Genomic DNA, 576,716 nt, shown 5'->3' on the forward strand with positions numbered 1-576,716 from the left:
AGTGGAGTGCACGCTATAGGACATCTGACTGAGAGCTGTCCTGGAAGTTACCGATTTGTACCAGTTAGTTGTCACTGTGGTGCCAAATGATGCTCAATCTGCTACTGCCTTTCCTTAGGATTCTTCCAATGAATCTCAGTCTGGCATCCGCTTTACCGACGTTCATCTTTATATGATCATTCCATTTTAAATCATTCCTAATGCCTACTCCCAGATAATTCACGGAATTAACTGCTTCCAGTTGCTAACTTGCTATATTGTTGCTAAATGATAAAGGATCTTTCTTTCTATGTGTTCGCAGCACACTGCACTTGTCTACATTGAGATTCAATTGCCAATCCCTGCATCATGCGTCAATTCGTTGCAGATCCTCCTGCATTTCAGTACAATTTTCCATTGTTACAACCTCTCGATATACCACAGTACCATCCGCAAAAAGCCTCAGTGAACTTCCGATGTTGTCCACAAGGTCATTTATGTATATTGCGAATAGCAACGGTCCTATGACACTCCCCTGCGGCACACCTGAAATCACTCTTACTTCGGAAGACTTCTCTCCATTGAGAATGACATGCTGCGTTCTGTTATCTAGGGAGTCTTCAATCCAATCGCACAATTGGTCTGATAGTCCATATGCTCTTACTTTCTTCATTAAACGACTGTGGGGGACTATATCGAACGCCTTGCGGAAGTCAAGAAACACGGCATCTACCTGGGAACCCGTGTCTATGGCCCTCTGAGTCTCGTGGACGAATAGCGCGAGCTGGGTTTCACACGATCGTCTTTCCAGAAAAGTCATTAACATAATACGTGTTCCAAAATTCTACAACTGATCGACGTTAGAGATATATGTCTATAGTTCTGGACATCTGTTCGACGTCCTTTCTTGAAAACGGGGATGACCTGTGCCCTTATCCAATCTTTTGGAACGCTACGCTCTTCTAGAGACCTACGGTACACCGCTGCAAGAACGGGGGCAAGTTCCTTCGCGTACTCTGTGTAAAATCGAACTGGTATCCCATCAGGTCCAGCGGCCTTTCCTCTTTTGAGCGATTTTAATCGTTTCTCTATCCCTCAGTCGTCTATTTCGATATCTACCATTTTGTCATCTGTGAGACAATCTAGAGAAGGAAGTACAGTGCAGTCTTCCTCTGTGAAACAGCTTTGGAAAAAGACATTTAGTATTTCGGCCTTTATTCTGTCATCCTCTGTTTCAGTACCATTTTGGTCACAGAGTGTCTGGACATTTTGTTTTGATCCACCAACCGCTTTGACATAAGACCAAAATTTCTTAGGATTTTCTGCCAAGTCAGTACAAGGAACTTTACTTTCGAATTCATTGAACGCCTCTCGCATAGCCCTCCCCACACTACATTTCGCTTCGCGTAATTTTTGTTTGTCTGCAAGATGCAGTACGATGAGCCAGAGCCATGAGGAACACGATGTCTTCCCCAAAACCTGCCGCGCGGTCTGGGGCGACTTGCCGCGGTTCATGCGGCTACCCCTCCCCCACCCCCCCCTCCCCGTCGGAGGTTCCAGTCCTCCCTCGGGCATGGGTGTGTCTGTGTGTTGTCCTTATTAAGTTGTGTGTAAGCCTAGAGACCGATGACCTCAGCAGTTTGGTCCCTTAGGAACTTGCCACAAACAAATTTCCACTTTCCCCAAAACCTGCTCTAGTGGTTACATCACCATTGCGTGTGTGTGGGGGGGGGGGGGGGGGGGCGTGTGTATTATTCCCAATAAAAAAATCTAATCATTTTACTTAAATTTTGATAAAAGCGTATTTTTAGAAAGGAACATACAACATATGATAATTTTGATACTCAAGCAGCACAAAACAATAGAAATGAATTAAGAAATATTTATACCTAGCCACAAATAGTTGACCGTATAATTTTTACATTTTTAAATGACATTTTTTTGAAAATATAACTATGTAAAACCACAAAAAATGTTTTTTGTTACTTTCAATTCTGCAAACTCTTTATTACATCTTTTCAATATACTCGATCAGCACTTTCATGCTCAGTTGCCAGAATGGCCACACCATTAAGACGATTTTCTGTAGTCGAACGTAAAATGTTTTTAATTAATTTTAACTTAGAGAAACTCATTTCACCACTTGGTACAGTTATTGGTTAACAGCATGACTAGTAAGATTTGGGGCAAAAATAACTTTGTAATTAAACTTAGTTATTGCTTAGGCTTTCTGTTTTGCTGCTGAAATTTCCTATACCAATTGTATCCCATTTATGTCAACAGAACGACGATCAGTTAAAATACATTCTAAATGCTTGTAGTGTTTTAGTGGCATTTTTTTGGACGTGGCATTTAAATCGTATGTATTATATTATAATCGGAAACAGTTACTATGAAAACTAAGTTGTTCAAATCTGTCATCTAGTGCATTTAGTGCTTCATCGGTTGTAAAATTTAAAAAAAATGTTCTTTATATTTGTTTATGGATCACTGATGGGTTCATCTCGTACTTCGTATAAGAGCTTCCTTTTTGTTGTTATGGTGAATTTTTAAGTGATGGTGCGCGGCTGCTGCTTACTCAAGCTATACAAAACAATAGAAATGAATTAAGAAATATCTATACCTAGCACAAATTGTTAACCATATAATTTTTACATTATTAAATGACATTATTTTGAAAATAAAACAATGTAAAATCACAAAAAACCTTTTTTCGTTACTTGCAATTCTGCAAACTCTTTATTACATCTTTTCATTATACTTGATCAGCGATTTCACGCTCAGTTGCCAGAATGTCCACGCCATTAAGACGATTTTCTGTAGTCGAACGTAAAATGTTTTTAATTAATTTTAACTTAGAGAAACTCATTTCGCCACTTGGTACACTTATTGATTAACAGCATGACTAGTAAGATTTGGGGCAAAAATAACTTTGTAATTAAACTTAGTTGTTGCTTAGGGTTTCTGTTTTGCTGCTCAGATTTCCTATACCGATTGTATCCCATTTATGTCAACAGAACGGCGATAAGTTAAAATACATTCTAAATGCTTGTAGTGTTTTAGTGGCATTTTTTTTGGACATGGCATTTAAATCGTATGTATTATATTATAATCGGAAACAGTTACTTTGATAACAAAGCTGGTCAAATCTGTCATCTAGAGCATTTAGAGCTTGATCGATTGTAAAAATTTTTAAAAATGTACTTTATATCTTTTTATGGATCATTGATGGGTTCATCTCAATCTTCATATAAGAGCTTCCTTTTTGTTCTTATGGTGAATTCTTAACGTGAATGGCGCGCGGCTGCCGCTTACTGCGAACCACGTCCACAACGGCGACAGTGGTGCCTCGGAGCGAGCAGAGAGAGAACCTTCGCCACCGCAGGGAGCGGCGCAAGTCAAACAAGACACTCTCGATCGCGCAGCAACAGGCCGTCCAGCGAGACACGTCATCATAATAATGAAAATTTAGGTAACCAACGCAACGAAAACCGCTCGCGTGTGTACAACTTACATTTTATGCTGCATGCAGCAATATTAATCTGTACTGAGTATTTAACACATCAATATTTTTCTCACACTTACAGCCAAAATAGCACCCTTAAATTTTACGCCTCGGACAAATGTCCAAGATGCCCGCGCCGGTAGCGGGGCGGTCTTTGCTCAAGGTAGTGCAACATGGCCGTCCAGAGCCCGCTCTTCTTGCGATCGTACATACTCATGACCACCGCTGCCAACAATCATGTTCAGTGGCTACATTCCTGCCAAGTGTTCCTGCAATTTTGCAGAAGGGACCTCCATGTTCTCGTAGCCCTATCACACGACCTCTTTCAAACTCAGTGAGGTACTGATAATAGCGTCTTTGTCGCCTTAAAGGCATTCTCGACTAACAACTCACTACACCGAGTCTCAAAGGAAACTAACGCTCACCTGATTTGCATGCCCACACTGGCGCCACTAGCGCCACACTCTTGCGACTGGCGCAAAATTTGAAAACTCATCATCTTTCAGATGTAGAAACGTGTCAGTCAGCCTTCGTTTACGTCGCACAACTCCTTGGTGTTGCGAATTTTTTTCCCATCAGTGTATTTATCATACGATTTCAAGGAAACTGTTGGGTAAAAAATTTGAATCTTGCACATCTTACAGCTTTATATCTTCGCTCGACAATGGACTCAATTTATTTCGTTTTCGTCATAGTTATTATACTCCGTTCATCATAGGAATAAACCTGATATAAATAGACACAAACGCGATGACTGGTCAGAAGCCACAGCACACGTACGCTGATGTTGTTACCCCTTTGGAAGTAGGTCCTAGTTATGTATGAGGTACACTATTACTGAGTTACGTTAAATGAAACTTTAAGATATTCAGATGCATTAACAGCCATCAACGTATTTCTTAATCACGCTTTAGCTGTGTAGCTTTTATTTCAAAAATCTTGTACAGTCACAGCTTCTGCACTGTTGTGCTCTGACTGTCGCGCTGTTAATACGCAGTATGAAAATGGCTGAGGCTGCTTACTGTTCCGTAGTGAAACACGCGTGTGGAACACGGTTAAAAAAGGCCGAGAAATAGGCTGTTCTTAATGTTTTTTCATAAAGTTACAGAGATAATCGGCTTTGAAGTTTTTCGGGGGACTGTATTACATATGATTGAGATACAAACTCACATTATATGTCTATCGGTGTGAACAACCGTTCTGTCGTAGAAGTGGAGGCATGATAATGTACTGATTCATTGGTTCAATTCTTGCCTAAATCATTTTATGAAAGGTTCTCGATAAAGGTTGCTTAAATTAAGTAAACAAACCATTTAATTTTTAGGTCAAAAATGAAAACCAAATACTCTTTATTTGGACTATGTCCATTGTTTTATATGACAGACGTAGAGTAACACGAAGTGAGAGTGATAAGTGTAGTAGGAACATGAAAAACAATCTATTCCACAGCATTGAGCACACCACACAGTTGCTACGTTTTTGCCTTTTCTACATCTACATCTACATACATACTCCGCAATCTACCATACGGTGCTTGGCGGAGAGTACCTCGTGCCACAACTAGCATCTTCTCTCCCTGTTCCACTCCCAAACAGAACGAGGGAAAAATGACTGCCTATATGCCTCCGTACGAGCCCTAATCTTTCATATCTTATCCTTGTGGTCTTTCCGCGAAATGTAAGTTGGCGGCTGTAAAATTGTACTGCAGTCAGCCTCAAATGCTGGTTCTCTAAATTTCCTCAGTAGCGATTCACGAAAAGAACGCCTCCATTCCTCGAGAGACTCCCATCCGAGTTCCTGAAGCATTTCCGTAACACACGCGTGATGATCAAACCTACTAGTAACAAACCTAGCAGCCCGCCTCTGAATTGCTTCTATGTCCTCCCTCAATCCGACCTGATAGGGATCCCAAACGCTCGAGCAGTACTCAAGAACAGGTCGTATTAGTGTTTTATAAGCTGTCTCCTTTACAGATGAACAACATCTTCCCAAAATTCTACCAATGAACCGAAGACGACTATCCGCTTTCTCCACAACTGCCATTACATGCTTGTCCCACCTCATATCGCTCTGTAATGATACGCCCAAATATTTAATCGACCTGACTGTGTCAAGCGCTACGCTACTAATGGAGTATTCAGACATTACAGGATTCTTTTTCCTATTCATCTGCATTAGTTTACATTCATCTATATTTAGAGTTAGCTGCCATTCTTTACACCAATCACAAATCCTATCCATGTCATCTTGCATCCTCCTACAGTCACTCAACGATGACACCTTCCCGTACACCAAAGCATAGTCAGCAAACAGCCGCACATTGCTATCCACCCTATCCAAAAGATCATTTATGCAGATAGAAAACAACAGCGGACCTACCACACTTCCCTGGGGCACTCCAGATGATACCCTCACCTCCGACGAACACTCACCATCGAGAACAGCGTACTGGGTTCTATTACTTAAGAAGTCTTCGAGCACTCACATACTTGGGAACCAATCCCATATGCTAGTACCTTAGTTAGGAGTCTGCAATGGAGCACCGAGTCAAAAGCTTTCCGGAAGTCAAAGAATATGGCATCCGTCTGATACCCTTCATCCATGGTTCGCAAGATATCACGTGAAAAAAGGGCGAGTTGCGTTTCGCAGGAGCGATGCTTTCTAAAGCCGTGCTGATGCATGAACAGCAACTTCTCTGTCTCAAGGAAATTCATTATATTCGAACTGAGAATATGTTCGAGAATCCTACAACAAACTGATGTTAAGGATATTAGTCTGTAATTTTGAGGATCCGTCCTTCTACCCTTCTTATATACAGGCGTCACCCGTGCTTTTTTCCAGTCGCTCGGGACTTTACGTTGGGCAAGAGATTCGCGATAAATGCAAGCTAAGTAAGGAGCCAATGCAGTAGAGTACTCTCTGTAAAACCGAATTGGAATCCCATCAGGACCTGGCGATTTATTTATTTTCAACCCATTCAGCTGCTTCACAACCCGAGGGATGTCTATCACTATGTCCTCTATACGGGAATCTGTACGAGACTCAAACGGCGGTATGTTTGTACGATCCTCCTGCGTGAAAGATTTCTCAAATGCTAAATTTAAAATTTCAGCTTTCGTTTTGCTGTCTTCCGTTGCCAGGCCAGACTGATCAGTGAGTGACTGGATGGAAGCCTTCGACCCACTTACCGATTTTACGTAACACCAGAATTTCCTTGGGTCTTCAGTAAGATCTTTTGCTAAGGTATGACGGTGGTAGTGGTTGAATGCTTCGCGCATCGCTCTTTTTACAGCAGCTCGAATCTCTACTAATTTTTTTGCCTGTCTTCATTCTCCCGATCTTTCTTGTACCGCGAGTGCAACTGCCTTTGCTTCCTGAGCATTCTCCGAATTGCGCTGTTAAACCACGCTGGGTCTTTTCCGTCGTAACCCACTTTTTCGGCACATACTTGTCCAATGCATGATTTAAAATGTGTTTAAAATTTGCCCATAATTCTTCCACGTTCATCGTACCGGAACTAAATGAAGTCTAATGGTTCTAATGGTTCTAATGGCTCTGAGCACTATGGGACTTAACTTCTAAGGTCATCAGTCCCCTAGAACTTAGAACTACCTAAACCTAACTAACCTAAGGACATCACACACATCCATGCCCGAGGCAGGATTCGAACCTGCGACCGCAGCAGTCGCGCGGTTCCAGACTGTAGCGCCTTTAACCGCTTGGCCACTCCGGCCGGCTAAATGAAGTCGATTCATTTACTAAGTGGGATGCTAACAACTATCTGCTCTTTCTAGTAAGAATACTCTCCTAGCCTTCTTGACTTACTTTTCGTAACCATAGTCGTAATGACAACATCATGATCACTAATCCCTGCCTCAACACTGTCACCGTCGATGAGGTCTGGTCTGTTCGTGGCTACCAGATCTAAAATATTTCCATTACGCGTTGGCTGTCGATGTAGCTGCTCAAGACAGTTTTCGGATAATGTGTTCAAAAGTTATTCACACGACGGCTTGTCTGTACCACCTGTAATGAATCCATAGACATCCCAGTCTATACTAGGTAGGTTGAGGTCGCCTCCGACTAATATAGCATGATCCCGGTACTTCTGCGATACAGAGTGTAGACTCCCTTTGAATGATTCTAGAACTGTCACGGTGGAACCTGGAGGTCGGTAATAACATCCCACAATTAACTTTATTTCCCCTAGCCCTGTTAAACGTGTCCAGATAACTTCACAATCACCCTCTACTTCGACCTCAGTAGACACAATATTTTTGTCAACTGCAATGAAGACACCACCTCCTACGGTGTCTAATCTGTCTTTCCGATACACATTCCAACCCTCACTAAATATTTCAGAACTTCCTATCTCAGGGTTCAGCCAGGTCTCAGTCCCGAGAATAATTTGAGCGCCACACGCTTCCTGGAGGGCAGTAAATGCGGGAACTTTATTCCGAACACTCTGAAAATTTACTGCTAATATCTTAATAGCTGAAGTGTCTTTATACTGAGCGCGTCCTAATTTCCCTGCCTGCACGTCGACTGGTGAGTGTTCATCAGGACACCTCGCACTACTGCCTAGCCTAAAAGACCCCCACGTGCACGCCACAAGTATTCTGCTACCCGAGTAGCCGCTTGGTTTGTGTAGTGCACCCCTGGCCTATCTAGGGGCGTGCTACAATTCCCCACCCAATAGCGCAAGTCTTTTCCACAGTATCATTACAGTATGAACCCAAGTGAAACGATCTGAGGCCAAGTCAAGGGATTTGTCGCAAGAAATAACGAGGCTGTTAAGCCCCCAGACGTACTGGAACTAACTCACGCAGCTTTATCACATGTCATTGCCGAACGCTGGCGAGATATAGAACGGCACTTTATAAGAGGAGAAAATGTGGCGTCTGTGTGGCTTCAGGACTCTGTTGTTGATCGACTCGTTACCAACGTGGCAGATGACAGTTCCAGAACTGAAATATATTTCTCGTATTCGGATAAGGAAGGAGCTAAGAGATTACCTGACGACTGACTGTTATTAATACCTTCATTGGCTTCGGTATTCAACAGTACGGTGAAATCCTTCCAGTCGCTTTTGCATCACACATAGCTCGCTCAGAAGAATTACCCTGTGTTTAAGTTAGGATTTCCATCACTCCTGTTTGTAATTTTAATACTGTGTAAGATGAGAACGAGAGCATTTTATGCTTTCCGTCCGGTCATCTAAGAAGCGCGCGGCAGTGCTGGAGTTTTGCCGAATATTATTTCATTCTTTTTAAAATTTAAATGACATTCGAAGCTATATTGTTTCTTTGTACGTCCTTTTTTACGTCTTCACTGCAACTGCTAACACCATTGGAAATTAGTTGGACTGCTGGCTGGGCATTGCTGTCAATGTTTAAGGCGCCGATAAATCTGCAGGGCCCATGGATTCATGTGGTAGGGCCTCAATCTATGTGCTTGTAACACAGCATGAAACGTATCCTTATGATCGTACTTCACTGTACTGGTCACAGCTTGGCTTCCGCTCAACGAGAAACGCAATCCAGCGAGATTCAAGCAAACGCGGAAGAATACGTGGCGTAATGTTTGTATCAGGTTTATTCTTATGATGAACAGTAAGTTAAGTAAACCACTGCACGAAATTTTATTAAGTGCGCAGAGCTAAAAACGTATTGCGCACTTTAGGCATGGTTTATTTTAGCTGACAGATTATTCATATGAAATGCAGCCACGATATCGAGATCGTATTTAATGTTGACCGCAGAACGGTAGCTATCACGGTTCTTTAGGTATTTACGGACGGGCCGCGAGTGGGTCGCGCGGGATGTGACGAGTTCGGTCCCTGCTCGTCGGCAATCATGTGGCTGTAACAGTCGTTAAATTTCGTAAGCAGTTCAAGGTATCTTAACGTGGTTTTGTGCAAATGACAGCTCGCAAATAGTCACATATTTTGTCGCTTGATAAATATATATTAAATAAATCTTCTGGCAATAAATACGCAATGCCGGCCGGGGTGGCCGAGCGGTTCTAGGCGCTGCAGTCTGGAACCGCGTGGCCGCTACGGTCGCAGGTTCGAATCCTGCTTCGGGCATGGATGTGTGTGATGTCCTTAACTTAGTTAGGTTTAAGTAGTTCTAAGTTCTAGGGGACTGATGACCTCAGAAGTTAAGTCCCATAATGCTCAGAACCATTTGAACCAATAAATACGCACATTTCAAGTAAACCAAAGTTGTTGCTAGTTGCTGCTGAATTGCGTTAACGAGAAATACAGGTCACTGACTATTTGTCTGTTGTGGTCTTCAGTCTGAAGACTGTGTTGATACACAATACTGCGTTAGTGGTGGGATAAACTTTGTTTCATTGTTCTGCTAACAAGGGAACCTCCCCATCGCACCCCCCTCAGATTTAGTTATAAGTTGGCACAGTGGATAGGCCTTGAAAAACTGAACGCAGATCAATTGAGAAAACAGGAAGAAGTTGCGTGGAACTGTGAAAAAATAAGCAAAATTTACAAACTGAGTAGTTCATGGGAAGATAGGCAACATCAAGGACACTGGGAAAGCAGGAGTGCCGTGGTCAGGTGGTAACGTGAGCAGCTGCGGAACGAAAGGTCCTTGGTTCAAATTTTCCATCGAGTGAAAAGTTTAATTTTTTATTTTTAGTTTATGAGGCAAACTCTTATGTTTTCATCACTTTTTTGGGAGTGATTATCACATCTACACGAAAACCTAAATCGGGCAAGGTAGAAGAACCTTTTTACCCATTCGCCAAGTGTACAAGTTAGGTGGGTCGACAACATATTCCTGTCATGTGACGCACATGCCGTCACCAGTGTCGTATAGAATATATCAGATGTGTTTTCCTGTGGAGGAATCGGTTGACCTATGACCTTGCAATCAAATGTTTTCGGTTCCCATTGGAGAGGCGCGTCCTTTCGTCTACTAATCGCACGGTTTTGCGATGCGGTCGCAAAACACAGACTATAAACTTGTTACAGTGAACAAAGGCGTCAATGAACGAACGGACAGATAATAACTATGCAAAAATAAAGAAAATAAAATTTTCACCCGAGGGAAGGCTTGAACCAAGGACCTCTCGTTCAGCACCTGCTCACGCTACCACGGGACCACGACGCTCCTAACCAAATGATGTCCATGATGTTGTCTATGCAACCCGTGGACTACTCAGTTTGTATATTTTGCTTATTTTTTCGCAGTTCCACACAATTTCTTCCTGTTTTCTCAATTGATCTGTGTTCAGTTTATCAAGGCCTATCCACTGTGCCAACTTATAACTAAATCTGAGGGGGGTGCGATGGGGAGGTTCCCTTGTAAGAAGATTAAGGCCCCCTGGGGATAATCCATTCTTTTCATTGACGAGGTATGACCCCCCAGGGGATAATCCTTCCTTTTGATTGACATGTCCTTAACCTATTGTTGCCCCAGCCCTCCCCCACCTCCACACCCCTCTAACTCATCCTCCCTTATCCCTCTAGGAACTCCCCTCGCCAATACAATCACACTTTTGATATCAATTTGATTGACTAATTAATTAAATCGATCAATTAATTAAATCCGCCCTTTGGAAAACCCCCAAGCCCCCACTCCCATCCCCCTCCTGGAAACTGGCTGAAAAAAGATTCAGTTGATTGGCCATTTGGAGGAAAATCGATTGCAGTGTATGGGGTATTATTTAAACAATTTAGACAATAGAGTTTATTCATTCATTTTAAAGAATTCGATTTGAAATCGATTGCAACGTATGGAGTATTGTATGAACAATTTAAACAATGTGTGGAAAATTGTTTATTTATTTATGGCAGTGTATGTAATATAGTTTATTTATTTATGTAAAAAATTTAACAGGAACACGATTGCAGTGTATGCAATATTGCTTAAACAATTTACACAAAATGAGGAAATAGTTTATTTAAACAAATTTTGGAATACAAGGCTGTGTTTGTAATATAGTTTATTTATTTGGTTAAATAATTTGATGGGAACTTGACTGCACTGATTGGAATACTGTTTATTTAAACAGTTAGTAGGTGACAAGGCACAATGGAATATTTAAACAATTGTGGCGCTTTTTTATTTTGATCGCACATGGAAACGCTGAGTGGGCTTACTTTGTATTTGGTACTGGAGTCGGGGATGTTAGGCTCTATTTTTTATTTTCCCCGCTTTTCGAAACACGCCAATGTCTAAGCACAGATGGGAAAATCAGAACAATTACGTATCTAAAAGTTCATGACATATTTCGAAACCCACCGCCGCTTTCTACAGACAGACAAAATACGAGAATTTTAGCGGCGAACTATTTTGTACAGATCGAGAAACATACATACATATTGCACTGACAATTAAACACTGCAAAAGGGGTCTACAGATCATGAATGGAATGAAGTGCAGTATAGTAGCCACTGTTTGAGATCACTACTGTGTGTGTGTGTGTGTGTGTGCGTCTATTGTCAGGGCGCCACCTTGAAGGTCAAAATAGCCCGTTGTCCTAATTACGGATAACGTTACTAAATACCACCGACCAAAGACGGGATATTGGCCACTTTGATTTCACACCCCCCAAACAAAGCATCAAGTGCCCAACATTCTGTTGATCAGCAAATTTCAGACTCGCTTCATGTACCTGTGTCTGTGAAGAGGTCACTCCCTGTTTGTCTGTGTCAACCAACGTCTCCAAACACAAAGATGTATGTTTTCATCTCTCCTCACAATAGAGCATTCCTGTTGTTTAATGGTTGAGACAAAGGGAAAGCTGACGCAATTTCGATATCAGATATAGAGTGAAATAATCTATTTGCACTATTCTGTTAAATTAATTGTTTAATAATTTACAGGAGTCAAATAGATCGCTCAAAACACTCACCTCCACCTTATGATGATCCTTCTTCATAATAAAACATATTTTCAACGTTTGAGTATCGCACGCTATCATTATGCAAATGAAGTAATGAAATTTACGTCACAAATAGATCATAGGGCTAAATATACGCGAGGTCTTGCACCCAGCGACGCCTCCTCCACCAGAACGTATCCTCTAAACATATCTGGTGAGAAAAAAAATCCTGTCGATCGCACAAACTCCCGATCACGAAGCGTGCCGTCCGCTGGCTGCTGGGTAGCCCCGTCCACGACGGCCGGGAGAGAGAAACCCAAAACCGCGCCGACCACGCCCACCCGTACCGGACGCAAGCGTGCGCGCAATACAACTATCGGAAACGTGATTCGATTTTGAAAAGTGCTATAGAATTCCTACATTGCTTCTCTCCGCTACATTGGGAAGGAAGGCGGAAGGTTCTACAGCAAATACCAGTACAACACAGAATCCACTGCAATGTATTGAAAGGCACTAAACACGACGCACTTAAACCATGGCCCAGTCTATAACAGTAGTTGCTGTAGGTAGATGTCGGAGATCGCTGAAACGCTCGCGCCTCCCAGACGTCCACAAACAGCGCGCCACACCTCTCAAACACCGCCGTCACCAACGTTCAGGGACCAGAAACACTGTAGCCGTGGCTGCAGCCGCAGTTGTGGAAGCATGTGCACACCAGAGCGCACTACCCCCGGCCTCGGAGGGTCTCCGGGGACGATTGGAGTGGTAGCAATTCGCATATTATCAATACGTCCAGCACAAATACCGATCATTTCAAATCTTCACTTACACTACACATACACGTACTTTATAAATTTTAGTAACACATCTGATTTCATTACGAAGGTCGTCTCTCCCTGTGTTGGTGAGAGACTCAAATATCGTTAAAAGATATCGTCGCAACGATAAAAAAAAATGCTACGTCAAGAATCATATCCTTGGTGCCCTAGCCATCACCTCCACCCACGAGGAGGCATGTCACTGACATCAAATTGATAGGCTAATTAACTAAATTTATCATGAGAGTCACTTTGAACTGCGAGTAATTTTTCTTTTTCAGTAGTTGGATTACACTAACCAGGTAGTTCAAATGGAAATCCCCTGGAAGAAAGACGATGTTTTCGAGGAACACCATTGAGAACTGACATTTGAAGCTGACCACAGGAGGACTCTACCGCCCGCAACATTCATTTTGCATAAGGAACGCACTATTAAAAACACTATCATAACTACTGTGTTACCGTCACCCTGCATGAAAAACAGGCTTGGTTCTGCAGGCACACACAACAGTCGCTGACAGCGTTACGATTTCTGGTAGAAATGCTGTCTGTGATTTGGAATCAAGTCTATTCAGCCAAACACAAACTTGCGTTGGATCCCATGGAGACATCTCTTAATGATTACAGCCACTGGTGAACCATATTCATGCCGCTCTCATATCTCGAAACGAGTCACCTTTTTCGAACCTATCTGCTACAGCAAAACTCCAACGTGGCTTTAGACAGTTCCTCTGCATCTTGTAATTGCTCCTCAGTCTCTCCCCCGCCATCCCTACTGCCTTGTCCTTGTGATCATCCCAATTACGTCGAAACTGAACACAAGTCCGAGAGCACTATATGTACCACCTTCTGCCCTACTTGGAGAAACAGGCTGAGCTAATACGACAGGTCCATCTTTGTTGACCACTCGGTGGAAATGGGAACATGTTGTCATAGCTGCATCAACTGCCAGCACCAAATGAAGCTTTCTCCTGCAACACGAGGTCGTGGTATTAAATGACAGTATGGGAACTGAAAGAAGGACGAGGATTTGGCTACTGCATTGTGGTTCATTTCCAAACTACTTACAGGTACTACAGTTCGAAGGAGATCAGCATCTCAGGGTCTATTCACGTCTGTCACCTAAACATTCTCTCTATCGCCATTATTTTGCACCTACCAATAGAGAATAAATAAACTACAAACTATAAAAACCTCATCCAAAAGAGAAGTCGATAAGGTTTTACCACGTCCCTGTCTTCCGGTATATACATCGGAAGCAAATACCTTCTGCGTACTAGCATCACGCACATGGGACGCTCCTATTAGATACACAGGTACTGACCCACTCAGTGATCGAAGTCGCTTTCACAGACTGGTGTAAAATTTCATTGTGTTTACTTTAGGAGGGTCATACCCCAGAGAACATCATTCGCAAGAGAGGGTCCCTGTTTTGTTGTCTGATTAACTGCTTTTTTTCTGTTTTAATTCGTTAAAGCAGCGTAGGAAACAGCTTTCTACACTGCCATAAGTTTTGTTTTTTCTTCCACGACTTCGAGGCCTGTGTCAGGTTCTGAACAGACACTAACACGTTTCGATCCATTGGCTCTGACTGAAAGCCGGACATCACACATTATGCTGCTACTCCAACAACACACACACAGGATGATTTTAAGTAAAGAGTATCTCAACATACGGAAACTGGATGAGTTTTGCGGCGTTGTGGAGCGCTTCCAGAAAGCTGTCCAAAGGTGACTGACAGCTGCTACTGTGACGGGATAGCAGATGGCTTGGTATTCCATTTCGATTGATCCTCATATTGCAGTCATGTATGCAATCGCTGTTTCAGTGCTGGCCATCTCCGGAAGGTGTTGCCCCTCCGCCAAGACTCTTTCTCCATCTCAAACAAGCGATGTCAGTCAGTCACTGTGTGGTAATCAACAAGGTACCAGTGGACGGATGGGATGGAAAACACACAGTCGATGTACTGCAATAAGTCCCTCCTATACTTTGCGAATGTAGATAGCTGACAGTGCAATACGCCCATTCATTGTTAATTCTCAAACATATATGCCAAAGTATACCAAACAGCGATCTGCATACTTCTGGCACTTCGACCATAGTGCGTAATTTACGTTTTACGCCCATCTTTCCATATACAGGTTGAGTCAGGAGGAAAGGTACGTGTTTTGACGGGTGATACCATCACTGATTCTGAACAAAAAACTTGATATGGACATATGCCCTATTCCGAATGGTTTCCGAGATAGAACACTTTTGATGTACATTTCTGTTTACTTTCTGTATCATTCTTTGTCATTGTTTACAACGTACCACTGTAATATAGAGGAAGTTGAGACGAACATTTTGATACAGGACGGTTGTGGTCTATCAAGTCGGAAAACTACCTTAAACTAACCTACATAAAGTACCTAAGCTACAGCGCACGCGCGTCGCGCGATATTTTTAATATTCCGGCGATCCCTCCTCACAAACTGTTAGTTCTAGAAAAAAAAATAGGACCTATTTTGGAGCAAATTTAATTTAGTTTAATTGTGTACGGAGACACGATTTTGTTGGAGTGTGCAGTTTTCGAGTTATTAAAGAAAAACCTAAAAAAGTGATTTAAACGTGTTCTATCCCGGAAACCACTCGCAATAGGGCATATATCCATATGAAGCTTTTTGTTCAGACTCAGTAATATAATCGCGTCTCAAAGCACGTACCTTTCCTCCTGACTCATCCTGAATAGATGGGAGACTTGAGCACTCTCGCATTCTTAGGATAAAGTTAGAGATTGAAAGATCTCCTCGCATTGTCTTTGAGAAACCCTCCTTGGAACACTGTCACCGATTTAATCTGCATCTGACTAGAAGTAGAACGTTACATTCCCAGTATCATAAAGGTGCGGAGTGAATCAAATCCGGAACTGCTGTTCCTCACCAGTCTTATGGCACCCACCCAAACGCAGAAGATATCTCCAGATGTGCGCATGTCGAGGTCGTTAGCACCCCTTATCGGTGCATAGTAGATATGAAAGCATAGTGAAGATGTGACAGACGGTTAAGAAGAAGAAGAAAGGTTTTTATGCCTGATGGAACTGCAGATGGACGAAGTTTGAAGCATTTTACGTAAATCAACTGCACTGTCAATTCTATAGTATTGTTCTAGCGGCTGGGGTCAGTACCAAGAAGGTATTGGTTCATATATGGTTCATATGGCTCTGAGCACTATGGGACTCAACTGCTGAGGTCATTAGTCCCCTAGAACTTAGAACTAGTTAAACCTAACTAACCTAAGGACATCACAAACATCCATGCCCGAGGCAGGATTCGAACCTGCGACCGTAGCGGTCCTGCGGTTCCAGACTGCAGCGCCTTTAACCGCACGGCCACTTCGGCCGGCTAAGGTATTGGTAAGAGAGAACATAAACACATGCATTCCTAAGGCTACACGCTTCTGCACTTAAAACACACTGTAATGCTAGAGCGGTGAAGCGTCCGATATCTTAGCCGTGCGGAAAGCAACGCTGTTCGTATTCCAATGTAAGAAATATATGCCCACCGCATCACATACATTCTCCATTTAAGTTTCTATACGATAAACTATGGTGACAAATTGTAAAGTGATAAAACTACTACCTTGCACACCAAAGATCATGTGGTGTTTGTAGCACAAACACTACGTAGGTTTCCAGAGCTGGATGACACCTGCTGTTTACGAAGTTCATGCGCGATTATTTCGTAAATTGTGTTATGTTCACAACAGCCCTATAAAATTATCGTCGACAGCCGAAAATGCATATGAAGAAACAACGACTTCTTAGAAGGAAATAAAGACTCCTGTCATAGCCAGAGGAGATGTAACAGTCTTATCGCAGTTCACCACCACACCAAGCCATCTGCTATCCCGTCACCTTCGCACAGCTGTCTGGAAACGCTCCACAATGCCGCAAAACTCTTCCAGTTTCCGTATGTTGTGACTGTCTTTGGCTCAAATGGTTCAAATGGCTCTGAGTACTATGTGACTTAACATCTGAGGTCAACAGTCCGCTAGAACTTAGAGCTACTTGAACCTAACTAACCTAAGGATATCACACACATCCATGTCCGAGGCAGGATTCGAACCTGCGACCGTAGCGGTCGTGCGGTTCCAGACTGAAGCGCCTAGAACCACTCGGCCACACCGGCCGGCGACTGTCTTTACTTAAAACCATCCTGTGTGTGTGTGTGTGTGTGTGTGTGTGTTGTGGGAGCAACAGCATAATCTACACTGTGCGATGTCCGGCTTTCAGTCAGAGCCAATGGATCGAAATGTGTTAACGTCAGTTAAGAATCTGACACAGATGTCGAAGTCATGGTGGAGAAAACAAAACATATGGCAGAGTACAAAGCGATGTCATATGTTGCTTGGACGCATTACAGCACAAAAAAAGCAGTGTATCAGACAACAAAACACGAACCCTCTCTTGCGACTGATATTCTGTGGGGTATGACCCTCCCACTGTACAAATGATGAAATTTTGTACCTGTCTGTGGAAGCGACTTCGATCACTGAGTGGATCAGTACCTGTATATTTAATAGAAGTGTCACATAGGCTCAATGCCATCATAAAGACGGTATTTATTTTCGATATATGGATTGGAAGACAGGGACATGGTAAAATATTATCGACTTCTTTGTTGGATGAGGTTAGCGTCGTTTTTATACAGGGCTATTACAAATGATTGAAGCGATTTCATAAATTCACTGTAGCTCCATTCATTGACATACGGTCACGACACACTACAGATACGTAGAAAAACTCATAAAGTTTTGTTCGGCTGAAGCCGCACTTCAGGTTTCTGCCGCCAGAGCGCTCGAGAGCGCAGTGAGACAAAATGACGACAGGAGCCGAGAAAGCGTATGTCGTGCTTGAAATGCACTCACATCAGTCAGTCATAACAGTGCAACGACACTTCAGGACGAAGTTCAACAAAAATCCACCAACTGCTAACTCCATTCGGCGATGGTATGCGCAGTTTAAAGCTTCTGGATGCATCTGTAAGGGGAAATCAACGGGTCGGCCTGCAGTGAGCGAAGAAACGGTTGAACGCGTGCGGGCAAGTTTCACGCGTAGCCCGCGGAAGTCGACGAATAAAGCAAGCAGCGAGCTAAACGTACCACAGCCGACGGTTTGGAAAATCTTACGGAAAAGGCTAAAGCAGAAGCCTTACCGTTTACAATTGCTACAAGCCCTGACACCCGATGACAAAGTCAAACGCTTTGAATTTTCGGCGCGGTGGAGATCATGATCAGCAATTCATGTCATGGCCTCCACGCTCTCCCGACTTAACCCTATGCGATTTCTTTCTGTGAGGTTATGTGAAAGATTCAGTGTTTAAACCTCCTCTACCAAGAAACGTGCCAGAACTGCGAGCTCGCATCAACGATGCTTTCGAACTCATTGATGGGGACATGCTGCGCCGAGTGTGGGAGGAACTTGATTATCGGGTTGATGTCTGCCGAATCACTAAAGAGGCACATACCGAACATTTGTGAATGCCTAAAAAAACTTTTTGAGTTTTTGTATGTGTGTGCAAAGCATTGTGAAAATATCTCAAATAATAAAGTTATTGTAGAGCTGTGAAATCGCTTCAATCATTTGTTATAACCCTGTAGTTTATAATTTTTTATTCTCTGTTGTGTGATACAAAACAATGGCGATAGAGAGAATGTTTGGGTGACAGACATGAATGGATCCAGAGACGCTGATCTCCTTCGGATTGTAGGACCTGTAAGTAGTAGGACAATGCAGTAGCAAAATCCTCGTCCTTCTTTCAGTTCCCATACTGTCATTTAATACCACGACCTCGTCTTGCAGGAGAAAGCTTCATTTGGTGCTGGCAGTTGATGCAGCTATGACAACATGTTCCCATTTCCACCGAGTGGTCGACAAAGACGGTCCTGTCGTATTAACTCAGCTCAGCCTGTTTCTCCAAGTAGAGCAGAGGGTGGTACATTGAGTGCTCTCCGACTTGTGTTCAGTTTCGACTTAATTGGGATGATCACAGCCGGCCGGTGAGGCCGTGCAGTTCTAGGCGCTTCAGTCTGGAACCGCGTGACCGCTACGGTCGCAGGTTCGAATCCTGCCTCGGGCATGGATGTGAGTGATGTCCTTAGGTTAGTTAGGTTTAAGTAGTTCTAAGTTCTAGGGGACTGATGACCACCGATGTTAAGTCCCATAGTGCTCAGAGCCATTTTTTTGGGATGATCACATGGACAAGGCAGCAGGGATGGCGGGGGAGAGACTGAGGAACAATTACAAGATGCAGAGGGACTGTATAAAGCCACATTGGAGTTTTGCTGTAGCAGATAGGTTCGAAAAAGGTGACTCGTTTAGAGATATGAGAGCGGCATGAATATCATTCAACAGTGGCTGTAATCATTAAAAGATGTCTCCATAGGATCCAACGCAAGTATGTGTTTGGATGGATAGACTTGATTCCAAATCGCAGACAGCATTTCTACTAGAAATCGTAACGCTATCAGCGACTGTTGGTGTGTCCCTGTAGAACAAAGACAGCTTTTTATTTAGGGTGCCAGTAGCATAGTAGTTGTGGTCGTGTTTTTTCAGTCAGCTTCAAGTGTCGGTTCTCAATGGTGTTCCTCGAAAACGTCGTCTTTCTTCCAGGGATTTCCATTTGAACTACCTGGTGAGTGTAACCCAACAACTGAAAAAGAAAAATTACTCGCCATGCAAAGTGACTCTCATGATCAATTTAATTAATTAGCGTATCAATTTCATATCAGTGACAAGCCACCTGGTGGGTGGAGGTGATGGGTGGGGCACCACGGATATGATTCTTGACTTGTTTTTTTTCTTTCTTTTTCGTTGTGACGATATCTTTTAATGATATTTGAATCTCTCACCTACACAGGGAGAGACGACCATTGTAATAAAATCAGATGTATTACCAAATTTATAAAGTAATACATAGTACAAACCTTATATTTCGAACTTCTCTGTGCTGTTACCTTAAGGGATAGTCCTAAACTCAGGAGGCATCTTGTGATCTTAGCACGCCATCATGAGGCAAAAATGAGTTTAATATTCTATTGCTGCGATACAGAACATGGCAGACAAGAAAAAGTTCTTTTCTACCTGATGAAAGAATACTTAGAGGGAATATAGCCTAAGTCATAGTCCTGTACAGGATTTACACAACAAGTAACGATCCTATAGCGATGTGAAAACGCATGTATTGTCCAATTTCTTCTCTCTTTGCAAATAACTCGTATAAATGGGAGGAAGCTACATTTTGCTTGCGAAATTCGAGGTGTGTGTTCAACAACATCGCTGAATTGGAGTGGGTAAAGTGCGTTTTTTAAACGACGTGGTCCATGTCGGGTTAGAACTACTGTCCAAGCTGCAGCTGCATGCTTCACAGTGCACCATGGCTGGTTGCAGTGGCGGTCACGAGGAGTCGACAACCAGAAGTAGAAAGTGTGCTGGGTGAGTGTGACAGAAGTGGACTTGTGTGTGTTGCACGAGTGAAAATGTGTTTGAACTGGACATATTGATAATGTCAGAATTCCTACCCCTCCAATCATCCCCAGATGCCCTCCATGGCCGGTTGTGGTGCACGCTGGGGTACACGTGCATTCACGACTGTGGCTGTGACCATGGCTGTAGTTTCTCTGGTCCCTGGACGTTGGTGACGGAGACGTTTGAGGGATACGGCGCACTGTCTGTGGACGTCTGAGAGGTTAGTGCACAGGATGTGCGAGTGTTTCAGTGATCTCCGACATCTACCCATGGCAACTACGCCTACGGACTGACTCGTGGTTTAATGTGTTGTGTTTAGTGTTTCTCAATACGTCGCAGCGGGCTCTGTGTTGTACTGCTATTTGCTGTTGTCTCTATCCTGTCATGCAGTTGGGCTTCCTCCTTCTGAATGAAGCAGAGATAATTTAGGAATTCTATAGCGCTTTAAAAACCCAATCGCGACATCAGATTCCCAATTGATAGCGATCTCTGACATCTATCCATGACAACTCGTTACTATAGACTGTATCGTGGTTCGAGTGTGTCGTGTTTAGTGCTTCTCAATACATTGCAGTGGACTCTGTTTTGCAGGGGTATTAACTGTTGTCTCTATTCTACCACGTAGTAGAACCATCCTCCTTCTTTCCGAATGTATCAGAGAGAACAATTTAGAAATTCTATAATACTTTTCAAAAGCCCATCGCATTTCCAATAGTTGTATTATGCGCACGCTTGCGTTTGGAATGGGTGGGCGTGGCCAGTGCAGGAGTGAGTTTTTCACACCTGGCCGGCGTGGATGGGGTTGCAGTGCAGTCGGTGGACGGTGTGCTTCATGATCGCTAGTTTGTGTGATCGGCAGGAATTTTTTTTTCGTCAGATATGTTTAGTGGTAACGTTGTGGTGGAGGAGGGTGTTGTGTTCTCAAGCTTTAGTGTGTACAAGACCTCATGTATATTTAGCGCTACGATATATTTGTGACGGAAATTTCATTGCTTCATTTGCATAATGTTTGCCTGTGATACTCAAACGATGAAAATATGTTTTATTATGAAGAAGGATCATGCTGAGTGTTTTAAGCGATCTATTTAACTCCTGTAAATCGTTAAACAATTAATTTAACAGGATAGTGCAAATGGATTATTTCACTCTATATTTGATATCGAAATTAAGTCAACTTTCCCTTTATTTCCAGCATTAAACAACAGGAATGCAGTATTGTGAGGAGCGATGAAAACATCCATCTTCGTATTTGGAGACGTTGGTTCACGTTTCTTGAGAGAAACAGGTGGTCGGTGGTATTTAGTAACGTTATCCGTAATTAGGACAGCGAGCTATTTTGACCCTGACAATACACACACACACACACACACACACAGTAGTGATCTCAAACGGTGGCTACTATACTGCATTTCATTCCATTCAGATCTGTAGACCCCTTTTGCATTGTTTAATTGTCAGTGCAATATGTACAGTATGTTTCTCGATCTGTACAAAATAGTTTGCCGCTCTAATTCTTGTAATGTGTCCGTCTGCAGAAAGCGGCGGTGGCTTTCGAAATATCTCATGAACTTTTAGATATGTAGTTGTTCTAATTTTCCCATCTGTGCTTAGACACTGGTGTGTTTTGAAAAGCAAGGAAAATAAAAAATAAAAGCCTAACATCGCTGACTCCAGTAGCAGATATAAACTGAGCCCACTCAGCGTTTCCATGTGCGATGAAAATAAAAAAGTACCACAATTGTTTAAATATTCCATACTGCCTTGTCAGCCACTAACTGTTTAAATAAACAGTATTTCAACCAGTGCAGTCAATTTCCCATCAATTTCTTCAACCAAATAAATAAACTATATGACAAACTCTGCCTTGTAACCCATAAATTGTTTAAATAAACAAGATTCCCCACATTGTCTAATTTGTTTAAAGAATATTCCACACAGCAATCGATTTCTCGCTAAATTCTTAAAATAAATAAATAAACTATATTCCATAAAATGCCATAAATAAATATACAATATTCCACATATTGTCTAAATTGTTTAAACAATAATCCATACACTGCAATCGATTTCTCACCGAATTCCTTAAAACAAATAAATAAACTCTATTGTCTTAATTGTTTAAATAATACCCCATACACTGCAATCCATTTCCCTCCAAATGCCTGGTAAACTGAAGTTCCCTCCAAATGCCTGGTAAACTGAGTCCTTTTTCCGCCAATTTCCGGGAGGGGGAGGGGAGGGGAGGGCTGGAGGGTTTCCCAGAGGGAGTATTTAATTAATTCATTGATTTAATTAATTAGTCAATCAAATTGAAATCAAAAGTCTGCTTGTATTGGCGAGGGAAGTTCCCCAAGAGATGGGGGAGGTAGAGGGGGAGGAGGAAAAGGGGTAGGGGTCGGGGAACAATAGGTTAAGGACCCGTCAATCAAAAGGAAGGGTTATCCCCAGGGGGTCATAACCTGTCAATCAAATGGATGGATTATCCCAGGGCTCTTAATCCTTTAGCAGAACAATAGGTTTGCCCCTGAATGTAGGCAACCTGCACTAACGAATTGCTGGCGTACACGTGATTGGTTTTTTTGGAGGGGGGGTCAAACAGCTAGTTCATCAATTCCTTCAGTTTGTGGAGGGATGGTGAAGGAAATCAGCAGCGTCCTTTCAAAGGGACCATCATGGCATTTGCCTGAAACGATTAGGAAAATGAAAGAAAACCTAAATCAGGATGACCAGAGGCAGGTTTGAACTGTCATCCTGCCGAATGGAAGTCCAATGTGTTGACCACTGCGCCACCTCGCTCAATAAAAAAATTGCGCTGAAACGAAGTGTATCCCACTGCTTGCGTTCGCGTTAAGAATAAACGTGATGTAAACATAACACCATGTATTCTTCTGCGTTAGCTGGAATCTCATTGAATTTCGTTTCAGGTGGAGCGGAGGACAGGCTGTCTTGAGTACAGACAAGTATGATAATATGATAATAAACATACGTTTTATGCTGTGCGTTACGCGCACTTCGGCTCAGCTATAACGCGGAATAACAGCTATACCGACGCGTTTAACTTGGACAGCATTGGCCAGAGAACCACTTGTATGAATATCAAGAGCTCAGATGGAAACCCAGTTCTAAGCAAAGAAGGGAAAGCAGAATGGTGGAAGGAGTATATAGAGGGTCTATACAAGGGCCATGTACTTGAGGACAATATTATGGAAATGGAAGAGGATGTAGATGAAGATGAAATGGGAGATATGAAACCGCATGAAGAGTTTGACAGAGCACTGGAAGACCTGAGTCAAAACAAGGTCCCGGGAGTAGACAACATTCCATTAGAACTACTGACGGCCTTGGGAGAGCCAGTCCTGACAAAACTCTACCATCTGGTGAGCAGGATGTATGATGCAGGCGAAATTCCCTCCGACTTCAAAAAGAATATAATAATTCCAATCCCAAAGAAAGCAGGTGTTGACAGTTGTGAAAATTACCGAACTATCAGTTTAATAAGTCACAGTTGCAAAATACTAACGTGAATTCTTTACAGACAAATGGAAAAACTGGTAGAAGCTGACCTCGGGGAAGATCAGTTTGGATTCTGTAGACATTTTGGAACAATTGAGGCAATACTGACCTTACGACTTATCTTAGAAGCTAGATTAAGAAAAGGCAAGCCTACGTTTCTAGCATTTGTAGACTTAGAGAAAACTTTTGACAATGTTGACTGGAATACTCTCTTTCAAATTCTAAAGGTGGCAGGGGTAAAATACAGGGAGCGAAAGGCTATTTACAATTTGTACAGAAACCAGATGGCAGTTATAAGAGTCGAGAGACATGAAAGGGAAGCAGTGGTTGGGAAGGGAGTGAGACAGGGGTGTAGTCTCTCCCCGATGTTATTCAATCTGTATATTGAGCAAGCAGTAAAGGAAACAAAAGAAAAATTCGGAGTAGGTATTAAAATCCATGGAGAAGAAATAAAAACTTTGAGGTTCGCCGCTGACATTGTAGTTCTGTCACAGATAGCAAAGGACTTGGAAGAGCATTTGAACGGGATGGACAGTGTCTTGAAAAGAGGATATAAGATGAACATCAATAAAAGCAAACCGAGGATAATGGAATGTAGTCGAATTAAGTCGGGTGATGCTGAGGGAATTAGATTAGGAAATGAGACACTTAAAGTAGTAAAGGAGTTTTGCTATTTGGGGAGCAACGTAAGTGATGATGGTCAAGTAGAGAGGATATAAAATGTATACTGGCAATGGCAAGGAAAGCGTTTCTGAAGAAGAGAAATTTGTTAAGATTTAAGTGTCAGGAAGTCGTTTCTGAAAGTATTTGTATGGAGTGTAGCCATGTATGGAAGTGAAACATGGACGATAAATAGTTTGGACAAGAACAGAATAGAAGCTTTCGAAATGTGGTGCTACAGAAGAATGCTGAAGATTAGATGGGTATATCACATAACTAATGAGGAGGTATTGAATAGAATTGGGGAGAAGAGGAGTTTGTGGCACAACTTGACAAGAAGAAGGGACCGGTTGGTAGGACATGTTCTGAGGCATCAAGGGATCACACATTTAGCATTGGAGGGTAAAAATCGTAGAGGGAGACCAAGAGATGAATGCACTAAGCAGACTCAGAAGGATGTAGGTTGCAGTAGGTACTGGCAGATGAAGAAGCTTGCACAGGATAGAGTAGCATGGAGAGCTGCATCAAACCAGTCTCAGGACTGAAGACCACAACAACAACAATGTTGATAACGAAGCGAACAGCATCAGAATCCACGAAGCCATCCAAGCGCCACATTTTCTCCTCATCTTTTATGGCATGCTGTTCTCCATCCCGCCAGCATTCTGCAGCGACGTGTGACAAAGCTTCGTGCATTATAGTTCCAGTACCTCTGGCAAATTCAATATCTTATTTTATCCCACGACAAATCCCTTAACTTGGCTCCAGATCAGTTCATCTGTTCTCAGACTGCAATGGTACTGTGCTTGATGCCGTGAAAATTACCAATTATCCACGGAGCACCCAATTACCATTCTTCAACGCTACCGAGTACGTCGCAAGTTCTGATAATACATGTGCATTAACTTTAGTTGACACATCTGCTCGAAAAACTTCAAAGTCTATTTTCTCTGTAAACTTGCGAAAACCATTAAGAACAACCTCTTTCTCGTGTGTTCCACGCGCCTGTTTCACCAAGGAGCAGAAAGCAGCGTCAGCCAATTTCATACTATCTATTAACAGCGCGACAATCGAAGCACAACTATGGCCTTTGCAGAGACTGCGACAGTGCATGAGTTCTTGAATAAAAACTTAATAGCTAAAGTGTGCTTTCGAAAAATTTTGATGACTGCTAACACGTTAGAATATCTTAAAGTCTCATTTACAGTAACACAATAATAAGATATCTATCACATAGGTAGGACATCCTTGTAAGAGCGTGTTCATTTAGTGGTTTAAAATTGCACTAACCATCGCCAGCCTATCCAGGCAATGAAACAGTGAAGTATTGGAAAAGCAGAAGTATGAATTTTCCGTACTTTCTTGCTACTCCATGTAACCAATGTTAGTGCAGACACTGGAATTTCTTATTGACTACTGCACATTTAACCATTACGTTTTTAAAAGAGAAAAATCCCAGTAGATAACTTCAAGGGAGCTAAAGAAAAATTTGCCAGAGGGGACCTTTAGAAAAGCACTTTCCATAATCAACAAACTTGAATACTAAAATACTTAGATACTAAAGTACACACTTTTTAAACTGAACATTTCAGTTCAAGAAGACCTCTTTCTTGCTGGAATTTGAACTAACTCTGTATAGCCATTTAACAGATTCTAATAACTTGACTTCACTCTGATTGAATTTTACGTAAACAAACTTTTACTATAATGCTTTGCAATAGTTAAGAAAATTTTCTCATTATTTACGCAAAAACAATTTAAACGTTGCCTCTTTATATTAACTTGGTACTTCATAAGTCTGTAAAACAGGATACTCGGATTCATCTAACACCAGGAAGGAGCCCTGTATACTGTAGGTGTATGATTAGGATGAATAACAGGGTGAACTAGTTTCTTTAAAGTTCAAGAATGACTATTAAAACACCGTTTAAATTAATGGTTCATGTTGTACAAAAGTAAAATACAAAAAAATCTTATCTGGTGGCTGTAGGTTTGGGTATGGAGAACAATTATGACGGCTACACTACCCACAGTACGGACTGCAAGCGTCTTGCTGTATGGGCTCAATTATTCTTCTTGGCGTCGTTCAGTTTTACATACAGCAGCCCAACAACTCGCAGGTATGCCGTAAGCCGCTTGCAGTCGTCATCCGAGGCAATTTTGTGCAAATTTACAGGCAAAGCTGCTCCTGCTCCACAAGGTGTTCCCTCAATCACTGCTGCCTACAGACTGTGAGACTTACTTCCCGTGCTTGTTCTAGGTAGCGGGCAATTCGCCCCTGCCATCTTTTCCTCAACTCAGAGCCACTTCCGTTTCAAACAAAAGCACACTGGCTTTTGCATAACACCTATTTCTTATATTGTTCCTAAGCGTCACCATTGCTTACAATTGTCAAATTTACATCAACATGAATAGTTTATACCCACAAATATTTTTAAATACAAATGTCATCAGCTAATTATTTAACATAATATACAATTTACATAGTATTTCACATACATTACTCACATACAATGCAAAGAACTACAGTTTCCAGTATAGCATACTTTACATATACAGAAAATATAGTACCAATATGTGAAAATTTTAAAGCAAAAAATTGTAAAAGATACATATGAACCATAAAAAATAACATTATACTACAACACATCAGAGAGCTTGTCTGAAGATTTCATGTAGCGATGCACTTGATGGAAGCTCAAAGTCTGGCGCAGTTTTACATGGTCATTTGACTTCCATCCTACTGTGTAGGGATCTGTTAGAGGGAGTTGACAGAGTTGATTCGTTCTGCTTCTCTGATATTTTGCCCGTAAGGTATGCTCCTATTGCTTGTCACATGAGCTTCGCTACTTTTGTTTATACCTTCCAACTCAGATACGTTCTCACAACCTTGTCAATACCTCTACAAACTGTAGATTTTGTGTATTTTTTATCCTACACTCAAGCTCATAAATTAAGGATAATGCTGATACACGGTGAAACAACGCCCTGGTGGACGGTTTGCGGGTTTAAATCACCTCGAGGTATGACCATGCGGTGCGTTTGACCGGCGGTCGTCACACGGTGGCGCTGGCAGCAGTTCACGCACGCAGAGGTGTGTTGGTTCATGTCAGAGTACAGTGCAGCGAGTAAGTGTGCAGACGTTTTTAGACGTGCTTATGGTGACTGTGTGTTGAAAATGACTCAAAGAACACATATTGATGACGTTACGAGGGGTAGAATACTAGGGCGACTGGAGGCTGGTCAAACACAGCACGTCGTAGCACGGGCCCTCCGTGTGCCACAAAGTGTGATCTCAAGATTATGGCAACGATTCCAGCAGACAGGAAACGTGTCCAGGCACTACAGTACGGGACGTCCACAGTGTACAATACCACAAGAAGAACGATATCTCACCATCAGTGCCCACAGACGGCCTGTAGGACTGCAGGTAGCCTTGCTCGGGACCTTACTGCAGCCACTGGAACAGTTGTCTCCAGACACACAGTCTACAGATGACTGAACAGACATGGTTTATTCGCCAGGAGACCTGCAAGGTGCATTCCACCGACCCCTGATCACAGGAGAGCCCGTAAAGCCCGGTGTCAAGAACACAGTACATGGTCATTGGAACTGTGGTCCCAGGTTATGCTCACGGACGAGTTCAGGTATAGTCTAAAGAGTGATTCTCGCCAAGTTTTCATCTGGCGTAAACCAGGAAGCAGATACCAACCCCTTAATGTCCTTGAAAGGGACCTGTATGGAGGTTGTGGTTTGACGGTGTGGGGTGGGATTATGATTGGTGCACGTACACCCCTGCATGTCTTTGACAGAGGAATTGTAACAGGTCAGGTGTATCGGGACATCATTTTTTACCAGTATGTCCGCCTTTTCAAGGGTGCAGTGGGTCCCACCTTCCTCCTGATGGGTGATAATGCACGGCCCCACCGACCTGCCATCGTGGAGGAGTACCATGAAACAGAAGATATCAGGCGAATGGAGTGGCCTGCCTGTTCTCCAGACCTAAACCCCATCGAGCACATCTGGGATGCTCTCGGTCGACGTATCGCTGCAAGTCTTCAAACACCTACGACACTTCAGGAGCTCCGACAGGCACTGGTGCAAGAATGGGAGGCTATACCCCAGCAGCTGCTCAACCACCTGATCCAGAGAATGCCAACCCGTTGTGCGGCCTGTGTACGTGTGCATGGTGATCATATCCATATTGATGTTGGGGTACATGCACAGGAAACAGTAGCGTATTGTAGCTCATGTGTTTCGGGGCGGTTTTCTCAACTTGTCACCAATACCGTGGACTTACAGATCTGTCTCGTGTGTGTTCCCTATGTGCCTATGCTATTATCGCCAGCCGACCGAAGTGGCCGAGTGGTTCTAGGCGCTACAGTCTGGAACCGCGCGACCACTACGGTCGCAGGTTCGAATCCTGCCTCGGGCATGCATGTGTGTGATGTCCTTAGGTTAGTTAGGTTTAAGTAGTTCTAAGTTCTAGGGGACTGATGACCTCAGAAGTTAAGTCCCATAGTGCTCAGAGCTATTTGAACCATTTTATTAGCGCCAGTTTTGTTTAGTGCCACGTTGTGTGGCACCACATTCTGTAGTTATCCTTAATTTATGAGCATGAGTGTAGTAATAAGTTATTCTTCAGTTGACAGGGTGTCGATTGCACTTAGCATCCTGGAATATGGCAGTTTCCCTTCTCCATACCTACAGAGTGCGCCTGCCTGGCAGCGTAATTTATAGGCGAACCGTCCGCAACTGACAGCTCTACTCACATACATATAGAGACTATGCATGCATATTACTAATCGTGATGACTCGACATAAACCACTTGTACGTTATTTTCGACAGTGCTACAGCCCTGCAAATAGCGAATGTTTTCTGTATGTTTACGTCTATGCGAGTGTCTTGGATGACTTCAATAAACACGCTGGCGGATCCACCGTCGAACCTTATCCCAGATGTACCACATTGCGTATCATCCTCTAGACACTGTTCTGGATATAATGCATGGTGGATACACATTTAGACATCGTTCTGGGTATATCATGGGGTGCATCCACATCCAAACACTAAGTCAGGCCTGCCCTGGGTCATGGGATCTATCCAAAACACAAGCATAGACATAGAGACACACAAAATAGAGCAAATGTAATGCTTCTGTAGAATACATGGTTGTGAGCGACTAGGTGCATTCGAGCATAGTGCTATATTATACCGTCCAACTACGGGACTGTTATATCTTGTACATAAGAATAATACTCAAGAAGAATTGTCTCCATCCTTCCAATGGACATCTAACACACGAAATAGAGGAATTCAGATGATCATTTACAGTCGTCGTGGATCTTTAAGTGTATAAAAGAAGATGTGATAGGCGCAGCAGGATGCCTTGGTTTGTTTTGTTACTGTAGAATCTGGACCATATTGTTACTAAATATCGGTAATTTAACTTGCATCGAAGATTTTATGCTCTTTATCGAGATGAATTTATACTGTTGAAAATAACGTAAAAGTGGTTGAAATCAAGACTTTGCGATTTGTAATATGCATGCATTGTCTCTTAATGTATGCGTGTAGAGCTGTCAGCAGAGGACGGTTGCGGTTCGAATGCATAACTTGCTAACTGTCGTTCTACAAGTTACGTTGCCGGGGAGGTGCACTCTGTAGGTATGTGGAAGGGAAACTCTCACGTTCCAGAATGCTAAGTGCAGTCGACACACAGTCAACTAACGAATAACTTATTACTATGATAAAAAAATATACGAAATCTACAGTTTGCAGACGCCTTGACAGGATTGTGGGAACATACCAGAGTTGGAAGATATAAACAAAAGTAGTAAAGCTCATCTGGTAAGCTATAAGAGCATATACTTATGGGCAAAATATCAGGGCAGCAGAAGAAATCAACTCTGTACACATGTCAGCCCCCTATCGCAGATACCTACACAGCAGGATGGAAGTCAAATGAACATGTAGAACTGTGCCAGGCACTGAGTTTCCATCAAGTGTATCGCTACATGAATCTGCAGACAAGCTCTCTGATGTGTCGTAGCAGTACATGGATTTGTTTCCGGACTTCGAGTTTCCAATCTGTACCATTCGTTGAGTCTCATCTAGGCACGACGCAAGTGTTACTCTACTTTTTATGTTTCTATCATCGGGAAGAGGCGAATTCTTAGAATTTTTTTAGTGAGCTGATGTGTTGGGCACGCAAGTATCGTCACATAAAATCAAACAACGCATGGGTATGTCAGTAATATGACCATATACATACGGAAGACTATCGGAAAAATGACATAAAATCGGTAAAAATCAGGAAAATTTGGTATAATTACGACAAATTGATGGGAAATATATAAAATTGAGAGGAATATGACAAAATATGTAAAATCGTGAAAACTTGTATAATTACGTAAATTGACTGAGTATGCAAGATTAGAGAAAAATACTGTGAAATGCGGGGAATTGAGGTTGACTGAGGGCACTCGGACGCACTGTCTGCATTCAGTTTTAACCTCCCCCCCCCCCCCCCCCCCCCCCCCCACCGGTTGTAAGCTACCTGGGTTTACGTAACATACCCTCCAACGAAGGCAATATAAGTATTACACAAAGGAGCTATATTAAAGCATGCGAAACATATGTATCCCAATCGAGAACTGTGTTCTCATTCATGCATTCGAATATAGATATTACCGAATTACGGTCGGTACTCCACAAGAATGAAGGAGAAGAATCAATGCGTTTATAAGACGCCGTTCCCTAGAGTGTTCTGTAGAAGAGTGGACTGATGCCTCATATATCGGCCTTAATAGTGTGAGGAGAGTGTACTCGAGCTGCTCCTTAACGCGGATTTTCGTTCAGCAGGGCAAGGATGGTAACTCAATGTATCAACTATAGAAAATATTCACGTCATTTTCTTCCTCGCTCCATTTCCTAGTGAGACAGAGCCACATCCGTCAAAACCGCTACTACTAATAACAACCACGAGTGACGTGGAAGTGTCATTGAGGGTATGTATGTTTCTGACTTAAAAAGGTGCACAAAATCCATCAATTTCCAAAGAGACAGGACAGCAATCTCCCAATGTCATTCTAGTTGGTTTATAAGCAGCTCGAGCAGTGGATATACACTGGCGATGCTTTCGTAGTGAGGAACAGCTCAGTCACTTCGTAGGAGATCGGAATGGTGTAGATGGAAGTAGTTTTATTATTTTAAAGCTTGTCACTGTAATGATTCGGGTAGAAAACTTTCAGGGAGGTTGTATGTCTGATGTTCGACATATATGTCCCACATTAGAGTATTAAGAGTGTTCCATTCCACACGACTAACACTTTGGAAACCATTTGGCTTTAACAATATAGTATTTTTAAGTGCAGAACCGTGCAGCCATAGGAGTTTGTGTTTATGCTCTACAATCATTTCTCATGCTGGCACCTTCTTGGTACTGACTCAACACACTGGAATAATACTCCAGAATTGATAGCACAGTTGATTTACATAAAATGTTTCCAACTCCATGCATCTGAAGCTCCATCATGTATAACCTGCATGTTTCTTCTTAATTGTCTGTTATATCACTACAACTCTCTCATGTCTACTGTACACCAATAAGGAGTGCTAAACTCCTCGATATGCACGCATCTGGAGCTATCTTGTTCCCTTGGATAGGTGTTGTGAGTAATATTGCTGTGGAACAGTCTTCGCTGAACACCAGTTGTGGACACAGCTCGCTCTGTTGCTTCATGAGACGTGGAATGTAGTGGGTATAGTACCATCCCATGGTTGGTCAAGGACAATGCAGAATGATCTATGAATCTCCGTCTTTATCCTAAGAATGTAAGAATACTAAAACTTTGAACATAGCTGCTAAGGTTCAGTGACCGTGTCAGAAATATATTAGAACAAATAAGCCCTCGGTCACAAATATTAAGCCAAAATTGACCAGACAAATATTAAGTCAAAATTGACCAGTTTTCGACGCTACTATGATCGTCGTCTTCAGAATTAAACTAACTGTTCTAAAACATAATAGGTATATAACACATTAATAAACTAAAGTGTGTACTGGCTGGAAAGAGATGCAGTACTTACAAGTCACATTCTAAAAAAAAAGAAAATCTAAGCCGGAAAGGCGACGTCATGAAAAATTGTAAATAAGATAAGATGACGATCTGCTAAGGGCTGCTTGTACCTGAGTGAACACGGGTTGCAACAAAACTGTATGTAAGAATACTCTGTGACTCCCACTCACACAGGGAAAGACGGTCAGTCGTAATCGTAAGTTCAGCACCATGATCTAATAGCTGGAAATATGTAGATAACCTAACAGCATCGGTATAGGACGCTGTCTGGTATAATTTGGCGTATATATATGACCAAATGGATGTGCTGCACAGCCATCTATCTGCATTCGCAATCTAGTATATTGTACTTGCATAGTGGGGGGGGTTCGCGATAATACAGAAATTGTGAAGCATTCTGCTGTGTCATTGGCTGGAGTTGAAATATTGGAACAACTGGTAAAGTTGCTAAACTTGATCACACTATCAACTGTGGTGCTTATTACAGTGCATCATCTCATATCGACAGTGTCTTTTCCATCCCATCCGTCCTCCAGTACACTGTTCATTACAACATAATGATTTACTGACACCAGTTGTTTGAGATGGAGAGATCCTTGGCGGAACACTGGATATTTGCTACTTGTCACTGTGGAACATTGGATTAAATGTAGAGGTCATTACCTTTTGACAGTTGTTTGGGTGCATTCCTCAATGCTGCAGACTCGCCCTATTTTCATGTGCTGCAACCCCTCCACATTTTTTTATCTTTAATTGTACCTCTTTTTAGTTCTACCTTGCATATCTTGTGAACAGCACCTTTCAGAGGTGGTCAACAACAGAACAGTGACCATGTAAATCACTGCAAGATGAGGAAACAATGTTCTCCGAAATGGAACAGTGAGACATCTGCTACTCCGTCATGGTGGAAGATCAGATTAAATGTATAGGTCATCACTTTGGATAGCTGTTTGGAAACACTCCACAATGCCGCAACTCTTCCAGTTTCCGTATTTTGCGATGTCTTCCACATTTTCGTCAATGAGAAAAATTGCCTCTGTATTTTATTTCCACCGTCCTGAGTGTTATAGGAACATCATAGCTTACACCATGTAATATTCAGCTTTCTGTGAGAGCCAGTGGATCGAAATGTGTTTATGTCACGTTACCAGCTGACACAGACCTCGAAACCATGGTAGAAAAACAAAATGTATGGTGGTGTACAAAGCTGTAGTCATAGATTTCTTGGATGTGTTACATCTGAGAAACAATGTATTAAACGGCTTATGAAAGTACAACACAGGAACCCTCTCTTGTGATTGATAGTCTGTGGGATATCGTTTTCCTCCAGTACAGCTACCAAAACTTTACACGGGCATGTGCAAGCTATTTCGATAACTGGCCACCAGCCCCAATGGAGCAATACATGTGTATGTAATATGCTCTATGTGAACACACAGACAGTATTTGCTTTTCGATATATCAGAAGAGAGATATGCAGTAAAATCTTATAGGAGGTTTTTTACAGGGAGTGGTATGGCTGGTTAAACTTTAGACGCATACAGTTCATAGATTTTAAACTACTTGGGATGTTACAAAATAACAGTAAGGAGTGCTCTCGAATGTACTAAATGACTGTATAGATGCTAAACTGTGTCGGTATTTCATACATCTGAAATGAATGTAATGTCCTCTTGCAAGACTATTTGTAATTTGAACATGTGGAATGCTCCCAAAGTACACTGATGTTGCTCATAAAACTAATAGAAATCAACTACATCCATTCTCCATGGACTCATGACTGCTTTTAATATTATCGTCACAATTGAATATTTAAAAATAGATACTACCGTAAGTCCTGTGTTATTTCATACTTCATAACCTATAATGATAAAATAGACAGCTCCTTGTGGAACGTAGAAATAATAGTGTCGTTCCCGACATGTGGGTAGATTGTGTGAAACAGACTGTTCTGTGACTATCAAATTGCTTACAAAACTAGAACACAAGAATCTGCTGCTGTTGTGATTGATAGTCTGCCTGAATTGGATTACTTCTTCATTTTTGGGTGGCAGAAACTTTGCACGCAGGTCACTGGAGGGGAATTACGGAGCAAAAATGTCGAATTTCAGCACACAGAGGGTATTTGTTTTTGATGTATTGGAGGAGTCGTATCTGGTTCTCTGCTAGGTGATGTTAGGACTTTCTAATACAAGATATGCTCTCATGATTTGTTTTTTTACACTTCATAATTGCCAGATCGGTACAGTGTTGCACTGATGAACAGGGACTTGCCAAAGTGTACAAAACAACAATGTCCTCTTGAATTATAGCTCGCTGTTGTTGAATCTAAAATGATGGTGTTTTTTCTGACATGTGAGCAAATGGACTGAAAGACTGTATTCTTTAATGTTACTCCACATAGAAAGGCAAAGGTCCCGAGTTCGAGTCACGGTCGGGCACACAGTTTTAATCTGCAAGGAAGTTTCGTTACTCCACATGTCTGAAATCTTTGTAACACACACGTGCATGACACTTACTGACAGACACTGATTTGGACATAAGGGACACTCTGAAACCATGTAATTTGGTGCATCAAGCTGAAAGAAATCACTTAACATAATTTTTTTCTTCAGTCTTTAAATTTCGCTTTTTCTTTCCTCTGATGAAAGTATCGAAGTAACGATGGCATTCTGCAGTGATTGGTAGTTTTTGCATCAAAATAGTGTAAGTATTTTTTCGATTTTACGCAGGGTGGACACATATAGGAGATGTGAGGTAAGTTAATACATCTGTTCGATGTATAGCAACGACCTCTGCAGTTTGGTCATCTGTAATCGGTGTCATTGCTGTAGTTTTCTTTTTCACTTTGTTGGATGTCGCAAAATAACAGGAGGCAGGGAGAGAGAGAGAGAGATGCGAATTGTTTCCTACAGTCAAACACAAAGACTATAGCGATTTTGCTCAAAAAACTAAAAGAAAATGGACTGCGCCTATTTTCATGGAAATAGGACATTTATTATCATCACAATTGTGTTTTCTTTTTAATTGATGTTCGCTTATAGGAGGTGTGTTGACATTAAATACAAGTTTCTCCACTGCAGAATGGCATGCCCCCGCGGAGGTGGTGTGGGGGATGGTGCAGCACAGCTGCATTTTAGACAAACAAGTATTGCTCAGGGTAGCCATCGTTTATCTCGCATTGTTCTGTAGGCCGCCGGCGTTGTAGCCTATTGTAGATGCCGGCATTATTAACACAGACTGATCATCTGGACCACACAGCCACGTGCTATGCTGGTTGAACGCACACCACCTGCTGGGCATTGCTGGCGTTGTGCGAAAGTTGTAGCACCTGTCCATTTGAAAAAGCAATCTGGAGAGTTCTCCGTAATTTCGTTGTTGTTCCAGTTTTTCTGAGAAATACGTTTAAAAGATTGCAGGAAGCATTCATCTGTGACTGAGTTCTGCAGACCAGAGACAGTGTATCACTGCCACCAGATGGATCTCTATGTGGACCATCGGCCATAAGATGGAACAAGCTTGTATCCCCACCTACGGTGGGGAGAGGGAGGGAGAGAAAGGAATAAGGGGAAGTGGCTCTAGGTTGGTTATTTCATGATGGTTATTTGATGAGACACACATGCAACTGTCGCCCCTCTCCCATGCCGTCTTTTGGGACAATTATTTTCCCCAGTCCCCAGTGCATGAGTTGCATTATAACCTGTTTATTATGAGTGCTGTTTTTTTTTTTTTCAATGACAATTTCAACGTGTAATTAGAACAGTGAAGCATTTGCCATCAGTTGTGGTAGTGTGTTGGCTTCCCTGAATTTCGATTATCTGGGCTGCAGGGTAATTGTCAAGTAATACAGAGGAAGATACCTGTAGTGATTTCTGATGTCAAACACAGTCCTCAGTTGTATGCTTACGGGTAATACACTTATTAAACTCCTCCCTGTTCAACAGCAGCACCTCGTCAGTTGAACATGTTTCCCACCAAAAACAAGGATACTACCTTCCACTCAACCCTTTTTTCCCGCCAGCTTGCGAGTAAAGGGTAGAGATTGAGTATATCCACTGCTAATTTCGAGTGGTATTGTGAAATGTTTTCCCAGCAGGATAACACCAGCTGTATGACACTGCCAATTTTTGCGCTGTATTGCGGTTTTAGGCGCCTCTTGTGTAGCGCTATGGATATTACTGTGTAATTAATACCGACCTTTATGATTAATTACGTAATTGGGACCGATCTTTACCTCAGTTTCCCAACCAAAATAAATCAAGTACACTAACCTAACCTTCCTCTCCTGTATCTGGACAGTTTCGATGATTAGGGGGGGGGGGGGGGGGGGGGGCACTTGCGCTTTCCACCCAAACGGGCCTGAGTTCGAGGGCTCCACTGTTTCTAATTTCATGGCCTACAGAGCTCTGCTCGTACCACCAGGCCTGTCATCTTAAATTTTTGTGAATTTTCCATAAATTGGACAATTGCCCATCTCAGATTTTTTAATTTCATGTCATTTTTTAATTACCTCAAAAGGCCTACTTCCACCATAATGTCATAGGGATGGGGAAACCCTGTAGCACAATTGTACTATTCTGATTTTCCCACCATTTAATATATAGAACAATAGGGCAACAGCCGTGTTACATCAGAGGTGTGGATGAAAGGAAATCTGGCGGCAACAGCACATGATCCATTGACAACACCATAGGGAGCTGGGAATCTAGCAACAATGCAAACTGTCTCAGGACATACACAGCTAACTTACTGTCTGAATTTCCCACCATTTTAGAATACTCCTGAGTTATGCCCATTATAATATAAGAGGGGAACGGGTGGGGAGAGGGGGACGGATAGGTGGTGCTGGTCATTAAAATTGCACGATGATATGAAGCTTGCATGGTTGCCCTGTAGCTTGTTGTGCAGGTTGCATATCTACCTTGCCCCTGCACCAGTATGCCCACAGCCATACTATTCAATTCAATTCAATTTTTATCATCACATAACATACCTTATACGATCAAAGAGTGTGACATAGGTGACTTGTCAGTTTTACATTATATATAATAATACTAAAAATAGACAATAAACTAATAATATATATGGTGTAACATCTTCAAAGAGGTATTTTAATTACAATGATAATGCGTTGTTGCCATTCACGAAATCTTCTACACTACAGCAATATTTATCTTTCAGATATTTTTCCAGGTCTCTTTTGGTACCTTTTACATTTGGATCACCCATATCTTTCCATATTTTATTTCCAAATTTCACGCCCATATAGTATGGGGTTTTTTCATATGATTTTAAACGATGGGTAGGTAACATGTAGCTCGTTCTATATCTAGTATCATATTGATACAAGAAGAAGTTGCCCTCAAAAAGTTGTGGGTTTCTTTTCACGAAACTGAGAGTTTCATAGATGTATATGCTTGGAATGCTCACTAGATCTAGTTTTACAAATAAAGGTTTACAATATTGCTTTGGTTTTGCTCCCACCATTGCTCGGATGATTCTTTTTTGTAGTCTAAAAGATCTAAGCAAATTTGTTTTTTCAGATCCCCGGAAAATTATACTATACCTAATGACTGAAACAAAACATGCATTATATACAGTTGTTCTTACAGCTAAATCAGTAATACTATACAAGATATTCATAATATATACAATGCTATTCAGTCGACCCAGTATGTTGTCCACATGGTGACTCCATAATAGGTTTTTATTCACTAATACGCCGAGGAATTTGACAGTCTGCAGTCTCTAATTTTTTGTCCATATACCTTATTTCACTTATAGACTGTGCAGATTGTTTTGTGGTGAAACGAACATTTTTTTTTTTTTTTTTTTTTTTTTGTAAAATTTATTGTCAAGTTATTGTTTTTGACCCATGCCACATGCTTCCCCAAGTGTTTGTTCAATATGACGAATTAGGTCTACCTCATTTTTACAACAGACTACATCTGTTGAGTCATCTGCATAGAGGATAGTATCAGACTGGATCTGACATGGCATATCATTAATATAATACAGAAAAAGGAGTGGCCCTAATACTGAACCTTGTGGAACACCTAATTGAGTGTGTTTCCAGCCAGAGAGAAATTTCTTGCCATTGATGTTAATAAGTACTCTTTGTTTTCTGTTTGCCAAGTATGATGACATCCATCTAAGAGATCTGCCTTGAAAACCATAGCATGCCAATTTTTGGAGAAGCAGAGATGTCACAAAACACGGTGCTTTATTCACTACAACGTGAGGGAATAAACTGTTCATCCAAATAGACTGTTCCAGTAGTGCAGTTATTCATCAATAGTAGGGGCAGTTTGTGAAATAGAAACAATATCAATTTTCATTTCGAAGGTTTCACTTCCAGTCGTACTTCACAAGAGTCCTAAAACAGTTAATACATTGCCTAATAAAAAAAAGTAAGCACCCAGAAGTGGAGGAAGAAACGAAATTTCGTAAGTTAAGACAGTTGCTGCTGTGGTCTTCCATCCAAAGACTAGTCTGATGTAGTTCTCCATGATACTCTATCCTGTGCAAGCCTCTTCATCTCCTAGTTAACTACTGCAACCTACATCCCTCTAAATCTGCTTACTGTATTCATCTCTTGGTCTCCCTCTACCATTTTACCCCCCCCCCCCCCCCCCATACACACACACACACTTCCCTCCAGTACTAAACTGGTGATCCCTTGATGCCTCAGAATACGTCCTACCAACAGTTCCCATCTTTTAGTCAGGTTGTACCACAAATTTCTCTTCTCCTCAGTTCTATTTAGTATCTCCTCATTAGTTATGTGATCTACCAATATAATCTCCAGCATTCTTCTGTAGCACCACATTTCAAAAGCTTCAATTCTCTTTTTGTCTAAACTGCCTACTGTTCACATTTCACTTCCGTACATGGCTATACTACATACAAAGACTTTCAGAAAGGGCTTCCTGACACTTAAATCTATACTCAATGTTAAAAATTTCTCTTATTCAGAAACACTTTTCTTGTCATTGCCAGTCTACACTGCAGTCCTCCCTAGTTCTACCATCATCAGTTACTTTGCTTCCCACATAGCAAACTCATTTACTACGTTAAGTGGTTCATTTCCTAATCTAATTCCCTCATCATTACCTGATTTAATTCGACTACATTCTATTATCCTTGTTTTGCTTTCGTTTATGTTTATCTTATATAATTCTTTCAAGATACTATCCATTCTGTTCAATTGTTCTTCCAAGTCCTTAGCTGTCTCTGACAGAATTACAATGTCATCTGCAAACCTCAATTTATTCTCCTTGGACTTTAATTCCTACTCTAAGATTTTTCTTTTGTTTCGTTTGCTGCTTGCTCAATATACACATTAAATAACACTGGGGCCAGGCTACAACACTGTCTCATTCCCTTCTCAACCACTGCTTCCCTTTCATGTCCATTGACTCTGATTTCTGATTTGCTCCCTCTATTTTACCCCTGCCACCTTTAGAATTTGAAAGAGTGTATTCCAGTCAACATTGTCAAATGCTTTCTCTAAGTCTACAAACACTACAAACATAGATTTGACTTTACTTAACCTATCTTTATGAGAAGTCGTAGTCAGTATTGACTCACATGTTCCTACATTTCTCCGGAAACCAAACTTCCTGAGGTGGTATGTGATGCTATTTAGGCGATAACAAAATCGAGTCACATTTACAAAGAACTTGCCAGAATAAACCTACTTGTTAGTATGATGTGCCTGGTATGGATGCATGCACTAATTCAGTTAGTATACTCTCCCAAGTTGAATACTCTCCCAAGGACAGCTGATCCATCACTGTTGTAACCGTACATTGTATCCCCGATGGCAACAAACGTTCAAGTAGGAAAAGATCTGAGGATCTTGCTGGATGCAGGAGTACCACAAAATCACATAGGCTGTTCGTAGAGACGTGCCACATGTGGATGAGGATTGTACTGTTAGAAATGGCAGCATGAGAGGTAACATGAGGATACAGGATGTCCTTGACATACTGCCATATTGTCAGAGTTCCCCCAAGTCACAACCAGTCATACTCAACAGTTAGCCACACTATGATGCCAAGTGCAACACTTCCGTGCTTCTCAAATACATTAGAAGAATGAACTCTCCACATGTCGCTCCCATATTCATTAATGATGGACATCCAGGGTACTGCAGGATTCATTGCTGGACACAATGTGAAGTCATTCATCAGCAGTCCATGCTTCCCAGTCATGGCACCTCTTCAAATGCAGCCATTTGTGTTGTGGTGTTAACAGCAACGTACACATGGGATAGCAATTCCTTAATCCAGCTGCTGTTAGTCTCTGACCACTGAGATGGGATGACAGACATGAAGGGAGTTCACTACTTGTTCCTGGATGGTAGGCAATGATGTGAAGGCATTGTTGTATGCTTGGTGCACAATACAGCATCCTTCCTTTGACAGTCGTAAGTGATTGACCAGACTCCTGATGCCAAGTTTGCCTCCACCCATGTTCCAATGCACTCCAACATCAAGCTGGTCACATCCAAGTGCCCCAAAAATATAGATATTTCACAGTGCAGAAGCACAATGAGTCTCTTTCAAGCTCCGCCTGGTGCAGGTAATGCTATCTCACATGCGTATGCACCATCTCTGTGTCCTTCACAATGACGACTTAACATCTGATGCTGTTCACACTCCTTATATATCCTACCAGTCCTGGCAACAATACTAAACATGGACAACACTAATGCATTCTGGTGGCCATTCTGTCACAGAGCTCCATAACCCCAAGCCTTCTCCATAAATGCAAATCTAACATGTTTCCTTGTTTTCCTGAATCTAACCACACTGCTGAAATTCTTTGTAAAGTGCCACCACTTCTCCTAACATGTTGGCTGGCACACACACAGTGATTGATATTTCACTGCCAGGTCAATATATGCTCCTTCTGGGTTTTGTGTCAAGCTTACTGTAATCCAGAGATAAGATATGAATACCCCCATCATATTCTTACACCATGTCTTCATTTTCCACTGACTAAATTTCATCTCAGTTTCACCAAGTATTATTGCTGTCTTTGTTTCTGAACAGAATACTGGCACACAAAGCAATGTCTAACACTTTATTTGCAATCTTTTTCAGTTGCTTAAGGTCATTATCTCAAACCAGCATCACATTATTTCATAGTGACTTCCTGCATCTACACTCTGTAAACCACTCTGTAGACCACTGTGTGCATGGCAGAAGATACTTCTCACTACACAGCGCCATTATTCCCATTCCATTGACGTTTGGAGAATGGGATGGACACACTATTTCAGTGTATACAGAGGCATAGATAATCTTGACATCAAATTCAAATGGATCCATGTGGAGCTATAGCATATTCCTACATTCCTCACTTAACATCTTTGCTGCCGTATATATACTGGTGGATATTTCACTGCCAGGCTAGTACAAGATGTCAGGCATCAGGCTCTGCTAGAACTGCTGGCAAGCACGTCAGACATAAGGCTCTGTAGTTGTCGTCAGCAGTTATCTCGTGGCACACAATGTGTTAATTACGGTTTTTGAAACTTTGAAAATAAGCTTTTACAGGATGATTGACATCCATCGTGAAGCATCTACCCATTTAGGTTTTTTCCACAACACTCTCCAATTGATTAGATGAATCTGTGGCCATTCATGCTGCCCCTCTTTGTGTATGAGCACCCCATACCCAAATTATATGACTATGTTATTGGCACTCTTTTGCCTGCTGCAGGATCATGACATGTGATTATAGCTCAAAGCAAAATTAGATTTCCAGTGGTCTTTAATGTAAAAGGTAGAGCCCATACTAGTCTCTAGGAAAAACCGTCATGGACAAGTAATAAGGATGGAAATCATCTTGTTCGTGTATACTGAGGCAGATGCTCTGCTATTCTGTCTGTCAGTTCCCTCGCAATACATTAGCAGGCATAAACTTATAAAAAATAACAAAACTTTTAATTGATACACTGAAAGATAGGGTAACCAAAAAGTGTAGAGAAATCCATCAATACAAGGGCTGACAGTTACTTCTTTTTCTATAACTTGTGATTGTTTCTGCATTTTCAATGTTATTTGAGGAAAGCCTCCTTTCTTCTTTAATGGGTCAAAACATTCTGCAACTATCATGCACAAATATATGAGTACAGCATAACATAAATTGATTTGGGTGTAGTTCTGCAAGCTGACACTTGTATATAAGTAAGAACACTTGTATATAAGTAAGATGGTCACAACTACTAAGTGATGTAATGGCACGAAGTACAAGACATTTTCTCTGTTTATTACTAGAGTTTCTTCATAACTGGCGTCATCACTGTAGCACTACTGGCCACAACTATTACAATGGCATTATAACGAGCATGTAAAACACCAAATCAGCGTAACTGCAACTACATGACATAGCCATAAACAGCAGCAAAACAATCATCTGTTCTACGGCCATGACAGCAACCACCCACAGAATCAGCATCAGCTAATGTCTGCCAGCAAGCATCAGACACCACTGCCCCAGACCAGGTCTGTCCTTCCACTATTGTCATGCCACTCTGCTCCACACACTATGACATGTGTGTCTATTCAACTCTAACATTGTCCTTAGTGTCGTGTCCTGTTATTAACAAAACATGTCTCCACATTGCTGGCAGTTTCGCGAGATTTTTGCCTCACTAATCCATCCACTTCATTTGGAGGCAGTAGTGGGATCATACAATTGGATATAGCAACATGGACCAACAATGGTAGTTCCAAGCTACTGAACAAACCAAGCTATTAAGAGTAAGCGGCTGGCAGAGTGTACACTGCTAGAGTTCTTTGTCTCTTATGATTCCAGTTTCATGTCTTTCATTGTAGTGGTGTACCACAGGCAGTTACATCAAAAACAGATACGTTATTTCAGGGAAGAGGACCAAGAAATGAACTTATGAAACCTGTGATATGGACTCATCATAACATTCCCACGTCATGCAAATCCATCTACAGAATCCCACCATGTGGTACATTAAACATGTCAATTGTGGGCATTAAGCCAGGTTGTGCAATTGTGTTTGGCTAAACCATGGAATGCCTTTGGTCCCAGGAAAATATAGAGGGATGCATGTTACATTTGGTAAAGGTGAAATTCCCATAAAAGTAAATATGAGTTGTACGTTTAAGGTTCCTCCAGGGATTAACTCTGGTAGATATGTTGGTCGACATCCAGAAAGAGTCCAATTTGTTTGCTTACATTTTTCTTTTGTCAAATTTCTGTGTCACATTCCCTTTGCTCCTGTCAGGAGGACTGGGAAGTTAAAACACAAATTTAAACTTAATTGTGGTACTTCCCTATCACAACCGAAAGTAAAATTGGGCATGAGAAGTGGACTAGCCCTTGCAAGAGGTACTGCATCACTACGACATTATCTTTAGTAGAACTGACACTGAAGAGTCAAAATATTATGACCACTGCCCACTGCGAAACTGAATGCCATCTGGTGGTGGTGCGAGCAAGTGTCATAGTGAGGAAAGAATATAAGTGAGCAGTGACAAATGGGAATCATTCTAGCAATGACAGACCACAAATTGTGTAAGCTGCTCAGACAAAGGTAGACTATTATCACCCAACAGCACCTGGGAACAACCTTGGAAATAATGAAGCAGGTCAGCTGTTTATATGTTACTTTTATGAGCATCTACATAAAGTAGTTGAAGGATGATGAAACCACAAGTAGGCACCAAGATGTTAACATCTACACTTCATCCAGAATAAAGAGTTTATAGGTTTTCCCACTCTACTAAACAGGAAAGGCAGCAGTATGTGTCAGATCCAAAAACACAATAAAAAGCTGATGTGGAACAAGTGTCTTTAAAGTAGGACATTCAATGCACATTCCTGACCATGAGGCTTTACACCAGATGGCACTTGGGTATTCTCGATGTTACCACTATGACATCGTCAGTTATGATTAAAATGGGCATGAGATCATCAAGACTGGAATGTGGATCAGTGAAAACAAGTCATCTGGTTAGCTGAACCGCATTTCTTGTTGTTCCAGGTTGATAGTCTTGCCTAAATACATTGTCATTCAGGGAGAACAGCTGCGTGCACATGTGGGAGCACTATTACGCTACCAGGGCTACACTTACCTGGGCTTCCATGGAATCTGTGATGATAACTCAAGGCACTATGACAGCTGTAGACTATGTAAACATTGTTGCGGACCAGCTGCACCTTGTCATGCTTGATGCCTTCCCCTACAGTGGTGGTGTCTTCTAGTATGATAACTGTCCTCCTCGAAAGGCCAGATCCACGCAACAGTGGTTTGACTAGCATGACCATACAATCACATCTTGCCCACCACATCTGCCTTACCTGAACATGTTTGAACACATATGGGATTCTGTCAGGCATCAGTTCCTGTTCGCAAACCACCACCCAACAATTTTTGGTAACTGAGAGACCTGTGCATAGACATTTGGTGCCACATACCTCCGGAAACCTACCAAGGATTTGTCGAATGCATGTTACACAGAATTGTTTCTGTATTTCTTTCCAAATGTAGACCACCAAGTTATTAAGCAGTTGGTCGTAATGTTTTGGATCATTGGTAATGACTTTTACATCACATGTTGGCTCAAAGTAGGGCATTGTGAAGCTCACCACAACTGAGGTACTGATCTGATGTGAGATGGTGCTACAGGTAACAGCAGCGTATCTATATTGCACCCACAGATCCCTCCAATGCAACGAGCATGAAATTGGAAATCTTCCCCAGGACAGGCACTGGAACCAGTATAGTGTGTGACAAGTGGCAACTAAGGACGAGACTATTGTGGGAGAACTTGGCAAATCACTCATAGCAGAATATCAGCAAGAAATTTATTATGGTTTATTGCACAATGAATATGCGAAGATCAGAGGGAAGACAGGATGAAGCTAGAAAAAGTGCTGGTCGTGAATAAAATACATCAGTTGTTATCGCAGAGCCTATGTGGCACAAAATACTGCACATTTCTTACTAGGTTACAGGTCCTTGGTAAACATCACTGCCAGAGGGGTAGTAACAATGTACTTATGTATTTCTCGTCTTTATTTTAAGATAATGTGGAGCTGCTAGATTCCTCAAGGAATGGTGATCATTAGCTGACAGGTGATCAAACTGTAAAAATGTGATGCAAAATGGACACAGCCAATATTACGATTTCTTCTAATTTTCTCTTCTGCGTGTAATTTAGTGTACTATAATAGTTTTTGTAATATTTGACATTCTTGTACAACAGAGCATCAATACTTTTCAGATGTATGTAAATAGGTTGTGGGATTCTTATAGAAATATTGTGCACTAATTTTGTAATTATATAGGATGTCCCAAAAGGATTGGTCAGTATCAAGGTACGACAGAAATGATCACTTGAAGCAAATAAGTCTAGTAAACAAGAACTCTAAAATGCATACCTTAAGAACTATGAGCACATGTTCAGTAGAAAGGATTTGTTTCACAGTAGCAAAGATAAACAAATTCTCATAGCACTTAACACAAACACACTTTAGAATACACGTTTACTGGACATTTTTGTCCTGGTTGATATATATGAGGGTAGTTTTAAAAGTAATGCCTCATATTTTTTTGTGGCGACTTTGGATGTCCACACGAGGTGGTGTTGGTGTAGTGCTAATGCTTGAACCTTCTTCTTTCATTTGCACGTGGTTCTGTTCTCCTGCAGTAATTGACACCAACAGAGGAGTGTTCCCAAATGGAGTCTGATAGGGACGCGCGTATAAAACAGTGATGTGTGATTGAATTCCTCACTGCTGAGGAAACTGCACCTATTGAAATCCATCGATGCTTGCTAAAGGTGTATGGAGATGGTACAACAAACGTGAGCAATGTGAAGCAATGGGTATGGCATTTTCAAGATCGTGAAAAGTGTGTGCTTGACAAGCCACAGCCTGTTCAGCCCTGCATGGCTGTCATCCCTCGCAATGAAGAGTGTCTTGATCAACTGATCCATGTTGATTGACAGATAACAACCAGAAAATTGTGTTCAAAGCTGAATGTCGGCTGCAATGCCTTGGAAACAATGTTAGAACATCTTGGTCATCACAAAGTCTGTGTAAGATGGATCCCATGGACACTTAACAGATGCACAAGAAAATCATCAAATGGAAATTTGTCAGGACCTGCTGCACCATACAAAGCTGAAGGCGATAATTTTCTGAATAGCATTGTCACTGGAGATGGGACGTGGTGTCACCACTACGACCCAGAATTCAAAAGACAGTCCATGGAAAGGTGACAGGAGAATTCTCTGTCAAAAAAGAAATTCAAAAACAGCCATCTAGAGGCAACGTGATTTGCGTATTCTGGGATAGTGTGTGGTTCTTTTGGATGTCCTGGAGCCTGGAGAAACTGTAAATTCGGCACACTACAAGGCGACACTGACAAAGCTGAAAGCCCGAATTTCCAGGGTAAGGCCAGAGCAGAAAACCAACTTTCACCAGTAACATGACAACACTACGCCCCACACCAGTTTTGCGAACACACAATTCATTGCAAAATTTGGTTAGACTGTCTTAATGAATTCACCGTACAGTCCTGATTTAGCGCCTTCAGACTTCCATCTCTTTGGGCCTCTGGAAGGTTCATCATTGTAAAAAATGCATAATGAATGGTGATGACTATGTGGAAAAATAACAGTCTGAAGCTGAAATATTGCTCTATTTAGCTGTGCTGTTGCGATTTATGTATCACCTGTAGTTTCCAAGAATTAAAATAGGAGGCATTACTTTCGGAATGACCCCCGTACTACCACTTCTCAAACTAAGGAAATGAAGAGCTTGCAGATTTGTTACACTGTGTCAAGATGAATAAGAGCTCATAGCACTTAAGGTGTGTATTTAGAGCATGTTTTGCTTAGAATGATCATTGCTGCCATATCCCTGTATGTGGCACTTATGCCAAGAACACAAGTGTTGTATGGACTAGTGCCATCCAATGACTTTGCAGGACAACACAGGTAGTTTAAGTAAGTGAGGAAAAAATGGACAAAAATATCCCAGAATTTAGGGAGTCCAAGTATGTTCATGTAACAACTAATTTAGTTTCAACCACTTACGTAAGTGGCCTTCCACAAAACAAAATAGGGGACCAAGTTTTCTGAAGAGTGAAGGAATGTAACAACATGAAACTACAACACACTTTCAGAAACTATCACTGAACTTTCCTCTCACAGCTATCACAAGTACACTGCTGACCGCCAATATTATTGCATCAGCATTGCAGCTAGCTGTTATGCATCACATCAAATCAGCATTGTGGCAACTACCACTATATGTCTCTGCAGCCAATAGCAGTGAAACAATCCACAACCAAGGTGCTATCCAGAAATGCCCAAGAGGCTGTTGAACCAGATAGCTGCCTTGTGGTCCATAGCTGTCACTGAAGCATGCCCAAAGCTTACAGTGCTAGAGTACTTGGTGGCTTTGAACAATGCCAGCTAGATGTGCTAAACCTTGCCATGACTATGCCGAGTCATTATTGGCACGATTCCCTGAGTGTGTGCTGCCCCTCTTCAGTAATAACCATGCAGTGTATTAAAGATAACCGCCACTTTAGAATTAATACCCTACCAGTTATTTCGTATAACATTTCAAGTGCCATTGTCTCAGAAATTAGCTGTGTACCATGAGGGCCAAAGCATCCATACACAAAACAAAAAACATGGAAGTTTCATTGACATTCTTACAGCATGACAATAATAGTGGTTGTAGGGAACAGATTTTTACGTATTTTTTCCCAGCCAAAAGCAGGAATGGATGGAAAATTTTAACTACGACAGAAATCTACAAAACTGCGCCCTTCAATTGTACACGAAATTAAATTTCATATAAAAACTTAAATAACAATAATAAAAATAATAATAATAATAATAATGGTAAGAAATGCACTTTCTTCCACATAAAAATACACTTTTTCCATGATAACTGTAAATATTCTCTCTCTTCGAGCTGCAAAAATAAAAAATATCAATTCTTTGAATGGTAAAGGTTTTATACACTTCAGAACAAAAAAAAAACTCGGCAAATACTAATTTTGGAAAGAGCTGTGATGTGCAGCAACCTTATACTGCGTATTTTCATATTACAATACACTGCATATTTTTGTATTCATATTAAGAAAGTATAGATTCGAAACAGCACATTAGATTTCCGAAGCATTGAAATAGAGATTGAAATGCGCTTTTGCAAGCCAGTTATCGCTCACGTCACGTGATTTCGCCAGCCAATGACAGCATATATTCAAAGCATTGGACATCTGACACAGTCAGCCAATAGCAACATCACTGTTAAGTACTGTGAACACACAAATAGGAAAAGTTAATTATTTAGATTAATGTACATAGTGTAGCTACAATAAAAGTTAAGCTTTCACATACAAAATTGGTCTTTTTTGCATGTGTTACACTTTAACATACATCACACAAATGTGCAAGTAAAATTTTAAATGGCGTTAATGCCTGGTCTTCTGGGCTCGAAATTCTTCTGAGTGGCTGGTCCTCAATGTGTGCTTTAAATGAGTCAAATGCTCTGTGATTTAAGAAACTCATTGGACATTCGTACACATAACCTAATCCATCTTGCATACAAGGAAATTTTCTTCGAAACTAACGCTTTTCAAAGCACCATTCCCAATATTTTCCCACAGCCTGTTAGAAATAGCTTTGTTTCAGCAGTAGCCAGAGTGTACCAGAAAACAGGTGTTACAGCACGTGGACAGCAACAATGAGGTGTGAAGCCCACATGTTCATTCATACATACATACATGCATAGTATTAAAGGATTTTACATAAGGTCACAAAAGAGATAGGATACTCCAAGAGCATCAGAATTTCATACACCATACTAAAATGCATAATTCCGCTTAAAAGTGCACATTCATATGTCCAGATTTACAATGAAGTGATATAAAGATTTCAGTGCGGTTTTTGGGATGCAAATTTTCTTGGAGTACCAGTACTGTATTATTTTGTGTTTGGTTCTTTATTAAGGCATAATGCCATACACGCCAGATGATGAAAATGCACACTTGAAATTCAGTGAGCAATTGAAACTAAGCCATAGTGCAGAATAACTCCTTGATTCTAATAAACTGACTGCCTCTGGAGAGAAGATTCATAAAAGCCACATTTATTTAGCAAACCAACAAAAATAACTTTATTGTTCTACAAGGCGACTGACTGCCAAAAATGTGGAAATAAAATAAAATCAGAAAACAAACTATTGACATATGTTAGCCTTCTGAAATTATGTGAATGTATTTTAATTCACTTGATAGCTCCCAACCACAGAAATCTCTCGTTTCCATTTTCTGTGAGAAATGTAAACGAAGAGGGAACAGCAAAATCCCTAAACACTGCTTTTACACCTTGCCCTCCAAGGTGCGGCGCAGTCAGGGGCAGGTGGCCGACAACCGATGCCGCGCGGGCTGCACAGCCATCGAGGCCGCCAACTACGTCATCCACCAGAAGGAGGCAGCGAAATACAACATGCCATCCATCAGGCATGCCGTCCTCAACCTGCATCCTGGTGTCCAGAGTGTCTGCTATTCACCGGTCATGTTGAACTGACGGGGGGACATGTTCCCACAGTCCATGAGTGACTTCATTAAACTGAGCTTCAAGGTGTGGGAGCTCACGATTATCTCGTCCAGAGTGCTGTCTTTGTGCTGTGCATCATTCAGAACCTGTAGTGGTGACTGTCACAGGAGCAATACCTGTCTTTATTCTTGTTTTTCTATTTTATATATGGGTAATTTATTATTTGTTTATTTCTATCTTCTTTAGTATATGAGGTGTGTCACTATGTAAGCACGCGCGCCCACACACACACACACACACACACACACACACACACACACACACACACAGGAATAAAGACAGTTGAAATAAACACGGCTTGTGCGGAGACTAACCCTCTCCCCACTACAACCCAGGCCCAGGCTGATATGCGCATGCAGCAATCTGGCAGCTTGTGCGAGTCAGAAAAATTTTTCTGAATAGCATCTGGCTGCTTGTTGCAACTGCTGATACAGCTAACAGCCACACTTCAAGTAGCCGGAAGCTGGAGAAGGTACTGCCCATATGCAACTCAACTCCGCATGCGCGTGAACCTGCAGGCTACTGCTCAGACAAACTTAATGCAAACAGTTGTGACATCACACTAGTCGGCTGCAGTTTATTATTATGAAGTATTCCATGGCCTTTGTCCTAAAGCCTTTGACACATTTTGCTGTTTATCATTTCTTACCAGTCAAAATTACAAAAATTTAACTGAACTCTAAAATTAAAAAAAAATCCCAGAATTCTAGAAAATGCCCAAATTTTTCCCTGATGTTCCAGTGCATATACACCCTGCTTTTGTAGCCAATGGCTGTGTAGCATATTCTGGTAGATGACTGAAATAAGCAGTAGCTAAGTGGTTAAACCATGAGTGTAAATGCCGACATCTGCTTAATGACAAACTATCACCATTGCTGTTATTGTTTAATGGTTTTCTTACGAGCCACACTTCAATGCTCCACCTCGTCAAAATGTTATTTTAGACTTATTGAGAGAAAGAGACATTACAAGCTTCTTAAAAGTCAGCTCAGTGAATTTCTGTACAATGCGTAATATATACATTAGAAACCTCAGGAGCTAGAGTCTTGTTTCATGCCTTCTATCCCTGTTGCCAATCTTTATAATCTACAGTGCGTGGAGCAAAGTATATACGTGAGTAGTGTATGTAGTAGTTGCAACTGTATTGTGTCAGATTTGAATACGAAAGTCTTTAAAATGTGCTTTCATAAAACTCTTGTTCTATTTCTGTGCGACATCTCTGCCACAGCACATGATCTGTACAAAATATATATTTTCAGCACATCACAAAATGCTTTCACCCCTACCAACACTCCTGTTGAAGAGCCACCCCCTCTCCACACGTCCAGCACATAATCTCATTTTGTGTGTGTTAATGTGGGTGGGGTGGTGGCTGCATTGGCTGTTGGGTGACGTAACAAGTCGCCAGCCAGTAAGAGCTCACTAGCCGGAAATGACCATTTCCTTGATTTTGACCAAGCATATTCAAGATTCAGTGTTTGAATTTAAAAGGTTGACGATCAATATTGTTGCTGAATACAGTACATTGGAAATAAAAGCAAAAAGATGAGACTGAGTTAAAAGTGACACAAGAAAATGTGGCAGATGGGCCCCTTCCATCATGTATTGGCTCGGTACAGAACACTTCATGTCAACTGTTCTGCTGTAGCAGTAGTTGTAGCATAATTGTGCAGTGATGCTAACTGTTGGAATTTGTGTTGGCAACACTGATCACAGATTACATCAGCTTTTCTTTTCTCATGTCTCTACTCTTCTCAGCATAAAATATTCCCTCAACTCTGCCACCACCTGTAGTGTGAACCACCTGTCTTTTGCACCAATAACTCATTCAGTCATATTGCCAAATGTCAATAGTAAGAAAACGTGACAAATTCAAGTGACATCAAGTTAGAATGTAGACTCAAGGTAAACCTTACTAGGAACAAATAAAATTGGGGAATTTTTAGCATTGATCTTATTTTTTCCACAGGGGCTACGAATTTATGTCATAGACTCACAAGAAAATACAATCGGAAAATGTGAAATCAAAGTTCCCTTGTCGGTACGTAACGCTGTGAAGCTGTGGCAGGTCACTAGTCCTTTATGAAGTTGACTGCTAATTTGTATTCTGATACAAACAGATTTATCATATAGTATCAGAATGAATGGTTTTAGTTCCACTGGATCCTGTACAGTTAATCGGTCGGGCAGCACAATGTTGTTCACGTCAAAAACGCTGGGTTTCACTGATGCATTACTTAGGATGACGGAAGAATAAAGATTTTGATGTCAGTATCCAGCATTATCGCAGTTTTCTGGTGAAGATGAAGCGTTCCTGAACACTGGTAGCAACAGCAGTTACTATGACAATGTTTGTGTTAGTCATGGAGTCCAAGGAATCTACACCGTGTACAGCTGTAGAAAAAAACTGATCAATGCTCAACTGATAATACCTCACCAACCCAAGATCACATTTGCATGCCACATTAACTCACAGCATAGGTTTCATTATCAAGCTGCATGTAATGGTACAGCAAACATGGCGTAGAACTATAGTTGTCAGGTATTACTAAACCAGTATACCAGAACAGAACCTGGTACCAGTTAAAAGTAGAGGGGCAACAACATTTCGATTTTCAATGTTTCTCATAATTACGGACAGACTTAAACATTTAAAATGCTATCACAATTTACTGATCAAAATGTATATTTGTATGTTAAAAGTATAACAAATGAAGACAAGTATCACAGTTAGAAGCGTGCATGTGCATGTGTCTCCAGTACTCGGGAACGTGCGCGCTTAGCGGCTTCCAACGAACTTTTAAGCATAATTTCAAAACTGTCCTGAACTTTTTCCTGCTTACATGCTTAATGGCAAATATTTTAACACATTAACTCGTGTGTAAAGTAATCAGACATTAGAAACTGTTTTATATATGCAAGTGTGATTGTTTAAATAATCGGCGTTTATGGTACTGTACTAAGCAGACTGGAGTTTGTAGCCACTAGTGGGCACAGACCATCAGGCATGAGACTGCTATGTCCAGCAGTGATGGCCTTATGGCAGTCAATGTCTAAGAGATGTTATTGTCATTAAAAATTGTTTTAATTTTTGCTAATTAATGTTGCCACTTAAAAATGAATATAGAATTTAAATAAAATCCATCCTAGCAAAATTAACACAAATACAAGACGGACACATTACACACTTAAGGTATTCACCATGTCTGCTAAACTACTCCGAGTGTATTCTCTTTACAGCACTCGAAAACCATAAAATGTTTTAGTGTTTGACAATTGTGTTGCACAGCTTCAGGAAACTGATGCCCATCCACTGACCATGAAAATGCTCTAAGTATGAAGAAAATTGTAGCAGGGTCAGTCCATAAGGTTCCATTGCAAGTACGCAAATATTCTCCTCAACACTGCAGCACGAGAGGGCTTTCCTAAGTAACAATGTAAGAAACTCCTGATTAATATTTGTTTTAAACTCTAAGGACCTTTTTCAGTCACTGTCTGGTTGAATGAAATCAAGTGCCTTCTTAACATGAAAAATACCTACTGTTTTACCACCATTTTAAGAAATTGCAATATTTCCATTGTTAGATAAAGACAACACCTATCAAAGTATTTACTTCAGATGTCCTTAGTGCAATGAAGCTTACCCTAAACACAAATTGTTTCTCTGAAAAGCATCAATGAGGTATCAGCCGAACATTTTAAATTAAGAAAAAATTAATATATTCACTTTTTAAAAGCTGAAAACTACAGGTAGTTCTCAACTATCAGTTAATTATCCCATCTCATTTTTACTGAAAAACTGACACACCACGCTAAGATCCAGAAGACGATGAATCGCTTAAAGCAGTGTAACCAGAATTATTATGCATGTCTTCTAGCAGTTCTCATTTACTGTGACCACAGGATTCCACAGTCTGCATAACTCTTTAACATGTATTAATAATTTCTTTATATTCGCCATTATTTTGGAGATCGTAGTGAGTTAGATGGTATGGGGTACTGTACTTACATGGACTATTACAGGTCTTTTCAGCCAAGACTTTCGGGGGGGGGGGGGGGGGGGGGGGGGGGACAGGGACAGGGACAAAAAGAAAAAAAAAAATTGCTCCATACTTCAGTGCCCACATCTCATCTTAAATTCATGACCAGAAAATTTTAAAACAGTGAACAGATGATTATATGGATGACTGAACAGGTTTAGATGATGGCTGTATATTATTACTCGATATTTGCATCGATTATCTTTCTATTCCGCTCATAAAACTTCACGGAACTCTTGAAACACAAACAATAGGAAGAGCAAGAAGATTATCCTTGATAAAATGTTGGCATGATCCACTGGATCAATTTCAAGGTTCCATAGCAATGCCATGTATACATTCAATGACTCACAATATGGACAACAAGAAATAACATCACAATGATTAAAGAGCATTTTTTCTGGATTAGGTACTTTCAATATAATCAACACATAAATGTACTCTCAAATTTATTACATTCAAATATATACTCAAAATTTGTTTTGTATAAATGTGCTTATTCTTTGATATCACGTATGAAAATGAAAGCTTATTTATGAACAACATTTCCCATACATTCCATATTATCTTAACTTCTCACATTACTTTATCACCCATAAAATACCACACAGTAATGAAATTTTAAATCCATGTAATGTGTAATTTTGGCAGGCAGTTCTTAAAATTACATCAAAATAAGTAAGGGTACAGCAGTGAATGAATGTGATTATGGTAATGCAGAATACAACTTAAAAACTGTGGAAGTTACTGCTGAATCAAAACTTATTTTGATTATTGTGTCATACAAGGATGACAGTACTGCAAATAATACGTTATGTGCAAGATGTGTATCTTAAAAATATATAATGAATATTGGACAAACTGTTACAGCTTCTCATCCAACTTTAGGATGCCAATGAATAACCCTTTCAGAAGATCTAGAATATTAAAACTGTTATTTGTTACATCAATCATTAATGATCGACAGTCTTTAATTATTTTCCAATTTTTGATTTAATCAACTCATTCTTACAAGGAAACATTCATAGTTCCTACATTCAAATGACAAACAAAATAAAACTTCTGCTGACACATCTAACAAGTACCAACTACAATCACACTGAAAATTGCGAGATGAGTGATAACATCCATTTCCATTAACTATAAAAATTAAACAGCAGGCAGAACAAACAATTATTATTTCTCAAATATCAAATATGAATATCTGAAATGGAAACAAAATGAAGGAATACATATCTATATATTAGCTCTCTGCTGCTAACAACACTGAACAGTCAGCTGTGGATTTTATCCTATTCCTAGAATTGTGTGCTGTAAACCATACAGTCCAGTACTAAAGGTGTCCCACAGAAATAAACCAATCTGAATGAGAGGTTTTCACCATACAGTCCAATAATGTGCTACAACCTGGAGTGTTGTCTTGTCAGCAAATGAAATTGTTACATGCGCCTGTACGGATGGAAGCTCTGCGCCTGGTTGGGCTGGCTGTAGTTGCCTCCTCTCTGTGGTCCTGGTCCACCAGTGTAGCTCCCAGCAGTACTGCCATCTCCCTGCCCTGAATTGGGACAAGCAGGAGAATTTGTCTTCAAGTCCATCTTGCGTAGAAAGGATGGGAATTCTGGAGAGTAAATGTAGGAAAGGATCTGGATATTGTCAGGAATCTTAACCACAGTGCAAAGAAAAAACTGCTACAAGGACCAATACATACGAGAGGATTATGCCAGAATGTTCTCAAACAGAAAAAGTATCAAAAAAGAGAAAATGCCAAGTATTAACTGCATATTTTAACATTTCCGAGGATAAAGTGGCCAAACTTCCAGATAAAATCTACAGAGGTCATTTTGAGCAAACACATTATGAATACAGATGTAGTATCCCCTGCCTTGGCACTAAGAATTGAAAAGAATATTGAACACAATGCTTGGTATCTATATTAAAATAAATATGACATGACATGTATGCTGTAGATAAGAAGATGCAATACACAGTCAAAGTTCCCATCCAGTGGTAATTCCCTACAGTTGATTAGTATACAACACTGTTTTGCTGAGAAAATTTTGTGTGCTGTCAATATCAAGACAAAAATTATAGAGTGTAAGAAGAGGCATATAATGTGCATTGGATGTTTCACAAAATGTCTAACAGTGTTGCATTTGTTAACCAAGCTGATTGAAAACTTGTGGGATGATTGTTTTTGTACGATTTGAAATTGCACCTCGTATACACCCAAAAACTTACCTACCTGCTAACTTAGATTGGTTCACAGTCATTCCAAATCATCTGACTATTTTAACTGTAAATTGCTTTTGTGGAAATATAACTGGAACTGTAATTATCCTATTTTCTTTCCAAACACCTGGGGTACCATCAACGCTCTTGTTATGGATCTTCCTGCCATGCAACCACACGGAGGACTGACAGCTCTTGTTTCGCACATGTAGAGTAGATCCTGCAGTAGCATTTATTACTTCCTAAAATGTTGGTAGTATTTCACAAGTCATTAAATTATCTTTGAAACTTTGGGAATATGACTGTATACTGTTGTGATCTACCCCTATTACCTACATAAAACTTCCATGATATTGTAATATTCAGAGAAAAATTGCAGTAGCATTCAACAGTATTGCCAGAGTTTAATGGCAGACCGTAAAGGTATTGCTATCAAAGGAAACCTATAGAAATGCCCTAACAGTGTAGTTCTTGCCTGTATGTAACGAAATGGAGATTGAAACAACATTTATGAATCACCTTGGTATTTAACCATTACCTTTCCTCACAACAGTATTACTGCTAGAAAAAGACAAAGCACAAGTATCCTTCCTAAATCTGGTATTACACTACAAAGAGGGAGGTATAATGTCTACAATTTTGCAACACTAGTTACAATCAATGACTCAAATTTCTGACATTCTCTATTAGTCTTACATAATCCAAGCCAGCTTAATCAACATGAACAACACAAACTTATTCTTGTGGGTAATATTACCTGAGCTGTTAACAGTAAGTACAGATTCATATAAATTTAACACCACTCTGAAGTATTTGTAGACTCTGTTAAATCTAACTTCTGTAAATAACTGCTTCAACAATTTTACTGCAAGAAAAATTCAGCATTCGCAAATACGCAAAGTTAGAATGTGTTCCTTTTGATATAACAAGTGTTGTCTACTACACCTAATGAAAATGTTCCTTTTTTTTTTTTAAACTAAGTTAACCTTCACCATGTTATATTTCATATTTAAAGAATAGAAAATTAACCATTAAGGATTCTCCCCCACCCCCTCTCCCCAATACACACACGAAGTGTTACAATATTGTGAAATCTGTTAGGTTCCGTTAAGACATAATAAACATGAAAGATTATCACATGCACTTATTTACATTTAGTTGCTCACCAAGAGCAGAGCCATAACGAGATGGGACATACACCTCTTTAAAGAAAACACCACATTTATTGAAGAGACACCTTAGTGTTCAAACACGCAAGGTTTCTTTGAAGTAATTTCTTTGTGATGATATCCCTTTTCAGAAACAATGTCTTCCTGACACCCAAAACTTTAGTAAGCCTAATACTAGGCACCTACAAAATAGCAGTGACATTAACTTACTACCCAATCAAGATTTTTTACTGGTAACAGTGCTTTACTAGGTAGTCATGTTGGAGGTGCTATGCAGTTTCTTTCCTCTGGCCTTTGAACTCAGTCACCTAGCCAGTTGGTAAAGGATAAACATAATAAAATACAGAATCCTGGGTAGAGAATCGACTAGACAAGATTTCCATACAACAAAGAACAACATATTCTTCAGTGGTTAAGAGAGTAGCTTGGTCTTTGCGGTCCTGGAATATTTCTCCGAAGTGCCTCAGTGACATACACTTGGCATTTCACACATACCATTTCAGGGACTGTGTGAAACAGTGGCAGCACGTGAAGTACAAAATTCAAACAAAGCAAAGGCTGCTGAACACAGTTTTAAAAAGAAACACAAAATTGTATTTGACAACACAAACCCTGTCTTCATTGCGACAGTATCAAGGAGGGTCAAAATCAAAGTATGGAAACAACTCTAAACTGGATTTAGCAGCTATACATTTCAGCTATGCAAGGATGAGAGACCTCAATGCTGTGAGACTAGAGAGCAATTAAACATTTCTTCACATTCTATAAGGATCAATGGTGGCATTACTTATTTCTCTCTGATCAAGAAGTTCAAGGGATTCTCTTTTCTTTTTGCAATGTGATTAAGAGCTTAGAAAAGTTAATGTTAATCACACTGCTGCAATCTCAACAGGTGTGTTTCATACTTTTTCTGATAAATTGAAGAGGTTTGCAGAAAAAAGTGCTAATATTGAGTTACTACATGTGATATGTTGGTTAAATTCAAAGACAAGAACATAATTGCAATAAAAAAAACAATTTGTATACTAAACCATTCTGGCAGTACTAACTGAACTACTTGTTACAAGCATGTGGTGCACTCAAAAACACAGCAATTAATCTTATCAGTTGTCACAAAATCAGTTGTCACAAAATTTAACAAATTAAGATTTCTGAGTGCAAACCACCATGCTGAATATACAAACGCATTTAAATGACCACATACAACATTAAACATTAGTTCTTACATTCAAGAAAAGTTTCTAGAAGACCGTAAACTCTTTGGTATTTATCAAATATTTAGGAGCTGTAATTACCAGATTAGACAACAATGAACTGCACAATGAAGAAAACCTCAATAAAAGAAGAGATTTCAGAGAAAGAGGCAAGGAACAAAATAAGAGACTCAAAGCAGTGAAATGTTGTGGGACCAAGAGTGAGCATGTTGTCAGAGTAGAAATAATGGAACAGTAGTTGAACATTTAACACAATTCTCCTTGGATGCTTACCTCCTGCTCATTCAGTCATGCTTTAACCTAAGCTGTCCCACCTCCAATCAATGCTCTAGAAACTGCCAGAAGCAATACAATGAACAAATGACCAGTATCTGACAAAAATTTGGGAGTGAAAGAGCACTATTTGGAATATCTTTGTTAAAATTAACTGTGTCAAATCAAACTTTCTGGAACTCACTAAAGACCTGCACCAAGGTACTGCAGCCACCTTAAGAAATCTTTACACACTTGCAAAACTGCATTGCTACGAAAGTGTTCTAAAGTAATCAATAAGCAAACTCACAACCACAACAGCAACTAAAAGATCAGGAGACAAAGAGGAAGCAATCAAGCTACAGTGATGTCTAGATAAACACTTGCACAGCTTTGAGAAAAACTGATCATGAATAGTTATTGGAATTTTAATTTCTGTTCCTGTGCTTGCAGAAAAATAATAATGAATTAAAGAAGGTCCACCTTTTTTGAAGTACATAATTACCATTTTGCTTTAACACTCCAACATGCTTCACCAGATCTGAATTCCTAAACAGGTTCTTTTTTCTTGTATTGTTCCACAAATACATTCATACAAATTTCATGTATGTCAGGAAATATGTTACATCATCAGATTTTGTTCTTTAAATTATGTATGTTTTTATCTTTTATTTACACTGTGTGTCTTGTGGCTGCCAACCAAAATCAACTATAGATCTAAATTAATACACCGAGCCACCCGTAACATAGGGATGTTAGGGCATCGTCTAAATTCAGAGCTTTCACAATGTAAGCAAAAGGTGAAGCATGTATGTGAATCAAACAAAATCTGATTTAACACTCCCTAACCTACATAAAGATTGTGTGAATGTATTTTAAGAATGAAAGAAAAAGCTACTAATGACACCATAACCATGTTGAAATGTGTATGATATTAAAGCAAAACTGCAGTTCCGTACTTGCAGAAAGCCGGAGCCCCTAATTCATTATTACAAGTAGTTATCTATTTAAAAAAACTGCCTCCAATACCCATATTGAAGTAAATGGCAGCTGTCTTTCCCCACTGACTTGTATAAGAAAACACTAATGTTTATTGCAAGCATAACATAATTTCAGCAGTAATTTTTACTGAGCCAACCACGACAATATTTAAAAGACATATTTAACCCAATTTAAAATGTTTACACATTTATATCACTAAAGTTTTTCAATTATCAGACTAACACACATAGCATTAACATCTCTGTTCTATCAAACAAAAATTTTACACTTTCTTATGACAATTGCAAAATCAATTACTCTGAATGTTTTTGAACAGTACTAATGAAGACTGCAGAGAATGGACAGAAACTGCTGTTACAGGAACTCGGCAGAGTACAGGTGGTGAACAAATCTAGTTGACCGGCAAGTAAGTCAGGAGTTCTGCATAGTCCATTTATCTCACGTAGTACAGTATGAACTAACAAGCAATCTGAACCCTGCCCAGAGCTAACAATGTGTAGTCATTAGACAGCAGTATAATCAGCCGATCTGGGTAATTACTGAGAAAAATTGAACTTCCAAATAGTGTGGTTCCTATGGGCATCTACACTGTAATCATAGAAGGTGATTTCGCAACTGATGATGTCGCCATTTGGTAAGATAGTGGACAGAATTTGACACTGATCTAATATACATCATTGTCAGAAATAAACAGGAGAATTTTAAGGTAACAAAGATTTGTGAATTCTTCTTCCTAAGTGCTGTATGTGATAACATTACATTTATAATTGGAAAAATGTTTCTCTTTGTCAAAATAAAGGTAGGATGTGTAGCAGGCTTTTGCTGGGGTTGGGTGGTTTGCTTATTTCTAGAATACACAGTTGCAGCAACATTGTAGGGGTATCTGTGGAGACGCCAAACTAACATGATTCATGAAGAAGGCCTCTACAGTAGTTTTAGATGCATGACTTTCTTTGCCTTGGAATGTTTCTTAACATGGGCACATAATGTTGGTACTGCAAACAGGTGAAAGCAGGGAGGGAACTACAGTAGTTTTATTTCCACAAACATGTATGCCTTAGGAGAAAATACTATCACAAAACTTTTCCATCTGATGAACAAGATATGAGAGAGGTAAAATATTATCAGACTTACAGAAAAGTGTAATAAATCCCATTCCAAAGAACACAGGCATGAATATTATCAAGCCAGGAGCTTAGTAAGTAATGATTGCAGAATACAGGCAAAATATTTACAGAAGACTGGAAGAAATTGTATTCTTCAACCTTGTAGATCAGTTTGGGTCTCAGAACTGTAGCAACATGCAAGGCAACACTGACACTGAGTTATCATAAAGGACAGGCTAAGAAAGGCAAAACTATGTTCATAGCATTTGTAGATTTAGAGAAAGCTTTTGACAATGCTGGCTGCCTACAACATTATAGAAACCAGCCCATATGAAATGAAAAGAAGCAACAGCTGACAATGGAGTGAGACAGGGATGTAGCCTATCCCTGATGTTGGTACACTGGTAAGCAGTATTGGAAACTGAGATGAAATATGAAAGCGGAATTAAAATTCGGGGAGAGAGGAAAACTTTGGCAAACTACAACAACATTGGAATTCTGTCAGAGATGACATAACTTCGAAAAGGTTAGGCAAAATCAAGTGTCTTGGAAATAAGTCTAGTGTCCTGGTACAATGTTATAAATTGAACAAACAAAAACAAAGCCAGCATAACTGAATGTTGTCAAATCAAGTAATAAGGGAATTATGAAATGAAGAGATCTGCAGTACATTAATTTTGGTCTTTGGGAGCAACATGACAATGGGAGAAGTAGGAAGGACATAAAATGACTGGCAATAGCAATAAACGCACTTCTGAAAAAAGAAAATTTTGGTAACATTTAATACCAATGTTAAGTGTAGGAAAGCCTTTTCTGGAGGTATTTTGTGGCATATAGCCTTGAATGAATGTCAAACTTGGCAAACAGTTCAGACAAGAAGAGACTGTAAGCATTTGAAATGTGGTGCTATAGAGGAAGAAAGGACATTCATTACATGGCCTGACTAAAGGAAGAGACCAGTTGACAGGACATTCCGAATTCATGTGTCAAAGGATCAGTAACTTGGTGACCGAAAGAAGAGCTCTTGCCTAGAGAAAACAGCTTCAGTGCTCCTCATAAAACATTTGTTGTCTTAATGTTATTAATATGTACATATTTTTAGGTCTACAATGATTTTGGGAATGAATGCTGAACTATGTACTGTTTTATGCAGTACTCAGACAAGAAGTATCAGAACTGATCAAGATACTCTCAAGATGTGAACTGCCAAGTTTCATTTTCAAAATTACATCTGATATCTGCATCTCTGGCTAACAATATACTGTTCGCTGTACGAGGTCTAAGTACCTCATCTTCCAAGCGAAAAATTATAAATATCTGAATCAACAGAAAAAACCCTATGTGTGGGTTCAAGATCACCTGCTGCTTGTAATTCCCTCACTCCATACCTGAACAGAGGAAAACAAACGACACACCTCTGCTTCTGGAAACAACTCTGTGGCCAGCACTGTAGTGAGAGAGGGAGGGGACAAAACAAGTGGCATTATCATGTATTTGAGTTTCTACTGATGCACTGTTATACTGTGTATGCGAGGAAACATTTACAAACATAGCAGAGTAATTGGCACAGGCTTACCGAATCCTACAACAGACATGAAATATTTGTAGTTCAAATAAAAAAAATGTTATTTAAAGACAGACACACACACACACACACACACACACACACACACACACACACACTTAAACAGTGGCTTGATGATGGATCCAGTTGAGAATCTCATCTGGAATTTATACACCTTCAGAATGAATGTTTGTAAGAACTTGAATTACATATTGCCTGTTTCACTGTACCATACAAAGCAATTTCATCAACCTCATTGGGCATATAAATTGTAAATTTTGGAACTGTCAACATAAAAATTTAGATGTGGAACATCTAAATTCCACTTTAGCATCAGAAACTAATCTTGATCTGTGGTGTATTGATGAATATACATTACGAAAATGCCGTTTGGAAAAAAATTCATCTATGCCGTTTCTTTCAATTTCAACTGAATACAAGTTTCTTTTTTTTTTTTTTTACCTTGCACAAAAATGTGGTAGTTCTAATGAAAATAGCAAGCTAATATTCAGTATGCCTTATGTATGATAACTTTATTGCTTGCTGCACATCTGAGAAAGTTTAAGGACGACCTATGTAATTGCAAACAAGTATAACACGTGTTAACATTGCTAGCAAATTTTAAATGTGGATAAAATAAATTAATCACCATCAGTTACATCAAGTTTTAACAGTTGAGGAAACTAGGTACTGGCATCACTAACTCCTTCCAGGAAAACTATGCAGAGAAAACTAACACTACTGAAAACGTTTCAGTCTAACCGTGGCACTTGTACGATACATACATTAAAAAAAAAAAAGGAGCTCTAATAAAGTCTAAGAGACACACAGCCTAAGGTCAATCTCACTGATGCGATACGATACACAATGAGACTTGCATATCATGCAGATGCAACTATCATCAGTTGAACACGTAGAAACATAGTTGAAACGACCTAACTTGTTCCTACTGGGATGACAGCACTACAACACCAATAGAATTTTCTTGTCGGATCACCAGGTGAAACAGACTGCTGGTTGCTCCACACAACCACATACATACACACGGGGCGTGAAATGCGAAGTCATCCGATGCATGTCAAAAAAATTGTTTTATGTAGGTGAAGCATTGCTACATCCACCTCTAGCTCCTCAGTGAAACTAACTATTCACACAAAAAATTAAAAACCAGTTTTGGGCTTCACACGTGCTCTCTGCTATGTAATGTCACTTAATTTTAAGGAAACTATTCGGAAAAAATGTACAGTATAGTCTGATAGCACAGTTTGATAATTAACTAGATTTCTTTGCTATTTACCATACTTATTGCATACTTTGAAAGTAAGTAAAACACAGCGCATATTTTGAAAAGTCTGCAATAAAAAATGGCCAATGGCCAGTTTTTGTTAGATGTCTCAATGTTGGGTACCAATTTCAGCTAACATATATAAATTGTATTTAACCCTCTAAGGACAGCCATACTATTTTCCAGTCTCAAGTAAATACGTGATATTTGGAAGTTATCTGCAATGAGGCTGACAGCGATGTGCCACTCGCAAGGCTTTGCCTTGCCTGTCATTTATCACTCCTGTACGAGTGCAAATGTTGCACAGATTACCATTGCACAGACTCCATTTAAACTTGTCACATCACATCACATGTTGACTCAGTGAGAACTGCAAGTAACAGTTGGCACATTCATCTGCATATGCATCATTTGGTTACAGTATTATAGAAGGACAATGTGTCAGCACACTGCCTCTCCTAGCTGTTAACTTTCTAGACCTCAATGCCACTACTAATTTAAGTACTACCTACTCACGTGCTGAGTGCATTGTATTCCAGTCCTCCCAGCAAGGGAAATTTTAGAGATTGACCTAGGTCCTCCAGATGGCACTCAAAGATGCCAACTTCTCACTGAGACAGGTGTTGGAGAGTAGACTGACCAATAAAATCTCATCTTATGCTTCTTAGGTAGCCTTACGATGGTACTGATTACCTTTTGCACTATGCAAGTCTAATTGTTTGTAGACTTTGTAGTGTTGATGGAGCCAGTATACCAAAAATTGTATGCTTTCATTCCATTACTTAAGCACACTTAAATCCACCAGAAGTGGTACTTTCAGGTTAAACAAAATAAGTTTTGCTAAGGCCACTAACCCTTCATCCTTCTTCCAATAACAGACAGTCTACAGTTGATACCCATAATTTTGGCACTACGTTATGCAACCAATGGGGAAGGTGCATATAATGTCACTAACTAATCTGGGACTCATACTTCAACCACCAGAATTATGAAATGCCTATTGAATGTCACTTACACTCGCCTGATACTGGTACTTCCCATTACACTATATGCTACCTCACTATTTTTGTCAATTAAAAAGATGGGAGACTATGAGCAACTCATTCAATGAATACTCGTATATTAACGAACATAACATTGCTTCACAATTGTGTCAGGATTGGTTACCATGTATGGGGGGGACCTCTCCAGCTACCAGATCTTTGGGGATAGTGGCTTCAATGACAGTGCCTCACATTATTTAATCTGCAAACACATAGGATTAACAACTTTCAGATGATTCTAATTCCATAGCAGTATGCTAATTAGATAACAGTTAAAAATGCTCCGATTACCATAGCATTTTCTTTCTCATAGTTGTTTTTAACAGAAAACCTGTACACTGTTGCTTTATATACTATTCTGTCTGCATGATTGTTTATTAAAGTATCAAATGAAAATTTGAAGCAACAAAGTCAAGAAGTTCTTGAAATTATTGCTGCCATCTCTCTCCTAAATCAACAGATGGTATTACAGAAGGCATATGAAAACATGCGCCTTCATATGCAACTCTGTTTCAAAATTTCAAAGCAATTGGTGAAGAACTTTTGGTGATTACAATTTTGAATGTATATACATTTACTTTATGATTAATATAGACTGAGGAAATATCACTGATGCTACAGCTTCTACTAGGCTTCATTTTGCAAAATTAAGAACTGAAACAGGAGCCAAGCATGGGTATGTCCTGCCTCCGAATCAGCAGCCTTGGAGTAAGTTTTGAGATCTTTTAAACTATGCACGTAAGTAGTAACTGTGTTCATGGAATGCATCTCAACCACAATCATTTTACTGGCACTACGAAACAGATTGATACAACTATATAAAAATCTTAGACAAATCAACTGTATGGACAGAAGAACCTCTAATATTCATCTCCAATATGGCAACAATTTTAAGAAGGGTTCTCCAGTGAGCAAGGGGGGGGGGGGGGGGGGGGGGGTGCATATTTGGAATTACTAGGAGTGCTATAAAAACAAGTCATTCAGAGAGCAGACTGGAGTGGTAGACAATTACAAGCAACAAATATGAAGTGGAGACGCTTGGTATACAATCAGGTGCATGGATGGAAGAAGAACAAAGGAAGTTCCAGTATTAAGATTCCAAAGCACTGAGAATCCTCTGATGAAAGATGGGTACATAATGCTAGAAAAGATGCAGGATCTACAGGATTCATGTAGCATAATGTATGAATAAATCTTGAGTTGCCTTTTTCAGTGAGTTGGAAACAGCCTAATATGAAATGCATCAGTTCTGCAACATTTTCAAAGCCAAACGCTGTTGCTTTCACTTCCATTAGAAAATGACCCAATTCCATACAAGGAGTTCCACATTTGGGGCCATTCATTTCAATATCTTAATGTGGAGGTGACACCCAAGCTCTTAGTAGTGGTGTTCAGGAGAAGCAGTACAACAGGAAGGCTACACTTGTTGGGGCAAGAAGACTTCATGATCATTTTGGATAGTGCGATACAGTAGTGTACTGACTGTCGGGTTGCTCTTTCTTCCGTCTTTTAAATAAACTTACGGAAGCATTCAACACTGAACAAGAACACTTATTAAGGCACAAAGGGCTCCAATAGCCATCTTGGGGCTCAAAGTAGTTGATTAACCAGATTCTCTTTTTCCCAGGAAAGGATGAGACCCATAGTTACAAAATTCCAAAGAAAGCATGTGAATGGATGAGAGATTTGCCCATGTACTGAATGTTTCATTCAATGGAGCACACACCAGAAAGATATGCTTTATTGGCCAATGTTGCTCTATGGCAACACCAAAACTCAGTTTTTTGCACCAATTTTTAAATTTTGTTCTTGAGTGGACAAAGATGCTTACATGCAATGTTTAAAACTCTTGATTCAAGAATGTTTCTCCCCCCCCCCCCCCTTTTTGTGGAAAGTTCCTTGGCTGACAGTGTGCTATGTTATGTGAGCATCTGTCACCAGTGCAGTAGCACTTTCTTTTGACTTTGTGGCACTATTATACATCGTGCAATGAGAAATGCTTATAAATGGAGAAGATATCTTGGAAGTGAATTATTTCACCATCTGCCAGGCACTTAAGTAGGAACTAGAGTAGTTATGTCTACATATGAGTATCATCATAGTGAATTTTTTACCTGATTGTTGTAAGAATGAAGTGCAATAAAATTTTGCCTGTAGGAAATACCGGATTTTGTTAACACTTATGTTTCTAGTACTTTACTGAATTACAGTGAACTGTGTGTTCAGATTGAAATACTGCCCTTAGACAATGAGGAAATACTCCAGATGCAGGGTCATAGCAGTTTTGACTACCAAAAGGACAATTCTGTGATAATTATGTAGTGGGCAAAACATTGAGTATATGCAAGCTCTTTTTGCTGTATTCATCTTCTTACAACTGTAGAGTGATGGAATACATAGGAGGAGAAAAAGAAGTTCCTTGCCCCAATAATGTAGAGCAATACAATAAGTGCATTGTGGGAGAGTGGACGGTATCTGACAGAAATGCTTATTGAACTGTACAGTGCATCACTGAACTGAAATTTTCTATTTGGTTTCTCTATATATATTTCTGCATTGTGTACGTGTAGCTCTTATCAATGCGGCAGTGGCGGGGGGGGGGGGGGGGGGGGGGGGGGGAATGGCATTGAACTGCTTCAAAGGGGAGACTGCAAATAGATTGACGTCTTCTGTGAAGAAGAAACTTGGCATGCCATCAATGGATGCACATGTGATCCAGATGAGCACTTTTGCTCCTATGCCAGCTAATAATGTGCAGTACCACAGTTTTGGCAACTCTGCAGAAAATGGTTCGAAGGACAGACTTAGGCCTTGCCCTCACAACAGATATTTTGACTAAAGTGTGGAATTTTTCTGTGCTTTGTACCAAAGAGAAACTGTTTTGACAGTCCACATGAAATGCTGCAAAAATGCAACAAATTTTTCAGATACTGGAACAAGACTTTAGTATATTTCATATTGAAGTTACTATGCACCTTTTTACAGGCAATATACTGTATTTTGCAAGGAGGGGGAAAAATACATGTTAGGAAAGCCCAAACCGAAGTAAAATTGCTCACACAACCATACTCATTTAAATTAACAAAATAGTTTTCTTTATAATATTTGTGTGCACTCCTGAAAAACAGCTAATGTTGGTAAACCTTTATACAACCATCATGAATCAATACTGAGAATGTTACACACCAGTTGTCAAACATGCAGTACATTTACCATAACATGTTTCAGGACTGGCGTATCCCATTATTAATGCGAGAAGTGTACACCAGTGTCAGTCTGATCCTGGAGTTTCTTGTTTGTTACTTTACACGACACATGCACCACCACACAAACAGCTTGCTGCCACCAATGGAAATTCAGCATTGAGAGACACAGAAAAGGAAGGACATTCAAAGTTTTGACACACTATTGTTTAAATTGGCAAATATTTTTTTGAAGTGTCACTGTTCCCCTTAAGTACAAAATAGTGTAACTTCTCTCTCTGAACATAGAGCACATTTATGTGAAAATGGCATGTAGAAATGACCTTTTACTAATGGAAGACACTATACGGGAAGCACTATTAGAAAAACAGTCATGGAAGTGACTTTCCTGATGAAAGTGATTCTGGAGCTAACACTCCTGCAGCAGTTGTAGACACTGATCAGTCTGCTGAATTTTCAAAGAGCAGTGAAGAAATACAGATGTTCCACATCCTGGAGGACCTCCTCACTACAGATCAATTGGAATGAAAGTAAATCTAATCTAAAAAAGTCATCCATGGTAAGAATGGTCATTGCTGGACCATAGCTTTTCCTAACAGAAGAGGCCGACTAATTACTGATGACACGGTAGTCCATATTCCAGGAGTACAGAAATGAGTGGATGTCTGAATAACTGAGGACACCTAAAGAATATTTGTATAATATGTGGACTTCATTAAATGAGTATCATCATCATCATCTAATTACACAGAAAATGAAATCAAAAATCAAGTCCCTTTGAAGTTTCATCACTGAAAACATTTGATGACAGTTTTTATGTTAAGTCTCAGATTTTGGATACATTAAACCCACTACTGATTCAAGAAGTTAGACGATGCGAAATGAATGTGCGTAGTATTTCAGACTTCAATTTCATAAGGAAAGGTATTTTCTACTGGATGCAACTGTCACTTCTGTTTGTTTCGTTTTAGGGTACAAAAACAAATAGGGACATAAATGCTCACACCAGAACTGTAGAACACTAAGACAATGAGAGGAGTTAAAAGACTACATTGTAATCTCAACCAACAGAAAAGAAGACACTTAAAAACAGGGCCGTGGAAAGGTCTATACAATACGCCATAGCAAAATGGAGGTCAGAAGCTAATAACAGGGCGTTTATGTGGGCAAAGAAAATGTTTCCGGATTTTTCCTAGATATCCCAGTTAAAAAAATACACTTTTTCCAGGGCTACAATATACTTTGTGTGTGTTAAATGCCAGTATACTTTCCCTAGGGACTGGTAAACTTGTCAGTTCTTTGAATGGTTAACATTTCACAGACCAGCGTAGAAAACTAAATCCAGGAAGAAGGGGAGAGAAGGGGGGGGGGGGGGGGGGGGGGGCGGCCCTCCCTGAAGTGCAGCAACTTTTACGCTACACATTTTTGTATAACGGTGCACAGCATATTTTCGTACTATGACAGTATAAATTCAAATCCCACCAAACACAGCACATTAATTTTATGAAGCATTGAAATAGGGATTTCTATGTCCTTTTGCAAGACTGTCACAGCTCATGTCACATGATCAAGCCAGCTGATGACAGCAGATGTTCAGAGCCAATAGGAATATCACTTAAGTAGCAGGAACACACAAATCAGAAAATTTAATGGTTTAATATACAAAGTGTAGCTACACGGAAAGCTAAGTTTTAAATGATAGTCGAACTCTAGGTGATTGAAGAAATTCTCAAACAGTAACATAATTCATCTTGCTTTAAAAGGTAACTTACTTTGAAAGTAACACTTTACAATATTTTACCCAAGACCTGTTAGAAATTCTTATGTTTCAGCAGTTGCCAGAGCGCACCAGAAAACAGACATTACTGCACGTGCGGAGCTACGGCAACATAGGAAACCCCTACGTTTGTATGTATAAAGCTAAGAGATTTCACATTATGCCTTAAAAGAAACAGGACATCAGGGGATACTGCAAGAGCATCAGAATTCCATAAACCATACTAAAATGCATAAGTCAGCTTGAAGCGCACATTCATATGTCCAGATTCACAATATAGTAGGCCCCAACCTGACATTAAGCTTTTTAGTGTGGTTTTAGAGGATGTAAGCTTTTTAGTGTGGTTTTAGAGGATGTAAGCTTTTTAGTGTGGTTTTAGAGGATGTAAGCTTTTTAGTGTGGTTTTAGAGGATGTAAGCTTTTTAGTGTGGTTTTAGAGGATGTAAGCTTTTTAGTGTGGTTTTAGAGGATGTAAATTTTTTGGAGTTCCAGTTCTGTACTGTCTTGTGTTTGGTTCTTTACAATGGCATAATGCCATACATGCCAGAAGATGAAAACATGCACTTGAAATTCACTAAACATTTGGAAGTGGCTAATACTGTGGACTAAAACACTTCGTTTCAAATAAACTGATTTCCTCTGCAGGAACGACTAATAAAAGCCAAATTTCCTTAGAAGACCAAGAAAAATAACTTCATTGGTCTGCAATGCGATTAATGCCTGACTACCAAAAACGTGGAAACAAAATAAACCAGGAAACAAGCTAATGAAGTATTTTAGCCCTTCGTAATCACACAAATGTATCCCAATTCACTTGACAGCTCCCAGCCACAGAAATCCGTTTTGCTTTCCTTTGACATTGGAGCTGTAAACAAAGAGGAAACAGTAGAATCACTAAAGGTAAATATCGGTCATGAGGTGACTACCCCAACCCCCAAACAGGACTGCTCTGTGCATGCTCAAATTTGACAGCTTGGGCACGACAAAATTTTTTCCTGTCGGCATCTGGCTGCTACTGCTGATACAGCTAACAGCCACACTTCAAGAAGCCAGAAGTGGGAGCTTACGTGACTCAACTGCACATGTATGTGAGCTTGCTGGCAACTGCTCAAATGAACCTTACGTACATAGTTGTGATGTCACGCTTATCGGAAGCAGTTTGTTGTTACGAAGGATTACATAGCCTTTGACACAGTTAGCTGTTGGCAGACACTTGTGTATGGACAGTGTTTTTTGTTGTAAATTGTGCATTTCCTTTGCACCTCGAGGTGTTTTCCTCTCTCATTTATGTTTTATTGAAGCAGTAGTGGTATACAGTAATAGTCATTAGAGTATCAGACAATCAAAATTACAAAAATTTGAATTCCTGGCATTTCAAAAAATTACCAGGTTTTTCCGAGATGTCCCAGGGCATATACACCCTGAAAAATTAAATGGCCTTCGCCATATTGGTACGAGTAAAAAGTAAAACACGGTTGACAGCTCGCACACTGTTCACTAAAACGACCAATCACTCAGACGGCAAACACGAATGAGAACATAGGTGGTTAAAAAAAGGGCATTCCATCAGGAAATAGCCGACCTCCAAAGGTTGAACACAAAGAGCACAAATTGGTGGAGGAGCAGCTCTTACATGGCGATGGCTAAGATGACAGTGCCCGATACACAACCTAACTAAAATGATCTCACAGCAAGGGCAGAGGAGGAGGTCGCCCAAGTCACAGGGAGAGGCTTAATAACCTGGAGCTTGTTCCCACGAAGGGAGGACCAGTGGTGATGTCTAAGTGACACCACCTGCTGACAGACAGCAACACAGATCATCGGATGAAATGTAGGCTGAGCACTAGGACTGCAGTCTTGGCAGCAGTGTTGGTGGCCTCGTTTCCTATTGGACTGACATGACCAGGAACCCACATAAGCATCACAATTGCTCCATCAAGAGTGAGAAAGTGACAGCTTTCCTGGACCCATTGCATTAAGAGATGGGTGGTACACAGCACACAGAGGCTTAGAATGACACAGAATCGAAGCAGATAACGCAATTGAAAAGCCTGTGTCGCTGGATGTACTACGTGGCCTGACAGGGCCAAAAGCTCTGCTGGAAATACTGAACAGTGTTCCAGTAGCTGATACCAAAAGACATCAGTGCCAATGACGAAGGCACACTGAACGCCACTGTCAGTCAGTGAGCCATCAGTGGACGAAGATACTCGTGAAGTTCCATGTGAAGGTCATGAAACTGAAGGCAATAGAGTGAGGCTGGAGTGGTGTCCTTTGGAAGCAAATGAAGGCCAAGGTGAACACGGGCCATGTGAAGCCAAGGTGAGGAAGGGTTTACACTCCCCAGGGAAAGTGCAGGTAACGTGAAGTTAAGCTGCCGGAGCAAATAGGTAACGGAAGAGGGACGTGCCCCATACTGGTGAAAAAATGAGTCATCGAAGGAGGTGGCATAGGATGGGTGGCACAAACGGCATGCGTATCTACTGAAAGTCACATCAGTATGACAGACACTCCACCGGGCTAGTGTGAAAGGCGCCAGTGGCCAAAAAGATACCACGGAGGTATATAGTACTGCAACAGCATAAGATCGACGGGCGTGCACATGCGTAAATTAAACAGTTTCAAACGGACAAGGGACCAGAACAAACTGAGGAGGGTGGTTCGATCTTGTCCCTGGAAAGTACCACTTATCACAGTAAGTTGATGGCTGCTTCTCAAGGAGGCCATTGAGAAAAATGGTCCAGTAAGGCACCTTTAACGTTTACATATTTTATGCTGACGCATTCCTCTCCAAGCACAAAAGGATATCAAGCTTCCTCCAAAATTGATGGCAACCATTTCTTTAGACCTTACTTTAATATTTTTCCCATTTGCCCCATGTACTTCATTTCACAATCCTGATACTATTTCGAGCTCCTGCCTTTCCTTTACAGTTCACTGCTTTTATCATTCAACCTCTGTGCCAGTTTGTTAATGTTTAATGCCATTTTAACCCCCTTTGTTGTTAAATAAACTCAACTTCTAGGAGATGGTTCCCAACAAAACTAGAACATCTGTATAAATATAGAACCATGCCATGTTGGGAAATCATATCCAGGTGACGAAGCTAAATAAAGGGCCTAAAACTGCACCAGAAACAGCTGACAAACTGAAACAGAGGCTGAAGCTTGAGATTAGCACAGGAGAGAACTGGATGGAGGATACTGGAGTGAATGAAATGAAATGCCAGAACTGTTACAGTATTTGGGGCAAAAGCAAAGAAATTTTGAAGTTATGTTGATTGGTTTATAATGAACAGAATGACTCATTAGCAGAAATGAAGCACTGCAAGAATGAGCAGTATGAGGGTATACCACTTTTTGGACGACACAGGGTGGTTGCTGTGAAATTTAGAGGGAGCCGAGATTTTCTTTGGACTTAAAACAGTGTAATGTATCAGCATGTTAAATGAGATGTGCGTAAGGGGCATTTCTGGGCCCACTTTAGTAGTGTCCTCAAGAAATAGCCAACAACTTAAACTAGCGGCATTAAGTTAAATATTTTCTGTTGGGGCATTCTACACAGGTGCACACATTTTAACATATGTGCAGTATTGGTTTTTAGAATTTGTTAGGACATGACATTTAACATTCAACAGTTTTACGACAGACAGTAGCATCATATGGGCCTGTGATGCAAGTGTTATAGTGTAGTACTACCTTTAGTAGGCCTTTAGTTTAAAACAGAGACTTGTGGGAGTAAAGTGTGCCAACATGAGATTTTTGAGGAAGAATTATGTTTCACGATACATGTTCTCTGCTGGCTTTTTACTTTTGGCAAGTGTAAGGAGATGTAAGCTTTAAGGGGGGGGGGGGCGGGGGGGGGGGGGCGGGAGGGAGCAGGACATCAAACTGGCTGGCTGAGCAGGAGAGGCAACACAGGACATTTTAATTTCCACTGTCTATACATTTACAAATAAATTCATGGAAACTTTAGTCAGCATGACCAGGGAGGATTCAGGATTCACATCACAGGAGTGAAAGTTCAAAAGCTTAAAACATTTTTTTTTACATACAAAATTTCATCATTTATCACTTACCACTGCCTGCATTTGTTGCTATAGGTACAGTTTCGTTCATAAGTGAGAGATTCTTCAATGAATTCTGCACAGCATACAAACCATACTTACTTGTGTATTGAACTCTAGAATTTATTTACTTTGTGAAAAAAAAAAAGATGAGCCATTACATTTTAAACTTCATATTTAGGAAAACAATCAAATTTTATAATTAATTTACCACAGTTTTTAATAGATCTGAAAAAGTTCTGAAGTTTCATGCACCTGATAAGTATCGTTCATATGCTGTGCAAAATTTGTTGAAGAATCTCTTACTTATGAGGAAAAATGTACCTATAGAAACAAATGCAGCCAATAGTAAGTGAAGAAACAAAAACACATGTAAAAAAAGTTTATTTTGTTATGTTTTTGAACTTCCACTATTGAGTGTTAATCCTGACTCCTCCCTCGTCATGCTGACAAAGTTCTACGAGTTTATTTGTGAAAGTAGAGACAGTGGAAATTAAAATGTCCTGTGACATCTCTCCTCCTCCAAATCCACCGAATTTATGTCCTATCCCCCTTAATGTGTGTTATACTAGAAGACTGTACAAATATTTATATAGTTGTCTGTCACTGCTGTGTATTGATTTCACATCCCAGTCCTAAAGAATGTTGTAAATATTCCATGTCTGGCAACTAGTGCCTAACTTTCTCAGCACTGCTGAACTGACATCATCTAATACAGAATTAGATGAGCATCTGGTGCTCATTTTACCACGTCAAATGTCTGCCAACTTAACCATTCCACAGCTCGTTTGCAAAACAGGTACTACCCAATAGTAACGAAAATTAGAATGAGAGCAAAGTTTTCATTTTCTCTGTCCAATTGTGTTGTACTTTTACAGCACAGATCAATGACATGCAGCTATTAATAAACCAAATAATTAGTTTTCTATGCTACTCTCCCTCAACTTCATTAGCATACAATTTCCTGAACATTTAATGTACAATGATCAATTCTGAACTGTCACTTGTCAGATTTTTCATCTGAAGTATAAAAATCTCTTCATTTCAGAAGCATCTCTGGTACAGTTGTTCACATATTTCGGCATGTGGACTTTAAACTGAAACAGATGACATCCTCAGGTCTCATCAATAGGGCTACGTAAACAGTTTCAACAATCTTTCGATCTGTCTAAGGTGGAAAGGCCTAGGAGGCGGACTTCTGTCAATCACTTTCTACCAAAATTAATCTTTTAAATATAAGAAGGGGCCGAGGGCACATACTACAGTAACTTTTCTTTCCTATCAATTCATAAATAATAGCCATTAGCAACTGTTTAACGAAAGTTTTTAAATCTATTATTTGTATGAAATAATATTCTTATAATTAACAATTTGAAACAGTACTTTAAAATTTATGATTTTCATAACTTACGAAATTAAATTTCATGTTAAGTTAGAAAAGAATTCCTCAAAATTTTATGAAATCCCTATTTTATGAAATCCCTATCTTTCAACGTAAAATTTAATTCCATGAGAATTTCAGGTTTTCCTTGCCACCCTGAATATTCCTTGCATGTGAGGGTCACTGAAAATTGTGAAGTAGTTTCATTTCCACCATCGCATTTTCCAGACACCATTACCAATCTAAATACTTAAAGTTTCAACAATGGTCAGTTATTATAAAGAGGTCGTTGTGTCTTGGTATATCACTAATAATCCTCATGGTATTGCATTCCTTTTCATTACTAAATTTTTATTTTGCAGTACAAGACAGCACCTCAGGATCTTGAGTGATTGTTGTAATTGAAGGAGAAAAATCCCAAAATGTATACTAAGATCTTAATGGGTCACAGAAACCCTATCCAAAGAGTAAGCAACAATTTATATATATCACGATGCAGGATCAGTTCAGGTCTGGGAATGAGAGCAGAGTGCTTTTTGGTCAGTGAAGCCTCACCTCAGTACATAATAGAATTAAATGAAAATATGACGTACAGCCTGTCGTGTGGGAGATTACTGCACTGTTAATTGTAACTGACTAAATTACACTTAAAACAATCATTACAATTTTTCTGGCACCATTATGTGAAGACATCAGCACTGAAAGCTGCCCTTCTAAAGATTGACAACCAGAAAATTTACACCTGCAAGAGACCCCCCCCCCCCCTCTCTCTCTCTCTCTCTCTCTCTCAGCAGTATAAACTTTCTCCCCCTGACAGCAAACCAGCTCTGCAGCATAATGTATCTAAAGACAATACCTATTAGTATGACATTTTTACAGCTTTTCACCAACACAGTATTATTTCAAAAACCTACAGGGTCAGTACCTACTGGCACCAAACATACATTTATTGGCAACTAACAACTCACGACAATCCATTGAGTTACTAAAAACTGATATCTTACTACGAAGTCATTTAGTTTTATCTCTAAAATCAAATGTCTTAACCCACACGTATCTACTGTACCCCATATTAAATCTGGTATTAGAGCAATTACTTACAAACATTATTTGTTAATGGCAAATAACATGTCACCTCATGCCCTGCTGAGTTGTCCCAATTTTTATTCCAATATACAGTTAAAAATTATTCCCAACAGTAAATGCAATGCAAATTTTATACTATCAGTGGCTATAGCAGTGGAGGAACACCCCCTTCTACTTGACAAGGAAAACATTTCAAAAATTTCCATGGGTGCTGAGACAGTTAAATTACCTACACTCCAAAAGGATTTATTGCAATAGTAAATACCACAAGAATATTAAACATTCATTTTTCTGTCAATTCTGATACAAATTGACATTCTGCCCATAAATCTGATGTGTCACAATTGCAGAATTTTCAATAACCATGTGCAAAACACTTCTGTTCCAATAATAAAATCTTTGGGGGGACAAACATTGCAATCAATATCTCCTCCCCTTTAAAGCTATAGCTGTTATTAATTCAAAATGGCATTGATACTTACAAAGCAGCAAGTTCTTCCAACTTCTCATACTATTGCAAAAAAGAAGTACAGTATGAACTTGGTGACCACTAAATTCTTAAAATTAGGGGCCTCATGAGTAAAAGCAGTAGAAGTAATTTATATGATTGAACTGTCACATATAATGAAAACTTATTGACAAATTACTGTCTTAGTATCTATAGTTCTTTAAAAAAAGAATTCATAGGAATACATCAGCAAAGTACGGCCAGTGTCAATTATTAATTAGTTATCTTTACACAATTATATCTGACCATACAAAACTGTTGAATTCCTAACATGAGTCCCAAGCAGCTGTTTCAATGCTGTTACGTAGATCCTAAAAACACTACACTGCAAGTACAACATTTGGCCCCTAATTATCAACATTTCAGTTCTACTTTCAAGGCATAGCATCCTGGAAACAATGAAACATTAAACAATACCTTAAAAGAGAACACACGCTGAAATTTGTGATTTTACAAAATCTTGAGAACATCAACAAAATACAACCGACTTTCTGAAAGTTTCATTATGCAATTATCCAGTTACTTTAACTTGTCCACTTGCATGCAGCATTTTTATTTAAGATACTACGTAAGTGTATGTGTGGGCCTATTGTACTCGCAATGTTGTTTTTAGATTTATATATAAAGCTGCCTGAAATCATGCAAAGAAAAAGGGAGAAGAAATGAAAAGCACAATTACTGGATTGAGAACTTTAGCCATTTACTCTCTGGAAAAGCTCTACAAAGGACAGTACGAACTTCAGTACAATACAAATTAAAAAAGTTCCAATTAAAATTAAAAAACAAAACAATGTGCGTAAAAGTGAAACTGCCAGTTAGCAAATACATTACGTACATAAAAGCAGATTCAATTAAATCAACGAATTAATGGTTGTACTGTGCATGCAAGTTAAGCACTGCATATGATTTCATAAATAAATTTTATTTCTTACACAGTGGAAAAATCATGTACGCTTCTTTACACTCGTCTGACATGAGGCAATTTTAATTACTGTTCAATAAAAGATTTAAAAATCTTAAATAAACATTAACAATTCTTGTACATATGAAGTAATACTAAAAATAAGGGACAAGTCCAAGTAACCAAATAATTCATAATAAGCCTTTCACTTTTACAAATTACCTAATTATGTACATCAGTCAATCTTGTACGAAAGCACAGTTTCATTTTCGGTGTATTACTTCTACTAAAACGGTAATTTTTTTAGTTTTTCTTTTTTTGTAATAGAAACAATCTCAACCCACAGGCGCTGACTCAAACTCAGGGGACCGAAGAAGCTGAACACTATTGATCTCCAACCACTGACTGTAACTATGTTAACACTAATTACTGCACCTGTAAATGAACTGACTGTTTTACAGCTGTTGATGTGATCTTAATTTCACGGGAGAAGTCAAATTTAAAAAGAAAAAAAACCATATTCCATTTTATACTAGTGAAGAGCCTACAACTGTGTGTGCGCAACAGTCAGTTAACGTCTCTTATACCTTGTCACTTTCACCGATTCATTACAGGAATCAAGTTGAGTTCTACAAACTTGTCAGCACTCCAACAAACAGAACACTAACCATGGGGTGTTAGTCAGCGCCTGGGGCCGAACACTGCTCAACCTCACCAGCACATCACAAATTTCAGCGGGCTAGCATGTCACGATGAAGGCCACTCTTTATAGTCAAATGCCTTCCCACCTGGAACAGGGGGGTGGGCGGAGTACGCTCCTGCTGCTGCAGTTGTTCCATCAGCACCATATGTCCTCGCTCCTCCATATGTTGATGTATCCTGCACACATGTTGGACAGCCATAATTATTTTGTTTGCAGAGCCTCATTTCGTAAGTCAGGCAACATATTTATAAACATAAATGCCAAGTACTCAACATTCATTAAGCACGAAATTAAAATATTTATAAATAATATTATTATTATACAATTCCATTATTCTCTCTATTTACTTGCTGCTTTTTCACATAGGAATTTATAATTATTTTGTAATAATTATAGCTGGAGAAACAGTGGCCATACATCTAAGACTAACGAGGTTCTTGGGCAACATCTGGGATATGTTAGGTAAGACAATGGTTGGAATGTTAACAAGGCAAAGATTTCTGTCTTCAGGTAAGTTTTAACTTAAATGATCTGCAGTCACAAGTTGACAATTTATAAATGAGTAGCATGGGTTGGCCAAGAATGGCAAGACTAACTGTTCATTCACAGCATACCAGCATTCACCTCAAATGAAATTACTATCCGATGGAAAATGGCTGACTTCTTAAGAATTTTAATTCCATTCCTCTCATATCAAGAGTGAGTGCAATGTTCATCATTACATTAGACAAAATGATTTGAATCTCTTAATAACTGCAGAACAAGTCACCTGTCAGATTCTTGTACATGATTACGGAAGTTAAGAAAATGGTTTTTCACACGACGGCACTCTTTGATGATAAAGCAATAGTGGACTATTCAAATTAACATTACCATGAAGTAAAGTTGTCCTCAATCCAAAGGTTGGTTTTAACATCATAGTTATTTATTATGCATCGTCCTGATGTGGTATTCCTTTCTCATCAACCACCCTTCCAACTGACTTACACAGCCAGTCACAGGGAGACCTACAGTTTAACACAGACTCTCAACTATGGTGGAACTCAGCCATAATGAAACATGAAAGGGGGAATCCAAGTCTTTAAAGGTATGAAGACTTAGTGCTACCATAGCAAACTAAACCACAAAATGCGGCACTGTGTTCAATGAGACATTCTATGACTGCTGAGGGCAAACATTTAGAACAACTATATCAACTTTAAGCAGTATTTTCCTAAAAGCAAATACCTAGGAGACAATGCAATAATAATAGCTTTTGAGAAGAACATTCCACAGTTAACCAGATCTACAGAATTATTTACCATTTCACTGATATCAAAAACTTAGCTGTCCCAACATCTTATCAGTACATAACCATCCATTCTCAACCTACTGTGTCACTTTTATATAGTGCATTAGACAGACTCACTCTCCGTGAAGAAGTGACTCCACAAATTCAAGGCAGACTGCATGCCAAAATGTGTGGTGCAGAAACCAGTAACACTATCTACTTCCATCATATGGACCAACTTCAAACAGCATTTTAATCAAAGTGTCAATGTCAAATCACAATAGTTAGCTACAAAACGCAAACCTGTCCATACCTAACATTTATCAGACCTTGTGTATTGAAGCTCTTAACTGAACTACACAGTGCCTGGATTACAGAGACAAAGGTGTTTTACTTTTCTCCATTGTGCAATAACCACACCGGAACTCCACACTGAAGGTAAATTCTCAAGAAAATTTGTCTTGGGCCTCCTTTCAATTGACTGGGAGGAAATAAAGAGAAAGAGCACAACACAAGATGCTATCTGACTTGTAAGCAAACAAAACCTGAGCAAAGCATGCAAACAATTTTTCATTTTAATACTGGCAGTTTACAACCACTTGATACACAAAGTACATAAGCAGTTATTACTCTGCCAAAACCTGAAAAGGAAAGGAGCCATCCAAAAACACTTTCAACTCTGACTGCCAAGAAACTAGCTACTTATAACACTGCTTCTAATCCATGCTTCAAATTGGACTACTATGCTCTGATTCAAATTACTCCGACTGCAGTTGTTGGGGGCAGTGTTGCCAGCATGCAGCCAGCCATGTTCCACAAGGCACTGCATGTATCAACGAAACAGGCAACAGAGCGAATGTGGTGCTAGAGAAAAAACTATGATTGGATGATGGCAACTGGCCCCTATCAGCTGTCTTGTTGAAACATCAATCACAAATTAATTTTTAATTGAATCATACGTCAAGTCAAATTTTGTCCTTACACATCTGCATAATTTGGAAACATCAGTTACTTTATGAGACTGAGGATGGTGTGAGAACAACTGACGGAAAATGAAGGATGACTATTCAGATTAGTTCAATAAACACATACGTACATCGTACATAATAGATATTATATGCATTAACAGGTCTACATAAGTAATTTGGGTATTAATGAGACAATTCGCCAGTTAGTAGAGGTACTGAGATATCAACATACACACAAAGAATGAAAGCTTTGTTAACTTACTCATGAATCCTGTAAGGATACATGGTACTTATAAATAGTGGAAAAATCTAATTTTTTTTATTACTTTATTAAATTCTGAAGTCTTTCCCAATTACATTGATGTATACATTATAGTGTTCCAAATTAAAAATGGCATATAATAGAGGGAAACATTCCACGAGGTATATATATCTCAAATTTTGAAGTTACGGTCATGTATGCTGCCGCATCCCCTTTATTTCTGTTACAGAAACCAATATTTCAAAAAGAACTGTGAACTTTAGTTTCCCGCGATTATACATATGATACATTTTATATGTTGGTAACAGTGCGGGTTTCTAGTGTCTGTAAATGATTATCTTTGCTAGTATTTACTTTTGTTTCGCTGAAGCAGTTTGTTCATGTGTTACTGAATGGATGTTGCCCAAGTGCTACATATATTTGTGGAAGTACATATCCTTTACTGTGCAATAAATATGAACTCCGCCACACATCAAGAAACTCAATAAAGGAAATTCTGTGGTAACCAGTCCACAAACATAGCAAGCCACACTGTTGACAATCTATGTATCAGTTCTTCAGGGAAGGAAATCCAACATGGCACACCACCTGGTGATTCAAATTTTTGTGCTGTTCGCAGTGGATTTGTTGCTGTTGATTCATATGATGTGAATTTGAAGTTAGTGTATGCAATGCGTGCAATAGGAAAAGGAAAAAAGGGTGCTCAATGTTTTGTGGTTTGATGGAGCTTCCTCCTCCTCCTAGTAAGTTCAGGAAGTACATAAAAATACTTGAGTGGCTTCACGGTTGTGTCTAAAGCATCTATGAAACATGCAGTAGAAGAAACTGTAAATATTAGTGGAACCAGGGACATTGCTGTTGCACTTGATGGGACACGGCAATGTCAAGGACATCATTCCTTGAATGGTGTTGTAAGTGCTACTTCTATGGAGAATGGAGGAGTTGTAGGTTGAGTTCTTATCCTCCAAGTACTGCCATACCTGCCATGGTAACACTTAAGTAATACTGAACATCGGTGTTTTAATAATTATGATGGTTACAGTGGAGGTGTGGAGTGTAATTTCAGAGGTCGGTGCCTGTTTATAACATTAGAATTACGAAATACCTAGCAAATGGGGACTCTAAAGCTTTCAATAAAATTAATGAATTCAATAGTTATGGTGATAACTTGGTAACAAAACTGAAGTGTTTTGGACACACAATGGGTGCTAAATTGAGGAAGCTACAAAGAAAAATGAAAGGAAAGTTGCTCTCTGATGGAAAATCTGTCTGGCCCAGGCAGATTGACAGAAACTGAAATAGACCATCTCCAGAATTATTATGGACTTGCCATTAGACAAACTGCACCTCTGAATGATGTTACAGCAATGAGAGAAACTGTATAGGCCATCTATTCTCGTAAGTTGTCCACAGATGAACACCCTGTTCAGCGACTTTGCCATAAAGGAGCAGATTCTTGATATGGTTACGAAAAAGCAAAAGAAAATAGTCAAATATACAATCATAAGCATTTTCTTCCCGAGCCTGTTATGAATGAAATAAAACCAGTAAATATAAAGTATTAGAAAAATCATAAACCCTAAATAAAACTAATAATAAAGGCAATCTAGCAACAAGAGCATAAAAAATTAAATAAACACCAGTCTGTAAACGTTCAGGTTGATAGCCTCAACCCAAAATCAAAAGTAAAGTAGGAACTAATTTTAGAGACCTGAGTGACCCTGTTTTGCTTAGTAAATGTCTTCAGGGGGCACTCAGAATACAAATGGAAGTTTCAAGCACTGCATATGGAAATGTTTTTGTGGGATTAAATACATTAAAAGTTAGTGTACTAGATGCACTGATGTTTCAATGGTGGAGTGATGGGAATGTTGGAAGTCCTGAGAAATTTAGGCATAAAATGTGGCTATAATATGGAAGATCAATTGCTTGCGTGTGACAGAACTGATTCATGAAGCTGAAAAATTCGCTCTTCAAGTTACCAAAGAAGCAAGAACTGCTAAAAGGAATGCCAAGAGGAAGTATGAAGATGAAGAAATGCTGCAGGATGAAGACTATGCTTCAGGAATGTTCTGAGGCACAGTTTAACTGGACTCTTGTTCATTCGCAATTTCCTGCAAGTTGTATTTTTTAGATTTCTCCAATTTCCTTCCATAACTTGCAGTAGTCCATACTTATGTAGTAGATTTAAGCTTTATTGCCAAATCAACTAAATTATAGAAAAATTACATTTTTATTAGGAAAAAATTATTACAATTAGAATGTAAGATGTGATTTTTTTATTCTTGTAATATACATAATAGGTGGAATTGAACAGGTCTAGTACCTCAGCCACCATGTCATGCATATCTGGTAAAAAAAATTTGGTCTCCTTCAAATTTGTAACACTGTATTAAATGGTACCTCAATTTGAGGAAGCACTTTGGAAAAAATAATTGCGTAACAAGACATCTGTAAAACATATACATTATAAACAGTGCCTGAAAGAAATAGGTGTTGATTTTTACATAATACTGAGCCAGAGAAGTATCCTGTATCCTTAACAAGCTTACACACACACACACACACACACACACACACACACACACACACACAAAAATGAACAAAAACCACCACCACCACCACCACCACCACCACCACCACCACCACCACATCATGCCAGATGCACACAGAAATGACTCCAGCCTCAGAGGTAGACCAGAGTGATAGGGGTTGTGTTGGATGGAGTGAGTAGTATGGGGAGAAACCAGATAGGGGGGAGATATGGAGAGAAATAGATGCCGGCACTTGAGGGAAGCAGAAAGCGTGTGTGCTAAAAACACAGAAGGAAGAGAACAGGTGTACAGGGTAAGTAAGTATGCAAGCTACATGCAGTCAAGCTGAAAAGTTCACAAAGCACATGATGCACTCGTGCATGCGTGCATACACGAGTGCATCATGTGCTTTGTGAACTTTTCAGCTTGCATGCATCCAACTGATACTGTTCAGATGACTCATCTGTAGAGTAAGTACGCATGCATGCATACTCTACAGATGAAAGTAATCTGAACACTATCAGTTGTTATTTTTCTTGTTGAGTTGTCAACACTTACTAACCATCGAGGCAGCTCAATTAGTCTTAAATTACCATTTTGGAAGCTCATGATGATCTTTTCCCCAAATTCATCATTCGAAAATGCATGGCCATCTTATACTTGCAGAAACTACTGCTGATGTCCACATTTGTACACTATTTAACCAAGTATAGAGCAGTCTTCTTGCATTTACAGATGAGACAGCTATCTAAATCAAGCATATTTATTTTGAACAAGTCGGAAGGGTAGGGCAAGGCTCAGCTTGGCAACGATTTTTTTCTCTCTCTCTCTCTCTCTCTCTCTCTCTCTCTCTCTCAACACACTCCAAGTTCACCAGATACAATGAAATGCTCAATGCAGTAAAATCTACTGCTCTGCTTAAAATTTGACAATTTTGTGAAATACAGGAAAAATGTAGCATTAAATTCTATCCACTAACAAATCCTTGTACTGTGTGTGTGTGTGTGTGTGTGTGTGTGTGTGTGTGTGTGAGAGAGAGAGAGAGAGAGAGAGAGAGAGAGAGAGAGAGAGAGAGAGAGAGAGAGATATGAAGGCCTTAAGGCTGAAAGCTTCATTTATTTGTGACAGTCTTTATTGTGCCTCTCTGTGAGCCAGCATCTCCATTATATGGGGAGTAGCAACTTTCCTTTTCATCATATTGTTACATTCCATCCTGGATTTTCCATTGTTTGATGTGTGGATACTATACACAAACATTAATTACATTTCTTTAGTACAGTAACATTCAAAAGCAAAAGGGTTGTCCTAAGGAAAATAAACTCAGATCAACACTATTTGGTGAGAGACTGCAACAACTTGCGAAGTGGTTTGCAAAGAGAAAATCTGTTACTGTTCATGCAGGCAAGAACGTTACTAGCTTTTTATCAGCTACACAACATGGTGCCACTCAGATGGAACAAGGAAAATTAACCCACCATAGAATGTCTAATAAACAAAACAAACCATACTAAACTCATCATCGTGAGAATAAATTACAGTAAAGTGAGGATGCGTCATGGATATAGTACCAAAAGACTTCTGTAGATGGTGGGATGAACAAAAGTTCAAAAATTGGACTGAATCTTGATTGTGCTCTTTTATTCATTCATTAGTTGCTGTTTTATATGAGTTGCACCCTAGCAGGGTCAATGTATTTCACAGTTGACCAAGCACAGCACTACTGATAGGTTCAAGGTGGACCAGAGACACCAACTTCACTAAGAAATAAGTTGAGCACAGGGAGGGTAATACAATACTTGCACTCAGTCAGAGCTGCGTCATGTGAAAATGTAGAAGGTTAGGTCTCCCTTACGTATTGTCTTTTAATGTCATTCACACAGAGTGTGTACACTGATCATCTTAAAGCCCAGCCAAGCTGGTGTCACTGGTCCCCCTTCAACCCATACTTAGCACTGTGCCCAAGCAACTGCAAAACAGACTCTATACCTTTTATGATGCAAATAATAAATGAACAGACCTATGCTAGTCTTTGATTCACAACAAGAACTTTTAAACATTTTATTTTGAAGAAGCTCCTGAAATCCTTACCCACTTTGTAGCCCCCCCCACCAAAATGTTCCATACAACAAGAGTCAAAGCCAACTTTGTAACAAAGTGAGGGCACAGAATATACACAATACTGATGATTTGATAAATCATTTAGAAGTAACAGCAGGACAGTGAAAGATTTTTTTCCCCGCAAGATACAGACATCAAGCCAAGCAAAGAAGCATCCACAGGGAAAATTTCTAATATTTCTCACCCAGTTTTGTAGTGCTCTAAACAGACCACCTACTGATATGTACTTATATAAAATAAACTGGGTAATTCCTAGTTTTCTGGTATGCCTACTGATGCAACAAAGCATGCAGTACACGTAGTAAAGATTTTCAGCCGCATTTGCCATAAGAATAATGATCACCCTTTTGAGACACAGAAATCTGTTAACATATTCTGACTATTTACTTCCATCAGCATCCTGTGTAGTAATATTCTGAAGTAAGGCCTCAAGGAGGCAAATTGATTGATTGACTTATTTTTATTGTTGTAGAGACCTCAAAGATCATCTGAGGCATTACATAAGTAAATATCACATAGTATAAATGCTACACAAATAATTACAAAAACAAGAAAAATATTATACAATATAAATATTACACAAATAGTAAATTTAGCCAATTACAGACTTACTCATATATAGAAGCATATAAAAACTGATCACAAAGTCTAGTCATACCATATTCTTTGCCTCCCTTAAAAATTCATCAGTTTCATAAATGCTGAGCTCAAGAAGAAATTCTTCTACTTTTTTTTTGAATTGTTGAACTGAAAGAGCCCCGATATGTTGGGGTACGGCATTAAAAAATTTTATGGACTTGTATAAGAAGCACTTCTGTGTTTTTTTATAGTTACATCGGAAAGAAACTAGGTCCTGCTTATTTCTTGTGTTATAATTATGTCACATGTCATACTGTTGGTAACTCTGATAGTTTTCCTTAATATGCATTACGCACTGTAGTATAAATATTGACGGCAGGGTCAGAATCTGTAATTTTTTAAAGCTTGGCCTACAGTGAGCTCTAGGTGCCAAGCTACATATCAGTCGTATTGCCTTCTTTTGTAGTTTGAAGACATTAGCTGCCTTGCTTTGATATCCCCACAGTATTGTACCATAGGAAATGTGACTGTATTAAAGCAAAATAAACCACTTTAAGTACTGGCACGTTTAGACAAAGACGCAGCTTCCTTAGAGCAAATATTCTTTTGCTAATACTGCTTCCCACTTTTTCTATATGGCTACCCCAGGATAATTTTGAATCAATTGAGATTCCAAGGCAATTAACAGCATTTGAGCTCTGCTCAAGTTCAGTGTTATTATTCCACAATACATACAGGTCTCTTATTTTTTCGGTTGACACAAAGGGAATTAAATACTTATTGCATGGATGAAAGTAATTATAAATGTGTGGAGTTTTACACACATCTTGCAGGTATTTGTTTCCTATACTTTAACACACAATGCAGATTGAGAGAATGATCCACACTTCATTCTACTGAATCTAACTTCGGCATAGTAAGGAATGAAATACACAGGTGTAGTAAAACTATCAGTCCCTGGAAATAAAATGTCAAACTCCAGAAGAGTTTTAAAATGTGGATTGAAGACATTGCTCCTGAAATCTACCACCATTGAAGAATTTGTGAATAGAACTGAGTAGTCTATTACAAACCAGTTAATGATCACCATGTAAAAATATTTTTTGTAACTGCTTTATAATTGCTTCCATAGTCCAATAACTGACACATACCTAAATGGTTATCAATGTGATCTATGGCATATGGAATTAATTACTGTGAAGCATCTGTACAGGACTGAGTAGGGTGCCAGAGGTATTTCCCACTCTTCAATGAAGCAATGAATGCATTGGGATACAATGCAGTATCCAAGTTAATCAACCCTACTAACAGCATTAGAATATTTGGCCACGAGTGTAAAATGATCTTAGTTCCACTACAAAAACAGGATGCGAAGAAGGTAATTTCATATACCACATAAGACAGCGTATAGAAAAGTAGGAAAAAAAATCAAGGAAAATATGGGGAGGATAAATTTGGAGTTACGAAAAATAATAAACAATGGATGTTTGAGGATGACTGGAAAAATAATGTATATCTCTTGTTGATTGGGAGCTGGTGTTTGGCAGTTTACTGGAGTACCTCCTCAGAAGACCTTGGAAGATAATGATTTAGGCAGTGAAGTCATGATACTGATTAAGGAAATGTACACAAAGGAAGCAGAGTTAAGGATTGGTTAAGAGGGGGAAAAAGAGTGAGCATCAGAAGAGGCCTTATGAAAAAGCACTGTTTATTACAACATTTAAATATTTATGCATAGGAACTGAAAAGGTAGCTGCATTATAGCAGGAACATACAAAGACAAGCACACAAACAAGCAAGCAAGCAATGCTGTCTGAGTCTTGAGGACTACAATAGAGTGAGAATTTAGAAACTGAGTATGGAATGAGACGCATAGGAAAGACCAAAGTAATACAGCTCAGCAAACATGAAGATTCCCTCTAAGAATTACTGGAAGAAAACCTTTGAACAGGAAAACATTTTTAGGTACTTAGTCTGAAGATAGAAAATCAAAGCTGTGTGGAGGCAAATTTTATGGAAAAGTTTAACAGTACAAAATTTGAGACTTATTACACACAAAACTTATCTTGGTTCTTTTGCAAATTTGCATCATAAGCAGATGATACAAATTTAAGCACGAGACAGCCATCTCCATTTTGAGCTGCTGCAAGAGGAGATGTGTAAGGAAATAAGCCCCACCTTTCTCACAAGGCATAGAGGAGACTAGAATCAAAACTGCATTTGTGACACCTGTTACAATGGTACAGCATGTTGTATTATATAGTAGCAATGGAGAGAAATGTTCATGTCACCCCCCCCCCCCCTTCATATTCCCTTCGTTCCCAGAAAAGGGCTTTTATATTGGACATACAGTAAAAGCACAATTCACTAAATGTTTTGAGGGGAATATTAGACGGCATCAGTCAAAAAAGGTTCAAATGGCTCTAAGCACTATGGGACTTAACATCCGAGGTCATCAGTCCCCTAGACTTGGTACTACTTAAACCTAACCAACCTAAGGACATCACACACATCCATGCCCAAGGCAGGATTCAAACCTCCGACCGTAGCAGCAGCACGGTTCTATACTGAAGCGCCTAGAACTGCTCTGCCACAGTGGCCAGCCATCAGTCAACCAGGAGGAGGGAAAAATACTTTCGTTACTTTTGTAATACGGCTGTGAACAGAAATGCTGAAGTAAAATGGACTGACAAAATTACAAATGATGCACTTTTAAAAATAAGAGAGGAAGGGAACTTAAGTTTTGATAAGAACAAGGGAAACATCTTGACTGATGTCAACAACAATGAACAGTCACTGAAGCAAAGAGTAGGGAAAGGGGAAAGGAGGATAACTCAATACTGGATTGCAATGATAATGGATGAAGTTACCAGAAGAGCAGGGAAAAGCCACAGAACTGAGGACAGTGGAATATACCAAAGAAAGATTAAAAAGGGCTGCCACTCAATTTTTTCTGTCTGTGAAGAAAGTACAGAAACCAAACTGAAAGAATAGTGCACATCTTTCTTACATGTTTGCAAGCACAAATCTTTCTGTGGAGTTTCAAACAAGTGCACTTTGTTTATCATACTTACATCTGCGGCACTCAAAGGTTGGATGTGAGCGAAGTGCATGAACAGACAACTAACACCATTACCCATGAACTACTCCACAGGACACCTTGTAGAGAATTAAGGTAGATCACTGGTCAGCTAAGTAGCCATTAGTAGCTTTTACCCCTAGTTCAGAACATGACTAACCAGCTTTATAGCTATTCTCTTCCAGAAAAAAAAGGAAAAAATTGTTCCTTAAGTACATTACAACCATAGAGAGGGAGAACAGAAATCTATCCATTAGCTTAACTGCTTCAACCCATTTTAACATTTACAATAATAGTGAGTTTGATACACTAACAATCCAATTACATACACAAGCTGCAAATGAGTTTTATGTAAAACTTTTATGGAGCCTCTATTTGCAATTCATGGAATGCTTCTAGAATACAAATGTTCAGTTTCTTGCTCCCATTTATTTTGGGTGTTATGAGAAGGCTAGTTTTCCCTTCCACAGCTTCAAAGTACAATAACAGCACATAATGTTATGTAGTGTACATTGTTGAAATTACAAATGAGAAGTTGGAAAGATTTAACATGTCCAGAATCTCCCAATCTAGCCACATCATGGGGAGTTGTTTTGTAATAGATGTATGACATGCATGGAATATGTAACACCTGTAGACAATGATAGAACTCACAGGAGTATGTTTTACATGAGCAGTGGACACATGTACCTGAAATAAACACTACCTAGCATAGTGGGAGACTTTCTCAAAGCATACTCAGGATCTGAATTCGAAGGATGGAAAATCTTGTATACAAGAATAACTCCAACTATACACTGAGTTTCAACACTGTACAACACTTGTTGAAATTTGAACATTTTTGCGTAACTCATACAGGTTTGCATTTGAATTACAGATATGAGGACTAGCATTGCTGACAAAAATTTGTTAAGGGCATCCCACTACCAGTAAGCTTACATTTTAAGGTTGTCACATCACACCTTAAAACGTGTTTCGAACATGAAATATAATTCACCCAATCGTAAGACAAAGTTTTTTCCCAAATTCATCAATCAAAAAATATAAGGATGTCACGTACATTGTTTAATAGAGTATGTAGGGATAGTCTTACATTTGCACATCAAGCTTTGCCTATTGAGGTCACGTGCGGATTTATTTTGATGTTTGGAAGGGAGCAAACAATACTTGCTTTTGAACAGGTTGAAGATTTGCCAATATGCCAAAGCGCTGTATAAAGTGTTGACAATACGCAAGATACTATCAACTAACCATTACAACTATCTATTGCTCCACTTAAAATCTGACAATTTTGTGAAATACCGGAGGAAATAGTACTATCATCTTACAAACTTATACTTGATTTGGTTTGCATTAAGTTCTCATACATGTATGGACATCATTGCAAACACTGATGCTGCTTCTTAAATAAAGGTAACATTCAACAGCTGAAATAACTTATTTTAAAAAAATTAAGAGATTCTGAACTGTGATCAATATTTTGATTATGACAAAATAATGATTTACTGCACTGTTTGCAAGTGAGAAAAATCAGTTGCTGTTCATATGGTATAACTGCAACCAGGTTTTTCATCAAGTTTTAAACATTGCGACATTGAGGTGAAACAAGAAGGAAATTTAAACAAAAATGAAATGCCTAATGAACAAATCTTTACTATCGTGAGAATAAACCACAGTACAGCAGAAAGATCCACCATAGAGGGACAACCAAAAAATGACAGATTGTGGGACAAACAAAAGTTTGTGTCTGTCACACTTGCTCCAATAGAGCACTATGGAAGGCTTGGAGGGGGAGCAGTGATACTAGCTTGACTGAACTAAATAAGTGCAAGGAGGGGAGTACTGAAAGAGCGGCAAATTACATCATACAGCCAACCATGGAAATCTATACCACATACTTTGGCTTTTTAACAACATGTTTTAAATACAGATTACCTGAATTCATTCGTTATCTTTAACTGACTTGAAAATCTGGCAAACACTCAACATTAGTATTCATTCCCACAGGAGACTGAACATTTTGACAGAGGATCATGGCACACTTAGGTATTTAGTGCTGCAATGTTGTCGACACTCAACGCAACTTACGATGGGAATGAAAGGGAGTATGTCAGCTGCTACTTTCAGGCACCCAAGGAGAGAGGGAGAGGGAGAGAGAGAGAGAGAGAGAGAGAGAGAGAGAACGTACTGTAAGTTTGAAAGCAAGAGACATTAATATCATCACGTCAGCACAGAAGCAAGTCCTAAATGTATTCCGATAAATACAGCTGTAGTCTCAGGTCCCACTGTAACCATGACCTCAGAAACTTTGACATGTGAATTTCACAGCTATGCTACTAGGATGATGATAGTTAAAAATAGGTATACCGTAGATGACAGAGTTAGTAAGTGGAATGTAGAAAAGAGAACAGCCTGCAAATTAATATACACCATTTCTTTTCATTCATTTTATTTCTCCGTGTACTATCAAAAAATAGGTAATCAATAATTGCCATAGCTTTGTTAACAGGTATAATGTTAACATTTTAGGGAGCAACTGTGTCAATAAAACAGCTTGTAATTTCAATTAGTCAAAAGAATGTGAAAAATTTTTCTCAAGAAATCTCTTTGAGAAAAAATAGGAAAGAGAGGGGGTGGGGAGTTGTTGGTGGTGTCCTACTCTGGTACATACAGACTAACAGGGTACAGATAAAATTCTAAGACCATAAAATGGGAACAGAACTTCACTACTCTGTGGTGGTGGTGACTGTGGCAACAGCAGCAGCTTAATGGCGTACAATACTACTCCATTTAGTAACATGAGATAAGACAATATAAGAAAGGATCAAAGCACTTAGGAATTCAAAACTGACAAACACAAGTCCATCAACAAATACCAAGGCCTGCAAAAAAAAAAAAAAATTTTTTTTAGAGAAAGGCTCCAAATGCATGAAGTGGCTTGTCAGGAAGCATTGGCCTTATGTTACTTCATTTCCGGAAATATTTGTCCACTTAAAGCCTTCCCACTAGGCCAAGCATATGGGTGTAACATGGAAAGATATGGGTGTTCTTTGAACAGGTTCCCTGCTTTACTAGTACAGGCAAGCTTTCAGGTTGCAAAATTCTTCCAGCATAAATCAAAAGAAAACGAAGTATAAAAACAAACAACTGAGTTATAAGGTATATGGCACACATGGGTGTTACAATTTAACTAGAGATAGCTTCCTAGTAGATGAACTGAAAATTAAGAAATGTGGAAAACATTTCACTCTGGTCCTTGATAAATGACATCAAATGCCTAGCAGTTAGCCACAAGATGCACCAGACTGTCTGTAAAGGTTTTACTATTAGAAACTAGTTTGCCTAGATTTTATCAATGTATAATTACAATGATATAGAACATTAAGGCACATTCTACAGTGGTGCACCAAATTTTATTATGTTACGAGGCACTGCTGCAGAAAGACATTGGTCCGATTGTGTAATTTTAGTCTAGTGAAAATTTAACTCACAAACAGCAATGTGATACTATTACTGTAAGACGAAAGTTAACAAATATGACTTACAGGATAACTGCCGTAACTACCATAACCAGTATAGTCCCCCGCTCCTTTCTGTGCAGTTGCTGCCCCTGGTGCAGCTGGCCCAGGACCTGGTGTTGCTCCAGCTGGAAAATTAGATCCACGTATAAACAGATGACTAAGTAGAAGGATTTCTTAAGGTTTTAATGTTAAAAACCTTAAGGAGCATCAAATTTTATGCTGTGTTTGAAACTATCAGGAAAATTAATGACTTAATGCTTATCACACACTTCAAACATTGTTTTATGCCTAATGAATTAATTGTTACAAGTTTCTACTGCATTTCTCTTCATACTGTCAACTTTTCTCATAGGCTAGAACAATTTTTATCTGGATGAGACTAGTTGATGTCAACCACTGCATTTCTTCCAGTTTAGTCAACCTCAACTTCTCTGAAAACTGTGTGTGTGTGTGTGTGTGTGTGTGTGTGTGTGTGTGTGTGTGTGTGTGATAGCAACATTACCATACTTCTTAAAAACTTGCAAAGCTTTTACAGTCCATTAATTTCTTTGTAAATTATATTAACTGTATAAAGGTTATTTTTATTCAGGGCAACCAAGTCAAAAGAACCAAATTGGTTGATCCCTACATTACTGAAGTAAAATGGACTGACCAAACTGTGAACCTCCCAAATCCACTTAGTAAGTTGAATGTATCACAAATGGTGACAGTTACCTTTTCTTTGAAGTATAAGACAATCCACTGCAGTTCACATTTAGGTTCTCTGTTAAAGATCAGTCACCTTCTCATGAGATAATGTTCTCTTCCAACAGCTACACATATATTACAAGTGACACTATGAATACAACCTGTCAAAAAGAATAGTTTTGACGACCTCAAAGATGAATGACAACTTCATTCAGAAATCCAACTTCACGTTGAAAAGACAATTACATGAACACGAAGGCCATAAGACAAGACAAACACCTGTAAAATGTTGCCCATAATTAGCAACAAAAATAGCAAATGCTCTTAGTATCAAATTTGCAACAGAATACATGAGAATACATGTCTCGAAGGGAGAAAGACACTGGCCCTATGATTCATCCGCATCTGTCAAAACCTGAATTTGAACAGAACTTGTCGCACCCCTACAGAATCGAATGTCATCTTGCCTCACTGCCAATACAAAGCAGTAGCAGTGTTTCCTGCACTGAAGCAGAATAATAATTGCCTAATGAAAACATTTATCTACTGCCTTCACACAAGTGTCTACAGCACCGTTACAACTGGGTGCATGTAGAACAAATAATTCACTGCAATGAAGTCCATTATCTGTTTCCAACATCCCGGAAAGAGTCATACCATTCTGAACGTATAAATATATGCATACTATGACAAACAGAAGCTAGTGGATAAGGGACAGTCCACAGACAGGCCAACTGAGCTTTTGTCGATAATGACGAAGTTAACTACAACCGAAAAAATGCAGTGTAATGATGAACTGAATGGCAGTATTCTACAAAGCATTGTACAATGGCATACTAAAAAAGAAGCCTGCGAAGCACTCACCCTGAGGACCAGGTGGACCTGGAGTTGGGCCAGGTGGCCCACCTGTTGCTGGTGGGCCATTCTGAGGCATATTCCAGTTCCAGTTACCTCCATAACCCGACTGAGGGCCTCCCTGAGGTGGACCAGCAACACCGTAACCTACAAGCCCTCAATCATTTTAGGCAGTGACATTGATTATATTGCAAAGTTAAAAGTACTTTAAGACTTATGAATCCCAACTGCCCAATTTTGCTTTACGTAAGAAAGCCAGAGGGGTACCTACTGTTTCATTTCCAGAATACAATCCTAACACAACCCTTTTCTTATATAAGCATGAACGGACAGCAGGAGGGCAAAAATTTAACGAATTCAACCGCATTAATATTACGTGTTTTTAGTAACTGGCAACAACTCGAGTTATGTAGAAACGAATTCTGCTAACAAAGTACACACTGAATACCCTACTACAAATTGCACCAACTTTTAATTCAAATTTTATAAATGGACTTAAAAATAGTGTGAAAATGGGGTGTGCTTGGTTTTCAGCATTTACTCAATGTTTATCTCCATTTGTTGTGACAGTCAACAATTGTAAGCACTAGAAGCGAAACTACCAAAAAATGACACTTTTGTATCATCGAATAGTAACTATCAAGATCTCCAGCTACAAATAATGGAAGAGTACAGTGAACTCCTGAAACTTGACATTCATTCAAATAGCTTAATGCTTGCTCAAACCAAATAGAATTTTTTTTCTGGAATACACAAGGGAAGCAAACATTAACAACTAAAAATCCATAGCTGATCTTGTCAGTGTACCACCATTCCAAAATGGTAATCGGGAACTGTATAATTTTGGGACTGAAGACAGACATCAGCAAGTCTTAAGAGTTCTGTATCAAAATTGTATTCCTATGTTTCAAACCATGTGACCCTGATTCTTCAATGTGCAGCTGTATCAACAATAATTTAGTCTGAATTCAGAGTCTCATGCATCCCTTCCACATGGGGGAATCAGTGCCTTACATTTTCAGAGAGGACAATAATTTTGACTGTATCTAATCCGTCTTTCTGTAATGTTTTTCCTAAGGAAAATGCTCACATCTTCCTTGAACAGATAACTCAACTTATCGTCTTAACAGAACTGGTATAAGATTGGCAGGGATGCCAATATTAGATTTTTATAGCAATGCCAGAACATAAGGAGGAAAAAAAAAGGGAAGAAGAGAAAGCTGAACTAATATCCTGTCACCAGCAACTGTGTTCATAGTTCAGTGGGTACTTTCACCTTTGTAATCTTACTGCACAAGTATCTTGAGGAAGAAAAGCTTGTGAGGGAACTAATTTTAAACCTGTGTACTTCCACTTTAGTTTCTGTTACAAGAGCTCAAAAGTGAATACAACTGTTGGAAATTATTAGTGCTCATGGGTTCTGAAAAACCCCACGACACCAACAGTGTTGAAGTTTACATGTTTTCAATTAGTTACCTGTCTGCTTCCAAACCAAATAATTATTTACCTATGAAACCATTATATTACAATCGTGAATATGAGAATGTCCCTGTAAACATTTTTAATAAGTAATGTATTAACCACACAATTTTTTGTGGTCTTCATTTTAATGCTTTACTTTTGTTACAATTAATCACAATCAATAACACAAAAAGAACTTATGTTTACATCTTTCATAATATTTTCTGATTTATCTTACTCTCACAGAGTCCATTATCACCTGACATGCTTAGTGATTGTGTGTGACAAAGTTATTTCAGACATTTAGTTCCACCACCATGTAAAGGTAATTTAGTAGTTTACCATATGAGCCATATCCCTGCTGTGCTGGTGGACCACCATAATTTGAGCCCCACTGAGGGGGAGGCATTTGCTGACCCTGTGGACCAGGTGGCGCACCCCAACCTTGATAACCACCAGGGCCTGATGGCGCACCATATCCTGCCAATTTAAAATGGGCAAAGGCATTTCAGGAAAATTCACATTAAGAACACAATAATTATTCAATAATAACTGTCAGCAAAATCATAAATACATCAAAAGCCTCTGAAGCAGAAGCTTCGGTACTCTAGCCAAGTCATTCATCACAGCTTTGCATGCTTCATGCTACACAAAATGTAACATGCAGGGTAAAATGTCTAAATCAGAAATGACCCTCTAATAGCACACAAGTACAATAATTCTGGTAATCAAAGAATGTATTTAACTTACACAATTTCCTTCTTACAATTAACCATCACCCTGAAACCCCCCCCCCTCCCTCCCAAAATGCACCCACCATCTAAACACAACCAATAAACCCTCTGTTGCTTCTGATAATTTTTTTATCATGCTTTAATTACTGATCTGCCAATACTTCTGTTAAATCAACAAGAGGTCTGCTGCCTATCACTAGTGCAGATTTATTACTGGGAAAACAGGATTATGTACAATCTCAGTACACTAACCATTCTAAATCATCAGTTTGCCAACACATTCATGGCAATTCCTCTCTACCGCACTTTAGAATGACTTAACTTCATGAAACCTCAGGTCATTAAGACAACAGTGCCAAAGCTTAAGAAAATAAAGCATATCTAATACAATGATAAAGGCAATGAAACACACCACCTGTTTACATTTAGAAAATTCTTGAAATAGTAAATATGAAGACTAATTTCTACGAAACTATGGGCAGTTCTCGTGGAAGGACCACTTGCTCCTGTGGAATCAATGTAACTGTTTAAAACACCATATCTGCCAAATTAGATGTTTACTTTGCATATCATAATACCTCTGCACAATAAAAAAAATACTTAACGAACATGAAGTTCATATACAAATAATATTTTTAGTTCAAATTAAAATCTCAGTGCCAACGGAGTTCCTGTACCTAATTACAAGACTTACGGTTTACACTGCGAACTTTAAATACAATAACCACATTCCTTCCAAGCAAGACAGGAATTACCATGGTGCATGCATGCCTTTTAGAACTATTCTGCACCTAATTCACTAACCTTTTTAACTGGTTCTCACTGGACAAAAATGTTAGTAGTTGTTATCTGTTCAAAATTACTTTAGGATTGACAACTACCAAGTAAGGGGATGAGGCTCATGGGAGGGATGGCAAACAGTAAGACAATCCTATGAGACCTGTCACTGCAGTAAACACCAATGTTTGCTGAAAATCCACCCTCCAATACTACTCACTTTCCACACTTGCACTGAAGTTGCAGTTCCACGTGGTTTGCTGTCCTGTGAGATCGTTCACTGCACAATGATTCCTGCCCCCACTCATATTGCAGAAGGTAATATTTTATTTATACTAGTGTTGTGTAACAATGGCCAATGTCTGAAGCAAATTCATCAAATTTTATTCCGTGAAAATATTCACTCTCACTCTCTTGGGCAGGAGACTGCCATACAATGTCATCCGTCCATCATATGCATACATTGTCAATTTTACTTGATTACATTTCTGCAGTTTAAACACTCAGCGAAGATAGTGATGTCACCTCTTAAGATTGGATGAAAGCTGTCAATTACGTGCAGCGCCTCCAGGAAAAATGATGGCAGAATGAATATTATAACAATCTTTTTCGGAATTGTTCAAGTGATCAAATAATGCAGTGGGTGTTACTTCAAGCCCCAGTTTCTCCATTTCCATCAGGAAAAAAGATGCAGACAGATTCTGCTGGATTCTATGGGTAGTTTACATACTTTACTAGCAAATTTGTGTTGTGTGAGTTAGGAGGTTAGGACCTAGTAAAAAAAAAAAATATCAGCAACTGAATTCCAACACAGCTGACCTAAAGAACCCAGTCAAAAATCCTCTGCAGGGTATTACTTTACATCACTATTCCTTTCTTTCAAAATGCAAAGGGTCACTTATTATTTCACAATAAAGTTTGATCAGAAATCACAAAAACACATTAATAATAAACCTAACACTGTTGCACACATGAAAATGTCAACCTAAAGAAAATGCTTTCTAAAGGTTTCATTTACATACTGTGTTAAACTAAATTCAACAACAGGAGAATTTTTGTAACCACATCATCTCAGGAATTTGTTACCACAAATGAAACTAAACTGAAAATATGGTATATCTGTTCTAAAAAATACACTGATGAACAATAGTGTGAATGTTACAAGTTTGAATAAAATTTAAGATCACAGGAATCTTCGAAGCAGGACTAGATAACTCTCCTAGGTGCCTTTACTTGTTCCTGCCAAAGTGTCAACCCTGAAGTAATTTTTAACTTTCATTAGCAGAAATGGGAATAAAAGATTTAAAGCTGTACATGTAAACAGAACTCTGTGTGTGTGTGTGCGCGGCGCACGCGGAGAGAGAGTTTTTCCGCACAAATGCAGGGACACACTAGGAATAAAACAGTAGGAATTAAACGAAAGTCAATCTTTACACTATGTTGAATGTTTCATAATCCTGCTTTTTCTGCTAGAAATGCCTAGGTATAAATGTTTTATTCTCTTAACAGTAATACTAATGCCTACTGCAATAAAAACATAAAATACAGGGGCCTTCCTAATAAAAAAACCTATTTTGATTCTTGTGAAGAGAAGTGTGGTGTCAACATTCAACAAGCTCAATTATAAATTTCATGTAATTTCAGTTTGTGGCAGCCTCTTCCTTGTCACCTCAGTACATAACCCATTAACTCTACATATTGGAAGTAGTAATTTTTTATTTTTCAGACAAAATTCTTATTAATGTCCATGTGCCTCACTGGAACTTTCACATACAAACCCACTTGTTTAACTCTGCATACCAATCAACAGCAGTTCAATAGAGTTCAAAGTTTTGTCACTACTTTCATTTCGAAACCAACTTGTTACTTTCCAGATAAGCCCTGTCACTGCTTTTACCGACATGCAAATTCCTACAATAGAATAATTATTAGATCATATGGCTCTTAATTTTGCCAATTATTAACCAGTACTTATAGCAGATGTTTTGTAAACTGGGTTATATACCATGGCAATTATTTCTAGTACAGATGAATATCTGTTAATGCAATAACAAATTTTAAGTCTAAACTAATTTACCTACTGAAACAAAAACATGCACAGCTGTCAATTACATGTACGATGTACCATTACTTTTTCTGTTTGTGTTGCTCAAATTCCTCTTCCCACACTTTGACAACTTCAGTACACAGGCAGCCAATAGTATTTTAGAAATAGTGAGCAGAGCTGAACATGGTAACAATATCGTATACATCATTTGGGTGGGGTGTGTGGGAATCCATGTCCATTGCTCATTTATCATATTTACTCGAATCTAAGCCACACTTTTTTTCCGGTTTTTGTAATCCAAAAAACCGCCTGCGGCTTAGAATCGAGTGCAAAGCAAGCGGAAGTTCTGAAAAATATTGGTAGGTGCCGCCACAACTAACTTCTGCGGTCGAATATATGTAGTGCTACACATGCATGTTTTATAGGCACAAAGATAAATACTGGCGCCAAATCCTCTGCCTCGGTAAATAAATTTTAAAAAAGGTGGAAGACGAGCTTTTTTTCTCCGCCCCGAGTTTCGACCACTGCATTTTCATACATTATCCAACGAAGTAAATACAAATTCCGTATTTTTTATCTTCGAATGTAGCAGAATTTCAATGTACTACGAAAATCCGACTGGCAAGATTGTTTGGGATGTTTGTCAACGTTCTGAATTTTTTCCCACCTGTGAGAAGAGATGGTTGCTAATAGGAACCTGATGAAATGTGAATCACATGCAGTATTCTCTTCACCATAAGAATAATACGAATATAAACATTTTGCCATGTATTCTTTCGTGTTTACTGCTATCTCATTTAAATCCTGTCTGTCTAATAAACTACGAAACTAGGGCGAGACAACAGCAAACGTGGAAGAATATACGTATCGTGTCATGTTTATATTCGTATTATTCTTATGCCTAATAGTGATACAGTCAGAAATGAAGCAGGGCAACTGACTAGATTTTTATATCTAAGATGACTAATTTCTGTGCAGAATTTGATGTACCAAAGAAGCGGCCGCAAAGACTTTCAAACGGAGAAAAATTTTCGCCTAACTCGCATTCAGAACATGTTCTATCATACGCACTGTATTATTTGGTTCTTGTTGATCATTATCAAAGAAAGATGCAGTGTAACAACAAACAGCAGTCTCTTGCCATTGTTTCGCTAATGAGAAGATTCCTCTTTTTTTTTAATTGTAAGCGGCGGTAGCCCGCACAAAAGCAAGCCATGCCGCAAGCGGCGACAGGCCGTAAACACGCACTATCAGAATGCGACAAACAATGCATGACACAGTACAGTAATGCATTTTCAGCTTAAGAGTGACGTAAACACCTATAATAAAGAAAACGGCACTTATCAAATCAAAACAAAATAAGCAATCGATTCAAACCAGACGAAGCACGTGAAAAAGGAAGGGTACCTGTATAAATACGGACGGAGCGCCTGACGCATAGCAATTGCTACCTGGTAAAGCTTAACTGCTAAGCTTACGACTAACCAAACTACTGTAGCTGTATCGTCATTCATTCGACATAAATTGTGTCTCATATTACAGTGGACCAACTTTGTTTCCATTTGGAGGTGCGGCCTAAAACTTTTCTCTCCCCTTGAATTTCGAGTCTCAAATTTCAGGTGCAGCTTAGATTCAGGAATTTTTTTTTCCCTTTATTTCAAGCCTCATTTTTCAGGTGCGGCTTAGATTCGAGTAAATACGGTATGCAATAACAGAGTATTTGATCACTTTTGCTATTTTTTTGTGTTTAAATAAGGTTATGTTACACAAATGGTTCTATCAGAATTTTACCCTTCATGCAGTAATTACATGAAGTAACAGTGAATGTTTCATCCATTTATATAGTTCTCAAACACTGACATCTAGCACACCATAACTCCAAGTGATCAGCTTCCTGTAAGCAGTGCCAATGCAACTACAGACTTTAAAATTCTGTAGTTGCATTGGCACTGCTTACGGGAAGCTGATCACTTGGTTACAGATGTGTACTCACTTTCCATCATTTTCATCCTGGGATAATTGCATAGACAGTGACATAATACCTTCATATTGCAATTACTGAACCACCCACTCAAGTACTGTAATGTGCCACCCACTCAAGTACTGTAATGTGAACTACTGCTTAATTTTTTATCTTGTCACACCAAATAATAAATTACAATAGTTTATTCTGAGCAATTGACATATGCACAGTGGTATCAAGCTAGAATACTGCCACTTCAAATAGAAGAAAAACATTTACTTTCCTATGATGAAGCTCGAGATGTTATAGCGTTAAAACTGAACACTCTCCGTTGCGAACATTAACTTTATCTGGTATTGGCTGAATGACCTAAAATAAAGAGTTCAAAAATACAATTTATGATAATATAGCTCAACTACAAATTATTCCAGTATACCAGTCTATCACTCACTGTATGTACTACATTGAATGCCTTCTGTAGTGAAACTTGGCATATTAATGGCAATCAATTGGTATGTTCTTGCACTGTGTGTGTGTGTGTGTGTGTGTGTGTGATGAAGTGAATTCATTGAAGTGATGTATCAAGTCCAATTATTACTTTTGAGTTTTTTCTCATGTCAGATGAACAACACGTCGAACTGTACCAGAATTTGATCTGTTTATTCGCAACTACATTGCAATTAGCTGTTTGCTTCTCAGAAAATAAACTGAAAACTTACATCTATTGAGAAGAAAGTGCCTTCCACCATTGGCACGAAAGAAGGAATGGCTACAATAGGCCAAAAGAAGTTAGTGAATAAAAACATCTGCTTCTTGATCTTCATGCTCTATGCAATTCCAAAAAATATTAAAAACTACTTTTCTGCTATATATATAGCATCATGAAACATCTATAAATTATCTGCATACTTGTCAAGGCACTATGCAATATCTTGTTCATAGTTTCTGGTGTAAAAATCTCAAAGTTCCATCACACTACAATCTTAAGTAATGAACTAAGTTAAAGCTACAAACCACTCTACAGGTTTCTAAACTAAAGCAATGAACATCAAGAAACAGGCCGATATGGACTTTTCCTAGACGTACCATTAACAGGCAGCTGATTCGAGGGGGAAGGCCCCCAATGTCCTGAAATCACACAATGCCACACTTTTGATTTCTACCCCAACTGCTTCCTAAATTTCTATACCTTACTAGTGCACATAATGAGCACTGTGTATTAACTAATGACACAAACCTGGATACTGAGTCTGCTGTGGAGTTCCCCAACCTTGATATCCCTGCATCATGTTTCCTGGAGGACCCATTGGACCCATCGGCCCTCCCATGGGACCACCCATCTGCCCATTTGGGCCACCCATGCCCATTCCCTGCAAAAAATTATTTTATGTTATTCAACATGTTCTTCATGCACTCCTTAAAACAGTTTTTCTTGAAACAGAGACAATAATTATTCAAAATCTGACAATATAAACAAAGAAGCATAAGCATTCTATTGTACAAACACTGAAGAGAAAATTTATTAATCTGTGGTAACAGTTCATTACGAAGATACTTGACTCTCCATTCATTCTATGTAACTGTAATACATCAGGCAAGGACTTGCAACAATAGTAACCGCTGATAAAGTAAGAGCAAAACACACTTCTCTGGAACAATGTGCCAAAATACTTGCTAGACCATGCCATCACTTGCAAAGAATCCTTTAACACCTATTGATTATTAGCTTTGAAATGAACTGAACTCCAGTTACAAATTTGTCAATCCAAATGGAATTTTATAGCACAGATTTCACAACTTACAAGTACAACACTTCTTATTTGAGGAGCAACTTTTCAAAAGTGTTCCAAAGGGTACATTTTGCATAAAATACTCAGGGCTGTTGGTAGCCATGTTTATTACAAGGTTCTCCCCCCCTCCCCACGATTTGAGGACTGTGTTGTATTCTACTGGACAATATGCCTTTTGATGGAGGCTATTATGAACAATGGCTTTTGCTATTTTGAGCTAATGCACTGAGTAGTTCGCAATATCACACAGAATAATGCTGTAATACTCTAAATTAATACAAATTGTTCAATTGCTGGTCAGCTAAAATGTTTCGCTTCATTGCATTTCCTAGTTTCCAAAAACATTTTAGGTGGTCTGACAATGCATTTCGATGGGATATGACAGCATGTGTTGAGTGAGATAGAACATACACCGTATCTTATCTCATGCAATTTTATCCAACAGTGGATATTATGCATTTTGAAAAGCTGATCCTCGTGGCACACACCTTACAATCCACTACATGAGATAACCCTGATTTTTAAAAAAATATTTTCATATGTGAAATATTTAAACATGAGGATGTTCAATAGATCTTTTGTAAATTCAGTTCTGAATTAATGTTCACTCATCTGTCATTATGACCTTCACTCAATAACAAGTTTTTTTTCGAAATCCATCACACAAAAAATAGTGTTGTCTTATATTCAGGTATCAATCTATAACTGCTGAAAACATTTTTACACTGTGTAATAGATTAACACAGATCATTTCACACTTACAGATGTTTTGGTAACTGGAGTAACAAACATATTATGAAGGCTTTGGAAGGGTTGGAGAGGGAACAGCTTAGCCAAGCACTAGTACAAATATGGCAAAGGAAGTGGTCAGAGCACCAAATTTCTTCGTGATTGCAACTGTGGGAATGTGTACAGAGTACTTTGGCTTTTTATGAACATGTATGCTGGAACTGCTCTATGCCTGAGGCCAATATTTAATCAGAATTGAGCTTACTTTAAAACTTGACAAGACAACAATAGCACACATTCCTATGGCAGACAAATTAATAAACAAAAGTGTGTTAGCACCGAACACTAAACAGCACAACAAATAAACATGAGCTTCAAAAAGACACTAAAGATGCTACAGCTCACAACACATTTTTAAGGCCAGAACACTGTTAGACCAGTGGCACAATTTCTGTCACTTCAGCCAGATACACACAATATGACAATGCACTGTTTGTCATTCAGTCTGGCTACTGTCAACACTGTAAGAAATATAATATGTACCATCAGTAACATATGTAATTAAGTCAACTGTACAGGGAAGTCACTGTACAAGTGTGTTTCACAACTGCTTCATGCAGACAATATGGTGCTGATTTTAAGTTAATGGTGAGTCATGAAGCAGAGACCACAAATATATGCCACAACATTCACAAAATTTGATGTCACATGTGAATATTCATAGGTGATTTCAGATAAAGAATTCAGGTAAATTGAAGCTAGAGCTCTACAACCAAACTTTTGGGGACCAAAACAAAGTTTCACAAACTAGGGCAGCAAGTCTTACAGTACATAAAAGAGAAATGCAATGAAGGCTTCCCAATTACTCAGGGCAGTATCTGAATGTGCTGAAGATCAACAATTCCTCAAACTGCATGCATCACACAATTTGAAGCACTTACTTGTTGGTGCATGGTGATGAGCATTGGGTATAACTTTAAAATGTAAAACAACCCTAGCTCTGCAACTTCCTATGGCATTTGGAGACTACTTGTTTATCATTGTTACACTAGCACATACAGTCAACACCCATCATACATCAGTTTACTTACTAGTACCTGTGATTGATGAATGAAAGTGATACTAGAGAAATTGGTTTAGTAAACAAAATAAGTGAAGATAAAAATTATTGTAAACCATTTGTTTTATTTCTCTTTGTATTATCAAAGTGTAAACAATCAAAGGGCGTGTGTTTAAAATAGGCACAATATTTTTCTTTTAGGCAAATGCTTCATATGTATAGTGGTTCCATGAAAATATCTCCAACATGGCCCCAAATCAACTTCATCTGCTGAATCAACCCCCAATTTCCTATAATTTTTATCAGACCTGTACTCAAGTATGGCTGACAATCTGAGATAACAATATCTACTTAAGAATTTTAAACTCACGAGGACAGGGCGCAAGTCAGTCGGTAGAGCACTTGCCTGCAAAAGGCAAAGGTCCCGAGTTAGAGTTTCAGTCTGGCACACAGTTTTAATCTGCCCAGAAGTTTCATACCAGTGCACACACTGCTGTAGAGTGAAAATTTCATTCTATAAATTTTTAACTCATTGTTTCCAAAACAGTGACAAATTCCCGAGTCTGTAAATAGGAATGCATTAAATTTTCAGGACAAAAGATGATCAATATTTTGCTGTGCGCAAATTGTCAAACATTGGTTTCTATTATGATTTTCCATTTCAACTCACTGATAACCACATCTGCTTTCAAGAGTGGGGTGGGGTGGGGAGGGGGGTCGAAAAGTTTTCTAGCCTAACAAATAATGACAGAAATTTTATAACACCGATTTATTTTTCAATATAATACCCATGTACACTAATACACTTGCAGGAACACACAGATAACTTCTGCAAACTATTCAAATAAAATGTCAGATTTAGAGTTCAACCAAGCATTCACAGCATAATCACTGCATAGTTTTCAAATTGTCATCCTTTGAGGTCGTTTTTAGGTTTGGGAAAAGGAAGTCTGACAGAGCCAAATCTGGAGAATATAGCAGATGACTTAACAATTTGAACCCCCAGTTATGCAATTTTTCCAGTATTGTGAAGGCTTTGGGTGTCTGCATTGTCCTGCTGTGAAAGAACTGCACACGCCAATCTCCCGTTTTTTTTTTCTTTTCCTTTTTTTTTATCTCTTCTCTCAGCTAAGGAGGGTGTAACACTACGATGCATTTATAGTTACACCCTCTTGCAAGTAATCCACCATAATTACCCCTTCAGAGCCCCAGAGGACCAATGCCGTCACATTACCAGTTGATCATTGCACCCAGAATTTTTCTGCGGTAGGGGATGGAGGATGTTTCCATTGTTGGGGCTTTTGTTTAGCCTCAGGATCGAAGTGGTGAACCCACATCTGTTCCTTGGTGCATCTTCCACACTCCTTCTTCTATGTTCGCAGTTTTTCATTCCCATTCCAATGCATCCTAGTGGTAAAACCCTGACGGGAAAGCAGGTTAGACAAAGATTTATGCCTGTCAACTGTGCGGATCAGACTGAACTCCACATTGGACAAAAATGACTTTCCTGATATTTGCCTTAAGCAATTTAGAGGAACCACAGAAAACCAAAAGAGGACGTGTCTGATAATCTGGACTTAGTTCAACAGAATGGGAAACCAGTGTAATTACTCTGCAACTCCATTTAATTGGATCTGTGGAGGAAGAGGACGATAATATCCATCAAGCAGTAACAATGCATCAATACCACAAACATTAACAATGGAAAGTATTTTCAATTACTATCTTATTTTTAGAAAAAACTTACTCCTCCCATTCCCATTGGTGGACCTTGTGGTGGACCCCACTGGTTTGGTGGTCCATCACTCATCTTTCCTGCGTCTCTAGGTTCTGCCTTCTTGATCTCAACCTAGTTACACATAAGAATTATTTCAGTTCCTGTTAGTTAAACACAATCATGTTATTGAAGTGGGATGTTTGGACATTCTAAAATATTGCAATGAAGAAAGTGGCTTTTGAATACTTAAATATCCAAGTAATTATTAGAAAAAGTTCTCAAAGTTATAACATTATGCTTCACAAAGCCACAAATTTTAATTACCTATGCTACTGAAATGAATGAAGTTCTATAATATTTTGGAAGCAACTTGGCAAATTTAGATTAACTCATTAAATTCAAAGCAGGGTAAGCACAACACTGGCTACCCAACATTAACCACCCAACTGACAGCAGTTTGTGTCACACAACCAGCCCCACAATAGCACTACATAATGCAGGAATTCTTCACTGCTTGTGTAAATATGCCAGATAAGCTACAGAGAGATCACAATGAAATACAAAAAGGCATATTCACTATATTAGTGAAGAATGCCTCAACCTACTCTAAGAACAGTAAGCATTTGTAATATCTCCATCTATAAAAATAAAATTTTATCAATTAATTACTAAGGTGTCATGCTGGTGTTGAACCACCCTGTAAACAAATTGCTTACTGTATCTTATGATATTTATGGTTTACTGCTAAGTAAGTAACAGCATCAGTAGTAAATTAATTTAATTCTACCTTAAGCTTACACATTAATACATCCACTATAAATGGGGAAGTTGTATGACACAACTGTGTTTTTAATACAGCGTCTCAAGAAAACGGCACCAAAAATTATACCTGTTTGCCGTTCAGGTTGACGAAATGCTCCGCTACGCATCGTTCCACTGCTTCATCGTCCTCGAAGGACAAAAACCCGAATCCTATTGTGTCACACCAAGCAATCAAACAGACTTCAGAAAAAACTGCTAGTTGGGTTTCATTACGCTGGGTTACAACACTGCTGCCTAATGTCGGTATGCCACATTATATATCACTTTGTTAAGGGTTAACTGATTCAGCCTCAGAACTGATAGGGCTTAAGTGAAGCAATGTCTTCATAGCCATCATCAGTGTCAAAAACAATGAAGGCCGAACATGAGACTTAACTAGCCTACTTTTAAAGTACTTAACTTAGGCTTAGGTAATGCATAAAAGTAATTTAGATTACTATCTACTATTCATTGAGCCCTTAACATTAGCGTAACACTTTATACTTAGTATAACTATGGCTAAATATTGCCACATTTTCAAAATGCCAATTGGTAAAAGGAACAAGGTCACAAAGGATCTGGCATTTGGGGAGGTTAGAGCAACTACTCTTTTCAGTATCTCAAATTAATTCAATGCAGAACAGATTGGCAGCAGTGAACACCCCAAAGCATGAAACATTAAAAATTTCTTTTATCAGATGTACCTAATAAAAGACAAAACAGAACATTTAAATATTTAAACTTCAATACAGAAGCAAGCTATATCAGAAAGTGCAACCCCACTGATATGTGAAATAGAAACACAGTGGGTATGCACTGACAGATATTCTTGCCACACACAAAGGAGTTTATTAGCAAATCCATGCATAAACATAATTACAATTAAAAACTTTAATTGTACTGTATTCAAAATCTTTTTGACAACATACAGTAAAACTGCACAGACAACTGACAGTATAAACATGAAGACAATTTTCAAAATATGTATATATAAACTTCAGGAAACTAATAATTAGCTTTCAAGGCTGTGCAGATTTACTGAAATTCTTATTCATAAATTTAAAATTTTAAGTTAAACTGGAACAATTTCCCAATGCATTTACAGTATTAATGTTTACCTGGACAACCAAACTCATGGCAATGGTTGTAAATTTGAACTGAAATAAGAAACTACGCATGTGCTCAATATTATAAAAGAATTCCTGGTATTTTTATTTCCTTAACAATTTCAACATATGTAAAGCCAATAGCAGCTATAGTTAAAGCCTATTATAATCCTGACTACACAATTGGTTTAATTTCCAGAAAATGAGGACCCAACCACAGTGGGACAAAACGCATGAATGAGAATAAATGTATTGTCCAAACCCACGACAAAGACTGCCACACATGTACACCCATACTTTTGTCCCATTGAAGTTAACAGGCCATACATGAGAATTCACACCAGAAACACCAATATTTACAATTAATCTTTAATGTGAAATGCAAGAATCAATTTGACAAAGGTCTTGTCTCAGTGCTTGATCAATCACACTGATTCATTCAGAAGATCCAAATAAATGCTAACAGAATGTAATAGCCAGTCCACTTTATCAGTCTGAGAAGTAAAGTATATGTCCTGTCAGCCAAACATATGCACAGCTACCACAAACAGTTCACAATAACTATTTTGTAAAGACAAATGACAGACAAGCAGAAAACCTGCAAAATGAAAATAATTTACAGAACCAGTGGAAAAGATAGTGTGACATCTTTGGTATCAAGCTCCAGGCTTAAATCTGATGAACAGCACACAATAGTTGAAAGAAATACCAGATTAAACAGACATGGAATTAAGTGAACAGAGTGTGCAAACATTTTGTGCTAATTAGTCAAGAAAACAAAGCCATATGAAATTTATTTCAATTATTTATAAGAAGAGCAGTAGAGTGCTGGAAAGATCACTAACTTTTTCTGTAGGTGAATTTCCATAGAATGGAATAATTGGCAATCAATGTGAAGGATATAAGACCAATATGAATTGTAACACAAACTTTGTTCCTACTTACAATGTTTAGAATCTTAAGATTCTTTATCCCTACGTAATTTGTCCCCACTTTAAAGAGGAACTGGAAAATGCCCTCTAACTGAAGACTATAGATCAGTGGCAAAGGGAGATTAAGAATTATTTCTTTTCCTACAAACTCTGCCACATGACAGTTTACAAATTTTGTAGTCAAAGAGGAAAATTACTATGACAATTCAAACAAGGCTTACAGGTTCCATTAGGTAGGATGGTTTTATTAACATTAAGTGAAACCGTATCAACTAGTTGTTATCCAAAGAAAGGAAAGGTCATGTTTATCTTCCATAATATAATACATTACCAGTGACTTAAAATAATTTTCAGAAGCAGTTTTAATTGATTTCAACCAGTTTCAGTCCTGACTGCGAACTTCCTCCCATTGTGCTTTAGTCTATGATTATGTATCTATAACACAATCTGAACTAACACAGTCAAGACAGGCAGACATTATTTGTAATTTTAATGGAACAGATTTCACTGACCTCTTGACTTTTTCTTCTCTTGGTCATACATAATGACCACTTCCATCACCTTTCCAAACCTCGAGAAATACATCCTGAGATCAGTTTCTGTAACATTGGAAGGTAGACCACCAAGGAATACCTTGGGGAAGCTGTTGCTTCGCTTTGGTTTCTGCAGGCTGCGAGGATTGCATGGTTTAGGATCAATCTGTGAACATTCAGAAAGTACTTTACAGAATACTATGTGGTTAGAAAGGAAGTACTTTAAGTTTGAAAACACAGAAGACAACTAAGGATTATTTTCAATCCCTAAAATGTAAATTTTCTCATTCTGACTGTCTCGGTAACCTTTTAATCAACTGACTTACTTAGTAGTCTACAGTTCTACAATTGCACTCAATCTGCCCAAATTCAACAGCTTGCTTCACTTGTAAAAGGAAAGAAAATTTATAAAGGCAATGGATTCATAAGTCTTATGTAGTTATTATACGTTTACTAAACAATGGAAAAACAATTATGCAAAACAGTCTTATGAAAAGGATAGATCACTACTAACCATACAGGTGAGTTGACGAATCGCCAACAGGCAAAACAAGATGACAAATGTTAAGGGAGCCGTCCAGCCTCAGTGGCTATGGTACCCTCAGTCAAGCACTGCACAGTGGCTTGCGGAGTATCTATGCTGATGGATATGTATACAGTGGTTTTTTGTGTGTGTGTGTGTGTGTGTGTGTGTGTGTGTGTGTGTGTGTGTGTGTGTGTGTGTACCAGCACTTTCTTGTGTGGTAAGTCACAACATCTTTGTTTTTTATATACGTATTTTCCCGATGTGGAATGTTTCTTTCTACTATATATATTCTCACCCTCAAATAAGGTATGTTTAAAAGATCATATTTTTCTTTCAATTCGTTTCGGCCTACTAGGGACCAAGAGGCTCGTCTTAATTCTCAGCTAGGGTCTTCTGCTTTTTCTTGGCCCAGTTTGCCTTCACCTTCTGGCTGTGAGCCTGCTTCCTCTCATCTGCCCACTTAAGTCTGGTGGTACATGTACAATTCTTTCTTGTGAGAGACAGTGGGAAGACTCCCTGCAAGATGGCCTGTTGGTACTGAGTGCCATTCTCAGTTGTCTTTAATAGGATCTGCAGTTCACCTAAGTCTGATTCAACAGAGGTGGTCTACTTGGCTTTGGACACCTTTCCCCTACTTATCACTGTGAGGATCCTGTTGGTGAGCCTGGAGTGATTCAGGCAGGTCATGTGCCCACAGAAGGCCCTCTTAACATGACTGTCTTCCTGAGGTTCATAGAGCTCATTGTTGTGCCAGATTCGACAGGTACCACCTTCCTCTCTTCTGGGTCCTAGCATTCTCCTCACGGTCTTCATCTTTTAAGTACTAGTTTCCTGAGTGGGCCCTTTCAATTCATCAAAAGGCACTCTGGCATAGAGCGCAGAGGGTTTTATTACCAAGTTGTAGTGCGCTTTATGGTCTTTGATAGGTACTTGGAGGTATAGATGTTCTTACAGGAATGATAGGGCTTCTATAACTTTGTGCACCTGGTATCTATGGTCATGGTTTCCCTCTCCCTTGCTGGGATCATAGATTTATTATTCCAATATTAAAATTAATCTAATTTCTTAAATGAAGAACATACTTCAGCCTCAATGTTACACTTCCAATGGAAGCGACAGGGGAATCTACAGTTTATGACATCTTGCCACATCCACATTTTTGCCTTCCACATACATTCATGGCTAATAGGAAGTGTCAATTCTTTTTGTTGTCATTGTAATTTCGTATGGGGCAGCAGCTAACAGAACTTGCTGACAAGTTTTTCCAAAGTCAAATGAATCCTGCTGTTATTGCTGCATAGCCAGAATAGTTTTTATTTACCTGCAACACTGCAATGTTGGAGAACCCACTTCAGGCTCCATGTCAAGGACGGAAAAAAATTACAAGCTACAAAACATTTTAGCAGCATATGATTAGCAAAATGTAAATAGTACATTTCATTTTTTCTTAAAATCAAAATATTGCACAATGTCTTTTCCCATAGTTTTTACTAACTTCCGTAACTTTGTCCTTAAGGTGATAATTCTGCAATAATTATTGGCAATGCATAAGAGTTGGCAGCCATATATGTGTTACATGTGTCAGCTTACTTAGTGAACTAACAGTTCCTCTCAATGACGTAATTTAAAAAGAGTGTAATCTAGGATTGCCTGAAAGAAAAACAACACATATCTACTTCCAGTTAACATTTTGAAAATTTAAACATTGTCTACACCATATTTTCATAGAATAATTTAGTGAAAGTACTGCCTAGTTTCCAGCTTCACTCATCCCCTTGCATTTTAAATGTGGATCCATCATCTTTATCAATTAAGGATGATGTATCCTCATCTGCTATGCACTTAGGAATGACCAAAACTTGAAAGTTGCTAGTAAAATTTAACAGAGTACCGTTTTAAAATAAAACCCTTCAATTTATAGGCACTGTAAGATTATGATTTCATTCCGTGTTGCTAACTCAATGAGTCAAGTGTCCCAGTACCTCTGAACCCCCCCCCCCCCCCCCCCACCTGCCCCCTATATGCAATACACCTTTTGCAAATTTACATTGAGATTTGCCACAAAGACTGGGTTAAATATGGAGTCAAGCAAAGATTTTTTAAAAACCTTCAGTAATTTTAAGTATCATGTTTTGCACATACTAATTCAAAATGAAAAATCCAAAAGCTATCTGAGCCACAAATACTGCAAATTTCTCTGAAACACCAGAAAGCTGTCATCAGCAAATAAGGCAAGTGAAGATCATAGTTCATAGTATCTTACATCATTAACTTCCTCCACCTTCATGCAGAAAACTGATGTAAGCATCTTCTGTCACAAATCTATCATCATTTCAAAGGATGAAATTAGTTCAACATACTACTAGAAATGGTACCTTAACCATAAATCAACAAATGAAAAGCAAAGTCCTTGTATTCTCAATTTTACAGAAAAAAATATATTCAAAGAAAACCAAGACCTGCAGAACCAGAATAGCTATACTAATTTGAATAATACATATGTGCAAAAACTCACTGTTCTGCCATCCAACTGATGTGGTCCATTCTGAAGCACTAGAGATACATTTGCTGGATCAGAGAAGGTAACAAACCCAAATCCTCTAGAGCGACCAGATTCACTGTTTTTCATAACAACACAATCAATCACTTCCCCATAACGTGAGAAGTACCTCTGGAGATTCTCTGTAATACAAGAAAAGAGCTATTAGAAATATTACATTATTACCTAAACTTTTGACTATGACTGATCAAAATTGACAAACCAACCTTGTGTTGTTTCCCAGCTCAAACCACCAACAAACAGTTTCCTGCAAGAAAAAAATACAAATAGAATAACCACAAAATTAGAATCTGCCAACGAACCATCAATTAGTATATTTATTTCTCTAAAGACAATGCTTTATATCAGAACTGGACTAAATACGGGAAGCTCTGTATCTCTAACATTCATTTTTAATAGATTTTGTCTTTCAGTGTATAGAAACCTGATACCGTTGAGAGTAGTTACACAAATGCTTTGAGGTATTAAGTAGAAACAGCAAGTGAATAATGAAAGGACGACAGTGTTTTTCCTGAAAATAGCTGTTTTCTAAACACAAAGTAATATATTTATGTAATTACAAGTTACATGATCAACACCCCCTTCAATTTTTCAAGGTCTATGAATGTTGGTAATATACATCACTTGAGACTAAATTCAATTTGGGTTCTGTGAATTTCTACCTTAGTTTCAATTCTTATAGCAGAAGATGCATTATATATACATGGTGTCCCAAACATATGGCCAATATTCAGGGATATGAGAGGAATAATCATTAAAAGCAAAGTAGTCTAGTAACATGGGCTCTAAAATGCATATTTTAAGGCCTATGAGAACATGTTCAGAAGAGAGGTGCTCTGCTATAGCAAAGATGAACAAGTGCTCATAGCTCTTAAGGCATGCATTTCAGATCACATATTTATTATACTTCAAATGATCATTCCTTTCATCTCCCTGAATATTTGATTTTCCACCTGGGCAATGTACATTAAATATAGAAGAAATCCAAACATTATTCTATGCTACAGATCAATCTGTTACCACTATCTTTATCTCACCTTAATATTCATCAGCTTCATCACACACTACCAACATATCACCTTCCACCCAAACAAAAAACAAGCAACACTACAGATCAGGGACACTACAACAAAGGTATCGGGGCAGTTCAATACCACACACTAGCCATAATTCCTACTACTGATGTAAACAGACTACCAGTAGTCCCAATTTATTGCTAGTATACTTTGCAGAATTACCATATAGGGGCCACTTCTGTATACTTGTTCCAAATCCCTAAAGGCTTTTCATGATATTGATTGGAACAATGTGTAAGTGAAGGAAAACTTTTGCTAAAATTGAACTTAAAATGCATTTGGAGTAAGGCAATATGCTATAGCTTATGCTTATGAGGAGCTCATATTTGTTGCAAGTTCTGTAGTATTAATGTTGGTTATGTGTGATCACAGCATTTACTAAATACTGATATATTGCTGAAGTTGGAATAGTTGGTGGTCCGAAGTGGAACAGCTTCAACTGGTGATTAGTGCATACAAGGTTACACTGTAAACTAAGTTGTAAGCTGAAGTGAATGAGAGAAACTGATCTTGGTGACATCTTTAGCCTAACCTCCGCCAAAGATTAGGCCAGAAATAATAAGCTTCACTTGCTCTGAGCTAAAGCAATCAAATTATGTTACTGAGTACTGAAAATCAATCGCTACTCCATCTTAACCCTCATCTTCGTGTACAACAGATGTTACCCACATACACCGCAATGTTAGCGAACAAGCACCACCCTCAAACTATTACCTGGCAATGTAAATTTATATAGGCCTCCATGATCTACAGTGAACCACAAAAACTTGTGCAGAATTTCAACCAGTACAGAGAGATTTCATAAATTCACATATATTCTCCCACTTGTCCTGTGCAATGTACATTGGTGATTACACACAAGAACGACAGTGCTCTTTTGAAGAAACACTGACCGTGTCCCCCCCCCACACACACACACACACACACAAATTAGCATCTAACGTTCCATGCACAGTATACTCCGTCATTTGGTATATTACTTGTTGCTACTGCCTATTAGCTCTCCAATCATGTGGACACAGCTACAAGAAACAAACTGTCCTGTAATAATCAGGTATATCTGCCACTCACAAAAATTTTCAAAAGTAAACTGCTGCCATTATAATAAAGATGGCAAGGAACTGAAGTGACATTTACCTTACTTGTGCATTACTATCCATAAGAAATGTCTAAATCAAATCCATCAAGATATGTAAACAAAGCAAGCCCTCTCACTGCAATAATTAGTGTTCATCTAACACTAAGGCTACAATGAAGCCTTCAGCATTGTGCCAAATCAATCCAAAATACTTGTGATTTACAAATGCTAGTACCATCACGAATAAAAGTAGCTTCACCCATTGGCAGAATGGCCAGCAAAATGTTTAATTAATTAGTTATCACAAATTCACCAGACTACCAACACACCTAGCACCAAAAATCTGTGTTGTATGCACACTCTCACATATCAGTAACTACATAGAATTAAGGTCCAGAAAACTTACCCCTCTTTTACCACAAAGCTCTCAATACAATATTTTGTCACACTACTTCAAACTAATGCAAACAGTGGGTCCATTCCAACACACAGACGTTAGGACTGTACTGTTCCCCCCGCCAAAACAATTGTTACAGAAGATAGGAGATACATGAGTGGGTTAGTACAAATTTTACAACGAACCGCGATCTTCACAATAAAACCGGCGATATTCAATGTAGAAGCTCTTACAGCTACTAGAAATGAGTACAATCAGCCATCCTAAATTCAAACCGGTGACTCTTACATCTCTAATTCAAGTTTTCCACATATATGACAACTTTCAACTGGCTCAACAGCAATACTCTCTAACCAATTTGAAATAATTCAAAATTTTCCACGAATTAACATACCAACACGTGTAGCGTGGCACACACGTACTACGCGTAGGTAAGTCTAGAGAACCACTCTGTTCAGGATTATCTCAACCCAAAACACAAAAATCACTAGAATCGTTTTTTAAACAGCAAAAGCCATACAACACTTACACAAGTTACGTTTATACACATATCGTTAATGGCGGCTACTACCGCCAATAGCAATATTATTACATTTCAGAATCATTTACATTTAAGCACCATTCCTTATGTCCTACTAACCCTTTATCGTCGTTATCCACTTCTGTCTTCATTTTCATGTTTTGTACGGAACTCAGTCCTTAATAAAGCTCCTCTTTTAGTGCTTCTACGTCTAACAAACACCTCACCTCAAAATGGCTTTCTCGGGAAAGAAAGCCAATATGGAGGAACGTAAAGATATCGACCACGAACGCGACAATCAGCACCACAATGGCGCCCAGGAAGTAGTCAAAACACTGCTCCTTAAAATTATGTTTAAAGAGAAGAATTATAGAATAAGCCGATAAAACGCTAAGATTGACTTATATAATACGAATATCTGTAATTCACAATTTTATTATCTAACTATAACCCGATTATAATGAAACAAAATTAATTACGTAAGTTTATAGTTTTAACATATTTTAACAACTGTTCACATTTCACATGTTTTAATTCTCAGACTAATTTGCTTTTAATATAGGTGATCATAAAAATTTTATTGTCTTGAATAAAGCAAAATATATACGTGATTTGAAAACGTTACCAATCTCGGTTGTACAAGCTCGTTCAAAATTCTGTTGGAAGATGGCGCGGCCATCTGGGTCGCAGAACGATGACATGGCGCACTCGCACCACCTAGCGGATCGAACAAAAATTATTAAGTATTGCCGTGCGATGCGTCGGCGAGGCGCATTACGTCTGCGAGTGATGGAATAGTTTTACAGATCTGTATCCACTCTTTTGGCTTAAGCGATGAACTATATGCCTGATCAAATGATAAACTAATTTTTACCTTTTCACAAAAATTAGTTTTCCTTTCAGACAGTATATTATAATCTGACAAGTGCTTCGACACAACTGTCTGTTGTAGTGTCCGACTTAAGGTTGAGTTTGTTGCTCGTAATAGCATGAAATGGAATATGTTTAGTATGTGTTCCGAGGATTAAACGCTTACCTGATTGTGTACTGGGGTGTAAATAATTATTCTGCTGTTTCGCGTCATTTGTTTATGCCTAATGCGACAGTCTCATTATGGAAACCTCAGAAACGGCAGATGTCAGAGTTGTAGACATTAGGTGTCCCAGAAAGGATTTCAGCAGTAGAACCCACATTTTGTGACGCCTAAGAAGCGTCATTTGGTTCAGAATATTTGTTCTTGCAGGAGCACAGGAAAACGAAGTTGCCAGTAGTGGTGTCGACAATAAAGCCGGAGCGAGAAAATATGCGACGCTTAGGACTTAATTTGGAGGCACGAAATGTGTCGTCCACTGGATTGTGTCCAGCGTAATGTGGCTGACGCATGAGAGCAGCGGAACAAGGCGTGTAGACAGTGTTTGAATAATGGCACAGCGGTGCGGTCGACAACTACAAGCGCGGTCGGTGCTGCGCCGAGTGGAAATTCGTCTGCACGCTAGTACGACGCGAGGCGGCGGCCCGACCGCATCGCCATGGTCGCCACCGGCCGCGAGCGCCGGGCGCATCGGCACCCGGGCGACGGCGACGCCTTTCTGTGCCACCCGAGCACGGAGCTGCTGACGTTCCGGCCTTCGGCGTCGCTGCCGCCTCCGCCGTCGCGGCGGACCGCCGGCATGGCAGCTGGCGCCAGGCGGCGTCGCGGCGCCAGCGCTGCCTTGGGCGTCGTGCTGGGATTAGCCGCCGGGTTGATGGTGGCGGCTCCGCGGTCCACCTTCGTCGGCAGGCTGCTACGCACCGACAACACGACGGGGGCGGCGCCAGGGGGTGGTGGCGGAACGTCATGCGCCCCGTCCGCTGGCTCCCCGTGGCCAGCTCCGCAGCCGCTACGTCAGCAACCGCCGGTGGCTCCTCTGTCCGATGCAGAAGATCCACTTCACATTATAGGCCTCACAGATCCGGCGGAAAACGTTCATAACAGGTAAAAAACAATGCTTCGTTCTTAGCAAGGCTATCTTATCGAGCCCTGCAGGGTGAAACCGAAGTACATGGATAAATTTGTGAGGGTTGTTTAGGTATTTTTTCCGAATATTTTAGTGCGAGTAACGGATGATTGCTGGCGGCTCGTTGCAGAGAAATAATTACAGCAAGCTCCCAAACATCCTTGTATCCGCGGAACTGAGATCGCGTAGATAAAAGAAACACCACGGATAACCCAAAATTAGCATGCGCTTCAGGCCAAGTTAGTATCGGCAGTACCACTCTAGTGCTAATGGCACGGATCCAGGTTTGAATTCTTATGGGTCACAATTTATTTCGTCCTCTACCTCGTCGTCCAAACGTAATTTCCTGCCACTCCCACTTTAAGATATTACAGTTGACTAGGATTTAATAATAACAGTATGTTTTATGTAATAACAACAACTTGCCTACACTGACGCTTGGTACATCACTTTAGCACAACTTGTTATTCATTTTGTTGTTGTTGTTGTCGTCAGTCTGAAGGCTGGTTTGCTCCAGATATCCATGCTACTCTATCCTGTACAAGCCTTTTCATCTCCGAATAACTAATGCAACCTACATCATTCTGAATCTGTATACTGTACTCAACTGTTGGTCTCTCTCTCTACATTTTAACCCCCTCCCCCCAGTACTTCCATCCAGTACTAAATTGGTGATCCCTTGATGTCTTAGAATGTACCCTATCAATCGATCCCATCTTTTAGTCTAATTGTGCCACAAATTTGTCTCCCCAGTTCTATTCGGTATCTCCTCGTTAGTTACATGATCTACTCAATTGTTCAGCGTTCATCTGTAGCACCACATGTCAAAAGCCTCTATTCTCTTCTTGTCTAAACTGCATGTTCCGCACCCATACAAGACCACACCCCAGGCAAATACTTTCAGAAATAGCTTTATAACACTTAGATGTATATTCAATGTTAACTACTTCTTCAGAAATGCTTTTCTTGCCATTGCCAGTCCACATTTTATAGCTTCTCTGTATTTCACCCATCGCCCAAATAACGAAACTCAACTACTACTTTTACTTTCTCGTTTCCTAATCTATTATCCTTGTTTTGCTTTTGTTGGTGTTCATCTTATACCCTCCTTTCAAAACTCTATCCATTTCGTTCAAATGCTCTTCCAAGACAGAACTACATTGCATTGGCAAACCTCACTGTTTTCATTTCTTCTCCCTGAATTCTAATTTGTACTCGAAATTTTTCTCTGGTTACCTTTGCTCCTTGCTCAGTGTATGGACTGAATTACATCAGGAACAGGCTACAACCCTGTCTCACTCCGTTCACAACCACTACTTCTCTTTCATGCCTCTCAACTCTTTATCACTTCTGTCCAGTTTCTGCACAAGTTGCAAGCAGCCTTTCGCTACCTGTGTTTTAACCCTGGTACCTTCAGAATTTCAAAGACAGTAATCCAATTAATTTTGACAAATTGTTTCTCTAAGTCTACAAATGTTATAAATGTAGGTTTAACTTTTCTTGATCTATCTTCTAAGGGATGTTGTAGGGTCAGTATTGCCTTGGTATTCCAATATTGTTCTGGAATCGATACTGATCCTCCCCCAGGTTGGCTTTTACGAGTTTTTCCATTCTTATGTAAAGAAATTGCGTTATTGCAACCATCACGTATTAAATTCATAGTTTGTTAATGTTCAGACCTATCTGCACCTGCTTTCTTTGAATTATTAAATCCTTCTTGAAGTCTCTGGGTATTTCGCCAATGTCATTCATCTTGTCTTTTTTGACATGGTCGGCTATCAGTTCTGACGGATTGTCTTCCACTCCAGGGCACTTGTTTTAACTTAGGTCTTTCAGTGCTGTGTCAGATTCCTCTCCTACTGTCATCTTAATCTACATCCTCTTCCACGTATATAAAAAATTTAAAGGAATAATAATTTGCAGGAAACAAAATCGAAGTATGCTTTCATAATTATCAGTATTTCAGCTAGCCCTATGACTGTGAACACAGATCTGCAGGCAAGCCATGCGAGCGGGCAAATAAGAGAAATGCTGTTTCCCGCACTAGTTTCCGCTTAAAATAAGGAAATTAATTGTTTCTTCCATAGTGGAGTATATTTTCTGAAAGTCTCGCCTTATGGAATTTTCTGTGGTTTGCTGGTTCTACCTGTGGACTCAAGAACCCTGTCCAATTTGTTGTTGACCCTAGATATGGCCGGTCCATGAACGTAAATGTCTATTTTACTGGATTGCTGACTGCAGCCGGTCAGTCCACATGCACATCAATGGCGGCTAGCTCTCATGCAATCATCTGAAAAGTATCATATGCTAAACATAGCATGTAATTTTTTAGAGTTCCTTCTCATTCTTAGGCTATTGTACATGCTACTTAATTTCCCTAAAAGTATCCAGGAAACTTAAAAATTTCTGTACATAAAAATATAGAAGCTTTTAGTGAAATGTTCTTTATGGAAGACCTAGGCCAGGGGCAGGGGAGGGGGTAGTTGTGGGGGATCATGACACATACATCCCCCTTATGGATCTCCCGCCCTCTTCCCCCCCCCCCCCCCCCAATAAAAATTTGTTATGTTAGATGTATGTGAAGATTGAACCACAAAAAGCATCAGCTGCATGTTTGATAACTTTTAAGCTTCTCGTCCTGAACAGCAGTTCCATGAATACTGTAGCGACGCCTGTCCTGACTCATCCAACCTGACGTACAAAATTTTCGTTCGATCTTCAGTGTTTCTTGGAACTCCCACTTTCTCTGCTAAGATCCAGCCTGACTCGGGAAAGCCTTCTGTTTTCTACTGGAGCCGCTAGTTCTGCAAAGTTGAAGTTTACAGACACTTCATGCTGTGATGGTCTAACTCGAGTGCTAGCTATAATTGCAAAATTTCGACATTTTTCTTTCTTTTTTTCTTGCTGTGTGTGCCTATTCTATAATCCGGATGAAGTTTTCTGTAACTTGTCACTTCTTTTCGATCGTTAACGCATTTCCGTTCATCTGTCGTCTTCCTGTCACATGTAAACCGTCCGTAACTTCAGCAACACTATGTGATACAGATCAACGTCCTTGTCAATTATCATCGTTAGAAACTACAGAATTATCTAAGCCTGTTCGAGTCTAGAAAACTTCGACCAACAATACGTTCCTTCAGGCGAAGTTTAACAGTATCCGGTCATCTCATGTCAACACGGAGCAAGAGTCCTGAAGGGATTCGTCCCAACGAAAACCAAAATAACTTTCTTTTACTGTCGGCTTGAATGAGTTGGCAGTTGTCGACCTTTATCAGCTCAGCTCGGGAAAGGGCTATGCAAATAATGACAAGAAATCAGCCGTGGACGTGTTACAAGGATGGAATCTCTGCATTTACCTGAAGAAGAAATGGGAAACAACCGAAAATTATTTCAGCACTGTCCGACGATGGGATTAGCACCTGCATCATATACCGGCAGAGAAATATAAATATTGCGCATAATGGTGTATTCCCAACGAATATGCTTGTAATAATTATAAAATAATACATTGTTCTGCAAAGCTGAAGAATGAGAGAGATAAAGTACCATAACGTATTAATTACTCAGTGGAAACGAATGAAAGTGCAGGAATATGTTGCCAGTATGTTTCTCCAGTTAGTTTGTAGTCGATGGTTGGAGGTGAAACATCGTTGTTACAGGTAGTCAGCGAAAACCAGTTCATAGATGTTGGCCACTGATGGAATTGTTTATACGATTGGAGTTAATCCCCTCAGCGTCAGATAAGGCCTGAAGCAGGTGTACTGACGCACAGAAACTGGTAGCTATATAATAAATAGCATCGTAAGGATGACAGTAGGTGTTTCATTTTATTGCGTAGGTTGCCAGAGGTCTCCCAGTTGTGGATGGAAAACTGGACGTCACATGACGTGAGCTCAGCGTAACTATAGCGTCAAATGGGGCGCTCTACAGTGCCAGGCAGTTGAAGGAATGGGAAGACAGTGTGTGTTAGTCAGCTAACAGTTAAAGTACACTGTGGTGGTGTTCTTCACTACATGTCCACAACTTGTGGTCTATTGGTTAGCGTCACTGCCTCTAGATAACGAGGTCCCAGGTTGAATTTCCTCATAGGACAAGATTTTCTTTTCTCGGGAACTGGGTGTTTGTGTCGCCCTAATCATTTCATCTAATCTGCATCGACATATAAGACGTCAAAGTGGTGTCAAATAGATTTGTACCAGGCAGACGAACAATCCCAGATGGCGTCTCCCAGGCGATAATAATACCATGAAATCATTTCAGTTCATTTCATTACAACATGGGCGAGACAACATTTGGATGACTTCACATGGGACATAATCATTGGGAAACTGGAAGACGGATGAAGTGTTTTGGGTGTAGTCCAGGAGATTGATATTGCTCAAAGCACTGTTTCACATGCAAGTGATGTGTTCCCAACTACAGGCACTGCTGTCAGAAGGGGAGGAAGTGGTCGACCATGGTCAACTACAGCAGTAGATGACAACTCATTGTGCAACAGGCAAGAAGAGACCCAGACCAAACAGCATGAGCAATTAGGACCACATTTAACAGGACTGCCCCAACAACCAATACACTGTGTTCTGTTGACACGCTCATATCAGCAGCACCATTTGCAATGGTGCCAGTAGCATGGGGATTGGACCAACGAGGAATGAGGTCATGTGCTCTTTTCGAGCGAGAGCAGACTCAGGCATTGTAGTGATTCTGGATATTCCCACATATGGCGAGAGATGGGAACACGTAATGCATCAAAGAATGTTGTCGAAATGATCATTTTGGTGGTCCAGATGCAATGATGTGGAGAGGCGTAATGTTGTATGGGCATATTGATATCCAAATCTTTGAACCCCATACTCTAATCAGTGAACTTAATTGTAACTTTGTATCTTTCCCCATGTGCTTCTTTTCTGGGGTGTGGTTGGCCCTCACTTCATTTTTGTTTGTGGCAGAGCGCAACCGCATCGAACAGCTAAGGTAGAGCAGCTCTTGGAATGAGCCCACATGCACCAGTGACAATCCAGCAAGAGTCAGCTACCCTGCCAGAGGAATGGAACACCATACCACAAGAATTCTTTATCAACATTATGTCCAGCGTGAGAGCTCATTACGGAGCATGCTGTATTGTTTGTGGTCATCAAACACCCTACTAAGATCTATCTCCCCCTTTTTGTAATGTCCAGGAGACCACTATAAATGATGACTTAAGTGTAATTAAGGTCTTTGAATAAAGGTGTCATTTCCGTTCGTCTCATTGCGTATTTCTTTCCATTAACTTCTGTATTATCCTGTACCATTTCTTTCTATATATGCTCAAAGTTCCATCGAGTTACGTTACTTAGCATTGATACATCACTCGATAGTTACTTTTGTCCCAAAGTTTTTCACACCAGTGTACTTCAAACTTCGTTTTACATTTTCAAAAAAAACGCCGGTCTGTGTATAGATAGTGCGAAAACTGGGTAATCTGCACCCAGATAATCATGGACTTGTTATGAGGGTAATCCCAAAATTAAGGTCTCCTATTTTTTTATAAGTGCATAGACCTGTTTATTTCTACAGCGGTTTACATCAGTTTACAGCTTGAGCATTTAGCTATTTTTCGACATAATCACCATTTCTGTCGATGCATTTTTGTAGGCGTTGTGGCAGCTTCTGTATGCCCATGTCATACCAAATGGTTCAAATGGCTCTGAGCACTATGGGACTTAACAGCTGTGGTCATCAGTCCCCTAGAACTTAGAACTACTTAAACCTAACTAACCTAAGGACATCACACACATCCATGCCCGAGGCAGGATTCGAACCTGCGACCGTAGCAGTCGCGCGGTTCCGGACTGCGCGCCTAGAACCGCGAGACCACCGCGGCCGGCCCCATGTCATACCAGCTCGTCGCCATGCTGTTCAGAAAGTTATGAACCTCTTCTTTCACCTCGTCGTCGGAGCTCAATCGCTGGGACCACAATTAACGCCGACAGGCACTGTGAGACTCTGAAAGAACTCAAACGGGCAATTCAAAACCGGAGAAGAGGAATGTTGAGCAAAGGCGTACACATTCTCCATGACAACGCTCGCCCACACATCGCTCGGCAAACCGTTGCTCTCCTGCAACAGTTTCAGTGGAACATAATCACCCACCCACCCTACAGTCCTGACTTGGCGACCAGTGACATCACCTGTTCCCTAGATTAAAAGAACATTTGGCCGGAAAGCGATTCAGCTCCGACGACGAGGTGAAAGAAGAGGTTCATAACTTTCTGAACAGCATGGCGATGAGCTGGTATGACATGGGCATACAAAAACTGCCACAGCGTCTACAAAAATTCATCGACAGAAATGATGATTATGTCGAAAAATAGCTAAATGTTCAAGCTGTAAACTGATGTAAACCACTGTACAAATAAACAGGTCTATGTACTTCTAAGAAAATAGGAGACCTTACTTCTGGGATTACCCTCGTATATGGGATTTATTCAGTTAGTTACTTAAATTACCGTTGTTTCTGTGAAAATAAGGCTTGTAAAAAAAGACCTCTGATTAGCTACTGAAATAACAAAAATAGATAAATTGTTGTATTCAATCTGTGCTTACACATTGACATTACGTCTCTACGTCTCTGCATAGCCGCCACCCAAATTCAAATACTTGTCTTACCCTGGCACCACCTTCTTCAGCCCTTCATCAGAGAATGATGCTGCCTGGTGCTGCAGCCAGTTGACAGCATCCTCGAGATCATCATCAACCATGAAGTGCTGAATAGGTAGCCTAGCCATCCATCATCCTTGGGAAGAGGTGACAGTCCCTTGGTATCAAGACTGAGACTTTCCTCTGTTCTATTTACAGTACGAGGGCATACATTGTCATGGAGGAGAATGATGCACTTGGTAATCAAATCAGTTCTGTAAATGTCTTTGCAATCCTAAAAAAACTGTAACCATCAATTTGAGGTTGCACGATATCTGCTTGATTTTTTGGATTTATTGGGAGAATAAGTGTACACCCACTATTTGGGCTGTTCCTTAGTTACAGGGTTCACATGCTGCACCTGTGTTTCGGCTCCTGTCACGATTCTGTTTAGAAACTTCATACCGCTGAAGGAATGTCAAGGCTAAATCCCTTCTTCCGTTTTGTGAACATTGGTTGCCTAGTTTGATACCTACGTGACAATGCTGAAGAAGGTTGTCCTTGAAATCTGAGGCACATATCCAGGAAGTACACAGTTTTGACATGTTGATCAAGTTCATCTTTCACATCTGAATGTCTTCGTCGTCCACATTCACCATGCACATCTTTGTGACCAGCCTTGAGTTTTCTGCTACACTCCTCAACAACACCATCACTCATACCCCAACTCCCACACTCATGATACAATTGATGTTCAATCTCAGTGCCACTGACGCCTCCTGCTTGCAGGAAGCGAATAATAGACCGCACCTCGCCGATTGGAAGGAGATGCTGTTATTCTGTCCATTTAAATCCCTTGTTGCTTACACACTGGGTGGACGAAACACAGTTATGTCTGGCACAATGTGACTTTGAACCTCTCATTTTCCAACCATGCAAGCTTCATGAAGTTGTAAGACTCTTTTCATTTTTAACAGCCAATCAGAAGTTCATTTGTGAGTAGCCCACGTATCTCCACAACAGTGAAAAAGTCTGCAACGTGCATTCACCGAAACGTGCAATACAAAAAACAAATTAATCTAACAACCCTCAGATGCAGAAGTACTGAGCTGGGGTTGCCACCACTGTGCGAACATCTCAACATAGTGCCATTGTGCCACTCTCCATTTCATTGAGTGAACCTGTACAAGAAGTGAATATCTCCAAACTCTGCATCAGCAAAAGTATCCATACTGCTGTGTGTCGGTTTAAATGTACATCAAACACTGCCACGATAACAAACGTGAGGCAGAACCGAGCACTGCTGAATGAAGATTACTGAGGGCGAAGAGTAAGGTGGGCATTACTGTTGGCGACAGCAAGTACAGCGAGTGAATGGATAAATTTGTTTCTAAAACCGACACATAGCACGTTCCGTCGACAGCTACACTACGATGTAGATATCTTCAGTGATAGAAAGATAAATGAGGTTAAAAATCAAACAAAGTGCAACTACGTGTAACGACGCACTGGAGACCACAGCCCATTGTACCGAAATACTCATAAAATATCACTTAACAGCCTCTAAATACTTTGTTAGTGGATTTGCGTTTACCCTAAAGAAGGTCATGTATTATGATCGGACGTAATAGTATCAAAATCATTATTTTCACAAATTACATTGTTTACGTTATTTTAAGCAAGTGAAATGTACTAACGTAACAATGTGTCAACATTATCATGCTATCATAGAACCTAAAGACTCCTCGTGGTCTGAGAAAGCAATACCACGAAGATCTTTCTTAAACGATTTTTAAGTATTTCATTTTTTAGTATTGTGTACATCTTCACAAATATTCCCCCAAATTTTGCATCAAAATCAGATCTGTAAGACTGCCTGCTGCTCATGTTGTATGTTAGTCACCTTGGAAAACAAATACTTTTTTTCTGTCTGATCTTTACTATGCAAGTAGTTTCCCCCCCCCCCCCCCCTCCACACCTCTCCCCTCCCCTCCCTTTTACATGACTTCACTCCCCCAATCTGAATAGGTGTTGTTTATTTTTTCCATAAATTCAAGCAGCTTCTCAGTTTGTTCCGCACCCAGATCTAGCTCTTCATCTTGTCAAAAATGAAAAAAACATAAAGGTTATCACTAGAAATACAAACTGGGGTCCCAGTATCAGTGGCCACCGACAGCAACTAGATGACGGAGATGATCCAGCATATAAAGTCATGACTGCACATCTTAAGAAGCAAACGGATCCCATGTGTTTATCATGTGTGAAGGATGTCTTAAAAATAAGAATGGAAGGTCAAAGATAAAATGCTTCAGTTACGAAGGATATAAGATAAGGATGTAGTCTTTTATCCTAACTGATCAATCTATACAAGAAACAATGACGGAAATAAAAGAAAAGTACAGGAGTGGGATTCAAATTAAGGGTGAAAGTATATCAATGATAAGATTCTCTTATGACATGGATAGCCCTTGTGAAGGTGAGAAAGACACTTCCTGCAGAGCCTGTTGAATGAAGTGGATTGTGAAATGAGGGTACCCTATGGATTAAGAAAAACCTAATGTAATCAGGAGCAGCAAAAAGTGAGATTCATGATAAACTTAATTTCAAAATTGGAGACCATGAAGTGAACGAATTCTGCTACCTTAGAAGGAAAATAGCACATGACGGGGAAGGCAAAGAGGACACAAAGAGCTAACTGGAACAAGCAAAGATGGCACGCCGGCCAATAAAGTCTACTATTACCAAATATTGGCATTAGTTTGAGGAAAAAAAATCCGAAAATATGCGTTTGGAGCACTGCTTTGTATGAAACTGAATCATGAATTGTGGGTAAATCAGGTAAGAAGAGACTCGAAGCGTTTGACATGGGGTGCTCCAGAAGGATGCTGAAAATTAGGTGGACAGATAAGAAATGAGGTGCTTCTCACAGTCATAGCGAGAAAGGACTGTTGGAGTTCCGTAACATTATCTCCGAATATGCAAGAGATACAAAAAATACTTTTGTTTTGGTTTGGCTTGGTTTAGAACAATTAATATTTTCATCGAGTCGGATGAGAGTGAAGCATGAGGGACCCTCTCGCCGCAAATAAGCCCTTATCTTTTCCCTGGTCTACAAGCCGACCCGACCCTTTGTTAGTAGTAACAGTTTTATTCATTTGTGGATCTCTTTTACAAAGATATTAGATACGCTATGATATTACAATTAAAGAACAAGAAAAACGTTGCAAAAATTGTCAGATCGATCTTGATAAGATTTCACAATGGTATAAAGATCGGAAAATTGCTGTAAAAGCTCAGAAATGTAAAAGCATGACCTTCTAAAAACGCAAAAACATAGTGTGGTATGACCTCAATGTCAAAGAGTCGCAGATGGATTTAGTCGACTCACACAAGTTCGTAGTTATCACTGTATGTGATAAGCAATAGAATTATCACATAGGTTCATTCCTAGGGGAAGCAGGAGACACACAGATTGTTTTGGTAAGACACTAGGAAAATGCGATCAGACTACAAAGGAAATTGCTGACAAGACAATCGTGTGATGCGTCCTAGAATATTGTTCAACTGTGTGGTACATGTGTCAAATGCACTACTGGCCATTAAAATTGCTACACCAAGAAGAAATGCAGATGATAAACGGGTATTCATTGGACAAATATATTATACTAGAGCTGACATGTGATTACATTTTCACCCAATTTGAGTGCTTAGATCCTGAGAAATCAGTACCCAGAACAACCACCTCTGGCCGTAATAACGGCCTTGATACGCCTGGATATTGAGTCAAACAGAGCTTGGATGACGTGTACAGGTACAGCTGCCCATGCAGCTTCAACACGATACCACAATTCATCTAGAGTAGTGACAGGCGTATTGTGACGTGCCAGGTGCTTGGCCACTATTGACGAGACGTTTTCAATTGGTGAGAGATTTGGAGAATGTGCTGGCCAGGGTAGCAGTCGAACATTTTCAGTATCCAGAAAGGCCTGTACAGGACCTGCAATATGCGGTCGTGCATTATTCTGCTGAAATATAGGGTTTCGCAGGGTTCGAATGAAGGGTAGAGCCACGGATCGTAACACATCTGAAATGTAACGTCTACTGTTCAAAGTGCCGTCAATGCGAACAAAAGGTGACCGAGACGTGTAACCAATGGCTCACTATACCATAACGCCTGGTGATAAGCCAGTATGACGATGACGAATACACGCTTCCAATGTGCGTTCACCGCGATGTCGCCAAACACCGATGCGACCATCATGATGCTGTAAACAGAACCTGGATTCATCCGAAAAAATGACGTTTTGCCATTCGTGCACCCAGGTTCGTCGTTGAGTACGCCATCGCAGGCGCTCCTGTATGTGATGCAGCGTCAAGGGTAACCACAGCAATGGTCTCCGAGCTAATGGTCCATGCTGCTGCAAACGCCGTCGAACTGTTCGTGCAGATGGGTGTCGTCTTGCAAACGTCCCCATCTATTGACTCAGGGATCGAGACGTGGCTGCATCATCCGTTACAGCCATGCGGATAAGGTGCCTGTTATCTCTAGTGCTAATGATACGAGGTCGTTGGGATCCAGCACGGCGTACCGTATTGCCCTCCTGAACTCACCGATTCCATATTCTGCTAACTTATTGGATCTGACCAACGCGAGCAGCAATGTCGCGATACGATAAACCGCAATCGCGATAGGCTACAGTCCGACATGGAGGAGATATAGAGAGACAGGAACTGTCGATGACATGCCTCACTCAGGCCGCCCAAGGGCAGTGGATGACCGCTGCCTACGGATTATGGCTCGGAGGAACCATGACAGCAACACCACCACGTTGAATAATACTTTTCGTGCAGCCACAGGGCGTCGTGTTACGACTCAAACTACGCACAATAGGCTGCATGATGCGCAACTTCATTCCCGACGTTCATGGCAGGGTCTATCTTTGCAACCACGGCACCATGCAGCGCGGTACAGATGGGCCCAACAACATGCTGAAAGGACCGCTGAGGTTTGGCATCACATTCTCTCCACCGATGAGTGTCGCATATGCCTTCAACCAGACAATCGTCGGAGACGTGTTTGGAGGCAACCTGGTCTGGCTGAACACCTTAGACACAATGACCAGCGAGTGCGGCAGGGTGGAGGTTCCCTGCTGTTTTGGGGTGGCATTATATGGGACCGACGGACGCTGCTCGTGGTCACGGAAGGCGCTTTAGCGGCTATACGTGAGTGCCTCTTTGGTCTGAATTGAGTGAATGTCGCTTGTCAGACCTCAAGTACGAAGTCGACAATTACCATCCTACAACAAGAAGGCAAAAGTGCAGAAACCTCGTACAGGTCGTCTGCATGAAGGCCTGCTTCATTGCTGACTCACGTATCAATAATGAGATGCACGTATCAACCTGGAGGGCAATGCTATACTGAAGAATAACCACTGCCCATTGCGATATTTTATTTGTGCACGTGACGCAGTAAGGAAAATATATAAAGAAAGTGGAGACGAATGTGGAATCATTCTAGCGACGACATGGACCACAAATTAGGAGGTCCACTGACATAAGCGATTTTGACAAAGGGTAGCTTGTTATGGACCGGCGCCTGGGAACGAGCGTGTCGGAAACGCCGTAGCTGGTCGGCTGTTCGCATGCTACTGTTGTGAGCGTCTACGAAAAATGGTTGAAGGGTGGTGGAATCACGCCTCACGGTAGAACGTGGTGGTTGGAGGCTTTGGAAATTTGTGGTAAGTTCCTGTGAGACCAAACTGCTGAGGTCATCGGTCTCTAGGCTTACACACTACTTAATCTAATTTTAGCTTATAGTAAGGACAACACAAACACCCATGCCCTCGGAATGACTCGAACCTCCGACAGTGAGTGGGCGGGGGGGGGGGGGGGGGGAGAGAGACCCGCGCGAATACTGGCGAGGCGCCTCGGACCGCGTGGCTACCCCGCGCGGTTTGGAGGCTTTCCCGCTGTGTTAAACGGGGGAGGCGGTGAAATGTGGCAGATCAAACGACAGAGTACAATGCTGGTGCAGAAAAAGTGTTTCGGAACACATTGATCAACACACACTATGGAATATGGTGCTCCGCAACAGACGTGTTAACATCGACGTTCTCAGTTACTATTCTAGTGGGCGCAGGATAATTGAGGTTGGACAGTGGATCAATGAAAACGAGTCACATGATCGGTGAATTATGTTTCTTGTCACACACGGTCGATGGTCGTTTCCAGATAAATCGCCATACTGGTGAACGACTGCCCGAAGAATTCACTTTGTCGTGCACTTCATGGGGGATACTCGCTTGGACTTCCTTGGGACTTGCATCCATGTCTACATCAACTACTCCGCTACCCATCTGATCGTGTGTGGCGAAGGGTACTTCTGGTACAACTGACTGATGCCCCTTCCCTGTTTCACCCGCAGGTGGCACGTGGGAGGAGTGATTGTCGATAACCCTCTGTATTAGCTCTCATTGCTCAAATTTTCTCATCGTAGTCATTTCATGAGATATATTGGAGGAAGTAATATGTTCAAATGGCTCTGAGCACTATGGGACTCAACTGCTGAGGTCATTAGTCCCCTAGAACTTAGAACTAGTTAAACCTAACTAACCTAAGGACATCACAAACATCCATGCCCGAGGCAGGATTCGAACCTGCGACCGGAGCGGTCTTGCGGTTCCAGACTGCAGCGCCATTAACCGCACGGCCACTTCGGCCGGCAAGTAATATGTTGTCTGGCTCTTCTCGGAAAGTACTTTTTTTTAAATTTCGATAGTAAACCTCTCTCTGATACACAACGCCTCTCTTGTAGCGTCTAGCACTGGAATTTATTGAGCACATCTGTATCACTCGCGCCAACCGAGTGATGGAATGCGCCGCTCTTCGTTGGATCTTCTCGATCTCTTCTGTCAGTCCTACCTGTTTAAGGGTCCCAGACAGATGAATACTACTCAAGAATCGGACGAACAAGCGCCTTGTAAGCCACTTCTTTCGTCGATGAGTTACATTTTCGTAATATTCTTCCTATTCTTCCTGACATCCGCTTATCCTCCTAGTTGTTTTATACGGACATTCCAAGGATAATTACTCATAAATATTTCGTGTTAAATACTGTTTCCAGCAATTTGTCATCAGTAGTTAGTTGTACAGTAGTGGATTTCTTTTCTAAAGTATGCTCAATATTTCCAGAATGAGATTTTCACTCTGCAGCGGCGTGTGCGCCGATATGAAACTTCCTGACAGATTAAAACTGTGTGCCGGACCGAGACTCGAACTCGGGACCTTCCGAGTTCGAGTCTCGGTCCGGCACACAGTTTTAATCTGCCAGGAAGTTTCTTATGCTCAATATGTTACACTTATTTACGTACAAGGTCAGCTGCCAGTAGCTGTGCCATTCCTGTGTAGGTCATTCTACAAATTTTTACTGTTTTCTGGCGTTGATACTTTCTTATAGACAATCGCGTCATCTGCGAACAGTCTTAAAAAACTTACAGCACTTTGTACTAGATCAGTTACATAAGTTGTAAACAGTAGCGATCCTATGACACTCTTGTGCGGTACTCCGGAGATAACATTGGTCGATTTTGTTCCGTTAAGAGGATCGTATTGAGTTCTCTCTAATCTGAGACACCACGGCAGCTGTAGGCTAAGTGAGCGTTATTGCACACCACTTGCATCCCTTCATGCTTGATGTCCGCCCCGTTGGCGATCAAATGTTCTTGCAGCATAACTCTCCATTTCACAAGGCTAGAATCTTACCACAGTGGTTTGAGGAGCATGACGGTGAATTCACACTGATGTCTTGGCCACGAAATTCGCCTGACTGAACCCGATATAATTAATCTGGGACGCTATTGGGCGCCAGCTCCATTGCCACAAACCACCGGCCTATAATTTTCGCTGGCTGCAAGTCCTGTGCGTAGACGTCTGGTGCCACATAACTTCGGAAATATATTTAGAACGTGCCAAATCCGTGCCACACAGATACGCTGCTGTGTTGGATTCCAAAGGTGGACTAACACGCTGTTACGCAGGCGGTTGTAGTGTTTTGGTTCATCAGTGCTAAATCACGACCGTGGAAAAGAGCTTTGAAAGATCCAAAGCCATGATATTGCAGTCGGCTTTAGAAGAACGCCTGAAAATGCAGGTTGCTACTTTCAAGTGCGAGAGAAACAACGCCTATGCGTAATCCACCCTGATTCTCATTTGGAGTTTGGTCCGTGGTTAGATTTCTGCCACTGGGAGAGATGGCGCAGAGGTAAGAACTTGACTCACATTCACGTTGTATGGCAGTTCAAATCCGTGTCCCAACATCCAGATTTATGAAATGATAATTAAATGGACACCCTAGCTGCAAACAGGCGTTGATGTACTTCATTGGGGACATGTTGAAAATGTGTGCTCCGACCGGGACTCGAACCCGGGATCTCCTCTACATGGCAGACGCTCTATCCATCTGAGCCACCGCGGGCACAGAGGATAGTGCGTCTGCAGGGACTTATCCCTTGCACGCTCCCCGTGAGATCCACATTCCCAACATGTCCATCCAGATTTATGTTTTTAGTTCCCGTATATCGCTTAAAGGCTAATACCAGTACGATTTCTTTGAAAAGGGCACTTACGATTTTCTGACCCAATTCGAGGTTGTGCTTCTTCTTGAACGAAGCCGTCCGCAGTGGGACATTAAACTGTAAGCTTCCTTCCTTTATTTACGACCTTTCGCCTATATCTGCCATGTTACATATGAGAACTGTGGAGCTGTCAAATTTCTTCATCAGTGAAGAAAGTTCTTCATCAGCTCGTGGTCTAGTGGCTAGCGTCGCTGCCTCTGGATTACGGTGTCCCTGGTTCGATTCCCGGCCGGGTTGGGGATTTTCGCTGCTCGAGGACTGCGTGTTTGTGTTGTCCTCATCATTTCATCATCATTCGTGAAAGTGGCTAGACTGGACTGTGCAAAGACTGGGACCTTGTACGGGCGCTGATGACCGCGCTGTTGAGCGCACCACAAACCAAACATAATCATCAGTGAATAATTGATAAAAACCGATGGTGGTTGTAATTAGGAGCGCTTTATGTCGGGAAGCGATTTCAACTCTTAGTTTTACGTGTAGTCTCTGTGATAAACCTGCTTACAATAACGTCGGATGTCCTTGACGAACCTATTTTATTATTTCGTACGCGATTTTGGCGGGTAGTTAACAATCCAGAATTCACTGATACGAACTTGCTGTGCAACACTTATCAGAGTAACTGAAGACATTGCAGTTCAGTATGCATTTCCTGTCCACATTCTGCGTCTGAAGACCACTTTGACTTTCCAGCCACTTCTGCCTTTCTACATCTACATCTTTGCACCACAAGCCACCGCACCATTACCCCTTCACTTTCAGTCGGAACTGTTGTTGATAAGTCACAGTGTGAGCTCGAGTCTCTCTAATCTTACCGCCACGTTCTTTTTGTGGGATATATGCATAAGGAACCAATATCCTCGTAAAGTCTTTTGGAATGTATGCTTTTTGACTTTTAACAGTAAACCACGCCGTGATGCGCGAAGTTTCTCTTTAGCATCTACCAGTGGAGGTGGATGAGCATCTCTGTGACGCTTTCAAAATTAATAGAGGAAACCTGTGACGAAACGCGCTGCTCTTCTTTGGATCTTCTCTACACAGGGTGAACCAGAAATCCACCTACAAATTTTCAGGGGTGGTATTATGGACCAAAACAAGAAAAAAAGTCCAGTAAACACGGGCTCTAAAGTGCGTACGTCAAGAGCTATTAGCACTTGTTCGTCTTCGATACTGTGAAACGCATCTCTTCTATTGCAAGCTCTTTGCTATCATATTTTCTGAAGAATTAGTATGGACCAAAACTAAAAAAATCCAGTAAATATAAGCTAGAATTCATACCTTAAGAGTTATGAGCATTGCACTTGTTCAGTAGAAGAGGTGTTCCACAGCGGCCAAGATGGACAGTTGTTCATAGCGATTAAGGTGTACACTTTAGAACCCGTGTTTACAGTGCTTTTTTTTTTTTTTTTTTTTTTTTCCGTACTACCGTCTCTCGAAATACGGAAAGCCAGGAGACTACGACAGAAGACATGCGTCTCACAGTAGCGAAGATGAACAAGTGCTCATAGCTCTTAGAGTACGACTTTTAGAGCCTTTGTTCACTATAAATTTCTTACTACATTTTCTTCTTGTTTTGATCCACACTAGCGTTTCGGAAAGACTGTCGGTAGAGTTCTGGTTCACGCTATGTAAATCCTATACGATGAGCGTCTGTTGAGAAACAGCTCGTACCAGAACTTTGCAAAATACCTCCTTCGTGAGTGGACTACTCATCTTGTGGATTCTTCCAGTGAATTTCAGTCTGTCATCTGCATGTCATGCTGTTACTGTTATGTGGTCGTTGCATTTTAAATCGCTGCGCATGAGTGGTCCCAGATTTTAATGGATATTATTGGTTCCAGTGGTTGCTCGATCGTTTAATCACCCAATAACAGGTCTTTCTGCATATTTATGTGTAGAACTTTACTTTGTTTATGTTAAGCGCTAACTACCAATACCTGCACCAAGCGTGAATCCTCACAAGTCTTCCCGGATTTGGCTAGAATTTTCTAGTATTCCGATTTCTGCACATACAGCAACAGTACCCGCGAACAGCCTCACGGAGTTATAGACGTTAATCACTATGCTATTTACGTGTCCTATGGACGATAATGATGCTATTAACGCTTTCAGAGAACACAGGAAGTTATTTTACGCCCGAAGGACCTTCTACGTGAAGAACGACATGTTGTGTTCCATTAATTAAGAACTCTTCAGTCCAATCACAAAGCTGTTTCCGTATTCCGTACGTTCGTATTTTGTTCCATCAGGCCACAGTACGGACTTGGTTTGAACTCCGTCTGGAAGTCAAGAATCATGGCATCAACCTGACCGCCGGTATCTGCTGCTTTTCTGGGTCTTGCGAACGAACAGAACAAGCTAGGTTCAAGATAATCGCCGTCTGCGGAATCCGTGGTGAATCCACAAAGTGGTTTTTCGCTATTTTGCAGGGAACTTATAGAAGAACATATAATGTGCTCCAAAACTGTACAACAGGCTTACGTCAACGATGCCAATACATACACTACTGGCCATTAAAATTGCTACACCAAGAAGAAATGCAGATGATAAACGGGTATTCATTGGACTTATACTAGAACTGACATCTGATTACATTTTCACGCAATTTGGGTGCATAGACCCTGAGAAATCAGCACCCAGAACAACTACCTCTGACCGTAATAACGGCATTGATACGCCTGGGCACTGAGTCTAACAGAGCTTGGATGGCGTGTACAGGTACAGCTGCCGATGCAGCTTCATCGCGATACCACAGTTCATCAAGAGTGGTGACTGGCGTGTTGTGACGAGCCAGTTGCTCGGCCACCATTGACCAGACGTTTTCAGTTGGTGAGAGATCTGGAGAATGTGCTGGACAGGGCAGCAGTCGAACGTTTTCCGTATCCAGAGAGGCCCGTACAGGACCTGCAACATGCGGTCGTGCATTATCCTGCTGAAATGTAGGGTTTCGCAGGGATCGAATGAAGGGTAGAGCCACGGGTCGTAACGCATCTGAAATGTAACGTCCACTGTACAAAGTGCCGTCAATGCAAACAAGAGGTGACCGAGACGTGTAACCAATGGCACCCCATACCATCAGGCCGGGTGATAGGCCAGTGTGGCTACGACGAATACACGCTTCCAATGTGCGTTCACCGCGATGTCGCCAAACACCGATGTGACCATCATGATGCTGTAAACAGAACCTGGATTCATCCGAAAAAATGACGTTTTGCCATTCGTGCACCCAGGTTCGTCGTTGATTACACCATCGCAGGCGCTCCTGTCTGTGATGCAGCGTCAAGGGTAACCACAGCCACAGCTGCAAACGCCGTCGAACTGTTCATGCAGATGGTTGTTGTCTTGCAAACGTCCCCATCTTTTGACTCAGAGATCGAGACGTGGCTGCACGATCCGTTACAGTCATGCCGATAAGATGCCTGTCATCTAGACTGCTAGTGATACGAGGCCGTTGGGATCCAGCACAGGGTTCCGTATTACCCTCTTGAACCCACCGATTCCATATTCTGGTAACAGTCATTGGATCTCGACCAACGCGAGCAGCAATGTCGCGATACGATAAACCGCAATCCCGATAGGCTACAATCCGACCTATATCAAAGTCGGAAACGTGACGGTACGCATTTCTCCTCCTTACACGAGGCATTACAACAACGTTTCACCAGGCAACGCCGGTCAACTGCTGTTTGTGTATGATAAATCGGTTGGAAACTTTCCTCATGTCAGCACGTTGTAGGTGTCGCCACCGGCGCCAATCTTGTGTGAATGCTCTGAAAAGCTAATCATTTGTACATCACAGCATCTTCTTCCTGTCGGTTAAATTTAGCATCTGTAGCTCGTCATCATTGTGGTGTAGCAATTTTGATGGCCAGTAGTGTATTATAAATTAAATGTCCCCCACCGCATTCTTGTGTCTGTATTTGAAGGCTAGTCTCAGAAACAAATGTAGGGATTGTGATAATGGTTTTCACAATAGACAGACTGATTCACGAGGAAGATTTGTGTCATACGAGTACACTGCACAACACAATTAAAGGCTTACTTCTTCGAAACTCCGTAATTGTCTGCCATTGTCACTCTCTGGCTCGGTGACGCTCCAAACAGCGTGTCGGCACACGCGAAGAAAGCCCACAGTTTATAAGTTCATGTGAGGTGTAAGGTGGGTCAATGATGTCACATTAGCATCAAATTTCACCACAGTTCTAACGCCACCATGGACGCGTCAGGCGATGGAAAGGTTGTCACACACCCTCTTACCCACATTTCACCCCTTTTTTCGACGCCTCTGCGTTGAAGGTCGGAAGCTCGACGGCCAACAAATGGTAAGGCGACCGCTCGCGATAAGCGGTAAATCCCGTCCGGCACCAATTTTCATTGTTGCTATTCCGTTATATAGCTGATGGTGGTCCGTATTCGCAGCTATGAATACATTTCAAGTATACCGAGGAAGTTTGTAGGGACATTTGAAACAAATTTCAAACTTGTGCCTCGCAAACAGAACCAGTTATAGAATCTCGGAAAAACTGACCCTTTAATTGTGTTGCACAGTGTAATATACACTGAAGACCCAAAGAAACTGGTACACCTGCCTAATATCGTGTAGGGCCCCCGCGAGCACGCAGAAGTGCCGCAACACGACGTGGCATGGACTCGACTGATGTCTGAAGTAGTGCTGGAGGGAACTGACACCATGAATCCCGCATGGCTGTCCATAAATCCGTAAGAATACGAGGGGGTGGAGATCTCTTCCGAACAGCACGTTGCAAGACATCACAGATATGCTCAATAATGTTCATGTCTGGGGAGTTTGGTGGCCAGCGGAAGTGTTTAGACTCAGAAGAGTGTTTCTGGAGCCACTCTGTACCAAGTATGGACGTGTGGCGTGTCGCATTGTCCTGCTGGAATTGCCTAAGTCCGTCGCAATACATAATGGACATGAATGGATGCAGATGATCAGACAGGATGCTTACGTAAGTGTTGCCTGTCATAGTCGTATCTAAACGTATCAGGGGTCCCATTTAACTCTTAACTGCACACGCCCTACAACAATACAGAGCCTCCACCAGCTTGTACAGTCCCCTGCTGACTTGCAGGGTCCATGGATTCATTAGGTTGTCTCCATACCCGCTTGATACAATTTGAAACGAGACCAGACAACATATTTCCAATCATCAACAGTCCAATGTCAGTGCTGACGGGCCCAGGCGAGGCGTAAAGCTTTGTGTCGTGCATTCATCAAGGGTACAACAGTGGGCCTTTGGCTCCGAAAGCCCATATCGACGACGTTTCATTCAATGGCCCAGCACTGAAATCTGCAGCAATTTGCGGAAGGGTAGCTAGTGGGGTCCCGTTCTTGCAAGATCTTTTTCCAGCCGTGGCAATGTCAGAGATTTGATGTTTTAGGGATTCCTGATACTGACGGTACACTCGTGAAACGGCCGTAAGGGAAAATCCCCGCTTCATCGCTACCTCGGAGATGCTGGGTCCCATCGCTCGTGCGCCGACGATGACATCACATTCAAACTCACTTAAGTCTTGATATTCTGTCATTGTAGCAGCAGTAACCGACCTAACAACTGCGCCACACACTTGTTGTCTTATGTAAGCGTTGCCGACCGCAGCGCCGTGTTCTGCTTGTTTACATATCTCTGTATTTGAATACGCATGCTTATACCAGTTTCTTTGGCGCTTCAGTGTATTACTACAGTAGTATGCGAGGCAAGTCGTGCGGTCGTAGATACATAGTGCAGCCTACAGAAAGTCAGGACGAGTCGCTAGTAACCTGTAATTGAGTGCGCCTGTTCGACGACACTTGTTGAAAACGGGAATCACCTGTGAGTTTTTGAAATCACTAGAAATGCTTCACTCCTCCAGCGACTCTCTGCCCAGGAACTGAGTGCTTGTGTTGTTCTCATCATTTCATCAGCATCATTCGTGACAGTGGCTAGATTAGACTATGAAAAAAACTAGACTGTGTAAAAATTGGGCCTTTGTACGGGCGCTGATGACTGCGCAGTTGAGTGCTCCACAACCAAGCATCATCATCATCATCATCCAGCGACCTACGATACACTGATGCTGCAGGCAGAGCAAGTTCTTCCGTACGCTATATGTAGAATCGGCATAGGTGTCCAGTTAGGACCAATCGCCTTTCCCGTGTTCAGCATCTTCAGTCAATTTCCTACCCCACGGCTACATAGTTCGACAGCTGTCGTTTTGGCGTTGGTGTGACGACTTAAGCGGGTAGCTCTCTCTGAGCGCACGAAAAAGGTGATCCTCGTCATTTCTTTTTTCAAATTACATAAAAGGTAGCACTAAATCTGATCATATGGTTTATTCCTTACTCCTTTGTCTTTAAGAAATCAGGTTTGTGTCCACGTCAGATGCTCCCTCTTGACGCTACACTAGGTGGAAGGACACCTTGCACCAAATTCCGATAAAAATTGTATTTACTGCTCTTAAGTTGTGTTTCCCGGCAATCTGACAAATAATACGATTTCGATGAAAACACCTTTAAAGTTTTGGGTTACATTTTCTTTAGTTTAGTTGAACATACTTCTAATCGGTGATCCCTGGACCATACACGAACCCTTCAATATCCAAAAGTAGCCTCTCCTCTTCCATCTTCTTCGTGTCCATAGTGGTTCTGTGGGTTTGGCTCAAATGGCTCTGAGCACTATGGGACTTAACATCTGTGGTCATCAGTCCCCTAGAACTTAGAACTACTTAAACCTAACTAACCTAAGGACATCACATACATCCATGCCCGAGGCAGGATTCGAACCTACGACCGTAGCGGTCACGCGGTTCCAGACTGAAGCGCCTAGAACCGCACGATGGGTTTCATTGGCACCTTGTCTCATCTGCTACTCTGTCCGCAGATAGGCTTTTCGTTCGCTTTCGTGACGAAATTGTAACGGTCTGGCCTGATCTCAAATTCGGGCACGTTTGTAATTTTCGTAATTCCTGTTAGGCTGTCGTTGAAATTACATACTGCCACATTGGCCGAAAAGTCGACTATTTTTTTCCCCGCTCCGAATGGTTTTCGAGACGTTTTTTCACAAGTCACCTTGTAAATGGATAACGGGGTTTCTGGCGAAATTGGTACGAACTGTGCATTACACTGACACGTTGTGGTTAGCAATATGCACTTACATAGATAGCGGTAGTCCCACGTACAGAAGATATAAAAGGGCAGTGCATTGGCGGAGCAATCGTTCATACTCACGAGTGATTCGTGTGTGAAAAGTTGTCGGACGTGCTTATGGCGGCACGTCGGGTATTAACAGATTTTGACCGCAGAATGGTAGTTGGAGCTAGACGCATGGGACATTTAGTTTCGGAAATCGTTAGGGAAGTCTATATTCCGAGCTCCACAGTGTCAAGAGTGTGCCGAGAATACCAAATTTCAGGCATTACCTCTCACCAGGGTCAACGCACTGGCCGACGGTGTTCACTTAACGACCTATATCAGCGGCGTTTGCGTAGGGTTGTCAGTGCTAACAGACCAGCAACACTGCGTGAAATAACCGCAGAAATCATTGTGGGACCTACGACGAACGTATGTGATAGGACAATGCGGCAAAATCTGGCGTTAATGGGCTATGGCATCAGACAACCTACGCGAGTGCCTTTGCCAACAGGGCGACATCGTCTGCAGTGCCTGTCTTGAGCTCGTGACCATATCGGTTGGACACTAGACGACTGGAAAACTATGGCCTGGCCCGAGGAGTCCCGATTGTAATTGGTAATAGCTTGCGGTAGGATTTGAGTGTGGCGCAGACCCCACGAAACCATGGACCCAAGTTGTCAACAAGGCACTGTGCAACCTGGTGGTGACTCCATAATGGTGTGGATTGCGTTTGCATTTAATGGATCCCGTCCTCCGGTCCAACTGAACCGGTCATTAGCTGGAATTGGTTATGTTTGGCTACTTGGAGCCTACTTGCGCCCATTAACGGCCTTCATTACGATGAAGCATCTCACCAGGCCACAGTTGTTTGTGATTTGTTTGAAGCTCATTCTGGATAATTAAAGCGAATGATTTGACAATGCAGATCGACCGACACAAATCCCATCGGAAATTTGTGAGTCATAACTGAGAAGTCAGTTCGTGCACAAAATACTGCACTGGCAACACATTCGCAGTTATGGACGGCTACAAAGGCAGCATTGCTCAGTATTCCTGCAGGGGCCGTCTAACGACTTGTTGAGTCCATGCCACGCCGAGTTGCTACACTACACTGGGAAAAATGAGGTTCGACACGATATTAGGATGTATCCCATGACTGTTGTCACTGCAGTGGAAAGTAGATACCCCAGAGAACATTTCAAAGCAAAAACAAACGAAAAAAAGATGTTTTGAAATTTGCAGGGAGGAGCAACCCCCTAAAAGGAGGAATCGCGTTGCGTTTTGGAGAAACAAAGTAACATTCCGGCCTTCTCTTTGTCCTCTTCTGTTTCAGTGCCGTTAGGGTCACTGATGGTCTGGACGTATGGCTTCGATCCGGTTACTGATTTCCTTTACTTTCCAGCCCAGTGTGTCTTAAACATTTTGGGTCAAATTGATTCAAATGGTAGTGGATCCACAATCGATTATACTGAGATAGGAAACCAATGGTGGGAAATACATATTAATTGTGATATGGACTTACACTGCGCAACAACAACGTATCTCGTAATAATTGTTCAAAGGGATACTGTTTGACTGGTCCACTTTACCCGATGTTGCTGTGAGATGTGCTGATTGTCCGTGAAGGGATATGATTTCAACACGACGGTGCGCCAGCCCACTTCGATGTTAATGTCCGCGGTCATCCAAACAACATGAACCCTCATCGTTGGATTGGAAACGAGGTCCTGTCCCATTGTCAGCGCGATCGCTGGATCTCACTCCTCTGGACTTTCTCTCCGGGATTACTTTAAGGCGTTGGTGTGTGAAACCCCCGTAGAAACTGACGAAGACCTGCTTGCTATGGTACAAACTGCCTGTCTCCTGGTACAACGGACACCAAGGATCTTTGAGAGAGCGCAGCAGAACTTCCTGTGTCCTTGCCATGCATGCTTTGAGACTGGGGGTTGTCACTTTGAACAGTTATTAGGTACATGGCATGCCCATAAAGAAGTAAATATGCATTTCCGAGCATTGGCTCCTTATCTCAATATAATCGGTAGTGGGGACACTTTTTCATATCACACTGCTTCAATTTGATCCATTGTCCGCCCCCGGTAGCTGAATGGACTCCTTAAGTAATAGAACCCAGTACGTTGTCCTCGATGGTGAGTGTTCATCGGAGGTGAGGGTATCATCTGGAGTGCCCCAGGGAAGTGTGGTAGGTGCGCTGTTGTTTTCTATCTACATAAATGATCTTTCGGATAGGGTGGATAGCAATGTGCGGCTGTTTGCTGATGATGCTGTGGTGTACGGGAAGGTGTCGTCATTGAGTGACTGTAGGAGGATACAAGATGACTTGGACAGGATTTGTGATTTGTGTAAGGAATGGCAGCTAACTCTAAATATAGATAAATGTAAATTAATGCAGATGAATAGGAAAAAGAATCTTGTAATGTTTGAATACTCCATTAGTAGTTTAGCGCTTGAAACAGTCACGTCGATTAAATATTTGGGCGTAACATTGCAGAGTGATATGAAGTGGGACAAGCATGTAATGGCAGTTGTGGGGATGGCGGATAGTCGTCTTCGGTTCATTGGTAGAATTTTGGGAAGATGTGGTTCATCTGTAAAGGAGACCGCTTATAAAACACTAATACGACCTATTCTTGAGTACTTCTCGAGCGTTTGGGATCCCTATCAGGTCGGGTTGAGGGAGGACATAGAAGCAATTCAGAGGCGGGCTGCTGGATTTGTTACTGGTAGGTTTGATCATCACGCGAGTGTTACGGAAATGCTTCAGGAACTCGGGTGGGAGTCTCTAGAGCAGGGCTTCCCAACCTGTGGTCCGCGGACTCCTTGGGAGTCCGCCGGCTCTTTCTAAGGGGTCCGCGGCCACCTTTCACCAAATATTGTAAAATGATGAGTAAAATTAGTGAATAAAAATGTGAAAATCAAATTCATAAGTACTTTTTTTTCGTGTGAAAAACGTGTGTACTTTTACTTCAGGTCGTATCCCCAAGCAGCCTTTGCGGTTCCTAAGTGAGAACGCATACACAGTTTAGTGCGGGAGAACGCGGCTTCTCTGATCGACTATTTCGCAACAATACGGGGGTCGTTTGTGCCCCGGATCACGGCGTTAGATGCGCTGAAACCTTTTACGCATGCGCGGAGCGACCTTTGTCGACCAGTCACAGTGCTCGCTGGCACGTATGCGGCCGCAGGCATCATTAAATGTTTAACTTGCTTTGTCAGTGCACTACCTATTTCGTAAGTCGATTTTTGACCAGTTTATTACTTCTAACATGGATCGGTGGATGAAGTCAGGATCATTGAAGAAGGGTGCAGTTTCTCTATCGCCTTCACAACAAGGGAAGTTTCCAGTTGAAATGAATGAGGAGGGAGGACGACCAAAGGAAGACTTTACATACATTTGAACATTTTTCTTAGCATTTCACGAAAAACCACACACACACACACACACACACACACACACACACACACACGCGCGCGCGCGCGCACGACTGTTACGAAATATGCATGCTCCTTACAGAACAGTAGCCAAGTGGTAGTGGAAGTGAACAGACCATAAGCGGCAGCTTGTCAACAGCGAACAGTTCGGACGTCACGTTGATTGCTCTTGGAGGAAGATAGCTCCATCGTGTGAAATTTCAATTACCAAGTAATTTTAATCACGCTATAGTGTGTTGAACAAAGGGAGTAAATCCATTAGTAAGTGTCTGGGTAAAGTGGGCATTCAAATTGGATCGTTAATTTCAAGTTGTTATCATTCATCTCTAAACCAAAGACTATTGATACTTGGGGTGGGAGAGGGGGGGGGAGGGGGGAGCGGGGGTCATTGGGAACATGGCACTTGCATTAAGAAGTTTTCAGTTCCCATGGGTTTCGTTCTGAAATTTAAAGTTACTGTGGTCTTGACTGACTAGAGGTCCGCCATGGATTTTCGACTGAAGAAGGGGTCCGCCAGCTGAAAAGGTTGGGAAGCCGTGCTCTAGAGGAAAGGAGGCGTTCTTTTCATGAATCGCTACTGAGGAAATTTAGAGAACCAGCATTTGAGGCTGACTGCAGTACAATTTTACTGCCACCAACTTACATTTCGCGGAAAGACCACAAAGATAAGAGAGATTAGGGCTCGTACAGAGGCATATAGGCAGTCATTTTTCCCTCGTTCTGTTTGGAAGAGGGATAGGGAGAGAAGACGCTAGTTGTGGTACGAGGTACCCTCCGCCACGCACCGGGGAATTTTCTCCACCCAGGGACTGGGTGTTGTGCTGTCCTCATCGTCATCCTATCATCCTCATGGTCTGCAGGTCGTCGAAGTGGCGTCTCATTGAAAGACCGGCACCTGGCGAACGGCCTGCCCAACGGGGGGCCCTAGCCATACGATTAAATAAATAAAATTTGACTCAAAAGCTTCTAGAAGCCCCATACGAAACCTGGACCGCGTAGTCGCTGACGCGCTGTTTCGTGTGGCGGCAGCCCGCGGACGCTGCTGCTGGCGGGCGTGATGACGGCGCAGAAGTACGTGGACACGCGCGCCGTCGCCGTGCTGGACACGTGGGGCCGCCAGCTGCCGGGCCGCGTCGCCTTCTTCTCGTCGTGGGCGTCGCGCCGCCCGCCCGACCGGCCTGACCTGCCGCTGGTGCGCCTCCGCGGCGTCGACGACTCGTACCCGCCGCAGAAGAAGTCCTTCCTCATGCTGCACTACATGTGGCGGCACTTCGGCGACCGCTTCGAGTGGTTCCTGCGCGCCGACGACGACGTCTACGTCCGCGCCGACCGCCTCGAGAAGCTGCTGCGCTCCGTCGACAGCAGGCAGGTGAGCGATCACCCCCTCTTCTCACCTCTATACACAGCCTGCACTCAGTCTTCTTGGACTGAAATACACTACTGGCCATTAAAATTGCTACACCGAGAAGAAATGCACATGATAAACGGGTGTTCATTGGACAAATATATTACACTACAACTGACATGTGATTACATTTTCACGCAATTTGGGTGCATAGTGATCCTGAGAAATCAGTACCCAGAGCAACCACCTCTGGCCTCAATAACGGCCTTGATACGCCTGAGCATTGAGTCAAACAGAGCTTGGATGGCGTGTAGCCAGCCGGGGTGGCCGAGCGGTTCTAGGCGCTACAGTCTGGAACCAAGCGACCACTACGGTCGCAGGTTCGAATCCTGCCTCGGGCATGGGTGTGTGAGATGTCCTTAGGTTAGTTAGGTTTAAGGTGTTCTAAGTTTAGGGGACTGATGACCTCAGAAGTTAAGTCCCATAGTGCTGAGAGCCATTTGAACCATTTGATGGCGTGTGCAGGTACAGCTGCCCATGCAGCTTAAACACGATACCACAGTTCATCAAGAGTAGTGACTGGCGTATTGTGACGAGCCAACTGCTCGGCCACCATTGAACAGACGGTTTCAGTTGTTGAGAGATCTGGAGAATGTGCTGGACAGGGCAGCAGTCGAACGTTTTCTGTATCCAGAAAGGCCCGTACAAGACCTGCAACATGCGGTCGTGCATTATCCTGCTGAAATGTAGGGTTTCGCAGGGATCGAATGAAGGGTAGAGCCACGGGTCGTAATACATCTGGAATGTAACGTCCACTGTTCAAAGTGCCGTCAATGCGAACAAGAGGTGACCGAGACTTGTAACCAATGGCACCCCATACCATCGCGCCGGATGATAAGCCAGTATGGCGATGACGAATACACGCTTCCTGTGTGCGTTAACCGCGATGTCGCCAAACACGGATGCGACCATCATGATGCTGTAAACAGAACCTGGATTCATCCGAAAACATGTTTTGCCATTCGTGCACCCAGGTTCGTCGTTGATTACACCAACGCAGGCGCTCTTGTCTGTGATGCAGCGTCAAGGGTAACTGCACCCGTGGTCTCCGAGCTGATAGTCCATGCTGCTGCAAACGTCGTCGAATTGTTCGTGCAGATGGTTGTTGTCTTGGAAACGTCCCCATCTGTTGACTGAGAGATCGAGACGTGGCTGCACGATCCGTTACAGCCATGCGGATAAGATTCCTGTCATCTCGACTTCTAGTGATACGAGGTAGTTGGGATCCAGCACGGCGTTCCGTATTACCATCCTGAACCCACCGATTCCATATTCTGCTAACAGTCGTTGGATCTCGACCAACGCGAGCAGCAATGTCGCGATACAATAAACCGCAACCTCGGTAGGCTACAATCCGATCTTTATCAAAGTCGGAAACGTGATGGTACGCATTTCTCCTCCTTACACGAGGCATCACAACAACGTTTCACCAGGCATAGCTGGTCAACTGCTGTTTGTGTATGAGAAATCGATTGGAAACTTTCCTCGTGTCAGCACGTTGTAGGTGTCGCCACCGGTGCCAACCTTGTGTGACTGCTCTGAAAGGCTAATCATTTGCATATCATAGCATCTTCTTCCTGTCGGTTAAATTTCGCGCCTGCAGCACGTCCTCTTCGTGGTGTAGCAATTTTAATGGCCAGTAGTGTAGGAGAGGCGTTCCATAAGTAATACTACATACTCTTTTTTTCCGCCAATTCGGGATGAAAAAAAAATGCTGAATTTGTTGCTGGGCTTCGTGGCATATTCCCGCTTCAGCTGTTCCAGTTTCGTGAAGTTCTAACATGTTGCGGCGCTATAGGTAGTTTTCAAAATGGCGTCTGTAACCGAGGCACGTTCCAGACAGAAAGCTGTCATTGAGTTTCGTTTGGCGTAAAACCAATAGCATCTCTGATACTGATAAACACTTGCAGAATGTCTGAGGACACCTAGCAGTGAACACATGCTCGTTGAGTCCTTGGGCGAGGCGTATGTCATCATCGCCCACTCCTGTCCAATCTCCCACGTTCCGGCCGACCGCACACAGCTGTGACTCCTGCAATGTTGGAACGTGAGGACACTCTCATTCTACTCTTTGTACGTCCATCTTTTCAGAGATGGTTGCAGGACCTCGCCTGTTCAGTACAGAATGTCAACTCAAACACCTTTTCTCCGTCTAAATTTCCAAATTGTTAATTTATTGGGCTACCAGTTTTGGCGGTATATTACGCCATCTTCAAGCTCCCTGATCCACTGGGGGCCGGACTAACCCTGGGTTCGATGTGGGGCTGAGGTGGGTGGACTGCCGTCGCTTGTTGTGGGTTTGTGAACTACTGGGAGCTACGGCGGGATGAAGCCTCTCTGTCGTTTCTAGGTCCCCGGTTTAACACAACACAAGGTGGCGAAAGGTCTCGCATTGAATTATGCTGAAATATAGGGTTTTGTATCCAGAAGAGAGGGGAATAATATAGTGTATTGAAATCCTGTATAAAACCAACCTACTTTCAGCAAAAAAGTGATGCATTACTTATTGAACGCCCCTTGTCACTGTTCCGCGCTTTCCTGTAACGAATCGTGAAGTCCCTGGAGCCTAACTTAAGTGTAACAGTTCTCGACCTAGCAACTGCATCTTCTCGAGTACGCCGGCAGCGAGGCTTTTCTCCCACTTGCCGCTTTATACGTAGCTGACCTGAACGCACCTACGGCTTCCGCCTTGTGCTTAGATGCGACGATAATGTCACGACAGCTCTGCACTGTCAATGCTCTAAAAAACAGTAGGAATGTACTCCAACCCAGAAGAAGTAGCAAATGATAGTAGTTTAATTATTTACGACCAAAGCAAAATTTATTATGAATGTTCTTCACATAAAGCGGCCCGGATAGCCGTGTGTGTTAAAGCCCCGCTTCAGACACCGCAAGGTACGCCGACCCCGGATCGAATCCGCCCGCCGTATTAACGACGACGGTCGGTGTACCAGGCAGCGTGGATGTGGCTTTTAGGAAGTTTCCCACATCCTACGAGCGGAATACCGGGCTGGTACTGAAGATTCGTCTCCGTTACACGATTCGCAAGCATTCAGAAAAGTTTCGTCCACTTTTAGGTGAATAACACAGCACGTAGACAGTTGGGGTACGCTTATTCCATCCCAGGTGGGTAACAGGGTGGAGACAGGAAGGGCATCCGACCACCCCTTATGGTAACCACGCCAAATCCGTAAATAACCATCCCGAATATGCGCTGATGCGTGACAAAGGCACAAGAAAACGAGGAAGAAAGAAAGAATATTGTTATAAAGCTTCTATGGCAAATTTGACATTATGCTTAGATGCATGGATTCAAAATAATAGGAAAAGCTTTATAGAATACCGAAAGACGAGGAAGAGGAGGAGAGGGTTGATGTTTAACGTCCCCTCGATAGCGAGGTCAGGCCGCTACGGTCGCAGGTTCGAATCCTGCCTCGGGCATGGATGTTTGTGATGTCCTTAGGTTAGTTAGGTTTAACTAGTTCTAAGTTCTAGGGGACTAATGACCTCAGCAGTTGCGTCCCATAGTGCTCAGAGCCATTTGAACCATTTGATAGCGAGGTCATTAAAGACGGAGCACAACCTCGGATTAGGGAAGGATAGGGAAGGGAATCAAAAATGTTTCAAATGGCTCTGAGCACTATGGGACTTAACTTCTAAGGTCATCAGTCCCCTAGAACTTAGAACTACTTAAACCTAACTAACCTAAGGACATCACACACATTCATACCCGAGGTAGGATTCGAACCTGCGACCGTAGCGGTCACGCGGTTCCAGACTGTAGAGCCGGCCGGAGTGGCCGAGCGGTTCTAGGCGCTACAGTCTGGAACCGCGCGGCCGCTGCGCTCGCAGGTTCGAATCCTGCCTCGGGCATGGATGTGTGTGATGTCCTTAGGTTAGTTAGGTTTAAGTAGTTCTAAGTTCTAGGGGACTGATGACCTCAGCAGTTAAGTCCCATAGTGCTCAGAGCCAGAGCCAGAGCCAGACTGTAGCGCCTAGAACCGCTCGGCCACCCCGGCCGGCGGAAGGGAATCGGCCGTGCCGATGTGAAAGAAACCGTGCCGGCATTTCCCTGAAGCGATTTAGGGAAATCGTGGAAAACCTACATCAGGATGGCCGGGCGCAGATTTGAACCGTCGCCCTTCCCGAATGCGAGTCCAGTTTTACAATCACTGCACCAACTCGCTCGGTATATACGAATTCAGCTCTTACCAAATGAAATCGGGACTCATATGACCAGCCATAGTTTTCCAGTCGTCTACGGTCCAATCGATAAGGCCACGAGCCCAGGAAAGGTGCTGCAGGCGATGTCTTGCTGATAGCAAAGGCACTCGCGACGGTCACCTGCTGCCGGGACCCATTAATGCAATATTTCGCCGCATTGTCCTAACGGATACGTTCGTCGTACTTCACACGTGGATTTCTGCGGTTATTTCACGCAGTGTTGCTTGTCTGTTAGCACTGACAACTCTACGCAAACGCCGCTGCTCTCGGTCGTTAAAGAGTGAAGGCCGTCGGGCACTGCATTGTCCATGGCAGAGGTAAAGCCTGAAATTTAGTACTCTCAGCACACTGCACTCGGAATATTGAATTCTGTAACGACTTCCGAAATGGAATGTCGCTTGTCACTAGCTTCAGCTACCATTCCCCATTCAAAGTCTGTCAACTCCGGTCGTAGTCACGTCGGAAACCTTTTCACATGAATCACCTAAGTAGAAATGACAGCTCCGCCATTGCACTGGCTGTTTATACTTTGTGTACGCGATACTACAGCTATCTGTATATGTGCATATCTCCATCCCATGACTTCTGTCACCTCAGTGTCTTGAGCACCTGTACAGTATCGTTACAGAGTAATAAATTGGATTTCAGGTCGCCGTGCCAATTACTTTTTTTTTAATGTTTTGAAAGCACACGATAATTCTATGACAACAGTGTGACTTTTTTCTTGACTTTCAGCTGCTTACTAATTGCAGGGAGCACATTACGTCCACATGCTAACACCTTTTTATTGGTCTTTTTCACTGACGCACATGTACATCAGGGTGAGGTACACGTTCGACGGGCGTTTCATAGGACGTGGAGGACGCATAAATTGGCCAGCCCGTTCTCCTGATCTTACACCTCTGGACTTCTTTCTGTGGGGTACGTTAAAGGAGAATGTGTACCGTGATGTGCCTACAACCCCAGAGGATATGAAACAACGTATTGTGGCAGCCTGCGGCGACATTACACCAGATGTACTGCGGCGTGTACGACATTCATTACTCCAGAGATTGCAATTGTGTGCAGCAAATGATGACCACCACATTGAACATCTATTGGCCTGACATGTCAGGACACACTCTATTCCACTCCGTAATTGAAAACGGAAACCACGTGTGTACGTGTACCTCACCCCTCATGGTAATGTACATGTGCGTCAGTGAAAAAGACCAATAAAAAGGTCTTAGCATGTGGACGTAATGTGCTGTTCCAGTCTGCTGTACCTAAGGTCCATCACCGTTCCCTCTGGATGCCTACGTAATTCGGTGCTCTCCGATACACACGATCGAACAGCGGAGGAGTGGTACTCAAGCGTCAACTTTAGGTTACAATATCTCCGGATGTAATTAACATTTTACAATGGAACAAACGGCACTGATTACGTATTTGTTTATATGTTCAGATGTGCTAATAAAACTAACGGGGTTCCATTTAAAAAAACGTAGGTTTGTGTTAAAAAACATGCTTCTGTGCATTTTTTTATGGTTTGTATTAACCAATTACCAATTCGGTCTGTGGAATCGATTCGTCAGTATTTGATGTGGTTTATGAAATATATCCAGCGGTAGCGTTAGGTGACTCACCCTGTATATTAGATTCAGTGGGATGTCTGGAGACGTACATAACGTGTGTTGGCCTACTAATCCTAGCGGCTTCTATGAGAGGTTCACATTGGCGGGGTCAGGCTGCCGGTGGTATCACTGCCACAGGGTGACGTAGGTACACAAATACTTACTCAACGCGTCGATCGTGAACAAACTTTCTCCCGTTGAGATAACACTGTAAATGTCTCTAGCGACACCGGCTAGATACAAATTAAATCTGTGATGCAGTGCATCAAAATTCCTTACCTTACTTGTTGGAGCCTAATCTCGCTCACATTCTCATAACCATCAAAATTTCACTTACATGCTAAAAGCGTACGTGAACATCAGAATGTCCATGTACGTCTGACGTAACCAATAATGCACTGGGAACACCAGACAACATACATATATTTGGTACGAACCGATTGAAGTCCGCACACATACATTTTCGCACAGTTGAGAATGCTTAATACTTCTAGTTTACCGAGCGAGGTGGCGCAGTGGTTAGCACACTGGACTCGCATTCGGGAGGACGACGGTTCAATCCCGTCTCCGGCCATCCTGATTTAGGTTTTCCGTGATTTCCCTAAATCGTTTCAGGCAAATGCCGGGATGGTTCCTTTGCAAGGGCACGGCCGATTTCCTTCCCAATCCTTCCCTAACCCGAGCTTGCGCTCCGTCTCTAATGACCTCGTTGTCGACGGGACGTTAAACACTAATCACCACCACCACCACTTCTAGTTTATGCAAACAACCATTCACACAGCTACTGCATTCATATCACATCGAAGAGCATTGTTCTTCACAGTTCGTCATGTCGCTGATCACTGATACCTGCTTTTAGAAATGCCTAGCTACTGAAAATACTCGTACCAAAGAAACGATGACGAATGCTGGTGGCCGTGTTCACCTCATTCAAGAGATGCGAAGAAACTAATATTTAAAAGACTCGGTGGAGTTTATGGAACGCCATTTATATCCAGAAATGCACATCCTGATTTTTCAAAAAAAAACCATAAAGTCTTTGCAGTCATGTACTAGAATTACTTCCATTCTCCTTTTCTTCCTTTCTGCAAGAGCAGAAGAGAGCCATGTTCACTGACGACGCCGCTGTTGAAAGTAACGACGAAATCATTTAAATTTCCCCTGCTGTAATTGTTATTACACTCAAGCGCCAAAGAAAGTGGTACAGGCGTGCGTATTCAAATATAGCGATATGGAAACAGACAGAATACAACGCTGCGGTCTGCAACAACAAGAGTCTGGCGCAGTTGTTAGATCGGCTACTGGTGCTACAATCAACATTTAAATGGGTTTGAACGTGGTGTTATAGTCGGCACACGAGCGATGGAAGACAGTATCTCCGAGGTAACGATGAAATGGGGATTTTCCCGTACGACCATTTCACCAGTGTACTATGAATATCAGGAATCCGGTAAAACGTAAAATCTCCGACATCGCTGCGGGCGGAAAAAGATCCTGCAAGAACGGGACCAATGTCGACTGATGAGAATCGTTCGACGTGACAGACGCACAACTCTTCCGCAGATTGCAGAAGATTTCAATGCTGGGCCATCAACAAGTGTCAGCATGCGAACTATTCATCGAAACATCATTCATATGGGCTTTCGGTGCCCAAGGCCCACTCGTGTACCCTTGATGACTGCACGACACAAATCTTTACGACTCGTCTGAGCCGGTCAACACCGACATCGGACTGTTGGTGTCTGGAAACATGTTGCCTGGTCGGTCGAGTTTCGTTTCAGATTGTATCGAGAGGATGGACGTGTACGGGTATGGAGGCAACCTCATGAATCCATGGACCCTGCATCTCAGCAGGGGACTGTTCAAGCTGGCGGAGGCTCCGTAATTGTGTGGAGCGTGTACAGTTGGAGTGATGTGGGACCCCTGATAAGTCTAGATACGACTCTGACAGGTGACACGTACGTAAGCTTCCTGTCTAATCACATGCATCCTTTCATGTCCGTTGTGCATTCCCATTGACTTCGGCTATTCCAGCAGGACAATGCGACACCCCACACGTCCAGAATTGCTCCAGGAACACACTTCTGAATTTAAACACTTTCGCTGGCCACGAAACTCCCCAGGCCTGAACATTATTGAGCATATCCGGGATGCCTTGCAACGTGCGGTTCAGAAGAGATCCCCACCCCCTTGTTCTATTACAGATTTATGGTCAGCCATGCAGAATTCATCGTTTCAGTTTCCTTCAGCATTACTTCATACGTCAGTGGAGTCCATGCCATGTCGTGTTGCGGCATTTCTGCGTGTCTTACACGATATTAAGGAAGTGTACCAGTTTCTTTGGCTCTTCAGTGTAGTAACATCAGTGTATAATTCGCAGACTTTCCCGACTGAAACCCTTCAGCCATGTAGTTGAGAAGATAGTGAAATGGAAAGGTGTATGCATTATGATTGCATGTAGTAGAAAACTGACTCACAGATACAGAGGTATATATGAGATGTGAAACGAAGCTGTTACGTCTGGTGAGACAACTACTTACTTCGACGTGTATGCTAAAAGTCTGTTCATGACGAGCACTAAACTGTGTTAGTCACATCTGAAGGGAAATGAAATGTTTGGGAAACTGATGTGCTTATTACATACACTACGAAAACAATTTTATTGTATGTGTCGTGTTGTTGACTAAATGAGTCCTAGGAAGGCATTTAGAAACGTTTCTACTTTTTATTTACAATATCAATGAAACAGAATGAAAGTTTTCCTGAAAGTGCACAGTGAAGTACATACATCGTCGCAGTACTATTTGGAACAGAATAGTTGTAAAATGGTTGGTAAATTTAAAGAAAAACGCTATGAAGATAATTGCAGAAAACTCCATATTTATGCAAAGGTATATTTGAGTAATTAGTGAAACACTTGTGGTCCACGAACATTCAACGAAAAATTTTGAAAATACACGGTGATGCTAAGAGGCTTGAAAGAACATAGTTAATTGCAGTGTTGTAATTGACTCATCAGACGAACTAGTTGGAAACTGGCGAAATTAAAATGAATTGTTTATGTCAGAGGCACTACAAATGATAACAGATTGGTAGAGGACTGACGTTTAAAGCTTTATCATACAGAAAGGTACTGGTCTCATTTCGAGACTTTTAGATAGGAAGATAGGAAAGGCAGCTAAAGGCGAGAACTACTGCGCAATCAGCTTAACAGCTTATGGCTCCTAGTTGCCGAGATGAATAGAGTACAAAAGAGATGAAAAGAAAACTGAAAAATGTGATGTTAGAGGACTAGCAGTTTGACTTTAGTAAAGATAACGACTCCGCCAGAAATGTAATTTTGACGCTGAGCTTGATAGAGGAGGCAAGGCTTTAAAAACAGACACTTCAATAGGAAGAGATAGCGTTCGACAACGTAATATGATGCAAGATGTCTGAAATATTCAGAAAAATAGGTATAAACTGTAGAGAAAGAAGAGTGATACAGGATGATTTTGATAAATGTGGCCAACGGTAAACGATCCATGAATGGAAAAGGAACAAAAAAGATCATATGGACAAAGGGCCGGAAATGCTTTCCAAGGGAGATATACCCACTTAAAGGTGGAAATACGAGATCTTTGACAGTGCAGGCTTCAATGACTGAAAGGACACAGGAGAACGAGCCAGGCAAGCGGGAATGTTCCGTCTGTACTAGTGTTTTAGTTCCACGCTCCAGAGGGCAGTAGTGTTGTCCAAGACGAGGGCACGCTCACACATCGTGACTCCCTCTGTTGTGGACGCGTGCCGTGTAGAGCAACGACGAGAGACGATGACTCTGTACACTAATCAGGAACAGCCTGACATGGATTTGAAATATGGACAGCCAAATGGCAATGGGTGGTCGGCAGCACAACTGTACCGGGAAACGTGTCCCTGTCGACAGCAAAATTGTTTTCAACAGTATTTCGTCATTTATGGAAAGGTAGTTATGGGAATTGGTAACCGAGAAAGGTAAGTGCGTCCGGTACGTTTGCAGGCCTCGGAGGAACAGGTGTTGAAAACTGCAGAGTATGATCTCAGTATCAGCACCAGGTATATGGCCCTCCACGACGGAGGGACGGGGTCGGTTTTGTTTCTGGTTCGTTGCTCAGGCCATGACACCACTGTAATTTCTGTCATCCATCCTATTAATAGATGCGGCTACCTTTACGAGTGGTGGTATCGTCCGCGTTCTCACCGCCCTCCTGTATGCTACGGAGAATCCCCACGGTATGGTGGCAGCGTACCATCAGCACTGGTACAGTCTCAGTGTGTGGTCGGGGATTATTGACGACCACCTCGTGGGACCAGCCGTCCCTCCACAAGGCCTTACAGGCGGGGCATACCTGCACTTCTGCATGTGGCCCTGCCTCAGCTGCCGGAAGATGTACACTTGGTAGTACGAAGGGTAATGCGGCTACTAGATGACGGTCCTTCAGCTTACTTCCGCCTTTCCGTGCGGAGACATCTCGACATCATCTGTCCCGGCCGATGTGTCGAACGGTGTGGTCCAGACGCATGGCCCGCCCCGTCTTCGGACCTCGCCCTTTAGGTTTCTACCTGTGAGTCATTTGACAGAAGTCATGTATGCGGAGCCAATTGCAGACACCCAGACACTGAAACAGCGCATTCGTGCTGGCTGTCACGCAAATCGGTCGCAGGGCGGTACTTTTGAACGTGAGCGTCAGTCGCTGTTGCGTAGTGTTCGCGCATGCTTAGAGGCTCTTGGGGATAACTTCGGACACTTTATCTTAACGGTTGTCTCATCACAGTATGTTGTGCTCTGCAGTGTACTGTATGGGCATGATATATTAATAAATACCTTCTAACATAGACACCACACATTTCTGACCATATTTCCACATGACCAGGATTTCCGGCAGTTTGTTCAAAAATGGTTCCAATAGCTCTAAGCACTTAACATCTGAGGTCATCAGTCCCCTAGATTTAGAACTACTTAAACCTAACTAACCTAAGGACATCACACACATCAATGCCCGAGGCAGGATTCGAACCTGCGACCGTAGCAACAGCTCGGTTCCGGACTGAAGCGCCTTGAACCGCTCGGCCACAGCAGCCGGCCCCGGCAGTTTGTCCTCATTTAGGAAAGTCGCCCTGAATACAATAAGTGCGAGAACCAAAATGGAACAATGTGACTGGTAGATCAAGAAGGAAGTGATCGATTAGGAAAGGCGTTAACGCAAGCAAGGATGCAGTCTTTATCACTTAACCGCTCAAGTTGTATATCGAAGAAGCGTGACAGAAATGAAAAAAGGAAGCTTCAGGAGTGGGATAAAAAGCCAGGGTGAAAGGATATCAGTATAAGATTCGCTGATGGCTCTGCTAACCTCTATAAAAATGTAGTTACTGGATATCGTAGACTGAATTAACATTCTATTGGTCACAGAATAGGGATTGGGAGTAAATAAATAATAAAAAAGTAGCTGAAATTATACTAGCGATGAAACTTCATATCAGAATTGGGGACGACGTAGCAGGCGAAGTGAACCAGTTCCGGTACCTTAGAGATAAAACAATATTCGACGGACGGAATAAGGAGGATTACAAGCAAGTTAGCACAGACGAACAGAGTATTCCCTGCTAAAAGAAATCTACCAGTGTCAAACATCAGTCGGCAACGCCAAGCAACATGTGCGGTCTGGAGCCTCTCGCATATTACTTGACCCCATTTCGCACTTGGAAGCTTCACTGGAAAATCTTAGAAATAACAAACCTCTCTTGCGCGAAATCAGCTACTTATACATATTTCAGTAGTATAACTGCTATAAGCGCCCATGCCTCTACATTATTTCGGGCGATAATATTTCATATTCATCAATGTTTCTGGTAACGTATTCTACATATTTATGAACAGTAATCCCAATTTGAGGAAGAAATTTCTGAGAATGTATGCGTGAAGCACAGCATTACGTGGAAGTGAATCATGCCCTTTGGGAAAACTGGTAAAGCATAGGATCGAAGCGTTTGAGTTGTGCTGTAGAGGGATATTGAAAAACAGATGGGCTGATAAAATGAGAAATGAGAAAGTTATCCACACAATCGGAGAAAAAATAAATAAGTAAAAAAGCCCTGACTAGAAGAAGGGACTGGATGGTACGACATTGTTAACATATCAGGGAATAACCACGGCTGAAGAAGAGGAAACTATAAAGGGCAAAATCTATAGGGGAACACCGGTAGTAGAATTATACAGGTTGTCCCAGAAATGTTGCGACAAACTTCGAGGGGCTGTAGAGGGTATTTTGATGAACAAGTAGAGGGTAGGAGTCCATGTCTGGAAACGCTATCCAACGACGCTACAGATCGTCGAAGTTATAGGTGCCAGCACCTGCTTCTATGCCACCCCTTCGGCAGCAAACGTGACTTTGTACGCTGACGGACCATAGACGCAACGTCTCGTAGTGTTGTTTGTTATTCAGTGATCGCGGTTGATTGCCACGATCGCCAGTGGAGAAGATGGAGTTAGCTGCTGCGTAGACACGCCTTGTCTCCTGTGAATGCGATGCTCTGTTGCCTCGGTGGATGAGTTACGGACAGGGTATCCATCTGCAGTTTCTTTTTCTCCTGTATGACGAAAAACACTGGAGATTTTAAGGGTTCCATGAGAAATATAAATTGCAGATGGGAACCGGTGTCCGAAACCATCAGCCACAAAGGCAACAGAACATAGCATTCGAGGAGGCATGGTCTTCCTACGCCGCACTAGCTCCCATCTCCTCCACCAGCGATCGTGCCAATCATTCACGGGCGATCATTGTGTAAGTAGGCTGTTTAGGTTTTTATGTTGGTAACGCCACGTAGCGCTCTGTATGAAAATCACTGACTGTGCTGTGTGCAGTCTGTAGCTGATTTGTAGTGTTGGGCAGTTGGATATGAACAGCGCGTAGCGTTGCGCAGTTGGAGGTGAGCCGCCAGCAGTGGTGGATGTGGGGAGAGAAATGGCGGAGTTTTGAGAGCGGATGATCTGGACGTGTGTCCATCAGAGACAGTAAATATATATTATGACTTTTGAACACTATTAAGGTAAATACATTGTTCGTTCTCTATCAAAATCTTTCATTTGCTAACTATGCCTATCAGCAGTTAGCGCCTTCAGTAGTTAGAATATTTTATCCAGCTGGCAGTATTGGCGCACGCTGTATTGCAGTAGTTCGAGTAACTAAGATTTTTGTGAGGTAAGTGATTCATGAAAGTTATAGGTTATTGTTAGTCAGGGCCATTCTTTTGTAGGGATTGTTGAAAGTCAGATTGCGTTGCGCTAAAAAAAAATATGTTATGTGTCAGTTTAGAGAGAAATGTCTTGAGAACGTTCAGTTTTTTCCAGCTGTTTGAAAATCAAATTACGTAAGAGGTTTACCAGCACTGTCATTCTTAATTTTTCTAAGGGAATGTTTCAATTGAATAATGAATATCATTGCGAGGCGTTCCACCTTGATCCGTCAGCGTATGAAGTCACATTTGCTGCCGAAGGGGTGGACTAGAGGCAGACGTCACTTCGACACTCTGTAGTTTCGTTGGATCTCGTTCCCGGACATGGGTTTCTATCCTCGATTTGTTCGACAAGATACCTTCTACAACCCCTCGAAGTTTGTCACAACATTTCTTGAACACTTGTATACAACAAACAGTCGAGGATGCTGGGTGTAAGTGCTACTGTGAGATGGAAAGATTGGCATACGCGTCAAACCAGTCAGAGTACTGATGCCAAATGTGGTTTGTATGCACTATCGTAAATTTGCTGTAATCGTGAGATGTACTACTAATACAATATTTTTCTTGCTGCATGGTGTCTATGGTAGGTAGCCCTCAATGTCGATCAGTAAGTTGAGTGACTTGTGGCCATCTGCTCGTCCCTGAAAATGAATGGTGTTCGTTGGTCACCTTTCTAAAAAGTTAATATTTTGATGCGGAATAGATTTCTATGATACGGATGACTGTGGAAGATTTCCGGTTCGAGGCAACGAATTTTTGAACAGTGCGTGGTATTGGATACATTGAGTTTGAGTGAAACTTACACCAATGGCTTATTGTTGTATACGTGGAGTAAGTTGATGGACGTCAACCAGTGGATTCTATGGACCCACTCAGGTCAGTGTCGTTCTCTTGTTGTCCTTGCACGTGTTTCAATTATGTATCTGTATGCAAGACACTCTTCTCTGATTACGTCTGAGTGATTTTGATAACATAAGCAATGCAGATTTTCCTGAGATTTTTGTTTACTTCGTATTTGACCATTGGAGTTCATTCTTGTATAGCGTAACAGCAACACTACAGCCAGTGTAGGAGGGGGAACGTCTGCATTAGCCAATGCTCGGATAAAAGATGTTCGTTGTGTCTTGTACCTGGTACACGAGACCAGTAGTTGTTTCAGGTCTCACTCTTCACTGTACAAATCGCATAACGGAGATTTCTTCAGTCATATTCTAAAGAAGTGGATTGGAAGTTTGCCGTGATTTAAGTGTAATCGTTGTTATGAATCGTCTGCTTCTATTCCAATCGATAAACCAAGGAGACAATGTTATTTTAGGTTGCAGCTGGCCGTTACTCATTCGTTTCGAAATCTTGGTCGAATCCCAGTTCGTCTGCCAGTCTTTCTCTCCTTTTGATTGATTAAGCTCATCGTTTCTTGATAAGGAAATCTATTATTTAGAATTTCGTTTTAGTTCATTGCTCTTTTCTATAAGCTGTGTACTATTTCATTATGAAAGATGCCACAATATCCTGTTTACTTATTTGTAGCGACTTCTTTAATAACTATATACGAAGATAGTAACTGTTGCCGAAAGAACAGATACCATTGATGACCATGCAACTTCTCTAGAATAAACGATAATTAATTGAAACCCTCAGCTGCCGACAGGTGTTGTTGATGTACTTCGATGGGGACAGCTGAAAATGTGTGCCCCGACCTGGACTCGAACCCGGAATCTCCTGCTTACATGACAGACGCTCTGTCCATCTCAGCCACCAAGGACAGAGATGAATAGCGCGACTGCAGGGACTTATCCCTTGCACGCTTCCCGTGAGACCCACAACCCATCTGTCCACAATCTACATATTTAATGTTCCTAATAGATATTTGCCCATGCACTCATTACTCGCGCCAATTAAGGTGACGATTCCCGTAAGTCTGTGCGAATGCGCACAGGTTGCCCAAACTCTTACGGGAATCGTCACCTTAGTGGGCGCGAGTAATGAGAGGATGGATTATGAACATTAAGTGGACAGTTGGGAATGTGGGTCTCACGGGAAGCGTGCAAGGGATAAGTCCCTGCAGTCGTTTTATTCACCTGTGTCCTTGGTGGCTCGAAGGGATAGGGCGTCTGTCATGTAAGCAGGAGATCCCGGGTTCGAGTCCCGGTCGGGGCACACATTTTCAGCTGTCCCCATCGAGGTATGTCAACAACACCTGTCGGCAGCTCAGGGTTTCAATTAATCATCATTTATTCTTTAATAACATCTGTAATTATAAGCGACAGACTTTAGTTACATTTTGGTTTTTTTTAGGCTCTTAGCACGCTTAGTGAATCGGCTAATATCACCATATTGCTTCGTGTGCAAGATCTGCCGTATTGTACTGCTTCCCCAATTGCGATGGCTTCCGCTTGGTGAATGGTTTCCTCCTTAGACTGCAGGATTGTATACAGGGTGAACATTAATAAAACTGAGAAGCTGCAGCAACGGATTCCTGACTGGAAATGGAGGAGAAGAGATCCTATGACCACGGTGTCCGGAAATGGACGGTATGCGTACAACGGCAACAAATCGCCGCGGAATACAGTACAGAGCTGCATCGCATCCACCTCACTACAGATGTTCAAAGTGGCCTCCTTGGGATGCAGTGCACGCATACACACATTGCATCATGGATTGCCGCATGCTTTCGCACGCTCCGACCTATCTACAAATAGTGCCACAGGCGTCGTGAACACGCTGTTGAAAGGTCTCCACATCAGGAACTGGTCTAGCATACACAACGCTTTTCAGATGCACCCAAAGGTGAAAATCCAAGGGGTTTAAGACGGATGATCTAGCAGGCCATGCTACAGGGCCTCTGCGACCTATCCAATGTGCGGGGAAGATGTTATTGAGGTGTCGGCGAACTGTATTGCGGAAGTGGGGTGGTGCTCCGTCATGTAGGAACCACATAACCTGTCATATTGCCAAAGGCACATTTTCAAGCAGCCCAGGCAGAGTGTTCCGTAGGAAGTGCAGGACATTCCTCCGTCGAGGCTTTGGGGAATAATAACCGGTCCAAGTATGTGGCGCGGCTCCCCCCGTGGGAGGTTCGAGTCCTCCCTCGGGCATGGGTGTGTGTGTTGTCCTTAGCGTAATTTAGGTTAAGTAGTGCGTAAACTTAGGGACCGATGACCTTAGCAGTTTCGTCCCGTAATACCTTACGACTAATCTCCAAATTTCCAAGTATGTGGTCTTCAAGAATCCCTGCCCACACATTAATGCAGATGAGACGTATCAACCCTTCCCCGAGGTTTGTCTGTAGCCCACATATGACTATTATGCAGATTGATGATGCCAGTGTCGGTAAAGGTGTTTGGTCAATAAAAAGGACTGATGAGAGAAATGTTATAATTGTGCTGGTCTGGTGCAAAAACCATCGACAAAATACTTCCTGTAGAGGTAAATAATTCTTGCACTCTTTGCAGGTGACAGGAATAGTAGCGGTTGTCATGTAGGATACACATAATCGTACTTTGGCTTACCCCATATTGGCGGGCCACTCCCCTGGTGCTTGTACTAGGCTTCGTCTCAATATCCTGTCGAACGCAGTCCTCCAAATCTGGTGTCCACCGCCTCTCTGTACGTTCATCTGTCCGGAAGGAACCATGGTCACACAAACGCCCACAAAGGACTTGAAATGTGGTGTGCGATGTGGTTGGTGTCTGTGAGGGTACCTGTTTCGACATATCCGTGCTGCCTTTCGACCGTTTCCATCTGCTTGGCCGTACACAAACACCATCTCGGCTTGCGAAAGACCATCCTGCTGCTTACAGTACGCTGCGTCTATCACACAGCCTGCAACACACAGGGAACACCTGGAATATGGTCAGAGGAACTTTCATTTGTCAGCGCCATCTACCGTGCCAACAATACGTTTCCCGAGACATGTTCATAGGAATTTCTTTCCTCCATTTCCAGTCCGCAATCCGTCCCTGCAGTTCGTCGTTTTTAGGAATTTCTTTCCTCCATTTCCAGTCCGCAATCCGTCCCTGCATTTCGTCGTTTTTATTAACGTTCACCCTGCATTGCGCGTCGTACTTCGTCGCCATCGATGGTCTTCGACTCATCCGTATATATGTTCGTCTAGTTCAAGATGATGGTAGTCAGCAAAACATCGATTTCAGTCCTTAAGTTTCGAGAATCTTTGTATTGTGCCATACTATCGAAGATTAATAAAGTTTGATGTCGGGCTAAAAGTTCTGGTAAGTTTTCGTATTTCTGTATATTATTTTCATACAAGGTCTACCATTCAAGAGATTTCATAAGCGGGTTTCTTCTATTTCCACTGAAACAGTTACATTTTTCTGTGTCTCGACAACATTTCATTAGTCCGTTGATTAACATGTGTCCTGCGTAATTTGCTTCAAGTTTTCCCCTTGTGATACTTAGGAGGAGTACCTAGGAACTTCGCTCAGTGGAAGGGGAGTCAAAATAAGCAAACCGTTTCTGAAAAAACGACAGTAAAAGTTTTCGAGGTATTTGCCAGGCACTGTATATACCTTTTACTGCGCGATATCCTGACACGAAATGGTGGCTCAGTGGTTATCGTCATGGGTTCTTAATTGTGCGTCCCGTATTCGATTGCTGTTTTCATTTTTTTTCTATTTTATGTTTACTGTTTCCATTTATCTAGTTATCTCCGTAGAAGTTTACTACACGAATGTTTCTTACCAAATTAGGGGAAACAAGGGTGTTATATTAATTGTAAAACTTGAGCTGGATTCGACAATACGTGTTACACATTTATTACACGGAATATGTGTGTATGGTATGTTGAAGGGTTAAAATCTTCTTTAATTCTCGCATTCTGACATATCATTCTCGTATCATTTTTATATTAATTCTTATATTTTATTCACATGTTTATTCCTCCGGAAGATCTGGTGTACTCCCTTGGATTATACCGATCCTAAAAATTTCGAAACACAGATATTCAAAACACTGCGAGCGTCACACGGAGGCAAGTTTGCCACAGTAACATTTCTTTCTATGAATCTCACTCGGGAAAGAAACGTCGTTGACGTTGGTGAAGATTTCTCGCTTTGGAAGTAATGTCACAGCAAAACCATACATAACGAATCACTTTTCCGAAAACTAGCGCTTGCAACTTATTATGAATCATGATACGCGACAGGAATTTCGCCGAAAACAATTTCAAATAATTTTCTCACTTTTTTTTTTTTAATTCAGTCATCTGACATACAATTAGTAGGCGGATAAGGACAACGTTATGTCAATATACACTGCAAAACATTTTTTAGTAATCTTCTGCAGACATGGTTATAGAATTGAAAAACAAATATTACATTAGTAATCGGGTTTCGAATACGGGGCGGAAAATTAAGAAGCCGCGAAGCTAATCACTGTGCCATCAGTTCGTCTGAGGATACTGCGCGTTAAGAAGTACATAAAGTACCTGCAAAATACCTCGAAAACTTTGACCGTCGTTTTTTTTTTTTCCAGGAACGGCCGAGTATCGATGGATAAGCCTAGAAACGTGTTCACTCTTTGACCCCTCTCCCACCGAGCGAAGCTTCTGGGGAATTGCGTTATGGGGCTTCCCGTGTTCTCCTCGTTAGTGGCGTTTACCTGCCTCAACATGGGTTAGAAGCTCTTTTGCGGTTATACCGCTAATAACATATCCTCAGCAGGGACCTAAGATTGCTGCAAGTAGAGAAGCGACAGTTAAGCCTAGTTTACACGAAGACACTGGATTGCACCACTCGTTGCATGTAACAAGTTGCACGCAAGTAGTTTCGTATACATCTGTAGACACGCCGCCTATGTACACTTCAGTTTCGTCGTTTTGTGAGTGCCGTAGTCACTTGCAAAAAAACTTTTGGCAATTGTACGAGATGTGATGGATTTAATCTTGTTTGCATGAAATCGCAGCACAAAGCAAAAGATAAAAAAATAAGAAGCGTGTTTGGATCCATGTATGAATAAAGAAAAGAAAAGACGTCAGATCGGCTGCTCACGCACCTTGCTTAAGAAACTGCACTGGAAGACTCATACAGTTATTTTAATCATCTAAACTACAGTTTATGAGTGGGAAGCACTGGCGTGACGTTTTAAATAAATTAATGTTGAATAAACAGTTCAGTTTTCCAGATTTCCGCAACCTTTTCCCTTGTCAACTATTTTCCTTAAAAAAGAATCGGCCATCTCCAAGCACGGGATTTTAGCCTTGTGGTCGTAGGCTGTTCCGCAGCTAGATGTTTTGCTTGCCTGTATTTTTCTTAATTCATTCGTGTGTATACTCTTATAATTTTAATTGAATGGATTTTGCTCTGAAGCTCAGATATTGTCTGCGGATCGCATGTTCAGATCGCGTATGACTCTCTCAAGCGCCCGATGACCTCGCTGTTTGGTCCCTTCCTACAGATCAACCAGTCTCAAGCGCACCTACAGGTCGCTGCTTGTTTTTTTAGTTAACGCGCACGCGCAGTGGCCTGTAGCGCAGTTGCCTGCAACCTAGTGTCGTCGTGTAAACTGGGCTAAAGCCTAGTTACAAGGCGACACTGGGTTGCACGCAACTGCACTACCGGCCGCTGCGCATGCGCTCCGTGTGTTTGCGCAACTCGTTGGTGAAACTAAACGCTTTCGGCGTGTTCCAACTTTGGCGACACTAGTTGCATGAGCTTTGAGGTTAGGTGTGTTCGTAGAGTGTAGAAAACTGAAATATGAAATGGGGAACGGAGAATAATGTTCGCTTTACTGATATCTGTGCTTTGCATAGGTGTTTGAGGTATTTCAGTGATGCTGATTACAAAAATAAGCAACATATTGCTGCCGCTGAGACCGTCATGTGCATTATAATGTAGATGGTTTGACAATATCCGAGCTGCGGGGCGAAATTTATTTAGTTAGGAGCACGTATACAGCTGAATTAAGAAAAATAAAAGCAAGTGTAATTCTAGCTGTGGCAATTCTCTCGTGTACAAGACTAAAATCCCATCGTTCGAGTTGGCCAACTCTTTGTTAAGGAATGTTGTTGACAGGAGGAAAGGTTATACAAATTCAAGAAGCTGCATTCTTTATTCAAAATTCATCTTTTTAAAACGTCGCAACAGTGCTCCCCATTCACATATGTTAAAATTTTGAAATATTGCCACTGTTCAGATCTATCTTCAAGAGAGTAGTTTGCAAACCATTCTCTTCTTAGTGCGGCCTGCTTCGAATAACTACTGCGTTAATGTTAATAATTATTACTGTTAATGTTAATAATTATTGGTGTTAATGAAAAAGCGTCATCACCAACTAAAACCGCATCTTGTTTCATACCGAGTGTTCTGCAATACGATATGTGATTTCAGTTCTGGCAACAGTGCTTCATGCGTTACAGTACTTTTACTCCTTATTGCATAATGAACTCTATTTAGAAAAAACGTGAACAGTTCTGGTGACATTCTAAGATAATTAAAAGAACTTATTGGGTGCTGAGCAACCGAGCTGACGACTTTTCTTCATCCAGTCCGCCGGTTGGAGTGGCCGAGCGGTTCTAGGCGCCACAGTCTGGAGCTGCGCGACCACTACGGTCGCAGGTTAGAATCCTGCCTCGGGCATGGATGTGTGTGATGTCCTTAGGTCAGTTAGGTCTAAGTAGTTCTAAGTTCTAGGGGAGTGATGTCCTTAGTTAGGTTTAAGTAGTTCTAAGTCTAGGGGGCTGATGACCTCAGATGTTAAGTCCCATAGTGCTCAGAGCCATTTGAACCATTCATCCAGTCACGAATCGAAACACGTTTCTTATTTATTTTTTTTTTCTTATGCAGCGATTCCACGCAATAGGCTTTAACTCCATCTCAACTAGTGCGACGTGCAGATGCCAAAACTGTCATTTCAGACAGGACTCAGGGACCCACAAAACGATGAAACTGAAGTGTATACTGGTGTCGCCGTGTCTACAGTCAAATATGAAACCACTTGCGTGCAATTCATTCCACGCAACTAGTGGCGCAACACAGTGTCGTGTAAACCAGGCTTACGATCAGCGCCTCCTCCACGGCTGAGTGGAATTGCGAGTGACAGAATGTATGTTTCTCTGCCCACAGCCGCGCTTCATCGGGCAGGCGGGCCGCGGCAACGAGCAGGAGTTCGGCCTGCTGTCGCTGGAGTACGACGAGAACTTCTGCATGGGCGGGCCGGGAGTGCTGATGAGCCGCGAGACGCTGGCGCGCGTCGCGCCGCACATCCAGTACTGCCTGCAGCACCTCTACACCACGCACGAGGATGTGGAGCTCGGCCGCTGCGTGCAGCGCTTCGCCGGCATCCCCTGCACCTGGTCCTACGAGGTGAGTGACAAAGAGTGACGCGGCCGGCCGCTGCGCATGCGCGCTCCAGCTGAGCCACGAGCGATGAATCGCAGCGATCCATCAGATGGGAGGCCGATCGCTCCGCAGATCGCACGTGTGTGGAGATATCGAAGCGGTCGATCGCTGGTCGCTTGGTAACCGTAGGTAATGTGATCGATGGCGTGCGATTCGTGCACGCAATATGGCTGCCTGGCTAGTTAACAAAGGCGCGGGGCAATATGGCTGCAACTCGTTTGTCTATCAAACGCTATTGTACATTTTTGTTTTCTTTTACTTTGACCAAAGACTAGTAACAAATTTACGTTACAATTTATAGCAATCCAGGAAACACGACCTTCTCTGAGAAGTGAAGTTGAAGCCGGAGTTGCTATTTATATTAAAAGGTAATGTAAGATACATCCTCCGATTTTGCAGTGATTAGCTTGTCGAAGTTTGGGCTGTAGAAGTCGAATTGCTGGGAAGTTCATAGTAATTATTGCGATACAGTGGGCTGCACCTTATAATTTTGAGTTGTTTACGAAATAATTATACGCATTATTAGAGTTTTTAACTTCTAAATAGACTGTCATATGTACCAACTATAATGTTAAGAGGACATTTTAATTTAAATGTTCAGGGCAAATCTGTTACACAGTTATGCCCAAGTACCTAGTTATTTGAAACTTCCTGGCAGATTAAAACTGTGTGCCGGACCGAGACTCGAACTCGGGACCGTTGCCTTTCGCGGGCAAGTGCCCTACCATATGAGCTACCCAAGCACGACTCACGCCCCGTCCTCACAGCTTTACTTCTGCCAGTACCTCGTCTCCTATCTTCCAAACTTTACAGAAACTCACTTGCGTACCGTGTAGAACTAGCACTCCCGAAAGAAAGGATATTGTGGAGACATGGCTTAGCCACAGCCTGGGGGATGTTTCCACAATGAGATTTTCAGGAGTGCTAGTTCTGCAAGGTACGCAGGAGACCTTCTGTAAAGTTTGGAAGATAGGAGAGGAGGTACTGGCAGAAGTAAAGCTGTGAGGACGGGACGTGAGTCGTGCTTGGGTAGCTCAGATGGTAGAGCACTTGCCCGCGAAAGGCAAAGGTCCCGAGTTCGAGTCTATGTCCGCCACACAGTTTTAATCTGCCAGGAAGTTTCAGATCAGCGGACACTCCGCAGCAGAGTGAAACTCTCATTCTGGATACCTAGTTATTTCCTATGATCTAATTCTCCTTCATACAAGAGCTAGAGAATTAGTTGTGTTACTATTGATTGACAACATCACTATAGACACATCGAGCAAACTGTGTAAAGACTTGCAGTTAACTATAAGATTGGAGACTAAGAAACATAAAACGAAGATGTAAATAACCCATTTACAGCCAATGAAAAATATAATATGTTCTTTAAAGTAACCTACAATCACCAAATAAAGCGCTTCAAAACAACTTTGATAAATTATAACTCTCGTTTATTTTAAATTTATGTTTTGCAAGTATTCTTAGAGACGCTGCCATCTGTCGCTCGTGTGTCCTGCCCTTTAAGACGTCCTTCCTGTGCATTGTAGTGCTGCACTTGCACGCGTTTCCAACTGTTCAGCTTTTATCGCCAACGCTCCAGAAATCTCGGATCCTGCTCTAACTTCCGATCGCCCTGCGATCTAGGGACTTCTGTTGATACTATCTCCTACACGTATCTCAGCGTTATTCATGTAGTATGGCTTTTAATAATAAAAATAAATTTGAAATACGAGCTGTAATATCTTGTAGCAAGCACGTCGAACAGCAACTAACAAATAAATAAAAGGTGGTAATCACGTTTCGGTCCAACCAGTAACCGTCCCTCACCCAGGGCTCCTTAAAGAATAGAACTCCCAAGCGAAAAACAGCTTCAATTAGTCTTAAGAGTTCGTTGGCAGTCGCTAAGGGCTCTCGTTATCAAACACTGGATGAGTGTAGTCTGGGTTATTTGCGCTCTGTTTTAAGAAAAGCTAGTTTCTCACGCATCTCAGACTTTATGACGTCATACATCTTGAAATATGTGTCGTACAGTGATGTAATACAATGAGTGCAAAATGTGTTGGGAATAGCGTTAATAAAAATAATAATAAATTAGAAAGTTACGGCTGTTACTGATTTTAACTGCAATCGTTAATGTTTTCGTCGTTTCAATGTGTTGTTGGGGGATGTCAGCCGGGAAAAGTTCCGAAAAGGTTTGAAATTATGTGTAAAGTTTTTGTCCATAGTCGCTAAGTGCTCTCATTCTCAAATTTTTGTTGAATACATTATAGGCAGTTTGCCAACCATGAGTTAAACTTCAATAATTGACTTAAGTGTCAAACCTGTAACCGAAGATGATACCTCTTAATGAGTAAATTGTGACAGCAGTTTAAAATTTTAAATCCGTTCAGTAATTACATGAGGTATTCACAGATCAATTTTTTGTTGCCTCTGAAAGCTGTTGGATAGGCAAGTTGCTAATGGCATTGAATGAATGAGCGACTGTTTTAGTGTTTTAGAAATAGTCAAGTAAATTGTCGTGCTTCCTCTCACGCTGCGATCTAGTGCCGTCAATTAATACCCTCATTTCCAGGGGTCTTGCCACTGTAATTTATTCTCGTGATCGTAATTACAATCGGTTAAATACAAGTCATTTCGTTTTTACGCATTTCATCCGGAATGAATTTTCTCCCTTGCTTCATCTGGATGCTAACAACTTGTTTCAAGCTAATTAAAAGCCCACGAGTTTTTTATCTGTTATCCTATGTGAATGTTGTTGTTGTTGTCTTCACTCCTGAGACTGGTTTGATGCAGCTCTCCATGCTGCTCTATCCTGTGCAAGCTTCTTCATCTCCCAGTACCTGCTGCAACCAACATCCTTCTGAATCTGCTTAGTGTATTCATCTCTTGGTCTCTCTCTACGATTTTTACTCTCCACGCTGCCCTCCAATACTAAATTGGTGATCCTTGATGCCTCAGAACATGTCCTACCAACCGATCCCTTCTAGTCAAGTTGTGCCACAAACTCCTCTTCTCCCCAATCCTATTGAATGCCTCCTCATTAGTTATGTGATCTACCCATCTAATCTTCAGCATTCTTCTGTAGCACCACATTTCGAAAGCTTCTATTCTCTTCTTGTCCAAACTATTTATCGTCCATGTTTCACTTCCATACATGCCTAAACTCCATACAAATACTTTCAGAAATGACTTCCTGACACTTAAATCTATACTCGATGTTAACAAATTTCTCTTCTTCAGAAACGCTTTCCTTGCAATTGCCAGTCTACATTTTATATCCTCTCTACTTCGACCAACATAAGTTATTTTGCTCCCCAAATAGCAAAACTCCTTTACTACTTTAAGTGTCTCATTTCCTAATCTAATTCCCTCAGCATCACCCGACTTAATTCGACTACATTCCATTATCCTCGTTTTGCTGTTGTTGATGTTCATCTTATATCCTTCTTCAAAGACACTGGTCCATTCCGTTCAACTGCTCTTCCAAGTCCTTTGCTGTCTCTGGCAGAATTACAATGTCATCGGCGAACCTCAAAGTTTTTATTTCTTCTCCATGGATTTTAATACCTACCCTGAATTTTTCTTTTGTTTCCTTGACTGCTTGCTCAATATACAGATTGAATAACATCGGGGAGAGGCTACAGCCCTGTCTCACTTCCTTTGCAACCACTGCTTCCCTTTCATGTCCCTCGACTCTTTTAACTGCCATCTGGTTTCTGTACAAACTGTAAATAGCCTTTGGCATCGAAATTCTTATTTATAGGCCATCTAGAGGTAAAGCGTTGATTGGAAATGAGATGTCGTGGTATCTAATCCCGATCCAACCTTGGGTTTTTTCAGTCTGCTAGGCTTTACCTCTCAAGCTCACCAGGAATGACACGTGTTTTCGATTCCACGTTAAACTGTAGGTCCCCTTTCCCCGGTAGGATAACTGCGGTAGTTTAGGGATACGCAAGTCGCCGAAGTGAGCCACACGAAATGATTGTTATCATTATAGGCCACTTGGTAGCTTCAATATGGAAATAAATTGTTGTACTGGATTCAGACCCAAGGAATATTTTTCGAAGGACAATATTTTCGCCTTCGACTTTTGGTTTTAGTTAAAAATCTTCATAAATATTTGTACTGTATATTTATATGAGAAGTCTTACAGTAAAATTCTAAAAAAATAGAATGAAGTATTACAGCGGTAGGATTTAATGCTATTTTCTTCTGCGTTTCTCGGAACTGTAGTAGAGGCTGGGGTAGATGGCTTCCGTGGTGGGTGGTGGAGCCGTACTTCTAGTGCACAGGATGGCCTTCGGTTCTCCGCGTCGGGTGTCGTTGCAGCAAGGCAATGGGTAGGAACCACGCGGATGCCATCCGATAAATCATGAGCGTAGGACTGGCATAAGTTTATCCACAGTTTTACGGCAATAATGATGTTGCGTGCAGACTCGGCCGTTGGCCCTGGCGAGCGACTGGTGAGGCTGCTGATCTCGGCGGGCGATCTCTGAGGCACAGACGGCGCCTGCCGTAAGCAAGTCGTCGCGGCAGCGTCCCTTGTCAGCAGGCATAGAGTAAATATCTCTGGAGTGAGCATTGCCTTCTGCGCATGTTGTCAACATTAAACCAGGATTGTCACGTGTTTTCGAGACTTCGCTGTGCGTGTGTGCTTTCTGCAGCGTTTGAAGTTTATAATATCAAGAGTTTTTTGTGTTTCACCTTTTGTTGATAGTGTAATACCGATGGTGAATTATTGTTGTTGCTACGGATGCAAAGAAAAATATGTGAAAGGAGGGATAGTAACTTTTCATGGGTACATACCCTGTAGCTCTAATTATAGTTGTCATATTAGTAAGAGACACTGTACATGTTTAAAAATTTCGAGACGCATTATAATTAAGGCTTGATTCTGTAGACCTATTTTTCTACGATTTTATGACTATATAATAGATATTAAGGCTCGTACAATAGCTTACAAACGATCGCTCTTCCTCTCGTAAATTTGCTAATGGAACAGGAAAGGGAATGGTCAGTTGCTTCAGCAAATACTATCCTCCATGCATTTATCAGTGACTTGTCGATTATGTATATAGATTACTCAGTCTACTATTTATTTAATAAACTGGGAGCAAGTACGTAAAATGCGTTAGGTAAATACTTCAAAGTGTCACCAGTAAGAAAAATTGTGCTTTAGGTCGCAAAAACGAGAAAATAAATAAAAGGACAAATTAGCAGGGATATAATTGCTAATGCGTAGCAAATTCGGAGTTTTCCGGACACTTGCAAAAGTACTACCGTACTGTCAAGTCGTTTTGCAGGACTATCACTGCAAAAATGTAAGTCAGTCTCTGTAATACTATGAAGTGCCGTATCATACCGGAAACTACCAAAAATGGAGTGCATCTGAACTGTGACACCTATTGCAAAGAAGCAGGATGTAATATCATTTGCCCTTAAAAGTTACGTAGCTGGTTTATTCCCGGTATCAAATGGATACTGTTAAAATGTCTGCGCAACACATACATGAATAATTCACGACACGTACGAAAAGAATCCGTCTGTACTAGAGATGTAGTGACATTCTAAACATACAGGGCGCTATACGGACAAACACAGACGTCCCGAGAACACGTGACCAGGCCGGCAATGTATGTTGACAACACAAAATCTGTTCTACGCATGTGAATGCTCACTCCAGAGATATTTACTCTATGTCAGCAGGGTGAGAAACTGACAAGTCTGGGTTCCGGCTCTGACGGCGTACGGCTGTAGCCGCCTCCGCAAGATTGCTGGCGCAGGCGCACGTTTCACTGCGGGGCAGATTCGAACCCTGGACACAACCTCGGACGGCAGCCTAACAAGGAACCCCTTGAGTGCGAGGTCGCAAGTTCAGGCTCATTTCAAAGCGTCGTTTTAGCAATTATGACCGGAAAAATATTAGCTGCCAATGACTCACCATGTGGATCAGGAAAGCGGCAGAAAACGAGTGTCCAGGATGCGCAGAGATCAACCTTCTGTAGGGTGTGTGTATTACAGTACACAAAATAGACATTGCCGACATTCAAGAAATGTTCAAAACAAACCATTAACTTGCACCATGAACACCGAATGAGAGTGTAGGATGTTCAGCTAGGTTTTCACTCTTAAAAAATGCATATAAAATCATATAGGTATAATGGGGTGATGAGAGCTGATGGAATGTGATGACGTGTAACAGACTGCGAAGCAGTCTGTCTTGGAGCTTATCGTGAAACTGGCTTTCTTTTAAAGCGTAGCTGCAGACAGTGAGGTAATATGTTTTACAGACACGGTAAAAAGAAACATCCTGAGGCTGAATTCGTCCATTGGTTCGAGATGGTATGAATTGCAATGTCACACACTTTTTACGGGTGAGAGTTTGCTCTAAGGGAGTATGATTTTTATACGCAGACCGGGAGTCCAACAAAAGCTAATTATTTTGACCAACTGTTGACCAAAAGCAATGCTCATACCATAGTTCTATTTTTCTTACCCATTTTCTCACTCTCACTTTCTATGACGTAAATATTCCCTACAGCCCTCGCAAGATCACGCACACAAGAAAGAATCTTAGGGAGCATAGCGGTTTCTAGTTTAACACCTTTCCACAGCTGAAATCTGCCTTAGTGAATACCTGTTAATCTGACACCCTGATACGGCTCCATATGTCAAAGTGATGCACTCGTAATGTGTACTGAAAACTTCACTCCTCTTACGTTTGGAGCCACATAACCGTGGACTGACAACAGTGAACCAAAATAAATTACAGGTATCTTTTCAGTTATTAGGCGAAGCGACAGTTTATTCCTGCAGATGTTGAATAATAGATACCCTTTGTTTTTACACTTTTCTCCTTCTTTCAGTCTTAATATCCGTATGAGGGTTGTAAATTCTGTCTCTTGATACTGACTCACTTCCCTCCATTGAGATATTAGAAAAATGTGATGCATCAGAACCTGCAATGGCTACCGCACTCGCCATTAATAAGAGTCAACAATCATAAGTCAAAAATAAACGAAAGGGATACTTTTCAGACGCCGGAGCCTTGCAGGGACATAACACAGTACATGCTGTGTGCACCAGAGAACGCATTGCTGCAGTTTTACCGAATAACAGCGTTACTCGAATTTCGCCCTTCCTGTATCCACGTCATCAATTGCTCCGTTGCTTCTTGAGACAATTACCGTATTGTGTGCTCGTTGTTTTCAGCGAAGTTCTAATTTCTCATCCATTACACATCACATATATGTCTCCTTCATTGAAATGGAAATTAACCGTTTTGCTTTTGGCGAAAAAATTAACGTGTGGGCGGCCGGATCTCAGTGTCCATCGCGTGCAATATTACTCCAAATGACGACACTGCTGTGATGCTGTGATTAGCTGCCTGATGAACTGGCTGGCGATGATTTTCTTTTCCTTTTCTTTATTTTTTTACGTTTCCTTCTCTCCCCAGAAAGGGAAGAGCGGCCTGTTACAAGGCATACACTACCCTTTTCAACCAGATGGATTACATTTATGTATATATATTTATTATAATATTCAGTTGTTTTGCAGTGGTTTGAAGGTGCAGTAATTTCACTTTTATGACAAACATTATTAAAATTATATGAAATATCTTTAAAGGTAATTCAATACTAACAAAACGTTTAACTCAAAAGAAAAGAATTTTAACATCGAAGAAAGCTATTATTAGCATAAATGAAATTATTAACGTAAGGGAAATTAAAACAGTTTGTTTCAAATGGTACTCGCGAAAAAGGAAAATAGGTACGTGACAGGGACAATTATACTTATAAGGGTTAGACTCGGGAATTAGTCGATTTGTGCGTTCTGTATAGATCATATCTTTTCGCTATCTATGTTTTACTATGGAAATATAAACGTCTCAGATTAATAGACACACAAGGGGTTTGTTAATACAGCACAATTCCAGTTGAAAGATGTTTGCACTGTACATCACCTTATTCTGCAAGACGGTAAGGTTTGATATTCTGGTGTTCATGGACAGTACCAATGTGACTTTACCTGCAGAAGTAGAGAGCTCCAGCGTGCTCGTGTGTGTGTGTGTGTGTGTGTGTGTGTGTGTGTGTGTGTGAGTGAGAGAGAGAGAGAGAGAGAGAGAGAGAGGTCACTTTGTTTATGTCTCGTTACTGGCGTCCCGGCGTGAGTCTTGGGGTTGCTATGAGCTTCTGTACGCGGTAGGGTGACGTATTTATATTGGGACATCTCTTTGTTAGTTATTAAGTTTCTCACATCTGTTAGTTCGTTTGCACTGTATACACCGATGAGCAGCCGGCCGCTGTGGTCGAGCGGTTCTAGGCGCTTCAGTCCCGAACCGCGCTGCTGCTATGGTCGCAGGTTCGAATCCTGCCTCGGGCATGTATGTGTGTGATGTCCTTAGGTTAGTTAGGTTTACGTAGTTCTAAGTCTAGGCGACTGATGACTTCAGATGTTATGTCCCATAGTGCTTAGAGCCATTTGAACACCGATGAGCCAAAACATTATCGCCACCTGTTTACCAGCGTTATTCCACTTTTCAAACATAGTTCAACCGAGACTGTGCTTGGCATAAATTCTACAAATCATTGAGAGGGTTACAGAATTGTGTAACACCAGATGTCTACGCACCGGTCCAGCAATTCGCGCAAATTACGGGACGGTGATTTACAGGCACGCAGCTGGCGCCCGATGTGTGTTCCAATGGGTACAGATCAGGCACATTTGCTGCCCAAGACATCAGTGTGAGTTCACTATAAAGCGCCTCAAACCACTGTAGCACGATTCTGACCTTGCAGCATGGACAGTTATCGTACTGGAAGATGTCGTCGCCGTAGGGGGATACATCCAGCACGAAGTGATACAGGAGGTCCGCAATAATGTTCACGTACTTCACTTCTCTCATGACCCTTTCGATTACCACCACAGATTCCTTGGACGCCCAACTCACTGTGTCGCATAGCATAATTCTGTCATCACCGGCCTCCATCTGTGGCGCGGTGTATGTTTCGTGCAGCCATTCGCCTGAATGACTGCGTGTAAGGACCCAACCGTCGACCTGGTGTAACAAGATATGTGATTCATTCGACAGGTGACGCGCTTCTGTTGATCCACGGTGCTCGCTGCAAGCATGACGGTGTCGTTGGGTTAACACACGAACACTTAGGGGTCATGTGGTGTGGAGCTCCATGTTCAACAGTGCCCTTTGAACGGTATGGTTCTAAACACTTGTGCCTGCACCAGCATTGCACTCTGTCGTCAGATCTATCACAGGTCTGTGTCTATCCTGGATTATACAGCGGAGGATCCTCCGACCCCTACGTTTTGTGATGAGACACGGTCGTCCAATAGTATACGGCAAACTTTTTATTTCACCATACTTCAGCCGCTTTCCAAAGCTGCTCACGACTGTAGCACGCCAACAGACGATCAAATTCGCCGTTTCAGAGATTCTCGTTTCCTGTTGCAGCGGCACTACAATGTGACCTTCGTCAAAACCGTTTATATCAATGCACTACCGCATTTGCGGCCCGTCTCTTCGCTGTAATGACTGCCTATTCGTCTTTCTTCTGCTTACGTTCCTTCATTATTGCGTCACGTGTCCGCGACAGCACAACGAGGCATTCAGCCTCGCGGTGGGCAGTAGGCATAATGTTTTGGTTCATCAGCGTATGTTTGCCATAGTTTGCACATAGTTTTGTCTGTCGCGGTTCTACGTTTGCTATCCGGGGACATATCGTCGCTATCAGTTACGAGTGTTCTTGTTCTGATGCAGAGCAGTCGTCATTCAGTCAGTCTCGTTATTGCCCCTAGGAGAGCGGATGCGTATAATAGGTCGTATGAATGTCTTATAGATATGTACTGATTTCCTTTCATCGCGCCCTCAAAGTCGTGTATGCCAATTAGTTTTGACATTTCCTTACTTTGTCTAGTAGGTACGACAGATGTGTCTAAATATACCTCAATATACCTAGCAGTATTGTCGAGTCTCGGTGGCGCGTCCAAGAGTGTCAGTTGTATGTCTTCATCATTGAAAAAAATGGTTCAAATGGTTCTAAGCACATCTGAGGTCATCAGTCCTCTAGAGTTTTACTTAAACCTAACTAACCTAAGGACATCACACACATCCATGGCCGAGGCAGGATTCGAACCTGCGACCGTAGCGGTCGCGCGCTTCCAGACTGAAGCGCCTAGAACCGCTCGGCCACTCCGGCCGGCGCCCCCAGACAGGATTCGAACCTGCGACCGTAGCAGCAGCGCGGTTCCGGACTGAAGCGCCTAGAACCACCCGGTCACAGCGGCCGGCTCTGCATCATTCGTTGGCGTTCTCTGGTTAGGTTCCCGTGTCTAAGAAATATTGTCTGTGTTTTAATGCGATTTGGCCTGATTTTCCATCTGGACATCCAGGTTTCTAATGTCTGTATGTGTGTCCTTGTCTTTTGTTATACTGCTGTTGTTCTAAGACCTGTGCAACAACACGCAGTATCGGCTGCGTATAGCGCAATGTTTCGTCTGGCGTCGCTGTTTGTATGTCAGCCGCATACAGCGCGTACCATAGCTGGCATACGTAGAATGTGTCTTATGGTCAGGAGATCCCAAGATTGTTTGACCGCTAGTATTTGTTAGTTCATTTAACGTTACCCAGGGTGCACGTGTAGGCGTCTGCGAACTAGCTTGACACATAAATAATTAATTCGCTGGAATAAAACTCAAGATACAGCCTGAAACGACTTCACTCACAGTAACACACCAAAATACCTGTGGGTAAACGTTGATGGAACTCTTATACTTTCGCAAAACATCTAACAAAACAACCGAAAAGCTGAAAATAAGAAACATCATTCAAGAGCTATGTGGTACAATCTGAGGAGAATCAGCATCCAACCTACATTCTTTTGCTCTGGGTCTTACCTTCTTCTCAACCGCTGAATATTGTCCCCCTGTTCGGCTAAACACCCCATATGCAAAAGAGATAGGTGCCCAACTAAATAACGCCATGAGAATGATTGCTGGCGTAACTAAATCAACACATATACTATGCCACATTCCACGCTCTCAACAACGTCGCATAAATGCTCTCACAAATGAGTACAAAAAGAGCCTGGATAGTAAAAACCTAGCAGTCCATCAAGATGTCGAATATGCAAGCCATAACCGACTTCTGCTCTAGACGACTGCCAACAATAACAACAAGAATCGTTGTGAAAGATGATTTCAACATTACTAATTACTCAAGAATGGACTGGACAACAAAATAATAACATGCCATGTATCACCCAGAAACGACGCAATACAAGGTCAATGCTAAAGAGTCTGAACCCAACACGGCAGATGTGCCTATTTTTTTACACAATTGAGGTGAGCAACCGTTTGCGCTTAGTAACTACGGAGAACCACAGACCATCAGGCACTCACAGAAGAAGATTCAACAATATAATACGATGGAAGACGAGAAGACTTCCTGATGGCGACTCCAAAGTCGATAGTTCACACAAATATTTTAGGTTTTTGTTTATACGATTTTATATTGCAAATATTATGCTCTACACTGCATGATTTTCTTTTTTTCAAAGTGTCAAAAAGCCATACAACAAATAGATAAATAAGCTGTAGAAAGAGTACACCTCCTTGGAAGACGCTTGCTTTGGGGGTGATTGCTTCTGAAGCTTCTGCTGCTATGTGGACTTCACACGTTCTCTCTGTTAGACACGATTTAGTTATTCTCACAGCTCCGCTTGGAAGGCCTAGTTGACTTCATCCATATATGTAACTGGCTCTGAGCACTATGGGACTTAACTGCTGAGGTCATCAGCCCCCTAGAACTTAGAACTACTTAAACCTAACTAACCTAAGGACATCACACAACACCCAGTCATAACGAGGCAGAGAAAATCCCTGACCCCGCCGGGAATCGAACCCGGGAACCCGGGCGTGGGAAGCGAGAACGCTACCTCACGACCACGAGCTGCGGACTATATGTAACTGGCCATGGGCAAGCGCGGGTCTTTTATCCTTCCACCCGAGGGTTGAGACTTACAGGTTCCGTCCGATGAGGTGTACAATGCACAATGTGTCGATGAGCGCTCTGTGCACATCAGAAGCCAGTTTTGTTGTTACTTTCTTTCGACCTTTTGATTTATCTTGGCGCTGGTTCCGAGGCCTTAGTGAGGTTGTGACCGCAAACGGTTATGATTCACTTGTCTCCTTCTCGTATGTCGTATCGATTTTCTCCTGGCACTCCAGCAGCTGGAAGTCTGTGACAGCAATATTGTATGGTTGTAACTGATTATGCGTAATCCTGCCGGGCAGCGCTCTGCGTCTGCTGATTTGCTTGGCAGTAGTAGCAGTGTATTCGTTCAGTATACGCTATCGACACTCGTTCCACGGAGAAGGGAAACAACATATTATGTAGTTTCCCTCTTTCTTTTTCGTAGACAATTGTGAGTGACAGAATGCATCACCTGTAGACCATTACTAACACTATCTGTCTCCGTCAAAGTGAAGAATATTGAAACTGTGTAATTAACCTGTACGATACCGTTATATACAGCCCTGTGTCAAGTAGCCACAACAAGTTCTCTCCACTTTCTTTCCCCAAAGACTTTCGAAAGAAGCGTAACGGTCATTTTGGAACTGAAGCAATAACGTGAACGTTTTGAGCCATTTTAATGTGGTGTCTGTTACATTGTTGTAGACGTTTGATCAACGGCATCTGCAACAGCAACATCGGCGAAGAATCAGGTCTGGCTCACTGAACGTCTTTGCATTCCCAGGGCAGTAACCTTCGCAGTGCCTGGCGCTCAGATCGACAACCTGAAGGACTGGTTCTGGATTTACATGTTTATGTTCCCCGCCCAACTCTTCTGGACATGCAGTCGTAACCCATAATGCACTGATACTGTCTTTCGCCTTGGACTAAAAACGTTTATCCGTAGGCCCCACCACATATAGTAACTGATTGATGGAATTGACTGGACGTGTTGTTGACTGAGAAAATTTTCTTTCAACATAAAACTTGGTACTCTTAGAAGCGGACGAGTCTTGAAATGCGTACATTTTTATAATTCAGTATTTAAAATTATATGGGTTCACAGAAAAGCGAAGGACGTGTAACTAGTTTATAGGCCGTATAAGGACACCCGAAATTCCGGTTGCTCAGAAAGAGGAAACTGTTTGGGAAACGCGGTAACTTAGAGGTAATGTCCTTACCGTGAGGCTGTTGTACGCTTCTACTCCTCCTCTTATAATTTTGATGAAATGATATAGGACAGTCGCAAATTTAGGGATTCATATAAAGTTAAGCGGCCGTGAAATTTCAAAGCAATATAATTGGATAACGTTATTAATAGCAAGAATTACATTGATGTCTTCATCAATTATTTTACTGTGCTCTGTGACACAGCTAGCATAAAAGATTACTTGCTTATAGTGCAGGTCCTGTCAGCAAAACTTCAAATAGAAGACAATTATTTCGTACTGAGTATCATTTTGAATCACGGGCGGCAACAGCGGCCGTCTTCCAATACGGTGAAGCTCTGGAGACGTCTGGCAACGAAAAGGAACGTGGGAAAGACAGTGCATACGTAACAGGATTACTAATTTAATGGTGGACGTGTTTCTGAAGGAAAAAATGCGTTCCATGGTTTCATTTTCAAGAAAAAAGTGTTCTAAAGTTTCAAATTACGAGGCGAGGTTTCTCAGGCCTGTCTGGTTCAAAGCCATTTTTTATCATTGGAGATTGAAATGGGTTCTATTAGATCACCAGGAAATATGTCCACCCCGATAGCTGAGTGGTCAGCGTGACGGATTGCTGTCCTATAGGACCGGTTTCGATTACCGGCTGGGTAGGGAATTTTCTCCTGTCAGGGACTGGGTGTTGTGTTGTCTTCATCATCATTTCGTCACCATCCGGCACACAGGTCGCCCAATGTGGCATCGAATGTAATAAGACCTGCACCAAGGCGGCTGGACCTGCCCCGGAAGGGACCTCCCGGCCAATGGCGCCAAACGCTCATTTCCATTACCAGGAAACATTAAAGCGGGAGTCAGATTGGATAGGAAACTGAAGCACACTAAAACCCCGAATTAAGTAAATTTTCTTTTCTTTCGGGAATGCTAGTGGATCAAGACAGCAGTAGATCCTCTGAGGAATTTGTAAATTAAGGTGAGATTAAGGCGTGAGTTACTGTCTGTTGCAATACGTGATGCTCGTATTGCGGACACACACACACACACACACACACACACACACACACACACACACACACCGCATTGACACATACGAGGGAACTTCAAAAAATAAGTTACGCATAACGACAGGCCCAGTAACTCCTATCGTACGCTGTACAGTAGTCTCGATATTCCGAGCCATCCTGAGGATGAGGAGCAGGAAAGGTCAATGAAGGTATGGCCGAAAATGCGTTTCAAGCCCAGGTACACTCGCTTGAAGTTGGAGATAAAAGACCTTTGTCATTGTAGGTTTCAGTAAATGATAACACCCATGAGAACTCAGCAGGTGAGTGGGATACTTCTGTCTGTACTAGTGTTTTAGCTCTACAGTGGAAAGGGCAATGACCCAGAGCATCACCCACGAGAAGCGCAGAAATGCATCGTCTATGAGGGGCTCTGGAACGATAACTGGTCCATTAGGCAGATGCCAATAACCGCCTTTCATAGACTGAAGGTGAACCAGTGCAGATGGTTCTCTGCCGCCATAGCACAGTGATTGTCCATAGCCCAGTGGAAGGGAGTTGTGAAGGTTGGCGTACCTCGTGAAGATGGCATCATATGTGAATAGAAAGATGACAGAAAACGCAGAACTATGGTTGGCTGTGCGACGAATCAGTGACAAAATCGCCGCTACGGAGGTAAGCCCGTAGCTGACAAGTCCTGCGTGCTTTGTAAATGATACGGGTAGTGGCAGTTGAGGAGAATATACCGCGTGGTTGTCTGGCTTACCTCAGGCTAGCGAGCCAGCAGCCTGATCACGATCAAAGATCTTTTATCCTCATCCAGCAGTTTGTCCCCATTTAGATAAATCAACCTGCATATACACTACGTCATCAAAAGCATCCGGACACCTGGCTGAAAATGACCTACAAGTTCGTGACGCCCTCCATCGGTAATGCTGAAATTCAGTATGGTGTTGGCCCACCCTTGGTGACAGCTTTCACTCTCGCAGGCATACGTTCAGTCAGGTGCTGGAAGGTTTCTTGGGGAATGCAAGCCAATTCTTCATGGAGTACTGCACTGACGAGAGGTATCCATGTCGGTCGGTGAGACCTGGCACGAAGTCGGCGTTCCAAAACATCCCAAAGGTGTTCTATAGGATTCAGGTCAGGGCTCTGTGCAGGCCTGTCCATCACAGGGATGTTATTGTCGTGTAACCACTCCGCCACAGGCAGTGCATTATGAACAGGTGCCCGATCGTGTTGAAAGACGCAGTCGCCATCCCCGAATTGCTCTTCAACAGTGGGAAGCAAGAAGGTGCTTAAAACATCAATGTAGGCCTGTGCTGTGATAGTGCCACGCAAAACAACAAGGGGTGCAAGACCCTCTATAAAAAAAAAAAGACCACCGCCACTGAATTACACTGTCGGCACTACACACGCTGGCAGATGACGTTCACCGACCATTCTCCATACCCACACCTTGCCATTGGATCGCCACATTGTATATTGTGATTCGTCACTCCACACAACGTTTTTCCACTGTTCAATCGTCCAATTTTTAAGCTCTTTACACCAACGGTTCAAACCCCAGTCCGGTCGACCAGATGTAGGTTTTCCGTGACTTCGCTAAATCGCACCAGGCAAATGCTGGGATGGTTCCTTTGAAAGGGCACGGCCGATTTCCTCCCCCACCTCTGACACAATTCGAGCTTGTGCTCCGTCTCTGCTAATCTGGATGTGGACGGGACGTTAATTCCAGTCTTTCTTCCTTTTCTTCCTAACAATCATTACGGAATCCAGTTGACTCATGGATGTCGCTTCGGCGGAATTAACATCCTAAGCTTAATTAGTCTGTGATGTGGTGACAGTCTTGTGATTCTGTACGCTCACAGAAATCCAATGAACTGTAAAGTTTAGCTTCTCTACCAAGACTCTACCGTTCGCCGAGTACCTTGAGACTGGCGCATAAAGAGCAGCTGCACAATCCGACTCCACTTTACTTCACTTAAGACTTCAGCCCCTCCTTCACGGCTTTACTGTTCTGTGATTCCTTGACGACTGACTTGGTAGCACGGGTCCCTTCAATGGGTGGTCACTCAGCGGAAGACCGACCACACACGATCTGTTTAAGCAATATCACACCAGTCAAATATTCTTCAAAATAAGTACTGAAAATAAATTTGACAGCCTCGGGGTGGTTTATTATTGAGAGGTTTTCTCCTACTATTAGAACTGAAATATGAGTAATTCTTCATTAATAATTATGACAACGGCCTTGCCGCAGTGGATACACCGGTTCCCGTGAGAACCGAAGTTAAGCGCTGTCGGGCGTGGTCGGCACCTGGATGGGTGACCATCCAGGCCACCATGCGCTGTTGCCATTTTTCGGGGTGCACTCAGCCTCGTGATGCCAATTGAGGAGCTACTCGACCGAATAGTTGCGGCTTCGGTCAAGAATACCATCATAACGACCGGGAGAACGGTGTGCTGACCACACGCCCCTCCTATCTGCACCCTCAACTGAGGATGACACGGCGGTCGGATGGTCCCTATGGGCGACTTGTGGCCTGAAGGCAGAGTACTTCATTAATAATTAACGAATGAACATGTGAGTTTTGGCGCGCTGGCCAGAGGGTAATTTCTCGATCTTCCATCACGGCAAACACTATTTCTCACCGAAGTTGTTCATACTTCACCCAACATTATAACGTCTTGCGTCCGCTATTGTATCTTCGCTTAACTGCAATGTGAAGCGGGGGGACGAATGTTATGGCTCCCAGAGCCAGAAGTGCTACAACATCGACACTCAGACGTGGCGCAACGAAACGATTAGCACACCTCCAGACTCCACACTGAAGAAATACTGCCGCCTCTTCCGGCACGTCGACGAACAAGAAAATGGAGGGAAAAAACACTGTGCCGCTTGCGATGGGAGAGGAGTGGCGGAGAGGGAACCGGCTGGAGGCGTTGAGAAACCTCTCTCAATGGCGCAGTGGTCGACCAGCGCCGTGATGCAAGGCCGGGTCGCAGAGTCACCGCTGCACTCGGCCAGCCGGCGGCGGCGGCGGCGGCAGTGGGGGCCAACGACCTGCCGGAGTGCCGAGTGCGGAGTGCCCGACACCGACACCGACAGCTACCAGGACCAGGGGCCGCCTCTGGGGCTGCTCACACACCACTAAGCACACCCGCGTATTAATTCTCTTCCCTCAACTCACGCGCGGGGGCGAGGCGTTTACGTCGGCGGGAATGCAATAAAAATCGGCCGATATTATCCGAGGAAACGGTAATGAAGACATTGTTTACGTCCAGCTGTTCGGCATAGTGTTGTGTGCCCCCCTCTGTCTGTAACTTGTCAGCTCACTACTGTCCCAGGTATGGCATAAGTGGTGCTTCCCGCTCTACAGTGTATGGCGATTCTTCTTCTTTATGGAAGCCGGCTTCTGTGACCGCTGCTGCTGCTGCTAAGGTCGCAGGTTCAAATCCAGCCTCGGGCATTAATGTGTGTAATGTCCTTCGATTAGTTAAGTTCAAGTAGTTCTAAGTCTAGGGGACTGATAACCTCAGATGTTAAGTCCCATAGTGCTTAGAGCCATTTCAACCATTTTTTTTTTTTTTTTACTATTGTCCGTGAGTAAAGACGGGATTTGGTAAATATAATCCTGCTCTTTGAAGCGTTAGTCCGTGTGACTTGTATGAAGTAATCACAAATGAAATTTTAATAGGCAACTGTTTCCTTGTCGGTTGAAAAGGCATGCTTGGATCAGGTGGTGTTAAGTTTGTCCGTGGTATTACAATAGTTTTCCTGGTTTCAATCAGCTGAGCATTAAATGTCAATTCATTGAGTTTTGTTACAATCCTGTTTAGCGTTCACGTTTCTTATCAACAGCCGGCCGGAGTGGCCGTGCGGTTCTAGGCGCTACAGTCTGGAACCGAGCGAACGCTACGGTCTCAGGTTCGAATCCTGCCTCGGGCATGGATGTTTGTGATGTCCTTAGGTTAGTTAGGTTTAATTAGTTCTAAGTTCTAGGCGACTGATGACCTCAGAAGTTAAGTCGCATAGTGCTCAGAACCATTTTTTTCGTATCAACATGACAACAATGTTTTTCTTTAGTAAACCTCTATGTAGCAGTAATCCTGACAGACCTAATGAATGTAGGAATTCTACAGGATGCAACTGGTTGTCAGTCCTCTCGTTGGACTGTATGGAGCGACAACTGTAGTAAATGCGAAATATATAGGTTAGAACATAGTGTTCGCTTCTTACCTGATAGGCCTATTTCATTAAGGCCACAATAACCTCTAACTAGATTTTGAGATTTTTATTGCATTTCTTACTTCAGGTAAGCACGTTAGGCCGTAGTAGCAATAGATAAATCACAGTTTTTGGCCGGCCGGTGCGGCCGAGCGGTTCTAGGCGCTTCACTCTGGAACAGCGCGACCGCTATGGTCGCAGGTTCGAAATCTGCCTCGGGAATGGATGTGTGTGATGTACTTAGGTTAGTCAGACTTAAGTAGTTCTGCGTTCTAGGGGACTGATGACCTCAGAAGTTAAGTCCCATAGTGCTCAGAACCATTTTTGACAAACTTTAAAGCCTCACCTTCAGCAATGATGGATCATTCCCGCAGACACAACACCTGCGTAACACATGTTTTTGTCTTCCTTGTGGAGAGCAGGGTTTAGAGTTATCTGTACTTCTTAAGCAAAAGTGTGGTATAGATGCTTTGCTTCTTCCCACTGGTGACGCAGTGATCAGCACACTGGACCCGCATTCGGGAGGTCGACGGTTCAAACACACGTCCAGCTAACCAGATTTAGGTTTTCCGTGATTTGCCAAATCTCTCCAGGCAAATGCCTGAACAATTCCTTTGAAGGGGGACGGCCGATTTCCTTCCTCATCCTTGACGCAATCCGAGCTTGTGCTCCGTCTCTAATGACATGGATGTCGACGGGGCGTTAAACCAAATTGTCCTTCCTTCCTTCCTTGATCTTTTGACCAGCGAGTGATCTGTTCTGCTTGTGACAGCATACATCCATTTACATGATAGGACACTTCTGCAGCGCATCACACTGTTTTAAGTCTTAATAGTTGAGGTGCAGTTTAACTGGCACTCATTACTTTGTGCTAATTTATGCCGCATTTTAGATATGTAGTTGGTACATAGATGACCAATGAGTAGCCGAAAATTAACTCAAAATTTTTTTCATATATTCTATAGCTGTACAAATAATATGTTTCAGTTTAGTCCCATTGGAAATCTGTCCTCCAGTTATACGGTGCGGAATGAAGAGCACGTCAAATGGCGCCGAAATATGTGTAGGTGTAGAAGCGAACTGTTCCCGTGACTGAATGTCGATAAGGAACTCAGTGACTTTTAAATAAAAGAAAATGATTTTCGTAAACAAAGGCTGCTCCGTTGCAAAATAACTGAAAGTACAATTCAAAGGTCTGTGTGCAAAAGACGGAACGAGTAAAAGTAGGGTAGGAAACAACTGGGGATCATTGTATTGACTAATTAAAGTGAGAAAGCAGACAGCGCTATTGTATTATACAGGCTGATTATAATTAAACTTTCAAACCGCTGTAGAAATAACACCACTGGTCAGAATGACGTCAAATTGCAACGGAATATTATCGGAGAAGGGGGAAAACGTACGGCAGAAGAAAAATAAATAGTTACAAAATGTAGCAATAGATGGTGCTGTAAGGATCATAATTTAATAGTGATCAACTACAAATGACAAATGAATCACACAAGAATGCCTAAGGTGTACGTTTGATGTTAAACAAACTGTACTACTCAGTGTGCATGGGAGTACAGGTGTGATTCTGTTAGTTACGTAAGCCCATCCCCCACGGCAAGGTCATATCACATCGGATGGGAAACATCAGTTTTTAATTGTCCTGAGGCCAAAAACCACATAAAAAGCATGAATCAAAATCAAATCGGACTATTAATTTCCGTGTGGCTGGCGCACCACCTTTTCCTGCAACAAGTTGAATTCGAGAAACAGCATGTTCCACAACTGATTGAAGTATTTCTGGGTTCATTTTCAGAATGTGTTGTGCAATGCGTGCCTTCAATGCAGCTGAGTTTTCAGTCGGAACACTGAACACGTCTTTCAGATAGCCCCACAGCCAGAAGTCACACGGATTAAGATCAGGTGATCGGAACGGCCAGGCTGTACGGAAATGGCGGCTGATAATTCTATCATTTCCGAAATGGCGCTTCAGTAGCTGCTTAACTGGGTTTGCAATGTGCGGAGGTGCAGACCATGTTGCATAAAAATGATCCCATCCACACATCTACGCTGCTGGAAAGCTGGAATGACGCCGTTGCGCAAAATACACTCATAGCGCTTACCAGTGACGGTATAGGTAACAGGACCGGAAGCACCTGTCTCTTCGAAAAAATATGGCCCTATGATAAATGATGCCGTAAACCCACACGACACGCCAACCTTTTCAGGATGAAGTGGTGCTGGTTGATTTGCGTGTGGACTTTCCGTTGCCCATATTCGACAATTCTGTGTATTGACATATCCTGTCAGATGGAAGTGGACTTCGTCTGTCCACAAAATCTTCCACGGCCAATCATTGTACACTTCCATGCGAGCAAGAAATTCTAAAGCAAAGGTCTCTCTTCAGAATGAGATTTCCACTGTGCAGCAGAGTGTGCGCTGATATGAAACTTCCTGGCAGATTAAAACTGTGTGCCGGACCAAGACTCGAACTCGGGACCTTTGCCTTTTGCGGGCAAGTGCTCTACCATCTGAGCTACCCAAACACGACTCACGATTCGTCCTCACAGCTTTAATTCCGCCAGTACCTCGTCTCCTACCTTCCAAAATTCATAGAAGCTGTCCTGCAGACCTTGCAGAACTAGCACTCCTGGAAGAAAGGATATTGAGGGGACATAGCTTAGGCACAGCCTGGAGGATGTTTCCAGAATGAGTTTTAATATGCTAGGAAAGTTTCATTAAACGGGCACACTCCGCTGCAGAGGAAAAATCTCATTCTGGAAACATCCACCAGGCTGTGGCTAAGCCATGTCTCCGCAATATCACACACATCATCATTCTTGTGATTCAGCTTTACAATCAGAGCGCGGTCCTGCATTGAGACAGTCATGGAAAAGTCGTGTACCCGGCGTGTTTATACCGATGCGTCGTGCGCATGATACGTGTTTTCATTTACGTATTCTGACGCATACAGCGCCATCTATTAATCAATTTTCACACAAGTTTTTTTCTTCTGTCATACGTTTTTCCCCTTCTCCGATAATATTCCGTTGCAATTTGACATCATTCTGACCAGTGGTGTTATTTCCACAGCGTTTTGAAACTTTAATTATAATTACCCTCTTCATCTAGGGGTATACGTCTATTGAAACATGGCTGGATTCCGTTTCTTCAGACTTTCCGTAATCGGAATGCTCTACAGTCATTTATAGATGTTGTCACAACTCAAGTCTCGCCACACTGTTACTTGAAAGATCAAGCACTCACTATAAGAAGGCCGGAAGTTAATCTCTAAATGTGGTTCATAGGTCACATGAATCACTCTTGACGCCACACTTTGGAAGACGAGTAAAAGTTTCGTAACTTCGTTGGTAAATGTAAATTGCGTTACATTTGTTTCAGAACATAGTTTACGGGACAACGTTGAGGATCTATTCTGCAGCATAAGTGTGAAGACTGTTGACGGCTCCTGAACTCCTCAGAATACCTAATTAGAACTTCCCGTACGCAGTTCTGTCCGGCGTGTCACGTGCTGCACGACTTCATGACCTCCGCAGCAGGGCCCATAGGTTGCTTCTTTTCTTGGAACAGTGTCGTGTCTAAAGACTTGTTGGATACCAGAACTCTGCCTCTTCCAAGAACACGAGTTCCGGTACACGAGAGGACAAGTCTCCTGCGCAGTAGCATTTGCAGTTTAAAACGCTAAATTCTTTTAAGTTCGTTACGGGCAAAGTACAATACAGCTCGTTCAGAAATTGCAATGTAATAAGTTTTTCGCTAGAGATTCGCTCGGCCCAAGACAGTGTTTTAGTCCTGGTAGGTCTCCGTCACGTTTAACGGCTGTGACTTGGAACGAAGAATTTAGAAGAACTATGTACTAGTTACACTTTGGAAACAGTTCGTCATGACTAGTTTGACAGCATCAAATAATTTTCAAAGTGTATCTAAAACTTCAAAAACTCAACGGAAAAGTGTAGGAAAAGGACAGTAGATCGCAACAACAAATGGAGAATTATTCCTTACAAACGTGCCTGGGAAATGTGGAGTTCGGCACTGCGTACCGAGAAAACTAATCAGACATCCTTTTACGTCCTACCCAATCTGCTTTTTAGTACTGCTCACACTACGAGCAGTACTGAAGACCAGAAAAAAATTTCGCTTTGCACCGGAATGTGCGATGATTTGGAACTTCCTGGCCGATTAAAACTATATGCCGTATCGGGACTCAAACCTGTGACCTTGGCGTTTCGCGGGCAATTGTTCTACCGACTGAGCTACCCAGCACGACTTACGATCCGTCATCAGACGTTTACTTCCGTCATCACCTTAGATTCTACCTTCAAAACTTGACAGAAGTTCTTCTGCGAACCTTGCGTGTCTAGCGCTCCTACAAGAAAGGATACTGAGGAGACCTGGTTTAGTCGCAGCCTGGTGGATGTTTTCAGGATGAATTTTCACTCTGCAGTGGAGTCTGCGCTAAGATGAAACTTCCTGGCAGATTAAAACTAGGGACCTTGCATTCAGCAGACACTGCTCTTACCGGCAGAATTTAAGCTGTGAGGGCAGGTCGTTCGTCGTGCCTAGATATATCATTTGGTAAGAGCATTTCGTGTGAAATCCAACGTTCCATATTTGACTCCCCATTCCTTATACATTTATAGTCTCCCACGAAGTTTCATCAGATGACAGTCTTCAGATGATGTGCATGTTCTGACGATCAGCTTCACTGTATTGGTCAAGTTTGCCAGACTTCTTATTTCAGTGCCTTACTAGAACTCCTCTCAACAATCGCCATTACAATGAGAAAATGAGTTTGTGAAAACTTTGAATATTGTGAAGCTACAATTGAACCTGAAATCCGATTCACGATGCAGCTTAAAAGATATTCAGATGCACTGTGCACTGCTAACGGTGAAAGTAGCGAAAAGTGGCGCGGAAAAAGTCTTTGGACTGCGCAGTGATCGATCTCCCGTCATCTTGCTCCATAACGTTGCACACTGTTTCCAAGTCACTCCGCCATAAATGTCGGATTGTGTTCCATTGTCGAGGACACCATGTCGGCGATTGTTGTGTTGACGACCTACATTTGTGTTTGCACCTGTGCCTGCCAGAAGTTACTCCATCTTTTCTGTAAGTTAATTGCTTATCTTGGAAGAATATATGGTTTCCTGAGAATTCTGATGCCCAAACTAACCACGTTAGCTTTTCATTTGCCTCCGCAATTTTTCACATTGAACGCCGACAATTATTATCCATCGAATGTTAATTTATTAATTTTTAATTATTTATTCTTCCAGATTATATTCTGTTACCTTGCCATTAAAACAGGTGCATCAGTTTCACACTCGTAAGGTAATTTCACATTCGTAATGTAAGTGGCATCTCCAGTCGGCAGGCACAAGCTACAAGTGATCCATCTGCTTTTTCTCTCACCGTCACAAAGTTTCGTTTACGTCTGCAGCCGTGGAACAATGTTATGCATCACACTTTCCGTCGTCTCAGTAATGTTAAAATAGCGCACGAAGGCCGAACGAAGCGAAGAAAAGGCGATGCGATGTCCGTCAGTAATCAATCATACACTAATGATTAACCCTTGGGTTGCAACAAAGAAACATTTCTATACCACATTGTACGTTCAAATACGATGATTTTTAAATAGAACCTTGCACCTCTTCGATCGTATGTTTAATGGGCTTCGCTATGCCATTAATGCGTTGTCTTGCCTTTCATTACGTGGAATAATCATCTGATTATAACGAAACTGATGTTTATTTTGAGCTGTAGTAATGCTAATTAGCTTCTGTGTATCACCAATGTTAAATTGGAAGAAAATACTCAATGGTGTAATGGTCGTGACGCATTGCAGCGACGGTTCAGTCGTCTGTGTGGCCATCCTTGTTTATGTTACTGCTGTTTCTCGTAATTAAACTGCTTGTCATTCAGTTTGGAACATAAAAAATGGTAGCATATAACGAAATTTTACCTACTGTGTATATGCAGTGTAGAAGAATATATGATTGTACGTGAGTGGGGGGGTATGTAGGGTGCGAAATTTAGTACACAGGGCTGCTACACGTGCCTAGGCATAGTGTGGAACTGAACTAGGATGAGAGATAACGATACGTCATTCCATGCTGCTTCATCGCTATGCCAGAGTTCATGAATAGTGGTGGTTGGCGAGCTGTGGCCCGCTGGTCTCTGGGCAACCGATGAACAGCTGTTTTCAATGGGTGACCCCTTTGGAGAACGTGCTGGACAGGCAACAGTCAGACTCTACGCTTACCGAGGTACGTCATGAGCGTACTGACATCCGCTCTTGGGTTGTCATGTTGAAAGATAGCGCCTCTGAGACCTCGAACAGCTACCGATCTCAATGCGTCAGAATTAAGGCATGCGAACCAGAGATGATTGTGTAATGTACCCAGTGCCACGCCATAGCATTGCGTGCAGTGCTGGGCTCGCACGGCAACGACGAATGGAATTTGGGAAAGTTTGTTCTGTTCGGGCCCTCCACATACACAGATACGCTGATAAGCCAAAATACTATGACCACCATCCACCGCTACGCTGGATCCTGTATGTGGCGTTGTGGGCATGTGACGCGGCAACAAAAGTGTGTAAGCGCAGCAGGCACGGACAGGGGATCACCCTAGCGAAGATATAGGCTGCAAATGGGGAAATCCATTGAGCTAAGCGACTTTGAGCCTATGAACTAATATCTCGGAAGCGGCGAACCTGGTCGAATGTTCACATGCCACTGTCGAATCTACAGAAAGAGGTAGAAGGACAGTGAAACTACCACTAGGCTCTAAATGGTCGGACGTCTACGACTCTTAACAGAACGTACGGTTCAGAGGCCTGTTTGCTCTATAGATTAGGATAGATGGTGATCTGTGACATCCCTGCCGAAGAGCACATTGCTGGTGCACGCACAAATGTTTCGGAGCACACCGTTCACCGTACGTTGTTGAACAAGGAGCTCTGCAGCAGAGCACCCCTACGTGTTCACATGTTGACCCAATGACATCGTGAATTACGACTGCAGAGAGCACGAGATGCTGCATCCGTAACACGACGTGAACAACAGTTGCTCACAGCAGTTCCAGTCGAATCTGAACAACGTGTTCTTGTATACAGGCCTTCAGATCAGGTAGAGACCGAACGTGTCCCTGGTAAACCTGTTCTTTTAGATATCCCCCAAGAAAAAAGGAACATGGATTCGGATCAGGTCATCTTGCAGGCCATGCATCTGGAAAATCTCTGGAGACAACACATTCGTCGAAGGTTGCATTAGAAAGATCTTTCATTGGACGAGCGACATGAGGTGTTGCTCCATCTTGTATAAAAACAGTAGTTTCCACACAGTTGCGCTCTTCCAAAGAAGGAATCACATGCTGTACAAGAAGGCTTCGATAACGTTCAGACAGGACACCTGGCAGGCCCTTCGAGCGAATTCTCTTCAAAGAAGAACGGACCGAGAATAAGGGTGCTTGTGAATCCACACCAGTCACTTACGGCGCGTGCAGTGGCTCTTCGTGCTCATATTGAACAAATTGTGTAAGTGACAGTTAATTATAAAATCGTATTATGCCTGTCTCACTTGTTTGATCTTTTCTACCTACATCCTCTTTCTAATCCATTACATATGGAAACATTTCTATGTGTTTTTTTTTTTTTCATTCAGAAAAACTGGAACTAATTTTTTTTTCCAGCGTAAATCGATTCTGCATTAACACATTAGAATAACTACCAAGTTTCACTTCCATGTGATAATTTCAGCCTACACTGGACCTCTGCTTCACTTTAATAATAGCCACCCAGCAGATGTTTATTTTTCCAGATTATATCCTTTAAACGCCTTGCGACTGTTCTTTGCTCTTCCGACTTGTTCTCTAACCTCATTTTCGACGTTTCCACTACTGATCGGGATATTTAAATTCCATTACGAGTTGGATAACGTGCTTCCATCTTTCATCTAATTGGTTCCACTAATATTGTCATACATTCGGCTTTTAGAGTCGTTATGACCACATTTAGGTTTCTGGCTGCCACATGAAAAACACACATAAAAGTTTCTGCACGCCATATTCACTGTTAGCGGCACTGCATCGTCAGTTTAGCAAAACCTTCTTTATCACCTTGTCCATTGACTACATTAAAAAGTAGTGGGCTCAAAGAGTCACATTACCTGATATCACTGTTAACTGCTATACAGCTCGTTTACCTGGAATCAATTTTCGGCTGGATGTTGTTGTTGGAATAAATATCTTCAATTGTTTTTATTAAGTTAGAAGGAACGCTCCGACTGTAGAACAGGTTTACCGTATGTCTCAACTGAATCCTATCGCAAGCCCTTCTGCAAGTTAAATAAAGAAAGATAAGCTGTTCTGTTGTATTCAGTGGACTTCTCTACAGCCTGCCTAAGAATGAATACCGCATCTGTACGTGACTTACCGGTTGTAAAACCATACTGCTTCTCTGAAAAGTTTAGAATGTTTTTTTTTTGTTTTCCGTCCTATTATTTTTGTTATGAGTTTAAGAGTTGAAATGAGTAAAATTATCCGTCTGTAACTGGATGAGTCTTTCTTATCTCTTTTCTTGTACATGAGGATAGTATACTTGTTACCCATTCATTTGCAGTTTTTGTTAACTGACTTGTTTAATTGTTCAGTTAATGGATGTCCTCTATACTTCAGTAATGCATTGGGAATCCACTCCTTCGTCAATGACCAATAGAAGCAATATGAGGATGGTTTGATCTATAATAGTGAGCGTCATAAACTGATACAGCTTCAAAATAAGGCTGCATCTAGTTCGTGCGAAGTTATTTTCCAAATTACTTGAATCAGCTTTGACGGAAGTCCCTCGTGTTCGTCAAGAATATGAAACTGTCTGGTTATGGGACAGACAGAAGCAGAAAGATAAATTTAGTACTGCTGCCACACGCAAATGATACAAGATGAGTCTCTGGTGGTGCTGTGTTAGTTACAGATACTTTCACTTAGCAGCAACCTGATAAATACAGAGACATAAGAAGTTAGAAATTTTCGGTATTACCAGAGCAGTAGATTTTGTTTAAATTTTATCTGTTTGAAGTTTCTCCACCGAAAAGCATCAGTAAGATACCTGGTATATGAAGTCTGATACCAACATAGCATTCCGTGTAAAGACTGAGTTAGGTGCGCCAGTTCACGTGTTCCTTGAGTAAATAACAGAAAGAGTCGCCTACGGAGGTCATCGGGAGGAAATCCTCAAGTGGGAAGCTCTTAGCGAGAACTAGGTGAGTCAGTTTACTTCTGGCTCTCTGGACATGGGCCACTAATTCGTTAACTCGATAATCGGCACAACAGCGCATCTTTTCTTCCTCTGCTCCACTTCGGACAGACGCTGTACAGGCAATCAAATTTTACTTGTCTGGAACATGTCGATACGCCTGCTCCGGATAGGAAATTTAGTACTACTAGAACTGCTGCCAAACCTCATTCGAATGTAAATAATCAAAAAAAAAAAAATGAAAACCTACGAATTTATCGAAGAAGATGCCTGGAAAGCTACCGATCGAAGTGAAGCACATTCACAAAACTTCCAAAATATGCAATTAAACAATTTTTATTCCAAAAAGTAACAAAACTGAAAAACTCTTCCAAAAAAATAAAACGGACTGTACACTCAGATAACGCTATTGGTTTGTGGGGGAAAACCAAGGTCATTTACCATGGTTGCTCATTTTTTAGATTTACACTTTCCTTTTTATCCCTATTCTACTTGACAAGTTGCATGTTGATTTGTACTATCCTTTCATCTGTTTGGTCGATTGAAGCTGTATCTGAAATAAAAAGTATAAGGCTTCATTTCACTTGTTATTTGTGTGCTGTATAGCCTGGCATACTCAAATAGCCTGGCATCTTTTAGTTGCAAGATTTGTACGATGACATCGCAGTGTGAGTCATAAGGCTGCTAGTAACTAAGACACATTTCAAATTATTTGGCATGACGATTTATGATAACGATTGTTATTATTATTATTATTATTATTATTATTATTGTTATTCAAAAATAATGTCATAAGGTCAAATTGGGACTAATGTTACTCTATAGAGAGTAGAACTAATGAGATGTAATACGATGTTAATTCCACTTAAGGTTGTCGCTACGCTTGTCCAAGCTTACATTCCATCACTACACAATGCCATCGTCGTCGACATATCTGAAGTCTGATATAAGCTACTCTATAACATGCTGCTTAACGACCGTATCGAGCTTAGAACGCGTGTTAACCAGGTGCTTCCTCACCGGACCGAAGAAATGAAAATTATTATTGGAGGATGTGGGCATGTGACATGACGGACGGCGCAGTGTTAGAATAGGTACGTGATACGTTTCAGCGCCTTCAGTGGACAGGAGTGCTGAAACCATTCAGTCCCTTCAAAAACCACAGCATTAACAGCTACGCCGTTTTTCAGTACAGGAACATTTAATTCACGGTTTCTGGATAAGCAGCTTAATAATTACGCCGGACTGAGAATTATATATTAGCGGTCTTAACGCCAATACCGAGTAATATTGCACCTGGCCTCCATAATGGCCTTAGTTCGGCGAAGAAGGCAATCCAGAAGTTTCTCAGCTGAAACCTCTCCCCAGGATGCTTCTTCATGTTCAGCACATCCAGCTGAAATCCCTCTTCCGGATGCTAACTAATCTTCCGTGAGTAATTTTACTCTCTGACGTTATGCTTTCCTAGACTTACTCTGTGGGGTGCATTCCCTGCTGTCAGCCTAGCTCGCTCGTGGGAAGTAGATTATTGAGTGTCTCACTTTGTTATTTTATTTTACTTCACGCATTTTGACTAACTGAAGTTTGGTGATCGCAGCTGGATTTGACCACCTTTTCAAAAAAGTTTTACTGAAGCGCAGACCATGGATGGGACGTCGCCCAGTACCCAGTGTTGTAGTCACTCCACGTCGGGAGTCGTCGTCGGGTACCTGTACGGTGGTAACCCCCTGATCGCGCAGGGGTCGCACTATTGTTGCCCGGAATGTCACCTCCCTGCGCATGCCAAGGAGAAGTGCCTATCCATTTGGGGGCATCGGGACTCCAGGCAATGGGTATCAGGCCAGGCACCCTTTGCTCTGGCTGGGTGTCAAGAGCCCTCGTTCAGAGTAGGAGGCATCATGGCAGAAATCTGGCGACATGGGAAGACCAAAGCTATCAGTCTGTGGCGGCGAGTCTCTGGCAATCTGCTCCTTGATAAAAAGTTGCCAAGGCTGCCCCATATTACTCGTCCAGACTGGTTGCTAGGTTTGTAGCTCAACGGCACCTTCGGTTTTGAAGTTATTGGACTGGCCACTGGCACCTTCCATACAAGTCCTGTGGACAGTCTGCTCGCGGAAGTGGGGATCTTCCCTCTTCAGTTCCAACGGTACCGACTTTTGCTCACCTATTGAATCATCCAAGTTACCAAATCTTTTGGAATTCAAGGGTCATCGACCCCCTGACCCCTGGCCATGAGTGGGGTTAGCAATAGGAGTGCACCTCGCTGTCCCCTACCGGGACCTCCGCATAACTCGCTTAGAATGTGCTCCCCGTGTCTTCCCCAGACCGCGAGTTAGGACCAATTTGTTACAGGGGCTTAAGGTTCAGCGACCACCGTGACCTTTCACCTCCTGTTTCTCTCACTCTTCAGGAGTATCAGGTAACTGCCATCATTTACATGCTTTTACGTCTCCCTCTGGTCAGGAAAAACGTTTGCTGCCGGGAACGTGCACTGTTTTAATGGCGAAGCTGACAGCCGTTAACAGAGGTCTACGGTTGTTAAACAATTATCTCGCAGCCGCGTTTCAGTTTTTAGTGGCTCGAAGACAAGTCTCGAGGCTATTTATCAACGTTACTCTTGTCACGCTGTGATATCTGCTATTCACGATATTCTCTCTGACGTTGACAGTACTGCCTGCTCTGTTGTCTTCCTCTGTGTCACGAGTCAAGTGGGTATTCCGGAAAATAACTTGGCCCATCGTTTGGCTAGAAAAGCGATTACTCGCCCAACATTCGCTTTAACGATCAAGGTTCGGATTTGTGGACGCAATTAAGACCTCTCCTTAATCGGAATTCCAACATCATCTGGTGGACTACTATCTCCCCTAATAAACTTTGCGCTATGAGAGAGACTATTGCTGTATGGTGCTCCTCCTTCCTTTCCTACAGGAAGGAATGCGCTGCTCCATGTCATCAGTCATACAAGATCAATCAATGGTTTTTCGGGTTCTGTGCCTCAGTCTGTAAAAACGGAACCCTTACAGGATAGCTTTGTTGTCAGTCTGACAGTTAAGTACCCTTTTTCTAAGGAACGAGTTAACGAATAAAGTTCAAGTTTATATCACATATTAAAGTCTGTGGTTCCCTGGCAATGTAAAAATTTTGAGCTTTTATGTCAATTCAATCAAAAGATACTCGAAAACTCATTCATCGAATCCTATAGGGTATTTTTCGTTGGGCAAATAAAAGAATCCGAATTATATCACACGAAAAAAAGTTTTTTGTGATTGCTTATGTGACTGACTGTTCGTCCCTCTGTTAAGACCCCTTTCACTCAGGGACGGGTAAAAGTATCAAATTGAAACTCATGTCACATACTGAAGTCTATGGTCCGTTGGCGGTGAAATAAACGTAAGCTCGTGAGTCAATGCAACCAAAGGATCCAGAGTTTTATGTTACATGTTCTGATACTCGCAAACGCACTCATAAAAACCAATAAGGTGTTTCCCGTTGACCTAGAATCATGAAATTTGGCAAGAAGCAAGGTTCCAAAGTACAACTAAAGGGAAAAAAACGAAAATTGTTAATTTTTAATTATATCATACGAAAAAATATTTCTTTTGTCATCTGTTACCCGAGGTTGCTCTTGAAGTTAAAGGATTCAGCAGACTGGGTCGCGATGGTAACTCAGATACTAAGAAGGAATAACCTTATTCCTGAAGGTATTTTCGTTCTGTCGTTGCAACTACGAAAAATGCTTGGTTTCTTCACCAGACGCGTTACGCTTTATTGAGGTAAACTATCATCAGTGGTCTGTAATTAAGTTAATTGAAAAAAACATGCATTTTTTGTAGCTGCAACGACAGGAATTATAAAGCAACTACAGACAATATGGCCACACAAATGAATACCCTTATTGTTCACTTGACGCGTTTCGGAGTTAATCCATTGCTGCACGTAGATTTGGCGTTTCGCATATAACTTGAAACGCCATAACTACGTGCAGCAATCGCTCCATGATTTCCTTCTGGCTGCCCACAATATGCACAGTCTCTCAGATTATTTGCCTCCTATTGGTGGACGATGTACGGACAGTTGAAGTGGTTCTTCTGTCTTTTTTCTGAGAAAGTAGTTTTTATTAAGTTTTAAAGTACTTTTTTTCGGGACGGTGTCAGTGTGGTTGGGGTTGGAGTGTCTCTCGCCGCGTGCTGGGTGTAGAGGGACCATCGACTGCCAGCTGCCTCGGTCGTTCCCCTTTTACTCTTATTTTAACTGCTTTTAGATGCTGTTACCCCCTTTTTTGCCACAACTTATTTTACGATTTAGAAGTAGCACTCCGATGACGATAAGACCTCTGTGATTCCTTATCCTTGATACTAGCTGATGACAAAAGAACAGTCGTGCAGATTTTTATGCTTTCTCCGAGATAGTGGATGCTGTTCCCATCTTTGACACTTTGACTATAACGGATCAGGGATGAGGTTGCTGAGGGAATGACGGGTCCAGTAGAGTGCAGAGCCCCAGAGGACACTCGTATGGCCCCATCCACCTAGTGACCTCACTGTTTCTCACGCCTTATCGTATTATAATCGGTCCCACTGATGTTACATTTATAGCCTTCTCACTTCTACTATTACAAATCTGGCACTACAAGGCCTTACTTTCGCCATAACTGTCTTAGCCCTTAATTGGGTTTATGGTGGGTCAGATAAGGGCGACTTTTGTCTCGCAATAGATGAGCCCTGGGGGAGACTTCGTCTGCTCTCTGATCTGCATATTGGTCCGCCCCATATACTTTAATCCCGCTTCAAATTATTTTTCAGCTGTGGCATAAATATTGCTTTCAGTGCCTCGAATTTACTAACCCTACATAATTCCATGTTTTAAACTTTTTACTGGCGTCACTAACTCCAGATGAATCATCTCTTGGCCAAAGGACTGATAATCTCCCTGTGTAGTCCCTTAATCACCCTCTTCCCCCACCAACCTATCCAGCTGAAACCATTCATTGATAATTAGATCCAATAGAGCTACCAAACTGTTGGGATAATGATTGTTGTGTACCAAACAGTCCTACACATTTTGTATAGGATTAAGATCGCGTTATTGTGGACCAAATGAGGTGTGACAGGGTGTCTTACTTTTTATGAAATCAGGAAAATATGCGTAGAGCCCTGTTAACACAGCTGTTACCATTTAGGAAGGAAAGAGACTCCGTAGCATATTGGTTATGAAGATGTAGGAAAGAGGGCTACGCTTGGTCACTAAAATGCTGAAATGTGACGGGCGTTTTTTCTCCGCCAATCTCGGTTTAAGGAATGCGAAATTTTTTGTGGGACATCGTGGAATATTCCCGCTTCAGCCCTTATAGATTGATGAAGTTACGATAGGTTGCGGTGCTATAAGTAGCATTCAAAATGGCGTCGGTAACGGAGGTGCGTTCCAAGCAGACAGCTGTCATTTTCTTTTGGCTGAAAACCAGAGCATCGCAGATATTCACAGGGGCATGGAGAATGTCGACGATATGGCAGTGAACAAAACCACGGCGAGTCGCTGGGCGAGGCGTCTGTCACCATCGCAACAAAGTCACGCAAACTTGTGTGACCTTCCGCGCGTCGTCCGGCGTCCCCAAAATTTTTCTTCACTATTTAAACCAAATGAGGGAACATTTAATTTTAGATGGCTGGACGGGGATTTGAACCGCAGTCTCCAGAGTACGAGAGCTTTGCGTTACAACTACACCACCTCGCTCAGTGGCAGTATTTGAGGAAGGCAGTTCTCGCGACAGCAGCAGCAATTGCCTTCCGTGAAAGAGAAGCCCCACAGGGCGTTGACCCGGTGGCGTGGGAAAGGCGGCTATAGTCGCCGAGGAAACGCCAGCTGTATGGAAGCCTTACCGTAATACCTCGTTTCTTTTTCCTAATTATGTGAAACTGAGTTATTATTGGAAAGAGGCTCCACGGCTTCTGGTCGTCCGGCCGTGGTGGCTGACATGATATTCAAAATTGGAGACACTCGAACACGCAAAGGAACTGGCCAGTCGTGAGACGGTTACATAACGGACACCTAAATGATCCAGTCCCATTTTGACGACTCAAGAGACCTGAAGAGCTCTGTAATGAAACTGCGTAATTATTAAAGTTCGTTGTGTTGCTTGTGACTGGTTGCTACTCTATTTCATAATTATTATTAGTACAACACCAGAGTCACTTACCTTGATGTTTCATTTATAATACAACCTGTCGCATGTTTTATAAGCATTACGACACCGAGATGTTCGTCATTTTTGTAGCTGCAATGAGTTTCTTTATTTATAATATTTCAAGAGGGGATGGTGACGGACCGTCTTGATATTACGTAATTTGCTCTACGTAAGACTGGGATTCACACTTGATTTCAGTATAACGCTGTTTGTTTACAGTTTGCTCTAAAACCGAAATTTTAATATTAAACGTATTTGACCTGTATTTACATTTTTTAGTTGTAACATCAGTGGTCGTTGTTGCTTTGTCTAGAAATCATAATACGGGAAAGGGGGAACAGTTAATTTTCATAGGTAAGTGCCACACTGTCACTTGGCTCTAAGCCATTGTAGGTTGGCTACAAAAACTCTGTTGTGCTCATCTGAATGCTCACTCCATAGACAGTTCACCGTTTTTACTCGTATGTCGTGTGATTATTGTACATACTTAGATGTAACTAATGCTGCTCTAGTACCATGTGTAAAGGGACAGCCTCCTCTAACATTACTTTTCCTCAACAACAGTAGTCGATACCAGAAATATTTTTAGAATTTTGGACAGGTCAGTATTTTCTCAGCTGTTTTTCTGAAAAGTTTCATTATAATTTTATACACTACATGTTATATTTCAAGCTAAAATTTATGAAAAGGAATTACTTTTTTTTCTTTATTATAATCGATATGTTCTAGCTCTGAATGAACAGTTAAAATTATCTTTTCTAGAAACATTTGAAATTACGAAATATTTGGCACACTTAAAATTTCTATTATTAAATAGGCAATCTACTACTGTTTATTATTTTTATTTCTGGATTCATTTATAAGATGATAATCTAAACTAATAGAAATTCATTCGTAAAAAAAAATGGTAATCCCTTTGGGATACTGTTATTACCGCAGAGTGAAAGAGTAGTATGCATGCCTCTGATGCGATCCGACGCATTTTTGTATTTTGGACAAACAATGTAATTTTGGATTGTTGATGTCAAAATTCAAAAGACAGTGTGATATAGAAAAATGTGACACAATAAATTACCATGAAAATAAAAATACTGCGAAGACATTCTTCAAAATTATTTAAATCAACTGAACCATGAGAACCTAAAATGTGGGAGATTCAGATTCAAGAATTAGACCCCTGAACATGAAGAACTGGAGCCAACTGTGAGGAAAGATAAGTAAAAAGTTTGTTATGAATCTTACTCCTCTCGAATCTTCTGAAATGACTTCACCATCGTGGACAGTAGCAACAACCAGAAAGGGAGGGGTAGATTACACATGCGCTTCCCAAGCGTCTTCGAGAAATCGAAGTGCAGACTTTTATGTGCGTTTTGAATACCATACGAGAGAGACTGTCGTCGAGCAGCCAAGTTAGCGCAACCTGCTAAGACAGCTGATTACAACTCAGGAGTATGATTTGTTGTACAAATGTTTGATGCAAAATTAGAAAAAATATGGGATTTTTCCAAAGCTCGCCTTTATGCCGCCTTAATTCTGCTGGGGACACTTTCAATGAGATGTCTGTATCTCTGTAGAGGAATCGAAGCCGATTCTGCCGGCCGTTGTGACCGAGAGGTTCTAGGCGCTTCAGTCTGGAACCGCGCGATCGCTACGGTCGCAAGTTCGAATCCTGCCTCGGGCATGGACGTGTGTGATGTCCTTAGGTTAGTTATGTTTAAGTAGTTCTAAGTTCTAGGGGACTGATGTCCTCAGCAGTTTGGTCCCTTACGGATTCACACACATTTCAACATTTAAACAAAGACGACGACGACGACAACGGTTACTGACACTATGTCGTCGAAAAGAGGTGAATTAGTGGAAGTAAGGACGAAGAATTAGAGATGAGTGCCCCGTCGACGGTGATATAAGTGCAGAAGGAGAAGGGGATAGGGTAAAGATGGGAAAGGAAGTCGGTCGTGTCGTTTCAAAGGAACCACCACGAGATTTGTCTCGAGCAAACACGGGAAAGCTCAATGTGGATGGCCAGGGAATGCAAGTTCTGGGTCTCCACTGTACCACCTCGCTCGGTGCATACTAGTAGGGGCAGATCCCGTTGGTTTTATGACGAGAGCCCCGCGGTCGTAATGTTACGCATCGTGAATTGAGACGTACAGGCTACAGAGACAGCTAAAGGGAAGCTTAATTGTTCGTGTGTGGCTGCAGCTGCGTCGTACGGCACGCCTGTTAGCTGCAGGAGGTGGCGGCCCCAACCTAGTTGTATGTAGTGCATGTTTTTTTTTTTGCTGCCAGCTCTCATCTGAGTTAATGTAACTCGCTATGCACGGCATTTCCGGTCCTACCGACGACCATAAAACCTAGTAGCACACCCCATTGCACGCCTCAGCGATGCAAAACAGGATGTCATGTGGAGCCGACACGGGCTGGTGGAAATAGTTGGCTGAAGGGCATATAGCGAAGCGAACGCACGATGATAAGCAGAATTTTCCTGAAGTTTGGATATCCGGACGGGGACAGCGAAAGAGTAGTCAGTTTTAGTGCATAAGGGATTTCAATTCATTTACTACGAGGGGTGTTTGAAATGTCCGTGCAAAAATAAAACCTACTTACGTGTTTGGGGTGAACCTTTTTCATTTTCCGACATAGTCTCCTTTTAGACTTATACACTTCGTCCAACGCTGTTCTAATTTGTTGATCCCTTCCGAATAATAGGAATTGTCGAAGTTCTGCAAAATAGCTATTAGTTGCTGCAATCACCTCCTCGTTTGAATAAAATCTTTGTCCCGCCAGCCATTTCTTCAAATTTGGGAACAAATAGTAGTCCGATGGAGCCAAGTCTGGAGAATAGGGAGGCATGTGAAACGAGTTGGAATCCTATTTCATTAATTTTGCGACCACAACTGCTGAGGTGTGTGCTGGTGCATTGTCGTGATGGAAAAGGACTTTTTTGCGGTCCAATCGCCGGCGTTTTTCTTGCAGCTCGGTTTTCAGACAGTCCAATAACCATGAATAATATTCACCTATGATAGTTTTACCCTTTTCCAGATAGTCGCCTGCGAATCCCAAAAGACAGTCGCCATAAATTTTCCGGCCGAAGGAATGGTTCAAATGGCTCTGAGCACTATGGGACTTAACAGCTGTGGTCATCAGTCCCCTAGAACTTAGAACTACTTAAACCTAACTAACCTAAGGACATCACACACATCCATGCCCGAGGCAGGATTCGAACCTGCGACCGTAGCAGTCTCGCGGTTCCGGACTGAGCGCCTAGAACCGCGAGACCACCGCGGCCGGACGAAGGAATGGTTTTCGCCTTTTTTGGTGCATATTCTCCCTTGGTAACCCACTGTTTAGATTGTTATTTGGTCTCAGGAGTATAGTAATGGGCCCATGTTTCATCCACAGTGACGAAACGACGCTTAAAGTCCTGCGGATTCTTCCTGAACAGGTGCAAACCATCATTGCAACGCTTAACACGATTCCGTTTCTGGTCAAGCGTGAGTAATCGCGGAACCCATCTTGCGGAAAGCTTTCTCATGTCCAAATGTTTACGCAAAATATTATATACCCATTTATTCGAGATGCCCACAGTACTAGCCATCTCACGCACCTTACCTCTTCTGTCATCCATCACCATATCTTGGATTTTATCAATGATTTCTGGAGTCGTAAGCTCCACAGGGCGTCCAGAACTTTCAGCATCACTTGCACCCATAAGGCCACTCTGAAAATTTTGAAACCATTTGTAAACTGTTCTAATCGAAGGTTCAGAGTCACCGTAATGTTTATCAAGCTTGTCTTTAGTCTCCTGAGGCGTTTTGCCTTTCATAAAGTTATGTTTAATCACCACACGAAATTCTTTTTCGTCCATTTTTTTGACATTCACACGAATGCCAAACACAAAAAAATAGACCAATCTGGCTGAAACCTGGTGTGTATTCTTTCCAAAGATGCTACTAACTAAACATGACCTCGATACGCGCCGGTGGTGCCACCTCTTGGACTTTGCGCAGACTTTTCAAACTTCCCTCGTATATGCAGCTCAGCAGAGAGTTTCATCAAAACCAATTCTTCGTATAACAGCCGCGTGTATCGTTTACATATCATGCAATCGAATAGATCATAACTTGAATACATACCAACTTACACGCACAACTTATTATAAATGGATATTAAACTGAGATTTCAAAAGCTGTGGGGTACCGATAGGGAATTAACGGAATTTGAACGAGGAATGGTAGATGGAGTTAGAGGCATGGGACATTCCATTTCGGAAATCGTTTGGGAATTCAGTATTCCGAAATCCACAGTGTCAATGGTGTGCCGAGTATACCAGATTTCAGGCATTACTTCTCATCACGGACAACACACTTCAAATGGCTCTGAGCACTATGGGACTTAACATCTATGGTCATCAGTCCCCTAGAACTTAGAACTACTTAAACCTAACTAACCTAAGGACAGCACACAACACCCAGTCATCACGAGGCAGGAAAAATCTCTGACCCCGCCGGGAATCGAACCCGGGAACCCGGGCGTGGGAAGCGAGAACGCTACCGCACGACCACGAGCTGCGGACGACAACACACTTAACGACGATCGAGAACAGCAGCGTTTGCGTAGACAAGCAATGCATCCCTTAGGACAGTGCGGCGAAATTTGGTGTTAATGAGCTATGGCAGCAGACGACCGATGCAAGTGCCTCTGCTAACAGCACAACGTCACCTGCAGCACCTCTCCTGAGCTCGTGACCTTAGACTACTGGAAAACCGTGACCTGGTCGGGTGAGTCCCGATTTTATTTGGCAAGAGCTGTTGGTGGGTTTCAAGTGTGGCGCAGGAGCCGCTATGCCACGGACCCGAGTTGTCAACAAAGCACTGTTCAAGCTGGTGGTGGATCAATAACGGTGAGAGCTGTCTTTACGTGGAACGGATTGGATCCTCTGGTCCAACTGAACCGATCACTGACTGGAGATGGTTATGTCTGGCTATTTGGAGACCATTTGCAACCTCTCATGGACTTCATATTCCCAAACAACGATGTCATGTGACCAGACCACAATCGTTCGCTTTGTGTTTTAAGAACATTCTGAACAATCCCATCAAATGATTTGGCCACTCAGATTGCCAGACATGAATCCCACCGAACATTTAGAGGACATAATCGAGAGGTCAGTTCTTAGACAACATCCTGCTCCGGCAATGCTTTGATAATTATCGACATCTATAGAGGCAGCACGCCTCATAACTAATATATTGTATATAAACACACACCACGCCATTATGGAGCCACCACCAGCTTGCAGTGTCATGTTGACAAGCATTTTGTAGCACCACATTTCAAAAGCTTCTATTCTCTTCTTGTGTAAACTGTTTATCGTCCATGTTTGACTTCCATACAAATACTTTCAGGAAAGACTTTCTAGTACTTAAATCTACATTCGATGTTAACAAAATTCCCCTTCTTCGGAAACGTTTTTCTTGCCGTTGCCAGTATATATTTTATATCCTCTCTATTTCAGCCATCATCACTTATTTTGAAACAGTAAAACTTGTCTGCTACTTTTAGTGTCTTGTTCCCAATTCCATTACCATCACCTGATTTAGTTCTACTACATTGCAATATCTTTGTTTTGCTTTTGTTGTCGTTCGTTGTATTCTCCTTTCAAGACACTGTCCATTTCGTTCAACTGCTCTTCCAAGTCCTTTGCTGTGTCTGCCAGAATTACAATCTCAAAAATTTTATTTCTTCCCGCTGAACTTTAATTCCTACTCCAAATTTTTCATTTGTTTCATTCACTGTTTGCTCAAAGTAAAGATTGAACAATATCAGGGACAGGCTACAACTCTGTCTCACCCCCTGCTCAGTCACTGCTCCCATTTCATGCCTCTGAACTCTTACGGCTGCTGTCTGATTTCTGTAAAAGTTGTAAACAGCCTTTCGCTCTCTATATTTTACCCTGCTTACGGCTTGTCGAGTTCCGTCGATTTGCTGCACTACATTCTAACTTCTCGTACATTTGCGGTAAAGTGGCATTTGGTTCGAGGAAGTCTTCTATTAAGAAGAGAAATATTTGCTGTATTTTGGCTGTAAGATAAGGCGACCAGGATAAACAGTGGTCACCACACATCATGCCGAACAGGTGTTCGTACTACCTTAATGCAAGGAGTGAATTCTCAACAAAAGACAAAACACCATCCAACTCGAGACACGTAGACGCCTCCCCTCGCCGCTGCCCCCCCTCCCCCCCCCCCCCCCCCAAACACACACACCTCCCGCCCTGACTCCGATCCCCACTTTCCACGCGAACACAATTCCTTCGATTCACATCATAACTCAAGGGGACCTTGTAACACCAGGGACCTAAAATTTCTCAAAAAATAAGGCATAATATTTGGTGTCACGTTTGAAACAATGCAGGTATTTTCATGACACCGGTAAAGTGTCCACATTTTCAACAGAAATAAGGAGATGGAGTAGTTCTCAAAAATGAGGCTGGCCTTTGGTACATGGTCTACCGGATGCACTGAATGTGATGCACCATCGTGATCAATAATTTCTGTTGATCGATACTTCTAACACAAGTCTAAGGGTAATACAAATGTAGCAAGTGTCATTCTATTCCTTTGGTGTATTCGACCACTAAAAATATGAATATAAATATCTGTATTTCAGAAACATTCTGGTAGTAGCAGACTGACAGAAATATTGGTGAGATATCTCGGGGATTTAAACATTACTGCAATATTATTAGGACTTTAATCCTGCTGAATCAAGTACTTTTATTTCCTGCAGGACGGAGACAGCCTAGCTTAGGACAAACACTGTCTGCAGAAGAAAAAGTCATCAACTCGTAGAATGATAAATGTAGTGTGTGAACAATTCACAGAGCCAAGGAAAAGTTTTACCTATGGCACTTCATATAAATTATAGACTTTTAAATAATTTTGTAAAGACTTTAAATGTAAATGGTTCTGCATTCACCTATTTACGTCAAAAATTCCACAGGCTAAGTGTGAAAAAGTTGAAAAGTGTTGTTCACCAGAAAACGCCAGATAACTGTTGTAATCAATGGTTCAATGGCTCTGAGCACTATGGGACTTAACATCTATGGTCATCAGTCCCCTAGAACTTAGAACTACTTAAACCTAACCAACCTAAGGACATCACACACATCCATGCCCGAGGCAGGATTCGAACCTGCGACCGTAGAGGTCGCGCGGTTCCAGTGTTGTAATCAGGATCGCTACAAGCTACATAGGCTGCTTGGATGCTGGCAGTGCGTATTTAAATAATATTTAGTGATGTCTTGATACTTTTTATTTGCCACAAGAACTATCCTTCTGGAAGGTGTACTATTCGTAATCGGAAGCACAGTCTTTCTGAGAGTCTCTTTTCTCTAAAAGTAGCCAAAAAATGCCGGAAAATGCAACGTTTCCTTGTAAGGGCGTGCTCTAGACAGCCAATGGGAGACAAGAAAACGTACTTCTCTGGCGTTTCACGTAATCTACCTCGCATCCAGCTGTTGGCGACGCAATATGTGTCGCCAAGCTGAGTTTTTGATATATTGCACATTGCTCAGCATGAGGCCAGTTAGCCGAAACGTATTGGCGAACACTTGTATTCTAATCACCGGAAGCAACATAATATGCTCATTACAATTACCAGCTTCTGTAGCGTATAACATCTTCAGATCTGTGAGACTTTAAGCTGCAATGAATCTCAAGAAAAATATTTGTTATCGTGGCAAAATGATTCGCCAGCATTCGAATAGAAATAAAATTATTTTAAAGTAAGTTCCTCTCGATCGACAATCTTATCACGTACGTCAAGTCTGCTTTTTCGAATTTGTGTGGAATTCCTTTAGTCGTCTTATTCCGCAAAAAAAAAATAAAAAAAGTCATCTTGCACTACAGGGCGCCTATTGCGGTAGCAGACGTGAAAAGCGAAAGGTTATAGTAGTGCTCTGTGCGGTACAGGCGAAGTTGGTTGACGAGGTCGCCCAGTTCTGAAATGACATTGACCCGTTTCAATTTGTTATCTCTGTTCAGCCATGGTTTGACGAACACGCAGACCAACTTCACAACTTCCGCTGGCCCGCCTGTTCGCCCGACCAAAACAATATAGCCCCTTTGTTGTCGGTTTTAGATTGCAGAATTACATGCAAATTTCATTCTGTCATCTCTGCCGAAACCAAGTGCTGCACAGCTTGACGAGTAGTTCGAATGCCGTTTGTAAACCGTTCTTGAAATGTGTGCACCTAGTCCGCGTTACTGTACGACAGGCTAAAAGATGTTCAGCAAGTTTTATGTTCGTTCAGATGTTGGGTTCAACTTAAAACTCGCCTGCTGCTTTTGCACGAAGGGAACGAATGAAATAGCGTTGTGATAAGGTTGCGAATAACTGAGAGGAGCTGACTTCAGATTGTTGCTCACTGATGCAGTGTTCCGGTTTGGTGTAATTTCCCTAAACCACTCGGTAAAGTGTACTGAGTGTAAATACTCTTTATACAGAGCAAGCTTTTTATTTCATGCACTGTGGAAAGCACATTCTGGAGGAACGTAGGATGGCTGCGTCTCCTTACAGTTTTGTACTGACATACAGACAGAGAATTGCAAAATGCGAATTATTAGAAGGGAAACTTGCAGGATTTTTGCTAGCTGATGACTCAGCGCATACAACCGTTACTCAGCAAGCACACTTCTATCACGCCGTCTGGTAGTCATAACGGGACCAATGAACTTTTGCTGCTTGGCGAGAGACCACGATTACTGACAGACGTTTCTTGAAACCGCCGTCATTCGTTTATCGATCGTAAACTATAAAAGCTACTTCTGGAGGGTTCCTGACACTGTTCACTGCGAAAACACCTGCACCAAGCGTCGCGATTTTTGCACACCGACTGGCTGAAAAAAAAGGTGTTCGTTTATTGAACTTCGTGCCGTTTTTTATCATGCTGTTAAGAGACTAGTTTTATTCTCGTAGAGCTAAACATACTTGCTCAATTGATGTGTGATGTAAAGCGAACACTCCTAATCTTTGCACCTAGCGTGGCGATTTTGCACACCGACTGGCTGAAAAAAAAGGTGTTCGTTTATTGAACTTCGTGCCGTTTTTATCATGCTGTTAAGAGACTAGTTTTATTCTCGTAGAGCTAAACATACTTGCTCAATTGATGTGTGATGTAAAGCGAACACTCCTAATCTTTATACTGTCACAAGTAATGTAGCGTAAATCTTCGTCAGAGCCAACCATTCGTAGTGTGGTACTCCAGGAAAACAGTCAAAAAATTATCAGCAGAAGAACGGCGAGAAACAGCAATTGACCTCATTAAGCAGGTCGAGATATCGATTCGTGGTTTTAAACAAGTGATGTTATCCAGAGACGTGAATATGACTGTACACAGTTAACGGTAGCAACTTCTTTCATCAACCTAGGTATTGCAGCCGAGCAATTTTTTGTTTATTTTTAATTCATAACTACTGCTCTTTACAAAATGAGTATTGTTTAAAAAAAAAAAACCCTTGTACGTCTTTGAATTTCAACGTTTCACAAAAACATCTGCGAAATGTGTAGCATGTGAAGCCTTAGTCTGTTTCAAATGGTTCAAATGGCTCTGAGTACTATGGGACTTAACTTCTGAGGTCATCAGCCCCCTTCAACTTAGAAATACTTAAACATAACTAACCTAAGGACATCACACACATCCATGCCCGAGGCAGGATTCGAACCTGCGACCGTAGCGATCCCGCGGTTCCAGACTGTAGCGCCTAGAACCGCTCGGCCACCCCGGCCGGCGTAGTCTGTTTCACAACAAGCTAACTGTGTTGCAGCATGTGCTTCTCTTATTCGCCACCGAAGTGTAAAAGTGGAATTTCAGTGAAGTGGGTAAAACAGAGCGGATTGGAACGGTACGCACACTTGACGGGGGACAACATTCAGTGACGGAAAAGAAATTGTAACACCAAGAAGAAGGACTTGTGCGACATAAACGAAAGTTGGTAGGCGTGTTTCTACATCTGAAACATGATGTGTATTGAAATTTCGCGCCAATCGCATAAGAGGGGTACTAGTAGCGCGGCTGTGAGAATACAAATCAGCTTTGCTTTACGTACACGCTGTAACGGTCGTGAGCGTTAGTTACCTTTGAGATTGGACGTGGAGGGTTGATGTTAGTCAAGAATGACTTTAAGGCGACAAAGATGTCATTATCAGCAGCTCGATGAGTTTGAACGAGCTCGTGTAATGGAGCTACGAGAAGCTCAATGTTTCTTCTGCATAATGCAGAAAAGCTCGGCAGAAATGTAGCCAGTGTACATGACTGCTGGTCGTGGTGGTTACGACAATGTACGGTCGCAAGTGGACAGCCACATGGTACTATCGAGAGCGAAGACCATCGTGTTCAGTGTAACGCTCTGGCGCCTGGTACTACATTTGCTGCAGCAATTTGAGCAGCAGTTGGTACCACTGTGACACAACGAACTGTTATAAATCGGTTACTTCAAGGAGAGCTCCAAGATAGACGCCGTGTAGCTACATTCCACCGCCGTATGCGTCTTCAGTAGTGTCAAGTGAGAGCTCATTAGAGGGCAGGGTGGAGGTCTGTTGTGTTTCCTAATGAATGCTGGTTCTGCCTCGGTGCCAGTGACGGCCGTGTGTTGGTTAGGAGAAGGCCAGAGAGCCTGCAACCGATTTGTCTGCGTGCTAAACACCCTGGACCTACATCTGAAGTTATAATTTGGATTGCTATTTCGTATGGCACCAGGAGCACTCTCGTGATTATCCCACGCAGCCTAATTGCAAATTCGTACGTCAAGCTGGTGATTCGACCTGTTGACTTGCCATTCATGAACAGTATCTCAGGGGATGTTTTCCAACAGAATAATGCTTGCCCACATACCGCTGCTGTAACCCAACATGCTCTATAGACTGTTGATATGTTGGCTTGGCCTGCTCGATTTGTCTCCAATCGAGCACATATGGGACATCATTGGACGACATCTCCAGCGCCATCCACAAACGGCAGTAACAGCTCCTGTATGTACGACCAAGAGCACCAGGCATGGAACTCCATCGCACAAACTGATATCCGTCACCTACACAACACAATGCAACGCTATTTGTATGCTTGCTTCTATAGTCGGGCGGTTACGCTTGTAGATAGTGTCGGAAGTTCCATGCGGCTTTTCGCGGATGATGCTGTTAGTATACAGAGAAGTTGCAGCATTAGGAAATTGCAGCGAAATGCAGGAAGATCTGCAGCGGATAGGCACTTGGTGCAGGGAGTGGCAACTGACCCTTAACATAGACAAATGTAATGTATTGCGAATACATAGAGAGAAGGATCCTTTATTGTATGATTATATGATACCGAAACAAACACTTGTAGCAGTTACTTCTGTAAAATATATGGGAGTATGCGTCCGGAACGATTTGAAGTGGAATGATCATATAAAATTATTTGTTGGTAAGGCGGGTACCAGGTTGAGATTCATTGGGAGAGTCCTTAGAAAATGTAGTCCATCAACAAATACTTGAGTATTGCTCATCAGTGTGGGATCCGTACCAGGTCGGGTAGACAGAGGAGATAGGGAAGATCCAAAGAAGAGCGGCGCGTTCCGTCACGGGGTTGTTTGGTAAGCGTGATAGCGTTACAGAGATGTTTAGCAAACTCAAGTGGCAGACTCTGCAAGAGAGGCGCTCTGCATCGCGGTGTAGCTTGCTGTCCAGGTTTCGAGAGGGTGCGTTTCTGGGTGAGGTATCGAATATATTGCTTCCACCTACATATACCTCCCGAGGAGATCACGAATGTAAAATTAGAGAGATTCGAGCGCGCAAGGAGGCTTTCCAGCAGTCGTTCTTCCCGCGAACCATACGCGACTGAAACAGGAAAGGGAGGTAATGACAGTGGCACGTAGAGTGCCCTCCGCCACACACCATTGGGTGGCTTGCGGATTATAAATGTAGATGTATTAATGTATCAGCATTTCACGTTTCCAATTATTTATGTCGCTCTTTCATTAACCTATGCTCTTGAGATGTTAATCACTTAAAAATGTTACCTAGAAAATGTATTCTCGAAATTTCATTACTCTAGGTTAATTACTTTTTGGTGTTGCGGTTTTTTCGTTAGTGTCTGTGCAACAGTATTTTTGGTGTATTTGTACTAAACCACTAAACAACCAAAAGCCACAGTCACCTCATTATCAAATGATGCAACAATAATATCAATTTGGGTAGTCAATAATATAAGGAATTGGCTTTCTTCACTGGACAGACCATTGCTTAACAGAAACAAAACACATTGCAAAGGGTTTCTGATGCGGAACTCTAGCAAAATGGGAATTTTATCATCCCAAAGTGACGAGTCAGTGAAGTGGACCATTTTAATTTGGTAGGACTGAGGGTAAATGAAAGTCTTTTTTGCATACTTTCACTGTATTAGGACTGAGGGTAGATGGCTTTTTTTGCTTACGTTCACTGATTACCTCGTATGGTGTAATGTTCTAGGGCAACTCTCTGCACTCACCAGAATATTCTTAGTCCAGAAAAGGGCGGTCGGACTGATCTGCGGTATCAGTTCGCAAACTTCCTGTAGGCCGTAATTCAGGTGTCTCGCGATTCTAAGTCCGCCAAGACTGTATCAATCATCAGATTTATTGTTGTCAATATTGACTCATTCAGAAGAAAAAAAACTGTGCAATTCATTCAGTGAACACCAGTGAAAAAGAAGGCTATGCACTTGTCTCAGACTTCCTGAAGCATATGCAGAAAGTTGTTTATTATACCGTAGGTTTCATTTTCAAAAGACTTCCAGCAGAACTGAAAAAGCGAAGGAATAAACACGAAGTAATCAAATCGAATTTGAAAGCTTTGCTTGTGGCACACACTATTCGTTTCAGGAGCTCTTTGCAGTAGCTGAAAACGTGTTTTCACAATATCTTATTTATTCATAAACTCTCATTCAATTTTTTTGTTTTATTAATTCTTTAATTCTTTTGATTATAAATTTTCTATTCAGCTTCTATAAACAATAACTGACTCGTTCGTGACCATGTAGCTGTGTCTCGCACGGTCTAATGGGACTTGATAAATGAGTAACGTAATCTGCAGTATGTAAATTGGCAAGCGTAGGAAGTCAACAAGACGTCTGGCAAAGGTTTCTTCAACAGCTCGCGTTTCTGCTCTCTTCGGATTTGTTGACCTCCAAATATCTATTGAATGTGAATGCTGAATTTAATAAATGACCATGATGGACGATAAATCTTGGTATATTAAAATCATTTTTACTGGTTTTAGGGTCCGTCTATATTACTTTCCGTTGATAAGGTATTCAGCGTGACCTTACGACTTATAGTAAGGGATGAGTTTTATTTATTTACTTATTTATTTAATTTTCACACAAGAGTGTGGAGAACGGCCACGGTCGTCAAGGTGTCAGGGAATACACTGAGGAGCCAAAGAAACCTGCCTAATATTGAGTAGGGCGCCCACGAGCGCGCAGTAGTGCCGTAAGACGACGTGTCACGGACTCAAGCAATGTCTGAAGTATTGCTGGAGGGAACTGCCACCATGAATCCTGCAGGGCTCTCCATAAATCCGTAGGAGTACGGGGGGTTGGGAGGAGGTGGGGGTGGAGATCTCATCTGAATAGCACATTGCAAGGCATCCCAGATATGCTCGTCAACAGTGTTCATGACTGGCGAGTTTGGTGGCCAGCGGAAGTGTTTAAACTCAGAAGAGTGTTCCTGGAGCCACTCTGTAGCAATTCTGGACGTATGGGGTCTCGCATTGTCTTGCTGGAATTGCCCAAGTCCGTTGGAAAGCACAATGGACATGAATGAATTCAGGTGATCAGACAGGATGCTTACGTACGTGTCACCTGTCAGAGTAGACGAATCAGGAGTTCCATATCACTCTAACTGCACACGCCCCAGACCTTTAGAGAGCCTCCACCAGCTTGAATGGTCCCCTATTGATATGCAGGGTCCATGATTTGATGAGGTTGTCCCTATTAATACCCGTACACGTAGAGCCGCTCGATAGAATTCGAAAAGAGACTCGTCCGATGTCGGTGTTGATGGGCCTAGGCGAGGCGTAAGGCATTGTGTCGTGCAGTTATCAAGGGTACATAAGTGGGCCTTCGGCACCGAAAGCCCGTATCGACGATGTTTCGTTGAATGGTTCGCGCGCTGACTCTTGTTGATGGGCCCGGAATTAAAATCTGCAGCAATTCTTCCGCGAATTGCGAAAGCTTTTCACTTCTGCCACGTTGAACGATTCTCTTCAGTTATCGTTGGTCCCGTTCTTGCACGATTTCTTTCCGGCCGCAGCGATGTCGGAGATTTGATATTTTACCGGATTCCTGTTCACCCCCGGTAGCTGAGTGGTCAGCGCGACACAATGTCAATCCTAAGGGCCCAGGTTCCATTCCCGGCTGGGTCGGAGATTTTCTCCTCTCAAGGACTGGGTGTTGTGTTGTCCTAATCATCATCATTTCATCACCATCGACGCGCAAGTCGCCGAAGTGGCGTCAAATCGAAAGACTTGCACCCGGAGAACGGTCTACCCGACATGAGAGCCTAGACACACGACATTTTATTTACCAGATTCGTGATATTCACGGTACACTGGTGAAATGGTCGCATGGCCAAATCCTCACTTCATTGCTATCTCGGAGATGCTCTGTCCCATCGCTCGTGCGCCGACTGTAGCACCACGTTCAGACTTACTTAAACCTTGGTAACCTGCCATTCAAAATTGGTTCAAATGGCTCTGAGCACTATGGGACTTGACTTCTGAGGTCATCAGTCCCCTAGAACTTAGAACTACTTAAAGCTAACTAACCTAAGGACATCACAAACATCCATGCCCGAGGCAGGATTCGAGCCTGCGACCGTAGTGGTCGCGCGGTTCCAGACTGTAGCGCCTAGAACCGCTCGGCCACCCAGGCCGGCTAACCTGCCATTGTAGCAGCAGTAACCGATCTAACAACTGCGCTTGACACTCGTTGTCTTATTTAGGCGTTGCCGACCGCAGCGCCATATTCTACCTCTGTACTTTAATATGCATGCATATACCAGTGTCTTTGGCGCTTCAGTGTAAAAATACTTCTACAGTTGTACTAGGTACAGTGCGCTGATCCTGTCGGAAATACTGCGGGCGTGGGTCTATGACATTAGTCAGCTGATAATTTCTGCAGCTCTCCGATTAGAATAAACAGAAGGGGTGGCTCTTCATTCCCAATGTTGGAACGACGCTTCCCGACGGCCTTGTCCGACGCCGCGTGGCCGCACCGCCCAAACGCTGCGCGGTGACGACATCAAGGCGGCAGACGCACAGGCGCAGGAAGCCGTCTATTCCTGGCCGGCTGCTTGGGAACGCGTGCTGTGTTTACAAACAGCTGCCAGCCAGACTGGGCGGCGCGGCCGCTCCGGGGTCAGAGGGCAGGGCAGCGGCGCGCTGCCGGAAACACCGACCGACCGTCCGACTGCTCTTTATACTGACAAGGGAACCTCCCCATCGCACCCCCCTCAGATTTAGTTATAAGTTGGCACAGTGATAGGCCTTGAAAAACTGAACACAGATCAATCGAGAAAACAGGAAGAGGTTGTGTGGAACTATGAAAAAAATAAGCAAAATATACAAACTGAGTTGTCCATGGGCAAGATAGGCAACATCAAGGATAATGTTAGCTCAGGAGCGTCATGGTCCCGTGATTGGCGTGAGCAGCTGCGGAATGAAAGGTACTGGGTTCAAGGCTTCCCTCGAGAGAAAAGTTTAATTTTTTATTTTCAGACATTTATTATCTCTCCGTCCGTACGTCCGATGCGAGGAAACTGCGCCGTAGTGTGGGGACGCTACCCCTAAACAAACATTGAAACACACGACCTCAGCCGACCACAGCGCACGGAAGAGAGAGTATTCCTGCTAACGAGGCTCCCTGGCTGGCAGTTGACTGTTCGCTACTCTGGACGAGAGTACATTAAATACGTGAGATGTGTTCCGTGGGCAATATGAATCCAGCAAAACACAGACACTAAACTTATTACAGTGAACATAGACGTCAATGAACAAACGGAGAAATCATAACTTTGCGAAAATGAAGAAAGTAAACTTTTCACTCGAGGGAAGACTTGAACCAAGATCCTCTCGTTCCGCAGCTGCTCACGCTAACCACGGGACCACGGCGCTCCTCAGCTCACAGTATCTTTGATGTTGCATATCTTGCGCATGGACTACTCAGTTTGTATAGTTTGCTTACATTTTTCATAGTTCCACACAACTTCTTCCTGTTTTCTCGATTGATTTGTGTTCAGTTTTTCAAGGCCTATCCACTGTGCGAACTTATAACTAAATCTGAGGGGGTGCGATGGGGAGGTTCCCTTGTGAGGTGACGAAAGTCCTGGTATAGCGACACACACATGTACAGGTGGCGGTAATATGGCGCACACAAGGTATAAAAGTGGAGTGCTTTGGCAGAGCTGTTATTTGTACTCAGGTGAAAACGTTTTCTTCTTGATTCTGGCCGCACGACGGGAATTAACACACTTTGAACACAGAATGATAGTTGGAGCTATACGCATGAGACATTCCATTTCGGAAATTGTTGGGGAATTCAATATTCTGGGATCCACAGTGTCAAGAATGTGGCGAGAAAACAAATTTCAGGCATTACCTGTCAGCACGGACAACGCAGTGGTCGACGGCCTTCACTTAACGACCGAGAACAGCAACGTTTGCGCAGAGCTGTCAGTGCTAGAAGACGAGGAAAGATGCGTGAAATAAACGCAGAAATCAATGTGGGACGTACGACGGACGTATCCGCTAGGACAGTGCGGTGAAATTTGGCGTTAATGGTATGTGGAAGCAGAGGACCAACGCGAGTGCCATTGCTAACAGCACGACATCCCCCGCAGTGCCCCTCGGACTTGTGACCATATCGGTTGGACCCTAGACGACAGGAAGACCGTGGCCTTGTCACATGAGCTCCGATTTCAGTTGGTAAAAGCTGACAGGTTCGAGTTGTGCGCAGACCCTCCAAGCTGTCAACGAGGCACTGTGCAAGTTGGTGGTGGCCCCAAAATGGTGTAGTCTGTGTTTACTTGGAATAGACTGGGGTCTTCTGATCCAACTGAACCGATCATTGATTGGAAATAGTTGTATTCGGCTACTTGTAGAGCATTTCCAGCCATTCATGGACTTCATGTTCCCAAGCAAAGGCAGAATTATTATTGTTATCAATGTGCCATGTCATTAGGCCACAACTGTTGGCAGTTGGTTCGAAGAACGTTCTAGTCAATTCGAGCGTATGATTTGGCCACCCAGAACGCCCGACATTAAGCCAATCGAACACGTACGGGAGATAACCGAGCTGTCAGTTTGTGCACAAAATCCTGCCCCGGGAATACTTTCGCAATTATGGATGGCCATAGAGGTAGCGTGTCTTAGTACTTCTATAGGGGACTTTCAACGACTTTTTGAGTCATGCCATGTCGAGTTGCTACACTACGCCGAGAAAAAGGATGTCGTACACGATATTAGAAGATATATCAGGACTTCAGCCACCTCAGTGTAACGTTCCAGCCAGTGCTGCTCAGACGACGCTCTTAAAGCCTGGAGCATACACTATCGAACGCGAATTCTCTCTGGTGTAAACGATAGGAAAACGTGAGAGCGCAACATTCTATCGTGTTCGGTTCGCGTTCTGTAGTGCTCGCTCGTGATCGGCTAGTTGTAGGTCTCGTAGCGAACCGTCAAAAGAAGTTCGATTCTCTTCGCTAACAGTAGAGAGAGCGTTCATCGGCTGTTTTGTGTTCGAAATGCGAACTACTTTTGTTCTTAACAAGAATTACGTGAGCACTAGCGTGGACTGAAGAGCATGTAACGCTCGTCATAGGAGAACTTAGATGTCATAGATGTTTGTGCGATACTCGAGATCCACAGTACAAATTATGAAGAGAAATAAATACCATTGATAGGAAGTTCCCGCTTTTTTCAAAGATCCAACTGGAGTATCGAGAAAGACGATAAATTCATTAGATGCTACTATCAGGCGGGGACGGAATGAATAGCCACAGGATCCGTATTTCTGTTTAATAAAAAAGAGTAGCACAATATATTTTCTTAAAAATAAAGCTGTACGAGTATGTATATAGTGTACTGATTAAAACGAAAAATATACATAAGATCTGATCGTTCTCGTTGCCTCTGTCCTTGATGATTGTAGTTACTTAGCTCAAGTATCACTTTCATTTAGAGGTTCTTGATATAATAACCGAATAAATAAAAATCTTTTCTTCGTGAACACTCTGTCTCCCTCCTAACAATTAATGACAGTATCTTCCTTATACGCACTATAATAAAATCCTTGAACTGCTTCGCATATGTCACTTCTGAAATCAGAGTCTATGCGAGATATAGATGCCACTGAAATGCGAAATAGTTAAAAAAATGTGTGTGAAATCTTATGGAGCTTAACTGCTAAAGTCATCAGTCCCTAAGCTTACACACTACTTAACCTAAATTATCCTAAGGACAAACACACACACCCATGCCCGAGGGAGGACTCGAACCTCCGCCGGGACCAGCCGCACAGTCCATGACTGCAGCGCCTAAGACCGCTCGGCTAATCCCGCGCGGCTGCGAAATAGTCTTTGCTTCTTCACAGGAAAACATCAATGTTCCAGCGATCAGGACGACCGTTGCAAACACACGGCCTACTGCGTAGAATTAATCACAGATCTGGCTCGTGGAATGGCAGCGTACACAACTGTAGACATGGCAGAAGCCGATTTCGTGGATCAGCTGACGGCAATGGCGTTCGCGCTTAACGTTTCTGCCCGGAGAGGTTTCCAGGACGAAGGTTCCCTGGCAGGAAAAAGCTTGAACCCATTTGTCATCGACTTAGGGAACATGGGGCATTTAAGCCTGATACTCAAGACCGGTGGAGACCCAGAAGCACGAGGACACCGCAACGGAAGGCGGCAGTTCTTCATGCAATTGAAGGCGACCCTAGTGTCAGCACGAGACAAGTAGCTGCAACACTGAATGTTGATTACATGACTGTCTGGCGAGTAGATGCATGTATCAGTGCCCACAGAGGGCATATTGAACATCTCCTGTGAGAAAGAGTTGCACGTGGTATGCTGATGCATTGTGTTCTTGTGTGTCTCCCACGGTTAATGACATGGAGAAAATGAGTTGCAACATGGAACCAAAGCGTTTCCAGATCCATGTTTATGTAGCACAATTTCTTTGTGTACGTGTGAGGAATGTGTCGTGCAATTTGTACCGTACATTTTTTGTTACAACCTGTAAAATAGAATTAACTGCCAACAACACTTACTTGAAATTTAAAGGAAGATTATACTATTTCATTATAAGTTTTATAAAATTATTTCTGTAAGCTGACTTTTCTCAGGTACTGCATTTTTAAGTTTTTGCCGGGGTGCGAATGTGCAAGTTTTGGAACAATGTTAAGGAAGGCCGCAGGTGGTTTTCAGTCTTAAGTGCACTACCTCCACGCTTTTCATGCTTAGGTGACCTTCACAACCCTTCATTGCTTCCCTACGCCATTTTGCTTGCTTCATCGAAATCAGCGCGCTGGCCATATATAATAATCCTATCCGAAAAGTTCTGAACGTGGCCATAACTAGTGTTGTCGAAAGAAACCTGTGTTATTAAGACAGAAAAGACAGACACTGCGTTCGTAGTGTTAGTGCTCTATGTTGGTTCACAAGCGAATGCTAGTGAACAATGGCGATTCGTCTGCGAATGCTCGTTCGTTCATGTTCGCTTCCATTCGCTCCGGTGTTAACGGGGCTGAACTGACAAGTTAAAGTCGGCTGACACTGGACGTCAACGAAATGGAATGGAGGGCGACGGCACCGTGAATGGTGATGTGTTGACACTAGACGGAATGTCAACGCAACGTCACCCCAGTACGAACGGTAAAGAACCAGGTTTGAGAAATGATATTTAGAAGCCAATAGGCTGTATGCATAGCCTTTTTACATTATCTTTGTTTTTCTTTTCTTTTTTTTTCAAAATATCAAATAACATCAAAAATCCTTTCGTTTGTCCTTCAGTAGAGATGACTATTTCGGTGTTAAAAAAAAGATTATGCAAGAAAAATTGCTTCATCAACTTACGTTCTTATTTATACACAGTGTAGGCTTTCCTTAGTCCATAAATAATGAAACTTAAATTAGTTTTCTCTTTCAGACATCTGGTTTCTTTCGTGGAAGAACACTCATAGAAAAAAATATCCAAGCCGTCGTGGAACATTTTCAGTGTCTCACGAGAACAAAACAAACACTAAAATAGAACTAAGAAGACAGAATAACACGTAATCCAATACTGTCAACTGACGAACCTCCGTTACCGGCCGCTGTGGCCGAGCGGTTCTAGGCGCTTCAGTCCGGAACCACGCGGCTGCTGCGGTCGCAGGTTCGAACCCTGCCTCCGGCATGGATTTGTATGGTTTCCTTGGATTAGTTAAGTCTAGGGGACTGATGACCTCAGATGTTAAGTCCCATAGTGCTTAGAGCCACTTGAATTGAACCTCCGCTAGAACACGATACCTCTCACACGCACCACCGCCAACGTCAAAACTTTTCGAGCATCCTTTTTCCGTTCCGTTTCGTTGACGGGTTGTGCCAATGCCGCCATTTGAAATGCGTTTTTTGTCGTCCCGTTCCGCCTTCTTCCGTCAAGTATAAATTAACTTCTGTTCGGTCTTTCCGACTAGTGCGCTCGCTCCAGGATGGTTCAAATGGCTCTGAGTACTATGGGACTTAACATCTGTGGTCATCAGTCCCCTAGAACTTGGAACTACTTAAACCTAACTAACCTAAGGACATCACACACAGCCATGCCCGAGGCAGGATTCGAACCTGCGACCGTAGCAGTCGCGCGGTTCCGGACTCCGCGCTTAGAACCGCTAGACCACCGCGGCCGGCTCTCGCTAGATCCGCATTCGCCCTGCACGTGCAAGAATCTTATCCACAAGACGTTTTATCCGTATCTCACGATATTTTTGGTGGAATGCTTCAGCCCATTCAGTACGCCGAAGCTGTGGCAGTAGGATTTCCGCTAGCCTAAGTTTTCGTCTGCTGAGATCCAGACATTTTAATTTACGTTCCACTGACAGAAAACGTGGACGCCGGTCATGATTACACTTTAATACAGCTTTGCCTGTCATATTCTTAGTACGTTCTTTAAATTACTGATTACTGAAGTAATTAATGAAAAAAGTTTTCTGAAATTTTCTGCAGGACATTTTCACAATGTTGAGAAATCAAATGAAGTAGTGTTATGGAGTTGTAGTCAGTTCTTGCGTATTGTTTGAAGTTATTCACACAGGTCACCTATCAACTGTACGTTAATTCACATTAATGATAATTCATGTTAAGGCGCTACACTTCACTATGTAATAAACATTTCATTGCATACATGAAAATACCCTAAAGGGGAAAAAAAGTCGCAACACCAAAAAATAATTAATGGAGAGTAATAAAATTTCGGGAATACATTTTCTAGGTAACATATTTAAATGATTAACATTGCAAGATCAGAGATTGATGTAAGCGCGAGATAGACAATTGCAAATGTAAAATGCTGGAGCATTAATAACCGTTGTAACCGCCAGAATGTTGAACGCAAGCATGCGAACGTCCATGCATTATGTTGTACAGGTGCTGGATGTCAGTTTATGGAATGGCGTTGTGTGCCTGTTGCATTTGTTGCCGGCCGCTGTGGCAGAGCGGTTCTAGGCGCTTCAGTCTGGAACCGCCCGACCGCTACATTCTCAGGTTCGAATCCTGCCTTGGGCATTGATGTGTGTGTGATGTCCTTGGGTTTAAGTAGTCCTAAGTTCTAGGGGACTAATGACCTCAGATGTTAAGTCCCATAGTGCTCAGATCCATTTTTGCATTTTTTCGGTCAATACAGGGACGGTTATACTGTCTGTGGATAATGCTGTTGTTGTCATCCTATGAGTGCAGACAATTGTAGCGTTCGAGCAGGCCAAGGCAACATGTCAATGATTTGTGGAGCATATTGGGTTACAACAGCGGTATGTGGGCGAGCGTTATCCTGTTGGAAAACACGCCCTGAAATGCTGTTTGTGAATGACAGCACAAAAGTCGAATAGCAAACTGACGTACAAGTTTGCAGTTAGGGTGCGTGGGACAACCAGGACAGTGCTCCTAGTGTCATACGAAATCACTTCACAAACCGTAGTGCCACGTGGCTGTCTCGAACCCAGTTTCCTTGCGACTGCACATTCTCGTGGCCACCATTTCCAGCAATCATGTACAGTGGCCACACTCCTGCCAGGTCCTTCTGCAATATCTCAGAAGTAACATCCAGCTTCTCTTAGTCCTGTTACACGACCTCGTTCAAAATCTGTGAGGTGCTGATAATGGCGTCTCTGTCATCTTACAGACATTCTTGGCTAACATCAACTCACGAAGTCCAGTGTCAAAGGTAACTAATGTTCACGACCGTTATAGTCTGCACTTAAAGCAACCAGATTTACATTCTCATAGTGGCTCTACTACCGCCACTGTTACACGACTGGCGCGAAAACTGAATAAACATCATCTTTGAGATGCCGAAACACGCCTACCAACTTTCGTTTGCGTGGCACGGCTCCTTCTTGGTGTTGCCATTTTTTTTCAATCAGTGTATGCTTAACAGGAACATTGCTTCTGATATGTACTGGTCGTCTGGTTACATCATTTCGCACGCGTCATATTAGGTTGAGGTGTCCTCAGGTGGATGGAGGTACTGTGACAGTGTAAACAAATTAGTGGCACGCAGATATACAATTTATTGTGCTGCGATACTTAGGTGGATAGCAACTCGTTGATGTGCTTGCGGCCAGCTGCTGCCCCTGATCGCCGCTTATCACCACGCGGAGGTCCATCTCAGTGGCGGCGGCGCGGATGTTGCCGACTGTGCCGTGCTAGTTTGGTTGGGGATGAATTTCAAAGCGCCGCCAGTAGGAAACTGTCTCAGCGCGCCAGCTCCGGTTGCGTCCGTTGCCGAGGACACAACAAATTCAATGATTTTATACCGAACAGTATTTACATATTCCCGAAATACCGTCGATTTGGAACGACCATCACAATCTGAAATGATTATTTGCTTTAGTCCGTAGTCGTACTTTTATTTGGCGTATTGGCCACCAGCTTCGTATCCAGCCCTTCATCATCAGGCCATCCTAGATCAACAAACCGCAGTACACAGTTAAAATAAATCATCAAGAAATAAATACAAAATATTTTTTTTCTCTGTGATAGCAAACGCATGGTATACAGTGCAACCCTAAAATACTGGTTATTTATACTGCAGAGGTGTACTGTATACAGTGTGTTTGCTATTATGGAGAAAAATTATTTTGTAACTATTTCTTAAAGAATTTTTTAATAAGGGCTGTGATTTGTTGATCATGGGATGGTTTGATGGTGGTACTTGGTACCGAAACCGGTAACCAACAGGTAAAACAAGAGTGCATCTATAGACTGAAGCAAATTCTTTTTGAAGATTGTTTATCACGTATACCAAGCACAAAATGGAGACAGGCCATGAAGTGAAGATTCCATTGGATTGATTATCGTAGAAGAACCTTCAGGTAGCTTTGTGGAGCTTTTGGTATATGTTTAAGTGAACTCTGTTAACAACATACGAAAGACGAGTGGCTCGGGCGTAAGGCAGCAGCTGTCACGACGGAAAATACGTGCAGTTGTACCGAAAACAAGGAATATGAGCCTTTAAGATGTGAACAGCGTATCTGCCCATTTCAGGCCACTGCGCGTCGAAGCCAGTGCAGTGGCACTTCGTCTTAAATGCGTAATAATACTAATTAAAAACAATAGTGATAATAATAATAATAATTATTATTATTATTATTATTATCGAACGAGAGTAATGGAGCTAGACGAAAATCGGGATGTTGACAGTGCGATTCAACTTTTAACCACATTTTATTGTGGATATCTGCAGATATCACCACTGATATCCGTATCGACGCAGGCTTTTATCCGCGGCGTAGTCACTACTGCGGAGATCCGCATTCTGTCTACTGTGTGTTTCGCAGTTCCTGTTCCAGGCTTCCAGCAATTGTGGGGGGAATTAATAGATGAAGTTTTGATAAGGTCTATATGTCCGGAAATGTACCGTTTGAATATAAAATAACTTAGAAGATCAACTTTAAATGCGAACATTTTAAGTTAGGCTTTACCGTGACTGTTATTGACATTAAATGAAACAACAAGTTTACTGTTACCAATCACCGTTTTATTTATTTCCACGACGCGTTTCAAAGGTTTGAACCTCCATCACCGGGTGGATTTACATTAGTTAGTATGATATTTGTGTGTGTGTTGTGTTACAATTTTTTTGGATGAACTTGTGGCACTGCCTAGTGGAGAAACAAGACACTATTTCAGAACATGGTTTTGGATTGCTTCTGACAAAAAATTAAACTGATATCTAATGGCAAACATAAAATAAGTAAAATAGAGTACCTCCAGTGGCCACAGGTTCCTTTCGCTGCCGTAACACATCACATGTGTACTGTCAATTCCTGATCTTCCACTTCAGGGTGGAGAAGAGGGCGCTGTCGTATGTTCCTGCTGTAATTATGACATCACATACCTCTCTCGTCCTAATATAACAACGGCAGCGAGGCCTGATACGTTCTGAGCTGGGGGGGTTGACTGTGCTGCTCCGCGGACGCGCCTCAGTCTCGACTTTCAAAAATACGTCCTTCGTCACGTAGAAGAGAACCCGACGACGAGTCCTCGAAACATGGTCCATGCCATGTGCTGCTGTAGAGCACGCAGGTCAGAGGTCATTGTCTCCGCTTTGTGCGTACCGTGAAGCACGAGACTTGAAAGTGATCCGATCTTGAAACTTATTTTATAGTCAAACGGTACAATTTCAGACGTCGGTTCTGTATCAAAATTTAATCTACTAACTAACGTCCATAAACCGTAGAAACCTGCAACAGAAACACCGTGAATAGCAGTCGTTACATAGTCGTCAGTGTATACATGGGAACAATGGATGTGTGTAATTTCTCTTATGTGCGACAACAATGTGAGTAGTGAAGAGGCAAACTATAATCCAACGAGTAACGTCTCTCTCTCTCTCTCTCTCTCTCTGTGTGTGTGTGTGTGTGTGTGTGTGTGTGTGTGTGTGTGTGTGTGTGTTCGTTTACTACCTGCTACACCGCCCTCCTTCCTCCACCTTCCTACATTACCATAATCCTGATTTGTTAAGGTGATCTTCGAGACCATTCCGGTGCAGACGGCGACGGGGCAGTATTCGTAACAACCCAGAGTCCCCACTGGCGTTAAAAAAAAACTTTCGATGCTGCGACTCATCTTCTGTGACTTTAAACTATAGCAATTATTACTATCGTAAATCGTACCACTGACAGTGTCCTCTAACTTTTAACCACAAAGTAATTACTATTGCGTATATCCGCAGATGTGCCCTCGCAGTTTTTACTGCAGATATCCGTATCCGCTCAGAGCTCTAACTGTAGTAGGCGGCGAACAAGTCTGATACGAACTGTATGAAGCTGAGCAGGCGCTCATTTGACCGAAGCAGAGACGACTGGCGCTTGCGACGTTACCGACCAGCGTGCTCCGAGTACGTACAGTCCAAGACAAATCTAAACGACGCACCGCGAAGGAATCATCCTTATGGGTCACAAATGACTACATGGGATGCACACGTACAGACAAACGAATGATAAGAGTTCTAGAAAAAATGGACGATTTATTCAAGAGAAAGAGCTTCACAAATTGAGCAAGTCAGTAACGCATTGGTCCACTTCTGGGTACAGTGTGACAATTATTGAACTATATGAAAAAAAATCTAAATTAGTTATAAACTACGCCGTGCACACACTTTATTCAACATATAAACGTCACTACAGATATTCGGATTTAGACTATGATGTGTTCGATATGCCTGCCACCATTGGCGATGACGTGGCGCAGACGAATAGCGAAATGCTGCAGGACCCGCCGCTGAAGTGTCGGAACATCGATGCTGTCGTTGGCCTCCTGAATGGCTGTTTTCAGCTGAGCAATGGTTTTGGGATTGTTGCTGTACACCTCGTCTTTAATACAGCCACCCAAAAAGAAGTTGCATGTATTCAGACCCAGAGAATATGGCGGCCAATCGAGGCCCATGCCAGTGGCCTCTGGGAAACCCAGGACCAGAACTCGGTCCCCAGAGTGCTCCTCCAGGACATCACTCTCCTGTTTCGATGGGGTCGAGCTCCGTCTTGCATGAATCACGTCTTGTCGAAATCAGGGTCACTTAAGATAATGAGGATGAAATCAACTTCCAAAACCTTCACGTTCCGTTCGGTAGTCACCTTGCCGTTAAGGAATATCGTACCGACTATTCCGTGACTGGACATTGTTTAGCACACAGTCACCCGTTGAGGGTGAAGAGACTTCTCGACCGCGAAATGCGCATTCTTAGTCTTCCAAATGGGTTAATTTTGCTCATTGACGAACCCATCCAAATGAAAGTGGGCTTCGTCGCTAAACCAAACCATACTAATTCTCATCATGCACCGCATACAACCGTGCAGCTTGAACGTCGCAACGCAACCTTTCAGAAGTTATGACGATTTTATTTCATGTAGTTCAAGAATTGTCACCTTCTATCCCACCACTGCCCGGGTTGTCTTCGGCTGGTCATCGTGGCTCAATTTGAAACGGGATTCATCACTGAAGACAATTCTACTTCAGTCAGTTAGATTCCAGGCTGAAGACGTGTCTGGAGATATCCCGGGCAGCACTGGAATACCAACATGACTTACATAACATGTACTCGCATTTGCGGATATGGACAACCATCAGTTGTATAATGGAACGCCGACAATGAATTTTTTGCCAGACAGGGCCTGAACCCGGGTTTCCCGCTCATCGCGATCGGTCTCCTTACCATTCGCCTATCCGAGACATGCTCTACAGTCAGACCCAAACTTCCATATGTCGTCAACCACCTGTCTGTAACCTGCACTCGTACATTCATTGTTTATATTCCCGTACAGAGGAGGCAGTTTAAGAGAAAGTCCTTTGCCCGGTATCGGCGAATAAATACGATATTGTTGCCCCTGAGTTTAGAAATATGAAATGTGTTCGCAGTTGCGAATATGGACAACCATCAGCTGTACTGCGCTCCGGCACAAATTTTCATTGTCGCCTTCCATTACACAGCTGATGGTTGTCCACATTCGTAACTGCAAATACATTTCGAGTATTTTAGATCAAAAGGAGAGCGGTGCATTTTGCCGCGAGATCATTTGGTAACCGTGAAAGTATCCAAGGAAAAATATTTAATTGTGGGAAATTGCGGAAATTATCCAATAAAATGAAAATTATTTAATTTGGAAATTTATAATGAAAGGAACTTTCGAACATCATTGAACAATGAAAACTTACAAACAACAATAATCGATAAAGGCACGAAAATCAATGCGACAAACATCTTTTGGTTACTGAGTCGTTTCTGTGTCAAAATCAAATTCAAAACATCTTCTCTCCAATAATACTCAATTTTTAGCTATTCTCTACTTCTCAAAATTTTTCATCTTCAACAGGGAACCATCTACCCTGGTTCACAGCTTCTCATCTAAGCCAACTGATCACCATCACGGATCCCCAAGACTCAACTACGACTCGCTCTCCCCACTACGGCTGTTCTGCCAACCGCACGCTATTTTACTCAACAATGCTTCTCTTAACACTGAAAGACAATGTATTCTTTCATTTATCCAAACTTCAAAAATGTATCTATTGAAGTTAAGGACAGACGTAGGGCAAAGTACATTCTTGTACTTAAACATATATATCTACAAAAATATTACAGCGAAAGTAGTAAAACTTGAGACTATTATGTACAACATAATGTTTGATATTCTGTGCAATTTTTGTTTGAAAATGCGCATCAACATACCTTTTATAAGGATTTGAGTTTTCAATTACCATTGTTTTTATAATGTGCCTTTTCTAGTAAACTAATCAAGCAATAAAACTGGAATTTCACAGTTTACATATGCATAAGAGGGTTATAAAACGTGTGCGACAGATTTTTGTTTAACGTCATAGCTGCTTTGAAATTAATTTTTCAGTTTTGTGTTATCCGTGACTACTTTTCCCAAATTTTAAAGGAGAACGTTTCACAGAGAAAAGTTCTTTAAAATAACGGAAAAGTGCTGCACAAGATTATTCAGTAAGCAGTTCATAAGAACGATGCCAAATTTCAGGATGTTAGCTTTTGTAGTTCCTGAGAAAAATGTACGTTATAGCTCAAAAAAGTCAGTTCGTGGCAGTTCGAATTTAATGTTTTTATTTCAGTGTTTGACAATATTGTTGTACCTATAGTGACTAATGCTGTCTATATCCATAATCTTTATTCTTTTTCTCGTCTTCCTGGAATAATCTCTTCCACTGCCTTGTGCATTTTTTTCCCTATTACCTGAGCGCTTCATCGGTGCTTCTGACACCCAGAACTCCGGATAACAGACACTCAGATCGGTATCAAGCGTTGTATGTAGATAAGAGTATCGACCACAACACCGATTTAGTTCTTGCTTTGTGCTGTCGTCCATGAGAACATGCGTAAGCGGCAATTAAAAGTAATACCAGAACGACAGAGCACAGGAAATGCGTATCTGCGAATAGTGGGTTTGGAGATCTTGCATAGGTGAGTTGGTAGAACGTGAGGGGGTCGTGCCAGAGGTCCCGGATTCACTACACTGTGTCTTTCTTCCCCTTCATTGCTAATATCTACAGCTTCCTCAACAGCTGCTTTCATGTCCTTCTTGCACTCAACTTCATGAGCACTGAGGAGTGTTGTGTCGCAATTAATGAATCTAGTCGCTGGTGCAGGCGTTATCATCAAGCCCAAAACAAATTTGTGCCTTCTCTGCCTACACCTAAGCATCTTATGCCTTAACGCAATCTTGTGTTAGCCTCATACATCTTGCCATCTGTCACGGAGAGCAGATGTCTTGAACTGAACATCATATTTACAAACTTTGCACAAAATGTGTATATTACTTACAGTGCGGACTCTGTCACTGGTATCGTACAGTCTAAGGCCCTTTGACGCACAGTTACCACATGCGCATAAAACATTAACCATATGGGCAACTATTTCTAAGTCATTTACACAGCATCATCAATTCCTTCAGTAATTTTCTTCTTTGATGAGCTCAGTGACTGTCCAAAATTGTTCTTCACACTTATGAGTAGCATCTGTAATACTGTTATTTAAATTTCCTGTACCTTTTACACGTGAAATTCGACATTTACTCACATTTTTGGATATGCGTACACTGGTACGACCCATTTCGAGCAAAACAAGTTGATATATGCAAAACTAAAAACTGAAATAACTTTGTAGCACGTGCTATTTAAAAAAAGACTACGTTTAAACAAAGGAACAAGCGAAATAATCTTTCTCACAGCCTTCTACACTCATCTGCAGTTCGTTACCACTGTGTGAACGAAAAATTAACGCACAAAAAATTTCTCACGTAGAGAAGATGTGAACTACAGCATAGGAAGAAGGGGCGTGGCAGGCGGAGACGCCCAAACAAACTTTTTTAAAACTTATTTCTAGTCAGAATTCGATTATGAAACTTCGCGTAATAAAAGAATCGATCTGGTAAATTACTCAATAAAAAATTCAGTTTTTCGCAGTTTTGCTCTACATCTGCTCTTAAACTTTTTGCAGTCGATCTGTTGCGCAAATGACTGATAAACTCGTGCTATGGAAAATTATGTCTTAGTAAATTACAAGTACATTCGACAAACTACTTTTTTCAAATAAAATCTTTTCATGATGTAAGTGCCAGACAAAGTGTTTCTTGAAGATTCTCCTATAATATATGCCAAACTAATCTATAAATTGCTCCTATATCATGCTAAATAAGTGGCTTTCTCCTTGCACGAACCTTTCCACCGTCTTACTGTGACAGAGGTGCTCTTCAAATTCCAGTGTCAGTCCTTATAAAAAGGGGGCGGGGCGCTAAGCATCATGGGAAGTATGACTGTTGCAAATTCTGCGATCTTATGTTCCACGGAAAGTCAGGTAATATACTGTAAGTTTTCACATGAACCCCACGAAATGAACATGACTAGAAAAGCCACGAAATTCGAATTCATATGCCGTCTTTCCGACAGTCATTTTTCCGCCACGCCTTTCGCTAAAAGAGCAGGGAAGGAGGGAAACCATTGTCGTGCTAGCAGTACCCTCCGCTACGCAGCGAAAAGTGCCCTGCAGCAGGTCCATCGGCTCGTTAAGCAGTCTTTCGAAACGGAACCGAACTGTAAATTCTTGGCGCCTGCTGGACGCTTGACTGTAAACATGTCATACTTTATAAGCAAGCGTAGACGTCTGCAGAAAGACGCTTTGAGCTTGTTTAGTACAGACAGATGTGATTTACAGACAGATGTGATTTATAGTTTCCGTTTTGAGCCCATTGCATCAGCCTATAATTAAGTCGTTAGTTCTTAGTAGTTATTTTTTCCACGGTAGTGATGCAGGGCAGTTTAAAATGATGGTATTTAACAGTGCTGCATACGTTAGGAGATAGTTACCATCGAGGGGAATACGTCGAGCTGGCAAGATAATACCAACGATTTGATTCAGACCTACGCACACTAAGTCCACTGATTAAGAGTTCTGTCTGCCACAGACAATGTAATAATTTTGCATCTGCAAGATATACGCGTTAAGGATTAGATGAACGACCTAAGAAAAAGAAAGAGCGCCGATAACTTTCTAAAGCAAGAAACACAATAGGCATACTGTAGAGTAAGTCTGCCGCTGAAGCTACTAAGAACTAGGACAAAAGTACATAAACGAGTTTAGAGCATAATTTGATGTGTAAATGTTTATTTTGTTTTCCTCGTAATAAATCTAGTGTTCAAGTCTGCATAATTGCCTACAGAAGAAGTATGTAATTTTTTATCATAACATGCATTTATTTACATTTGTTTAGTCATCAACTAAAATGTATTTATTTAACTATGTCAGTGGGACCGCTATAAAGAAATAATAACGCAATAATGTGTTAAGTGCCTGAAGATAGGGCTGCAGGGCTCAAAATGGTTCAAGCTTTAAATTAAAACGTCAGTAATTTGCAACAGAATTCAAATGTTCTTCCCTTGATATTTCACGAATTTAGTAAGTCACTGCTCCAACAATAACCACTATGTTTAGAATTAGGCTTCTCAGTTGTTAATAAGGTAAAGGGAATGAAGATACTCTAATGAGCCAAAGTACAATGTCCACTGCCCACCGCGAAATTGAATGCCACGTGCTGTAATTCCGGACACGCGACAAGGTAAAGAAAATATATTGGGTGTATCAAAAAGGACTTTACAATTTAGAAAACTCTTATTGATTTATTAAGTTAACCTATAGAAATGGTTTTGGTGTCATTTTATAGAAAAATACTTTAAGTTCTTTATCATAAATGTAGGAAAAGTTAAAAGTGACGTTCATTGGTTATGTTGCACACCTCCCATCAGAATCTGATTTCTTGCCAAACACGCTGCAGCGTGTCAGCCGTTACTTGTTCAGTTGAGAGGTAGGTTCTAGCTCTGAGCTCTGACAGAGAAGCAGGCAAGGGTGGAACGAACGAGGTACCTTTGATGATTCCCCGAAAGAAAAAGTCAAGAGGTGTCAGGTCCAGTGAACGTGCGGGCCATCCAATTGGCGCACCTCGGGCCATTCACTTACGTAGAGAGCGGATACTTGGGAACTCCCGGACGTCTTACCAAACACTCGAAACTTGATCTACTTTCCTTCAATATGGTACCAAGACTAAATCTGTAAGTCGTATGAGTAAGTTTGTACAAATTTCCACAGTTGTTAAGTCCTTTCTGATATCCCCTATATAAGAGGAGCAGCGATGTGTTGGGAATAATTTTGACAATATGAGGTGCAAACAAGGAAATCCACTGACATAAACAACGTTGACGAAGGACAGTGTGTTACGGCCCTGCGCCTGGAAAGGAGCATCTTGGAAAGGCGATGTTTGTCGGCTGTTCGCCTGCTGCTGTCGTGAGCTTTTATCGAAAGTTGCTGAAGGGCAGTGAGCAGGAGACACGCCTCGTCTAAGAACGTGGTGGACGGCGGCTTGTCGGCTCTCTAAAGCAGGATAGGCGGCGATCTGCGCAAATCTGACGACAGAGTGCAGTACTAGCACACGCACAAGTGTTTCTGAGTGCAGCAATCAGCACACATTGTTGAATATAGGGCTTCGCAGCAGACGATACCTAAGTTCCCCATGTTGAATCAACATCGCCTACTACGATTGCAGTGAACATGGGCTCATCAAGATTAGAACTGTAGTGTAATGGAAACGTCTCGGTTGGTCGGATGAATCACGTTCCTTGTTATACAAAGACAAGGTCGCTGGTCGTGTCCGGATACGCCGCCATCCAGGAGAACTGCTGCTCGAAGCATGCATCACGCCAAGGACGCAATCCAGTTGGGGATATTATGCTTTGGGGGACATTCACATGGGCTTCCATGGGACCTGTGGTAATAACTGATGGCACCATGGTAGTTGTGGACTACGTGAACATTGAAACTTCCTGGCAGATTAAAACTGGAAGTTTCATATCAGCGCACAGTACGCTGCAGAGTGAAAATCTCATTCTGGATACGTGAACATTATTGCGTACCATCTGTAACCCTTCATGCTTGATGTCTTACCGACGACGATGACATCTTCCAGCAGGATAACTGACCGTGTTACGTGGCCAGAACCGTGCTACAGAGGTTTCAGGAACATGATAGCGAATTCACATGGGTTTATTGGTCACTAAGATCATCTGATCTTAACCCGATGGAAAACGTCTGGGACCCTGTCGGGCCCCACAAACCACCGGCCCGCAACTTACTGGAATGTCGTGATCTGTGTGCAGACGTGTAGTGCCACATACCCCCGAAACCTACCAGGGACTTGCCGAATCCATTACACGCACAGAAGCTGCAGTATTACGTTCCAGAGTGACCCGTCACGCTACTAAAAAATGTTTCAAATGGCTCTGAGCACTATAGGACTTACCAGCTGAGGTCATCAGTCCCCTAGAACTTAGAACTACTTAAACCTAATTAACCTAAGGACATAACACACATCCATGCCCGAGGCAGGATTCGAACCTGCGACCGTAGCGGTCGTGCAGTTCCAGACTGTAGCGCCTAGAACTGCTCGGCCGCTCCGGCGGGCCAACACGTTTCTAAGCCGGTGGTTATGCTCGTACTTAAGGAGCAGTCAAATGGAAAAGATACAGGCGTAAAAAAGTAAGTAAACCGTTCATTATTTGATAACTGATCGCCATAACTATTACTGTGGGCGGGCCTATACTCTGCAAAGGTTATTTCGACTACGCTGCAGAAGTTACGCTGGGGCCCGCATCTCGTGGTCGTGCGGTAGCGTTCTCGCTTCCCACGCCCGGGTTCCCGGGTTCGATTCCCGGCGGGGTCAGGGATTTTCTCTGCCTCGTGATGGCTGGGTGTTGTGTGCTGTCCTTAGGTTAGTTAGGTTTAAGTAGTTCTAAGTTCTAGGGGACTGATGACCATAGATGTTAAGTCCCATAGTGCTCAGAGCCATTTGAACCATAGCCAGTTACGCTGGGAAGCCCTTACACATCCCCGATATCTCCTGATGCAATTTCCAAATTTTTGGTGCCCTGAAGAAAGACATTCCTGGCCGTAGATTTGTTTCGGACGATGAGGTGAATGCTTGGGTTCAATCATTGTTCCGTAACCAACCATAAATATTTTTACACGAACGCACTGAGCATCTTGTCTTACAGTGGGATACATATATTATCAGTTATGGAGATTATTTCTGAAATAATAAGGAATTTGAAACTTCCTGGCAGACTGAAACTGTGCACTGGTCCGAGACTCGAAATCGGGACCTTTGCCTTTCGGGGGCAAGTGCTCTGCCGACTGAGCTATCCAAGCACGACTTGCGACCCATCCTCACAGCTTTATTTCCGCCAGTACCTGGTCTCCTACTTTCAGAATTTCACAGAAGCTCTCCTGCGAACCTTGTAGCACTAGCACTCCTGGAAGAAAGGATATTGCGGACACATGGCTTAGCCACAGCTTGGGGGATGTTCCAGAATGAGATTTTCACTCTGCAGCGGAGTGTCCGCTGATATGAAGCTTCCTGGCAGATTAGAAGTAAGTGCAGGACCGAGAATCGAACGCGGGAAAGGCAAAAGTCCCGAGTTCGAATCTCAGTGCGACACTCAGTTTTGTTCAGATCAGCGCACACTCCACTGCATAGTGGAAATTTCATTCTGGAATAAGCAATTTGCTTACTTTTTTTCATGTGTCTCGTTTTCATTTGACTGCAGCTTATAGTTCTGAGTCGTCAGCGTATATTCACACTCGAACAGGTGTAACCCTACCTCACGAGTCCGCATCTCGTGGTCTAGTGGCTAGCGTTGCTGCCTGTGGATCGCAGGATTCCGGGTTCGATTCCCGGCCGGGTTGCGAATTTTCTCTGCCCGATGACTGGGTGTTTGTGGTGTCCTTATTATTTCATTATCATCATCATTCGTGACAGTGAATAGAGTGGACTGTGTAAAAAAATTGAACTGTGTAAAAATTGGGACTTAGTACGGGCGCTGATGACCGCGCAGTTGATCACTCCACAAACCTCATTAACATCGCCATGCACTCAATGACAACCCTTTTAGTTTCGTTTACTTATTTATTTATTTGTTTATGTATTGTCGAGTGATGTAGTACAGAACTGAGACACAGGGTTCGCATTTGGGAAGAAGGCACTATAAATCATCGTTTCGGCATCTAGATTTAAGACTTCCGTGGTTTCTCTAAATCCTTTAAGGGAAATGGCAGGTTCGTTCCTTTAAGGATACGACCAATACACTTCGCCGTTCTGAACCTGTCCCATGTTTCCGATGACCTCTTCGGCGACGAGACGTTAAATACTAACATCCCTAACTTTGAAAAAATGCTTTTGCTATTACTTACCCTTGTAACTGCAATAGAACTCTCACTTTATGGATGTTGCGTCCTCTTTATCAGATCGTCATTACTGGTCTGTCTTGTGAGACGCATTCACCACGCAAGACTTTTTATGATTTTTTCGTGTTGAGTACCTTTGTTTTTCCCTTACGGAACAGCTGTCACGTATTCAAAGCCTTCCCCGAACGTGAAATGAAGTGAGAGAACTCCACGTAAGGTTCATGTTCTCAGTCGGTACGTGAGGCGTATTCAGATGGCGTTACTGGTAGTACACTGCCCAGACCGGCCGGGATCTGGGTGAACCCGTCCAACTGATTAACTACCATCATGACAGCGTATATTCCGCAAAGAGCAGGGTAATCCTGTATTATGTACGTACATACATTTTTTACACAGTGAGCCGGCCGGTGTGGCCGTGTGGTTCTAGGCGCTTCAGTCTGGAACGGCGGGACCACTACGGTCGCAGGTTCGAATCCTGCCTCGGACATGGATGTGTGTGATGTCCTTAGGTTAGTTAGATTTAACTAGTTCTAAGTTCTAGGGGACTGATGACCACAAATATTAAGTCCCATAGTGCTCTGACCTATTTACACAGTGAGTTTCGCTATTTGTGTGTCACATTCAGGTCGCATCGAAACAATTTCCTGATGATCTTCTTATTATGAAAAAGAAACTTTGTTTTCAAATGTTAAGGAGCTCTAAAAAAGACACGAAATTTAACCGACAGGAAGAAGATGCTGTGATATGCAAATGATTAGCTTTTCAGAGCATTCACAAAAGGTTGGCGCCGGTGGCGACACCTACAACGTCGTGACATGAGGCAAGTTTCCAACCGATTTCTCATACACAAACAGCAGCTGACCGGCGTTGCCTGGTGAAACGTTATTGTGATGCCTCGTGTAAGGAGGAGAAATGCGTACCATCACGTTTCCGACTTTGATAAAGGTCGGATTGTAGCCAATCGCGATTGCGGTTTATCGCGTCGCGACATTGCTGCTCGCGTTGGTCGCGATTCAGTGACTGTTAGCAGAATATGGAATCGGTGGGTTCAGGAGGGTAATACGGAACGCCGTGCTGCATCCCAACGGCCTCGTATCACTAGCAGTCGAGATGACAGGCATCATATCTGCATGGCTGTAACGGATCGTGCAACCACGTCTCGATCCCTGAGTCAACAGATGGGGACGTTCGCAAGACAACAACCATCTGCACGAACAGTTCGACGACGTTTACAGCAGCACGGACTATCAGCTCGGAGACCATGGCTGCGGTTACCCTTGACGCTGCATCACAGACAGGAGCGCCTGCGCCTGTGATGGTGTACTCAACGACGAACCTGGGCGCACGAATGGCAAAACGTCATGTTTTCGGATGAATCCAGGTTCTGTTTACAGCATCATCATGGTCGCATCCGTGTTTGGCGACATCGCGGTGAACCCACATTGGAATGTATTCGACATCGCCATACTGGCGTAGCACCCGGCGTGATGGTATGGGGTGCCATTGGTTACATGTCTCGGTCACCTGTTGCTAGCATTGACGGGACTTTGAACAGTGGACGTTACATTTCAGATGTGTTACGACCCCTGGCTCTACCCTTCACTCGATCCCTGCGAAACCCTACATTTCAGCAGGATAATGCACGACCGCATGTTGCAGGTCCTGTACGGGCCTTTCTGGATACAGAAAATGTTCGACTGCTGCCCTGGCCAGCACATTCTCTAGATCTCTCACCAATTGAACACGTCTGGTTAATGGTGCTCGTCACAATACGCCAGTCGCAACTCTTGATGAACTGTGGTATCGTGTTGAAGCTGCATCGGCAGCTGTATCTGTACACACCATCCAATCTCTGTTTGACTCTATGTCCAGGCGTATCAAGGCCGTTATTACGGCCAGAGGTGGTTGTTCTGGGTACTGATTTCTCAGGATCTATGCACCCAAATTGCGTGAAAATGTAATCACATGTCAGTTCTTGTATAATATATTTGTCCATTGAATACCCATTTATCATCTGCATTTCTTCTTGGTGTAGCAATTTTAATGGCCAGTAGTGTACGTTTCTTTGACGGATATGTAATATAGAACTTCCTAGGGTGAAACTCATTAAACGTTATCCAAGTCAAAAATGTAAGAAGTGTAAGTAAGAGCTACATTGAAATTCGCCACTATCTGTAACATCAGATATATTGGTAATTGCGTAACCCTGCATGTTTACATTGAAGTCACCACAGCAATACAGCAGCGCTCACCCTGCAAACATCACTTTTGTGATGCCGTAAAACACGATAAACGCAGTTCATATTTGGGAATTATTTCTCGAAACGCGTCGTGCAGGCAAAACAAAAAAAACCACGACTGGCAGTAGCAGGTGTCACTGTATGGCAAACAAAACTGTACGATTCCCTGCTAGCAGATGTGTATCGCTTAACATGGTGCAAAACATGGAGGTTAAGTTTCCAGTAGGCTTCAAACATGGCGCCACTTTGGGCAATCTATATTGTTTGTACATGTCGTTGGTTCAGAGCGTAACACTTCCAGTTTCCGACACTATATTTCACAGGAAGCAAGGAAAACCAGAGAGAAGGCGCAGTGGTTAGCACACAGGACTCACATTCGGGAGGACGACGGTTCAAATCCACGTCCGTCCATCCTGATTTAGGTTTTCCGTGATTCCCGTAAATCGCTTCAGGAAAATGCCGGAATGGCTCCTTTGAAACGATACGGCCGACTTCCTTCCCTAGTCCGTTGGGACCGATGACATCGCTGTTTGGTCCCTCCCCCCCCCCCCCCCCCCCCCGAATCAACCAAACAGCGAAAGCAAGGAAACAAACTGATCCTCTGACTTGCGCTCTGCGAGAGAATACTGTAAGGACGGCATCGTAATCGATTAGACAAGTTACTGTGACACTGATAACCACCTGGTATGTCAGGTTCTATCCTCAAGTGCTTTACACGCAATGAAGCTCTTCTTTCTTAAGGTAAGATTTAAACTGCAGCATTATTTACAGCCAAAATAATTTTTTTGAATGACGGCAACCTGCAATAACAGCTGTAATTAGTTCGATAGAAATATACTTTTGTTTTAGAGTCCACTTACTGCATACACTCCTGGAAATGGAAAAAAGAACACATTGACACCGGTGTGTCAGACCCACCATACTTGCTCCGGACACTGCGAGAGGGCTGTACAAGCAATGATCACACGCACGGCACAGCGGACACACCAGGAACCGAGGTGTTGGCCGTCGAATGGCGCTAGCTGCGCAGCATTTGTGCACCGCCACCGTCAGTGTCAGCCAGTTTGCCGTGGCATACGGAGCTCCATCGCAGTCTTTAACACTGGTAGCATGCCGCGACAGCGTGGACGTGAACCGTATGTGCAGTTGACGGACTTTGAGCGAGGGCGTATAGTGGGCATGCGGGAGGCCGGGTGGACGTACCGCCGAATTGCTCAACACGTGGGGCGTGAGGTCTCCACAGTGCATCGATGTTGTCGCCAGTGGTCGGCGGAAGGTGCACGTGCCCGTCGACCTGGGACCGGACCGCAGCGACGCACGGATCCACGCCAAGACCGTAGGATCCTACGCAGTGCCGTAGGGGACCGCACCGCCACTTCCCAGCAAATTAGGGACACTGTTGCTCCTGAGGTATCGGCGAGGACCATTCGCAACCGTCTCCATGACGCTGGGCTACGGTACCGCACACCGTTAGGCCGTCTTCCGCTCACGCCCCAACATCGTGCAGCCCGCCTCCAGTGGTGTCGCGACAGGCGTGAATGGAGGGACGAATGGAGACGTGTCGTCTTCAGCGATGAGAGTCGCTTCTGCCTTGGTGCCAATGATGGTCGTATGCGTGTTTGGCGCCGTGCAGGTGAGCGCCACAATCAGGACTGCATACGACCGAGGCACACAGGGCCAACACCCGGCATCATGGTGTGGGGGGCGATCTCCTACACTGGCCGTACACCACTGGTGATCGTCGAGGGGACACTGAATAGTGCACGGTACATCCAAACCGTCATCGAACCCATCGTTCTACCATTCCTAGACCCGCAAGGGAACTTGCTGTTCCAACAGGACAATGCACGTCCGCATGTATCCCGTGCCACCCAACGTGCTCTAGAAGGTGTAAGTCAACTACCCTGGCCAGCCAGATCTCCGGATCTGTCCCCCATTGAGCATGTTTGGGACTGGATGAAGCGTCGTCTCACGCGGTCTGCACGTCCAGCACGAACGCTGGTCCAACTGAGGTGCCAGGTGGAAATGGCATGGCAAGCCGTTCCACAGGACTACATCCAGCATCTCTACGATCGTCTCCATGGGAGAATAGCAGCCTGCATTGCTGCGAAAGGTGGATATACACTGTACTAGTGCCGATATTGTGCATGCTCTGTTGCCTGTGTCTGTGTGCCTGTGGTTCTGTCAGTGTGATCATGTGATGTATCTGACCCCAGGAATGTGTCAATAAAGTTTCCCCTTCCTGGGACAATGAATTCACGGTGTTCTTATTTCAATTTCCAGGAGTGTAGTTTGGGCTTTGTAACCAATTTGAAATGTTTGTGATGGCTTTCAGAAAGTGGCTACAAAATAATTTAATCCAGGAAACTGTAGGCAATGATTTTAGGTATCTCCATAAATTTTTGGAACAACAATGCATTCAATATAATGTAGGTTCTTGTGGTTGAAGCTCTTTTCTTCACCGCATTTGCTTCGTAATACGTAATAAGAAAATGCTGTTCTGCCGCGAACAAATACAATTTTTCTAGTTTTAGTACCATCCGTATTTTTCCATCTTCAGTGGATTCATTTATTCTCTTAGTATTACATACTCGTGTTGACGTGACTGTCCGGTACTTGCAGCACAGCTTTAATTATTGTCTTCCAATGTGTTATTTTTTGTAGATGTCGCGTTTTCGTGCTTCTTGTGGGTGGCTCAGTGGAACTTCCTAACACACACTGAACACATTGAAGATGGAAAAACTCCTCGGAAACACGGATGTGTTCTAAAACAAGAAAAATTAGGTTTGCTTGCTCACGACTGAACCACATTTCCAAATTACATAACGTAGCTTCATTTAGGAAAAGTGGTTTCGTAAGCATAATATTCCACTATCTTCAGTAACACTGAGAAGTTTATTTGGGGAACGCATTTGTCACGATCTACCTGTTGCTAGAAGAAAAAGTGGCACCCTTTCACGTCCCCGAGACAGGGAAGGGATAGACGGACTACTTGCCTGGGATGATGAGTTATGAACTACTGCTTACCCTGACGTGACACAAGGCCGCATAAGGGTGTGAGGTATAGGGGTTCAAGAAGGGGAGCGTCATCCCTTTCACACCAGGCCTGAATTACGGTGACGCAGGACTGCACTAAATCTCAGGGACAGGTGGGAGTATATGATGAAGCGATATGTAATGAAGGCACCATGAATAAGACTGACGATGAATCGCCTGTTAAAGTGCGATCTAGATAAGGGAATACAGAAGCTTTAATGGTTTCTCACACTTCGTTATCGTCAGTCTTTCGATTCTGCAGATTTTCTGTGCATATAAAATATTAATATTCATTTATTACAGTTCTACGTCGCGTGAAATGAATAAACGCCTCCAGTACCCGTCTTCTCTTGACTTCAGCTGTTGCACTCAGCTCTCACTTCATTCTGAGCCATTGTCCTACCTCAGTTTTCCCGAGACTCGACTTAAACAACACAATAAAATATAAGTCCATTTACCAGTTAGTCTGTCTTTATGTGCCCGGAAACGCTGCTTTGTGAACACAATTAATGATCACCAGCAGCAAAAAGGTCGTATATGTATATCTTTTGTTTGCTGGTGATCATTACTGCTCACAGTAACGACATGAGTAACCTTGCAAAAGATTCGTGAGCAGGAAGGCTGGTTTGAGCCTCACGGTGCTTTACTAAGCATGACTATACTGGAGTTGATATGCGCCATCCGTCTCCCGCCCTGTAAACGTGAGCTTCCGCGCAAATTTCGAGCTACAGTGAACATGAAATATGAATTGCACTACAACCTACTATCTGTGCGATCTGTCGGTACGACGCCCCCATGTCCCTCGTGGTGATGAATCATCTTTCCTCAAAGTCCGAAGGATGGCGATAAGCCGCACGTTCATGTGTTCTGGGCAAAATATGGAAACACTAAAACACAACACGTTACCAAACCTAATACGGTGTAGGAAAAGCGTTGGCGTTCAAAACAACTTCCAGTCGTCTCTGAATGGATACATACAGGTCCTGTATGGTTTTCAAGGGTATCTTATACCATTCTTCCTGAGAAATAGTATGATGTTCAGGTGATGATAATGGAGCTAGATAGCGATCACGCACCCTTTACTCCAAAGTAAACGAGAAAGGCTGAATGATATTGAGACCTGATGACTGTGATGGCCAGGGGAGATGAAATAGTTCACCCCCGTGCTCACAAAACCACTCCTGGACGCTGCGAGCTGTGTGAACAGGGGCACTGCCGTCTTCGAACACTTCCATCGCCATTGGGAACAGATACGGGGTGCTCAAAACGTCTCTCCATAGTGCCGTATGGTTGTTAGCCGCGCGTACCGTATGATTGTTCGCGTGCCCGGGTTTCTTCCCTTAAAGTGGACTCTCCCACCATTCCACTGTTTCGTTTATCTCAGTAAAAATGAATATTCAATAAATTAATAACTTGTATTTCACCGAGTTTCATTTCGGTATATTAACTGCGGCATATGGCACTGCGAAGAGACTTTTTGAACACCCCGTATTATATCATGGGATGGACCTGATCAGCCGAAATGGTAACATAAGCCTTGGCTGTAATGCGGCGTTGCAGAGTAACCATGGGAGCCATGGAATAGAGCTATATGGCTGCTCAAATCATCAACTAACCCCAGCAGTGTTTCAGTTTTGGGACGTAAAACTTGAAAATGGTGTGAAACAAGACTCATCTGACCATGTGGATTTCTTCTATTGGTCGACAGTCCAAGTTTTATGGCTTCGGCGCCACGTTTTCCTGTTACAGGTATTTGCATCACTGTAGAGTGGTCTTGGGATACCAGCTCGCCCTGCAGTTCCCTGCTTATGCAGCTCCCTTCGTGTTGTTTTGAAGCTGACAGGGTTTGCAGTGACATCTGCAGCTCTCGTCCTATTTTCCATTACAGTCCCCTAGAATGACGTTCTGTCACTATTACTAAATACACACCTCACCTGCGTTGTGACTTAACGGATGATGATTCTCCGCTTTACCTGAGTGCGTTGTAGACCTTCTACACGGTGCCTCTTGAAACACCAAGCACTTCGGTTCCCATGGTTACAGAAGCACCCACCACACGAGCACCAACAGTTTGCCCACGTTCGAATTCACTTAGCTCCAACGCAATACGTTCACAACTACACAGAGTACTGTTCTGACCACGACTGACTCTGCAGTGTATTGACTATTGGTCAAATAGAACAGACCTACTTGCACAACTGGCTAGCATCTGCAGTTTTGTTCAAGCATGCATTTCTCGCAGTGTTTCCGTATATTTGTCCAATCCCTGTACTGGTTGACAAGTTTCACATACGTCAAACTTTGCCGGCCGGTGTGGCCGTGCGGTTAAAGGCGCTTCAGTCTGGAACCGCGTGACCGCTACGGTCGCAGGTTCGAATCCTACCTCGGGCATGGATGTGTGTGATGTCCTTAGGTTAGTTAGGTTTAAGTAGTTCTAAGTTCTAGGGGACTGATGACCACAGCAGTTAAGTCCCATAGTGCTCAGAGCCATTTGAACCATTTTTACGTCAAACTTTGCTAAAAGTGGCCACTAAATACAGTATAAAAAAACCAATAGGTGAGACCTCACAGCACGTGTAGAAAAGAATTGAGTCTTGTTCAACCAACAACAGTTGCTAAGATGATAAGTTTATTTAGCAACCTATTTCAATCAAAAAAGATTATCATATCATCATTAGGTACGAAACTGTTTTTCCATCTAAGCATTTTTGCATGCTTGCTATGATTACGACATAATGTACAAAACATACCCTATGCAACATCGAGTAACAAGTTAAAAACATCATAAACCGTGTGCTTTCTCTCTGTATCATACGCAAGAAATTTCTGATATGTACATCGTCGTCCCTGGCCTGCCTGCTGCTCTTAGTTTATTGCGCTCCTCCTAAGATGTCCGCGACACAGCTGCTTATTTCGTTTCTTGTTGTCGATCACAGCTTCCTTCTATCATCTTTATTCTACTTCTATTGTTTGTACTTAGCACATGGGCCAGTCACGCAACAGTGCAGTAGCTGAATTTCATTCGTATGTTTTTTCCCCTTGGTCATCTTCGTTTAACAGGTAGTGATGTCATTAACAAAAATGGAAATTTGTGGTAAGGTCTTATGGGACCAAACTGCTGAGGGACGACACACACACCCATGCCCGAGGGAGGACTCGAACCTCCGACGGGGAGAAGCCGCGCGGACCGTGACAAGACGCCCTAGACCGAACGGCTCGCGGTTCTAGGCGCGCAGTCCGGAACCGTGCGACTGCTGCGGTCGCAGGTTCGAATCCTGCCTCGGGCATGGATGTGTGTGCTGTCCTTAGGTTAGTTAGGTTTAAGTAGTTCTAAGTTCTAGGGGACTGATGACCACAGCAGTTGAGTCCCATAGTGCTCAGAGCCATTTTTAGACCGAACGGCTACTCCGCGCGGCTCTTATTAACAAGTTATTCGGCACTGCATAGCGTGTTTTCGGTCGTTACTGTTGTCACCGTACACAGACTCTAAACTGCTGGAGTTTTTCGCGCCTGATGATGTGTTACATTCAAAATAGCTGCAACCTAACGCGATTCATCATAGGGAGACTCGGTGGTTCAATATGACTTTCAATACAAGAAAACTAAGCGTATGACCATGAACCCAAACCTTTGAATTTGCCCACTCAAACCTACTTACGATCCTTTGTAGCGAACTCGTTGCAAACGAGACCTTGAACCTGTTCAAATGGCTCTGAGCACTATGGGACTCAACTGCTGTGGTCATAAGTCCCCTAGAACTTAGAACTACTTAAACCTAACTAACCTAAGGACAGCACACAACACCCAGCCATCACGAGGCAGAGAAAATCCCTGACCCCGCCGGGAATCGAACCTTGAACCTGTATTCCTGACTATACTTACTCATAGTTTTACTAAACATAGGTAAACGTATCCTGCATCTGGCTAGTTGTGCCTCTTACTGGTGATCGTGATTGTGTGTGTGTGTGTGTGTGTGTGTGTGTGTGTGTGTGTGTGTGTGTGTGAGAGAGAGAGAGAGAGAGAGAGAGAGAGAGAGAGAGAGAGAGAGTCAAACACGTCCAGGTAAAATTACCTTCAAATAACGATCTTTGTTATTATCTACGTGAGGACAAACAACACATAAAAAAACTGAAATGCCGCTTGGTTTTAACAAAATTCACGTTTTCGTAAAATAGGATCCTCTTTCGGCGAAGTACACTTGAACATTTAAGTATGGTATTCCTGTTTATTCAGATTTCGACCGAGGTGCTTTCTTAAGCTGAGGCAGCTGTCAGCAAGATCTTCGGTTCAGCACGAGTGTTCGGCGCTATTCAGCTGGAAGGAGGCCGCTCGATTCGGCGCAGGCAGAAGCAGTCTGCGTAACGACTTGTCACGGCAGGGCAGGATGGGATAAGTGGGCAGCGCACGTGATTTGTAGCCTCCAGCACGGCCCTAAGTGAATACATTAGCCTCACGTGGAGAGCGGACGCCGGGCTGGGCTGCAGGCCGCCGTTGCAACTGCCGTGTTCCGGACAAAAGCTAGCTCCTGTGGTTATCAAAACTGAGTCAACATCTCTGTACGTTATTAAGATAGCGTATGACGCACTAGTACCCTCTATTTTCTCACTCTGGTCTTATGATAACCTCTTTCCTTAATTTTTGCCTACATTGCTTCACAGAGTCTTGAAAAGGACATTAGGTTGACACATTCCATATAAAAAATATGGTACACTTACACTGAGGTGACAAAAGCCATGGTATACATCCTAATATCCTGTAGCAGATCCCGGCGTAGTGCAACTACTCTACTTGCCAGTGACTCCACAAGCCATTGGAAGTCCCCTGCGGAAATATTGAGCCATGCTGCCTCTATAGCCGTTCATAATTGCGGAAGTGTTGCTGGTGCAGAATTTTGTGCTGAACTGACCTCTCGATTATGTGCCATGAAAGTTCGTTGGGCTTCATATCGAGCGATCTGGTTGGCTAAATCATTCGATCGAACTGTCCAGAATGTTCTTCAACCAAATCGCAAACAGTTGTGGCCTGGTGACATGGCGCATTGTAAAGAAGTCTTTAATGGCTGCAAATGGTCTCCAAATAGCCGAACATAACCACTAGCTGCCAATAATCGGTTCAGTTGGACCAGAGGACAGGATCCATTACGTGTAAACACAACCGACACCATTATGGACCTACTACCAGCTTGCACTCTGCCTTGTTGCCGACCTGTGTCCGTGGTCTCATGGGGTCCCCGCGCCACATTCGAACCCTACCATCAGCTCTTTCCAACTGAATTCGGGACTCATCTTTAATCGTCTAGGATCAAACCGATATTGTCGCGAGCCCAGGAGAGGCGCTGTAGGCGATGTCATACTCCCAGCAATGGCACTCGCGTTCGTGGTCTGATGCAGTAGCCCATTAACGCCAAATTCCGCCGCATTGTCCTAACGGATACGTTCTTCGTACATCCCACATTGATTTTTGCAGTTATTTCACGTAGTGTTGCTTGTCTGTTAGCACTGACAACTCAACGCAAATGACGCTGCTCTCGATCGTTAAGTGAAGACCGTCAGCCACTGCGATGTCCGTGGCATTGTCTGAAATTTGCTATTCTCGGCACAATCTTTACACTATGGTTCTCGGAATACTGAATTCCCTAACGATTTCTGAAATGGTATGTCCCATGCTTACAGCTCCAGCTACCATTCCCGTCTTGCGGCCATAATCACCTTAATACAAATGACAGCTCCCTAAATGCACTGTTGTTTTATATATTGTGTACGCGATACTACCGTTGACTGTTCATTTGCATATCACTATCCCATGACGTAAGTCACCTCAGCGTAACCAGTTATCTCGGAGGGTATTTACTTCAGCGAAATGTGTCAATTACATCGCTAAATTGTTTGAAAAGCTAGAGCCCATACATGTTTGTCCATACTCTGTTCCCAAAGGCTCTACACACAAGATAACTTTGATGTACTCCTTTGTAGCCATTGTTACAAGTCACTTTAACATTTTAGATTTATCTTGCCTTCTTCGGTTGTTTCAGTGAACAACAATTTGCCCAGAATCTGATCGACTTCACTGCCTCGATAATATTTTAGTTCTTCGCTAACAGTTTTGTCATAATTTATTTTTTTATTTATTTAACTTGATCTTATTAGGATCATCAGGCCCTCTCTTACAATGGACCAGGGTTTCACACATACAGTACATTTTTTACATCACAGTTTCCCAAGAAATAACAATTTTAATATAATTCATAGTTTTAACATGAATTCAATTTCTTAAGTGGCAGTGTGAGTAAATAATACTGACTATGAACTAATAAATTTATTACTGGCAGTACTTGTACTACTCCAGCTGCTGTCACTAACAATGATAACACTACTACTACTACTACTACTACTACCACCACTACTACTACTACTACTACTACCACTACTACTACTACTACTACTACTACTACTACTACCAATAATAATAATAATAATAATAATAATAAATACAGACATTAGACCATTCTTGCATAGACCGCCAAATAACCCACAAGTCGAAACAACAATAAAAACTATCAACACAATCATACACAACAAAATAAATGAAAACACAACTATGGAAGAGTTACAACTACTGGTTTATATAGGAGCACTCACTACACTAAATATACACACTAGGCAGAGATCAGAACCAACCAACACACAGAAGAAACCCACAAAACCAGCATGGCAACACAGGTTACAGATCAGAATAGAAAAACTGAGAAAAGACATCGGACAGCTAACACAATTTATAAGAAATGAAATGTCAGAAAAAAAACGAAAAAGGTTAGGTAAAATCTCACAACAAGAAGTGATAGAGCAATTAGATGAAAAGAAGCAGAAATTACAAGCATTGGCCAAACGACTTAGAAGATACAAAAAAAGTGAAAATAGAAGGAAACAGAACCAAACATTCAACACAAACCAAAAGAAATTTTACCAGACAATAGATAACACACACATTAAAATAGACAATCCACGAAACATAACAGACATGGAACACTTCTGGAGCAACATATGGTCAAACCCGGTACAACATAACAGGCATGCACGGTGGATACAAGCAGAAACAGATACGTCCAAGATGATACCACAAATGCCTGAAGTTATAGTTTTGCAACATGAAGTCACCCGGGCAATTAATTCTACGCCCAAGTGGAAAGCCCCTGGAAAAGATAAAACAGCAAATTTCTGGCTAAAGAAATTCACCTCAACACATTCACATCTAACTAAATTATTTAACAGTTACATTGCAGACCCATACACATTCCCTGATACACTTACGCATGGAATAACTTATCTGAAACCTAAAGATCAAGCAGACACAGCAAACCCAGCTAAATATCGCCCCATAACATGCCTACCAACAATATACAAAATATTAACTTCAGTCATTAAACAGAAATTAATGACACATACAACACAGAACAAAATTATAAATGAAGAACAAAAATCCTGTTGCAAAGGAGCACGAGGATGTAAAGAGCAACAGATAATAGATGCAGAGGTGACATATCAAGCTAAAACTAAACAAAGGTCGCTACACTACGCATACATTGATTACCAAAAAGCTTTTGATAGTGTACCCCACTCATGGTTACTACAAATATTGGAAATATACAAAGTAGATCCTAAATTGATACAGTTCCTAAACATAGTAATGAAAAATTGGAAAATCACACTTAATATCCAAACAAATTCAAATAATATCACATCACAGCCAACACAGATTAAGCGTGGAATATACCAAGGAGACTCATTAAGTCCTTTCTGGTTCTGCCTTGCTCTGAACCCACTATCCAACATGCTAAATAATGCAAATTATGGATACAATATTACTGGAACATACCCACACAAAATCACACATCTGCTATACATGGATGATCTAAAAACTACTGGCAGCAACAAATCAACAACTCAATCAATTACTAAAGATAACAGAAGTATTCAGCAATGATATAAATATGGCTTTTGGAACAGACAAATGTAGTCAAGGGAAAACACACTAAACAAGAAGATTACGTATTGGATAACCACAGCGACTGCATAGAAGCGATGGAAAAAACAGATGCCTATAAATATCTAGGATACAGACAAAAAATAGGAATAGATAATACAAATATTAAAGAAGAACTAAAAGAAAAATATAGACAAAGACTAACAAAAATACTGAAAACAGAATTGACAGCAAGAAACAAGACAAAAGCTATAAATACTTATGCTATACCAATATTGGCCTACTCATTTGGAGTAGTGAAATGGAGTAACACAGACCTAGAAGCACTCAATACACTTACACGATCACAATGCCACAAATATAGAATACATCACATACATTCAGCAACTGAAAGATTCACATTAAGCAGAAAGGAAGGAGGAAGGGGATTTATCGACATAAAAAACCTACATTATGGACAGGTAGACAATTTAAGAAAATTCTTTCTACAACGAGCAGAAACTAGCAAAATACACAAAGCAATCACTCATATAAATACATCGGCTACACCACTGCAATTTCATAATCATTTCTACAACCCTTTAGATCACATAACATCAACAGATACGAAGAAAGTAAATTGGAAAAAGAAAACACTACATGGCAAGCACCCGTATCATCTAACACAGCCACACATCGATCAAGACGCATCCAACACATGGCAGAGAAAAGGCAATGTATACAGTGAGACGGAAGGATTCGTGATTGCAATATAGGATCAAACAATAAACACCAGATATTACAGCAAGCATATTATTAAAGATCCCAATACCACAACAGATAAATGCAGACATTGCAGACAACAAATAGAAACAGTAGATCACATCACAAGTGGATGTAGAATACTAGCAAATACAGAATACCCCAGAAGACATGACAATGCAGCAAAAATAATACAGTAACAGCTTGCCTTACAACATAAACTTATAAAACAACATGTTCCCACATACAAGTATACACCACAAAATGTACTGGAGAACGATGAATACGAATTATACTGGAACAGAACCATTATAACAGATAAAACAACACCACATAACAAACCTGACATCATACTCACCAATAAAAAGAAGAAATTAACACAACTAATCGAAATATCCATACCCAATACAACAAATATACAAAAGAAAACACGAGAAAAAATTGAAAAAGACATCCAACTGGCTGAGGAAGTCAAGGACATGTGGCATCAGGATAAAGTTGACATTATACCAATTATACTATCAACTACAGGAGTCATACCACACAATATCCACCAGTACATCAATGCAATACAGCTACATCCAAACTTATACATACAACTACAGAAATCTGTAATTATTGACACTTGTTCAATTACCCGAAAGTTCCTAAATGCAATGTAACGTATACCGTACAGTTAAAAGGAAGTCGCGCTTGATCAAGGTCCGCGTCACCTTCCATTTTTAACCAGACATAAGGTCTGAGACAAGAAAGAAATAATAATAATAATAATTACAACAATAATAACAATAGTAACATAGTGGTGTACGTAAAAAGAGTTAATAGTTGTAAAAAGTAGATATTTTCTATTATAGCGAGTTCTGGGAAAAAGAAACTAAGGAGACTGCATCGGCTAAGAATACTGGGAAACGAGGATAATTAGGTTGAAAGGGTAACAAGTGCGTTCAGGGACAGTGGTAATCTTCATTGTTTCTTGTTCTTCTGAAGCTGGAGATGATATTCAGTTCTCTAACATAATCTGGGAGGTTATTCCAGAGTCGGGTTCCTGCTGCTGAGGACTTCGGAAAAGCGACCGATCGATAGAATGGGACAGAAAAGATTTTACTCTGATGGCAGCGGGCATTTCTGCCATGTTGTTGAGACAAGAGTGCAAAGGTCGAGGAGAGATATGAGGGACAATGTTAGTTGATAAGTTTGTAGAGAAGATAGAGGGTATGGGAAACACTGCGCTTGTCTGCACACAACGAGGATAGTTGTGCATATGATGGTGAAATGTGACCAGACAGCCGAACATCACAAATATAACGAACACAGGCTTTCATAGCCAGTTCCAGATGCCGTGGGCTTTCCTGAGAAAGGCCTTGCAGGATAATGCAAGATAACATCACTGTCATCAATAATTGGAAATATGAGTATTTTTAATTCTTTTTCAGGTCAAGAGGAAAGAAGCTTTTATATTTTTGTATGGCGTGGAGAGATGCTAATGACTTCTTGCACAATGCAGTTACTTTCTCAATCCAGTAAAGATTTTCATCGTCGAAACTGTAGGTATAAAAACTTGAAATTATTCGTTTTAGCGTCAGCTCCTACAAAAGAGAGTCAAGTAAAAGTGGGTCCTTACTAAGCATTCATGGACGGTCATTTCTAACAGAGATGAGATACGTGATGACACATCTTACCTTATGTTGGGTTTTGAGCACTAAATGCCGCCAGTCTGATGACATATGCATTCGTGGAGCCATTTGAGATCAGACAGCTACATCAGTTACATGTATGATGGCATTTTGAAGCAACGCTATGGAAATAATCCGTGCAGATAAGGAACACAAGCCGGCCGGGGTGGCCGAGCGGTTCTAGGCGCTTCGTTCTGGAACCGCGCGACCGCTACGGTCGCAGGTTCGAATCCTGCCTCGGGCATGGATGTGTGTGATGTCCTTAGGTTAGTTAGGTTTAAGTAGTTTAAGTTCTAGGGGACTGATGACCTCAGCTGTTAAGGCCCATAGTGCTCAGAGCCATTTGAACCATTTTTGAAGGAACACGAGAGGGGCTGAACACTGATAGTGCTGCCAGAAGTACTCCCGCAACACTATGCTAGCTGGTTTCCGGAGTTACAGGTGCTTATACTTGTAAGGCAGTATACATGTAAGGCAGTACACTAAAACAAACCATTCAATGGAGCGTGTAACTTTATATAATTGAAAAGAAAAGGACGCCTCTAATGTGAACTACAGTTACACCAATTGCTTTTTTCTTTCTTTCTTTCACTGGCGCCATGTCCTGCGCCGACGTAGGGTCGGCATTGTTAGGAACGGATTTGGCATGTTAATGGTTAAGGGGTGGCCAGATGCCCTTCCTGCTGCCATCCGTACCCCCCCAGGACGGAATTAGTGGACCCCCAACTGTCTGCGTCGAGTGTAATTAATGGAAGCGAGCGTGTTCAGATGTCTGCGAGTCGTGTAACTGAGGCGGAACGTGGGGACCAGCCTGGTCCTCACCTAACAGGATGTGGAAAACTGCCTAAAAACCATATCCAGGCTGGCCGGCACACCGACCGACGACGGTAATCCGTCTGGCGGAATCGATCCGGGGCCGGTGCGCCTACCCGAGTCCAGGAAGCAGCGCATTAGCGCTCTCGGCTAAACTGCACCAATTGCTTTATTATTCATAAAAAATCAATAACATTTGTTTTAGTGCTAGAGGCACATTCTTCCATGAACTACAGCAGGTGAATTGCTACTATAGGGCATTTACCACTCGTTGTATGATCCTTCATGGGTTGTGTGCCTTCAGCCGACCTCTGAAATAAAAAAAACAGTTTCACTCTTTTCTCGAGCCATTAGACCAGCGGGGAATGCGAATGACGGTGTAAGTAGGTGTTTCCATCTACAACAAACATAGTCAGGACTGAAAGTCGTAGGCAGTCATAATATGTGTCGGAAAATATCAAAAAATAGGTTGGGAATCAAATAAGGACTTCCTGCTCCTTACGGCTCAACATTCTTTAGCAGATGGCATTTTCTAGGCCATTTCTGATGCACAAAACTACTCTTGGTCTCTCATGCCCACGCATAATACAGGATCGCTCAGTCCATTAATGCTACACTACTGCTCATCCTATGTAGACTCAGATGACAAAAGTCGTGGGATAGCGATGTGTGTATACACTTATGGCGATGATATCACGTACACAAGGTATAAATGAGCATTGCATTGGGGGAGCTGTCGTTTGTACTCGGGTGATTCGCGTGAAAATGTTTCCGGCTTGATTATGGCTGCATGACTGGAATTACAAACCTTGAACACGGAATGGTAGCTGGAGCTAGACGCATGGAACATTCCACTTCGGGATTCGTTAAGGACTTCAATATTCCAAGATACACACTGTCAAGAGTGTGCCGAGAATTCCAAATTTGACGCATTACTTCTCATGACAGACAACGCAGTGGCCGAAGGCCTTCACTTAACGACCGAGAGCAGGATGTTTGTGTAGAGTTGTCAGTGCTAACAGACAAGCAAGACTCAGTGAGATAATCGCAGATATCGGCGTAGGACGTACAACCAACGTATCCGTTAGGACAGTGCGTGAAATTTGGCATTTATGGGCCATGGCAGCAGACAACCGACACTAGTGCTTTTGCTAACAGCATGACATCTCCTGCTCGGCCTCTCCTGGGCTCGTGACCATATCGGCTGGACTCTAGACAGTTGGAGAACCGTGGCCTAGTCCAGTGAGTTCAGATTTCAGTTGATAGTCGCTGATGGAAGGGTTCGAGTGTGGCGCGGACCCCACCAAGCTATGGGCCCAAAATTGTCAACAAGGCACCGTGCAAGCTGGTGGTGGCTTCACAATGGTGTGTGGTGTATTTACGTGGAACATAGGGTCCTCCGATCCAACTGAACGAAACATTGACTGGAAATGGTTATGTTCAGCTACTTGGAGACCATCTGTAGTCATACATGAACTTCATGTTTCCAAACCACGATGGAATTTGTATGGATGACAGTGCGCCATGTCACCGTGCCACAGTTGTCCGCGACTGCTTTGAAGGACATTCTGGACAATTGGAGCAAATGATTTGGCCAACCAGCGAACCTTTATTTTATCAAGGGGTCAGTTCGTGCAAAAAATCCTGCACCTGCAACGCTTTCCCAATTACGGACGGCTATAGACGCAGCATGGCTCAGTATTACTGCAGGGGACTTCCAACGACTTGCTAAGTCCACGCCACGTCGAGTTGTTGCAGTGCGACGAGCAAAAGAAGGTCCGACACAATATTAGCAGCTGTCCCGTTACTTTTGTCACCTCGTTGTATTTTCCTGCCTGTGAAGACGGCTATTATTATATTCTCGTGAGCGCCGGCCAGTCATGGCAGCGCGTCCGCTAAACCCGCCGAGGACAGCGTCTTCATTCAGCAGTAGCAATACAAGTCATCAAGGCGACGAAGAAGCTGAATGGGCTTGGGGAGCACAGCACGGGAGTTAATGGCCGCGGCTAATGGCGTCCTGTTAAGCTCGGCAAGAGGCTGCGCAGGAAGGGACTGGCAGCACATCGTGCGTGTCAGCGGGGGGCCCAAGCCTGCGATTAAAGACAATGGGGCCACGGGTGGGAGGGGAAGGGGGGGGGGAGGAGGAGGAGGCGGCGGGGGCAGCAGCGCAACAAGTGGGGCCGTCGTCGCCACGCCACAACTCACTCACTCCCCCACAGCCCGAGGGCTGCGGAGCTGAGTTATGAAGCTCTTCCTCCGTTTCCTCGTACTACCTATTCATGGCTCATAATGAGATTCAGAACTCAGTTGTTACTGCTTCCTCATCCTATTACAAGACCCGCGTAAACAGACGCCTTCGAACATCAGCGTACCGAACAGGACTCGTGTAAAGAGACGCCTTCGAAACATCAGCACGCTGAACAAACGAACAGTTACCGCACGAGATAGCATGCTAATACGGTGTCACGCGGCCGTTAATGGCTTTAATTCGGCGAGGAAGAATGCCCACAAGACTCTGGTATGCTATATCCAGTAGATGCTTAAATTTTGTAGTGCACTTCAAAAAAACGTCTCATCAGACAGAGGTTCCCCATACAATTGTGGTTGGTGGCGACTTCAACCTACCTTCGATTTGTTGGCGAAAATTCACAGCCGATGATAGTTATAAAACATAATCATAAACTGTGCTAAGTGCTTTCTCTGAAAATTGTTTTGAGCTGTTAGTTCAGGAGCCCACTCGAAATGTAAATGGTTGTGTAAACTTATTTGATCTCTTAGCAACAAATAATCCTGAGCAAACAGGAAGCATCACGAAGGATACAAGGATTATTGACCACAAGGTCTTTGTTCTGACCACCGCAACATCCAAATCCACCAAAAGAAAACGCAGTATATATATATATATATATATATATATATATATATATATATATATATATATATACAGAGTGAGTCACCTAACGTTACCGCTGGATGTATTTCGTAAACCACATCACATACTGACGAACCGATTCCACAGACCGAACGTGAGGAGAGGGGCTAGTGTAATTGTTTAATACAAACCATACAAAAATGCATGGAAGTTTTTAACACAAACCTACGTTTTCTTAAATGGAACCACGTTAGTTTTGTTAGCACATCTGAACATATAAACAAATACGTAATCAGTGCCGTTTGTTGCATTGTAAAATGTTAATTACATCCGGAGATATTGTAACCTAAAGTTGACGCTTGAAACCTCCGACGTTCAGTTGCGTGTTGTAACAAACACGGGCCGCGGTCGGCGAGCAGCATCTACACGGACATGTTTACGAAGACGACCGTGTTTACAAGTGTGGCTGCAGTGCACTGTTGTGGTTCAGTTGCGTGTTGTAACAAACACGGGCCGCGGTCGGCGACTAGCATCTACAGGGACATGTTTACGAAGACGACCGTGTTTACAAGTGTGGCTGCAGTGCACTGTTGTGGTTTGGTCTAGCTGTCGCAGTGTCCGCATGTAGCACTTGCTGCTATTGTTATTCTGCATTCGTCTCCGCACGCAGACCAACTGTAGTGCACCGTGTTACCAGACGTCTGTGATAGTGTAGTGTTGTAGGAACTGTGACCATGGTGTATTCGAACTCTGAAAAGGCGGAGATGATACTCATCTATGGCGAGTGTCGACGAAATGCAGCTGAAGCCTGCAGGATGTATGCAGAACGGTACCCGGACAGAGAGCATCCAACGTGCCGCACATTGCAAAACATCTACCGCCAACGGTATGCAACAGGTATGGTCGTAGCACGCAAACGGGTCCGTAACAGGCCCGTCACAGGAGAAGCGGGTGCAGTTGGTGTGTTAGCTGCTGTTGCCATGAACCCGCACATGAGTACACGGGACATTGCGAGAGCCGGTGGACTGAGTCAAAGTAGTGTCATGCGCATACTGCATCGTCACCGCTTTCACCCGTTTCATGTGTCGCTACATCAGCAATTGCGTAGTGATGACTTTAATCATCGAGTGCAATTCTGTCAATGGGCATTAACAGAGAATGCGTTGCAGTTCTACCTGTTTACCGATGATGCGGGTTTCACAAACCACGGGGCAGTGAATCTACGGAACATGCATTACTGGTCCGTGGACAATCCTCGCTGGCTCAGACAGGTAGAGTGACAGCGACCGTGGACTGTAAATGTATGTTGCGGAATTATTGGTGACCACCTCATTGGTCCTCACTTCATTGCAGGGGCCCAAACAGCTGCAACATACATCGCGTTTGTACAGAATGATCTGCCAACGTTGCTCGAAAATGTCCCACCGGAAACGCGTCGACGTATGTGGTATCAGCATGATGGTGCACCTGCACATTCCGCAATTAACTCTAGGCTGACCCTTGACAGGATGTTCGACGGGCGTTTCATAGGACGTGGAGAACGCATAAATTGGCCAGCCCGTTCTCCTGATCTTACACCTCTGGACTTCTTTCTGTGGGGTACGTTAAAGGAGAATGTGTACCGTGACGTGCCTACAACCCCAGAGGATATGAAACAACTTATTGTGGCAGCCTGCGGCGACATTACACCAGATGTACTGCGGCGTGTACGACATTCATTACGCCAGAGATTGCAATTGTGTGCAGCAAATGATGGCCACCACATTGAACATCTATTGGCCTGACATGTCGGGACACACTGTATTCCACTCCGTAATTGAAAACGGAAACCACGTGTGTACGTGTACCTCACCCCTCATGGTAATGTACATGTGCGTCAGTGAAAAAGACCAATAAAAAGGTGTTAGCATGTGGACGTAATGTGCTGTTCCAGTCTCTTCTGTACCTAAGGTCCATCACCGTTCCCTTTGGATCCCTAAGTAATTCGGTGCTCTCCGATACACACGATCGAACAGCGGAGGAGTGGTACTCAAGCGTCAACTTTAGGTTACAATATCTCCAGTTGTAGTTAACATTCTACAATGCAAAAAACGGCACTGATTACGTATTTGTTTATATGTTCAGATGTGCTAACAAAACTAACGGGGTTCCATTTAAAAAAACGTAGGTTTGTGTTAAAAAACATACTTCCGTGCATTTTTTATGGTTTGTATTAACCAATTACACTAGCCCCTCTCCTCACGTTCGGTCTGTGGAATCGATTCGTCAGTATTTGATGTGTTTTACGAAATACATAATTTCGGTAATGTTAGGTGGCTCACTATATATACACTCCTGGAAATTGAAATAAGAACACCGTGAATTCATTGTCCCAGGAAGGGGAAACTTTATTGACATATTCCTGGGGTCAGATACGTCACATGATCACACTGACAGAACCACAGGCACATAGACACAGGCAACAGAGCATGCACAATGTCGGCACTAGTACAGTGTGTATCCACCTTTCGCAGCAATGCAGGCTGCTATTCTCCCATGGAGACGATCGTAGAGATGCTGGATGTAGTCCTGTGGAACGGCTTGCCATGCCATTTCCACCTGGCGCCTCAGTTGGACCAGCGTTCGTGCTGGACGTGCAGACCGCGTGAGACGACGCTTCATCCAGTCCCAAACATGCTCAATGTGGGACAGATCCGGAGATCTTGCTGGCCAGGGTAGTTGACTTACACCTTCTAGAGCACGTTGGGTGGCACGGGATACATGCGACCGTGCATTGTCCTGTTGGAACAGCAAGTTCCCTTGCCGGCCTAGGAATGGTAGAACGATGGGTTCGATGACGGTTTGGATGTACCGTGCACTATTCAGTGTCCCCTCGACGATCACCAGTGGTGTACGGCCAGTGTAGGAGATCGCTCCCCACACCATGATGTCGGGTGTTGGCCCTGTGTGCCTCGGTCGTATGCAGTCCTGATTGTGGCGCTCACCTGTACGGCGCCAAACACGCATACGACCATCATTGGCACCAAGGCAGAAGCGACTCTCATCGCTGAAGACGACACGTCTCCATTCGTCCCTCCATTCACGCCTGTCGCGACACCACTGGAGGCGGGCTGCACGATGTTGGGGCGTGAGCGGAAGACGGCCTAACGGTGTGCGGGACCGTAGCCCAGCTTCATGGAGACGGTTGCGAATGGTCCTCGCCGATGCCCCAGGAGCAACAGTGTCCCTAATTTGCTGGGAAGTGGCGGTGCGGTCCCCTACGGCACTGCGTAGGATCCTACGGTCTTGGCGTGCATCCGTGCGTCGCTGCGGTCCGGTCCCAGGTCGACGGGCACGTGCACCTTCCGCCGACCACTGGCGACAACATCGATGTACTGTGGAGACCTCACGCCCCACGTGTTGAGCAATTCGGCGGTACGTCCACCCGGCCTCCCGCATGCCCACTATACGCCCTCGCTCAAAGTCCGTCAACTGCACATACGGTTCACGTCCACGCTGTCGCGGCATGCTACCAGTGTTAAAGACTGCGATGGAGCTCCGTATGCCACGGCAAACTGGCTGACACTGACGGCGGCGGTGCACAAATGCTGCGCAGCTAGCGCCATTCGACGGCCATCACCGCGGTTCCTGGTGTGTCCGCTGTCCCGTGCGTGTGATCATTGCTTGTACAGCCCTCTCGCAGTGTCCGGAGCAAGTATGGTGGGTCTGACACACCGGTGTCAATGTGTTCTTTTTTCCATTTCCAGGAGTGTATATAAGCAGATAAAATTTGCTTGATGCATCCACTCCTGCCCAACTAACTATGCAAGTATAGACGAGATGGTGGCTTAAATTCAAAGATATAGTATTTGAGAAATTTATACCAAACACATTAATAAAAGATGGTGATGATCCCCCATGGTATATCAAACAGGTCAGAAGACTGTTTCAGAAGCAACGAAAAATGCATGCCATATCTATAAGAACACAAAATCTCCAAAACTGGCGATGTTTTACTGAAGCTTGAAACTTAACATCTGCTAGATGCTTTTAATAGTTCCCATTATGAAACTGTCTCGAAACCTGTCAGAAAATCCAAACAGATTTTGGTCATATGTGAAGTACCCGAGTGGTAAGACGCAGTGGATATCTTCACTGCGCAATACCAATGATAATATTACCGATGGATGTGTGTGATGTCCTTAGGTTAGTTAGCTTTAAGTAGTTCTAAGTTCTAGGGTACTGATGACCTCAGAAGTAAGTCCCATAGTGCTCAGAGCCAATATTACCGATAACAGCGCCACTAAAGTGGAGTTATTACTCACAGTTTTCCGAAATACTTTCACCAAAGACGACGAAGTAAATATTCCAGAAATCGAATCGAGAACAATTGCTGATATGTCAGCAGAAGTTGATATTCGCGGTGTAGTGAAGCAACTAAAGCACTTATTACGGCAAGAGTTCCGGTTCAAATAGCATACCAATAAGGTTCCGTTCAGAGTATGCTGATAGAATAGCACCTTACTTAGCAGTCGTTTACAACCGGTCGCTCGACGAAAAATCTGTAGCAAAAGACTGGAAAGTTGCACAGGTCACACCAATATTCAAGAATGGTAGTAGGAGTAATCCACTAAATTACAAGCCTATGTCACTAAAGTCGATTTGCAGTAGTGTTTTGGAACTGTTCTCGACCGTTATCAATTACCTCGAAGGTGTTGGTCTGTTGACACAGTTAGCATTTGTTCTGGAAATATCCTCCTTGTGAAACACAACTAGCTCTTTATTCAAACGAAGTAATGAGTATCATCGACAGGGGATCTCAAATTGATTCCATATTTCTAGGTTTCCAGGATGCTTTTCACACTGTTCCTCACAAGTGAGTTCTAATCAAATGGCGTGCCTATTGAACATCGCTTCAGTTGTGCGACTGGATTCAAAGTTATCAGAAGACGAAAGCCAATTGCAAAATGAGTTAGACACGATATCTGAATGTCGCGAAAAGTTCATGTTGTCCCTCAGTAAGGAAAAGTGTGAGGTCATCCACATGAATACAGAAAGAAATCCGTTAAATTTCGATTACATGGTAAATCACACGAATCTAAAAGCTGACAATTCGACTAAATATTTCGGGATTACAATTACGAGCAACTTAATTTGTTACGATCACATAGATCATGTCGTAGGAAATGCAAACCAAAGAGTACGTTTTATTGGCAGAACCCTCAGAAGATGCAACAGGTCTACTAAAGAGACTGCCTGCACTATGCTTGTTCGTCCTCTCCTAGAGTGTTTCTGTGTTGTATGGGTTACATACCAGACGCGATTGACAGAGGACACAGAAAAAGTTCAAAGAAGGGCAGTTCGATATTTTTTATTTATTTTATTCTATTTTATTTTTATTTATATTATTTTATTTTATTTTTTATTTTATTTTAATTTTTTTTACTGTTGCGTAGTAGGGGAGAGAGTGCCACGTATACGATAAGCGTGGTGGGACGGCAGTAATTAAAATGAAGGCGTTTTTCGTTGTGGTGAGACCTTTTCCCTAAGTTTCAACTGTAGTGTTGGCAGAAGAGCCAACACTGTTTTTCTAGAGGAGGCCGAAATGCACGCGTTTAATTACACGCTGACTGGCGTGAGGTCTGGAACAGGACAATATCTTGAGAATTGCAAATAAAGTACGTAGATGAAGTAATACTTAACTTTAATCCACAATTGTAGAACATCTCTCTTGATGATACATGCTTCACATAATAAATATCAATTGAATACGGCGCCTTGCTAGGTCGTAGCAAATGTAGCTGAAGGCTATGCTAACTATCGTCTCGGCAAATGAGAGCGTATTTGTCAGTGTAGCTTCGCTAGCAAAGTCGGCTGTACAACTGGGGCGAGTGCCAGTACGTCTCTCTAGACCTGCCGTGTGGTGGCGCTCGGTCTGCTATCACTGACAGTGGCGACACGCGGGTCCGACGTATGCTAATGCACCGCGGCCGATTTAAAGGCTACCACCTAGCAAGTGTGGTGTCTGGCGGTGACACCACATCAACCACCAACTTTCTCCTCTTAATGTGAAAATATATCATTATCGCCAGCCTACATAGGGATAAATGATCATCAATGAGAGCTCGTCCAGAAATATTTAAGCGTTTGTTTTTTCCAAGCGCTGTTACAGAGTGGAACGTAGAGAAATGCTCTTAAGTTGGCCCGAAGAACCCTCCGTCAGGCACTAAGTTGCAAAGTTGTCATGAAGAGGTAGCTGTAGATACGCTGATTGCTACGTTTCAACTGCCGTTCCACGTATCTCCAGGCATTTTCTGTGGGGTTAAGATCGGGTAACTTACCGGGCCACTCGATATGTAATACGATTCCTGAGTGTACGCAAATCAGAAACATACGCATGCATCCCTGTTGACTCTGCTATTGTCATCTTGGATGACAGGAGTGTCCTCAGCATACTCGTCGTGAAGACGTAGAAGGAGTGGCAACATTCGTCACCGAGAATGTGGAACCAAACATCTTGTTCGCTGCAACTTGAATGAGTGGCCCAAGTCGAGGTACGAAAAACACCTCTAAAACAACAGAGAACCATTTTGGTCTGAACTACACCGTCCACTCACTGCCTCATTGTGTTGTCTGTGCGCTCGACACCTGGCGTCATTTGAAAAGATGCAACGTGGAAGCTTGTCGGACCACACTACGTGCCTACGTTCAGCTGCTAACCAGTTTCTGTATTGTTCAGCCAACTGAAGGGTACTGTGAGCTGTGGCCTTTTGCGAGATATCCTAATCCAAATGTCAATTACATGCAGTTCCTTTTCACAACGTCGACTGGGGAAATAGCTGAGATCAACCAGCATTCACTAACAGCAGCTATCCCTGCCGGATTTGAAAAGAATTGTGTCCCAGTTTAAGATCTTTTTACGACGACTGTTGTGCCACGTTACGTAGCTATGAATGGGGCGCTAGTCCTTATCCCTTTCACTGCTGTGGACTTATATTAACGTCCTGCTCCTCAGTTCACTAAGTGCTGTGAATGTGTATACACTCACCAATTGTGTTTTCTTATTGTGCTATTGACGTCTGCATGCGTCCTCAGCCGCCGACCTTCCACTGCTACGGACGAGTTACATCCATATCTCGATGAATAAAAAAGTTTCGAGTATTATGTTAGGTATATACCTCTTGCGTTCAATCATTTGAGAAAAAAAAAATCTCGTATCGGTATCTTGAATTGTTTATGAAATATGACGATTGATAGGACCACATGATTCGCGATGCCTAAGGACGGAAATCGACGCGTGGCACGAGATCCTCCTTCGGAAATAAAAATCAGTAACTCGAGAACGAAACGAAATTGTTTCTGCTATCAATTTTAATTAAAATTTCGACGTGTTCTCTACATTTCATTCACTGCCATGTATGAACCAAAATGAATCATATGTAAAACTAATGCAATGCGTTTTTACCTCTGCGAACTGTTTCAAATTTTGTGCAAGTTTTACTTGATTTGATGCAGCGCAACAAGTAAGACGTATAACGAATGGAAATTCAGTTCGTTATCGGTAGCACATATCAGACAGTAAGATGGACAATAATCACTTTTTCACCTAATAGTTTTCTTAGAATTGGATGATAAGTATTTCATATCTGCCGGAACGCCGTCTCTTAGCACAAGCATCAGCATCTGACGAGCAGTACAGCCACAGTAAAAGCCGCCCTCACCATGGAACGCGGAGACGACGCCTGTAGCAGCGAAAGGGAGGGTTATAGACACGTCGGACAGTCTGCGTTGATACATCAACAGTTCGGGCAACTTCATTCACGGTATGGTCATGGGCAGACCCAAAGAACATAGCTCCTTTCTGTCATTCTGTCACGTCTTCATGTCGACTCATTTTGTCGCGCTGAAAACACACAGCCGGCTGGCACATACACATCACTTCACCAGTGCGACTTACGTCAGAGATGAAGGGTCGCGTGATTGTCAGATGCCATTTCTAGAGCATCTACAGCGCTCCAAATCGATCAGTATGCCCTTATAAGGTGGTGACATTTTGTCCGGTGAGCTTACGTAGGTACCATACACAGGGCGCATTTGGACAACAACAGAACAGGGTCCCACCACACTGGCATGTCAATGCCGTCGGTTGCCAAGTCGATGGATTGATAGGTCGGTAGCTACATGCAACATACCTTTTTTTTGTGACTTGTTACTTCGTTCTCCAGTTTTCCCCCCGGGTGATTTTTCCCTGTGGTGTTTATGAAGGGAAAAATTTACTCGGCAACCTTCGCCGTCGCGTTTCCTTGCTTTAGAACGCATTTTGCCGTGAGTATGACCTGGAGAGAGAGTCATTATCGCTGAACATTTGTGATGTTACGAATTAGGTCTTAAGCGTACTGAAATTTGATTTTGGTGTTCATTGATGTTTTTAACTGGTCCGAAGAGAACAGCTTTTCCACTGTAGTTAGAAAAACCTTGATTTCATTCTGCTACCATTTTTTCGGCTTTTTCCCCTTCAGCCTCATTTTTATGCACTTCCCATTAATTTCGCAAAACTCCACACGCTTTCACTTCTTACAAGTCGTGCTTTGGTTTCCCTTATGTTTGCACGAATATACTACCTTACAAAATTGTCCAATAAACTGTGGTTCGTGACTGGATTCGCCGTCTAGGGGAATGTCAGGCTGTAGCGCTTGATCATCCGTCTCATCCTCCGCTCCCCTCACTGCCCCTCACCCCCCCCCCCCCCCTCTCTCTCTCTCTCTCTCTCTCTCTCTCTCTCTCTCTCTCTCACACACACACACACACACACACACACACACACACACACACACACTTCTGTTCTCCAGCACTCGTTGGGTTTTACTATTTTACTCTCTTCTCTGTCGCGTTAATGCACTGTCTTGAGCAACGACGTAATCTACTTTCCAATTACGTGTGTGTGTGTGTGTGTGTGTGTGTGTGTGTGTGAGCGAGAGAGAGAGAGAAAGAGTACAGAAACTTTCAACCAAGCTTGTCTCTTAGTATTTTAGTACGGGTGACGAAGGAACAGACTTTGATGTCCAACAAGCGATTCCCTCGTCTTGAAAACAGAAATTATTAAGTGCAGTACGCTGCTGACGTCTCAATTTAGAGCCAAAATTTCGAATCAGTAGAAAAAAGAAACGTGTAATAGTGCTTGAAATGGAATCATTTGACTATTAAATGCCTGATCAGCGTTACGTGTTTAGGAAATATGCGTCAGTAGTGTCTAGGGTCGACTTCATTTCATGACGTGCTACATACGGTAGCTACGGTAGCGGTCTGAAGTCTCCTCTCTGTTACTTTTCGGGTTCCGCTCTTCAGTTTCCAAATGAAAAGAGATACAGTGTTGATCCACCTGCGGTTTTCATCAAACCGCAGGAACAATGTACGGTGTAGGTATCCGGTGTGTAACAGACAACTACAGATCCTTTGTTCGAAGGTACCTACACGCATTTCTCATATAATTTCAACTTCATTGATGTATTCGATTAACAGAGAGATTCGCAGGTAACTAAATTATTTCGGTTATGTTGCGAATTGATAAGATGCTAACATTCAGGGATACTTAGGGGGTATGGATAAATGTGTATTTTTACTTTACGAGAACTCCCTCTGCAAAGACGATGAGTAGCTTTTATGGTCCTTCATAATATTACCACCACACAAGAAATACTATGCCCTCCTCCTCCACCCCCCCCCCCCCAAAAAAAAAAAAAAAAAAAAAAAATTGCGCACTGGAAAGAAGACGTTGATTTTGATGCGATTAGAGCATATGCCATATGATAGAGCTACTGAAAATGGTTTCAGAGTCGGCGGCGGCGGCCATCCTGATTTAGGTTTTCCGTGATTTCCCTAAATCGCTCCAGGCATATACCGGGATGGTTATTTTGAAAGGGCACGGTCGAATTCCTTCCCCGTCCTTCCCTAATCCGATGGAACCGATGACATCGCTGTTTGGTCCCCTTCCCCATATTCAACCAATCAACCCATCAACTAATGACCCAACGAACCACCTACGTCGTCCCCCAACAGAGAGCGTCGTGGCATAGCTACCAGAGCTCCATCTGTGTCTACCCCACAATAGGGAATGCTCACAGTCAGAAGGCTCATTGAGGTTCAAAAATGTGAAGGAAGTAGGCAACAGTGCTACGGAGACGCACTCGTGTTTCCTACAGCCCACTGAGTGAGTTTCAAAAGGATCAGATTGTGGCCCACAGAGTGGCGGGATGGTCCTTTCAAAGGATTGCCACTCAAGGTGGACGTGGAGCGTCAGTTGTGCAACGATGCTGGTATCAGTGGTCGCGTGAACATTCTCAAACCCGCAGGGCAGCAGTGGAAGAATGTACAGCTACCACCGCAGAGATAAGCGGGCTTGTGAATCCTGACGTGTTAACACCAACCGTTGAGAACCGGTTATTAGCAGTGGGACCACAAGCACACACATCTCTAGCCCGTCTTCCACTCACGTCACAGCATCGATGAGCTCGGCTCGACTGGTACTATCAGAGGATCACCTGGGAGATGGGATGGCGTACCGTGATCTTCAAGTGATAGTCGTTTGCGCGTACAGCTGGTGAGCGCTGTCTCGTAGAGTTCATTTGTCCAAGATATACTGGCCCTATCCCAGACCTTATGGTCTGGAATGCGATAAGGTGCCCATCTAGTTCACCTTCGGTGTGTCTGGAGAGGATGCTAATCAGCGCTGCTTTCGAGCAGAAGGGTATTAGACACGTTCTTTCACTGTTCTTGGTACAGGGAAGTGATGCGTTTTTCAAACAGGATAATGCTCGCCCACACACTTTCCGTGAAAATCAACGTTCTCTGAAAGACGTGCAGCAACTTCACTGGCCAGCACGATCTCTGGACCTGTCTCCAATCGAGAACGTGTGGGCTGTGATGGGACGAAAAGTGACTCGTGAGACTCGTCAACCAACAACTTTTACAGAATCAAGTGACAGGTCGAGGAGGCGTGGCATAACGCTTTCCAGAACAGCATTCTCTACGATCGACTGAATGCCAGAGTCTGCACTTGCACTGCTGCCTGTGGAGGCTACACCGGCGTGGGTCGATACCTGCTACCTTAAAACCGCGTGTACTATTGATCCGTAAATGTAATCATTTCATGTACTTCATATTAACTGTTGAAACAATAAATCTTGAGTAAATTGGATACCTCTAAAAGGGAGTTCTTCTATACTGACAACAATACAGTGACTGTTGTCCAAGTTCGTTCAAAAATGGTTCAAATGACTCAGGCAACTATGGGACAACATCTGAGGTCATCAGTCCCCTAGAACTTGGAACTACTTAAACCTAACTAACCGTAGGACATCACACACATCCATGCCCGATGCAGGATTCGAACCTGGACCGTAGCAGCAGCGCGGTTCCGGACAAGCACCTAGAACGGCTCGGTCACAGCGGAAGGCTGCAGAACATAAACTGCTGTCTATGGTGATCACATACCCTGTTAAAAACCACGCCTTGGCTTTTGTAATCTCCAGGGGATCATCATAAATCGCGGTGACTTCGGTGTAATTGTCGTCCTTGACTCAAAGTGTTGGTTCTGTGCCGGCTGGGGTGGCCGAGCGGTTCTAGGTGCTACAGTCTGGAACCGCGCGGCCCCTACGGTTGCAGGTTCGAATCCTGCCTCGGGCATGGATGTGTGTGATGTCCTTAGGTTAGTTAGGTTTAACTACTTCTAAGTTCTAGGGGACTGATGAGCTCAGAAGTTAAGTCCCATAGTGCTCAGAGCGATTTGAACCATTTGTTGGTTCTGTGCATTTCATTGCGTATTTCTCTCAGTTACTTTTGTACTGTATTGTATCATTTTTTACTAAGTATGGTCCAAGTTTCATCCAGCTATATTACTTTGCAGTTACATATCACGCGAAAGTTAGCTTCTTCCTCATCTTTTGTACATCAGTGTTTATACGCTTCTACTAAATTGAGCCTCTTGACCATGACACCTCCGCCCCCCCCCCAACTCCACCCCCTCCCCCACCCCTCGGATCCGCGGCTGCAATAAACTGGTATCTGATTCGGACAGCAAAATCGATTAAGGGCCAGGATGTAAACACACCAGGGAAAATCAGTCTTCCGAAAATTGTTTTTGTCTTCGAAATTTTAGAAGGAATTCTGTGATTGGAACACAGCTATCGGTATAAAATGCTAAAAATCAAATAAAAACAATCTCTATCGCGAGATCCGTAGAAGTTAGTGACAACCGTACTTCTCGCTGCATCTGCCGTCACTAGCAGCCATAATGGCAGTGAAAAGCCCGAAGATGGCATGAGGAAGGGGCCGAAACCGGTTGCCAACAAATAAAAAAATCTGCAAACGCGACCGAGACTGTTTTTATTTGATTTTTAGTTCATGCCTTCCCTAAGTTGCGTGTCACGCAAACGTGGTGACAGACGAACCTGCGGGTGACCGAGCTGTAGTCGGTAAATCCGAGACACTGTCGCGGACATTAACTTGCGAACGCAGTCTTATTGTTCGCGCGTGCGTTCTCTTGACTCGGACAATCGAGAATGAACATCTCTTGGGAGGGAGCGCCGGACCGCAGCATCCAGCGAAACGGAGCGGGCCGTGGGGCTGGAGCGGACCCCGTGCCGTGCTCTACCTGGCCACAATGGCAGCCCCCTCTGCCTTTGTTATGTCCCGCTGGCAGCGGCTTTGTGTCTGCCCGGCGCGGGGCTAGGGGCTCTGCTTGCTGCAAGCAGGCGCCTTTGCTCTGGTTCGCGCAGATGTACCGTTATTCGCAGTTGCCTTTACCGAGAGAGATGACACAGTGGTTCACCTACTGGACTTGTATTCGGAAAGGGCCGGTTCAAATTCCAATCAGCCATCCTGATTTAAAATGCTTCTAACGTTCTCGATTTGCCTAATCGATTTATCAGACAGCGACGACAGTACTATCAGATTTTTCGCTGACGATGGTTTCTCTTTGATGATCTTGACGAAACGCAGAAAGATTTGATCAAACTTTCTCTTTGTTATAGTACATGGCAGCTTTCTTTAAATATGGAACATAATCTCCTACAACAAAGAGAAAGAACACAACAGATTTGTCGTCAACAAATTAAACCGAACCCTGGATCCTTGCTTAATTTGTCGGGATGGTTCTGGAGAGTCCAGTACATCTCTAAACGAAATCGCTTGCGACATTACCGTGCAACCAATTCTAGAGTACTGTTCCAGCGTTTGCAATACTCATTTACTAGGCATGATGAAAACCTCGAACGAATTAGGAGACGCGCTCTTTGGAGAAACGTTACAGAACGTTGATTTGTTTATAGAGCCGCGAATATTAGCACCGCGATCCACTAAAACATGATTGGGTGAAAGTTTTACGCTTCTTACCCTGCACACCATGTCATACTGGCGCTTACTAGCCTACGTAGAAAACATCTCACAGTCAAGCGTCAAGCTAGCGTACGTAGAAAATCTCTCTTCCAACAGCGGTTCAAGAAGTGTCTACAGCGCAGATTATGGTCATTTTCATGTTATACTAAGCCCACTATGATACTGCTGTACTTATAGATGAATAAGACTAATATTGTGACTTTGAAAACATGACTAGAACAAGTGATACTACGTGTTTGGCAGATAACGCTGTATACTTCGAACATCAGTACTCAGTCACCCTGTAATTACAATGATGAGTAAGTAAGAAGGCGGATGCATGCAGCGTTCTGTTCACACAGAGACAGCCTAGAAATATTTATATGCTCAGAATGCTATCGCAGCCGCTTGTTAACGTAATACTTGACGTGGGCTCCATAATAAACAGAGGAGTGCCATCACTGCACCTAAATTGACATGAAAACCAACACCAAATTTTCTTCACTCGCCCAAAGTGCACGCTACAGACAGACGCGGTAGAAGGATACTATCGACTGTGTCACGTGGTAGAAAGATAGAGAGAGAGAGAGAGAGAGAGAGAGAGAGAGAGAGAGAGAGAGAGAGGCGGGCAGGCAGGCATTTTCAGACCCAGAGCAATCACAGAAAATACAGTTACATCTTTCATAATGTTTGCGTGTAAGTCACCTATATGGTAACATAAATTCAGGTATTGGGATGCTACACAGACACCAAAGAATGAACCTTGCCATTGTTATTAATGTGTAGCTGAAGGAGCGCCTTTTCTATGTGACTGAAAGAATGTACTGTTAATGTTCTCCGAGAGAAAACACTTCTCTTACCATACTGTTGCGTAGTTTTCATAGCCTCACATAACTTGAAAGTCATGTACACGCTAGATATTTGTATTTTGTCTAATTGCAACCTGTTTACATCGTTCTGGGTCTTGTGTCAATGTTTCGTGTGAGTACAACGAATTTAAACAGTCATGGGTTCAATGCTTCTCAGTTTCAGTGTCCGAAGAGTTTCGCCCTCATTAAGGCACTACGTGACCGAATATCGCTTTGCCTACATAAAACACACATAAATATCTACATGTAATAGCATCCAGGCGAACATAGTCTAATTTAAATAAATTTGATGATGTGTAAGTGTCTTTAAAACGACTAGTATACAATAAAAAGTCACTATAAAATAGTGTGTAAATAATAACACAACAATTTCATTCGTTCGTGCGTTTACTTTGGGTGTACGTCGTTTAACAACGGAATTCGGAGGTGCAGAGAAAGCAGAGGCTGTTGCACTCTAGAGCCAAAAAGAAAACGCAAATAAAGCTTAGTAGAGATTCGTGCGTCTGTGAAAAGATCTATGCGCGAAGCATACTACTAATTCCACTGTCATAACTTAGCAAAATACTCTGGCAGAGAACCCAAGAAAATTCTGCTCCCATGTAAACTCCCCAAGCGAGTCTAGGGCTTCTATCTAGTTACTCGTGACTCGTCTGGTGTGACAGGTCAAGATAGCAAAACGAAAGCGGAAGTTTTAAATTTCGCGTTTAAGAAATTGCTCATGCTGGAGAATCGTACAAATACCGTCGTTTGACCGTACAAAAGACCCCCATATGGACGACATAGTAATAAGCATCCCTGCCGTAGAAAAACAGCGAAAGAGTTGAAATCAAATAAGTCGTCAGGTGTGGATAGAATACCAATTTGGTTTTACAACGGCATTGAGCCCTTAATTAGCTTGCGTTTATCGTGAATCTCTCGCCCAGTGCAAAGTCCGAAGCGACTGGAAAAAGGGCAACATTTGCCCGCGAAAGGCAAAGGGCCCGAGTTCGAGTCTCGACCTGGCACACAGTTTTACTGCCAGGAAGTTTCATATTAGCTCACACTTCGCTGAAAAGTGAAAATTTCATTCTGGAAACATCCCCCAGGCTGTGGCTAAGCCATGTCTCCGCAATATCCTTTCTTTCAAGAGTGCTAGTTCTGCACGGTTCGCAGGAGAGCTTCTGTAAAGTTTGGAAGGTAGGAGACGAGGTGCTGGCAGAAGTAAAGCTGTGAGGACGGGGCGTGCTTGGGTAGCTCAGATGGGTAGAGCACTTGCCCGCGAAAGGCAAAGGTCCTGAGTTCGAGTCGCGGTCCGACACACAGTTTTAATCTGCCAGGAAGTTTCATATCAGCGCACAACCCACTGCAGAGTGAAAATCTCATTCTGGAAACATCCCTAACATCGTTTTGCTGCGGAATCCTAGAACATATTCTCAGTTCGAATATGGTAAATTTTTTTCAGGCAGTAAACTTATGTCCTCGAACAGCACGGATTTAGAAAGCAACGCTCGTGCTAATCTCAGCCTGTCCTTTTCCCACATGATATACTGCCAGGGCAACAGGTAGACTCCATATTCTCAGATTTATGGAAAGCATTTCACACGGTACGCCAATGCAGACTGTTGAGGGAGGTACGAGCATACAGAATAGGTTCCCAGATGTGTGGGGGGGCTCGAAGACTTCTTGAGTGATAGAACCCAGAATGCTGTCCTCGACGGCGAATGTTCATCAGAGACAAGGGTATCGTCAGGAGTGAGCCAGGGAAGTGTGATAGGATCGCTGTTATTTACTATATACGTAAATTATCTGTCGGACAAGGTGGGCAGCAAATTTGCGGTTGTTTGCTGCTGATGCTGTGGTGTACGAGAAGGTGTCGAAGTTGAGTGACTGTAGGAAGACATAAAATGACTTAGACAAAATTTCTAGTTGGTCTGATGAATGGCAGGAAGCTCTAACTATAGAATGTAAGTTAATGTGGATGAGTAGTAAAATGAACCCTAATTTTCGGATACAGCTTCACTAGTGTCCTGCTAGACGCAGTCATGTCTTGTAGTAATCTGGGCGTAACGTTGCAAAGCGATATGAAATGGAGCGAGCGTGTGAGGGTGCGGTAGGGAAGGCGAATGATCAACTTTATTGGGAGAATTTTAGGAAAGTGTGGTTTACCTATAAAGGAGACCGCATAGAGGATGCTGGTGGGACCTATTCTTAAGTCGAGCATTTGGGATCGCACCAGGTCGAACTAAACGAAGGCATCAATGCAATTCAGAGGCGGCATGCTAGATTTGTTACCGGTAGATTCGAACAACATTCAGGTATTACGGAGATGCTTCGGGAACTCGGATGGGAATCTCTGGAGGCAAGAAGTTATTTTCGACGAACAGTATTGAGAAAATTTAGAGAGGCTGACTGCAGAATGAGTCTACTGCCACCAGCATACTTGGCGTAAGAACCATGAATACAAGATTGCAGAGATTAGGGCTCATACGAAGGCAGATAGATAGTCGTTTTTCGCTCATTCCTTTTGCGTGTGGAACAGCGATGGAAATAACTAGTTAGGGTACGGGATACCCTCGGCCACGCACCGTACGGTGGCTTGCGGAGTATGTAATTAGATGTGGATATTTCTTTTTTTACCAAATACTTTTATTTTGAAACCTTTAATTTTACAGGGCAGTTGCAATCGATTGGGCAGTAATCACTGTATATGAAATATTTTCATTTTATTACCGCTCAGTTTGGGTAATTTGATTTGTAATATTATTGCTACTTCTGTTGACAAGTCGGTGGTGGTGTATTTCGAAACATCCCAGTCTCTATAATCGTTACAGGCCAGGTAGGCCTGTTTACACCGTAACGGATGCGTCATCGTTCCCCACCGCTGGGCCCTGCTGGAGCGCTTTGACACCACAGACGCAGAGGCTGCCGCGGTATTAAGCTCGTTACTGTGGGCGGTAATCTACCCCAAGGACGAGCCCCAATGTGGAGCGGACGTCCGTCCGGCCCGGAGCTCTCCACCTGGCTACAGACCAAGTGGCGGTCCTCCGCTCGCAGCCGTGAGACGATCTCGTGTTACGAAGAGGTCCGCAATTGCCGCGCTCGTTGTACCCGTAAACAGGAGAGGCGGTATGACGCTCTGGTTTCACGACAGCTGATACAGCATCGCCGGAAGTGCTTTTCCGGCCTCGTGGGACGCGGTCTGTTTAGGAGCAGCAGTTTGACGAGATTCGCCGATTTCTTCATCTGTTCAAAAATGGCTCTGAGCACTATGGGACTTAACAGCTATGGTCATCAGTCCCCTAGAATTTAGAACTACTTAAACCTAACTAACCTAAGGACATCACACAACACCCAGTCATCACGAGGCAGAGAAAATCCCTCTTCGTCTGTGCTAAAATGTTATCGGGGAGTACTTTTCTTCAAAAAGAAAACGGGTAGGAAATACGTTTAGGATTTTTAAATTTAGCAGTACCAAGGCATTTTCCATAACGCGCATTACCAAGAGAAGTGGGAGGGAAGGATGGGGTAATATACACCCACCATAAATAATTAAAACACAAGGGTCCCCAAATCTACATGATATGAAATCAGAAAAATCGCAAACACACGGGGTTTTGAGGAAGAAGAGAGAAAAACTAACCGACATACATGGTCTACGCAACGAAAGCTAGCCCATTCGTTGTTCATGAAGGAATACTGGGCGAAAACGAAGGCCAACAAATGTTGATTACGCGTGGTCCTAAGTGATCCATCCGCGAAGAATAAGAAAACAGAAACAAGTGAAACGTCCCCTTAAAAAAATTTATGAATTACTATGCTGATAAACCTCTTACGTTATTTGATTTTCAAACAGCTGAGCAGAACTGGACGTACTCAGACATTCCTCTCTTTACTTATTCTGATCAACACTAAACTGACACACAATATTTTTAGCGCAACGCAGTCTGACTTTCAATAATCCCTACAAAAGAATGGCCCTGACTGACAATAACCTATACCTTTGATGAATCACTTACCTCACAAAAATCTTCGTTCCTCGAACTACTGCAATACAGCGAGCGCCAATACTGCCAGCTAAATAAAAGATTCTAACTACCGATGGACATAGTTAGCAAATGAAAGATTTTGATAGAGGACAAACAATGTATATACCTTAATAATGTCCAAAAGTCATCATATATATATATATATATATATATATATATATATATATATATATATATATCACTTCATGGTATCCAGTATTACAAATTTACTCTTTCTGAGGGACGCACGTCCAGATCGTCCGCTCTCAAAATTCGGCCATCTCTCTCCCCACATCCACCACTGCTGGCGGCTCACCTCCAACTGCGCAACGCTACGCGCTGTTCACATCCAACTGCCCAACACTACAATAGCAAATATTCCAACAATGCAAACCAGCCACAGACTGCACACAGGACAGTCAGTGATTTTCATACAGAGCGCTACGTGGCGTTACCAACATAAAAACCTAAACAAAAATGGTTCAATTGTCTCTGAGCACTGTGGGACTTAACATCTATGGTCATCAGTCCCCTAGAACTTAGAACTACTTAAACCTAACTAGCCTAAGGACATCACACAACACCCAGTCATCACGAGGCAGAGAAAATCCCTGACCCCGCCGGGAATCGAACCCGGGGGCGGGAAGCGAGAACGTTACCGCACGACCACGAGCTGCGGACAAACATAAACAGTCTACTTACACAAGATTTGTTAACTATTGTTAAATTATATTAACAATATACGTTTGAAGAGATGGTGACGTATAAGTAGGCTCAAGAACCTGAAGATACTTTTTAGCACACACTTAGCTATAAAAATGCACTTCAGTAGCGTAATACCGATTTTATGGCCACCAGGAAAAAAATTAAAAATGCGAACTTGGTTTATTGTTATCAACTTTTACTCTCAAAATACTTTTAAAGAGATGTTGACGACTAATTAGAGCTCTGAACCTGGAAATATTGAATTCGATATTCATTAGGGAAGGTCCCCCCATGAACCATGGACCTTGCCGTTGGTGGGGAGGCTTGCGTGCCTCAGCGATACAGATGGCCGTACCGTAGGTACAACCACAACGGAGGGGTATCTGTTGAGAGGCCAGACAAACGTGTGGTTCCTGAAGAGGGGCAGCAGCCTTTACAGTAGTTGCAGGGGCAACAGTCTTGATGATTGACTGATCAGGCCTTGTAACAATAACTAAAACGGCCTTGCTGTGCTGGTACTGCGAACGGTTGAAAGCAAGGGGAAACTACAGCCGTAATTTTTCCCGAGGGCATGCAACTTTACTGTATGGTTGATGAATACAGTAAGCAGATTCAGAAGGATGTAGGTTGCAGTAGGTACTGGGAGATGAAGAAACTTGCGCAGGATAGGGTAGCATGGAGAGCTGCATCAAACCACTCTCAGGACTGAAGACCGCAACAACAACAACAATAGGGAAGGTGACATCTATGTGGGGCAGTGAACTGGAAACGAAACACCCGTCGCAACGGAACCACGGGACCGTCCCATTCAAAAGTAATCACCACACGCGTTAATATTTTTATCCCGCTGGGAGACGAGATGATCAATTCCTGTTTCGTAAAACACGATCTGCTGCTGAAGGTACCACAACACCCACAACCGCACCCACTCTTACACTTCCTCGTCCGACTGAAACCAGCACTCGAGAATGTTTTAGTTTTTAGTTTAGTTCCAGTTAAGTCATGTTCCGTAGACCATTTTCCCGATTATTTTATCGATATGATGTGGAACAAGTCAGATTACAAGATGTATATATATACACACACATGAATAGTGCTAATATTAATATTACTGAAATTTTTAATCCTACACATGAAAGTACATTTAGAGGTACAATATTCTTGTTTTTTACTATTTCTGAAACAAGTTCGTACATGTAGTAGAAGGAGTTGTCGAAAAGAAATGATTTTAAGCTAGATTTAAAACCTAATCTGCTAGTTGCCAGACACTTTATGTTGCTGTGCAAATGATCAGAGATTTTTGTTGCTGAATAATGTACTCCTTTTTGAGCAACTGACAGCTTCAATAGCGGATAGGAAAGCTCATTTTTCCCTTTAGTGTTGTACGTATGAGCATCAGTGTTCTTCGCGAATTGAGATGGATTATTTGTAACGAATTTCATTAGCGAATATATGTACTCTGATGGTGTAGTTAAAATACCTAACTCGTTAAAAAGGTGCCTACATGACGTCCTTGAGTGAACACCACTAATTATTCTCACTGCTCTCTTTTGTGCAATCAATACTTTAGGTCTAAGTGGTGAGAAAACTATTCCATAAGACATTATTGAGTGGAAATAAGCAAAGTACGTTATGAGGCTGATCTGTTTATAACCAAGACTAGCGATTATACGAAGAGCGAAAGAAGCTTAACCTAGTTGTTTGAGAAGCTCAGTAATATCCTTCTTCCTGTTCAAGTTGTCATCAATGCGAACACCCAAAAATTTGGAGAAATCTACCCTGTTAACTGAGCCCTATTCATATGCTACATCAATTGTTGGTCTGACTCTATTCGGTGTACGGAACTGGATATAGTGAGTCCATTTTCTGAGAACCACTTAATAATTCTTAGAAAGACATCCTTAAAAATATCTTCAGCTGCTTTCTCTGGAATGGGATTTATTATAACACTTGTCTTTCTTCAGGTCGCCAAAGATGTGAAAAACACGCGGTGAAAGATCCTAGCTGTATGAATCACGTTGCAGTGTTTCCCAACAAAATCTCTGATGCGCAGCGTTCTTCCGATTGGCTGTGTTGGGGGCAGACGTTATTGTGCAACTGTATGATTCCCTCCGACACCATTCCGACCGCCCGAGGACAAAGTGAAAAGTCAACAGTGGAAACATCCCAATCTCCCCTGGCATACAAATACAAAGCTGTTCAAACAAGTTCCGGTATGATCATCGTGATCTCCTCCAAATGCGGGGGCCCTCTGCTCGTCGAGTTCCTCGTTCGTGGAATCACAATCAATGCGCAGCGCTATGAAGGCACTTCGCAGAAAGTGGGAAGCGCCATAAAGTCAAAACGCCCACGAATACTGTCGGACAGAATCTTTCAGTTGCACGATAACTCCTGCCCCCCCACACTGCCAAACGAACAAAGGCTCTTCAGCGATTTGGTCCTCCGTACAATCCGAATCTTTCACCCTGTGATTTTCACACCTTTGGCGACTGAATAGGGATATGGAAATGGATTGATAACTGCTTGAATAATTGGAAAAATTTATTGGAAAAATAGTTGAGAAAATTTTGAAGTTAATTTTTTAATCTGTACACAATCTTTCGTGAACTTTAACTGATACCAATATCAACAGGCCTTCAGTATCACTACATTCAAGGTCAATAAACATAATTCTGCTGCTTCCTGTAGTGTGCGGTACCAAATAATCACCGCAACCATTGAAATTGTTGATCTGTCTATACGTTCTTAAACACATAAAGCACAATTTTTTAGTATAAGTAAATCGAGTTCAATAGACGCCTGTTAGATCTGAGTCATTACCTTCACATAAATTCCATTGTGTTTAGTCTTGAGTGTGACAACGTCGATGCAGGAACGCTCCTCCAGATACCACGTAAATTATTCTTGTCTGCAACGAACCTCTTGATGCGTGATCTCGGCGGCGAGTGAAATGGATGAACAGATACGAGTTGAACGTATAACCGTGCGAATAAATATTCCTTTCCTAATAACTTTTCATAATACTTTTAATGAACCGTTAAAATACACACTTTAAATAAGCTGGTACGACGGATCCAAGCATATGTCCGCCGGCCAGAGTGGCCAAGCAGTTCTAGGCGCTACAGTCTGGAACCGCGCGACCGCTGCGGTCGCAGGTTCGAATCCTGCCTCGGGCATAGATGTGTGTGATGTCCTTAGGTTAGGTAGGTTTAAGTAGTTGTAAGTTCTAGGGGACTGATGACCTCAGATGTTAAGGCTCATAGTGCTTAGAGCCATTTGAATCACTTAGAGTTTGTATGACAGATACGGATACGTCACTCCATAATCCTTCAGTTCTATGGCAAGATTTCATCAACTGCGGTGCCATCTTCTCGGCAACCCATAACCAATTATTTTCAGTGAGTGTCAGATGTGGATATTGTCCTGGCCAAGGCAACAGTCGAACACACGCTGTATCGAGGTGGGTCAGGACAGCACGGGCTATATCCGGTCTTGCGTTACCTTGTTTAAAGTAACTACAGGAAGACCCCGAAGATAGGGCACTCCCACCGTCATTAACACGTCAGAATTTTAACGGCTGATGTCCAGATTCCGTAGTGAAGCAGATGTGATCGAGTCGCGTGCACGATGGCACCCATACCAACATCACAGATACTGGGGCCGCGCGGTCTAGCCCTAGACCGCGCCTTGCCACAGTTCGTGCGGCTTGCCCCCGACGGAGGTTCGAGTCCTCCCTCGGGCATAAGGTTGTGTGTTGTCCTCAGCGTAAGTTAGTTAAATTAGGTTAGGAAGTGTGTAAGCCTAGGGACTGATGACCTCAGCAGTCTGATCCCATAGGAACTTACCACCCCTGGGCCCGTATGACGATGACGATTGCAATACGTCCACGTTCGTTCTAATCAGAGGCTCTTCTCAAGGAATCATCATCGTAAATACTGGAAAATTTGGAAAGACGACGTGACCCCACCCCTGTGTCCACAGTTGGCGTTCGGCGCACCACTGCCGACGCGTCCGTCTGCTGTCACGTCAAGGAGGCTGCAGCACAGGTCCCAGTGCGACAGTCCGTGGTGCTCCACCCGGCGTCGCACTGTCCGTGTGGACGCTCGCTTTGCTACAAAGAAGCTCATTTCTTGATGCAGTGTATGTGCCGTGGCTGGATGTCTTGCACGTCCGAGTAGGAATGCGAAAAACCGACCGGTTAAAACCGATACCGGTATTTTAATTCTGAATAACAAGCGTTTTTCGGTATTTGTCTGGTCTCGGTTATAACAAGTGTTTTTATTTTTTACTAACAACAGGGTAAAAAACCAATACATCAATCAGCCCTAGCAGCAGTGCTAAAAATTTTTGCCTTTAGACCTTTTTTAAAGAACCAGTAATTTTTATTCGTAAAATTTGTATTGCATTGGATATTGGGAAAAGCGACCTGTGCTGTATTAACAATAATGCCGACAGAAATGAGCAAAAAACACGTGGCATAAGAATTAGTACAGCACTGCTGAAACAATAACGTACCTGATACCATGTTGCGTGATCTATTACATGGTAAGCGTGTACGTGCAACGTGTAGTACTTGCCTCATTTGGTCTATACGGCAGTTTCTCACTGTCGTCGTCGGTCATTAGTGGTGTCACAGAATGGCACCATCTCCAGTCGGAAAGTATTTTAGAAGTGCGGTATCAATGAAGCACAGTGCTCCATTTACTTTAAAAACGGGATAAGCCACAACAGACTTGTGACATAATATAAGAAGAAGACTTGAAACTTGTTAGTTCATTCGTAGTTACAAGAAAAATAGAAACCAGCTGATCTGCTGCCTGTGTCTACACAACATGCTTCTGCTTGTAGCCCTTGAAAACGGACAAATTAACACGAAAAACAGAGTTCTTCAACCTCACTTTTCACTCTTTAACACTGAATATTCGTAATGTACAAATAATGGCTTGATCCCTAATTACAATATGATTTTTGAGCAGAGTTTCAAAAAACTGGAATCAGTAGGAGAATACTTACCGTCTTTTGTGCTAGTCAGCCACGTATAACTTTTCGGGAGAAACAGCGAACGATGGACGGATTAAATTTTCCCTTCTTTGCCTATTTAATTAGATATTTTGATTATATGTATCTGGAAGGAGAGGAAATGAAAATTTTTCATTCTTCTTTCGATTTCGACGTTTATTACCGGAAAGAATACGAATAAAAAACCGAAAATCAGTTTTCAGAAACCGGTTAGTTTGAGCGGTTCTAATAGTCCAATCAAACAGGCTTTAAAAATATATATATATATATATATATATATATATATATATATATATCTGAAATCGGTTATTTCAGCGATAACCGCCATCCCTACGGCCGTGTAAACTATGTGTATATCCCTTCGGGCTCTACTTTAGCTTAACTGTCGAGATCCCTAGGCGCGCAGTCCGGAACCGTGCGACTGCTACGGTCGCAGGTTCGAATCCTGCCTCGGGCATGGATGTGTGTGCTGTCCTTAGGTTAGTTAGGTTTAATTAGTTCTAAGTTCTAGGGGACTGATGACCACAGCAGTTGAGTCCCATAGTGCTCAGAGCCATTTTTTGTCGAGATCCTGAATAGCACTGAGTGTGGCCCTCTTGGACCCATCTATTCCATAATCGCATGACAGTTATGGGATCCGCCCAATGCGGGCGGCAATGTCGCGGAATGATATACCAACGTATGTAGACAAAGCCGATACACCGCCGTTGTTATGCGGCTTTCGAAATCCGACAATTGCTTATTGATTTTCTTTCTTCCAGGACGCATAAAACGATTTTACAAAACAAACATTCAGATGCGACTTTTGAATGAGACATTGGCTGCATAATCTTTCCTTATACGCGGAATGTAGGATGGCGTTACGCCTACCCACTTTGATTACGTTGAAAAGCTAACCACTTGCATATACAACCATTTACTGTAGTGCGCTCATGCCAGTTTGACGTTTATTGCATGTTGTATTCATGGTGTTGTAATCTTAATGGCCAGCAGTGTATTAGGGACGACTTCGTGGGTGTGACGTGGATGAAAGAAAGAAGGGTGGATTAATGTGCTGTAGACAACGTGGTTTTTAGAGATTAACCTTCAGTTCGGACTGTACAAGTATGTCGAAGGTAATCGGCGAACCGCTTCCAGAGACGTCATCGTCGCCTACGCCAGAAGAGATTCTGAACCCAGTGGCTATATCGCCTCTAGCGCGTATCTGGAGCGTGATGAAGCACATGTGGGCACGAATGCCCCGGAGACAGTGCGGCGGTTGTGCGTAGTGGCCGGACGCGATGCATCGTAGTAATTCCTCCTCCTACCCGCCTCCCCTCCCCCCAAATGCTCTGCTCTCCACGCCCCCCCTCCTCCCTCCCCCCTCCGTCTAACCCGTCTACAGGAGGAGCGGTGCATTGCGGCCTGTCTCACGCCTATCCGGTGCGGATGCCGTACAGATCCTCGCTGCCTTGCCACTGGTCTGGTACAGCGACACACACACACACACACACACACACACACACACACACACACATACATACACACAGGTGCGCGCGCGTCGGTTACAAGCATCCTGGAAGCAATGGCCCTGAACCTGCCACTCACAATTGATTATCTACGACTGCATCTGTATATAGAAAAGACAATGTTCTGACAAATTGACTCATCGTTGCCCAGCCCAAACCGCTAAACTTAAATTCTGGAGAGGGCGTGACTATTATATTACAGGCATCGTTTAAGAAGGCACTGTTCGAAATTCCACTACTACGACGGTGATATAAGGCATGGAAGGCTTTTTGAAAATACGTCGCTATTTAGGCAATTTTGATGCAAGAACTGCGAAAGCTGGTGTATAGTGGGTGGAAGTTCTTTTCGAAAATAAATCATTATTAAAGAACTAGTAAAGCATTTTAAAGCTACATTGTCAAATTTGGTATTTGACTTCTCGGTTTAAAATAAAACAAATGGTTCAAATGGCTCTGAGCACTATGGGACTTAACATCTGAGGTCATCAGTCCCCTAGAACTTAGAACTACTTAAACCTAACTAAGGACATCACACACATCCATCCCCGAGGCAGGATTCGAACCTGCGAACGTAGCGGTCGCGCGGTTCCAGACTGAAGCGCCTAGAACCGCTCGGCCACAACAATGGAGGATACAAGGATGATCAATAAAAATCCATTGGTTCGATGGAAAAGAAGAATTGGTGAGGAAAGAAATTCATAGTACAACTTGACTAAAAGCAAGAATTGGAAAAGAACGACAGAAACGACGACAACAACAACAGCAACATAAAATTTGAATACCTACTCCTCAGTGGTAAAGGTAAACGAACATTTCTGCAAAGCTGGGTTTTCAATTAGCTCCAGGAAAGAGTATATATCGCACGAAAATTAATGTGGATCATGAAATGAGGGTAGTTGTATGCAATGTTCATTGTTCAAATGGCTCTGAGCACTATGGGACTTAACATCTATGGTCATCAGTCCCCTAGAACTTAGAACTACTTAAACCGAACTAACCTAAGGACAGCACACAACACCCAGCCATCACGAGGCAGAGAAAATCCCTGACCCCGCCGGGAATCGAACCCGGGAACCCGGGCGTGGGAAGCGAGAACGCTACCGCACGACTGTATGCAATGTGATTCTGTAGGAGAAGAAATGAAGCTAATGTACTTAGAATGTTCTCGTTATCTTTATCCATTTTGCTGTTTTTACTATCACATTTAGTCATCAGAAAGTAGTGTACAATGGTAAAGCTAGACTCCGCTTTTGCAGTTCATCTCATAAAGAAAAAATAGCGCACGAAGAGTATTGAAACTGATCTCAAGGTCTTCAGAGAAAGGAATAGTCTCTATCAAAAACTCACAACAGAAGAGAATTACAAGAGCAGTAATACAAGGAAGGAAAATTTTGAGGGTATACACTATACTTTGCAACAAAAGACCGCAAAATTTATCCTAGATTATCTAAAAGCACCTGTTTCTTAGCCCCCCTCCCTCCCACTCTCTCTCTCTCTCTCTCTCTCTCTCTCTCTCTCTCTCTCTCTCTCTCTCTCTCTCTCTCCCTCCCCCTCCCCCTCCCCCCCTCTCCCCCTCTCCCCCCCCCCCCCAGCTTCCTCTCTCTCAAAAAGTTTATGTTCTCCCCAAGTAGCCACACCACAACAAAACTTACGCATAACGTTCAGTACTAGCGCCATGCTGGACAGAAACAAAACGAGAAACAAATCAGCGGCTACAATAGCATGTCGCCCCTTGGTGAGTATGGCGACATAAGTTTTTTCCGCAGCATCGTTTTTCTGTATAAAAACGTATGATGCAAGATGAGAGTAAAGTGTAGAAGCCTAGAATGACAGTGTCCGTAATTATTGTAATTACAGCCAAAAAAGGATACACACCAAGAATGAGCAACAGCAGGGGAAACGTTAATGCCAGAAACATATCACTGTTAGACTAGAGAAATTATTTCAAAACTGATACCTCTTTAAGCAAGTTCTTCCGATTACTTTGCGGATTACTCGATGTCAATATACTGAAAGCAAGCCGACCTGAAAAAAATGCACTTCCACAATTAGGGTACTCCTGGTTTAAAGTGAGCAAAAATGGTGCAAATGGCTCTGAGCACTATGGGACTTAACATCTATGGTCATCAGTCCCCTAGAACTACTTAAACCTAACTAACCTAAGGACAGCACACAACACGCAGTCATCACGAGGCAGAGAAAATCCCTGACCCCGCCGGGAATCGAACCCGGGCGTGGGAAGCGAGAACGCTACCGCACGACCACGAGCTGCGGACGTAAAGTGAGCATTCAAACTAAATGCTCACGATATAGTTTTTAGGTCTAAAATAGAAAAACAGCCGTGTACTTTGTATAATATTTTACAAAATAAATCGAGACCCACAGAAGATGACACATAGATATCGAAGGAAGTTTAAAGTGTTTTGCAGAAGGTGGAGTTTATAAAACCCAAAATACGATAGAATACATTTCTGTGCTGAATCATTTATATCAAGAGCGAATTTTATGCATCAAAAAGAAGTTTGTCCCGTGAATATCTGCTACACTGAAGTTGCTGCTCTGTCGTCGTGTCACGTAACGAGAGAGGATAACAGACTGTAGACCCGCTGACACGTTGAATAGAATGGAGGCGCTACGCCGTACAGTTTTTGCTGCGACACGTGAGTAACTGCTCGCTTATTATTTCCTGGAGGCGAAGGGGGTGGGGGTGGTGGAGGGAAGAGGAGGAGGAGGAATCACCTGTAGGCCGCAGGCGCCTGCCGCTGTGGCTGGAATTGAAATTAGGCGGCTGGTCCGTGTCGGCTGGGTCTCCATTAGCCCCTGTAATGGGGAGGTTGGCCGCGGTCAGGTCCCAACACAACAGCAGGTAGAGCTACGTCTGGCTGCCTCGCCTCCGAACCGAACGGTCCCAGCCTTTCCGTCCCCCCTCTCGTGGATCTGTCCAGTGCCCCAACATATTTCACAAATACCGTTGTGTCAAAAATTTATTCTCCTCGATGCCAGTCTGGTTCTGCACTTCCTTTCCATTCCCTAGATTACGCATCAATGTGCTACATTAATCTCAACCGTGGCTGCTGTCTCTAATAGAATGACAACCTAAGAAGCTTTCTCAATTTTTAAATTGGTGTTTCCCTCTGAGGGTGATTTAGCTGCCCTTCCCGACCGCTTTTATGCAACCCTCAAAGCCGTCAAAAACGCTACGCGAGATTTTCGTATTCTCACGCTCGTACACTACATGCACACTATTAGTCCTACAGAAAACTGAACAGGATCTTTTTCTAGGAAATTTAGAGTAGTTAAATATTGTTTCGGGTATGTTTTCGCTGGGGGTCACTATTTTCGGGTAATTCAAGAAAACTATACGAAAGTCACCTTCAATTGAACCACCACCTCCACTCCCAAACTCATGCCTCACTAGTAAGACTTTCTATTATGTTGTTAGTAGCACTCGCTCCTACCATTGTACAAAAAATTCAGACCTCAGAATTATTTCTGACATTCGACATTTTTTGGTCTCTATTGATTGGGCTGTTACGCCACTAGCATAGTCAGCTACTTCATTAACATTATTAAATTAAACATTCCCATGAGAGTAATGAGAGAAAACTACTTTGCAAATGTTATGCTAAAATCAGTTACACTGACAATTGAATTCAAACTTAACCCTTACAAGCACAGTAGTTTCACAGTCAGTAGGCCTGACGAATAGAACGATGTAATTGTTTATTTTATGCTGCAAAATTTCACATAACTTTTAGGTAAAATTTACACAAACATAAGTTTTACTATTTGGAAGTGCTCGACTAAGTCAGTGGAATAATAAGGCTAGTCGATGAAGACCAGAAAGGTTCTATGTGGGAAATAATTCATGCAGTTGTAAATTTTTGTACAGGAAGTACCATGAACAACATAGAGCAAGTCCTGACTGGTAAAGTCTGTGTGTGGGAATTAGAGTGCATTTGAAAGTCATTTTTGTATGTTTTTCTTGAATAACTCAAAAAGTACGGCCTCTAGCGGAAACGTATCTCATTACAAAATTTAACTACATCAATTTACTACGAAAAGGTCCTGTCCATTTTTTATGTAGGGGTAACAGATTACGTGTAACGAGCGAGAGAATACGAAAATCTTGTATGTGATATGTGCTTTGAAGGCATTGATGGCTGCATGAAACCCGTCTGTAGGGGCGCTGAATTACTCTATATAAGGTGGACAAATGCAGTCTGAGAAGCCTGTAAGGGTATTGCAGAGTAGGTTGTGCTGAGAATTGATTGTCAAGAAAAAAAATTCGAAACGTTGCGCCGTTTAATTAGCATCGGAGTTTACCAATTACGCCGCTGCGCGCACAAATTTAAGCGGCCCGCCAGGTACAATTAGGGTTAGTCGTTTAGTTGTTCTGTTAGTGCGGAGGATAGCGCACGAGACTGCTCAACCTTTGGCTCGGGTTCGATCCTTACTTCCGTCCCATGTCCAATTTTTGTATCGCTCTCTTTTTTGGTTTTAGGAAACCAACCAAAGAACACATTTGGCGACACCAACTTTGGCGGGTCGCTGGAATTTACGTGCACAACAGCCAGATTGGTTAACTTCAGTGAACTCGGTGCAACATATCGAAATTTTTTCATATAAATTACTTCTCAGTGCAAGCTACCCTGCAACACGGTTACAAGCTTTCCAGGCTGTTTCTGACCATGATATACAGAGTGTCTCTCCTAACAGTCGCCAAGCACATTACTTGCGACGTATGTCACAAACAGAGTTATAATATGAACTGCAGATCCAACGGAAGTATTGTACCAGAAGAGCATTCAGTGGTTTTACGGCAGCTTTCTGTAACTGCGTAAGTGATCTCTGTTGCAGTAAACCAAATTGAAACGACTTAGATATAAGGCAGCTGCTGGTACGAAGGATACAGGATGCACGTGTAAACTGTACGGGAAGCTAGGAAGAGGTCAACAGCGCGTCTAACCTTTCCAGGACACTGCCCACTCGAGCCAGTGTAGTGGATGTCCGTCCCAAATGGATAATAATAATTACTCAAAGTAATACCCGTTATTATTATTAATCAGATTTAATGCAAGTACTGAAAATCGTAATTCTGACACAGACATTTTAATTTGATTGCAGATAACCGCAGATATACAAGCCGATATCGGAATCAGTGCGCGCTTCTACACTCAAAGTAGTTATTGCTTCGGATATCCTCATCCACACAGACCTCTATCTACATTTATCCACAACATCATCAACATCGTCGTCGTCAGTGCATACACCAAAACCGTGAATAGTATAGTTTTTCTCTATGTGTAACAACCACGTGAGTAGTGAAGAGGCAAACCATCACACAAGGAGTAACGTGTGTGTGTGTGTGTGTGTGTGTGTGTGTGTGTGTGTGTGTGTGTGTGGAGGGGGGAGGGGGGTGCTCTATCTGCTCCCAGCTATATTGTTCTGCTTCGTTCACCTCCCCGCATTACCATAATCCTGATATGTTACGGTGATCTTCGGGACTGTTCTGCGGTAGACGGTAAAGGGCAGCATTCGTAACAGGTCAGATTCTCCATCTGCTTTCAGAGGATCCTTTAGAAGATGCTGCGATTCAGACGATTTATAACTTACCTACGGAGTCTCTTTAACAACAGTCTTTGTCTAATAGTTTGCACCTGCCACGACATTCTGATTTACTGTAGAAGGAGCAGCACTGTGTTTACTATCGCTGCCCATGGAGAGGGAAAGCTGCAGACTTATTCATTAATTTCGTGTGGGAAAAAGTGGGCGCTGTCTGACAGGTGCGATAAGGTCCTGTTCATGCTTTACAGTCTGTGCTGAGTACGATGAATGCAATTCCAATATTGTGCCTCCCGATGCCACCTATCTGCCTCAAACCGAACGTCATTAAAATGGCATACATAAAACGCTTATTGAAATCTACATTCACCGCATCTAAGATTGCGTATTCGCATTCGTTGACTTTGTCAGCTTTTAACTAAACTACCACTTTACAACCTAATCTAAACCTCGGGCTGCGCTACAGTCATCATGTCAACATAACCCACATTAAAAAAAAAGTATTGTAAAAGTTACCCTACTAATATTCCTATGAAAGTATATCCTCAAGACTAGCGAATGTGATTCAAATGAACTTTAAACTACAGGTTAGATGTATGAAAAAAACAGATGTCTGAAAACTCACAGAACTATAAATGGTCTATGACAGTGGGGTCAAGATTCCTCGGGCTGCAGCGAGAGCCCCTAAACCAGGGGTGTCCAACCCGCGGCCCGCGCGCCGCAGATTTGAGCATCTATCACTCGAGCGATAAAAAAATCTATAAAATGCCGTACATATAAAGCTCTGATAAACTTGAATATTTTCAGTCTGAAACTTTTCCCACAAGACGCTATTCTCTCATTGATCCATCCAATTCTTAACACTGCCGCCCATGCTATACTAGAAACCCCAGAGTCTCGTTCTCGTCTGATTCATCAGACGCGCTGATCTGCTAACTTACGGCTACTTCAGTTGCAACTGCGAAACTAGAGATTTAGAGACGTGTAATGAAATCGATTTCTGAGTATTCTGTTTTATTTCTGCACAATTGTGGGATTGAATCATCTCCAATTCCAGGAATTTCTCAGGAGTTTCGATGCTGAGTTGCTGACATAACATATTTTACAGGAGTAAGGTGGCTCAGTCGAGACCAGATGTTGAAAAGATTTTATAGTGAATTAATGAAACCAAATCGTTCATGATACCAAAAGTAAAATCTTTGCCAGAACTTGACGATGCCAGTTAGGTGGCACATTTAACATTTACGCTTGCTCTGATTGCTCATTTAGGTGACTTAAGTAGGCGTCTCCAAGGTAGAAACAATAATATTGTTTCAAACAATACAAGCGGTCCAAATGAAACTGAACTTATGACAAGCACAAGTAAATGCAAACAATTTTTTTTTTTCTTTTCAACATGTTGGCCAAATCCAATCTTAAACACGTGATGAACTGCGGAGCCGTACTTTTCTATTTTATGCAAGAATTTGAAAATCGAGTTTCAGGATTTTCGAAAAAATAATCAAATCTTTTGTATTTACTCGTTTGTGATAGCTTTTACAAACACTATAGACACATTGTCAGAAGATTTTCTGATGGAATGCATAAAGTTGTAGTCTGACAATCAACTATAAGAAAAATTTAATCATGTATCATGCCTTCCCAGAGGAAAATATGCCTTCCTACACAGTCATGCATTATACAATGAAGATCAAAAGAAACTGGTATACCTGCCTAATATCGTGTAGGGCCCCCGCGGCCACGCAGAAGTGCCGCAACACGACGTGGCATGCACTCGACTAATGTCTGAAGTAGTGCTGGAGGGAATTGTCACCAGGAATCCTGCAGGGCTGTCCATAAATCCGTAAGAGTACGAGGGGTGGAGATCTCTTCTGAACAGCACGTTTCTCAATAATGTTCATGTCTGGGGAGTTTGGTGGCCAGCGGAAGTGTTTAAACTCAGAAGAGTGTTCCCGGAGACACACTGTAGCAATACTGGACATGTGGGGTGTCGCATTGCCCAAGTCGGTTGGAATGCACAATGGACGTGAATGAATACAGGTGATCAGACAGGATGCTTATATACCTGTCACCTGTCAGAGTCGTATCTAGATGTATCAGAGGTCCCATATCACCCCAACTGGACACACCTCACACCATTGCAGAGTCTCCACCAGCTTGAACAGGCACCGCTTTTATGCAGGGTCCATGGATTCATGAGATTGTCTCCATACTCGTACACGTTCATCCACTCGATACAGTCTGAAAGACTCGTCCAACTAGGCAACATGTTTCCTATCATCAACAGTCCAATTCCGGTGTTGACGATCCCCGCGAGGCGTAAAGCTTTGTGTCGTACTGTCATCATGGGTAGACGAGTGAGCCTTCGGGTCCGAAAGCCCATTTAGATGATGTTTCGTTGAAGGTTCGCACGCTGACACTTGTTGATGGGCCGGTATTGAAATCTTCAGCATTTTGCGGAAGGGCTGCACTTCTGTCACGTTGAACGATTCCCTCCAGTCATCATTGGTCCCGTTCTTGCAGATTTCTTCCGTCCGCAGCGATGTTGGAGATTTGATGTTCTGCCAGATTCCTGAAATTCACGGTACACTCGTGAAATGGTCGTACGGGAAAATCCCCACTTCATCGATACGTCAGAGATGCTGTGTCCCGTTGCTCGTGCTCCGACTATAACACCACGTTCAGCCTCACTTAAATCTTGATAACCTGCCATTGTAGTAGCAGTAACGGTTCTAACAACTCCGCGAGGCACTTTTTGTCGTATATAGGCGTTCCAGACTGCAGTGCTGTTTTCTGCCTATTTACATATCTCTATATTTGAATAGGTATGCCTATACCAGTTTCTTTGGCGCCTCAGTGTATATGTTATCTTTGTTTGGAAGCACGTACGTTTGCAATCAGTCATTTTCAAGAGTAAATCACGACCAGATGAAAAATAGCAAAAAAATCTCAGATGCAAACCTTGAGGTAATTGCAACTACTTCGGTAGAACCTGACATTGATACAGTGGTGTCCCAAATTCAAAGTCAAATGTCATATTTATTGTATGTTTTTTAATTACTAATAAGAAAAGTATTAATGAAATAAGATATATAAAAGATGAAATTAATTGCAGCTTGCTTTTTTAGAAGAAAGAATCATAAATTAATAGATTCTAAATTGCTGAAACGTGTTAACTATATACGTCCGACAGTCCTATGTTTTACGTATATGATATGCGGTTCAAAATACTCGTCTTCTTCTAATATGGCCCAAGTAAGCTAAACAGGTGGACATCACTGCTCCAAAAGTTTCAGACTTGGCGTCAAAGACTATCTTGGGAAGATCCCAGAGAATATCGCTTCTTCTGTTTGTAGACGCATCTATAAAGCAATCACAGCGATAGCGGGAGGACTGTGACGAATACTCTGTTCTTCATCTTCACTGTCTGACACAAAAATTAAGCACCCAAAAGGGGAGGAGAAAAAACGAAATAGTTCATCATGGGTTGACAGGGTATGTGATGTTATTTCGGTGACTACAATATCGAGTGAATTTTACAGGGTACTTGGCAGTATGAGGCCAGTTATCAGCATGACGTTGCGCCCCCTGTGCCCAGAATACAGGTGCTTATTCGGTTACAGAGAGCATCATAAGACCGTTGTATCCTCTCTTGAGGCAGGCTGGCCCACAGCTGTTGTAGCTAGTTCTCGATATCCTGGATGCTGGCACAGGGACGGAGTTGATTTCCTGGTGGTCGCACACAATGTTGTATCGGGGACAGATCTGGAAATGTTGCTGGCCACAGGGGTACCTCAACATTATACACACAGTTCATAGAGATACGTGCCATGTGTGGGCCAGCATTGTTCTGTTGAAAAATGGCACCAAGATACTTTCACCTGAGGGGTAACACATGAGAATGTAAGGTGTCCGTGACGTACTGTTGCGCCGAGAGGGTTCCCTCAATCACTACCAACCGTAACATGAAATCATATCCGTTTATACCCTACACCATGACGCCACGTGTAACACCGCTGTTCCTCTCCAAAACATTGGCAGGAAAGGTCTTCTCCCTAGTTCGCCGCCATACTCGCCGAAGATGGTCATCCATGGTAGTGCAGAATCTCGATTCATCGCTGAAGGCAGTGCGACGCCATTCATCAGCTGTCCTTGCTTCCCGGTCGTGCCACCATTCCAGATGCAGCTGTTTATGCAGAGTCATGGGACGGTAATTCTCTAGTCCGGCTGCTGCTAGTCTCCATCCAGTGGTACAGAAGGACACAGAATGTCGCAGGGATTCCACTACTTGTTCTCGGATGATAGGCACAGACGTGAAGCGGTTACGATGTGCTTCGTGCACAACACGGTGAGCTTTCCTTGTGTTGGTCCGATGTGATTGACCGGAACTTCGACGACGTGTGTTCCTACCTCCGCTTTCCCATGCAGTCCAACGCTGGGCCACACTCACATCAGAAAGCTCCACAAATCTGGATATTGCACGATTCGACCAGCCTGCCAAATGGATACCCACAATGAGACCCCTTTGAAAATCTGTTGGGTGCTGATAACGCTGTCTCAAATGAGTACGCCACATCTCTGAGTTCTTCAAAGTGATCACTCAACATCTGACGCTGTTAATGCCCCTTATATACCCTTCCAGGCCTTATAACAAAACTAAACATGAACAATTCTAATGAGCTCTGGAGTCTGTTGTACCTGTCAGATAATTACAACTCTAATCATTTACAAACCCATCGATGGTGTGCACGACCACGAACTTACATTGATATCAAGCCGTATCTTCTGGGTGCTTCACTCTTTTGTCAAGCAGTGTTTATCCCAGACATGTTGGTTGGGCGAGATGTCTGCCAAAAGCGCACGCCAGAGAAGCAATGATAAGTCGGACTCCAGGAATTTTCTGAAGTTGCGGTGTTGTTCACGTTGCCCTCACCCTCAATGTGTTAAATTTGCATTCACTTGTCGTATCCAACAGCACGCTTAAACGTCATACTTGGCATCTATCCTCTAAACTAATGGAGACCATGTCAAATAACTCGCTCGTTAACACTCACTGCATCATATCAGATAAAAACTTGACTATTTCAAGGATTAGTGTTGTCTTCCCTTTTTTAGCTTACAGACAGGCGTAGAAAAACAAAGTGCATTTTTCTAACAGGAAGAAGAAACCGTCTCAGTGAATGTAGATATGCTAAACAGATATTATAAACAGTGGAGATTCTGTCGACAAGAATCATGAAGCTACTGAGAACCTACACTACTGGCCATTAAAACTGCTAACCAAGAAGAAATGCAGATGATAAACGGGTATTCATTGGACAAAGTTTATTAAACTAGAACTGACATGTGATTACATTTTCACGCAGTTTGGGTGCATAGATCCTGAGAAATCAGTACCCAGGACAACCACCTCTGGCCGTAATAACGGCCTTGATATGCCTGGGCATTGAGTCAAACAGAGCATGGATGCCGTGTACAGGTACAGCTGCCCATGCAGCTTCAACACGATACCACAGTTCATCAAGAGTAGTGACTGGCGTATTGTGACGAGCCAGTTGCTCGGCCACCATTGACCAGACGTTTTCAATTGGTGAGAGATGTAGAGAATGTGCTGGCCAGGGCAGCAGTCGAACATTTTCTGTATCCAGAAAGGCCGGTACAGGACCTGCATTATCCTGCTGAAATGTAGGGTTTCGAAGGGATCGAATGAAGGGTAGAGCCAGGGGTCGTAATACGTCTGAAATATAACGTCCACTGTTCAAAGTGCCGTCAATGCGAACAACAGGTGACCGAGACGTGTAACCAGTGGCACCCCATACCATCACGCCGGGTGATACGCCAGTATGGCGATGACGAATACACGCTTCCAATGCGCATTCACCGCGATGTTGCCAAACACGGATGCGACCATCATGCTGCTGTAAACAGAAGCTGGATTCATACGAAAAAATGACGTTTTACGATTCGTGCACCCAGGTTCGTCGTTGAGTACACCATCGCAGGCGTTCCTGTCTGTGATGCATCGTCAAGGGTAACCGCAGCCATGGTCTCCGAGCTGATAGTGCATGCTGCTGCAAACGTCGTCGAACTGTTCGTGCAGATGGTTGTTGTCTTGCAAACGTCCCCACCTATTGACTCAGGGATCGAGACGTGGCTGCACGATCAGTTACAGCCATGCGGATACGATGCCTGTCATCTCGACTGCTAGTGATACGAGGCCGTTGGGATCCAGCACGGCGTTCCGTATTACCCTCCTTAACCCACCGATTCCATATTCTGCTAACAGTCATTGGATCTCGACCAACGCGAGCAGCAATGTCGCGATACGTTAAACCGCAATCGCGATAGGCTACAATCCGACCTTTATCAAAGTCGGAAACGTGATGGTACGCGTTTCTCCTCCTTACACGAGGCATCACAACAACGTTTCACCAGGCAACGCCGGTCAACTGCTGTTTGTGTATGAGAAATCGGTTGGAAACTTTCCTCATGTTGTTGTAGGTGTCGCCACCGGCGCCAACGTTGTGTGAATGCTCCGAAAAGCTTATCATTGCTTATCACAGCATCTTCTTCCTGTCGGTTAAATTTCGCGTCTGTAACATGTCATTTTCGCGATGTAGCAATTTTAATGGCCCGTAGTGTACTTTTGAATGCATGAAATCTATTCGTAGTCACGAATATGGACAGCCATCATCTGTGTAATGGAATGACAACAATGAAAATTTGTGCCTGGCCGGGACTTGAATCCGGATTTCCCGCTTATTCAAGCGGTCGCCTTACCATTTGGCTATCGGTGCACAGCCCACGGCCAGACCCAAACTTCCACACGTCCTCTAATATACTTGTATTAATTAAAAAGGAAGACTCAGAACCTATTAGGAAGACGAAAATGCGTGAAAAAAATGGACGTGGTGGGACGCGAACCTGCAACACATCACATTTATATTTTTTAATTTTTTTTATAATTTTTTGCCAAACTGGGATGTACAGGGCTGGCTCAGGGGGCAGAAAGAGCGCGGATCCAATCCGAGACCTGGCCCAATCACACCAAGAGGGGAAGGTCGAGAAGGGGAAATATACGGCAATCCAAAAACAAACACAAATATAGTAACGAAACTTCCTGGCAGATTAAAACTGTGTGCCCGACCGAGACTCGAACTCGGGACCTTTGCCTTTCGCGGGCAAGTGCTCTACCATCTGAGCTACCGAAGCACGACTCACGCCCGGTACTCACAGCTTTACTTCTGCCAGTACCTCGTCTCCTACCTTCCAAACTTCACAGAAGCTCTCCTGCGAACCTTGCAGAACTAGCACTCCTGAAAGAATGGATATTGCGGAGACATGGCTTAGCCACAGCCGGGGGGATGTTTCCAGAATGAGATTTTCACTCTGCAGCGGAGAGTGCGCTGATATGAAACTTCCTGGCAGATTAAAACTGTGTGCCCGACCGAGACTCGAACTCCGCTGCAGAGTGAAAATCTCATTCTACAAATATAGTACTTTACAGCCATAGAACAACAATTGGTTAGCACACTGGATTCGCATTCTGGAGGACGATGTTTCAAACCCTCATCTGGCCATTCTGATTTAGGTTTTCCGTATTTCCCTACATTGCTTCAGATGAATGCCGGGATGCATCCTTTGAAAGGTCACGGCCGCTTTTCTTCCCCATCCTTCCCTAACCCGGTGGGAACAATAACCTCGCTATTTGGTCCCCTCTCCCAAAACAACCAACCAACAATTGCGTTATTTTTTATGTATACATGCAGAAACAAAAGGAGAAGACCTATGGGAGGCCGTGTTAAACCGGAGGGGGAGAACTAAATGATGCTTCTAGCGCGTGATGGATACTGAGGAGAAAAATTTAATAGATTGTTTTAAATGACATTTCTCTCCTACTCACTAAACACCTGATCAAACCAGCTGAATTTCATATTATTTTGCTGCAAATAAGTACCACATGTGAACGACCCTGTTTATTAGTTGTGTGTCTGTGAGTGTGTCACATTTCTACCATACACAGCAATTGATAGGCACGTAGGCACGACGCAAATATCGTATGTGTGTTGTCAGCACTTAGCAAGATGGGGAAAATTATCCCCCCCCCTCCCGCACCGTTTCTTAACCCTGCGACAATCGTCGCTCATATTCTCCCCCCCCCCCCCCCCCCGGCCACTCCTTACCACTAGGTTCGTTAAAAAGTGAATAAGCTTTTCAGTGGTACGCCCAAATTCTTAAAAATATCAACAAGTGGTACGCCGTGAGAAAAAGTCTGGGCACTACTACCCTAATTTAACAAAAAAAAAAATTCCGCCCAGCAATATCAACGTGATATAAATCACTGTACACTCACTTCTGAGAAACACAACTGCAGGTCCATATGGCTGAAGCAAAGCTGCTGCCCTGAAATGAGTCGTTAAAGTGACAAAAGTCCGCTCCGAAACTTGGAACCGCCTCTGCTCGGTCCTGCTGAACTTGCTTTCTTCCCTCCATGTGAGGGACTGCGAACGACTCCAGGACTTCGTGGTTTCACAGCAACTTCTAAAACACATTCAACGTGTCGACTTCTTAGCCAGCCAGCGTTGTAACTACAAAATATTTAGCTTTCATTTCACTCGTGGGAATGTCCGTTTGTTCATTTCTTGCTCCAGCTAGCAACACCATCTTCAATTGTAACCACATGCGGCAAAATTCCGTGACGCCACAGGAGGCCCTGTGAGTACGCCGTAAAGTGACAGCATTCCTGAGTCCCACGCCTTTTGAACCATTAGAGCCATCTGCACCCCCTCCCTGCACCTCCTTCTCCACCCCACTCCAAGTCCCACAAGGGAAAGGGAGTAACTCAATTCCCTTTCAGTATGGAACGCCTTCCAAGTATTCCGCGGAGTCTCAAAACAGTGCCAACGACTATAGTTCTCTGCCGCACTGTGAACATGGCAAATAAACTCTACGGATTGAATTCCAGATCGAATACATACTCTTTACTACATTTTATGTACGCTGTAACAGCGTCTAAGAACGTATTTCTATTTTTGATGACGAACTATCGTGAGTCATTAATCATTCAACGAATGTGGAATGTGAAGTGCCGTTTATGCAAAAAATATGTTGATTCAATTACCGTAGCCATGTTTACAAATCTAAGTACAAGAGAACACAAGAGTTAACGGACGATTATATTGACAAAGTTCGCATATGGCACAGTACAATAATTAGGGGGTACGAATAAGAGCGAGGGGGGGTGGGTCTTAGAAGAGAGAACGGCGAACTTTAGGAAGACCTGTAAACCGTCAAAGGATCCAACTTTCGTGCGAAGACAGACAGCTTACCAGCATAGGAAAAAGTAAAGTGAAACGTCTACGCGAAGAGACCCGGTAACACCCAAGGCGAACCGTTACTTGTAAAAATGACAATGCCTAGAGACAAAGATGTCAACTGATTTAAGGTAACTGGCCACCAATGAAATAATAGCAAGGAGGTCAGTTATAAAACTGTCCTATCGGCTGCTGAGTATTTTTTGTGAGTCCGGAACCATTACGCTCTCTTAGAAAGGGAAGAGATAAGAAGGTTTAAGTAAACGGCACACCATTCGTTATGGGAGTGTGTACTTTGCGCCGTAACTTGCGTAGACTGCACAAGAAATACCACTGAGAGGCAACATAGAAAAGACTATGTGCGCCTCGTTAAAGCTTACTCCTACGATTTCATGAGCTCTTAATATCGCCTCCGGCCGGGGTGGCCAAGCGGTTAAAGGCGCTACAGTCTAGAACCGGGCGACCGCTACGGTCGCAGGTTCGAATCCTGCCTCAGGCATGGATGTGTGTGATGTCCTTAGGTTAGTTAGGTTTAAGTAGTTCTAAGTTCTAGGGGACTGATGACCTTAGAAGTTAAGTCCCATAGTGCTCAGAGCCATTTGAACCATTTCTTTAATATCGCCAGCATACATTTCAGGGGAAAATCAGAATTGTTCTAGCTCTACAACAGCTTACTGGTGCTCAAGCTTCCCTCGTACTGGCTGTTTATTTAATGGTAAGCAGAGTAGATGACATTGATGCACTATTTACCTAATATCACGAGCTGTTTCGGTGGCTTGGATGGGGAGGGGGGGGGGGGGAGGGAGAGCGGGATGAGGTGCAGCCTGTAGATAACTTGGGTAGGCTCAGAACGTACACAATTTCTTGATAAAGGTGTCTTTCTTCATTGTAACTACAAACTCTGTCCGGGGGCAGACTTTGTACGCTTCTGGTTGCCGACGCATGGTTTTACTGCACGCGCGTCTGATCTAGTGTAATCAGTGTTATTTCCGAGAAATAGGCTTGGCCGGGCATTGAACCTCTGGCCTCTGCGCCGGGGGGCAAGCTAACTGTATAATCGCCGCCACCGCAGCTCTCTTGCTAGATGACGCACATCCTGCTCCTTTTTCTTTTTTGCAGTCTGTTGGATATTATACCTGATATCTCATCTTCTTAGATTTTTTTAATGTGGAAGAACAACCTCAAGGTCGTTAGACGCTGGTTTCGTGTTGGTCGTAGGGGGCGGTGGGGTGGGGGATGGGCGTTATGTATCTCAGAGAGGGTTCCGCCATCGGAATTCGGTTGAGGAGGTGACGAGCGTAAATTCTGTATGAAAGATTTTGTGTCAGCATCCGACAAAAGCTCTCGAACATCTCAGCATCGTATTGCGAACTGAGAGGGTAATACACTCCAAAGTGTTCAGATTTTCTGCTTACTCGTTTAGTACAGCCTCTACATTGAGGATATTTTTAGGTTTTCGTATCACTCAGTAAAACGGAATCCTTATTGCATCAGTTTGTTGTTCGTTCGTCTGTCTTTGTGCCCGACTGTTGAAAATGATTTTCCTCAGGAACGGATGGCTGTATCAAGTTGAAATTATGTCGCATACTGAGACTACGATATTTTGGCGGTGTAAAACATTGAAGATTCTAAGGCAATGCAGTCAAAAAAGTTACGGCCATTTATATAACATATTTTGATACTAGCAAACTCACTGATCAAAACCTATATGGTACTTCCTGTTGGGCTAGACTCATGAAATTTGGCATGAAAGAAGGTTTCACGGTACATCTAAAGGAAAAAATCCGAAAATTATGAACTTTTAATTATATCACGCGTAAAATTTTTTTGTCATTTGTTATCTGACTGTCTGTTTGGCCATCCGTTTGTTAGGTCCCCTTTTTCTCAGGAACGGGTAGACGTATCAAGCTAAACGTTATGACGCACACGAGTATCTACGGTCCCTTGGCGGTCTAAAAAATTGAAGTTTCAAAGTCAACGCAAACAAAAGGTATGGCCATTGATGTCACATATTTTGATATTCGCAAACTCAAAACCTATAAGGTACTTCCCGTTGGCCTAGAATCATGAAATTTGGCACAAAGCAAGGTTTCACGGTACAAATAAAAGAAAAATAATAAGAAAATTGTTAATTTGTATTTATATCATACGAAAAAAATATTTTTCTCTCATTTTTTGTCCGACTGTTTGCCTGTCCTTTTACCAGGAACGGATCGACGTGTCAAGTTGAAATTTATGTCAGATACTGTGGTCTACGGTTCCTTGATGGTTTAAGAAAAGTTAAGCTTCCTAGTCGCACAATGAGAAGGTACAGCCATTTATGTTACATAATTTGATACAAACTGACTCGTTACGACCTATAGCATACTTCATGTTGTCCAATACTCACGAGATTTGGAAAAAAGCAAGGTTACGCAGTACAAGTAAAGGAAAAAAAATTAGAAAATTATTACTTTGTAATTATATCACATGAAATAATATTTCTTTTGTGATTTGTTATCCGGATTCAAAGACACCAGACAAAAATCGTCGAGAATCTCGATTCGCGGAATGGTTGAACTGTCTGTGTACGTAATTAAATTTGTACGGAGCCCTCAGTGGGCGATTCCTACTGATACCTGTCCAATTTTACATTTTACCTGTAGTCCGCAAGCCATTTCCTATGTCATTCGTGAATATTGTGGGAGAAGAAGGACTCTCGGTATGCCACAATATGAACCCTAACTTTTTCGCCGTGGGCATTTGCCAAGGAGAATTGTTGGGAGAAAATACTATGTTGCTTGACTTTTCTTGGAATTCTTAACAGTAAACCTCTCAGTGCTGCACAAGACCTCTGTTCGAGCGTCTGCCACTACAATTTGTTGAGCCTGTGTATAGTACTTACGCGCCGTCTAAACGATTCGGTAACGAAATACGCACTTCATTGGATCTTGTCTACTTTGTAAACTAATCCAACGTAGAAAATATCCCAAAATACGGAGCAATATTGAAGCATCTGTCAAATAAGAGTTTTGCAGGCCACTTCTTTCGTAGATGAATTATACTTCCCTAAGATTCTTCCAATTTATTTCAGCCTCGTATCTCCTTTTCCTATACCTGGTTTTATATGAACATTCTATTTCAGGTCGTTCGTAACGGTTACTTTGCAGGTGTTATTGTTTACAATGATTTATCGGCAGTATCGTAATCCAAGAGCAATGGGTCTCTTCGCTATTTATAAGCAGTACGCTACATTTATTAACGTTCAGGGTCAACTGCCAGTCTCTCTACCGACCGTCGATAGCCTGAGCCTTTCTGCAGTTCTCTACAGTTTTTAGTATTCGTATTTATCACATAGTAGCACACTACATTTGCGGTTATAAGAGTACATTATTGCAACAATTCTTTGCCTTCTTGTGTATCTGTTCATCTAAAATATATCCACTCAAGTGACTTATGCAGGGTGAGTCAGGAGGAAAGGTGCATGTTTTGAGAGGGGATGGTGTTAGCGATTCTCAACAAAAAACACCTTATGGACATATGCCCTATTCAGAAAGGTTTCCCAGATAGAACACATGTAATGTACATTGCTATTTATTTTTTGTATTATTCAAACATTGTCATTGTTCGTAACCTACCACCGTAGTGTAGAGGAAGATGAGACTAACTGTTTGATACAGGACCCTTAACAATCTGTCAAGTCGGGAAACTACACCACAAACTGGCCTACAGAACTATCTAAGCGTTGCGCCAGATTTTTCACTATTCTCATGCTCTCTTCGCCAAAAGTATTAGTACAAGAGAAAGGATGAATGGGCCTTTTTCCTAGGAAATGTAGTGTACTTTTAATTGTGTGCTGCAATAATGGAGGGTGCAGTTTTCGAGTTAATCAAGAAAAACGTACTAAAGAGATATCAAATGTGTTCTATCTGGGAAACCATTCGGAGTTGGGCGTATGTGCGTATGAAGCTTTTTTGTTCAGAATCACTATCGCCCTTCAAAGCGTGTACCTCTCCTCCTGGCTCGCGCTGTATTTATAGCGCGCCATTGTCTAACATTCCTCCCAAATGAAACTCAGATTTCGAAGAGCGCGTGCTTATTCCTAACAGTACGTTTGCTTCAATCCATCTTGTGGTAGCTATTGAAATCGTTAAAAAGTGGCATGTCGTTCTCAAAAAAAAAAAAAAAAACGAACTTTGGTTATGAAACGCGTTAGTTGTCAAACACGTAAGCACGTTGGGGGTAGAGGGGCCTTGTTGTCATTTAACACCGTAACTGCTCACGGAGACTAAAATGTCGGTCAATACTGCATGTTTACTTTTGTGCCACAGTAAATAAAAACGTACTTCTATTTTGCTACAGCTTAGAAAAGCTTGTGGTGTAGTAAGAAAAAAAACACACACACACACACACACACACACACACACACACACACACATATATATATATATATATATATATATAGCGCTTAAACTCGAGTAAACGTCGTAAAGCAGCAAGAGATTCCACTTGATCCGCCCGAGTAGTCCACTCTTACGCGCGTGGAGGAGCACTCAACCAACAAAGCAAGCCGAGAACGTGCGACTGTGTCAGTTTGCCACGATTATTTAGCGACGTCAAACTCTCGGCGTCGGTTAACTGTAGACTACATAAAACATTTAAGCTCTTCTGCCGGACGCTGAATACCGGGCGAAGTAATTTCTTTCCAGCTGTGCTTGCATGACGCGGTAATAAACAGACAATCCGTAGCGAGATAGAAAGATATCCTCAAAAGTTTTTACAGCTGTATTTGCAACCTCTTGTAGTTATTTGCGGTACGAAATTCTTTGTAAAACTGATGTACGTTGTTACGCAAGATCACGCAAATAAGTGCCGAAGAACACTTCTACAGTCCACATAACGAATCTCCCTTGTCTTAAAACTTCAGATGATGCCACTACTCGCTCACATATTACAATACTTCCATGTTACCACCATTTACCACATCTTACGAACTGTTTCCAACTTAAAGACCCGATGAATCTAGCCAATAAGTCATATAAAGCAAGATATAGAAAATAGAAAGTAATTTCAGTCCACTGGTTATACCTCTGTCAATGAAATACAAAACGCCTCTGATGTCAGTATATAAAACAGTTCTCAGTTGCACAAATGAGCCGGTCAGAGTGACCGAGCGGTTAAAGTTGGTATAGCACTTGCCCGCAAAGGCAAAGGTCCCGAAAGGCGGTTCTAGGCGCTACATTCTGAAAACGAGCGACCGCTACGGTCGCAGTTTCTAATCCTGCCTCGGGCACGGATGTGTGTGATGTCCTTAGGTTAGTTAGGTGCCGCGCGGCATTAGCCGAGCGGTCTGAGGCGCTGCAGTCATGGACTGTGCGGCTCGTCCCAGCGGAGGTTCGAGTCCTCCCTGGGGCATGGGTGTGTGTGTTTGTCTTTAGGATAGTTTAGGTTAAGAAGTGTGTAAGCTTAGGGACTGATGACATTAGCAGTTAAGTCCCATAAGATTTCACACACATTTTTTGTTAGTTAGGTTTCAGTAGTTCTAAGTTCTAGGGGACTGATGACCTCAGAAGTTAAGTCCCATAGTGCTCAGAGCCATTTGAACCATTTTGCACAAAAGACAACAGAAACGATTTAGAAATGAATTTCTTTCACTTTCTAGTAACAGTCTACCTCATCCGTAGAAGTACTAAAATGACTATGACTGAGTAATTTTGTTATTTTTCCATTGCTATTCATTTTCTGTCTCGTTTAGGTCTAACCTAATGTGTCTGCATTGAGGAAAATATCGTCTTTGTTTCAAAGTTCTCTCTAACAATCGCCAAATAATTCCAAAAATTTATGCCTGTCTTATACCAATTACTCTCGTATACTTCATCCTTGTAAAATCAATTTGCAAATATTTGGGTGTTGCTAATCGTATATGAATATAAATACATGATATGTATTTGCTGTTGCGAACATGGACCTCCATCAGCTGTATATATGAATATAAATACGTGATATGTATTTGCTGTTGCGAACATGGACCTCCATCAGCTGTATAATGCAATGGCGACAGTGAAAATTTGTACGGGACTGGGATCCGAACCCGGATTTCCCTCTTACAGCAAGTGGTCGCATCACTATTAGGCTATCCGAGCAGGGTTCACGGTCAGAACCAAATTTCCGTGTGTTGTCACTCATGTGAGTGGAACCTGCACTAGTACATTCATTTTGTATATTTCCGCACAGGAGAGACAAGTATGCCTGTAGTATGTACGAATAAACATTGCATTGTACTTCTGAACAACACGGGCACTACAGTATCGTGAGTATAAACACATTATAATACATTTTCTATTATTGACAACCACCACCCGTCGCTTTCGTCCACTGTTATACAAAGGTGTCTTCGTCGCTTATCCAGATATTATGGTCTTAGCTTTACACATCCAAGTTCGTCTTGCCTGCCTGGTCACACCACCTTTCAGTTCCCAATACGTCGTCATCTAGGGAGGTTGGTATCACAAGGAGTACACAGTAGTATTTTATTAGTTCACGTCGGAAATTTCATGTGGCTGTATGTCCAACACAGTACCATTTCGATTATCACTATGACCTCCTCAACATCTGTATTTTCCTTTAATTGCATTTCCGATATTTCTGTTACTCTCAGCGTGTTTCTCTCCATTGTCCGACGGGAAAGAGCTAAACTGTCGGATTATTAAAGCACTTAATGTGGACGTCTAACTGTCCCGTGTCCGAATTTGCAACACGCTCTGCTTTCGACCTTATAGACCTTTCAGTTTATTTATTCCGCGCATTGGAATAAACGAATATTTCCCTTTTGCTTAAAGCAGCATTGTAGAGTTCGTGCTAGATCTATGCAACGAGCTGTGTCTGAAAAAAAAAACTCCATGGAGGTTCTGAAATATCAGGGACACGCAGAACGCTATATGTCTTTTAAAGTACACATTAATCGATATCACAGTACTGTGCATCCTTATTTTTTGTTATACCGAGCGCTTCATCCCTTCGACGAGATGTATAAATGGATGGAAACAGTCAGATGATGTCGAGTCTAAACATGCTGTACACCGCTCTGTTCGATCGTTCCGATGGTCAGCAAGAGTTACGGTCGTCATTGTCTTCAGCCTGACGCCGCATTAAATGTTTGCGCCGTTTATCTGAGCCATCGGTCCAGAGAGCGATGAGGGCAGAACATTCAACACGCCTCTGCCTGGAGCGTCAGACGGTGCATTTCTAGGTTGCCCGCCACGGCTGCGACGTCACGTATAAAGCAGGAATTGCACACGCACTGTTGTGCCTTTTGATGCTAAAATAGTGAAGCAGGTGAAGGAAACGTCAACGCAGAAATGTGCGTTGTAAGATTTGCATATCAACGTTTTACAAGAGCGTCATCAAAGTCCTGAAAAACACTTCTGGTTTACCAACTATGAAGAGTATCACAGTAGGAAGTATGGAAAACGTTTTTTCGTCAGCCTTCATAATCCTTTACACACACATTTAAAAATGTCTCACATTCTTACAGCAAATGGTGCAGGACAAAAGTAGAAGAAAGGCCTGCAAAAAAACGTAAGAAATTCAACAAGCGCAATCTAATGTGAAGGTTATGCTAACCGTGTTCTTAGACTTTAAATGTATAGTGCACTATGAGCTTTTGTCAAAATGATCAAAAATTTACAATTTCAGTACAATTTACGCGACACCCGTATTTGTATTGACGTAATTCATGGCTTTTGCAGCGTGATAGTGCACCTGCGCAAAATTCGTTACATGTTGGTGAACTGTTAGCAAAAAACAGTACTGTAATGATGCTCTGGCCTCCTCCATATTCTACAGATGCAGTCCCATAAATATTTTTTGTATTCCCTAATATAAAGCCGTCCGCTGTGGCCGAGCGGTTCTAGGCGCTTCAGTCCGGAACCACGCGGCTGCTACGGTCGCAGGTTCGAATCCTGCCTCGGACATTGATGTGTGTGATGTCCTTAGGTTGGTTAGGTTTAAGTAGTTCTAAGTCTAGGGGACTGATGACCTCAGATGTTAAGTCCCATAGTGCTTAGAGCCATTTTGAACCTAATATAAAAAAAATTCTAAAGAGCCGTCGTTTCACAAGCATAGGTGAGATTAAAAACGAGAATGAGATTTTGACTATGCGGCGGAGTGTGCGGTGATATGAAACTTCCTGGCAGATCAAAACTGTGTGCCGGACCGAGACTCGAACTCGGGACCTTTGCCTTTCGCGGGCAAGCGCTGTACCAACTGAGTTATGCAAGCGTCGCTAAGAGAGGTATAAGGTATCCCCAAGATCGGGTTCCAGAATTTTTTCAGGGATTGGAAAAAGCGTTGGATAAGAGAATGGCATGTAACGGACACAGTTTTGAAGGGGTTCAAAAATGGTTCAAATGGCTCTGAACACTATGGGACTTTACATCTGTGGTCGTCGGTCCCCTAGAACTTAGAACTACTTAAACCTAACTAACCTAAGGACATCACACACATCCATGCCCGAGGCAGGATTCGAACCTGCGACCGTAGCGGTCACACGGTTCCCGACTGAAGCGCCTAGAGCCGCACGGCCACACCGGCGGGCAGTTTTGAAGGGGATAACGCTAAGGTAGACGAATAAATAAAACTGTTTCCGTAAGCAAAATAAAAATAACTTGGATTTGAACACACTCTGTACGTCCAGAGAGAAATACTTTTTGAGAACTGGTCCATCTATTCTATGATAGCCATCTGTCTTTTGGCACTAAAGGAGGTGCAAACGTAGTTACCACACTTCTTGCACGACTACACAGGAGACTGTTGTGACACCACTGAAGCTTGCACCATTCTTCCTGCAAAATACTGGAAAATTCAGAAACAGTGATGGAGGTGGATGACGATCACGCGCCCTTCTCTCAAAAGTTGACCATAAAGGTTCAAAACCTTGAGATCTGATGATTCTGGTGGTCAGAGGAGATGCGGCACTTTATCCTCGTGCTTACAAAAGCACTCTTGAACGATGCGAGCTGAATGAACAAAGGCTCTGACGTCTTGGAACACAGTATCTCCATTGGGGAACAACCACTGTAGCATGAGCTGGATCTGATCAGTCAAAATGGTCACATAATCTTTGGTAGTAGTGCGACTTTGCAGAGTAAATATAGGGTCCTTGGAATACTACGATAAGACAGTCCAAGCCATCACCAACCGCGCGCCTTGTTTCACTCTGGGGACGTAAACTCAGCCAGAAGTTGTAAACAATGTGAAGCAAGACTCATCGTACCAAACTACTACCTTCCATTGCTGCACAGTCCAGGTTTTATGGCTTCAACACCACATTTTCCTGTTTCGGGCATTTGCATCATTAATGAGTGGTTTTGTAATCGTAGCTCGTCCTCCATTCCCTCCTCTTGAAGCTCCTGTCGTGTTGTTTTGGTGCTGATGAAGTTCGCGAGTGCGACATTCAGTTCTGCAGTGACTTTTACAGCAGTCGTCCTCTTATTTTTCGTCTCTAGCCGCTTCAGTGATAGTTCATGACCATCACTCAACGTACACTTATGTCCGCGTTGTGACTCAGTGGATGATGATTTTACTCCTTCCCTGTACCAGGTATAAATCTTCAATACGGTACAGCCGGCCGGAGTGGCCGAGCGGTTCTAGGCGCTAGTCTGGAACCGCGCGACCGCTACGGTCGCAGGTTCGAATCCTACCTCGGGCATGGATGTGTGTGATGTCCTTAGGTTAGTTAGGTTTAAGTAGTTCTAAGTTCTAGGGGGCTGTTGACCTCAGAAGTTAAGTCTCATAGTGCTCAGAGCCATTTGAACCATTTTTTCAATACGGTACCTCACGAAACACCAAACACTTGGACTATCTTGGTTGCGGAAGAACCCACCATACGAACGCCAACAATTTGATCAGGTCCGAATCGACTTGGCACGGACATAATGGACTCTCAGCTACTCAGAAGACAATTATGATACCACTGATGCATGTAACGTATTAAAGACGATGCAGAGGTGACGTTCGCGGGTCAAATACGAGAGCGCAACCTGCAGGCTTAGCTAGCATCTGCATTTATGTTCAAGCATGCGTTTCTCGCGATGTTTCCATGCGTTTGTCCAACCCCTGTACTTCAGCCCTCCCTTTCAATTACGAACTCGTGCGAACACAACTGGCTGCTCTCGGATTTGGACCGAGGGAGGTGGAGCTGTGGTTTGACGCGCATTCGGGAGGACGACGGTTCAAACGCGCGTCCGACCATCCTGATTTAGATTTCCCGTGATTTCCCTGAATCGTTTCAGGCAAATTCCAGGATGGTTCCTCTGAAAGTACACTACTGGCCATTGAAATTGCTGCACCAAGAAGAAATGCAGATGATAAACGGGTATTCATTCGACAAATATATTATACTAGAACTGACATGTGATTACATTTTCACGCAATTTGGGAGCATACATCCTGAGAAATCAGTACCCAGAACAACCACCTCTGGCCGTAATAACGGCCTTGATACGCCTGGGCATTGAGTCAAACAGAGCTTGGATGGCGCGTACAGGTACAGCTGCCCATGCAGCTTCAACACGATACCACAGTTCATCGATAGTAGTGACTGGCGTATTGCGACGAGCCAGTTGCTCGGCCAGCATTGGCCAGACGTTTTCAATTGGTGAGATATCTGGAGAATGTGCTGGCCAGGGCAGCAGTCGAACATTTTCTGTATCCAGAAAGGCCCGTACAGGACCTGCAACATGCGGCCGTGCATTATCCTGTTGAAATGTAGGGTTTCGCAGGGATCGAATGAAGGATAGAGCCAGGGGTCGTAACACATCTGAAATGTAACGTCCACTGTTCAAAGTGCCTTCAGTGCGAACAAGAGGTGACCGAGACATGTAACCAATGGCACCCCATACCATCACGCCGGGTGATACGCCAGTATGGCGATGACGAATACACCCTTCCAATGTGCGTTCACCGCGATGTCGCCACACACGGATGCGACCATCATGATGCTGTAAACAGAACCTGGATTCATCCGAAAAAATGACGTTATCCATTCGTGCACCCAGGTTCGTCGTTGAATACACCATCGCAGGCGTTCCTGTCTGTGATTCAGCGTCAAGGGTAACCGCAGCCATGGTCTCCGAGCTGATAGTCCATGCTGCTGCAAACGTCGTCGAACTGTTCGTGCAGATGGTTGTTGTCTTGCAAACGTCCCCATCTGTTGACTCAGGGATCGAGACGTGGCTCCACGATCCGTTACAGCCATGCGGATAAGATTCCTGTCATCTCGACTGCTAGTGATACGAGGCCGTTGGGATCCAGCACGGCGTTCCGTATTACCCTCCTTAACCCACCGATTCCATATTCTGCTAACAGTCATTGGATCTCGACCAACGCGAGCAGCAATGTCGCATTACGATAAACCACAATCGCGATAGGCTACAATCCGACCTTTATCAAAGTCGGTTAACGTGATGGTAAGCATTTCTCCTCCTTACACGAGGCATCACAACAACGTTTCACCAGGCAACGCTGGTCAACTGCTGTTTGTGAATGAGAAATCGGTTGGAATCTTTCCTCATGTCAGCATGTTGTAGGTATCGCCACCGGCGCCAAACTCGTGTGAATGCTCTGAAAAGATAATCATTTGCATATCACAGCATCTTCTTCCTGTCGGTTAAATTTCGCGTCAAACGGTTCAAATGGCTCTGAGCACTATGGGACTTAACTGCTGAGGTCATCATTCCCCTAGAACTTAGAACTACTTAAACCTAACTAATCTAAGGACATCACACACATCCATGCCCGAGGCAGGAGTCGAACCTGCGACCGTAGCGGTTTTAGCACGTCATCTTCGTGGTGTAGCAATTTTAATGGCCACTATTGTACATGGCCGACTCCCTTCCCCATCCTTCTCTAATCCGATGGGACCGATGACCTCGCTGTTTGGTCCCCTCCCCCGAACCAACCAACCAACCAATCTCGGATTTGGCCACAGGCATGAGACGCACGTTGCGCTACGCTCCTGTAAAGTGCAGGGTGTTTCAAAATCAATATACCTGTTTTAATATGTTGTAGCATTTATTGTATTCAACTTACAATTAAAAATAGTACATCAAATGAAAGAGTAGCTCAAATATTTTTATTTGTAAACCTGTACAAGCTCTAAAGCCTACAGACTGCAGTCTACTTACCAACTTTGCAAAGAAAATGTTGTTACTTGACCGTGAAGCTTTCCTGGATCGTGTGGGTCTTCAGTGATGACTCGACATTTCTTGTAAGTGGAAATGTGAACACACATAATGTGTGTATCTGGGGGCATCAAATCCCCACGAGATGGCACAGTTGAAACGAAACTTCCCTAAAATAAATGTACCTTATGTCATATCCCATCGCAAAGCTTAAGAGCCTTTCTTTTTCTGTGCAGCAAATGTAGCTGGTGCTTCGTATCTTGCTGCGTTAGAACTATGGCTCTTTCTTTATACTGGAAGAAGCTGAACCACAGAACTTTATTTGTCAGCGAGATGGTGTGCCGTCTCTGGCATGACACACTACACGATTGGTTGAACGACGTTAGTTGCAAGGCGCCGGATGACAGGGCTTGTTACGCATGGCCTCCACCGTCACCTGATCTGATGCCAAGCGATTTTTACCTTTGTGATTCATAAAGGATCTACAAGCTGCAGTACCTGACTTCGGAAACAGGACTGAAATAGTTGTTGCAACAATGACTTCAGACACACTGATTAAGTTTTGGGAAGAACCCGCCTGTCAGTTCGATGTGTGCTATGTGACGAATAATGCTCACGTTGAATAGTTGAAAACTATTTGAGTTGTTCTCTCATTTAATGTATTTTTATGTTAATTTAAGCTGAATGCAATAAATGCTACAATACCTTAAAAACAGTCTGTTTATTTTGAAACACACTATACATAGTTGTCCATGCCTGTGGATTACATCAGTGCATTTTAACTGTCCCTGTAGCAAGATGTGTAAGGAACTGAGATGATGTGAATAGGGGGCCTCCTCGACCAATTCACTGCTCATTAAACGTTCCTGCCAAGTACTGTTGTACGAAGTGTAGAAAATGGGATGGTGCTCCGTTGCACATAGACTGCATCCGTTGTCCATCTCCAAGACTAACGTTTCCCAATAGCGCTGAAACTGGTGTTAAACATCACCTAGTAGTAAGGTAAAAATGTATCTGGAATGAAAGTCATAAAAGTATATATTGCGAGCAGCGTTCGAAGTAAAAAGACATCATGTTCAGAAAAACGTCTGTGTGCTAAGAGAAGCAAAGCACCTCCGAAATAAGCAGAGAAAACTCGATTGCATTCTTTCCAACAAGCTACCTGTAGTTAAGAAGCTAATAAGAGAGCTACTGGCTCCAACGCTGCAGTATCTCGAGCATTTGCCACTAAGTTACAAGCTGCACTGTTTGTTTGTGTTGTTTCTTCCTCCTTTTTGTCCCGGCGTGCGTTTAGAAAGATAAGCATGCTCTACCACGCTTCTTCCCATCCGTCTCGTGACCTTTCTTTGTCGGGTTGCCTTGACAGTGTACTTAGCAATAAAGCGCTGAACGAGGTCGCATTCTTGGCCTACTTAAAACAATTTTTTAAAGTTTTTAACTATGTTATCTTAAAAACAGACCTTGGTGTTGGTGATGTCAGAGCCGAGAGAGCAAGAAGCCGCTACTCCTTACACGGATGCGTGGGGCGCCCAGCCCCAGTTTATTTTCAGACATTTGTATTTTGTTAAAGAGTTTCAACGACGTTAAAATGGGTTTGCAGCGTAATATACTAATATCCAACGTGTTTACTGAGGTAAAAAAAGCGTGGAAGACACCGAACGAGGTGGCACTGAGGTTAAGATACTGGACTCGCAATTGGGAGGATGACGGTTCAAATCTCCTTCAGGATATCCAGATTTAGGCAGTGGCGGAGCGTGGCATTTTTTGTAGGCTAGGTTGAGAACTACAAATTTCTAAAAAGGAAAAAATCTTTAAACAAAAACTTGTAAAACAGAAAAACTGCAAAAGTAACTTAGTTACATATTTCTGCTAGGACTGAAACTGCTACAGAAATTGTTATAAATAATACATAAAAATATTAAACAGCTACATATTAATAAAATATAATACATAGTAACTCACCGTTACATCTTATTATAAACTAGTTCTATCCTCCTGTCCTTTTTCTGGGCGTAAACATCGATAACATGAGAAACATCGATAACATGAGATATTAAGTCCTGCAGTTTGGTTGAAGATTTCACAGTTCCTTTCATATAGCCAAAATCGACAAGTCTGTTATTTCTCATTATGTTGCGAAGGTAGGCTTTAACGCGTTTTAATGTACTCACGCTTATTTCGGAAGACGCAGTGGTTGCTGGAATTGTAAGAGCCAATGACAGTAATTTCATACATTCAGAGATGTTTTTTTAATCCATTGTTTGTAATGGATTTAAGGAGCTCCTGAGGCTGTAGACGTTTATCCGCACTGCTGTAAATAAACGTACGTTCTTCTTTCAGTTTTTCACTCTCAAAGAAAGGATATATTTTAAGTAGTTTTTCAGCTTCACGTATTGCGAAATTGTTTGATCTACTGTGACCTGAGAACATTTTCTCATGTACAAGTTCAGTAAATCCTGTTTTACGAAAAACTGGAACTTAGTTTCCATGTTTACTACTACCGTGTCAATTATTTCGAATGCTAGCCTTCTCAGTTACTCAATACTTGCTTTTGCCGGCTGCGGTGCCCACGCGGTTCTAGGCGCTGCAGTCCGGAGCCGCGCGACTGCTACGGTCGCAGGTTCCAATCCTGCCCCGGGCATGGATGTGTGTGATGTCCTTGGGTTGGTTGGGTTTGGTTAGTTCTAAGTTCTAGGGGACTGATGACCTCAGATGTTAAGTCCCATAGTGCTCAGAGCCATTTGAGCCAATACTTGCTTTTGTTTTGTTAAAATTAATTTCAGATACTCCTGTTGAAATTTATAAGGCTTTAGCTTCTACTATGCTTTTCAGAATAATTTCCTCACATCTTAGTCTTTCAACAGCCTTAATGTAATTCGAGCTTACAACGTCTTATGTCCACAGGTTTACTTTGCAAGATGTCAAACAAGGTACTTGTATGCTGGAAAATCGAATTGCACAGCTGCAGTAGAAAAAGAAAATTTGATTATCCAGTAAACTATGTAGCCCAATTGCTTGATGTAAAGAATTATCATACCACCCTTCATTATTTATCACATCATTAAATGCTACTCTCAGGTCTGTATAGTGAAGAATAATGGTTTGCGCAGCGCGTGAATGAAAATTCCACCTTGTTTCACAAGGACTTGATAGTTTAAATCCCCCTTCCCTGAGAAGTTCGATTCTTTTACTCGAACGGCTAAAAGATGCGTGAAATCCTGATACTTTGTCACAAAAATTTTTACTTCGTATTTTTTTTACGCATTGAGGAGGACAAAGTTCAACAGATGTGCGTAGCAGTGGATAAAGAGAGCTTGAGGATATGCTTGTTTCACAATAAAATGTTCACCATAATTTTTTCCTGCCATTGCACTGCATCCGTCGTATTGCGATAGTAATTCGCTTGTTTTTATCAATATTCCAACTGCTTGGCACTTGCAACAAAACAGTCGCTATGCCTTGTATATCTCCTGGTTCGTTATTTGTGAAGCGAAAAATTACACTAATTTGACTTCTACTTGAGACATCATTGTTTCGTATGCTTGTACTGATATAAAAGGGCTATTTTTAATTTTTCTTGAAATTTCTTCTTTAACAACATCCGTAACACAAGCTGTTAATTTATTATGTGTGTCAGACGAAGTGCCTTTAAATACTCTATCGGATGCTAAGTGTTCTTTCATCTATTGTTTTTCTTCTGCTAAGAAATCCGAAAGTTCTAAATAATTTCCTTTATATACTGAAAACTCAGATTCGTCATGACCTCGAAGAGCCAACTCTTGCCGTGCTAAAAAGCAGATAGTCGAAATAAGTTTTCTTCATAATACTTCAGTTTCGATGAACCTTCTCATTATGTTTCAAAGCCTCCAACCGTGTTGCTTGTGAAAAAACATTATCAATTCTTACTGTACCTAGCTGGTTGTATTTAACAGCTGCTGTGATACGTGAAATGGAACATTCATGCTTTTTATCTTTCGAAAAGAAATTTAGAAGACTCTCTTCGCCTACTCCCCAAATACGCCATTCAAAACCGTCATTACCCATTCCAATTAGTACACAGTAATAACAAAAAAGTTTGTTCCTTACAACGGTGCCACTGAACCACTGGTTTGAATTGTGCCATCCTGTCTGGAAACACCTCACAAATTTTCCATAAGACAGCCTTGGCGTCGGGTTTCTTTCTATCATGAGGAGTTTATCTTCCAAAGAAAGACGAGAGAAGAATGAATGGTTTTCTTTAAAAAAAATTCAGTGGTTGTTGTGATGAAATAAACACGCCCATAGTTTACAGTTTTCCTGTAAATTACATGATGACAAGACAAATGGTCGATGACGCCTCACACGGGACAGGGCACACCGAAAAATAGTTCATAGTCAGTTAATGACTGTCACTACTTACTACATTTTAACTACTGAATTCATTTTCCGCGTTTCACCATAAGCACGCGTACTATTGTTTATATGAAAACACTTTACGGAACTACCAGCGAGTGAAATATGTAAGGCTACTAAATTTTAATCTGAGTAGCAATGAAAATACACAGGCTATTTCCTATCATCTTGTAACAACATCCAACGCTGCATTCACTTTCATTTTCTATGAATTATGAATGCCCTCCTGTTATTTATGTTTTAGTAAACGTTTAAATTAAGAGTTAACGGTTCCTCATTCTGCCGAGCTTGCTGTACCTGTTAAGGAACTGCTGAATGACTTGTCATTCCAAGGCGTGTATCTGCCTGCTGGCGAGAAGTAGAAACAAATCAAATGCCAGCTTTTAAAAGCCGTATCTACACTGTAGAAACAGCAGTCTGCCACGTGAAAGAAACGGGCTTCTGCGCATGCTCGTAAGAAGCACGGAATTCCGAGCTTCTATTGGTTGCAAAACTAGGGCTAATACTGGCAGGGTGCATATACGAAGACCAAACGTAAAATATTTGGTAACATTTACGAGGGTACGTCATACGATTAAATTCAGTTGACATATTATTTAGGAATCTTTTGGGTAGGTTCAGCCTTAGAGCCTTAATGAGCGCACCGCCACTGGATTTAGGTTTTTCATGATTTCCCTTAATCTTTTCTTTCTTTCGCTTACGCCAGAGTCCCGAAGCGATCGCAGGGTCGGCGTGGTTACAACGGATTTGGCAATATTAGTGTTAGGGATGGCCGGATGCCCTTCCTGCCGCCACCCCGTACCCCTGAGGATGTACTCGGTGTACCCCAACTGTCTGCGTCAAGTGTAAATCGTGAAATAGTGCGGACGTGTTGCAAATGTCTGCGACGCGTGTAACTGAGGCGGAACGTGGGGACCAGCCCGATATTCACCTAGCGGGATGTGGAAAACCGCCTAAAATCCACATCCAGGCTGGCCGGCAAACCGGCCCTCGTCGTTAATCCGCCGGGTGAAGTCGATCCGGTGCCGGCGCGCCTACTCGAGTCCAGGAAGCAGCGCGTTAGCGTGCTCGCCCGCCGTGGCGGGTCGTGATTCCCCTTAATCGTTCCCGGTAAATTCCTGGATGGTTCCTTCGAAAGCACAGAGCCCATTTCCATCCGCATCCTTGACCCAGTGTCATCTTTTGCTCCGTCTCTAATGACTTCTTTGTCGACGAAACTTAAACACTAGTCTTCCTATTTTCCTTTTTCTAACAACACCGTGTCGGCGTGACATAAATTCCTGGTCTTTCTGCCTTTTTCCGAATAGAGATCAAGCAAAGCTGAGCATACTGAAGTTGTAGCACATAGAAGATATATCCGAGCACTATAACTTACTAATCACACGGTGCGGAGTGTGCGGAGGATGCATGGAATGTATAGTACACTTTTCACGTACACTGATCTATGTTTAAACACTGGTGTAGTCTGGATCCAGTGAACGATGAATAATACACTTTCCAGTCACATTAACGGGATCACCACATGTGTTCGATATCAGCGTGCAATAATCACTCACTGACGGCAGGTGGTAGCAGCAGCAATGGAGAGTATATAAAGTGCCTCCGGGAGACGCGGACAACAACGTCGTCGTTGTCAAAACGCGGAAACGAAACGATTTGTCTGCGTCCAAAAGGACATCGTCATTGGCTTTCGGGTCAATGGTGGAAGCATTTCCGAAACGTCTAAATTTATAAACTGTTTGCTTGCCGCCGTGCTTAAGGCATACCATACACGCCAAAATGGTGCTATCCAAATCCGGCGCCAAGGCATCTGTGGCTCACCCCTATGAATCACGTTGTATGCTCCATCGAACAGATGGTCGTTGGCGTGTACGGCGTGAAACGTCTGAAACCAACACCCTGCAACAATTGTCGGTAGGTCCCAGGCAGGAGGAAGGAGTGTTATGGTCTGAGGAATGTCTCCGTGGCATTCCTTGGGTTATAACGTCATCCTGGAAGACACAATACATCAAGTATGCATATGCAGTTTGGTTTTCCTCGGCACTATGGCATCTACTAGTAAAACAACCCAACCTGTCACCCAACTCACAATGTACGTGCGTGTTTCGGAGAGCACGAGGATGAGTTCACCGTACTCCCTTGACCACCAAACTCCACAGACTTCAATCCAACCGAGGATCTATGGGGTAACCTCGACTGGACAGAAAGTACAATATATTCTCGGCCGAGAAACCTAGCACAGCTGGCAACGGCACTCGAGTCGGCAGGGTCCAATCCCCCAATCCCTACTGGTGCCTTCCAGAACTTCATTGACTCTCTCCTAGCATGTCTCGTAACAGTCAGCGCTGCAAAAGGCACTTATTCACTCTTTTGGCAAAGAGTCATATTAATGTAACTGGACAGCGTAATAGGATACACTTTGCTGAGAAGTATCTGTAGCACCGTTATTCTCTCCAGTTTATCATATGCTACACTTACCTTATTTTACGACAGACCTCGCTGATGCCGGCCTTAGTGGCCGAGCGGTTCTAGGCTCTTCAGTCTGGAACCGCGCGACCGCTACGGCCGCAGGTTCGAATCCTGGCTAGGGCATGGATGTGTGTAATGTCCTTAGGTTAGTTAGGTTTAAGTAGTTCTAAGTTCTAGGGGACTGATAACCTCAGATGTTAAATCCCATAGTGCTCAGAGCCATTTGAACCATTTTTGAACCTCGCTGGTTCTCGTATCTGGTTGATTTTTTAAAGATAATATCTACTCTACCGTGACTCTTAGAATGAAGCTCAGGATTTAAGTTCGTGTAGACGTCCCACTCATTAGATAGGGGACAAGCTCAGAGTGGAAGGAAATCGACCGCAGTAAAATTAAAACACTTGCATTCGTCTTTAATGACGTAAGGAAACCTCGGAAAATCTAAATCAGGATGGCCAGCTTGTAACCAAAGTGCTCGATGCTGTCTTTCAGTGCGTTACCTGGAGATTTCACAATATATGTTCCGCGGAACACTGATTTCCCCGGGAAGTGACTAAGTACGGTGGCGTTTTCTTTCTGTCTACGTTTTCACAATACTAATTATTTTTCAGAATTTTTATTATGATTTCTGTGTTATTAGTTGTGATTTGAAGTTGAAGTAATCACTGAATAACACACCTTTTTCATTTCTAAAACTTAATTAACCTTCGACGTAAACAAGATGTTCCATCAAAATTTCAGGATTCTCAAAGTGGTGCGTCAGAGGAAATGTTTGGGAACTCCTGCATTAGCTGAAACATTATGATGACGACTGGCACGAAACTTAAATGGAAGAACAAATATTTTCACAAGTTCCTTAACGTAAAAAGTCTGCATCCGTAGCTGAATGTTCAGGTTAGATGGCTACCATGCGGGGGACCCGGGTTCGATTCCCGAGGCCATGGACGTGGAGTGCGTTTAGTAATATAAAAGAAAGTTATGTTGGTTATCGAGATCAGACGCTGTAAAAAAGCCACCGCTGTTGGAACGTGAGTGGGGCAGCATTATAATTGTAGTAAGGCGTCTCCTCACTATGACAGACGACATTTTTAGCGTTGGTAGATACCATTTCTCTCTTCCCGACCACTGCTCTTAGATTCCTGTAAGCAACAGAAACTGGAGGAGGGGATGAAGACTCTAACGCGAGTTGTTGTCTCAGATTTTATTTAATCATTTATTCCTCAAGAATCGTAAAAGCATGTTTCTTAATTGGATAAATAACATAGTGCATTAACCTCCGGTCGCGGCAATGGTTATAGCCCACCGCAAACAAAAGAGAGCGTATCTTTGACAAGTAGTTAAACTGAAAAGAGGAAATCACAAACGTAAAACGACAACAAATCATAAGGAACAGGAGTTGGGTATGGTTCCATAATATGAACAGAAGATCTGAGATTTTAATTGATAAGACACACTTTACGGGGGAACCTTCATCGACTTCCTAGCTGCAGCAGAGGAGACTATCGATTATATTTAATGTCTGGATGTCAATTTGTAATTAAATTGTATATAACGTGTACAATAATAGCGATGTCTGCCGTAAGATAAATAAAAAATGGTGACAAAGGTCGTGTCATACCTTCTTTTGCCCGGTGTAGTGCAACACGACGTGGCATCGACCCAACAAGTTGCTGGAAGTCCCATCCAGGAATGTTGAGCTAACCTGCTTCTATAGACGACCATAACTGCAGAAGTGTTGCCTGGGCAAGATCTTGTGCACGGACTGACCTCTCGATTATGTCCCATAAATTTTCGTCGGTATTCATGTCGGGTGATATGTCTGGCCAAATCATTCGCTCGAAATTGTCTAGAATGTTGTTTAAACCAGACGCGAACAGTTGTGGCCTGGTGACATGTGCACACTGTCATTCTTAAAAATTCCATTGTTGTTTGGGAACGTGACGACAATTAATGGCTGCAAGTGGTCTCCAAATATCCGAACATAACCATTTCCAGACAGTGATCGGTTCAGTTGGACTAGAGGATCCAGTCCATTCCATGTAAATACAATCCACACCATTATACAGCCGCCTTCGGCTTGCACATTGCCTTGTTGACAAGGGTCCATGGCTTCGTGTGGTTTGCACTACACCTGAACCCTACCATCAGCTCTTACAAACTGAAATCGGGACTCAACTTGTAGGACCACGGTTTTCCTGTCGTCTAGGGCCCAACGGATATGATCACGAGGACTAGAGAGGCGCTGCAGGTGATATGCTGTTAGCAAAGCCACTAGCGTCGGTCTTCTGTACCATAGCCTATTAATGGCAAATTTCGCCGCACTGTCCCAACGGGTACCTTCGTCGTATACCCGATATTGATTTCTGCGGTTATTTCACGCAGTGTTGCCTTTCTGTTAGCACTGACATTTTTCGCGAACGCCGCTGCTCACGGTCGTTAAGTGAAGGCCGTCGTCCGCTGTGTTGTCCGTGGTGAGAGGTAATGCCAAAAATTTGGTATTCTCATCGCAATCTCGACATTGTGAATCTCGGGACATTGAATTCGGCCAACCATTTCCGAAATGGAATGTTCCACGCGTGTAGGTCCAGCTACCATTTCGCGCTCAAAGCCTGTTGATTCCCATCGTGCGGCCATACGTCGGTAACCTTTTCATATGAGTCACCTGCGTATAAATGACAGCTCCGCCAATCACTACCCTTTTACACCTTGTGTATGCGGTACTACCGCCAACTGTATACGTGCATATCGCTATCCCATAGCTTTTGCCACCTCAATGTGTTTCTGGTTTTTCATCACAACGTTTACCTGAAATTGTATACAGAACAGTTATCATTTCAGATACACTCATAGCAACAGAAGTAAGAGTACTCTAGAATTCTAAGTCTGTTTCTGCTATAAAGTCTGATACCCAAACTGTGAAATAATGTAAGTAGACAGAAAAAATGGTTCAAATGGCTCTAAGCACTATGGGACTTAACATCTGAGGTCATCAGTCCCTGATACTTAGAACTACTTAAACCTAACTAAGGACATCACAGACATCCATGCCAGAGACATGATTCGAACCTGTGACCGTAGCAGCAGCGCGTTTCCGGACTGAAGCTCCTAGAACCGCTCGGCCACACGGGCCGACTAAGTAGACAACAATTCACAAGTACAAACTCGAAACGTGCCTATCTGGAGGAACCTCTTCTGGTATTATATTCTTCTGCAGTGAACAACGAACAAAGTTTTAATTTGCCATGGAAGCGTTTGTGATGCTAATGTAACCAGTGTTGAGCAATAGGCAACATATAAACAAAGTGCTGTATAATGGACCTCAGCGTTCAGACTTGAGGATGAATTTTTGTAAGAGCTCTTTAGCTGTAGATTTCGCATTATTGTTTATGAACCTATTAACTGCTCAATCAGTATTTATCTCATCCAAATGATTTCTAGTGTTTCTCTAGCCTCTTTTTAGGGTAAATTCGTCCGAAAGACAGGTCTCCAGAGTAACTATGGTTACTGTTGAAGCATAGCCAAACAATAAAAATATTCAGCATTAGAAAACAATGGATATTAACGGATACACATTTAGTAATCGAAGCTAATCATGGGGTGTAGGTGATCACGTAGGGAGGTACCACAACAATAACAATGGAAAAATCCCAAGTTCGCCTCCATAGTTGCGATATGTTACCTTAAAATTAATCCAGCCCTAAATTACTCCTGTACGGAAGGTACTGTATAATATTAAGGAATTTCCGTTTCTCTCTCGTCTCGAGGACACACAAATTTGGGAGTCAGTGTTTTCTACTTTAATTTCTAGCTTAATTCCCAAATAAAATAAGTGTAGTGTAATAAGCAGAGTTCCCTTATTCATGAAAGCTTCCTCCGCCTATGTCAGTCTACTTTTGATATCTTACTTACTCCGAACGTCCTGTGATTTCTTGCTCCCCAGCAGGAGAGTTCTTCCACTGTTTGTCGTTCCCTACTCTAACGTTAAACCAGGGGTCAATCCCGTTTCTAATACTCCGAATCATCTTCTTCATTGCTCTACTTTTTCTCAGTCTTTATTCCGTGCTTTCCTTTCACTAGGTCTCCCTTTCCTTACATCCGGACAAAAGCGCCACCCGCCTACGAACCTTAGCAGTGATATCTGTTCCTCTTGAAGTTTTACTCCTCTTCCGAAAATATCTTCCAACTTCCCTAATTGCATCTTCGACAGACAGCATTGGTAATAATCTACAACTCAGCCTCATAGCTTTGTTCTTGTTGTTGTGGTTTTCAGTCCTAATGCTGGTCAAAGCATCTTCATTTCTGCACAATGACTGTAGCCAACAACCGTTTGAAGCTGTTTGCTGTGTTCGTCCCGTGCCCCCCCCCCCCCTCCCGCCTTTCCATACAGTTTCTATACACCGCACTTAACCTCCATTACCAAACTGACGGTTCCTTGGTGCCTCCGGTTGTGTCCTATCAGTCGATCCATTCTTTCTGTAAAGTTGTGCCGTAAATTTCTTTTTTCCTTAATTCGATTCCGTACGATCGTTTGTTATTCAATGTATCAATCTAATTTGCAGCATTTTTCTGAAGCAACACATCCCAAGCGCATCTATCTCATGACTTGTTAACTGATGATTCGGTGATATTTAGCCTTTTCTGGATTTGGAATTACCACATTCTTCTTGAAGTCTAAGGGTATTTCGCCTGTCTCAAATAAGCTCTCCGATCAAAAATTAGTCACCCCATTGCGCACGCACAGATGAATCGTTAAGCCTGTCCAGATGGCGCAGCAATCGAATCAAGTGCTCACCCACGTGCGCAGTGGCTCTACGTGAGCATACGGAAGTAGCGATCAGTGATACAGTTATGTTTTAAGTGGACATTCTACGTAAACGTGGCCCCGCCAGGTTAGCCGAGAGCACTAATGCGCTGCTTCCTGGACTCGGGTAGCCGCGCTGGCCCCGGATCGAATCCGCACGCCGGATTAACGACAGGGCCGGTGTGCCGGCCAGCCAGGATGTGGTTTTTAGGCGGTTTTCCACATCCCTCTAGGGATGTTAGGCCTCAGTTAGGCCGGTATTACACTATCAAATTTCTTTGTCAAAGATCAAAGATCAAATATTCCGTCAAATATATTTGACGTAGCGCTAGAAGGGGTCATCAAATTTTTCGTCAAAGTTCAAGATGGCTGACAACAACTTGTTATTAACCGCAGCAGTTGCACGTACCGCAATTGCATTGTGTGCACATGCGGAAAAGAAGTGGGGGAAAAAATGGAACCATACATACGAGGTTGACAGTCTTAAATTCCTGGGATTACAACTTGATAATAAATTCAGTTGGAAGGAGCGCACCACAGAACTGCAGAAACGACTTAACAAATCTGTATTTGCAATTCGAGTGTTAGCAGATATAGGCAACATAAAAATGAAAAAGCTAGCATACTTTGCCAACTTTCATTCCATAATGTCATATGGTATAATATTTCGGGGTAAATCTTCAAGTCAAACAAAAGTTTTCAGAGTCCAAAAGCGTGTAATACGTATTATTTGTGGAGGAAATTCACGGACGTGCTGCAGAAATCTCTTCAAAGAAATGGGTATACTAACTACTGCCTCTCAGTATATTTACTCCTTAATGAAATTTGTCCTAAATAATATATCTATTTTTCCAACAAACAACTCAGTTCGTACATACAATACCAGGAACAAAAATGATCTGCACAAGGACTTAAAAGCACTTACTTTAGTTCAAAAAGGGATCCACTACTCAGGAACACTCATCTTCAATAATTTGTCAGCAAACATAAAAAATTTAGTTACAAATAAAGATCAGTTTAAAAGGAGCCTGAAAGACTTACTAGTGGCCAACTCCTTCTACTCCATTGACGAATTTTTTATAGAAACAAATGATGTATTGTATTTATTCATACTATTAGTATTGTTATTTCAGCTTTAAAAAAAATTGACATGTTCCACATCCACGAGGATCTCCTCAGCTCGGATCTATGGAACGAAAAACTAATCTAATCTGGGTGAAGCCGTGGGTTTTACGACACGATAAAAGCATTCAACAAAACTTGTTACGTGAGCTTACAGTGGAAGACGTCAAGTCGTACATCAATTATTTAAGAATGGATGAGCATACATTTCTGTATGTGCTCAGTGAAGTGTATCGTCATATTACAAAGCACAATATTCATTTAAGAACTGCTGCATCTTCAAAAGACAGGCTCACTGTAGCACTCCGATTCCTTGCTACAGGAGAGGGTTATGTTATGTTACGTTAGGTCAAGTCAGGTCTCCAATCTTCTTCATCTATTTTTGTATTCAGGGTGCCTCACGTTGTAAAGCGCCTCATCAGCTTCATACATCTCTAATAATGTTGTAGTTGTCGGCACACACCAATTGTGTTTACCGGCAATTTTTATAAAAACACTACAGACGACAGAACGCTCCATGTGGTAACATGTCACATTGCAGTGAACAGAAGACAAGCGATTTCTTTGATCAAATCTACAGCGAGGCCCTAGATTTGATCAAATATTGGACGACATTTGACAAAGCTCCTATTACACCATCAAATATCTTTGACAAAGACTTTTGACAAAGATATTTGACAAAGAAATTTGATAGTGTAATACCGGCCTTACACGACTCACAGACATTTGACACACGTCCGCACCTTTCCATGATTTACACTAGTCGCAGACAGATGGGGTACTCTGATTCCGTCCCGGTGGGTGCGGGGTGGCGGTAGGAAGGGCATCTGGCCACCCCTTCAAATTAACATGCCAAATCCGATTTAACCACGCCAACCACGCGCACAATGCGGGACAACGGCGCAAGCGATAGATAGATAGTACGTAAACGTGGGTAAAAGTAAGGACGAGGCAGAGTGGCAATCGTATTTTGCCGTTCCTGTTGCCATACGGTGCTGGATTTATTGGTGTTTCGCGACGGACTACCTACAGTGTCTACCACAAGTGGTGTAACGCAGGTGGCCACAAATCACGACGCTAGAACTGTGGTCGGAAAAAGATCCTGACAGAGAGTGTGTGATAATAAAAGTTACTGGAAATTCAATAAAAGTTCATACATTCATACACTACACGTGTCATGTTACGCTACTTTTCATATGTAATAGGTACAAAAAAATATAAATGAAAAAAGAACATAAGCGGGGCTCGATCCAGCGGTCACGGAGCTTGAAGGCTAACTACATGAACGCTGCCTCCTCGTGCTCTCAGCGTTGCAACGCACCGATAAACCACTGATGCGTAAAACATCTCTCACGATTTTCTGGAAATCGCGGAAGAAATACGCCTTACCACTTGCATAATATGTTGTCCTAATGCACTACTAAAAGTGTACGTAGTTTGAAATAAATCCGTGATACGTGTCTTGGCTTCCCTTCGGCAGGTGGTAAGCCAGTACTCAGTAGCCAAAGTGGAAGGAATACAAAGAAGAACCTAACAAAGGAAACGAGCTTGAACACAATACTATGGGGAAAGAAGGTGCAGAAAAATTTGACAGAGCACTGAAAGACCTAAGTCGAAAGAAGGCACCCCTGTTTCTCATCTGTTAAACAGCTTCACACGTTTGCTTACTTTACAAATCAGTTAATATGTTTCATATTTGATGTGAAACCGAAGAGAGCGGAGAATTTAGAAAGTGTTTGAAACTGAACTTGAAAGGATTGGAAAATAACAGTCTACCAATTGCAGAATACAATCCTATCAAAATTCTATGCTTAAGGTTATCGAAGGCGAGTTATGTTAAAAAAAAAAAAAATCTGAAATTATGTTTACAGTTCATTGAAAGTCGGTAAGCGCTCTCCTTCTCAATCACTGGATGAAGAGTCTGGGTAACCTACGCGCCACGAGCTAGGCTGCCTCAAAACGCATACACAGATTCTAAATGTAGTACCTGGACTTATTGTGTTCAAACCTTTAACTAAGATTATACCCTTTGTCAGTAGATAATGACAGCAATATACTTTCTAAATTTGGTCGCTAATTATATGAAACAATGAAAATCAAATTTTTGTTGCACTTCGAAGCCGTAAGACAGGCAACTTTCAAAGTGGTATCGTGCACCTGATTAGCCGATTTTCTCCGCCCTGGGACTGGGTGTTTGTGTTGTCCTCATCATTTCATCGTCACTCAGGAGAAGTGACGAAATTGGACAGTGAAAAGTGTGGGAATTTGTACGGGCGCTGATAAAGACGCCGTTGAGGGTTCCCACGTACCAAAATCATCATGATTATCATCATATGATAAACCCCTTAGTAACATGAATTCCCTCAGAATTACTGAGATCCTTGGGAGAACATTTCCAGACAAAGCAAGTCCACTGGTAAGCAAGATACGCTCACAGGACAAAAAGTTAGTCAGCCCTACAAAAAACATTACAAGCATCATTTAGTACCGTGTAATTCCACCCCTGGATTTCACATCCGCCTGCATTTGTTTCGGAAGTGACTCCACAAGGTATGTTAACCTATTCAATCTGATCGCGCAGTTCCACCAAATTGTGGGAATGATAATGTCGGCGTTTTATCCGCTGTTCCAACATGTACCACAGATTTTCTATAGGGTTCAATTCTGGTGATTTGGCAGGCCAGGCGAGAAGTAATATAGGGTGGGGGAGTGTTCAGAAAACGTGTCACATATTTATGTAGCCCGATGAAACTGCTGTTACCGTCCCGAAAAATAATGGTGTCAATTGCATACTCATCATGCGCATGATGACTGAAAGGCACCAGACGATCATTCAGAATGTTTAAATAAATATGCTGGTTCATCTCAGTGTTCATCTCAGTGAGCAGGCTCAGTTCAGGATGAGGGGTAAAATTAAAAAAAAAAAAAACGCAAAACATCACGGATCGACCTTCAGCTTCAACCTGACCTTGCACACATTCAGGATGAAATGCTTCATTTGGGCTTCGATGCACTGGACGACGCGCGTCATTTGAATATAAGAGAAAACGTGACTCGTCAGGTCACATTACGTTCCACCAGTCATCAGCCGTCCCCGTTCGATGATTTCTTGCCCACTGAAGACGAGCAGTTTTATTATGTCCCTGTGTGAGCAATGGGATCTTGCGAGGTGAGTGACTCCAAATGTTCATCACGTGCAATTGCCGTTGCAATGTTCTTTCGCTAACAGGCGGAGAAGAACCTTCTTTCACTGCCTACAGCAATTCCTGTCGCATTCGGGATCGATTTCCGTTCACAAGCCTTGAAAAGCGTAAACGACTAAATGCATAAATTTTTCCTGAGAATGTATTCCTGTCGTGATTTCCGAAATCTCTTATACCTGCAATCGTGTAAGGTACCGAGAACTGGTTTGCAGCTCGATGTTTCGATCTGCAGACACAGATTCAATGAGGAAGAACAGACTTGGAAAGCCCAAATCTAACATCGATAAATAAAGGATTAAATAAGTTTATCCAATAATACAATGAATTATAATATGGCAGAATATGGGGATAATGTACGATTAATCGTAGGACGTGCTTTCGACATGACAAATTGTAAGATGATATTTTTCATAAAGAAACGGAAAACATAAATTAAAACGGCATCTAGTAACCAGCCGGTGTGGTCGAGCGGTTCTAGGTACTACAGTCTGGAACCGACCGACCGCTACGGTAGCAGGTTCGAATCCTGCCTCGGGCATGGAAGTGTGTGATGTCCTTAGGTTAGTTAGGTGTAAGTAGTTCTAAGTTCTAGGGGACTGATGACCTCAGCAGTTAAGTCCCATAGTGCTCAGAGCCATTTGAACCATTTTTTTTTTTGGCATCTAGTACAGAGAAAGAATGCAATTTTTGCGCATGCACAAGCGATCTTCAGAGTTTCTAAGGAAAAACAAAACACAATGAAATTTTGAAAAAATTCTCTTTCTTTCGACAGTTTGGATGCAAGCTGTGATTAACGTAGCATTTTCGTAAATGTCGGTGCCTAAAATTGGTGATAAACGACTGAATGTATTTTAACAGTATATTCACGAAATGTATTTCTCGTTCGTTGTCAATCAAATATGAACAAGTTTTAAGGCGCTTGATAAAGTTTCTAGCTTACCTATAGAAATAAAAGTTGCATAGTATTTGTTGAACCAAAAAAAATTAGTAAACAACCAAATAACATTTAAAATTCAACAAAAGTTCACGCAAATACGCGTGTCGTCATATTACCTTTCGAATGTAAAATGTACGAAATACACTCCTGGAAATTGAAATAAGAACACCGTGAATTCATTGTCCCAGGAAGAGGAAACTTTATTGACACATTCCTGGGGTCAGATACATCACATGATCACACTGACAGAACCACAGGCACATAGACACAGGCAACAGAGCATGCACAATGTCGGCACTAGTACGGTGTATATCCACCTTTCGCAGCAATGCAGGCTGCTATTCTCTCATGGAGACGATCGTAGAGATGCTGGATGTAGTCCTGTGGAACGGCTTGCCATGCCATTTCCACCTGGCGCCTCAGTTGGACCAGCGTTCGTGCTGGACGTGCAGACCGCGTGAGACGACGCTTCATCCAGTCCCAAACATGCTCAATGGGGGACAGATCCGGAGATCTTGCTGGCCAGGGTAGTTGACTTACACCTTCTAGAGCACGTTGGGTGGCACGGGATACATGCGGACGTGCATTGTCCTGTTGGAACAGCAAGTTCCCTTGCCGGTCTAGGAATGGTAGAACGATGGGTTCGATGACGGTTTGGATGTACCGTGCACTATTCAGTGTCCCCTCGACGATCACCAGTGGTGTACGGCCAGTGTAGGAGATCGCTCCCCACACCATGATGCCGGGTGTTGGCTCGGTCGTATGCAGTCCTGATTGTGGCGCTCACCTGCACGGCGCCAAACACGCATACGACCATCATTGGCACCAAGGCAGAAGCGACTCTCATCGCTGAAGACGACACGTCTCCATTCGTCCCTCCATTCACGCCTGTCGCGACACCACTGGAGGCGGGCTGCACGATGTTGGGGCGTGAGCGGAAGACGGCCTAATGGTGTGCGGTACCGTAGCCCAGCTTCATGGAGACGGTTGCGAATGGTCCTCGCCGATACCTCAGGAGCAACAGTGTCCCTAATTTGCTGGGAAGTGGCGGTGCGGTCCCCTACGGCACTGCGTAGGATCCTACGGTCTTGGCGTACATCCGTGCGTCGCTGCGGTCCGGTCCCAGGTCGACGGGCACGTGCACCTTCCGCCGACCACTGGCGACAACATCGATGCACTGTGGAGACCTCACGCCCCACGTGTTGAGCAATTCGGCGGTACGTCCACCCGGCCTCCCGCATGCCCACTATACGCCCTCGCTCAAAGTGCGTCAGCTGCACATACGGTTCACGTCCACGCTGTCGCGGCATGCTACCAGTGTTAAAGACTGCAATGGAGCTCCGTATGCCACGGCAAACTGGCTGACACTGACGGCGGCGGTGCACAAATGCTGCGCAGCTAGCGCCATTCGACGGCCAACACCGCGGTTCCTGGTGTGTCCGCTGTGCCGTGCGTGTGATCATTGCTTGTACAGCCCTCTCGCAGTGTCCGGAGCAAGTATGGTGGGTCTGACACACCGGTGTCAATGTGTTCTTTTTTCCATTTCCAGGAGTGTAGTATGACTAGTGTTGAAAAACAGTATAAGTTAAAAAAATAAAGATGGCCTGGACTCGATGTAACGATGGACCGATTGCGGTGCTTGATCGTTACTCACATGGTCGCCGTCAGCTCGTGCTTAGAGTCGCAACGCACCGATACATCACTGACGTGTAAAACTTCTCTTGCGAGTTTCTCGAAATCGCCTAGGTAGTACGCCTTATAACTTGCACATTATGTTGTCGTCATGGACTGTTACAAGCCCAGAACGTATTAAGCAAATCCTTGATCCGAACGTCGTGGCCTTGTGAGTTGGTAATATTCACATTCATACAGTTGTTTCCCTTACAGCTGTATGTTCGCAGCATCCGGGAAGTAAGCGGTTCCAGCGCCGTACAGAAGCGCCGGCCGCCACAGCCTTCACCTCCCGATCGCTCCGTTGGCTGACCGCCCTCACAGTTCAGTTTCTTGACTTCTCCCCCCTCCGCGGACGCTTCCCTCTCCCCCACCCCCTCCTTCATTCCATACCACCCCTCCGTGGTCGCAGCCGTGGCAGCTAGCGGTTTATTGCCTCAGACAACAACGCGCCTCTCCACTCGTAGGCCCACGGCGCTGGTTTTTGTGTTATTTGCCTTTCGGCTGTGGGGAACAGCCACAAAGGAGCACGCCGAAACGGCCCACAGGCAAGGACACTGTGCTCGGACGCAGCTGAGCTGAGAACTGAGCACCTCCCCACTTCCTGACAGGGATACCGCTCGCTCTCTCGCTTCAGTGTTATTGCACTCGCTCTTTTCATCGGAGTCTTGCTCCGAACTGTCTTCAAGGTCACCAGCGAAGGATGTTAACGAAATCCACGAGGTAATTTCCCGCGCTTCGTAGTCCGTATGCATGAGGCTATCAATGCTGGAAATTGCATCACGTGACAGAAAGTTCGTTTTAAATGGCAGCATTCTCACAAACTGTCACGCGAACGGATCGTCATCATCACGTCGTATCAAACATTGTCAGAAATTTAGCCGCAGGTTGGAAGTACAGTTCTGTAACTTGGATCTCTGTCACGGTTTGATGCTATCCTGTTCCCTTAGTGCTTGCTAAAGTTACTAGAATTTCAAACTTTCCTGCAGATCAAAACTGTGTGCCGGTCCGAGACTCGAACTCGGGACTTCACCTCTCGTAGGCAAGTGCTCTTGACTCGCATTCGGGAGAACGACGGTTCAAACCCATCTCCTACCATCCTGATTTAGGTTTTCCGTAGTTTCCATAAATCATTCCAGGCAAATGCCGGGATGCTTCCTTTGAAAGGGCGCCGTGAGTTTCCTTCCCCATCCTTCCCTAATCCGAGCTTGTGCTTTGTCTAATGACCTCGTTGTCGACGGGACGTTAAACACTAATATCCTCCTCATTCTTCATAGAACTTGTTGAATATTATATTACTTATTTAGTAGTTCGCTCTTGACGGTTTGCGATAGCTGTAGGAAGAGTTAATTACTTTCCTCTCTGTATTTTGCAAGACACAGAGATAATTTCAGAAATAGAGAGATATTATTCATATTTTACAACACATGGGCAAGAAAACGTGTGTGCCCCGCATAGGTAATTTTTTTAATCAGTCTTACATCTTGTTTCATCCTGTACTCCATATTTTCCTATCTTATTCCAATTTTTTTTCTGCAGAATTACTGCACCCAACATCCTCCATAATCAGCTTTGCGTATTCTAGCCTTTGTCTGGATCTACTATTTTTACGCTTTATTGCTCCTCCTAGCGCCAGGTTAACTGTTCCTACATGCCGTAGCAGGTACAAGCTCATTAACCTGTCCCTTCTGGTAAGGGCCTGGAATAGACTTCTTTCTTCACAAGTTCTTTTCGGTACTTGTTTATATTTTATCTGTCCATTTAATTATTAACAAGTACGTATATGCATTGATAAGCTTTTCATCTAGTGTTGCTTCAAAAATGAAATTGCCAGCGTCATTGAGCTGGGCAAACCATACAAATACAGCTCTTTTCCTTTTTTCATAAGAACAAAGAAAACAAGACACAGGAGACAATAAAGATGGTGTGATTTGCCTTCTATTTTATTTTTTTTATTTTTTATTTTTTTTTTTTTTTTGTCTCTGTATTTTTACATAAAATATGAACAGGTAAAGTGATGTTTTAAGGTCTTGAAATGTTTCTACGACGCTTTTTCCCTTCTTAGTACATTGAACCGCGTAGACTTCACCATTTTGTGCCTTGGTAAGCACAACCATTATGAAATATGCCTCACCCTTTAAAAAATCTAGCTACCAACATTGTTAGTTCATAGCTCAGACTAAAACCTGAGCTTTCATACGACTATCACGATAAATGTTCATCGTTCAACTACGTCATGTTACGAGTTGTAATACAGTAGGCACACCTCTGATACAGACGCTGAGAATGTCGTTTCAGTCACTATGAGATGTTATAGACTGAAAGTGTTGTTGGAGTAAAACTGAATTAACACATTTTAGTACGAGACCCTTCTGTTTCGCTACGCAGAACAATGCGCAAGTCAAAACTTAATACTACTGTCAAATGCTACAGCTTTGTTGTGTTTTATTTAGATTCCGTAAGTGAATTGAAATTCGAAAATTTGTGCCATTTTGTCGCAAATTAACATTGTGAGATGGTTGCTGAAAATGCGCGCAAATGTGTGCTGAAATTAAGATAGAAAAAGCCACTGTTACAGTTCTGTATTTTTCCAAAAAGATAAGTAAAGAAAGAAAGCAGAGCCGCTATTCGCTTCTAACCCTGAGCGTTCGTCATCAGACGACCCCAGAGTCCCCTGTTTGCTTTATTTTTTGTGCGAAGAAGTACTGGAAAACTTTTATCACCGTAATCTCAAGAAGTACAAAATCGTCACGCTGCATCACCGATTTGATATAATTTGTGAGAAAATAAAATTTACTAGAAAATTAATCTGAAGCAAAGATAGCCTCGTGTATACCAATGAATAGGTAATAATTAAACACAGATCCATTATCCGTGACAAGAGCATTAGTAAGTGAAGTGTTGATGCTTGTAGTATCCGTCGGAGAGTTAAGATGGAACTACAACATAAATCTCATTAAGAAGAAGAAAGATGTCGGATTGAGGTTCATTGAAAGAATCGGAATGAAGCATAATGCATCAAATAATGACCTCATTTACGGAACTGTTGATCATGCATTTTCCGGTATTATCAATCAGTCTGGGAGCATCTCCAAGTTGGATGAATGGAAGACAGAGCAGTGGTTACTTTGGCAGGCCCCATATTGGGCGGAAATTATGTAGTGACTCTTCTGTCGTAGAAGTCATTTTAATGACTGCTGTGTGCTAGACCGCTGAAGATAAATCAACAAAGAGCACATTTATAGAATTGCGGACATATTTTACGAAGGGAAGTCGGCTATTAAGGGAACCAAATATATTGAAACTAAAAATGTATTGTTATTTGGATTTTCAGTGGCACAAGAAAATTAATCAACTGCCTAACACATTTCACATCGCTTGCTCTTGGTGAAAGGTTAAGGGTAGATTGATTATTCCATGTTGGTTCCTAAGTGAAACAGCATTTTTACATTAAAAATGTTTTGCAGATGCCTGAGCCTCATTTCATCGCCTCTATAAAGCACACCTTTCTTACCACCCGTTCCGGAATCGGGTGGGAGAAACTGGTTAGTCTGAGTCGATGGATACAGGCCCTCAATTCTCACAAAGCTGTCAGACAAGGGCTACTGGTCGCCTGTATTTTTCCATGTGTTGCATGTCGATCACAGTATCGAGCAGAATGATGTGACAAATCAGCTAAGCAGTGAGTGACTTACTCAGATAATAATCTAACTTCTTACTAGAAAAGCCTTTGTTAATTGTTTGGTCTCTCCTCCTGCATACGCCAGTTTTTATCCATTTTATCATCTATAGAAAAAGATAATTATGTTATTCCATCAATAGTAGACGCTGTTACTAATTTTCAAGCTTCTTTCTTCCTTCTCGCTTAACAGTGATTTCCTCTTCCTCCACAGTTCGTTGGATTTCACCTGGATAGCCAGAAAACCACTGTAGGTGGCTTCCATCAGCTCCCAGGCGCAAATCAATTTCTTTTACAGAAAACATGGATTGTGTCTAGTGTCGTTTCCGACAGAAAATCCCTAAAAAGGGTCGAGAAATGCACAAAACGTTTGCGACTGTCCTTGTCTCCAAAAGCTCGTGGAATTAAGGAGGTATAGAGGAAAGCAATGTTGTTCCCGCTGGTGAACGACAATTTAATACCTTCGTTGTCACCGGATTTATGGGGAAGAGTTTATGGGTACCTTAATAAAAGCAGATCTAATGCAAGAAATCGGGCATAACAGTGACGAGAACCTGCGTCATTTGTTGCATTTTATTCTAGCCAGCGCTAGACTGTCACAGAAATGTTCGATGAAATCCAGTAGAAAACAATAGGTATTTTTTTATACCTTAAGATAATAAAAAGTATTATTCTTAATATTCTGAGAGCGGGTGTTTGAAACAAGCCTACAGACAAGTATCGCTCACATCTTGCGTAGTAACATTGACGATAGAATTATAGAAATGCGAACTCGTGCGGATCCGTTCCGGTAGTTGTTATTCATATGCACCATCCTTGAATGGGGTAGGAAGATGGGGAAAATGATATTGTTCCACTGCGAAATGTGAGAAATTCGGGAAAATCGAAGCGTTGGAATAGAGGTGTTACAAAAAAAATGCTGGTAAATAAATGACTGATAACCTAAGAAATGAGGATGCTCTCCACAGAACCGACTAGGAAAAAGAATATGTGGAGCGCTAAGTTGAAGAAGGAACGATGACGATATAACTTCCAAGGTAAGGAAATGAAAAGCCTGAATCGGCAGACGCCAATTACCTCGCGAAAACCTACTTATTAAATTTCAAGAACCAGTACTAAGTGAACATTCCAGAAATAAAATTCAATGAACTACGAATCGCTCCCGTAGGGACCGTGACGAAAAGATTAGGCTAATTATAGCGCACGCAGGCGCATTTATACATTTAGACAGTCATCTACGCTCATTTCTCGACTCGGACGGGAAGAAAACCTAGCATGTGGCGCAATAGTAACTATCCTTTGTTATACACTTCTCAGTGAACTGCAGAGTACCTATACAGAATTAATCTTACTGCTAGATTTAGAAACTACATTTGACGTTTTTTCCGTGTTTGTGAATTAAATTTGAGTTTTTAAATCCCCGCATTGTGTAAAACACAATTTACTTGTTTTTTCTATTTTTTATCTCAACATGTTTCGACACCTAAGTGTCATCTTCAGTGGTCTCTCTTTTATTACGATGAGTATTGGGACACAATTTATCCCAACTGTCGTATTTGTGTATCACAATGTGTGATCCCAGGTGAGAGTGAATTGACAAACCTATGAAAAACAGTCTATATAGTTACAACCAATTACGAAAAACGCACCGACGATGTGCACTACGACGGAAAACATGGCATGCTGTCGAACCATAAAAACGAATAAAATTCCTCCTTCACCATTAATGTAGTTTCATAAATAAAACGAGACTCAGTGAATATGACACATAGGCGACGAATCATGTTTGAGTAAAGAATGTAAAAGAGAAATACATCGTACTTCGCAGAAAGCGGTGTTTTAGAATGCCTTAATGTATGTGGATATAGATCAACTACAGGCAACCACATACGGCAACAACTGTCAGGGAAGACAGAGAATGGAAGATACATTGTCCATGTGACAACCTGTCAAAAGCCTGAATAACCACCTTTTCCTGCGAGACATGCAAGAAGAGAATCAGTGAAGTTCTGGAAGGTACAGGAAGGGATGTGGGGCTGTGCTCACTCCAGTGCTATGCCCAGCTACACTGGACTTCTCGGTTGAGGATCCATGGTGTGAACGGCCCGATCGACGTTTGGGTTTAATTTCGGTAGCCAGGGGAGTACGGTAAACTCATCTCGTTGCTCTTCGAAACACGCACGCACACTACGAGATGTGTGGCACTTTACATTATCCTGCCTTAATGTATGTGGATATAGATCAACTACAGGCAACCACATACGGCAACAACTGTCAGGGAAGACAGAGAATGGAAGATACATTGTCCATGTCCTGCTGGTAGATGACGTCGTGCCGAGGGAAATCAAACTGTATGTAGTGGTGGACATTGCCCCCAAGGATAGATGCATACTTGCGTTGATCCACTGCGTCTTCTAGAGGTACAATGACGAAATCACCCTTCCGAGACCATAATGCTCCCTCCTTCGACCTGGACCCTTCCGACGATTGTCACAGTGTGTTTGCTTTCAGATGTTTCGCGCCACACACGTAAACGGCAATCTGTCTGATGGAGCAAGAAACGTGATCCACCTAACAGGCCATCTGTCGCTACTCAGTGGACGGCCAGCTCGGTATTGGCGCGCAGATTCCAGCCTTTGTGAGAGATGAACAGCAGTCAGAAAGGGTGCACGAACCAGTAGCCCGTAGCGGAGGCCCATACGCAGGAACGTTCGCTCAACTGTCGTTGCGGAGACACTGTAGATAGCCCCTTGGTTCGTGTGGGCGGTCAGTTGCTCAACAGTTGCATGCCTGTTCGGCCGTATACGTTTCCTCAGGCGCCGTTCACCTCCTGTCACAGTTGCCTCGGCGCCGGTTTTGGATAGCGCCATTTTGCCGTGCCCGATATATACTGTCGTCCAAAATAAGAGCAACAAATGGATATTTTGCAAGGTCCCATTTATTTTGCCACAAAACACTATAAACATGTTATAGTAAAGCAGAAGCAATGTAAACAATACAGAACGTAATCAACTGCAACATCCATAACGGTAGACAAAAATGTTCGTTTTTTTTTCCAACTTAACAGATTTGCACACACATTGTGCTCAGTATGGGATGTGGCCACATCTGATACCAATACAGGCCTGACAAGGACGGAACATGTTCTGAATGATGTCATCAATCTCATGATGAGACAGTAACGCCCATTCTTCCTGCAGAGCTGCTCGCAGATCTTGGAGAGTGGTTGGTGGATGCTGACGTGATGCAAGCCGTCTCCGTAATGTATCCCAAACGTGCTCTATAGGACTGAAATCGGAAGAGCGAGCAGGCCAGGTCATGCGTGCAATATCTTCCGTTTCCAAAAAAAAGAACATCAACCAACCGTGCTCTATGAGGTCGAGCATTATCGTCCATCAATACGAAGTCTGGCCCCACAGCACCTCACAACAACCGCGCATGAGATCTCAAAATCTCCTCACAGTAGCTGACAGCTGTTAAATGTTACTGATTCACCCAGCAGATGTTCGAGTGGCCAACATAATTCCTGCCCACACCATTAGGGCTCCTCCACCATATCGGTTTCTTTCCACAATATTTGGGTCCAGAAATCGTGTTAGACGTGCCCTCCAGATGCGAATCCGTCGAGAATCACTCTCCCGATCAATTCGGGACTCGTCTATGAAAAGAACATTCGCCCACCGTTCGCCGTCCAGGTGGCATGATGACGGCTCCACTCTAGACGTTCCCTTCTGTGAAGACACACCAGAGGTAACCAGACAGCAGGTCTCCAACAATAAAGGCCACTCTCTGAAGCCTTCCGTACACCGTTTGCTCTGATACAACACGTCTAGGGGATGCTGCGCGATCAGATGGTAGTTCCCGTGCATTACTAAGACGGTGCTGTCGTGCCCTTACAGCCAAATAACGGTTCATTCTTTCTGATGTCACACTATTCGGCACTGTTCTGGTCTTCGGGATACAGTTTCGGTCTCTATAAACTGTCGCCTCATCCGAGAAACAACAGAACGATTCACATTAAGCCATGGGGCCATATCACTTTGCCGGCCGGAGTGGCCGAGCGGTTCTAGGCGCTACGGTCTGGAACCGCGCGACCGCTACGGTTGTAGGTTCGAATCCTGCCTCGGGCGTGGATGTGTGTGGTGTCCTTAGGTTAGTTGGGTTTAAGTAGTCCTAAGTTCTAGATGGCCCTTCATAGCAGAGAGTCTACGGGTCTCTTCTCTGTGTCATACTGCACTGTCTGTGACTGTGTACACAGCGATTGTGGATGAAGGACTACCCTGCAAACACTACTCTTGACGTTATTGCATACGTGGTTGCCCGTTGGTCGGAATGCCATCTTCCATGCAGAACACTATCGTAACGAAATCTGTTGACAGTTTGTATGATTATATCGCGAATTAGACACAGGGCCGGCAAATAACAGTTTGTTGCTTTAGTTTTGGACACCAGAGTACTTCAACCGCGGCGATACGCGAACAGTTCACAAACTTGGCCGTTTGGGAAACGCTTCCGCCCTGGAGTTCCATCCTTGACAGTCAGTGATCATGACCTATTGGACGTCAGAGGAATCGCCCCGTTTCCACATTACGACAACGACTGCACTGTTTTCCACCGTCTCCTCCGGCACGCTGTATGTTCCCTCCATTGCTAGTGCTGCCACCTACCTTCTGTGAGTGGTTATTGCACGTCGACGTCGAACATAGGCGGTGGTCACTTTAATATGACTGGACGTGTTTCTAACAGACTATTGAAGACATAGGGTATACGTGGCGCTCTAAGATGAAGAGGTTGTAACCTCCCAACAGTTTTATTATACCGTACCCTCACAATAATAAGGTGACTAATCTCTCAATGAAATTGTGACTCACTTATAACCTTTCAATAATTAACTGATTGTGTCTCTAAACTGGTAAATCTGGACGTCAGCAGCGCTGCGTCATGGCCCTGAAAGATCATTCTGAATAAATCGAAAATTCTTACCTCAGTGAAGTCGCCGGATAACGCGTATATATCTGCTCCTATAAGAAATTTTTCTGGCACAGCCCATTGGAATGCTGGCCGATGGATTTGTCATGTATAAAAAGAAACAACTGATTTTTATTTACAATAGACGGGATGACCATGGATTGGGGAAAATAGTAAATTCTTTAAATTGAGATGAATGATTGTCAAAAGTTAATTATTATAAGCAAGATTATTACTAAGAGATTTTTTTAAAAACATTTACATGCGGCTTGATATAACATATATACCTTATACTACATCGCTCAGGCGCCGCCATCGCTCCCCACGACCGGCCCAGCCAACTCGGTACACCAGACTGCTCGCAACTACCCCTACTACTGCTGTAAGTAGGCTGTTCAGGTTTTTATGTTGGTAACGCCACGTAGCGCTCTATATGAAAATCACTGACTGTGCTGTGTGAAGGCTGTGGTTGGTTTGCATTGTTGGAGTAAATGCTATTGTAGTGTTGGACAGTTGGCTGTTAACAGCGCGTAGCGTTGCGCAGTTGGAGGTGAGCCGCCAGCAGTGGTGGATGTGGGGAGAGAGATGGCGGAGTTTTGAGAGCGGATGATCTGGACGTGTGTCCGTCAGAGACAGTAAATTTGTGAGACTGGATGTCATGAACTGATATACAGGGCTATTACAAATGATTGAAGCGATTTCATAAATTCACTGTAGCTCCATTCATTGACATATGGTCACGACACACTACAGGTACGTAGAAAAACTCATAAAGTTTTGTTCGGCTGAAGCTACACTTCAGGTTTCTGCCGCCAGAACGCTCGAGAGCGCAGTGAGACAAAATGGCGACAGGAGACGAGAAAGCGTATGTCGTGCTTGAAATGCACTCACATCAGTCAGTCATAACACTGCAACGACACTTCAGGACGAAGTTCAACAAAGATCCACCAACTGCTAACTCCATTCGGCGATGGTATGTGCAGTTTAAAGCTTCTGGATGCCTCTGTAAGGGGAAATCAACGGGTCGGCCTGCAGTGAGCGAAGAAACGGTTGAACGCGTGCGGGTAAGTTTCACGCGTAGCCCGCGGAAGTCGACGAATAAAGCAAGCAGGGAGCTAAACGTACCTCAGCCGACGGTTTGGAAAATCTTACGGAAAAGGCTAAAGCAGAAGCCTTACCGTTTCGAACTCATTGATGGGGACATGCTGCGCCGAGTGTGGGAGGAACTTGATTATCGGCTTGATGTCTGCCGAATCACTAAAGGGCCACATATCGAACATTTGTGAATGCCTAAAAAAACTTTTTGAGTTTTTGTATGTGTGTGCAAAGCATTGTGAAAATATCTCAAATAATAAAGTTATTGTAGAGCTGTGAAATCGCTTCAATCATTTGTAATAACCCTGTATATATATAGGGTGAGTCACCTAACGTTACCGCTCGATATATTTCGTAAACCACATCAAATACTGACGAATCGATTCCACAGACCGAACGTGAGGAGAGGGGCTAGTGTAACTGTTTAATACAAACCATACAAAAATGCACGGAAGTATGTTTTTTAACACAAACCTACGTTTCTTTTAAATTGAACCACGTTAGTTTTTTTAGCACATCTGAACATATAAACAAATACGTAATCAGTGCCGTTTGTTGCATTGTAAAATGTTAATTACATCCGGAGATATTGTAACCTAAAGTTGACGCTTGAAACCTCCGACGTTCAGTTGCGTGTTGTAACAAACGCAGGCCACGGTCGGCGAGCAGCATCTGCAGGGACATGTTTACGATGACGACCGTGTTTACAAGTGTGGCTGTAGTGCACTGTTGTGGTTTGGTCTAGCTGTCGCAGTGTCCGCATGTAGCGCTTGCTGCTATTGTTATTCTGCATTCGTCTCCGCACGCAGACCAACTGTAGTACACCGTGTTCAAATGGCTCTGGGGACTTAACTTCTAAGGTCATCAGTCCCCTAGAACTTAGAACTACTTAAACCTAACTAACCTAAGGACATCACACACATCCATGCCCGAGGCAGGATTCGAACCTGCGAACGTAGCGGTGGCGCGGTTCCAGACTGAAGCGCCTAGAACCGCTCGGCAGTACACCGTGTTACCAGACGTCTGTGATAGTGTAGTGTTGTAGGAACTGTGACCATGGTGTATTCGAACTCTGAAAAGGCGGAGATGATGCTCATCTATGGCGAGTGTCGACGAAATGCAGCTGAAGCCTGCAGGGTGTATGCAGAACGGTACCCGGACAGAGAGCATCCAACCTGTCGCACATTGCAAAACATTCACCGCCAACGGTATGCAACAGGTATGGTCGTAGCACGCAAACGGGTCCGTAACAGGCCCGTCACAGGAGAAGCGGGTGCAGTTGGTGTGTTAGCTGCTGTTGCCATGAACCCACACATGAGTACACGGGACATTGCGAGAGCCGGTGGACTGAGTCAAAGTAGTGTCATGCGCATACTGCATCGTCACCGCTTTCACCCGTTTCATGTGTCGCTACATCAGCAATTACATGGTGATGATTTTCATCATCGAGTGCAATTCTGTCAATGGCCATTAACAGAGAATGCGTTGCAGTTCTACCTGTTAACCGATGAAGCGAGTTTCACAAACCACGGGGCAGTGAATCTACGGAACATGCATTACTGGTCCGTGGACAATCCTCGCTGGCTCAGACAGGTAGAGCTACAGCGACCGTGGACTGTAAATGTATGGTGCGGAATTACTGGCGACCACCTCATTGGTCCTCACTTCATTGCAGGGGCCCAAACAGCTGCAACATACATCGCGTTTATACAGAATGATCTGCCAACGTTGCTCGAAAATGTCCCACTGGAAACGCGTCGACGTATGTGGTATCAGCATGATGGTGCACCTGCACATTCCGCAATTAACACTAGGCTGACCCTTGACAGGATGTTCGACGGGCGTTTCATAGGACGTGGAGGACGCATAAATTGGCCAGCCCCTTCTCCTGATCTTACGCCTCTGGACTTCTTTCTGCGGGGTACGTTACAGGAGAATGTGTACCGTGATGTGCCTACAACCCCAGAGGATATGAAACAACGTATTGTGGCAGCCTGCGGCGACATTACACCAGATGAACTGCGGCGTGTACGACATTCATTACGCCAGAGATTGCAATTGTGTGCAGCAAATGATGGCCACCACATTGAACATCTATTGGCCTGACATGTCGGGACACACACTATTCCACTCCGTAATTGAAAACGGAAGCCACGTGTGTACGTGTACCTCACCCCTCATGGTAATGTACATGTGCGTCAGTGAAAAAGACCAATAAAAAGGTGGTAGCATGTGGACGTAATGTGCTGTTCCAGTCTCTTCTGTACCTAAGGTCCATCACCGTTCCCTTTGGATCCCTACGTAATTCGGTGCTCTCCGATACAGACGATCGAACAGCGGAGGAGTGGTGCTCAAGCGTCAACTTTAGGTTTCAATATCTCCGGATGTAATTAACATTTTACAATGCAACAAACGGCACTGATTACGTATTTGTTTATATGTTCAGATGTGCTAACAAAACTAACGGAGTTCCATTTAAAAATCGTAGGTTTGTGTTAAAAAACATACTTCCGTGCATTTTTTTATGGTTTGTATTAACCAATTACACTAGCCCCTCTCCTCACGTTCGGTCTGTGGAATCTATTCGTCAGTATTTGATGTGGTTTACGAAATATATCCAGCGGTAATGTTAGGTTACGCACCCCGTATTTATGACTTTTGAACACTATTAAGGTAAATACATTGCTTGTTTTCTATCAAAATCTTTCATTTGCTACCTGTGCCTATCAGTAGTTAGTGCCTTCAGTAGTTTGAATCTTTTATTTAGCTGGCAGTAGTGGCGCTCGCTGTATTGCAGTAGTTCGAGTAACGAAGATTTTTGTGAGGTAAGTGATTTGTGAAAGGTATAGGTTAATGTTAGTCAGGGCCATTCTTTTGTAGGGATTATTGAAAGTCAGATTGCGTTGCGCTAAAAATATTGTGTGTCAGTTTAGTGTTGATCAGAATAGGTAAAGAGCGAAATGTTTGAGTACGTTCAGTTCTGCTACGCTGCTTGAAAATCAAATAATGTAAGAGGTTTACCAGGACAGTAATTCATTAATTTTTGTAAGGGGACGCTTCACTGCTACACAGTTCCTACTGCTGACAACACTGCTCTCTGGTCTGAGATTCTTTTATAGCTTACATATCGCAGGCAGTGCGTGAGCAATCCATCGAACATCTGCTCGAGTGCGCTAGCAACTAATTCCTTAATCATGGACCTCTTACAAGGTTGTCACAGGAGAGAAAGTTGTTTTTGGTCCACATCAACCTGGTCAAAAGATTGATGACGAAAAGGCATACGGCGACCCATCCTGTACACGAAGTATAGCTGTTTGCAGTTTCTAGTGAGAGTAATTCCTTCTAATAAAATGATTCATATGGCAAGAAATGTGAATGAGGTACTCTCCCTCAACTGCAGTAGGGACTCTGTTGAAACCTTTCAAACTGTGGTTTAGCATTCTGCGAACCTAGCAGAGAGAATGAAAAGTAGAAATAAAAAAAAAAGGAACTGAAAGCTGTCAACGCCAGGATCCGCCACCCGTCTCGGCAGCTGCTGGCTGACATTCGAGGAAGGTTGCGGCGAGTGGGGCGGCTCGCGTCTCGCCGCCGGAAGTCTTCTGGCCGCAGTCTCCTTGGGCGTGCGTGGCGGCCGGGGTGCGTCATCACGGGCCATAGAGACGAGACGCAGCAGATGTCGGCGGCACCACAGGCTACACTTTCCCTGTCTGCAGAAGCGGCCGACCCTCTGAGTAAACAAACAGCGGCCGACTGAAGGCACGTGGCTCCAAACGGCCCGTCCTGTTTATTTTAACTAACACGAGCAGTTAAAAACTTCTTCCCTACTCGGAATTACGTATCGCTTTTCTTAGTCCTTTCGGTACATTCCCAGCGATATTTGAGGAACTACACTGCTGCTAACGTAAAGAGTACCCCCTCGTAGTGAATTTGTGAAATTCGTCATTGAAAACATTTTGACGAGCCGTTCTCAGTTACCTGTCATAAGAAAACAAAAGAAGTCGTTCGCGATAAATCAGATGAATAGGGGCAATGATACGTTAAATTTAAATTTATCCTTGTTATATGGATGTTATTTGAGGTTGCAATATCTCTTTATATTCGATGAATTATTCTGATACAATTGTACCCTTGAATGACGTTTACTAATTTTCTATCTTCATACACGCAGAATCCATGCGCAAAGTAGTTTCATACAATAGCTATGCCATGAGCGCATAATTATTCTTTGTAGTACTCTCTCTGGTGGTTGTCTAAAAAAAAAAAAAAAAAAAAAAAAAAAAAAAAAAAAAAAAAAAAAAAAAAACTGGCTTCGTGTCGATTAGCCTGAGCTTTGTTTGAAGAATTGTAATCTGAATATTGAGATTTATGACAAAAGGTAACTGATACGAAATTATACGATTAAAACGGAAATATATATATTGCTCCTTCGTACAAAAGGTGTGTATTTGACATTTGAGAATTAATTATATTCATCGATATATTGCGTAGTTGTTAATCAGAAGGGAACTTCCGAAAGACTGGATACGAACCTGCATTTAATAATCCAAGAGCTCCATTACTTCTTCGGAAGGTTAAACTTCATCAAAGCCAAATATCCGCTTGATCTGAGGTTTCCCGACTTATTATACAACGCTCCCAAAAATACGAGGCATTTTATTTGTACAGATTAGCAGACTGCCGCAAAGCGCGAGCCTGCAGAGAAGAAGAATCATCGCCTGAATTCATTCTAACAAGTAAAATTTCTGAATCATTTTGAGTGACTGAGCTATGTCTGTGTTTCCTATTATGAATGATTGATTGCTCGAACGAATTGAGAACTACATAATTACATAGATAGGAGGAAAATTTACAAGGTCTGCGACTGTATTATAAGATTATGTGGAATAATTTATACTGGTGCAGTCACTTTTTGCTAATATTTTACTAGCACGATGCATTTTGGCAGCATGCTGTCATCATCAGGTGCATTATACTGTTACTTATATATCAGCTGATGGGTTATGTACATTAGCTGTGTGTGCCAGCGGGGTTAAGAATCGAAAAATAATTTTCATGCTATGTTGTTGTTTAAATGTTACTGTGCTCTGTGTGTCAGAAAATGAAATCGCTAACAGAAATGTTTATTTTTCGATTCTTAACCCCACTGGCACACACAGCTAATGTACATAACCTATCAGCTGACGTATAAGTAACTGTATAATGCACCTGATGATGGCAGCATGCTGCCGAAATGCATCATGCTAATAAAATATTAGTAAAAAGTGACTGCAGCAGTATAAATTATTCCACATAATGATATGTTAGCTACATTTTTTCTCGGTCATCTAATCAGTTGTCTGACAAGATGTGCTGGCACTGTCATGATAAATAATGATGAAAAGTTTTCGTTCGTTTTTCTCATTCAAACGATAACTTACTGCGAAAAAAAACGTTGTATACCTAAGCAATAAATTGTTCCTCGATCCTCTATAGCAACGGCACATGCTGAGTGTAACCAAAGACACAGGCGATTAGGCGATAATTGTCTTGGAAGTGCTTCGCAAACGAACCCCTTTTGTTGGTTTCGATTCAGTTCGGAACACCCAAAAAATGTACTGCTGCAAAAATGTACTGCTGCTTAATTTACGGCTTGTGGGGGAAAAAAAAGTTTCGCCTCCTTCTTTTATGCTGTATACGGATTTTGCATTTTCTCATCGAGCGCTTTTAGCAATTTTTTGCATGATTTCTCCCGTGCTTGGTTTTGAAACACTGTGAAATCGTGATGTAGCCATGGGAAACAGATCTTTTTCACAGATAAAGTTTCACGCAAAACTGAATATATGCAATCTTTGATATACAGGGTGGTCCATTGATAGTGACCGGGCCAAATATCTCACGAAATAAGCATCAAACGAAAAAACTACAAAGAACGAAACTCGTCTAGCTTGAATGGGGAAACCAGATGGCGCTATGGTTGGCACGCTAAATGGCGCTGCCATAGGTCAAACGGATATCAGCTGCGTTTTTTTTTTAAACAGGAAACCCAATTTTTTGTTACATATTCGTGTAGTACGTAAAGAAATATGAATGTTTTAGTTGGACCACTTTTTTCGCTTTGTGATAGGTGGCGCTGCAATAGTGAGAAACGTATAAGTACGTGGTATCACGTAACATTCCGCCAGTGCGGACGGTATTTGTTTCGTGATACATTACCCGTGTTAAAATGGACCGTTTACCAATTGAGGAAAAGGTCGATATCGTGTTGATGTATGGCTATTGTGATCAAAATGCCCAACGGGCGTGTGCTATGTATGCTGCTCGGTATCCTGGACGACATCATCCAAGTATCCGGACCTTTCGCCGGATAGTTACGTTATTTAAGGAAACAGGAAGTGTTCAGCCACATGTGAAACGTCATCCACGACACGCATCAAATGATGATGTCCAAGTAGATGTTTTAGCTGCTGTCGCGACTAATCCGCACATCAGTAGCAGACAAATTGCGCGAGAATCGGGAATCTCAAAAACGTCGATGTTGAGAATGCTACATCAACATCGATTGCACCCGTACCATATTTCTATGCACCACGAATTGCATGGCGACGACTTTGAACGTCGTGTACAGTTCTGCCACTGGGCGCAAGAGAAATTACGGGACGATGACAGATTTTTTGCACGCGTTCTATTTAGCGACGAAGCGTCATTCACCAACAGCGGTAACGTAAACCTGCATAATATGCACTATTGGGCAACGGAAAATCCACGATTGCTGCGACAAGTGGAAATTAGCGACCTTGGCGGGTTAATGTATGGTGCGGCATTATGGGAGGAAGGATAATTGACCCCCATTTTATCGATGGCTATCTAAATGGTGCAATGTATGCTGAGTTCCTACGTAATGTTCTACCGATGTTACTACATGATGTTTCACTGCATGACAGAATGGCAATGTACTTCCAACATGATGGATGTCCGGCACATAGCTCGCGTGCGGTTGAAGCGGTATTGAATTGCATATTTCATGACAGGTGGATTGGTCGTCGAAACACCATATCATGGTCCGCACGTTCACCGGATCTGACGTCCCCGGATTTCTTTCTATGGGGAAAGTTGAAGGATATTTGCTATCGTGATCCACCGACAACGCCTGACAACATGCGTCAGCGCATTGTCAATGAATGTGCGAACATTACGGAAGGGGAACTACTCGCTGTTGAGAGGAATGTCGATACATGTATTGCAAATGCATTGAGGTTGACGGAGATCATTTTGAGCATTTATAGCATTAATGTGGTATTTACAGGCAATCACGCTGTAACACCATGCGTTCTCAGCAATGATAAGTTCACAAAGGTACATGTATCACATTGGAACAAATAGCATTGGAACAACCGAAATAAAATGTTCAAACGTACCTACGTTCTGTATTTTAATTTAAAAAACCTACTTCTTACCAACTGTTGGTTTAAAATTGTCAGCCATATGTTTGTGACTATTGCAGCGCCACCTATCACAAAGCGAAAAAAGTGGTCCAACCAAAACATTCACATTTCTTTACGTACTACACAAATATGTAATAAAAATGGGGGTTCCTCTTTAAAAAAACGCAGTTGATATCCGCTTGACCTATGGCAGCGCCATCTTGCGTGCCAACCATAACGCCATCTGGTTTCCCCCTTTAAGCTAGACAAGTTTCGTTCTTTGTAGTTTTTTCGTTTGACTCTTATTTCGTGAGATATTTGGCCCAGTCACGATCAATGGACCACCCTGTATACAGGGTGTCCCTCCTAAGAGCAGTCATGCGCGCTTTCTCAGGTGTTTCAGTAGATATCTGCAACTTAGTTTGTACAGTATTTAGCTGGAGTCAGCCTAAACAGTTACTGCCCTTCACGTCACTGGTGCGACGCTCAGTGTCGACGGAAAGAGTCGGTTTGTTTCCCCCTTATAAACAAAAATAATATTTTGAAGCGGGATTTTACGCACACATTCGATAGAGCAGTCCCAAATTAGTCCAATGAGGTATTCGTTTTAGCGATACGTATTAACAGGGACAGTAAAACAAGAAGGCTGATCAGTACACCAACAGCGACTCGCGTGCCGCCCCGGCCCGCACTGACGTCTACTGCCATGCAGCAGCGCTACTCAGCCGCTGCTGGAGTACTCGTTATTCTCAATCTTTTACTGCACCTGTTAATCCGTACCGAGAAAACTAATATCCCACTAGCCTAATATGGACCACTCTGTCGAATGAGCATATAAAATCGAGCTGTAAAAGTCATTTTGTTTGGAGATGGAAACAACCGTTGACACTGATCTTCGATTGTAAGACGTCATGGGCAGTATTTGTTCGGTCTGGCTCCAGCTAAACACTGTAAGAACTAAATTGCAGATATCTGCCGAAACACCAGAAAATGCGCGCCTGACTACTAGTAGGAGGGACGCTCTGAATAAAGGGCGGTCAGAAACGGTCTGAAAAGCTTCTAAGCGTGTTGCATGGCAGACTGTGCTGATAATTGTTAAGTAACATATGTGATACGCTGCGCCGTATTAAAGTTAATTCATATAAACGAGCCAATCATGGCGTTGCGCGCGCAAAAGCAAGCTGGCCTCCAGAGACGGTATCGCCAAACCTGTTCTTTTTTTTTATTAAAAATGGAATTCCTCCAGCTGTACTTAAGATTTTATATTTACTTCGCTACTGATTTCGATGTTGTGTCAACGCCATCTTCTGGGCATGCCCGCCATCCATGTCGAACACGTGTTGGTCTCACCGCGGACTTACTGACTGAGCCACACACAACTGATTTCATCAAAGTGTACGGCCCAGAAGATGGCGTTGACGCAGCGTCGAAATTAGTAACGAAGTAAATATAAAATCGTAAGTATAGCTGGAGGAATTTCATTTTTAATAAAAATTATACCACCTGTGTCTCACCTTCATCCAGTTTAAATATGGGTGTACGAAGATTAAACGTGTTCTTGGTTTAGTTACCTACAACCGCATAAGAGAGGCATACAAAAATCGGACTTGGGACGGTAATAAAGATCGAACCCGAGCCAAAGGCTGAGCAGTCTCGAACGCTATCATCTAAATTATGAGAAAACGTAACTGTATCTGGCGGGCCGGTTGAACTTGTGCGCGCAACAGCCTGATTGGCAAACTTCAAACCTAATTAAGTCGGAAACGGCGAACGTATAGAATTTTTTGTTAACAATTAATTCTCAGCACAACCTGCCCTGCAACACCCTAACAAAATGGTTCAAATGGCTCTGAGCACCACGGGACTTCACATCTGAGGCCATCAGTCCCCTAGAACTTAGAACTACTTAAACCTAACTAACCTAAGGACATCACACACGTCCATGCCCGAGGCAGGATTCGAACCTGCGACCGTAGCAGTCGCGCGGTTCCGGACTGAAGCGCCTAGAACCACTCGGCCACCTCGGCCGACCAACACCCTAACAAGCTTTTCAGACTGTTTCTGACCATCCTGTAGAAAGATGAATCTGTCTCACGGTACAGTGAGATGCCGATACTCATCAATCACGCACACAGCATCGATATTTTTTGCAAAAACCAGTTTTGGTTGGCCTTCACGGAAAATATCTCTCGCAAAAGTAAGTGCACCAATGTTGTTAACGGCCTTTTCTGAAACTACTGATTATCAGAAAGCCGACGGCTTTGCCGCAGTGGTAACACAGGTTCGCGTCAGATCACCGAAGTTATTCGCTGTCGGACTTGTCTAGCACTTGGATGGGTCACTATCCGGGTCTGCCGAGTAGGGTACACTCAGCCCTTGTGAGGCCAATTGACTGAGAAGTAGAGGCACCGGTCGCGAAATCTGACAGCGGCCGGGAGAGCTGTGTGCTGACCACATGCCCCTCCATATCCGTACCCGATGACGCTTAAGGGCTGAGGATGACACGGCGGCCGGTAGTTACCGTTGGGCCTTCATGGCCCATTCGGACGGTGTTTGTTTCAGTTTTGATCATATAAAGTTGAACGGAGCGATTCAAAGCATTGTTGTTGACTTAAACGTTTACAAAAAATCGCCTAACGAAAACCTTCACATCAATCTTTTATTTTGTCACGACACTGTCTTTCAACGCCTTCTGTAAACAAACTACATTGCCAATTTCTGAGCTGCCATTGTTTTAACAATAACAAATATTAAAGCAATAGTAATGATACGTCTCAACACCACTATCAAATGCTCATTTGTACAATCGCAAATGCTGACGCTCGTACTTTGCTCATGCCAGATAGTGTTGAACAATTATGCCCACGTCTCGCAACTACAGCTTACTGCCATGTTTGTTTGGGACAAAGAGACGCAGTGCGGGATAAACAAGAGCTCCTCGCCTACGTGCGTTATGTCGTCCGCCTGCGTACATGGAAGACGCTGACATCACAGATTTAGCGAAGAGGGGCGAGTGTGCGCGATACTTGGAAAGCGATAGTGGAAGTCGGACATACGTCACTGTCTACGAATGCGCTGAAATTTAGCTGACACGAAGTGTTTTCTTGGTTTTTAACGACCGCCCATATGTCTGCTGACAGCGTGGCAGTTTACGTTTACATCGTGTGTTCTTCCGCGTTTGCTTGAATCTCATTGGATTTCGTTTCACGTGGAGCGGAAGCCAAGCTGTGTACAGTTAAGATCGTAAGGACAGGTTTTGAGCTGTGTTATACGCACACAGACTGAGCGATAAGGCGGGACAATAGCTTTACCGCCGCATTTAACGTGGATAGTACTGGCCAGCCAGCTGGCCCAACTAACCTGCAATGATGTGAGCGGTTGCAGGTCAGACGTAAAAAGAGACGAGTAGAGAAACAATATAGCTTCGAATGTCATTTAATTTTTAAAGAGAATGACGGAAAGCATAAAATGCTCTCGTTCTCACTAACACAGTAATTATCGGGGTCGAGTTCTTGTTCTGCAAACTTGTTTATCTGTCAAGAAGTTCAGGAAATTACATCAGTATTGTGCTAAATGAGACCTGTAAACACTTACACCAGTTATGTAACTTTGCAAGCTTTCTTGATTGTTGTCATTCAAGGTATAATGTGCTAGGTTGTTAGGACGCGTCAGTTTTTCCTCCGTACCTAGCACATTACGATATGTTGTTATGTTTTCCTAATTACCTCTCATCTCACGTCTGCATGAATAAAGCCAGGGTGGGAAGAGGAAGGGTAAGACGAAGGATTTAAGCTACATCTAGAGCTACATCTACATAATTGCTCTGCAATTCGCAATTAAGTGCCTGGCAGAGGGTTCATCGAATCACCTTAAAGCTCCTTTTCTACCGTTGCGCTCTCTAACAGCGCACGGGAAAAACGAACACTTAAATCTCTCCGTGCGAGCTCGGATGTGTCTTATTTTCCTATGATGATCATTTCACACTGTTTAGGTGGGCGCCCAACTGAAATTTCGTGAGATGGTCCTACCGCAGCGAAGAACGCCTGCATTTTAATGATTGCCACTCCAGTTCGCGTATGATATCCATGGCACTCTCTCCCGTATTTCGCAATAATACAAAACGACTTGCCCTTTCTTGAACTTTTCCAATGTCCTTCGTCATTCCTATGTGATACGGATGTCACACCGCACAGCAATACTCCAGAAGAGGTCGGGCGTGGTTTAAGCAGTGTCTTTAGTAGACCTGTTGCATTTTCTAAGTGTTCCTCCGCTACTAAGTCACAGTCTATGGTCGCCACTTTTTGCACCATACAGATATCTTGTCTAAATCATTTTGCAATTCGTTTTGATCATCTGACGACTTCACACGACGGTGAAAGGACAGCATCACCTGTAAACAATCTAAGAGGCCGGTGAAAGGACAGCATCATCTGTAAACAATCTAAGAGGCTGCTCATATTGTCTCCTGAATCCTTTATGCAGATCAGGAACAACAGCAGAGGGCCCATAACACGTCCTTGGGGAACGCGAGATATTACTTCTTTTTTAGTCGAAGACTTTCCGTCAGTTATTACGAACTGTGACTTTTCTGACTGGAAAACACGAATGCAGTCACACAACTGAGATGATACTCCACGGATTCGCAATTTGATTAGAAGTCACTCGTGAGGAATGGTGTCAAAAACCTTCTGGAAATGTAAAAACATAGAATCAATTTAACGTTCCACATTGTCAGAATAAAGAGGTAGTTGTGTTTGATAAAAACGATATTTGCTGAATTTGTGTTGGCTATTTGTTCGAGAACAGTATATCTTCCAAAAACCTACAGCAAATCGCCATTAGCGATATGTGCCTGTGATTCAGCGGATTACTCCTATTTCCTTTATTGGGTATTGCTGTGACTTGTAGGTATTGTTGTGACTTGTCCAACTTTCCAGTCTTTGAGCACGGATCTTTCTACGAGCGAGCGGTTGTATATGATTGCTAAGTATGGAGCAGCGAAAGGTTCGGCGCTTACAGTCAAACGTAAATCTGCTCTTAATTGTTTGATCACAGCCATTCAATCTGCAAGAACAAGTTGACATCACTGAGCAGGAGTACTTATTACGAAGATACGGTCCCCTAAGAGCACAGCAGAATCCGCTAGCAACGCAGACACAAAATAGGCTACACTGATATCCCCAAGTGTTGTGGCCACCTTTGGAAATCAATACAGCGTGGCATGGATTCAACAAGCCATTGCTAGGTTTCCGCAGGTATGTGGCACCAGAAGTCTACATCTTGTTACGCAATTCCTTGGTTGGTGTTTTGTGGGAGCGGAGCTAGCTCCCGATAACGCCCCAGATGTGTCCCATCCTGTTCAGATTGCTCGAATTTGGTGGGAAAGATATCAGCGTAAGGTAACTATCATCCCCCTAAAACCACTACAGTACGGTTGTGATCTTGTGACACGGACAGTTATTCTGCGAGTAGATGCCATCGCCGTCGGGTAAGCCATCAAGGATGAAGGGATGCAATAATTTCCACGTAGACCACAGCCGTCGTGCTGCTTTCTATTACTATCAAAGGTCTGAAACTTCCTGGCATATTAAAACTGTCTGCCGGACAGAGACTCGAACTCGGGCTTTCGCGGACAAGCACTCTCGCGGCTAAGCTACCCAAGCACAACTCACGACCCGTCCTCACAGTTTTACTTCCGCAAGTACCTCGTTTCCTACCTTCCAAACTTCACAGAAATTCTCCTGCGAAGTTTGCAAGATCAGCACTTGTGGAAGAAAGGAAGCTGCGGAAAGATTCTGAATTGTCACACTTCCCCTGGCATCCAAGATAAATGTTCCCCAAGGGATACCACTGCCCCTACCAGCCCGCGTCGTAGTGCCGCAGCCTTTCTCCTGCCTGACGGTCCATCCGGACGCGACCATTGGCCTAGGCACCTAGTGTAACAAGAAACGTGATTCGTTCGATTAGGCGACGCGTTTCCATTGATTCACGGTCCAGTTTCGATCAGTCCCATTGCTGATGGAACTTAGAACCCTAATCTTCCTTTCCGTTTGATGATCCCGTGCCAGCTGTAATCCTAAGTGAACGATGTCGTTGCGTCTACACCGGAACACCCAGGGGTCGTTTGCTGCTATATTTAACACGGTGCACTGAACGATGTACTCCGAAACACGTCAAATCTGCCATTGACCACCACCTATGTTGCCTTACAGACCCAGCAAGCCTCCGGTCTCCACGCTGAGGCTCGACGCCCAACTCCTTGTCGCCTGTGGTTTCACCGTACTTCGCCGGCCGCGGTGGTCTAGCGGTTCTAGGCGCTCAGTCCGGAACCGCGCGACTGCTACGGTCGCAGGTTCGAATCCTGCCTCGGGCAAGGATGTGTGTGCTGTCCTTAGGTTAGTTAGGTTTAAGCAGTTCTACGTTCTAGGGGTCTGATGACCACAGATGTTAAGTACCATGGTGCTCAGAGCCATTTGAAACATTTTCACCGTACTTCAGCTACTTTCAATAGACGCTTACGAAAACATTACGCGAACACCCAACCATCTTCCGGAATGCTCATCCCCAAGCACACGGCCATAACAATCTGCCTTTTATCAAACTCTCTTAGTGTATTTCCTCATTTGCGACCGATATCGTGGGTGGGATGATTGCTTATTCCTCTCTGCCCCGATTATACAGTGTTAGGACAAAAATTTGGAAATACCACGAGAAATGCGTGCTTGGACATAAATCCAGATTCTAGTCAAGCCTGCTGGTTGTGCTGTTGTATATGACCACGAATGGCAGCTGCGTAATGCCTTCAATATCTTGCAAGCATTAGCCGTGGTCAGACCAGAGTACTGTGTAATTGTGAGTGCATCATGTCGGAGGTAAATGAATTCGAACATGGAAAAAATTGTCGGGTCTCGCATGGTGGGTACTTCCGCAACGAAGGCATCCGAAATATTTGGTGTTTCAAGAGGCACCGTATCGAAGATTTATACCGCATACAGGGAAAGCGGAAGAACATCATCCGATAAGTCACAACGCGGACGAAAGTATGTGTTGAATAATCGTGACAGACGGTCACCGAAGAGGATTGTGATAAAAAATGAGAGGACGGCAGTGCAAAAGTCATGCAGAAATGGATGTCGCTCTTGCGAACTGTGTGAGCACCAAAACAACACGAAGGGAGCTCTATAAGGAGGGAATGGAGGGCGAGCTGAAATTCCAAAATCACTCACCAGTGATGCAAATGCGTGTGGTAGGAAAACATGATGCCGAAGCCCTAATACCTGGACTATGGAACAGTGGAAGAAAGTATACTGTTTCCAACTTCTGGCCGAGTTTGCGTCCCAAGAGTGAAACATGGTAGGGATTCTCGTGGTATTCCACGAGCCCCGTGATTACTCTGCAAGGTTGCATTACTCCCAAGGATTATGTGAGCACTTTGGGTGATCAGATCCATTCCATGGGACAATGTTTGTCCCCTAACGGTGCTGCTATGTTCCAAGACGACAGGATCCGTGTTTACACAGCTCACATCATCCAGGACTGGTTTCGTAAACACAAGAACGAATTGTCCCACATCACCAGATATCAATATTACTGAGTCTTTATGGTATACTTTGGAGAAAATCGTCGGTGGTCGCTGTCCGCCTCTACTGTCCTTGCCTAATCTTGTCGCCATTTCCAGTAAGAATAGTATAAGAGACCCTTTAAAATTGTACAAGACCATTCCACATCACGAAGGGATTTCTACAAGGAGGGTATGGAGGACGAACTGAAATTCCAGAATCACTCACCCATTCCGAGATGACCGGAAGCTGTTGTGAATGCCAACGGATTTAGGCACGACAATGTGTAGTGTTTTTGCTGGTTCCATTTTTTGCACAACGCCCATATACTGTGGTTAACACACCAAGTGCCCGCAACGCCGCCAAGCGCCATTTAATCTGGCTGCGGATGGTGGTCATAACGTTTTGACTCAGCAGCATTTGTGATGCACAAAGTAGTTCACAGAGCATCTAACTACGTTGCCTTCAGTAAAGTAGCTCCATTATCAACAGTGAATCATTATGCACTTAATCCTTCAGAAGTACTTGGCTGGTCGGTGTGGCCGAGCGGTTCTAGGTGCTTCAGTCTGGAACCGCGCGACCGCTATGGTCGTAAGTTCGAATCCTGCCTCGGGTAAGGATATGTGCGATGTCCTTAGGTTACTTAGGTTTAAGTAGTTCTAATTTCTAGGGGACTGGTGACCTCACATGTTAAGTCCATGGTGCTCAGAGCCATTTGAACCATTTTGAAGAAGTACTTCTCTCTTTGTTTTTAAAGGTGACGTGAATACTGTCTTTGAGGGCACATATTGAATTGCAGGTCTATAAGAAGCGATGACGGGGGACAGTTTGAGAGATAGTATCCAAAGTAATTTGAGATGACCGTCGTTGATTCGTAACTGCCTTAGTGGCACAGGATCGTCATTTTGCCCAAGAAGACATTCGTGTTATGTAATTAATACTCGTATGTTGCGACTATTGATAGTTTATACCGGACCAGTACTCGAACTTGAGCTTTTTGCTTTTCGCGAAGCACGAGGAAGAGGGGAAGCAGTAAGTCGATGATCATTAGAAATGTAAGACTACCTCAGATGAAAAAAGTCGGACAAGGGAATAGACCAGTAATTCGCTGCATGACATTTCTGGAAACTGTAAATATTGAGCGTAACTCACATTTAGATCCTGCAGAATATGCGTAGCAAAAGACAAGCATCTTTCTTGAAAACAGAGTGTGTACATGCTACGGAAGCGCCACTGGTTGCTGTTAAATTGCTTTTTCCTTTAGTGAAATAATGGGGTCTTTTTACCCTTTGGGAGATACACTCAAGAGCCAAAGAAAATGGTGCACCTGCCTAATATCGTGCAGGGACCTCGCGAGCACGCACAAGTGCCGCAGTACGACGTGACAGGGACTCGACTAATGTCTGAAGTAGTGCTGGAGGGAACTGACACCATGAATCCTGCAGGGCTGTCCATAAATCCATAAGTGTACCAAGGGGGTGGAGGTCTCTTCCGAGCAGCACATTGCAAGGCGTCCCAGATTTACTCAATAATCTTCACGTCTGGGGAGTTTGGTGGCCAGCAGACGTGTTTAAAGTCAGAAGAGAGTTCCTGGAGACACTCTGTAGCAATTCTGGACATGTGGGGTGTCGCATTGTCCTGCTGGAATTGCCGAAGTCCGTCTGACTGCACAATGGACATGAATGTATTCAGGTGATCAGACAGGATGCTTAGGTACGTGTCGCCTGTAAGGGTCGTATCTAGAGATATCAGGAGTCCCATATCAGTCCAACTGCACACCCCGCTCACCATTACAGAGCCTCCACCAGCTTGAACAGTGCCCTGCTGACATCCGGGGTCCATGGATTCATGAGGTTGTCTCCATACCCGTACACGTCCATCCGCTCGATACAATATGAAACGACAATCGTCTGACCAGGCAACATGTTTCCAGACTTCAACAGTCGAATGTCGGTGTTAACCGGCCCAGGCGAGCCATGAAGCTTTGTGTCGTGCAGTCATCAAGGGTACAGAAGTAGGCCTTCGGCTCCGAAAGCCCTTATCGATGATGTTTCATTGAATGATTCGCACGCTGACACTTGTTGATAGCCCAGCACAGAAACCTGCAGCAATTTGCGGGAGGGTTGCACTTCAGTCACGTTGAACGATTCTCTTCAGTCGTCGTCGGTCCCGTTCTTGCAAGATCTTTTTCCGGCCGCAGCCATGTCGGAGATTTAATGTTTTACCGGATTCCTGATATTCACGGTACACTCGTGAAATGTTCGTACTTCATCGCTACCTCAGAGCTGTTGTATGCCATCCCTGGTGCGCCGACTATAACACCACATTCAAACTCACTTAACCCTTGATAACCTGCCATTATAGCAGCAGTAACCGATCTAACAACTGCGCCAGACACTTGTCTTACATAAGCGCTGCCGATTGCAGCGCCGTATTCTGCCTCTTTACATATCTGTGTATTTGAACAAGCATACCTATACCAGTTTCTTTGGCGCTTCAGTGTAGTTCCGCGTCTAATAGCTATGCTGCTTAACTCTGTAGTTGACCTTAGGACACACTTTTTACGGGGATGACAGTAATGTATGTGACACGCCTAGAGACACTGTAACGGATCACGGAGTGTCCTTTGGTGTCGTCCTTGGCTGACTGTCGGCCGATTGTCTTGAGTAGGTCGTCTGAGAAGAGCGGGGCACAATGCTTCTCATGGTAGCCGTGATAGCTGTCATCACATTACAGTTGACAAATGAGCTAACAGTTAACAGATATGAGTCCTTGCGTTGGAAATTGGACACTGTAGTTAAAGAATTCTGTAATAAGTTATTTTGAAGCAAGTCAATAAATGAATAATAAACACACAAATTTCATCATGCATTATTGACAAAATTTATTCATCCAGTAATCAACAGAAGACAGAATAATGTACGGGGGGAGGTCAAAAAGTAAAGGGAATTCCGTAGTTTCTGGCCGTAGGGCTTGATAGCAATGCTAGTACCCAGGGCTGAAGTATTGTCGTCTGCAGCAATTCTATACACCGTGTCACTCTTACTCCCGCGTTAGTCGTTGTATTGTAGCAGACCGTGAAACATGGCAGCTGCACTGTCGATCTGCAACAAGGGGAAAGTGAGGACAGTGATTCGCTTTTTGTTTGCGGAAGGTGTTAAATCTGATGTGTCGACAGAAGTGCCGACACAGTGTGGTTTGAGGAGACCGAAATGCACGCTATAAGCTCACGCAGGATGGCGTGAGGTCTGAAACAGGATACGTAATGAATGCTATAAAGAAAAGTACGTAACTTCTGGAATACTTAACTTTAATCCATCAATTGTATACATCGTTCTTGATGAGACATGCTTCATACGATAACTATCAATTGCTATGGCGCCTTGCTAGGTCGTAGCCATTGACTTAGCTGAAGGCTATTCTAACTATCTCTCGGCAAATAAGCGAAAGGCTTCGTCAGTGTAGTCGCTAGCAAAGTCATCCGTACAAATGGGGCGAGTGCTAGTAAGTCTATCGAGACCTGCCGTGTGGTGGCGATCGGTCTGCGATCACTGACAGTGGCGACACGCGGGTCCGACATGTACTAATGGACCGCGGCCGATTTAAAGCTACCACCTAGCAAGTGTGGTGTCTGGCGGTGACACCACAAAATCAGCGGAAATTATTCTCCGAATGCAAGCGCAGTATGGTGACAGCTGTTTATCGTGAAGCAAGATCTACGAATGGTCAGAGCGCTTCAAACAGAGGAGAACTTTTCTATGTGACGAGGAAAGATCGGGCAAGCCATCGACATCAACGACTGAGTACAATTTGGAGGTCGTTGAGGGTACGGTGATGGAAAACAGACGAATCACAGAGGACGAAATGGCCAATACTTAACATATCACTCATGGTTCAGGATATTCCATTGTACAAGACATGCTAAATTTTCGGAAAGTGTGCAAGGTGGGTACCGAAAGAATTGTCAATGCAGCATAAGGCACAAAGGATGGACATCTCTCGTAAACTTTTGGCCCATTATCATAGCGAAGGAGATGGATTTTTACAGCAAATTGTCACTGTAGACGAAACGTGGGTGCATCATCATGAACCAGAAAGTAGGGCTGCGAGCATGGTTTGGAAACACCCATCATCACCAGAAGTTAAAAAATTTAATGAACAACCATTAGCTGATAGGATTATGCTAACACTACTCTGGGACATGGAAGGTGTGGTAGCCGTTAATTTCACCCCAAGAGGCGAAACTGTGAACAGTGAGAACTATTGTGACGTGTTGCGAACTAAACTGAGACTTGCAATCGTATCGAAACGTAGCGGAGAGTTGCCAAGAGGTGTCATCCTGTAGCAAGATAACGCTCGGCCAAATTCTGCCAAATGGACGGCCGAAACAATAAAGGAGTTGGAATTAGAATTGCTGGAATACCCGCCGTACATGCCAGACAAGGCTCCAAGCGATTTCCATATGTGTGGACCATTGAAGAAAGCGCTCAGGGAAAGATGATTTGCAATCGATGCAGAAATCATTGATTCGGTACAAAATTGTCTACAGGTGTAACCAAGGCTGCAGTACGTACTGGGAGATGAAGAAGCTTGCACAGGACAGAGTAGCCTGGAGAGCTGCATCAAACCAGTCTCAGAACTGAAGACCACAACAACAACAACAACAACAACAACAACAACAACATCTACGACAGTCTTTGTCTAGTCAGCAAGCGCCTGCCCTCAAGTTGCGAACTGATAGTGAAAATAAGAGCCTGAAAGTGAGACGACGTACGTTTATGACAATGTTCAACAAAATCTTGGAATCCAATGTTCAACGAGGCATTAGAAAACATGCCTTTCCTCTTGTGTTCCATTCACAAATGGAATAGCAAAAATAATAACAACGATTGCTTGAACTGAACTGGCACGGGAACCTGTGAAGTGACAACATAATGCCAAAACAAGATGTTTACTCGCAGTGGTTAGCACACTGGACTCGCATTCGGGAGGACGACGGTCCAATCCCGCGTCTGGCCATCCTGATTTAGGTTTTCCGTGATTTCCCTAAATCGCTCAAGGCAAATGCTGGGATGGTTCCTTTGAAAGGGCACGGCAGACTTCCTTCCCCGTCCTTCCCTAATCCGATGAGACCGATGACCTCGCTGTTTGGTCTCTTCCCCCAAACAACCCAACCCAACCCCCAAGATGTTTACTGCTTCAAGAAACTTGCCATCAGCGTGATGCATTGATGACGGTAAAATCAGGTTGTCCACTTACCAGCCAGTTAGTGGTGAACAGCCATTATATCGTTGTAGTAGCAGAAGAGTCTCTCGAGAACAAAGACACGTGTGCAGGTACCGAGCTGTTCAATTCATCTACTACTACATACGCCGGTCGGGGTGGCCGAGCGGTTCTAGGCGCTTCAGTCTGGAACCGCGCGACCGCAACGGTTGCAGGTTCGAATCCTGCCTCGGGCATGGATGTGTGTGATGTCCTTAGGTTAGTTAGGTTTAAGTAGTTCTAAGTTCTAGGGGACTGATGACCTCCGATGTTAAGTCCCATAGTGCTCAGAGCCATTTGAACCATTTTTACTACTACATACTCACTCCGCAAGCTTGTGTAGTGCACGCCTTTGTAACTGTATAGGCCAACTTCCTATCCTGTTCCGTGTGTGTGTGTGTGTGTGTGTGTGTGTGTGTGTGTGTGTGTGTGCGTGTAGGGGCAGAAAAAAAACTACATTATTTAACAACGTCATTTCACCTTTACTGGGCTCTGTTTATTAGACAAAAGTCAATACGGCTCAAAAGATAAGCATATTAATCACTTGATAATGGCAACAGAGACCAAAGACAGCCGGTTGTGGTAGACGTATAAACTTTTGTCTGATAAACATATAACGAAGGAAATATAACGACACTAAATAATTGTATACTACCTGTGGACACCAGGTGTAAAAAATCAAGTTGCCAATATTGTTATGAAGCACATATTGTAGTTTAATGTTTAGCACAGCTGATTGGCTTGCCGCCGATCTGTAGTTTAAACCCCACCACGTACGTTGGTGTCAATAATAAAAGTGCCTTCAGTGTTAACAGTAAGTGTTGACTTCAGTGACGACCCTGCCTTCGATTTTCGACTTTATTATAGTTTAGACATGACAACATGGCACGGAATGCGCACTAATCTCTGTTTAACCCATTCTCATTATCCTTCGGAGAGGTTCACATGGAGGCGATAGAGTGGAGTCTGCTTCGAATATAGATCTTCTACGTCTGATCAACAGGCTTTTAAGCGGACAACGCCACACTAATTTTATTAAAGGCATTAGACAACTTTGCAACGGGTTTAATTCGGGGTTCCTCTGTTGTAACTGTAATTACACAGCATGCTTAGTATCTACACTACTGGCCATCAAAATTGCTACACCACGAAGATGACGTGCCACAGATGCGAAATTTAACTGACAGGAAGAAGATGCTGTGATATACAAAGGATTAGCTTTTCAGAGCATTCCCACTAGGTTGGCGCCGGTGGCGACACCTACAAAGTGCTGACATGAGGAAAGTTCCCAACCGATTTCTCATACACAAACAGTAGTTGACCAGTGTTGCCTGGTGAAATGTTGTTGTGATGCCTCGTGTGAGGAGGGGAAATGCGTACCATCACCTTTCCGACTTTGATAAAGGTCGGATTGTAGCATATCGCGATTGCGGCTTACCGTATCGCGACATTGCTGCTCGCGTTGGTCGAGATCCAATGACTGTTAGCAGAATATGGAATCGGTGGGTTCAGGAGGGTAATACGGAACGCCGTGCTGGATCCCAACGGCCTCGTATCACTAGCAGTCGAGATAGGGATCTTATCCGAATAGCTGTAACGGATCGTGCAGCCACGTCTCGATCCCCGAGTCAACAGATGGGGACGTTTGCAAGACAACAACCATCTGCACGAACAGTTCGACGACGTTTGCAGCAGCATGGACTATCAGCTCGGAGACCATGGCTGCGGTTACCCTTGACGCTGCAACACAGACAGGAGCGCCTGCGATGGTGTACTCAACGACGATCCTGGGTGCACGAATGGAAAACGTAATTTTTTCGGATGAATCCAGGTTCTGTTTACAGCTTCATGATGGTCGCATCCGTGTTTGGCAACATCGAGGTGAATGCGCATTGGAAGCGTGTATTCGCCATCGCCATACTGGCGTATCACCCGGCGTGATGGTATGCGGTGCCATTGGTTACACATCTCGGTCACCTCTTGTTCGCATTGACGACACTTTGAACAGTGGACGTTGCATTTCAGATGTGTTACGACCCGTGGCTGTACCCTTCATTCGATCCCTGCGAAACCCTACATTTCAGCAGGATAATGCACGGCCGCATGTTGCAGGTCCTGTACGGGCCTTTCTGGATACAGAAAATGTTCGACTGCTGCCTGGCCGGCACATTCACCAGATCTCTCACCAACTGGAAACGTCTGGTCAATGGTGGCCGAGCAACTGGCTCGTCACAAGGCGCCAGTCACTACTCTTGATGAACTGTGGTATCGTGTTGAAGCTGCATGCGCAGCTATACCTGTCCACGCTATCCAAGCTCTGTTTGACTTAGCCCCCAGACGTATCAAGGACTTTATTACGGCCAGAGGTGGTTGTTCTGGGTACTGATTTTTCAGGATCTATGCACCCAAATTGCGTGAAAATGTAATCACTTCTCAGTTCTAGTATAATATATTTGTCCAATGAATACCCGTTTATCATCTGCATTTCTTCTTGGTGTAGCAATTTTAATGGCTAGTAGTGTAAATTAACATGCCGTTCATTCCCTCTCTCTCTCTCTCTCTCTCTCTCTCTCTCTCTCTCTCTCTTACTATGAATTCCCTGACCCCACGGACAGGACAGTAGTGGCAATTTAAAATCTACACCCATGTTAATACTCGTATCTGTCACCTCTACCTCACGCAGAGGATGAGACTATGTTGGCCGTTGCACGTCGCCTATTTTCCAAAGATTCCCACGTGTTCCCCTTTGTTACACTTTCGTGCGACCTGTATTGACCATTTAAGATTCTAGCAGCTTCTCACTCAGTTTCTGGGACACCTTCGTTAGACTGACTAAATGAGGTTCCCATTCACCGACGCAACACTCCAGAAATGTCACATTGCAGCCCTGTATGTGACTTCCTTAGCCTTTGCACTGCACCTATTCAGAATCCTTCCAACAAATCTTAACTTTCCTTCTTCTGAAAGGACTCGGTCCCTCGCTGAACAGCAGTACCGCAGCGAAAATGACTGACATAGCACCCAAATCTAGTTGTGTTCATAGGCTCTTAATCATAATTGACCGCTGTTGGAACAGAATTATGTTCCCAGCGATTTAAAAAGAACGTAGACCAAACCTGCCTATAAAAACGGAAGTAGAAGTGATCCATGGAATAGCCGTCCTGTATCACTGACATGTATTTGTAGCAGCCGCTTACAACTACATCAGTACTCCGCAAGCCACATTACGGTGTGTGGCGGATGGTACCGCTATTGTTTTCCCCTTTTCCCTGTTCCATTCGCAAACTGGGTGTGGGAAGAATGGTGGCGGTAATCCTCCGTATGAGCTCTACCTCTCAGATATTTTAGGTCGTGACCATTTCGCGGGTGTATTTGGGAGGAAGTAAAATGTTTCCCTACTCTTCATGGAAAGCACTCTCTCGGAATTTTAACTGTAAACCTCTCCGTGATGCACAACGCCTCTCTTGTAGCCTCTGCCACTGGAGTTCGTTGGGAGTCTCCCTAACCCACTCGCTCTCACTAAACCATAGATCTTATTTTGTGCTGAAACATTAATGGCTCTCTGGAACAAGATAACCTGCTCCACGGAAATAAACACGCGTCCCGAAGACATCGATCATGCGAAGTTGTCCTCGCCCTCTTGCGACATGATGTACTCAGGGGCATGGATACAGAAGTCCAAATTTATTCGGTGTTTCTACACTTTCTGCATACTGTTGATTTAGTATCACGTGGACACATTACAAAGAAAATACGTTCCTGTGCAATGTCTAACGAATTTTGCAACTTGGACGAATATTGCCTGACGGCGTATTATTCTGGATGGAGCATTAGCCATACAAGCAGAGGTAATATCTGGTGTTCTGGTAATACCACCGTTGCTCTTTGTGTTAGACATTAATTACATGGCAGATAATATTAATTGCAGTCTTAGGCTTTTCACTTATCTAAGAGGAAATTCTATCGGGCGACAATTTCATTAATATCCTATTCATCTCGACACAGTATCATGCTGGCAACTCTTTCTTGAATAACAGAAATACAAAGTTGTTTGCTTTATGAAACGTAAACATAATTGGATTAACGACTCACAACTAAAGGTCAATTACTTTATAAAAATATTTGTAAGTAACGATTTGTAGAGATACACAGTGGAACGATTATATATCTCAGTTCTGTATAAAGGAAAGAGAAAACTACGATTCATTGGCAGGTCATTAGGAATCTGCTATCTGTATACAGAAAAGCTCTTATATAAAACGTTTGTATGACCCAGCTTGAATCCTAGCCATGTCTTTGAATGAGGCCTAAACGAGATCGAACTAACACGAGACGTCGAGGGTATACAAAGAATGAACGCAAGCTAGTTTCGCTGGCGGAACGATGTAACAGAAATAGCAAAATCTTAATTGACAGACACTCGGAGACAAGCGCCTTACATTTCAGCACAACCCGCTTAGAAATATTCAAAAACAGTCTTTCATGTCAGGGAGCTACAAATATTCTTCAGCACGTTATGAACCTCTACCGGAAAGATCTATTGTACGGTACAGTACAAAGTATCCTCTGCCACAGGCTTCTCAGTGATACGTAGAATATGCAGGATGATTCAGCTGTCCCAAAGATGAGGATTTATGCAACATGCAATTCTATTTCTGGCCTTCAAAAACGACGCGCGAGATTTTCATATTCTTTCACTCGCTAAACGCAAACTATTAGTCTTACAGAAAAAATGAACATGACTTTTTAGCTGGAATTTTTAGTTAAATTTCATACTGGGATACGTTTTCGATGGAGGCCACGGTTTTCGAGTAATTGTACAAAAGCGACCTTCAAACGCACCTCTACTCCCACACTCGTGCCTCACCAGTCAGGACTTCTAGTAAGTTGTTCGTGGCACTCTTTCATACCACTGTACAAAAATTTCTGGCTACACGAACTATTCCCAATATTCACTCTTTTTTGGTATCTATAGATAGGGCTCCAGAATGAGATTTTCACTCTGCAGCGGGGTGTGCGCTGATATGAAACTTCCTGGCAGATTAAAACTGTGTGCTGGACCGAGACTCGAACTCGGGACCTTTGCGTTTCGCGGGCAAGTGCTCTACCAACTGAGCTACCCAAGCACGACTCACACCCCGTCCTCACAGCTTTACTTCTGCCAGTACCTCGTCTCCTACCTTCCAAACTTTAGAGAAGCTCTCCTGCGAACTTTGCAGAACTAGCACTCCTGAAAGAAAGGATATTGCGGAGACATCGCTTAGCCACAGCCTGGGGGGATGTTTCCAGAATGAGATTACCACTCTGCAGCGGAATGTGCGCCGATACGAAACTTTGTGGCAGATTAAAACTGTATGCCGGACCGAGAATCGAACTCGGGACCTAGCACTTCCCCGCGAATGGCAAAGGTCCCGAGTTCGAGTCTCGGTCCGGCACACAGTTTTAATCTGCCAGGAAGTTTTATAGATAGGGCTATTACGCCGCCAGCATAGTCTGCTATTTCGTTAACGTTATTAATTCAAACGAATGAAATAAAAATGAGTTTTGTAAACGGAACGCTAAAACTAATTATGCTGACATTTCTTTACAATCTTAACCCTTACATGTAAAACAGTAGTTTCGTAGTCATATACCTGATGTTATTATTCATTTTATGCTGTTGAAATTCACAAAACTGTTAGGTAAAATTTACACAAACATCAGTTTTACAATTTGTATGTTCTCCACTAACTCGTAATAAGGCCAGTCAATGAAAATCAAAATAGGTTGAAGATGGAAAGTAATTTGTGCAGTCGCAAATTTTTGTACGGTGGTAGGAGGGTGCGTCAATATTAAAAGTCTAGAAATCCTGGCCGGTGGGAACTGAGTGTGGAAGTGGAGGTGGTGCTTTTGGAGATCACTACCGTATGTTTTTCTTGAATAACTCAAAAACTGCGGCCTTTGGCGGAAAATGCCTTTTAGCCTCATTAAACTTCCTACAGAAAGGCCCTGTCCATTTTTGCTGTAGGACTAGTAGTCCGCGCGTAGCGAGCGAGAGAATATGAAAATCTCGCTCATGGTTTTCAAGGCCAGATATAGTACTGCATGTTGCAGAAAACGACCTGGTAGTAAAGGCAGTTGAATCCGCCTGTATGTGTAAAAGTAGATGCAGGGATGTAGTGGGTCCGCTTGTTGCTTTGATGCAACAGGTTCCGGAAGTGTACTATTAGTACTACGATAATATCGAGTTCTTTCAATGGCGTATGGGAATTGTCGTGAATTTATCCATGTTTAAGAAGAGTTCTCGTTAAATTCACATAAGTGAAAATATCTGCCTGTGTCAATTAATCAGGCATGGTGCATTGCAGGGAGGTAATTTGCAATGATTGATCGCTCCTTGGTCCTTCTGCAGGCTGAGATGCGGGCCCTTGGTTGCTGCGGCAGCTGAGATTTGGACCACGTGCCGGCAGCTGGTTTCGGAAGGTCTACAGTTTTTCTGTCTCTTCTTTTTTTGTTGGCTGCGCAGTAGAGCGCGTCCCTCGGTCTGCTACGGAACCGACACGGCGCGCGCTGCTCTCGACGCTGACAGAGGCAGGCGTAATGGAGCACATAAAATTAGTGATAGCCATCCACATTCCAAACAAAGACTGCCCAGTTTAAATCGACTGCCTGAAGCAAGATCACATTCTTTGCAAATGCAAAATGCCCTGAGCGGATTAAGAAGCAATAAATACACTTACAGCATGTGCCAAATTCGTTAAAAGTAAAGGAAAAAGAAAGAGAGTAACGAAGCGTAGTCGAATTAAATCAGGGGACTTTCTTAATTATACGTTTCAGACACAGTTTATAGAAATGGTATTTATTGTATGATTTGAATACGCTACATAGTAACTCGTCAAACAACGGTTGTACTTTGACGAGTTCCAGTGTGACTTGTTCAAATCGTCTGATGAGTTTACTGTGTAACCTGTGGTTAATATTCAGTTACAAGGCGGTCACTGTTTTCTCTTAAGGCAGAATGCATAGTCTGTGTAAATTAGGAGAGATACGCTGAAAGTAGTAGATGAGTTGCAAAATAACTGGCGACATCAGAGGCTAAGCGGCGACTGGTAACGGCAAGAAAACTAATACATAGGGGAACTTCGAATATAAATGTGTGTGTTAGGAAGTCGTTTCCGAAAGTATTTTTATGTAGTGTAGAGCTATATGGAAGTGAAATGTGGACGATAATCAGTACAGAGAATAGAAGCTTTCGAAACGTGCTGTTGCGGAACAACGTTGATGACATGAAATGATCGAATAATCAATGAAGAAGCACTAAATGGAATCGGGGAATAAAGAGCTTTACGATGCAATTTCCTTAAAATAAGGCACAGCTTAACAGCACACAGTGTGATCCATCAAGGAATAAATTTGGTAATCGAAGGAGAACGCAGGGTAAAAATTGGTCAGAGAGACTAGAGCTTCAATGCATTAAGTACTTTCAAATAGACGTAGTTTGCCGTAATTAGTCATAGATGAAGAGTTTTTCACAGGAAAAACTAGTGTGGGAAACTGCATCAAACCAGTCTTCGGACTGAAAACAACAACAATTCTGCAAATGATAAAACAATAAGTAAAATTGTCGAGTTGTGTATCAAAATTCTTTTCCGTAATTTTAAGAATCTTATCAGGTAACTCAGATGTGGGTACGTGACGCTACGTCATTCCTAAAGTTTTGTGCTGATTATTTATATATTTATCTAGTTATTTATAGTTTATTTAACCTTACCAGATTAAAGCATTTGGGGCCTCACGTATATCGGAGAAGCAACAGTATATTTCACATATAACTAGAATAATAATAATTGACTGTAGTAATAATTCTGATAATAATAATGTACTAATAATAAAGAGCATTCAGATTTAAAAAAAAGATTAGTTTAGCACATCTGAAGCCATGTTTAGTATCAGAAACAGAAGCGATAATGAAATTTTGAAAATGGCAGCGACAATAGCTATTACGAAAGAAAAGACTTCCAATGGAGGCCTGTCACAACAGGGATGGAAAAGTAGAGGGGAGGAGGTGTTGACACGAGTGTGCTACGGACATGTATTCTATTCTAAGTGATGATCCAGAATTATCCCCAAGTTCTTTGCAGAAGGAGAAAAACTTATTTATATGCTGTTTATCGTTAAAAGGTGTAAGATACTCTGTAAACCGAGGGGTAATGATTAGGACCTCTTTTGTGAGCAACTATGATTGCTTGCGTTTTAGATGGATTAAGTTTCAAAGCTATGTTGGGCGCCCACAATGGTAAGACACATGTTTTTCGGACTTGCACTTAAGTATAGTTGAAGGTCGTTAGCGTATAAGCCATATTTGGAATGGGATAGAATAGTCGACACGTGATTAACATATAATGTGAAGCCTTATGCACCCATTATTGATCCTTGTGGGACCCGTAATATTACATCCCTACTTTACGATCTTTTTGTTTCGAACCTTGCACATTGTTGGTGGGATGTAGGGTATGAGTGGAACCATTGTACAGCACTTGAAATAAAAAGTTGAATTGTTTAACAAGCAGAATGTCAAAGTTAATATATGTTTTAGAATATATCGGAATCCTAACGCTGCTAACAGGGTGTTCTGACTACATTTCATCATGAATGATAATGTTCAGTATATCGATAAGGGGGAAAATGAGAGTAAAAGTTGTGAACCACACGAATTTTGAGCCAAAACATAAAAAGTGACGACTCAAAAATGCTGTAGACAAATGGGAAAGTAAATGTTTACTTAACGTAGTTCAGATACCACTGCATGTGAAAACAGCCCAGTTACAAAGCAATTCGTGCTGTGCAGCTGCAACATTGGAAAGCAGCGCAGTTAGTATATGCGTGGTTTGTCTAAACCGCCTAAGGCGAATGGTTCCTTTGAAAAGGACAAAAACTATTTTCTTTCGCAGTATAAACACGCGCTCCATCTCCAATGACATTGACGGTACGTCAAACTGTAATCTTCCTTCCAACTGTGCGAATATCAGGAAATCATAATGAAGAGTACCGCGCTAGTTGCTTCGCCGTCGGACACGCAGTTGTTGAAAACTCCCCATTACGAGCGAAATTAGTTTTAAATGTGATGAAATTTCGAGCCAGTATTATTATTTGTTGTACGCGAAGCGGTAAAAGTGGGAGCCATACTGGAAGTCGTACTCAGATCCCTCCCTCTTTTTGGCAATGCGTTACCAACTGTTCCATCCTAACACTCTTCCGAGACCGACTCCGATTTTCAACCTGTCCTAAGCGCGTCTCCTATCCGAATCCCGGTCCGGCACAAACTATTAACTTGTAACATACAGGCTGTGGCCCGGGAACCACCTCCTTTGAAACGCGCGACGTAACGGCCGTTACTCATTGTTGTGTGGGGTTGAGCTCATTCGGAAGGGCGGAACCTAACGTTTGTTAAGGTTAGTCTAGTAACCATCATGCAGTTTGTTATCACACAGTGAGAAGAATTCTTCATGAAGACTTGAAATTTCATCCATACAGACTGGCAACGGTGCGTACACTTTTTGTTTTAGGAAAAATTGCATATGAAGCCTTGACCGAATCTGTCTCGCGACGTTCTTGTGTTCTTCAGTGAAGAGGCACATTTTCATTTGTCTGGATGCGTGAATAACAAAACATGCGATACTGGAGTGGCACGACCCCCGCGAACTTCATGAGCAGCCCCTACATAATGAACGTGTGGCTGTTTTATGTGTATTATCCAAAACTTGCATTATTGGCCGACGGTTTTTTGAAGAGAATGCTAGGGCAGTTATGGTCACTTCTGAGCCTTATGTCCAGATGATTGAGGCTTTTTTTCCCCCGAAATTAAAGAAAAGGATGTGGGAAATATCTGGTTCCAACAAGACGGCGCCGCGGCACATCATCAATGACAATGCGCGAACACCTCCCCGACCGCCTCATCTCTTTTGTGGGCCATATCCAGTGGGCAGTACCCTCGCCAGATGTAGCCCCTGTGAGTTTTTCTGAAGGGGCTGTCTTAAATCCTTGGTGTATACCAATTGTCTACGGACCCTGAGTAAACTGCAGAACCTTATTCGTGCTGCTGTTGCCAACATTGAGAGAGACATGCTGAACAAAGTGGGCCGAAACTTCCAATTTCGACCATCCAGATGCATTGAGCAGAACAGAGGCCACCATCAAGATATTATTTCCAAAATCTGATGAAATAAAACTTTAAGTGTTCCTCTACGTAAAGAAAAGAGGATTAAATTGCTATCTCCAATACTTTCAGTTTTAAGATTTATTAAAATAAGGAAGTTCCCGCGCAGCACTCTGTGCTTTCATCGCAGCAAATACTCCGTTCGAACGAAAAGAATTAATACTCAATATTACTATCACTTGTGGGTACGAAAGGGATGTGGATACGTTTTACTCATTGGGGATAGGACCCTATATAGTTTTCTTTAGATTGGACTTTATGTCTGTAAAGGGATGTTCGAGCTACATCTGATATAGAGTTTTCTTATGGAGTTATAAAAGGCTTGGACCCGTTTCCTTATTTTAAAATTTTTCATTCCTTGCTAATGCAGTAGTAATTTGTGCCATTGACGCGTCGCTGTCTCACTTCCGGCCCGACCGCAGACCTGTCAGAACTTGCGAAAGATGTACACACACTGAGCCACGTAAAGGAACCTCATTTATATTCTGAAGGAGTGCGTTTCTCATTATAAGTATGGGCAGCACAATACACCCTTAATCGTTTCGATAATGAAGGCATTGCCAACGGCCTTGAGTCGTTGAATACATCGGTTCTCGTCAGTCCACCGAAGTTAAGCGACGTTGGGCGTTGCCTGTACCTGGATGGGCGATCGCCGCATTACGCCACGCGCTGTTGACTGCGTTCCCTTTGCCCTAACATCAAAGAGGAGGGATGGTGATGCATAGTCCTGATCACCAGCGTTTATGTCAGTGTCCTCGATTAAATTCCAAGCCGCTCCGTAGCGTCTCACTAAGTGAGGGGCTGCGACACTGTTGGTGGTGGGTGATCAGTCACCTCGTGCTATTCCAGAGGAGTAAGCTATGTGCTGGCACACGGTTTCACCCTCTCCCTTTTCTCATCATCATCATCCAACGCAATCAGGTCATTACACTAAACGTGCACGCGCGCACACACACACACACACACACACACACACACACACACACACACACATACACACATACACACACCAACATTAGTCACCTACACTTTTTAGATGCACTTAAACACGCAACTCTCACACTAAGGAAAGGTGCCATTGTGCTCGAAGGACACGAAAAACCTTCCCAAGAATCAGCCCTTCGTGGTCTCTCAGCCAACCAACAACTTTGCTTTTTTATGAAGGCATTTAAGTATTCTTACAAAATTCGATTAGATCACAGAAAATGAAGCCATCATCTCGAGCCGTCCCATCTATAATGTCTACAGAAATCTACAGATTGCTAGAACAGCTTAAAGCAGAATGATGACGTAGATGCCAGACTTCGAATGATTGGTGAAATACTAGGGAAGTTCAGTCAGACCACAAAGGAGATTGCTTACGAAACACTCGTGGGATCCGTTCTAGAATATTGTGCAAATGTGTAGGACCCATGCCACAAAGTATTAACAGGGGTACTGAACGTATGCGAAGGACGACAGCACGATTGGTCACACGTTTGCTTGATTCTTGGGAGAACTTCACACAGATACTGAAAAATCCAAAGTTGCTGTCACTCGAAGAAAGAAGTCAACTATCCGGTGCAAACCTGATTACTAAGTTACAGGAATCGGTTACATATAGTTCCCGTAGATATCACGAAGACTGTATTAGACCAAAATTACAGCGGCACATTCTTCTCGCACTCTATACGTGAATGGAACGGGAAGAGAGACAAATAAATGGGAGAGTAAATGTGATGACGTGCTACTTGACAGTAGTTTGCAGAATACGGTTGTAGATAACCGCGAATTATTTTCACAGTTTTTTTTAAATATGAACAAAATCACTGAATTTTTAACTAGTATTCCAAAGTAAGTAAGATTACTGCAATATAGTATACTGAAAAACTATAGTCGATAACATTCTATCTACTAAAAGTAACTCAAACGGTGCGACATATTATTTGAAGGACCCTCTGGCTATTTGCTTCGCTACTTCATATATATATATATATATATATATATATATATATATATATATATATTTTACAAAGTCATAATCATATCAGTCATCCTAACTCAGTCTGACGCTGCACCAGTAGATTCAAATTAGTAACAGAATCATTTTATGTCCCAATTATCTCCAAACCTAAGTACTTACAGCCACAGCGAACGAAGAGTCTTACTGGTTAAGGCACTGAACTTACATCCGGAAAAAGGCAGGGTTCAAATCCACGTCCGCCCATCCAGCTTGAAGTTTTTCTAAGTCATTTGTTGTGACAGCTTCGATGGTCCCCTTCGAAAAGATCGCGGGCATTGCCCTGCCCGAGCCTTTTGGAAAAGCTACATGAAATGTATGTCCGAAGGAACAGGCACTGCGGCCACTACAGCCGTTACGAAATACATGAAATGTATTCGCATTTTCATATTTCATAAACGGATGTAGTCACCGCATTGCCTGTTCCTTCGAACATACATGCGTCGTTCTTCATAACAACACACACTGCAATTCTTATTTATCCGCCGCCGGCCGAAGTGGCCGTGCGGTTAAAGGCGCTGCAGTCTGGAACCGCAAGACCGCTACGGTCGCAGGTTCGAATCCTGCCTCGGGCATGGATGTTTGTGATGTCCTTAGGTTAGTTAGGTTTAACTAGTTCTAAGTTCTAGGGGACTAATGACCTCAGCAGTTGAGTCCCATAGTGCTCAGAGCCATTTGAACCATTTTTTCCGCCGATACCAGGCAGCGACTCCCAATTAAAATGCCCTGTCCTGTATGGAAATTACATAATGCGTGTACGAGTACAGGATGTGGCGCAGGAATGACGACATATGGACGTTTAGGTCTGGCCGTGAGTCGTGCATGGATAGCCAAAGCGGTTAAGGCGACCGCTCGTGTAAAGCGTAAATCTGGGTTCGAGTCCCTGTCCGGTAGCCGCGTGGTCTAGGGCGGTGTGCCGCAGTTCGCACGGCTACCCCCCCCCCCCCCCCCTCCCGGAGGTTCGAGTCCTCCCTTGGGCATGGGTGTGTGTGTGTGTGTGTGTGTGTGTGTGTGTGTGTGTGTGTGTTGTCCTTAGCGTCGGTTAGTTTAAGTTAGGTTAAGTAGTGTGTAAGCCTAGGAACCGATAACCTAAACAGTTTGGCCCCATATGAAATTTCCAGTATCCTGTCCGGTACAAATTTTCACTGTCGTTCCCTTATACAGCCGATGGTTGCCCTCATTGGCAATTGCGAATACATTTCGTGTATTTGATAATTGCTGTGGTCAATGCAGTGCCTTTTCCTTCGAACATAATGTATGTCCGAAGGAACATTACATCGTTCTTCTTAACAACACGAGCACTGCAGTATCGTAGTATCCAAAATGAGATTGTGTTTCGTCTCTAATGACATCAGTGTTGACGTATCTTCTCCTCATTATAGCCACGACGAGAGGGAGGCCTATTAATAAAGGGAGGTAATGGTCGGCCGAGACGCAGTACTCGGCACGTCACGTGGCTCTGAGTGAAGCAGTCAATCAGTCAATCAATCCATCAAAGAGCAGCATCCTGCCAGCTGTCCGCCGTGATCCTCGAGGTCAGAGTGGAGAAGCAGAGGCTACTGTTTGTGTCACATCCGCACGTAAGACAATGGCTGACTGTTCCAGCACACATAGGCCGCAACGAGCATAATGCCCGGCATACGTCTGGAACTGCGAGCGTGACCTAACGATGACCCCCGTGTGCGTCGTCTTTTACGACCTCTTGGCACATATGAAACAGACGCTGAGATAACCGTGACTCAGAACCGATCCTCATCTATGGAAGGACTGATGAGAGCCGCCGTCGCCGCAACAGACACATCTGCCGCGCCAAGTGTTATCTGTTTTTGTTCGTCTTAGCGATGAGCCAGTGACTCACTGAAGGGCATCCGTCAGGAACACACTGCAACTTCTGACGGCGAGGTTCAAAGAAAGCGCCGGCCGCGGTGGTCTAGCGGTTCTAGGCGCTCAGTCCGGAGCCGCGCGACTGCTACGGTCGCAGGTTCGAATCCTGCCTCGGGCATGGATGTGTGTGATGTCCTTAGGTTAGTTAGGTTTAACTAGTTCTAAGTTCTAGGGGACTGATGACCTCAGAAGTTAAGTTCCACAGTGCTCAGAGCCATTTGAAAAATGGCTATTGCCTCTGTAAACGCCTTATCCATCATCCGTTTGTTATGGGAATATCTCATCAGTCTCGTTATTAATAATGGAAAATGCTTATAGAAAATATTTCACTTGGCCTCCTCTGTTGTATTCCGAATACTTACATGTGTAATTTGAAAGATTTCCCTCAAAACTCCAGATGTACAGGGTGAATCACCAAACGCTTGCACCGCATACATTTCGCACATTGAAGGCAGTATCGAGATGCGTTTTTCACAGAACTGAATTGTAGGCAAAGACGCGTATTTGTAGCCATAAACAGATTTTGAAGCTTAGATGCTAGGCGACGACGTTATGTTTGTTTACATTGTGTTGTGTGTACACTGCGAAGGCATTGCCACGGTCTTGTCACTTATTGTGTGATAGTGTACGTAGTAGGACGAGCTTGGGAGATGGTATTTCTCAATGCTCTGGTTTATGGTGAATGTAGGAAGTACGTCCTTCGTTCGTGTACCACTTACGGCGAAAGTATCCAAATGGACGTCAACCTCTTCAAACAACACATGTGATACGAAACTGCATATTACTGATGCCTCGCTGCAATTTCCGCTGAAATGCTAGAACGTGTGAAACAATCGTTACATGGCAGATTGCAAGCTTGTATTGACACTGTTGATGGTAATTTTGAGCACAGGTTTTGAGGGTACATTGGATCTTTACGTGTCAGGCCCCACAGAGGTGCTGTATTCACCTTTGCTTGTCTTTCGTTTGGCCTAGGCAATGTCCCATTTAACAACACGACACCTCCGGAGACGTAATAACATCCGTGTAGAGCTGCATATACGCAACTATGCATAATTCACATTCATTTGTATTACCACATGAAACAAACAATTGGTGTGTGGAATGTTGAGACTACAATATCTTATAAACTACGTATACTAGGCCCCTAGAACAAACGCTATTGACATTGTGGTACTGTCAAATGGCATTGTTGTATTGTAATATTTGTTTGTACCTTTTGAAAATAAATACACATTTGAAACTCATAGCACTGTGTATGGGCTGCAAAGACGGGCCTCTGCATACCACTCCAATCTGTGAAATCCGCATATCAGTTGCTTCGTCCATTATCGAAATGTGTGCAGTGCCGGTTTTAAGTGACTCACACTGCATAGTTGCCGTCGTATATTAATATTCCTGCTTTTCCCTATTTTTGTAATACTTTAAACAGATCTAAAAAAACCTCACTCTGTAGCCAAGAAAGGTTACTCAGTGGCTAACTCTTATTTTGGTAAAGCTATTTTTAACGCTAACACAGTCTTTCGCTCGTTTCCGAAGTGAATTCAGTCGTTTCGCTCATTTCTGAAGTGAACTCAGGCGAATGTCGGAATGGTTCCTTAATCTGGTCACTCCTCTTGCCATTTTTTGTCGAATGAAAACAAGACTCGGTAGAAATTGCACAATGGATTTTTGGACGAATTTTCAAGAGTGAGGGATGGAGAAATTGGGTTATCAAACTGACAAGCGCGAAGTCTAGTTTTGAAAAAATAAAAGAAGAGAGAGAGGGAGAGAGAGAATTAAATTGCTTAAAATTAATAAGAGTAGTCAAGAAAACTTTCGTTTGTGATCTGATCTGAGGGAAAATTGAAACATTTGACGAATTCACGAACAGCTGCTGCTAGCTTTGCAAATGAAGTGGCAAAAAATATCAAATCGCAACATAAATTGAAACTTCTCTGATTTCTCTTGATCGATATTTAAAAATACTACATTTCACGCTTTCTGAAAATAAAACTTGAAAAAAAATTTAAAAAAAGAAATGTGTAAATGTTTTGTTAAATGATTTGTCTAAAAATAATAAATATGATAGATTAGAGAAACACTTGAGTACCCTTTATACGGTGCTCGAAATCATTTACAACAAATGAGGTTTCGACTGAGAATTTAAAGTTTAATAGTTAATAAAAATCTCAGGATCTTAACGGGTGCTAGATAATATTTGTCGGGTGGAATTTCGCTCAGTGGTCTCCTTACGTCACTAACGTCTGAGCACCGCACCTGCTTCCATGATTTCGAGCATCACTCAAATGAGCATCGAATGTTTCTCTATTTTATTTCTTACTGTTAGATAAATCATTTCACAAACATTTGATCGTTTTTCATAAATTTTAGTATTTTTCTACCGAATAAGCTCTGTACGATCTTGACTTTGACGAGACGTTAAAATGTAATCACACTTCCCCCTTCTGAATGGGAACATGAAGTCCATGAATGGCTGCAAATGGTCTCCAAGTAGCCGAATATCACCATTTCCAGTCAACGATCGGTTCAGTTGGACCAGAGACCCAGTCCATTCCATGTAAACAGAACCCACGCCACTATTCCCCATTGTCTTGTTGGCAACGTGCGTCCATGGCTTCGTGGAGTCTGCTGCACAATCGAACCCTACCAACACCTCTTGCCAATTAAAAACGGGACTTGTCTGACCAGGCCCAGTTTTACCAGTCATACAGGGTCCAACCGATAAGGTCACAAGCCCAGGAGAGGCGCTGCAGGTGATCTCGTGCTGTTAACAGTCACTCCCATCGGTCGTTTGCTGTCATGGCCCATTAACGCCAAATTTCGCCGCACTGTGTTAATCGATACGTTCGTCGTACATCCCACATTGATTTCTGTGATTATTTAACGCAGTGTTGCTTGTCTGTTAGCACTCACAATTCCACGCAAATGTCGCTGCTCTCGGTCGTTAAGTGAAGGACGTCGAACACTGGGTTGTCTGTGGTGGGAGGTTAAGCGTGAAATTTGGTATTTCGGCACACTCTTGACACTTTGGAAACGCGGGATCTTGAATTCCCTAACTATTTCCGAAATGGAATGCCCCATGCGTCTAGCTCCCATTCCGCATGTAATTCCTGTCGTGCAGCTATAATCACATCGGAAACATTTTCACATGAATCACCTGAGTACAAATGACAGCTCCGGCAATGTACTGCCCTTTTATACCTTGTGTACGCGATACTGTGGCCGTATGTATGTATGTATGTATATCTCTATCCCATGACTTTTGTCAAGCCAGTGTAAGCTTCAAAGGAAAGCTTACAGTAGCATCATTCACTAAAGGTAACGCTTTGTTCATTCGCTATCTCTGACGGATAAACCGAAGATGAAAATTCGTTAGAATTTTTGCTGAAGCAATTACCTTATTATTATAAATTACTTTATTTGTTTTGGCCGAAACAAGCACATGTTGGAACAATGCGAAAATTACTCACACCGTTCTAACAGGCGTCATGTAGCATGTGTTGGTTGGCGGCTGGGTGCCAGTGTTATTGGTCAGAACTGGTCGACACGGCCCTTTCCATCCGCTGCGCTAAAAATGTGAGGCCGGAAACGCGCCGATACAAATCCAACACAGTAGCGCCCGCTGTTGCTGCCGCTGCCTACACGGATGAGACCGCCCGGTCACGCTTTAGTGGCAACAGCGATGATTCCGTGCAACGGCGAGACATCATTATTCCATTCATTTTACGTGGTGGCTTATAAGAGTACTAAGGTTAATAATACGTTTAAGCACAGTCCTGTGCGAAGATTCTTACTAAATCTGTAAACGATACGGGGACGTTCAATAGCCTTTCAACCGCGCCGGATTGGGTGATATTTGGTTTCATTCAGTTATGTCAAGTCATCCCAGAAACTTGGAGATTCACTAGGGAATACTCTTTCCAATGAAAGGAAGAAAGGAAAACATGGGAATTAGCATTCAACGGCCTCTCGACGCTGAGGTCATCAGAGATGGAATGCAAATCTAGATTGGATAAAGAAGGGAAGGGGAACTGGTCGTGCTCCGTACGCGAATTCAATAGATTAGCTGCCGCATCATCTTACTCGGTTTGGAAAGTCACTGTGATCTTCCGCAGAAATGGTATTGCCGTACAAACACAAATAAAGGAAGGTGTAATCGCCCTCAAGTTGGTCGCACAGCCTGCCACATCACCAACTGTTGCTCATGAAGGCTTCCGCGCTCTCTCTCTCTCACTCACTCACTCACTCACACACACACACACACACACACACACACACAGACGAACACACACTCATTAGTATGGAATGCGAGTCGTTGGGTGATTTAGTGACATCGTAAAATCGAGCCAAAGCGGAATGCTCTTTCCACCACTACCCTTGAACCACTACATTGTTTGCAAGATCTGGTCGTTAACTGGCTAGAGGCTGCTACGACATCCACATTCTTTAATTTACTTTCAAGGACGTAAGATGTTTTATATCAAAAGCTAAGGTAAATAATTCTTTTATTAGATTGTCCTCATTTTTCACTAGCTTACAATTTCATTATAGATCTATGGATAACGCACTAAATGTTTTACCCAGAGCAGAAGCCTTTTTTGTGTAGAGGTATCGTCTAGCACGAGCCATAGACTACCCGGCCACTAACCCATAGGCCTTCCATCCTCGTTGACTCCTCAGTAATTTTAATTTGTTCTGAAACTTCACAGTATAGTTTTAAAGATAATAAAGTAGGGTATTTGACTTAACTACTTCTTGGTTTTCCTCTGATATTTTCAGAAAATGTGTCGGAACCTTCCTGTTCATGTTGTATATTAACGACCTTGCGGACAATATTAATAAATGATGCTGTTATCTACACTCCTGGAAATTGAAATAAGAACACCGTGAATTCATTGTCCCAGGAAGGGGAAACTTTATTGACACATTCCTGGGGTCAGATACATCACATGATCACACTGACAGAACCACAGGCACATAGACACAGGCAACAGAACATGCACAATGTCGGCACTAGTACAGTGTATATCCACCTTTCGCAGCAATGCAGGCTGCTATTCTCCCATGGAGGCGATCGTAGAGATGCTGGATGTAGTCCTGTGGAACGGCTTGCCATGCCATTTCTACCTGGCGCCTCAGTTGGACCAGCGTTCGTGCTGGACGTGCAGACCGCGTGAGACGACGCTTCATCCAGTCCCAAACATGCTCAATGGGGGACAGATCCGGAGATCTTGCTGGCCAGGGTAGTTGACTTACACCTTCTAGAGCACGTTGGGTGGCACGGGATACATGCGGACGTGCATTGTCCTGTTGGAACAGCAAGTTCCCTTGCCGGTCTAGGAATGGTAGAACGATGGGTTCGATGACGGTTTGGATGTACCGTGCACTATTCAGTGTCCCCTCGACGATCACCAGTGGTGTACGGCCAGTGTAGGAGATCGCTCCCCACACCATGATGCCGGGTGTTGGCCCTGTGTGCCTCGGTCGTATGCAGTCCTGATTGTGGCGCTCACCTGCACGGCGCCAAACACGCATACGACCATCATTGGCACCAAGGCAGAAGCGACTCTCATCGCTGAAGACGACACGTCTCCATTCGTCCCTCCATTCACGCCTGTCGCGACACCACTGGAGGCGGGCTGCACGATGTTGGGGCGTGAGCGGAAGACGGCCTAACGGTGTGCGGGACCGTAGCCCAGCTTCATGGAGACGGTTGCGAATGGTCCTCGCCGATACCCCAGGAACAACAGTGTCCCTAATTTGGTGGGAAGTGGCGGTGCGGTCCCCTACGGCACTGCGTAGGATCCTACGGTCTTGGCGTGCATCCGTGCGTCGCTGCGGTCCGGTCCCAGGTCGACGGGCACGTGCACCTTCCGCCGACCACTGGCGACAACATCGATGTACTGTGGAGACCTCACGCCCCACGTGTTGAGCAATTCGGCGGTACGTCCACCCGGCCTCCCGCATGCCCACTATACGCCCTCGCTCAAAGTCCGTCAACTGCACATACGGTTCACGTCCACGCTGTCGCGGCATGCTACCAGTGTTAAAGACTACGATGGAGCTCCGTATGCCACGGCAAACTGGCTGACACTGACGGCGGCGGTGCACAAATGCTGCGCAGCTAGCGCCATTCGACGGCCACCACCGCGGTTCCTGGTGTGTCCGCTGTGCCGTGCGTGTGATCATTGCTTGTACAGCCCTCTCGCAGTGTCCGGAGCAAGTATGGTGGGTCTGACACACCGGTGTCAATGTGTTCTTTTTTCCATTTCCAGGAGTGTATAATGAAGTACTGTCTGAAAGAAGCTGCATAAATATTCAGTCAGATCTTGATAAGATCTCAAAGTGGTGCAAAGACTGGCAACTTGCTTTAAATGTTCAAAAATGTAAAATTGCGCACTTCACGAAACAAAAAAACCTAGTATTCTATGACTATAATATCAATGAACCATAGCTGGAATCGGCCAACTCATACAAATACCTGGGTGTAACACTTCGTAGGAACATGAAGTAGAATGATCACATAGGATCACTCGTGGGTAAATCAGGTGGTAGACTTCGGTTTATTGGTAGACTGCTGGAGAAGCAAAGTCGCTTTACAAAGAAGATTGCTTACAAATCACTCGTGCGACCCATTTTAGAATATTGCTCAAATGTGTGGGACCCGTACCAAATAGGACTAACAGAGGATATTGACAATATATAGTGAAGCGTGCGTGAATGTGTCTGTCTCCTGTGTTATTAGGTTTCTGACTGACAGATGGTTTGGTCTTAACTGAGCTCTTCTTCCTATTACCATGAACTTCGTTTTGTATTCATTTGTACTTAGACTTTATAGTTTGCTACACAATCGAGACATGGACCCTGAGGGGAAGAAAGCGAGAAAAAGCTCACAACTTTTGAAAATGAAGTACTGAAAAAAATATACGGACCAGTGAAAGAAAATAAGCAGTGGAGAATAAGGAAACACAGAGAACTCGGACAATTATACGCACTACCTGACATCGTAGCGAGTGCGAAAACTAGAAGACTCAAATGGTACGGATAGGTTAGGAGGAGAGGGGAGAACACTGAAATAAAGGCAGTAGTGGATAGAGAAGCCGAAGGGAGGACACCAATTTGACGGCCGAGAACGAGATGGAAGAATAATATCATGGGAGACATGCGGATACTGGGTCTGGGAGAAGATGCAGCTGACAGGAAAGTGTGGAAGGCTGGACTGAACGAGGCCAAGGGCCGACCGCGGTTTGTGTGGTCAGTATAAGTAAGTAAGTCGCCAATCACTCCCGCCGTTATAGCCAGTAGATGAATCCTGATGATATCGCTGCTTCTTTATTCAACCAGCTCTTCACTTGCCCTCACAAGGGCTGAGTGAAGCCCGTACCAGACTTCCTTGAAAACTGAATTTACCAAATAACACTCTCTTCACCTTGGTTTGAGAAGTGTTCACTGTCGCCTGATTTGCATACAATCAAGCCGTTGTGGTCCTTAACGGATAAATAATGAAGAGATTGTCACTCTCTCACAGCACGTCTCAAGTAATTTTAACAGAGAAATGATATCAAACGCCATTCAGGAGTAATATACGTCGCTCAGTTTGTTTTCGATCTCAGAGTTGGTATCGAGTGTTTTTATTATCGCCGGGCGGTGTGTCTGTTCTAGGCGCTTCAGTCTGGAACCGCGCGGCCGCTACGGTCGCAGGTTCGAATGCTGCCTCGCTCATGGATGTGTGTGATCTCCTTAGGTTAGTTAGGTTTAAGTAGTTATAAGTTCTAGAGGACTGATGACCTCTGATGTTAAGTCCAATAGTGCTCAGAGCCATTTTTTTATTATCCAACGGCTTTTGATTATGCACTGTTGGACGTGTTAGCTCCACCCTTTATTCTGTCGATTGATGACTGGCTCATCCAACCAGTTACCAGTGAGCTTAGCTTAATATGTGATTCCATTCACCTTTGACTTACGCAGTGTGTTGTAAAATAACGACTATTATACCTCTGTAGTGTTTTTTTAAACAGGCAGACAGAATCCACGTACCTAAGTTTGTTGGCTCGTTGTTTGAAGACAGGCTCTGAATATTTCGGAAAAGGTTTCTTTAAGGAAACTGACAGGATATACTGTTAGGTAACTTCAGGAGAGCCTCAGGGATGTAGCATGAGACCTTTGTTGTTCATGTTGTACATTAATGAGCTGACAGGCAATATTATTAGTAACTTCACACTTTCCTCAGTTATCTGTAATGAAGTACTGTTTGAAGTAAGTTACATATTCATTAAGATCTTGATAAATTTTGAAATTGATGCAATTATTAGCAACTCGTTTTAAACATAAAACTGTGCGCTTCATAAAACAGAAAAATGTAATATTCTATGATTATTATGGCACTGAGTCACAACTGAAATCAATCGACTCACACCTAGGTGGAACAATCTGTGGGGATATGAAGTGAAATGATCACATACGCTAATATAGTAAAGCAGGTGACTGACTTCGGCTAATTGTTAGGCTACTTGGAAAATTCAGTTAGTGTACAAAACAGACTGCTTACAAAACATTCACGCGACCCATCCTAATACACTGAGATGGAAAAGCTATGGGATACCTCGTCGTAGCGTTTTAGACTTCCTTTCGTCCAGCGAAGTGCAGCAACTCGACCTGGCATGGACTCAACAGATCGTTGGAAGTCCCATGCAGAAATATTGAGCCATGCTGCCTCTATAGCCGTCCATAATCGCGAAAGTGTTGCCGGTGCAGGATTTTGTGCACGAACTGACATCTCGATTACGTCTCGTAAATGTTCGATGGGATTCATGTCGGGGCGATCTGTGTGGGCCACATCATTCGCTCGAGTTGTCCGGAATGTTCTTGAAACCAGTCAAGAACAACCGTGGCCCAGTGACATGGAGCGTTGTCATCCATAAAAATTCCGTCGTTATTTTAGGAACATGAAGTCCATGAACGGCTGCAAACCGTGTTCAAATAGCCGAACTTAGCCATTTACAGTCAATGATCCGTTCATTTAGACCAGAGGATCCAGACCATTCCATGTAAACACAGCCCACACCATTATGGGGCCACCACTAGCTTGTACACTGACATGTTGACAACTTGGGTCCATGGCTTTGTGGGGTCTACGCCACACTCGATTCATACTATCACCTCTGACCAACTGCAATCGGGACTCACGTAACCAGGTCTAGGATCCAACCATTATGATCACAAGCCCAGGAGATGAGCTGCAGGCGATGTCATAGTATTAGCAAAGGTAGTCGCTTTGGTAGCCTGCTGCCGTAGCCCATTAACGCCAAATTTTAGCGCGCTGTCCTAACAGATACATTAGTCGTACGTTCCACATTGATTTCTGGGGTCATTTCACGCAGTGTTGCTTGTCTGTTAGCACTGACAACCCTACACAAACGCCGCTGCTCTCGGTCGTTAAGTGAAGTCCGTTGGCCACAGCGTAGCCGTGGTTAGAGGTAATGCCTGAAATTTGGTATTCTTGTCACACTTTTGACATTGTGGGTCACGGAATACTGAATTCCCTAACGATTTCCGAAATGGAATGTTCCGTGTGTCTAGCTCCAAGCACCATTCCGCGTTCCAAGTCTATTATTCCCGCCGTGCGGCCGTAATCATATCAGAAGCCTTTTCACGTGAATCATCTGGGTACAAATGACAGCGTAGCCAATGAACTGCCCTTTCATACCTGGTGTACGCGGTACTGCCGCCATATGTGTATATCCATATCGTTATCCCTGACTTTTGTCACCTCAGTATATATTGCTCAAGTGTATGGGAGGAATACCAAATAGGACTAAAGGAAATGTCAAAGATAACCGTATACAAAGGGTAGCATGAGTCGTCGCTGGTTTGTTTTAATTACAGGAGAGCGCCACGGACATATTGAAAAACGTTAACTGGCAGACTCTTGAAGGTAGGGATCAACACTATTCTGCGGCAGCCTACATACAAAGTTTTGAAAACCAGTATTAAGTGAGGAATCTAGAACATAAGCCTCCTACGTGTCACTCTCGGAGAGACCGTGTAGGCAAGACTGGACGAATTACAGCGTGCACAGAGGCGTTTAACAAGTTGAGTGCCGCTAGGCCATCGGCGGACACAGCAGAGGTTCACGCAAGCGGTCACACACTCCGCTCTATTCAGTACAAATAAATAAATGAATAAATAAATAAAATAAAATGAATTCAAAACGTTGAACAAGATATTGTACCTGATTTCCTATACACTTGCGTCAACTCAGTCAAGAAATACAAATTAATGCACAGTATTGAGTTATATAATATACTGTATAAAGTCAGTGGAGCATGTGGCTGCCAGTGGGCACACAGCGTCAGATATGAATCTCTGCTGTGTTCGTCGGCAGCTTCGCTGCATTCAGCTTTCCGCGCTCAACACGTAAAGGGACCGAGAAGAAACCGAAATACGTGGTACAGTGGGAAGTTAACACTGATTTACAATGTATGCCTATAAATGTAGATTGAGAAGTGAGATGATCTGACAAGCACAAGCGCTGTCCTTCAACCCGACAGTCCTAAAACGTAATTTACATTACGACACGAAACTATCAGTTGCTTGTGGCCGCCGGGATGGCCGAGCGGTTCTAGGCACTTCAGTCTGGAACCACGCGGCTGCTACTGTCGCAGGTTCGAATCCTGCCTCGGGCATGGATGTGTGTGATGTTCTCAGGTTAGTTAGGTTTAAGTAGTTCTAAATTTAGGGGACTGATGACCTCAGCTGTTAAGTCTCATAGTGCTTAGAGCCATTTGAACCATTTTTTAGTTGCTTGTGTTTTTAGGTTAGGGAACGTTTCAATAAATGGGACATGGAGTGGGGAAGTGAGACAATTGTTGGTTTTTGGCCAGTTACGCTAGATATAGGTTCTTGTCTGACGCTAATAAAAAGCATTGCAAGAACAAAGTGCGATGCAGTGGTGCAGTTGAGGCAATTCTTCAACCGGCATCGAATGACTGACGGCGCGGAGTTCCTGACCAAGATACAAGGGGTCATAATTAAACTTTCTATAATTGGGACAGTGAAGACGGAAAACTATTTACCATATGGGTACACAACTTTGTAGAAGTGATGTTGACTCTGTGCGCTGCAGGATTCGAGTTGTTCGTAGTGTTAGTGGCATGACTTGCCGTTAGGCGCTGGTGTTGGTATGGCGACATAGGGCTGAAGCACAAGCATCAGTGTGCATTACAGCTGCAGGCAATTAACATGGGTAGGACAAGATGAGCAGGGCTTGACTCGTAAAGTTGTTTTAACAAAAGAGCAGCAACAGTGCTGCTGCTCTTGTTGAGTATCGACGCATTACAGGAATACAGAGAGGTCCTCTTTCCTCACCGGGGTGAAGAACATTTTTCGGAAGTTCGAGGTAACCGGCGATTTGGGAATTGCTCCTGGGAAACGCAGACGGCCAACTGTGCCCCAAACTGTAGAAGAAATTACTGTTGCCATGCCTGAGAACGCTGGACGCAATGCGCGACCTTCAAGCCGTGCACGAGCTATGTCACGATAGCTGAACATTCCATGGTCCAACGTTCGAAAAGTGGGTTTGAACAACTGTCCTGTAATCTCTAGAGCGTTTCCAGGCTGTCGAGGACGCAGATGGCTTCACATTCAGCAACGTTTGTGACCTGGAACATAAACATGGCACGCAGTTAACATTTAATACCCTTTCACGTGGACACGTTTTGTAAAGCATGTGGAACATGTCACCTGTGGCTGTGTGTGTAAAGTGCAATGCAATTAACGTCACTGGAAAACTTTCATTATGTTTTTCAGAATACTGTGTTCACCAACATCCAACCAACGGATACTACTCACTCTACATGACTCCTACACTGCTGCAGACAATTAATGTATGTATCATCTGATGACGAATCGCTAGGCGGTTCGGAAGCGTTAATAAAATAATTAAAAAAAATTGAAGAACAAAACAAAAGGCAGCTGGTTCCAGTAATTTCAAGAATCCTTTAAATTAAAATGTGTTTCTTTCATTACTTTGTTCGTTTTTCTCTAGCGCATGTCGTTACAAACGTTTACACAAAGTTTCATTGTCCTACGAACACTCTCTTTTCACGGGGACCCTCTCAAATAGCAAAAGTTGATTTATAGCTACTCTGTACATTCTCTAAAAAATACTAAGACATCAAAGATTAATGAAGACACCTTACTCCATTAGCAAATTTCTGTAGATGCTCTTAGGTCAATCTGAAGCCTTCTGAATAAACCTACTTCAATGAAAGCACAACTGCGCAAATGGTGAAGGTATCCAAAGAGTACACTGTGTAGCTAATGGTTTAACATGCACGAAACAAAAAGCTTGATATCCGAAAATTGGAGGCAAGAAACTTCCGAAATAGATGGAGTCATAAACATCTGGAACAAACGGAGCGCGATATATGATACTACAGGGGCGAGAAATGAACATCTCAGCGTGCCAAAAATATACTGTTTGTTCTTCAGTTTGTTTCGACGACAGTGCCTCACATATTAGTGTATCTTCTTTCCTTGTAGCATCTCGAATTTAGCTTAAGATACGTAAATTGTTCTGACGTTATTCTTAGATGGTTCACTGATTTATAGCGGGCACGTCTGAACGCCGCTACCAATGTAACTGCCACAACTTTCATTTCAGACACGAAAATGGTGCTTCGGTATGCATAAAGTGTCTAAACTGTGGTGTACACTGATCTCGTTGTGTAGACAGCCATTTACGGAATTACTTGCGCAACGCTGGTTTACAGCTCAGTCTTTTCGTGTAGACAATGCCTACTGAAGTATATGAAAATGCCACAGCCACTGAGGCGGCGTATGTGGCACTTTCCGGAGGCGGCTGCCACAAACAGCTGCCGACACGGCCGTGACTCACACTGCTTGAGGTGCCGGCTACTTGACGGCCACTTTGTGTCGGGCACTGATAACTGTTTCAAACGAGATCCAGCGTTGCTGCAGTCGAAACGCTAACGAGACCGCAGCAGTGTAGTTCCACTCAGCGGCACATTGAATCGTTCCGACAATGAAGCTCTCTTACGGCTTAACAGCAGATATCTCCTTCCGCGACAGTTTCCACAAATCGTAAATAAATTCTTTGGTATGAGATATTACTGTTGCGCTTCCATTCTGATGTTCAAGTATCACTCGTATAGCTGCCAACTAGCATTTGATCAGAGTGTTGGACGTACTTAAAGAGACAGAAACATCCATGCGAAAAAATATGGTACATTGTTTCTGGATAATTATTAAGAGTAGAGTTAATTACCATTTACATATAATCTTCCACTAAAATGAACATCTGCATTTATCATAAATGGTGGTCGATTTCGAAACATAGATTCCGAGTAGTAATAGGACGCAGAGAGAGAAGAAATATTCTGTAGTATGCAAAAGCTCTGTTAATTTTATTATCCACAGAGACGACTTGAAAATGAAAAAAATAAATAATAGAAGTACAAGTAACGAAGTCCATGTACAATAGCAATTTGAAACGAGTATTACAATTACGAACGTCAGTTACTATTTAATGCATAGCCGTACATTGATAACAATTACAGAGAATGATGTTCTATGTGAGTCTCCTTGATCATACGGACAGTGTCTACACGAGAATCCATTTCACGGCAAAAATTTTAAAGCACATGTGGAGTCACCGACACGAGTGTATTAGATATGCGCATTTTGAGGTTTGGTATTGTTTCCGGCTAAGCAGGCACGTTCACAAGGTTCTTTCGTATAGAGATTTCGGTGGCCAAGAGCAGAACACAACGGTTTGGAAAACATCGATTTAAAAATGTAAGAACCTTCATACCCCAAAGTAGGGGTGGCTCCATCTTGCTGAAATATGTAATCCATGGAATCCCTGTAAGATGTAATATAGGCTAACGCTCAATCGTGTTCAGTTAAATGTTTCAAAAAACGGTTCAAATGGCTCTAAGCACTCTGGGACTTAACATCTGAGCTCACCAGTACTCTAGACTTAGAACTACTTAAACCTAACTAACTAAGCACATCACAAATATCGATGCCCGAGGCAGCATTCGAACCTGCGATCGTACCAGCAGCGCGGTTCCAGACTGAAGCGCTCAGAACCGCTCGCCCACAGCGGTCGGCAGCGAAATGTTTATTGAAACACTTATTTAGCTCAGTGGAGAAAGGTGGCCCGTACGGTTTTTGTGTCGGCATCATAAAGAAACATTAACTTTCGGTGAGTCACGGTGATGTCCAATTACACACGTTTTGGCTTCCGGCACTGACTTACAATAATTCGTGAGTTTGACAAACTCTTTCAGTTTCAATGCCTGTGAATATGATACTTCCGCTTCCCTCACTTGCGCTGGTTTCCGATTCAATGCGCTCGCGCTAATATCGAAATTTTGAACTTCGTTTACATTTTTTGTAATTCTTATCGATGGATCGCAATGCATTAATAGTTACACCCGTTTCCAACTGCTATATTAATTTTGAGTGGTCCTGTATAACGAAATTCGAGAGCTACTGAAATGATGAGTGAAGTTATGTAACGCTCGTTAAAGTTCCGAAAATCCTTTCGCAAAAATAGCTAGGGAAATATTCTGGGAGAGAGACTCAAAGAAGCTGGCCAAGGCCCATTGTTCATATGGTGTGAGACGGCTCCTAGGATAACAAAAATTTGATTTTCTATATTTCATACAGTTATTGACTTAATTTAAAATGCTGCCATAATCTACTTCTTAAGAGATATAATCTTACGTTAAAGATTTAATGCATAAGTCGACTATTGCATTTAGAAACAGTGTATATGTCCTGAGGTAGCACAAATTACCCAGACTACCTTCGCCTAGTGTTTGAGAATGAGATCACTTAGCAACTTCGAACAAACTTTATCGATAACTACAAAGCTTTAGGACTTTTTTTCTCACTAACACCACTCGCAAAATGATGACAGGGAAAAAGTTGATTCTTACTACATTTTCGTTGTCACTGCAACAAACTGTAGCATCAGGCATGACGTTTTAAAATTATTACTTCTTTACTACTAAATCTATTCGGCAACACATTTTGCAGGCAGTATCCACATACAGCACTGAAAATGCCAGCAAAAGTTTTCACTGTACGACACACAGTTCGGGAGATACGGCGTTTTATACGTGGGAGTTTGATTCTTTAAAGAATCCGTATGGGGATATCGCTAAAATACACCCCAAGACAAAAAACTAAATAAATAAAACGACGCACCACGAAGGAATTATCCGAATGGGTCGGATGTTCATCTACTGACAAACAAATGACTACAATTTCAGAAAAACTGGACGATTTATTCAACAGGAAGAGCTTCACAAACTGAGCAAGTCAGTAACGTGTTGGTTCACCTCTGACCTTATAACACGAACAGCTATCCTGCTGGAAGATGCAATCACCTTTGGGGAACTCATCAAGCATGAAGAGATGCAGACGGTCCACAATAATGTTTACATTGTCCAACGTTGCCATGGTGCGTTCGATTACTGCTCATAGCGGGCTGCATCCGTGGTGCGGTGCTTGGAGCAGCAATTCGCCTACATGTCAGTGTATCCGGACACAATCATGGACCTGATGTTCGAAGAAGCATGATTCGTCCGACCAAGAGACTTGCTTTCATTGATCTACGGTCCAGTCTCGATGATCCCGAGCCCACTGCAGTCGTAGGTCGCATGAACCTGCAACTGCTGTCGCCTACTTTCTTTACCGCGCCACATTCCCGCGGTGCAATTAAGCAGCATTCAGTCTCAGTTTGCGCAATGGTCATAAAGTTTTGGCTCATCCATGTACAGAGTGATCTATTTGAGACGTCAGAAAAGACTAACGTTATACAGGGTGCGTCAAAAAAATGTACACACACTTTGAAGCGTCATAGAAAATTTATTTCCTGTTCTACAATGTTAAATTTCTGGAAATGCAAAGCTTAAAATCCAACTGGAAAAATAAATGTACTTTGCAAATGTGATTAATGTACAAACTGGTGGCCTTCAGCATCAATACATTTCTGAGTACGAGTCACCACTGATTCCGTACATCGTACCAAAATGTCCAGTGAGATTTCTGCGCACACCGCCTGAATCTCATTCCAAAGTGTGTCCAGGTTACGTGGTTTACGTTTGTACATCTCATCTTTTACTGTGCCCCATAAGAAGAAATCCAGTGGCGTGAGGTCTGGAGAGCATGCAGGAAACTCGATTGGTCCCCTTCGTCCTATCCACTGGCCTGGCAGATTGTCATCCAGGTATGCTCGTACATCCCTATGATAGTGCGGCGGGGCGTCATCTTGTTGGAAATAAAACTCATCATTACCGTATAATGCACGACTGGCAGGGAATATGGAGTCAGCAAGCATTGTTAGGTACGTTTCCCCAGTAACAGTACCTTCAAAGCGGAAAGGCCCAATGAGCCCCTTGCAGACAAACCCCACCACACATTTACACCAGGCAAATTCACAGCCTTTTCAACTGTAATGTGAGGATTATCTTCAGTCCAGTACACACTATTGTGCCTATTGACAGTTCCATTGAGTTTGGATTGGGCTTCATCCGACCAAATTATGCTACCCATAAATCCCGGTTCACGTCTCACCATCTCCTGAACCCATTCACAAAATTCTATCCTTCGATCTGGATCGTCGTCACTTAGCTGTTGCACCAGCCTTGGAATGTACACACGAAACTTGCCTTTCTTCAGAATGCGTAGCACACTACTAGCACTTACATTACTCTCACGTGCCGCTTGCCTTGAAGATTTTTGAGGCGAACGCTAAAACAGTTCAAGACCACAGTCGTGGAATCATCACTTGTAGCCGTATGAGGTCGCCCTTATCGACCTTTATGCACGTCACACACTGTTCCATGAATTTCGAATTTGTCTCGTAGACGTGTAATTGTTAACCTTGAAGGTGGTTCTGTACTATACTAACTTCTCCACTGTCTTCGAACCGCAGCTACATTCTCAAACTTCCAGTACCACTTTATTATCTGCTTCCGCGCTTCAAAGCTCAAACGCACGTCCGCCATGTTGCAGTTACTTCCTTGCCACTGCTTCCACCTGTTGAAGAAACATAACATTACTTTCTCATAGATATTTAACCTTGTAGAACGGAATTAAATTGTCTATGACAGTTCAAAGTGTGTATGCATTTTTTGAGGCACCCTGTATTTCTTAAGGTAGTATATCTATCTCTGAGCAATTTTTTGTAATGTATGTGGAAATGATTGGAGTTAACAATGAGTGACCATGCTGCGGGAGGCGTAGTACACACCGCAAACACGAGATATCAGAAACACATTGTACGGAGGTGGCACAAGTTGGCGCCCTCAGTGTCTCGATTGTTACGTGAAAATTGTCGTTATGCCATAACAACACACTCAGTGTGTCGTATGGTATGCGAAATACTCGAGTGTCACAGAGACACAGCGAGCTTTCAGACGTCGATGCAATGTCATCGACCCATTCTTTTTTGTGGAGGAGAATGTTTGTGCCGTCAGTTATCTTGAAATGATCGAGCAGCATGTGGTCCCTCAATTATAGCAACATGGGATACTGGGCACCATTATCAATCAACAGGACGGCGCTCCACCGCACTGGGTTCTCGTTGTGAGGGAATAATTAAACCAGATATTCAAGATCTTTGTTGTGCCCGTGGCCTCCTAATGGCCCCGACTTAACGCCTACAGATTTTTTTGTGTGAAGCTACGTCAAGTCAACAGGGTATGCACAAAGAATACATAATGTAGTCGACCTACGGAGGCGGATTATAGCGGCCATTCAGTTAATCACCCCAGAAATGTCGCGAGCCACTTAACGCAAAATCGACGAGAGGCATGATATCTGCATTCACAATGGCGGACGTGATTAATGCTAATATATTGTAACAGAAACCTCAGACGTATCACTTTTGTGACATATCAAACAGATCACACCATATTAATTCTCTATTACTAACCAAGAGTAGAAAGAAACCAATTGACACACACTGTGTATCCTTGGGTGGTCCTATTTTTGTCTCATCATTCTTCCGCAGAACAAAAATGGTGCCGAGGTGCGATATGAATATCAAACCTCACGCTTTTCAGCGTCGATAGTCTGTAAATCACTTTTAAGCGCCTGGCAGAGGATTCATCGAACCACGTTCACAATAATTCTCTATTATTCCAATCTCTTACAGCGTGCATAAAAAACTAACACCTATACCTTTCCGTGCGAGCTCTGATTTCCCTTATTTTATTATGATGATCGTTTCTCCCTGTGTAGGTCAGCGTCAGTAACATATTTCCACAACCGGAGGAGAAAGTTGGTGATTGAAATTTCATGACAAGATCCCGTTGCAACGAAAAACGCCTTTGTTTTAATGATGACCGCCCCAAATCCTGTATCATTTCAGTGACACTCTTCCTCCATATTTCGCGATCTTACAAAACGTATTGCCCTTCTTTGAACTTTCTCGATGTACTCCGTTAATTCTTTCTGGTAAGGATCCTACACCTCGCAGCAGTACTCCAAAAGAGGACGGAGAAACGCAGTGTAGGCCGTCTATTTAGTAGACCTGTTACATTTTTTAAGTGTTCTGCCAATGAAAGGTAGTCTTTGGTTTCCCTCCCCCACGACATTTTAAGTTGTTCATAATAGGAGTCCCTAGGTATTTAGTTTAATTTTCGGCCTTTAGATGTGACTATAAGCGAAGTTTAGTGTATTCCTTTTAGCTCTCATGAGGATGACTCCACACATTTCATTACTTAGGTCCCGGCGGGGTCAGGGATTTTCTCTGCCTCGTTATGGCTGGGTGTTGTGTGCTGTCCTTAGGTTAGTTAGGTTTAAGTAGTTCTAAGTTCTAGGGGACTGATGACCATAGATGTTAAGTCCCATAGTGCTCAGAGCCATTTGAACCATTACTTAGGGTCAGCTGTTAATTTTCGCACCATATACAGATATCCTTTCTAAATACTTTTGCAGTTTGTTTTGATCTTCTGATGACTTTTCTAGACGATAAACGATACCATCATCTGTAAATTACCTAAGACGGCTGCTTAGTTTCTCTCCTAAATCCTTTATATGGATAAGGAACAGCAGACGACCTGCAATACTACATTGGGGAACGCCAGAAATCACTTCTCTTTTACTCAGTAACTTTCGGAAAGTTACTACGAACTGTCACCTCTCTGACGGGAAATCGCGAAATCCACTCACATTAACTGAGACGATATTCCATAAGAAAGCAATTTCACTACAAGCCGCTTATGTGGTACAGTGTCAAAAGCCTTCTGGAAATCTAGAAATACGGAGTCAGTTTGAAATACATAGTCAATAGCACTCAAGATTTCGTGTGAGTAAAGAGCTAGTTGTGTTTCACAAGAACGATGTTTTTAAATCCGTGTTGACTGTGTGTCAATAGACCGTTCTCTTCGACGTAATGCATATTATTCGAATACAATATATGTTCCAAAATCCTGCTGCATATCGACGTTAATGATATGAGCCTGTAATATAGTGGATTATTCCTACTATCTTTCCTGTGTGTTGGTGTGACCTGTGTAACTTTCAAGACTCTATTTACAATAATATACACCTTCAGTACCTAATGACAGCAATAATAATAATTGAAATGAAAATGTGAAAATCCAGTAGGCCTTGATTACAGCATTAATTTCAAAGGACCGTTATGTGGTTGATATACCTGGGAACAGCAATACGCGTGAATATGATATAGAATGCACAGTCTAATTCCAGAGTGTGACGGCTGCAAACATTGTGCAGTAATGTAGACAAAAAGTCAACTAGATCTGATAATGAAAAAAATGGGGACACAATTCAGAGATCTCAAGGAAGTACATAACTCACGCGTAGCAATCGTGAAGATTAATAACAGCTCAGACTGAAGTAGATAAAAATGTTCTAAAGTTCTACCTTTAGAATAGAAACTGCATCTATAATCTCGGGATGAGGATGCAGATTCCTCAGCTTTTGGCGCAAAGTCTTCGTAATTATTGTTCCAAAGTATCGCTTTTCTCTGATTTGCGGCCTTCTATAGTAATTACGCTGTCAGGCTGCTGTTTGTCGAACAGGCCGCCCTTTAAAAGCGCCGTATTTATCGCTCCACTGCCGCTGACTTCACATGTGTGCCTCTGAATGTTCACACAAGTAAACCAAGCTCGCTGTCGCCTTCCCACGAGATGAAGAACCCGTTGCCAGCAATTAATCCACTTCGTTTCCCGTTGGTGAAACTTCGGCATCGTTACACTCAACCAAAAGCCTGCTTTATGATTCACGAATGATCCTCACAACTTGATTCACAAAAGATAAAATGCAATTAAAATTTTTGTGTTAACATCTAAATCCAGCTACCTAGTCAGAAAAATTTCATATTTAAAATGTGGTTTGAAAAAAAAAAAAAAAAATACATCAATAAAGATAATACAACAAAATAAATCCCGGTACTTCATTTTACTACGGCACTACGTAGCTTCAATAAAAGGCATATGTCTTCTGTAAGCTACCTGATTTTTAGATTCAGAAAATGTTCTTCAAAGTTCGCTACAGTAGCTATTTAAGTCACATGTGGTAACAGCTGTTTCATTCACCGCTGAGCACTATTACAAGGATACTGATAAAGTTGTTACAAAAAGACATAATTCATACATACAGGCATTTGCATACTTATTGGTCTAGTTTGACAAGTATGGGGCAGGTAGTTGGCCAGCACTTTGTTATAGGAACCACCCTCAATTTTGTTTGAACTATTATAGAGAAGGAATTAGAGTCTCCATCCTCCTGTACACAAAGTTCGACTGTTTAAAATCGCGCAACTTCATTTGGTTTATTCCTATTGTACAATATTATTTTGTTTAAGTTACATAAAAGCTAGTGCTACACTGTTTGTCAACACTAAGAACTGCACACACTACACGCATAAATTACAAGCAGACACCAGGAACATGTCAGTGATGTTTGGTTTGTGCCACAGCTTCCCATTTGCTTGTATGAAAAAGTGAGCTAACATTTCTTCATAATGTGTGAGATATTAGTATAATTTTAATCTTTGACTGAAAATGCTGTTTTGTGTTTTACATTTATTGTTTCTTGGTAAATGTAAGTTCAGTCTAGATATTGTTCCAAGATGTAATTAAAAATCCCCAATGTTTTGAAAAGATTTTCACAATGATCCCTGTTACTATTTTTGGTTATTATCCTTTTGAACCTTCTTTATAGTTTGAAAATTTTGTTCAACATTTTGAGTCGTAAATAGGCGAAACAAATAGACTGTCTTGTTGTGCCTATCTGCGACTCAGCATTTCTGCTATATGGTGAATAGCAACTTTTCTTTTCATAGTATCGTTATGTTCGACCCTGGATTTTCCATTGTTTGATTTTTGTTCATTTTGTACATTTGTTTCCCAGAAAGGAATTTCATAGCTAGGAATCAACTGTTCATAAGAGTAGTACGTAACTAATAGCCGCTTTCTGTGACGTACTGATGACAGAACTCTAATGCCATTCAAATAAAGACTAACACTTTATACATTAATATATTTACATGAAGTACATTTAAAAAGGAAACCGCCACTTAAAATTATGGATGAAATATCTTCTTATGAAGTAGATGCCCTTCTTTGCAAGAAAGTGAGGAATGGATCTGAGGAAATAGGTGTATTATGAGATTAGCAAGGACTGTGGCTCAAGGGGAGAAAGCAAGATAGGATGAATGGGATATCACCAAACGGTGGGTTGGGTGCAGAGACAAGAGGAAAGTTTATATGTGGTGCCATTGTTGTCCAGCCAATGTGATGCCCATTGTTGTCCAGCCAGTATGATGCTCATCCAAAATTATAATCACATATGCCATTGTCACTTTTATTTGCACGGTTTATTGTTGCCATCTAAAAGCATCCATTCACTGAAATGAAGGTTACCCTTCTAGTGACAAACTGTGTCATTCTTGTTGTGAGTGAAGGTCTTCATTGGGACATGTGATAGCATAACTCATATTGAATGGCTGCTACTTACATATAAACAGGAGATTATTCATATAAAATGACATTCTTATGGAGCTTAGTTGTTACTAACAATTAGTGGGTTGCGAGTGTGTCCATAGACTCAAAGAAGGATTCATTTTTGTGCTATCTGAATTTTTTCTGTGTATATTTTATGTATTGTGTGCATTTGTGTAATTTATTCTGCATGTGTGTAATTTATTCAGAGCAGTGAATATGGTAAATTTTGTTTCAGATGCAGACAATTCTGTATCACAACTCCAGTGGTAGTGCAGCTTTCACGGGTAACCTGAAGCAGAAAGAAGTTCACAGAGCAATTACTCTGCACCCTGTGAAACACCATGAGCAGATGTATAGAATACACAATTACATGCAAGTAAGATTATTATTTCTGAACCACTAAATTTAGTGAAAATATATCAGTTCTGCTCACATTGCTACGTAAAGCTCTAAGTTCGATTTTCAGTGTAACTTTATTTATACTGCGTAACAAAAGATAATCATTGCTGTGTTGTTGCCATGAGCTAATTTACATATGAAGAGTGGAAATGAAAAATGTTGTGTCAAATCTCACATTTGTCAGGGGAATCACAAACAATGTATATATTTTTGTACATAACTTATTTTGTATCCAAAAAATTGATAAAGTATTCTGATATCATCTCATCACGGCAAAATAAATAAATAAAAAAAAAAAATAAACAAAACTAAGGCTAATAAGAAGGCTTTTGTTTCAAGTGTCTTTAATACAGAGGAACCATGTTATATTTGTGACAATGTAAGAATTGAAATACAGCATAATATTTTAACCAGTAGAACTATAGTCAAGAAAAACCAGATGACATTTCTTTTACATTTTTACAAGTGATAACATAAATAAATTCGGGGAAAAAAATCTGTTGGTGTTGACTTCCATTTTTTATGCAACTCCATTCTTGACATCCTGAAAGCCATGGATCAAGGCTGCTGAGTAGGCACAGTGTTTCTTGATTTCTGGAAAGCTTTTGACTCAGTATCACACCTACACTTGTTACTGAAAGCACGGTCATATGGGGTATCAAGCAGAAATTGCAAAGTTTACTGTAAAACTTCCTGTGCTGTCAAGGAGGTAATGGCAATATCGTCAACAGATCTTTCTGTTTTGTAACTGATAAACATGGCTGGTCTTCCAGCTTAAGTAGGGCATGGTGTATATCTTCTATGGTCTTTTATACTTCAAAAACATCAATATTTTTCCATTATTCTGTTTCAGAGTAAGAATTTTGAGATGGATGAGTATGAGACAGTTTGTTCATACTTAATTTGGAGATCTCACAGCCCTGCATTGACAACAGTATTTCAGAAACATCTTTAAGATCAAAGAAGTCAGTTGAAGGCATTGGAATTCCATGGAATGCGTTAATAGTTTTAAATAACTCAACAAGCTTGAGCAAAATTTACGGAACAACGGCCCTGCTTACTTTTCCTCATTTGTCTACAGTTGCAAAATCTCTGTTGCAGCTCAAAAAGCTGTTCCCACTCACCTAAAACTTGTCTCTTAAAACCATCCCAGACTGCATGGAGGAGGTCTTGACGCGTGGCACTTGGAATTCTGCTGGGAAGCTCTGCTTGGCACAAAGATCAAGTGCGATGTGTTACTAAATGTTTGAAACATTTGTGATTTAACACTTGGAACAAATTCACGTATATGCAACACAGGCACCATGGCACTGAAAGTGCATTTTGTGAAAAAATAGCACTTCAAATGTTTTCCATTTCCACTCTTCATATAATACATCGCTTTTTATTTTAACGTTAACTAGTTATAGTGTACTAATGCTGCAGGTATCTTTAGTCTGCCAAATTAACAGACACACAACTTTTTGAATGTCTGTGCCTCAGTATATAAAGGATTTTAAGAAAATTAATTTTAATTTATATTTGTTTCTTCATTCAGTATTTTTGGTTTAATATTAAAAATCAATGATTTGAGAATAAAAATTTATAACCAGCATACACCACAAAGAAACAAAATAACTCCAAAAAACTATTTTTTCCCTTTTGATTAGTTGCTCATGATGTAGCATAAAATGTGTTAATTTGAGACTGTTTGAAATAGTCTGTTATTTTCAAACAACCACCTGGTTCCCTTCTTACACTTTTGCCAGTGGCCTAAGCACTATGTTCTAAATGTACTGTCCCAATTCGGTGGACAGCTACACACACTATTGGCAGTGACTGGAAACTGTTACTTTATGTGTTCTTTTGAGTACAGAATGATTGTGACAATTTTTTAAGCTAGTATAATGCTTGCTTGTGATGAAATATTGTTTTATTGAATCTATTTATTTTTGTGCTGCGTGGACGTCATTTTTACTATGCTCTGGAAGCAATGGTATGTGTGAAAATATAAAATTCAGTTGGGTTACCATTAGTAGTTAAATTTGTAGTTACACTTTACAAGTTCATATTATGCAACGGCATATTGTTTTCAGTCAGCGATGACACAGGATATGACTGCTATTTTAACATACATTATAGCAATCACAGAAGTGGAGAGTGCAATGAAAGAGATCACAGAGTGCAATGAAAGAGATCACAGGCAAAAGAACAACTCTGCATTCTCTTCTTTCTTTTTTGTAGGAGTTATTCATTTATTTCCTGGCATGATTAAGATTATTTAACTGGAAAAATGTTATAAATTTTTCATTATCAGTTTTCAAGTTAATTGTTTAAAGATAGGAAACATCTCTTTCATAATTTATGTTCATACTACAATACTTAAAGAGGGTGATCTTTTTAAGTAAAGCTTCGAGAATTTTTTCTTATTTGCAGATGCAAAAATTTGTCATTTTCTTACTTTGGTAAGAAATATTAGTTGATTGGCGACTCCATAGTGTCCTGTGCACTACGACCAGATAATGGGTATACTTGGAAGGAGAGACAGCATTGGTCGTATATTTTTGTTTATTATCGCAAAATCGATTTTCGGTCACTTAGTGACCATCTTCAGTGCTGTAATATATAACTTAAATTAGTAAGCACTGGTGTCAAGCTTACGGAGTCTATGTGATCGCCGTAAGCTTATTGACACCAGTGCTTACTAATTTAAGTTATATATTACAGCACTGAAGGTGGTCACTAAGTGACCGAAAATCGATTTTGCGATAATAAACAAAAATATACGACCAATGCTGTCTCTCCTTCCAAGAAATATTAGAATAATTTGGCTAATGTGGAGTGTGTCCTGCTTAATGTAAAGGGCAATCTCTACAGATGAAATAAGTGGTAGGGGATTTTATGTGAGCTGGAAGACCCAACTCCATTTCATCTGAGCCTTTAGGGTGTTTAGCCAACATGTGAAGTGAAAGTGTGTCAGTGCTCCAATGGAGAGTTTAGGTGCAACAAACACTGAGTAGTGTTGTGCCTTCAAAATTTGCTTTAATGGGGTGGCTGAACAATTTTTAGTTTAGTTTAGTTTAGTTTATTGAGCACCCGTTTTATCATGTACAATGATATGGGATTTGTCATATGTTACATACAGAAAAAATATGAATAACAACATATTATGTAAAAACTATCAGTGAATAATCTGAATTAAATATATAGGCAAAACAATTATAGCTTACATGATATAAATTTGTAACAATATAGGACACAAATAAGTTACATATATTCTGTGTATAATGGACAGCAACAAGAAACAATGATTATAACACTATATTGACAGATTAATTAATTTTTGTGTGTACATAAAAGAGTCTACCCCACAACACAAGTTTGTATATGAGTAACTTATAATCTTGTGATTACCAGCCTCCAAGTGGTGCTAGCATCAGTGTACTGATCCAAGAGGGCCATATTTTGGAGAATATCAACTCACTGTACATGCATGTTCAGTATTCCTTAAAATGATTTCAATCACTATCCCTTTCTTATTGGACAAACCATGTATGCTTAAGGAAATACATGTTTAAAGTGATCTCATAATCAAGTAATTATCTTTTGTGTACAGCTACTTGAATCATGCTAGTGTTTCAAATTGTGTTCACTAATTTTCTAGGCACTGAAAGTTCAGGATCTGCAACAAGAGAGCATTAATTTGCATCGTGATATTATAGCTACGATGAAATACTTAAATGTTCCACCACATGAAGTGGCTGATGTATTTATAGCAAAGGATACACCTCTTTTTCCAGCCAAAGAGGGAAGTCCACATTATTTGGGAGATTCAGCTATGCTAGGTAAATGTTTCTTTCAATTCTGTTACTCAATGAATAACTATGCCATAAAATGTCTATATTACGCAATATAAAATGTCATGTTCCAGGTGTAATGAATGCTCACTGGTGAGACAGTAATGCATTTGTTATTTTGCTCTAAGAATTAACAATTTTTTTTATTAGAAGCTTTTTTTATTCTTGCACAAGAAGACTGAATGAATGAATAAATGAATGACCATTTTTAGAAATTCCAATGTATTCTGTTTGTCCATTTGCTTCAAGGTAGACTGACAAGCAAATAAATATTATAATACCATTTGATGAAGGATTGTTAAGTAAAAAAGCCCTTTTATATCAAATAGTGTCACAATATCCAATTTCTATAAATGCATTACTAAATTGTAAATATTTAATAATATCCATTCACATGGCGTATTATGTGAGAAGATGAAGAGCGGGTGTGAGATGATGAATATTAAATCATGCTGTGCCTAGGTCAAAATCAGTTGATAATACACTAAATTATGACAGAGTGGCATCTGACTGTTGATAGAAGTACATAATTTTTAGTATGGTGTTTGCGCTAATGACTTATTCAAACTGTTTAATTGTAATCTAATTATTTTAAAAGCTTTTGTGACCTACTGTGTACTCTTTTTGTCATTTCCAAACGCATTTCCCTATAATACAAGCTCAGCATAACATGTATTTAAGGAAAACTTTGGATTCACTAGCTTGCTGTTAAAGATCAGATAAATTCCTGAAAGAAAAGCAAACTTATGGTATACGTTACTCAAAGATTTATGAACTTGTCTATGAATATGCTTGCTTGTTAGCAACACTTTGTCATTACACTTGTAGAAAGAGACATATGGTAGAGCTAGATCTGGATCCACTTTCCACCGATTGATTATTCCTATTGATGAATTTCACAATAATCTGAAAATATTAACATTCAGAAATTGTTGGTGTTTTTGTGTATGCTGAAGTTAGTTTCAAGGGAAGCTACATCCACATCTGTCAAAAAAATGTCCCTTTAGGTTGCTTACAACTCATTTTGTGAACATATGATTGGTGAACATGGGGCCCTGTGCCTTGCAAAGAACTATTTCCCTTTCCAAGCTACAAGTCTAATCTCCATTGCACTATACACCCCCCCCCCCCCCCCCCCTCCCCAATAGGCTCAACAGTGATAGCTGGGTATGAGCATCGGGCTCCCGCAATTCATGAGTTGTGGGCTTGTGAATGATGCCTGTCTTCTTTTACCACAAACTCTGAACCCACTTCAGTCACCCCCATGTGGTGTGACGTTGGAAGGTTATGTGTTTTGGAGAGTGAAGGGCTTGGGTTAACTGCCCAGATTGTGAGGACGATATTACATATAAAAACAATTACCCAGGCAAGAGCGGCTCTGCCTAAGACTACAACCAAGAGGAAATTTTTAATCATTATAACAGAGCATCACTATACTAGAATGTCTTTGTTGTGATAAGGAAATAAGAGGCGTCTTTTAAGATAGAATCCCCCTTCTACATGAACAAAACTTCGGAAAGTATTGCTGGAGCTCTAAAATCTATAAAAAAAACTTCACTGTGGAATGATTTTGTTCAAATCTGCTATGTCTCACTAGGTGACCACTCTTCTACGCACTATCAATTTTTATCAGTGTGCCATAGCAGTAGAAAAACACAACACACCTCAAATTCAGAAAGGGGATTGATAAGTTGTAGTGACATCTTGGACATGGGTGCCGCTGAACTGCAAAAAGACCGGAAAATGGAATGTGTAATGGAAGACAGAAACATGAAGAGAATGTATGGTGTGCTACAGAAGACTGCCACTTTCACCCTGTTATTCAAGTGGCTTATTCTCACAGAGCATATCAAAGCCAGGTTTATTTGATGGCAAGTAAAACATGTATTCAGTCTGATGCAGTGTTATAAATGCCAAAGATGTGGTCACACCACATTAGCATGTAATGGCAAGGCAACACTGTGCAAATTTAGGAAAGATACCCCTATGAAGCACTGCCCCTGTGTTCAATGCCAGACTTTTGAGTAAACTGCTCACTTGGAGCAAGAATTTCTTGGTATTTCTAGAGGAAAGAGAAAATCCAAAAATTAAAGTGACCAACATAATTTTGTTTACTGAGGTAAAGAAATAAGATAAGTCACTGAAATCTACTATTTTCTTATGTTCCTCTGCTGCTTCTCGGTATGGTAGCACTAACTTTCACTGCAGCTTTTCACAAAACCGAGTAATAGATTTTGGCAGAAACATGTGATAACACACATGCTACTAACCTGACAGCTTCTTTGAAACCAGTTCCAGCATAGGTTGCTAACAAACTGCAGAGACAAATCTCAGTCAAAAATCTAGATGCATGAAGTAGTTCAACCTTTTGGAAACAGCCTACATTGCGACAACAAAAGGCAAAATCTATGCCCACAATGGACAAAATCCAAAGAAACCTTGGACAAAATCATCAGACTGGAGGTTAGTATTAACATATGAAAATTACTCTGAGATAGAACTGCAAACATATGCTGATGAAATGGAAAATTATCCTGCTTCTCCTCAAGGCTTGAGAAACAGGATGAAAGAAAACTACTTATGATTAAGGATTCCTACATGGCTGTGGAATCTGTATGTTTCAGAGAAGTAAAGTTTTTAACTCAGGACAGATCAGTGTGCCTTTGCATACAAGAGATATGGTTTAAAACTTCAGACAGCACTACATTTAAAGGCTACATCATCCAAGGAAGGTGGTACAGAAGGTGGGAGGGCTAAAGGTGGAGTGGGACAATTCATTTGTGATACATACTGTTCTGTACATGTCACCCTCACCATCCACCTTCAAACAGTAGCTGTTCAACTTTAAACACTATTAAGTATAACTGTGCACTTATAACTCCCAGCTCCTTTACAGCCTCTTCCATTAAATCCACTGTCCCTTTCTCCTCCTAGGAAATTTCAGTGCACATCATCTGCAGTAGGGTTCTACACGCACTTATCCTAGTGGTTGGGTAGTGGAGAGATTTCTGTTGTTGATGTCTGCCTCATCACTACAGGGAAACCTGGTACAGCATGATATGGTACTTGCAACCGGTGTCAAAGGAAATCCTCTTATTATGTTGTAATTCAGAATGACTGACAGAACAATTGCCTGACTCATAACAAGAGGCAATTTGAATACCTCTCCTCAAACCAGGAAATGACTGAACGTATGCCAGTAGTTATTGAAGTGTTGCCTTAATGAGCTGTGTGGAAAATATCCAAGAGGGCATAGTCAACTGTCATCTGGTATGGATATTAGAGACCAGTTGGCTCGTTAGCCACTCACAGTTTGGATTCAGGAGATGTCGACCGACAACTTGATCCTGTCAGAGGTGGAAATCCAGCAGGATTTCCTACATCAAAAGCATTGTCAAGGGGTATTTTTTTGATGTCATTAAGGCATACAACACTGCTTAGAGCCACAATATTGTCAGTCAGCTACGCCAGTGGGGCTTTCGTACCTCCATCCCCAGCTTCATTCACTCCTTTTTCTCAAGACATCTTTTTAGAACACACTCGGTGATGTGCCATCAGACAGTTTCGTGCAGGAGAATGGTGTTCCCCAGGGCAGTGTTTTAAGTGTCACCCCCTTTGCCATAGCCATTAACAGTAAGTAACAGTAAGGAGTCCTGACCAATGGTTCTTATTTGTGGAAAATTTTATGGTCTTCTGCTCTTCCTCCAATACTGAAGTAGGAAGTTATCATTTGCAACTTATGGCAAAAAGGTTTGAGATGTGGGCTGTAAAGACTAGTTACACATTTTATCCAAGAGGGGGAAGGGGGGGGGGGGGGAAGAAATGATCATGTGGCATTGATGGCTGGGAGATTTCAGGTGATGCCACATTATTGGGCGACTTGCATGTCAGTGATGATGAATGATGATGAGGACAATACAACACCCAGTCCATGAGTGGAGAAAATCTCCAATCCAATTGGGAATCAAACCTGGGCTCACTGTGTGGGAGGCAAACACATTACCACTCAGCTAAGTGGGTGGACTCCCCAGAAAAGTGTGTGTGTGTGTGTTCATTTTAATCATTCTCATCATCTTTTTAACTTACCCAAATTGCATATGTGGGACATTATTCTTCCTTTCAAAGACTGTGAAGTTTCTGGGCTTCAGTTTTGTTGCAAAACTGTTGTAGTTACCACACCTAAAGGGCCTGAAGGCAAGGACCCAGAAAGCACTGAACATCTTCAAGTGTCTTAGTCACAGGTCTTGGGGGACAGACAGGGCACATCTGCAGTGGTTCTATAGGGCCTACATATGATTGTGGCTGCACAGAGTAAAGCTCAGCAAGGCCTTCTTACCTGAAGACAATTAACACTGTATACCATCAGGGGATCAGGCTGGCCAGAGGTGCAGGACCAGCTCCATATTCAGTATCCATGCTGAGACTGATGAACCGCCACTTGTCATCCAATGACACCTCCTCATAGTGCATCAACCGTGTACCTTTTTCACTACTTCCCCAGTGTACCATATCATTGTTTGTCCAACTATGGAATGCCGTTTAGCAATCATCATCAGGCAGTGAGGCCATTTGGGATCTGTGAGAAGTGTGTTCTGGATTCCCTTGGTGTGGGGCATGTACAGGCTCAAATACAAGGTTTTAACTGATTGAAACTCCTGGTTACTTCAGAGGCCCAGAGTACTTTTAGATTTAGCACAGTAAAGGAGAGATTGAACTCCTGCTTATGTTTTGAATATGATATTTTGTGGCATTTTAAAGGAGAACCACAATTATATACCTGCACCCACAGATGGGTCTAAACAGAGGGCTACTGTGGGCTACTCTGTTGTTTTCCTGATCATGTCCTCAAGAATCAGTTGCCTCAAGACTCCACTGTCTTTGATACTGCATTAGCTGCAATCTTGAGGGTGCTGGAGCAGATGAGATGTGCTGTGCCTGCTAAATTCCTCATCTGTTCCAACTCTCTGAGTGCCCTCCAGTCCCTGCAACACTAGTATCCGGCTGATAAAGTAGTCCAGGACATCCAGGATGCCCTTTTCCATTTACAAATACTGCGGAAGAAGGTGTCTTTCTGTTGGGTGCCAATAGAGAATGAAAGGGCAGATGCAGCAGCCAAGGAGACATATTGTAATCCTCAGTTAGTTCATTGTGTCACCCTCTGCATGCTATTGCCTTGCTGTTGAGGTACAGAATCATACGTTAATGTGAAGAAGGTGCATCTAGCAAAGTGCCATATGGGTGGGATGAGGTCCTCCTTACTTGTCTTCACATAGGCCATTGCCCTATAACACATGGCTTCTTGCTCCGGCGAGAGTACCCTCCAATGTGTGGTGTACAGATTGCTATGCACAACATTTTACTACACTGTCTTTTATTTTGAAACCAGAGGGCAGTGGCAGATTTGCTGACAGGTCTGCCTTCTATTTTTAAGTGGTATTCAAACAAGTGTGGTTAGAGTTTTAAGGTTTTGTTATATGTCCAAATTGTTTCCCAAGATCTTAGGGAGATGTTCTTAATGTTAACTGGGCGACTGATTCACCCTTGTTTTTTTGTAAGTGGTCAGCCAGTCACACTTCCCTCAGCTGTTTTTTAGCTTCTTTGTCATTATACTTATGTTCTAATCCCAGATATAGCACCTTTCACCACTTCTCCATTGTCTTATAGCGTGTGAGATGGAATGATGGTGTGGGTCAGTGCAAATGAGGTAGGAGTGAATGCCATTTTGTAGGTTTACTCATTTCAGTGTGGCAAAATTTTTAGCCCTTTTATTTCTTTTAATATTTGGAAGGTGCTGTTTAGCACCTCTTAACTCTAAAACACACACACACACACACACACACACACAATATAGGGAAAGCAACACAGCTCAACACTGCAAACAGATCATCCACAGCCAGACTTGTCACTTTTCTCACCTACACTAACTAGTACTCTTCTCTGGGAAGCGACATTGACTTGCAGTCTAGTGATCATTTTACCATTTGGCTCCACCTGCCACATACATCAGCATATGCCACCTAAGCAACCTAAATTGATTTGAAACAAAGCCAGCAGGACACTACACAGCAACCTGACTTCCATTCTAATGGAAATATAGCATCAAGGCTATAGTAGGACATGTCACTGTTGTCATTTAGAATATTGCTGATGTCTCTATCCCAAAGTTGTTTCTTTAAACTGACAGACAGACAGACAGCCCCATGGTGGAGCGAGGAGTATCTTTTAGCCATCAGGGACATGCAGGCAGTAGTGTAAAACATCCACTGCAGTCCTTCTGTTGACAATTTTGCAGTCTTTCACATTGTTAGGTCCAATGCTCAGTGAATTATCAGAGAGAGCAATCTTGACAAGAATTCTTATAATTTATTGACAATTTACACCATCAGCAAATGTACAGGAGTTGAGAAAGATTACTGGGAAAGATAACAAGTGCACTGCAGACAATAATGCTCTAATCACTACACAGAATCCATAGCCCAGATTAGACACAATACTCTGAACAAATTATATCTAATGCCAATAAAGACCCAGTATTAGAATGCAGTTGGGAATTGGCTGAGAGGATACAAATGTAGTTAAGCTTCAGTAACAGTGAAAAGTACAAGCACCCCTTTTGTATGGAGGAGTTCCAGCATCTGTGGTTCACAGTACATCATCAGGGCTGGATAAAGTGCACCATGACATGTTCTGATATTTGAATACTGAGCTGTAGAATTACCAGCTCATGATTTTCAGCAAAATGTGTTCTGAGGGACAATACCCTGATTCTTGGAGCAAAGCAATCATGATCCCCCCCCTTGAATACTAGGAAGAATCACAGCAGCTGAAGCATTTGTTGTAATGTAGCACCGACCAGATGTATAGAGAAGAGATTAGAATAGATGACCAACAGCTGCTTAGTATTGACTGGAAACCAAAAAGAGATCTCTGTTATCTTCAGTGTGTTTCAGCAGGTATCGCTCAACACTTTACAATCTAATAACCTCCAGAGCCTTTTATGCATAGGCAGCACTTAATAGGAATAATTTTTGATACTGAAAAGACCTATGACATTACATGGTCTGAAATGACATGAGTTCTGTGAATAAAGGTACAAAGAACCCCTTTACACTGAGATGGATGGTAACAGCTATCAGCTGACAACTAAAGCTCCTTAAATTTTCACTTCTATAAGGCCAAACAACAGAATATCATCTACATGAAAAGTGCAGCTTTCAGTGCTATGGAGTCCAATTTTTGTCCCTCAAAATCTTTCAAATTGGCAATAACAGATGACAACTGACTCCCCATTCCAACTCCATCTGCCTGTTTATAGTACTGGTCACTGAATAAAAAGTAAGTGAAAATCAACACATGTGAAATAGGCTCATTAATTCAACACCAAACCTAACCTCAATTAATCATTTAAAAAATTGGGTGAAGGAATGTGAGTGAAGAGAGAGACTACATGAAAGCTTACTATAATACGAAAGTAATTCAAAAATAATTCCTCTAATTGACATAAGAAGTCCACTGAGTTCTTAATGTGATGCACACACTGGCCTGCTAGTGGGCTTACTGGAGTAATATGTTGTTTTGCTACGTGATATGTTAGAACACCAATATTGCTGACAGTAGGTCTAAGAGGAACACCTCCTTTGCGGTTCTTTGGTAGACCATATCATGTAGGGGTGATAGCAGAATGAGAATCAAGGCTCTTGATAATCACCTGTAACAAAAAACTTCTCTTCAGAAGGTTGGTAGTCTTTCTCTCAACACTTTTGTCAGATCAGCACATATCCTGCGACACACTGAATCCCGTAACACTGCATCTTCTGGATGTAATCCTGCTTGCCCAATACAAATGTGGTATTGCCCTTGTCAACAGGTAAGTTAATAATAGTGGGATCCACTCTAAGTGAATGAAAACCAGTTACCTCAGTTGTTATTGCTGATACAGTACTTCTGTGTGAACGTGCCCTAGTCAGCACATGACATGCTTCTCTCCTAACCTCCTGGGTAGCATCAAGAGGTAGTTTAAAAGCAGCCTAATTGACAGAACTAATAAAATCTATAATTAATAACACCTGGGCATTAGTGCAAAATTTAAACCTTTCCCTAGCACAGATACTGCTGTGTTGTCAAAAGCTGTCTCCATGAGACTGATCACAGAACATCAACATAGGATCCAATATTAGACAGCATATTACAGAAATGTTCAAACTTTGCCTAATGCTAGGCAACTACAGAAATTTGGCGAAGTTTGAATGTTTGTGTAATGCAAGTGTCTATCATATTTCTTGAAGTTGTGGTCACACATTGAGGATCTAAGATGACCACTAATGTTGAACATAAGCATCATACACTGTTACAACAGCTGAGGAAATCTACTATTGCAGAACATTGCCCTTGGTACCAGTCATCCTATGGAATATAATGACATGGGAACTCTGACACACAGCTATTGGGATAGAGTTATTAAGGAAGCAGTTTAATTTAAAGTAGTAAGTGACATTTAGAGATGAAGGTTCTTGGCTTAAATTATGCTCCTTCCCTGGTCAGACCACAGAGTGACAGAGTAATAGTATCTCAACCATGGGATATTAATATTCACCATTGACAATTTCTGACATTGGTCATCCTTGGCTGTGTGGTGATATTAGTGTTTACACTCTTACCCCCCCCCCCCCCCCCCTCCTCTCTCTCTCTCTCTCTCTCTCTCTCTCTCTCTCTCTCTCTCTGTGTGTGTGTGTGTGTGTGTGTGTGTGTGTGTGTGAGTGATATATTCCTGCATATGCTCTGCATACCAAGGTTTTAAATTTCCTTACACAGCAGTCTCTCATCATATTTTTGCCTTGAAAATGAAAGGGTGTGCACCTATTAAAATATTGACAGCCGTCAAAGAAATCACTCAATGATGCATTCCCATAAGTTATTTGTTCACTGAAGCTGATGATAAAGGTGACCTTATGAAATCAGAATAATATGAAGGGCTTTCTGATGTAACAAGGGAAAGTGCGAGGGAAATGGTGGAGACAAGTAAAAATTTCTTACTTTCCTCTCATGGCATGTTATAAAAGCAGTTTAGAGGAGCTCTGGCTTACCACTGCCACATCATGCGTAGGGAACTCTTCTTCCAGACCTTTTATATCCTTTCATCCTGTTACTATTATAGAAAACACTTGTTGATTTCTAATTCAAGCTTTTGAATTAATGTAAAAGTGTACTTCTCATTCTCAGCAAGATTCTATTTTGCATTCTTAATGTGAATCTAGTTTCTTATGTACTATGCTATTTCCCTGAATGCAGCTACACACAATATGTAAGAATCAGTCAGGGTTCAATTGTTTTACTATTTACTGCCTCCAGCAAGTGTCTGGATGGATCCAGCAGTAATTCCATTGCATATCTCCTTCCTCATCATTGTCTTACTGAGATCATAAGTCTCTAGTAATATTTATGTTGATGGAAAGTCTTTTCCTTCTTTCCTTTCTACATCAGCTTCTTGTTTTGATGCTCATTTTAGTGTATTAGTAATATTACAACAGAATCACTGATGAAGATATAGTCCCATCAGTCTGGACAACTAGTGTCACATTGCCAATCTGGAAGGGAGAAGGTGATGTGACAAAATGCTCGCAGTATCAACCAATTTGACTGCTGCCTTGAAGATCTTTGAGCATGCTATAGACTCCAAGCTCCACACAGTTGTTTCTATCACCCCAAATCAATGTGGGTTTATCAAAGGAAGTGTAACCACAGGTGCCATTCATGCCACTCGATCACTTATTGAGAAACACCTTGAGAAGAACAATGATTTTTGTATGTCAGTCCTAGATCTGGAAAAGGCCTTCAGCCATGTCCCGCATCAGCTTATTCGGCATGCATTACGATCTCAAAATGTCCCTGAAACCTATGTCTGATGGGTCTAACTGCTGTATCAAAATGTCTCAGCAATGTCCAAAGTGCACTGGGAACATCACTTCCTTTTACTATCAGTGTCAGAATACATCAATGTTCAGCACTGTCACCCCTGCTGTTTATCCTCTGCATGGACACTGTGACATAAGACCTACAGTCACCCCATCCTTGGTCACTCCTATATGCTGATGATGTTTTACTGGGAGGCATGAAGATCTCCAGGGAAAGATGCAGCAATGCAATCAGTGACTTGCCAAACTCGGCCTGCAACTGAATGTCAAGAAGACAGAATACATGGAGTGTAGTATTCAAGCCGATGGGACCATCAGAGTCAGTGGAGATGACCTGAAGAAAGTGGAGCAATTCAAATATCTTGGCTTGCTCATATCAAAGTTACCGGATGTCCATGCCCATGTTAACACAGCCTGAATGAAATGGTGCCAGGTGACTGGCATCCTGTGTGCTTGTCTTATGTCTTTATGCCTCAATAGAACTGTAGTATACCCAGTCGCACTTTATGGGTCAGTGTGTTGGCCAATGACGATGAAGCACGAGCAGGCTCTCCATGTGATGTAAATGTGTGTGCTCTGATGGTCCCCTGGGCTTATCTAATTTGACCATGCAACAAACATCGACATTCGACGGTAACTTGGAGTTGGACCGATCTCAGACTGACTATGAGAAAGCAATTTAAGATGGTACTGACACCTCATGTGCACTAAATCAGACTCAGTGGCAAGAACAGCTATGCATTTGGACATGTGGCAGACCCAAGACATGATGGGCAGACCATATTAAGAAGGATGTGGTGGAATTCATCAATGCCACCTATGACGATGCCCTTGACAGACCAAAATGGGGCCCTTCTAAGAAAAAGAGTAATATTGCAAATTAGATCTTTCATTAAAATGTTTTGAGTGCCACTCTGAACAGGTCTTGGTTGCAAAAGACAAGAAGGAATGTTGATGCCTTCATGTTATCACTAATTCTGTCATAGTTGTGATAATTTATTGATTAATTCTGATGATTTTGTTTTGTTGAGTGTAAAATTACTTTCTTCATTTAACAGTCACAGAAAATCTGTGTATTTACAGGACTTAACCCCAGTCTTCACAAGTTTCATCCCCGTCGAGAGCAAGACATTCTGAAGTGGGACTTCATATCCCGATCAATTTATTCAGATACTAACAACAATCCACGAAGACGCATTGAAACTCCACTACGGGAAGGCCTGGAGGATGTTGTACGAGAGGTAAATAATAATTTGGACACATGCCTAAGTAACAAAATAATATATGTAAAAAAATGGAGAAACCAGTTGGTACAAAATAATAATTCGAGTGACTCCTTTCCTGTTTTTCGCAATATCTGAGGTAATACTGAAAAAATGCAAATTGTGCAATAGATCTTAAAAAGTGTGAACAGGAAGGAGGAGGAGATTGATAAGAATGTGTTAATGAATGTTACTAGAAAGAAACTGAAGCCTTACATTGAAAAAAGTAGGAGAGATAACATAGCAAAATTGAGCTGGTGAAGGGAGAATGGGAAAAAAGGGGGTGGGGGGTGGGGGAGCAGAAATGAGAAACTAATATGTTTTGGTTGTGGGGTTCTACATGTCATAATTTATTACTAATACTGGGGGAAGGCACAAACTGCTAGTGGGGAGTAAATACCTGGATAAGATCAGAGCAGCAGACTATACAGGGTGTCTCAGGTAGAATGGTCAATATTCAGGGATATGACACAAATAGTCATTCAGAGTGAAACAGTCTAGTAAAAATGGGCTCTAAAATGCTTGCATTAAGAGCTATGAGCATCTGTTCATCTCTGCTACTGTGGAACACATTTCTTCTACTGAATAAGTGCTCATAGCTCTTAAGCTATGCATTTTAGAGCCCATCTTTATTACACAATTTTTTGTTGTTTCGGTTCATACTACCTCTTCCCAAAATAGGAAAGCAAAGAGCTTGCAGCAGAAGAGATTTGTCTCACACAATTGGAGGTGGAGGAGTGCTTACAGCTCTATGGTATGCATTTTAGAACCCATGTTTACTAGACATTTTGGTTTCAAATGATCATTAGTGTCACGTCCATGAATACTGACAATTTTTTCTGTAACACCCTCTATTATATGGAGAGCGTAAGATGATCAGTTAATGTAGAATAGAAAAAAGTATAGATTATATAGACATGTGAAAGGTAAGTTGTAGGTGCAAATCGATAAACATGGAGTTTAAAGTTAAGATATGGACACTGAAATGTAAGAAATGATATCCATATGAGAATATGAATATTCTGTGAAAGGTACAATATATCTGATGTTCTTATAGTGAAATTACTTTCTTAAGTGATTCTACTTTTGACTTTTATTTATTTACTTACTTTATTGATTCACATGGAGACCTGTTTGCTGGATCCAAACATTTAAATTGTAACAAATTTAATTAGTGCATGTTGTTGAAGATCGTGTTGCTTGCTATATTCACATACTGAGAATGCAAAACCATTGTGAATGAGTATTAGGTCCAACTGCGATGGAGAGTTGTACTTTTCTTATATCTCCTAAAGTGGCAATCAGGCTTCCCCATGTGTCTGCATCATGTAAATCCTCATGTTGTCCCGGAATTCTAATGGGGAACTGGTATTTTTGCATCCAACTTGTTGCAATAAACTAATGTACCAATATCTCATCTCTACAGAAGCTGGGATAGGGTACAACAACAACAGTAATTTCGGGAAGCAAAAAAATAAATAAAAACAAGGAAAGGTGATCACTCAGCTGTAGCTGACAGATGTCTGGCATATACACACACATAACAAAACAAAGACACTACACAAGGAAAAGAACAGTAGCTTGAAACCTAGTTAAGTGCTCTCTCTCTCTCTCTCTCTCTCTCTCTCTCTCTCTCTCTCTCTCTCTCTCTCTCTCACACACACACACACACACACACACACACACACACACACACACACACATACACACAAGTAATTGCACCACAGCTGTAGATGGATATGTTTAGGTGACTGTGTGTACTTATAAAAAAATAAGAACAGTAAATTGAAAGTTAGTAACATTTCTGTTATATTATTTGTGTCTATGTACCTCACATCAATCAGTTACAGATGAGTGGTTGCTGTTTCTTATTTTTGTTTAATGTTTCCAATCTGAGATTAACTTTAACCTGTTCATTACATAACAGCAGTAAATAAGCCACATGTACCCCCTGTGTCGTGAACTTTGTGAACATCTTTGGACACTTAGCTAGTTTTATTTGGGTATTGATTTGATGAATCTGGAATTCTTAAGCTGAGAACTAGTAAGTGTTACCAGTTTCTAGATGTGCTTCAGAGATCAGTACACTATGTGACAGTGGAATGTTGTGATTTGTAAAAACTGGGGATCTTGCCTTAGCTGCATGGATTATGAGGATGATGCAAACTTATATAGATATAAAATCCAAAGTCATAAGATGTGCTTAGATGTTGGTACGGTGAATGGCTGTTGACATGAACCTCTGGGGCACCTGCTGCACAACAGTTATCGTAGACTTACAAGGCAAATGAGACTTTCTCTTATGTGGACTGTATAAATCCCTAGCTTTTCCTGGGAACAAAATTGTTTACAGTTTACAAACAAAAACACTTTCAGCACAATGGGTTGTACTATCAGGAGTAAAACAACCCAGCAAACACATGAGCTTAGGTACCTAATCCTCCTGACTAGCCTTCCTTCAGTAATAGTAACAGATCATTTATATCAGGACAGAATGTGTTTGTAGTTATAAATCATGAAGAAGAATACTTTCATAAAGACTTTTCATTCTTAAATAAGGCTTAGAAGCTTTGGCTGGTACAATGAAATTAGTCAAGTGACTAAGAAATGGCCAGTGGTGTACGGCCAGTGTAGGAGATCGCTCCCCACACCATGATGCCGGGTGTTGGCCCTGTGTGCCTCGGTCATATGCAGTCCTGATTGTGGCGCTCACCTGCACGGCGCCAAACACGCATACGACCATCATTGGCACCAAGGCAGAAGCGACTCTCATCGCTGAAGACGACACGTCTCCATTCGTCCCTCCATTCACGCCTGTCGCGACACCACTGGAGGCGGGCTGCACGATGTTGGGGCGTGAGCGGAAGACGGCCTAACGGTGTGCGGGACCGTAGCCCAGCTTCATGGAGACGGTTGCGAATGGTCCTCGCCGATACCCCAGGAGCAACAGTGTCCCTAATTTGCTGGGAAGTGGCGGTGCGGTCCCCTACGGCACTGCGTAGGATCCTACGGTCTTGGCGTGCATCCGTGCGTCGCTGCGGTCCGGTCCCAGGTCGACGGGCACGTGCACCTTCCGCCGACCATTGGCGACAACATCGATGTACTGTGGAGACCTCACGCCCCACGTGTTGAGCAATTCGGCGGTACGTCCACCCGGCCTCCCGCATGCCCACTATACGCCCTCGCTCAAAGTCCGTCAACTGCACATACGGTTCACGTCCACGCTGTCGCGGCATGCTACCAGTGTTAAAGACTGCGATGGAGCTCCGTATGGCACGGCAAACTGGCTGACACTGACAGCGGCGGTGCACAAATGCTGCGCAGCTAGCGCCATTCGACGGCCAACACCGCGGTTCCCGGTGTGTCCGCTGTGCCGTGCGTGTGATCATTGCTTGTACAGCCCCCTCGCAGTGTCCGGAGCAAGTATGGTGGGTCTGACACACCGGTGTCAATGTGTTCTTTTTTCCATTTCCAGGAGTGTATTTGCTATTTGTGTGACACTCAGGTCAGAGGTACTGTAGGACCATGGAATATGTTAGAGGGTCAGTTCACATATGAGCAGATCAACAGAAAAATCTCAAACACACACACACACACACACACACACACACACACAAACCACCTCTCTGTTGATCTGCTCAGATGTGAACTAACCCTATAACATATTTGCATGGTCCTACAATCTCTCTACCTCAGTGTCCCACTAGCACAGGCTGTTCCAAGTCAGCCCCATGGAGCATCGGCACCTGTTGGTGTGATGATGACAATAAGTTCTAGAAGCAACCCTTTGCCATTTTCGTCATGCTGGGAAGAACAGTTTGCTGAGAAAGACGGAGTGCCTCACTGTCTTGTTTATCGTAAAGTTCTGAATATGATGCACAAGTATAATATACGGTGTCACAACATGTCCCTTATGCAGAAGTATAATATACGGTGTCACAACATGTCTCTTCACTCAATGTAGTACGATGAGCTGGACAGTAATGTAATAAAGCAACTCATTGTCACACTGAAGGGTGAAGTTAAGTAACAGGTAAATCTGAAGCTAAATAAATAGACACAATAAATGAATACATACTTCTTCTCTGCAACCTGTATATGTATTGTTTTCGTGTATTATGTCTGTGTTCTGCAACTATTGTAATTGCTGACGTTGATGAAGATTCAACTGATGCAGCACTTTGAGCAAGCTACAAAAGTTGCACACATCACTGCAACAACTGGAACACCATTCTCAATGGGTCCCCTAGTGAAATCACACCTGCACACTTCTGTTTAGTGCTTAGTGCCAGTAGACAGTATGAAATTTGAAGGCATTTGCCTCTCGAAGCAAACGGTGTCTCATCAGATCCACAATATAAGCATGAATTTGGAAACCAGATGTCACAGACATTGCTCAGCTTGCAATATTTGTGAGGGGCATTAATTCGGAATTACAAATTTGGGGTTGTCTGTGAGTCTGTAGAAAATGTGCTTGCCATGGGACAGGCTCTGTTCTTTGGCAACAGATGGTGCACCATGAATGGTTGGGAGCCAGCCAGGCATCAACCATACACTGTTTTGTGCACCAGGAAGCCCTTTGTATGAAATGTGCAGACATAATGATAAAGTGTGTAAGTTTGGTAATGCACTGTGGTGTCAACCACCAATGGTTCAGAGGCTTTTTGCATGCTCTGCAGCCTATGATGATACTCATTATCACTGCACAATATGGTGGCTTAGCAGAGGCAAAGTTCTCGATGTATTTTTTGCAATTTGGAAAGACACTTTTTTTGAGTGTTTTTCATCCCTTCAATTGCCTGAAGAAAAAGTTTTGATGATTAACAACAAATTATTGTACAGCTTCATCAAAGTTTTGAGGTGAGGTTTCAGGGCATGCAATGCTTACGAAATGATTTAAAGCTGCTTACCATTCCATTTTCAGTTGTATCAGATACTGTTCCTTCAGAAATGCAACTAGAACTAATAGATTTGCAAAACAGCACACTGCTCAAGGATGCGAGCATTAAATGTGATCATAAAGAGCTGTTTAGTTAATTTCTATTTTATTTGTTGAGAGTTGCCTCGCTGATGGTGATGGTAAGTGATAAATTCTATATAAGCAAGCAAGGGATATAATTTGCAGTATATACCGTTCCTTCAAGCAGAAAGCACGTGCATGCGTGTACCACAACTGTTGCTTGAGATCGTCAACAATGACATCCCTGTCCATGCCTCGACATGCACAAACAGCCATCGTTCATGGACCTGATTATAGTACTAAATACTTCACCTACACTACTGACATAATGTATGTAATAAAGGAGAATGATTTGTGAGCATGCACTTATTGTCATTGATTCAGACTGTCACTTTTCAAGTACTTACGCAAGTAATATGATCACTGAAAACATTTGTCAGAACAGATGGCCAAAAATTGTCAAAACTAACTCACCTGGTACATTTCCACAGAGTGTGATGTGTTGCATAACAGAAGAAACCTGAATGTTTGTTTTGTTAATTTACTCACTTTGTCAACAGCAGCACCACTAAGCACTGGAGATGAAAACTGCCTCTCCAACAAATGTGTGTGTGTGTGTGTGTGTGTGTGTGTGTGTGTGTGTGTGTGTGTGTGTGTGCGTGTGTGTGTGTGTTTTTTTTTTTTGGGGGGGGGGGGGGGTTTGCGTGTACTTGTGCATGTGTGTATTAAATTGCTATATCACTCAGCGGTGGGCAAGAATTGCTTCCTCATCAGAAAGTAAAAGTACTTGATCACACTGAAGGAAGCTGCTATTATCTTATTATTACTTTCTTACTGATGTGTATTGCAAATATTTCAGGTGATGGATATGATAAACATGTTCTCAAAGCAGCGAGGCAGAGTTATAGAGTATCGAGAGATTCTTTATGGCTACCACAGAGTCAATCCCATGTATGGTGCAGATTACATTCTTGATTTGTTGATGGTATACAAGAAATATCGTGGACGTAAAATGACAGTACCTGTGAGAAGGCATGTTTATCTCCAGCAACAATTTACAGGTTTGAATTTTTTAAAACTATTACACATTATTGCTACAGAAAAAAATTTTTGGACATTGGAAGGTTAGGAATATTATTTGTTTACTACTAGGGATGATATTCAGAACTAAAATTGACCATTTAAATTTTATGATAATCTTACATTGTGAAATACTTTCTGCAGTCTACATCATCATTACTTCCCTTGCCCCATGCAAGACTTGTCTCATACATAACTGCCCACTCCAGTCATAGGACCAGACCTGAAAGCAGCCATGTATTCTACCAACTTTGCTGCAACCATGGTGCACAATGTACGTGGGCATGGCCACTAACAAGCTCTCTGTCCATATGCATGACCACTACCAGACATTGGCCAAGAGACAGCTGGACTATCTAGTTTGCTAAGCATACCAAGCAACACAGTGTAATTGATTTCAATGAGTACTATACAGATCTTGCCACATGATTGCTGCCCATCATCACCAGGTTTTCTGAAATGCAGTGGTGGGAAGTCTCCTTGCAACAGAGCCTTCATTCGTTATCTTCCTGGCCTCAACCTTTGCAAGTTCCAGTCCTCTACATACTCCTAAGCTCTTCCTTGGCTCCCACTCCAGTCTCACACATACTTTCCATTTCTCTGCTTCGCTTCCCCCTTCCCCTTTTTTCCATCACAGTGCTGAATCTAGCAGTCCATGATTCTGTCCCCACCATGCCCCTGCACATTCCCACCCCTACCCTTCCATCCTTCCTCCTGCTTAGCCAAAAGATCTTCTGCACATGCACTTTCTCCCCAGCCAAGATCTATACCTGCCACAGTGTTCAAAGCCAACAGTGGCTGTGTGTGTGTGTGTGTGTGTGTGTGTGTGTGTGTACACTTGTCTGTCCTATGTCACATCATCAGTCACCAACAAAGAGGTAACTTTTGTATCATTTGGTATTGTTTCTCATTTATTGCATCTAGGCCATTCACAGAGATATGACTCCTTTTTTCCTTTCTTTTTTTTTGTTAAATAAGTCAAAATAACAGAAGAGCCCCACAAAATGTGTAATGATGCTCAGAAAAGTAAGGTTAGCTTATTTCATTAAAATATTAAAGTACTTAGTAATAAGATAGAGGAGCTTCTTGTCTGTTTGGAAAATTTAGAGAAGTCTGAAGAAATAGACATCCTGTTCCTATCTGAGCACCAAATAACCATAGGATTAGATAAGTTCATATACAAGATTAAACTTCAGCAGCTTACTCATGCATAACTAGTATGGGAAAATGAGGTGTTGTTACATATGTTAAGACAGAACACAAGTTCAAAAACTCTGAGACAAGTAGATTTTGTAGTGATCAGTGCATAGAAGTGTGTGCTTGTGAATTAATGCCGAAAATAGTTCCCTTTTAATTGTAACTGCATATAGATCCCCATTGAGATATTTTGAACTGTTTATGAATACACTTAGCAGATTCAGAAGGATGTAGGTTGCAGTAGTTACTTGGAGATGAAGAAGCCTGCACAGGATAGAGTGACTTGGAGAGCTGCATTAAACCAGTCTCTGGACTAAAGACCACAAGAACAACAACAACAACAACATGAGGAATCTGGATTCCTTACTGTGTTATGTGTCAGACAGCATCAAACAGTTAATAGTCTTTGTGGTGACTTCACTGCAGATTTTCTAAAGGACTCTGATAGGCAATATGATGTAGAAGTCTTATTTGGATCCTACAATTTGATGTCACCATTCAACTTTCCAACATGGGTGGGTAAAGACAGTAAAACTCTAACTGATAATGTTTTTTTTGGTAAAGCTCAAAGCAAGAAAATAACTGTTGACCCAGTAACAAATGCTCTCTCTGATCATGATGCAAAATAGTTAGGATAAATAACATAGTGCCTTACAGTATGGATACACCTCAGGATAATTCATGACTCCAGGGCAAATGTTTTTAAGAACAGTTAACAAGAGATGACCTGTGATGAAATTCATAATAAACCAAATGCTAACAAAATCTGATCTATCCAAAAATTGCTTTCCACAAAAGCTAATCAGAAAGGACATTAAACAGCCATGTAAAAAACCACGGATTACTAAAGGGATTAAAGGGTCTTGTGAAAGGAAATGTGAAGTGTATCTGATGGCAAGAACAAACAGAGATCCTGCAGTAGTTGCCATCAAGGAATATGCACATAATGTTAGAAATTGATAATCCTGACAACAGCTTTAAGGCTACATGGAATATAGTGAAATGAGAGACAGGACAGCTGGCCACAAAACAGGACAATATTACCACTGAACTGAATGGAAAGGCTACAAATGATGACTCATAGGTAGCAATTAATTTAATTAAGAAAATTACAAGTTCTCTAGGTAGCAATTAATTTAATTAAGAAAATTACAAGTTCTCTCATATGTCTTGATTGCGTTTTCAATATAATAGTAAAGATTTGTTCCCATATAATAATCCCAGTCTTATCTGAAATACGTAATGCATCACTACCAAATAATAAGCCCAGTCTTATGTCAAATATGTCATGCATCACCAACTCTAGGCGTTTTTCCAGAGAGACTGAAATATGCCATTTTTAAACACCTCTTTAAGAAAGGTGATACGAGAAATGCCAATATCCACTGACCTGTTTCACTACTGACATCTTTTTTCAAAATTTTTGAGAAGATGATATATTCTAGAATAGTATCACACCTCAGCAACTCAAAATTTGTGATTAAGAAGAGTTCTTTACTGAGAACACCATTTACATGTTCTTTTTATAAGCATAAAATAATAAAATGATGCCATTTGATATTTTCTGTGACCTGTCTAAGGCATTTGACTGTGTGAATCACAGTATTCTCCTAGATAAACAAATTAATTTGCAATGTGAATGTAAAACAACTCATTCCACACCATTGTGATTTATCATGCAAAATGGTCCATCGGACTTGAAACTAACCAGCTGTTGGCTACCCATTTCCTTTATGTAAAGCAAACTGGTATTTAGTCCATTTACATTTATCTACATCTGCAACTGAGGTTTTCCTGCCTGCTAAATTATATTTCAAAATATTTGAGAAAATGACATGAGTTGTTATTGTTGTTTCATATGCAAATAGATACAGAGACCCATCATGAAGCTAGCTAAAAATAACCAGTTACAGTATGAAACAAAACTGTAGTCAACTTACTACAGGACACAGGGCATTCTATAGTGAGCATATGTGGCAGGAAATAGGGCAATATATATGGGTGTGTGTGAGTGTGTGTGTGTATGTGTGTGTGTGTGTGTGTGTGTGTGTGTGTGTGTGTGTGAGAGAGAGAGAGAGAGAGAGAGAGAGAGTACAGCTCAGAGGAAAACATTAAATGTAATAGCTCACAGGTGACAAATAGAAGCTTTTGGCATGCAAGCCAGAAATAATAATAGTGAGATCTGATGACACAATGGTGGTTAGTCAGTTTGTTTAGAATCCTGATAGGTATTATGTATGAAACATGCATTAAACATGGTTACAAAGCTTGCATGATGGAGCCCTTGAATAAAAAGTTCTTGATTAGCTTTCTGAGTCAAATTCGGATAAAATCCCAAGCTCTTGATGTTGCCTACATCACTTTCATCAGGGGCCAAGTCTGACTATCGTGAAACTGTTGAGGCTCATGTTTTTACGTCCACCTTGTTGGTTAAATTAAGTCACAGAGATGGTGCATGATGAGGTGGAATCCTCTACAGCCATGGATTATGTTTCTGCTCACTGTCCAGCATCGCTTGCAGCACCGCCACTCACAGCAGGTGATAAACTATGCGAAATTTTCCCCTGTAATCTTTCTTTATCGAGTATACTCTCCATCCTACAGCTATAATTTTGATTGTGATGAGAAGTAACAATATGCCTATTCTTTTACCTCTTACTGACAATTAAACCACATTCTTTGTATAGAATGTAAATTACTGATATGAAGGCAGACCAAGGAAAGTCTTGAAGAGTAAGTTCTGGATAAACTCTCTGTTTCCAAAAATTGTAGAATATTTTGCTAGCTGTTTTCGAAGACACTTTTAATGTCTGATTTGCTATTTCAGGGCACAGTGTTCTATAAAAAGCAGCTGAAAAGCATTCTATTATGACCATTAAATTAATTTATTATTTTTAGATGTTAATGACTCCACATTTGATGACTAAAGAAATTATTTATAGATCATATTTGATTGTTATTCCTTTGTATCAAATTTCCATAGACCTATTTTGAAAATTGTTTGTTACTGTATTTTCTAAAATTAATATTTGAACAACCAATGGAAACTGTAGGACATAATTCATTTTTGTAAAGTCTTCAAATTTCCAGTAACGTTTTATCAAATGTGTATCATATATATCTTCTAACAAATATTTTTAATGTCTACAGGTCTTCAAATTAGGGAAACAGTTGATGGTGAGGAAGTACAAAGCCTTTTACAGGACGAAAATGAAGCTTCTGTTGAAGAATTACAGGGGCTTCAGAAATCATTTAGAGATGCCTTTGAGAATGGTCTTCTCAAAATTGGGGAATCATTTCCCTTCCTCTTTGGCTCTCGGACTTCAGATAAATCACAAAGTATCAGAGACAAGAAGATAAACTTTATACTGCCATTGTCTGGACGCTTCAACACTTTCAAGAGATTTATGTCTGTGTTTGAGGAAGTGTGTCTGATGAATGAAGAAGCTGTGTCACTTATAATAATTCTGTTTCCTAGTGATAAAGAGAACAGACTGAATGATACAGTGACTCTTGTGCAGAAACTTCAGGGAAGATACAGTAATGCTGATCTTACGATATACCCTGTGCTTGACACCTTTGCTCGAGCTATCGCGTTAGAAATAGGAACTGCACATTGCAAAGATGATGATTTAATATTTTTCATAGATGTGGACATGGTATTTACATCTGCAGCACTTGAAAGAATACGAATTAATACAATCCAAGGAAAACAAGCTTATTTTCCTATTGTGTTTAGTGAATTTGATCCAAGTGTTGTTTATTCTGAAGAAGGACTGGTGTCTTCACCAAATCATTTTCGAATTACTGAAGACAGTGGCTACTGGAGACAGTATGGTTTTGGAATAGCAAGTGTATATAAAAGTGATCTAAGAAGAATAGGGGGTTTTGATACATCAATAAGAGGATGGGGTAAAGAAGATGTGGACCTCTTTGATAAGTTCATCTTAGCAGCAAAAAACATATCTGTATTTCGAGCTGTAGATCCTCACTTAATTCATGTTTTCCACATAGTGGACTGTGATCCAAATTTAGAGGAAGCACAGCTCGAGATGTGTAAAAAGACTAGAGCAGATACCTATGGTGGAGTACACCAACTTGCAAGATATATTTATTCTCATCCAGATATTGTACAGTATGCTAGAAATAAAAGAAAACAAGATGCACCTTCCTGACAGCTAATTTATTTTTATTAGCATTTATAGATATTTCCTGCACAAAATACACACAAATCCCTGTAAGTATGTTTTGTTTCCTTTTCTTGTCTTGTTATTTGATAGTTTTATGTTGGTATTTACTAAAAGAAAAGTGAGTAAATGGGAGCAGTAATGCATTTTAAACATTTTCAGCCAACATTCTATGATGGCTGAACCTGTGGACAGTTAATGGATTGCAGTAAATGTAACGTATTATTAAGGGTGGGGCTGGGGTGGGGGGCAGAACAGTCCTGAATACACAGCTGAAGTTGACATCAGGAGGTATATAGATGGGAATGCTTCTCACACCAATGTAAAAAACTGTGCCATTCTTTGATAGATACAATAAGTCCTGGTTGAAGGGTTCTGTTGTACATGTAACTGCAGAGCTCCAGGAGTCACAGAACAGACTAGGACACTTACACAAGGTGAGATTGATGAGTTGAATCACACACAGCATGGTCTGCATTTGAATGTTTTCTGTAGGAGGTTTCTTAAATGACTAATTTCCAGAACCTTTCCATGTAACCAGAACACTGCCCAATTTCTGTTATGTTCATTTTCACTGCAGTTTCTTAGTATAAATTTTTTTGAAAGACATCACTGCCTGAATAACTGTAGGCACAGTTGCAACAATCAGTAGAGAGACAATAAATGACAGCTTAGTCAGCACAAATGGTAATAATTGCAATGCTTTGGGCATTTTCTATCAAAATGTAAAAAGCGTATTAAAAAAGAAAGATGAGTTTCTCATGCCATTACAGGGCACTGAAAAATCTGCATGTACTCCTACAAATGTGCTGTGCACAACAGAACATCATTCAGAACTTACAGAAACTGAACAGACACAATTAGATCGATACACATTAGTATCCCATTACTGTAGGCATAATATAAGAAAACAGAGTGTGGTTATGTGACTGAATGTGGAATAATCCCCAGTCTATAGATTTAAATGAGTATTGCGCTGAACAGCTGTTTGCGTGCTATATTTCAGCAGCAGATTTGGAAACATACATGATATCAGTTCTGACAGTGTACAGACACCCAGAAGCAATGGTTTTAAACTTCCTTAAGCAATTAAGAGATATTACTAATAAGACTTAGTAGAAATAACTTTCTAGTCATTGTATGTAGGGGTTTCAATATTAATTTCAGTTTGATAATTTGAGGAATAAAGGTAACAACTCACCGAATGGTTAATGTACGAGGGGGGACCCAAAAATAACCTGAATTTCTTTCTAGAAAGCATATACTTTATTGTTTTCTAATACAACCTTAATCTCCTTCGAAGTAGTCTCCATTAGCATTAATACACTTGTCCAAACGTTCATTCCAGTGTTCGAAGCACCTTTTAAATCCGTCCTCTTTGATACCTGCTAGCACTTTCATGACATTGCGTTTTACGTCTTCCACATCAGCAAAACACTTCCCTCTCAAGTCTCTTTTCATCCTCGGGAATAGGAAGAAGTCCGCGGGTGCTAAATCCGGTGAATAGGGCATGTGGGTCAAGGTAGTCGTCTTCGTTGAGGCCAAAAACTGGTGAACGCTGAGAGCCGTGTGTGCGGGAGCATTGTCGTGATGCAGGAACCACATGCCAGAATACCACAAAGCTGAACATTTTTGCAACAAACTTCTGCGAAGCCGTTTCATAATCTCCAAATAGAATTGTTGGTTTACTGTCTGGTTTTCAGGGACAAATTCAGAGTGTACGATCCCTTTGATGTCAAAAAAACGGATTAACATCATTTTCTCATTTGATTTCACTTGTCGAGCTTTTTTTGTCGAGGTGAGCCAGGTGACTTCCATTGTGATGACTGTTGTTTACTTTCTGGATCGTACCCGTATCACCATGACTCATCACCTGTAATGATTTTATTGAAAAAAATGTGGATAATCTTTGAATGGCCACTTCATTTCGAGACAGGCTTGAACGCAACGATCCCTTTGATCCCTGGTAAGAAGCTTCAGCACGAATTTTGCTGACACTCTTTGCATCCCGAAATTGATGTTCAAGATGCACTGAATTGAGCTCCAGAACAACCCGGACAAGTTCTCGAATTGGTCGATTGTCCTACGTCGATCTTCACTAATGAGATCACGGATTTTGTCGATGTTGTCTTCGCTTCGAGCAGTTGAAGGTCGACCGGAATGGGGCTGATCTTCAACCACCATTTCTCCCTTTTTAAACCGAGAAAACCATTCGTACACTTGCGTTTTACTAAGAGCATGGTCTTTGTAGGCTCTCCGACTCATCGCAACAGTTTCTGCTGAGTTCTTGCCGAGCAAGAAACAAAACTTAACTGCCACACGTTGTTCGTAAGAACTAGCCATTTCCTCGTGTCATGTCTGCATTGTACGCAGTACGCACACTCAAAGAACTGCCAAAGAAACCACACTTCTCACTGTTGGGTGACGCCGCGTGGCAGAATGACTCAGCAGAGCTCCAACTACAACCCTCTGGCGGCGCAACCTGCTACTACAAGTACACGATGTGCAGCATTGCGATTCCGGTTACTTTTGGGTCCCCCCTCATACACTGAGTTATTGACAGACAAATAAACAAGACTGAGAAATTTGCTAGCTTTTGGTTGTGTCAGGTGGAATAAGCAAGGGCAGAAAGAAGAAGGGAAGTGGAAACAAAAGTTGGGGAAATGTGCCTTATGGCTGGGTCTGTGAGGCAGCGGGTGGATGGGATACAAATGTGGCATTGCCGATCTCATTCTGACAGCAGGCAAGGGCAATTGTGTGCAATGCATGAGAAATTACTGGACAGACATTAGGAAAAATTTTAGCAAAGACACACAATAGATGAGATATTTAATTCTTTCCTTAAAAAACAAAACAAAAAAAATCTTCCAACACTGTGGATGCTGTTTCCCTACACAACAGGTATGGGACAATAGAATCTGAAAGATAGGGTGGCTAACACCTGAACTGGAAGTACTTAGTGCCACGAGAAGACTGTGTTATTTAATGTAATAAAAGACTAACTCTACTGAAGACTTACAGGTGCCCTACAAACTGTATTGCACAATTCTTCACAGTGACATTAAAATGGTCAAAACCACAGTTTGTGCATTAAAATGGTCAAAACCACAGTTTGTGCACAACAATTAAAAATTCTAACAACAACATAAAAGCAATATTGGGTATTATTAGACATGAAATATATAAACTTTGTACCAGAAATGATATTTAACTCCATGATGATATTAGTAGTGAGACAGATTATGTTAAATTCTTGGACAGGCACTGTGTATTACACATAAGTTTAGTGAAATCAACACATGCATTTCTTGATTCATTCATTGATTGAGTTCCAAGAAGGAGAACTGTCAGGATGAGGAATGAATCAAGATACACATGAACAAAAGACAAATAGATCATAGAACTGAATTTGTATACTGTATTGACAATAAACTATCACTATACTACCTGATGCTATTCTTGCTTATGCTAGATGAATTTAATCAAGTAAATTAGAAAGAATGCTACTACTTTGAAAAAGGTCACTGTCTCCACAACTATACCAGATGTCTTATATAAGTAATTTAATATTTACTTGATTATGATATATTTCAAAGAAAGCATTATCTTACATCTGTAAATACCTAGTCCTATTTACAGTACATTAATACTTGCCATGCAGCTTTATAACAAACTCTGCTACTTACTGTGTACCTATAATTTGATTAAAATGACTGTGATTGACAGATTGCAGTGACGGAGGACAGTGTTGCCAGCATGCAGCTTCTGGCATGCTGCCAATCATGCTTGACAAAGTGCTGTATGCACCTACAAAACAGTCTGCACAGTAAGCATATGGTGCTAGAGAAAGAACTACAGCTGGCTGGCAGCTGCCCCCTATCACTTGATGCACCATAACATCAATCACAAGTTATTTTAATCAAAGCATAACAAACTTTTTAATTCCTGAAACTAGGTATTCAGATAATTTGTAGAAAGTGTAGCTAATGATGGCAATTTTTAATTTTCTTTTCAACTGGCATGGATTTATTGGTTTATGTTAGATGGGAACTTGTTGAAAATCTTCCCATGAAAGTACATAAACCCATTATGAACCCTAGGTCTTGCCTAGAAAGACACTAGATTCACGTAGGTGACGCTTCTCCATTACGTCACTATGACACGTCCATGACCTCAGTTTTGACCATCAGCAGTAACAGCTCTCTGTAAACAGAAGATGGATAACTGATCATTCCACAAGAAGTTCACTGCTCTCAGACTCAACATGGCCATGAAAGTTGATAGACGTCCCTGGCAGTCAAATCTGTTCTTGTATACACAGGTAATGAAAACAGCAACCAATATTTTCGATACGTAAACTGCAATTACAAAAATGTTCCATAGATGATGGCATAAATCAACAAGATGATGGTATCAACTCTCAAGTGAAATTGTCAGCTCTCTGTAAACACAAGATGGATGACTGACCATTCCACGGGAAGCTCACCACACGCAGACACGATATGACCCTGAAAGTCAATAGACATCCCTGATGGTAAAAAATGCACGTGTACATATCATAGTGATGTTATGGAGAAACATTACTGAAGTGAACCAGCATCTCCCTAGGCAAGAGGGCAAAGTCTACATGAACCTTACTTTTGCAATTTTTTATTTTGACTGTGTAACTCACAGTTCAACTGATACTGATTTTTATTATCAGCAGCACACTCCATGAAGGGGTAAATTTATTAAGAACTGAGAGATATAATTACAAGATACATAAAAAGGCTTTTGCAAGATGCATGGTTATCTACTTTATGTAATATTCTTACTGCTTGTTTCTGCTGAATAAACATGTTATTGACTTAAGAGGCTCTGCCTCATAGGATAATTTCTTGGGATAACAGGGAGTGAAAATACCAAAAATAAGAAAACGTTATTGCCTTCTGGTTGATACAGTGAGAAGTGGTTCTAAGGGCATAACATGTTGAACTGAGCTTCTCGATTATTTTATCGGTGTTCAAACAAATTAGAGGTATAGAATCAGATGTCATCAACAACCACCAGGTGCACACACTGTGATTTACAAGGCACCAATGCAACCAGAAAGTACCGTGCAAGTACATCTAAAATTTTGGTATGCAGAGCAATTCCCAGAAGATATCTAATGCTATATCTCAACATTCAGTGGTCAATCTCATGGTGAAAACTTTGGATGTTGCAGCTTTATTAGTGCCTGGAAAAGGTTTAAACTTTGCACTGATACCCAAGGGCATACCAGTGTTGATTTAATAAATTCTGTCAAACAGGTTGTTTTTAAATTACCTCCTGATGTTGCCAAGGACATTAGGGAGAAGAATGTCATGTGCTCACTTGGGCAGAGTAATATAACAGAAGCTGAAACGGCTGCTTTGCATTTTTCTGGGTGGATCCTGATATTGTTATCCTACCCATGGACAAGGGAAATGCTGTAGTTGTGTGGGACAAGCAGGGTTATTTTCCAGAGTTGTAGTCTTTACTAACTGATTCATTATATCAGAGGTTCAATGCTGAACTGAAAAAATGGGTTGGAGGAAGACTAACAATTTCCTGAAAAAACAATTCTTGTTGCAAGAGACTACCAGAGACTTAATTCTTATTGTGCTGTTCCCTCTAGATTACGTGGCATTCCAAAGGCCCACAGGATGTGGTTTCTCTTAACCTTACACACCATATACCTTAGCAAAACACATTGCTACTCTGTTGAGGGCACTAGTAGGTGTGTGAGTGTATCGCATTAAGATCTTGTTGGATTGAAACTTTCTAGAAGATTAAAACTGTGTGCTGGACCAAGACTCAAACTCGGGACCTTTGCCTTTCAGAGGCAACCACTCTACCAACTGAGCTACCTTCCAAATTTCATAGAAGCTCTCCTGCAAAACTTGCAGAACTAGTACTTCTGGAAGAAACGATATTGTGGAGACATGGCTTAGCCACAGCCTCGGGAATGTGAGAATGGGTTGTGAATTGTGCTTGGGTAGCTCAGTTGGTACAGCACCTGCCTGTGAAAGGCATAAGCCCCAAGTTCAAGTCTCAGTCCGGCACACAGTTTTAATCTTCCAGGAAATTTCATATCAGTGCACACTCCACTGTGGAGTGCAAATTTCATCCTGGAAACTTGGTGGATTTTTTGCATTGATTAAGAGGATTGCATTTGAACGACTTCAACATTCTAGTGAGTTTCGATGTGGTCTCTCTCTTCACTCATGTTCCTCTGTCTGATTCGTCATGGTTAACTGAGGTTAGGTCTGCTTTTGTTGCCCATTAGAAGATTGACATTTGAAGTGTACAACCATTTCCACCACCATATAACTTAACAAAAGATCTTTCTGAGAACCTGAGAAAATTCTGGACATACATAAAATCAATAAGCAGGTTGAAAATTTCTATAAAGTCACTCACTGACCAGTCTGGAGTGGAAATAGTGGATGGCAAAAGGAAAGCTGAAGATTTAAGTTTAAGAAGTCATTCATGCAGGAGGATCTATAAATGTACCATCATTTTCCTGTCTCATAGGCTTGCACATGGAGGACGTTGAAATAGGCACCCCTGGCATAGAGAAGCAACTGAAAGAGTTGAAAACAAATAAGTCACCAGGTCCAGATGGAATCCCAGTTCAGTTTAACAGAGAGTACTCTACAGCATAGACCTAGTAACTTGCATTTGTCGCATATATCTCATCCACAAGAGTCCCAAGCAACTGGAAAAAAGTGCAGGTGGCTCCAGTATATGATGAAGGTTAAAGAACAAACCTGCATAATTACACTTTAATATACTTAACACTGGTTTTCTGCAAAATTCTTGAAAACATTCTGAGTTCGAATGGAATAAATTTCCTTGAGACAGAAAAGCTTCTGCCCACAAATCAGCATGGATTTAGAAAGCATTGCTCAAAAACTCAGCTTGACATTATTTCACATGGTATCCTGTGAACCATGGATAATCGGCAAAAGGTAGATTCCATATTCCTAGATTTCTGGAAAGCATTTGACACAATGCCCCACTGTGGACTGATGATGAAGGTCTGAGCATCTGGATTAGGTTCAGAGATATGCGAGTGGCTCAAAATCTTCTTAAGTAACAGAACCCAGTACACTGTACTTGACGGCAACTGTTCACCAGAGGCAAGTGTATCATCAGGAGTGTCCCAGGGAAGTGTGATATGACTGTTCTTTCATTCTCTTTATATATAAATTATCTAACAGACAGGGTGAACAGCAATTTACAGTTGTTTGCTGATGATGCTGAGGCATACAGTAAGGTGGCATTGTTGAGTGACTGTAGGAGGATACACGATGACTTGGACAGAATTTCTAGTGATGAATTACAATGTGCTCTAAATGTAGAAAAATGCAATTTAATGTGGATGAGTAGGGAACACAATCAATTAATGTTTGAATACAGCATAGTAGTGTACTGCTTGGCACAATCACATTGATTAAATATCAAGGAGTAATGTTGTAAAGCAATATAAAATGAAATGAACACATCAGCTTGGTAGTAACGAAAGTGAATGGTCAACTTCATTTTATTGGGAGAATCTGAGGAAATTGGGCTCATCTATAGAAGAGGCGGCTTATAGAGCACTAGTGCCACCCAGTCATGAGTAAAGCTGAATTGCTTGTAATTCCCACCAAGTCAGTTTCAAGGAAGACATCAAACCAGGTTTATACCGGCAGGTTCAGTCAGCATGCAAGTATCATGGAGATACTACAGGAACTCAAATGAAAATCTCTGAAGAGATGATGTTCTTTTTGCAAGACACTATTCAGGAAATAAAGAGAATGAGCATTTGAGCCCTACTGCAGAACGATTCTACTGCTGCCAATCTAAATGTCACCTAAGGACCAAGAAGATAAGATGAGAGAAATTATTTCTCATATCGGGGCTTACCAACAGTCATTTTTTCCTTACGCTACTCATGAGTGGAACAGGAAAGGAAGTGACTAATAGTGGTACATGGTACCCTCCGCCATCCACTATACAGTGGCTTGCAAAATATATTTTTAGATGTAGTATTAATGACCGCATTTTGGCTTTAACTTAATTTCTATTCACTGACCATGTGAACAGATGTATGGAGTTGCAATGGTGAGCCGTTTGTCACGGGAACATACCCTGGAGTCAGCAATATTGTAACCTATGATTTTTTTTTCAGATATATGGAGGTTGTTTTGTCGTTTGGCCTCATGGAAGTGAGAATTTAAATGACTTTTTGGAACATCTGAATTCAAAGCACCAGAATATTTCCTTCATGATGGAAGTGGACAAGATGAGTTGCCTTTCCTTCCTTCATGTGATGGTCAGTAGGAAAGTTGATGGTATTGTGGGACATGCCATACATAAGAAGCCAACTCACACTGATTTGTTTCTTCCTGCTGATAGCCGTCACCATCCAGCTCAGCATGAAGACCTTGGTTCATACGGCTTCTTACATCATCTGAGACCCTGAAAGTTGTCAGCTGAGTTAAACCACTTCGAACTCACCTCTTATTGGAATGGTTACAGTGAAAGATAAGATGTGCATTGCACTATCGACCAACCATGAATTAGGTAAAAGATGAAAATAATGAGGTGGTACCAATTCTATGGACTTTCTACATTATTCAGATAGCATTTTCAACAGGATTGGTCATATTACACAGAAACATGATGTGAAATGTTCCTTTACGGTCTGTAAAGGATGATCTTATTTTATGTAAAGTGGGTGTCTATTGCACCACTTGCAGTTATGGCATATCACACACTGGTCAGATCATCAGGACCATGGAGGAATCATTTAGTGAGTGTAAGCATCACACACATTTACATCTGAGCAAATCTGGTGTTGCATTGGTACCAGTCATGCTATGACACATAACAATATAGTGATTCTGGCAGGTGCATCCAGCTATAGGGGTAGTGTTATCAAGAAAGCAGTTGAGATTAAATTAATAAGCAATCTTATAAATAGAGGTAGAGATTTTTGTTTAAATTCTGCATGGAATCCTACACTCTTCCTAGTCAAACAACATAGAGGCAGTATTAATGCTACCTCACTCATTAGTAATTAAATTTTGTAATTAAATTTCACAGTCAATAAATTCTGACTTGGTCATCTTTGGTTTTGTAGCGGTATTAGTGTTTTGGTGTGTGTTGGCTTTCAGCACGTACTCTCATATCGAGATTTTAAATTTCCTTACACAGGGCTTCCTTATTGCAATTGCATTTTCTAAATCACATGGTGTCATCTGTAGAAATATCAGCAGTTGTCAAAAATGTCAGCCAGCCAGATACACAGCAGTCACATAAGTTGTTTGGACATTTTATGCGCTGGAAGAAACTCAAGTTTCACAGTTTATCTATTTATTGACTCAATTATCTTCTTATCCAGGTGAACCCTAAGGAGTTTTACATTGTGCATTTCATTTAGTGTGACCATAAATGTCTATCAATGTTACTAACAAGTGGAGGGCAAAGACTGCAGTACTTTTGGGTTCTGTCAAAGACAACTTGATGCTCCACAAGGCTGGGGTTTACAAGACCCACTGCAAGTGTTGATTTTCATACATGAGGCAGGTGATTCATACAGTCCATGAAAGAAGCACAGAGCACCACAGATATACTTGAATTTTGCAGCCCAATAAATCAGCTATAGCACAGCACTGAATCGTTACTGGTCACTCTATGTGGTGTGAAAAATGTCTTAATTCTGGCACTGACTTCATCTTCTAGGGACTTGATGGCGAAAGACGCAGTTGAAATTTGTTTTGCGAAGAATTTAATCAATATAGGCAGTGGTTTCATCTACATCTATATGCATCCTCCATAAACCACCATATGGTGCATGGCGGAGGATACACATTTCTTTTCCTGTTTCATTTGCAACTAGAGGGAGGGAGAAAGATTGTCTGTATGCCTCTGTATGAGCTCTAATTTCTCTTACCTTATCTTCATGGTCCTTACGTGAAATGTACGTTGGCAGCTGTAGAATTGTTCTGCAGTCAGGTTCTAATGCCAGTTCTCTAAATTTTATTAATAATGTTCTTTGAAAAGAATGTCATCTTACTTCCAGGATCACCATCTGAGTTCAGTAAGCATCTCTATAACAAATCTGATGGTCAAGTCTACTGGTAACTAACATAACAGCATGCCTCTGAATTGCTTCAGTGTCTTCCTTTAATCCTATCAGATGGGGATCCCAAATACTTGAGCAGTACTGCCATACTCAAGAATGGGTTGCACTAGCATTCTATAAGCAGTCTCCTTTACAGTTGGATCACACTTCCATAAAATTCATCCAATTAACTGAAGTCAATCATTCACTTCTCCTACTACCGTTCTTATTAGCTCATTCAATTTCATATTAGTATGCAATTTTACACCTGGTATTTAATAGACATGACTGTGTAACATAGCACACTAATATTGTGTTATTTGAACATTACAGGACTGTTTTTCCTCATCTGCATTAATTTACATTTTTCTACATTTAGAACAACCTGCACTTCATCACATCAAACTAGAAATCTTGCCTAAGTTATTTTGTATCCTGCTACAGTCATTCAACAACATTTTCTATACACCACAGCATCATCAACAAAAAGCAGCAGATTGCTGCTCACCTTATCCATCAGATCATTTACACGTATAGAGAGTAAGTGGTCCTATCACACTACCCTGACGATATCCTTGTCTCTGATGAACACTCGCCTTAGAGGACAATGAACTGGGTTCTATTAGTTAACAAATCATCGAGCCATTCACATATCTGTGAACCTAGCCTGTATGCTTCCGTTAACTGTCTGCAGCTGGGGTCCAAAATGCTTGCCAGGAATAGGTATAAAGAATCTGCATGTTTCCTTTCATCCATGGAACACAGAGTGTCTTGTGAGAAAAGGCAAGCTGAGTTTCACATGAGCAATGCTTTTTAATCCATGCTGATTTATGAACGGAAACTCTTCTCTCAATGAAATTTATTACATTTGAATTGAGAGTTGAACTCAAGAATTTTGCAGCAAATCAATGTTAAGGACATTGACCAGTAATTTCGTAGGCAGTTCTCTTACCCTTCCTGTATAAAGGAATCACATGGCTTTTTTTTTTTTTTTTTTTTTTTTTTTTTTTTTTTTTTTCCCAGTTGCTTAGGAATTTGTGTTGGGTGAGAGATTCCCAATAAACACAAACCAAGTATAAGGGACGAATGCCACAGAGCACTCTCTGTAAAACTGCATTGGAATACCACCCAGAGCTGGTGACGTATTTGTTTACAACACCACCAGTTGCCTCTACACTAGAGATGCTTGTTACTATGTCCTATATGTGGAAGTCTGTAAGACTGTCAAATGACGGTATGTTTATTTGATTCTTCCATGTGAATGATTTCTTAAACACAAAATTTAAAACTTCAGCGATCCTTTTGCTGTCTTCTGTTACCACATAATGCTGGTCAATGAGTGAATGTATAGAAGTCTTCAACCCATTTAGTGATTTTATGTAGAACCAGATTTATCTCGGATTTTAGAAAGACCTTTCGCTAAGGTTACGATGATGGTAGTTGTTGCACGCTTTGAGCATGGACCTTCTTACAGATGCACAGATTTTTACTAACTTTTGCCTGTTGTCATGTGTGTGTTCTGTTTTAAACCTTGCTATAAAACTACCTATGGCAATAAAATGTCTGACAGACAGCGGAGAAGTTTTCAAATGTAGATTAAAGATGTTTCTCCTTAACAATTCCTTCTTTAGCACAAAGGATTTCTTGAGCAGAGATAATTTGTCATTTTTAAAGAAAGGAAAAATACTGTTGGTGGCCATCATATAGTCATCCATTATTATTATTATTATTATTATTTTGTTAGAAATGTTCTATGTTTGTACCGCTGACACACTCCACATCGTAGCGTTTATAGTGAATTTTATCTGTGGAACAGCTAAGTAACCATGGGAATTAGGTAACAATTGCTAATGCCTCACTGAACTGCAGTTATTACCATGTCATTTACATTATGGTCAGTGTGGCTGAAATGCTGCAATATGCTATAATCAGTGATAGTCTTCTGTGTGAACAGAACACAAATCTAACACATGCACCTGCTGTTCTCCCAATGTTCCACTCCTGTGGACCCAGCATTATTAAGACATGAATCAGAAAATGAATGTTATCACTGGTAAAGTAAGCCGTTTTTGGATCACTCTGTTGTGCTAATAATCTACAATCTTTTCTTCTTGCTGATATTATTAATGTCCACTACAGACTGAATTACTGTAGTTCTATGAAGTGTGCAACTGATTCACAGCTGTATGTGCATAACATCATGTTACTGAAATAGCTGTGGACACAAACTTAGAAGAATGATCATACAAAAGTGTTTTGCAACCAACAGGAAAACAGCACAAAAAATTCATTATTGGTGAACAGTGGTTTCACCAGGAATACACATGTTTCTCAACAACAGGAAGGAGAAAACATCAACACTGCTGTAATTCTTTACGACAGAACTGCGGTAAAGACTGATTTAGACAAATTTTAATGCCTTCAAAAATAAACAGTAATTTTAGTTTCTGATCCCTCATCTTCAACTGAAAGTTTTCAGAATGTTATGAACCATGGACCTTGCCGTTGGTGGGGAGGCTTGCGTGCCTCAGCGATACAGATGGCAGTACCGTAGGTGCAACCACAATGGAGGGGTATCTGTTGAGAGGCTAGACAAACATGTGGTTCTTGAAGAGGGGCAGCAGCCTTTTCAGTAGTTGCAGGGGCAACAGTCTGGATGATTGACTGATCTGGCCTTGTAACATTAACCAAAACGGCCTTGCTGTGCTGGTACTGCGAACGGCTGAAAGCAAGGGGAAACTACAGCCATAATTTTTCCCGAGGACATGCAGCTTTACTGTATAATTAAATGATGATGGAGAAAGGAGGAGTTGCCATATATGTCAAAAGTTATCATTGTGCAAAAAGTATAGAAACAAAAAGTTTTGTGTAGAGAAACATATAGAAGCATGTGCCTGTGAGCTTAAATTAAATAAAGGCACATTTATAATTGTAACTGTATATAGGTCCCCATCAGGAAATTTTCATCTATTTCTGAAAAATTTGGACTCCTTGTTGTGCTATCTGTCAAACAGGAGGAAGCAAATTATTATTTGTGGGGACTTCAATGTAGATTCTCTGAAAGAGGGTAATAGGAAAAATGACCTTGAAGTATTACTCGGTTCTTTCAATTTGACACCCGTTATTGATTTTCATACTTGGGTGGTAAAGGATAGCAGCTCACTGATAGATAACTTCTTTATAGACCAAGATAAGTTTAACCAGATAAATGCTCAGCCTGTCGAGAATGGTCTTTCTGATCATGGTGCACAGCTAGTTACAATATATGACATAGCTCCATTCAGCAATACTAAACAGTCCTCCAAAGTAGTACGTTCAGTCAACAATTTAACAATTGCAAATTTCAAGGAAAGCCTACAGCAGTTAGACTGGGATGAGGTGTACCGTGAACCTGATGCCAATTTAAAATATAATTTATTTCATGACATTTTTGTAAATGCATTTGAAAACTGCTTCCCCAAGAAAATAGTTAAATATACTCATAAGAAACCTTGTAACAAACCATGGCTTACTAAGGGTATAAAAATATCTTGTAACCGGAAAAGGGAAATGTATCTGACAGCAAGAAAGAGTAGTGACCCAGAAACTATCAAAAATTATAAAAACTACTGTGTTATATTAAGAAAAGTTATTAAAAAATCCAGGAGTATGTGTATCATGTCTGAAATCAGCAACTCTGATAATAAAATTAAAACAATTTGGAATATTATTAAAAGAGAAACAGGTCAACCAAGAGCAGAGGAAGACAGTATTACCATCAAATTGAATGAAAACTTTACGAACAAAAAGTCAGAAGTTGAAAATATTTTTAATAATCATTTTCTAAATGTTGTGGATATAGTAGGATCCAGGTGTTCATTAGAAGATGCTAGGCTGTTAATGGAAGAGGCCATACCTATGCAATTTGATACAATTGAAATCTCACCCACTTCTCCCTCTGAAATTAGGAAAATAATAAACTTGCTTAAAAGCAAAAACTCACATGGAATTGATGGCATTTCCAGCAAAATACTAAAAGCTTGTTCTCAACAGATAAGTAAGATTCTCAGCCACCTGTGTAATAGCTCTCTGGAACAGGGCATTTTCCCTGATAGACTGAAATATGCTATTGTTATACCTTTGCATAAAAAGGGGGATAGATCTGATGTCAACAATTACCGTCCAATCTCCCTTCTAACAGCTTTATCCAAAATTTTTGAGAAAGTAATGTAGTAATGTATTCAAGAGTAGCTTCACATATCTGTAAAAATGAAGTACTAACAAAATGTCAGTTTGGTTTCCAGAAAGGTTTTTCAACAGAAAATGCCATATATGCTTTCACCAGTCAAATTTTGAATGATCTGAATAACCGAACACTACCCATTGGGATTTTTTGTGATATCTCAAAGGCTTTTGATTGTGTAAATCATGAAATTCTGCTAGACAAGCTCAAGTATTGTGGCATGAGTGGGACAGTGCACAAATGGTTTAATTCGTACCTAACTGGAAGAGTGCAGAAAGTTGAAATAAGTAGTTCTCGTAACATGCAAAGATCAGCACATTCCTCAAACTGGGGAACTATCAAGAATGGGGTTCCACAAGGGTCAGTCTTGGGTCCTTTGTTGTTCTTATTATATATTAATGACTTGCCATTCTATATTCATGAAGAGGCAAAGTTAGTTCTCTTTGCTGATGATACAAGTATAGTAATCACACCTGAGAAACAAGAATTAACTGATGAAATTGTCAATACTGTCTTTCAGAAAATTACTAAGTGGTTCCTTGTAAACGGACTCTCACTGAATTTTGATAAGACACAGTACATACAGTTCCGTACAGTGAATGGTATGACGCCATTAATAAATATAGACCTTAATCAGAAGCATATAGCTAAGGTAGAATATTCCAAATTTGTAGATATGTCCATTGATGAGAGATTAAATTGGAAGAAACACATTGATGATCTGCTGAAACGTTTGAGTTCAGCTACTTATGCAATAAGGGTCATTGCAAATTTTGGTGATAAACATCTTAGTAAATTAGCTTACTACGCCTATTTTCACTCATTGCTTTCATATGGCATCATATTTTGGGGTAATTCATCACTGAGGAATAAAGTATTTATTGCACAGAAGCGTGTAATCAGAATAATAGCTGGAGTCCACCCAAGATCATCCTGCAGACATTTATTTAAGGATCTAGGGATATTCACAGTAGCTTCTCAGTATATATACTCTCTTATGAAATTTGTTATTAACAACCAAACCCAATTCAAAAGTAATAGCAGTGTACATAACTACAATACTAGGAGAAAGGACGATCTTCACTATTCAAGATTAAATCTAACTTTGGCACAGAAAGGGGTGAATTATACTGGCACTAAAGTCTTTGGTCACTTACCAAATAGTATCAAAAGTCTGACAGATAACCAACAAGTATTTAAGAAGAAATTAAAAGAATTTCTGAATGACAACTCCTTCTACTCCATAGAGGAATTTTTAGATATAAATTAAGAAAAAAAAGAAAAAAAAAAACAAAAATATTGAAAAAAAATAAAAAAATAAAAATAAAAAATAAAGAAAAACAAAAAAACACAAAAAAAATAAAGTTGTTAAGTATGTTGTTAAATTAACCTAATTATGTCATGTATTGGAAAATTCGACTCGTTCCACATCATTACGAAATATCGTATTCATGATCCATGGAACTAGTATTAATCTAATCTAATCTAATCTAATCTAAATCTAATCTAATCTAACCTCTTGGGTAAAATATTCCGGAGGTAAAATAGTCCCCCATTCGGATCTCCGGGCGGGGACTACTCAAGAGGACGTCGTTATCAGGAGAAAGAAAACTGGCGTTCTACGGATCAGAGCGTGGACTGTCAGATCCCTTAATCGGTCAGGTAGGTTAGAAAATTTAAAAAGGGAAATGGATAGATTAAAGTTAGATATAGTGGGAATTAGTGAAGTTCGGTGGCAGGAGGAACAAGACTTTTGGTCAGGTGATTACAGGGTTATAAATACAAAATCAAATAGAGGTAATGCAGGAGTAGGTTTAATAATGAATAAAAAAATAGGAGTGCGGGTTAGCTACTACAAACAGCATAGTGAACGCATTATTGTGGCCAAGATAGACACGAAGCCCATACCTACTACAGTAGTACAAGTTTATATGCCAACTAGCTCTGCAGATGACGAAGAAATTGATGAAATGTATGACGACATAAAAGAAATTATTCAGGTAGTGAAGGGAGACGAAAATTTAATAGTCATGGGTGACTGGAATTCGTCAGTAGGAAAAGGGAGAGAAGGAAACATAGTAGGTGACTATGGATTGGGGGGAAGAAATGAAAGAGGAAGCCGCCTTGTAGAATTTTGCACAGAGCATAACTTAATCATAGCTAACACTTGGTTCAAGAATCATAAAAGAAGGTTGTATACCTGGAAGAATCCTGGAGATACTAAAAGGTATCAGATAGATTATATAATGGTAAGACAGAGATTTAGGAACCAGGTTTTAAAGTGTAAGACATTTCCAGGGGCAGATATGGATTCTGACCACAATCTCTTGGTTATGAACTGCAGATTGAAACTGAAGAAACTGCAAAAAGGTGGAAATTTAAGGAGATGGGACCTGGATAAACTGAAAGAACCAGAGGTTGTAGAGAGTTTCAGGGAGAGCATAAGGGAACTATTGACAGGAATAGGGGAAAGAAATACAGTAGAAGAAGAATGGGTAGCTCTGAGGGATGAAGTAGTGAAAGCAGCAGACGATCAAGTAGGTAAAAAGACGAGGGCTAATAGAAATCCTTGGGTAACAGAAGAAATATTGAATTTAATTGATGAAAGGAGAAAATATAAAAATGCAGTAAATGAAGCAGGCAAAAAGGAATACAAACGTCTCAAAAATGAGATCGACAGGAAGTGCAAAATGGCTAAGCAGGGATGGCTAGAGGACAAATGTAAGGATGTAGAGGCTTTTCTCACTAGGGGTAAGATAGATACCGCCTACAGGAAAATTAAAGAGACCTTTGGAGAGAAGAGAACCACTTGTATGAATATCAAGAGCTCAGATGGCAACCCAGTTCTAAGCAAAGAAGGGAAGGCAGAAAGGTGGAAGGAGTATATAGAGGGTTTATACAAGGGCGATGTACTTGAGGACAATATTATGGAAATGGAAGAGGATGTAGATGAAGATGAAATGGGAGATACGATACTGCGTGAAGAGTTTGACAGAGCACTGAAAGACCTGAGTCGAAACAAGGCCCCGGGAGTAGACAACATTCCATTAGAACTACTGACGGCCTTGGGAGACCCAGTCCTGACAAAACTCTACCATCTGGTGAGCAAGATGTATGAGACAGGTGAAATACCCTCAGACTTCAAGAAGAATATAATAATTCCAATCCCAAAGAAAGCAGGTGTTGACAGATGTGAGAATTACCGAACTATCAGTTTAATAAGTCACAGCTGCAAAATACTAAAGCGAATTCTTTACAGACGAATGGAAAAACTGGTAGAAGCGGACCTCGGGGAAGATCAGTTTGGATTCCGTAGAAATGTTGGAACACGTGAGGCAATACTAACCTTACAACTTATCTTAGAAGAAAGATTAAGAAAAGGCAAACCTACGTTTCTAGCATTTGTAGACTTAGAGAAAGCTTTTGACAATGTTGACTGGAATACTCTCTTTCACATTCTAAAGGTGGCAGGGGTAAAATACAGGGAGCGAAAGGCTATTTACAATTTGTACAGAAACCAGATGGCAGTTATAAGAGTCGAGGGGCATGAAAGGGAAGCAGTGGTTGGCAAAGGAGTGAGACAGGGTTGTAGCCTCTCCCCGATGTTATTCAATCTGTATATTGAGCAAGCAGTAAAGGAAACAAAAGAAAAATTCGGAGTAGGTATTAAAATTCATGGAGAAGAAGTAAAAACTTTGAGGTTCGCCGATGACATTGTAATTCTGTCAGAGACAGCAAAGGACTTGGAAGAGCAGTTGAACGGAATGGACAGTGTCTTGAAAGGAGGATATAAGATGAACATCAACAAAAGCAAAACGAGGATAATGGAATGTAGTCAAATTAAATCGGGTGATGCTGAGGGAATTAGATTAGGAAATGAGACACTTAAAGTAGTAAAGGAATTTTGCTATTTGGGGAGTAAAATAACTGATGATGGTCGAAGTAGAGAGGATATAAAATATAGACTGGCAATGGCAATGAAAGCGTTTCTGAAGAAGAGAAATTAGTTAACATCGAGTATAGATTTAAGTGTCAGGAAGTCGTTTCTGAAAGTATTTGTATGGAGTGTAGCCATGTATGGAAGTGAAACATGGACGATAACTAGTATGGACAAGAAGAGAATAGAAGCTTTCGAAATGTGGTGCTACAGAAGAATGGTGAAGATAAGGTGGGTAGATCACATAACTAATGAGGAGGTATTGAATAGAATTGGGGAGAAGAGAAGTTTGTGGCACAACTTGACTAGAAGAAGGGATCGGTTGGTAGGACATGTTTTGAGGCATCAAGGGATCACAAATTTAGCATTGGAGGGCAGCGTGGAGGGTAAAAATCGTAGAGGGAGACCAAGAGATGAATACACTAAGCAGATTCAGAAGGATGTAGGTTGCAATAGGTACTGGGAGATGAAGAAGCTTGCACAGGATAGAGTAGCATGGAGAACTGCATCAAACCAGTCTCAGGACTGAAGACCACAACAACAACAACATTGTAGTTTATGATTTAGCACAGTATTTGGATACTGCACATGTTTTAGATGATGTTATGTACCAGCTGTTAAAAAACCCATTAGCAAAGTTCCTTTTACTCATGATTAAAAAATAAGATATTTTCAGTTTTGGTAAAGATAAACAAAAGTTTGAGAAGAGCTGCTTGGATTCATATCCCTTACTGGAATACTTTTTTCCCTTATGAGGAGGACTTTATAAATATTGTGTGTTGTTTAAATAAGCTTTGAGCCTAGGTGTCTGCTCAGAAGGAATTACTGTGTTTCTGTGGAGATGAAATACTACCAGGAAGTGGTGACTTATGCAAAAATGTTTTGAAGTACTGTGCAGGTGAACTAACTGAGAGCAACAAAACCAAACTCCACCCTATTTTTAAAACAATTTTATTTTGTGGTGTTCATGACATATCTACTTTGTTTCTGCATTGACATAGGAGATAAAATTCTTGAAGATCACCTAATGGCATGTTCAGGAAAATCAAAATGTATTCCTCACAGAGTCCAAAGTGATCTTTTCAATGTTTATGGGACTGTACTCCAAGAAATGATTGCAAAGGAGATGAAAGAAATTGAAGCATTATTGTTGCTCGCTGATGTGTCTGTAGTTGCATGAAATGGGGTAGAATACTACAAACATTAATAAATGAATAAAACATCACATTTATTTACACTATTTACAGCATAAAGGAAGACATATCTTTTAATCACTGGACCTTCCAGCAATGTCTCTAATTCAAGCACTCGCAACACCATGCTACATCCCTCTATTCTCACTGTGAATCTTCTGAGAACTGGCGGGGCTTGGCGTATGGCATCTCAAAAAGACATGTGGGTGGATACAGTTCCATATGCTGAATAGAAGCAAAGATGGTGTCCTCTGCTAGTGTCTGTAGCACCAGCTGCAGAAAGACAGCAAACCCTGTGGAGAACATGGCTTGCCATTGTGGCTTGTTTACACGTATCTTCTTCTGCCAGAAATGGGAGTAGCATGCAGTGCACGAAGTGCTGTTGACAAAGACACTATTGATATTGCATTCCTACCTTTCCCCCCTCCCCCGCAAAGAACTGGGCACCGTCTTTGCATAGTGTGGGTGTGAGCAACAATGCGGGGAATGTTTGAAAGTTTGTGCCGTGGTGCAGCTGATGGGGATGGATGTGGTGTGATGGCAGATGGCACCAACCAACCCACATTCTGACATTTTCGTTGTGAAATGCCTGGAACAAATGCCAAAAAACTGAGATAGGATGTCAATCTGCTGGCAAAGGTTGGTACAGCATTGTTGCTGCTGGGACGTGAAGGACTGTGTGACTGATGCATGCTGACATCTACGGTGGATGTCGCTGTGAATGTCAATGGATGCATTGGCTAAGTCTGTGTTGGTGTGCAGTGTCATCCATTGACCTGGGGCAGCAGTCTCAGTTGCAGGCAGTGATTCTAAAAAAATGAAAAGTTATGGTAGGATCACAATAATAAAAAAAATGAGGTTGGCTTTGGTGCCATTGATGGGTGCCTGTTTCGACAAGAATAGTATAATGAGCTCAACCAGTCACCTGAGTGACAGTGCCAGGTTTCCAGTTGTGAGGCTATTATGGATGTTATGCAAAACATTATCCTTCATGTGGAACTTCATTGTGAAGTTGGCATCTCAAGCACGTTGTCAAGGGTGATGTTGGCAACACATTGTGAAAATGCAGGGTGTGACAGGTGCTGACAAATTACAAAAACAAAGCATTTTCACTCAAATGTGTAGCATGAAGTTTGGACAGCTGAGCTCTGAAAGAACAATCAATATGCTTGGCTTCATGATTTGACTGAGGAGAGGAGGAAGTCATTTGGATATGTTAAAGCCCATTTTATTGCCAAAACTGTTGAAATTCCAACGAAGAAAACTGCAGATGACTGTCTGAAATTACTTTTTGTGGCAAGCCTTCTAAATAAAAGATAGAATTAAGTGCTTTGATCATGCTGCCAGCAGCAGTTGTCGAGCTCACTGGAATGGCTAACAGGTAGCTACTGATGCATTGATAATCGGCCAATGTATGTTGCAGAATGGACAGTAAAATCAATATGGATGTGATACAAAGGACGGTCAGGTCGAGGCCAATTGAAATATTCTTGGCACGGCACAGCACTGGCTGATTGTCTATGCATGCGTGGTAATGGGCAGTCAATTGTTAAATCTGCTTATGAAGTACTACCCATGTACAATGCTGGCTTGCTAGTTGCTTAGTTTTAATGATTCCGCAATATCCTTTATGTAGTAGTTTCAAAACATTTTGCTGCAATGATATGAGAGGCATGACTCGTGTTTGTTCATCGGGAGTATGTAGCAAAATCACATCATTCTGCAGAGACGGGAGGTTTAATAGAGCTTGATATTTTTGTACTATTGCATCTGAAATTGATTTCGGATTTAGAGACCAATTCATCCAAATGTAGTACTTCGGCAATCATAACGACTGGTCCTGGTTGGTAGCTTGTGTGATCCGCCGGCAATCAATGAGAAAATTTTTCAGTGCTTTTGAATCAGAGTCATCAGTTTGGAGACAATAAACTTCCGATGTATCAAATTCTGGATCACGTCCACCAGTTAAATGAGACAGTGTGTCTGTGTTGCACATTGTACTGTAGGATGAAGAATAATTTCATACTGGCAAATTGAAAGAAGTAATGACCAGCATTTTGCTGTATGATCGGGAACATCTTTCATTAGATAAAAAGAGCAATCAATGGCTTACGATCAGTCATGGGAAAAAATTTTCTGCCTTGCAGACACTGATGAAATTAAATTTTGTGACGCCATAGATGATAGCTAAGGCTTCCTTTTCCGGTTAACTGCAGTTGACTTGGGCCCTATTCAACATCTTAGATGTAGTTCCTATGGGGCATTCAGTCTTTCCAACCTAATGAGATAAAACTGCCCTATTCCATACGTTGACGCATCAACTGAAAGACTACAGGTTTCTGTGGATCATACCAAATAAGACGGGGTTGACCAAGCAATGCATTTTTCAGCCTCTGAAATGATTGTACGCGTTCTCCAGCCCATTGGAAAGGAACGTTTTTATGCCAAAGGCGACATAGGGGAGCAGCAAGTTGCGCTGCATTTGGAATGAATTTAATGTAATAAGTAAGTTTTCTAAGAACTGCTTCTATTTCCTGTATAGTTTTAGATGGTAATCTCTGCATGGCCTTAACTAAGGAACGGGCACTTTAGGTGGCAATGGGATGTCCCAAATACTCAATTTTAGTATTAAAAAATGAACATTTCTAAAAATTTCACTTGAATCCTGAGTCAGTTAAAGTTTGAAAAAGAGATTCTAAATTTTTGAGATGCTCTTCCAGTGTTTGTCCAGACAAAATGGTGTCATCCAAATAATGTCACTTGTTTGTGAAAGCATCAAAACAACACAGAAGCAGCTGTGCTTTTGAAGGGAAGGAGGACACTGGGATTGATACATGCCAATGAACTTAGTGACCACCATAAATGTTTTCATTTCCTCATTGAGAGGAAGTTGAAAGTAAGCATCAGCTAAATCAATTGCAGAAATGAATAATCCACCTCAAAACATGAAAGTAAAGAAAAATCCATAACTGTGAGCATTAACTGTGACTTTAAAATCTAATTTTCCCCATTTGATTTTCTAGTGTTAATTAGAGGGATTACCCACTGACTTGCAGAAATGGGCTTCAAAACACCAGTTTGTTCCCACCTGTTGATTTCAGAGACAACTTCAGACTTACACGGCGAAACTTTGGTTGCACCTGTCCCTCAAGCTTAATGTGGACTTTATTAAAATTCTTTGTCTGTTCCAATATTCCAGTGAACAAATGTCCTTATTTTTCACACAACTGATGAATGTTGGCATGGGAAACTTGAGCACTGACAACATGCACATTGTCCTGAATATCCATGCCAAATAAATAAAATACATCCTTGCCAAAAATATTGGGAACAGAGAGTGACTGAGCTACTGCAAATGGCACATTTGTAGTCATATTTTTATATTTTGCTTGCAAAGTGCAGGTCCCAAGAACAGACACACTTATGCCATTGTACACTATGAGGTGCAGGTGTGATTTCTGTAGCTTGGGGTGTCCCAGTTGCTCATATGTAGTCTAATTAATTAATGTGTTTGATGCACCAGTGTCTGACTGAATCTGTACAGTTTGATTGCAAATCTGCGAATAAATGAAGAGTTTGCAGTAATTCCTCTGTATTCGGTTGTCAGGTCTGACTTTTGGAAAACTGCCTTCATCTGACAGGTGAGTAACAAAGTGTTTTGCTGATTGTCTACTTGAGAAGAGCTGATCTGAATGAGTGAAATATTGCATTGTGCATGCAGCTTTGCAATTCTTGGTTTTGTGTCTGGTTTTTGTGAGTGGTGTCAGGTGGAGCAGTGTGGAATGAGAATATATCACATTAATTTCTATTTTCTGACTTTTATATTTACGTGGAATGGAGTTTACTTTGCGATTATTTTGCGGGCATACTTGCTGTGTGTGTCCTGATTTGTCGAAGTGTTGGCATTCTGCCTGGCAGAAGAAACAGTGCTTGTGGTCGTGTATTACAGAGCACTTAACACAAGACTTTGGAGCAAGTCAACTTGCAGGATGCCTCATCTGCCTAGGCCACTGCTTGCAGGTGTTTAAAACAAGAGCAAACCAGGCCTGGGCCTGCTTAGAATTATTTGCAGTCAGCACTGCTACAACAGGCACATTAAAGTCTAGTTCCACAACGTCATGTGCTTCCTTTGATTCAACTACTTAAAATACATCCATGAGACATAGACTGTGATACTTTAAAATCTCAGCCCTTATTCTACTGTCAGTAAGGTTCTGAGTAATTGCATCATGAAGCATTGTGTCTCGAAATAAAGCTCCACAAGTGCAGTTAAGTTTACAATTCCTAGCCAATCTCTTGAGTTGAGCAATCTATTCCTTGTGAGTCTGATTATTATGATGACAAATGTATAAAAAAATTTGAAATGAGCAGCAGCCATATGAATCAGTGACTCAAAAAAATCATGTAACTTCCAAACGACTTCCTCTTAGGGCAGGGTTTGGGGCTCTACTTGGGGAAACAGCTTCTTTCCTCTTGGTTTGCATTCAAAAAATGGAAGGAGGAGATGACAGCTGGCTACTGGAACTCTGTGTTTCAGTCATAGTTGACTTCTGGGCTTGTTGTGCATGCAGTTGTCTGGTAAAACCTGTCATTAGTGCTTGTATTTGTTGCGTCTAAACTGGATAAGTACTCTGAATGATGGTTCTCCTGTGGTTTCCATTTTACACAAAAATATAAATACACTTCAATATGATAAAAGAACTTTCAATAAGTTTGCAGACACTGCCCTGCAACTAATCTTGTTGCCAGAAACGTCTGTCATGTCTGTTGTTGCACGAGGTGGCATAGAACACTACAAACATTAATAAAAGAATATAACATCATATTTATTCACACAATTTACTAGGTAAGAATTTAATACGTATCTTGTGCTCACTTGATTCTCTGTTCCACACTGTCTCTGATTCAAGCAATTGCTTGCCGTTACAAGAACAATCAATTGCTAGCTATTTGTCATGCTATGTCCTTCTATTCTCAATGTGAATCTTTCAAGGTCTGGAGCAGACCTCGGTATGTGGCATCTTAGAAAGGCATGTAAAGGGTTACACTTGCAGGCTGTGATTAAACCCAAAGACAGTGTCCTCTGGTGGCATCCATACCACCATCTATATGAAGAGGGCACACCAGGGGGGAGGAGGAGAGGAGTAGGGAGTAGGGGGAGGGAGAGAGAGAGAGAGAGAGAGAGAGAGAGAGAGAGAGAGAGAGAGAGAGAGAGAGTGCAAATGCCTGATGGAATAAGATGTATTAAAGAAGATGCTCCTGTTGGCTGTACAGTGAAGGAAGAAGTCATAGGTGTTTTTCAAACTTGATACACTGGATTCAGAAAGTATTGCTGCTGTGCACTTTACATAAAAGATAGGATTAGAAATAATTAATTTTATTGACAGATACATTACCATGATTTTAGTGAATAGTTTTCCCCAAAGGGTCAGAAAATAAGTTTCCAAAAGTTGATTTTTTCCATTGTGCTTCCCATTGTTGAAACTAGGGATCGATGACTGCACTATTATGCTAGAATCAGATACATAATTTAAATGAAAAAACAACTGATCAAATTTTGGGGGAGAACACTTGGAAGGAACAAAAACTGCAAGCATTTTGAGTTTGTGTGAAACTTCTGCATGAACTCTGAAAATGAATCACCATGTGTTACAGCAAATATGCAAAATTGGTTGATTATGTTTTGGCCTTTATGACTCCACTGCAACGAGTGTAATGGTTTAGAGAGAGAATATAAGGCAATATTTTCAGGTATGTTCTTTGATTTCTATGAACATGATTGTTTTGGAACATTTATTTTTCAGTTCCATAAACGAACTTCTTGATTTACATATTGCTTGGGATCTAAGACTGGCAAATTCTGTATCCCTGCCTCATGAGTGCCAGGTTGGGCATGTACTATGGAGCCAAAAAAACAGCATAGTTCCATTAACAAAATAATATAAAATAAATAAATAAAATTATGCCTGTATCTCACTAGTTAACAAGATTATGAAAATTCTCTGGTAATTATTTTATGAACCTCTTATGACTAATAAAATTGAAATAGATTACAAATATCATGCAACTAATACAGATATCTGGGAGTAGCAACTTGTGAGGGTATAAAATAGAATAATTACATATTCTCAGTCATTGGTGAAACAGGCGGAAGCCTTAATTTGGTTCATGGACAAGTTGGAAAATTGCAGTCAGTCGACAAAGGAGGGCAGCGTAAATGATTACAAGTCTTTCTATGGGAGTGCGTCACAGAGATACTGGAAAATCTGAATTGGTAATAATTGTTAAGTTTCAAAATACAGTACTAAGTGAGCAATGTAGGACAATTCTACAAACTCCTATGTATCACTCCTTTAGGCACCACAAAGATCAGATTAGTCTAATTACAGTGCACACACAGATATTTAAACAGTCATTGTTTCCAAATGGTCTGGAAAGTACAAATCTTTATCACTATTTTCTAAACATCTTATAAGAATCAATTAAGATCTACAAAATTTTTGTGTTGGTAATGATGTAAATCCAAAAATATGCTCACAAGTCTTCCAGTCCGACAGCACAGCATCAACTGTTGTATTCATCACGTGTCCAAAATCATATCAAGATATTCATCATGTCCAGAGCCTGTTGTGAATAATTTTCAAAGTATGGATTTCAATTTGCATCCTGAAATATATCACAAAGGGAATTTGGAGATTTTTTTTGCAAGCACAGAGTCAAATTATTAGAGTATTTAACATAATAATATGGAAAATATAAAACACATTACAGAAATCAACACCAACACCACCATCTTCTTTTTCTTCTTCTTCTTCTTCTTCACTTCCAGGGACAAGGCTAATTGTCTGTTCCACCTTCAAAGGTTATTGTTGAGCCCATCTCATTTAGGGTCTAACAGGGTTTCTTCTTTCTCTAAGAGTGTATTTCCACAGTTGTTTTGTAAGTCTTTCTTCTGGTATTCTGTTCATATGTTCTTTCCACTTGTTTCTGTATTTCTCTATTGTGCCATTTATCTCTGTAACATTCAGTTCTCTAATTTGTTCATTCTTAATATAGTCTTAGAAGTCTCATTTCAGCTGTCTGTACTTTGTTCTTATCCCTTGTTGTGAGAGTCCAGTTTTATTCCAGTGTAGCAGAGTTTGGTAAAACATTGTTTTTGTTTCCTTTCTAACTCTGTTATTTAAGGTTATAGTACCAGTGCCACTGCAACTGATGAAACTTGTTGTCTATATCTTTCTTATGTTGGTAACTTATTTAGTTTGTTCAATTATTCTGCTCGTTATTGATAACAGGTTTTGATTTAGTGGGCTCAATTCCTTTGAATGTCATTTCTTCTGCTTCACTAACATAAATTTCAGTATCATATTCTTTATCAGCATGTGCAACTTATGTATGACAGCTTGTAATTTCTTTTCACTGAAGGAAAAAAAAACAACTAATGAACATCTGCAACAAGGCAGACATTTATGGTTCTATACTGTGATATCTGTAACCAAGTATGTACTGATTAATCCATCTTCTTAAGAGGTTATCAATCTATATATAAAATAAGGTTGGTGATAAACTGCACCCTTGCCTGACATCTTGATTCACTTTAAATTCTTGCACCTGTTTTAGCCCTTATTTTAGAGTATGTTTACATATCTTTTGGAACCTTTATGATGTTGATGTTGACTTAACACTCAGGTAAAGTGTCACGAGCTCGATCGGAGATGACTAAGATTGAAATCATATATCTTTGTGTGTGATAATTTACTCATATGTTCCTTGTGAGTGTTGATATTCTGTGTTTTGTGTTCTGAAGGGTATTGTATCAGATTGCTAATAAAGTGCAGTATTACCAACTAATTTATGTTTCATGGTGGATGTGATAAATTCCCCAAAATGTTTTTAGGTTAACACCATTTCCCCAGTATGTTCAATATTATTTGTCTGTTTACATGACTGAAGGCTTTTTTGTGATCTATAAAGGTGATATGCATTTTCCTGTAACTTTTCTACATGGATATAATGAATTTTGTAATATATAAGGTGTGTTTAATAAAAGTGAAACATTATTGAAAACATCACTTAAATGACCTATAGGGACGAAAAATACAGCACATACTAAATTATATATATCAGCGTAATAAATAAATTACAAATTGTATAAACTCTGTAAAAAAATTGAAAATAAAAAAATCTATGTCTTATTGTTTATGACAGCTACTGTATATTGCTTTTAGTGAGATGTGCAATAAAGAACAAATTTTATTTCCTCTTTATAAATGATCAATAGTGCTTAAATTATTAACCGGAAATAAAAGAAAAAGTTCTATAATTAAGCACTGAGGACACATTCCTTTCCAAAAAATTGTTTTTTATTAGATTAGATTCTTTTAGATTAGATTTACTTTCATTCCAATTATTATTTTACTTTCAATTTTCTTGCTCTGAGTGAAGCAAACTTATTAAGTCACTAAGTAAAATTTAGCAGCTGTGTCGTATTCCATCAACAACGTAGTTGAAGTTCACAGTCTGCTTCAACTGTATTGGATTTTAAGTAGTTTTTTTATCATCTTTAATTTTTTGAAACTGCATTGACAAGATGCTGCAGTCACTGGAATAGTCTTAAATATCCTCACAGCTATTTAGGTGTTTGGATAAGCATCTCGTGACCCATATGTTGGAAAAAACTTGGGAAGCTCTTCATCAGCTCTTTCTATTGGAATTTGGAAGCTGCTTGGTTAACTGACTCAGCTATATCGATATTTCTGTTATAGTTGGCATCAAAATCTGCTATATATTGCCGGTGGTGAACTGGAGCCGAGCTCGCGGGCGCAGACTATATGTACCTGCCGGCCAACGTCCGAGGGCTTCTCCGCGAAACGTCAGAAAAATCATTAGATGAACGTCGGCCGAAGAACCCAAGACAGAAGCCAATAGGCAGTTTGTCAACAAGTGGCCACGAAAGCCTTAACAATTTTGTACTGCTACATATTTTTTGGAAAAAGGTACAGAAATTTAAGCAAGATGAAATGATGTATTATATGTGAGACCTGTTTCCCACTTCACTTATTATTTTCTCAAATACTCTGAAACACTCTATGTTAAACAGTTTAACTCCAGTCCATGGTTGGCAGAAACTGGCGAACTTTAGCCTTTGCTCAAATATCATATTTTCTTCACAACCTGCTTGCCAACATTTGAGATCCTACTGTACAGTAGGATCCTAGAATACCATAGTGAAGGAGCAACAAAAAGTGCGTTGTTGAACATGACCTATTTATGTAGGCAACAACCGTATGAACACAGTGTGCTGTTGACACATAACCACATATCTGGTAGTAATAATTCTTTTTATAATATTACTTGGACAAAATGACACTGAGCAAGGTATCACCATATTTTATAAACTCAGCATTTATCCCACCCTTATTTTTAAATTGAGCTTCATCAGGTTCTTCATATGTCAAAAGATCAGCCCGAGTGACATTTGTTTGTGACATTCCCTACTTATATTTCTTGTTTGTTCACTGTACTGTAAGTTGTTGTAATGTTTTTCCCAATTTCCTCTGATACTGGACTTATATTGGCTGTACCCTTCTCTGTCTTAAGATGTTTCATTACTTTATATTCTACTGTTTACCTGCCATATTACTACTAAATCTATTCCTTACTTGATCTTTAGCTTTTCTTATAACTGTTTTTACTATGTTTCTCTTTATAATGCATTTAGTTTTAATGCTATCCATTTTTGTTCATAAATATACATTCTAAACTTCCTTTTTCACCTCTATGGCTGTCGCTATTTCATTATTCCATATCCTAAGACTTTTCTTATTCTTTAATTTATGATTCTTACCAAATGCTTGAAATACAGCATTGTGTATGCAACTGCTAATGCTTTCCCATTCTTTTTCAGTATTTTCACTAGTAATTTGATTTTGCAAGAAGCCTATTGCAAAATAGATCCCTAATTCTCCCCTAACATCCTGTAGTTGAGAAACACGATACACCTCTTCATTTTCCTTCTTAGTTTATGAATTGTCTTTGTCCTTCTCCATCTAGCTTGCAAAGTAATTTTTGACACTAACATGAAGTGACTAGAATTAATACTGCTGCCACTGAATACTCTACCATATTGTATCTGTTTATTGCTCCTGCCAATGGTGATGATTTACGCTTTACTGAGCTACTAACATCAGCACTCCAAGTGAATGTCTGGATCTCTTTCTTTCTTTCTTTCTTTTTTTTAAATATATTAGCAATTCTTAGATTGTTACTGGTGGTGAAATGAATTAGGTTTTCTCCATTTTTGCTGATATGATGTTCTCCATTAAGGCCCATTATGTGTACATATCACTGTAGGTTCACAGAAGAGCTTCTGTGAAGTTAATAAAGTAGGAAATGAGGTACTGGCAGAATTGAAGCTGTGAGGACGGGTTGTGAGTTGTGCTTGGGTAGCTCAGATGGTAGAGCACATGCCTGTGAAAGGCTAAAGTCCCGAGTTCGAGTCTCAGTCCAGCACACTGTTTTAATCTGCCAGGAAGTTTCATATCAACGCACACTCCGTTGCAGAGTGAAAATCTCATTCTGGATCACTGTAGTGTATTTTTATTAACAAAAAAATGGATAAAGTGGCACTAAATACTCAAATATTCTTGTGCGGTGTGGAGCAGATGACATGCTATTGATCAGAACATCTATGATATAATGAAAAATATTAGCAATCTGATGACAGGCATGGTAGCCTGAAACTGGTAATGACACTAAAATAAAATATTTAAAAAGTATTTGTGGCTGGTTGCTTCATTCACCAACTCCTATAACTGTTTGGCGACTTTTGTATATTGTAAATTTGATTGTAATCATTCTTTTGCTTACGTAACTTTCTATTCTTGAGCCCCATTTTCTGTTTCTTATCATTACCACTACTCCACAAGCTCACCTATTCACTTCAACACTGCTGTGTATCATTGTGTATCCTTCAACTTTTTTAGTATCCTTTAGCGTCTTCTAGGTTTCAGTTAATTTGCCCATTTACACTTTTCTATCCTTAAACTCTTTGAGCAGTTCTACCCTTCATTATCAAACATATTACATTCCAGGTTGTTAGCTTAAGATATTTCTTTACTCCAAAACTTTTATCCTTGTCATGCCTTAGTTGTTTCTATTGCGATCTGTTTTCCTTTGATGATTGCCAATGATTTAGTACTCCTAGCTGCATTACAGGCCCTGTCCAGCGCTAGATCAGTACGAGGGCTGCCACTTGGCTGCCTCTGAGTCAGCAGGATTTGTCTTCCTGGTTTTCTCCTGTAGGGTGGTTGGCTTCTCTATGCCTACAGAACCCAACCAGCCATGATTTTCTGTAGGGGTTTATTCCCTTGCCCCATAAATGCTAGCTCGCCTCCACACCAGCACTACAGTACCAATGATCTTATTTTACACTGCTTTTTGGGTTGTTTGGGGAAGGAGACCAGACAACGAGGCCATCGGTCTCATCGGATTAGGGAAGGATGAGTAACGAAGTCGGCCGTGCCCTTTGAAAGGAACCATCCCGGCATTTGCCTGGAGCAATTTAGGGAAATCACAGAAAACCTAAATCAGGATGGCCGGACATGGGATTGAACCGTCGTTCTCCTGAATGCGAGTCCAGTGTCTAACCACTGCGCCACCTTGCTCGGTTTTTACACTGCTGCTTCCACTTACATCCTCACCAAATGGCTGGGTTGAGAAATAAGGAGTAGGTAGGTAACATAAATAAGGAAGAGGTGTTGTTGTGAGGCACACTTTGTGTGGCTTCTGTGCTGAGACCAATCTGGTTAGGTTAAACTTGTCAATAGCAATGCTACTGCCAGTATAGCTCTGCTCCACCAGAGCATAAAAACTCTCCCACCCACATGGACACCGCTATGACAAGGATGTGTCCCCTAGGAGGGGTATATACATATACAAGACGTTCCACCTAACTCTACCATCTCATAAATTTCTGAAATGAAACGAAATGTAAAAAATGCAACTGGCCACGGATGGATCTATGTCAGGGGCTCACATAAATGGGCAGGAATGCATAATGTTTAAAGATCAATGAACACTACTTTCAATACAAAGTTAGGTTTTTTAATGGGCGCATGTATGTTTCTCCTACAGAAATGAAAGATAGAGATACAATTAGAGATGGTAGACTATTTCACTGTTATAAACCTCATACATTCTGAAATAATAGACTTTAAAGGATGGCAATGGTGCCATGGTTTCTGCCATAATGTGAAGGGCAAGAGTTGCCAGTCCTGTCCTTCAGTATGCACATTCATCATCAGTATGCATATTCTACCTACACTGTTCAGTCTACAAGTGCCTCCTGCTTGGACGCGTTGTACTGCTGTCAGTGTCAAACAGGAAGAAACACTGTGATGCATTTTACATACATTTTGGACATTACCTTCCCTATTTTGGTGTGGCCTGTGATATTTGTAGTCGTCTCGTTGATATGCCAGTCTTCAGTAATGAAGGAAAACAAGATGGTAAACAGTAGGAAATCCAGGATGGAATGTAACAATATTATGAAAGGAAAGTTGCTACTCACCATATAGTGGAGATGTTGAGTTGCATATATGTACAAGAAAAAGACTGCCACAAATAAGCTTTTGGCCAGTAAGGCCTTTGTTGAAAATAGACCACAAAACACACACACACACACACACACACACACACACACACACACACACACTCATGCAAACACAACTCTCACATATATGAATGCAGTCTCTGGCAACTGAAAGCAGTGTGTGTCTGTTGTTTATTTTTGATGGACGTCTTTCTGGCTGAAAGCTTATTTGTGACAGTCTTTTTGTTGTGCCTGTCTGTGACTCAGCATCTCCGTTATTTGGTGAGCAGCAACTTTCCTTTCATAATATTGTTACAAAGCTAGATGTTATGTTAATTTACAGCGAATGTCATAGAAATGCAACCACAGCTGTAGCAGCGTACACTGAATGCTACCCAGTTTGGTGGCATCATTCACATCGTACAATTAATTGAAATGGGCAATGGAAGAGGAAGCACTTCATGTTAACTTATGTCGGTGGCTGGTCGTGAAAAGCAGAGCCAGAGGCCCTGTCTTCCGAAAAGATGTCTGCTCTGCTTGAGGTCTGGATAACAAGAAAGAGAGGCAACTGTGTTCCAGACTGCAGAACACTCCAGTGTCCACACATGTGACCTGTATCCCACGCACGCTATTGGCTAAAACCAATGGCGTGAATTCACTAGCAGTTTCAGCAGAGGTCTCAGGGCATCTCGCGTCAGCAGCTTTAACTGGACAGAACTGCCTCAGTTTTGAAAGACAGGCAACTTGTGTCACATAGGCACAGTGTAAGTTCCTCTACGAGTAAACTCGTAAAAGATTTGACTGGGCCTTCGAAATAAATTTTTTAAACCAATTCTCTAAAATATTTCTTGACTGGCTGCCACCATGTACATATTGCCTCCCCCACCCCCACCCCCTAAAAGGAGGGGGAAGGACATGACATCCACCCACACTACCAAGAATTTCTCTGTTGTCGTTTGCCCCCAATCACCATAGTACCATTCACATTCAGCCTACAAAACTTCTGGGCTCCTCTAGCAGCGTTCATCCTGCATGGCTTACAGCTCTTGTGATGTTACCCTTTTTCCAATGCTGATATGAAGCATGTCCTTAGACTATCCACCCACTCTTGTCCAGGCCCTTGTACGGAAACTTGACTGTACCAACTAGCTACGGACTTGTTCAGTGATGATACAACTGCAGCAACACTGCTTCCCTCTTCTTTTTCCTGGCATGAGGGTTAAACAGAGCTGTTTTGCACCCAACAACACAAACATACATTCACACTCTATTAGCACCGAATGTTTGACACTGTCCTCCCACACTAACACTTCCTACTGTCGAGGCTATGCAACTTTCATAGTCCCGGGCAACGAGATGCCCCACCTCCAAACCAACTATTTCACGCTGTTCATCACTGATTTTACTGTATGGCCCACAAGCCACCCAAGAAGTTTTCTCGAAGTTTCACTACCCATCTTCGTATAGTATTAGTAATTACCTACACTCAACAGCAAATTTGCTACACGATGGTTACGTCACAAATGACTCACACTTGTGCCCCACAGACTTTCCATTTATCTTGTTCTTTAAGGACATCGCACACCCCCAAGGTGCTATGTAGTTGATTCACTGCCAGTTAACTAAGACTAGACCTGTTTTGACCCACAGTAAACTTGGTTTAGTAGAGGCCAATTTTCGTTGACTCAGTTCCTTACTCTCCTGATAGGCTGTGTAGGCGGCCGATTCTGCTGTGGAAGTCCCTGCGGACGGTGTGCTCTACTGCTGTATCATTCACTGCAGATATTTTTGTTCTCCCCTTTTTTCTCTTACCCTGCTGCCAGGTCAGCGTCTCTATTCTGTTCTTCCTTTCTTCTGTCGGGGAAGGGTAGTTAGCTATGCCTTCCGGCAGGGCCACAAGAGCTAACATAACACTGTATATTAGACATACTTTTCCAGCCATTTTATAGAGGTATTGCTCCTCCCTTGATTACAGTGGCCCATTAGCTACTTTCTGAGGTATTACCAATGGGGAAAATCTGTGTCTTGGCTAGTTCCTCGAGAAAGTGTTCGATCACCTGGTAGACGTGTGTGTCTGACCTCATATCTCTGTACCCTGTGACTAGTGGATATATCACCGCTGAATCAATCTTATTCTGAAACCTGTTACCTGAACTTGTTCCCGATTATACCCCATTCCACATTCTTTAATGTTAGCACCCTCCGGTACGCCGCTTGGCATAAATGGGCAATATGTCAGGCTACCCTGGCTTTATGATCGTGGATGGCTGCCCACGAATATACCCACAAAAAACCCTGTGTTAACTGCAACATAATTTTCTTATTGGTCAAATCCCTTTTCCTCCTAAGCCACAACACACATTACTAAAGCTTCCGATTCAGCAAATCACTTACGAAACCACTAAATACTGCAAATTCCACCTACGTATCAATTGCAGGCATTGATTAATGCAAATCCACATTTTTGCACTCATGTTGATCAGGATGACGAGTAAGCCTCTTTTCAGCACGGCCATAACCTCCTCCTTCCCCCACTACTCCGTGGCTACTAACTTATACCCCTGCAGTTCTGTGGAATCGCCAATTTAGATTGCCCAGTGACATAGTGCACACGAGTCTGTTAACCATCAACTTTTTACCCATCACTACAACCTCAGGTAATTACTTACTACTTTTTCATCCACTGTAATACTTCCCTTTCATAACATAACTACCAGCTGTAGCTAACAAGATTAATTCATGCTTATAGGTACTCAAGCCTGACCACCTGCACTCTGTACCACCACCTGTCGCCACAACGACCACTATTAGTATTTTGTACCCCCCACCCCCCACCCAGTAACAGCCACTATCGTGTGTTACAACAAGAACCTTTGAGCAACCGAGCCCTACCATGTGCTACTCAATGGTAGCGGTTTATTATTTAAAAACTCTCACTGCGATATCACTACCCCCACCGGGGAAGTGTTTGCACACTGTGGTATTCACCAGAGCAATCGATGGTACTACCATCACCTGACAATTGGCCATCTCTCCCCAATCACTCAATTTGCCAGCTGATCCAATCTTTAACTGACCTGGTAAACAGAGTCAGGGCAGATCACACTAGATGATGCCACCATGCATATCACGGATTGGCACAACCACCAGTATCTCAGTCATATAGTCATTCCCAGTTATGTATGTACACCTCTAATAATTATCCTTATTGGTTTATTGCTGTGGGTAGCTTTTAGAAAAGGACTTTTTGTGCAACTTCGGTCACCCCTCCCTTTTGTCCCTGAACAGCAGCCCCTGGGGAATATTACGTCTAAGTTTTTGTAATGAGAACAGGAATGTTTCTCACTGCCCCATACTGTAGTAGTGCAATAGAAAATTGCCATGGTCTGAGTACCATGTGAGTAGAACAGGGATAATAAATAAATAAAATACCTCCAAAAATAAAAAGCATGGCCCCCCTTTAGGTGTAAGTAATAAAGTGAATCACTATCAGCACTAACAGCTGATCGCCGCACCTTGCGCTGCCACTCGCAGCACCTCACAATACTGCAGCACCATCCGCCATTGTCCAAATTTAGTCACGCAAGATATTAAAAAAAAAAAGGGTCATTCTTTCAATACTTCTCCTAAGCAAAAATGCAAATAAAGAAATAAAATAAAATAAAAATAAAAAAGGTATTGTCAAAAATTATGTAAGACTGACCTTCGCAGGAGCCTCGTAGTAACTGTCAATTTGGCTCCCCATTTCACTCCTGCGGAGGGGAGAAGGGTATACAGTGGGGGCCGTTACTGAATGGATGTAATAGTATAAAAATTTAATTTTTTATATTTCAATTGATGTTTGCCAGTGCCTTCTGCCTGGTGGCTAGTTTCAGTTCATAAGCCACATTGCATTATACCGGACAGAACCACTCGAAACTCATGTGTTGAACCATCAGCAGCTAAACTCATGTGTTGCTGACGAAGTAATGCTAAAGAAATGCGCATCTACAATTTGGCTGTCCAATAGAGAGGTTTGGAGGTGGTGAAATGGGAGTGGAGCCATGGCCAGCTGCTGGGAGGCGACACACCTACTGCTCTCTTCTGCTGGCAGCTTACGTACAGCTGATGGTATTCCTTATTCACAACTGCCAATTCATTTGATGTGTTTCATTACAGCTGTGGTCGCTGCAGTGCCTGTTTCTTTGGACATGCACACATGCCCAAAGGAACTTTGCATCATAATCAGAAAAACACATTCACTGAAATATCGTATTTCGGCAGTATGGTTCACTCTATGTGAATGTTTGATGTCCACCCATAGGATCGTCAATGATGACGCAAGATTTATGACCTTACTCAGCCACCTCAGTGATGATGCAGACATAATCAGTGACCTATTCCTGGTGGCACCCACTCACAACAACTACGAGAAACTAAGGCTTTGTTGCTCCAGTGCCTCTCACGCTCCCTGGAACAGCAACTACATGTAGTTATGCACAAAGAAACCCTCGGAGACAACCCTCATCCTCACTCTGGCAACATCTACAGACACAAATTGATCCTATGCTGATGCCTGACCACACACTCTGGACACTGTGGCTATTGAAACTTCCCACACATGTCCAGACTGCAATGCTGTGGCATGAGGATCACCCCCTCAATGCCAGACTTCATCTCGCAGATTGAATTCACAGCCTGACACAGCATTGTACTCTCATCAGCAGACACTCTCATCAACTACATCCCACCACCATGCTGCATGACCTCAACAGCGTCAGTGAACAACAATCAATGAATTATCAGTGAATACGCTCACCTCCCCCTCCCCATCTATTTACAAACAGATGACAGTTCAGAGAACAATGCTGCTCACCTTCACCCCTTCTTCAGCTGAGCAATACTGTTGGTTTCATAGCAGATTTGGGCAGGAGGGTAGCAACTGCAAAGCGCCTTGTGCTTACTCAAATAAGTACAGTGGCCTGCCATAGGCACACCAAGCTGCTCTACAACAACAAGACACGTTAATCAACCACACCTGCACAGTTCTGCCACCTCATGTTGCCCTCCCGATGGCTCACGCTTATTTTCTTACGACCGTCTGATGCTAACCTACTTCCTCATTAACATGGGCACTGACATCAGCACCCCTCCCACCAGCTTGAGCGCTGACTACTCTCTCGCCATCATCGCTCCAATTCTGTGCCGTGAATGACACTGTTGTTACAGTCAGTTTGGACTTGGGGACAGAGTGTCACATTCACTGGACCTTCCTTGTCATCAAGACGGTCAAACCAGTCCTGGAAGCAAACTTCTTGAGTCACTATCACCTGCTTCCTGACTTTGCCAATGTCTGTTATTACGCCGTGAAGGTCAACAGCCAATCATTGGTGTTATCAGCGAAGTTCTCCCCGAACATTCCTGTCCACATCCCACCTCTTCATCACATGGAGATATGCCACTGGACATCCTCCTAAAAAGCTCAGCACTATCCAGCAAACTTCACTCTCGGATGTCCAACTATTCATTGCTACACACTGCCAATGACGTCACAAGATGCAAGAATATCGGTCTTTGGCAGTGCATTGCTGACACTGCAGCTTCACTTCACGCTGCCAAACACAACCTTGCTGTCCTACAATGTTTGCAACAGCTGTGCTTAATGTCTGCTTTTTCGGAGGGTGCCATCACACATCCACAGCCTATCTGCCAGGGATTGGAACAGGTTAGTGAAGTGCTGTATCCAACTTCAGTGTGTGATTCTGACAAAGAGTACCCTGTTCTACAATGCGGCATGCTTCCGACCACAGATGCACACCCTACTATCAGGTAACATGCAGTTTGTGATGTTTTCAATGGTACTGTTCATTGTATAATCCATGGCTCCCTCCGCATAAACTTAGAGTGGTGAAGTTCACCATGAACAAACTAATGGAGGCAGGTATCATCAGCCCATTGGACAGTCCCAGCTCATTTTAAAGAAAGACAAATAGTGGCACCTGTATGGCAACGACTGAACTATTATAGACAGTTATCCAGTGTGTAACTTACAGGACTTTGCTCAAATGTTAGCTGGTGCCAAAATATTCAGCATTGTTGACTATGAAACTGGGTATCTCCAGATTCCTATGGTGGAAGAGGGCATACCAAAGATAGCAATTACTACACCTTTAGGACTTTTTGAGTTTTTGTATGCACCTTATGGATTAAAAATTGCTGTGAAAATGTGGCAGCATTTCACTGGCAAAGTTTTGTTCAGTCTAGCATTTTGTTATGCCTACACAGATGATGTCCTTATATTCTCACCATTAGTGGAAGAGCACGAACTCACTCACAATAAGTTCTCAATAAACTAGCTGCCCATGGAGTCATCACTAATGATGACAAATGTCAATTATGGCAAGCCTGCGTGACATTCTTGGCCACCATGTAGATACCTCAGACATCTGCCAAACACTACAAAAGACTGACCAGGTACTGCGCTTACCATCTCCCTCCACCTACCAAAAGTTGCGAAGATTTCTATGCTTCATAAATTTCTAAAGGAGACACAGCCCACATGCAGCTGACACTCTCCTTCTTCTGATCGAAATCCTGCATAGGAAGAATACTATGGGAAAATGCCACCTCAAGTGCACACATCAATTTGCATTTGATGCATGCAGCTACACTGACTCATCCATCTCCCGACACCTACCTTACTATACTAGCTGATGCAAGTGATCTCACTATCAGTGCTGTGTTACAACAGGAGATAGCCATCATTCCCAAGACTCTGCAGGTTTTCTCTCTTAAACTTTCAGACACACGGTGTAAGTGGCTAACCTTTGGTCATGAGCTACTTGCCATCTATGAGGCTGTCCACTATATTTTAGAAGAGGGCAGACCTCTTGCTGTTTATACGGATCACCGTCCCCTGGCTGATATGTTACGCAACCCGTAGGTGTTTTCAATATGTTGATGTCATTTCACGGTTTTTCACTGGCACAAATCAGTTTTGGAGGGCTGGTAACATTTTGAAAATGAACCTCCATCGGGAAGATCTTCAACTTTAAAAACCAATGGAAACATTGAACACGCGCATGCTCTTCTGAGATTAGACTGACATTTTACAACGAGGATGATGGGTGACCTGTTAAACACTTTCACTGTACATCCAGTTTGACCAAGTTTTGCACATGTGCAAGGCCTGTGCCAAAATGGTGCCGAAAAACCACTGCTGCCCCCCCCCCCCCCCCTCGCCCCCAACTCAGCAGAATTGAAGAAACAGTTATGTTGATCTTCTTGAGAGGATTGCCAGTGACCATGAATGTTCAATCATGTAATCACAGGTGATGAATCCTTGATTTTTGAGTATGGTCCTGAGACAAGGCAGCAAAGTGAGGAATGGCACACACACATCTCCTCAACCAAGAAAAGTTTGAATGAGCAAATCAACGATCAAAACAATGCTGATTTAATTTTTTGATTGTAGGGGTATTGTGCATTAGGAATTTGTTCCTCCAGGACAAATTGTCAACCAAGTGTTTTGCAAACATGTCCTTGAAAGGCTCAGGGAGAGTGTGAATCAAATGAGACCAGACATTGCAGACAAGTGGATGTTGCATCATGACAGCGCTCCATGTCATGTGGCCCCTTCCATCTCGGAATTTTTGACCTCAAAGGCATTCCTGTTGTTTCACTCCCTCCTGCTCTTTTCAACTAATCTTAGCTCTTAAGACTTTTTTCTTTTCCCTTATTTGAGAAAGATCTTAAAAGGACATCATTTTGGGACTCTGGAGAATATTCAAAAGAATGTGACCAACATGTTAAAGGCGCTACCAGCTGAAGTCTTTCAGCACTGCTACCAAGACTGGAAACAATGAAGCCACTGGTGTACAGCTGCTGAAGGGAACTACTTTGAAGGGGACAATATTGTTATTTGGAGAAAAAAAAATTGGCAGATTAAAAAACTGGTCTCATTATTTTTTTCACATACATCATATAACTCTCTATATGTGAATTATCAAGGCAGAATTCGATTATTATTTTAGTGTACAGGTGATGGAGACAAAAAAGTATTTTATACTCACAAGGGGGAACTTCTGGAAGAAATTGCCTATACAAAGCAAAATTTAACTATATGTGGTGACTTTGGTACTGATTTATTGAAATCCAATAAATCGAAAGATGATATTATAAATTTACTACAATCATTCAACATTAACCCAAACATAACTGCACCAAATTTTCAAACAGTTACTTCTGTGTTTATCAGTGATCAGATTTTTGTAAATACATGCAAATATGCCCATAACATGCAAATGGTAAACACCAGTTATAGTTCAGGAAAAAAAAAATAAATTCAGTAATCAGTCATAAACCTAATCTGCATTTTATTGCAGATCAAGATTTCAGCTATTGAATTAGATATCTTCAGTGCTAACAATACAAGAAAATATACAAGAATCAGTAACTCAAGATTTAAACCAAAACCAAATTTACAACAGTAGTGACAACACAGTAGGTAACATACAGTTTAAACTGAGTCATGTAGACTCGTGATACCTGTCACATGTGTTACAACTTTAACATGTGCATAGCCAGATTCCAACTGAGGCTGTTGTTTACAGAGCAGTATAAGCAGCCACAGTTTATGCCATATGGGTAGAGCAACATCCTCTATGACACTAACATCAACACAAAATTACCAGTTCAATTTTTTGTATAAAATTAATATTAAAATTAAAAACTAAAACCAAGTAATCTTTATTACAATTACCAATTTTGACATAAGGCAAATATATGTTAAACTATCTCTTGATTTTCAAATTTGTGCTGCTGTTGTAAATCATGGTCACATAGATTCTGCAAACACTGTAAACATCTCTTTTTAACTACATTAATTGTTGTGAATTCATAAGCAGAGTATAATGATCTAGTGTGCATTTATGTTTTTTGTGCAGAAAAGATGATGTTATAAACTATGGTCACATGATGTGGTGAGAATGGTAAACATTCTATTGCTTTTTTGTGTTGTTAAGAAAAGTACCCAAGCCTGCACCTTTTTTAGGTTTAATTACAGTCTGAACTGAAAACATTAAGTACAACTGTGTGTAGGTAATAATGTTCTTACAGCTTTTTTATATGTAAACACTTGTATATTTGTAATAGGTATACAGCTTATAATCACTATATTAACTGATGTCTCACCTCACCTTCTTGTAATGCTGATTTGTCCCATATCGGTTCGTATCTATGTACAAAAATGGCAAAGAGGATCAATAAAGCAATATGATACTATACAATATTACAGATAACATTGAATTAGTGAAAAAACTGACCCAATGCATAAATGTGGAAACACAATACTGTAAAAGAGTTCTTCACGAAATTTATACCTTGATAAAAAGTACTGGTACCCACAATGTTTTTACAAGAAAATTATATGGTGAGATCTAAATGATAATAATGTCTCTTGAGTTCAACATCTTGCTCATCATGAGAGGTCATGTGGTATGAGGGGAGAACATGAAAACATGCATGGAACATAGTGGTATGTTTACAAGTCTGGAGTCAGTTTTCCAAACAGAGTGATGCTAGTGCAAGGTGCATAGCAGCATTTTCATAATTCAGGAGTCATCAGCAGGTATCCTCAATATGTCAGTGATAAACATCTGGAGCAAATTGTGTGCAAATCATAGAACACTATGCTCTAGGGACCAACTGAATGAGGTAGTGCAGTTGTTAATGCACTGAACTCATATTTGAGAGGGTGGAGTTTTCTCTGTCCAGGCATCCTAATTTAAGTTTCCTTAAATCATTTCAGATAAATGACAGGGTGATTCCTTCAGTGGACCACGTGTTCTGTCCTCATAAAAGCATACTTATGTATTATGTGTATATGTATATTTTTGAGTTATTTATTTTCATTGTACTGTGCTGACAAATCCTATTTCACTGTACGATCATTCGTGGGTGAATGCACCATGTGAGATGGCATAGTGTCTAAAGAATTTGAATCATTTTGGAAAGGAGTGGGAGTTCAGATTCCTATTCGGGCACCCAGTGTCAGGTTTTCTTTACTATCCTTGAATTACAAGGTGAATAACAAGTTCAGTCCTTTGAATAGGATATTCCATTCGCCATCCTTGCATAATCCAAACTTGTTCTTCATATCTTATGACGTTTCCGTTCACAGGACTTGGAACCCCTATTCTTCTTCTTCTTCTTCTTCTTCTTCTTCTTTTTGTCCCCCTCTACTTCTCCATCTCTATCCCTTTTTTTAAAAACTAATTGCATAATGGAATCTAGTCATAGACTTTTTTGGAAACTGCTGTCCAAAAAATATAATTTGTGTTGGTATATTAAAAGCTCGTAAATACTATGTTACAAATTGAACCAAAATATTGCACAAAATTAAAAGAACATTTAATTTGACAAAATGTTTTTAGTGTATAGCCTAAATTTTCTAAAGAAAGTCTGGTAAAGTTTAAGTACCTTGAACATCTTCAAAATAAGTATTAATGTCACTAGTTGCCATATAAATAGAGTTTAAGTACCTTGAACATCTTCAAAATAAGTATTAATGTCACTAGTTGCCTTATAAATAAACGTTTTTGTGGTTAAGGTAAAATCAGCAGTAAAATAATCAAATGTTGTTCAACGGATCATAGTCATCATTTAAGACATGACTCAGTCCATAGTTTTATCTTTACGACACACTGCTGTTATCAAGACACTTCACAATGAAATTATATAAATGATAGTAAAAAATTACCAAATCGTCTCATTATACACAGTATACAAAATTGTTGCAAGGTCTAATACCTTGTGGTTTATAACCACTTAATACAGAATAACAGGCTATTCAGTTAGACAGACGATAACTTCTATGAATAAATCAGGAGCTACTGTCACTGAGACACAAAGTCCAGACACATTAATGTGACCACTACCTATGTTTGACACTAATGTGCAATAACCACTCACAGATGGCAGCAGGCAGCACTAGCAGTGGACGGTATATCAAGCATATCAAGCAGCAATGGTGCTGTCATTTTCACACTGCAGAAATGGAGCAATTTATCTGACGTCCAAAAGGGCATGATCTTTGGCTTTTGGGCCAAAGATGGAATCATTTCCGAAACCATTGTGGTTAAAGTATACTATGCATGGCAAAAATGTGCTATCTAAAACTGGAGCTGAGGCAACTGTGATGTGCCACTAGCCACAGCTGACAGGGTTGAACAATGGTTGCAGAGGTATCCAGAGGCAAACAGATGTGCAATTACTGAGCAACTGACCACACAGATGAACCAAGGGGCTACCAGTAATATTGCCTCAACAACCATTCTGTGAAAGTTGCTGTGTATGGGCCTTTGCACCAGGTGCCTGGTTCATGCACCCATGCTGACTGCTGTTCAGCGGCAATGAAGGCTGGAATTTGCATGCCAATACCACAATTGGGTACCCACTGAGTGGCGGCAGGTGACCTTTTCAGATGAATCCTTTTTTGTGGTCCATCGAATTGATGGCCGTTGTCATGAAGATCCACACTGGCGGAGGGAGTGTTATTGCAGAGATAATGTTTTTGTGACATTCCGTGAGTGATCTTGTCATTCTAGAAGGCACAATTGATCAACCAAGTATCTGACTGTGATCACATGAGGGATCAACACAAGTACACATCTATTCTTGGGGATCATGTCCACGCCGACATAAAGTTACTTTGTTCTCGGCATGATGGCATTTACCAGCAGGACGATGCAACATGTCACATAGCTCACAGTGTACGTGCATGAATTGGAGAGCACCAAGATGAGTTTAACATACTTCCCTGGTCAGCAAACTCCCCAGACTTAAACCCATTTGAGAACATCTGGTACCACCTCGATCATGCTGCTCATGCCATAGATCTTCAACTGAGAATCCAAGTGCAGCTGCCCATTGCACTGGAGTAAGCATGGCTCCATGCCCCTGTCAGTGTCTTCCAGAACCTCACTGACACTCTTCCTGCATATCCATGCTGCAAAAGGTGGTTATTCAGGCTTGTGATAAGCACTGAAGTTAATGTGAGAGGACCGTGTATTTGATGATGAAGTTATGGCAATGGACTGTGTGCACTATGGTATCAATATGCAAAAGGTGCAACATTATGAAATAGTTGACACAATTAGTTCTTGATCTTTATCTTGTGTGGACAATAGAAAGCAGTGTATCCTACCTTCATGTTGATTGTATAATGATAGATACCTTGAATTTAAAGAATTACACATGGAGAACCACAAGAATCTATCTTGTTGTTCATTGCTATTCCCAAATATTTTAATTATATTTGACTAGCAGTGTTACAAGTCAGTGCAAGTACAGGAATACATATTAGTACTAGAATGGTGTAAATATAAGATAGGCTTGCAATTTTTAGTTGCCTCATTTATAGCACTGAGCCACTAACTGATGTATCCAAACGGCTGATGATCCTATATCAATGGCAGCTTAACTCCCCATTTCATTGCTACCAGCCTCTTCACACAACACTTTGAAAGCTCCACTGGATGTCATAGACATTTTCTATTAATATTAAGGGAATTACGAGTTTGAGGATTAGAAAGGCAAAGTGACTTCAACAAAAGGACTGGCAATGCTACTAACAACTGGACAATGTGTATGTGACACCCCTCTTGGAACTCTGTACTTTGTATTCACTCAGTTTCACAAACACCTATTGTGGAACTGACCTGTACATAAAGTGAAATAGAAACATGAACTTGATCCTATAATTTTCAGGAGTTATTATCTGCGAAAGATCTTTAGTGTCTGCAAGCATCACAATGGAAACTGCGACAGAGATCAGTCAATGTTAGTTTACTGGGTGCAGATACATTTTGCAGCCTTAAACTAAGCAAAAATGAACCTCTCTTTTAAAATTAGTTACCCTATGGAACATTTTGAAGTTAATACAATTTCTTATATTAAGTTCAAAATACAGAAGACATTCATCATTTAATTCAATGCTGAGTAAATGAATACTGGACAAATATTTGCAAGTACATTCAACACTGTCATAATATTTGGGACTTCTGGGATGTGTGGGACGACATCAGCCATGGGACTGGACAGAACACCTGGAAGCAAAAAGCCAAAACTCAAGCAAATAGAAAGATGGACACAGCATTAAATGATTCTGATTGAAGAATGGTGCTAAAATATGTATCAACAGTGTCCATGGGATTGGATCCTCTTATCATAATCAACTTCTTTTGTCCTTAACGCACAGAAGTGGGGGAAAGTACAGAGTATGATAATCTACCTGCAGAGGCAACAGAGCTTAACTGTTTGTTGGTATATGTCCAGTTATCTAGATAAAAAATCAGTAGTGTCATATCTCAATGCTGAACTTGAGACTTTAGCACAGGAAAGGGCCATGTACAGAAACTATGGCTCAAGTTTAAAAGAATGCACTGGATAAATATGTACCCAGTAGAGCAGTTCATTATGAGAGGGAGCCTTCATGGTATACTGTCACTGTAAAGAAACTTATAAAGAAACAGAGACTACTGCACAATAGGTGTAAAACACAGCACAGGTCTGAATATATAGAGAGATGGTGAATGAAATACATTTGGCTGTCAAGAGAGCGACGTATGAAGCCTTCAATCACTGCCATAGCAGAATACTGAAAAACAACCTTTCACAGAACCCAAAGAAATTTTGGTCACATGTAAATGCTGTTACTGGCACCAAAGTTAGTCTCCAGTGCCCAGCAAATGAGACAGCAACTGAAATTGAGGGCAGCAGAGAAAAAGCTGAAATTTTTAACTCCGTTTTCAAATGCTTCTTTACAAAGGAAAATCCAGGATAACTGCTCCAATTTAATCCTTGTACCACTGAAAAGGTTAGTGGAACAATTATTAGTGTCAGTGGCATTCAGAAACAACTGAAATTGTTAAAACTGAACAAAGCTTGAAGGTCCAAGGTCCCTATCATTCTACAGTGAATTTGCAGCTGAGTCAGCCCTCTTCTAACATTAACACTCTACAAAAAAAACTTTTTTTCAGGTACAGAGATAAAACATGGTGGACTTAACTAATTTGGACTTGATGAATCTGAAAATGCAGTTAGATATTCGTCATCACCCTCCAACTTTTTGGTGCGGAGGTTTTTAAATGCCTATATCTAAAAACAGAGACTAGGATGATCTACACTAAATTTAGACAATCTGTAACATACTTAATGCGATGAAACTATCATACTCTAGTGTCCTGGACCTAATGTACATTTTTGCAAGAAAAACTGCAACGTTCATTTGCTCGATGATGATGTTGATGGTGGAGGGTGAGTCTTTTTTATGACAACTACCTTCTGCGGGCTATATATATTTCACGCTACAAAAACTAACAGCAGTCACTCAACATTGAAGGGTTCCATCTACCTTTATAGTGGCTTTCTATTCGCAAAATGTCCTGATGGAACCTTTCTCCATGTTTGTCACTAACCGTTTCCAAATTGGTAAGGAAGAAATCTAAATGAGAATGAAGGCAGTGCATTTTTAGTGACATTCTGCATCCAAGATTTTCATAGTTCTCTAAAAGAGTTCCCATTGACATGTCACTGTTTCCTGTGATGTATTCCCTAGGAAACTTTCAACGACATCCTTAAAAGAACCCCAGGCTGCAAGTTCTAACTGACTTATATTTTTTTCAAAGTTCTTATGATGCATTAACTTCGTAATTTGTGGCCCAACAAAAACCCCGTCTTTCAATATGGTATCACTTAATTCAGGGAATACTTCATATAGATACATGAAAACCATTAGCATTTGGGTCCATTATCTTGAAAAAATTCTTCATAAGGCCGAGCTTAATATGCAGTGAGGGAAGGAAAACATTTTGAGAATTCACCAAAGGTACATATGCTACTCAGCAGCATTGAATGGTATGTTTAAATGTTTCATTAATCCCACATCATCACTATGAGCACAAACATTGCCCACCATATGGTAATATGTCATCAGATCTTTATTACATTGTCTAAAGTGAGTAATTCTTGTTTCTTCATGAAGTCAGTTCCATTCCTTAAGATGTGAAGATAAAATTTCTGCATGCTCCTTGGATAAGTATAAACCATGAACTAGGTCATTCAAGTCTGCTTGTGTAATTACATGTGGTCTTTGTTCTGGAAAGTGCTACTCTTCACTTGTTTGACATTGTGCTTCCTCAGTGTCATTAGATTCCTGAACAGAATTAGGAACTTCTTCTCACACTAGTGGAGGAGTTGGAACTAGCCAGGTTTTCACTGTGGGGAACAGATCTAATTGCTGAAGACAGGTTAGGGTATGTAATATTCTTCTTATTCTTTGATGAAAAGCCAGTTACATTAGTCAAACAGAAGTAGCAGTCATCAACATGATTTTGAGGCACTCGCCGGATCATTGGTATGCCAAATGGTAAGTACTTTTTTTTCCTTTCAGCCATTGTGTTAGTATAGAATTGCACCTAGTGCAAGTTATGTGAGGTGCCCAATCTTTATCCTGATCTCCCAGTTGGTATTTGAAGTATAAATGGTACAACATCTTCAGTAAGTTAGAAATTGGTCGTCATTGTCTCCTTGTCTTGAATTCACCACATGTATAACAAAATGAATTGGGATGGTTTGTACAGCCACGTTCTGATTTCTTCATGTCATATTTTCAATGCCTACAAAACACTTTTCTGTCGAATGAACTTAGCCAGATCAATTCCTGAAAAAGGAAAGACAAATTCAAAGACTTGAGATACTATAGAAGGAAGAGTAAGCAAATGTATGTGACTGGAGGGTTTAAAAACACAATGTAAAATACACTGTTACATATTACATTTAAAAAGTAGTTCACATTAAAGTTAAGAACAAAAAAGGTCACTGCACTAACTTTTATCACACTCCTTTCAAACAAAAAGCACTTACAAGTTATACAGTAAATTCAACTATGTTTTGAGCTCAAACATAATGAGGCGTCTTGAACAGAATGATCTCCTCAATGCCAACCAGCATGGATTCCAAAAACATCGGTCGTTAAACCCGGACTCTTCTCACATGACATACTGAAAGCTTTGGATCAAGCAGTATTTCTTGATTTCCCAAAAGCATTTGACTCGGTACCACTCCTAAGCAAATTGTTATAAGTTCGATTGTATGGCGCATCAAGTGAAATTTGTGACTGGATTGAGGACTTTCTAGTAGTGAGGACGCGGCATGTTATCTTGGATGGAGAGTCATCATTAGAACAGAAATAACTTGGGGTGCCTGAGGGAACTGTGTTGGGACCCTTGCTGTTCATGTTGCATATTAGCGACCTTGTGGACAGTGCTAATAGTAACCTCAGACTTTTTGCAGATGATGCAGTTATCTATAATGAAGAACTGTCTGAAAGAAGCTGCATAAATATTCAGTCAGATCTTAATAAGATTTCAAAGTGGTACAAAGATTGGCAATTGCTTTAAATGCTCAGAAATATAAGATTGTTAACAAAAAAAAGTAGCATCCGTTGATCATAACATCACGGAATCACAGCCGCTATTGACCAACTCATAAAATACGTGGGTGTAATACTTTGTAAAGATATGAAATGGAAAGAACAGATAGGTTCACTTGTGGATAAGGCAGGAGGCAGACTTCAGTTCATTGGTAGAATACTAGGAAAATGCAATCAGTCTACAAAGCAGAATGCTTAAAAATCACTCGTGTGACCCATTCTAGCATATTACTCAAGTGTTTGTGATCCCTACCAAACTGGACTCATGGGGGACACTGAACATACACAAAAGGGCAGCACGAGTGGTCAAAGGTTCGTTTGACACGTGGGAGAGTGCCACACAAATACTGACGGACTCTTGACGATAGAGGTAAACTATCCCCAGATAGTCTTCTAACTAAGTTTCAAGAACTGGCTCTAAAGGATGACTCTAGGAATATACTACAACACCCTGTGTATTGCTCACGTAGGTATAATGAAGACAACTGCATGCGCAGAGGCATTCAAACCATCATTCTTCCTGTACTCCATACTTAATTAAACAGGGTAGAAACCCTAATAAGTGGTAGAATGAGACATACCCCTTTCCAAGAACTATGCAGATGTATCCTTCTCAGTGTCGCTTACTTTAAGAATATACATTGAGGCAAAAAATGTCATGGGATACCTCCTAATACTGCGTCCTTTTGCCCAGTGTAGTGCAGCAGTTCAATGTGGCAAGTCGGTGGAAGTCCCTGAAGAAATATTGAGCCATGCTGCCTCCATAGCCATCCGTAATTGAGAAAGTGTTGCCAGTTTAGGATTTTGTGCATAAAGTGTCATCTTGATTATGTTCCATTAATGTTCGATGGGATTTGATTTGGGTGACCTGGATGACCAAATAATTTGCTGGAACTGTCCAGAATGTTCTTCAAACCAATCACGGCAGCTGTTGCCCACTGACATGACACACTGTCATCCATTAAAATTCCATCATTGTTACGCAACATAAATTCCATGAATGACTGCAAATCGTCTCCAAGTAGCTGAAAATAACTACTTACAATCAATGATCAGTTTACAGAATGATCAGTTTACAGAATGAGAGTTTCACTCTGCAGCGGAGCGTGCACTGATATGAAACTTCCTGGCAGATTAAAACTGTGTGCCGGACTGAGACTCGAACTCGGTCCGGAACACAGTTTTAATCTGACAGGAAGTTTCAATGATCAGTTTAGTTGGAACAAAGAATCAAGTCCATTCCACATAAACACAGCCCACTCCACAATGGAGCGATCACCAGCTTGCATAGTGTCTTGTTGACAGCTTGGGTCCGTGGTTTTGTCGGGTCTGCACCACACTCAAGCCCTACCTTAAGCTCTTACCAACTGAAATCAGGACTCATCTGACCAGGCCATGGTTTCCCAGTCATTTATGGTCCAACCTATTTGGTCACAAGCCCAGGAGAGGTGCTGCAGGCAATATTTTGCTCTTACCAAAGACATTTGCTTCAGTCATAGCTGCCATAGCCCATAACGCCAAACTTCGCTGCACTGTGCTAACGGATACATTCGTCATACATCACACATTGATTTCTGTGGTTGTTTTGCACAGTGCTGCTTGTCAGTTAGCACCAGCAACTCTACACATACTCTGCTGCTATCAGTCATTAACTGAAGTGTGTCAGCCACTGCATTGTCTGTGGTGACAGGTAATGTCTGAAATTTGGTATTCTCAGCACACACTTGACACTGTGGCTCTGGAATATTGAATTTCCTAACAATTTACGAATTGGAATGTCCCATGTGTGTAGCTCCAACTACTACTCTGCATTCAAAGTCTGTTAATTTCTGTTGTGAGCCCATAATCAAGTAAGAAACCTTTTCATATAACAGCTCTGCCACTGCACTACCCTTTTATGCCTTGTGTATGCAATACTACAGCCATCTGTATATGTGCATATCACTATCCCATGACTTTTGACACCTCAGTGTAATCAAAAAGGTACTGAACTAGATAGCAACTCAGACGGTAAGTGGGAGCATAATAATATTTTATTAAAAAATTTGGAAATTAAAAACATGCATGTCTGTAAATGAAATTTTGCTGATCCTTGCAGTTCTTTAGCTGTGATTAAAAACGTTAATTTTGTCATGAAAACACAAATTTTCAACATAAATCTTCCTCATATCATACCCACTTAAGGTCTGTGGGATGTGTCTATCTTGCTTATTATTTTCCAAACCTGGGAAAACTTTTGAATATGTCTTTCTCATGAGAAACTCTTTCAGGCCACAATCCAAATTTCCAGCAGTGAGCCTCAAAACAGGGTAAACGAAATATGTCTGAGAAAGTTAAAAGCATCAAAGAACGAAAAGTGTTACAATCATGTTGCACAGGAAAAATGTGTTCGAAGGTGCAACAAAACCACAGTTACAAGTTTTATTTCATGTTTTCTTTGCATGATAAGTCATTTACAATTACTTTAATGACAAAAAATTAAGGTGTACCATATAAAATTCCTAGGTCCAGTAATGACAAAGCACATTAATGTATGTTGTCAAAGCGGAAAGTTTTTTGAAGAGGTCTTTGCAAATGCTGTATCCTGCTACTAGCGTGAGCAAACCACTGAAGGCCGCCTGTAGAAAACATGCACATGGCATACAGTCTGTGCATGTTCTTTCAGTTGTACCACTCACAACAGTTGTTCAGTATCATTTACGTTGCACCTTTTCATGATTCATTTGTCTTGTTACGTGTGGAATCATGAGAAGCAAATTTCTGTTATTGTTCAGAGAGTTATGAATAAGGACTTATTTGTGTTGCTTGGATCGGTTTTGTGTGTTACTTTGTTACAATATGATGAGTTTGGAATGGTTTCCACGTGTGCAGTATTTAAGTGCAGTTCCATCAGGTTTAGGCATTATGAACGCCGTGCTACCGACCCTGACTGAACAGCTCACTTTGGCAGTGACCACTTTTTCAGCTTCCATTAACACCAGAAAGGTGGAAGGGGTCAAAATGACCCCTCTCATATGTTTTTCATTCAATAATTTATTTACTTCATTAATTAAATTATGACTTTTTTCTAATTTTTTCTCCTCTTTCTGAAGATGTTTTAGTATTTACAAAATATTTTAATTTTCTTTGCCATTTCATTCTGTATATCTAGAATGGTGGAAAGGGTCAATTTGACCCCACTGTAATTTCTCTTCTGAATATAAGTAAATTATCCAAAAATACAGTGGCAACAGTGAGCAGTAACACAGACCAGTTGCTCCTCATTGTTGCAACTTGGCACGTGTATATTCCAGTCCGCCACAGCTTATGTAGTGTCGCTCAGGCAGTCTTTGTCCGTGAAACACGTTTTCGAACGTGTATCGTCAGTGTGGATTTTCGGATGAAGAAGTGCTACATCTCTTAGAGAATTCCGAAGTTGATCGGAAATTGACTTCACTGATGAAGATGATGATTATGTACCTGACACAAGTGAAGATGAAGACATTGTAAACAAGGGGTGATTAGTGGAAGATGATTAAGATGCTTATATGTGTCAATCATCACCTCTTTCGCCACAGCAGGTACAGTTGGAACGGTCTACTAAGATGATTCCAAGGGATGGAACTGTGTGGGAGATTGGAAATTATTCATCTTCTGGAAGGCGGGCAGCTGTGAATGTTCTGATGGGAGAGGAAGTCCCACTGCTTATGCTTGCCAATGAGCTCTGTCATCAGTGCCTTCCATCTTATTTTTGATGAAGCAATGCTACGTCTCATGAAGAAATGCACAGATGCTCGAAAACTACTAAAAAGCAATGACTGGACTGTCACTTGAGGACCTGGAGAAACTGCTAGCCATCATGTATGTTCAGAGTGTATTGTGCACAAATGATCTCTGGTTGCACTCTTGGGGGCCATTATGTCAAGGGACACATTTCAGGAACTTCTTAGATTTCTCCATTTTGATGAAAAATCAACCCAGGCTGAACACCTGGCAGCCAACAAATTCGCTATTGTGTCTGAAATTTGGGGAAAGTTCAATGAAAACAGTGTTCACACTTACCACCCTGGAGAAAATATAACCATTTATGAGCAACCGTTACCAAGCAAAGCATGATGCAGATTAACTCAATTCATGTCCAACAAACCAGACAAATATGGTCTCAAATTCTGGTTGGCTGTTGATGTAATGACAAAGTATATATGTAATGCTTTCCCACACCTCAACAAAGAGGACACGCATAGAGAGAGACAGCCACTTGGAGAATATGTCATTCTGCATCTCATAGAGCCATTTGTAAATCAAGGAAGAAATGTGACCACTGACAACTTCATTACATCTCTTCAACTTGCTAAAAAACTCAAAGAAAGGAAATCTTCATTAGTTGGTACAATGAACAAGATCCGCTCAATACTGCATAATAGTAACAAAACAGAGTGCACATTGACTGTATACCAAGGAAAGAAGAATAAAAATGTCATTCTTCTGAGTACGCTGCATGCTGAAGTAGCAATAAGCAAGGAACGAAAGGAAAAACCTGAAACAGTAACATTCTACATTGCAAAAAATTATGGTGTGGACGTGGTTGATTAAATGCCCTGCAAAGATACTATGAATCTTGCATGTAAGAGATGGCCAATGCAGGTCTTCTACAACATACTGGACATGGCGACAATAAATGCATGGGTGATCTATAACGTTGTATTGTATTGGATTGGATTGGATGGAACTAGGGACCTAGAAACGATGGAGAGGCTTCGTCCCCGCCATAGCCCACAGTGGTACACTATCCCACAACAGGCTACAGCAGTGCACTCAACCCACCACTGCCCCACACCAAACTGAGGTCGCCCCTCAGTCTGCAAGATCCGGGCAGTTGCAGAGGGTGGGCTTACTGGTAGTTGGGAGCTCCAACGTCAGGCGCGTAATGGGGCCCCTTAGGGAAATGGCAGCGAGAGAGGGGAAGAAAACCAATGTGCACTCCGTGTGCATACCGGGGGGAGTCATTCCAGATGTGGAAAGGGTCCTTCCGGATGCCATGAAGGGTACAGGGTGCACCCATCTGCAGGTGGTCGCTCATGTCGGCACCAATGATGTGTGTCGCTATGGATCGGAGGAAATCCTCTCTGGCTTCCGGCGGCTATCTGATTTGGTGAAGACTGCCAGTCTCGCTAGCGGGATGAAAGCAGAGCTCACCATCTGCAGCATCGTCGACAGGACTGACTGCGGACCTTTGGTACAGAGCCGAGTGGAAGGTCTGAATCAGAGGCTGAGACGGTTCTGCGACCGTGTGGGCTGCAGATTCCTTGACTTGCACCATAGGGTGGTGGGGTTTCGGGTTCCGCTGGATAGGTCAGGAGTCCACTACACGCAACATGCGGCTACACGGGTAGCAGGGGTTGTGTGGCGTGGGCTGGGCGGTTTTTTAGGTTAGATGGCCTTGGGCAAGTACAGAAAGGGCAACAGCCTCAACGGGTGCAGGGCAAAGTCAGGACATGCGGGGACCAAGCAGCAATCGGTATTGTAATTGTCAACTGTCGAAGCTGCGTTGGTAAAGTACCGGAACTTCAAGCGCTGATAGAAAGCACCGAAGCTGAAATCGTTATAGGTACAGAAAGCTGGCTTAAGCCAGAGATAAATTCTGCCGAAATTTTTACAAAGGTACAGACGGTGTTTAGAAAGGATAGATTGCATGCAACCGGTGGTGGAGTGTTCGTCGCTGTTAGTAGTAGTTTATCCTGTAGTGAAGTAGAAGTGGATAGTTCCTGTGAATTATTATGGGTGGAGGTTACACTAAACAACCGAACTAGGTTAGTAATCGGCTCCTTTTACCGACCTCCCGACTCAGCAGCATTAGTGGCAGAACAACTGAGAGAAAATTTGGAATACATTTCACATAAATTTTCTCAGCATGTTATAGTCTTAGGTGGAGATTTCAATTTACCAGATATAGACTGGGACACTCAGATGTTTAGGACAGGTGGTAGGGACAGAGCATCGAGTGACATTATACTGAGTGCACTATCCGAAAATTACCTCGAGCAATTAAACAAAGAACCGACTCGTGGAGATAACATCTTGGACCTACTGATAACAAACAGACCCGAACTTTTTGACTCTGTATGTACAGAACAGGGAATCAGTGATCATAAGGCCGTTGCAGCATCCCTGAATATGGAAGTTAATAGGAATATAAAAAAAGGGAGGAAGGTTTATCTGTTTAGCAAGAGTAATAGAAGGCAGATTTCAGACTACCTAACAGATCAAAACGAAAATTTCTGTTCCGACACTGACAATGTTGAGTGTTTATGGAAAAAGTTCAAGGCAATCGTAAAATGCGTTTTAGACAGGTACGTGCCGAGTAAAACTGTGAGGGACGGGAAAAACCCACCGTGGTACAACAACAAAGTTAGGAAACTACTGCGAAAGCAAAGAGAGCTCCACTCCAAGTTTAAACGCAGCCAAAACCTCTCAGACAAACAGAAGCTAAACGATGTCAAAGTTAGCGTAAGGAGGGCTATGCGTGAAGCGTTCATTGAATTCGAAAGTGAAATTCTATGTACCGACATGACAGAAAATCCTAGGAAGTTCTGGTCTTACGTTAAATCAGTAAGTGGCTCGAAACAGCATATCCAGACACTACGGGATGATGATGGCATTGAAACAGAGGATGACACGCGTAAAGCTGAAATACTAAACACCTTTCTCCAAAGCTGTTTCACAGAGGAAGACCGCACTGCAGTTCCTTCTCTAAATCCTCGCACAACCGAAAAAATGGCTGACATCGAAATAAGTGTCCAAGGAATAGAAAAGCAACTGGAATCACTCAATAGAGGAAAGTCCACTGGACCTGACGGGATACCAATTCGATTCTACACAGAGTACGCGAAAGAACTTGCCCCCCTTCTAACAGCCGTGTACCGCAAGTCTCTAGAGGAACGGAGGGTTCCAAATGATTGGAAAAGAGCACAGATAGTCCCAGTCTTCAAGAAGGGTCGTCGAGCAGATGCGCAAAACTATAGACCTATATCTCTTACGTCGATCTCTTGTAGAATTTTAGAACAAGTTTTTTGCTCGCGTATCATGTCATTTCTGGAAACCCAGAATCTACTATGTAGGAATCAACATGGATTCCGGAAACAGCGATCGTGTGAGACCCAACTCGCCTTATTTGTTCATGAGACCCAGAAAATATTAGATACAGGCTCCCAGGTAGATGCTATTTTTCTTGACTTCCGGAAGGCGTTCGATACAGTTCCACACTGTCGCCTGATAAACAAAGTAAGAGCCTACTGAATATCAGACCAGCTGTGTGGCTGGATTGAAGAGTTTTTAGCAAACAGAACACAGCATGTTGTTATCAATGGAGAGACATCTACAGACATTAAAGTAACCTCTGGCGTGCCACAGGGGAGTGTTATGGGACCATTGCTTTTCACAATATATATAAATGACTTAGTAGATAGTGTCGGAAGTTCCATGCGGCTTTTCGCGGATGATGCTGTAGTATACAGAGAAGTTGCAGCATTAGAAAATTGTAGCGAAATGCAGGAAGATCTGCAGCGGATAGGCACTTGGTGCAGGGAGTGGCAACTGACCCTTAACATAGACAAATGTAATGTATTGCGAATACATAGAAAGAAGGATCCTTTATTGTATGATTATATGATAGCGGAACAAACACTGGTAGCAGTTACTTCTGTAAAATATCTGGGAGTATGCGTGCGGAACGATTTGAAGTGGAATGATCATATAAAATTAATTGTTGGTAAGGCGGGTACCAGGTTGAGATTCATTGGGAGAGTGCTTAGAAAATGTAGTCCATCAACAAAGGAGGTGGCTTACAAAACACTCGTTTGACCTATTCTTGAGTATTGCTCATCAGTGTGGGATCCGTACCAGATCGGTCTGACGGAGGAGATAGAGAAGGTCCAAAGAAGAGCGGCGCGTTTCGTCACAGGGTTATTTGGTAACCGTGATAGCGTTACGGAGATGTTTAATAAACTCAAGTGGCAGACTCTGCAAGAGAGGCGCTCTGCATCGCGGTGTAGCTTGCTCACCAGGTTTCGAGAGGGTGTGTTTCTGGATGAGGTATCGAATATATTGCTTCCCCCTACTTATACCTCTCGAGGAGATCACGAATGTAAAATTAGAGAGATTAGAGCGCGCACGGAGGCTTTCAGACAGTCGTTCTTCCCGCGAACCATATGCGACTGGAACAGGAAAGGGAGGTAATGACAGTGGCACGTAAAGTGCCCTCCGCCACACACCGTTGGGTGGCTTGCGGAGTATCAATGTAGATGTATATGTAGATGTAGAACCCAGGGTTATTGTGCGGTTCAGCCCCCAGTGGACCCCCCTGGGAACGTCTCACACCAGACGAGAGTAGCCCCAATGTTTGCGTGGTAGAGTAATTATGGTGTACGTGCAGCAATTGCCGACATAGTGTAACTGAGGTGGAATAAGGGAAACCAGCCCGCAATCACTGAGGCAGATGGAAAACTGCCTTAAAAACCATCCATAGACTGGCCGGCGCCCCTGACCTCTACACTAATCCACTGGGTGGATTCGTGCCAGGGACCGACACACCTTCCCATCTGGAAAGCAGTGCATTAGACCGTATGGCTAATTGGGTGGGCCCATCTATAACTTAGTAATGAACAAGAAAATGGAAAGGAAGAAGTTCACACTCCAACTGGCAAATTAACTCAAGGAAACAAAAGAGCAAGAACATCATGCAAAGGAAGAGGATATGGGACTGGAATCACCTAGAAAGCGGAGGAAGTGCCAAATCAGCCTCTGCAAAGACAACAAGAACAGCAAAAACTGTGTAAAGTGCCTCAAAGCCGTTGGTGGAAATTGTGCAAGTAAAACATAAATCACCTGTGCTAAGTGCGACTAGCAGCTTCAAATGATTTGAGTGAAAATTAATACAGAGCTGTTTGTAAAATGTGTGAGAGAAAAATGGACCAAATATACTAAATGTGTCTAGAAGATTGTATGAGTAGTTAATAACTTAAAATCTATAGTTAAGAAACTTGTTAGCAATAGCAACAATAAATTTCTATGATACATTGTTGTCAAAATAAATTAGTAATTATTATTTATAATTGTAAATAATTGTTGTGATTACTAGAAATAAAGTATGGATTAACAATTATCTACTCAATTCTTTTTAAATTATTTTTAATCTACAGAACTATCTATTGGAACCATAAGCCTGGAAGCTAGTACTTGTATTTTCATTTTTAACTGTGTCTATTAACAGTATTGGAATCTTGCCTACTGGAAGTAAGTACTAGCCAGCCATTCTGTCTCTATGGAATTTCATAGCTTTCTTAAGTGAACTTTCCTTTAGATACAATGCCATAATATTATAACTTCTGCATGAGAATATCGTAGTTAACCCAGTCAAAAATGTCTTCAGTGATAACCTCTTTAGTTGACAGGCCTTTTTCAAATATAAATGTTTGCTACTGAGTATGTTTTGCTGTACTATTTATAAAGTACTAACATTATCTTCCAATTTTTATTGAAAATATTGACAATGATATGATTGGTTTGTAATTCTTAACTTATGTTATAATCCCTGTTTTTGTGAAATGGCTTAACAATAACATATTTTGCCTGTCTGGGAAAATACCACCATAAATAGATTCATTATATAAGTAACTGCATATATTTTAAAATTCATCTGAACAGTATTTATCTATTTTACTTCTGCTTTCATTGTAACCACTTGAACATTTATTTTTCAGGGGAATGAAAACACTGAAAGCTTCCGTGTAAGGTGTAGTCACGTTTTACCAAAATTGCTTCAAAACACTTTTCTTATACACTGTATGCCACCTACTAAGGAGCCATTCAGATCTAAAGTATCTAGTAATAATAGAAAAAAAACCCATTAAAGCATCAGCAATTGGGCTATCTTTGATCAAGTGTTTATCTGTCTTTAAAGACATTTTCTCATTTCCCTGAATTGATTTTTTTTCTAATTTTTTACTGTATTCAAATAGTTTTTGTTTTGGATTTTGAATAGCCTTTTTTCTTGAAAATATAAACTTTTGTGCTCTGGTTGGAATTTTACAGTACAATTTCTAATATGATTTAACCCCATCATAATCTGTGTCCCTTGTGTTATAACTTCAAGTTGAACAAATATTTTTCAAGGACGACACAATACATGTAAGTCACAGATCAAGTAAACAAAGTAAGACGTGTGTACACTTTAACAGTCAAATCAGAACTGAGTCCGAGTCTAGTGGCCACTGGCTGGCTGGCTGCTTAGGTGGCGCTGCTGCTGCATGGCTGGCAGACAGCGCCACATGTAGAGGACGCGCGTAACTGCACGGCGGCACTTTGAAAAATAGGCGAGTCACAACACTTTTCCCCCCTTTGAAGTTTTTGCACGTCTTGATGGAGGTGGCCTGTAGATTGCTAACGTCCATAGGTGTTGTTTGACTGACCGTAAAGTCTCGAGGAGGAGGCTTCCCATACAGACAGAAGTGTCCCCGATGATAACGGGTCGAAATGACAGGACACGTGGGGGTCGCATCTGCTGGGGCCCCGTGCACCAATCTGCCCATTGCGGCAAATCCAGTTGTTATAACAGGTGACATGGGCGATGTGTCCGAATCTGTAGGAGAAGGAGGCGAGTAGAGTTGTTCCGACAGATGGTGGTCATCTGGTTCCTGCATGGGCACGTCTCCTGTTGGCGTCAGTTCTCGTGCTGGCACTGAGATGATGGTGAGAGGACTGTGTTGTGAGTAATGAGAGATTCCAGGATCCTGAGCGTCAGGTAGAGCTGAAGGTGGTGTAGCGGCATCCGGAACAGGCGTTGCTGGCACACGAGGCCGAAGCTGGCCCAAATGACGCACTGCAACACCTGTGTCCATCTGGATTTCATACAGGCATTGGCCACGGTGTCATAATATGCGGCCAGGACTACATTTTGGCTGCCTGCCATATCCCCGTACCCACACAAGGTCGCCGGCAGTGAACCGGCCCAGCGAAGGCACCCATGGCCGTAAGGTGGAAGGCCGCAGAAGATGTAGCAGCGTGCGGAGCTGTCGGCCATGTAAGAGCTCAGCTGGGCTGTGGTCGCCCATGGGGGTGAAACGGTAAGAAGCCAGAAATTGGAGAAGCGCATCATCAGCAGCAGAAGAAGTCAGGAGTTTCCTCATCTGAGTCTTAAATGTACGAACCAGACATTCAGCCTCACCGTTTGACGCCGTGGGGTTTGCTGCAGTTTCTTAAGTGGTTTTTTTTATGGTTAGGCCGAGGCTGCACTTGGGAGCATACTGCGGCCATGTCAGCCGGCGGGGACACACCGCACGCTTCGTCAACAGCGCACAGAGGTTGTACGTCCCCGATGTCACCCCATGCCTCTATTTGTGCTCCAGCGGCGCGAGAAATTTCAAAAGACTGAGCGATGGATAGGACTTCATCTAGAGTCGGATTTGCCAACTGAAGGGCATGTTGCCTAACTTCTTTGTCGGGCGCCGACCGGATAATAGCATCCCATACCATGGAATCGGCGTAGGATTCTTTGTGAACGTCAGTAACAAATTGACACTTTCGACTGAGGCCATGAAGTTCAGCAGCCCAAGCACGATAGGATTGATTCGGTTGTTTTTGACAATGATAAAAGGCAACATGAGAGGCTACCACATGCGTATGGTTTTGAAAATATACGAACAGAAGTGAGCACATTTCAGCAAAGAACGAAGATGCAGGATCTTTAAAAGGAGCCAATTGTGACAACAATCGATGCATTTGGGTTGAAATCCATGAAAGGAACAGAGACTTACATGTTTGGTCGTCCGCAACGTGAAATTCCAAGAAGTGCTGTCGAAGACGTTTTTCGTAATCAGACCAGTCTTCCGCTGTCTTGTCGTAAGGAGGAAAAGGAGGGAGAGACAATGACAAGAGACGCCCTGCATTTGTGAGAAGCATTTGCTGTTCTATGAGACCTTGCAATAGTTGCTCAAAAGTAGCCATGGAAATCTGTGGGTCAACGATGAAAAAGAAAAATTCACTACCTCGTCACCAATTGTTATAACTTCAAGTTGAACAAATATTTTTCAAGGACGACACGATACATGTGAGTCACAGATCAAGTAAACAAAGTAAGACGTGTGTACATCTTAACAGTCAAATCAGAACTGAGTCCGAGTCTAGCGGCAGCTGGCTGGCTGGCCGCTTAGGTGGCACTGCTGCTGCATGGCTGGCAGACAGCGCTGCATGTAGAGGACGCGCGTAACTGCGCGGCGGCACTTTCAAAGATCGGCGAGCCACAACACCTTGAAGGTAAGTAGTCTTTTCTTAGTTTTACCTACTCTGATTCTATTTGTAACCTACAGTTTAGGAGTATTTAATCGAATTTCATTGTTTATATTATTAGGACAAGTGTTTACACAGAAGCCTAAGACTATATTGTAGAATTCATTAACACAAAGTGTGTTATGTATATCTTGTGAACTATTTGTATTTTGCAAACATTTCATCTTCTTTTTCCTGGTTAATAATGTCATGTGACGAGGGCATCCCGTCGGGTAGACCATTCGCCTGGTGCAAGTCTTTCGATTTGATGCCACTTCGGCGACTTGCGCGTCAATGGAGATGAAATGATCATTATTTTTCCTGGTTACTATCCTATATTTTCAAGGGGTCAGCGTGTTAATTATTGGATGTGGCAATGCTGGTGGCAGGGTCAATCCACAGTCAGAGAGACATTTTACTAAAAGTTTTAATGTGATAAATTTATTGTTTATTTATTTCTGCACTATTGTCTACACTATAAACTTATTTCCGACAATGAAATTTTCAGTGGGAAATGATTTTGTATAAAATTTTGGCTCAAAGTAAATTGAGGTACTTCTTGTGGTGATTGTTCCATCATTTTCAGTGATTTCAAGGTAGGTTTTTAACAATTTAAATATTAGTATTTTAACAAAAAAGTTATATGAATTATTTTACTTGCACCTTAGTCTTTAAAAAAATGAGGTGCAAGTATTATCAGACAAGTAGTGCCAAACTAAACAAACTTAGAAAATGAATATTTACTTGTAATGTGACTGACAAAAACATACATTTTTTCAATGTATATAACACAGTGATACTGCATTCTTTTTTTAAAAAAATGCAGAAGTACTTAGTACTTATGATCTTCATGACCTACATAAAATTTTAGACTTCTATTATTGTTATTAAATGGTACACAACAAACCATAATTATGTAATATGAGTGATGCTATATTAACATTAAGGAAATAGTTATTACTAGTACTCTATTTGTGGGAGCTCTATTGTAAAGTTTGATAAAAAAATAAAATTAAACAATTATTTTCTTTCCTCAGGTAACAAGATGATATCAACTTCTGCGGACAGAAAGAGAAAATCAGGCAGAAGCTTAAAAATCGGGAATTATGACAAGCACAAAGAAAAAACGTAAACATCATACAGATAAATGTAGGGAAAAGAAAAGAGAAATGTTGAAGTATTGCAAAACGGAAATGAGAATAAGAGCAGAGAAAGAGGAAATAAAGAAGAATAGAGAGTGTGTTGCCAAATGTACAAGATTAAAAAACGAAAGGGAAATGAGTTTATCAGAATAAAATGAAACTTGATCTCCTTATAAGAATGGGAAAACTATAGCCTGTGCATGAAAATGTCTACCAAAAGAAGGTGTATGTTGTTAAGAAAGTGTTTGAAAGTTATGCTGGAGATGTATCACTCACTGGAAGTAAATGAAAAGAATTTACCATTACTTACAACCAGTTAGATTGCACTAATGCCTCAACTGTCCCAGAGCTTTATTCAATAGATGATGTAGGTCATCAAGCACCAGGTCTATCTGTAATCCAATGGTCCAAAAAAGAAATTGCAAATCAGACTTTTGTATTCTGTTCTGAACGACATGCATGCTCTTTTTGTTTCTCAATATGGCAAAATTGTTGGCAAGAGCAAAATGGCTGAATTTAGACCTAAACACGTGCTTCTGAGTTCTCAAGTACCACATTACATTTATTTATGTAAATATTGCAAAAAAATTATTGTGTAAACACTTGAAGCAAAAATTGTTCCAACACTTCCTGCATACTCAACTTTCTATTTAAACAAGCCTATGTCTAGTAACCAGAATCAAGTGAGACTGGAGCACATCGACTGACCATGTCAACAGGAAATCATGGGTACAACACAGACATACACAACAGAGATGACTGACAACACAGACCACACGGTGAAATACCAAGACCAGAGAGCAAAACCAAATTGGATACCAAGAGGTAGCAACTATCAGCGACCAGAGCAACAATGAGTGTTGTCTGACTATGACTGCGGTCTGAGCCCCTGTGCTGCTGGCTTTACAGGACCACAATGAGCGCTGATAGGTCAGTGTGGCCCACACATAGCGCTATGGTAGTGACATCAGCGCTCGCAGATCATAAGGGCGCCGCCTAACGGCTGCTGTATCAAGCATGCCTTCTGGCAGGCTGTCAAAATTGTTTGAGCTGGATACCAGACTATGCGAGTCGTCTACAGAAGACTGTTGAAGTATGGGATGCAGAAATTGTAAAGATTATCCATACGATTTGATGGAGAGAAATATTATGAATGATAAGGCACCTATCCTTAATTGTTCGTGGCAAATATGGAAAGAAGAAGGTTGTCTTATTGGAGTGCAAGAGGAAGGTGCTGTGGCTGAACTGCCACAATATATCATTTATTTGTTGTCAATTATTTCTAGACCACTATTTTTGAAAAGAGGGCAAGCAAAATTGTACAACAAAGAAAGGGTGTTGATTTCATCTTCCACTTCTAAATCTAATTTGGCACTCTTGCAAGTGGATTTTTCTGAAAATTTTACTTGCTCTGCACGGGATAAAATAGAATCAATCTGTTTACATCATCAGTCTCTTACTCTGGTAAGCACCATCCCATAGCTATAGTATCTGTTAATTTAAGCCATACAAAGAACACTGTGACTGCTTACTTAGATAGGCTGCTGTGAGAAATTCCATTTAAAGTCAGAAAAATCAGTATTTGGTGAGGTGGTTCCAGCTCACAGTTCATGAATAGGTACATTGTAGATAGTTGAAAAGTGCTCAAAAATAAATCCAATTTGAAGAAAGTAAGGCGTATTTAATTTGCCACTTCACATGGGAAAGGTACTGGAGGTGGAGGTGGCAGTAGCAGTGCGGTGAAGAGGCAAGTTGGAGTGCATATCTTGCCAAGAAAACGCCAAATTTTTAACGCAAAACAATTTGCAGGACGGGCCAACAAAGTATCATCTGTAAAAGTGATTTAAATGTCAGAAACAGATGAAGAAAGAAAGAAAATAATGAATTTAGAATCTATTTTAAAAAAAAACACCTACAATCAAAGGCATATGAAAAATACATGCCATCACTCATAAAAATTAAATGAAAACTTATACCTTGTCAGAGCATAGTGATATCGTGAAAGATTTATCAGTCGAAAGGACAAGTATTTCCCACTAATTATTACTAGTGGTAAAATTATCATTGTTGAGCTACAATGACAGCATGGTGTCTATTCTTAGCAGCAATCTGTCAGTCTTCAGTTGACGATCAAGGCCAATTGAAGGTCACGTTCCGAAAAAGGGTGGGCGAGAGAAGTCATACTTCACTGTTAATGATGGAGACACATCATATGTAAAGAGTGAGCAAATTACGTGCATCCTTCCAGATCATGATCTGGAATGCAGCGGCAACATGATTTGAAGTTGATGCCATTTAATGTTGTTGCTACAGGCCAGCACATCTTTATAAGTGGAAATGCAAGTATTACCGTTTCTTCTCTTCAGTACTTTTATTGTAATAAATGTGAAAGCATATACTTGCTGTGTTTCCCCCAATTCTCTTGATTCTGCTTATTTGACATGAACTAAAAAAACTATATTTAATTAATCCATATTTCATGATGGCTTTGGAAGAAAGAAGCTAAAGCTTATTCAACAGCAGAAATACTTGATTCTATTTGAGAAGAGATTTCCTATGTCTTTTTTGTGTAACGTGAGTGACAGTTTTGTTTTTAATATTCTTTGTAATGTGGTACAAGCAAATTGGGCAAAATACAAGCTAAACTGAAGGAAATTTTATCAGTAATAAGATTATTTCATTGTAGCCTCACATTTGCTTCCGTTAAGTTCATTTACATTGAAAAAAAAAAGGGGGGGGGATAACTGTCAACTTGTAGTGTGATTGATGGTGGAATGATCCGGAAGGGGGTGGCCCACACCCATAACAGAATCTCTACACCCCATCCATCTGGGTCTATTGTTATGACATGTGTGAATGTTTTCTGATCATTTGGGAATTAATGATATGACAAGAGACAAGACGTAAAAGTATAGAAATTTCACAATGCATGAAGTTACTTGGTGAATAACTCAAAATTATCAGTTGGAGCCTAGTAGTAGTAACAGTAGTTTTACTTGTTAGTTGATCACTTTCACAACGACATTGGACATATGTTATAATTATTAAACAATATTTTACTTCTCATGAGAGGATGTCGAGTCAATTTTTCAGATGGGAAGCAAAGAAATTACGAAGATGTAGCAAAAGAGTGGCTACATGGTAGTGATCCCAAGGTCATTGTCATGCGAGTCTGGTTGTGTGCAGCTCAAAGTATTAATAAACTAAATGAGAAGTATGTAATTTTTTTTTTACGTTATTGAGCTAACTTGTTCCAAGTGTACACAAACATAAGATGACTATATATTACATATATACTGAATGATGTAGTGAATTTGTTATCAAGTGAACTCAGATCTGGAAGTGAGGAAGCTCATGTTCTGCCTGGCAATCCTTATATAAGTTTTTTTAAGGATTTTCCTAATTAACTTTGAGTAATTGCTGGGATGGTTCCTTCAACAATGCCACTGCCTAGCACTTGTCCTATCCTCTCCACATTCAATTGTGGGTTTGTTTATGTCTACATATGTATGACATAATTCCCTATATCAAGCTGACAGGTTCTAAATAATTGTAAAATTATCCTTGGAAGAATAAATGGCTAATACCAATTAAAACCTAGCATGTATTTCTACTACTGAAGCAAAAGTTTCAAAATTTTGATCACTGCAAAATCAAAAGCTGTCAGTGTTTATCAATATGTATCCCTTGTTTATGCAAGTGACTTGCTGTAAATAGATGCTATGTTACATCCTTTCATATTCAGCACCAATATATCACCAATGAAATGAAGTTCAGAAACATATATTACACTCTTCTTCTCTCTCTCTCTTTACTACTTCATATCTAAAAATTCACCTATTGAGTAGAAGGAGTTGTTATTCAGAAATTCTTTTACTTTCTTTTTAAATGCTTGTCGTGTATCTGTCAGACTTTTAATGTTTTCTGCTAAAGATTTTTGTGGCACCCCTTTCTGTCTCAAAGTCCGATTTCACCCAGAATAGTGAAGATCTTCCTTTCTTCAACCAGTTTCATAAGTGAATATATGTATTGTGAAGGTACTGTGAATTTCCCAAGTTCCTTAAATAAATGTTTGCAAGGTCATCTTGGGGTGGTCTCCAGCTAGTATTCTGATACACACTTTTGTGCAATGAGTATTTTTTCTCTTAATGATGAATTACCACAAAATATGATGCTATATGAAAGAAGTGAATGAAAACAGCACAGTAGGCTAATTTACTGATATGTTCATCACCAAACTTTGCAATAACCCTAAGCATAAGTAGTGTTTCTTCCAATTCAATTTCTCATCTATGCACACACCTAGAAATTTTGAATATTCTGCCTTAGCAACAGGGTTTTTTTCAGAGCCTATATTTATCAATGGTGTTATGCTGTTTACTGTACAGAATTGTATATACTGTGTTTTCTCAAAATTTAGTGAGAGTCCAGTTGCAGAGAACCACTTAATAATTTCTGAAAGACATTATTTACAATTTCCTGTGAAAATTCTTGTTTGTTGGGTGTGATTACTATACCTGAATCATCAGCAAAAAGAACTAGCTTTGTATCTTCTTGAATACAGAGAGGCAAGACATTAATATATACAGGGTGTTACAAAAAGGTACAGCCAAACTTTCAGGAAACATTCCTCACACACAAATAAAGAAAAGATGTTATGGATGTTATGTGGACATGTGTCTGGAAACGCTTAATTTCCATGTTAGAGCTCATTTTAGTTTCATCAGTATGTACTGTACTTCCTCGATTCACCGCCACGATTTCATACGGGATACTCTACCTGTGCTGCTAGAAATTGTGCCTTTACAAGTACGACACAACATGTGGTTCATGCACGATGGAGCTCCTGCACATTCGTACGCTTCTCAACAACAGATTCGGTGACCGATGGATTGGTAGAGGCGGACCAATTCCATGGCCTCCACGCTCTCCTGACCTCAACCCTCTTGACTTTCATTTATGGGGGCATTTGAAAGCTCTTGTCTAAGCAACCCTGGTACAAAATGTAGAGACTCTTCATGCTCGTATTGTGGATGGCTGTGATACAATACACCATTCTCCAGGGCTGCATCAGGGATTCCATGGGACGGAGGGTGGATGCATGTACCCTCGCTAACGGAGGACATTTTGAACATTTCCTGTAACAAGGTGTTTGAAGTCACACTGGTACGTTCTGTTGCTGTGTGTTTTCATTCCATGATTAATGTGATTTCAAGAGAAGTAATAAAATGAGCTCTAACATGGAAAGTAAGCGTTTCCGGACACATGTCCACATGACATATTTTCTTTCTTTGTGTGTGAGGAATGTTTCCTGAAAGTCTGGCCATACCTTTTTGTAACAAACACCCTGTATATTAAGAACAATAAGGGACCCAAGACTAAACCCTGTGGGTCAGCATTCTTGATACAGGGTGCAATGAACCATATGAAATAAAATTGTCATAAGTTCTGAACGGTTTGCATTAGGATGTTCAAACTGTACAGTCGGCCGCAGGGCGTGACTGGAATAAGTATGCACACTATGGTTTGGTTTAGTGATGAAGCCTACTTTCATTTGGATGGGTTTGTCAATAAGCAAAATTGGCGCATTTTGGGGCACTGAGAATCTGCATTTCATGTTTGAGAAGTCTCTTCACCATCAACGGGAGACTGTGTGGTGTGCAGTGTCCAGTTACAGAATAATTGGTGCAATATTCCTTGATGGCACAGTGACTACCGAGTGGTACATGGAAGTTTTGGAAGATGATTTCATCCCCATTATCCAAAGTGACCCTGATTTTGACAAGATGTGGTTCATGTGAGATGGAGCTCGACCCCATCGAAGTACGAGAGTGTCTGATGTCCTGGAGGTGCCCTTTGGGGAACGCATTCTGGGTCTGGGGTACCCAGAGGCCTATGGCACGGGCTTTGATTGGCCGCCATATTCTCTAGATCTGAACCATGCGACTTCTTTTTGTGGGACTATATTAAAGACAACGTGTACAGCAATAACCCCAAAACCACTGCTGAGCTGAAAACAGCCATTCTGGAGGTCATCAACAGCATTGATGTTCTGACACTTCCATGGGTTGTGCAGAATTTTGCTATTTGTCGGCGCCACATCATTGCCAATGATGGAAAGTATACTGAACATGTCATAAGCTAAATCCGAATATCTGTAGTGATGTTTACAAGTTGAATAAAGTGTTCGCACCATAGGTTCTAACTACCGCAATTTACATTTTTTTCATATAGTTCAATAATTGTTACCCTATACTTCCCCAGCTAGACGACTCTGCTGATTTTCGCGGACTATCTGTACTGTCAATTTTAAACTTCTGCACTCTTCCAGTTAAATATGAATTAAACCACATGTGCACTGTTCTCACTGATACCACAATACTTAAGCTTATCTAGAAGAATTTCATGATTACTACAGTCAAAAGCCTTTGAGAGATCACAGAAAAACCCATTGGGTGATGTTTGGTTATTCAGAGCATTTAATATTGGATCAGTGTAAGCATATATAACATTTTCTGTTGAAAAGCCTTTCTGAAAACCAAACTGACATTTTTTTAGGACAAGGAAAAAAAATACTGGATTTCACGGTTAAAAATACATTTTCTCCCAGGTAAAAATACACTTTTTCCGTGATAAGTGACAGTATACTTTTCCTCAGGAGTGTAAAACTTCCGAATCCTTTGAATGGTTAATGGTTTTATACACCGACGTAGAATTTCCCAGCACTTTAGAAAATGAAACTCAGGGAAAAATATACATTTTGCAAAGATCTTTGATATGTAGCAACATGTACACTGCATTCATATTTCAAAAATATAAATTCAAATTCCACCAAACACTGCACGTTATTTTCCAAAGCATTGAAATCGAGACTGCGATGAGCTTTTGTACACCAGTCATAGCTCATGTCCCGTGATCTCGCCAGACGATGACAGCAGATATTCAGAGCATAGGACACGTGATGTAGTCAGCCAATAGCAACATCACAGTTAAGTCGCGCGAACACACAAATACGAAAAATTAATGGATTAAATTAATATACATAGTGTTGCTGCAAGGAAAACGAAAACTTTCACATATAATTTTGGTCTCTCAGATTCATAAGCTGCAAGAGAAGCTAAGCTTTCACATATAATGTTCGTCTTTTTAGCAAGTGTTACACTTTAAGATACATCACACAAATGTGGTAGCAAAATTTTTAACAACATAAATGTCTTATCTTCTGGGCTCTAAATTCTTGTAAATGGTTGTCCTCAAAGAGTTAATTTTTAAATGAGAGTCAAATGCTTTATGATTAAGAAATTCATCATACATTCTTGCACAGAGTTCATCTTGCATAAAACAAAATTCACTTTGAAAGTAACACTTTTCAAACAACCGTTCGCAATATTTTCCCGTGACCTGTTAGAAATACGTTCGTTTCAGCAGTTGCCAGACAGTGCCAGATAATAGGCTTCACCACACTTGTGCAGCTATGATGTTGCAGGAAGCCTGTAGTTCATAGGTGTAAAACATTAAAAGATCTTACATTATGTCATTCAATTCAATTTTTATTATCACATAACATGCCTTATACGATCAAAGATTGTGACATAGGTGTCTTGTCAGTTTTACACTATATATATAATAATAATAAAAATAGACAATAAACTAATAATATATATGGTGTAACATCTTCAAAGAGGTATTTTAATTACAATTATAATGCATTGTTGCCATTCACAAAATCTTCTACACTATAGTAACATTTATCTTTTACATATTTTTCCAGGTCTCTTTTGGTACCTTTTACATTTGGGTCATCCATATCTTTCCATATATTATTTACAAATTTCATGCCCATACAGGATGGGGTTTTTCATATGATTTTAAATGGTGGGTAGGTAACATGTAGCTCGTTCTATGTCCAGTATCATACTGATGCAAGAAGAAGTTGCCCTCAAAAAGTTGTGGGTTTCTTTTCATGAAAGTGAGAGTTTCATAAATGTATATGCTTGGAATGCTCATTAGATCTAGTTTTACAAATAAAGGTTTACAATGTTGCTTTGGTTTTGCTCCCACCATTGCTCAGATGATTCTTTTTTTTAGTCCAAAAGCTCTAAGTAAATTTGTTTTTTCAGATCCCCAGAAAATTATACTATACCTAATGACTGAAACAAAATATGCATTATATACAGTTGTTCTTACAGCTAAATCAGTAATACTATACAAGATATTCATAATATATACAAGGCTATTCAGTCGACCCAGTATGTTGTCCACATGGTGACTTCATAACAGGTTTTTATTGACTAATACACCAAGGAATTTGACACAGTCTGCAGTCTCTAATTTTTTGTCCATATACCTTATTTCACTTATAGACTGTGCAGATTGTTTTATGGTGAAATGAACAATTTCTGTTTTTGTAAAATTTAATGTCAAGTTATTGTTTTTGACCCATGCCTCCACTTTCCCAAGTGTTTGTTCAATATGACGAATTAGATCTACTTCATTTTTACAACAGACAACAGCTGTTGAGTCATCTGCATAGAGGATAGTATCAGACTGGACCTGACATGGCATATCATTAATATAATACAGAAAAATAGTGGCCCAAATATTGAACCTCGTGGAACACCTAATTGAGTGTGTTTCCAGCCAGAGAGAAATTTCTCGCTGTTGATGTTAATAAGCACTCTTTGTTTTCTGTTTGCCAAGTATGATGACATCCAGCTAAGAGATTTGCCTTGAAAACCATACCGTGCGAATTTTTGGAGAAATGCGTCATGATTTACTGTGTTGAAGGCTTCGGACATGTCACAAAATATGCCTGACACGCACATTCTATCATGAAGACATCTGCTGACTTTTGTGGCTAATTCATTTATTGCATGGATTGTGCTGCGGCCTTTTCTGAAACCATATTGACTGCCTAAGATAATGCTGTTAGATGAATTGTGATTTTTGATCTGATCACATGCAGCTCTTTCAAATATTTTTGAGAAAATTGGTAACAGTGAGATTGGCCTATAGTTGCCCAATTAATCTTGTTTGCCTTTTTTATGTATGGGCCGAATTTCTGCATATTTTAATCGATCTGGGAAACATCCCTCATCAAAAGATTGGTTGATTATGAAAGAGAGTGGATGTGCAATACTGTGACGGACTATATTTATTATTTCAGTGGGGACTTCATCCCACCCTGCAGATTTTGAATTTTTTAGGGACATTATGATTTTGATGACATCTGAGATGGAAACATGAGAAAACTTAAAACTTGGGCAATTGCTGTCTGTCATATTGGGCTTTGTTTTTGGTGTTGAACTGTCACCAAATTTGTTACAGTTTATAAAGTCATTGAATGATTCACAAATGGCACTGGGTTCTGTAACAGCTCTACCATTTATCACTATTTTAGAAGGTCATTTTCTCTCTGCCTCACTGCCAACTTCGCTTCTAACAACAGACCAAACAGCTTTTGATTTGTTTTTTGCATTTGAAATGAAGTTATTATTCGCAGTATGTTTTGCTAGTTTAACTATTTTGTCGAATGTTTTTTTATATGGGCTTACATACTTAAGAAATTGAGGGCTTCGATTTACTTTTGCCTCCATATGCAGTTTCCTCTTAGTAGCACTAGACACTTTAACTCCTATTGTTACCCAGAATCTACTTTTTTGGGACCTGGTCCTCACTGTTAAAAGAAACAAGACATAACAGGATACCCCAGGAGCATTGGAATTTCATGAGCCATACTAAAATGCATAATTCGCCTTAAAGTGCACATTCATATGTCCAGATTCAGATACTGAATTATCTCATGTTTGGTTCTTTATTATGGCACAATGCCATATGTGTTAGAAGGTGAAAACGTGCACTTGAAATGCAGCAAACAGTTGAAACTAGCCAATAGCGTGGAATTAAAAACTTCGTTTCAAATAAATTGACTGGCTCAGTGGAAAAGTTTAATAGAAGCCAAATTTCTTTAGCAAGCCTACACAAATAACTTCATTGTTCCGCAAGGCAATTAATGCTTGACTGTCAGAAAGGTGGAAATAAAATGAAATCTGAAACTAATAACATATTTTACCCTCCCATAATTATGTGAACGTATTTTAATTCACATGATAGCTCCCAGCCACAGAAATTCGTTTGTTTTCATTCGATATGAGAGCAATAAACGAAGAGGAAACAGCAAAATCACTAAATGTAAACATGGGTCATGTGGAAACTACTCACCTCCCCACGATAACTCAGACTGCTCTCTGCGTCCGCCCTGGACCTATGATATTTCTGTACCGGGGCCAGCATTTGAGGTAGGAAACCAATAATTTAAAAAAAATCAACTTTTCAAAAATATGTTTATTTCTTAGCACACATCTTTCTGTAGAGACTGTTATATAAAAGATATGTGTTCGAGGAAATGTAAGACATGTTATTTGGTCTTAAGTGTGCCAAATTGCAGTGCCACACCTCTTCCAACAGCGTTCTTCTATCACACATCACAGTATTTTGCTTTGTGGAATTCCAACGTGTATATTTTGTAATGGATGCCACCAAAGTATATTCAGGATAATGGAAATTAAAATGTCCTGTTGTGCCTCTCCTGCTCCCAGTTGGTTGGTTTGACTTCCTGCCTCTCTTGAAATAAAAAAATAAATAAAATAAAACTCACAATTATTAACCGGATGGGATTATTTGTAACTGGGAGAACATGGACTCTTTAGAAAACCTGCACTCTTTATTGCCTATTGACGAAATAGGTCTGCCTAATATTGCAACAATTGGGACACTGTTTTGGCACAAATGGTCATTTTTATAAGATGACAGAATATAATTCAAATGCCTATTAGGCTACTACAAGCAAAAAGTTTTATGATAAGAAATAGTTTCACATTTCATTCATACTCTCAAGTTTCTCAAGCATGAGATCAAAAAGTAGTAGTATAAAATTTTTATATACATTTGGAATTGTCATAGTCTTCCATAATTTGTGTGATGTCTCAATTTCTTCTCCTTCCTTGTTCTAATAAACAATCTTGTCCTCACCAATTCTGCAACTATTCCTGCCATTGTCAAAACCTACTATCCAGTTAACTTCACTAACCCTGCCACACTCACTGGTTTAGTTATCCCGCGTTTATTCTCTGGTTAGGCATTATTACGTGTTCCTACAATGCGTTTTCCGCACTACTCTCAGAATAGAACTTAAGTGGCTGCTAGCCGGAGACTGTACAACTAGCCCTTACTAGTGTAGCGGTCTGGCCAAAAATTTTCTGTCAAAGTTTCTTTTTCTTGGATACACTGAGAAGATAATATGTAATTTTTCTTACCTGTTATTCCTGTTAGTCATTTATTTCCACTCTGGTAGTCTGAATCTATGGATTTCGCTAGTAATTATAACAACACTGATGATTCACACACCTAATCAACCACATAAACAAACAGCAATTGGCATTAAACCACTCAGGCTTATTTGGCTCAGCGCATATAGATCCATCGTTTTTTGTCTCTGGGAAAGTTTTTTTATTTCTAGATGCGACGGGAATTCCCCTGGCAGACACATCATGTACACTATGCACACATTCAAAAATAAACTTATTATTCACTCAGAAATCAGCTTAAAATGTGTTCAAAAACCAACAGGGATGCATTTCAAAATGATATGAATAACCAATAGAGCAACTAGCGCTGGATGCTAGGCGCTTTGTGAAACAAGGTTTTTTTCCTCAAGAATATCAATTTGGCACCCCCCCCTCCCTCCCTGAAATTGCTGCCAGGGACAGATTCCCCGGTTTGCCCCCCACTCCCTAGATCCGGGCCTGTTGCGCCTGCGTGAATCTGGCAGCTTGGGTGTGCCAGTAAAATTTTTCCTAGTAGCATCTGGCTGCTTGATGCTACTACTTATACAACTAACAGCCACACTTCTGTAGCCAGAAGCAGGAGAAGGTATTACTCATACACAACTCAACTGTGCATGCGCATGAGCCTGCTCACAATTGCTGAAGCGAATCTACTGTAAATAGTAGCGACGTCACACTCTCCGGAGGCAACTTGTTGTTATGAAGCATTGCACAGTCTTCCTAAAGTCTTTGATCCATTTTGCAGTTGGCAGATCATTGTAAAAGCACTATGTTTTGTTGTTGCATATGGCGCACTGAAGTTTTATTTTCGTTTTTTTTTCTCTCGTTTATGTTTTATTTCTGCAGTATTATTCTGTAGTAGTGACATACAGTAATATCCTTTGTTAGAGTATTGGTTCTTACCAGTCAAAATAACAAAAATTTAACTGAAAACTAAAACAATGAAAAATTCCCAGAATTCTAAAAAATTCCTGGGTTTTCCCCAGCTTTTTCCCAGGCGAAAAAATTCCCAGGTTTTTCCCGGAGCTCCCAGTTGTATACACCCTGTACATAATACCTATGTCCAGAAATGTCATTCAATGACTGCAGAGCATCAAAGTTACAGGTACTGGAGCCTGTAAATGTATTTATATACAGGGTGATTCTGTGATGATGCTACAAATTTTCTAGGATGATGAAGAGGGATAAATGTATCAATTTGAGGTAAGGGACCCTGGTCTGGAAACAAACAAGTTATAAGCACACCCATTCTGATACCTCTGATGGTGGAATACATGTACTGGTACTGTTGTTGCTAAGATTGTATGGTAGGCAGCTTTCAGAGGTAGTAGTACGGACAAAAATAAGGAAAATATGTCTGGTAAACATGTACTCTAAAATTCATACCTTAAGAGCTATGAGAACTTGTTCAGTAAAGGAGATGTATTTCACAATTGCGAAGATGGACAAGTGCTCACCTCTCCTCAGGTATGCATTTTAGTGCTCAATACTACCACCTCTGAAAGTTGTCTGCCCTAAAATCTTAGCAACAACATTATCGATACATGTATTTCCTGTCTGATGTATTAGAACAGTTTTTGCTTATCACTTTCGACTTGTTCATTCTGGTACAGGAGTGTGTAACTCAGACTTGTACATTTATCCTTCTCCATCATTTTAGAAAGTTTGTAAAATCTTCACAAAATCACTCTGCATATACATACATTTACAGGTGAGGGTGCCTGCAACTTTGATACTCTGTAGTGTCATTGGAAGACATTTCAGCATTTGGGTTCCCATTCGAAATATTATGTACTCATTTCCTTCCAGAACTCCTAGAAGTTTGTAATGGTAATTTCCATATAAATGATAGTAAAATGTTTTTAGATAAAAGTTGTAGGTCACAAAGAGGATCACGCATTGCTACGAATGGATGTAACTTTGAATGTGATTTTCGAGATGATTTGGAGGTTAAAATGATTTTTTAAAATGAGAACCCTAATATTTTATTTAAACTTTGAAAAGAGCGGCACATTTTACGTTTAAAATGATACATTATTCAAGGTCACTGCGAGGTTCAATGAAGCTCAAATAAGCAAACATGTTTTTAGTTCAAGAAGGGATTAACTCTGAACATCTATATCTTCATGTACATCTATACTCTAGAAACCACTATGAGGTGCATGACAGAGGTATGTCCCACTGTATCAGTTATTGGGATTCTTCCTGTTCCATTCAGCGTAGGAACAATGATTGTTGGAATGCCTCTGTGCGTGCAGTAATTATTCCAATCTTGTCATCACCATCCTTATGTGAGTGATACATAGGGGATTTTATTATATTATATTATTAGTGTAATCATTTAAAGCCAGTTCTTGAAACTTTGTTAATAGACTTTCTCAGGACAGTTTATGTTAGTCTTCACAAGTCTTCCAGTTCAGTTCCTTCAGTATCTCTCTGACACTCGCCCAATGATTAAACAAATTTGTGACCATTCGTGCTGCCCTTCTCTTCATATGTTCGACGTCGCCTATTAGTCCTATCTGGTATGGGCCCCACACACTTGAGCGATATTCCAGAACTAGTTGCATCTGCATCTACATCTACATCTACATCTACACTCCGTGAGCCACCTTACGGTGTGTGGCGGAGGGTACTTATTGTACCACTATCTGATCCCCCCTTCCCTGTTCCATTCACGAATTGTGCGTGGGAAGAACGACTGCTTGTAAGTCTCCGTATTTGCTCTAATTTCTCGGATCTTTTCGTTGTGATCATTACGCGAGATATATGTGGGCGGTAGTAATATGTTGCCCATCTCTTCCTGGAATGTGCTCTCTCGTAATTTCGATAATAAACCTCTCCGTATTGTGTAACGCCTTTCTTGAAGTGTCCGCCACTGGAGCTTGTTCAGCATCTCCGTAACGCTCTCGCGCTGACTAAATGTCCCCATGACGAATCGCGCTGCTTTTCGCTGGATCATGTCTATCTCTTCTATTAATCCAACCTGGTAAGGGTCCCATACTGATGAGCAATACTCAAGAATCGGACGAACAAGCGTTTTGTAAGCTACTTCTTTCGTCGATGAGTCACATTTTCTTAGAATTCTTCCTATGAATCTCAACCTGGCGCCTGCTTTTCCCACTATTTGTTTTATGTGATCATTCCACTTCAGATCGCTCCGGATAGTAACTCCTAAGTATTTTACGGTCGTTACTGCTTCCAATGATTTACCACCTATGGCATAATCGTACTGGAATGGATTTCTGCCCCTATGTATGCGCATTATATTACATTTATCTACGTTTAGGGAAAGCTGCCAGCTGTCGCACCATGCATTAATCCTCTGCAGGTCCTCCTGGAGTACGTACGAGTCTTCTGATGTTGCTACTTTCTTGTAGACAAGCGTGTCATCTGCAAATAGCCTCACGGAGCTACCGATGTTGTCAACTAAGTCATTTATGTATATTGTAAACAATAAAGGTCCTATCACGCTTCCCTGCGGTACTCCCGAAATTACCTCTACATCTGCAGATTTTGAACCGTTAAGAATGACATGTTGTGTTCTTTCTTCTAGGAAATCTTGAATCCAATCACAAACCTGGTCCGATATTCCGTAAGCTCGTATTTTTTTCACTAAACGTAAGTGCGGAACCGTATCAAATGCCTTCCTGAAGTCCAGGAATACGGCATCAATCTGCTCGCCAGTGTCTACGGCACTGTGAATTTCTTGGGCAAATAGGGCGAGCTGAGTTTCACATGATCTCTGTTTGCGGAATCCATGTTGGTTATGATGAAGGAGATTTGTATTATCTAAGAACGTCATAATACGAGAACACAAAACATGTTCCATTATTCTACAACAGATTGACGTAAGCGAAATAGGCCTATAATTATTCGCATCTGATTTATGACCCTTCTTGAAAATGGGAACGACCTGCGCTTTCTTCCAGTCGCTAGGTACTTTACGTTCTTCCAGCGATCTACGATAAATTGCTGATAGAAAGGGGGCAAGTTCTTTAGCATAATCACTGTAGAATCTTAAGGGTATCTCGTCTGGTCCGGACGCTTTTCCGCTACTAAGTGATAGCAGTTGTTTTTCAATTCCGATATCGTTTATTTCAATATTTTCCATTTTGGCGTCCGTGCGACGGCTGAAGTCAGGGACCGTGTTACGATTTTCCGCAGTGAAACAGTTTCGGAACACTGAATTCAGTATTTCTGCCTTTCTTCGGTCGTCCTCTGTTTCGGTGCCATCGTGGTCAACGAGTGACTGAATAGGGGATTTAGATCCGCTTACCGATTTTACATATGATCAAAACTTTTTAGGGTTCTTGTTTAGATTGTTTGCCAATGTTTTATGTTCGAATTCGTTGAATGCTTCTCTCATTGCTCTCTTTACGCTCTTTTTCGCTTTGTTCAGCTTTTCCTTATCAGCTATGATTCGACTACTCTTAAACCTATGATGAAGCTTTCTTTGTTTCCGTAGTACCTTTCGTACATGATTGTTATACCACGGTGGATCTCTCCCCTCGCTTTGGACCTTAGTCGGTACGAACTTATCTAAGGCGTACTGGACGATGTTTCTGAATTTTTTCCATTTTTGTTCCACATCCTCTTCCTCAGAAATGAACGTTTGATGGTGGTCACTCAGATATTCTGCGATTTGTGCCCTATCACTCTTGTTAAGCAAATATATTTTCCTTCCTTTCTTGGCATTTCTTATTACACTTGTAGTCATTGATGCAACCACTGACTTATGATCACTGATACCCTCTTCTACATTCACGGAGTCGAAAAGTTCCGGTTTATTTGTTGCTATGAGGTCTAAAACGTTAGCTTCACGAGTTGGTTCTCTAACTATCTGCTCGAAGTAATTCTCGGACAAGGCAGTCAGGATAATGTCACAAGAGTCTCTGTCCCTGGCTCCAGTTCTGATTGTGTGACTATCCCATTCTATACCTGGTAGATTGAAGTCTCCCCCTATTACAATAGTATGATCACGAAACTACTTCACGACGTTCTGCAGGTTCTCTCTGAGGCGCTCAACTACTACGGTTGCTGATGCAGGTGGTCTATAGAAGCATCCAACTATCATATCTGACCCACCTTTGATACTTAACTTAACCCAGATTATTTCACATTCGCATTCGCTAATAACTTCACTGGATATTATGGAATTCTTTACTGCTATAAATACTCCTCCACCATTGGCGTTTATCCTATCCTTGCGGTATATATTCCATTCTGTGTCTAGGATTTCGTTACTGTTCACTTCCGGTTTTAACCAACTTTCCGTTCCTAATACTATATGCGCACTATTTCCTTCAATAAGAGATACTAATTCAGGAACCTTGCCCTGGATACTCCTGCAGTTTACCAATATTACGTTAACTTTTCCTGTTTTTGGTCTCTGAGGACGGACGTTCTTTATCAACGATGATAATGTCCTCTCTGGTAAGCCGTCAGGTATTTTATCGTTTCGCCCAAGGGGGGGTCCCTCTAACCTAAAAAACCCCCGTGTGCACGCCACACGTACTCTGCTACCCTAGTAGCTGCTTCCGGTGTGTAGTACACGCCTGACCTGTCTAGGGGGGCCCTACAGTTCTCCACCCAATAACGGAGGTCGATGAATTTGCAACCATTATAGTCGCAGAGTCGTCTGAGCCTCTGGTTTAGACCCTCCACACGGCTCCAAACCAGAGGACCGCGATCGACTCTGGGCACTATGCTGCACATATAAAGCTCAGCTTGCACTCCGCGTGCGATGCTGGTTGTCTTCACCAAATCAGCCAGCCGCCGGAAGGAACCAAGGATGGCCACAGAACCCAAGCGGCAGGCGTCATTCGTTCCGACATGTGCTACTATCTGCAGCCGGTCACACCCAGTGCGTTCAATAGCTGCCGGAAGGGCCTCCTCCACATTACGGACGAGACCCCCCGGCAAGCACACCGAGTGCACACTGACATTCTTCCCCGACCTACCCGCTATTTTCCTGAGGGGCTCCATAACCCGCCTAACGTTGGAGCTCCCTATAACTAATAGGCCCGCCCTCTGTGACTGTCAGGACCTTGCCGGAGAATCGGCCACTGGCCCAACAGGCGAGGCATCCTGTGGTGGCTCGGAAACGATGTCATCACCACTAGGAAGCACCCCGTACCTGTTGGAAAGGGGTAAGGCAGCTGCCACGCGGCCAGATCCCACCTTTGCCTTTCGGCCAGGCATGCGCGAGCCCACCACTGTCCGCCATTCACCCTGGAGTGATGGCTGACCGGTAAGATGCTCACTGCCGGAAGACGCAGCGACATCAGGGGTTCCATGTGATTCCAAGGCCACCGAAGTAGGCATAGGTCTCACCACAGTTGCCCCAACGCCACTACGAGCCGACGCCTGCGCCTCGAGCTCGATGAGCCTAACAGACAAAGCCTCCACCTGCCCCCGAAGAGTGGCCAATTCTCCTTGCGTCCGCTCACAACAACCACAGTCCCTACACATGACTATGTTTACCCTACTCTATACGGTGACAAATTCCCAAGATAATCTTCTGATGAGCTACTCTGATAATCAAGAAACACTCACTGAAATACGAGACGCGAAAACTACGCTAGGTTTTCCCAGAAAAACTATTTAAAAGCTAAGCGCAGCAAATAAGTACAAAAACGCTTTATACAAACAGTACTCGCTGCTGCTGGTGCTCTCGCTCTGGCTGTCACAAGACAACTGCTGATTCAAGTGACTAGTGGCTAACGGCCGCGAAACAAACAAAAGACGGTTTTTGGGCGCTTTCTGTTCTAAACGATCAAGAAAACACTAAGAAATCTAACACGAAAACTACGTAAAGTTTTATCAAGAACTGTTAGTTACTATGCAGAGCAGATAAACACAAATAGAATCCCTTCCTTAGTGGATGGTCGTAAACAAAATGCAAAATAAACGCTTTATACAAACAGTACTCGCTGCTGCTGGTGCTCTCGCTCTGGCTGTCACAAGACAACTGCTGATTCAAGTGACTAGTGGCTAACGGCCGCGAAACAAACAAAAGACGGTGATTTGTAAGGAATCTCCTTTGTAGACTGATTGAACTTCCCCAGTACTCTACCAATAAACCAAAGTCTATAACCTGCTGTACCCACCTTTGAACCCATGTGACATTGCATTTCATATCCCTACAAAGGGCATTGCTGTTTGTATTTGTAGAGTTAGGTGAATCCAACAATCACTCACTGATATTACAGTCATAGCATACTACGGTTTTTCGTTTTGTAAAGTGCAAAATTTTACATTTCTGAACATTTAGAGCAAGCTTCCAATCTGTGCACCACTCTGATATCTATAAAGATCTGACTGAATATTTATGCAGCTTCTTTCAGGTAGTACTTCATTATAGATAACTGCATCATCTACAAAAAACCTGATATTACTGTTAATAATGACTGTAAGGCCATTAACATACAATGTGAACATCAGGGTCCCAACACACTTCTCTGGGGCACAACCGAAGTCACTTCTACATCTGATGATTTTCCATCCAAGATAACAGGCTGCATCCTCACTACTAAAATGTCCTCAATCCATTCACAAATTTCATTTGATTCCCCATGTGATCATACTTTTCACAATAAGCATAGGTATGCCACTGAGTCAAACGCTTTTTGGAAATCAAGAAATACTGCATCTACCTGACTGCCTTGATACCAAGCTTTCAGTATGTCATGTGAGAAAGTGCAGGTTGGGTTCCACATGATCGACAGTATCAGAATCCATGCTGGTTGCCACTGAGGAGGTGATTCCATTCAACATACCTCATTATGTTTGAGCTCAAAATATAAGATTCTACAACAAATCGATGTCAGGGATATTGGACAGTAGTTTTGGGGATCACTTCTACTACCCTTCTTGTAGATGGGTGTGACCTGCACCTTTTTCCAAGAACCGGGTGTGGTTTCTTGTTTGAGGGATCTGCGATAGATTATAGTTATGAAGTGCTAACTCAGCTGCAAATTCAGTACAGAATCTGACAGGGATTCCATCAGGCCCTGGAGCTTTGTTCAATGTTAACGATTTCAACTTTTCCTCAACACCACTGACTCTAATAATTATTTCACTCATCTTTTCAGTGGTTCAGGTGACACGTTAATAGGAAAGAGGAGGCTATGAAACTTAGCGATATATGGACAGTGGCTCTACAAAATTGCTAACAATTTTTATCTTTGACAAGATGGTAATCCATAGTCGACCTTATCTTTGCTATGGATTATTACTGCTCATCACGTGTCATCTGAACCACGCCCCCCTTTCTTACAATATATAAGTCGCTCTCAGACACCCGACCAGTCAGTTGGCAAGACTCAGCGGAGCAGCGCCTCTGAGGAAGTCCAGCGCAGCCTGGACGAAACGTAAGGAGCAGAAAAGTTCTTGGACCACGACCTCACATCCCGGAAAGTATATCAACAGCTATGTCATCTGGTCGTGAAAGCCTTCATTCTACAATGATAATTAAAACAAAAGGTTCAAATCCCTCTTCGCTCTTTCCAAATTCGACATCACTAACAGGGGTTTTCATGAAACAAAACTCAACCTTTGAATAACTTTTGATAATTATCCTTAATATATGAAGATAGTATCTGTTCTTTCGGACATGTCCGAAAGAACAGATACCATCGGCAACCATGCAGCTTGTTAGAATGAAATTACAATGAAATAAATTGTAAAATTATCCTTAAGATCATGGTTATTGGTAATGATATGTGACCCCTTATTCCCCTTTTAATCTGAATCTAATATTGTATTTTGCTGAATTCCTCCTCTATTCTGCATTAATCTCTACTAGAACTAAAAACATATGTGCTTATTTCACCTTCACTGAATCTTACCATGGCCACGAATAACATATCATTTTATACGTAAAGTCTGCCTCTATTCTCAAATCTTAAATCAAATATTTGGGTTCCCATTTTAAAAACATCACTTGAACCTCCAAATCACCTTGAAAATTATGTTCAAGTTCATAACCAATAGTAGCAAATCATGACCCTTTTTTCCACCTACAACTTTTATCTAAAACGTCTGCTGCATCTCAACTCTCTCACAAGTTACTCCCAATTATGGATTAAAATAGTCCACAGGATGAACATTAATAAAACTGACAGACTGCATGGATGGGGTCCTGACTGTAAATGGAGGAAAAATGTCTTATGAACATGTGCCCAGAAATGTATCATTGCTGAGATGGTGCTCACGAATTTTAAATCACTCTTCTAGATTGGATGTCAATGACCGCCTCCATAGCTGAGTGGTCAGTGTTGCCAAGTACCATGAAGACGAACTGGGTTCGATTTCCACACTGCCTGGTATTCTTCCTTGGTTGGAGGACTGACACGTGGTGCATTCAGCCAGATGAGGCCAACTGAGGAGTTACTTGACCTTTTAGTGGTAGCTTCAATGCCAAGATCGGGAAAGTGGTGTGCTAACCACATGCCCCTTCATACCACATCCAGTGACACCATTGGCAAAGGATGATACAGTGATCAGTCAGCCTTGACTGGCCCATTTACGGCTAGAATGCAGAACTTTATCTGATCTTTTTTTGGTGTATGCTAATGCATGTATAAATAACAAAACGTCCTTAAACATTAAACTTAAGACTTATGAAAAGTAACCGATTTGCAAATGTGAAGTCATGGCAGGTTCACTCAAACAAAGTGGCTTTATTATTATTCACGTGGATTGCGATAAAGAACAGAATTTTTAAAAGCTTGTTGCCAACTTATTTTCCTTAGGTGTGACTAACATTACACTGGACTTTTGTTCTACATTACCATCTTACAATTATAGGTTTTTCCTTCTGTTGAACAACTGACATGTTTGCAGAGATACTGCGAAAAATATCTTTTTTTCAAACTGTTTAATAATCGATCAGTCCACTTACAGAATAAAACAGCAATGCATTTGAAATGCCAAAAATATGTCACAAAGCAAGTGAAAGATTAATTACAAACAACAGAAAGATTTTTCAATAAACTTTCACAATAAATATCATTTAACTTTGCTGTTTCCACCCACAATCAACCATCAGAAAGACGCTTGGCAACATAACTGTTCAAAAAGTAGTTCTAGGACTACTTATGGAGAGTTAAAGATACCAAATAAATATGCCTTAAGAGGTTTGAGATTCTACTTGCAGGTATGCTTACCTTGAGATATAAGTTGTTGACTAGTAACTATGGATTCATGAAAATGTATTTCAAAGTATTTAGTATATCTAAAAACAAAGATGTATCTAAAAACAAAGATGATGTGACTTACCAAACGAAAGCGCTGGCATGTCGATAGACATGCAAACAAACACAAACATCGTCAGGAAAGAGGGAAGGAGAGGGAAAGACGAAAGGATTTGGGTTTTAAGGGAGAGGGTAAGGAGTCATTCCAATCCCGGGAGCGGAAAGACTTATCTTAGGGGGAAAAAGGACGGATATACACTCGCACAACACATATCCATCCACACATATACAGACACAAGCAGACACATACAGAGGCAAAGAGTTTGGGCAGAGCAAAACAAAGATGATGTAACTTACCAAACGAAAGCGTTGGCATGTTGACAGACACACAAACAAACACAAACACACACAAATTCAAGCTTTCGCAACCAATGGTTGCTTTGTCAGGAAAGAGGAAAGGAGAGGGAAAGACGAAAGGATGTGGGTTTTAAGGGAGAGGGTAAGGAGTCATTCCAATCCCGGGAGCGGAAAGACTTACCTTAGGGGGAAAAAAGGACAGGTATACTCTCACACACATATCCCACACACACACACACACACATTTTTCCCACATGGAATGTTTCCCTCTATTATATTCAAAGTATTTAGTATTATTCACTTGACATATATTTACATTAGTGACCTTCTTCTTTCTTTTAAAATAAATTTGACAAAAAAATGAAAAATGTAATGTGTTATCAAACACTGTATACACCTGCGGCTGAGTTCTACTGGGAAAGGACACTTCTCTTGAGGTTAATAGCTTCACATTGTGTCACAATCCAGTCTGCACAGCAGCAGACTCCTGTGTCCGTCTCATAAGAAATATTTCATAATAAATACAGGTGATGCTAGAAACATCAGTTGTAGGTGTTCTTGTGCAAGAAGATGTATTTAGTATGCTGACATTGCAGATTCACCACACAGAACTTCTGAAAGGACAAGTTGCTACACCATTACAGCACCACCACGACTGTGAAACTGCTGACATAATGGAAAAGTTCAGGCAATGATGTCATGATAGCTCAGTGGTCACACCTTGCACCTTGATCTTGTTACTTAAGAGGGCAAAACTACAACCATTCTAGAAACATTAGAGTATCAGGACTGCATATATACCACAAGTTCTAGATAAGCACCATGTGGTCACCACCTGGAGTCAGCTACGATGGGAGGTTGATGCTAATCTACAATTCAAGATGGGTCAGCAAGCTGTCGCCACCGGACTCTGCCTCCATTAGTTACAAGCCCATTGTCTGTGCTAAGGCTACTGCCACACCAGATGCACCTTGCTTAGTACCTATGTGCCTCCCAATTCACCTGGTGCCAAGCGCTTTGGTGCCTAGTGGCCACACTGGAGCATTGATTCCAGTCATTACAGGCGCACTGCTTGCCTGCATTGTTGAAATGTCTCTTCCAATGCTGAGTCAGAAAAATACTTCTTGGAGAAAATATTTCTTTGAAATATGAACATGCTAGGAACATGGTACTGACTGTGAGAGAAATGAATGTGGTGAATTCAATATGTTGCACTAAAAAAATTTGGGAGTTTCAACACAACTTTTTTTTATTTACAAATGACAGTAAAATTAAAAATTATTCCATTCCATGGTGGCAGACTGATACAGCAACCTTATTATACATTATTGTGAAAACAGTCTTAGGTTGCAGATTTGAAATTTATTTATTACATGTTTTGCCGAGGTGGGGCTTCATCAGATAATATTAAAATTAATGCCACTGGCATACGTCACACTGAAATTAATTGCAATTTTAATTTCAATGTGACAGATACCTCTGTTTGAATGTTGTTGCAGGGTCATTCTATGACAAATTACCCAACAATAATTCTAGGATTTGTAGCCCTCCATCTCAGATTTTCATGAAACTTTGTGCATTTGCTTGTACCTATGAGATAAGAACTTGTGGAAATTCTTTATGATCTCAGACAAACTTTTTTTGATGTTGTATTTTCAGTATAGTGATGTTCTGATAATTTGGCTCTGCGAGAAAGCCCATGCAAAGTGGTACTTATCTACAGAAATACTCATAACTCAGGTGTATATGAAGCTTTAAATTTGGAATATTTTTTCAGAAATTAAGAGGGGCATATAGTTATGACTAATGCATTTATTTAAGCTGTAAAGTTACAAAGAAAATTACAAAAAATATTAATGTATGTTGTTTTTCAATTTCTGGAAAATTTACAAGGATGTTGCAAACAATATCACATTTCTCCAACCTACTGGGAACCTAATTTTGGTCTTAAAAAATTACTAAGGTTGTAAGCTTTCTAATAAAATAAAAATATTAATGTGTTTTTTTTTTTTTTTTTTTTTTGGAAGGGACATGGAAAGAAATCAGAAATAAAAAAACTTTTTACTGTGATGAAAAATGAGTCACTCCAAGTATGTTCGGCCAGAGCTGATACCAACTGCCTCCAATACAGAGGTCTCAAATTAGCATATTTAAATATCAGTTGTTCTAGGTAGACAAATTAATCTTAACTGAGAAAAATTTATTTCATTTTATTAATTAAGTGATTTTTCAAAGAACATAATATATCACTTTTATCTGTGCTTCTAACTCCCAGCTCACAGTTATAGTGTTCTACGTATTTGCAGCAGCTTCCATGAAACCTGTACATAAATGAAAACACTGCAACAATTGCTTTCATGTATTGCTGAACATCACAGACACGCAATAATCAGTCCATTTTGCCTCAGTTGCTCTTTGTCTCTCTGTGAGACGGGTCAAGTTTGTGATACAGCCATTTATCATTCTGGTTGTAATGCAGTGTGTTTTTAATTTAAGTAATTCTCAGTTATGTACAAAGGAAAATATGAATTCATGTATTGTCCAAAAATTAACGTACAACACCTAAACCCCAAAAAAACTCTTCAAAAATTTTCAGACCTAGTGAAGACCAACAGGATTTGGTGGTGTGACAGTTGTGTATAAACTTTCCAGATAATCAAGAAAGAACTATAATATGTGGACATCCCATTACTTAAAAGTTTTTGAAAGGCATCAAAGAAATTGTTGTGATTCTTTCAAAACACACAAGCAGACAGTTAAAAAATTCTTAAGGTCAGTAAGTCTGCCTTTGTCTTAATCATTAAATGCTACAAGAATGAATGTCAAACAAGGCAAAAAACTTTTTACAATATGTCGTAAGATTTGTGAGCAAAAAAACTGAAATCAGTGATGGAAATAAAAGTGATGTTAGTGACCTCGAGATGATATTTCACGAGTCAGTGGTAAAAAGTCAAGGCATCAAGGATGCAAACAAAACTTTAGATGATTTGAGGTGCTCTCCCTTAAAATTTCATTCCAGTCTAAATCACAGCAAGGCCTCATATGGTGAACAGAAACTACAAAGAAAGGAACATGTTTTGGAAGAAAAACATGTACCAGGCACTGAATTGCAGTCTTGAAATTTCTCAAGTGAAAGTTTTGAATAACATCCACTAGGAAAAATTAGATTCTGTTAACTTCATATCATTTTAAATTAAAGTAATACATTCTGACGGTACGGAGGATAAAATTGATGATGAAATTGTTAAGAAAATCAAAGATTTTGATGCCACAATATTATTTATGAAAGAAAAAGTGGCTGGTGTACGAAGATCATAAAAAATTCAAAGTTTTAACTTAAGCTCCTCCCTCTTGGTCAAAGGAAAAAATAATGTCAGGATTCAATTTTAGTGAGTATGTAGTTCGACAGGCAAGGAAACTGAAAACAGAGGTGCATATTTTATCAATTCCTAAGCCAAAAAGAGATAAAATGATCACTGATGAAGTTGTAAAGTTTGTTGCTGACTTTTGCCAAAGCGATGAATATACTCAAATGTTACCAGGAGCAAAAGACAAAGTTAGCATATATGAAAAAAAAATTGTTTTAAATGGGAGAACTCAAACATAATTTTTTTTTTTTTTATTCACTAAGACCAAAGTGGTGTACTTTAGCTGGTGTTGCAGGCATCCATTCAGTGTATGTCTGTGGTATCTGCCAAAATGTAAAACTGTTTTTGGATGTGGAACACATTTAAGAAACATATAAAGGATGTGTAGAATTTTGTGTATGTGTCTCGGAAAACTGCACACTTAATCACTATGATGATTGTCCCAATGATGACAAACTGTTACAATTTATGAAAGAAAAATTATCTTACAAAAGTGCTGATGATGAAATTGAGTACAGTCAGTGGATTAATACAGACCATCAGACTGAATCTGTAAAGTAGTCCACAACTGTTAATGAATACACTGATTTGTTGGTAGCTAAATTACAGACACTTAAAGTGCACTCATTTATATTTAAATGTCAGGCAAGGGCCCTGAAAACTTTGAAAGAAAATCTAATCCCACAAAAAGAAATTCTATTAATGGACTTTCCTGAAAACCATAGTTTCGTAATTCAGAATGAAATCCAGAGTTACCACTTGACACGAAGCAGCTGTACAACCCATCCCACTTGTGTTTATGTTATAAACGAGGAAAATAAATTGATAATTGCAAACAGTTGCTCTATAAGTGGTGATATGGATCATGATGTAGGATTTGTAATTGCTGTTCAGAAAGAAATGGTTAAATGGTTGGCTGAACACTACCCGAGTCAAGAAACTGCGTTATTTCACTGATGGATATGCTACTCAACACCAAAACAGAAAAAGCTTTAAAAACTTGTGTGAACAGAAAAATGCTTTTTCCATTGATGCTGAACATTTCATTTTTACTACTAGCCACAGTAAATACGTATCTGATGGATTGGGAGGAATGTAAAACGTGTAATGAGAAAAGCTAGTTTCCAACTACGGGATGATGTACAAATAACAGCTGCATCTGTCGTTTACAATTTCTGCAAGGCTAATATTGAAAAATGTTTTTCCAATTTCTTAGAGAAATTCAATGTAGATTTGTAAGGGAAGAAACTGAAGAAGAGATTTTTTACAATACCCGTTACCAGGAATTTTCACAATTACAAACCACTTGCCTGTAATTCACTAGAAATTAGAAAAGTAGCTTGTTCTGAAAAGGCTTCCTCGATTTTCTCATTCCATGAAAATGCCCTGTAATGGACACATGCCCACCTTCAAAAATACTATTTTTGTGGCAGCTGTATATGATGACAGGTGGCACTTTGCCTTTGTCAAGAATGTACATGATGGAGAAGGAAATGCTTAACTACTTTTTCTCCACCCACCTGGATTGCCAGTGTCTTTTATTGGCCTGTGAAGGAAGACTCTTGTTTTGTGCCTTTGGTAAACATTTATGTACTGTTGGTGTATTTGAATCAAGTACTTTAGGAAGAATATATTACTTTAATGAAAATGACATGAACTTAATAGAACCTAATTTTTCCTAGTGGATGCTATTCATTACCTTCACGCGAGAACTCAAAGGATCTTCATTGCTGAACATGTACATTTTAAACATTTGTCTGAGTAGAATACCAGTCATTTTAATATGCTCATTTGATATCCCTAAATAAAGTCAATACTAGTAATGAAATATTTCAATTAAAATGACAACTTTTGGCTCTGCACTTTTATTATTTTAAAAAAAACTTGAGACAGGCACTAAAGCTTAGCAGTCTACATAATGGTTTCTTTTTTTTTAATCACATTATATTTGAGTTTCAGTAAAACAACTGGCATCATAACAGCTCTGTCTAAAAGTTTTTTGAATATTTAAGAAATAATTGTTTGGGTCGTAACAAGTTGATTTTTTATTTTACCAGAAGTCAAAAAGAGTAGTTAAAGGTTTTTTTCCATTGAGATTCATTCTTTTTTTGGTAGTCAAGTTTCAGACACAGTGTAAGCTTTTTCTAAACTTTACCATACTTTCCTTCACAAATTCTATGAAATATATGGAAGAAATTTTACAATGGTTATTACCATGGCAAAAGTAACATGTCAAATTTTTTTATGAAAATCTGAGGCAGTGGGTGTCTGACCCAGATGAACTTCCTAGGAATGGCCTGTTTTTGATCACAGTAGAAAGTCTTTTTGGTTTCCAATTTATTTGTGTGTCTGTTCACAGAACACCATTACTATTTTTATTTTATTACAAAGCCTACATCCTTGGGAATTACTTAAGACCAAAACTAGATGCCCAGCAGGTTGGAGAAATGTGATATAAGTCTTTCTCAACGTCCTTGTAACTTTTCTAGAAATCTGAAGTGACCTACATTAATTTTTTGTAATTTTCTTTGTAGTGTTATGGTTAAATGAATGGATTCTTGTTAACTACATGCCTCTCTTAATTTCTGAAAAAAATTCCAGATCAAAAGTTTCATACACACCTGAGTTACGAGTGTTTCTGTAGATAAGTATCACTTTGCATGAACATTCTTGCAGAGCCAAAATATCAGAACATCACTATATTGAAAATTTGATATAAAAAAGTTTTGGCCTGAGACCAAAAAGAATTTCCACACATTCTTATGTTATAAGTAGAAGCAAATATACAAAGTTTCCTGAAAATATGAGATGGTGGGTGACATGACCTGGGAAATTTGACATAGAATGACTCAGTAGCATTTTTTGGAAATTGTACTCTTCAAAAGTGCAAAAGACTTGTGGCAACTTCATCAGCTCTGCCTCCACTTTGTACTTTGCCTACTCTTCACAGCTGTTTAAGACAGCAGGACTGCAAGTTCTTCCACCTCCCTTTTACATGTTTTTCTGGGGGTTGGGGGCAAGAGTTTGTTTTATAAGGATGTCAAACTGACTGCATATTTGATACAAGGGTAAAACAACAACATTTATTTTTAAACACAACTTTTTAGCAATGGGAGAGAGCTATAGGTCTTTTGCATGCCACTATCATCTGGGAATTTCACCAGAGGCTGGCCTAGCAAAATAGAGACGTCAAATACTCTGGGACTCATTGGAGGATAAATACTTGACAGTCCTGAGCAATGGTTAACACTACCAACCATTTTTTGTGGAACTGAGCTTTCCTAACTGCATCAGCACAGTAGGTAGGACACATGGGGAGACAACAATCCTGCACCACAGTGAATCTTTGTATTACAACTACAAACAATACCTTTCTATTTTACTGCAAGCTGTTGTAGATGCAAACTGTAAATCTGTTGCTGCTCACACTGGGATGGAAGGGTGACAATGTGACTTGAGCAACTTGAACAGTTCAACATTGTTTCAAATGCTAGATTTGGTCACCCCGCCATTCCCTCAAAGAGAGACTGATTCTGGGAACAGATATCACAGCTCCCTTTGTTTCAATTGAGGGGTGATGGTTATCCTTAATGAGTCTACTTGATGAAACTATTTCCTGAGAGAAATTCTGACAACAGAAAAACAGTGTACATCTACCGTCATTCAAGATCTTGCCGAAGTGTTGAGTGTGCTTTTGGCATAATGCCAGCAAAGTGGAGAGTATTACAAAAAGCTACTGAAAGTGATATTAAGTACTGCAATAATAATTACAGAAGTGTTATGCATTCTTCATAACTTTGTGATTGACTATGAACAACTACCGCAAATTTTTCACCAACGCTCAGTACACACAGACCTCAGCACAGATATACAAACAGCACAGTAAATCTGAGAAATATATTGGTTGATTATTCCAATAGGAGTGGTTCCATCCACTGGCAAATGAACTGTCTGCCTCAAAACATTATTGAACATGATGATCATTAGATGGAATTTACGCAGCATTGCATTTATGACTAAATCAAAAATACCATACACCATTATGATGATTATTATTATGTAATTACAACTGTTAATTAACCTGTAGTTTCTTTCATGGATAAAAATAAAACTAAAATTTACCAGGGCTACCAGTTTCTATTGCAACATCGTCTCACATCTTCTTTAGAATCACTGTTTTTTTGAATATTTTGCACTGGATTCCAAAATCATCCCCTTTTGGAAACTGTTTTGTCATCCATGGTAAAGAAGAAACAAATGAAATAACATAATCAGCCGCATTTATCAGCCAGTATAATCCGTGGAGCAACTATGCGACACACCAGGAGGAACCAACATGACCATTTATTCACAAACACGCCAAGCCAAGCAACTTGATTAGTAATGTAGTGTTCAGAGCAGCCAGCCTCATAAGTTCACAGCTTTTTGTTTAGCAAAGTGAGTCATCTGGGGAGTCTCAAGGTACTTAGGTGCCAAGTGAGTTGTGTCTGGTGTAGCCATAGCCTAATCAACTGGTGGTCCACCTGGTAGCTAATTACTGACAGCTGCTGACCACCGACTGCAGAGGTTCACGGTTAGTACAAGGGCCGTCTAGCTGTACCTATTCATCTCAGTCTGTGTGAACATGCCAAGCCAAGCAACTTGATTAGTAATGTAATGTTCAGTGCAGCCAGCCTCATAAGTTCACAGCTTTTTGTTTAGCAAAGTGAGTCATCTGGGGAGTCTCAAGGTACTTAGGTGCCAAGTGAGTTGTGTCTGGTGTAGCCATAGCCTAATCAACTGGTGGTCCACCTGGTAGCTAATTACTGACAGCTGCTGACCACCGACTGCAGAGGTTCATGGTTAGTACAAGGGCCGTCTAGCTATACCTATTCATCTCAGTCTCTGTGGATATATGCTGTTCATGTCTGTCACTGCCTGTCTGGGCAAACACTGTTCCTTTCTGTCATCACCTTTGGATGCATATGTCACTGCTGTGGATCACAATCGACCACACTCAGTGCTGCAATTTGATTCTGCACACCTCTGCAGTGTTGAGTCAATGCCACCTCTGGAATGCTGAGCATGCCACTTGACTACGTAGCTGCCCACTGCCCCGGCGATGCTGCATGCTTGCTGTGGGAGGAGGTCACTTGCTTACCTAAGCACACTTCACTGACTGAGTCTCACTTGCACCTTGAGGGGTTTTGGAAGTCTTCTCGTACCACCATGGCTGTTGTAGTTTGTTACAAAATAAAAAGAATATTTTAATATTGGTGTTTAGATGATGGAATGTCAGATAACCACCTGCCACACCACTGAAACCACATCTAGGATACTGAACTATAGGGCAACACTACTAGTCAAAAGTTTTTGACAACCCACGATAAAATCTGCGCATTGTACAAACTAAATAGAGCAACAAAATAAACATTTCTCTATCATTAAGTACAATACAATATGGGTTAGATTTTCGCCTCTTCAGAGTATTGAACCTTTGCCCTCAGAACAGATCGACACACTCTTGGCATCCTGGAATTAAAATTTTGTAGTGTTTTTGCAGATATTGCAGTCCAACACATCTGTGAGCTATTCCATAGATCTTTAGCATTAGATGACCTCAGTTTTCTGACCTCCATGGCAATTGCAACCCATGAGTTCAATGGGGTTTAAGTCAAGTGACTGACTTGATCAAATCATATTCTTCAGTTCCCCACATTTCTCCTTATCACCAATGTACCCCCTTCACAGTTTAGAAGATGTTTCGGATCATTATCCAGCTGCAGAACAAACCCACAACCCATAAGTCTGTCAACAGAGAGATCTGCATTGTTGATCAGTACCCTGTCATATCCTTCCTTCTTGAATGTTCCACTAATTTTCACTAGACCAGTGATTGTATCACACACAAAACATATTTACAATATGACTGACCCTCCACCATTTGTGTCACACAGTGACTTTTCAGATGTTCTTCATGAGGTCGATAAACAAACATTCGTCCCCCAAATACTTCAAACTTAGATTTGTCAGCGAGTAACTCCTTGCACCATTGCTGCATGCTACAGTTTTTATGTTGCTGTGTTCAGTGCAATTTTCTCATCTTTTGTTTGCATAATAAAAGTTTTCTAGCCACTCCTTTTAGATCTTGTTCACAAGCATGGTGTTGAATTATTGTGCAACAGATTTGAATTGCTCACATACTCCTTATTTCCTCTGTACACTTATAAACTGATCTTCCCTGTATTATGTTACTCAAGGTCTTCCACATAGTGGAATACTTGCATTAGCACGAGTTTGCTTGAACAGCTGCAATGAATACGCCACTTTAAATTGGACTACATCAACTTTTGATGCTGCTGTCATACTAGAATACCCTTCCTGTTGCAGAGCTACAATTACAACATGTTTTTCAATTCCAATCTTCTTCTTCCGTCCTATTAGGAGATACTATGTATGAAACTGATCAGGTATACAAACACACTGATAGATGTACACAATGTAACCTGCTGTAAACTAATGCAAACTGATTGCTACACAAACAGTGGAAGGCTGAAGCCTTTCAAATGAAAACGTCTTAGGTAAAGTCACGTCAATGTTGTGGATACTCATCAGTGTTGCTCTAACCGAACAACCAGTCACATACACAACAGAGGCACTTAGTTTTACATCATTTTACTTGTTTCATTATCGGAATGGGGAATGATAGGCTATTCAAAACAAAATCTCCATTTTAGCTGCAAATCTTTAGTTGTGATCAAAAACATTTGACCGATAGTTTACCTGAGGACTACCAACCCAGCTCCACCACCCACCACAGAGGTCATCAACCCCCAACCTCTAAGTACATAACAAGTCCTAAAAGCATAAAACTTTAAACGGATTGAAGTTTTTAATTTGTTCCTACAGTTTTATTATAGATGATATTGTGCTTACTCTCCCTATGAACTCAGATGACTGCAATATATCTCTTAAAAGCGTTAATATTTTGAATATTAGAGATACAATTGGAAGTCCAGTACTCGTAAAATTATAAATGGGTCATTCCATGTCAAGTGTCCCAGTTTAGAAGATGCTCCCAGCTCGACCATCTTCAGTTTTGATGAAATTTGTACAGTATGTACCTGAAGACTCTACATGAACTTATGCAAAGTTTCAGGCTCACCTGTAACTTGGTTGAGGCGATAGAGCCACTTTTGTGAAGACTACTTTTACCGAGACCAAAAAGTAGCGAAGAAATCTTCAAGTTTGGCATTCCACTGTTCCTAACGTAAAAGAGCTAGACTCTTGCTTCTGGGTATAGTGGTACAACTTTTTGTGCTCTATACACAAATGATGGAAGTAGAGCTCAGCGAGCAATGCATTTGGCATAATCTCAGTTCAAAGTGGGCAACAAATCATGTTGCACGAAATTTGTCCTATACTTTAACGAGGCATAAGTAATGGAGAAAGTGCACTGTGGACCTGGTCTTTTGCCAAACTACTGTCTGTCTGAGTGTCTAGTATGTCACAAATTTGGGCATGGCTTGTGTGTTTAATTACTGTGCTACCATGCTGTAAATTTGCTAAAAAACTTGAATGATGAATGTATTAAAATATACCTATGTTCAAAGTCATGTGTCTCAAAATGGACACCTACCATATCACAACATAAACACCATTCAACAGAGCACATTTCATTCTATTAGAAAAACTTATTTTCATTTTGGTGTCTCTTTGAGTAAGGTGCAAAAATTGCGCCTTAAATTTGAAATTTTGTTGGTTATGTCTGCAGTGTTTAAATATTCACTGTGCTGTTTACTTGGTAATTTTAAACCTGTTTGTGACAGGTTCTTTGCTAAATTTAACCATTTACTTGTACTAGAGTCTGCCACATAATTTTTGAGAAGCTGAATGCTTATTAGTTTTATTTCTTTTCTTTATTTAGGACTCGACAATTTGATTTTAGTGCCTGAAGCATATCATGTTGTTGCTAAAATGGAAAAATGAGATCAAGTTAATGTATACAGTTTTGGAAATACTGATTGCCCATGCCACTTAATGACGTACAGTGCCTTAAAAGAACTAAAAGCTGTAAAGGAACTTTCTTTAGAAGAACAAGAATTAGTAGACAGACCACTCTACTGAAATGTTCAAGTATGCTTACACCATGAAGCTTTACTCCTACAAATATCTGAATTTTTGCAAGGATCATGCTGCAACCCATTTGGTAAGAAAAACCATACTGCATGAAAAATTTTGTACTCAATCAACATAGAAACCGCTGACCTACTAAAAAGGATAATCGTGTCTGATATTAAACCAGGCCAAAACATGTGCCCTCTCTGTAGAAAACAGTTTTATACACTGAAATATTCACAAATGGAAATTACATCTCAGTCACATGAAGATGATGAAACTAATGTTGCTCACAACTGGAATACAAGCTTAACACCTGAGTGAAAGTGAAGAAGAAGAAGAATTAAATGATCTGCTGAACGGAATGAACAGTCTAATGAGTACACAGTATGGTTTGAGAGTAAATCGGAGAAAGACGAAGGTAATGAGAAGTAGTAGAAATGAGAACAGCGAGAAACTTAACATCAGGATTGATGGTCACGAAGTCAATGAAGTTAAGGAATTCTGCTACCTAGGCAGTAAAATAACCAATGACGGATGGAGCAAGGAGGACATCAAAAGCAGACTCGCTATGGCAAAAAAGGCATTTCTGGCCAAGAGAAGTCTACTAATATCAGATACTGGCCTTAATTTGGGGAAGAAATTTCTGAGGATGTACGTCTGGAGTACAGCATTGTATGGTAGTGAAACATGGACTGTGGGAAAACCGGAACAGAAGAGAATCGAAGCATTTGAGATGTGGTGCTATAGACGAATGTTGAAAATTAGGTGGACTGATAAGGTAAGGAATGAGGAGGTTCTACGCAGAATCGGAGAGGAAAAGAATATGTCGAAAACACTGATAAGGAGAAGGGACAGGATGATAGGACATCTGAAAAGACATGAGGGAATGACTTCCATGGTACTAGAGGGAGCTGTAGAGGACAAAAACTGTAGAGGAAGACAGAGATTGGAATACGTCAAGCAAATAATTGAGGACGTAGGTTGCAAGTGCTACTCTGAGATGAAGCGGTTAGCGCAGGAAAGGAATTTGTGGCGGGCCGCATCAAACCAGTCAGTACACTGATGAAAAAAAAAAAAACTGTTGGAATATCACCATTTTAAATTTCAATGAACTGGTGCAAGGGATACAAAAGGATATACAAACTGCAAAATACATCTAGTTGAAGGCACAATTATTAAGAAAATTGCAGTGAACTGGAGCAACCACCCACAACGAAGCAATGCTTGACTTGTTCAGATTACAGTCAGCTGATCCAAGAATTGAAAGACATATATCAAATCATAATGGGCAATTTCAAATTTTGACCTTAGTTCCCCAAAGCTGGTCTACCAAAAAGACTATGGAAGAATTTTGTGTTTCAGAAAGAATGGTAAGGAAGGCTAAAAAGTTAAACGCTGAACATGGAATACTGGCACAGGCCAAAGGCAAATGTGGGAAAAAGCTTCCTGAGGCTGTGAAGGCAAGAGTCATAGAACATTTTTATGATGAAGAGCTTAGTCAGACTTATCCAGGAAAAGAGGACTGTATTACTGCCTGGATTCATGGAGAAAAGGTTAAAAAACAAACATACTTATTACTGAGCAACTTAAAAGAAATGTTTGTTGCGCACCCCAATAAAAATTGGCCGGAAATTGGATTTTCCAAATTAATTAAGGCCAATGTGGTGTGTGACTGTAGGCACAGCTGGTTCACATTCAGCTTGTGTCTACACAATACATCAAAATGTGAAACTAATGTTAGCACAAATCCCAATAAAATAAGATTACAAAATATTACTGAGCAGAATTGTCTGTAATTTGGAAACAAAGGATTGCATGCTTCATCACTGTGAAGTATGTCCAGGAACAGAAGCTCTAAAGCAATATTTGGAAAGTGCTTTTGCAGATATTGATCCTGACGATACAATTCAGTTCAAACAATGGACTCACACTGACAGAGATACACTTGAAACCAGAGAAATGACAGTTGAAGAATTCATTGAACTATTAGTTACAAAACATTTGGCCCTCTCTACTCACCACTACATTGCAAAGCATCAGAAGAAGCATTTGCAAGTCACTAAAGAAGGTCTCCAACTAGGAGTATTAATTATATTAATGGATTTAGCTGAAAATTACTAGTTTATTGTCCAAGACGCAGTTCAAGGATTCCACTGGGAAAATAGTCAAGTTATAATACTGCAAGAATAATGAATAACTAAAAAGTGTGAGCTACTGTATAATCACTGATTGCCTCCAACATGACACAGAGCAGTGCATGTGTTTTTAATGTACTTGATCAAATCCCTGAAGCGCATTTTTAAAGAAATTACACATATTCATTATTTTAGTGACAGTTCTGCCACACAGTACAAAAATTTTAAGAGTTTCCTAAATCTTTGCCACCATAAAAAAGATTTTGGCATTACTGCAGGATGCAATTTTTTTCAGAACAAGCCATGGGAAATCACCATGTGATGGAATTGGGGGCACAGTTAAGCATTTAGCAGCCCATCTGACAACCAAATCTTATCACCAACTGATCTGTTTGAATATTGACAAAAATTGTCCATGGCATTGTATTTATCTGTATTAAAAAACAAATTATTGAAAATGCAAAAACTGATATGAAAAATGTTTTGAGGATGGATGTACAGTGTCTGATACAAGAGACCATCACCATTTTGTGTCAACTGATGGAAAGCAACTTCAGATTCATAGCGTATCAAATGATACATTGTCCTTTATAGCAAATGTTAACCGATGTGCTAAAGTTGCTACTAAACACGTGCCATTACTGAACACAGCCTGACCAGATTGTTGCTTGCATTTATGATGGAAAATGGTGGATAGGAAATATCCGTTAACTTTTGTGTGAAGAAAAGGATGCCTTGATTAATTTCATGCATCCTCACAGAGCTACTTAATCATTTCACTGACAGATATTCTGGATTCCAGAACAACAGATAATTGCAATCATACCTGTTCCTGCTGCTCCAATGAAGGGGCGAAAATACAGTTTGCTGGAAGCAATAGTTTTGGACATCAGCAACAAATTTAAAGCATTTAACAATTGAAGAATTCTGCATTGTGGCTCGTAAACCACAGAGAGAGACACAAAAAAGGCTTGGGAATGTGTTGGTTATGAACTTTCAGGTTTGGGAACCTGTTAGATACCCACTTACAGACTTGGGAATCTGTTATTCACATTCCAGCTTGGGAACCTGCTAGTCTCCCACTTTCAGGCTTGGGAACCTGCAGTAAAGAAATGCACCCATGGCTGACCTTGCACGGCTATCAGGCATGGCCCCTTGGCAATGGGGCTACCAGTCACTGAGATTGGTAGTGGCATAGCCACCATGGACCAACATAAGGATTTTTCGCGAATTACAAAAAAGTTCAATAGTGTAGGTGCAATTTTTTCACCTTAACCAGAGAGACACCAAAATGAAAACAGATTTTCTAATAGAATGAAATGTGCTCTGTTGAATGGTAATAATGAATGTAATGTGATACGTATCTATTTTGAGACACATGACTTTGAACATGGATATATTTTGATACATTCATGATTTTTAGCAAATTTACAGGATGGTAGCACAGTAATGAAACACACAAGCCATGCCCAAATTTGTGATATCCTAAACAACCGGACAGACAATAGTCTGGCAAATGACCAGGTCCATAGCGCACCTTCTCCACTACTTATGCCTCATTAAAGTATAGGACAAAAATCTCGCGACATGATTTGTTGCCCTCTTTGAACTGAGATTATGCCAAATGCATTGCTTTCTGAACTCTACTTCCATCATTTTTGTGTAGAGCAGAAAATGTTGTACCACTATGCCCATAAGTAAGAGTATAGCTCTTTTACATTGGGAACTGTGGAATGCCCAACTTGAAGATTCATTCGCTACTTTTCGGTGTCAGTAAAAGTGGTCTTCACAAAAGTGGCTCTAGCACCTCAACCAAGTTACAGGTAAGCCTGGAACTTTGCATAAGTTCATGTAGGCCCTCAGATAAATAATGTACAAAATTCATCAAAATTAAAGATGGTTGAGTTGGGAGCCCTAGGACACTTCGCATGGAATGACCCAAATATATAATTAATGTGTTGGTTTTCACCGTTCGACAAGGAAGTAAATGCATAAAAAATGTGGGCCAAGTGAAAAATGTGATCCATCAGTAGGCATATATTCTTTCAAGTGTGACAATATATGTTATGTTGACTGCGCATGTTGTGTTTTTATTTGTAACTGTTATTGATGTTCAGTGTTTGTGCATAGTGGCTTGGAGGATTGTGTTGTTCACTAATTGTAGGTCAGATCAACTGAATCTACTGATTGGGAATACTGACTTATTCAATGACATAATGATGTCGTGGCAGCAGGTGACATCATACAATTGCAAACAGGAAGGGAATAGAACACTGCCAATAATTTCTTGCATGTGTTATTATTGTTTTGGAATTAAGATTGAAAGGTAACAATATGGTCGAGTTGGAGAAGCCAACAAATGTGAGTGTAATATCTTATTTCTTGTGGCATACTGGCCTAGGTTAGGCTGAAAGATGACAGTCTTTGCTGTGAATTGGCAAAATGGTGCGCATACCGATATTTAATTTGAAGTGAGCATGGAGATTTGGATCCTGTTGTATATTAGTCCTATAACATTCCAACCAAACCTAGACCTTGCATTACGCTATTTTTCAGCTATCACCAAAACTTTTATTCCAAATACGCACTGCCATCATCAGTAAAATTATGAACGAAGACCCCAACAAAATTTCAAATACACCAAAAGAACTCTGAGTACGAATGAAGAGTATCACCAGAGTTTTTCTTAAAAAAAAAAAAATCGCATGTTGACTCGCCTCTTATTGGTTATAGCAACTAAACCATTGAGATGATACGAAGCCATTGCACGAGCAACAGCTGCAACGTGTTCGTGTTGGCCCTTTCCCTATTATCTAACGAGCCTGAATTTCCTGTAGTTGACTGTACTCAAATCCCACAAAGTATTGGTTTTGTTACTGCAACCATTGTAAACTTAAGATACAGCTAAAAGAATGCAGCTACAGGTAATAGGTTCTGAATGTTATTGTGGCAATGATTCTGGTTAGTATGGGTTCTCAGATGGTGCTTTTATCTATTAATCCAGCAACTGATCAACTTCAACGTGGTCCATCTACCTGTAGTTCGTATTGAGCTAGATGATCGTAACTTCTATCCGCACAAGGTAGGCCACTGCAGTAGTTTTACATGAATGAAGATGATGAATGATACGCTATTCGAAAATTGGGTTGCGATGATCTGTTTATTATAAACTTTGTTAAGATCTTGTGTATTGCCCATTTTGTGAATGTCTGTCATATTGATCGACACTTTATAGTTAAAAATGCCTGACATCATAGTCACAGTAACGTCACATATGGTATCTCAGAGCCAATATTTATAATTTAATTTTTCATCTGTGCTTATTTTGTTACTATGATATAAGATTTTATGCACAAGTACATAATAAACTGATACGTACGCGCATGCCTACCTTTGCTTTAATAAATTTCTTGGAACACTGGTTGCACTAATTCTATTACATTCAAAATACACAAATACGAACATTTTGATGAATTATGTAACAATGGTGCGCGTGTAGGTCGGAAATCAGATGCACTTACACTTCGAGGTATTTATCTGGGTACGCTTCCAGTCGGAAGTATTATAACAGCTCTAAAGAAAAACAAAGAATAAACATCCAACTCTCAAAATCAATCACTATTCCAAGGAATAAACAATGCCCTTCACTGGTCGGTCTCTTGTTCCCACACGCGTATACGTAATATAAAAGTCCTGTAACAGTCAAAATAGCGTGAAAATTCTGTAAAGTGAAATAACGGAACACGCGACAAAAGTGAAACAGTAACACGACAATAGTTTAGCGATATACAGCGTTAGCGATTTAACCTACCGAAACGTATTTTACAAGCATGACAATACGGAAATTTTGGAGAAACAGGGAGTTATTGGATTGACAGGGCGGAAGACAGTGCAATGAAACTTTATAGGGAAAACTCCTGCTATTGAACATGCACTTAAATTATTTTAATTTCGAGACATTTTGTTTGGTGTAAAAGTAATTTCTTCGTTGCCTTCTAATCATTTCGGAGGGGGGGGGGGGGGGGGGGAATCAGCTGGTTTATATGAACTTGTTCTCTACCGCCGAATCTCAGTGTTGTTTCTATGAAGAAACGTACTAATTTTCGACACGATACAACATCTAACAAGAATCACATCGCAATGGCTACATACGCGAGCAAAGTTCTATATTATATCGCTGAGATTGGCAGCGGGCCGACGTCGACCGACCTTAACCGACTACCGAGCGAGGTGGCGCAGTGGTTAGCACACTGGACTCGCATTCGGGAGGACGACGGTTCAATCCCGCGTGCGGCCATCCTGATTTAGGTTTTCCGTGATTTTCCTAAATCCCTCCAGGCAAATGCCGGGATGGTTCCTTTGAAAGGGCACGGCCGACTTCCTTTCCCATCCTTCCCTACTCAGATGAGACCGATGACTTCGCTGTTTGGTCTCCTCCCGCAAACAACCCAACCCCCTTAACCGACTAATCCAGAACTAAGCAGCCGTCGTTTGTCTCTTTGTGGAAAGCCAACAGTGTTGAGTTGAGACAGTATAAAAAAAAAACCTCGCTTTAACGTTGTGATTGTCCTGACGACTCACTGTACGGCTGCCTCAGCAAATTAACAATTTTCATTTTGTGATTTTTTTACGACATTATGCCCACCTGAGGAGCGCAATTCAACTTTTTAAACTGATGAATTTGCTTTCTTCTTCGTCTAAAAATCTCTTCTGATTCTTTTCCGTTGGTTTCAGTTCTCGGTCTGTCTGGAAACAGGAGTTTCTCTACTAGTGTTCTGAATGTAGATAATACTAAAATTTTATTGTCATTCCTACAGCAATAGACAAAGTAAAAAAGCGTACATTTCTACGTTAACTATTACCGGTGTATCAATGTAAATTAGTTTACATTAAATGGGTAAAACTAGAAACCACATGTTAGAAAGCAGTATTTTAATCTTAAAAATATTCGTGAACTGTGTAAAAAGGATTGTTTACTAGTACCTTGTACAATTTATCTGTAAAAATACTTACAGGCTATTCTTTAAAATCTACTTTTAGCCTATTATGCTTCCTAAGTCTGAGGAATAGGTGGGGGTTATGTGATTTAGATAATGTGTGATGTGGCACATCTACACATGTTCTGTTTCTAGCGTTATAGCTACATACATCACTTCTCAATACAAAATTAGAAACATTGTTTCTTACATACAATAAAACATTATATATGAATAAGTTTACTACTGTCAGACATTCCAGTTTAATGAACAGAGGTTTATAATGTTCTGTTTTATCAGAATCAGTTATTATTCTTATTACTTTCTTCTGCTAGGGTAAAATGTCATTTGCATCACAACAGCTGCCCCACAATAAAATTACATATGATATGATACTCTGAAAAAAAAATGCTGATCTTACATAGTTATTTGGAATATAGGTTTTTAAATTTCTAATTAAACAAATAACTTTCGAAAGTCTAGCAGATACATTTTTAATGTGTGGTTCCCTGGTCAATATATTGCCAGTAAGAACACCTAAAAATTTAACAGTTTCTAATTCATGATGGTTAGGAATCTCTTTGAGGCTTGAGTTCAACACCTGTATTTTATTTTTATTTAGTAGGAAACTGGGTGGTTCATAGTGTGGGTTCCTGTAGTCATGTCCTAGTTCATGAACCACGGGCAACGTATGAGTGGCCAAGTAAGTGGTCCCGACAGTCGGGATACCAGTTACTTTGGAATAAGGCTGGACATCTCGGACATATTCTGAGTCGTGGTCACCTTTGTGCTCATATGGCAAAGACTACCAAATTCACCGGTTAGTCCCTCAGCCGTTAGGGGTAAAACCCAATGGGACTCAGGGCAAGTAAGGCTAGCAACCTGCTTCCCTGGTACTTTAAATATGATGCTGGCAACAATCAGAGCAAAATGCCTCGGCCCTTTGGAGGTGACGGAGTCCCACCTCTAACTGACAAACCAGGGAGTCCTAAGATACTACTTGGCAAACAAGTGGTAATGAGATGGGGAGCTATTAACATCAATGTGGGCTACTCTGGGAAGAAGGCAGAGCTGGCAGAGGTTGCAAGTAAGATGGGGCTGGACGTTTTAGCTGTTGGTGACATTCGGGTAAGGGGTGAGAAAGAAGAGGAAGTGGGATAATACAAGGTCTACCTGTCAGGAGTCAAAGCAGGAATAGCACAATTGGGTGTAGGGCTTTACATCAGGAAAGAAATGGAACCCAGCGTAGTTGCAATAAGGTATGTAAACGAACGACTGATGTGGATAGATTTGACAGTGTCTAGCAAGAAAATTAGGATTGTGTCAGTATATTCGCATTGTGAAGGGACAGATCAAGATAAGATGGATAGTTTTTATGAGGCACGCAATGATGTAGTTGTTAGAGTAAAGGACAAGGACAGTGTTCTGCTCATGGGGGATTTTAACTCCAGGATTGGAAATCGAACAGAAGGGTATGAAAAGGTTATGGGTAAATTTGGAGAGGATATGGAGGCCAACAGGAACAGGAAACAACTCTTGGATTTCTGTGCCAGTATGGGCTTAGTAATCACAAACTCCTTTTTTAAACATAAGAACATTCACTGGTATACATGGGAAGGCAGGGATACCAGATCTGTCATTGACTATATAATAACAGATCAGGAATCCAGGAAGGCTGTGAGGGACACACGTGTATGCAGGGGATTCTTTGATGACACTGATCATTATTTAATCTGAAGTGAAATTGGGATTGTGAGGCTGAAAGTGCAGGAGGTCAGGTCCATACGTAGGAGGATAAGAGTGGAGAAACTTCAGGATAAGGAAATCAGGCACAAGTACATAACAGCGATCTCAGAAAGGTACCAATTAGTTGAATGTAGTCAATTGCAGTCATTGGAAAAGGAATGGACAAGGTACAGGGACACAGCACTAGAAGTGGCTAAAGAATTTCTTGGAACAGTAGTGTGTAAAATTGGGATAAAGCAAACAGCTTGGTGGAATGACACAGTCAAGGCAGCCCGTAAAAGGAAAAAGAAGGCGTATCAAAAATGGCTACATACTAGAACTCAGGTAGACAGAGAAAGTTATGTTGAAGAAAGAAACAAAGCCAAACAGATAATTGCAGCATCCAAGAGGAAATCTTGGGAAGACTCTGGAAACAGGTTGGCGACTTTGGGTCAAGCTGCTGGAAAACCATTCTGGAGTGTAATTAGCAGTCTTCGAAAGGGAGGTAAGAAGGAAATGACAAGTATTATGGACAGGTCAGGAAAAGTGCTGGTGAATCCTGTTGATGCCTTGGGCAGATGGAGGGAATATTTTGAAGAGTTGCTCAATGTAGGTGAAAATGCGATCAGTAATGTTTCAGATTTCGAGGTAGAATGGGATAGGAATGATGAAGGAAATAGGATCACATTTGAGGAAGTGGAGAAAATGGTCAATAGATTGCAGTGCAATAAAGCAGCTGGGGTGGATGAAATTAAGTCGGAACTCATCAAATACAGTGGAATGTCAGGTCTTAAATGGCTACACAGGATAATTGAAATGGCCTGGGAGTCGGGACAGGTTCCATCAGACTGGACAAAAGCAGTAATGACACCAATCTTTAAACATGGAAGCAGAAAAGATTGTAACAACTACAGAGGTATCTCTTTGATCGGCGTTGTGGGTAAAATCTTCTCAGGTATTGTTGAAAGGAAAGTGCGAGTATTAGTTGAGGACCAATTGGACGAAAATCAGTGTGGGTTTAGGCCTCTTAGAGGTTGTCAGGACCAGATCTTTAGCTTACGGCAAATAATGGAGAAGTGTTCTGAGTGGAACACGGAATTGTATCTATGCTTTATAGATCTAGAAAAGGCATATGACCGGGTTCCTAGGAGGAAGTTGTTGTCTGTTCTACGAGATTATGGAATAGGAGGCAAACTTTTGCAAGCAATTAAAGGAATAGTCAGGCAGCAGTTAGAGTTGACGGTAAATTGATTTCATGGTTCAGAGTAGTTTCAGGGGTAAGACAAGGCTGCAACCTGTCTCCACTGTTGTTCAAATTATTTATGGATCATATGTTGAAAACAATAGACTGGCTGGGTGAGATTAAGATATGTGAACACAAGATAAGCAGTCTTGCATATGCGGATGACTTAGTTGTGATGGCAGATTCGATTGAAAGTTTGCAAAGTAATATTTCAGAGCTACATCAGAAATGTAAGGACTATGGTACGAAGATTAGCATCTCAAAAACGAAAGTAATGTCAGTGGTAAAGAAATATAAACGGATTGAGTGCCAAATAGGAGGAACAAAGTTAGAACAGGTGGACGGTTTCAAGTACTTAAGATGCATATTCTCACAGGATGGCAACATAGTGAAAGAACTGGAAGCGAGGTGTAGCAAAGCTAATGCAGTGAGCGCTCAGCTACGATCTACTCTCTTCTGCAAGAAGGAAGTCAGTACCAAGACTAAGTTATCTGTGCACCGTTCAATCTTTCGACCAACTTTGTTGTTTGGGAGCGAGAGCTGGGAGGATTCAGGTTAACTTATCAATACGGTTGAGGTTACGGATATTAAAGTAGCTAGGATGATTGCAGGTGCTAGTAGATGGGAACAATGGCAGGAGGGTGTCCACAATGAGGAAATCAAAGAAAAACTGGAAATGAACTCTATAGATGTAGCAGTCAGGGGGAACAGGCTTAGATGGTGGGGTCATGTTACACGCATGGGAGAAGCAAGGTTACCCAAGAGTCTCATGGGTTCAGCAGTAGAGGGTAGGAGGAGTCGGGGCAGACCAAGGAGAAGGTACCTGGGTTCGGTTAAGAATGATTTTGAAGTAATAGATTTAATATCAGAAGAGGCACCAATGTTAGCACTGAATAGGGGATCATGGAGGAATTTTATAAGAGGGGCTATGCTCCAGACTGAACGCTGAAAGGCATAATCAGTCTTAAATGATGATGATGATGATGATGATGATGAGTAGGAAACTGTTTGCTCTAAACTGTAGTGAAGAATGAACAAGGGTATTTTCGGTTAATATTTTCAATGTCACTTAGGTATGGGCTTTTATTTAGAAAACTTGTGTCATCGGCATACAGTATTGTGTGAGAATTTATGAATAAAGGAAGATTATTAATAAAAATGATAAAGGTCTGAGCACTGGCCCTTGTGCACTCGGGCGCTGATGACCTCGATGTTGAGCGCCCATAAACCCCAACACACACACCTTGTGCACTCGAGACATAACATAACCTGAATTTGACTTCTCACTGCCAATGCACACAACTATTTGGCGGTTCTCTAGGAAAGGTTGAAAAATATTTATGCTGTTGCCATCACAACTATGACAATAGTTTATTCAACAAGGTATCATGCTCTACACAGTCAAAAGCTCTGCTCAGGTCACAGAATGTAGCCTGGGCATAGGCCCTAGCCTTGAACATATCTAGGACATTTTTACTAGGGAATTTATTGCCCCAGTTGTGGATTTACCTTTCCTAAATCCAAAAGGTTATCACTAATTAAATTTGATTTATCCAAGTAAACACTAACGTGATCATAAATAACTGTTTCAAAAATTTTAGACAGTACAAGGGCTTTGGATATAGACCTATAACTAGTGAGACTGTTCTTTTCACCTTTTTTATATACAGACACAACTCTTGAAATTTTTAGTATATCAGGGAAGTTACTATCAACCAAATATTTATTTACATAGTAAGTTGGAGGATAAATTACACAATCAATAACATCTTTCAACAAATTACATGACAAATCGTAGTAATCAACATTGACTGAGCTTTTGATATCTTTCACTATTTTCAGGATGGTCTTTGGACATACTTCTGCGAATGTAAAAGTGCCTGGGGAAGGCTTTTCAAAGCAGTTATCCATGATAACAAGTGCATTTTCTGGGAGTTTGTTTCTAGTGTTACCAGTTTCTTCAATAGATTGGATACAAAATTTATTAAATTCTTCTGGGGTTTTGGCTATATAGTCTTTTTGTTTAATGTGTGCAGTAGAGTTGATTACACTCCAGGCATATTCACGTTTATTTTTGGACTTTTCACTGTTTGCTGTATTAAGTACTTTGTTTGCTTCATTGGTTGGCTACTTGTACTTATACTTAGCTTTAGCATACAAATTTTTATACAGTTGAGAATTACTTTTTTTGTACGGACCAGAATATAGCATGGCAGTACGTTTCAATTCCCCTTACTCTGGAGTATAACATTCCTTGGTTTTCTTTCTTTTCTTTTGTAGTTACTACTGATGCTGTACATTTTTTCAGAGGGGTGCTGTTTCTAAACATATTTAAAAGTGCAGAGAAAAACTCAATGAAAACAATATCAGAGGTACAACGTTGAAGCCTACTGAATAAGGAGTCCCTGTGGTAACAGTTTCCTGAAGATTTCATTCAGTGCCAAGCTGCTAGTCGTTCTTAACTTTCACTGTGGTGACAAGACTTAAATTCTTTTTGTCAGCCTGTCTGAGAATTGTTTTTAATTTTTTTTCCTGAAAAAGCCACAGAGTTTCTCAGTATGCTGGTATAACTTCTGAGATTTCCTTTTCATCCAAATTCCACGTATGTAAACTGGCCCAAAAATTTACCTTAGATATTTTTCCTATCCTTTTGTGGTTTGAATTACCAACAGTGATGTGCCTACCGTTATCAAAGTTTCTGATGAGTACAACACTTTCAATTGGATTACAGTGCTGTCATGTCTTAAGATATGTCCAAACGATGCCTCTTTCCTTGTGCGCAATTGAAGACGCATTTGAATAATAGGGCAAGCACAAAATTTTGTGGAAAGATCGCATGTAGGCATGGGTTTTCTCGTTTCCACACGTTGCCTCATTGCGCAAGCGGTGTGCTATGGATCCCCTTCCATGCTTGAGAGCTTGTGCTGCGTTTGTTGTGATGAAAAGCCCACAGAACGAACCGCTAAAGCAACTGTAGGTAAAGAGGTATCTAAATAACAGAGGTGCTAGAAATGCAAAGTGAGGGCTACGTTTTGTTCGCAAATATCAGAAGGAGGTCACACTGAGATTTTAGATTCTCTGCTTGGGAAACTGCTGCGATAAGGCAGGCAATAATATTCCGTTACCTAATAACTGGCGGCTTACTGCATATACCAGTTTTAACTATTTACGCTGCACTTAAAAACGGAATATTTCTGTGATTAGTCATGAGACTGAGAAATATTTATGGGAGACTTTTAGTCATTATGTGAAATTTAATTAACTTTCAATGCCGCATTTGTATTTTATTTTATAAAAAAAATTGTTTACACAGATTTAACCATGAAAGATTAGGCTATATGTAGATTAGCATCCTCAGAACCGACAAATCTGGGACAACCTTAGACGACAGAATCTTCTAGAACGGAGGCTGTGTTTTCCAATTTTGTATAATTTGCATCTTCAGTGCCATTCATTTCTATTTCAAGTAGTTTCTTGAGAAGCTACACATATCCCATCCTTTCTTTTGTTCAGATGTCAGGCACCTCAGTTGTTGTGCTTTAAATCGCCAAAGTATGAGTATGCATCCACAGTTTTCATATGCACTTTTCATAAAATTCTGGCATATTCTTCTGTTCCCCTCTTTCAAAACTTATTCTTTAAAATAATATGATTCGAAACTTTTTGTCTAATACTTGACGCTCAGGGCATCACATCTCACATTTATAGTCAAATAATCTTTAGAAGCAGCATTCCGCACAACTTTTCTTTGTCTGTAATCACCTATAAATTTCAGCGCCTCGCCAAGTAATCCCTCGATACGAGAAGGTCGTAGTGGCTGGTGAGATGATGTTTCTAGAAGTACCAAGTGGCTGAATATCACTCTGCTTGGGAAAAAAACTCAATTCCTTAGTGGTCCTGACGCAACCTTCGCCATTTACAACAGCGAAGGAGGAATGTTTAAACTGTTCGGCAAGATTCTCAAGCAAGTGAAGACAATATCTGATCTTTTCACTGACCCCTCAACACCAGCAGAGGTCGCACCGGCTGGTGAGAAGATGCTTCTAGGAATGTACCAAGTCACTGAATACCACCAAGATCTGAATAAACTCCAGCATGCAGCAATCTTAAAAATATGACAAAGTCAAAACCAGATCTCATCTCACTGCCGCCAACCGCAGGAGCTACTTATCAGTACTCGTTTAGAGTTTATTTACAGTTATACTAATTTTATTCATTTTCAATATAATACTTTTTACAACACAGTTTCTTGCTACTTGTACTGCCAACCCCGTGGAGATGGTACTGAGGAGAGGATGTATCGTTCAATCATTGACAACAGAACTTCCGGGAGCACCTGGAAAAACTTTTGCCGACGTTCTTCTGAATGTCGAAAAGTGTGGATTCCATGATCCATGGCGTAAAGCATATGCTGTGGTCTCTGTGCTAACAGTGCACCGTTATTTGATGTACAAGATGATGAATATAACAATACAATTGTTTATTTTTGATATGTACACACTGATAAGATGTTATTTTATAATAAGTAATGCAGATTTTCTGTTAGTTCTAAGTTCAAGTGACATTAAACATTAATTTTATATAGACACTGTTTTTAATGATCTCTGCTTCTTTCATCCCCTGCAACCCAGAAACTATTAGTTCTAGAGAAAAACTGAGTAGGACCTTTTTTGTAGGAAATTTAATGTAGTTTATTTTTGTACGGCATCCATTCAACAGGCAGTTAAATGAAAATGAACAGTGCCTAGTCTAATTCTGGTGTACCCCTTGACACATCTTCATGAGTTGTGGTTAGGATCCTTCAGGGGCATTCACTTCCCAGTTCACCAATGAAAATACTACACACTGAAACTTCTGGAAACATCCCCCAGCCTGTGGCTAAGCCATGTCCCCGCAGTATCCTTTCTTTCAGGAGTGCTAGTTCTGCAAGGTTTGCAGGAGAGCTTCTGTAAAGTTTGGAAGGTAGGAGACGAGATACTGGCAGAAGTAAAGCTGTGAGGACCGGGCGTGAATCGTACTTCGGGAGCTCAGATGGTAGAGCACTTGCCCGCGAAAGGCAAAGGTCCCGAGTTCGAGTCTCGGTCGGCGTAAAGTGGACCACGGGATGTTCAACTGTCGTGACACAGCACGCGCACTGCCTGACGATCGGGAATTGCGCGCAGCGTTCTCTGCCATAGCTTCTATTTGCCTATTTAATCTTTTTGACTGTATATATCTTGAACCATAGATCTTGCCGTTGGTGGGGAGGCTTGCGTGCCTCAGTGATACTGATAGCCGTACCGTAGGTGCAACCACAACGGAGGGGTATCTGTTGAGAGGCCAGACAAACGTGTGGTTCCTGAAGAGGGGCAGCAGCCTTTCCAGTAGTTGCAGGGGCAACAATCCGGATGATTGACTGATCTGGCCTTGTAACATAAACCAAAACAGCCTTCCTGTGCTGGTACTGCTAACGGCTGAAAGCAATTGGAAACTAAAGCCGTAATTTTTCCCGAGGGCATGCAGCTTTACTTTATGATTAAATGATGATGACGTCCTCTTGGGAAAAATATTCCGGAGGTAAAATAGTCCCCCATTCTGATCTCCGGGCGGGGACTATTCAGGAGGACGTCGTTATCAGGAGGAAGAAAACTGAGTGGATTGTCAGACCCCTTAATCGGGCAGATAGGTTAGAAAGTTTAAAAAGGGAAATGGATAGGTTACAGTTACATATAGTGGGAATTAGTGAATTTCAGTGGCAGGAGGAACAAGACTTCTGGTCAGGTGAATACAGGGTTATAAATACAAAATCAAATAGGGATAAAGCAGGAGTTGGTTTAATAATGAATAAAAAAAATATGAACGCGGATTAGCTACTATGAACAGCGTAGTGAACGCATTATTGCAGCCAAGATAGACACGAAGTCCACGCCTACCGCAATACTACAAGTTTATATGCCAACTAGCTCCGCAGCTGATGAAGAAATTGAAGAAATTATTCAGATAGTAAAGGGAGACGAAAATTTAATAGTCATTGGGGACTGGAATACGATAGTAGGAAAAGCAATAGAAGGAAAACTAGTCGGTGAATATGGACTGGAGTAACAAACGAAACAGGAAGCCGTCTGGTAGAATATTGCACAGAGCATACCTAATCATAGCTAACACTTGGTTTAAGAATCATGAAAGAAGGTTGCATACGTGGAAAAGGCCTGGAGACAGTGGAAGGTTTCAGATAGATTATATAATGGGAAGATAGAGATTTAGTAACCAGGTTTTTAAATTGTAAGACATTTCCAGGGGCAGATGTGGACACTGACCACAATAATTGGTGAAAAACTGAAGAAACTGCGAAAAGGTGGAAATTTAAGGAGGTGGGAAATGGATAATCTGAAAGAACCAGAGGCTGTAGAGAGTTTCAGAGAGAGCATTAGGGAACGATTAACGAGAACAGGGGAAAGAAAAACAGTAGAAGAAGGATGGGTAGCTTTGAGAGATGAAATAGTGAAGGCAGCAGAGGATCAAGTAGGTAAAAAGGCGAGAGCTAGTATTAATCCTTGGGTAACAGAAGAGATATTGAACAGATGAAAGGAGAAAATATAAAAATGCAATAAATGAAGTAGGCAAAAAGGAATACAAACGTCTCAAAAATGAGATCAACAGGAAGCGCAAAATGGCTAAGCAAGGATGGCTAGAGGATAAATGTAAGGATGTAGAGGCTCTCCGATTCTGCGTAGAACCTCCTCATTCCTTACCTTATCAGTTCACCTACTTTTCAACATTCGTCTATAGCACCACATCTCAAATGCTTCGATTCTCTTCTGTTCCGGTTTTCCCACAGTCCATGTTTCACTACCATACAATGCTGTACTCCAGACGTACATCCTCAGAAATTTCTTCCTCAAATTAAGGCCGGTATTTGATCTTAATAGACTTCTCTTGGCCAGAAATGCCTTTTTTGCCATAGCGAGTCTGCTTTTGATGTCCTCCTTGCTCCGTCCGTCATTGGTTATTTTACTGCATAGGTAGCAGAATTCCTGAACTTCATTGACTTCGTGACCATCAATCCTGATGTTAAGTTTCTCGCTGTTCTCATTTCTACTACTTCTCATTACCTTCGTCATTCTCCGATTTACTCTCAAACCATACTGTGTACTCATTAGACTGTTCATTCCGTTCAGCAGATCATTTAATTCTTCTTCACTTTCACTCAGGATAGCAATGTCATCAGCGAATCGTATCATTGACATCCTTTCACCTTGTATTTTGATTCCACTCCTGAACCTTTCTTTTATTTCCATTATTGCTTCCTCGATGTACAGATTGAAGAGTAGGGGCGAAAGGCTACAGCCTTGTCTTACACCCTTCTTAATACGAGCACTTCGTTCTTGATCGTCCACTCTTATTATTCCCTCTTGGTTGTTGTACAAATTGTATATGACCCGTCTCTCCCTATAGCTTACCACTACTTTTTTCAGAATCTCGAACAGCTTGCACCATTTTATATTGTCGAACGCTTTTTCCAGGTCCTTGATGGCAAAAGCTGGGAAACACCAACATTACTACTACAATGGTTGTGCTGGCAGACGATGCTTTTCCTCTGAGTTACAACATTATGAAGCTCTACCCCTTGAAGTGAATCACTAAGGAAGAAAAGGTTTTCAATTAGAGGTTATCACGAGGAAGAAGACTAGTGGAAAGCACCTTCGTCATTCTTGCCAGTCGCTTCAGGATTTTTCTTACTACCATTAATCTACCTCCAGAAAGTTACTACAATAGCACTAGCTGCTTGTATAGTGCGTAACTTGCTAACCGAGAGGAGAAAAACACATGTATACTCGTCAGGAAACAGTGTTTACAGCAGTAGGAAACTTTACGTATTTTAAGTCACAAACCACTGAGAACCTACAGAAAATGAACCTATAGTTTGTCAAGCTTCCTCTGGACGTCCAGCACTTGGGTGAGCGGTTACAGAAGAGTTTAAAACATTTTACAATGGTGCTGGAATAGTGACTTGGCAAGACAATTACATTTCCTACAACCAAATGTAAACGAATATACCTAACTTAAAATTTCTTCAAGGTGGGTGCTCCACGTTCACTGCCACTTTCGGTACCCTCTATGCCACTTTCAGTACCATCTACACTGTATACACTTTCATCATCCGCTGTTGTCTGATCCAGAAACTTCCAGAGATGGAATCAAGGCACCTGTGGACTGTGAAAAGCCTGTGAACTGGACCCGCTTTTGCTTGTTCTTTTTAGCAAATACAGTAAACAAAACTACGTAAAGTACTTATATTTTATGTAAACCTTATTGTGTGCTTCAAGTATCTGCAGTAAACAAAATTACGTAAAATATATGTATGTTATATAAACAGTAGTGAATTAAATATGTGTGTCAATACGTAGTTTTGCTTTTTCATGGGAATAGCTAGAGCGTAGGCCATTAATTTTCTTTTTGCTGTCATTTGCAGTATACCCAGGTCTTATTTCACGACTGATGACCTTCGCAATTTTTTTTTATAGCGCTCCAGTCTTCATAATCTGTTTTAGTATTCCGGACGTCTCACGTTACAGAACGCCTCATCTGCTTCATAAATTTCTGTTAATTTTGTTGTCGAAGGAACACACCAGCAAAACTTTGCAGCCATGTTTACATACATACTACAGACTTTAAACAGACACAGCACTCCAAGTACTCCAAGCGTTTACATTTCACATTGATGTGAACAGAAGACAAACGACTTTTGTGATCAAATCTTTGGCGGGGCCATAGATCTGATCATATTTCTTTGACAAGAGGCGAGATTTCACAAAGTTTCTTATTGCACCGTCAAATTTCGTTGACATAAATAATTGACATGTCAAAGTTGAGACAGCGGATGGGCGAAGTCTGGCCATATGCTCGCGCACCGTTTGCAGTATGTAAGGCAATTCGGTCTGTCGTGCCCCGGCTTGATGGGTGAAGAATTCTGCGGGCAGTCTTAAGGGTTCATCATAAACCAATTTTGCAGGGGATGCTCTTAAATCTGCTTTTAATGCTGTACGAAGGCCCAACAAAACCAGTGGCAATGCTGACGACAAAGACTGTGCGTGGCACATTAAAGCGGCTTTTAACGTTCTGTGCCAGCGTTCCACCACTCCATTGCTTGGTGGGTGGTAAGCTGTGGTACGATGACGGTGGAAACCGCAGAGTTCGCCAATTCTGAGATCAGCGTCGATTGGAGTTGACACCCCTGGTCTGTGGTGACATGCAAAGGGCAGCCGAAACATGCGATCCATGACGAAAGAAATACCTGTGCCACAGTTTCCGTGGAAATATCCGATAATGGAACCCCCTCCACCCATCTGGTGAAGCGGTCCACTGCAGTGGGTAGGTAACGGTATCCTTCCGGCGGCAATAGAGGTCCCACGATGTCCAGGAGCACATGTGTGAAGCGTTGCGTTGTAAGTGGGAAGCCTCCTACCGCTTTGTGCACGTGTCGTCCAACCTTGGGCCGCCCGAAGTGGCCGTGCGGTTAAAGGCGCTGCAGTCTGGAACCGCAAGACCGCTACGGTCGCAGGTTCGAATCCTGCCTCGGGCATGGATGTTTGTGATGTCCTTAGGTTAGTTACGTTTAAGTAGTTCTAAGTTCTAGGGGACTAATGACCTCAGCAGTTGAGTCCCATAGTGCTCAGAGCCATTTGAACCATCCAACCTTGGCCCTCTGACAATCTAAGCACGTTTTTGTCCAACTACGGCAGTCCTTCTTTATGTTGGGTCACACAAATCTGTCCGACATCAGTTTGACGGTGACGTTTATTCTCGAGCACGCCAGCCCATGGATGCTGTCAAATAACTGCCGTCGCAACTTCTTAGGTACAAAAGGTCTCGATATTTCCTGTGGTACATCGCACTAAACTCGCAAACGTTCACCAGCAGGTAGTATTTGCCGCAACGGAATTCGGCGAGTTGTTGGTCTGTCTCTCGCGCTCCAACCGAGACAGGAAATCCGCCACGACGTTCTTAACTCCTTTTATATGCTGCAGGTCTGTCGTGAATTTGGCGATGAATTCAGGTTGTCTATATTGTGATGAGCAGCTATCCTTGTTCCTACTGAAGGCGAAAGTAATCGGCTTGTGGTCTGTGAAAACTGTTAATGGCCTGGCTTCCACTTGTGGCCGAAAATGTCTGACAGCTTCATAAGTTGCTAGCAATTCCCTATCATAAGGGCTCCATTTCACTTGTGACGACGTAAGCTTACGGGAGAAGAAGCCCAGGGGCTGCCAGTGGCCTTCGACATGCTGGTGTAGAGCCGTGCTAATAGCATGCTGGCTAACATCCACAACAACAGCCAGTCGCGCCTGAGGAACTGTGTGTGTCTACACGATGGCCTGACGAAGACATGCCTTGGTCTTATCGAATGCCATCAACATCTTTGGTGTCCATTGCAAAGGTCGTTTCCCCACTGCGTCCTTGTCGGCTAGTGCTGATGTCAGAGGTGCCTGGATGGCCGCAGCATTAGGCAGATGTCTGTAGAAATTAACTGCTGCAAGGAACAGGCGTAGTTGATGATAATCAACGGGGCGAGCCATCTCTTCGATAAAGGAAAGTTTATCTTTTAGTGGGCTGATGCCGACTGCTGTCACTGAGTATCCCAAGAATGGCACCTGACGTCGCTGAAGTTAATGCTGATTCATTGACCGAAATGCCATATGCATCAATGCGTTGGTAAACAGTCTTTAGATGCAGTTCGTACAATAAGCAACATTTTCCTGGTTTTCAATGTCGCGTCGTAAATTTTCGATGTGTTTCAACAAAGCATCGCGCCGACCCGTAGTACCCTGTGTGCCACGCGGACGCGCTGGCTCTGCGGTAGACGATACCGAACGGTGCTTCATTTGCTCTTCTAAAACGGAATTCAAAATATACGGGGTCGCCACTTTGGCCAACGACAGCTTATCTTCATCTGCTGAAGAGATACAACGTAGTAGTCAAGCAATAACTTTTTATTTACTAAAGCTCGAACACCAATCAACTGAAAAACATGAGTCAATACAAAGAATACTTATAAAAATAAAAGAGTAGAGTAAACTGTCCGTGCGCTCGTCGCCACAGAATAACGCTGCGTTTCGTTGTGCATTCACAGATGTTCTTCTCCCGACTGCTACAGTATAATACCAGCCAAGTTGATTTTCTGCCTTAAGCAGGGCTGCAGAATACGACATGATCGAACATGAAGCTCGTTCCCACGAGGAAGCAGTAACGACTGGACCATACGAAGCAATAGTGAATTACGAAAGTGAGTCTTGTGAACGAATGTTGCTCGCCAGCAAATAGGTCGGGCAACAACGATTGTTCTGACGCGAAACGACCATTTTACTTTATTAAATTTTAAAGGTGAAAGTCCATTTTCGGCATAACTGGTACTAGGAGAAGCCTATGGGTCATCAGAGTTTCACAATAGTAATAACTCTGTGAAATAAATCAGTAAATTCAGTAAACAAATGAATTACGATGTACGCAGGAGCTTCCGGCTGCACGCCAAACTCGCCAGTCGGCGATGGACGTAAAACGAGCTTGATCTTGTGAGATAGTCTGGATTACCAAGCTCTCTGATTTCACTAACGTTTCGAGAGAAATTGTTCCATAATATACTAAAAGAAAAAACCGCGCCACAATGAAATTATTCGAACGGGATGGAAATCGGTAGATGTAGACAAATAAATGATTACAGTTTCAGAAAAAATGGATGATTTATTCAAGGGGAAGATCTTTACAAATTGAACAAGTCAATAAGGAATTGGTCCACCTCTGGCCCGTATGCAAATTTGGCTTGGCATTGATTAACACAGTTGTAGGATGGCCTCCTGAGGGATATCGTGCCAAATTCTGCCCAATTGGCGTGTTGGATCGTCAGAATCCCGAGATGATTGAACGGCCCCGCCCATAATGCTCCAAATGTTCTCAGCTGGGAATAATTCTGGCGACCTTGCTGGCCAAGGTAGGGTTTGGGAAGCAGAAAGACAAACAGTAGGAACTCCCGCCGTATGCGGCCGGCCGTTATCTTGCTGAAATATAAGCCCAGGATAGTTTGCCCTGAAAGGTAACAAAACAGGGCGTAGAATATCGTCGATGTACCGTTGTGCTGTAAGGATGCCACGGATGACAACCAAGGGATTTTGCTGTGAAATGAAATGGCATCCAGACCATCACTCCTGGCTGTCGGGCCGTCACGTTGGTATCTCACAGCTGTCCGGGGCGTCTCCACACACGTATTTGACCTGGAATCTGTTTGAGTAGAACCATCCTCAGTGTTGCGTCACTAAGTCCCGACAGCCGGTGTTGTGGCTTTGGAGGTCTGAGAGCTCTAAGTGGTTGTCCCAACATCGTGGCACACACCAGAATGTTTTCTGTCTCTATCTTATAATGTATTTTTCTAGGGGGGGAAATTCGAGTTTATTCTACAATGTCGTAGAGATTTCACGAACATCCCTAAATGTTTATGAATTTTTTTCGAAAGTTCTAGAATATTTGTGAATGTTCTAGAGTACAATTTTGGAATGACACGTATTCCACTGATTCCAAATTTGGCAAAATCGTCTTAAACGAAGAGTTCTCCAATGTAGTAAAGACACAGGAACTACTCAAGGAAAAGCGTACTTGCTTATAGAGAGAAATGACATAAACAAAGAATTATGTCGTTCGACAAACAAAACAGCGAATGTAGAATATGACAACAGGAAGAGAAAAAATGTTTAAACCCTTTGATATCGCGATGAATCAAGACGAAAACGAAAACTACGAAACAGAATTCCTAAATTTATTAATTATTTTCGGTATGCTCTCGCAAAACTGCTTTTAAACAACTTCATAGGATCGGAAATATTAAGTGGAAAAGAAACAGGCAAGTCAGTATTGATACCATGAACTCCACGCATTTCAACCAACTTACAGTTACATTTTAGACGGTGCCAATTTTCGGTGAAGCTAGCCAACAATCTGGATATCAATAAAGTTCAAGGACAAACATTCCAGTGTTTGCAGAGTGAAATTAAAAGAATCGCGTTTGATTTGGGATTACTTGGTGTGTTTGGCTATTGGACAACCGCAAAAATTATTCACTCTTTCTCCTGAAAGCAAAATATCAATGTAAAACTTCCTGGCATATTAAAACAATGTGCCGGGGCGAGACTCGAACTCGAGACGTTTACCTTGCTCGGGCAAGTCTTTTAACGATTGAAGTACCAAAGGGCGACTGACGACCGCTCGTCACACCTTTACTTCCGGCAGTACCTATCTCCTACCTTCCAAACTTCATAGAAGTTTTCCTGGGCAACTTGCCAGACTAACACTCATGGAAGAAAGGAGTTTTAATCTGACAAGTTACATACCAGCACACACTCCACCTCAGAGTGAAAAATTCGTTCTGGCGTCAAGTGCTGTTTATGACAATATGCTTTGAATAAAAAAATGAAATGAAATTATCATAGGGCATTGTTGGCCAGGAGGCCCCATCCAGGGAAGTTCGGACGCCTGGTTGCAAGTATTATTTGAGGTGACGCCACATTGGGTGGCTTGCGCATCGGTGATGATGAAATGATGAAGAGAACAGCGCAACACGCCGTCCACAAGTGCAGAAAATCTCCAACGCGGCCTGGAATCGAACTCGGGCCCGGTGCATAGTAGGCAAACACGTTACCACTCAGCTAAGCTGGCGGACTGCTTTGAGTAAGTTAAATGATACAGATGTGAGTTGATTAATTGAACTTTTTTCTAATTAAGAAAACAAATGGAAAACTATACCGAACGAAGTTGGTCGTTTTCAGCCAGTTATTAAAGGAAAAAAAAGTGGAAATTGGAAGACTGATACGCATAACGAATCTGAATGTTTTTAAGTTCCTAGATTTCTCTACTGATTCCCGATTAATCATAGAAGCTGTTCCCTGACCTACTAGAACATTTAAAAAAATGAAACTTCCTGGCAGATTAAAACTGTGTGCTGGACCGAGACTCGAACTCGCGACCTTTGCCTTTCGCGGGCAAGTGCTCAAACATTGAGCTACCCAAGCGCGCCTCACGCCCCGTCCTCACAGCTTTACTTCTGCCGGTACCTCGTCTCCTACCTTCCGAACTTTACAGAAGCTCCCCTGCGATTTTAAAAAATGTTTTTCGAAAATCAGAGGTTTGGCTAACCTTATTGGGTCTTTACACTTTTTTGATTCGATGAAGTTTAACAAGGCGTTTACTGTTTGACAAAGAGAACGAATGCAAAAGAGCTGTATCCTCCTTCCCGTTAATCAAAAGTCAGCGCGACATGTCTAAGACTAACGTGTCACCATCACACTTTCGTGCTGTGACCAGCCAAGATGATATGAATAATCACAGAATTACCAGTTCAGTGTGCTAATTTGGTTGGCAGACGTCCTTCTGTTACTCACAGCACTGACAAAAATAATTCACCTGTACAGATTAAATAATGTTCATGGCGCAGCGTAGTTTTGTTAGCTGTTCACTCTCCTCTGGACTTGCAACGGCTTCTATTATCGTCGTCCGTCTACACGCCAAACTCCCTTTCTTATGACATAAACACTGCCCATTGGTGCCCTACTCCTTAACCAGCCCTGTTTAGTTTTTTGTATATATTATTCATTTTCCTCTTAATATTGCGTTCTGCTTTACATATATTCTGCATTTTTTCGAAACCAATGTGCTTCTTTAAATATTTTAATTTATACATACATAAAAGCTGACTTTATATGAACTTTTAAATTTTGAATTGTGGTATTTGGAGCGGGACCCTTCGGTCAGTCACATAAATCCACGTCCTTCAGGCTGTAGCCAGCATTTACATGACTATACACGGGCATGCGAAAGCCGTCGGAAATTTTGGCTTCTCGTGTCCCAGTCTTCCACCACATCCCGTTATCGTTTCCGTTTCTGGTGATAGAAACGTTACATGTTCCTTTAGGGGATCAGGTATATATCGTTGTGCCGGTAATAAAAATGTTGCATTAATCTTTGTTTTGTAAACTCTGTTTATGTGTTCCTTTAGAGATGATAGTGCTCTACCGATTTTAGATTTCAAGTCTGAGAGCGGAAATACGTGATGTATCTAATCAAATTGCCAACAAGTGCCGTGTGTCAATAGACGTTTTCTTTGTAAACGCAGTACAAAGATATCTGGAGTATAGTGTAGGTATTCTGTAGTGTAGGATAATCCGGAAGAACTAGTCGAGCTAGGTGGCCTAGTAGTTCAACCACTGGACTCGCATTCACTTGGAGTGGGGTTCAAATCCCAACCCCATAATTCGGATTTAGGTTTTTCTCGGTTTGCCGAAATTAGCTAAGGGAAAAGGCGGTGCGGTGTGTCTCCATTTCCGCCTCAAATACTCTTGTGATGTATGAAATGTTAAAATCCTTTTTCTCGGAGGTAACGAATCTAACGAGTTTCTTTTCATGGGCCACTGGTGTCTAGGGTTTCGTCACATAAAAACACTCAACCAACAATTATTCCGATCAAATTCAAAAGAACTGACACGCACGCACGCACATGCACGCTCTCACAGACACACACACACACACACACACACACACACACACACACACACACACACACACACACACACACATTCAAGGAAGGTTACAGCTCTTTGCTTTTGGATAAATTTGCTCCTAAGCACGTCTCTGCTGGGTTACTAGGGACGTTGAGCCACTTATGACAACGGTGATCCATTGCTCCATGGTAAACAAAATCGTGTAGGGATCCCGCGAGCACGCAGAAGTGCCGCACCACGACTTATCATGGACTCGACTAACGTCTGAAGTAGTGAAGGAGGGAACTGACATCATGAATCCTGCAGGGCTCTCCATAAATGCGTAAAAGTACGAGGGGGTCGAGATCTCTTCTGAACAGCACGTCTTAAGGCATCCCAGATAGGCTCAGTGGCCAGCGGAAGTGTTTAAACTCAGAAGAGCGTTCCTGGAGCCACTCTGTAGCAATTCTGGACGTGTGGGGCGTCGCGTTGTCCTGCTGGAACTGCCCAAGTCCATCGGAATGCACAATGGACATGAATGGATGCAGGTGAGCAGACAGGACGCTTACTTACGTGTCACCTGTCAGAGTCGTATCTGGACGTATTAGAGGTCCTATATCACTTCAACTGCAGACGCCCCACCAGCTTAACAGTCCCCTGATGACATGCAGGGTCCATGGATTCATGAGGTTGTTTCCTCTCCGTACATGTCCATCCGCTCGATACAATTTGAAACGAGACTCGTCCGACCAGGCGACAGGTTTCGAATCATCAACGGTTCGATTTCGATGCTGACGATCCAAGGCGAGGCGTAAAGCTTTGTGTCGTGCGGTCATCAAGGGAACACGTGTGGGCCTTCGGCTCCGAAAGCCCATATCGATGATGTTTCGTTGAATGGTTCGCACACTGACCCTTGTTGAAGGCCCAGCATTGAAATCTGCAACAATTTGCGGAAGAGTTGCGCTTCTGTCACGTTGAACGATTCTCTTCAGTCGTCGTTGGTCCCGTTCTTGCGGGATTTTTTTCCGGCCACGGCGATGTCGGAGATTTGATGTTTTACCGGATTCCCGATATTCACGGTACACTCGTGAAGTGGTTGTACGGGAAAATCCCCACTTCATCGCTACCTCGGAGATGCTGTGTCCCATCGCTCGTGTGCCGACTGTAACACCACGTTCAAACTTGATAAACTGCCACAATAGCAGCAGTAACCGATTTAAGAATTGGCGCCAGACACATGTTGTCTTATAAGGCGTTGCCGACAGCAGCGCCAAATTCTGCCTGTTTACATATCTCTGTATTTGAATACGCATGCCTGTACCAATTTCTTTGGTTCTTCAGTGTATATAAGAAGGGAGTCCTGGCACTTACAAGGCACGGTTGTGACGCCTGATTGGAAGGCAGCCTTGCCAACGTGATGGCATACGTGGTAGCCTACCATTCACCACGCAAGTGGCAAAAAGCTCGGTGTCGCGTTACAGTCAGAGTAACGGAAGACACGTGCGCAGAATATATGGAGAACAGGCGTGATTTGAATTCATCGTCAAAGAAAGTGAGCTATTGTTCGTTACAAATGAGCGTACTGCTACAGCGTCTAGCGATAATGTATGATCGTCAGTGTGGCTATTAGAGCATACCGATGTGGGCACAATGCTCCATGTACTGCTGTGTCCTGTGGTGAGTCAGTCTGAATCTTCCTCGGACGCCGTTATGTAACTGTAAGGGCAACATCGTTAGCAGCGTAATAGTGCCGACGAGTCGTTTCATCGAGTTGTCCGCCGTCCAGTTTCGCAACTAAAAACTTGCTGGCCGCGGCACCATCCACATCCGTGACAGCATCCCAACGATGACACACTTCTTTGTAGCCAAGGTCGCTAAAACACACCTCTACTGTGGTGCTCCATTCAGAGGTAGCCAGTTCGAATTGGTGGTGAAAAATTGTCATTATTGTTATTTAACTAGCAAGAGGTGGTGAGGTGTTGACATACAGGTCCAAATCAGGGTCCTACTTCGAAGTGTCGAGTTCAGTTCCAAATGTCTACGCATTATCTCAGGGACTGAGCTACGTGACACGCTTCTACAGTAAAAATTATACATCTGTGCAGTGGTGTCAGTGTAGTCTATTACAGTGACCATTATCTAAAACACTGATGAAACACATATCTGGTTCGGTGCCACGATGTGCAGAACTTCTTACTTCAGGTTAGGTAGCTTAAGGAAATACTTAGTACTGTATCTGTAGGTAACTTGTAACTTGATCATAGTTTTTTGAGATTAAAAGAAGAAGAATATCCTATTACGCATTTTAAGCTAATATCGCTGATGAACTCTAGGAACTGACTAGGTCTGGTGTCCGTACCTATGAGGACTATTGTTGCTGTCAAGGGGGTGTACACAAGAAACAATTGTGGTCAACAAGAACAGGAATGAAGTCGTTCTGATAAAACGGGAACCTGATGGGTAAAGCATTGATCAGGTAGCAGATTAGTAATAAGCAAAATACAGGATCCGATAAACTGTGAGACTATCTGGAAACGACGAGTAGCAGTTCATCGTAGATCGCGTCAGCAATACAGAACTAAAAGTGACTGGAAAAAGGAGCAAATATTTCCAGATTTAAAGGCTTTTGTTGGACAGTCTCAAATGAACATCGCTGGCATACATCGTTATAGACTTGTGGAATGCGTACTACTCTCATATATTACGATTCCTATGAAAACTGAAAATTTTCCCCGTAGGATTCGACATAGGTCCCGCAAACACAGATTATATGTAATTCAGTTCGACGTGTTCGTCCATGGGATCCAGAAGTCAGTGGATAAGGGGGCCCAGGATTATGTCACATATTTTGAGTTTCGAAAGGCATTAGATGTAGTTGCCCTGTTCCTCAAACCCGAACTTGGATTTTATGAACGAAAAGTTTATATTGGTGGTCATCGCGTTGTTTTTGCACAAAACAAGTCTAAAATACTAGATTTAAAGAATTCATGTGATTGATCAAAATTTTTGGAGATGTAGCATGTACGCTCCATTAGAATTAAAATGCGTTATTTGTTGTTGTAATAAAATTTTCTGCCTGCCACGTGGCCGAGCGGTTCTAGGCGCTACAGTCCGGAACCGCGCGACCGCTACGGTGGTTATGTGTCACAGTACGGTATTTAATTATTATACGCGAAAAACAATCAGAAAATTTTTCGTAATTCAGCTATTTTTTTATGAAACAGCAAAAAACAATTTCTCTGTTTCTGTGAAACCCTTACGTCCATACCAACTGCATCTGAAACTACTTTTCTGTGTTTGATTCACTCAGCAGACACGGAACTTTCTTGCTGTTTGTGAAGGCACAGGTTTTCTCTGCCTCGTGATGACTGGGTGTTGTGTGATGTTCTTAGGTTAGTTAGGTTTAAGTAGTTCTAAGTTCTAGGGGACTGATGACCATAGATGTTAAGCCCCATAGTGCTCAGAGCCATTTGAACCATTTGAAGGCACAGGCTTTGGTGTTATGGGACGCATCATCTTTAGAACTGCATTATTTTTGTCGTCTCATTCCACCTCTTCTTCTGCACTCTCTTCTTTCTCTTGCATTTTCTCTTGTGAACTCCAAAGTATAGGTCGTTGCCGAAAGCAGATCCAGTGTACATCGTAAAAAAAAAACAACAAAAAAAACAAAAAACAGAACGTACCGCTGAAATTTTTTGATTAAATAATCAATCACATATTCGACAGTGTGGTTTAGCATATTATAGCATACTGTAAACATTTTCATTTCAGAATTACTAAAAACAAACAATAATTAGCTTTATTTCTAGAAACGATGCTAACAGAGCGATAAATAGCTTTCTTCAAGAAGATGCTACCATCTGGTGGGAGCATGGACTAACTAAAACAAGTGACGCGCAGAAAGCAGATAGTTTAAAGCATGAGTTATAATCATGAAGGCTCATTAAGATTAGTTTATCCTCTGAAGTAGAAAAAAAATTAAAAATTGGATGTGGCATGTATGTTACACAAGTACTGAGGAGGCTGGTGAACGAGATACAAGGCTGCGGTACACTGGACCGTTTTGCTCCCGAACTTCCTGAATGGTAGAACTCAACCCACTGATCTTAACGGGAGGATATCGTCAGATGTAAAAGTAACTTTGGAAGGAGAGAAGATCAGTGTTTTATGTCCCGCCACCGCCGAGGTCATTAGAGACGGCGCAGAAGGTCGGACTGGGGAAGGACGTGGAAGGAAATTGGTCGCGCTCTTTCAAAGTAAGCATCCCGTAATTTTCCCTTAAGCGGTGTTTGGAAACCAGATCTCAATGGCCAGACTAGGAAGACCCGCCCCGTAGATAACAGCGAGAGTACTATGTCACTGTATTCTCTGATGAGACAAAACATTATGACCACCTGTTTGGTCTGCTTTTGAAATTCAGTACAGCTGCGATTCTGCGCGGGGTGGATGCGACAAGTCCTTCGTAGGTTTTCGAAAGTATGTTTACGCACAGGTCAGTGATTCCCACATATTACGCGCCAGTGGATTGTGGAAGCAAATCTGGTACCCGATAACGTCTCAGATGTGTTCCACCCTGTTCACAGCAGTCGAATTTGGTGGCCAAGACATCAGTGTGAGTTCGCTATGATGCTCCTCACGCAACTATACCACGATTACCTTGTGTCACGGACAGTTATGCAGGAGGATTATTTCAGCACCGTCCTGGAAGACACTAAGGATGAAACCCCACAATAATGTTAACATGTCCCGCAGCTGTCATGGTGCCTTCGATTATTACCGCAGGTGCCATGGAAGCCCAGCTGAATGACCCATGTGGGATAACACAGCCCTCACCGCCACGCACCCGTGGAGCGGAATATGTTTCGAGCAGCCATTCACCTGGATGACGGAGTAATCGGATACGAACATCGGCCCGGTGCAACAAGAAACATGATTCATCCGACGAGGGGACACTCTTCCACCGATCAAAGGTGAAACCTAGAGGATCTAGTGTCCACTGCAATCGTAACTGACGATATTGTTGAGCCAACACGGGAATACTTAGCGATCGTCTGCTGAGAGTCCCGGGTTCAACAATGTTTGCTCAACAACGTGCTCCGAAACACTTGCGCTTGCACAAGCATTGTATTGTGTCGCTGAATTACAGTGACCAAATTATTTTCGGTGAAAACCGGGACACATTCACCCGGGTGCCAATGGACACCTCATTCCACATGTACCTAGGTTTCTTAATCTTAAATATTAATGTTTTGTTGATACATTTTGTTAACCCGATTATTATAACTAATAAGAGGATACAAAAGATTGATATAATCTAAATTATCTGTATAATTAATGAATTTAATAAACGTATACAGTAATAAAGAAATGTGTTACGATTTTACAAAATTTTACAGCAATTCAACTTTTAACCAATTAATATTAACATGAGCTTTAATATTACTGAGCACTTGTAGATGGAATTGACTGTACTTGGAGAAAAGGGTATTTTTCACTGCCTCGAGCCTTTGAGACACAGTGATAAAACTCGGCACAATCCATTTTGCAGTTGTACAGGATCTGCAGGATTGCTTCAAGAGTGTCCACCTTCATTCTGTTTCTTTCATCAGTCCACTGGATATTCATGAACGAAAATATTCTTACCACATTGGCATTATGGGCTGGGATTGCAAATAAATACCTTGCAGTTATTACCAACTCAGAGTAATGCTGAAGACAGTCACAGCTTTTAAAAAAACTCACCCACTTCTCATGACATTCCCATTTTTTTTTTTCATCATTCCACTTGTGAAGACTTTCTTCAACAAAATTTGTCAGTATGCTGAACTGATTAAACAGAATGGAATAATCGATTTCAATCTCTTTACTCTTCAAATAAGAAACTGTCTCTTCAACTCTTTCCCATTTTGGCACTCTCTTCAGTAACATCCAATCAAACACCGGCGATGAGGGTAAATATGAGGCGCTCCACTTGCTGAGATATTCTACACAAGTGTCATAAAACTTGTTAACTTCTTCTCTAAAACTCCTTTCCGCTGCTTCTGATACTTCTGCTCTTTTAAGGACAGATTTAACATTAAAAGAAATGAACTGCTGTTCTCTCCTCTTAGTAACAGTTTCCAGAGTATTTTTCAAAACATCATTTACCTCTATTACTTATACTAATAAAACAGTTACATACGGAACACTCTGCTTCGTAATCAAAACGACCTTTCTTAATGAAATTCCATTCCTTGGAATAACAGTCACTGAACTTACAGGCACGTTTCGGCATTGCGTTTCACAGTACTGCAGCAATAATCCCACTAATATGAGAAAAAACTATTGCAGTTTGACTAAACATCAACTATTACACTGTTCTGACAATGAGTGTGTGAGTAAGTGGCACGACAATCGGACGGTTTCATAGCTCTGTTACAATAATACAACTTACTACTTGTTTCGTCAAAGTACCGCTCAAAGTAAATTATTGCCTGAGTGTATCAATACTGATACTGTGATTACTAGTATGGGACAATGGAGGTTTTAGACAAATAAGCTAAAATATATTAATTTCTTGTGTTGTATTTCCTTTAATATAGCGAAATCTCAAAAATTTGAGAAAGTTTCACGAAATGTATTTAAAAACTGAATTCCGGGACTTTTTAGCGTCCCGAAACAAATTTTCGGGACACCGGAACACAGGGATGAAAACCGGGACAATCCCGGTTTTCCGGGACGTTTGGTCACCCTACGCTAAATGTTCCATAGATCGCCACACCTGTCCTGCTTTAAAGAATGAGAAAACCTGCGACGTCCATATTCTGTGATGAGACGTGGAGTCCGATACCTTGTCGCTTTAGTTCTGTTGGAGAGTTACTGTAAACTGAAGGTGTGAAATCTTAAATTTGCTCGAAATGTTATATGTTTCGGGAATAACTGGCTTGGCTTCGTATTTTCGCGACCGTTAAAGTCTGAATCATTCCAAGTGCGATTCGCACTGGGAAATCAGACCTTTTAATTAAATGAAGAGCAGTTCCTAGACAATTACTACAATTCGTGGTTATCTCAGTGAGATGATCGCCATGGAGACTGTGCAAACTTCGTCCAAGCCAGTTATTGCGGTTTGTACAACAACACTCACCCACTTGTCCATTTGGTAATCTGTTAACAAGAAAGAGATTAATGTTAAGAAATAATAAAACGAAAGTCATTATTGGTATGAAATAGATAATGCATGCGTGTCCGAAGGTACTGCAATATCGTATTTATCCGCCGATGCGAGGCAACGATTTTCAATTAAAATGTCGTCCCTTATACGGTAACTACATAAGGTGTGTACCAGTACAGTTTGTGACGCAAGAACGACGTCATATGGAAAGCTGTGTCTGACCGTGAGTCGTGCACCGATAGCCAAAGCGGATAAGGCGACCCCTCGCGTAAAGTGGCAAATCCCGGTTCGAGTCCCGGTCCAGCACAAATTTTCATGGTCGTCATTCTCTTATACAGCTGATGGTTGCTCGTATTCACAACGGCGAATACATTTCAATGATTTCATAACGGCTGTAGTCGCCGCAGAGGCTCTTCCTTTGGACATGCACGCATGTCCAAATGAACATTGAATTGTTGTTCTTAACAATGCAGGTACTGCAGTATCGTATACGTCTGATGGTAGTTTTCAAGTCTGAAATCTTTCCAATTTTTGGGATGTAATTTTTAGAGATTGTCCTCTAAGCCGTGTAGCAAGACAAATATGTATTTTTACTCTTTGTAATGGTCAATCGCCTTCCTCCTTACGGAAGTGAAGACAACAACAGAGAACACTTTGCTTTCACCAGTTCGTTGAATTACAGGTATTTGTGACGAGCTTCGCCACACGTAATCAGCCGCCATTACAACACGCGTAAGCATTTGAATATTATCGCCGAAAAACGTATTAAAGTCAAATTTATCTATAACTGTAGTCTGTTAAGAGAGCATGTTTGGAGTTGTATTAACTTTTGTGCTGGAAGTCATAAAAAAGGGAAAAGATGAAAACAATTCTTCTCCCGTTATTACTGTTCCCAGACAAAGCAGCTACGAAAGAACGGAAGTATAATTTGTTCTATTATTCCCTTCTCGCCCAATGCAAAGACGCGAAATACACTACCGGCCATTAAAATTGCTACACCACGAAGATGACGTGCTACAGAAGCGAAATTTAACTGACAAGAAGAAGATGCTGTGATATGCAAATGATGAGCTTTTCAGAGCATTCACACAAGGTTGGCGCAGGTGGCGACACCTACAACGTGCTGACATGAGAAAGGTTCCAACTGATTTCTCATACACAAACAGCAGTTGTTCGGCGTTGCCTGGTGAAACGTTGTTGTGATGCCTCGTGTAAGGAGGAGAAATACGTACCATCACGTTTCCGACTTTGATAAAGGTCGGATTGTAGCCTATCGCGATTGCGGTGTGTGGTATCGCGACATTGATGCTCGCGTTGGTCGAGATCCAATGACTGTTAGCAGAATATGGAATCGGTGGGTTCAGGAGGGTAATACGGAACGCCGTGCTGGATCCCAAAGGCCTCATATCACTAACAGTCGAGATGACAGGCATCGTTTCCGCATGGCTGTAACGGATCGTGCAGCCGCGTCTCGTTCCTTGAGTCAACAGATGGGGACGTTTGCAAGATAACAACCATCTGTACGAACAATTCGACGACGTTTGCAGCAGCATGGACTATCAGCTCGGAGACCATGGCTGCGGTTACCCTTGACGCTGCATCACAGCATCGTGTACTCAACGACGAACCTGGGTGCACGAATGGCAAAACGTCATTTTTTTCGCATGAATCCAGGTTCTGTTTACAGCATCATGATGGTCGCATCCGTGTTTGGCGACATCGCGGTGAACGCACATTGGAAGCGTGTATCCGTCACCGCCTTGCTGGCGTACCACCCGGCGTGATGGTATGGGGTGCCATTGGTTACCTCTTGTTCTCATTGACGGCACTTTGAACAGTGGACGTTACATTTCAGATGTGTTACGACCCGTGGGTAGGGCACTTTGAACAGTGGACGTTACATTTCAGATGTGTTACGACCCGTGGCTCTACCCTTCATTCGATCACTGCGAAACCCTACATTTCAACAGGATAATGCACGACCGCATGTTGCAGGTCCTGTACGGGCCTTTCTGGATACAGAAAATGTTTGACTGCTCCCCTGACTAGCATATTCTCCAGATCTCTCACCAATTGGAAAAGTCTGGTCAATGGTGGCCGAGCAACTGGCTCGTCACAATACGCCACTCTTGATGAACTATGGCATCGTGTTGAAGCTGCATGGGCAGCTGTACCTGTACACGCCATCCAAGCTCAATGCCCTGGAGTATCAAGGCCGTTATTACGGCCAGAGGTGGTTGTTGTCGGTACTGATTTCTCAGAATCTATGCACCCAAATTGCGTGAAAATGTAATCACATGTCTGTTCTAGTATAATACATTTGCCCAATGAATACTCGTTTACCATCTGCATTTCTTCTTGGTGTAGCAATGTTAATGGCCAGTAGTGTACTTAGGTCATCGGTCCCTAAGCCTACACACTGCTTAAGCTAACTTGAACTAACTTGCGCTATGGATAACACACACACACCCAAGCCGGAGGGAGGACTCGAATCTCCGACAGGGGGAGCTGCAAGGAGCGTGACAAGGCGACTCAGACCGCACGGCTACCCCGCACGGCAAGCATCATTAGTGAAGCGGTTCGTAAAGTTGCGCAGCACGTCAACAGAAAACTTAATTAACAACATTTTCTGGACGTGGTACTGTCACGTAAAAAATAACTGTCAATGAATAAGGGCGACATTTCGGCCACGATTGCAGTGGCCTTCCTCTGCGCATACAGTTAACTGATTCTTCGCCGAGCCTGTGGAGTTACATTAAGAGGAATGTAATTTGACTGCCTGAGAAACAAAGTGAGGCACCCAGGAGAAATGGTCGAATGTCAACGCACCTTCATACTCGTACACACTATGGGCGGGTATGTAAATAATCAGTGTTGCAATTCCGTGTGAAAGGTAGAAATGCCATCGGAGTGCATTAGTCTTGCTCTTGTTTAGTGTTGGTACCAGACCTGGTGGGGTATGTAAGAGGCATAGTACTCGTATGAGACAGCGTTATCGTCACCTGACAGTTATAAAAGGGCCTCATTGTGGGTCTTCATTTGCCCGCGGCTGGTCGAATCTCGCAATATCCTCATTTGTGGGGCACTCGTATGTGACAGTGGCCCGATGTTGGACTGCATGGGGATGTGAGGGCAGCCATACTCGTCGTCAAGCATCCGGTCTACACATCTGACGACCACGAGGGAGAATCGCAGTATTGTCTACCACCCTAGAACAAGTAACGAGAATCTATGCAACTTTCTGTGACATCTTTCACTACTAGCCAGAGATCACCAGCAGTTGGACTAGGAAATTATCGTCTCACGCTTAGGCTGCGGTTGTCACCGCGAAACAAACGGCAACGTTTGGAGTGATGCTGTGACCTGGCACCATGGACTGCAGATGGATGGCGTCGCACTGCGTTCAGCTCAGAATGGCGGTTCTGCGCTATCCCGGATGGCCATTGTCGTCGAGTATGTCGGCCACCTGAGGAAATGTCCGATTCTTCCAGTGTTTTGGAGAGGCAGTGTCACTCCTGGCGTCACGTCATGGAGTGGCGATCCTCAGAATATGACGTCAGGTCACGACTGGTAGGTAGTAACTGAGGCAACTCTGACGGCCCAGCGTTACGTCACGGACTTCCTGCGTCTTCATGTGGCACCTGTCAAATGAAGGTGTCGTGTTGCCGTTTTTCGACCAGGACGATGCTCATCCACATTGGCACGTGTCTCTATAAACAGTCTGTGTGACGTTGAGCTACGCTCGCGACCAGCACATTTCGTGGGACTGGCTCGGACATCTACTTACTCCGTCCCCGTGCCAGTATACAAGATATGAAGGTCCAATTACTACAGTTATTGGCCACTTTGCCTCAGGAGAGGATTCATCGGCTATATGACAGTCTTCCTAATCAGATCAGTGCATCCATATAGGCCAGAAGAGGTGCTACATCATACTCAAAAGTGGGATCATACTGCGAAGTTCTTTGCAAATTTGAGTCAGTTTTTCAGTCACTGAAATAATATCTCCTGAACTACTTCGTTTCCTCCTCTCCATGGGCTTATCAGCCTGTCTGTCTGTCTGTCTCTATCTCTCTCTCTCTTTTTTTTTCAGACGCTGTATATCGCGACGAAATGACTTAGCCAAACACTAAAAGTTGTTTCCAGAGTAAGCCATTAAGTCTACATGGGTGTGAGCACTGTTTTGAACTTCGTGTAGGACTGAAACTGAGTGTCGGGCCGAGTTTCTAAATTGGAGCCTCGCCTTTCCTGGTTAATACTCTTACCAACTGAATTTCTTCTTTATATTTTTTCCCCGCTTCCACCCCTTCAGCCACTTCTCACACCCTCCGAATTGTTACCATCATGGGCTCTTACGTCAGCAATTCTTACCTTGTGAGGATTTTTTGCTGGAAATCTAAAAGTTTTTATATCTTCAACACTTCTGAAAACAAAATCATAGTCTTCTTTCTTGGAAAGGCTGTTCGTTTTTCAAAGTTAAATATCTGGATTTCTGAAAATAAAAATCTTCGTGCTTAGAAAAATAAAAAACTCCATTTTTGGGGATGAAAATATTGTTCCCTATCAAATAAAAGACATTCGCTCCTAGGAAAGCAGTCGGCCTGGACCTTCCAGTCCCCGTTAATACAAACTAAGAGAATGATTAAAAACTTTCGGAACAGTTTACCATATTTCTTGTTTCAGCTTTATTGTATGATCCAGTATGGCTGCTGTAAATAAATTTCAAACTCCATTATATCTGGAGTCGGTGTGGTTATCGACTAGTGAGCGAAATGAGCAGCGGGCCAATTTCTTCCTCAGCCATGACGAAATAACGTTTTCATTAAAACCAATGAGTCTATTGTTCTACGTCATGCTGTAACTGAGACTTTTTGCAGAGGGCGTCCACTTTTGGATTGCAATTATGTTACTTTTCTGTTATGGCAACAGCACAATACATTTTATCCCGCCAACTGGATTTGATATCTGCAGGCATCAATGACTGATGAGTGTACCGCTACACCTTGCTCCAGTCTGTCGATGGGTAAGCTATGAACGCACGACCTACAAGTCGCCCTCATACAGGGTGTTTCAAAAATGACCGGTATATTTGAAACGGCAATAAAAACTAAACGAGCAGCGATAGAAATACACCGTTTGTTGCAATATGCTTGGGACAACAGTACATTTTCAGGAGGACAAACTTTCGAAATTACAGTAGTTACAATTTTCAACAACAGATGGCGCTGCAAGTGATGTGAAGGATATAGAAGACAACGCAGTCTGTGGGTGGGCCATTCTGTACGTCGTCTTTCTCCTGTAAGCGTGTGCTGTTCACAACGTGCAAGTGTGCTGTAGACAACATGGTTTATTCCTTAGAACAGAGGATTTTTCTGGTGTTTGAATTCCACCGCCTAGAACACAGTGTTGTTGCAACAAGACGAAGTTTTCAACGGAGGTTTACTGTAACCAAAGGACCGAAAAGCGATACAATAAAGGATCTGTTTGAAAAATTTCAACGGACTGGGAACGTGACGGATGAACGTGCTGGAAAGGTAGGGCGACCGCGTACGGCAACCACAGAGGGCAACGCGCAGCTAGAGCAGCAGGTGATCCAACAGCGGCCTCGGGTTTCCGTTCGCCGTTTTGCAGCTGCGGTCCAAATGACGCCAACGTCCACGTATCGTCTCATGCGCCAGAGTTTACACCTCTATCCATACAAAATTCAAACGCGGCAACCCCTCAGCGCCGCTACCATTGCTGCACGAGAGACATTCACTAACGATATAGTGCACAGGATTTATGACGGCGATATGCATGTGGGCAGCATTTGGTTTACTGACGAAGCTTATTTTTACCTGGACGGCTTCGTCAATAAACAGAACTGGCGCATATGGGGAACCGAAAAGCCCCATGTTGCAGTCCCATCGTCCCTGGATCCTCAAAAAGTACTGGTCTGGGCCGCCATTTCTTCCAAAGGAATCATTGGCCCATTTTTCAGATCCGAAACGATTACTGCATCACGCTATCTGGACATTCTTCGTGAATTTGTGGCGGTACAAACTGCCTTAGACGACACTGCGAACACCTCGTGGTTTATGCAAGATGGTGCCCGGCCACATCGCACGGCCGACGTCTTTAATTTCCTGAATGAATATTTCGATGATCGTGTGATTGCTTTGGGCTATCCGAAACATACAGGAGGCGGCGTGGATTGGCCTCCCTATTCGCCAGACATGAACCCCTGTGACTTCTTTCTGTGGGGACACTTGAAAGACCAGGTGTACCACCAGAATCCAGAAACAATTGAACAGCTGAAGCAGTACATCTCATCTGCATGTGAAGCCATTCCGCCAGACACGTTGTCAAAGGTTTCGGGTAATTTCATTCAGAGACTATGCCATATTATTGCTACGCATGGTGGATATGTGGAAAATATCGTACTATAGTGTTTCCCAGACTGCAGCGCCATCTGTTGTTGAAAATTGTAACTACTGTAATTTCGAAAGTTTGTCTGCCTGAAAATGTACTGTTGTCCCAAGCATATTGCAACAAACGGTGTATTTCTATCGCTGCTCGTTTAGTTATTATTGCCGTTTCAAATATACCGGTCATTTTTGAAACACCCTGTAGTTTCAGTTCTGCGATTGCCTCCTACATCATAGAAGCTCCTCAACACACGTAGACGAAGTAGGACCCCTATCAGAAAGGAGTTCGTCACGAAACGGCTTGGCAGCAGCTTGGTGTTGTTTCCAGAACGGTTCGTTAATCTGCAGCCGAGTGAGCGCTATTATGAAACTCAATGGCAGATTGAAACTACGCGTCGGGCCAGCTCTTGCTCTCTATACCTCGACTTCTACGTAATTTTTGCACGAACGCTGTCGGTGTTGCGGGAAAAGAAGTCACCCGAAAATTAGTGTCCTTCTTGAGGGGTAAAAATTGTTCTTTTGAAAGGAAAGAAAGTGAAATATAAAAATTTTTCTATCGTTTGTTAGTGTCACAACGAGTAGTAAATAGTTTCTTGCAAAAAATTAAAAAGTCTGCTTCGAAGTATCGACTCTTCTTCCAAAACTCCTGCTCTGCCGAAGGAATAAGAAAAACTCCCCCTAAGTCAAAAAATTTTCTTGAAATTTTAAAGGTTATTCTTCCGTAATGAATATAGGTCTTTACTGAAGAAATAAAATTGCCTTACAAACACTAAAAATACTTTACCCGACGCTTAAAATCCGTAAAACGTAAACACTACTCATGTATGAGGCCTTAAGCCCGTCTCACACGGAGCAAGGTTCGCCGCAAGTTTGCGAGATGCCGTGTATGCCTGCCGGCTTGCAGGGAAAGGAGCCGGCTATCTTCCATGCCGAAGCTCTCCCACGGTGCAAGATCGGCAGCTAGTTGTGTTGTGATCGGCTGCATGTTGTATCGAACGAAGATGGCTGCTTCAGGTACAGATGTTCAGAGCAAACTGACGTTATTAGCTGTTTTGGTGCTAAACGATGCAGAAATGCATGCTAATGAGAGAAGAAGAAAGAGAGAATGGACGAAAAACTGGATTAAGAGGAGAAACGCTGGAAAAGGTGTGCTCTCCACGCTTCATAAAGAGTTGAGGTTAGTTCGCATAACACCTACTTTTGTTTGAAAAGTATCATAATTTCATTACTGTTTAACTTTATAAATATACCAATAATGACTGTTATATACGAGTATTTTTTATAGGATAGAAGATCGTACATCCTTTGCAAATCGTATACGAATGGATGTATTGGTATTTGAATAACTGCATTGTATGGTTTCGCCTCTGATTCAGAAGAAAGACACGGTGATGCGTCAGGCAATTCATCCCAGCGCCACTGCTTTTCGATGATTTCACTTTGGCGTACTCCACTTTAAATTGAGTACGTAAATTGTACATTTTGCTATAGCACTCCTTGCTCGTCGTATATGGTCGAGCAAGACACGGCACTTGCAACTCTTTCGAGTGCTTCTGCACGCAAGTGTTTATTATAATAGTTTGCGCTTTTCACGACGTACAGACGCTGATCTTCGCTAGAAGTACATATCAATGCTTCAATCGCTTTCTTGGACCACTGCGGTGCCATTATTTAATAATTATAACTTACTACCGCACCTCACAACAGCTGAAAAGCGACTATCAACAAAGGCTACCCGCCCAAGCTTTCCGCGTCTGACGTCATAAACGAAACGTCTCATGATTGGCCAACGCAGGTAGCACGCAGGGAACCTTACAAGAAAAATAGCACCGGACCTATCCTGGAAATCTTACAAGGTTCCCAGCAAGGTAGCCCGCTAGCAGACGACGGAGCCCGCAAGGTAGCCGTCGCGCGAGCCAGCAAGGAAACTTCAGCGAATCTTGCTCCGTGTGAGACGGGCTTTAGGCCTGCTCCCACTGGCAAACTGCTGCCTACAAGGAGGACTCTGGGGACATTTGATCAGCATATCGCAAATCCCTTCACCTGTTAATGCCTGTAGATGAATCCTGGTTATGCCGCTGCCTCTTTATTCAAGCAGCCTCAGGAGGCTAATTGGACTCAGTTCCAGACTGCCATACCTGAGAAAAAATCTGAGGAGATACCTGAAATCGAACATGGGTCCTTCCACACCAAAGGCAACGACCCTAACAATTTTTAATTCATTCTGCTTTTTCGTTTTTTATTTAGCCGCTACTCATATTTTCTTCCTTTTTTTGTTTGTTTCTTTTTAGGGCCACCCATCCACCCTTACAGCCTGTCGTTGTTCTCTCCAATTAATGACTTCGTTGGCTAGCTTTTTTGCTATGATATAATGTGTTTAGTGTACTCTTTTTTTTAACTGTGAGAATGCTGAAATTCTGGATTTAGACGTAAACTCTTCAATCTTTATCCTCTACCGCAGAAAGAAAAATTAAACTAAATTTTATACTCCCTCTTGAATACATTACACAAACATACTCGTATATGGGTTTTCGAGATGAGATGTGATGAAATAGTGGAGTTCGTTCTCTCGTGGCAAAGGAAATAAAGTATATCTTCATTGCATTATCGCATCTCTGTAAAATAAAACAAAATAGCGGTAATTCACAAAAATAAATTTTAGATATCGCGGTAGGGCAGGAACGCGCAAAAATACATGCGTGCTTGACATTTTTCTTTTTTTTCTCCGTTGTAATGTGCACAGTCATGTGCATGGAATCCATGCAGATATGGAACTGTTTCTAAAATGAGTATTCCGTGAAACTGAAAACACTTCTTGGAACTGAAGTTGAAAGCCATTTTGCTAGAAAGTAAGACTCCTCGCCCGAGCGTCTGATAAATCTCTCCTACAAAGAAGATTATTTTACGAAACTGAAGTGACAGAATTAAGGAACAGAAGGTCACCCTTGCCAATTTAGGTTGATATGGGGCAGCGCTGTTTGCTCAGTGGTTGGATGGAAGTACGACTATAGGAGTATTGTTTCCGTCTTGTGATGTAGAGACAGGTAATTTCTTACAGAAATTACGAGTGGCGTTCATTAAGTAATGCAATACTCTTTCGCGGCCAGTTTCGGTTGAAAAAATGCGGTATTCGTTGTGAGACACCATGGAATATTCCACTAAAGTTTCATGAAATTCCTATAGGTGACGACGTTATAAGTAGCCTTAAAAATGGCATGTCCAAAGGAGGCTCGTTCCAAGCAGAGAGCAGTCATCGAGTTTATTTTAGCGCAAAACCAGAGCAGCAGGGATATTCATTGGCATTTTGTTTATGGAGGCCTGGCAGTGAACAAAAGCACTCTGAGTCGTTGGGCGAGGCGCCTGTCATCATCGCAACAAGGTTGCACAAACGATTCCTCATTATAGATGGGTCGTTTGCGAACTAACGGGTCCAAGGGAATGGTTCACCGAGATGAACGGAACGAACTCTAAGGAAAGGTCTTTCATAGTTCACTTGTGTCGCGGGTTTCTACTTATAGATCCCGTGAACGGGAAACGGTCAGTCTCGTACCCGCAACGGCACGTCGGCCGGTCTCGTTCCAGCCTCGGTCCCGTTCCCGCCTGTCTCGGTCTCCCTCGGCCGGACTCGTCCTTCTTCGCGTGGCCACTCGTCGCAGTTCCACTTCCGACTGCTCATAGTTAGTTCAGTATCGAGTTGTTGTTCTTCGTTTCGTTCGCTTCGCACGCCCATTCTAGATCTGTTTCAAACCTTTTTTCAACTCTGAACTGCCGGCCGGTGTGGCCGAGCGGTTCTAGGCGCTACAGTCTGGAACCGCGCGACCGCTACGGTCGCAGGTTCGAATGCTGCCTCGGGCATGGATGTGTGTGATGTCCTTAGGTTAGTTAGGTTTAAGTCGTTCTAAGTTGTAGGGGACTGATGACATCAGAAGTTAAGTCCCATAGTGCTCAGACCCACTTGAACCATTCAACGCTGAACTTCTGGTTCTTTTCGTATTCTATTCAGCGTCCACGACCGGTAATTAAAATGTATTTTATAATTACGTAAATTACATAAAAATTACGTGGTATGTAATACATACATCTTTTCAGATGACAAAACGGCGTCTCAGCTTACTTATTTCGATAAACAGCAGAAGAAATACTTGTAAAAAAGGCAAAATTTTTTTGTTATTACCCATGCAAAGGACATCGGCGTGACACACACTAGTGAGTGGTCATTTTCCGTCTTTTTTTGATACAAGGTAAAAGAGCATGTTCATGGAGCATGTTATGGAAGGCAGACCGACTTACAACCGAGTGAAACCCGTGCTTCGTAATCGAGTGTATGGTGTCACATTTTGTAAAGAGAATATGGTAACTCCTACAATATCATTTCAGTGGTACAGGGTGGCGCAAGAAAAATTGGCCCCGAGTTCTAGACTGTTCATTGTCGCTTGCCAATCTTCATCTATTGTTTCGAAGTTGTTTGCATTAGCTTATTTGTTATTTCTTCACTGCCTAATTATTACATGTTTATCTATTCTGCCCGTAGCGGTCAACAAATCGTGCGTAACTGGCGAGCAATCTGTACTCGGGGCCGGTTTTTCGTGCGCCACTTTACATTATTTCATTGCGATCAGCCACATGTCGCTACAGTTAGCTAAACGAGATGTTTTGCAGAACCACGAAAATTACAAGTGTGTGAGACTTCTGTTATGAATAACAACCCTGCACGTGCTCCCTCTTGGCACCTTCCACCTTCAGTCACCTACGCTACTAATTTTCAATTTTTCATAAGAACCATATACCAAACACAGTGAACCGGGAACGAGTAAAAATGAACGGTTCCCGAAAAAGAGCGATCACAAGTGAACTAGTTCCCAAGGATGAACGACTTAGCCCATCTCTAGTCCTCATACACCCTAAGCTATACATTCCGACTTTCGTCTGTTTCGCCCAATGAAGGATGTACTCTGCGGGAAGCAGTACGTGTGTGACAGGGAGGTTAGTGATGCAGCAAGGCCTTGGCTCCGACGACCACCGGTAGAGTCGTACCATGCTGGCACACAGGCCTTACCGGTAAGGTGGCGTAAGGCCCCCACATAGATAGCAGATTATTTTGAAAAACATCGATTTACAGCAGAAATAGTGGGTAATCTATATATATAAAACAAAGTCGGGTTTGTTACAACACTTATAACTCGAGATCTGCTGGACCAATTTTCATGGTTTTTGATTTGTTGGATGTGTCTCCGCCCCGAATAGCAGAATACATCTTAAAAATAATGAAAAATTGAGGAATACTTGAAAAATGCGTTATTTTCCCTAAAAGTTCTTTAGTTTCGGAGCTGTCAAATTTTTTTGTCAAAATCTGTAAGTAATGATTGACATTTATGCATGCGTTCATAAACTATTTAAAATGGATGAATAAACTATTATGTGTATTTTTTTTAAAAAAAGATTGAAAAATATTATGCGGGCATTCAGAAATGTCTAATGAATACTTAATCATTTCAATAAATGCTCATTTGTTTATTACATATCAAACATTTGTTGTCCAATCCTGTCAAATACTGTAACAACTATTCATGTGTGCGTTCAGAAATTTATTTTGTGTAAAATGTCTCGAAAGTTCAGGTAGGTACTGTTATATTTGTTTGTTTTAGACATTAATTTGTGTAAATTATTTATTAAATTAATTAAAGATTTATTCTACAGGTTAACAAAAGTGTAAATGTCTTTTCATAGGTTGTCTATGATTTTTCTTGATAAGCTATTGTCTATGTCTCGATTGTTTTATGTGGTTTTGTGCGAGTGCATATTCAGTATTACTATTAATAAAAATGCCGCGTCCTAGAAGATCTGATCTTTCCCAGCAGAGCCGTAATGCAATTAGGCAACGGAATATCGCGAGTCAATTATCTGACGAAGAACGAGAAATTGCCCGAGAAGAGCGCCGCGTTAGGATGGAGCAAAGAAGAGCCTTAATTCGTGCTTCTCAAACACAAGAGCAAAGAGAGGCAGCCCGTGAAACGGCTAGATTAGAAACGAGAAATCGTCGAGCTTATCGTACAGATGAACAGAGGAATAATCTTCGAAGTGCAAGAAGAAATGGTTCAAGTATTGATTTGAATCGAGCAGCGTTTCGATATGATTGCACCATCGACTACAGCTTGCATCGTTAAGTTTGCATTGGTCCAATGGACGTTGTTTGCCAGCATTGTGGCGCATTGAAGTTTGCTGGTGTAACACCTGCTTTGTGCTGCCTTAGTGGTAAAGTGACATTGCCATTAGTGGTCCCGCCACCAGAGCCATTGCGTTCCCAGCTTTATGGCGAAACACTAGAATCACGACATTTTCTAGCGAACACTCAAAAATACAATATTTGTTTCCAAATGACTTCATTTGGGGCGGAAATTATCGAAGAACACGGATATAATCCGACATTTAAGGTAATTTACGTTAAAAACTTTATTTTCTATGATTGTAAAAAAAATTTGGAATGTAGTTTGTTAGATTTCTGTATTTGTCTCTGAATTAAAAATGGTATGTTATTATTTGAAAAAAAAAGTGTTTGTAAATCTAACTATAACTATGGCTTTGAATTTACAGATTCAAGGCCAGATTTGCCATCGCATTGGATCAATGCAACCTATTGAAGGTGCACAGCACAAATTCTTGCAAATATACTTCATGGGCAATATGGAAGAACAACTTGACCGGCGTCAAGGGATCAACACAGCTACGAAAAGAGCAATTCTCCAAGATTTGCAGCAAATGCTTCATGAACATCATGCATTGGTCAGGCTGTTCAAGACTGCTTTAGAGCGCATGCCAAGTGATGACTATAAAGTTGTAATCAGAGCAGATAAAAGACCAGCTGGAACACATGAACGCACATTTAATGCTCCAACAATCGATGAAGTGGCAATCCTGATTGTTGGTGAAAACTTGGAAACACGTGATATTGTGCTCACACGACGCAATACTGGGCAACTACAAAGAATATATGAAACACACCGTTCATATGACGCGTTACAATACCCACTGATGTTTTGGCAAGGAGACGATGGATATCACTTTAATATCAAAATGATTAATCCATTGAATGGTAAGATCAATATCATTGTTTTCATTTTAACTTTATATACATTTTATTCTGTTTGCTTTTGGTACACAAAAAAGTTGTCACTCCTAATTTAGTAGAGAGTAGCTGTAAGAGTCGTTAACCTATTAGGGGTTCTAAAATACAATTTTTACTGTATTTGTTTCAGGTGAGGAAACTACCAAGAAGGTTAGTTCGATGAATTATTACGCATATCGTTTGATGATTCGCGAAAATTCTGAGAATTATTTGTTGCGATTTCGTCGACTGCTTCAACAATACTGCGTTGACATGTACGTTAAAATCGAAACGGAGTGCCTGACTTTCATCCGGTTGAATCAAGCTAAATTGCGGTCGGAAGAGTATATTCATTTACGCGATGCAATAAGCACAGACGGAGATTCAGAAAATGTTGGTCGATTGACTATTTTACCAGCGACATACACAGGTAGCCCGCGTCATATGCATGAATATGCGCAAGATGCAATGACATATGTTCGTCATTATGGTCGGCCAGATCTATTCATTACATTTACATGTAATCCGAAATGGATGGAAATTATTCAATTGCTGCTTCCCGGACAAACATCAAGTGATCGACACGACATCACCGCACGGGTTTTCAAGCAAAAAATTCGGTCACTAATAAATTACATTGTTAAGCAACACGTCTTTGGGATTACTCGATGCTGGATGTATTCAGTCGAATGGCAAAAACGAGGCCTACCGCATGCTCACATTCTAATTTGGTTAGTAGACAGAATTCGGCCAGATCAAATAGATGACATCATATGTGCGGAGATTCCTGCTCCTGAAACCGATCCAGACCTACATGATGTTGTAATCACGAATATGATTCATGGACCATGTGGCACTATCAACCGCCAATCACCGTGCGTGGTCGACGGCAAGTGTTCCAAACGGTATCCGCGAAAATTCACGGCAGAGACCATTACAGGCAACGATGGTTATCCATTGTATCGGCGTCGATCGCCCGATGATAATGGTAGAACTATCACAACTAAAGTGAAGGGAAACGATTTCATAGTTGACAACAGTTGGATTGTTCCATATTCGCCACTTCTTTCCAAAACATTCAAGGCACATTGTAATGTTGAGTATTGCAATTCGGTCAAATCTATTAAATACATTTGCAAATATGTCACGAAAGGGAGCGACATGGCGGTTTTTGGTATCCAAACATCCAATATCAACGATGAAATCACGCGCTATCAAGTTGGTAGATATGTGAACTGCAATGAAGCAATTTGGCGTATATTCTCATTCCCTATTCACGAACGTTATCCCACTGTTGTACATTTGGGGGTGCATCTAGAGAACGGTCAGAGAGTATATTTCACAGCGTCGAATGCTGCTCAACATGCCGAAACACCTCCAGCGACAACACTGACCAGTTTCTCTGCGATTTGTCAAAACGATCCGTTCGCACGAACGTTGCTTTACTCGGAAATGCCACGTTATTACACTTGGAACGCTACATCGAAGAAATTTCAACGTCAGAAGCAAGGCGATGCAGTTCCTGGTCATCCAGATATGCGTTCTGCTGATGCTCTTGGTCGTATTTACACAGTTAATCCGAAGAATGATGAATGTTTCTATTTGCGGTTGTTGCTGGTACATGTTCGAGGGCCAACATCATTTGAATCACTACGAACTGTTAATGGTATAGTGTGCCCCACATTTCGTGCAGCATGTCAAGAGCTGAATTTGCTTGAAAACGATACTCATTGGGACACGACAATCGCTGAAGCAATTATTTCTGTATCTCCAAGTCAGATACGCACATTATTTGCTATCATCATTTCGACATGTTTCTATTTGCGGTTGTTGCTGGTACATGTTCGAGGGCCAAGTCAGATACGCACATTATTTGCTATCATCATTTCGACATGCTTCCCATCGAACCCACGTGACCTGTGGAACAAATACAAAGATAACATGTCAGAAGACATTTTATATCGAATTCGTGTCAGCTCAAGAAATCCCGATCTTGAGGCGAATGAGGAGATGCATAACCAGGCTTTGCTCTTGATCGAAGATATGTGTTACCTCATGTGCGGCAGTTTGTTAGTTAGGTTAGGAATGCCAGCGCCAGATCGCGGAATGAATGACGCATTTAATAGAGAATTGGAACGTGAACGTTAATATGATCCACTTGAACTAATCCAATCGAATGTACCACTGTTGAATCCTAAGCAGAAGGAAGTCTATGATACACTGATTAATGCAATTGATGATGGAAATGGTGGCTTATTTTTTTTGGATGCCCCCGGTGGAACTGGGAAGACATTCCTCATGTCATTGATTTTGGCCACTGTACGTGCGAGATCCGAAATTGCGGTAGCAATTGCTTCTTCTGGAATAGCGGCCACATTGTTAGACGGATGCCGTACGGCTCACTCAGCGTTAAAATTGCCATTAAACCTTCAAACTACTGAACAACCGACATGTAACATTTCGAAACACTCCGCAATGGCCAAAGTTTTAGTAGCATCAAAAATCATCATATGGGACGAATGCACAATGGCGCACAAACGCGCATTGGAAGCACTAGACCGAACATTAAAAGATCTGCGCAATGACTCGAGATGTTTTGGTGGTTCAATGATTTTATTATCTGGCGATTTCCGACAAACACTACCAGTAATTCCAAGATCTACTGCTGCCGACGAAATAAACGCTTGCCTCAAAGCATCAAATCTGTGGCGATATGTAAACAAACTTCAACTGTCTGTAAATATGAGAGTTGCATTGTTGAACGATCTATCTGCTGATGATTTCTCGAAGCAATTGCTGACTATCGGTAATGGCCGTGTTCCTGCTGACGAATCGAGCGGTTTGATTTCATTTCCTCCAAATTTTTGCAATTTCGTCTCATCAAAAGGCGAGCTTATCAACAAAGTATTTCCGGATATCATTGCTAACCACAAAAATACTAAATGGTTAAGTGAGCGAGCAATTTTGGCGGCTAAAAATAAAGATGTAGATGACCACAATTTTATAATTCAAAATCAAATCGTAGGTACTCTGTATTCATTCAAATCTATCGACTGTGTAACAAACGGAGAAGAAGCCACTAATTATCCAACTGAATTTTTGAACTCCTTGGATGTGCCTGGTTTACCACCGCACAATTTACAACTGAAGGTTGGCTCGGTAGTCATCATGCTTAGAAATTTAAACCAACCAAAACTGTGCAATGGAACGCGTTTGGTGATAAGAAAACTGATGAGCAATGTGATTCACGCGTCGATACTTAAAGGAAAATTTAAAGATGAGGAAGTTCTTATTCCAAGGATTCCGATGATCCCAACACATATGCCCTTTGAGTTTAAACGAATTCAATTCCCGATTCGTCTTGCCTTAGCCATGACGATCAACAAATCATAGGGCCAATCCTTGACTATTTGTGGCCTCAATCTAGAAAATGCGTGTTTTTCTCATGGTCAATTGTACGTGGCATGCTCACGTGTCGGCAAACCATCCGCATTATTTGTTCTTGCGCCTGACCAAAAAACAAAGAATGTCGTTTACCACAAGGTGCTTGAATGAAAATCCGATTAATGAATTAATCAGAGTGTATCCCAACCTGCACAACATAGTTTTCAATGATTTTTTCCTGACATGTGTTTGAAATACTTAATTATTATTATTTTTTTAATTTTTATTCTCATTCTGTATGTATTCATCATCATTCATCAAAATAAAATACTTTTATATTTCTATCTATATTAATATTATTTTGTATCATTGTATTACGTTCATCAAAGCCTAAATTAGTTCAGCTAAAAGGTAACACGACATTCATTGACTGTTAGGCGGTACGAAGTTCGTCGGGTCAGCTAGTAACATAATATTTTGGGATCCTTTATTCAGAAAAAAAAATTTTTGCGTTACTTATTGAAAGCCCCTGGTATGTGTGGTTGTAATGGAAAATAAACTGTTGTTAAAATAAGAAATGGGATGTACGTGAAGACAGTAACTGTTCTCGAAAGAATAGATACCACTGATGACAGTGCAGCTTCTCTAGAATAAATGATAATTAATTGAAACCCTAAGGTGCCGACAGGTGTTGTTGATATATCTCCTTGGTGGCTCAGATGGATAGATCGTCTGCCATGTAAGCAGGAGATCCTGGGTTCGAGTCCTGGAGCACACATTTTCAGCTGTCCCCATCAAGGCATGGGAACAACACCTGTCGGCAGCTGAGGGTTTCAATTAATTATCAGAAATGGGATAGTTTAGTGTTCATGGCTCGCAGTGATGGAAGTTCGTTGTCTAAAAAATAAATGTTGTTACGGTAAAGTCACGAATCTCAAAGGTTTAACGGCATTGGGACGCCCTCCACTATTCTCCCGATAATGTTCAACGGAAGTACGACTTACGGAACGCTCTTATAGTGACAGTTCTGCCAGTGCATTCCTTTTAAACGTCGCAGAAGCTCCCCAACATACCTTGCTGCATTATAACTCCTGGAAGAAAGGCTGTGGTTCTAATCTTTGCCGGCCGCTGTGGACGAGCGGTTCTAACCACCATTGAAAACGATTTGCTGGTCGTTGTTTAAGTATCCCCTGTTTACTGTATTTATATCACACCACGGAGTTAAGATTGCCAGTCAACCTTGACAGTAGGGTTCCACAACGGAATGTCTCACCACTCCAGGCCCTCGTAAATGTTAGTGATCACACCACATACTCCTTAAAACATTACGTATTAAACCAATTAAAATCAACAGATTGTAGGCCAGACTAAGTAGGAGTAGCGACGGCCGCCCAAGAAAACACAGTCAATTGCACAGAGCCCAGTTGTGGATTCCGACCACAATTTACAGGACAAACAAGGCCCTTACCCTCTTGCTTGTTCGACGAAGCCAGCCGCCACAGATCCCGATGCGAAGAGACATGAAGCAAACGGAAAAAGAACAGCAACGGCTTCCCAGTAACGTGACTGCTTCCGCGCTGGCGATAATTGTCACGGCGCCTTCATCCGGGTAAACAGCCCCTTCTGGACGTGCCCTGCTTGCTGGCTGACACCGGACCTTAGCTGTCCCCCACAATTCCCAAAACGCCGTTACTGCTCGGCGTTCCAAAGCAAAAATAATTCTCTTTTCCTCAGCTTTTCCTCTCGCTCCCGATCGGTCCGGTAGGTGGCGCCAACGCGCGCTCTGCGCACACCGCCGGAAAGATGACCCATACCGGCGGCAGGAATATCGCTGATCGAGCCACACGGCTCACCATGAACCCCGCATGTCACCAGGGGACTGTTCAAGCTGGTGGAGGCTCTGTAATGGTGTGGGGGTGTGCAGCTGGAGTGATATAGCACCACTGATACGTCTAGATACAACTCTGACGGATGAAACGTACGTAAGCATCAGATGTATCCATTCATGTCCATTGTGCATTCCGACGGACATGGGGAATTCCAGCTGGACAATGCGACATCCCACACATCCAGAACCGCTACAGAGTGGCTCCAGGAACACTTTTCTGAGTTTAAACACTTACGCTTGAAACGTCCCCTTTTGAAAAATTATATACGTGACTAGGCTTAAACTGGCACACAATGTTTTTAGCGCAACGCAATCTGACTTTCAATAATCCCTACAAAAGAGTGTCCCTGACTAACATTAACCTATACGTTTCACAAATCACTTACCTCACAAAAATCTTCGTTACTCGAACTACTGCAATACAGCGAGCGCCACTACTGCCAGCTAAATAAAAGATTCAACTACGGAAGGCACTAACTACTGATAGGCATAGTTAGCAAATGAAAGATTTTAATAGAGAACAAACAATGTATTTACCTTAATAGTGTTGAAAAATCATAATATACATAGCAGTTCATGACATCTAGTCTTACCAATTTCAAAACTCCGCCATTTCTCTCCCCACATCCACCACTGCTGGCGGCTCACCTCCAACTGTCGAACGCTATGCGCTGTTAACATCCAGCTGCCGCTGCCCAACACTACAATGGCAGACAACAATGCAAACTAGCCACAGACTGCACACAGCACAGCCAGTGATTTTCATACAGAGCGCTACGTAACGTTGCCAATAAGAAAACATAAACAGCCTACTTACACGCTGGCCACCAAACTCCCCGGACATGAACATTATCGAGCATATCTGGGATGCCTTGCAACGTGCTGTTCAGAGGAGATCTCCACCCCCTCGTACTCTTACGGATTTATGGACAGTCCTGCAGGATTCATGGTCTCAATTCCCTCCAGCGCTACTTCAGACGTTAGTCGAGTCCACGCCACGTCACGTTGTCCATGCATCAGCACGGCTTTAAGAAAGCATCGCTACTGCAAAACGCAAGTTGCCCTTTTTTCACATGCTATCTTGCGAACCATGGATGAAGGTTATCAGTCGGATTCCATATTCCTTGACTTCCGGAAAGCGTTTGACTCGGTGCCCCACTGCAGACTCCTAAATAAGGTACTCCTAACTAAGGTATGAGCATATGGAATTGGTTCCCAAATATGTGAGTGGCTCGAAGACTTCTTAAGTAATAGAACCCAGTACGTTGTCCTCGATGGTGAGTGTTCATCGGAGGTGAGGGTATCATCTGGAGTGCCCCAGGGAAGTGTGGTAGGTCCGCAGTTGTTTTCTATCTACATAAATGATCTTTCGGCTGGGGTGGATAGCATTGTGCGACTGTTTGCTGATGATGCTGTCGTGTACGGGAAGATGTCGTCGTTGAGTGACTGTAGGAGGATACAAAAAGACTTGGACAGGATTTGTGATTGGTGTACAGAATGGCAGCTAACTCTAAATATAGATAAATGTAAATTGTTGTGTACATAGTTCCGCGTGGTCAGCGCGTACACAAGTTTCCAACTAGGGCGCGCCCCGCTAAGCACAACAGCGCAGGCGCAGCGCTCGTCCGTCTCCGCACTACGAGATGGCGCTGCCTTAGAGATGGACCAAATTCTGCTTCTGCCGATCCGCGTATTAATATGTAACGCAACCAATGAGATTGCTGCTAATGTAGAACCTTTTCTCCTCACAGATCACACTCGCGCAGTGATACCTGAACGCACGAGGTATTATAACGAGTGTACAGACCTCTGATTGGTCAGTCTGAGTTTGTCTACATTAGTCTGTACCAATCTATAGGCAAGTTTCAGGCTGCACCTAATAAGATTACCATATTCCTGTACATAGCCATGAAGATAAATGTATAGACACTTTGTCAAGTATCAGAGATATGTGAGAATAAGATTAACGTACCAAGACCAAAGGAACTTCAGATTGTCAGTTGTAAATAGCATCCAGAATCAAGTTGAGTAATGTTTATGCTTGTTAATATTTTTTTAATAAATGTATGTGAAAATTAATCAAGTTCTCTTTAAAGTTGGTCACCGTCAATCTGCTACTTTAAGCATGCCAGTGGCATTTCTATCGTCTGACCTAACGGCAGAAGATAAACACGCCACGATAAGACGACGAGACATATTGCTGACACTCGCCTACTTCGTTAGAGCGACAAGTCAAAAAATCTGATGGTGTGTGTACCGAAGGTGTTACAGTACGTACACCACACTCACGTAAGAGGCATCTTACACACCCCATTGTATAAGGGCTGCCGACATTTGTACACTTCCAAGCGATTTGCACACCTTGCGAGCAGTAACGGTCCTACCACACTACCCTGAGGTATGTCCGGCGCTACTTTCGCTTCCGCACACACCGCGGCCGCGCCACCGATAGCTGTGATTCCAGCACTTCATCTGCTGCGGTGAAACGCGGCCGCAGGCTGCGTTGCTCGTGGGCGAGGAAGGGCCCGGCGAGGGTGTCGAGCGCGGGGGTCGCGCGGTGACCCCCAAGGCCGGGGCCGCACGTTGGCTGCGCCGGGAGCCGCAGAGCCGTAGCCTCAGCCGTGCTTTCTCCCGCCGAGCTGAGGCTGCCGGCCGTAATCATACGGCACGCCGGCAGGAGAGAGCAGAGAAAGTGCGCGGCGGTGAAGGGCCCCGGCTGCCTGCCGCTGCCTACCTGCTGCTCACACGGGCTGGCTGGGCAGCCGCCATCCATCACCACTGCAGACGAGGTGACGCCACGCTCTGCTCGCCTGTCGCCCGCGCTCTGTCAACCCGTCCAAGAACGGCTATTTTGGGTCCTGGCCTTACACAACTGCCTTCAGGGACTTTCTAGCTACGAAGTTCCACAGGGCTCAAGCATCGGTACAAATTTCCTTTTCATTGTCACATCCACAGGTGCTTTTTTAGAATATAGTCCAAATCGCAATTTCTTTTTCACACGTTACCGAAATCGATTTTCTTTAATTGCCACTGGAACTTATACTGAAGAGCCAAAGAAACTGGTACACCTACCTAATATCACGCAGAAGTGCTTCAAGACGACGTGGCATGGACTCGACTAAAGACTGAAGCATTGTTGGAGGGAACTGACACCACGAATCCGTAAGGGTATGAGGGGGTGGAGATCTCTTCTGAACAGCACGGTACAAGGCAGTCCAGATATGCTCAGTAATGTTCATGTCTGGGTAGCTTGGTGGCCAGCGGAAGTGTTTAAACTCAGAAGAGTGATCCTGGAACCACTCTGTAACAACACTGGACGTGTGGGGTGTCCCATTGTCCTGCTGGAATTGCCCAAGTCCAACGGAATGCACTATGGACATGAAAGACGTATCAGGGGTATCATATCACTCCAACTGCAAACGCCCCACACCATGACAGAGCCTCCACCAGTTTGAACAGCCCACTGCTGACATGGATTCATGAGGTTGTCACCATAGTACACGTCCATTTCCTAGATGCAATTTGTTAGAACACTGCTGCGCGGTGTGGGATCTTTACCAGACAGGACTGACGGAGTACACCGAAAAAGTTCAAAAAAGGCAGCACGTTTTGTATTACTGCGAAATATGGGAGAGAGTGTCACAGAAATGATACAGGATTTGGGCTGGAAATAAAAAATGGTTCAAATGGCTTTGAGCACTATGGGACTTAACTTCTGAGGTCATCAGTCCCCTAGAACTTAGAACTACTTAAACCTAACGAAACTAAGGACATCACACACATCCATGCCCGAGGCAGGAATCAAACCTGCGACCGTAGCGGTCGCGCGGTTCCAGACCGTAGCGCCTAGAACTGCTACCGGGATGGAAATCATTAAAAGAAAGGCGTTTTTCGTTCCGACAGAATTTTCTCACGAAATTACAATCACCAACTTTCTCCTCCGGTTGCGAAAATTTTTGTTGATACCGACCTACATAGGGAGTAACGATCACCACGATAAAATAAGGGGAATCAGAGCTCGTACGGAAACATATAAGTATTCATTCTATACGAGATTGGAATAATAGAGAATTGTGAAGGTGGTTCGATGAACCCTCTGCCAGGCACTCAGATGTAATTTGCAGAGTATCCATGTAGATGTAGATGTAGATGTAGATAAAACGAGATTCGTCCGACCAGGCGTTTCCAGTCATCAACAGTCAAAAATCGGAGTTGACGGGTCCAGACGAGGCCTAAAGCTTTGTGTCGTGCAGTCATCAAGGGTACATGAGTGGGCCTTTGGCTCCGAAAGCCCATATCGATGACGTTTTGTTCAATGGTTTGCACGCTGACACTTGTTGATGGCCCAATCTTGAAGTCTGCAGCAATTTGCGGAAGGGTTGCACTTCTGTCATGCTGAACGATTTTCTTCAGTCGACATTGGACCCGTTCTTGGAGAAGCTTTTCCCGGCCGCAGCAATGTCGGAGATTTAATGTTTTATCGGATTCCTAATATTGACGGCACACTCGTGATATGGTCGTACGGGAAAATCCCCACTTCATCGCTACGTCGGGGATGTTGTGTCCCATCGCAAGTGCGCCGACTATAACACCACGTTCAAATTCACTTAAATCTTGATAACCGGCAATTGTAGCAGCAGTACCCGATCAAACAACTGCGCCAGACACTTGTCTTATATAGGCTCTGCCGACCGCAGCGCTGTATTCTGCCTGTTTACATATCTCTGTATTTGAATACGCATATCTAAACCAGTTTCTTTGGCGCTTCAGCGTATGTAGGGCAAGGGTGGAACATAATTGTCAGTGCGGCCGCAACGGCTGCGGTGTAGTCAGTAGGCGTAGCTCTGGGCCTTCTATTGACGCTACAGAGATGTTTCTTGCTATAGGAGCATCGCTGCCCACACGAATGAGACGGAAGTAGCAAGACATGCCCACGAAAGTTCTCCGCGCCATATTAGGCGGCCTATCTTAAAATAGACGACAGGCTAAGTTCCGGTCAATGCCTAGTACAGCAAGCAGCGGCTACAACTGAGTTAGAGACAACCAGTTAAATTCTTCATCTGTAGATCCTCGCATATGTTTGTGAACAGTGCCTTTGAATAGTGCTACAAGAAAGAGTTTCTACTGAACAGTGCTTCGAGTTGTGTTACCACCGGGAGTCTATTTCATCACAACTGTCAGACTGGTTCTATCAATGTATATAGGCGTACCTACTTTCCGACCCATAGTCACAGCAAAGAAAAAATTGTGTAACAAGACATAACTGTTGGTTCTGACTGTAAATATATTTCAGTTCTTAGCTTTTACGCGTGAAATTATCGTGTCAGTTATCACCTGTTTAGAACCCAATTCATTTGTGACAACCCGTCACCATAACGGCTATTAGAAGTTTTGAGAGAGCAGTTGTGTAACTGTATGGTGAGTGCATAAAAGTGTCACTTGAAAAATCCTCAGTTACGCATAGTCATGTGAAGTAGACAGGATATCGCGTTGTCTCGCATCACGTTTTGTATGGTTGTCACACTTTCTAACGTATGTTCCAGCTTCACCCGGCGAACGGTCTACACGACGGGAGGCCCTAGTCACACGACATTTACATTTTACTTCATGTAATTATCACAGATTTAGACAACAAGTTAGATTTTTCGGAAATATATGTGTTGGAAGAGTGGTTACGCAGAGACAGCTTCCCATGTCCGCGAATTCTTCATCAGAGGCAGTTTGCAACTCAAAACCACTTTTGCGGAGTGGCGTCTAGGCGGACACATGGTCAGCCAGTGGCTAACCCAGAACTAAATCTGGTTTCTTCCGTTTTCACCGTAATTTTTGAGAACGAATATTGAATGTAACTAGACAGTGAATCATAGTAAATAATAATAGCGTGAATGTTGGCCTCGTCAACAATTCTTCACCAGCTATTGCGATCCAACGCCCTTGAATTCCATCAAAAACAGACAGGAACACGAGATGGGCATCAAGCTCTGTCAGTGACAATCAGTTTCAAGTGCGACAGGCGTTTCTGCTGGCGGGGAATGCAGGTTCACCTCAACTATATTCCGAAAGGATTGGCAAAGGAACTGCATGCAGTGAACATTTGGAGCCAAGTACTTGGCAAATGGCCGTTACTCGCATAAAACTACACCTCATCAGCGTGCTAACCGATCTAGAAACTGGGCAGTAGCTGACTAGAGACTTGTAGACTGGTCCAACGAATCACGCCTGTGTCCCTTTTAAAATAATTCAAGGGTTCGAGTGCACCGGCGGTCCAATGAAGGATTCAACCCACAGAGTTTTTAGGGCGTCGATCAGGCCGGAGATGATAACGTGGTGTTCTTGGGCTCGTTTTTCATATCATGACAAGAGTCCACGAATTCGCGTTACCGTGAACGTACTTGGTGACCAAGTGTTGCTGTTTCCCTTGCAGCTTCATGATGAGCTTTTTATTGTGGACACCCCCATATTCGAGAAAGACAATAGCCGAGTTGACAGAGCTGCATATGTAAGTTCCTGGTTTTGACGAATACTCATACACCCTATTGCACTCGAATGGCCTGCTAAATCACCCGATCTATGTTTCATAAAAAAAATCTGGAACTGTTTGGAGCAGCTTATGACTCGTACCAGTCAACATCCTCTAAATCTGATTGCGCTGCGGTATCTAATCATCAATGAATAGACTCTCCTGGTATCCTCCAACAAACTCGTGGAATGTCTTCCTCGCCGAAGTGATACAATTATGAGGGATAGAATCATTGTTACACGGTATTAGCGTGACGTCTCGTGGCGGTGACTATTTTTGTGTCTGTGTGAGTAACTCTGTGGGAGTAAGGTTAGACTAAACTGTAAGAATTTGGAAACATTGGGCAACTACCACGCCAAAAACGGCAAGTATAGCTTGAGACGCAGAACTGTCCTTAGTGTACTCGTATATTACTGCTTTGGAATTTTGCTCCTCTATTGGAGACAGCTACGGTCAGGTGTGGTACAAATCACACCCTCGATGGGAAATGCAGATTCACTGTCTAGCACCGAAGTGGAAACGGTATCATCGGGTTGGCATCGCACGCTAGATGGTTAGAAGTGCAGTAGCAGGCTACAGATCCAGGGCGAACCTGAACTCCACCGACAAAGTTTCGTAGGTTGTTCAGCGATATTTTCTGAATAATTTGGGTATAAGGGATCTCCGGTGGCTGGTTACACAATAATAACGCAATTAATATTCATCCGGTTTGTTACTCTAATTACCTTTGTTTTTGTGAAAATATCTTCACAGCTGAGACATGGCACTCAAACTGAATTCTGTTCTTTTACACGTTGTCGTGAACGGGTTACAACAAATATGACGACTGTTCAAACGGTTTTCAAACAATCACATTGTCATTATTGGAATCTGTGTTCGCACACACAAGAAAACCCCTACTATTATTCGTCAACATACAAGAAGGAAAACTTCTTTCGTAACCGTGGGGCTGCAAACAGAGCCAAGAGACATCCAGTGAGACTCTTCGCACCGTTATCATCAACAGTAACGTCATTTGCCATCGTCGAGCATGAAGATCGACCATCAAGAATACACAATTAGAATCTACACGAGCGCATCGTAGCGCCAACCGAAATGAAGGTTACGCTTAGAAAAATGCTGTTCTAGTGCAGTCCACTGATCCTTCTCGCATCCTAAAAGAAAACAGAAACGACTGACACAAATATTTGATTTAATTTAGTTTCTTTGCCTTCTGTTTCCAGTTTTGGTGGGCGGTTCAACTAATTTTCCTTCGTTGGTGTTCATGTGAACACTTATGAAATCTGTTTAGGTCCTGAAGCTTGGAAATTACTTCATCTACTCGAATGCTGCAATCAGGTAATGATGAAAGTTGTGTTGGTATTGCAGTACAGCAGCTTATAACTGGGCTATTTTGACCGAACTGTAATCGAGACAGCAGACTTGATGAGGCGATGAAGTCAAGATTTCGATCAATTAAGCATGTTAAATTATTAATCTTAGACAAAGTGTTGAGAAAAACATCAATGATAGATGGTACAAGAGAACAGCTTTTACCAGTAAGGAATACATGCTCGTAGACAATGTCTGTGAAGGCCGTGGAACGTGATGGAGACAATGTATATAAGTAGTACATATAAAAGAAATGTTGATTGATGTTACCATCAAACTCTAACTCTTGAGAATAAATACATTATGAGAAAAAAGTGTGGGGCGTTATTTATGGAACGACTATCGTTAAGTAGGGCTTTCCAATAAGTTTGAAAAGGAAAGGTTAATATGAGTGTGTATTACTGGGTTTGACTTATGGCAGTGAAACATGAAATTTTTACGTAAAAACCATTCAAAAATTGGACTTTATCAGAGAGCTAAGGAGGGATACACTTTGCGAGCGACAAGGAAACAAACAAATGACTCAGGTTCAAATGGCTCTGAGCACAATGGGACTTAGCATCTGAGGTCATCAGTGCTCTACAACTTAGAACTACTTAAACCTAACCTAAGGACATCACACACATCCATGCCCGAGGCAGGATTCGAACCTGTGACCGTGGCGGTTGCGCGGTTCCAGACTGAAGCGCCTAGAACCGCTCGGCCAATGCGGCCGGCAATGACTCAGAAAAAGGATTGGAGTGGAAGAAGTGATTCTAACGGTAGTGAAAGTGAAATGGTCTTGGGTGGCACATGTAGCAGGCGGATGGTGGACATACCAAAAAATTTCTTGGTTGGAGTCCAATGGATAAGAGAAGATCGAGACGAAGTGGAAGTTGGGTAAATGACGTCAGGAAACACTCAGGAGCTTCCTGGATGCATAAAGATGGAGGCCTTGGTTCAAAAAATGGTTCAAATGGCTCTGAGCACTATCATTTGTGGTCATCTGTCCCCTAGAACTTAGAACTACTTAAACCTAACTAACACACATCCATGCCCGAGGCAGGATTCGAACCTGCGACCGTAGCGGTTGCGCGGTTCCAGACTGAACTGCCTAGAACCGCTCAACCACAACGGCCGGCGATGGAGACCTTAATGGTGGCGAAAGTCTACACGAACAACTTACGCGGCAGTGGATGTCGAATGGATGACGGTGATGGAAGACTGTGGCACTGGCCAGCCTTTAAAGTCTAGCTTACAAGTTGTCTGAGCGGGCAGTGGGGGCGAGAGTGCAGGTTGAGACAGCGTGGGAAGAGGTGCAGTCACGGGCTGAGGAGAGCGGCTGGCGTCCCAGGCGCGGTGCTCGCTCCACAGGTCGGGGCAGATGGGCGGCCAGTGGCCGGCTGCAATCCCCTGCGTTACGTGGTCCGCTGAAAGTGAGAGGCTATCCTGCGAGAGGCGGGGTCTGCGGAACTGGAGCGACTGCACGCAGCCGCGCTTCCTTGCCCCGGTTACTGCCCCACGTCACACGGCACTCTACAACTGGTGACGTTCCGCGTGGAACGCTACCGAGAGAATACGAAACATACGCTCAGATTTCGCTATACAATTTTCGGCGTGCTCAGGAGGTGTGAGCTCCGATGTATAGCTTAACACAGCGCTTCCCAACCTTTTCAGCTGGCGGACCTCTTCTACAGTCGAAAATACATGGTCAGTCAAGAGCACAGTAACTTTAAATTTCAGAGCGAAACCCATGGGAACTGAAAGCTTCTTAATGCAAGTGCCATGTTCCCAATGATCCCCCCCCCCCTCCCCCGTCCCCGAAGTATCAACAGTCATTGGAGCTTCTTGTGATTGTTCTTCCTTTGGTCGTCCTCCCTCCTCATTCAGCTGGAAACTTCCCCTGTTGAGAAGGCGATGGAGAAACCGCACCCTTCTTCAATGATCCCGACTTCAGCCACGGACCCATGTTAGAAGTAATAAACTGGTCAAAAATCGACTTATGAAATAGGTAGTGCACTGACAAAGCAAGTTTAACATTTAACGATGCCTGCGGCCGCATAAGTGCCAGCGAGAGCTCTGATTGGTCGACAAAGCTCGCTCCGCGCATGCGTGAAAGGTTTCAGCGCATCTAGCGCCGTGAGCCGGCGCACAAACGAACCCCGTATTATTGCGAAACAGTCGATCAGAGAAGCCGCATTCTCCGGCACTAAACTGTGTATGCGTGCTTACTTAGGAACCGCAAAGGCTACTTGGGAATGCGACCTGAAGTAAAAGTACACATGTTTGTCACATGAAAAAAAAGATAGTGA

The 576,716-nt window shown here is 41.9% G+C and overlaps 2 protein-coding genes across 4 annotated transcripts; one reads left to right on the forward strand and one right to left on the reverse strand.

The window, feature by feature from the left end:
* Positions 1–55,019: 55,019 nt before the first annotated feature.
* On the reverse strand, positions 55,020–117,033 carry LOC124623196 (heterogeneous nuclear ribonucleoprotein 27C-like). Of its 3 annotated transcripts, XM_047149006.1 has the most exons (13): positions 116,877–117,033; positions 113,892–113,932; positions 113,641–113,807; positions 110,579–110,765; positions 108,117–108,199; positions 107,258–107,359; positions 103,169–103,301; positions 103,018–103,059; positions 96,753–96,890; positions 94,959–95,096; positions 93,432–93,532; positions 79,162–79,252; positions 55,020–56,142 (listed from the first exon to the last, which is right to left on the reverse strand). In XM_047149006.1, the coding sequence occupies exons 1-13, from the start codon at positions 116,912–116,914 to the stop codon at positions 56,027–56,029; spliced, it is 1,377 nt and encodes a 458-aa protein (XP_047004962.1). In that variant the 5' UTR covers positions 116,915–117,033; the 3' UTR covers positions 55,020–56,026. The 3 variants fall into 3 exon arrangements, with proteins under 3 accessions (XP_047004962.1, XP_047004963.1, XP_047004964.1); XM_047149007.1 differs by lacking the exon at positions 103,018–103,059; XM_047149008.1 differs by lacking the exon at positions 94,959–95,096.
* Positions 117,034–117,486: 453 nt separating this feature from the next.
* LOC124623195 (chondroitin sulfate synthase 1) lies at positions 117,487–419,680 on the forward strand. The gene is made up of 8 exons (XM_047149005.1): positions 117,487–118,731; positions 145,616–145,955; positions 167,161–167,400; positions 393,094–393,234; positions 396,901–397,081; positions 408,088–408,245; positions 414,086–414,287; positions 418,654–419,680. The coding sequence occupies exons 1-8, from the start codon at positions 118,286–118,288 to the stop codon at positions 419,676–419,678; spliced, it is 2,733 nt and encodes a 910-aa protein (XP_047004961.1). The 5' UTR covers positions 117,487–118,285; the 3' UTR covers positions 419,679–419,680.
* The last annotated feature ends 157,036 nt before the right edge of the window (positions 419,681–576,716 follow it).

This window comes from Schistocerca americana, chromosome 7, assembly GCF_021461395.2.
Source record: "Schistocerca americana isolate TAMUIC-IGC-003095 chromosome 7, iqSchAmer2.1, whole genome shotgun sequence".
Classification (NCBI taxonomy): Eukaryota; Metazoa; Arthropoda; class Insecta; order Orthoptera; family Acrididae; genus Schistocerca; species Schistocerca americana.

Excerpts from the sequence above, each read along its gene's own strand:
- LOC124623196 (XM_047149006.1), bottom strand. The coding sequence starts at position 116,914 with ATGAAAATGAAGACAGAAGTGGATAACGACGATAAAGG. Across the intron at positions 113,808-113,891 it reads GAGCTGGGAAACAACACAAG|AGAATCTCCAGAGGTACTTC; the intron begins GTTGGTTTGTCA and ends CTTGTATTACAG. Across the intron at positions 96,891-103,017 it reads GAATCAGCTGCCTGTTAATG|GATATGGTGCGCCATCAGGC; the intron begins GTACGTCTAGGA and ends TTAAATTGGCAG.
- LOC124623195 (XM_047149005.1), top strand. The coding sequence starts at position 118,286 with ATGGTCGCCACCGGCCGCGAGCGCCGGGCGCATCGGCACCCGGGCGAC. Across the intron at positions 393,235-396,900 it reads GAATACACAATTACATGCAA|GCACTGAAAGTTCAGGATCT; the intron begins GTAAGATTATTA and ends CTAATTTTCTAG. Across the intron at positions 414,288-418,653 it reads TCTCCAGCAACAATTTACAG|GTCTTCAAATTAGGGAAACA; the intron begins GTTTGAATTTTT and ends TAATGTCTACAG.